At 32.1% G+C, this 514,691-nt stretch overlaps 2 protein-coding genes across 8 annotated transcripts; both read right to left on the reverse strand.

The window, feature by feature from the left end:
• Window positions 1–28,420: 28,420 nt before the first annotated feature.
• LOC129002800 (collagen alpha-1(XVIII) chain-like) lies at window positions 28,421–444,948 on the reverse strand. 7 transcript variants are annotated; one of them, XM_054430861.1, is made up of 29 exons: window positions 444,804–444,948; window positions 274,914–274,993; window positions 231,911–232,158; window positions 230,022–230,324; window positions 214,432–214,503; window positions 50,509–50,608; window positions 49,939–49,991; window positions 49,395–49,514; window positions 48,343–48,360; window positions 47,629–47,790; window positions 47,040–47,148; window positions 43,907–43,995; window positions 42,439–42,468; window positions 40,317–40,487; window positions 39,521–39,638; window positions 38,861–38,965; window positions 38,437–38,558; window positions 36,533–36,793; window positions 35,550–35,636; window positions 34,821–34,952; window positions 33,982–34,087; window positions 33,505–33,573; window positions 32,877–32,968; window positions 32,570–32,662; window positions 31,751–31,891; window positions 31,321–31,335; window positions 30,709–30,903; window positions 30,366–30,481; window positions 28,421–29,543 (listed from the first exon to the last, which is right to left on the reverse strand). In XM_054430861.1, exons 1-29 carry the CDS (start codon window positions 444,821–444,823, stop codon window positions 29,312–29,314), a joined length of 3,459 nt encoding a protein of 1,152 aa, XP_054286836.1. In that variant the 5' UTR covers window positions 444,824–444,948; the 3' UTR covers window positions 28,421–29,311. The 7 variants fall into 7 exon arrangements, with proteins under 7 accessions (XP_054286836.1, XP_054286838.1, XP_054286841.1 ...); XM_054430863.1 differs by lacking the exon at window positions 48,343–48,360; XM_054430866.1 differs by lacking the exon at window positions 42,439–42,468.
• LOC129002801 (uncharacterized) lies at window positions 246,200–252,568 on the reverse strand. The gene is made up of 6 exons (XM_054430870.1): window positions 252,535–252,568; window positions 251,555–251,636; window positions 250,204–250,531; window positions 248,426–248,796; window positions 247,356–247,647; window positions 246,200–247,046 (listed from the first exon to the last, which is right to left on the reverse strand). Exons 2-6 carry the CDS (start codon window positions 251,603–251,605, stop codon window positions 246,499–246,501), a joined length of 1,590 nt encoding a protein of 529 aa, XP_054286845.1. The 5' UTR covers window positions 251,606–251,636; window positions 252,535–252,568; the 3' UTR covers window positions 246,200–246,498.
• Window positions 444,949–514,691: the final 69,743 nt, after the last annotated feature.

A 514,691-nucleotide genomic window follows, 5' to 3' on the forward strand; every position in this document is an offset into this window, starting at 1 on the left:
ACATATTTCAAAAAACGGTCTTCAAAAAAAAAAAATTTTATCTTCGCTTCTTGAATATCCTAATCATATTGAATACTAATAATTTACACAAGTTACAATTCACTTAAACCATCGTCCTCTTTGAAAATGTTACTTATATTGATAACATGAGTATTATAATAAAAATTAAATGTTTTGCAATCTGATGAGGGTGGATTTATAATTAAATTAGATTTCAACACGAGAATAAATCCATCCAATGTGATGTATGAAGCTGGATCATATTAGTTTAAATCCTAACACGTACAGAGTGTTGGTATTGGTACAGTTCAATTAGTGTACAATGATTATGCAATTAGGTAGATTGATTTCGTAAAATTTTTTATTTAAACTCTGCAGTTAACTAGAATCATCGGCATGTTTAACTTGTGTCCGTATTATTTAACAAACGGTATTTAATAAACGATGATGAGCATCTACAACTGTTAATGGACTAAACGTATTGTATATCAGGGATTTTTAAGGGTAAATAATAAGTAAAACATAAAACAATGAGTTAGTTAGTACTCTCGATTGAACAATTTGTTAGCTTAAGGCATCATTTCATATTAATTCATCCATTTTATCTTTGATAAATAATATATTTCATAACATGAGTAGAAAGTGAGTCACTAAATATTTGAGATCATGTTTGAAGTGCGAGATTTATCGAGCTCATGTTTTTAACTTTCAATCATGTTTTGAACGTTACTTTTCGCTTCACTACAAAGACTAATTATTTTTTTTTAAACATACATTATATATTTCTTCATTACAATTAGGAAAATGACTAAAGTTACCTTCAACCTAAAGTTACCTTCAACTTCAACTTAAAGTTAACAATAACTTTAATTGTACAGTTTTGATTGTTGAAAATTTAACATTACTTTCGCATTGTAAACATTCTTGTGCCGTAGTAAACAATGTTGAATTTTCGCAGGTGTTAAACATGTACGAAAACAGGTAATTTCACAGTAAGGTAGCGAGAAATCCTTTTTATTTCATTGTATACATTTTCCTTATGATGTTAGTCATACGTTTTGATTTCAATAAAAAAAACCTAATAAAACTTGTTTGGGAAGTATTTTACGTTGCTAACATAGATTAATTATGCTGATGATATTTATAAATATTCTATCTTGTTTAACTCTTCACAATGTGTTTTATGAAGTTTTATGACAAGCTTCAATTTATTAACCTCCTATTAAACTTATACAGTATTGACAGGCTATTGTCGAAAACAAATTGACTTTGACGCTTTCGATTAGTGTGTTGTTTTTATTCTCTGTGAGTTATATTTTATAACAGTCTTCTTTAGCTTGTATAAGTTCCTTTGTAATTAAAAGTAAAAAAAAAAAAAAAAACAATAAAAAACAAGGATAAAGTTTTACAGTAAGCATGACCGCAAACGACTAGTGATAAACAGTAAATTTAGTAGTAATCTAAGACCTCCGCCATATAACCTTTGTTATTTTGGAACGCACGAGTAGCGATTTTTAGTTTAACATAATTCACCATAGTAACATTTGGTGTTTTTTAATTACTAAAGTTCCAATATACTATGACTATATGTATATGGTCTAAATTACATACATATAGATTATAAATATTAGGAGCAGCTCGACTGCAACTTTCTATCATTGATACATTGATAACTCACAACAGGTAGGTCCAAATCCAAGAATCCTTACTCGTACCTCACTTTTACCAATGCTCTTTGTACACCTTATAACTAAGTTATGTAAGTAGTTTATGAACCTCAGATACAACTACGACCTCCTTTTCCACTTATATTATGATTCGTCAATCCCCTTAATATCCCATTGAAAACATAATAATACAGTTCTGTGATTATTATAAAAAAAAACAGTATAATTCTTTGTAAATGAAGGTTCAGAAGTCAAGTTAGTTAAAAATAGTAGTTTACGCAACGATTGCGTTAAGTGAGTCTTTACGACACGAGTAGAAAATTTAAGGCACGAGCCTTGGCGAGTGCCTTAAAAACTTCTACGAGTGTCGTAAAGACTATTAACGCGAGTTGCGTACACTACTTTACCTACAACCGTTTTTTAATTACTATCAATCTAGATTTAATTACTAACAATCACTACTGATAACTTTTTAGAGAGGTTATGTTTTCGTGTATTGTCATTGCCACTGAAAGTGATGCAACGACTTGTTGTATAATCAGCTGATTTCCTGTAATTACGTGTTTGTTAAACTTCGTTAAATATTACATTGCTAGCAGCATTCTTACCATAAGTAATATTGTATCAGGTACAATTCGGCAAATATTTCATTTATTTTTGGACTTCCACCGACTTAATTAAGAATACTCGAGTATCAACATGAACAAGTCGGATCAACAATTAAATTGGTCAACTGATCAGCTGATCAGCTGATTAGTTGACGTTCGAAGCATTAAAATTTTAATTCTTTTCTCTCAATACTTGAACCTCATTGGTCCGTTACCTGTGTGGATATGAGAAAACTATGCGGATATGAAATGAAACTATGCGGATATGAAAGTAAACAGCTGTAAAGTGAAACTTTTCAATTCTAAGAACTGGACTGAAATAGCTACTTTAAAAAACGGTCGTAGGTAAAAATAATAACCCAACAGATTATGCGATAATACTTTATGATTCCTGAAATAGTATATTCAAAACACGTTTGTGTGTGTTTTCTTTTTTTGTATTACTAGGTGGCGTTCGCAGAGGCATCCACAAAATTGAGCGGAGTCATCAAGGGTTCATATTATATTGTTTTTGTCTTACTGCAGTAAAAACAGTATTTTTTCATGCATGCGCTGCGGGTCTAAAGTAGCATTTTTAATATTTAGGGAGTAAAAATCGTTTTTAGCCTCTATGGAGTAAAAATCAGCTGTTGTCAACTCAGTTGTAAATTTCGATTGTAAACGATTGCATGTATCGAAAATATGTATCGATTTGTGCTTCGTAATCATTTTAACATATTACAGTCTACAGTCTCTTCCCGTAGCATTTTAGCATTGCAGATACATTATTCCATTCCCAAACTCAACACTGCTGACCTTTACTACTTCCTTCACCACACCCTACGTCGTGTACCTGTTTCCCTCTCTTCCCATAGCATTTTAGGATTGCAGATACATTAATGTAATTGCCAAAGACAGCTCCCACACTCTGCGATGTTAGCCTTACTACTTCCTTCACCATTTACTACGTCATTGGCCTGTTTCCTTCCTTTCTCATAGCATTTAAGTATTACAAATTAATTTATCCATCTGCTCAAACGGTTCCCCCACTCTGCACTGCCGCCAGCCTTTACTACTTCCTTCACCACTTACGTTGTGGACCTGTATTCATCGCTTTCCATAGCATTTTAGTATTTTAGATACGTTAATCTAATTGCAACAAACATCCCCACTGTCCATACTGCTAGAATTTACTACTTCTTTCACAATTTCCTATGTCTTGGGCATGCTTCCATCCCTTCTCATAGCATTTCAGCATTGCAGATACATTAAAACTGCTACAAACGGTTTCCAGTTCCCACACTCCACACTGCTCACCTTACTACTTCTTTCACCTGTTCCTACGTCGCGGATGTGTTTCCCTCTCTTCCCATAGCATTTTAAGATTGCAGGTACCTGAATCTAATCGTCATAAACAGATCCCACACTCCGAACAGCTCGCCTTTACTACTTCCTTCGCCACTTCCCACATCGCGGACCTGTTTCCCTCCCTTTCCGTAGCATTTTAGGAATGTAGAGACCTTAATCTAATCGTCATAAACAGTTTCCATACTCCAGACTGTTCACCTTTACTACTTCCTTAACCTCTTCATACGTCACGAACCTCAAGCTAGTGTCGTCATTTGATTATAGTACCTGGGGACCGAGCTTTGCTCGGGGAAAATCATTAGTTCACTCTGAAAGCACCGTAGTATTGGAGATACATAAATCCACACATCTACATCCTACACAATTTCCTACGTCATGGATCTGTTTCCCTCCATTCCATTGCATTTAAAGATTGCAGATACCTTAATCTAATCGTCATAAACAGTTCCCACACTCCGGACTACTCGCCTTGACTACTTCCTTCACCACTTCCTACGTCGCGGACCTGTTTCGCTCCCTTCCCATAGCATTTTAGGATTGCAAATACCTTAATCTAATCGTCATAAACAGTTCCCACACTCCGGACAACTCGCCTAGACTACTTCCTTCACCACTTCCTACGTCGCGGACCTATTTTCCTCCCTTTCCATAGCATTTTAGGATTGCAAATACCTTAATCTAATCATCATAAACAGTTCCCACGCTCCAGACAGCTCGCCTTGACTACTTCCTTCACCACTTCTTACGTCACGGACCTGTTTCCCTCCCTTCCCATAGCATTTTAGGATTGCCCATACCCTTATCTAATCGCCATAAACAGTTCCCTCACTCCTGACAGCTCGCCTTGACTACTTCCTTCACCACTTCCTACGTCGCGGACCTCTTTCCCTCCCTTCCCATAGCATTTTAGGATTGCCCATACCCTTATCTTATCGTCATAAACAGTTCCAACACTCCGGACAGCTCGCTTTGACTACTTCCTTTACCACTTCCTACGTCACGGGCCTGTTTCCCTCCCTTTCCCATAGCATTTTTGATTGCCCATACCCTTATCTAATCGTCATAATAGTTCCAACACTCCGGACAGCTCGCTTTGACTACTTCCTTTACCACTTCCTACGTCACGGGCCTGTTTCCCTCCCTTTCCCATAGCATTTTTGATTGCCCATACCCTTATCTTATCGTCATAAACAGTTCCAACACTCCGGACAGCTCGCTTTGACTACTTCCTTTACCACTTCCTACGTCGCGGACCTGTTTCCCTCCCTTCCCATAGCATTTTAGGATTGCAGATACCCTAATCTTATCGTCATAAACAGTCCCCACACTCCGGACTGCTCGCATTTACTACTTCCTTCATCAATTCCTACGTCACGGACCTGTTTCCCTCTATTCCCATAGCATTTTATGATTGCCTATACTACTTCCTTCACTACTTCTTACGTCACGGACCTGTTTCCTTCCCTTCCCATAGCATTTTAGGATTGCAGATACCTTAATGTATTCGTCATAAACAGATCCTAGACTTCGCACTGCTACCCTTGACTACAATGTATCGAGTAATCTTAAGTATAACCTTTGCTCAATATTAACAAGTGATGTTTTCCTTTTGTACTGTATTTGTAATTTCCTAGTATACTGTGGGTAGTTGGCTTATTATGAGCACATGCTAAAACTTCAAATCTTTTGTTTACTTTTTACTTGTTATTTAATTCAGCCAACATGGTTACCTAGCAACCCATAAGACTAATGTTAAAAAAATGTGATTTTCAGTTTCATTTTTCTACGGATTCCTGAGAGACTTTTTTAACGCCATATAGATGTTGGCACTCACCGATATGGTCTTTATCACCATGCAAAATTTGAAAACGATTGATTCAGCCGTCTAGGAGGAGTTTGCGTATTACGAAATGCATAAAAGTCGACGTATAAGAGCTTCGCTCGCTTCGCTCGCTCCGCTCAATTAACCTAGATAATGTACAATACTAGGCATGCGGCCTCAGGTCCGCCAATTGAGCGGAGTAAGCAAGCTTTGATATAAACAAATAACTTTAATTTGTTTTCATGATTCAAATTGAATACATGATGACGTCACCATAACAACAATCCAATTGAATTCTCGTGGTTGGTTGGAAGAGTTGAAGGAGATATGAATCCAGTCAGCTGTTTCTATTAGGTCATTGATTTTTACTTGTATATATGAGTAATAGTAAAACTGTGTGTTTGTAATAGCATAAAGATAAGTATTATTTTGTCAATATCCTAATGTTTGTTTAGGATTTATGTACCCATGCTCCCATTTATGTAATAGGCCTATAGGCTTCCTTCTCATTTTCTCCAACTAAAATATTTAACCAATTAGTAAACTTTGCTCAGCGAACAGAATGACAGAAGAAGGTGACTATATATAGCAATACCATAGTAATTATAATAATTAGCAAGTAAGTAAGTAAGTATTCAAGTAAGTATTAAAATCAAATATAAAAGACGTTTTTATATTAGGCTATGGCAATTTAATTTGAGAACCTGCACTGTGTTGATGTAAAGCCTATTTATTGGGTTGTACTAAATTGTCAACCTGACTTAAAAATGCCAACATGCTGTTCTGTTAGCTGTAATAATTCATCTTATAGTATTACGGAAAAAATAAGAATATTATATCACGCTTATTTTATAACTGGACTCCCGTATACAGACCAAGCAGTCTAGGCTCTACTTTTTGTAATTATTACCTTATTATCTTCATCTTTTACCCAAAAGGGATTGATGGCGTCAGACTTTCAAATAAAAAATATATACATTTAAACAAAGAGACATAAATTTCTGAACATATATTTACAACATTGGCATGTGTAATTGTAACTGTGTCTATATATCTGCACAGAGAAAATTATTTCCACACTTATAAGTTATAAATTGGACAACCCAAGTTAACAAGTTTAGTTAAATATTTAATTATAATAAATAGCTATAACTGAACTTCTGTATAGGCCTAGTAGTCTAGGCATTAGGCCTAATCGTAACTGAACAAGCCTAACCAATTATTTACACGCCTTAGTTAAAGTGGACTTCTATAAAATCCTAGGTAATTATTTATTTATTGTAGTCGCAACTGGACTTTAGTGTGCAAGCCCAGCAAATCACTGTATTTATTTAGGATAGGCTACCGTTAATAATATTTGAAAATACTGAATTCCTGCTTCGGAAATACAGTTTCTATAGTTTTCAATTTGAATACTCTCTTTTACTGTTTATAAACTAAGTACCTGGAGACCGAGCTTTGCTCGGGGAAAATCATTCCCGCACTCTGCGATGCCAGCCTTTACTACTTCCTTCACCATTTCCTTCGTCATTGTTTCCTTCCCTTCTCATAGCATTTAAGTATTACAGATACATTAATCAAACTGCCACAAACGGTTCCCACACTTTGCGGTTCTAAACTTTACTTCCTACGTCGTGGACATGTTGTCATCTTCTTCCATTGCATTTTAGTATTTTAAATACATTAATCTAATTGCCAACAACATTTCCCACACTCCGCACTGCTAGCATTTACTAATTCTTTAACCATCTCCTATGTCTTGGACATCTTTCCATCCCATCTCATAGCATTTCAGTATTTCAATTTCAGATACAGAAATCAAACTGTTACAATTGGTTTCCAGTTCCCAGACTCCACAGTGCTCGCATTTACTACTTCCTTCACCTCTTCCTACGTCGCGGACCTGTTTCCCTCCCTTCCCATTGCATTTTAAGATTGCATATACCTTAAACTAATCCTTATAAACAGTTCCCACACTCCGGATCGTCGCCTTGACTACTTCCTTTACCACTTCCTACGTCACGGACCTGTTTCCCTCCCTTCCCATAGCATTTTAGAATTGTAGATACCTTAATCTAATCGTCATAAACAGTTCCCACACTCCGGACTGCTTGCCTTGACTACTTCCTTTACCACTTCCTACGTTTCGGACCTGTTTTCCTCCCTTCCCATAGCATTTTAAGATTGTAGATACCTTAATCTAATCATCGTTAACAGTTCCCACACTCCGGACTACTCGCCTTTACTGCTTCCTTCGCCACTTCCTACGCCGCGGACCTATTTCCCTCCCTTCCCATAGCATTTTAAGATTGTGGATACCTTAATCTAATCGTCATAAACAGTTCCCACACTCCGGACCGCTCACCTTTACTGCTTCCATCACGACTTCCTACGTCACGGACCTGTGTCCCTCCCTTCCCATAGCATTTTAGGATAACAGATACCTTAATCTAATCGTCATTAACAGTTCCCACACTCCGGACTGCTTGCCTTGACTACTTCCTTTACCACTTCCTACGTTTCGGACCTGTTTCTCTCCCTTCCCATAGCATTTTAGGATAACAGATACCTTAATCTAATCGTCATTAATAGTTTCCACACTCCGGACTACTCGCCTTAACTAATTCCTTTACCACTTCCTTCCCACTTCCTACGCCGCGGACCTGTTTTCCTCCCTTCCCATAGCATTTTAGGATTGTAGATATCTTAATCCAATCGTCATAAACATTTCCCACACTCCGGACTACTCACCTTTACTACTTCCTTCACCATTTTCTACGTCACGGACCTGTTTCCCTCCCTTCCCATAGCATTTTAGGATTGTAGATACCGTAATCTAATCGTCATAAACAGTTCCCACACTCCGGACCACTTACCTTTACTGCTTTCTTCACGACTTCCTACGTCGCGGACCTGTTTCCCTCTCTTCCCATAGCATTTTAGGATAACAGATACTTTAATCTAATCGTCATAAACAGTTACCACACTCCTAACTAATATTTACCACAAAACTAATAACAACAATTAAAAGAAATAATCTGCTTGGAATAATTCAGTAAGGCCGCCAGAAATTATGCGAATCGGTGTATTGTTAATCAACGCTTAATGGTATTCATCGGACTCCTTTTCTTTTGTACTGTCTTTTGTAAATAGGCCATATGTGCATGTGCAAGAGTGCAAGCTGAGGTGCTCGTGGGTACAGAATGTCGAGTCGCATACGCTACGATTCTTTGTTTACATCTACGTTGTTATCTCGTAACCATCATGGCAACTCATAAGACTCATGTTAAACATTGAAAATTTTATGTCAGTCTTAAATTGTACAGGTATCATCAAATTGAAATTTGTTTGTTTCGAAACATCAAAAATATTTGTCGAAATACCCCTGGTAAGTTTGGATTCAATATGTTCAGTCGTTATTGAGTTAATTGATTACATAGTTTGCATAAGGTCCGATCTCAAAGAGCTTCGCTCGCTTCGCTCGCTCCGAAGCGATAAATAAATAATAACATACGCATACTACTGTGTTGTTCTAATTATAAGGCAACCCAATCCCGCGTAACAGAAGCAGCTGTCACGGCAGTGATGGATTATACTACATTATTCACCTACTATGGATTGCTTTCTGTTTGAATAAGGTAATTTTAAGGTAAACATATCAACATAATCATTAGTCACATGAGAAAAGTCACCCCTGTTGTTTTAGTCAGAGTCAAATGAAACCTTTATTTAAATGTTAATGATTTTTGTGATTATACGTATCTTAAGAAATTGCCGTTTTTCGTGTTTTGTAAAGTATGATTACCCTGTGCAAATCCCACCAATAACACATTGGTAATTACAGATGTTGAGAATGCCACAGCCTAGAGAAAATTTAAATTTCCAACAGGAAAATAGATTTGTTTAACGCTATAGATTTAAAGCAAAATACTCTTAGTTCTGTAAAGATTATTTTAAATATGTTTTCGAATAGATTAAGAATATTTAGCTAATAATGTGCTTATGCTCTTCGGTGATGAGTAATAAATAGTATTCCAATCTTTTCACCAAATTTTAATTCTTCTACTAACCGACCTGTGTGTAACATTCGCCCCGCATCCTCCTGAAATCCCATTTACTTGAAGTACACAAGTTTATTACTAATTTTTCTAAACATTAAGTTATTTACATTTTTACATGTTTGCAGAATCACTTTGAACACTAGATGTCATGGTTATATACGATTTTGTTGGAGATGCCTTAATTTTAGGAGATGATTTAATTTTACACAGACATAGATTTCATTGAAAAATGACAACCTTGACAACACCCTAAAAAACCGAACGTGTGCAAAAACGGGATCTGGCACTTACAATTATATATTAAAGAGTAGACAGATTGTGATTTACTGTTTAATCCATGGTACAATCCTTCCGTAGTTAGCGCCTGTCCATTTGCCTTATTTGTAGTCATGGCAAATGTAGCCTTAACGAGTAGTTCCTTCTTTGTCAGTTTAAAAGGCTTACAGATATTGATAACAGTTTGACTGGAGTGAGCCTCCTTTGCTTTGATAAGGTACAGCTTGTTTAGGGACACCCTGCAGAAGTTTCAGTTGAAATTAATTAGTTGTTATTATAAAAATAATGATAAAAAACTATCTCTTCGTGAATTTGCTTATTACGTTTTGCATTTAGGTTTCGTTCAAAGCAGTTTGAAAGGTCATGTTGCAAATAGTAGTCATGTTTAGTCAGCGATGTGAAATATAAATATCTCTTTCCAAAGTTTTATACATTTTAAAAATTTGCATTATCTTACGAAGTAAAATTATAATAAGATTACACCATAATTAAATGACTGTTTAACTGATTTCAATCCCTTTTAATAAAATATTCTTAATCATAAACTGTGTGGCCCACATATACACTTTTATCTTAAGTTATATTTATTTTAATTCGGTTTTTGAGTTTGTCTAGATAGAGTGTGTCTTATAAATAACCTTCATTACCCGATTAACGTAGGTTTTTTTTATGTTCATCTATGTGTTTGTATTGTCTGTTGAAAAAAAGTTAAAGGTTGGCTATCCTTTTCAAGAGTGAAGCTACAAAGAAGTTGGTTTACAGCTAATTGCGCCGTTTGTTGTTTAAAGTTACGGTGCAATAAAAGCATGCAACAAAGGGAAACAAACGAATAAAAAGTCAGCTTTGGATTTTGCAGCCGCTTAGTTTCATTCTCAAGTTTAACAAGTGTTAGCTATTAATGTAGCACTTCTATTTCTTTGCTTTATAAATAAAAAGGTTGTAGTATCTTGCTTAGTCTATCCAATGAAAACCCTTTAACTGATGATTGAAATAAAATAGTACACCTACCATTGAATTAAAACATTTGAATATGTTTCTTATTCGTCTTAGACAAAAATCATCTATTTAATACAATAAATAGTTTTGAGAACGTTATATTTGTTTATGTTGTTCTAAAATTAGTATAGCATTACTATATTGAAGTTGGACCTGGAATGGGCCCGCCCTTTGCTTGTAACCTCAGAAACATGGATCCAGGGTGTACTCCTTGCTATCATTGCTAAAAATGGTTTGTAAATTACTCGTAAAATGTTTTTACGCCTCTTAAAAACCCTTTTTGACTTTTAATATTTTTTATAAAAATAATTTTTACATAAACATTTCGTGATGAATTAAAATATATATATATAGGATGATATATATATATATATATATATATATATATATATATTAAGAAAACTGTAGTGATTAGGGCTACTATTTGGTATATAAATGCATTAGTAAAAACTAAGTAGATATAAAAACAACATGACTATGACATAATCGTCGAAACTAGTCGTTGTTAAATAAAATGAATTAAAAAAGGGTACTTAGTTTTTAATAATGCATTTATATATATATATATATATATATTTTTTAGTTGATAGCTTATAGTTTATAGCTTATAGCTTATAGTAGTGAGTCTGTGGCTCAGTCGGTAGCGTCGCGGACTTCGGGCCCAAGGCAGCGATGTCGTGGGTTCGGATCCTGGTCACTGCCGATAACATTTTATCAGTACAGTTCACCTTTGTACTGTACCGGCTCACTCCTTGCTTTGCTGTAAACGATCCACGCACGGGCGCTTAGTCTATGTGGACGGGCAAATGCAAGGTTAAAAGAGGAAAAAAAGGTTTTATAGTTATACGTGAATAAAATATTTCCACAAGACAGTATGATGTCAAGAAGATCCATATGTTGTAGAGTAAATTGAGAAATGCTATGGTTAAGCAATGAGGCAACACACAACTGCCATCAGCTATCATGCAATAATTATGACGTCCCCACATTCCCAGAGCACTAAGCACTTTACAATGGAAGCAAAAATAATGGAATACCCTTAGCTTTTAAATACAGTTTGTATAAATGTCGATTTAAATTGTAAACTGTTTTTATTACTTATTTTTGACAATAAGAAGCTTATTTTAACGTGTAAACTTCAAGTAATATCTGTTTATTTATTTAAAAAATGCATTTACAGTCGAATGCCAAATTGTTTGAATTAATAAAAAATAATAACCAGATACAAATTGAGAATAAATAGTTGGATACCCAATTATTTTTTTTGTGGAGGAACTATCCTCAAGACGTAACGGAGAATGAAAAAATTATTAATGCTACGTATAAAAGATTACATGATAATAAAATTAATTTTGTAATTAGTGTTAAAAATAATCGCAATTCAATAAATCCAACTAAGAACATTACAGGGAATAATAGCTACGATGAACTGTTGGATAGACCATGTACCTAATTAAATAACTTGCCTTGGAAAGAAGTAGTTCATAATTCATGTTGTGATTGATTGATTAACATTATGTTTTTTTTTTATTTTTTTAACCCATATTAGTATGTTCAATTTGAAAATATCTTTTAGCAAGATCGTTCTATGCAGCCAACCATAGTAGAGAATGAGTTAAATGCCCTACACAATGCTGTTAGTACCTATTAGTTATCAACAGTTGCTGGCTGTAGTTATAGCAACTAGAATCTGGCAACGTGTGTACAGTATATCAGCTATGAACTTTGTGGTCACATTAAGTCCATAGTGGTGAAATTGAAAATGATCCGTAGGAAACCAGCTCAAAAACAACCACACTTTAGGTTGGCCTACATTTTGAAATAGATAATAAGTACACTTGCAAATTAATTCTTATAAAGTGATTACATTTTTAACCTCTCAGGAAACTTAAATGGTGTACTGTTAAATCTTCACTTTTCATATAAGAGCGCTATGATGATAACATCCGAACTTCTACTTCGTCAACTGATTGTATTGCTTATATATAGTTTCATGATTCCCCCCCCCTTAATTAGAAAAACTGTATATTAAATCCAGGGACAAAATAATGGAGATGTTTTTTTTTACATGACCTAACCCTTATCAACTAGTGTACAAGCTACATTATTGAAACTATTGAGGATTGATTATTCAATTAAATAATTTAATAGTATGAACTTATATGGTTTATCACAAGGATAACATATTGTGGGAATCGTTCCATAACTATAATGCATATTATAGCTTGTATAAAGTAAATAAATAAATACAAAATAAAATCCATATATTTATCGAATATTATTTGTATCATACGTTTCTAAAAAGAAAATACAAATCTGTTGATGAATAAAATATTAAAAACATACTTCAGCTAGTGGACTCTCAAAGTTATGCACTCTTACCTAAAACACAAAACACCTTTGTAAAGAGGTATCATGAAGTTGAGTCCCACAAACCTCAGCTGCGAGGGACAAGATAAGCCGAGCAGTAAACTCAGGCTGAGCTTGGGAATGTGACACCTGCTAGGCCGGGGGATATGATGTGATGAGCGGAACTACAGAAAGGGTTTGACACTCTTTTAACCCCTGCCTAATTTGTTTGGATGTAAACAGGTTATTTTTAAATCTCAAAGCAAAAGCTACAAAAGTTTAAAATTATAAGCACCTATCTAAAAACATTAGTTAATGGGAGCTGCTTGAGGCAGCTCCCTCTTACGTCGTTATTTTCCATCTCTATAGATTAGAAAATACGGTGATGGATTGATTACAACAAATACATTAGCATGTAAAACAGCCTCGAAAACATTAAAATGTATTTAGTAAATGTTTCAAGGTAAAACTACTATATCGAGTGAAATAATTCAACGATACATTGTTGAAAAGATTGCTTATGGATTAATACTTGAATGGGGTAAATACATTTAATTAATTACGAAAAAAATACGTTCGATGAGATTTAACATCCCATTGGCATGAGCAAAACAAACGTTAGTTACAATACATCTATTTGAGTTGGAGGAAAAATAAATGGATTCTATAAACAGTTTATATATAAGACTTTGCTGATTGTTTACTAAATCTCAAGTTTCCAACACGATTTCATGTCAAAATATCATATCATTCTTGGTCCCAGTAAGCGGCAAGGAAAAAGATTATCAAAATATTATGTAAATATAAGGTAAATGAATATCCACGGATACATTAATTAAATTGTTTGTAAGCTTTAATTGGCTTATACAATATAAAGATAAATTTTGCACATTAACTGCTAACACGAAAATTTACTTCATTAAATTAAAGATAATAACAATTTTAATGAGTATTCTTAAATTTTACTCGTTATAGACTCAAAGATCATTTGTAGAACAACAATCTTCATCACCCCCCTCCCCCCCCCCGTGTCAGATTAGGTAAGAAGGCCTAATTTGGTATTATTGAAATTGATGACTCAACTTGTTTTTAAATGTTTCGTTTCATATTTTAATATTGCGGGAATCAGTTGGCAGGCCAAGGATAATAATTATAACCCATGTAAATTTCATCGACAAGGACTTCATACATAATTCACAACTTTCCGAGCACTTCGATATTGCATAGATTGGAACTGCTACTTTAACATACATTGTTAATACTGGATTTCAAGTACACATAACATATTCGATTAAATTCAATCAATTGAAATTTCTTTTGGTTTAAGAACTTAATATTATGATTGGGTTCTTATTCGAGGCATCTAAACTATTCAAGTTATTCTTTCAGCACAATATTAGAGTAAATTTAACACAATCTAGATTTTATTACCACTCGATATTTTTCCTATCTGTATTAAATTTATTTACATCATATAAACATACATCCATGATAACCTTAAACCACTATTTGTTAACTGTTATGATAATTGTTTACTCTTTTACTCGTTTTACTCATACAAAATCTATGTTTGAAAGATAGTTATTAAACACGATAATTAATGTGTAATCTATACACTTATGTAATTTTTTTCCTCCTCTTATAGTATACTGACAATGTATTATGGATGAATTCATTTTGGGTCCCTTTAAACCAAAACAGTGGTATTCGGAGTGATAGCTAAGAGTGAGTGTGTACAGCTTCAGAGCTTCAGACCACTCATGTTCAATTATTGATCCCATTTATTTAAATTCATATTCAAATAATAGGTTTTACTGACTAGATTGCCAAGACGATAACATATCTCATCTAAAAACTATGACCTTGAAAACCTATCTATGCATTGATCTTTTATAATATATAACTAATTCATATTATGAATTTGTTGTGTGCATTGAATTAAAATTGCATTTGGTGCATTTAGCATTTTTCTAAATTTCCTTAAAGAAAACTCATATTTGTTCGTGTTCTCTTTCAGAGCTTTTACTTTTAATACACCAACAATTCAAAGACTGCCATGACAAGTATTTAAACTCTATGAAGTGGTAATATCACATGTTTATTCCCTAACGTGCATTTTAAAAAGGGCTAAAAAAACAATAAATGTGTCATTACAAGTTGATTGAGTTTTTTTTACCAGTAATTTTTGATAAACGACAAAATTATATTCAACGACATGTTTTTGATTGAGCTCCTTGCTGAGAACACAAAGACAACACATACATGTGTTTTGCATTATGTATGAACCTTGCTCTATAATTTGGCTGCAGGCCTCTTTGTGGAGGTTTAGAGTACAAAGATCTGCACTGTAGATTGTGCGTCGTATTCATAGGCTGATCCTTTTTTAAATATTACTTTGATCGTATTAAACAAATGGTCATTTATTACTTTTAATTTTTTTTTTTATTTAAAGTAATACTGTAAAACAAATCATATTTATTTTTTGTAAATAAGCAGTGTGAAAAAATATTTTCCATGCTTACATGGATAGAAGGAGATTCTAGAATATGTAGGCTAAATGTACAGGGAAATAACGGTAGAGTGTTGTAGGTATTCATAGAAATTAGGCCAAGATTGAGAAATCGAATAGCAATCTAGTTTTGATTTGTATACTCTACATTTAACCTCTTAAGCAGAATACTATTTTAAACTGATAATAAGGTAATAATTTGTAGTAATTTAAAATAATTTCAAGACAAGTATTTATTTCATCAATTACCTAGCACCCTCTCTTCCATACAGTTATTAATTTACTAGACACATCTGATCGGAACGACGCTGCCTACGTCTTCCACCCCTAATTTTCCCCATGAGTACCCAAAAAAGTAGTTCCAAACTTGAGTTGTTATTTTTATTAGATTTTTGGTAACCACAGTATTTAGTATAAATTATTTGGTAATATATGGATCTTAATGATACCATGTAAAAATATATATAAAAAAATTTAAATCCTTACGTCAACTCTGACTTGATTTAACACTCATCAGCTCTTCAATAAATTACATTACAATATGCAAATATATTACATCAATTTTGACCTATTTGTTCTTAATGCAATCTCGTAATAGGCAAAAATTGTTTATCCACTTTATCACTCGAAAACCCCTTAGTGTAAACTATTATTTAGAATAATACAAAAATTCAAAATTAATACAGTTATTGATTGTATGATGTGGTCTTTAATCATTCATAATAGTTTTTTTTTTTTTATTAATTTCTAAAAAAATACCCTTGTTGTTTGTTAACGTCATATGCATAACGGTCAAATTTTAACAAATAGCACTTTGATTTCTGGTCACTGAATTCACATCACCAGAGCAGCTGTCTCTTTGATATTCGGAATGCATTTTTCATCGTTCTCTGCAAATGTTACAAATCTACTTAATATAAAGCTTGGTTTTTATTCAACAGTAAGATTATTTATATCAGTATTACTGAAACTATTAATGTTGATTTTAAGGTTTATTCTTATATTGATTTAAATAATCAGTATCCTATGAGTATTAGACATTTATAGGTGTGCAAAACATTCATGTTATTAGCTAAATGCAATAATTTAATTGCGATATACATTATGCTTGACAAAAAGTGCCCTTTAAATATGATATGTTTCTAAGGTGTTGTGTATAATGGTTGTGTTTTGGAATTATTGAGTTTACAAAATTATATCATGCATGTAACAGTTTTTCCTTAAATTAGACTTTAACCCATGTTTAAAAATGCATGATTGCTGTTACTATAATAAAATCTAAGATCATATAAAAATGTAATAATAAACTGAAGACAATGCGGGTTAGCGTAACATTTTGATAAAAATTATTCAATTTATTTATATATTTATTATTTTTCCCAGTACTTAAACAATACAATTGTATAATGATAAAAACATAGGAGATTATAATGTACTACATAAAGCAAGTGAACTTCAAATAGGTACTAATTAAAACTACTTTCAACATTTTTTTCAATCATTAGATTAGTACTTTTAAAATGCTATTACCGCAGCTTTAAGTGATATTTCTGCAGATTTGTAGAGCTAAAGTGATTTTGGTAATGTTTATACACCTGATTAAGGAATTCCTCCTTTCCCCAGTGGACCGGAATAGGTTATTTATTTTGTTATTTGTACACACTAGCAAATATACATTTACAGATATATATAAAAAATTCTCAAAAAACCACTGAACAATTAAGGAAAACTTAACTAAACACATTGTAAAATGAAGTTTTGCTTGATTGTACTGGTCGTTTATCAGCATACAAAAATGTTAATGATGTTTAACACATTTTAATATAACTTTACAAATTAGTTATATTTGTTTCATAATTAAAGAATTTCCAACCTTTGTTTTTACTATTTAATGTTTTGAAATGTAAAAAATATTTTTTTGACAAGGAATGAAAAATCCATTGTAACAGACAGAAACGGAGTAAAACTCCATTTAAAGTAATTAATTATTATTCCCGTTATTATTAATACTGCTATAAGACGGAATTCATTTTCCAATTTTAATCTTGAAGCTTAGTTACTTCACAAAAGAGCTATCTAGCCTATCCTTTAACCACGAGATGACCTTAACATTTCTCATAAACATAATTACAAACACTGATATCTTTACTGATAAGAAACATTTGTTTAGCAAGTAAGCATGATGGGACTTTTTTTTAATTAAAGAAAACCAGTTTATATAGTTTAAAAGAGTTACTTTAAACAATAATGACACTAGCATTTTATCTACAGTTTTGTATGTGGCTGTTAAAAACCTAAGTGCTCACAGCACTTCGTACCTACCTACAACTGACGTTTAGATGTGTTACGACTGAACTACATTATTGAAACGGAATAAACTATGGAATTTCCAGCATCAACATTCATTAAACTAAAATACTGTTAATTTATAGACTATTAGTCATCTTCGAAAATTAAAAATAAGATTGTTTTCAACTTTAACATTTTTTGGTTTTTTTATTGTATAAATACATTTGAGAATTATTTTAATCTACATACTGGCAATTTTCTGTTGATTACAAATCGATTAAAATAAACTTAGCCTAAATTTTATTTCAGTTGTCTAAGCAGGCAAAGTTAAAGTTTTAATGTACCTACTACTTTATGCAGCCCCGGAGGACAACAGAATAAAACAGTATTGCAAATTGAGCAAAGCAAAATTTTTAGGAACCATCTGTTTTGCAAACTAATTGTAGTGAACCAAATGCCACTTTGCATAACAGACGCACACAAAATTTCTTTCAAATGCTATAAACGTTTTGTAAGTCATAAAAATTTTAAAATCATATGAAAGCAGTCAAAAAAGCTTAACACCAACCGTATCATGAAAACCTAGAATTTACTATCACAACATATAAATTGAACTGGAACAGTTCATAATTCAAAACCTTTTGACAAACATAAACGTAATAAAGATTTTTGAGACCTATGTTTAAAAAAAAATTAGAATACGAAAAAAGGTACACAAACTACAACTACATATTTTTAAAACGCAAGTCTTCAAATGCATCTACAAACGACTTTTAGCAAAGCTTGTTTTTATGCCACCAGTTTAGCCCTGGTCCTTAGAATGAAATGTACCCTTCAAACCGACCCATATCTCTATTTTTGGTTCAAACGAGCTTACCTTCCAGAAACACAACACCAGGTGTTCTGTTTCTAAAACGTTTTCTTTAAAGTCTAACCCATGTTCTTTGTTCATAGCTTGTTAACTTGGCTGCAATAGCTTTCTCAGTAACATGCCTGACAAAAAGAGCAGTTGACTGTCAGATGTGGCTTTAATGGTTTGCACCCTCTCGTTAAAGGAGCCACATCAATGGCCGTGGTTGATTTTAGTGAAAAGGATACATGTTTTACTATTGACTGAATAATACAACTCTAGGTTTACTTTAAAGCTGTTGTCCAATACCTTTGTGTTGTCCAAAGCTTTCTAAAGTTTTACTACAAAAAGGAGGACACAATTAGTCTTCAACTGAATAGAAAGACAATTATTCGACACGAGCTAAAGTAACCCTAATCTACGGTTAAAAAATCAATTCTAAGTGTCGTAACGAACAATATTTTCTTTATAATGTGCCTATATTTAAGCCAACAAAATCTCAAAACGAAATTGTTGTATATCATTTACATTCATGAACCATCCTCCAAGCCAGTTTTACCTGTTTTAGATATTTTATACGACCAGTTGTTACCATTATTTAGAAAACCCACATATAAGTCCACTATCACAATAATAAATTTGAACTCATTAAACTTTGCAAAATTTTTAATTGGTAAACTGTAGATGTTATTTTTAGAGAAACAAAGAATGTGACATCATAATAAACACCACAACATTTTGTTAACAGTAAAATAGGATTAACTGATGCAAAGTTAACTTGACTGTGCAGTGTGCTTGGGTTTAGTAAAGGCTTTTTTTTCCTTTAAAACATTTATTTGGTTGATTGACAAAAATTAAACGTTTTACATCGTACACATATGTAAACATGACAAAACAAAGAGAAAGAATAATAAAGTATTTCGGTTTGTATTATTATTTCAGATACTTTATATAATATCGTAAGTTAAAAATGAAGAGTCAAATTTAATTTTATATTGATTTGGTTACAATAATGAAAAGCCCATTCCATTAGAGTAAGAAGCTACATCCATGTATTTACGAAGATAATGGAGGCTGAGGAGTAGAATGTAATCTCAAGTTGCCTTGGGCAACATTGATCCTTCGATATTAACAATGTATATTGTATACTAAACTCAATCTCTTATAAATAAAATAGAAATAAAATTAAATTCGTTGTATCCCACAGGTGTGCTGTGACGGGGCTATTTAGTGTTATTATATCATTTATATTTCGTATCATGAAGTTTTAATATATTTTATTTCGAAATATGAGTAAGAAATATTAAATATACTAGGGGTCAAAGTCCTTTGTCCCACAGTCAACGAGGAAGAGGCCAATCTCCACACAGCAAATCGAAACACTATGTCATTTACCTGTAAGGTAATAACCAAATCATCCATTCGAAATATACCTAACCCTTCATACATAAAAGTGTAGGAATATTTTATCCCTGTAATCACTTCCAAAAGATCTCTTATGTCAAGAAATACTGTAATGGACATTTTGATTTGTTTATATGGAATAACCTGCTTTGCAAACTCAAAAACTTGCATTTGTATATGCTGCCATACCATAGTTGATGTGAAATATTAGTTGACACATAAAAATAAAATCATATGGAATCTGTCTTGTGACAATAACAAAGCAACATAACAATGTACATAGATAAAGTTACCACATAGGCTTTTGCCTGTTCGTGAAATCATCCGTATGTATTACGATACGCGTTCGCTATTTTTCAAAGCTTAACATGGTATCATTAGTACATCACTTAACGTTATCCAGATGTGCACATGGTTTTCTTTGGCCGATGTACAAGACTTAATTAGGTTCTTATAACTCATTGCTTCGAGTAAAATAGCAGCGTTGTCGGGTTAGTATCCGATAAAATTGAACAATTGCTTATTCTACACCTTTCACTGGGTTATCAAAGTGTTCATGAATGTGTTCATGCTTTTTCTCTAAACTGTGAATTTAGCAGATTGGAAAAAGAAAAGCAAATTAAGAGCTGATAGTAGAAAAATATACTCATCTGATTTTTAAACAGTTATACCTAAACGCGTACCAACAATATCTAAGTTCGTTTCAAAATATGTCATGTTACCTGACCCACACAGAAATGTTGGAATAATTGTAAAATAGATTTTATTATACAGTAATTACAACCAGCTTTAACATATTTAAGAGCTTATTAACAGTTTTAAGATATAACAGTTTCACTATTTTATTACTTTATTATTTTATTATTTGGGGTCGTATTACAAAGTATTACAAAGGAAACACAAGACAATTAGAAATCTTGAACAATTATTTAAATAAAATCTCACCTAACCTCAAATTCACTTTGGAAACAGAAAAAGAAAGTAAAATAAATTTTCTCGATTTAACATTGACAAAAGAGAGCCAGAATATAAAATTTTCCATTTACAGGAAACCAACCGCTACTGATCACACGATCCACTCTACATCTTACCATCCCATCTCCCATAAACTAGCGGCCTACAATAGTATGGTTCATCGATTGTTATCGATACCCATGGATCCAGACGACTTTGAAACTGAAACAAATATAATAAAATACATAGCAGTGGCCAATGGATATGAAAGTAAAATGGTGAACAAAATAATTTCCAAGAAAAAGAACAGGAATGAAAAACGCATTGAAACCAATCCCCCTGAACAGAAAAAGTTTATCTCAATAGAATATGGAAAATCATTGCACAATACACTATCTAAATCTATGAAAAAACAAAACATCACACTCTCATGCAGAACCACAAATAAATTAAGTAAACACCTAAATATCCACAGCACTAAAAGAAATGAAAATACTGGAATTTATAAATTAAAATGCTCTCAATGTAATAAGTTTTACATAGGTCAAACTAGCCGCTCATTCAAAAAAAGGTATTCTGAACACCTTCCCAAACCGACATTAAAGAACCAAAAATCTAAATTTGCAGAGCATTTGATAAATAGTAATCATGACATAAAAAGTTTTGATGAAAACTTAGAAGTTCTCTACAAATGCAAAAAATCACAACATATGTCAACAATATAGGAACTACATATTTACAACGCTTTTAAATCAAACCCAAATGAAGTATTAAATGAAAAACTAAAATACAGCTGCAATGTTTTATTTAACCGTATCAATGATATCCAGTCTAAGAGACCCAAGATAACAACAGTTCAAGGTCAACAGGTGGGGGTAGGGTAGCAAGTCAACTCCTTCCTCAGTCGGGATCTATAGCCGGCCGGCACATGTACAGTACCTGTATAAACGTAATGAATTATGTGTTTGTGTTATGTGTTTTTAATGTTTAAATATTTTGACGAATCTGCAAGATGAATTGACAAATGTATTCACGGACCTGAAGATAGAGCTTAAAAGCTCTGAAATGCGCATCGTCCTTTAGTGACTGTATCAGAACTGTTTTGACTGTATAAGGTACGTAACCTAGATAATACTATGAAAATATTGCTTAGTATATTTTATTAGTGCGATGTGGCAACGTTGCACTAGCCTTGTCTTGTGATTGGCTGCCACCAACTGCAAACTTACGTGGTCCCGACTGTAGGTTTACTTTAAAGCTGTTGTCCATTACCTTTGTGTTGTCCAAAGCTTTCTAAAGTTTTACTACAAAAAGGAGGACACAAAATTAGTCTTCAACTGAATAAAAAGACAATTATTCGACACGAGCTAAAGTAACCCTAATCTACGGTTAACAAATCAATTCTAAGTGGTGTAACGAACAATATTTTCTTTATAATGTGCCATTATTTAAGCCAACAAAATCTCAAAACGAAATTGTTGTATATCATTTACATTCATGAACCAGCCTTCAAGCCAGTTTCACCTGATTTATATATTTTGTACGACCGGTTGTTACCATTATTTAGAAAGCCCAAATTTCACTCCACTATCACAATATTAAATTCAAATTCATTAAACTTTGCACAATTTTTAATTTGCTAAACTGTAGATGTTATTTATAGTGAAACAACGGATGTAACATCATAATAAAAACCACAACAATCGGATAACAATAAAATAGGATTTGCCGATGCAAAGTTAACTTGACTACAAATGTTTTTTAGTAAAGGCAATTTTGTTTTATTTTAAAACATTTATCTAGTTGACTAACAAAAATTAAATGTTTTACATCATACACATATGTAAAAATGGCAAAACAAAGAGAAAAAACAGTAAAGTTGTTTGGTTTGTGGTATTATTACAGATACTTTATATACCATCGTAATTTCAAAATAAAGAGTCAAATTTAATTTTATATTTATTTAGTTAGAATTATGAAAAATCCATTCCATTAGAGTAAGCAGCTACATCGATGTATTTACGAAGATAATGGAGGCTGAGGAGTAGAATGTAATCTCAAGTTGCCTTGGGCAACATTGATCCTCCGATATTAACAATGTATATTGTATATTAAACTCAATCTCTTATAAATAAAATATAAATAAAATTAGATTGTGTAAAATTCTGAATAAATTTGATTTTCAAACAAAAATAAAATACATTTTGTTTAATTAATCATCTGAAAACATTTTGCTAAAATTTCAAGTTGCTCCGTTATTGGATTTCTAAACCCACTGGAAAACACATAGTTTTAACGTATACTGTTTGAATATGTCTTGATTTGTGGAATTTTCGATAACGATAACAATTAAATTAAGTTCGCGATAGTCCACAGGTGTGCTATGACAGGTCTATTAAATGTCACTATATCATAATGAAACTATTATTTTATTATGCAATATAAGTAAAAATTTTAAATAAACTAGAGGTAAAAGACCTTCGACCTATCTTATCCCACAGTCAACGAGGAAGAGGCCAATCTCCACCCAGGAAATCGAAACACTATGTCATTTACCTGTAAGGTAACAACCAAACCACCCATTCGAAACGTACCCAACCCATGTACATAAAAGTATGGGAATATTTTATCCCTGTAATCACTTCCAAAAGATGTCTTATGTCAAGAGATACTGTAATGGACATTTTGATTTTTTTATATGGAATAACCTGCTTTGAAAACTCTAAACTTGCATTTGTATATGCTGCCATACATAGTTGATATGAAATATTAGTTTACACATAAAAATAAAATCATATGAAATATGTCTTGTGACAATAATAAAGCAACATAACAATGTACATAGATAAAGTTACCGCATAGGCTTTTGCCTGTTCGTGAAAAAAAAAATCACCCGTATGTATTACGATACGCGTTCGCTATTTTTCAAAGCTTAACATGGTATCATGGTATCTCTTAACGTTATCCAGATGTGCACATGGTTTTCTTTGGCCGATGTACAAGAAATAATTAGGTTCTTATAACTCATTGCTTCAAGTAAAATAGCAGCGTTGTCGGTTTAGTATCCGATAAAATTGAACAATTACTTATTCTACACCTTTCACTAGGTTATCAAAGAGTTCATGAATATAAGTATTTTCTCTAAACCGTGAATTTAGCAGATTGGAAAAAACTAATTAAGAGCTGGAACAGTAGAAAAATATACTTGTCTGATTTTTAAACAGCTAAACCTAAACGCTTACCAACGATATCTAAGTTCGTTTCAAAATATGTCATGTTACCTGACCCACACAGAAATGTTGGGTTAATTGTAAAATAGATTCTATTATACAGCAATTACAGCTAGCTTTAAAATATTTAAGAGCTTATTAAAAGTTTTAAGATATTAATAGTTTCACTATTTTATTGTCAATATGTTTTTTCACGAAAACAAGAATAACAAGAAATAAGGAACAAGAAATACTAGTCAAAGCATTGTAAGGGTTTTTTCGTTAAATAGTATATTTCTCTTTATATATGCTTTTTATGTTCTATCTTCAAATCCTAGGACGCTACTTCTGAACCGGAATTGTTTTACACATTAGTTTAGGCTAGTATTACTAGGTTTTCGGCATATCACATAAATAAAATATTGATTGGCTGGATTTGAACCAGGTACCTCAGGCAAAGAAGCCGCCTCTACCTAGGCTAGCCTGCTCCCCAACTCTAAAAATATACTATGTGTTTGTTAACAAACCACGGATCACCTTTTATTCATAATACATTTAAAAATGATTTATTCACAAAGGATAACTAAACGTTCTGTGAAATATCCGATCCCTGAATGAAAAAAACTCAACGATAAGTCAGGAGGACCTTAGAAACTGCCTCACGTGTTATCTTGCTTGTGAATAATAACCTCCCTGGAGCCATGTTTGGAGATTTCATAATCTTAGCTCTGAGAAACTTTCTGAAACATGTGCTTTGGGGTCGTAGACGCTTCTAATGCTACTCTAGGGAGCTTTTGAATTATCGACATTAAATTTGTATAGACTGTGACTGGATAGAATGTGTTTAATTAGGTATTCATCAATTTCTAAGCTATATCCTATTTCTGTATATGGTTCTGAAACTATGCTAAGCTGAAAATTGATATTGTTCAGTTTGAATATATTGCAATACTTACGATTTTAAATTTTTAGTATTTGGACGCTCTGTTATGCTGTAGAGTGTAATACATTCCTCAAAACTGGTGATAAAAATTTAAAAAATACTATTAACTGCGTGCTAGGAAAGCTATCTATTGGTGACAGCCGTTTAATATATATTTTACAAAATAAACATGTTATGAATAAATCTGTATTCAAACTCAACTATAGCTACTGTACAAATGTAATATATTGTTTATAAACATATTTCCATGCTGATCTGTAACTAACATAAACCATTATTTATATTACCTGTGTTTAAATGCTGTTTCTATCAGTTTGGAGTGAAACTTTACATTTTTTGCCAACGTATTTGGAAACAAACTGAAAAGTGAGATACTTAAATAGGTTTCTCCGTTAAAAGATTCACCCCAATAAAATCTGTACCACAATTTAAGAAAATCAATCATTTAGAAACGCTTAACGGATTAAAGTGATTCAGTTATTAATATTTCATTCCAGAAAAAAATGTATTTTTTTTATTTTAGTTGTTATTTCGAAAAATTCAAAAACTTCATAAATATAGCGACAAAACACTTGGAATGCTGTTTCATTTACAAATTAAACATTGGCGACATATTACAAGTCTTCTACGGTCCTACACAGTACTAAGACTCCAAATTTAATTTCGAGGCAAGAAGTTCATGCATAATTCAGGACTCTTATTGTCTCTCTTGTGAAGGATGTGTTGAACGTCCTCAACGACAGTCCTTTTGTGAGCTGACTTATAACACAGCTGTTATAGTCGTTATTAATTAGACAGAAACAATGAACTTTGACTTGTATAACGCAATGTCAGTGGTATACAATAAAAACAACCCAACATACTAATTTCATATTGAAAAATAAACATATAAATGATAACCAAAAGTTAGTTTAACTGTTTGTTGGGAGGGTGTTAATGCTGTACTATGGAGGGACAACTTTAATTGTGAGATCAACTAGAGTAAGAAATAATTCCAATTAGTGATTGTTGGTTTTGATAGTATGAATAAATTTTGTTTCAAGACAAAAAGAATGCGACCCTCTAAATAAAATTATTTAAGTCACTTAATTTTTGTTCAAACTTAAAATGTATTATATGTATTATTTCTTATTTGCACTAGTTAAATCTTACAATCCAGCAACGGGGTATTTTAATTGCCTATCAAATTTTGTTGGTATATACCCTATGTGCAATTCTGTTGCAAATATGGACCTATGTTTAGTAACCGAGAGAGAATCTTTAAGTTAAATTCATTTAGGAAGCAAACATTCCTTCAATCTTTGATTCTAATCAGACGAAACCAATATATAAAACTTCTCATCTCAAGTGCTTTGTAAACATTCAGCACTGCAGTTTGCAACAACAAAAAAGAACGAATTTATTTTTTATGTAAGAATTAAATTTATAATGACCTCTTTTGTAAATACGTATTGATCTTTGTGGTCTTTAATAAACTTCAACGGGTTTATTTGGTATATTTGGAAAATAAAATTTTTAATCCATTTAGGAGAAAACGAAAACCAACTTCGTATTACGTTAATTATTTTGTTATTAGTTTTCAACAATATTATTAATCTTAAATTTAATCTAAGTTAAAAAAAAACAAGAGATTTAAAACACTTTTCATTTCGTCAGGATACCTTACAAGTGGTTCAATACACCATGACTGCACATTTAGTGGTTCGTCTTTATTATTTACACTAGGCCTTAAAAAGCTCTTTATTTATAATATGAGTAAACATTAACAACGAAATTTATAACAAAAATGTGTATATTATTACTGTTAAGGAACTTATAACATAATTTACTAAATTAATTTATGCATTTTTTGTTTTAAAACTTGTTAATCCTTTCAACGTAGGCTAATGTAGACGAGCAACGTCTACATGTGGTATGACATGGAAATGGTTTTAGTCGGACATGTAAAAGTGCCAGGCTTACCTGTAGAATATATGGACTAGTTCTTTCACTAATCCAGTATGTTTAACTCAGTCCTAAATTGAGTTGTTGTGTTTTGAAGCTCTATTTATTCGGATGTTAAAATTCAAGTTGATGACGAAACCTTTAAAACACAGCGAATGTTTTGTCTGTTTATAAATGATGGCACAAAAAATAAAACTGAAATACATTATTTCTTAGAAGAAGATAGTTAGAATTATTGCAAATTATTACAAAATTATTGTAAAAATAAAATACTATAGAAATCTTCCTCTGCTTTATTTATAAAGAAAAACAAAAACCACATATCATATATTTAATAGGGACTTAGTTTTATGATTTATAGTTCTGATTAAGTTAAATCATGAGATCGATATCAATGTCAGTTTAAAGTCAATATAATATTTATGTTAAGAGGTCAGAGAGTTTTGTTTAGGAGCATAGTAGAACAAACCGATTTGTTTATTTATCTTGAGGAAAGTAACTTTTGACTGTAGCAAGGTACGTTAAGAGGCCCTTAAAAAGAAGTTACCCTTCCTCAGCTTATGCATGATGCAAAAACTTGAGGTAAACTGTGAAACTTCTCTTCTTAACACTTAACCTTTCTTCCGATTGGTTAAATCTTTAATTTGAAATTAAAACACTTGTTTTAATTGAATCTTTTGTTTAATCCGAAAATGTCATTTACGTTTTGCAATTATATGCTTGATTTTTTTGTACTACTGTAAGTTGTAAAATTTCTCGTATGTTTAGGTAACACACTATTACAACACAGTATTACTACAATTGTGTTGTTAACACTAAATGTTTGTATGGCTACGAATCATCGTATTATTTGTAAATGTACAATCATCTCTCAGCCCATCATTTGATGCATGCTCTACTGTATTATGCATTATTTCACAATTATTTATGACATATTTGCATAGAGAGTTATGTTGGTATAGTAAATATTTTACATACAGTAGTTGTATTTAGTAGAGATTTAAGGATTTCTCCTCAGACTTTCCTGTCCTTCTTAGTAATACAAATTACACTACAGTTATTCGTATCTGGTTTAGTCTTATGCAAGAACTTAACAAAAAAGGTAATTCTAATTGATCGGGAATACAATATAGACAATATTAAAAACAATCACAAATTTATTTTAACAGAAATGTACATATTCCAGTCATCACAATCAAGTCAAAATTCAGATAATGGTATTGAAATACATACGGTTTATACATTTTTATCTCTTAAACAAAATCTAGTTGGCACCATTTTAAAGTTCAAAATCACCGAAAACAACTCTACACTTTATACATATTAAAACATTACATAAAGAGACATACAGTTTCTAAATGCATATTTCAATTAGCAGAGATTTACTTTAAAGTAAAACGGTGGTCAAATGTGTTAAACATGTTAAAACTAAACCCTTCTTTAACACATGTCCAAGACAGACCAATTGTATATACAATATGCCCTTAAATAATATTTACACGTGAACCTAAACTTAAAATTAAATACTTAAAATCGTATTAATTGGTGATGTTTTTGAAAGCTGCTATAGACACAGTGTAGTTTGGTGTTATTAGTGGTCTTTTACGTTTAATACAATGTATTTATAAATGAAACTTAACAGGGTATAAATTAAGGTTAACCTACACAACTAATTAGGCTTTGTTTAGAAATGGTTTTAGGTCGTGAACCGTTGTATAAACTTTTTAAATAATGATGAAATAATAGGATAAAATGTAGCTAGATAATAAATAAAATTGTTCACTTTCGATTTCCATTGTAAAATATTAACAAAGCCCATGTTTTGTAATATTGGGTAAAATATAGTTTAAAACTAAATTCAATGTATTCTTGCTATAACAAAATTATTTTCATATGGGGTTATCTTTGTCAGATAACCGCGAATAAATAACTTCAATTTATATCAAATTTATTCTAAAATTTTCTTTTAAAAACAATCTAATTACGAAACTAATACTGGCTCTAAATTAAATTCCGCCTACCTAACAAATAAAAAAGTACAAAACGCATCGGTACAAAAGGTTCCGCACTAGGCAGAGTCTACTTATTCGTCCGCACTAGAACGGCGTCGTCGCTTGGAGCTGCTTGCGACCTCTATACACAGCACGGCGAACCTGTGACTACACGATAGCGACTCCTGGCCTAGCAGTCTCTCTGATAGCAGCGATGTCGCTAGTCCAGACTTGCCTTGGTCGTCGGTCTCCCAAACACCGCAGGAAGACTCCGGTACTCTCTCGCCGGAGGGGCGCGACCCGTGCCAGAAGTACTTCTGGGGCCTAAAAAGTCAATGGGTTAGAGGGCTTGAATGATAAAGTGAAACCACCGTGTAACCTGTATCCCCATTCTGTATATTGTACAAGGCTGGACTCATTTAACAACGTAAATGAAATATTTGCTAGACTATATGTATTTAAGTATTTACTTGTATCTTTTGTGTTAAAATGGATAAGTAAGGGAGGTGGTTTTATGGTAAAGGCAGATGGGTTTGAAGAAAAGGTTGAGTCAACATTTCAATGTTCAGACCTGGATTTAGGTGTTCTATATCATTACACATTTGATCAATGGCTCTAGTCGTAGTTAATTGTAAATATATGTTTTCTCATTAACTCATCAACTCATTAACTCTCATTAACTATGAATCATTTACTCTACATACTAGACTATTAGTGGTTATTATTGTACATATTGTAGAGGTGTTTATGGAATTGGTTCTGTCCACTTTTAACGACGAATGCAATATAGGTATAAAGGGAAGCCTAGTTTCATTGATTTAGACTTTAAAAATTATTTGGATTATTTGGTGCTTAAAAAAAACTTAGTTTGTAAATGATGATTGTTAATTGAAGTGCTTGTCTAAATATAATGAGACCCAATCGACAGCAATATGTTTATAATTTTAGTGGTTAGAAAAACGCGTGATATTCGTTAAGAAGCTAATGCTGCTGAATAATGTGGCCAGAGGTTTTACTCTAAACAAAAAAATATGATGCTTAGTGTTAAATGAAAAATTGCACAAATATAGCCTACAATGGGTTAATATGTCTTCACTATGTAAAAATACTAATTAATTAACTTTTCGTTATACAATAGTAACTTACCAATTTATATCCGTAATAATATTTTTGCCATTGAAGGCGTATATTCTAGGAGGCTGGGAAAAGTATCCGCCATCTCCTGAGAAAATCTCCTTCCACGAGTCGAAAAGAACATCTCCCTAAACACACAAATGATAGTATTTTTATAACAATCGTAACAATGATGCATGGAAAATAAAATTACTATGCACATTGTTGTTTGGTTAAATAAGAGCTTTAATTCAAGCTTGTTATATTGCCTGGTGAGGAGGTTACCATTTAAGTTCATTTAGTTGCATATCTTCAGTAAATAAATAATAATTTGAACAATCTATTATGGGTGACAGAGCATACAGTGGGGACCTACCTTGATGTTGACGACTGGCAGGCCCCTGTCGGAGGCACGGACTATAGACTCCAGGTCCTGCACCCTGGACGTCAGGAACGCCCTGAAGGTTCCGCCCAACCCCGCCCTCCGCGCCTGTCTGTAACAGGCGTAGTCTGCGCCTCGCTGTCCGCCCAAGGCGCCGGACCAGGGCTCGTTGAGGGCAGCTAGACGCAGCTGAACAAAAATAAACCATAAGGTCAATGAAATACTGGAAGTTTTAATCAAAGCTAATTCAATTCATCTAGACATTGATCGGGGAAGGGTGGAATACTGTTTGAATGTTACAACGAAAGTTGAATCATGTTTAATATAATCAATATAATCTTCTCCAGAGCCCAAGGGAACAACTAGAATGGGAAAATAAATAAATGAATAATCCAGACAACGTACTGTTTCTATGAACGTGTTCCTATAAAAAAGCAAAGGTTAATGCTTCAATGTCGCAAATACAAACCTAGCTACTTCATATGTATTTGATGATTCAGATAAACCAATTTAAAACTCCTTGAATATATTTGTAAATGGGTTTTAAAGCCAAAATTAGTTTATGGAATATTTGGTTTACTTATTTTTTATAATTTTTCTACTTACCACTCTAGGCTCGGGCTTGGCAGCACAAAACAAAAAAATGTTGCAAGAATTGATTACTATTTTAATGTTACAAGTTATGTTACAAACTATGTTGTTATGTTTGGAACGTTCCAAAGCTTTCGTGAAGAAATTACTTAGTAATTTGTTATATTCTTATCCATTAGTATTATTAAATTATCATAAATATTGTAATTTACTGTGAACAATAAATATTTTAAAGAATAAATTCCTATGCATATCTATTACGTATTACCAACAAGTACCTTTTCATTAGGTAGATATTTTTACACAAACATACGTAATAAATAGCTTAGATACTTAAAATAATAATTATATCTAATAGGAAGAAATACAGTTAGCGAAATAGAACTAAAATCTGAAGGATCAAATATGAAAGTTTTTCAACACTTTCTAGAGGCATGTTACTCACCACACTGATGTCAGGGCTGTCCATAGGCAGGTTGTGGTATACGAGGTTGGACGCCTCAGGGGGAGGTCTGGGATGTTCCACGGGGACGGAGGGTGGAGGCGCAACGTCAGGCTCCTGACTGATAGGCACCAGCTGTCCTAGCTGTGGAGGAAGTAAAATAAATAATAAATCACCCAGGAATTTATCTCAGAAAAGGTGTCACTGGTGCCTTGCTAATCAGAGCAATGCCATACAAGTCAATGCGTGTAAAATCATGAGCTTTCGGATACTGAAAGTCATCACTATATGGAACCTGCTGTTTAAATTTAATAAACTCAAACAAAAATTATATATTTTTTTGTTTTAAATGAGCTTTTTAAAGAGTATGCTACAGTCTAAACGTATTTATCCGTGTTCTTTATCAGTATTACACTGTAATACTAACAATAGTACATTTCACTAGCAGTCACGAAAGTGACCCATTTCGGGGTGACATAGTATTTTACATGCGAGTCGAAGACAAGTCCCGAAATGGGACTTTCGTGACGATTATTGGACGATACTTTTTATCATGATGAAAAATCTTTATCAAAATTTAAAAAAAATATCTGATATTTCGTATTCTATAAATTTTTCAAATCTTAACACAATTAATTGTACGGTACAATCGTACACGTTTCGTAACAACTAAGGTAGCATATTCCAAATGACATATGATAGCTTACCGTTTAAAATATTTTGTAATATTACGATACGTACATTAACAGGTAAACATACAGGGAATATAAGGTTAGAAGGTTAGAATTTTTAGGAATCATTTGTGTATGAAAAAATACGTACCAAAAGATACTGCCAGCCGTTATTCACCCTCACCAGGAGAGTTTCTTCATCTATAACATATGCTAGCGTTCCCACTGGTGACATTAGTGAGGTCTGAAAATGCAAAGGCATAGGATAAAGTTAGGAATATTAGCAATCCTCGTGAAAATAATAGAATAATAAATATCATATTGGTTAACTTAATTCATATTATGAATAATTTGGAATGTAAAATTACGTTAAGTATGTAATATAGCATACATTCCAAATGTTTTGTTTTCTCCTCAAAATATTTGTTTGCAAGTTTGTTTCTCAGTAAATACAATACCGTGGCCATGTCCTGTAATGTTTTGAAGGTGACTGCTCCAGGCACTATCCTTACAGTTTCGTCCTTTCCTGCCTCCGTCGTTTTGTAGGAACCTGTTTAAAAATATTATGATAAAAGGTTGTTGAATTAACAAAAGATAAGTTATTTATAAATACTTGTTGTTTGGAAAATAGACAAAACATTTGTGTTTTAACACCTGGTTGTACTGTTTTTGTTTTTTTTTTACTTAAGCTATAATCTAAAATTCGTTATTTTTTTATACTGTAAAATATAAACATTTACATACATTTACTAGAAATCCATGCATACGAACACATTTCAAACATGAAAATATATAACCAACTACGAGAAAGATTATTGGAAAGGTATTGTGTAACCTTTTTGGCCATGCAAAATATATAACAATTATATGTGAAACACAATTTTTATTACTCAAGAAAGGTTTATCATATCAAGCAACCAAAGAAGTATAAAGGAACCTAAATGCATTTTAGGAGTCTAGGATGGTGTTAAGACAATATAAGTTCCAGACTAGCAGTAAATTTAATAATGACAGCTTTAATTTTGATCTATTGGTCTGCGACTTCATTAAATAGTTGAATATAATAGCAACACATTTGTAACTCACTTTCAAACTTTTCTCTCGCGCCGTGGAGATTGTTAAGAGCCTTGAGTTCGTCTAAACTTCCACGGTGTCCTTGCAGCGTGTAAAATGTTAAATGTTATGGTTTATTCTGCAGATTTGTATGTGGTGTTAAGACTGATTGTAAAGTTGTGAGTGTTTTATACTATTACCACGTCCGATGATATTAAAAAATAACTTAAAATATCCTGAATAGTTTTTCTAAACTATATATCGGAATACGGGTACATTAAATGATTTATGTAACCATACCGTAACATCAAACAATAATTTTAAGGTAAGTTTTTGACAATAAGAAAATAAAAATAGAAAGCTAATAAAAAACAAACAATAAACCAATAAACCCATTCTTTTGTATTCCATACGTAATCTATTTACACCATTTAGTTAAATTAATTTTTAATTTTATCTCAAACATAGAATTATTGACACAAGGCTATCCAAGATATTTCAACAGCCTACCTTGTCTAGGATGATGGACCGCTTCTCCGTACACATGTCTGCCTGCAGGAGGACCTGGGGGTCCAGGCTCTCCCTTCGTGCCAATCCCCGGCATCCCAGGAGGTCCCTGGGTAAATAAGTGGTGTAAGTAAACGATATACGAACACGCTATCTCCAGGGTATATCTCACAATAAGACCAAAATCCAAAAGTATGGATCTTATTTAATTAGTTTTTGGTTTTTTCATTTGATCCAAAGTGTTAGCTAATCAAGAAATATCATGATAGGTAACTTGTCAGCAGACATATATCTGTGGATAACAAGCAGATAAATATGATCACAGTTAGTTGTGTAAAACAATGATTTCATTAGAAAGCTTACGTTAACTACAAGTTAACCACATCATTGAATAATGAATGGCCATGTTAAAAATATATAAAACAGCGCAACAATAATTATTAATGGATGTTATAGAAATCAATATTTATCAAAACATAAAAACCGGTTCGATAACAGTTTTGTTAAAGTAATCGCCGGAGAAAACATGAAGAAAACTAACAGAAAGTGAACAAATTTCATGGACAGAAAATGAGAGACGAATGGAAAACGAGGAATTCGCTTTGCATGCTAACTCAATTTCTAGTAGTAGGTAGTAAATACGTAAAAGGAAACATACTGGATCAAACTATGTTTTTACCTCCACATACTCTAAAACGAAAACGTATTGTGGCATTATCATTGACACTACGTTTCTAGTTATCCACAGGTAAAATCACCAGAACACTTTTGTCACCATCTTAAAGGTTTTATATTCTGCTTTTAAAATAAAATTATTGTAACTGCTCTTTTAAGTTACTCACAGGGGGTCCTGGGGGCCCGGGTGGGCCTGGTAGAGGGAGGTATTGCGTGTTTGTCCCGGGGGCCGGCATTCCAGGAGGGCCTGGGGGTCCCGCCTTCCCATCTATGCCAGGGTCTCCTTTCTCACCTTTTATCTGAAATCGAGTTCGATAAAGTCTACTTGTATACAGATTTGAGAGCATTGTGTTTTTTTAAGTTAGTAAAACAAATTACGTAATTACTTTTTATTGAAAATTATTGTTTGTAATAGCTGGTACACGTATGCCTCTAGCTAGGGGAATACTTAACTGAGTTGATACCTAAGGAGTCTTTTACGATGCTTTTTTTAATAGAAAAGGATTAAGCCAATTTTATGACTTTTGATTTCCACAACAAAGTATACTTAATTACTTAAGTACTTAATTGGATCAAATTATTAAAACTGGTTTAACAGATATGTGATGGAAAAAAATAAATTTCAATACGGACCAAGAAAGTGACCATCGAATTATACGAAAAAAGAAGAAACATCTTTAAACAATACATTAATAAGAAATTCATTGTAGCATGGGCCCAACTTTGATCAGATTTAAGAAATTATTCTGAATATGACTTAATTTATCACGTAAAAAACGTATACAGTGACTTGGTTCAGTTGACAGTTTACTTTTAGATGTGCTAACTAAATATCATTTTTATCACTTATAATACTTTTGTATATTTTATGGAAACTATTATAACATCATACTTACCACGTCTAATACTTGTCCAGGTTCACCTTTATCTCCTTTAGGGCCTATCATTCTTTCTCCTGGCAATCCTGGTCTACCAGGGAGCCCCTGTGAAATATATGCAGTGCAGTTAACGTATTCTCGTAAAAAGGTGAATCAATTTTTGGCCCATACACATTTTAAAACGACTTAACATGACTAAATCAGATTAAAATATGTAATGGTTTTACAGTAATAAAATACAGAGTAACACATTGCAAAGTATATTTGGCACATTTTACTTGACTTGGGGTGTGTGAAAACTACAAATTTGAGTATTTCTTTTAATCAACCCAACACCAGTTCAAAAAATAAATGTATAGCCTCCTAAAAATACGTACATCATTCTTCTGGGGTCCAATTGATGCATGAAAAAATACATTTGCATCATGTTATTAAATAAACATATGGACAGTACATTTGATTTGATATGGATATTATACATAACAATAGTTGTTTTAAGATAAAATATCATCTTCCTTGTTATAGAAAAATCATCTCTGGAGAAGACATGCACCGAACACAAAAACTGCAGATTCCTGCTATTCGTTTCATTTTTAGACTCAAAAGACTTGTGATTCCATTCAGGGCTGTAACGAAATAGGAATAACTAAAGTCAACTACTGTTTGTAGGTAGATAACGTGCTGCATGTTGCGCACTGCTCTTGTTCTGTCTCTCTGAACCTAACCATTTCAAATATAGGGAGCGAACTGTGAGGGGACCAACCTATTGTAGAAAGAAAGCACTGTTCCCCGATGTTATGGGTTCAAATCCCGCTGATTGTCAAACAAATTAATTTCAAAGTGATATAGCGACTGTTACTTAGGAAAAGCCTAAATTAATGGGATTATCGGCTAAAGCCTAGCGTAAAGATATTAATATGAGGTAGAAACCATGTATTTTTGTTGTATATTTGACTTCAAACTGTCGAACATATTGAACGCTAAACAGCGTATACACTTACCGTAAACCCAGGAATACCCATCTCCCCAATAGGACCTGGTTTTCCCGAAGGACCCATCGGCCCTGGAGGTCCTGGTTTCCCTCTTCTTCCCCTTTTGCCTCTTTCCCCTTTTTCTCCCTTGACTGTGATAAACTCTCCCTCCTCTCCTGACATCGCTGTACCTGGAGGTCCTCGCTCTCCTTTCTCCCCTTTGGATCCCACAGGTCCAAGAGGACCTGTGAGTCCTTGAGATCCTGGTTCACCTTTCTCACCTGCCGGACCCTAAGAGGGAGAAATACGGTTATAAAAGTAAGTCTACTTGAGATATTAGGTATCTTTCATAAAGGACATTCTTGTAATATTTTGTCGATCCCCCCAAAGGTTATACCGGAACAATTATTTATAATAATTTTCATTACGATGCCATTATCAAAATGGAAACTATCAGATTGTTTTTAAAGTAAAAGTTTTTTGTGTTAATTCCTTTATTATTCTTAGTTATGAAAGGAAATATATTTTTACGGTATGGTTATGAAAATAAATACATCATAAAACCAGAAATTAGAGACTTTATGATTGAAGGAGTTCCATTACCTATTGTAAAAACATGCAAACGAAAACATTTTGTATTTAATTATACTAATTATTTTAATCTAATATAATCCATCACATATAATCCAACACATAGTTTTACCTTAATTATTTTAAATTAAATGTCCAAAAAATTAAACACACTATACTATTTCTAATTCACTCATAAATAAAAATACAGAATCATTTACTATGTATAACGTCAACTATTTCAACCAAGATAATTTAATTTACTATGTATCTAAACATTTTACATCAAATGTTTTGATGTTCAGTGACCGTATTTCTAAGTTTTCAAACAAACTCTAGCTTGGAAACACAAAAGGAGACTTTGAATACAGAGAACAGAGTGAGCCGAACACATATGCTGAGAGTGAATGAAGTCTAGAAGATTGGCAGACTGCAATGTGCAGCTCTGTGATGTGAAACACTTTGATGCAATACCAAGAGATATCACATCTTTATCAGCTGTTCCTTACTTATCTCACAGTTATTCTGATATTAAGAATCCTTCTTTCGACTTAGAGTGTTTAAAAAACGCAAATTCTATTCTGTTCGGACTCCCTTGGTGTTATTGATATTTTTGGGTAATCCCAAAATTGCAACTTAAAATGTTTAATATTGGTTATTTATAGAATTGATGGCATATGATAGGTATTTTAAAAGTATGGATGTTTAAAATTTCTTTCAAATATTATAAAAGCGTTATTGCACACTTTTATCGTTGTGATCTAATTTTGACAGTAGCTAGTAGGCTTTCTTTTAAAACCATTATTTTATTGTAAATAATATCAACAAAATACAATTTCACGTAAGGATTTTTTGCGAGTTTTTCTATATACATTTTCAATTTCATTCATGTCTTGTGAAAGGGTGGATGTAATAGAACTATTCACGCTCTTTCATCTCGAAAAAGAATCTTCACATGTAAGATTTGGTAAGAGTGTTAACTTTTGTAAAGGATGTACAAATTTCTGTTACAAAAATCGTGGTAAAAAGTTTAATTATAAATAAATGATTAGGTTTTGAAATAAATAATATTACGCCTTGCTGTTCCAAGTGAAAACGCTGACCTAGTTAGAATCTAATGCTTGACTAAAATGTGTACAAACCATAAGACCATAAGATATCAACCTAGTAGGCTTAATTTGTGTAATCGAAACACATTTATTTAAAAAGAAAGTTAAATTAATTAATTATTCACTTAATCATTGTATATTGATTTGTGAAATAAATTGAAATCGAATTTAAAGTTAATCGCGAGAGTTTGACAATATATATTTAATCTAACTGTGTATAACATTTTTAGTAACACAGAAAATACTGTTACGTACCGGAGATCCAACAGATCCAGGTATTCCAGATGGACCACTCGGGCCCAGCTCTCCTCTGTCTCCCTTATCACCAGCCTCACCCTTCTCTCCTTTTGGTCCTGGCTCCCCTTTCATACCGAATTCTTTAACAGTTATAGAAACACTGAGTTAAAATAATGCATTGTTTCGTAGTTCATTTTTTGCTATCTATTTTCTTTATTATTATTTGGTCATTGTTATAGGTACAAATAGCAGCAGTAAAACAAGGAAAAACAGTATGCTTGAATTTCATGATGATGTATGTACATGTATAAGCTGTTTACAATGGATATATTCTAGTCTTTATGATATCCATTGTAATCACTACCAATAACATACGATTTTAATACATTTTATAGTCCTACTAATTTGCAATGATAATATTTCCGTTGGTTATTAGGCCTACCTGCAGCAGATCCCAGGCCAGATCCTGTCAGTTCCAGATCAAATCCTGCAGGAACAACTCCTGGCGGACCGGGGGGACCTGGGGGTCCTGGGGTGCCTGAATCACCTGAATGAAAAATCAAATCAAAATAAATATTCTATTCTATAGTGAAAAATATTAAAATGAATGAATTTGTTCTCTTTATTAAATAACGTAAATTGATAAAATCAGAATATTTATTACACATTATATTGAACATCAAACATATTAAACAATGGTTACATTGATTTAAATAGGTTAAATACATCACTAAGGCAAATATATGTATGAATTAAGCAAGTCAGAAACACAACTAAATGCAACAAAAAAACAACAACTTTGAAGAAGTTGTGTAAATGTTTTTCCTATACAAACATTCAAATGTTATCCACAAAACAATAAAGTGCAACGGTTAAACTGAGTAATGCGATTAAATACATATAGCATCAGTCACAAAACCTTTTGCTGCGGTAATTGATAAGGATGATGGTAGACCAAAAAGATCACTTTTCATATAAATTAAACCAATTGACATATAACTTTTGGATGACTTTACGTTTCAAAAAATTAAATCACAAATTATTGATTAAGTTTGTTAAAACTAAACAAATCTAAAAATTTTTACTTTTACATTTGTCTTACCTTTTTCTCCTTTGCTGGCAGGACGACCGTTTTCGCCAGGCATCCCTTGCCTCCCCTCTGTACCCGGAGTGCCTGGTTCTCCCTTGAAGCCCTGTACCCCTGTAGGTCCCTGATGTCCCTGTTATAGCACATCAAAAATAAAATACCAATTTTATTCCGAGGATGTTTGCCCTAAAAGTTAAAAATGAATGTTGTACATTTAATAAACACGAGAGGTCGTCCTGTGGTCAAAAACTCGACCAAAAATTTCTTATTTTCAGATTTCTCAATTTTTACCCCACGCTGTAAATAAAATATGTGATTGTAATTGTTTCCATTTGTTTTGATTTTCTGTTTATATTTAGTTGTTATTTCGTCACCGGCATGACAACCCATAAGGCCCATGTTAATTTTTTTAATTTAAATTCATTTTTTGCAGTTATTTTAAGCCTAATTTAATTTATTATGGGATTCTGCACACCTACAGGAAATATCTTTCTAACAGTATGCGTAGATTTTCTCTACGATGCACACGAGCTGAGAAAAAAGGTTTTAAAAAAACATGCTTGCCTATTAATATATAGATAGGGTACTAACGTTTAGGGGTGTGGGTTCAACGTTTTAGGGTCCTAAAACGTTAAATACCATTGGTTTAGTTTGAAATATTCACAACCCCTTCTCCAACTCACTTGATTTTAATGCTCGATTTTAATACCTTATTAATATTGATATCGTACGTTTACGAACGTAAATTAAAATGTATTGCTTTGAAAATATAAATTAATATTGAATTTTAATCAATTATAAGGATACTTACTCGCTCTCCTTTTTGTCCCTTTTGTCCTCCCTCTCCTCTTTCTCCCTTATCCCCCGGGAACCCCCTGTCACCCTTCAGTCCTGGAGCCCCGTCCACTCCCGGTTCCCCTTTTGGTCCAGGTGTTCCAGGTCGACCAACGGACGAATCGAAGCCAGCACCCATCAGAGTTTCCTATGTGGGATACATATTGATTAGAGTAATAAGATGGTTGGTTAGGTTTTTTACGTTCAAAATTCGTGATGCGCTTAAGGTGTTTCTGTAGTCCCCTTCGCAGGATTTTTAGAACAACTAGGTATATTTTATTTTAGCCTACTTTACACTTGACGTGTGCTACCAACTTTTTCAATCTCATCACAACTTAGAAGAATACATTTTGAACCATAATCATTGTTAATGCTAGTAAACAAATTATTTTTAAATAATGTATATACAAAGACTACAATACTCCCACATTACCATAGCTGGATATATTGGTTACTCATGATACTCTATGCTAGTATTTAATTAAAACTTTAATTGGATGTAATTGATGAATTGACAGGAGGTAAATAATTGAATTGAATAATTGAATTTGAATTGAAACACCTTACAATCATATGGCTCTTAACTAAGTCATACGTGTGATACGTCAAAAACGTCAAGGTTCCAACAAATTTAATTTTCTGTAAAATATCGTAACACGTTTAAGGAATACGAGTGGCAAAGGGAGGGGTTTATTAATTTTAATATACGGGCAAAATGTGGGAGGGAGAAAGTTACCTCCCTCGTCACATTACACTTGCCACATCAGTGGTAGTGGTCCGTTTGCGACTTTGATTAAACCATTTTTGGTTGAGTAACCAACAGTTTCAAATTGCAATTAATATCCTTTGTATCATTAAACACAAAGTGTGAGATATTCGTTACATAATGTTCATTGAAGTAGAATGTGCTTAGTGGTAAATATATCTTCGTGAAGAAAAGTTATTTTCACCACACTATGATGTTTTTGGCTGTATTACATACGTTAATTGGTGGCTGAAAGTTACGTTTTGCTGGCCATGCCAGCTGTCGCCAATTTGGGGACCGAGCAGGTTTTTACAGGCCGGGGCCGCAAAATCAGCTGTCCGCTTACTTACTTAGAACATGAATGCGTTTTAAATACACAATCAAAATCCATACCATTGCAATATAGAATTGTGTTATTGTCACCGTTGCCTAGCAACTATTTCTTTATATTTTTGCTGATTCCTCAAATTATTTCTAAAGTTGTAGTTGTGTTGACGATCAGTGTGCATTATTATAGTGGTGAATAGTGGTAATAGGGTATAGTGTGGTGAAAAATAGCGTTCGTACCACGGACCGAAATGGTTTTGCAGCTCTCGATCGTTTAAGTTCTCGACTTCGTCTCGAACTTAAAAACTATCTCGAGCCGGCAAAACCTCATTTTCGGCCCTTGGTACGAAATATACTATTGCGTACCTAGTGGGCGAAGTGGCTTTGCACTCGTGTTACAAATTATATCTTTCCTACAGTTAAAGTATAGTCTTTCAAACACTAAACATCACATTTAAAAATCCAAGCGTTGAACGAAATGGGAAACACTGCAACAGCTGATTGTAGTCGTAGTATATTTAAGTGTTGCCAACTTATTTCCAAGCGTACACGGATTACGTGTATGATAAAAGCACGCTGTTTTTTTTTGTTTGGTTGTAATACTGGTGTTCGCCAAAGTAAAGACTGAGCGACAAAGTAAAAACTGTGGGACAAAGTAAAACGTTTGTGGCAAAGTAAGAAAAATCAGGAATTAGTAGCTTTTTGTACTATAATCAGTGCAAGGTAGCCCACTTTTTTGGGTGACTGTAGGAAAAGTATTTTTTCTTTTTATTAATAAAACTTTGTAACTTAATTGTAGTTTCTGGAAAACATTATATATTCACTACACATTGTAGATCGGCTGATGACGCATTAACGGTGCTTAAACCTTTTTACATTTGACAACGCTCTACAAAATGTCACGAGGAAAATAATTTAGTGTTAAGAATATATGTATGAATTTTACTAAATACATTACTTAAACACAAAACACTGGTTAAAAAAATATCTGCATGCGTATATACTGTATATGCTGCAAGCTTAATACCTTGAACATAGATCTCGGCTTCCAGCTAGGCTAATAGCATGAAACAAATTTGTTACATATGAAATAATTTATGTCAATCAATATTGTATAATCTATATCAACAAAAACATATTTTATCAACATAAAAATTACATTCAATCGTTATAAGATACCCAATGTTATCGGGTATGTATAGATTTTTAATAATAAACAACAAATATAAATAAAACATCCAAAATACAATACAACCAGCCACCCAATACTGTCTTTAGGTTATTATGGTAAACCGTTAAAAACTCTAGAGTTTTTTTTGAATCTAAGCAACTAAGAATTTTTCCAAAATTAAGAATGTTTGTTGTTTTACAGTCTATAGATTTGTATTTAAAAGAGTAGTGGTTGTACATATTTTTGTCGTTGAACTAGTTATGAGAATATTTCTTCACATATTTCTTCGGTCAGAGGTTTGCAAAATTTCCCCTCCATTTAATCGAACGATTTGATCAGTAGGGATTGGTTATAAAAAAATAATACCCCCGCCGCAGCAAACCTGCCGACTAAGCGAATTTCCATTTGTCTGAATTGATTTTCAGTTAAATATATTTTAATAACATTAGGTTTAACGAGTACCTAGGTTTGCTGCTACAAAGAAACTAATAAAGTGTGTTTTTGAGTAAAATATTGATAGCTTAGTACAAAATAAATAAATTTGCCAAGTTTGATCAAAATATATTCATAAACAAGCAAGCTACATTATTTGACAATATTCTCCATAAGAATAACATGGGAATTTTAAATTTACAATTTTTTTAATTTTCTCCGTTACCGTACTAATAATCGAACAAAAATACTTTTATATACTAAATTATTTGTTTTTTTAAGCTCTTTAAAAAGGTCTAAAGAGAAATTGGGAAATTTTGTGTTTTGTGAGAAAAACCAATTTTTACCCCATAAAACGCCCCGTAAAGCCCCATTCCCATGGTCCGATCGTGCTGGTTCGCGAACTCATTCAAGTTTATCCCGCTTTACACCTTTAAACCAAATTTCATCAAAATCGGACAAAAATTACTTAAGTTATCGCGTTCACGGACGTATATATACATACATATATATATATATATAAAAGTCTATATATATATATATATATATACATATAGAAAAATTTGAACGAATAGTGTTTTTGGCCTCTGGGGACATCAAAATGAAAAAGTAAATCGGTCCCTTGTCTAGGTCTTACCGTGCCACCTACGGTAATAGCTACTTCCCTATAGGGAAATTCGCTAATACAAGAGCTTTTTTAAAGATTCCAAAATAATCTCCCTAATATATTTAAATCAAATGCGATCAATTAAAGGAGCTTGAAGGATATGTTAAAACTGATCGCTGTTGCAGCAAACTGTCACAACTAGACTACATACATGGTTAGACACTCGGCTCTGTGAATATATTACTGTTTAATTAGTTATAATAATAAACATAGGTTTTAACTTACATCCAGATTGGAAAACTCTGAAGGACCTGGTGGACCCGGTGGGCCTGGCGTCCCGGGCGTTCCAGGAAATCCGGGTAATCCAGGGTCTCCTGAAAACAAGAAGAAAAATCTGGTTAAAATGAAATCTAAAAAATCATTTTACAATTCAACGTCTAAATAAAGAGTTTCAGTTCTTATTCCGTGTGACTCATTCCTCAAATTGAATATGAATTATTGTTATAAACCCGAACTAAAAATATATATGTAAGTTGAATTCTTTATTTAAAACATTGAGTAAACATAGATAGACCATGAGCCACCAATATGAAACCCTCCCCCCCCCGTGGGAATTTATGACTTATACTTTTTTTTGTTGGTATTACCTACCAGATTAAGAATTCAGTTGTTTGCCTCTTTTAAATTACAGCGTATTCCAAAAAATAAAGAAAAACTATTAAATTTAAAAAAAAACTGTTTTATTTAAATTACAAAAGGATAGCCTGCGTTAATACTGGTGCAATATTCTTTATGGACTTCTTCTTTTAAGACCCCCGCTGCAGCAAACCTGCAAGCAATGCGGATTTCAAATTGGCCTGAATTGATTTTCAATTAAATCTATTTAAATAACATTAGATTTAAAGAGTACCTCTAGGAAAGCGATTTTAAGAGATTCTAATTAAATTAAATAAATTTTATTGAGACATTTTAGACGTAAATTTTACTGGAATGTAAGGTTCCAGTAAAATTAACGTCTAAAACTTCGTTTTCCTCGTATCAAAATCGGATTTGCGGCAATAATTTTATTTTTTTTTATCTCTTTAAAATAATGTGCCGATTGATATGGGTTTCCATTTAAAAAAATGTCAACCCTGTTTGTGGGTGGGGGGTGAATTTCAAACTATCACCAAAAACAACCTTACATTACCTTAGAAACGTGTATTGAAGCTTGTTTGAATTTATGAATATTTGTGCTGAGACCATTCATTATTTAGCATGTTAACCCGTTGTTCCTTATTTTTACCATTAGCTAGGATTTTTTTCCAATCCCGTGGGATCTTGATTTTGGACATCTCATTAAGAACGTTTCTCCAAATCCTCTTCTCTCTTTCAATGTTTTTAATAGTTACATCTAAATAGGTATCCGCAATAAAGTATATCCTGCTGAGTTTCGGAAAACGGCTGAAGGCAATCTGTGCTAGTTCACCAGAGGTTTCTGGAATATTAGTAAGAACCTAAAAGTAAGCCATGACGTCAATTACATACATACATTCTTCAATCTTGAGAGGTTCGTCTATACCCTTGTTATCCAAAGCATGGACTAGTTTGGCCTTTTCTGTTTTGGTTGGGCATCCATCGACAGTGGCTGATGCCCATGGTACTGGATATAATGGGTATGTCATCAGCTTCTCAAGGTTAATATCACGTTCCTGGGACAGCAGTAAAACTCCAGAAATATATTTCTTATTGCTCTTATCTCAACTAATCTGTTTGCATGCAGCTTTCCCTAGATTATCTACATTGAGTAAATTGTCTTCCACCGATTCGGGTACAGGTCTTCCAGCTGATAAAGAGACCATCTAGGAATTCTGATCACGGTTTTCAACTTCAAGCAGAATAATGCATTGTTCAAAAACATCAAGTACAGTACTTGCAAAATATTTTGCTCACTTCGTTTCATTTCATTTGCTTGCATGTCACTGAGAACAAGCTGATGACTTCACCATACTTGCATTTTAAAATTCTAACTTGCTGTGGGCCCGTCCTACGCACAGGAATCAACTAATCAAATCAAATCAAACTAAAAAATCTATACTAAAGGACCCATGCTGCACTGCGGCGTTAAAATAAATATCATATCCGAGGAATAATCAAATTTATTATATTTTGATTGTGTAATACAGTATCTTAAACTTAACTGATTCAAACGATCAATAGCTCAAATTAAAGCCTATAATTGACTGATTATTTTGAGTCTAAAACATATAAAAAAACGTAAACAATACTGGAGCTATTGATATTCAATCATAGAAAAACCTTATAATTTTTTTTTTATGTTGGATGTTTACCTTGCGTTTGCTTGAAAACCGTCCGATTTGAATAACTAATATCTTAAATGCAAGCTGGTATTTCACTGAAGGTTCATAGACCAAAATATATATGGTTATATAATTACAAATGGTAAAATACTGTACAATTTAAATTGAAATACGAATTAAAAAATATATCAAACCTATGTTTTTTGGTCGAGTAATAAAGTAGATAAATATACGATGATGCTTGATGTGAAATATATGTGTGCATACTACCAATTTAAGACCTCAATCATGAAGATCGGACATGTAGAAGAGCCAAAGAAACTCGGAAAAGAAAAAAAAAACAAATCTAACTCCCTTTAGAAATATATGGGGGGTAAATGTAATTTACGTATAAGCCGAGTGGGACTGTCGATAAATATATACTGATGCTTGATGTGAAATCTGTGCGTGCATACCTTCAATTTGAGACCTCAATAATGAAAATCGGGTGGGTAGAAGCGCCAAACGAACTCGGAAGAGAAAAACCAAATTCAACTCCCATAAGAAATACATGGGAAAAAATGTTGTTTACGTATAAGCCGAGTGGGACTGTAGGCAACTATATACCGATGCTTGATGTGAAATCTGTGCGTTAATACCTTCAATTTGAGACCTCAATCATGAAAATCGGTCGGGTTGTAGAGCCAAACGAACTCTCTAAAGAAAAACCATTTTTTTAAATATATATATTCATGATATTTTCGTGTTTTCCAGAACATGCTGTAATTCACAAGTGGCAAACACCTAAAACCTTAAAGTACATGTCAATACAAACCAACAAATGTATATGTTGAAAATTCCCACCGGGGGGGGAGGGGGGGTAAACGCCAGCCTCTGCTCTAAGAGTAAATATGATCATAGAAATGTTCTTGTTTCCAATTGAAATATTTATTTATTATTTTCAAAGATTTTCTTTCATTCTTACGTATTCTTAGTACGTTTGATTTTTCTTTATGTGTCTAACAAATTATTCTTACTATTTAATAAATCCTTACTACTACATATAGTAATTTGTTATCATGTGCAAACGTAAACCTTATTTTATTTGTAGATAGAGTTTTTACGTAAGCAATATTTACCCTTAGGCCCCTGTAGTCCCTCAGGACCTCTCGGCCCCACGTCTCCTCTGTCTCCCTTCTCTCCAACAGGACCTGGAGCTCCCCTCTCTCCTGTTCTTCCAGAGATGCCCTAAAATAAATATACGTATGATATAACCAACGCGGAAATTCAGCGTTTTCCTGCTAACAGTAAATGTTAAATATTACGATTCGCTAGTTGATACATATAGAAGGCATTAAAAGGAAAAAAAGAAGCTCGGTAAATGTTCTATGTCACTAGTGCCTTAAGTTCCAAATTACCAACGCTAGTTAGGAATATGAAATATTTGATTAATAATTGTTAACTTCATTATTGTAACGTAGGCCTAATAAAAAACCATGATCAATTATCTCGATTACTAACATGTCCTAAAGTTGGCCTCTAGGTTTATTTTGCCTTAGTATTGTTTTTTTTCTATCCGCGAAGTCTAAACAACCGTTAAACTGTTAACCAGATTCTTAGAAATTATTTGGACGGAAGCGATGGAGGAATACATATTCTACATTACACTTACTGCTCACAATTAATTACTCGTATGAAAAATATAAAATACAACAAATTGAATCTCACCGGAACCCCAGGTGGACCCTGCTTGCCATCTATCCCTGGGATGCCCGGAGGTCCTGGGATGATGTCTGGATGACTGAAGGTGTTCAACATCTCTGTCAGGTTACAGGAACATATCCCAGGAGGTCCAGGGGGACCCGTCAGATCATCTCCGATACCGAATATCTGTAGGAGAACACACAAATATTATACCGATTGTTTTTCATGATCACATGGTTAATTGATAAATGCCAGTTTTTTTTTAGATAGAAAGTATGTTTTTCTGTAATTTATAACAAAGCTATTAAAACAGTTTGGCCTGACTTAATAATCAGCACAAGAGTAGGAAATGTCATATATTTCACTCACTAGCTACTGTAGTTTTACCCAAAGGATGTGCAAAATTTGAACTAAATGGTATAACGTGCACAGTCGTTTTCGTAGGCGTACTAGAGTTAAAGTACTGAAATATTTGCTAAAATATTGCAAATATATATTTTACATTGCTCTTTTCACATCAACTGTATAAAATTAATTTTCGTAGTAGTTAAAACAAATTGATTTGGTATTAATTTATAATGATTATATATCTCTTTGAGAGGATTATTTATATCGCAACTGAATGTTTAACTTCTAAACTACAACATTTTAAAGAATATACAAACTACAAACAAAGCATTTATACAATTTGAGGTATTTGAGAACTACAGAAATATATTAAAACTATTAGGTACATACCTGTGATCCATACGATTGCTAGCATGAACATAAAAATATAATTTAGAAAACTAATTTAAATTGTATAAGAATACCGGTTATTTCAAAACCGATGGTTGAAGAAGTAATGTTAAACTACCGTAGCTGTTTAACCTGCTTTCTGCTATAGTAAACTAACGAATGAAACATTAAATTTATCACCTGTGAACTATACCTGTGAAAATTTGAGCAATTATCATTGGAAGATGGTAATTCTACTAATCAAATGTCATGATTGCATTAGGCCATTGAAAGTAGACATACATCCACATTAAAAATCTCCTAAATGAAGTCATCCTGGGACCACTTCTTGTATTCTTAAAAGTCCTAGGAAATATTTTTAAATCCTTTAATAATAGTCATTTGTATGCTGAAGATTTTCTAAAGGGCACTTAATGCATGATGCAAACACTTTGATTGTGATACAAGGTGTTCAAAAAAGGTAGATACATAATTTACGTAGTTATTCCTTGGGTAAAGAATAAATCAAGAACACACCTTTATCCGAAATTGCTTTGTTAACCATATATCCACCTTTTGTATTTTTAAATACATATTTTTATCTTTGGATTGATCTTATCGATTGTTAAGACACTTGGTATGTCTGTTAAGCTACATTTTATACTTTTTAAATTTAAATAAAACTATTGCTGATTTTTTGGAAAGATTATATGAAAACTTTTATTTAAAGTGCCCTAAAACGACACCAAGCTCAAAAAATCTAATAAAAATTAACTGAAAATATTTTGTGGTAAAATAAGGTTGAGCTAGTCAGGTTTGCATTGTTGGCATGTACACAACGCACTTTGTAGCAGGTTAGGAAGTTGGATAATTGATTCTTAAATTGCATTAAATTGAATTAATTGAAATTGAATTAAATTAATTGAACGCTTTACATTAAATTAGCTATATCTGATGGATAAGTCATGAGTCATTGAATAATTAGATTTTTATGTATAAAAGTTAATCAATTTTGTAGGTTAAGTAAGCAATGCCTATAAAGTATTACCCCCATCCCCCCCATCATCATTTACCCCGTCATCTCCCGAGCCACTGAAGTCTGTTCCGTAGGAAAGTCGACCTCCCCCAGAAAATGGGGGGCCTGGTGGGCCTGGAGGGCCGGGGGGCCCTCGTATCGATTCTCCTGGGGGTCCCTAAAATATAAAATATAACATGGTCAGCTGTGCAATGGGCGTAAATAAAACAAAAAGTGGACACCTTGTAATTTTAACCAAAGAAACAATTTTCGAATACCTTTTGACAAAATTATATAAAGCAGAATAGTTACTAAAATTTTTTAGCATTATGCTTTAGCCAAATTCCATATTCTAGAAGGCTTAATCCGTCAAAACAAAAAATCTAATATTTATACTCTATTGATTTTACTCTGAGCTACTATATAAATTCACAATAAACAACAAATCAGGTGATGTGGCCATAGGTTGTTTAATTCTTACAAATTATTTATTTTGTATCGCAAATACTATATGTTTATAAAAGAATAACAGGCAATGCTATCATCCAGACAGAAATAAAATGTTTTGGGAAGACGTACTAGTAGTATAGCTGTTTACTTACCCGTGGTCCTCGTTCTCCTTTCTCCCCTTTAAAACTCCTTCCAGGACTGTAGTCTGATAACACAATGAAATAAACTAATTAGAAGTTCTCTATATAAATTTTAGTGGCATATTTACAATTTGAACTATTTATTTCTTATGGTAGGTAATTGGAATTATTATATGTGTTTTATTAGATTAATGTGTTGTAACGTCTAACTTACATATTTAACTTGTCTGCCTTTTTTGTTCATAACATATTGTGGTCCAAGTCATATTATTAAATTATTGCGAGTTTGTTTGTACTCTGTTTGAATTTAGTTTTGGTTCTATCACGTTCCCAATTAAATTGTGTTAAGGTAACTGTTTCACATTTATATACCATGGAAATTTACAATTTCTTTACATCTCTGCCATTTTACCGACATCATTATGCATTGATTGGAATGGTCATTCTTGTAAATTTTTGGTGTAAATTTTCAATCTGTGCTCGCTGCTTTTCTGCTTCCCAAACAGAATTAATTGCTCTGAAAAGTTTAAATAAGGTAACGATAACAATATATATAAAGTATATTATATTTTTGAAACATACCTGAGCTATCTGGTAGGGGTAGTACAGGAGGGTATGAGTCTATTCTACCCGTACTCTCTTCTTCTCCTTCGCCATACGCGTCTCCTCCTTCTTGGTCTATCTGTAAAAACACAAAATATACATTCGTTAATACATGTTACATATGTACATTACACACTTTAGATTTGCCTACTTATAGTTATATTTTAAAGGCGCTAAGTAGAGCTTTTATTAGCTTAAAACACTTAGGGAAAAACATTTCTTTAAGATGAATGCCAACTTACACTAATAATATGTTTCAAAAACTTAAGGCAGATTGGCATTAAAGCAATGTTGGACATATTCGACGGAGATGGCATATTGCTTGTACTAGTCTGAGGATAGTACCTTAAAGAAATTAAATATCCATTGAAAAAGTCATATTTTCATCAAAAAATCTGTTTAATCAAAGTAGATGTTGAAATATATGTGTTCTTGGCACAATTTGTGTTTTTAAATTACATCTACCTATTAACAAGTTAGAAATGGTTTTAAGAGGTGAATTACTATTCGTTGTTACTCTGTAACAGGTGTTCAACTTAGATTTTCTCAGCATATTTTACTCTTAGTCCTGAATGATAAAAGGATAATGGACGTTAACATAGCAAAATACTATTATCTTTAAACTAAAATGTGGATCTATTATCTGTTAAAATGTGTGTTCTCATTTTGCCCTTTGCCTTAAGGCGATACTTTATTTTTTAAACTTCGTTTTCTCTGCTGAATGGGAGTTATTTGATCTTTATTCGCAAAAAGAAATATTATGTTGTTATTCTATTTTAAATTAAAATCAGACTTTCGAAAACATATTTTTACAAACACTCAGTTTTAAACGTTTTAGTGCGTTGAGTAATTTTAACAAGTTAGGAGGGAAATCCGTATAATCTTCATTCTTAGGCTAACTCTACGAAATTATATACAATTTTATTTTTACATTTACATAAATAATTTTGTTCATGAAATCTTTTACCCTAAAAATCTGTACTAAAAGTAATGTTTGATTGGTTTATTAATATATATATATATTTCCTAATTAATGCACTGTGTTGGTTTAAGTATAGGTACTTCGTCACAGTATACTTTAATTTCTCCGGGCTAGTGAATGGCATGAGACACTGTTAGAGTCATCATATTTTAAATGAGTTCACAAGAAACTGCTTCTAAAACTTGTGTTATAGATATAGATTTGCAAACAAAAAAATGTGCAAAACATGACTTATGTTATTTACCATAGTTTCGAATACCAATTTATCAAAAGTAATTTTTCTAAGTATCTACATGAATGTGTCCTTGTATTAGCTCACGTACGAACAGCCTTTAGTTAGCCTACAACGTAACCATTCATAACAAACAATGTAAACTAAAGCAATTATGAGTTCGAGTTTTCCTTGAGCATTGTTCCCTGCCTAATAAAGCATTGTTAACAGCTGACATAAAGTTTCTCATTGTGGGTTCCTACATAGCTAGGTTATGTATTGAAGACATTAAACACATTGCATGTGTAGCTTTGACGCCGGTGTAGGTAAAACATAAAAATATCATACAATAATTAACATTTTGTTAGTATGGTTCACGAAGTAATAGAATTAAGGTGGATTAGCGGTTGAAAGACGATACGTTTTTGCGTAATTGTACATCTTACCATTTAATAGAAGGTTATTAAAAATCGAAAGAAAATATTAATGTACATTTAAAGACCAGTTTTTCTATCTTAATAATGCTTGATTAAAATCTCGGTATTAAGTTTATTTAGTTTATTTTTATTATTTTATTGTGTTTTAGTTTAAATTAAAGCTAATGGTCAAAAATATTAATTCATTGTTAATATGAATATAAGGTTGACATGTTCTAAACCAAACAACATGTTATTATCGACACCAATTAATATAGTTTGAAAAGAATCAATGACCAATGTACCAAATAATGGCCAATAACTGTGTTAACTAAATTAATAATAAGGTTGAAAACTATTTGACTTAAGCTCAGCATAAATTTATATGTTTTGCTCCGAACAAAAGAGGCTGTTATTAGCAGAGTGCATTCAAATTTTATTTGCTGTTAAAAAAATTAATAAATTACCGGAACCAAATTTACGAAAAAATTTTGTATTGAAAATGTAACTTGTCTGAGCGTATTTAAAAAAAACCCCGTAAAGATTATGTATTTTGAGGAAACCGTTAAATTCCCCCAGGACTTATGTAACTTACTCACAAACATAATATTTTGTATAGCTTAAAATACAAATATTTAGTACATTGAAGCGTTGCTATGCACTAAATAGTTAAGAAAAATGCCTGAAATTCCCAAAACCTATAATTCAAATTCTCATGTTGTTTTTATTGAGAATACGTATGCTGTAGAATTTTAATTATTGTATACGTTTTCATTTTGGTAAAATTTGGATAATGTATGTATTTTATACTAAATTTCAAATTTTCACAAAAACATTTATTTCCTTCCCTATAGCAGCGCAAACATAAGTAATCATTAAACTAGTGTTATTTAATTAGGAAATAAATAAGACATTTTAAGAAGGTGCTTGAGTAAAGATCCAAATTGGAAAATGTAAATTCACTTAGTCTGCAGGTTTTTTACGGCGAGGGTATTTTTGTATTACCCTGTAAATGCAAAGTATTTGGATTGTATTACAATATAAATACCAACAAATTCTTTAGTTATCAGGAAAAAAACTGTCTTTAAACCGAATCACTTACGATATCTGAACAACCAACCATTTACTAAGTTCTGAACGTTGCTGTAAATTACAACAATATATCACTGCTATCAACGTTAGATACCTGTAATGATGTTGTCATCTCCGGTCGGGAATTACAGTTGGCCTAAAGTAATTAATTACTTTTACGATTTAATGTTTGTTGTCCAATTTAGCAAATAAACTTATAAATTCTATATTTACACAAACCTAACTGTATTGCTATATCTTTCAAACTAGGTACGTAATAGAAAAACACTTTTAAATTTAAAAGATACCATTGTTCATGTTTTTATCGATTTATCTACTGAATAATGCCAGTGACATTGAAATTGGAGATTGTACAGTGCAAATCTATTGTTTTACTTTACTTATATATAGATAGAAGTTATTAAATATTTTTACCTGGGCTACTATTAAAAAACGACACCATTATAATGTTTTTAATATAAGCTACTAAGCTTGCGCAAACACATTGGATTTGGTTGTTAAAAAGTATAAACAATCTATCATATTAAAACGAAACAGTGTTTTTTTATTTCACGATTCTGAATCAACCACACGACGGATTTTCATGATTTTTGTGTTGAAAGAAAGATAATTTTGAGAACTAGGGAATGTCAAAGCCATAATTTTAGTTTAGGGTCCCAGTTTTTTTGAAATTAAGTTTTAATTTTTAAAAAGTCTAGCAGCTGACGCTAAGATTCTAAACTAGCTTTTGGTATTAAATAATTTGCTTAACATAACAGCTGTAAACATTCAGCTTTTGTGTCACAAATTCAGCATTTGGATAAAAATGTAAAGACATACTTAGGGTTGACTTATTTATACTATGTGTAATGCTAATCATTGATACGTTCAATTCTTCTATAAGAGGATGACAGATTAATTTAATATACATAGTAAAATACTAGGATGTTCAAATTATTTTTTAAAGCAATCTTTGTAATCTTCGATTTGTTTTAGAGCAATATAATTTGTTCTAACTAACAGCTGGTTAGTTATAAAAATGCCCTATAGAACTATGAGGTTATTTACTCTGATTTTGTCATTGATTATAGAAAATAAGTAAGATTAGTAGACCACCGAGATAAGTAACACCATCGATGTGTACAAGTCGAGGCTCTGTACACGAGTTAAAAAAAAATATATACAAATTATTTGACTGCTCAACTTTTATGGAAAGGGTAAGAAAATCACAATTTTTACATGTTTTAATTCATTTTGGCAGCTTTTTGTTTACAATCAATTTTTTTGAATGCTTGAACTTTGTTTGGATTAGGCCCAGAAATATTGATGCCATAAAGATGGAGATCAAGAATCCTCAGGAATACGATTTTAAATTACCACAACAACCTCAGACGGGTGTTATCCAAAGATATACGGATGACTGACATAGATTGAACACAACGTCGTCATTGACCTAGGATACTGCAATTAGACTAACCATCCTTTTATGAAATCTAAAAAAGTTGTTTGGCGTGTGTTTAGTTGTGGTTACGTTTGGAGGCGCTGAATATTTTATAGTTTAAATAAATGAATATGGGGAATTACGATGTACATTGATTCAATGAGGGTGGTTTAATTATCAAGGATATTGGAACTGATTATGGAATGGATAATAAACATAGACAATTAATTACGTCACTATAAAAGCTTTACAATCGTTTTTACTTTTTAAATTCCTTCAACATAAGACCAGTTCTTTTGTTCAAATGAATATTATTTTTGACTCAGCTGTTTATAAAACAAACTAATATGTTGTTGCGTTTACTTTTCTTTGTTTACACTTATTTATTTAGCAATTGATGCAGTGAAATTGACATAAAGGATGTGTGTGGACGATTCGCTTAATGATGTCAGGACACCAACGTTATAATTATGTGTACAGTGAATTTTATTGGATGTTTTCGTTTTATTTTAGGGAGTTTCAATTCAGACCAACTGGAAATCGTGTATAGTATGAGTAATTGTATTGTGGTGATATTGATTATGGAAGAGGTAGGTATGCGATGGAAGGTGATATCATTGACTAGGCCTATACACTTCTCAATTGATAATTACTCTTTCTACTGTAGGCTGCAATAAAATTTGTTTTTATACGTGTAAACTAGCTGTTCTGAATTATAGGCCTACACCGTTTTAACTGACTACTCCCGTACGTAGGACGGGCTAACACCTCGTACAATTTAAAATTAAATACTTAAGAAAGCTATAAACGTGAAAATAATTTGCTTAAGAATAATATTTATGATACAATGAGGTTGAATTTTCAACGCTACATATCAGAGCGATCTGGTGTGCATATATCCACCCCAATATACATATTCATAACCATGGCCAAATGGTACACTATGGTGTTTACATTGTACTATATTAACATGGTAAAGTATATAGGGCTAGCAAAATATACAACAATTTTGACGGTGGCAGATCCACTTAAGACGAAACAATAAGTGGTTGGAGTTAAACAATGAAATTTACAATTGTAGAAAACACAGTTTTTTCTAACTTTTGACCTTTGAAACATAACATTTACCAATGTATCTTTAAAGGTTTTAGCTTAAAAGTTGTGTATATTGAAATGTTTTTTTACGGTTATTGTATTTTAATATGGTAGATTTTTATTTTTCGATGTATAAAATGGGGATTTCTCATTTTTGAACCTCAAAACAAAGAATTTCCCAATTTCGTTTTAATCTTTTTTAAAGAGCTTAAAATTACAAATAATTTTATACGTTGCATTTCTTTAAAGTTTTTGGTTACAGGAATAATTTACTTATTTGTAAATTTAAAATTCCCATGTTATGGAGAATAAGTATACTGTTTTAGTTTGCTTGTTCATGTATATATTTTGATCAAACTCGGAAAATTCTTTATTTGATACTAAGCTACGTATCCATATTTTACTAAAAATCCAACTTTATTGCCCTCCCTGTAGCATCAAACCTAGGTACTTGTTATACCTATAATGTTATTAAAATATACTAAATTGGAAATACAATAAGGTAAATGGAAATTCGCTTATACACTTTGCAGACATAATACTTAGTGTAAAGTATTTGTACAGTCTTCTAACTATACAAATGATACTTGATAAATTAAATTACAGAGTTTCATGTACTAAAAATACTACACCATAGACGAGTTGCATGCATAGTCCAACACCCTACGCAAAATATGTATTTAGTAAAATAAATTATATCCTGAAAATATATTTTATAAGTAAACCCGTTGCACAGCCTATAAGAACCATAGAGAGACTAGAAGGGTAACCATTTAGAACAAAATGTGATCAAAAGATACCAGTTCCTTCAACATATATATAACAATACATAATGCAAGAAGCTTGATGCCTTCTGCTCTTTGATCTATCTCTGACCCAATGTTTCTATCAATACATTTTTACAGTATCCGTATCCTTTGCGTGTTGATATACGTTTTCGAGAGAAACAATAGTGTTTAGTCATTTTTATCGAGAACAAATTGTATTGTAGTAAAGTCAAGTTAAGTACCTTAAAAGTGACTAGAGGTCGTCAAATGGTCGAAAACCAAAAATATGTAATTTAAGACTTCTCTATTTTCACCCAACGCTGTAAATAAAACATGTCATTGGAATTTTTTCTATTTTTTATTTAATTTTTAATTTCGTTGTAATTTGTTTTAACAGCATGGCTACCCATAAGGCCTATGTTATTTTTTAAATACTTAATTCATTTGTTTGTGCGTCATTTTAATTTATAAAGGGATTCTGTACTTCTAAGGTAAATTTTCTTTCTAACAGTATGTGTAGATTTCCCCTGCAACGCATACGAGCTGAGAAAAAAGGTTTTCAAGGCCTAATATTATATAGGATAAGAGCCCTCTTTTAACCAAAAAAACTATATTTCAAATTTCAGAAACAAAAACTAAACCTTTTTTACTATAGGTTTGACTAAATACATGATCATAACGCGCATGTTTATGGAAGACCAAGCAAAATACTGTGACTTGTTTAACACTTTAGTGCAAGAATGATCAGTACTGTGTTTGTGTGTTTGTGATTGTGTTGATTTGAGAAACCTCTTGAAGTGGGATTGACAATTTTTAATTCAGCTTAACAAATATGTACATGATACAACCAAAACCATATTCATAAACTTTGCTAAAAGTGAATTGAATAATCTATTCTGCTGTGTTTACATATGTGTATATTAATGTGTTTACACGCGTAGTTTTTATACCCTAAAGTCAGTTTATAATCTATATTATAGAACAGCTTTCTCACAATACAATTTTATATTCTACAATTCATAATATTGCTATCAGTTAAATACCTGACAGCGATAACCGATGGGTGCTGCACGTTTAAATTATCGGCCACGTGTAGTCGGTTTTGTTTATCTAGCCTAGAGTAAAATATTTATGTAGGAGGGAGTTCAAACACGATATTTATTATATTCATTCACAGAATAATAACAAATCTTTCATTCAAGGTATGTTTTTGTACATTTCATGTAACGTATAAAGCTATCTTTTAGTTTTGGAATAGAAGTGATCCTTTTAAGGTCTGTATTTCTAATTATTTCCTTTAGTCTGTATTTCCTTAAGATTTTAGTTCCAACCACTTTTCGTACTATTTGGATTTCTTTAGTTTTAGGACTTACACTTTGAAGTTGTGTTTTTAATTGTTTTTGCAACGCAAACCCAATGAATAATTGTCTGCGTACATTGGGAGATGCACGATCTTTACCTCATCACTTCTTTCACTTTCTTTGAAGGTGAGGGTGAGGCTAGTGTTTGATTGTCACTTTTACTTGTTTTTTTTTCAATCTTTGCAACCGTTTTTTACATTTTTCCAGTTTTCTTTCCAGACTTAATATTTTTTCATCCTTTTTTCTAAGCTCTCTATATGCCTTTGCTCGATCCCGTCTTACTTTCTTTCTTCCACTCAAATTTTGTCTTGAAACTTGTTGGGGCACTTGTACAATGTCTTCTTCCTCTCCAGATTCAGGGGGGGTGTTTTCCAAGGCCTTCTCTTGCATTTTCTTCTTGTCGCGATACCTCTTTGAGTCTTCTTTCCACCTTTTTCTTCTTTCTTTTTGCTCTTTAGCGCTAAGTTCCTTTATAAATTTTACTTTGTTCTCTGCTTTCCTTTTTTGATATCTTTCCCTTGCCTTTTTTCTGTATTCAGCTTTCTGTTCTTCTGACATTTTGTCTCTATATTTTTTTTTTGACGATTTGCGGCGAGTTTATTTTGCCTTTCCAGTTTTTTTGATTCAACTGTCTTTTTCTTTGTTTTTTTCGCCATTTTTTCAATCTAGCAACTGTAAAGAAAAAAAATCCTGCATTAGAATGATACCCGAAAATATAAAAATGATATTAAATCTTAGTGTGGTTAAGATAAGATCAACAGGAACAAGAAAAACATCGAGGATGCAAGAAAACAAGAAAAAACTAGAGGTGCGGCAAAAACATTATGTTACACTTTGCTAAATTGCTTATTATTGTCCCGCATAATAACAAACCATTAGAAGAACAGGTAGTATTATAAAAAAAATCAGTTATGTTTATACAGAATACAAAAATCGTCAGATACGTCACGGTTTCGTCAGTTTCATTACGATTTCGTCAGTTTCATTACGTAGCGAAATCTGACGTCAGTTTCGTAGCGGAACGAAAATGACTGTAACGTAACTGACGATCTTGACATTTTCGCGCCAGATGGTGCTGAACATCGCCAGGGTGAGCGAAGAGACGTATAGGTTATGTTTGTACTGACCTACTGTATACTACTAAACCTTAATTAGAACAATTAACATATTAGTTTTATATAAACATGAGTAACGAAACTGATGTGTAATAAAGGTAATTACCTTCAGTAGTCCTGAATTTATTTATTTCATTCGAAATATAAAGAAAATACCCACACGAAACACTTTCACCGCAAACTTCATTAGTTCCTTTTGCCACTGTAGTATGATTGGGCGGGATATCGGCGAATCACGTAGTTTGTTGCGCGAATTTAAAATATCTCTGCAGACGATGGCAAAAGCCGGGGACACGCAGTTTTTTATTATTTTCTCTTTAAATAACAATATTATGGAAAATATAGGGGTGGTATAAGAATATACAGACATTAGTTATTAAGTTTTATATTTAGTTTACAGATTTCTTTTTGATTCTACATTACTTTAGAGTTTAATGATATTCAAACTAGCCTCTGGGGACAGTAACGAAACTGACGAAAATCAGCTTTTAAAAGATTTAAAACTAATTTATTCACTAAATAAGTAAAAAATAAGGATTACAAGGGATAAAATAGGGATAAATAAACAACAACATAATAAAATTGTATTTTTTTATTAACTTTTTCACATTTTTTTGGCCTGGGACCTAAATTGTCCCTCAATTTGATAATCACCCTTAAACTCATGTAATTACATGTATTGTGGGATGGACCTGGTTCATTGGTAGAGAACGGGACTTCAGTCCCGAGGTCCCGGGATCTAATCTCGCCAATCATCAATGGATTTTATCAAATTGATAACGCCACGACCCCCTATAGGCCTAGCTTAATTTGCAACAGTATTCCAGGCTAGAAATGAGAAAAAAATATTTCATTGTAACAATTAATATATATTAGTATATGTTTTTTGTTTCGTGGCTTTTTATACCATTGACATTTTATAATTTAACGGAAGATAAAATTTAAGTGAACTGTCCAAAAACTGGTTTTATTTCCATCCAATGTGGGTAATGGATTGATTATATATACTTAATATTAAAATCAATAGATTATGTTTATATCTTTGAAATGATAGACCGTGATTAGCATACTTTTATTCGCCGTCTTAATAACCAAGTATTGCCTTAATGCATATTTTACGATAGTGCAATCAGGCTTGAAATTAATTAACCACTGAAGGTAATCAGTACGTCCCTATGAAGATTAAGCTAATTATGAATAAATATTTTAATCTCGATATAAATAATCAAAAAACATAAACTCATATTTAATTTCCAGTACAATATCAATAATGGTTCACTTCTCTACATTTTAATAACGTTCAATTATTGTACGAAAAGCAAAACTGAAGCCTTAGATAGTGCAGTTAAATAATTTAACATCTTAGACAAATACTTTCGTAATTGTTGTGGCAACGTAGCAAATTCAGGGTAATAACTCAGAATAACTACTTACAACCCTATGAAAATTTCTCTGTGTACATTTACAACCTGAAGTACTACTTGATACTAGGTGTACGACGTACTGAGTTGATAACACAGTCAACAAGTAAACAGGTAAACTTCAAATAGGCCCTTAAAATATTTGCTTTAACATTTCCGGAATCACCAATCTACTGCTTAATAAACACTCAACGTGTGTTTCTGTTGACTATGAGTAGAAAAGAAACTTTAATTTAGTTGTACCCACAATTATATCTTAACAAAAAATTATTAGTTGTTACTGGTTATTTTAAATATATATCAGGTAAATGACTAAGATACATGAACAAGCATACAAAGGTTGGGCCAGGCAGACTTTAAATGTACATTGTACATTGCATTAATGTAGATATAATCTAATATTATGCAACTTTTATCAATTTACCAGAATCAATTTATGACTGAAAGCCCCTTATTGGTATTTTTCTTATACTAGTTGTGAATATTAAGTTCTTAAACGTTTCCAAAACTAATTTTTTGGAACTTATTTCTTATGAAACTTTTTAGACAATTTTATGGAGTCGATCCACTTAATCATATGCATATAGAGTGTTAAATTAAAAGAACTATTAAATCTAAAAACAATTATATCATACCGATTTTTTATTTGGTATCAAAAATGAATATGTATTATTAAAACAATCCCATTTACATCCAAGGTGTAAGAGTTTGCCAAAGAACCCTAGGGTACGAAGGGGAAAGTCATTGTCTGGAACGAAGTTGATGAGAAAGTAACGACATTGAACCCCGAAGGAAGTCTTGGGGCAGAATATATATGACACGGTGTCAAGAAAATGTATTTCATCACTTTAAAAAGCGGTCTGTATGGTTTGGCACACCTTTAGTACAGGTATAGCGGCTAAACCCTAAGCCTTGACCCAAATGATACCTTAGGATGGTAAGCTTAAACCTTAGGGTTTAGCAGAGCAGTTATTAAAAGGTTTATAAAAGTAAAAACTTATATTGTGTTGCGCATTATTGTTGCCATGTTAGTAGGGTGCAATTAGCAAAAACAATCTGCTTAACTTAAACATCCAAAGTGAAAGCTAACTTTTTGCTCAAAACTGTTCATTATAGTCCCCGTATTGTATGGTACAAGTTACACTATTTTTAGCCTCGGGATTGTGGGGGAATAGTTGGGTTAAGGGTGGAGAATTGGCAATGTGTATGCATTTTATAATTTTTGTTCGCTATACCTTAAGTACATCGAAAACAACACTACTAGTATAAATATATATAATATAATGTTTAATTACCTTTCAATTAAACACTTTCTTTTGTATTGGGCGGTATTTTTAGGTAAGGAAAAACTTGAAAATACAATTATAATTTCCAAAAGGTTATCTAATGTTATATTGAGTAATTTTAAATTTAATTTCAAAAAATCTAGGAAATATCATAAAAAAATTCCAGAATTATTTTAGTCATATTTTGACAATGGAAGTTGGCCCTACATTTCCCACTATGTTTTGTCAGTTATTTCTAGGCTAAGGATTTTGAACGTTTGACACGAACTATCCCAAACATTCTGTACAACCCCTTTGGCACACAGCCTGATGATTATATTTGTATAACATCACTTATAAGTGCACAAACACATGTAATTGGCTGAAATACCTTTACATATAATGAAAAAAAAAACACTAATACACTAACATATTAATGTCTGTAATAGGCCTTGGGGTTGTTGTTCTATTACATTATTTGAAAAAAAAAGTTTTAAGATAAAAGTTTATGCTCTTTGGTACAAATGTAGGTATTCTAATTCAATAACCGTGATTAAGTCATGGATATTTAGAATTATGTTACATTATCGCTAATAAAGTCCTTATTCATTTTGTAGTTGTTTCTTATTGTTGATCTTTAAGCGAAAAAAAACAACACCTGTATATGATATTTAGTGTATTTTTTACCAAGCGTAATAAATGAGTTATGACAATTTGGTGTAGCTAATTTGTTTCGACTTAATTTGCAAAAGGTTAGAGCTTGAATCACAAAATGTATCATTTAACAAGTATACTGATCATGTGATATTTTTTAGTAATATATAACTAAACAGCCAGTAGAGGAAGAGCACAGTGCAATGCAAAATAAAATTTGAATTATAGTTACGATTTGGGCATATAATATATCAATATGGAACTAAAACATTACAGCCATAAACAAATTACAAATACGAGTGAATACAAAAAACCCCTAGCGTATTTTTATGTGGAATGCCTGAGTTATAAATAGTAGTTATATTATATAACCTTATCTTTTAATGTTCTGGTGAAATTATTGTATTTTTTGATATATAAGGGAGTTGGGCTAAAATTATTCACTAATCATTGTTAACCTATCAGTCAACACATTGTAAGACATATTAAGACTGATCATTATAAGTGACAACTTTGTGCTTCAGTTTAATCTTTGTAAGAAACTTACCTATTTTCTATTACACACTAATTAATTATTTAACTGAACCATTATAGGTTGCTTAGTGTAATAAATGTAAGTAAATGTAAAAGGCATTTGTATCAGCTATAGAAACACTAGTTACATTATTGACATTTTGAACAAATAATTCTTAAGTACTGAAACACACTCTTTTATGACCAAATAAAAGGTAGTAAAACGTTAAAAACTTAGAAAAACTTCATTTAACTGGAAATTTTCTGTTTAATTAAAACGTTATATTGTTATAAAGGTGGATTAAACGCGTGTACAGACTGAGTGTTTTGCCCTTTGATGGTTTTGCACTTTGACAAAGCTATTAAGCTGGCGCTAGAACATACAGGGTGATTAAGTTGTATTAGCAATGCTCTTACACAAAAGGTGTTCATTCTCCGTACATAATTATTTTGTATGTCGTCTTATGTGAACACGATTGAAATTTAGTTTAGTCTTTATTATAGCTTTATATTAGCTTTTAACGTTTTGACATGTTAACTTGCTTTTAGTTTAGAATGTAGTACAAAATTAGACTGTGTTAAAAAGTAGGAAACATAAATAATACATTTACAAAAAGGTTTCGTATATTTTATAGGCTAAATTTGATAAAAAAATTATATAAGATTGTTAGTATTTTAAAGGTTATATTTAATAAAAAAATTATATAAGATTGTTAGTAATTTTTTTATGGCTGGATCAATAACTTTATCAAAAGTATGAGGTTTTACAAAATAAGATAGAACTAGTATATTGTATCTGACTTATACTACAAAGGGCCTAAGTATAAGGGCTTAGGTAATATTAACTCAGATATTCAGACACTATTTTCATCCTAGCCACCTTTTTGAAAATTACAGGACTGGAGTTAAATGTTTATTAAAACTGAAAATAAAAATTAAACATAGTATTCCTATGTGAATAAACGGTGATCTTATCCTACAACTGCAGTATGATAATTATTTTTTTAAAGACAGATATCAGGAGTAATTGAAAATTTCTACACCAATCTTTTACTACCAAAAAACTATGATATCTTCAGAATCATTACAATAATTTGAATTAATATGATAGCTCTTATCTATAAGGAAAAATAAAGAAGAATATAATAATATAAAGAATTTAATTATAAAGCCGCTTAATATTAACTTGTAGAACGCTAGTGATTTTTAAACGATTACGTATTTTATTGTCACTATTATCATCATATGAATAATTTATTACAAGGATATTAGCGTATGAAAATCTATAGTTAATTATAGCAGGTAGGTAGTACAACCTCAATTACCTGGTAACAATTAACTATCCTCAGTTGTAGCGACTCTGATAACAAATGTTGATAGTCTGTGATATATTGCTGCAATTTACTACATTGTATCTTCTGTGAGGCAAAGTAATTATGAAAAGGGCAATAACCTCATACATTTATCACATTGAAAATCGATTGCTGCACTCGTAGACGTATTCATAGAAATTGCAAAAAGATTATTTAAAAGAAAAATATGATTTTATGTAAACAAGTAGTAATTAAATTTTTGAATCACGTAATGAAATTATCAGTACTTCGTTTTCTTAGAGATTAAGATAGCATAACGTTGTCGAAAAACGTATCTACGGAATAACACCTGTCACAACGTCAATTTCAATATAAATTAATTATTTTAAATAATTAAAGTCAATTAATTATAGGAGGAATTATTTATTTACAAAATATGATTGTTAATGAGAATGGAACTGTGTAAAAATATTTTAAAAGTTTAAAGACAAAATCAACAATAACTGTTTTACGAATAAGATGAGGATCGGAACTAAGAACAGCCAGTCACCCAATTTGTGACGTCACCCTCCCGAATTTCTCAGAGGCCTACGAGATTAGACCTTTTCCTATGAATCTCCAATTGCGTAAGGGAATGTCTCTAAAAATATCGAAAAGTACCGAGCTCTAATCAACCGTGTATTTAGATTGTGTTTTTTTACCTATCGTCAGAAATAAATTGATTATACATTTATCTATGAATGATTATAATGATAAGCTGTAAATAACCGGCATTTGAAACTTTCTGAAAACTACAATCGCAGATTTCTTTAAATTTATTTTACTAACGTATGACTTGAAATAGCATGAATGGAATTAATAAGTAAAATCAATAGTTTTAATTTGTCTCTAGACAGCAATACTATGCTTAGGGTAGAATTCATACGAACAGAATGAGAGCGTAACCCAAAAGACCACAAAGGCAAGACAGATCGTACATAATGTATCGGTGCAAGATTGTGTGGTGGTACGCTTTTCTCACAACGTCTTGCTATCCAATTATATCCATTGTAAATCACGCTTTTATATCATTAAGTCACATTTTTAGTGCAATAATTGCAGTTTAATCATATTATTCAGCTGCGCGGGGTTGGTAGCAGACTTGTAGACTATTTACACGGTCAAAATTACAATGGATCTAGTCATAAACCTAATCATAGAACATGGTCGGTACTTGGTGAGAGCGTTGTTCTCTAATGTATTTGGTTTCTCCGAAAATACTTACTGTTACAATGAATAACATTAGTGGAACATTATGAAATTTTTGTTTAAAATCGTAATATTTTTGTAAAAAACCATTTAAGTACTAAAGATGCTATAAATATTCATGTAGAGGGAATGTTACTAAGAATAGTGTTTTGTGATCATAAGATATTTCCATAAACATCTTCTGTTTTGTAATTATATTAAATATTACGGTTTAACATTATTAAAACTAAGCCTTATTAATATATGTACAATGTTAACTAACTGAGGTAACTTAACTGAGAACAAGGCATTGCACTATGGTTGGTTCTGAGGCTGTTATTAGCTAATTGCATTGTAATTGTATTTGCTGTCGGTTAACTAATGAAGAGCTACAACTGTTTAGCGAAAATGTATTGTGGCAAAAGTAGTGTGTATGACGCCATTTAAGATCTACACGCTGCTTAAAGCGCGTCATGTGTTGACATAACAATTAATTTGCTTAGGAATGCAAATAAATCCTGTCCTTCCACTCATATAATAATCAATGACCGATATCCCTTATACATTCTGTTTAAATTAGAAGAACAAATCAGGCCTACATCAATTATCAAAGGTAATATAGCTTTAATTTTTTGCGAATGTCCTATATAGAGAATGAAATGAGCTATTACCATATGCCTAATGGTGAGACCTGGACCCAGGAGCGATTGACTTTTTCGTTTTGGGTCCCCAGAGGCTAAAAACACCATTCGTTCTAATTAAGATACTATGTATATTTGTGCGTCTTGAAGAATGATAAAACGAGCAAAAACGTCGGATTTTGATGAAATTCAGGCCCAACAACCTAAGGTTTATTCGAAGAGTTTCACAAACATTCAAATAAAATAGTACATACGTTTTATATTTATTGTATAACGTACACATAAATCCACAAAAGTACATACAACACAAATTGTAAAAGTATAATCTCTTACAATACTATTTCAACCTGACATTAACAACTAAGTTCTGAACGTTGCTGTAAATTACAACAATATATCACTGCTATCAACGTTAGATATCTGTAATGATGTTGTCATCTCCGGTTGGGAATTACAGTTAGCCTGAAGCAATTACTCAAATGATTAATGTTTGTTACTGTATATATTGTACAGTAAGATATTTATAATTTTTGTTGTTGCTCTTAGCTAGTACACTTAGTTGTGTATGGTTACACAAAAATTTATTTAAATATTTTATGTTGTGTTTACCTTTAAAACAGAAGCTTTTAAATAAAATAAAATAGTAAAATCAAAGCTACACACCTTTTTTTTGTTATTATTTATTTACTCTGTACGGTAATTAAAATATTGTTTCAAGAATTCGCATAACCTTTTTATCCATAGTTAAAGAGATGATTAATTTAAATTTGTAAATAAATTAAATAAATACATCATATTGTATACAAATGTTTTTGAATATTAAAAGTGTAAATTGTGCTTCCGCGTTTCATATTGGCTTTAGCAGTTTTTTTTTTTTTTTTTTTTTTTTTTTTTTTTTTTTTTTGTCGACATAACTTCACTGGATGATATTTATTTCAGAAAGTGTGTTGTCATTGTATCCTTTGACTGAAAGTGACATTTAGTTTTTAACACGCTTTGTCTCTGTTGTAACAAAATCTTAAACCCTATACGATGCAAAATTAAAAAGGAAACGAAAGGGATGCACTTTGTACTATAGGGATGGTTAAATTCAATTCAATTACTATTGTTAGGCCATTACAAAAGTATCCAAATATAATTTTTAATTAATCATAATAGAACAATCCAACATTAAAATATACAATTATGAGAAATAATAATGCAATAATGTAATAATTGTATAATAAATACACAAATATTAAAACCTGTTCAACAATCAGGTTATTATTAATCGGTATCATAACATTAGTTTCAAATTGTCAATTTAAAATAAACATACAATAACATTTTATCGAATTAATAATGTTTCAGATGCAAGGAGATTGTATTTATAATAGAAAATGTTAGAGTAGTTTATTGTTACGGTATATAGTTAGTCCAGTATACATAATAATGAAAAGTATACTATAACCTATGATTTACACACTGTATTTATTTGATGAATACGTGGCTATATCATTTTAAAACACAGCGTTGATAAAGAAGGTTCCTCTTAAGACGAAATAAAGGTATGCTTTAGAACAAAAATAAAATCTTTTACGGTTTATCACGCAAAGAATAATTCATGGGGAAATAAAAAAAACGAGCGTCATGTAAAATATAAAAGACATATACTGTCAAAATGCTACAAAGGGCCAAATGTTAACACTAGTTAGCCAAATCAACCTTTTCCTAAAAAACTAAACGTATGTTTATACGTTCTAAATCTAAGAATAATTTTATATAACAGTTAAACTGTAAAAAATAATAAACAGTAAGGCATTAAAAAGAAGCGAGACCATCTAAAAACAAAATAGGATCAAAAGCTACCGTCCTACCAACATATATCTCACAATACATAATGCAAGAAGGTTGGTGCCTTCTGCTCTTTGATCTATATTCGATTTAACGTCTCTATCAATATATTTTGACACTGTATCCACCCTTCTTGTTTGAGTAAACGTTTTAGAAATGAATCTTTAGTTTTGTAGTGAGTTTTTTTTTAATACATTGTATCTAAATAATATAATGTGATTTTTTTACAAGTTAACTACTCTAAACCTCTCATTTGTGCAACTAATTTATCCTTACACTTGTGCATGTAAATATAAAGCAACGTAAAACTTTATTACCGTTCGATTATTGGTGGCATTAGGACGTAAACCCGCGACATATCTGATATGGATTAGACTAGATATAGACCACAACTAATTCACCTGTTCAATTTTGTGTTTTAAATAACTAACTAAAGTCTGTTTTTAAATTCAGACACGCTTGACACTATCAATTGAAAACCATGGACACCAATTAGTAACATACATAAAATATGTTTACCCGTGGACCTAACCAACAACTAAAATAAAATAAAGTCCAGTCACAGTTTGGCTAACAATTTGAATTTCTTTACTTTGTGTGTACATAACGATTGATTCGTTTTGCTAAGTTATCTTCCAAACTATCAAAAACATTGCTTAGATTTAATAATCAACACATATATTCGTTTAAAGGTACTACAGATAATTTAGCTTAATGTTACAAAAAGGATTAATGTTGAAAATGTACTCAAAATTGAAAGGTATGCGATCCTAATAATTCAGACGTTTCATTATACAACTCAATTACTTTTGACTATATATTTTAAAGTTTTTTTTGCACGATTGCCAAATACTAACAGCTAAGAAACACGAGAATAATATTTTTAACTGTTTTATTTCCACTTTGAGACATGAAGCGATACCTGTGTCAACACAACTCCACTGGATGATATTTATTTCAGAAAGTGTGTTGTCATTGTATCCTTTGACTGAAAGTGACATTTAGCTTTTAACACGCTTTTTCTCTGTTGTTAAAAAATCATAAAACTAATACCAGATAATACGGCATTCTTAGTTTGTTCTTAAAGTTTATTGCCAGTAATAAAATACTTCTGTACTAGGAGTACGTAAATAACGTGATGACAAAAATTGCTTATTAAGTCTGATCAGTCCACAATATTGCGTTAATACAACTCAGCCTTCCACGATCATAGTATGATTGTTTTTGTACTATTAAGTGTTATTTAATATCACAGGCTATGTTTGAGGTTTAAAATTCTGGATATCGAGGTTATCTCTCATTATTTTCATTTGATTTGACACCATATAAAAATGTAAGTTTTTAAAAAATACACTTTTATTTGGCTACACTATTAATTATGTTCACCAAAAACTGTAGGAACTTTTTTACTGATACAAATGCTAAATCTGAGTTTTAGAAAAAGGCAAGTAATGGATCATCGGATATCGGCTTATGCATCTTGAAAAAAAAAATAGCACGAAGAGAAAAGTCATCGCCAGGAACAAAGTTGATGAGAAAGTAACGACATTGGGCCCTAAAGGAAGACTTGGGGCAGAATATATATTTTATGACACGATGTTGAATGGCTGTATTTCGTCACTCCATACAAGCTAGCAAAATATGTGTTCAAAGAATTATGAGAGTGAATAATCATTTCGCTATTTTATATAGGTATTATAATGTAAATTGGAATGAAGCGGTTTAAGCTTGAAGGTTTTAGCCCAAAACCATTTTATTCTTAACGTGCAAGTTTTTATCTTAAGTAAAATTTTCTCTCTTGCAAACCCTGTGGTATATAAATAAATAAATTACAAATTCATAAATAAAAAAAAAAATTAAAAACTAAAAATTAGACATTTTCCTTTTCTAAAAACGTGTTTTGAAGTTTGTGAAATGAGTGTCAAAGGTTTTCATGGAATATTTTTTTGTAATTTATATTTTTATTTTATTTTAAATAGGATGAGACGATTAAACTTACAATTACTTGTCGACATTTAGTCCAGTTACTACATAACAGTTAGAACTAAATTTCCACAACGTAAAACAGTTGTCTCCAGGCTAAGCCTTTTGGACGTTTGGGACCCAAACTGTTCAAAACACTCTGTACAAACACTTTTGTCACACAGACTGATAATTGCCTTTGTGGACCTTAACTTTCCATTTCAAATTAACGCGGAAGTTACTAGAATGTGCCTACCATAACACACTAGGAATGGTATATAGTGGAATATTTGGCATATAAATTAATTGATTTTGAGGGTGAACTCGTTTAAGTTTAAATTGTTTGTTATGACGTTTTAGCAATGGAATTTTACCCCTCCGAATGTGTATTAGTTTTACATTTTAATTGTAAAAAAATATGGAAAAGTTTAGCCCTTTTACAATAGCGGTTTAAAGATGTCATCACTAAAATACAAATTTTGTTAGTTGATTTGTTATGATATATTCATAGGTGTAGTCTACTTTCATCACTGTATAATATAAGTGTGAGGCTAAATGTGTAAAAAAGATTTGACTTGATTAATGTTAATGCAATATAAAAATTTGATAAAGAGCTTAATATAAAGTAGGATACACGGTTTGCCCTTTGAAGTATTTTTACGTTGAAAAGTTATTAAGCTAGCACTAGGTATATAGAACATGGAGGGTGATTATGTTGTAGTACCAATGCTCTTTCACAAAAGGTATATTTAGTAAATACCATGTCTTTTGCAATATATTCTTTGTGTCTTACATGATCACAAATTGAAATTAGTTATAACTTAAATATATTAGCTTCGAACTTTTTAATTTTTGTGAAGTGTTAAAATTAACTTCTGTGTACTGTATATTAATTTAGTTCATATAAAGTCATTTATAAACACTTTACAATATAAATACACACTTTTTTTAAGAAATATATATTTAAAACAAGCCATTTTACAGAAAATGTTTACTCAAAATGTAAATTGAATATATATTTTTGTATCTTTTATATATTTAGTAATGGTATACAAATGTTGCCTTTGCAAATTTGAAATATTCATCGTGTATTATATCTGTCTTTACAAATAATATTTCCTGTCAAGCGTAGGTCACATATCATAAGTTCATAAAAATAAAAAAGATATATTCCAGCAAATATTCGGGTATTGCAAAACTGAAATTCAATGTACAATAACGTCATATGTAATTGTATAAGTTTAAAATATGCTCCGACGTGAAATTTCTAATATACCAGGGAAAATCAGACTAATACATTTTTATAAAATAAAGTAGTGGTAAATTGGTTTGAATCCAATTCAACGATAAATTATGATCTTATCTTCCACTGCAGTAAGGTTATCACTCGAGATGGGAAGTGGTGAAAACTCAAGAGAATCTGTATATTACACTAATGATTTCCTCCTGCTCAACTAGATAACTAGAATACTGTTGGCATTACCATAATTACAGCTATTTTCAATTATTAGATGAAACCTGGCACAATAGTGCATGACCACCCCCAGTATATTACCGTTCGTATATTAAGCTTTCTGTTTTGTCTCTTTTATCGCAATCGGTCTTGAATGCAACTCTAGAGCCTAGATAAAATTTAGGCTGTCTCTGATACAAAAAGAAAGTCAAAGGTCGTTGTAACGTATACACAAATTACGTGCTTAAAACATAAAAAAAATAAAATCTTCAAGCTTCCCACTAAAGCTTCTCAGACAAACTATTTAGATTTTAATTTGACACTATTATTTTATGTTTATTTCAATATAATTTGGTTTTACTAACAACTAGTTTTAAACTGTCATTAAATAATTAGGTTACAAGCTATAAAAATATTGTCAGTATTAAATATTTTTACTATGTTACTAAATGTAGATATTTCTCCCCGCAAAGGGTTGGTGTTTTTGGCAATTGTCTAATTTTTAACTATTATTTAACTATGTCATTTAACTATGTCATTAACGCTTACGCAAAATCTAGTTTCAATACATCAACTTTTCAAAGTGTATTCCAAGTGGTAATAACGAAATGAGTGTCCAAGCTGGGGTTTACATTAGAAGAGGCAGGTGATAGAGGAAATTGTAGGGTATATTGTTAGGTGGTGAGGCCAAAACCCTCTTTAGGTTTCAATGGACATGGAGGAATATAAGTTTGGTATTTAATGGAAGGTGGTATGAAGCTACTTATGACTAGTGTGAAAATCAGTCCCCAGTATCACTTCAAGGCTTTTCGAGTCGACAGAGATTATTTTTATCTTGTAAAATAATTGTATTTAAAATGTGTGACGTAATTTGATAAAGAAATAGGTGGTCAGGCAACATTTGTTTACAAGGTGATTTTCACAAAAGCTCTTATAGTATAGATTCTTAATAAAAAAAGCTTTATGTTCATTCACGAAAGTTAGTGAATGAATGATCGATATCGTGCTGAATATAGCGAAAGATATGAGTGTATGTGAAAATATTCAATTTTCGATTACACAATTTCGGAGTTTTCTAGGATGATCTAGAGTATTCTAAAGTGTTGTATGACTTTCAAAATAAAATATGAAAGTGCGTGATAGTAGTTGGTCTATAACTTTCTACTATAGAGAAGGAATATTTCACGTATTTCTAGATTTAATGGTACTAAGTATTGTGTACATCTATGAAGCAGAAGAAAAATGATTCAATGACCATTATTGTACATTGTATTTGTACCCGGGAAAAGCCGGGGTTTGCTGCTGCTTTTTTAATTAAAATCCAAGCCGGAAACTATTTAAAAGTCGGTTATTTACTGGATCACCAATTCGGTCAAAAAAAGCAACGAAGTAAGAATCCTGAATGGGGTATTTGGTAAAAATGAGGTGGGTTCAAACAATTTACAGTGTTTAAATGTCACATAGTATCGCGGTATAAATTGTGTCTTTCAACACTCTGTTTGAACATAATACACTATGTTTTAACATTAGGAGGTAGGGGAATCATCTTGCAACTTAAGCTTGTTGGCCGGTAAATAACGTTAAAAGCTGTAATAAAACGCTATCATTTTATGTATACAATATTATGTTAACGACATGAGTCGTGCGAATACAGTGAGAGGAGTGATACAAAGGCCACAAAGGTCGGGCACATCGTACATAATGTATTTAGGAAGATTGTTGGTAGCAAGTTTTTATCGTCTCTTTTAGTTCCCAACAATTTTTTTGTAATGTCCCCTAAACCTTTCTTGACACCACATTAAATTATATGGTTGTTCTAAAATGAACAACCTTCATAATATAATGTACCATTATAGTATTTATAATGTACCATTTATATTGTATTGTATTTATATTGTAGTATTTATAATGTAGTTATAATGTACCATTATAGTATTTGGTATTTGTTTCTTAATCTAGAAGTGTTTGTTTTTTGAAGCAAATCGATGGGTTATGTTTAGAAACCTCTGTAATAATGAATGTAATAGATGAATGTGTGTGTGTGTGTGTGTGTGTGTGTGTGTGTGTGTGTGTGTGTACTATAAGGACATCGTCTGTGATTAAAGGATTCAAGGTATATTTGGTAGCATTTTACCCGATTATGTTTATTACTCATTTTTAATACCGTGAAAAGAACAACAACAACTGCCTACTACAATTGTTTTATTAAATGATAATAAGTTTATTATTTATAAATACGTAACGTATCAAACATCAGATATATAACAATGTTATCACAAAAAAGAGATAACCGTTTAAAAGACAAATATTCAAATATCTGATATATGATTATTAACAACAGAATGTTTAATAAATTGTCTGATAAATGATGCAATACATTTAAACAACAAGACTTGCTTTAATGGTGTTTCTGCAGTACTAAGTAGCATCCGTTAATTGAGAACTAATAAACATACCCGTCTTTAACTAATGCTCTACAACTGCAGTTTCCATACGATCCCATTGTTCTGCTACTTAATAGCTCCATTTGGCTCTTGTCGTAACATTGCTAATACCCTAGGGATATGTAGTAGAGGATATTACCAGGTATTCATTTTAATAATTTTATTTTGAGCAGCATTTGCACGAGAAATATAAACTACAACGGCTATTGGATCTAATGATAATTGAAGTGTCCAATTGAAATGGACCACCTCTACAATCCTACTAATATTATAAATGAAAAAATTTGGATGTATGTATGTATGTATGTTTGTGACAAGTAAACGCGAAAAATACTGATCGGATTGGGCTGAAATTTGGTGTGATGATAGCTCATATTCCCGATTAACATATAGACGCATTCTTATCTCAAAAGTCCTTTCGGGCTCCGCCCCAGGGGCTCTGGAGTTTCACATGTTAACCTTATGAGTAATCATATTTAAAAGGAATAAAATAATTTCGTCAGCAGTTTCAAATACACAAGTTGGTTCTATGATATTAAATAGCATTAACAAGTTATAAGGTTTATAAGGCAGTAGACTACTATTAATTTTAATATAAAACTTCAGTATAGAATATTTTTTAAAGATCAAAATGTTTCTATTTTGCGTCCTCTTCCCGTTGCAAAGCACGGGTACAGCTAGTATTTCATATGTCTATTTTGTTAAAACAGGATAAAAGTTTAATGCGTTTTAAGTGGAGGTAAACGTATTTTTATTTTCTTTCCGTTGTAAATAAAGTACTACCTTCATTCAAAGGATACAATGAGAACACACACTCTGAATTAAACATCAGCCAGTGAAATTATGTTTGTCGAGGGATCTTTTGTATTGTAGTAGAAAAGAACATATGCTTCCATCAGTTTAAAATTTCATTTCTTATGTATTTAAAATTTTTTAATAAAAAAATAAAAGAAAAAATCGAATTATATCCCAACGCACCACTATGAGAATGTATCTTAGATAAAAACCAAAGCTATTTTGTTTTGTTTATTGGTTAACTTTTGCCGCGTAAAACCATAACTGAAGAAATAAGCCGCGTTTTGTTACAACTTATAATTAGGTATAACACATAGATATAATACAAAATAACCTGATATGTAGAAGCAACAAACTGAAAAAAAAACTGTTTTTAAGAAAGCTATTATTCAAAAACTGGTGTAGAGGTACTACATCTGTTTATCCTTTTATAATTTGTAACATTATGTAAGGACGAAATAAATAACCGGTTTTCAATTATCCAATTTCGTAGATTTATATTAACAGTTAGAATGTTCTTCGAACGTGGCCAAGAAAGCTACGAAGCAGTAGATTGCAGCAATGTATCATGGACTATCAACGTTTGTTATCAGTGATGTTACAGCTGAGGAGAGTTACTTGTTCCTTATAATGAAGCATTTGTGCAGTAAAAATAAGAGAAAATTTCCATAAACCTAAAAAAAATTAGCACAACCGGGGAATTTGGTACAGATGTTGGGTGTACCTTCCTTTTGAACATACTAAAAGTCCCCTAAAATTGAAGCTGTGCTACGGCCGCCATATTGGAAAATGGCGGCATATTTCTGTATTTTTCGCTATAGTGACTTCATTATTAGAGATACAGGAAAAAGCTAAATATACAAAATGTAGGTCATCTAAAAATACACATTTTTTGTATTTACCATCTTTCTCTAAACCCAACGGTTTTTGAGTTATTTGTTATTAAGTATATTTAGTTTTTTCTATTTATCAAAAAAAGGCGAAACAAATGGAAAATGACCGTTACTTTCAAGGATTATGATAATTTATCCTATTTAGTTAAATAGTGTGATACTATAAAATCTTAAAATGTAAGCTTATTTTATGAGTAAAACAACTCTGACACAGCAAACCTGCAGACTCAGCAAATTTCCATTTGATTGGATGTTTTATTCATTGTATTTAAATAAAATCAGATTCAACAGGTACCTAGGTTTGCTGCTACAGGTAGGTTATTATAGTGTTTTTTTTTAGTAAAATATCAATAACTTACTATAAAATAATTAATGTTCTAAGTTTGATCATAATAAATCTATAAACAAACAAACTGCAACAGTTAACTAATTCATAATAATAGCATGGTAGCTTAAGATTTACAATTTACAAATTTAAATATACAAATTTTGGTAGTGTTTACTAAAAATATGGCGATTATACGTCACGATTCGAATACTAACCGAAGGGGTTTTCAAAAGGAGATAAAGCAAGTAATTTAAGTACTGTAATATTAACTCGTACCAAGTATCGGAAATATTGTGTGGAGTGAGGAAATAAACCATATTTTGTAAACTATGCAATAGTCATATTAATATTTTATACTCATTTGTACCCATTTAATAAATTAACATTTTTATATTTTGATGGCACTACCACTATCACTCTGATATCAACTAAGTGGGATGAATAATTGTCGTAAACCTTGAAAGTAACCGTTGATTGCGATGGGTTTCACCGATTTTTGATAAATAAAACTAACTATACCATGCTTAATTAGTCACCAACATGAACTAGACACGAAAAACACCCTTCCAAATTTACAATGGGATGTCAAGTATAGTTAGTTAGTATGGTGGTGGCATCAAAATACTAAAATGTTAACTATTAAATGGATAAAAAATAAGATAAAATATTAATATGACTATTGCGTACTTTACAAAATGTGGTAGATTACCTTACTGCATACAATATTTTCGGTGCTTGGTACGAATTAATATTACTTAAATAACAGGCTCCATCTACTTTTGAAAGCCCATTTGGTTAATATTCTAATCGTGACGAATAATCGCCATCTTTTTAGTAAACACAACCAAAATTTGTATATTTAAATTTGTAAATTGTAAATCTTAAGCTACCATGCTATTCTTATGAATTATAGTCAACTGTTGCAGTTTGCTTGTTTATAGATATATTTTGATCAAACTTGGAAAGTTAGTTATTTTATAGTAAGGTATTGATATAAAAAAACACTATAATAACCTTCCTGTAGCAGCAAACCTAGGTACCTGTTGAACCTAATTTTATTTATATTCATTTTTTAATAAAATATCCAATCAAATGGAAATTTGCTGGGTCTGCAGGTTTGCTCTGGCGGAGTTGTTTTACTCATAAAACAAGCTTAAATTTTTAGATTTTATAGTATCACACTATTTAACTAAATAGGATAAATTATCATAATCCTTGAAAGTAACGGTCAATTTCCATGTGTTTCGCCTATTTTTGATAAATAGAAAAAACTAAATATATTTAATAACAAATAACTCAAAAACCGTTGGGTTTAGAGAAAGATGGTAAATACAAAAAATGTGTATTTTTAGATGACCTACATTTTGTATATTTAGCTTTTTCCTGTATCTCTAATAATAAAGTCACTATAGCGAAAAATACAGAAATATGTCGCCATTTTCCAATATGGCGGCCGTAGCACAGCTTCAATTTTAGGGGACTTTTAGTATGTTCAAAAGGAAGGTACACCCAACATCTGTACCAAATTCCCCGGTTGTGCTAATTTTTTTTTGGGTCAAAACATATTTTTACTGTACTATAACAACTATATAGTTAGAGTATTACAATAATAAACAAAATTTGAATTAATCAAAGTGATTCTAACTACATTTTAAACTAATAAAACTTAATTCCACTAAATTTTGTAGCCTATACTTAAAAATACATCGAAGCTGCTTAATGATAAACATTTTAAAATGGGAAACTAACGGTTACTTCTCTCAAAAACTACCTGTATTTTAAAATGGGAAACTAACGGTTACTTCTCTCAAAAACTACCTGTCCAACCATGTGTGTGTGGGGGGGGGGGGACACCATGACTAGAGCAATAATTCTGGTCCGGTTTAGATAAGCATGGTATGAAATTGTAGGACTGGATGGACCTGATTGATAATTTTGTGAATCAGCAAGATAGGGGCATCATAGTTATAAATGTTTTCAAAAATTGTTATTTACATTTTTACAGTTAAAGCATGTTCCCAACTTACATCGACCGTGTAGAGCTTAAAAAACAAAACAATAATTGTCAGGGAAGTCGAGTGCTTAGAATGATTGCCATAAAACTTGAAGGGCGCTGGTGCTATTTTAAGTAAAATTGTTTCCAGAGCCAGATGTCATTTTGTCATTGGACTATGCATTAATAATGCTATAAAAAAAAATAAAAACTTTACAATAGGTGGCATTATGACCATGGTTCGGACCCGTTCCACCTACATCCTGAACAAGTGATGATTAGTTGTATGACCATATAGTATTTATTCGTTAAATGTCTGTTTATGTTTGTGTCTCGTGTATGGGTTTTAAATGCTTTTTGACGACCTACTGAAAGCGAAAACCTTACGTCTAGGGATTGACAATTACCTCAAAAGTGTCAAAACCCATCGCCGTGAGACAACCAAGCATTACGTTTGAAACAAGGGATTTTACTTCTAAAAAGTAATTACAGTATTCTGAAGTCCAGAAGGTAACACCCAAACACATGAACTTCTTAAGACAGATATGCTACTACGAACACTCCTTTTTGTAATTTTTATTTAAGCCCAATCATGAAAACCTCGAAGTACATTCATTAAATACAGAGTTTAACAAGACCTTTAAAAATATAAAATAAATTTGAATGACTATATTTAACAATCAAATCTGCCAACCATGTCATAGCAGAATTTAAATTTTATTAGGCTACGGAAATAGATTTTGTGAATACAAAGGCATATGTAATACCTTTAAGATATGTAATTGTGTGTAAGTTTATTAAAAGCAAAATTTTTAAAACGACAAAGCTTTGTTACATGTGTATAATAACATGGCTTCATAATAATTCATTCAAAGCAGTAAATTGCAACAATAAATAACAGATTATCAAGGCTCGTTATCAATGTAGTGTCAGCTGCGAAGAGTTATTCGATTGTTACCGGGTGGCTAACAGATCGAAGAACATTGACTTTACCTTCTATCTGTAATCCAAATCTAGTTAAACAATAATAATAATTATTTATAAAATTATTAAAAGAAAAGAAAAATCTTACAAATTACTGAGAGGGGCTTTTGACCGTTTTTTTTTTTTTTAGTTTAATGAAATCCGTTTGACTGTAATAATGTGTTTTATGAGCATTTTCTTTTTAAATAAACCATATAAAATAATTTTTCAACTCCTATATTAGTCTTGAATAAGTTCACGGTAGTGAGTATAAATTAAAAAAAGAATTATTTATAAAATGCTACCTTAAACTAGCGTATAAAAGCTTAAAAACAAATCACAACGCAATAAACTCAAATATTCCTAACCAAGCTGTGTTTATACTATGCAGGCTAACTATAAACTGAAATAAGTTACGATTTCAACAATAATAACTACTATATGTGACAATATGGGAGTTGGCAATAACATGCGTTGATATTGTTAAAAATTTGTATTCAAATCTTAAATTAGAAACTTAATATATTGTTAAAATACGTATGAACACGAGTGATTTTTTTGTATTATATAATATCAAAAAATATTATAAAGGCAATCTTTAACAACTAAATATATTGCGCGATTAACAGAGATCTACACGATGAAAGTTTAATGTTTTTCTTTCCAATAGTAAATTAACTTTAAACCTTTACTATAAAACATTAATGTCATTTTTATTTAGAATTAATGACAGTTTAAATCCCTCATCATTAAAATATAAATACAAATTTTAACTTGGGCAAAATGAAAATTGCTGTTCACCGGCTTAGTCATCAGATTACTTATTTAATTTCCCAACAAATTAATTGTGAATGAGAGTTTATAGCTTTAAGTGTTAAATAACAAATTTAGAAACAAATAACATTTAACAAATAAAATTTAAATACTTACACTACGTTAAATGTGAAGTAATTAAAAATTGTATACAAAAAATAGTAATTGTTAAGTATATTATTAGCATACTGAAGTAAGACAGATTTGACTACTGTATTAAATAAATCAAATGTATATATTCTTTAGACTATTCTCAAATAAAAAATAATTAAAAATATATATTTTTAATGAAAATTCCAGAAGTAATTACTTTATCAACGTTGAGCTATTTCAATACGATCAAATACATACCAGCTTTGATAAATTTATAATAACCGAAGTATTAATAAAAGTAGAAAGGGGAATTCAACAAAAGCAGATTCTTCAGTTATGCAAAGTGACCTTAGTATTTATTCATGAGAGTAATTGTATTTGTGTTAACGCATAAGCAAATTCCGAGTAAAGAAATGTAAATGCCAACATCACTTAAATATTCAACAGTTAAATTTGTTTGATATCGCTTTTTTATACAAACAGTCAACACGGTGTACATTCATTTTATGTGTTCGTACTTTATGTACTTATTAATTTTCGTATTACTATAAATGTTCTTACTAAACCGGATTATTGTTATATGGAGTAGGAAAACCAGTTTTAATTAACTGTAGTGCCTACATTGCTGAAATTAGACACGAGCTTAACATTAAATTGCATTGTCCGCATTATTTTTAGTGTGTATTATACAATAAAATAATGGCAAATCTATCACAAGTTATTTAATATAACACAATAAAAAATACTACTAATTTTTTTCTAGTTGTCTATTTTTTTATTTTTTGATAATAAATATAAAGTTACACAATGATTAATATTGGGTTGTAAAGCTATTCTTGTGCGAACGAAACTAAAGCATAGTTATATTTTTTTATAGAGCCATAAAGCTAATGTGTGGGACATTGAGCGTTCCTCAATTTTTGAGCGAGTCCAACTTCTTTGGTTATATTAAACTCCCGAAAAGTAGGATACAGATGTCCCTAATGCAGAAGTCAACGACTAAGTTTCTAAGAATTAACGAAAAAATATACCTGTAACAAATGACATTTGAAATTAACAAACATACTACAGTAAAAAAATACTTGAAATTAATAAAAAGTATACAGTATAACTTGAATTGTCACTTTTTCCAAAAAACCCTTTTTACAGCAAAGGATTTTGGAGTAAATGGAGGATTATAATCTAAAATTATACATCATATCAAACGCAAAATACACTTATAATATTAATGGATTGATTTTTTTCAGTACCCTCTCTCTAACTACGAAAAATGTTTGAAGTGTCTGCGTATATGTGTATTACTTAAATGCGAAGAAATAATCTTAATTTGTAAGACATTGAAAGTCGAAATCACTTTTTAATTCTTATAGCTAGTAAACATATCTTACAAAAACTACTTTTTATGACCATTTTTTCTTTAATGTAAAACTGTAAGAAGAAATGTACAAACTACAGAGACATGCAATGGTATACTGTTCAACTACAAGGCTTACATCTCCCCGACATGTACAATGTACACTACCAGCTGCTGAACATTGTAGTCGTGTACAACATGTTTTACATATTCATGTCCTCTATTCATTAGCTTAATGTGTGTTTACTAGAATCAGAGACACATTTTTATGTACTCCCGAACCTAAAAAATCACTATTCTGAAATTTAAATAGCCTACATGCCGTCTTTCAAGTCTAAATTTGACTTATAACTTTTTGTTAATAGTTAACACATTTGCATTCAAATCGATTGAAAATGATTCCCTTTTCCAATTTTGTACTCATCATATTTGTCAATTATAAATAAAAAAAATTTACAATTAGTATGTTAGTTTAAATCGAATATTCCTTTTGCTTTTAGATGTTTTTTTCTTGATAAACATTGCCCTAAATATAATGTAATATAGTAAATGATATTTAGGCATAATATTCAACAAACAGATTCATACAATTAATTGATTTTGTAATTTCGAAAAAGGCGCTACTCAATTTGAATAAATAAAACCAATTCTATCCGCTTTACGATGTAACTAATTTTATCATGCCCCATTTGGTAAATACAAATTATATAAAGCACTTCGACTCACTCGTGATTGAAAACTTAAGTGGTATTGTTTCCTCTAATTAACAAAATTCAAAAAGTATAAAACCAATATACTTGCTTACAACTTTTCAAAAACTTTCCAAAAGCTGGCAATAAATTTAGATTTTGCGGTGAAAAATTACTACAGAGGTTACAGTAGTTGACTAATATAAAGACATATGCATGTTTTTTTTTTTTTTTTTTTTTTTTTTTTTTTTTTTTTTTTTTTATACGAGTACTTAGTTCCTGTTCAAGGTATTTATATACTTATGTACTTCAACTATTTCAAATATAAATAATGCATTTTTATATAATAATACCTTAGTAGGAAATTATTACTGTAACACAAAAAATACCAGTATCTAATGATGCAATTTTCACTCAATTTAAAAACTGTATTATACACACACATCTTCTATAATATTAAAACGAAACAGTGTTTTTTTATTTCACGATTCTGAATCAACCACTCGACGGATTTTCATGATTTTTGTGTTGAAAGAAAGATAATTTTTAGTACTAGGGAATGTCGAAGCCATAATTTTAGTTTTGGGTCCCAGTATTTTAGAAATTAAGTTTTAATTTTCAAAAAGTCTAGCAGCCGACACTAACATTCTAAACTAGCTTTTAATATGATTTAATTTGCTTAACATAACAGCTGTACACATTCAGCGTTTGTGACACAAATTCAGCATTTGGATAAAAATGAAAAGACATATTAAGGGTTGACTTAATTATACTATGTGTAATGCTAATCATTGATACGTTCAATTCTTCTGTGAGAGGATGACAGATTAATTTAATATACATAGTAAAATACTAGGATGTTCAAATTATGTTTTAAAGCAATCTTTGTAATCTTCGATTTGTTTTGGAGCATTATAATTTGTTTTAACTAACAGCTGGTTAAATATTAACTATGTAACTATGATTTTATTTTATTTTTGTCATTGATTATAGGAAATAAGTAAGATTAGTGGAGATAATTAGACCATAGTTGGTTTAAACCACAGTTTTAACCAAAATTAATTAAACCACAGTACAAATCGAGGCTCTGTACACGAGTCTTAATAAAAAAGGATAAATGCAAGTTATTTTACTGCTCCACTTTTCAAGGAAAGATTAGAAAAATAACAATGTTTACATGTTTTAATTCTTCATGGTAGCTTTTTGTTTACAATTAATGTTTGTCTGCTTTAACTTTGTTTGGATTAGGCCCGGAAATATTGTCATAAAAAGAAGATCAAGAATAATCAGGAATCACTATTTTAAATTACCACCACAACCTCAGCCGGGTTTTATACAAAGATAAACAGATGGATGACATTGATTGAACACTACGTCAACATTGACCTAGGATACTGCAAATAGACAAACCATCTTTTTATGAAATCGTGTTCAGTTGGGGTTACGTGAAAATATCACTTTGATTTCAACTATGAATATATTGTAGTTTAAATTAACTAATATGGGAAATTACGATGTACATTTATTCAATGAGGGTGGGTAATTATCAAGGATAGAACTGATAACGGTATGGATAATAAACATTGACAATTACGTCACTAGCTTTACTAGCGTGTTTACTTTTTATATTCCTGCTACATGTGACCATTTCTTTTTTTCAAATGAATGTTATTTGAACCAAACAGCTGTTTCAAAACAAACTGTTATTGTTTTTACTTTTCTTTGTTTTACACTTATTTATTTAGCAATTAATGCAGTGAAATTGATATGAAGGATAGGTGTGACGATTAGTTTTGATGTTAGGACACCAAAGTTAAATTATGTGTACTGTGAATATTATTGGATATTATCGTTTCATTTTAGGTCGTTTCTATTCAGACCTACTGGAAATTGTGTATAGTAGTTGTATTGTGGTGATAATATTTATGGAAGAGGCAGGTATGCTATGGAAGGTGGTATCAATGACTAGGTCTATTCACTTCTCAATTGACTATTACTCTCTCTACTGCAGGCTACCTATAATCAGTGTGCGTCTGTGCGAATCGGCTGCAAATCTTACTTCAACTCTTTTCACATCGTAAAAATTGCAGAAATGCCGTTTTATTGTAAAATTATCGGATTTAAAATGCATATCGTATGATGGAATAAAAACATATTTGGTTACACAACATATGTTTACAAGATGATTTTTCACATTAAAACTGCAAGAAACTTTGTCTTTATATGTGTAAACTAGCTGATCTGAATTGTACGTTACACGGTTTTGACTGACTACTGAAATCCCGTACGTAGGACGGGCTAACACCTCGTTTTTTTATTAATAAACAAAGTGAGACCACTGATTTAGTTTAATAAATGTACAAGCATTTCATTCGACAGTTGTGTAAACATTCTAACATTATATAAAGTTTAATAAACATTGAGCTTTAGAAGCAACCTTTATTTTTGTTCTAAGCCTAAAGTTGTAATTTGTGAATTGTTATATTGCATACTGTATGTATACTGTATTTTAATGCCATACATGTTGGTTATAAGTGGTTCATGTTAAAATTTGCGTTGATATGTGGTGTATTATTGGTTCAACCATTGACTATTGGATAGTTTAAATTGGTAAAACGGATTGCGTATTCAACAAAAATCAGTAATATAGATCAGCAAAATCTGTTGGTGGCTCACATCAACTACGCCAATTTTGGTTAAAACAGGTGACAACTTTAACATGGGGATGGAATGCCTAGTTGTATTAATAGGCAAAGGTTCAACTCTGAATATAGTCAACACAGTAAATTAATTAAAAAACTCTTCGTGGAATTATAATTACCATAACGGTTGAATTATTCAGATTTATATTTATTATGCAACATTATACTGTATTACCATTTAAAAACGTTGTTAAAACTAAAAAGTCTTAGCTTCATTTTCACGAGACAATAATTACGCCAATTATATAGATACATGAGGGTTTTTTCTCAAGGGTCTTCATCAATGTTTTTAAAATTCAAAACATTACAGGTATTCTTTGGTTGAAATAAATACTAAAAGTTGTTTTCTTCTTTATAATCATTTTGCACTTGTTCAAATATTCATGGCACCTAAATCATATTGGCCCATATGAATGGACTATGGGCTATGAATGTAATCATATGAATGGATTCCGACAATAGTAAGACGCATTAACTGAGAACTAACATAGAGACTCGACCCTATTCTAGTAATGCACTGCCACTGTAATTACCGTACAATATCATTGTTCTGCTACCTAATAGTCCTATTTGGATCTTGTTGTACCATTGCTAAATACAATTTGTAGTACAGTGGTAGATTAAAGTTGTTTAAATATCCGAAGATGTATGTTACGAACCATTGAACTAATGCATAAAACAATTATCTGTACAATGTGACATGTGAAGTGGTTGCTATAAGATATTTATTTAAATAGCAAGTGAGTGTAAAATGATAGTAAGTAGGATTTAAAGAGTTATTTTGAACCATGTTTAACTAACATAATATCGCTAAGCATAGCTTATATTAAAGGGGCTTACTACATTAAATTGCTATTTATCGAAATTGAATCTTACTACGGTAACTGACACACAGTAAGTGATACATCTACGGCCTGATATTACCGACTAAAAGCAAAAGGGAAAAACAAATGATTCAGGTGCCTAGAAATCCTTACAGTGTATCTATGAAAATGTAAGGAAATTTTAAAAATCTTGGAATATTAAACAGATAGGTAAGATTGTAATAAAACTACTTAAAAGAAAACTAGAGATGGAAATAAAAAACACAGCCTTCAGTCAAAGACAAAATTAAAATCATATCTTAAATTAAATATCAACCAGTGAAATTATGTTGGTTTAGCTGTTGCTTGCCTTTTGTTACGAATGAAACTGTTCATGACTGTATTTTTTTCCTTTATGTCCATTCTGCAATAAATTTGTATTATACCAGAAATAACGTTTGCAATAAATGATATTGTAATTGAGTACAGTATATTGTTATGAAGTAATTACTTTTTGCGACCAATAGCTTATTAATTATTACAATTTAATGACAACATATCAGCAGGGAGTCGAATATCTAATTAAATTTTAGGACCATGTCTATTATAATTGAAGATCAAACAACTAAAATGTTATGAATTTAAAAACTATTTACAACTTTTTATCTCTTCAATATGTAAAACGACATTTCTGTGTATCTGTTTATGCAAATGTTGCTTCATGTGTAGTAAACTTGAATAGGGTTGATTTTAAGGGTTATTAATATTTTTGAAAAATGAGGCAAAACTACGATAAATGTTTTATCAAATTTTATTGTAACAAATGGTATCGCTATTTAGTAGTTGCTAAATGACACAATAATTATAATATTACTATTTATTGTTTTAGTTAATGGTCTGTACGTTAAACAATAAGCCTTTCAATATTCCATTCTTTAAATATTTAAATTTATTTATTTACCTATAATTTATATATAATTATTCTTCTATAAATGTTCGATAGTAGAATATACACTAACAATAACAGCTATTATTGTTTATAAAATCTTCTTTCAATATTTGTGAAAGTTTAAAATAAATTCAAAATACGATGACCTAAAAATACTATGCAAGATTATATTGCTTATATTGACAGCTTATTAACATATTTCCAATTTTAACCAAAATAAATATTAAATTAATATTTTTGCAATTTGCAAATACATATTTGTTTGATGGTTATTTAGTCCATCGTATGATAATGAATTATGAATTTTGATAGTTGCTAGCTTATATATTATAGTATAAACATGTTCAGAACCTTCAAAAATGTCATGCACAAAGTAATACTATACTAAGAAAGTCTTAACACATTTTTATGAACGTCGACATGATTTGTTTATATTCGAAGTGGAATCATAGTGCTGGACTCTTGTACTAGATAAGTTTAATGAAGGGCGAATAAACACAACACGTTGGGATATGCTCCAGGTGAATATATGTATTCTGGGTTCAACACATGCATACTAGATCACCATAACATGTTGCGTGCCTGACTTCACCTCCAGACACTATTATAACATAAACAGTATATGTTAGGGTCAAGTCCAAGTATAAGTTAATAAAATAAGAGTAAATAGTTTGATCAGTGAGGATGTAGCTACGCTTGAAACACAGGTCAATAAGCTTTAGATTCTACAATAACAAGATTAGAAGTTTAGGTATACCCACCAGGATTTATAGTTATAATCTAAAAGTATGATTAGTGAATTTTGTAACATAACAGATGGTGTAAACATTAATTTCTTAAATTTACAAAAAAACATCCAAAACAAATAATCTTCTTATAATCTTGTTCAAGTATAAGAGTGACAACAAGTTCAAGTCGACGATTAATTTAAATCAAGAAAGATTGGGTGAAACGTCAAATAGGTAGTATTTACCAGGTCAAAAGATTCTTCTGCTCGTGTCTTTTTTCGTTTTTCATCAAATCCGTATAGGAGAATAGTAGGTATGTTATAAAATTTTATATTTTAATATGTAATGTTTATAAATATATAATATTAATTACTTTAATATCTGAAGAGCGTGAAAAATTATGGTTGGTTTTTTCAGTGACCATCCTTCATATACACATGGGTTATAATAAATTATCAAAATGATTTTAATACCTAAATACAATTTTATTATCTTTTGATTGTATTTTACTTACAGGCAGCCAACGCTCAGGAAAACTTATTACCTGAAACAAAAGGACTGATTAATATATAGTTGATTCCACTAATTTTACTAATAAAAGTTCACATTTTGTATAAGAAAATATAAAGTAAGTTTTTATTAAATCACAATCTGTAAGTAAAAATAAACAATTCAACAAGTAAACAAAAGAATAATTTGAACACATGTTAGAAATAAAATGTAAATAAAACATATGTTAACACCTCCTCCTCTATTTACTGTGCTGAGGCACTCTGCGAAGAATCAGCTGATCAACATGTCTTCTAATTATTCGCCCATGTACATCTAATATTTTATGGGTCGTTATTTTTTAAGGTCTGAAAACAGTTATTTCATCGTTATTGTGCATTGTTCGGAAATATCGGTTTTCGTCTTCTAATGATCATTTAGTTGATGAAAGGGTTAAAGAAATCAGAGAAAAATCTAGAGCAGGAAAACATATAACAAATCAAATCAAATCAAATCAAAATCTCTTTATTCCTGAATTAATGTTACATGTTTGTTAACAATTGTGTGTACAGGAAAAATAATTCCCAAGTAGACTATCCGTCTGTGTTTGGGAATGAGTTGCTAATACAGCTATACACAGGTCCATAAACATTCAGGAGTACTTAGACACTTAATGATGATAGTAAATAAAAAATATTAACAAGATCAAGAGAGAGAAAAAAAAAACCTAATTGCATCGAAACATCCAAAACTACAAATTTAGTGATTGTAAGTGGTATTTAGCAACGAAGGAAAAAAAGTGATTTGTTGACGCATGAAACTGCAGAAATTTACGATTACAATGATTTGAGTAATCCTTCTGATTGCTCCCTGCCGATATTTAAAAGCCAGCTCATGACTCTACGCTTAAACACAGCGACGCTGTCACTCTCCGCCTCTCGAATATGTGAAGGCAAGTTTCTATACAATGTATGACAAACGTAATAAGGTATAGTTTTAAGGGTTGAATGGGAGAGTCTGGGAAAAGAAAAGCCGAAGTTAATGTTACTTCTAGTCAAATAACGATGTTGAACAGGAGAAAAAACCGAACATTTATTAGGTTTTATGAAAATAAGAAGATTTTTTATGTACAATTGTCGAATGTTTAAAACTGGAAAGTCGCAAAACAGTTGCAAGGAAGAAAATCTAGAGTTTTTATTTAAAATAGTTTTGATAACAGATCGTTGAACGACAGAAAGTGGTTCCAGAATAGTAGGAAGGGCACCACCCCAAGCCAGGATGCCATACTGCAACACCGACTGCACGTAGGCAAAGTACACGGTCCGCAACTGCTGCCCCGAAAGCACCTCCCGAAGCTGCGTGAATGCGTAAATGAGCTTACGTACTTTGTTTTTGACGTATTGAACATGCGGAGCCCAAGTCAATTTACTATCGATCACAACCCCTAAATACTTATACTGCTCCACACGCTCAATCACTCCACATGCGCAGCCAATCGCGAGTGCATCGCCACAGCAGTGCAGCTTCAAAGATCTCTCACCTAGTCCAAAGTTATTTCTAAGAAAAATAGGAAGACATTTAGTTTTTCCAACATTGACTGTAAGTGTGTTATAATCAAACCAAGATTTTAAATTGTGAAGATCTGTCGATGCAGAACCGTACACCTCGTCCCACGTACTGCCGGTGGTCACAACCGCCGTGTCATCAGCGAACAGTATCACCTTGCTATTTAATTTAACTTTAGATATGTCATTTATGTAAATAGAGAATAATAGAGGTCCGAGAGTACTGCCTTGAACCACACCATATTCTACCGGTGTTACATCACTCACAACTCCATTTATGGAAACTACTTGTTCCCGAGACGTAAAGTAGTTCGCAAACCATCTCAGAGTTGGCCCTTCGATACCTATACATTCTAATTTACTTATTAGCATGTTTCTGTCAATTGAATCAAAGGCTTTGGTAAGATCCAAAAAAGTTATAAGAATTTTTTTGTTTTCACTGAATGATTCAAAGATAAATTTTGTAAGATCGAATAGAGCGTCTGAAGTATTTCTGTCGTTTCGAAAACCATACTGTGAACTGGAAACTAAATTTTCTTGATTTAAGTAATTTGAAAATTGGATTTTCACACATTTCTCAAGTATTTTGGAAAACACCGTTAGAAGGGAAATAGGTCTATAGTTAGATTTATCAGACTTTGGTCCAGATTTATATAGGGGAATGACTTTAGCTATTTTGAAAATATTCGGAAACTCTCCAGTTTTTAAACTACGATTGATAATATAGTAAAGTGGTTCAATAATACAGGTAATAGATTCCTTTACAAATTTTGCTGAAATATTGTCAAGGCCTGGTGCAGAACCTCCTCTAATACTCCTGACGACCTCAGTGATCTGCTCCCTGGTGACCGGCTGGAATCGGAAGGCAGACTCCAGGCTGGGATCGGCCTCCACCAACACTGGAGGAGGACCATCAGGGTGTAAAGCTGTAGCGAGCTCTACTCCAACCGATGCAAAATAGTTGTTGAAAGAATTAGAAATAGATTTGACATGGTCGGGAGTGACAGCGTCGTTTGAATCTGAAAACTCCTGCACAGGGAAAGGTTGTATTCTAACTGGGCGGCCGGCAGCCTCATTCACAATTCCCCAAAAACGCTTTGCGTCACCATTAGCCTGTTCAATTTGGTCCCTGTAATAGTCATACTTAGCGCGCTTTATAAGTGAATGAACGGTATTCCTGTAAGTTATATAACATTGACGTAATCGTAAATTGAATGGTTGTTTTTTAATCTTTCTGAATAATTTGTCACGTTCCCTAATTGAATTAATCAAACCTACTGTTATCCATGGCTTAATTTTCTTAGTCTTACAATTTAGTTTGGCTGGGGACGTTGAGCTAGTCATAGCACGTGTGACAATATCTACCATTTTTGTAGCACAGGTGTCTAGGTCCATAGAATCATCTTGCACGGATTGCCAATTAACACATGATAATAAATTTTGAACTTTTCCCCAATCAGTTTTTTCCTTAACAATTGATGTATGATCACTAGTTAAGCTAAATTTAGAATTTAAAAACAAAAAAATTAGTCTGTGATCTGTAATTGAAGAATTTAAAACTGCTGAATGGACATTGAATGACTTTAACAATCGTACAAAAAAGTGGTCTATACATGATTGACTCTCAGGTCGGGTTACCTTATCGATGCAGGATACATATCCTGCGTCATAGAGAACATCTAAATATTGGTCTTCAACTGAATTATGATTTACATTTAATATATTAATGTTTATATCCCCTACTAAAATTCTTGTCATACGATTGCATTGATTACCGTTAATGTAGTTTTTAAGGCCATTTACAAAAGATATTAGATTTGAACTTGGGCTGCGGTATACGCAGAGCAGCTCGCACGGGTGACCGGCCCACTGAAACGAGAGCAACAAACAGCTGGCCACGCCTCCCAGACACAGCTGACGGCAAGTCACCGAGATCGCACTGTCCATGTACACCACTAACCCATCGTTTCTGTTCAAGGGATTTTCTGATTTATGTACATCATAACCATCTATGTGTACCAACTGGGAATCGTCATTCAGCCATGCCTCACTCAATACTATACAATGGACTTTTACAGGAATACTAAACACTACTACCAATTGGTCAATATTTTTCGAATAACTTCGGATGTTTTGATGCATTACATTGAAATTTAAATAATTATTTGATACGTTGCAAATGTCCTTTATATCATCATAATCGTTAACTAAGTTACAATCAACGGTAAATTCATTAGCATCGTTATCAATATCGTTATCTATATCGTTATCCATACAAACATAGAAACGGTGCTCGGCCTAACTAAGAGATAAGAAACTGAAATGTTAGTCTGAGTGACAACCTAGAAATCAAATCTTTAATATGTCCCTACACAATATTTTATATATCTTAATAAACTGTTTTACATTAGGCATAAAACAAAGATTTTTAATTTCTTAAGCTAGAATCAACACATGTAACAAACCAAACAACTTTATTATTATTTAAGCTAGTTAAAAAGTGAAAGTGTTTATTAGTAGTCATGCGTTTATATTGAGTGTTGAACGTCATAAAGGGAAAGTACTTAAGTAGTATAACACCATTGTAATCATAGGTAAGATAAATATGTAACGAAATGCCCTGCTAATCACTTCTTTACGTTTTAATATGTTCTAGCGAAACGATCCTGTTTGTTTTAAGTCCTTGTTATTTTCTTTAGGTTTAAATAATAAGTACCTCATTTATCAAAAGTTAAGTAACTACGTACTCTGTTCTAGTTTAAGCTAGTTATTGACTTGACTTATATGGCAAATTATAGCTACTACATAATCGTATTTTAATGTAAATCATATTACTCTAGAAAATAGTAGCATTTTTCAGTAGTACAGAGATTAGCATGCCCTAAAATTCGATATCAATAAGTACTGAAAAAACTTTAAGATATAGGCCTCTATTCTGTGTGATACACGGTGGGGCAGGGAATATCCCTAATTTGGTAAATTAAAAGAAAACCAAAACTTTTTCCACCCAAACTTAATATTGGGACCAAGAGGTTACATTTCAAAGTATATTTTAATATAATTTCACTTATTTTTAAACAGCAGTCCAGCATTGCCAATACAAAGTTATAGTCTGTTTCTGGAGTTCATTATAACTACGTGAAGTATTTTTTGTGGAGAGATGAAGCCATTTTAAGGGTGGATACATATTTTGCTTATTTACCGCTCTAGAAATATAGAAAAATCTTGTTGTATGGCCTTGTCACGAAACAAAACTCAAGCATCATGAGACAGGTCCGCAATTAAGATTTCTCATGCCTGCATTCATTGTTTCTTAGTACCATGAGCAACCATCTTGGATGGATGCAGGTGTAGGTCCTCGTGGAGAATATGACACATGTTTAGAGTCGATAATGCCAGTGCTGAAGCATGCTTTGAGCAGAACGTTGTGAGGACTGCAAAATCTAAATTGTTACAAGGTCAATGTTTTTAAGAGTTCGGGTTCCTTGAGCTCCAACTTTTCCTCAAAATACACTACCACATACACTAAAGTACTTCATCCACACCAAAATAGTTTGCGATCTGGAACAGCTTTGCGTTAGTGGACCCGATAAAAAGATCGCAGCGCATGGTGCACAGCAACAATAGACTAATTTAGGGGAAAATACGTATTTTGACTGCAAAAGCGCATTGCTCACTCGACTAAGCCATGACTACTACCGACAGTGCTATTATAGAAATTTTTTAGGCAGTAGCAATTATTCAAGCCTACCCTTACTCCTCCAGCACATCCCCACTACTCAAAGTGCCATCTTAAAAGTAGGGATACTTCCCTGCCCCATCCTGTATAGTATTCAAATTCGTTAATGTAATACACATCACAATTCATGTGAAAAGAAAAAACAAAATAAATTATTAATCACGTAGTCCTAAATTAATTTAAGCTACACATTGAACTGCTTAAACTGTTCTTCAACAAATGAATGAATAGGACATTTAAATTTATTGTTTTTTGTTGCGTGTAAACTATTCTTGTTTACACCTCAACACAAATAAAAACTAAAACCCATTGAATCCCCACAAAAGACCGTTTTTCATCAAACCAAAAAGAGAAACCATTCATATAGTTAGTAGTGGGGAGGCGAATGGCCAAAATTCCAAAGTTGGCTCACCCCGAAAGGTAACCGGTGAACACTATGCTAGATGATATTGTATACTCAATTGAACTCAATTGAGCTGCTGAGGTCGTACTTGGGAGGACGACAGCAGATCATTCATGTGAATGGTATGAGGTCAACCTTAAGGGAAGTGAACCATGGAGTGCCTCAGGGGTCAGTGTTGGGGCCCCTCCTTTTTCTGATAAGTGTCAATGATATTACAGGTAATGTTGATGCTGGGATCGTCAGCTATGCTGACGATACCTCGCTGGTACTTACGGAACAAAATTTTTCAAAGCTGGAAACTGCCATGGGGCAATCATTGGATCAGGCTGCTGACTGGTTTAGGGCTAATTTCTTTCTTTTAAATGAAGATAAAACTGAGTCAGTAATTTTCTCATTGAGAAATAATGAGGTAAAGAGTGTTAAGGTCCTAGGTATTGTGTTGGATAGTAGGCTAACTTGGGCTAGTCATATAGATCTAGTTTGTTGTAGGCTGTCTAGAATCCTATACTTGCTCAGAAACCTGAAAATGTGTGTACCTAAAGATTATGTCAAAACTGCTTACAAATCCCTTTTTGAAAGTGTAATTTTATATGGTTTGAGGCTATGGGGCAGTGCACCAGACGTAAAATGTGTATTGCTACTGCAAAAGAAATCAGTACGTCTGCTGGCTGAGGCAACGTCCACAGATCATTGTAAGCCCATTTTTGTATCTGAGGGCTTGATGACATGTTTTAGTTTATATGTATTTGTGTGCCTATTAAATTTAAAAAGTAAGATAGACGATGTTAATTTGAGAGGGGATTTTCATGAGCATGACACTAGATATAAGAACCTTTTTGATGTGCCATTTGTTAGATTAAGAAAAAGTCAAGTTCAACACAGCTTATTAAGTTTAAGATTTTTTAACAGACTCCCATGTGAAGCCCGAAACCAGAATTTTTCAAAATTCAAAACCAACCTCAGAAACCTTTTATTGGCCAACCCACTGTATTCCTGGAATGATTTTTTTAATATACCAGCAGCATCCGTAAGTACCTATTTTTAAGTTTTTTACCTATTTTTAAGTTTTGACTCTTGATATGTGATATTTATTTGACTTGCATGTGTAATTAGACCTTGCATCTTTTAGTTTTAGTTGTGAACACAAAGTGATTATTTATTATAATATATTATTTATTTATTGTAGAAATTTTGAGAGTTTTGTAGAAGCATGATGTTGATTGTTATTGAATTTGCCTTGCCTTGTGATTATTATGACGATTCCAAATGCATTTATTTGTCTAAAGGAAATAAATATTCTTATTCTTATTCTTATTCTTAGTCTTATAGTAGTAGAGATGATATTTTGACCGGTGTTAACTCTGTATGAGTGGGACTCTCTTATCTGAACGCAATTTTCCAAAATGGCGGATGTCAACGTTTGATCTTTGAATAACTCGAGCAAAAATGATCCGATTTTGATGAAATTTGGTATAAACGTTTAAACCCACATTTATTTGAATGAGTTCGAGAACCAGCATGATCGAACCATGGGAGTGGGGTCTATGGGGGGTTTTATGGGGTAAAAATGGGATTTTCTTATTTTTTGCCCCCAAAGGACAACATTTTCCAATTTCTCTCTAAACCATTTTAAAGAACTTAAAAAAAGAAATAATTTAGTATATTAACGTTTTTTGTACCCTTATTGGTTACGGAGAAAATTAAAAAAAAGTGTTATTTAAAATTCCCATGTTATTCTTATGGAGGATATTGTCAACTCTTGTAGTTTTCTTGTTTATGGATATATTTTGATCAAACTTGGTAAACTTATTTATTTATACTAAACTATTAATATTAATATTCTACTAACATTCACACTTTATTAGCCTCCCTGTGGCAGCAAACCTAGGTACTCGTTAAACCTAATTTTATTTAAATTGAATTAATTTAAATACAAATCAGGCAAATGGAAATTTACTTAGTCTGCAGGTTTGCTGTGACAGGGTTATTTCATTCTTGACATTTCTTCCTAACCCTAGTGGTTCAGGAGATATAAGCAGTTAAAGTTGGTGTTTCCTCCATGATAAATACATTGATCCGTTTTAACTGTCACCCTAATGTATTTTCTGTGCTATTCCGTTGCATTTCTTAAGAAGTGCATAAACTTCTTGGGTGAGTCGGTGGCTCAGTTGGTAGCGTCACGTAATTTGGGCCCAAGGCAGAAGTGTCGTGGGTTCGGATCCTGGTCACTGCCACAAACTTTTATCAGTACAGTTCACCTTTGTACTGTACCGGCTCACCCCTTGCTTTGCTGGATACGTTCCACGCACAGATCTGTAGTCTATGTGGACGGGCAAATGCAAGGTTAAAAGAGGCCGCCAACCTCTTTTATTAAAATGAAGAAAAAGAACTTTTGAATTGGCATAAAATAACAAAGCTAGATTATCAGGCACATCTCAGATTTGCACGATGCGTTAAAATATTAAAAGTATCGTTTTATTTTAGTTTTTTCTCCATGAATTGTATTTTGGCGGCCATTTTGTGGGATCAAATCAAATTTTAAGTTGCAGATTTAGTTTCCCCACCCTTTTAAAAATTAAAAACGATATACTACACACTATATCTAGCAAAAATGTTTTTAACTATTTTTATCTGGGAGCGATTATTATTTTAATTTAAATACCATTATATCAGGTACTTTACCAAGTCGGATTTTGGTAGACTTTTTTGTTGTTGTGTGGAGGTATAAAAGTAATGAAATCCGCCGAAAAACCTTTTGAAACAATTTTGTTGAACCTCCACTATATATTTCTCTTTAATGGCCGGACTATTACAACTCCACAGACTTTTCATGCCGTAGTTTAAAATATTAAAAGTATCGTAGTAAAATTTGTATTTCCGTTGACATATGATTATTGAAGATGATTGTTTCACTTTTGTATCTGTTTAATTATGTGATAAAAATGATTCAGTTTGATTGTTCAGTTAGTGTATTTCAGTTTAGTGTATTATTTCAGTGGTGGTATTTCAATCTATCTATATATTAATAGGCAAGCATGTTTCTTTAAAACCTTTTTTCTCAGCTCGTGTGCATCGTAGGGAAAATCTACGCATACCGTTAGAAAGCTATTTTCCTGTAGGTGTGCAGAATCCCTTTAGAAATTTAAATAGGCTCAAAGATAAGCACAAAAAATGAGTTTAAAGATTTGAAAGAATTAACATGGATCTTATGCGTTGCCATGCTGGTGACGAAATAACAACGAAATATAAACAGGAAATCAAAACAAATGGAAGAAACTCCAATCACATGTTTTATTTACAGTGTGGGGTGAAAATAGAGAAGTGAGTACATTACATTACTTTGGTCGAGTTTCGACCACTGGACGACCTCTCGTATAGATAATTATACAAAACAAATATTACATGAAACATCTCTTAAATGGATCAGACATTGATACCTGTTGCCAGATTGCCAGTGAAGCGTAAAGTTTCTGAGCTAACAATCTGGGATTAATGCATATTTTACCAAGTTGTTGTATTTAATGAAAATCTCACAAATGGTGGCAAAGATGGAATAAATCGCGTTGGAATGCTACTATAAACGTTTGTCTTACAGTGATGTAAATAATTTGAAAGTATTGAAACGTCTCAAGCCAGACATAGAAATACTAGAGCTAAAAGATCTGAAATTGCATAAAACAATTTGCTATTAGGTTTTTGCAATAAGAGCAATATTGATAAACATAAACTACGGCATGAAAAGTCTGTGGAGTTGTAATAGTCCGGCCATTAAAGAGAAATATATAGTGGAGGTTCAACAAAATTGTTTCAAAAGGTTTTTCGGCGGATTTCATTACTTTAAACCTCCACACAACAACAAAAAAAGTCTACCAAAATCCGACTTGGTAAAGTACCTGATATAATGGTATTTAAATTAAAATAATAATCGCTCCCAGAGAAAAATAGTTAAAAACATTTTTGCTAGATATAGTGTGTAGTATATCGTTTTCAATTTTTAAAAGGGTGGGGAAACTAAATCTGCAACTTAAAATTTGATTTGATCCCACAAAATGGCCGCCAAAATACAATTCATGGAGAAAAAACTAAAATAAAACGATACTTTTAATATTTTAACGCATCGTGCAAATCTGAGATGTGCCTGATAATCTAGCTTTGTTATTATATGCCAATTCAAAAGTTTATGCACTTCTTAAGAAATGCAACGGAATAGCACAGAAAATACATTAGGGTGACAGTTAAAACGGATCAATGTATTTATCATGGAGGAAACACCAACTTTAACTGCTTATATCTCCTGAACCACTAGGGTTAGGAAGAAATGTCAAGAATGAAATAACCCTGTCACAGCAAACCTGCAGACTAAGTAAATTTCCATTTGCCTGATTTGTATTTAAATTAATTCAATTTAAATAAAATTAGGTTTAACGAGTACCTAGGTTTGCTGCCACAGGGAGGCTAATAAAGTGTGAATGTTAGTAGAATATTAATATTAATTAGTGGTCGTCCTGTGGTCGAAACTCGACCAAAAATAATTAATGTACAGACTTCTCTATTTTCTCCCCACACTGTAAATAAAACATGTGATTGGAATTTCTTCCATTTGTTTTGATTTTCTGTTTACATTTTGTTATTTCGTCACCATCATGGCAACCCATATGGTCCATGTTAATTTTTTGAAGTTTTCAAATTAATTTTTGTTCTTATTTGTTAGCCTATTTTAATTTTTAAAAGCATTCTGCACATCTACAGGAAAATATCTTTCCAACAGTATGCGTAGATTTTCCCTGCGATGCACACGAGCTGAGAAAAAAGGTTTTAAAGAAACATGCTTGCCTATTAATATATAGATAGATAGTTTAGTATAAATAAATAAGTTTACCAAGTTTGATCAAAATATATCCATAAACAAGCAAACTACAAGAGTTGACAATATCCTCCATAAGAATAACATGGGAATTTTAAATAACACTTTTTTTAATTTTCTCCGTAACCAATAAGGGTACAAAAAACGTTAATATACTAAATTATTTCTTTTTTTAAGTTCTTTAAAATGGTTTAGAGAGAAATTGGAAAATGTTGTGCTTTGGGGGCAAAAAATAAGAAAATCCCATTTTTACCCCATAAAACCCCCCATAGACCCCCACTCCCATGGTCCGATCATGCTGGTTCTCGAACTCATTCAAATAAATGTAAGTTTAAACGTTTATACCAAATTTCATCAAAATCGGATCATTTTTGCTCGAGTTATTCAAAGATCAAACGTTGACATCCGCCATTTTGGAAAATGGCGTCCAGATAAGAGAGTCCCACTCATACAGAGTGAACACCGGTCAAAATATCATCTCTACTACTATACAATATCATCTAGCATAGTGTTCACCGGTTACCTTTCGGGGTGAGCCAACTTTGGAATTTGACATATTTTACTACATTTGCCTCCCCACTATAGTACATTATTTTTAATGAGTGATTAACCACAATGTGATACGTCGAGTAACAGTCAGGATTACATCTTAAGTTGTATTATAATGTATTTATTATTTTAATACCCTATTTTACATTGTGAAATGGTTTTAGTCTTTCCACTGTCTAATGTTTGCTATTTTTCTGCTTTATGTCTTAAGATACATACATTATACATAGCTTAGTATTGCATTTTACACATATACAAAGTAGGAAAAAGAAATATTTGTTTAATAAACCATTGAACATCAGTGGTGGATGTACTAATTACCCAACATGGTGTGGGGGGGGAAGAAATAAATCTAAACAAGAGGAAGGAACGTTCCTGTGATCGTGAGAGATGATTATAATGATACATCGCCCTCATTAGCAACGCAGAAAGCGCGTTTAAGTTATCTCCATAACATTTAAAAAAGTCCATTGAAGGATTTTAAAATAAAAAAAAAATACTAAGAAATCTATAAGTATAGTTACTATTTTCTTTGAGAACATAAAGTTTTATCACTGCTAATAATAATAAATAAATAAGCTAATAATAAATAAATCAGTTCTTTAAGTAGATTTTTTAAATTATGATTATCAAGTTTATCAATATTTAAATTAAATTTATTGTCTCGAATTAGAGTTTAATATACAATAAAACGTTTCATCCTTTTAAACAATTAAATTAACCTAAATACATAAATATTTTAATGATATAATTGTTTTGTATACAGTAAATATGTAAACAGTTTATTTGCATATAGACCTAACAGAGATAATTCTTCGTAACTAATTTGGTCGAAAAGACAGGGGATTCTATGATTCTAAAACACTAAGTTTGTAAAAGATATGAATGTAGTATGGATTCACCATGGAGTTTATTCATTCAAACATGTAATAATTCTCCTCGTAAAATAAAATAAAATATACGAGAACAACGCACCGCCTGAAAATAAACTGATAGAAAGTAACTGTTTTGAACCTTTTCTGGAAGTTTGGAGAAATTTTACATCTACGTTATATTACCAAAGGTGTTTCATACGAAGAATATTTTTGTTTCAACAAAGCTACACCCACATTATGTAATACAGTGATGTGCAAATAACAGAATATAATTATTTGCTCAGTAGGTGTTATGGAAATTTGCATTGGAATCTAATCATCTTATGTATTTTAAATAATTATCATAGCACTCAGTGCTAAAACGTATTGCAGCTGTTTTCCTAAAAGTAGACTTCTTACATATTACATATACTATTCTACTTATGAATAAGTAAACTCACATTCAAATATATTATAGTTAAATGGCTAGTGATTTAAGATGAAGCCAAAAATAACTTGTATTCAATGCCAGCAATAATTTATCCTTATACTTAAACTATACATCATTACCAATACATAAAATAAAATAAAATAAAAATGTTTATCTGCTTCAAAAACCCACATTATTCAATGTCATATATTAATTACAATTATCAGGTAGATGACGTATTGTGGTTGAAAATAAAACTTTTTAACAAGCTACTCAAAAACAGGCGTTAAAAAACTTATTTTAAAAGTACTTAAACTATATATGATTAACGCATAACATTTGAGAGCAATTTTGAGGGTTTTGAACATATAAAATGGAGACGAATGAAAACCAAAATTAACTCAACGTATAGCCTTTTTTATAGGTATATAAGGCCTTTCGTAAAATATAAGGAAAGCGGGCTCAAACAGTTAAAGGCTATTGGCTGGAAGGACAAACACAGAAAGGTAAATGCTTCACTTCACCTTTGGGAAATGCGAGTGGAAATTATTTCCAATCACTACGTGAGAGAGGATTTCAACATTTTTTTTATGTGGTGGGATATTTTTGATAAACTGTCACTTACAATATCCATGCTAAAAATTTAGTTAGTTGTACTTTTAATAAATAACTTGATTTAATCTAAGACATTTTGGAGCAGAGATCCGACTTCAATAAAACCATCGGTTGGTGAAGTTGAAAAAAATAAAAGTTTGTGGTACACGAAAAAACCAACAATGTGGTACAATAACAAGCATTACAACTGTTTTATCGTACTTTTTATCAGATTCAAATTGTAATGCAATATTTCCTAAAAACCCTCATCAATTTTTGTACCGCTTATACTTCATTGAACCACCGTTAAATATTTGTCAAAATTAAAATGTGTCACATAAAAGAAATAAACTTAAGTCAAGTGGTATCTTATCTTACTAAATCATATTACAAAATGTAATAAAATATATAGATTCTCATCACCTAAATAAAACAAGCCTGTAATTAAGTTACCTAGCCAACTAGGTGACGTCAAAGATATTTTTATCCAAGATAAAAATAAAATGAGCCAAGATCTTTAAAGTTGAAGACTAATGAATTTACAAAGAGACTGAGGCAACGCACTTATCAAGAAGAATTCAGCTTCCATGAACAAAGTGAATTTAGGATTATGATTCAAAATTGTCTTATAATAAATACAAACTAATAAAAAGTAACTACTTTAAACTTTTAATGACAAGGTAGATTGAATTCCTGGATTTAATTGCACTTAAATTAATATTACCAAGGTAATCCATACAAAGGATTATCATTTGTATATCTGTAAGAGAATAGGACAAGTTTGTAATTAATATAAAGTTCAAATAATATACAGCAGAACTCCGACTCCAACCATCTGAATCACCAATTATCAGAATAACTTACGGGTAAAAATTATAAAACCTAAAACTACAGAATCTATTAGAATCGTGGATAAAGAAGGAAGAAGCCGTGAACGTGGAAAAATTCTAAACATCTCCCGTGGTCAGGTACATATCTCTGTCTTACTGAATCAAGGAATCATCATCATCGTGTTCCGTGATCGCTAGAATATCTTGATTATCTGCCGCGGTCGTGAAAATTTCACTATCGTCTTCTGTAATTGTGAAACAATCTGCATAGTCTTTCCGTGTCAAATAAGGTTAAAACAAGTATATTACAATTGGGCCAAGCTATGTAAAATATCCTTGTTTATTCAGCAATTTGTTCGATTAATATGACAACTAAAACATAATCGTATTTTATACTATTAAAGGCTCATATCTACATCTACATTAAATCAATTGGAGTGTGACCAAGTACAATAATTGAATCTTCATCCAATGTATGAAAACATAAAAAGATAGCATTATCTTCTGAAAGTAATTTTACTTAAGTTTTATATTTTACAAGTTCACCAACAGCCAAATTGTTCTTCGGGGAACTCCGCTATGTTGCCACAATTACGAAAGTAGTCGTCTAAGATGCTGAATTATTTACAATATTAGTATCCGCGTTGCTCAAATTGGAGATTTATCTTTCCTCCAACTTAACGCTACACAAACGAAAACTTTCTCAAGTTATTTTGTTAAAAAATCAAACTATTGGTTTGAGTTTCAGTGAGTATTTAAATCGAGATATATACTTAGTAAACGTAACATTTCCTAACAGTCAAAATAGTTCTAAATGCTAGTTGGATTGTAAAACATGGATACAGTAGTTATAAGTGTATTAAAACCAAATACTCTTTTTAGCATAACCACCGAGAAATGAAGGATTATAATTGTAAAGTAATTAAAAACGTTGTTCAATTTCTTGAAACACTCTGCATACACTTATACATTATTTATTGTTAATTTTGATAACTTTTTAGTGAAGTACAAGGACTACTAGACTGCATGACCAAAATTTTGGAAGGTTAGCCATGTATTGCTACATATACTTAATTATTTAAAATAAATTCTTTACGTTACTTAAAAATAAATTAAATTAGGCTAAATTAAATTAAAATCTCGAATTAAAATTTACTCGATAAATTTTAAAAGATGGCCAACCCTTATACGATGCACAGTAGGGACTAGACTAGGCTAGGTAAGGTTAAGTTATAATGAGTTTGTTTATAAAAATTACATATACAAGTTTTCAAATATTTTTTCACCTTAGCGTTCTTGTAAAAGAGGTACGATTCGTAATAATTAACGTCTTTGCAAATTTGTCTCTTTGACTAACTACACAAGTGCACAACCTTTATATTCGTTAACGTTAGCTTGTTTGTATTTTTTTTTAGCAAGCACACTAAGCTAACTTATCCTAACCTAACCTAACCTAAACACCGCAGAACCCCGAAAAAGAGTGGTGGCCCGCTTCTTGAAGAACTCCGCTTATTGTTTTGTAAAATTTTTCTTTGAACTAGCCTCAATAAGTATTAGAATTATACAGCTTATTCAGTACATTTACTTGACGTTGGCAACACTGAGAATGTTAAATTGACAGTAGTATTAATAGTGTGAAGTGTTGAAGTCATATGATGACGTGCCATAATTGATATTGTCTTCAGTTTAGCCACTAAAACAATAAGATAATGTTTGTGGTAAACGTAACATTCTGATCCGAGCAAATCGTGAATGAAATTTACGTGAATTATTTTAAACTAACCTTAGTCGTAAAAGCCACGTGTCTCAAGTAAAAGCAAAGAAACTCAAACATTGAAAGCTATTGGCTGGAAGGACAAACACAGCCAAAATAAATGCTTCTCTTCACCTTTGGGAAATGCGGGTGGAAATGATTTATTTTAAACCAATTTGTTTGTGAGTTTTCAAAATTTTATGAGTAACTTTTATTTAAACTATAATGTACATCAGACTTGTTTTGTAAACCATTACATAAAATTTTCATAACTTAAAGTTTATAGTTATTTTTTGTATTTTTATAATATGATTTTTGTATTCCAAAACGTCGACAATTAGTTCAGTAATAAGGTATTGCATATAATAGATATGCCTAAGCTGTTTTTCAATTTTCTCTATGTGAACATACCGTAAAAAGGCTGTAACAATAGTTCATAATAAATATATGTGTACCCCTAACAACATCCGTCATATTTTAAAGTATAATTTAGGGATAAATATTACATCAAGGAAGAAAGGATTATAATTATATGTCTCCTTTTCTTATTAGCAGGCTAATAGTAATGCGGGAGCGGCGTTGAAGACTTGTTAACAGAGTAATTTGTCATCTTGAGGACTATTAGCGTCTTCCTATGTTACTGAATTAAAAGATCTCACAAATTATTGACTTAACACATATAATGATATATGGATTTTGAACGGAAAACTAAACTTTAGATTGGTGTTTTAGATGTGATAAGTTGTATACTACGGTAATTGTTTTGCTGTACAAATGCAACTTGTTTAGGCGGTTAATTTATAAACAAAAATATTCGGAATGAAGATTTGTCTTAAAATAATACACTATTAGGTCTCTTATATAGTTAGGTAGTTATTTTTGTCTTGATAAAGCAGTGCTCTTAAATCAGTATGGTAGTAAAACAAGCATAAAAGCCAAATAGTTGTTACCAATTTTACCATAATGTTAATGAGGGGGAAATTTCTGAATTCCGAAATCACTAAAAATGTAATATATTAAAAAGGTGGTTTGAAAAAATATAATCAAGTATAATAAAACTAAAAGTCATTACAATATACTACAATTTAATTAATTGATTAATGTGAACGTGATTCCTTACTAAGATATAGTGCACTACTTATTAACGTACACAATACAAATCATCATAAGTAATAATAAAACATACAACACATTTTGTTTGGTCTACTAACCAATAATACGCGCAACGTGGTACAGTAACGTATCCACTTATGTAGATCGCTGGGATGATATTATCCACCAACCACCAACCACAAACTGTTTTTGCGAATACCCGTTTCTAACCAAACTGGCCATAACAGATATCTATCGCCACATGAGGTTTTGTTCCACAACATTCCATGAAAATCATAAAATATTACACAAACTAAGTTTGACAACTTAACTGATGTAATTGAAGCCTGCAATTGTGTTTAGGGAAGACCCTTTTTTATTTTGAAATATAACATTGCGTGTTTATACCGGGTGTCCAAAACCACCCGTACACCCCTTTCAAAACGATGGAAACCATTTCTTATAAACAAAAAATAATAGAGAACTAGCTATATTGGGCACGGTCTACCAAATGGAGATAATTTCAAATCCAAAATCACACCGGAAGTGGCTTTTTCAGACCGGAAGTTGACTTTTTTTAATGTAAACTACCAATTTTGATTACAGAATCGGATTCTACGTTGAAAAATACTTAACTTTTGTCTAAAACATTTTTTGAAGAAAACTTTTTTTCTACCTCTAATCCCCCATTAAAATCAATAATTTTTTGTCATTCATCTGTCAAAGTTACTCGAAACACTAATAGAGAAAAACAAATAACAAAGATTACGTAAGACATATGATGAATAGAATCAGCTGTTCATTGTAAACACCTTAGCAATTGAGTAACAGCTGGTCTACACATTGCTTAATTATATTTAATTTTAAAAATAAATCATTTGTTTTTACATTTAAGGGGTCAAATGTAAAAATAAATAAAAAAAAAAACTTACCAATGTGTAGACCAGCTGTTACTTAATTGCTAAGGTGTTTAAAATAAACAGCTGATTCTATTCATCATATGTCTTTATGTAATCTTTGTTATTTGTTTTTCTCTATTATTGTTTCAAGTAATTTTGACAGATGAATGACCAAAAATTATTAACTTTAATGGGGGATTAGAGGTAGAAAACAAGTTTTTTCAAAAAATGTTTTAGACAAAAGTTAAGTATTTTTCAACGTAGAATCCGATTCTGTAATCAAAATTGGTAGTTTACATTTAAAGAAGTCAACTTCCGGTCTGAAAAAGCCACTTCCGGTGTGATTTTGGATTTGAAATTATCACCATTTGGTAGACCGTACCCAATTTAGCTAGTTCTGTATTATTTTTTGTTTGTAAGCAAAGGTTTCCATCGTTTTGAAAGGGGTGTACGGGTGGTTTTGGACACCCGGTATAGTTCATAATCAATCGCGACATTGCTTTGATTTGTTGGTTTGGATATAAAACTTTATAAGTCCTTCAAATAGTTATAGAAGCTTTCTTAGTTATTTGGGTGAAAATTATTGGTTTTAAGTTTTACTTTTACTGGCTAACGTTACAAACCCCCCACCCCCCCCCCCCCCCCAAAAAATGCACTCATTAATATTTTAGTGTTAAAAGATGAATTTCATGGTAAAATTAATTTTACATTCAGGTGTTTGTTCAGGTGGAATTTTTATTCATACTTTAGATTGAACTACATCTAAACAATAAGCTACACTAAAATCAATTAAAAATACCTAATATATTAATTTGTACACTACAGCTATAACAAAAATAAATCCATTCCCTCATGTGGCTGAGGTGGATGTTTTTAAATATTTTCTTGTAAAACTTGTCTTTAAAAGCTTGAACAAAGGAATTAAACGATAAACCTTAACTGTACAGACCCAACAAGGGGTTTACATGGTAAAAAAGTATTTTCATGAAATCAGTTACGATCATTTTAGGGGTTAAGACTCAAGGTCCCTGCACGTGAACAGAATCTCATTGTACATGGTGGATAGTTCGTATAATATTAGTATAATTTACAGATCATATTTTAGCTATTAAGAAAATAAATGTCGAATCCGTTTAGGAGCTGGATGTTTTTACAAATCTTTGTTTTTCAATTTTTCACACAGACCTTGTGCGTACAAAATAAGACAAATAAATTCATAGTACGAAACTCGCTAACGCAAACAACTATACTGTATTTTGATGTTGCATGTTATCTGGATGATTTTAAGCATAAAACCTCTGATAGTTAGCAAAAAAAGAAATATTTATTTCAGTTTTGTATCTACTGGCCAATCAATGTCAACCAAAGTGCGTGACATGGCTCGCGTGCCTGACGATAAAGCTAATGTTAGTTGTTAAACTATTTAGCTACTTTAGAACTGTTGTTGTTGAAGTTTGTTGAATCAATCAAATCTCGTACTTCATAGATGTTAGTTTACTGTAAGCATAAGATGATACAGGGTGTCAGCGTATAATAGTTATAAAGGAACAAAACAATTAAAACAAACATATTCCAAAACATTTAATGGCTTTATATCCACAAATCTGATGATTATATTTATTTAAATACTGCAAACTCATGTAATCAATTTTCAAATAACTAATGTTTAGGTTTACTAAGATTTTAATTTGTTGTTTACAGACTTTCTGCAGGATATACAGTTGTTTTGTTTTTATACTATTATTATTAATATTATGTGGGTAATGTTTTACAATATAAACATAACATAAATAAGAAAAATCCTATCACATAACAATCCAAAGGCCAACTAAAACTCTGATTGGTAATTTGTATAAGACATGAGGTGTGTATTAAATCTTAAAAATATGCAGATAATGATGTATAAATTACAAACTAAGGCCCGATTTCACCAAATTCGCGCTAACGATGGTTTAGTTAAACTTCAGTTAAAACTAACCGATTATTTAAACCATAGTTAAGGAAATCTGGTTTCACCAACGAAAATGCGTCAAAACTAACGCTGGTTTTATAAACGAGAGTTTAGAGTAAAATCCAGGTGGCAGTGGCAGTGAACTGTCATAATACCGGGCTGTTACGGGAGCAAGTAAACATAACCTAGAAAATAAATCAGTGTTTATGAGGTCGTGAAAACAAAACTGGAGACAGCAAGCTTACAGGAATACAATAGATTCTGAGCGAAATAACAACAGAAAGCAAGAATAAATACCAAAACAATTAACATAAGTAATTAAAGGCAAATCAATGTTGATCAAACATATTCGAGGAACAAATTGGTTGAGTTTTGCGGTCGAGTCAAGACTCACCAATCCAACTTTTTACAGGGATGTTCAATATTCTGTTTGTTCGCTAACCAGTTTGGTACATTTGAAGTAAGTTAGTGAAAAAAACTGGAGTCAAAAGAATTACAAGAACGAGACACAATGTAGATAACACCAAAATAATTATTTTCTATAAAAAAACTAGCAGAATAATGACAATTTATGTTTAGATTTTGGTTTACTTACGTCTGACCGAACGCAAAACAATTGTTTGAATGTTGGGTTAGGGTTACCCAAAGCCGGGAGAAGGAAAAGGGAGCCTATTTTTTCGAACAATGAAATAATAAATTTGATAATGTTGGTAGAAGAGCCGGGACACTCTTTTTAGCCGGGATAAAAGAGTACGGCTCTTGATCGCCAATCAGTTCAATGCGGTCGCTGATCACAGATATACGCCTTAACTAAAAGCCTTGTGGGATAACCTAAAGCAATGCACTATGTGGGATAGCCTAAACACAAACCACTACAGTGGTTTGTATTCATTTCCTAAAGAAAAAAGCTAAAAGTTTTGATAGTTCATATCTAATAATAAAATCAATTTCATCTTTGTTATTAAAATCATTAACCCTTTCTCTTATCCACCTAGTTAGGCGAACAACATAGGCTACTCTTCATTGCCATCACATCACTTACTTTCAAAAAACTAATTCGTACCGTATTCTCTTCTACCATTTCGCCTTTCCATATAAACTTTTAACTTAAAACCAGCTGATATTTACTTAACGAAAGATTAAAGAAGTTAACCGGTCAAAATTGGTCAGTTAATTATCTAACGACGGTTTAGTCTAAACTAGCGCTAACGGCGAGTGGTGAAATCCGATTTCGTCAGTTAAGAGCTAACTGCAGTTAGAGCAAGGCTTAACGGCGGTTTAAAAGTTTGGTGAAATCGGGCCTTAGTTGTTATTGCAGTGTCTCTGTATGATAAACATATTTACACATAATTATCCATCATATACATATAACTTAAACGTTCGATTTAAATAATAGAGCTGTGTTAATCGTAAAAAGTATATGATGACCTGCATTACATTTTGTCCAAATTAAGTCCATAATTAAGTTTTACCAGGAATATATTCCGATGAATTTAGTTCTTTGACAGTGAAGTTCAAAATCACATACTTTACATTATGTAGAGTAAATAATCGGTTAATAATCTCATAAAGCGTCTGTAAAATACACAATTTACTTTAAATTTATTAATGGTTTTTCTAGGTTGCTAGGCACGAGCCCGGAATTGTTTTTCACATTACTTCAGGTTAGACCTAGGGGTGGCGGCATTATCACGTATATCAAATCCATTGGCGGGATTTGAACCCGGGACCTCAGGGACTGAAATCCCGCGCTCTAACCACTAGGCCAGCTCGCTCCCCCATGTGACTAAGCCTGTAATAAAACCCCCCTTATTCACAGGACTATTTAGGAAAATTTTGAAGTTACGGTTTTTTGTTGTTGGAAAGTCAAATAAGTCAATTTGACCTAACAAATATTTATTACATATCACCAATTTTCTGCTTATCTGTCATAAAAAGATTAACAAAAAATATGCATAAGTCAAATATATGTTAAATTAGCATAAGAATGAAGTAGGAAATGTCACGTTGAATTTGAGCAAACATTTAAGAGAAAACAATATTATTCGGCTGTCACAAATGTTCTACACTTAAGTCTGCAGGTTGTCATTTATCAAGGCAAAGTTAAAATGAATGGTCTGGAACTAATAAATTATCTTAGACTAGCCTACATTGTAACACGCATAACTCTTTCTACTTGTTATTCAATTGTATAAAACATTGCATATGAGTTGCTGTATTAGTTAATTTGCTATACTTTCAGACTTGTTTCTTTTAGCAATATTATATTCCACATGCTTTACAATGATTTTCAACCAACGATGTAAGCCCGAAATTTTTATTTTTTTATTGCAATTATTTGTATTTGTACAAAAATGTTAAAGCCCGAATACGAGTTTTTAATGTTTTTAGTTTTTTGATAAGTGCCAATACAGTAAAGCAATTAGGCCTAAAATATATCACCCGAGATAAATTTTATATCTAGATAAAATTTCAACAAGTAATAAAATTAAACCTCTAATAATTAAATAAAGTGGACACTCTTTATATCTAGTCTTTTCCGTCATGTTAAGTAATATAAGCTATTTATTTGTATGCTCTTGAAACAAAATGTTTATATTACAGCACCAAAGTCAAACAGAGTCAGTATTGTACAAACAGTCTGTTAAGGGTTTACGCCTTGGCTACATTATTGAGTTAATAACAGTGAAAATTGTTAACCACAAACAAACAATCTAGATACAGTATTGGATTGCTTCATTTCTTTAGCCGATTACACTCCAAAGTATATAATAATTTTGTTTTATTCAGACGAAAAGAAAAGAACCCACATAGACTGGCATAAAGAGCTGTTATCTTTACGATTAAAACACACCGTTAGAGAAGATGATAAAATAAGACTTTCTTGAGCTTCCATGCACCTAAACACTATGAACATATTCGTTAATATCGCGAAAATCTATAGATACAAAAACTAAGTTGTATGCCGTTTGATGAAACCGGCGTAATGCCTACTCGATGATGCTAAGATATGTTTTAAAGATTAACCTAATGTAATTTTTTGATTGGGAAGGAATAAAACTATCATAAGAAACAAGGCAATTCTACAAACTACTTTGACGCCCTAACAAGTCCGGAAAGTGTGAGATGATACCATAAGTCACGTGATCTCTCAGACAATAAGCTGACGTGAGATGTATCCAGGCCAATGGTAATCACAAGGTAACACCAGTTATATGACATCACGAGGTTAATAAGCTAACCGTCTGGTTATTACTGAGACTGGCTGTAGGATGAACAAGTAGGAAAGTTATTCATCCAGCAACAACAATGCTCTATGTAACTGATTAGAGCGCGTTGATTCTGTTCTGGCTTGGTATCGAATCCCCCCCCCCATAAAAAAGATCACCAATATGACTCTTAGCTTTATGATGACTTCGTCATCTGGTAGTTTTTAGCTATTTATTTAGCCAACTATTAAGAGCAGGGTTTCGAAAAAAATGGCCCCTGCATTTTAAAGCTCTATGATATTGTTTTATGAATGGAAAAACATTTCCTTTTTTTGGAAATGTGGTTGAGAGAATTACATCTTTTTATAAATAAGTCCTAAAACAGTGTTAGGACCTCTTAGTCTTGATTATGCCATAGGATAGTTAATCCTACCGATCCTTACCGATGTTCAGTTGCTATCGGTAACTGAACAAAGATTTAACTGTAGAAACACGTTTTTTCCTAACCCCACTCTCTGTATTTACAACGGCACGTTCTACACTAATGTATTGCATTTGTTCTGACCCCTACATGTACTGCTTACTCTAAGCTTAAGTCCTGCTTGAGCCCTTACATCCACATCTACTGATTGTACTAAATCAAATCAAATCAAATCAAAATAGCATTTATTCCGCTAAAATATTTACAAATTACATCATGTTAGTTCCATACAAAAATGTTTACAATATTGTTTGGTTTTTTAATACTATAAAATTTAATATAAACATACAAATATAAAAAAAAACTTTTTAAATTAGCTAAATATCTTCCACAAAGAAGGAATACCTCTGTGTGTGGAAGAGAGTCGTATTATACATTTATAATTTTTTCTTTACTAAGTGATGAAGGAAAAAAGTTATTTTAGATGAAAAAAATTATTATATACTTATAATGATTATATGATTATAAATACTTATATTATATTGTATACAAATCTATTTGATTGCATACTTTACGAATACGTGTTTTTTAAGTCTTCTAGTTAGTTTAGTAATATTTTAAAACATTGGCGGAAATATTTTTCACAAAAAATATTTCCTTTTGTTTGGATGGATGTGTAAAACTTGCCTGACGTCTTCAACAAGTCCTACAAAAGTTTAAGCATTGGAGTGAAAAAGGGTTTTTAAAAAGGTGATTAGAGGTACATAGTCTAAGTACATTCGCTTGAACTTTTCTTGGATACAAATAAGAATAACAATAATATAGGTTTCAATAATAGATTTTAAAAAATGCAATGATCCTACCATTAAAGAAATTGAATTAAAACTAATTTTCGAATTAACAAATAGGAGGGTCTGAGAATAGTTGTATTTAGATCGTCCTATAAAAATTATTATTCACTCGAAACCGTTTACTGATCAATTAATAAGTTCAATATATTCGTTTAATGTGACATGTTATTATTTACACAAGTAATACAAATGAAAATAACCGTGATTTATTATTTGTGCTAAGCGATGTGGAAGAAAGCTAATGAATAATTTTTTTGTCTAATTAAAGTTTTTGTATTACGATTATTCTATATTCTAAAAAATGTTCGCAGTAGTAAAGTTGTGCTGTATCTCTGCTACACGTCCCAGACATTTGTTCTACACCCTTCACTTTTTGTTCCCTTAGGTGTGATCCATTCCAGGTTTTATGTTCTAGTGTCTTTAGTGAAGTAGTGAATTAAGCCAGGCTTAAGATGCAACAGAGAAAAGAAATACAAGCTTCAGAAAACATTTGGTTCAATAAAAACACTTATTTGTCTTATTTAATCCTTTTTCTCTTATCCTTATTTAATTGAAAAGGTGTGTAGATTAATAAATTTGTTAAAGCAAATAAAATGGATTAGAAGTTTGATTTTTTACTATCAAAAGGAAGACACTGTTTTGTAGAAGTTAAACAATAATAGTTGTCTATGACTACATACAATACCTTTTACCATTACAATTAAATGGAATTAATAGTAGACATTTCATCCCTATGGTAAATTTGAAGCCTGCTTTTATGCGAGGTTCATGTTAGCGACGTTGAGCGCTAGTGTTACAAAGTGTTTTCTCTTATCTTAAGATTAATTTTACCATTTATGTTTTACTGATATGTCGTAAGGCTAAAGTACGAGCTTTCTCTTACTAACAGAACATTTTATTTGGTTTAACTGGTTTCAAATGAGCTAAATAACTATAATGTGTATGCAACACACGCTCTCTAAATGGACCGGATGGAATCAACATAAAACTCACTTTAGGTGATCCAAAAAAATTGTAAATCCATAAAAGAAAATGCTTAATCTAAGATTTTAATAAAAAATAAGTAAGAAAACAATAAGTGTATCAAATATAACTTTAGTTTTTCGTAATAACATTTATGAAGTATTCAAATAATGATACAAAAATTGAATTCTAGAGCTGCGGTTTCATTGACAACAGCATTGAAACTTTTCGTTGTACTGAAAATTAAATATAATCGTCTTATGGTGCATTTATTCACAACATGTTTGCCGGTATCAGTCCCAAATATAACTAAGCTAGACGATTCAATTCACAGTACAAACAATATAGCTGCGAACTTTAGAATAGCATTCTTTTACATATTAAACTGGCAGGTAAAACCAGGTATAACCAAATCATTTGTATAGTACAGAAACTTTTACTATATGGTAAAAAAACAAAAGTAAAAAGAAATGCTCGGATATGACACATTATGAGTCGTGGTTTTAAGCCAATGGTCACCACTCACAGCTTTTACCTACACCTACTTTTTGCTACAGCTTTTTGCCTATGTTAGATTCCAAACAAGCATGGTTACTAGATTGGTTTCTAAAAAAACAAGCTGAAATCTGGTTACACTGAATATTTTCCCTAGTGTCTTTACTACCTAATCCCACTTAGTAACCTACACAAAAACTTCATTTGAATCCTGTTCATGTGACAATCTACATTCTGACACCAACACGACGCCTATCTGCATTCCAGTGTGGCGCTTGCATTGCAAATGATCGTTGGAGAGAAAGTTAAACGTATAAATGAATGAAGATTACCAAGATCTAACTAGGTTATTCATCTGAAAACACGAGTGTTTAACTGTTAACATGGGTTTAGCAATTGGAATTGGAACCTAAACGCTCTTACGAGGACTTTAAAGGACTCCTAAGATATCTGACATGTGGTCTGCTTTAGTGGGTTGGTATTGAAAATGTCACCAAACTTCCGTTCGTTTTTAATTATATTTTCTCTTAGACTACCATTACACATGATTTACATAACCCGTATTACAAAGTGTTTTAACCCGCATAACATATGTGTAAGTACTCGTACTTTAACCGTATTAGGATTATTACTATCTTAGCAATCTGTGATCGGAACAGGTAAGACACGTCTAGCCATACCTGTATCTCAGCTCGAATTGAAGTATCGTCTCGCTCTAGTATTGGGGAAGGCTTATCTCTGAACCCAAACGGTCCAAAGTTCACTAATGTCCTTTCTTACTCTATCTAACATTGTTTAGATAATAACATAAATATTCTCTTCTTATTCACAACACGAAGAAATACGATGACTGAAATGACAGCAAACAAAAGTGGTTTCACTATAAACTATTGGTTATAAACTAGTACAATTCTTGAAGGATGAAAAAACTGGTGATTATTAAAAACAATCCTCTCATAATGAATGCTCTACTATAGTCTTTCTTATCTTGTAGACAAAATACGTATTCATAAATCCAATATTCAAACAACTGTTCGGGAGGAAATGTATTCAATATCTTGGAAAATAATGTTATTCATGTAATACTAATAGAACCAATGACAACCAAGAAAATACCAAGTTCAAAACCCAGTTCAATTGTTGAAGGATGAAAAAACTGGTGATTATTAAAAACAATCCTCTCATGATGAATGGTCTACCATAGTTCTTCTCTTGTAGAAAAATATGCGTATTCATAAATCCACTTTTCAAACAACTGTTTGCATGGTAATGCATTTAATATCTTGTAAAATAATGTTATTCATGTAATACTAAAAGAATAAACAGCCAAGAAAAATGCATATGCTTCGTTGCTAGGGCTGCTCGCTCTTACAGAATACTAATCTTACGGTTTTCAAATATTTAAGCAGGTCTTTGAAAATCCTTAAATTATACTGTTTTAAGTAACGACCACCCTTAAATTGCACACTAAAAATTACATAAGCAAATGACAAACACTAATGAAATGCATAATACCACTTTCAAACAGGTTTTTTTCTGAGCTGGTTTTGACATTGTCACAAGCAGCTCCGATGTTTCTATGTAGCCTGCATACAGCCTCTGGGTCGGTTACCGATATCGGTTCCTAGTAACCACAACACTGGCCACAGAATGTATATACTGCACCTGCTTCTTAAAAACCCTGTTTTACAGGTATGTATAAATTATATTATAGACATATTATATGTTATACGCAAATGATTTATTATCTAGCAGAAATGCATCCACACAACTATCATGAAAAGATTAATTTTAAAGCAGTAATATTAAACATCAATGTAAAGTAAATGTATTACTTTATAATTTTTTAGAAATTTATCAAGATAGAATTAAACTAACCTACAGTTTAAGATAATTACAAACATAGGATACTTTTTAATTGACCAACACATTTTGTGAGCATAAATGAATCGTCTCTTCACAACTTATACCATTTGTGAATGCTTCATTTTACTTGCCACATTTTTTCAATATAATAGTTGACTTTTAAAACTTGTATCATTCACACATCACTTATATCATACATATTATAAATGAATGAACATCTACAACCGCTAAGAGTATTTGTTATATTTATGTAAATTTAAACTTATACCAAAATAAACACTCTAATAATTAAAATAGAGTCCTGGTAATTAAAATGATATGAAAATTATAAAAAGGTAAAAGAGAAACTAAGTTACAATTATGAGTTTGACGACACGAAAATCCTGTTTCCAAACTTCTAAATCAACGTTTCAACGTTAAAATTAAATGACAAGTTAATTATCACTAAAACTGTCAAAACTTTCTACTTTTGTTTGAAACTCCAAGTGTTTTCATATAGATTTTTATTTTCAACTAAATTTGTAAAAAAGTGCACAGCGTAATTAGAACACCCTCGCCAGTTTAGTCTTATTTTACAACTAAATCCGTGATGTTACAGTAGAGGAAATATTTACATATAAGGGAATATTGTGTTTTGGAATTTTCTTTCCATAATGATCAAGGTTTTCCTTTGTGCTTGTTCCTAGTGATTTGATGTTAAAATGATAAATATCACCATTAAAGCAAAGCTACCCACTCGTAAAAGACTATCGTATCAGCTTATTCTTTAGTTGGTATTGTTCAAAATTGAATCCTTGGACCTGTAACATTTCATGTTCACAAACACTTGAAAGATTTGGCTGGATAGGAATCACATCTTCACAATATTTTTTTTTATTTAAAGAGTTTATTTCATATTGAAATATCTACTGTTTTGTGGCCAAGGCCAACAAAGCATAGAACCACACGTAAGTGCATTTGTTTTATTTTTTACTTAACAGTTAACAATAGTACATCGGAAACATTCCTAAATAGCCAAGAGATGAACCATGCCCTCGAGCCTGCCCCCAGACTAACGAAATGGAAGCGTGATCCATGCGCAGGCCCGAGGAGCGGCTCACAAAACTTTACTTGACTGGGTAACACAAACTGAACAATTTTACAAGACAAAACAACACTAAAAATTGTACGGGACACAGAACAAAAGACTACCAAAAGTAGTAGCCTAAGACATTTACATTTACTAAGCAAAATTGTAGCCCTAGGCCTACCACAAGCAGTCAGAAGGACCAAAAACTGACTTGGCAGTTTCTCTCAAATAGCGGCCTTCCAACAAACATTTCTCAGTCAATTCTAGGCCTAGCATTTCGGGCAAAGCCCTGAATTAAACAAAACAACAGAGAACAGGGAAACTAACTATCAAAAGTCTTCCACGACCCCAAGACTAGGTTCCAGACCTAGTGCAACCATGTGCAGCTAACCTAAGTTTAGAAAAAGGTGCAAAACTCACCCAAAAGGCGCGCGTGGCGCGATAAATTTATTCCATGGTCGACGTTTGTCTCCTCTTGAACCAAATAGGGGCAATTAACATTAAAACCATGCCACAAACTTTAAGATGAAATCGGATAACCAAAATGAGCCGACCCGGAGTCGAGCAACGCCACACAACCTATGAGTTGCTGGCGGAAAAAGAGTAATAAGAACAAAACCCACAGCCTTGTTCAGGGGCCGTGGAGTGACAACGAAACACTGAACTAGCCTACTATTAAAAAAAAACACTTGAACCATTGATCATGAGTCGTGACATTCGCCCGGTGGAAATAGTCACGGCTCAACCTCCCTCCCCAAAAGAGGACACTCCTCTCCAAAAGGGACAAACAAACAAGCCTCTCCCCCACTTCCTGAAAAGAGATTGACCTGAAAGACAACTCAAGTGTCTGTGGTGGGGAACGCCAAGGGACTTCCAAACTGAGGGGAAAACTCACCCCCAGGGTTTTCTCTGGCCAGAGCTGGAATTTTGTGAGGGAAATTCCTTCGCAGAACACAGGGGACAGGAGAAGTGATCAGGTTCTCTGGCCCAGTGCACTTCCCACCCAGACACAAGAGGAAAGAAAATTGCCTACGGAAGAGTTCCGCGGAAGGGCTTGAGATGAGAAATGTGCGCCCTCCGGAACACTTTTCCAGTCCGCGGATCTCCAAGCTCCGCCGTGACAGGCGTCAAAAACCTCAGGATGCGGTGGGGACCTGACCACCGATGACACAACTTTGCAGCTCTCTTGTCCACAGCCGAACTGGCTGGATGAGCTTTACAAAACACCAAATCCCCCACCTGGAAAGGGTTGTCTACTCTACCACGATTGTGCTTCCTCCGGACCAATTCCCTAGCTCTGATCAAGTTTCTCCTGGCCGCTTGCCAAGTTGCCTTGACATCAGCCGCACCAGGAGGTGGCAGAAGGTCGCCAATTCCCCACACATTCGCTAACGGGTTGTTAGGCGGATAGCCTAGAAACAGCTCGAAAGGGACCGCCTTGTGACTCTCATGGTGAGCAGTATTGAAAGCAAACTGAAGCCAAGGGAGTTCCTGATCCCAGGTGGTCTGCTTGTCAGCATGGAAAGCTATGAGAGCGGAACGAAGATTGCGATTGAACCTTTCAGCATGAGAAGGCTGTGGATAGTAAGGGGAAGTAGTCACATGGCGGATTCCGTGCCCAAAGCACATTCTTTTGAACAGATGGGAAACAAACTGTGTTCCGTTGTCGGAAACAATGGTGGCGGGTATTCCAAAATGTTGGAAAAGGTGAGTTCGAAGTACCTGCACGGTGAGCTGTGCAGTGGCATTCCTTAAGGGGAAAAGCCAACAAAACTTGGAGAAGGCATCCACACAAACAAGTAGGAACTTATTTCCTGACTTGCTACGCGGGAGAGGCCCTACATAGTCAATGAAAACCTTCTCCAAAGGTCTTTCCGCCACCTCAGATGACAACAAACCAAACTTAGAGTTTTGAGCGGGCTTGCTCAGTGAGCACGTTTGACAAGAACGCACCCTAGCAGCAAGATCCCGATCCATACCCTTCCAGATGAACATTTCCCTAACCTTCGCAATGGTCTTGTGGATACCTAGATGCCCACCCACAGGAGAAGAATGAAAATACTCAAAGACCATAGGGATTAGAAGACTAGGCAGCACAACTTTAGGTTTACCTCGCTGCCGAGCGCGACAGCAAAGGGCACCCTGGGACAGAAAATATGGGGGGTGGGCTCCCCCATTTTGAAGCTCACCAATGATCTTTGCCAGCTCAGGATCCTTCAGCTGATGGGGAATGAAATCAGAAAAGGCGAGTGGAAACTCCAGGAGCACGGCACAACCCGGTTGCTCTTGGTCAGAAGGATGATCGTCGGGTGAATGGTACATCCTAGATAGTGTGTCAGCAATCACGTTCTGTGTGCCTCGAACGTGTTGCACTTGGAACTTAAGGGACGATATTTGGACAACCCAACGACCAATTTTCCCAAGCTGGCGTGGATGTGCAAGAAGCCACGAGAGTGCCTGGTTGTCGGTTTCCAATAAAAACTCTTTGTGCTCCAAAAAGCGTCTGAATTTATTGACTCCAAACACGACAGCCAAACACTCGAGTTCATACACAGAAGAGCTTTTCTTTTCGCAGGGACTCAAAGTGCGTGAGGCGTACGCAATTGGCTGCCTAACACCATCCACCTCTTGTGACAACACAGCCGCAATTGCGACGGAGGAAGCATCTGTTTGCAAGACAAAGTTTTGATTGAAATCCGGCATTGCCAAAACAGGGGGCTGCATGATAGCCTCCTTGAGAAGATCAAAAGACGTCTGCTGCGCTTCACCCCAGACAAACTTGGCGCCCTTCTTCCGAAGCTCATTGAGAGGAGCCGCCAATTCAGCAACATTGGGTATGAAGCGTCGGTAAAAACCTACCATGCCGATGAACCTAGCAATACCCTTGACATCTCTGGGAGGAGGAAACTCCCTGATAGCCTGGGTTCTAGCGGGGTCGATGCAGACGCCTCTATGAGAGATAAGATGACCAAGGAACGAAATTTCCGGCTTTGCAAAACTAACCTTGTCAGGATTCACGGTAAGGCCAGCCCTATTCAATCTACTCATGACTTCTTCAAGATGAATCAGGTGATCTTCGAAGCTCTCACTGTACACCAAGAGATCGTCGAGGTAATTGAACACAAACTTGAACTTGACATCATGAAAGATGGAATCAAGGAGTCTGGTGAGAGTCTGGGCCCCCACAGCAAGACCCATCGGAACTCTTGTGAACTGATACAAATTCCACGGAACGCAGAAAGCAGTGAGAGGTCGAGACTCAGGTTTCAAAGGAATCTGATGATAGGCCTGATTCAGATCAAAAACAGAAAAATACTTGGCCTTACCGAACCAATCAAACGCAGAATGCAAATCGGGGAGAGGCACAGAGTCGATTTCAATTTGCGCATTCAATTTGCGATAGTCCAGAACCATTCGGGACTTGCCATTGGGTTTTGGGACGAGAAAAGCTGGACTAGCGTAGCTCGAACGGGAAGGTTCAATGACACCATTTTCCAGAAGTTCGTCAATGATTTTTCTGAGAGTTTCCATTTTGGGTGGAGCTAATTTGTATGGGTGAGAGCGAACGGGACGGGTATCTGTTAGACGAATCTCGTACTCTAACAGGTTAGTGACTCCAAGCTTTGGCGTCAGCACATCTGGGAAACGAGAACACAAGGTTCTGATGGCTTCAGCCTCGCAAGTAGTCAGATGCCCTAACGGATCAATTGTTGGCTTGCTGGGTATCTCAGGCTCGACTACCGCAGCACCACCACCAATTTCATCAGCAAAAGATATTAATACCCGTCTCGCAAATCGGAAAAAACACTGACCTCTGCCTAAATCCAAAATTAGGCCAGTGTGCTTGATAAAATCCGCTCCCAAAATGACAGGGAAACAAAGGTCCTTAGCCACCCAAAAACTCCAAACCCAAGAAAAATGTTCAATTTTGAACTTGAAACGGGCTTCATAGATGATGGGAAGGGGTGAATTTGACGCAGTCCAGCAGATAGGGGTTTTTCGCTCAACTTGCTTGATAAGACCAGACGATTCAAGTTTTTCAAAAAGGGACAAGGAAAGGAGGCAACGGGCTGACCCAGAATCCACTAGGGCCTTCTGCACCGTGGAACCTATGAAGATGTTGAGACGTGGGCAAGTTGAGCGCGCCGCTTTCACGCCCATGGAAGCAAGGCCCGCAATCCCCCGCAGCAGAGGCTCGGTCACAGGCACAACACTCCCAGAAGGGGAGGCAACAGAAACATTAACTGACTTTAACTTAGACTTTGACTTACTTGAAAAAACTTTCGAATTATTGCCCTTTACATTATCACCAACAACCTCACAGGAAGGATTGGGCAAGTTTTCCTCCTGTGAGCAAACTAGTTTTTTGGACCACGTCCAAAATTTCCACCTTGACGGCAATGCCGCCGAATGTGACCTGGTTGCCCACAACCAAAACAAACGACAGGTTGCCTCTGCCACTGCGGCGGTTCAGGACCCAACACTCCCACGGGTGCTACGACAGCATGATGACCAGCTAGGGGAAGATGCCCCGCCGCTTGGTCTCTCTGAAAATCAGCGTCCTGGACAGATCTCGAAAGGATGGAAAGTCTGTCCAGATCCGCAAAAGATGCAGGCCGTGGTGCAAAAACCAGACGGGAGCGTTCCTCAGGCTTCAACCCCTGAAGCACAATGTCAATGAGTTCAAGCTCACTGATCCCCAAACGCAAGACCCTTTCCACCGTGCGAATGTCCCCCACGTACTGGCTGAGAGACTCGGCTGGCTGCTGAGGACGAAAAACTCTCTCAACTTTCAGCTTCTCCATGACCCGACGGGGCATGAAAAGCTCCAAAACTTCTTTATGAAAAACATCAAAGGTGACGCCTCTGCGCAAACAATCAAGCAATCTGTCCCCCAACGGTTTCAGACAGTATGGAGCAATGAGTTCCATCAAAGTTGCGTCTGACATGCCAGGGTATTCACGCATGCGCAAAACACTCTCCAGAAAAAAACAAAGACCATTCACATCTAACCCGTCCACCGGCCGGAAACCACTCAGGACAGAGGCAAGGGGATGGGGAAGTTTGCCAAAGGAGTTAGAGATGGAAGGGGAACTATGAACTTGAGAAGGAAAGGGAGATGGGGACTGGACATTCAGCGTAGCCGCAGCCAAGGTGGACGTGTGAGAGGGGGACGGTGTGACATTTGCATTTGACATTTGAACATTTGCAGGCAACTGGAGCAGTGTACTTGGCGTAGGCGGAGCCTGGGGGGTACCCACTGGAGTCACATCAACTGACCTTGGTACTTCGTTTGAAGTTTCCGAAGAACGGTTGTCTTCAAAAATTTCAACTTTCTCCTTGACAGACTTTCCTGCCTTAATACTCTCCAAAATTCCTTCCAGCTCAAGAATTCTGGCTTCCACCCAGCTCTTGTCCTCATCTTGGATTTCAGGTTGCCCCAAAACCAAGAGTAGACGCTTACGCCAGTGCGTCAGCTGTGTGATAGCAGAACCCTTAGCTGAGCCCGTAGGCAAACTACTCCAACTATCAATTTCCCCACTTAGCTCTTCCATCCTCTCTTTACATGCCTCCAGTTCCTCATCCAAACTGAGCGACTCAACCCAAGCTTGAGGCATGCTAGCAATTTGTCTGAACTGTGTACGCAAAGTGCGTACATCAGTTCCAGGAGTCTCCCCCCGGGACCGCACCTCGTACACCAGCTCCGGCTTCCTCAAATATTCCGGCACAATTGACGCCATACCGAGTCTCAACCAGTACTTGACTCAAAACAGACAACAAAAATTTTTTCCACAAAACAAACACAGAAATTTAATTCCTAAGGCTTCTGGACGTTGATGCCTGCGCACCTGATGGGGCCCAAAAGAAGAACCTGCCCATTCATACCGCAAGTACCGCAAGAAAAAAACAACAACAAATGACCCACGAACGTACACACACACAAACATACACCGATACATACACTAGACAACACCTAACACTTGTGTGATGGGGTGTACACACAAACTTTTTTTTTTTTTTTTTTTTTTTTTTTTTTTTTGACACATGACCATGCTTTTGACACTCTTGCTCCCGAAGGATGCAAGTCATTACCACCGATTCCACCCGGTGCCTCGGCCAAAGGGCGAGCTCCTAATAAAATGTGTTTACGCCCCACCACAACAACAACAAGACCTTTTTCCCAAAACTGCCAGGCCAGAACATTTCCAAGAAACCAATCCATCCACGGCTCTTCAAAACAAAACAAAACAGAACGCGGACAGCGATCGCATCTCTAAGTATCCGAGTCGTGAAACCAAGTTTCACGACAAGGCACCCAGGACGCAACCCACTAACCACGCTCTGCTACCAGATGAACCATGCCCTCGAGCCTGCCCCCAGACTAACGAAATGGAAGCGTGATCCATGCGCAGGCCCGAGGAGCGGCTCACAAAACTTTACTTGACTGGGTAACACAAACTGAACAATTTTACAAGACAAAACAACACTAAAAATTGTACGGGACACAGAACAAAAGACTACCAAAAGTAGTAGCCTAAGACATTTACATTTACTAAGCAAAATTGTAGCCCTAGGCCTACCACAAGCAGTCAGAAGGACCAAAAACTGACTTGGCAGTTTCTCTCAAATAGCGGCCTTCCAACAAACATTTCTCAGTCAATTCTAGGCCTAGCATTTCGGGCAAAGCCCTGAATTAAACAAAACAACAGAGAACAGGGAAACTAACTATCAAAAGTCTTCCACGACCCCAAGACTAGGTTCCAGACCTAGTGCAACCATGTGCAGCTAACCTAAGTTTAGAAAAAGGTGCAAAACTCACCCAAAAGGCGCGCGTGGCGCGATAAATTTATTCCATGGTCGACGTTTGTCTCCTCTTGAACCAAATAGGGGCAATTAACATTAAAACCATGCCACAAACTTTAAGATGAAATCGGATAACCAAAATGAGCCGACCCGGAGTCGAGCAACGCCACACAACCTATGAGTTGCTGGCGGAAAAAGAGTAATAAGAACAAAACCCACAGCCTTGTTCAGGGGCCGTGGAGTGACAACGAAACACTGAACTAGCCTACTATTAAAAAAAAACACTTGAACCATTGATCATGAGTCGTGACATTCGCCCGGTGGAAATAGTCACGGCTCAGAGATTTAAACTTCAAATAAACTTTAACTACCTTAAAATATGCATCTATCAAACAAATGTCCTTGTAAACTAGAAGCTACATAAATTCGACCTAAAGTAACAAATGCTCTACAGTCTAGTCTACAGGTTGTCATTTATCAAGGCATTATGTAAGATGAATATTCCGGAACGAAGATATTATCCCACTTTGTAACTTAAATTATCAATCTCCTTTCTCAAATGTCACAGAATACATTTTAGCTTTAAAAAATTGCTAATGTATGGATTGCTTTAAAAAATATCTCTAAATACTAACCATAGGTTAAAATAATTTTCATCTTATAACTAGTGTTAATGATAAGTGTTTAATTCTCAAAAAGGTTTAACACAATATTTGTTATGAAACTTTTCTGGTTATAAATTGGCATAGTGAGTAGTGAGAATGTCATTTTCAGTCCGTACAGTTCTCAATTTAATGAACAAACTTATTAGTGAATAACCTATCTGTTTGACAACGTTTCATTTTCACGCAAAATAGGTTGTCAGTGAACGTATTCATCAGATACTATTCGTTAAGAGCAAGACTTTGTGCTTATTTATATGTTTATTTTTTACTTAAATATATTTTTGTTTATTTTTTTAGGCATATATATATATATTAATTTGTTCTCAAATGTAAAATTTGGTTTGTTCTCTAAGGAATATTTTCCATGATAAACCCCGTTTTCTTTCAACATTCCAGCAGTTGTATTGTAGCAGTTGTTGTGGTGCTTTTCTAAGAGTTGTCTTGCTCCAACGCACCCGAGAAGTCGGCAATTATTATTTCCAGTTCAACGAGATCTCCTCTCGAAGTTACAACAGTTTATTTTGACAGTTCTCTTGAAGACTTATAGTTTAGTTTATGGTTGGTACAACTTTGTAAGTTTTCTTTATATAAATAATTAAAGTTGGAGGGAATTCTTTGTTGAAGAATAACATCAAAGCGTCAGCATTAAACAAAAAATTCTTTTAGAGTGAGTGAGGAAATTCAAAGTTATTGATAAATGATTTGGAGAATTGTTTGAGATTATCGCTGAAAATGCGACGTATACTAGTTACCTATTAGTATACTAGTTGCCTATATACTAGTTAGTGCCAGGGAACCGAGCGTTGGTACTTTTTGGAGGGTAAGAAAATAATGAAAAAGATAGTATAAAGTTGATTGCAAAATATGTACCGGAAAAGAAAGCGAGAAAATAAAAACGTTTTAAAAATATGGAAAATTTACTTAGAAAAGAGAAAACGTCTTACATGCACATTGAACTTATTTGTTACTAACAGAGACTCGTTCATGACTGATTATAGGATTGAATACTTAACTGAGTAGGCCTAATCCGAATTACTATGTTATGATGAAATATGAATATTTTGTTTTGCAAATACTAGTGCTTTGGAAATATGCTTCGTTAGTGTTCCTCTTAGTAATTTCACAGTTTTTTTAATAATATTTGCAACTATAAGTAAAATATTATAATGAAGGTCAACCATGTTATCCCACTACTTTATCAATTATTAAATCAATTACCAGAGCCTAATATGAGAGACAAACATTGTCGTTTAACGGAGAACTGAGCAGCTGGAATGGAGGTTGAACCAACTATCTTACGTGACTGCAAATGCTTAGTTGTTGTTTATTGTTATTGTTTCTTGTTTCATTAGTAGGAGTCACCGTTAATACTACAGGGTAAGATTGTGTGTAGTTTTGTAAAAAAAAAGGATAACCGCATATTAGTTATAAACTTTTATTAGCTTGTACCTAATACTTTAATGATTGCTCCTTAAAGTATGAAAATGGGTTTAATAGAAAACATTAGTAATGGAAAGACGTGACCTTTAAAAGTGAAATAATAGGAATATAAAATGATTTCTTAATACCAATATGTGTGAGTTTATAAGGTGCTCAAATAGTTACAAGATAGTATGTTTGTAGGCAGTAATTGCATATGGTTAGCTTCCGAGATAAAACCTCTTTGAATAATAAAAAATTATGTTTTGTCCAATATAAAATAACATTGTTTAACTAATAAAATGCCTTTCAAGTTGAAGAGTTGGGTTTACTATATTTACACATTAATTGCTATTGAGAACTTTGGATGAATAAATATTTACTCTGCTTGAAATCCACATACTGAACTGAGCTAAGATCCTCCCTTTATTGACTTGAGAGAAAGAGAGATATTCAATAAAAGCCGGCAGTATGTCAGCTGTCTGTTGTATTTGACATCTCTGCCCTCGGGGAGGTCCTCCTACATTATTACATAACTATTCTGACCTGCGTCATTGTAAACCGTATAAAATATTATATCCGTGGTGTGACACCACTTATGAACACCATTAAATAAGTTGTATGATCGTAAATCTGTTGACAATAATAACAACATGTGTAGTCATACTGCAAGAATAAATTCTGCTTTAACTGCATTGTTGGGCTAAATTGGTTTTCTTATCACCAAATCACGGTCAAAACGGTCAGTGTATCAACATATTTAATAAGTAAATAAATATAATATACATCAAATTAATGTCCTTATTAATATGTTATTACTAAGTTAAATCGTTTCGCAGATTTATTGGTAAGGCTATAATATTACTGTAAACTCATATTAACATAAAATATATGTAAATGTGTAGTTGTATAAGTCTTATTAAATTTATATATTACAAAATAATAATCCGGGGAATTTATGACAACATCATATATGTAATTTAAAATTATTTATTCTAAAACTACTTTATCGTGAAAGACTAAATCTAATACCACGCTATAGATCAAAATAGTAGATAAATATATGAAAATTTTGTAATCTCTGATAATTTGAAGGTAAACTATACTAAGTGCCAACTATGAGGCAAATCCGTCCTAAGCCCGAAGCAATCCATTAAACTGTAGTCAAAGTTTCTCAACTGAAGGTAGTACAATATTACGGCAGACATGGTCTAGTTTCTGATATGCCTTAGATGCTGTGTTTTGTGGCAGATATTCGAACAATGTAGCAATCTAATTTATGTTCATACTTTGTCATAAATAATTCATATGTTCCTTTTCTCATTACTCTAGTATAGGTAGGTTGGTTAATTTGTTTTTACAAGAGATATTTATGTACTAATATTAATAGCTTTTATAGTAATCAGAACATTTCAATACCCCTCTTTTGATGGACATATGGCTCATGAGTTATAGTAAATGATAGGTATAGGATTAAGTTTATAACTAAATTAATTGTGAATACATTTTGTAAGACATCCATATTGTGTGCATATTAAAGCAAGCTTTATTTCAAGGTATCAAAATGAAAAAGTAAAATGATGACAGGTCTAGGTCTTACCATGAGACCCATCGTAAGTACAATTTACAAGTATTTCATACAATTAATATATGGAGAATTGCCTAAGAAATCAATCATAGTAGTTTATGTTTTCGAAAATACTGTAAAATATTTAAAGCATAACCATCAAGTTATTGATTTCATTCAATTTACCATAATGACAAAAATAAACAAAAAATACAATTAATTGTGTGATAGAATCTTGGATATTTGTAGGAACCACACAATTGCACATATTACATATAATCTGAATACACTTTTTATCAAACAGAAAATTAAATGAACGATGAAATGTAATTTTATCTCCGCAGTAAACAGTATATCGATTTAAATGCATACGTTGGTATTTTTAAGCCAATATATGTTTAATAATATTATGCGAGATTAAAAGTTATTTTGAAATTACCATGAACTTGAACTTTACTGAACTTTTCTTATGATCTAGAGATATTAAGATGACTGGGTTATTTAAGGACACTAATCTCATATTCTCTTTGTAAATACAGTTTCAATAATCTAAAAAGTTTGGCTGAAAACCAATTTGGTTTTTAAAGCAAAATTCTAAATGTTATTGTAATCTCAATCATTTTTAATTTTGTGAACATAGCTATCATGTTCAATATGTTTGTAATCAAATGATTTGAAAATAATGAAACCTGATGTAATATTTAAGATGTTTTATTTAATTGACGTAAGTGCTGTAAATAGGTTAGTTAAAACAACGATTAGGACTAGTTATTTGTAGGTAAAAAAAAACATGTCAACATGCAAAACACATGTCACAAGTAGGCCAGTTTTATACTTGTATGGTCCAGTAAAAAATATTGTTTAATTAAAAATAAGGGCTAGGGTATTTTTTTACATCGAAACATATATATTGATATATTTAATATCAATTTAGAAAATCGGTCGGGTAGAAGAGCCAAAGGAACTCGGAAAAGGAAAACCAAATTTTTATTTATAGGATTTAGATAATTTTAAATATATTAACTGTTTTCAGCATGTACTTGACGTATTCGTGAAAAACTAAGTGAAAAATAAATGTATTTTCATTGTAGAAAATAAAATGTAAATGGGTAAATAGTTAATTATAAACCATTATATGTTACTTTATAATCACCAATTTTTATGAAAACAAATTGAATTTTACTCCTGTAAATGTTTATATAATCAATTTTTTTTATATAGAACCAAGGCCCTGGTAAAAAATTTAAAAAAGTATAAAATCTGCTGAAGCATGACTAACAGTGACAACACACATCAGTCTTTGTTTGTTTTGTAGCTGGAATAAAACACGAGCTTGTAAAACAGTGTTATCTGTGAAAAATATCTCATTCTGTCCAAACCCATTTTAACAGTCGATACATTTAGTTATAATCCTAACAATAACTTGCACGTCAACGGATGGAATTGTATTACATTTTATTAGTTATTAGAATTAAAGAATATTTTAAACAAATTTAACATAAATGTAACATGTTACAATTATTAAATTAACCAATTAATAAAAAAAACAAATATAGGTGATTCCAAAATAAAAATAAAATCTTTTATAAACTTGAGTGATTTTAGTTTTTTCTAAACAGACTAAATTTTCTGGTACTAGGATAAATAGGCCTACAATATCTTGGTTCAGTGAACTGAAATGTATATACAGAAATCTATTTGTGGACGCACAGTACATTATAAGGTCACATAATATTATGACACAAAGTATTATTGAAGTTAAAATTAGCAAAATTCTTCAGTAATTTGAGTTTGACTTTTCATTAGCAAACGTCAAACCTTTAATTTGAACTTGAATGTTTGTCTTGCATAATTTAACAACTTAATTGTTTCTAACGATTTTAAATTTTACATGATAGTCGATATTAAGAACTGCCAAACTTCAAGTTATAATATTTTATTTAACTCAATAGTTTACGAGCTGAGTGATAACGGGTTTATTTTATGTGAAAATTCCTTTTCCCAGTCTTCAGATAACATCACTTCGCAAAGGTTTTGTATTAAGCAGTTAACGAAGTATACATTTCTTAAATATAAACAAATTCCTTCAAAGTAATGCATTGTAAAAAAACCTAAACTCTTTTTTTAATTTTTGTCATCATGATTAATTAATGACTCATATTTTACCCAAATGTTTTTATCGACATACCTAAAATGAAGTTTCACACTTTCATTGTATGCATCTGTAAATAGAACGCCAAAACTAGGTATTTTGAAAAGTTCTTATTTTATTTTTTTTATACAAATTGTAGAACACTATTATAGGCTAAACTTCAAAGAGTGTAGGCTGCTACGCTGATATATCACATCCAGAAACTATAAATAGGACTGGTTTATGACTCTAGTGGGTTTGGATCGGTCATAATATACTCAGTATATGGGTGTATACTGTATAGCCTTGTGTAACCAATTAGAGTTAATTTTGCTAATGTTTTCTTTTTAGTAAAACTTAAGTTAGAGAAATATATTGCCAAAGTATAGGTTGGTTAATACTATAAACTGTAGTTTGTTTATTTTACTTTTGGCATTGTGATTCGTTGATAACAAGTTTAAAATGTTCTATTAAACGTAAACACAGAGGTCATTTAGAATAAAAGTACTGTTGACATTGATATCAGTTACTCGATCACTTAATTTTAGTGTACGATAGTGAATGAGCAATATCTTTACTTTTTTCCTAAACTATACCAGTCTTTTATATACTAGTCTTTGATTTACTTCAAAAACCTACCAAGTTTTTCGGAACTTTTCAGGTAAATTTGTAAAAGATAAAATCCATAGGATTAAAGTTTGGTGTAGTATTTTAATTGTTACATTAACTTATTTACTTATTCCAAAGAGTATTCAAAGTGATGATTTAATTTACAGTTTACGGTTATTCTGAGTGTTAAATGCGTTATAACATATTAGGTACTAACTCAACCAGTTTATTCACTGTTAAAAAGTAAGCGTATTTTTGCACATTTACCTTTATTTAACTTTATTACTGATAGTTACACTAATTTACTAGCATTATTAGGTAAATATGTCTCATATAAAGATAAATAATCCCATCTTGAAATGCAGTTGTTGGCATACTAATGAGTTCATCAAATAATGACACCAGTTTTGTAGCACTGCCCGGTAGGCCTATAACATTAGGTCCTATTCTACGCAGCGCCCACTGTACCATATATCACCATGTCACGGCGCGCGTTGGTACAGTAGAAGGCGCCACTCCTACGTGTGGGTGCTAACAGCTGTCATCTATCCTGTCAAACTATACCCTGGACATCTGACCAGCGCATGTGGGTGACCGGAGGGAACATTCTGTATTTGGTATAGTAGCATCTATACTTGTCGATATAATGGAACACGCTATAGACTAGGAACACTGAGAGGACTAGTAGATAACGAAAAATAGTAGAGGAAGCACAAAGGGTAGTAAGGAGAGCGTAGGCCTAATCATTGACTTTAGATACTGATAACGGCATTTCGTGTTTCTGTTCAGTTTGATTCTGGTTTGATTTGTGTATGTGTTGACTGTCAACAGTGGTGACTACAACAGTTGACATTTCCGTTGCTGTTAGTTGAAGTAGACGAAAGAGTCAATATGTAAGGACACATTTTGTAGCAATCACTTTACTCATTGACCGTAGGAAAAGCTCAAATTTGATTCATAGTATGTTATGTTATTTTACTAACAATACAGACATAATTGAATAATGTTGACCCTAAAGCATTTAACGTCAGGGTATAGGTATAGATAGAGGAATAGGTTTCATCGGAATCCAAGAACTGCAGTTGTCACAATTTGGTTTTGCATTTGTCTAAGTTATACGTTATTTTTTTAACTTGTATATTTTTTATTTAGATATATATATATATATATATATATATTAAAGCTTTCGAGGTATAAATTTCTTAAAAGACATATATTTAGAGGGATAGCGATTCGGAACTTATTCAAACGAGCGCTCTACTACGTCAAGGTCATGTTCACAAAGCTGCTTGAGAATGAGAAATGCATTGTTGATGTTGCACCAAAGTGTTAATTGATACCTGTAGTTAAACTGGCGCTCAAGGTCTTTCAGATATACTTACATTTGTAACAAGTGCATAGCATTCTTCCAAACTGATATTATTTAAATTAACAATACGAAATATATTAATTTCTAATTTTAATTAATACAATTTTAAAACCAGTATTCAGTGAATTTGATTAGTTTGATCTAAAATGAATTGCTTTGGTAAATAAGAGTCAATAAATCTCGAGGCTAATGAGGAATTTGTTTTGATATTATTGACTGTTTGTTCCATAAAAAAATAGAACGAGGAATAGTGAAGAAAATTGTCCTCTATGATTTATTGAAATAAAAAAGCTGCACTGGGTGAATGATAAATGCTAAATAATGCTACAAAAAAGAAAAGAAGAATAAACACCACAACATGCGTGATAAGCAATACCAAGTAGTTGCGTTTTTAAAAAATCTGTATTTCAAGAACTGATGAAATAATATTAATAATGTATTTTGTTTTACTTGAAACCCCTTTAAATGGCTTACTCAAACTGCAAGGTTGCTACAAAAATGCTTTTAGAAATTTCTATAATATAAAATTGCATGTTTGCAACAATGACCAGTTATTAAACAGCTTTAATACATCCATAGCAAACCCATACTAATGTTACCTCAAAAATAAAATCTCCACTCCCACTGCCAGAACCAACTTCGCCCATGTAACCATCAGAGTAGGAGCAAAACACCACAAAAATTATCACTATATTTAACCACATAGTTCACCACATATCCCGTTATACAAAATATTCTAACCGCTAAATTAAGCACACAAGAACAACGAATAAACACTAATAAATCATTATTTAAGAAAGCTGTGTACAACCACACATGCTTTTAGACCTCACTGTCACGCCCGCATATTCTAACTAAGGAGAGCGATGCTGTAGATGTTGTAGGACCGAGATCTGTAGTCAGACTGAGCCAAGGTGCGACCATCTGACCGAGTGCTACACATATGGTGATAATAGACTGACCTGTCTACGGGGAGAGACCGCCCACAGCATGGTCTAGGTGCTGGACTACGAGGGATAGAGTAGAAAAAAGCGTCTAGGAACATGTGTTTGAGATTAGATGATGCTAGGCTGAGAGCTAAGGGAAGGGAATGAACTAGCGTTTGAATAGACGAAATAGTAGAAGGGTGCGTTTGGAATTATATCTTAAACTTTGTGTTACCTTAAACACTTTTTTTATTGAATAAAATTATTGTATCAAGAAAGAGTGGATCTTAAAAAAAGCGTAAGCCACTGGCGGGCCTTGCTAAATAATAAAATATGCTGTATATAGTACAAAAATGTATATTGACCTGACAATTAAAGTACCAGCAACAATTAGAATTTGCTGTTGTTATTGTTTATATAAAATATTTGGAGAATAGATTGATTAAACATTTTCCCCTAAATACCTTTTATACCTTTTTTAAGTACCTTTTATTTCGGATACGAACATAGAAAACCTCTCGATGTAACAATTATAAACAAATTTCTGATTTGTATAATTGTCAAGATTATGATAATAATCTACAATATGATTGGTAATTATTTTAAAGTTGGACAATTAATTGACATAGCTATGAACACATAGCTATGATGATATGGGCTTTACGAACACGCTATGTACATCACGCCAATATCATTCTACAACGTACTCTACAATGTGCTCTAAGATTGAACTTGCTTATTCTTAGCCATAAACATGTACTCAGTACATGTCTATGTTGAACACCCAGTTTTATGAAGACTGCTTACGATGTACGGAACCTGTTACTATTCGATCACAGGATGCGGTTGCAAGTAACCTGGTCTACTAACCACAGAGGTGTTCTAAGGTGTTTTGGTAAAATATAAGTTCCATACTACCTGTGACGTAGTTATAATATCCGGATAATCACTTTTAAAATAACCTAAAAGGTCGTTGCGTCATACTTCATTACGGTCTGGCTAACCTCCTAATTCAGTCATCGTGGGAGTGGTAATATGAATTATGTCATCGATGCCGTGCTCAAAGATTTGAATATCCAGTTCAACATTTTCTCTCAAATAATTCAGTTCCGAAAATAACTATTTAATTAGGTCAACGATTTTAAGCTATACCATGAAATATAGTCATTCAATATTCGTTCATACATTCATTATATTTCTAATTAAATTCATCTACTTAGTTTACTTCCCCCAGACCCACTAAAGCATATGTTCCTATCGCATGACTCATGACTCTGACTCGTAGTTTGTTTTTTTTTATCTAGATCTATTTCCATATACTGTATACTTTTTCCATATAGTGTGCTATGTATGGATTGTTCGCTTCTATACCTATTTGCGAAATGTTTTAACGATTAGTTTTTTGCATAAGAAGCGTAATTATTCAAAGAACTCATTGTTATTGAAATTAATTAAACAAAATAAAGAATTATGTAATTTACAACAAGAAAAATACCACGCTTTAAAGTGCAATACATAAAAGATTAAATTTTATCCAAACATAAATTTTATAATATCGTTTTTGTTAAATACCAAAAACGTAGTGACTCTTAAAAAAAAAATAAGACCCGTTATCAATCACTATTAGGACTGTTTTAGACCAAAGTTCTTAATAAACGTGGATCTAACTTGTTTTAATTGAAAATATACCATCACTAACAAAATAATTTTTACATCATAAATAAATACTTAAAACAAATACCAAATGAAACATCTATTCGAAGCTATAACTAAAAATATTTGGCATTATTTTATTTTATAACATTTTCAGAATCTTCATACTCTGTGTAAGATCGTAAGCTAGTTAAATACAACAAGTTTTGTGTCTACAATCGTGTACTTAGAGTGCTTAAACTGAAATAATTCCACGGGTATTATGAGTATAACATCTAAATTATATAGCTAGTAATTATATAAAAGTCACATTTTATTGCATTTATAACTAAAATAGCATTATTATATTGTAAGTTTGTTTATAACATGTGTATACACCATTCCTTTTACTTTTAAGCATCAAGTAGTGAATGGATTGATTACATTTGTACATAATACATAAAATATTCTACGATTAAAACTATTTAAATATTCGAAGAGCATGCTTTAAGTGACTGAACAATTAAATTAAACTTACTATTCTTAATTTAATAACACGTACAATGCTGATCAAGAAGTTATTTACAAGCCTTTCAAAACGTTGACAAACTTTGTTTGTTCGTTTTGCTTACATTGGACTTAATGAATTTGACCAAGACAATACGTCGTTAATTTAAAAAAAAAAAAAATTGTATATGTTAATAAATTTTCAATGCAAAAAATAAATATGATAAAAGTATCATATAATGGTCGTACGGTCATAAATGTTTAATTATTCTTCAATTTAGTTTTTGATTTAACAAGAATATCATTTAGGTTTATTGTGTTGTCTATAATCCCCAGCTCATATAAACGCATTGTCACTTTTGAAACGTTAAACGTGGGTGACTGTGACAGTCGAGGCGTTATATTGTTGGTTTTCCACTGAAATGATCTCGGACACTGTAAAACATTTATAATAAAAAACGTGAACCATCCAGTTATCGTATTTATTTAAGCTTATTAAACCATAGAGATAAACAGTTTACAATATTTATAATATTGTGGTGGTTGTGTTTTCATTTAGCTATTTACTTATAATTTTAAATTTTTATTTGACGGGTTTGAAAATGAGATATAACATAGTTATTATTTTCATATAATATGAAAAACATCTTCATCGTTTTCATCGTATGCATGCATATGACTTATCCACTGTATACTGTAAATATCAGTTATACTATGATACATATTCCTCGATTTAGAAGAAAAACCGGTATATTTTTGACATCAAAGGAGGAATTATTTAATTATTACAAACTATTATCATCAATTATGAATCATCGAGATGGGGGCGCCAACCTCAGGTACGTAAATACATTTTTATGGAAAAGTTCGTATAATAAAATAAATTAATTGATTTTAAAAACTTAAAACATGACAAACAACATATGATTCACAATTGACGCCTACTGTTTGCCGATATAAAAATATTACCAAACAAATAATGTGTTTTTATTTTGTATCAACAAATAAACTAACTGAACCAATGGATTGTTTAGGTGCAACAATTTTTGATTTAAGTCATGGATATAACAAAGTCTTTCATGATGTAGGTTTATGTTTATTTAACTAGCTCATGATCTTCTTTACATAAGATGTATCGGTAACTGACGTCTTCAGTTAGAACGATTCATCGTCAAGTCCATGTAACAAAACACGGTTCGACAACGGCAGTTATATCTACGTGACCAGCCCCCACAACTTATGACCCATCGTCTGTTGTATCGGAAACTCCGGTGGTATAACTTGTTAAACTGGCGTTTAACTATACATCTCGTACTACGTGAAACTTCCTGGCCAACTAGTGATATGTTATCTGTGGGAATAGAGGCGCAATATGCGTATTATATCACACAACTACAGTTTAAAGTTATCAGTTGGCTTCACATGGTTTTTTATCAGCTGTGAACGTCGTTTGTTGAAAAAAAATTTAAGAAGTTTTAGTATTAAAAATGCGTTACAGTATGAACAAACTAGTTTACGGGACTAATCGTACAAACAAACAAAAATTAGATGTTATACCTTACAGTCTAATTTTCGAGAAGCTGCTAAGTATGTCATTGATCTATTAATTTGTTTCATTACTTACATTTTGGGTTGACCATCTATTTTCTAGAGTACGTTTACTATTATTGAAGCATTCCAATTCATTTAACATGACTTTCGTTACCATTCTGTTACCAAAAGTTGGTATTATTGATTATTGATTAGAAAAAACATCTAGCTAATAAGTGTAACAATAAGTGTAACTGAGACAAAGTAACCTCGTTTTTAAGACAAGCCGTAGGGACGCATTTCCCACCCAAATCACACACTCCAGTCAACTATATTAATTTTGCAACAACGACATGACGTAGCACGGTGACAACAGTGGCAACGATAGAAACGACGTCAGAGGTCCGACCTAGTTATCTCATCTAGAAATCAATCGCCAAAGGGTAAAGGTCGCACACTATCATGAGGATTTTAGGGTTTCAAATGAAATAATAAATCCTGAACAGTCGTATTTCAATGCCATATGTAATCTATAACTAAATACTGTTATAATGCAGTCGTCAAAACACACTATAGATTAAGTAATCTTTAAACATATATATAGTACGAAATATCTCGATAAATTTCTCAGACAAAAATATTTTTATATTTATTAATTTACTAATAAAAGACACAAGTTTAAGAAATCACACTGCATCAATCATATAAAATAATGAAAAAGGAGACGTTATTACAGTTAAACTTGGAACCCCTTAAGAGTCAGTAACCAAACCAATATAATCGTTTTTATCTTGCGTTCAGTTCAAGGGATGGTCAATTATTTAGGTTGCAAAAAAAAAAAAATCAACGCATACAGTAATGCAGATGACTAGTATTTATTTCCATCAACAAGATTATTATCAAAAGTATTCTTGTTGGGGTCACATATAGTCTTAACTAGTTGTTTAAACTACTCTCTAGTAGCTAAAATTTAATACAACTTACAACGTAACATTAACTGGCTATCAAAAGAACATTGCCGCCAATATGTTAATGAAATGAATTCTAGAGTAAGTATAAGATATGCCATTTTACTGTAATTTGAAAAAAAATATCTCTTCAAAATTGGAAATCGTATTGGATGGCCATAAAGAACTTTTATAGTTATGCTCAAAATTAGAATATGGTAATTTAAAGAACGACAACTTGAACAATCACTTTTCCGAAAAGAAAGTTTACCTTAAAAAGAAAGTTAGTTTTAAAGGTTATATTTTTTTATCAGTCATTCTTGCAAAATGCAAGAAATCGATTTAAAAATAACTCTAAAACCATGCGAGTTGATTATTTTCACATCTAACAGCAATTAATTTTAATGAGTATTTCAGTAAATATATTTAAAATTCTGAGACATTAGTTGAATTGAAGCCTTTCTACTTTATTCTGGCATAATCCAAGGCACGTAAAGATATTTGTTCCCATCAACCTTTACTTTCCCTCAGGCTAATCTCTAACATTATTCAACCTCAGAAAGCTGTAATGCACATCTTAATGTTGACAATCAAAACTAGCCTATCATGAAAATGCATTCGACATTGTTAACTTAACATTTTATAATACGTACCATCTGTTGTAAATATTCTACTCTAGTGAATATGAAGTCTAAAAAACATAGAAGATGCGTGTTGTACATTCATGGACCAAAAACCTGTTTACAATCAATGGGCTTGTTCACTTTTTATAGTACACTTTGATAAAAAATTAAATATATTTTAGCAAAAAAAACTGTTGATACCGTAATTAAAATATCATAACTTATATATTTCAGTAATATATTTATTTTTAAATATACATAATACGTATAAATTCCTAATTTAGGTATGTAGGCTATTAACGTGATATACGCCTTGCATTAGGGTGCTTAACAACCTTTCGTTAATTCGTATTAACAGTTAATTATTTTATAGATGTTGGTTTTTGATTTGGGATTTTTTTGTAAAACACGTACCCAATTTACTAATTGATAACAAAACTAATTATTTCATAAAAGACCATGGTATTTAAAAGAATAAACAATGTCATTGCATATTTTTTTTACTTATATCGAAATAGATTTACAGTAGCTTAAATAAATCAAAATGAGAAAATTGTATCATGAGTTTGCTAATCAAATGCCTTGTAAGTTTTTTATACAAAAAAATACTCAACACTTGAATTAACTGAGTAATGTGTCACTTTGAATTCTGTCAATCGTTAAAGTAAGACAATTTTATTTGGCTGTCACAAATGTTCTAGATTCTAGTCTGTAGGCTGTCATTTATCAAGGCATTATGTAAGATTAATAGTCCGGGACGTAGATATTATCCAACTTTGCGGCTTGTATAACTAATATTCAGTTTCAAATTATACCTACTGTTTTAGTATTTTTATAAAGAATCGTGAAAATATATATTGTGTTTAGTATGTGTATTTCCAAACGTATTATATTGGATTGCATAATTTCCCTATAATTTATGAACCGCAAATAAATAACATTGGCTCATAAATACTCATTAATAATTGTTTTCCTTCTGTATCATATTTTTTACAATGTAAATAATTTATGATCTTTTTCAACCAATATATAAAACAATAATTGTGTAAAACTTTCATTCGTTTGATTTGGTTTATGATCTAAAATACCATTCAAAGTTTTGATGTAAAGTCATCAATCAACATCATATAGAAAATTTAAATTACAGAAAATATTCACACCAAGTCAAGAGTATAAGCCTATTTAACTGGTATTACTTCACTATACAGTAGTTGGTACTTTAAATACTGGAAAATAGAATATCATGTTCAATCCTTAGTTTCATAACATATGGCAGGATCTTAAATGTTTTGTTTTTACTTCTTTTACTAGCAAAGGTAAACAAATAAGGGTAAGATTTATGTCAAAGCTAAATTCACGGTTTGATTTTAATTTACGTATGGATACATAAAATGTGAACAAACGTCACGTTTCCTGCCAGTGCTGTCAGATTGCTCTATGCTTCTAAAAAACGTTAGTGGCCTTTTGTAACCCGATAATGAATATGTCAAGCTATTGTTAGTATAAGCCATGTAGCAGTTAATATCAATATGGTGGTAAACAAAAATATTTTCTTTTGGGGCATAAAAATTAGTTATTAAATCAAAACGCAAAAGTTTTGAAAGAAAATTTAAAAGTATAAGACTACGAGTAAGTTTAAAGCTTAAGTAAGTTTGTAGTGTGATATTAATAATGATAACTTGTTAACAGAGCAATGAATTTGATATGTTAAAGGGAGTAGACCAGTCATATAATAATGACGGACCTAATGTGTACAACTTAAGTTAGATTTACAATATTTGATATTTTGATTTTATTTGGTAAAATACAAATAATTATTGTTGAGGTTATTACATAATATGATCAAAATGAGCTAATTTACTCCTGTGATTAGTACATGGCCATACTGTGAAATTAAAGGTAATGCTGGAAATATTTATTTAAAAATTACAAGCCTACGAAACAAGGCAACGATGCATGTAAGCCCAATTTGTATCAAAACAGCGATGGTCTAAACTGAGTTGGATAACATTCACGTCAGCTGATCTTCTAGACAATAAGCTGATGTCAGATGTATTCCTGTCAATGCTAATCACAAGGTAACACCAGTTAAATGACGTCACGAGGATAATGACCTCACTGTCTTCCCATTACTGAGCCAGACTGTAGAGCAAGTCGGATGGTGAATCATCCAGCTACAACAATGTGATGATAATGTTACGGTAATGATTACGTTACTTCTGTTATGAATAGATAAAATCCTACTAATTGATTGTGGCTTCGACAGCTTACCACAAGATGTGTGTAAACATACGGCGAAGTGAACAGATGATCACTGAGAATAAATTTTGATTTGCAATAAATAACTTACTCTAAAGCACTTACGATAATAATTTTTAGTACAAGGAAAGAGATGGTCTTTTTAGAGCACGTATAAGCATTTTATTACTCTTTCATTCGCTGGTCGCTATATATTATAGCATTTACTTTATGTATCATCCATATCCCCCACTTGATTTGTTTATTTAACTAGTTACTATACCCTTCCCTCTATTTAGTAGTCTAAACTAGATAGTAACCCTGTTCTCTATGTTTATCAACTGTTCTATTGCGTATTTACTTGGCCCCCCTACTAATGCGGGGTCTATACTGGAGTATCTATTTTACCCTGTCCTTAACATGAAATGCTTGCTTTACAATAATCTTAGCTAGCATATTAAAATATGCCATTTATTGTCATAACACTTAAAAGGATGCCACAATATTGCTTACATCAGTTTGTTTAAAACTTAAAAAACTTAAAATAAACAATACGTTGTATCAGTTCTTCCTGGCCAGGCGCACTTATTACGGACTAATACTGGTATACTTAAATCTGAATAACATGGAATATACTATCAAGTTCCTAAACACGTATATACTAACAGATGAGTTACCCCTTGAGAACCATATCTCCTCTTGATCTATGACCAAAAATGGAGCAGGCCTTGCAACATGAATGGAAAAACGTTTTATTAGATACTCAACAAACCAGAAAAAATGTTTTAAGCTATATATCAAGTTGATTAATTGGTTAAACCTATCCAATGACGTGTTATAAATTAAACACAATGACACAGTAAAGTATAACCTTACACATGGTAGAGTGGAGTTAGTAGTTTTGCACTGCCAGTTATTATGAAATCCCATGTTAAGTACCGTAAGGCTAGACGCAAAAAAATGGTGCCTATTGTATGGATACTAAGTCAATGATACTACATAAACTACGCATTAATTTATTAAAATATTAAACCACATTTTGAAGATTTGTTCATATGCAACAAGCCTCAAGGAAAAAATCTATCTACAGTATTACTCTAACCAAAATATAAATAAGATAAACAGAAAAATATACGGTAATTCCTGACTCTTTATAAAATTAATTTTTTTTTACTATTTAATCTAAGTTCCTTTTCAAAACGGGACTAAATCACTTTGTTTTGTTTATACGGTGAACAAAATAGAATATTCAATAAAGAATAACAATCCATAACACTTCTAGTAAAAAATTATATTTTTGTATCAAAAAGTAATTTTTGAAATTGAAACATTTTATTTTCTTTAGAGACGATAAAGTTCCAATACACTGAAGTTCCATATTATCTCTGCGGCACGTCGCTAACATTTATTCTACACCCATCACTTTTTGTTCCTTAGGGTGCGATACCTTCCAGGGTTTATGTTTCAGCGTGTTTATCTAATTAAGAAGGTTTAAATAATGTTGTACTTATTTTTTTCATATTCTCTTGTTGAGCTAATAACTAAAGATACTTAACTAAAAACTACTTGAATTTATTTAGAATATTATTTAGAAAATATCATACTCAGCTGTTTTGTAGGATTACTGCAATACTACAGAGGATAATAAATTATTTTGTTGTATTCATTAAATACTACTAATCTATTAGTTTAATTAATTAATTTTAATTAGTTTAAAATTATAATAATTTACTAAATTTATTCCAAACTCAAGGTAATGTAGTTATTACTTTTTACACACAACATATAAGAAATATTTTGTACTATGAGTGTGATGAAAAAAGTTGAATTTCAGGATCACAGTTTATTTTTTACTGCTGCGTTGAACGAATTCACTGGACGAGAAAGCCGACACAAAACCCCTACGGTTCATTTAATCACAACATTTTTGCCAATATCAGTCCCTAACCAAACCAAGCTAGACGATTCATTTCAAAACAAAAAGTACAACCGCAATATGAGTTTGACATTCTATACGCTAACCATACTTCAAAATTTTTTTTTTTCAAGTGTAGGATAGCCGTATGGTACATTTTTACTCGTCAATATTTTTTTCTGCAAACAGATTAATGATATTATTTTCCAACTTCCTTTATAGGCTAAGATTGTCAAAAACACAGGATTCATCTATATTATTAAAATGATGCACTAAAACGAAATACATTTGCTTACGAGTTATAGGTTTCTCAAATAATCCGATCGGGTTTTTAAGTTCGAACGGACTTTTATCGGTTTGTTTTTAGCGAATTTTGAACAAAGCCGGCCATTTTTAAATGAACAGCTTTTTTCTCCACTACTTTCATACAATAATGCATTTTATTCATTTGGGAATAGGCATAAGTCGATTTATTATAGCAACGACTAATACATTTTTGTCTTTCTTTTGTCACCGCAATTTCGCAGTATTTTAAGGCTGTCTGTGTAACAATTATGTTCTAAAAAACGAAACTTAATTGCATTACAGTAAAGATCTCTTGCATTGCAAATGATATTTAAAGAGAACCTAAATGTATGAATGAATAAGAGTACAGAGATACGTGAACTTCTGAAGACATCAAGAGTTCATCCATATGTGATCATATAAAAGGGACATTTGCCAATAAGTATTTAGGGCTATTAGTAAATATTATGTAGCATGACTGAACTTTTTAATAACGTTTTCAAATGCTTATGGTATCAATCGTTAAAATCTTTGTTAAATTGTAGCTAAACACATTCTGAACTAAACTTTGTTCTTCGTATCGAAGCAAATAATGAAATAACTATGCACCTTAATTCTACGTAATTCGACAAGTTTATTGAGTGAAAAGCAAAAACGTTGCACTAGTTTTAAAGTTTAGTGACAAAAGGCGTATTTTTCTTATCCAGGGACACTGGGCACGAGCCGGGCATTGTTTTACACATTACTTCAGGCTAGGCCTTAAGGTTTCGGCATTATCACTTATCCATTGGTTATTTTGGTGGGATTTGAACCTCAGACCTCAAGGATCGCAGTCCCGCGCTCGACCACTAGACCAGCTGGCTGCCCCCGTAGGCATACATTGGCGTGATGCCGTTTGAAACGTAAGGCAACCAACCACAAAGTCATACAGCTTCAAGTGTAGTGAAAGTTTGCATATGTTGATGTCACAGTACGCATGCAGATCAGTGTATGTTTGGTATGTATATTAGGCCGACCATGCCAGCATTGGTTGCTGAGTAGACAGTTACTAACATCTGCACACTAATCTCTTAGACCTCATCGTTGATTAGGAATATTCATAATTTATAACACACGAAGGTTTCCTTGATCAATCATGTCTAAAACATCTGAAGTACCAGTCACATTGCTGATAAGGAATACAAATTAAATATAATAAAATAATATTTCAGAATCTAATACGATGACTGCCCTTTACTTTCGTTTGAAATAGGCCTACTGAAATCATGTAACAACAAAACAAAAACAAAACAAATTTTAATTTCGTGGTAAATAAATATTCAAAATCTGGTCGGGCGTAAACATTTGTATTTAAGGTATATTAACCAAATTAGCATATTTTTTTACATTTTCAACTAACGCATTGAGTAACAAGCATTTTTAAGCATTAATCATAATTAATCGTAAACAATAATATTGTTTTTGACTGCAATTTATTTAAAACACGAAAGAACATTGCAGCATTCACTACATTGATATACATGTCATTAAATAGTTTACACACAATACCTCTACCTCGGTTACCGATACCGGTTTCAGCAAACCACAAATATTGGCCACAGAGGTACCTTTCACCGCATATTGTTTCCGTTGAACGGAGTAGAGCATTTGGTAAGTCATCTGTTTGGTTTTAGCAACTTCTGAAAAATTAAATTAAATATTTTTTTCAGCTACAATAGAGGGAAAACGAATAAAGGAAGTATATCACTGACTGATCGCTTTTAAGAATTGGCTAAGTTATTTCTGATATAGGTATTCTATTATCCGATTAAAATGCATGCAAAGTGTTTTAGTGTGTTTGAGGTTTTAAGCGAAAATGTTGTGTAAACACGCCATTTATGCACAAGCTGGAAACACAGTTTGTGTATTGCCAGTATATCCAACCATTTGTAGGAAAATATAACGTCAATCACCTGTTTATTACACATCATATCGCAGAGCCGAGAGGCCATTCGGCATATCAACCTACACCAGGTGCTGAAAATGTGAGTATGCAATATATCGTGAATATTTAACATTATTTCTGTCATTTAAGCCAAGAAATATTGCTTGGCAAGCGATTGTATTTATAAACAGTGATATAACTCTTATAATACTGTTTTGTAAACTGCAGAATATTTTATTCCGTTTTAATATTAGAAATCTTATTAAACCTCAAAAGAATTGTGTCACTTGTTACCCAAAAGACCTTTAGAATCTATTATGATGGAATAAGAGGATTGGATAAGCTATGTAACAATTGTGTGTTTTTCAAATCAAAGTAAACCTACAAAAACTATAGTAGGGCTTATATCTACTTACCAGAATATAATTTATATGATCTACTGATAGACACTACGAGACGCACACTGTTTTACCCACAGCTGATCTAAGTAGCACAAATAAACTTTCAGTATCTACAAGATAGAGTTAAAGACTTTTTAATATACGAATACAGCATGATCAATGTGATGGAGTAAGATTAATACTAATATTTGAAGAGTAAATAGATTCCAAACAATTTGGTTTAAAGAATCAAATGTTCTAGAAATGCATTTTAGTCTGCAACTTGCCATAAGATGTATATTCCGGAACGGAAATATGATCCAACTTTATAACTGAAATTATCAATACAACAACACGAAATAACAACAGGAAATCCAATCTTCTTTAACTAATTAAACCTCAGGAAGAAATGTTATTGCAATGAAAATTGATGATTTAAGTAATATTTCAAAACGGCCAATTAGATACTAGAATATTCATATTACAAATATTTGAAATGTTAGTACAATCATTTTACAAAATATTGTATAAGGCTATAATGTGTGGTTCGTTTTAGTGAGTTATTTATAAACACTGATAGCTAATTTGAGAGAAAATATAATATATTTTATCAGAAGCTTGTGTACCTGACTGCTCTGTGACCTTAACAGACTTGTCCTTAAAAATGCTTAATGGTTGTTTTGTGTTAACTGTTTTGCTACAACGTTTCAATGATTAGCGTGCTCTATTCCAGAATCTATCAAAGTATTTGATCTAAGGGTTTATAAACTGTCTGGTTCAAGGACAAAATATTAGCCAAAATTTATATTTAATATTGGTTTGATCAATTTATAATATGGCGGCACCTACAACCCCATTGAATATATCATTAACCAACACGTTTGACACATTAGAGTACAGAATATTCATATTTTTTACTTTTGGTTAGTTTATGATTATACAAATTTTAATGAATTAAGATATAATGATTTACTATGCAATAGCAACCATACATTTATATTATTTATTCACTGTCAAAAATTAATGATTATATGACAAATATAATGTATTTAAAAATTAAAAATAAACTAGTAGCAAAATTTAATTACTGATAAGGCTTTGGTAAATTATTTCAAAATTTTTATTTTATTTTACCAAATAAAAATTAGTTATTTTTCATATTTTTTTATTAAAAAATCATTTGAAGTAAAAAATTACGTAATGAAAAAAGAAAAACTTTGCGCTTTAAACTTCTCCCTCCCCTGATGGGCTTAAGTGAAAGAGTAATATTGAATAAAAGCCGTCAGTCTGTCAGTCTGTTGTATTTGACATCTTTCTCCTCGGGGAGGTCCTCGCACATTATTAGATAACTACTCTAGTCTGCAAAAAAACACTGTAGATAATTTAAAATCAAAAATGTCAGGCTAACAACCTAGAGACCTACTGGTCCTAAATTCAAAGTAATAAAGTTGCCTAACTTATATTTGTAGTTGTATAATTTGTAACAGTATACATGTTACTGGGTTGCTTGTGAAATGCAAGCTGCAGAGTTTATGAGCTTTATTATAAATAAACAGTCTGAGTAGTCGATTAATAAAAATACTATACAATTAAATCATTAGTTACATGTAACTTAGTCGCCCCCCCCCCCTCTAAAATTTAACAAGATTTCAACTGACTGTTTTTGTTTCGTGTGAGTTGAATATGCCAGCTACTAGGTATTTAGTTACTGTGTCTATACTTTGATTATTATTTTGAATTATTGTGTTTTTTAGTGTACTACTGTTTGATTGTTAGCTTGAGGATATTCTTTTTGTGTATTGGATTTAATTGGCCGAATGAATCCATAATGATGATAACGTGCGTTGAGGTTATTATTGGCAAGTTATCATGCCACTAACATTGTTTTAGGAATTCTGGGCTTAGTTGTTGGATAGTGAGGACGAAGCCTGAGCTGTTACGTCAGCAACGACCCTCTAGGAGAGTGTAGGTCGTCTATTGGTGGTTATTGAACGACTGTTTGGTGAATTGTTTTCACTTGTTTACAGTACCCGTGTACGAGCCAGCCCTATGCTGGTGAGACCCGGCTGCCTAATGGTATCCATCCTCGCAGATCCTGGGATTTTATCCAGCCATTGTAGCCTGAGCTATCCTTGGCAACAGTCGCGACAGTAGGCATATGTATATTCCCTTATCCAGGAAAAGTGAGACACAATATAATAATTATTTGTATTTAAAAATTAATAACTCTTACAAACATTGCACACATACAGAATACTGAACCCAGTAGCATGATTTTGATGGGAATGTTAATTAAATTCAAAACAAATTTGTAGTATACATTGTAATTTGAGGGCACTTGAAGCCAAACTGTACTTACTGTACGATTCTAAGGCAAGCCCATCACAAACCAAAGAAAGTCATTAAACCTCAATCAAAGTTACTGTAAATTTAGGACCATAAAAATCATATTAATTTAGGTTTTGGACAAAATTTTGTTGAAACCTTTGCAAACACATTGTAATAATATATATAACTAAGCTTTGAGTGTAGACCATAATGTAAATAAACTGATGGAACTGTAAACTATGAACTAATCAAATATTGATAGCATATGCAGTATGTCTCTCCGGAGAAAACCAAATCATACGATACGTTTTGGATAAAATCGGAATGCATTTTGTTTCATACAGAAAATTCAACGGACTGTAAAATTTAATTTCCTCTTTCCGTTAAAAATGTTCTCCCCCAAAACAACTATTATTTAATTTGTAAATATTGGAGTTTTTGCATCAATGCATGAGTATTATTTATGGGAGAAATCTGGTTTTTTTTTATTAAAACCTATCGTAGGTGAACATTTATTTGACAGAAAACTTTACTAAAATCTTTGAAACGACTTAAGATTTTAAATGTTACACACAATTAAAAAATAGCTTTTTTTTAAACACTTCTCTCATATTGTCTTTCTAAATAGAGGTTCTTTTATTTCAAAGTTTTTTCAACAAACTAATATATTATAAAAACATTAATTTTTTTCTTCGACCCTTTTTTATAGCTCAACAATATTTGTACAATGTATAACAGTTAATTTCAGTAATTGTTTAATGGTACACGTAAAAAGCTAGTTTACATTTTAAATAAATATAAGCAATATTTTGTTTAGTATATGTTTTTTATTACTACGTCATATACCAAAATACATTATTATGAACTAAAAATATGTATGTATGTAAACATTTATTTTCAGGACAAGGGAGGCAGAAAAAAACCTCTTCCCTGGTTTAAAGAAGAGAAGTGTTGTTTAAATAAAAAAATTCTTTGGTAATTAAAGTTTGACGTTTCAAAAGTATATGTCGAACTTTTAATTTGATACTCAACGCTTGGCTTCCCAAAGTGACAACCTAATCGTGTCCAACAGTCTTAAAACTTCAAATTTACAGATGATTTTGGAAAGTTTCTCATTAAAAATATCCATTTTCGTTTAAATCAATCAGTTTTAATCTGAGTGATAACGCGGTTATCCTATGAATAATTTGAAAACTCGCTTTCCTCTGTCTTACAATAAAAGCACTCAGTAACAGGCTTAGACTTTTGATTTCTATTGGAATTGAAAGTGGAATAACAAATATATGGTTATCCTCAGTTTCAACCAGTTTTGAACAGTATGAATGCATGTCAGTGTTACTGGACTTTGGTTAACATTGGGAAGTGAAAATATAGGTACTCAGAACCCTGATAAAAAAACCTTCAGTCTTTTTAAGGCTTCACAATTTCTAGAGACTAGAGTATAATTAAGTGTGCTTGATTGTGTCTATTGATGTATGTGATCTGGTATACAAATTGTAAATTTAATTAGTTTTTAATTTTCATTTTACATTGCAGGAAAGCTTATCTGTACAAAAGTTTTCTTTTGTGACTTTTTTGTCATAGTTTGTTCTACATATATGAATGAGTTTTACGATTCACTTACATAATCAGTGTTTCTTGAGTCTAAGGTCATAATCAAGTATCAGTTTTGATATCCATTCCTAAATCAACTTCGTTTCCTGAAGTTGAATGGCTATAGCTTTCGTCCTATACATTTGTTCAGTCCAAACATTTGTTGGGCGGCACCAAAGCGATTCCCGACAATGTTCGAACAAAATCCAAACCTGTCACATGCATTTGTCACTGTTGGAATAATCTGTGAAATACAGCTTGCACTAAATAATTTCCCTTACTTCCCATGCTCTTAAATCGTGTTTTCACGACTAAAAATGTATTGTTTATAAATTATAAATCACGCTATATTTGAGTGGCTAAGTTAGTTATGTTTGAAAAAATATTTCACTTACTTCCCTTTTAAAACAGGTACAAATTTAAAAATTCTACAAGATCGAACTGAAATAGGCTCTAAAAGACAAAAATTACATACGTGAACAAGGGTAACATTTTATGTTATCAGACACAAGAAATGCGTAAAAATGATGTAGTCCAAATCTAGCCCCAAAACGGTTTGGTTTGAGTATGTATGAAACGTTTGTTTAAAGAACGAGAATCGTAGGTCGATACAAACTCCTAACGGAGTTTAATTAGGTTATATAATATTGATTTGTGTAATAAGTGTGTAAAGATACTTTTCGCGCGCATTACACGTTAAATCTTTCCTACAGTTACTATAAGGCACATAAATGATTAGTCTTTCAAACACTAAACAAAACGTTTTAGGTTACGCTAAATCCAAGCGTTGGTCGCAAATAGAATGTAAACACCTAAGGGTCTATGTTTTATCTATGTTAACACGAATCAACAGGTAAAGTCGTAGTATCAATACTAAGGCTGTGAAACGCTGCACCAGCTGATCGTAGTCGTAGTATCTTTTGAGTGTTGTCAGCTTATTTTCAAGCGAACACGTATTAGGTGCCTTAAAAACCCCTGTTTTGTGTTGTTAGGTTGGAAAACAGCAAAATACAACAGCAGCTGAGTGCGACAAGGTAAATTGAGTGCGGTGAAGTAAAAGAAGTTTGGCAAAGAAACATGAGTGCTACAAAGTAAGCAAATGCATTAATTAACTACTTTGCGTACAATAATCAGTGCAAAGAAGTCTGCTTTGTCGGGTAACTGTAGAATATTTTTTCTATATGAATTTGACTCACATGTAAAATCTGCTGGCGTACTTGTCTTTAAACTGTCCCTTAATTAATATATGTTGTTCTGAGATTTATATAAACTCAACTTTGCAGCTTCAAACATTTGTTTAAGCTATTTTAATAGGATTATGCGTGGAAAAAGTTCACATTGCAGTATGGAATGAATGCAATATGGAGCTAGTTAAAACTTTGTCACAGTAAAGTTAGTGAAATATGCGCTTTTTAGTTTAAATATCCCTTAAACTTTCCGAGAATGTTTTGATATTTTTCAACTAGATATTCTCCTGCACTAATTATTTAGGATTTCCAGTAAAGTGGTTAAATACTGTTACCGACAACAAAGTATAGCAATCACATTGACTATACATTTTCAAAAGTGTTCTGTGCCTTAAAAAATCGCTTACTGCGTTTATTAGTGACCTCAAAACGACAAAAATACTAGCAATACTGTTTACTGTAAGGCAATACAAATTTTGTTGAGTCTATATCAATTTTAAAAGGGTCGATGTTAATAGCATTGTAGTAAAACTTTAAAACGTTAAAGCGTTGTCGTAAATAGGGTACTTTCAATGCGCGGTAAAACCTTCATCTTTACCACACCTATGTTTAGTCCGAAGGTCATAAAAGTCATATTATTGACGTTAACTTAATAAAAAAACAAACTAAATAACTAGAGTATAATTACAGGTCTATTTACACCTTCTATAAAGTAATAAGGCTTTAGTTATAACAATCCTGTCCGTACACAACTTGTTCCATGATCACACTTTAAATTTATATACCAAAATTTGTAACCGTGTGATTGACCTTACTCTATTTGTATCAGCAGTTTACTATTATTACCAGAAATTGATACTACGAGGTTAATGCATAACTAGTGTTACAGTCAACAACCTGTAAATATAATAGCTTTTATAAAAATTACACGTTGCTATTATTAACTAGATGTTTCGGTTTCTTAAGTCAAGTTACTTTGTCAAAACTAATGGATTTTGATTTGTCAGATCATCAACAACTATTTGAGTTATTAGTGCTGTATACCGCTCTTACAATAGTTATGAGAGGGAAGTTGAGGTTTAAAATATAAGTATTTTGATCCAAAGCGTGGCCAAAGTTTCATTGCAACGCTTAAAGCTAGTCTGAGTAATTCAAGCGAGTAATTACCACGTTGTTACATCAGTTATTAACAAAGGTAATCGTCTGAAATATTTAATTATTCTTGGTAATTGGTACAGTGCTTTTCATCTTGGCCTTAATCGTTGATTGCTCCTAAAGTAGCTAAATATGTCTAGTTAAGTAGTATGGTTGCTAAGTTAAACTTCCAAACTGTTTGTACACATTTTGAGATTAGGAAAATTCTTGACCCAATGTGATACATTTTAAAATAATATAATTTTTTTGTGAGTTTCACTAGCAACACAGGTCTATTTACGTAAAATACATGAAATTGTATACACAATTAAGATGTATTACGATGTATGTATTTATTATCGACTAGCTGGCACAACAGACGTCCTGTCCCAATGTGGTACTAAGGTACACAACAAAAAATCATCCAATTCGGTGCACTCGTTCTTAAGTTATAGAATACCATTAAAAAGGAATTATTAAGTACTTGATGAGGTAAAATAAAATGGAAAAAGGAAGAACAATAGACGTTTTTAAAGTCCTGACAGATACATCATTGAGGCACTGACTTGGAGAAAATAAGTCATCAGAATCAGTGATGCCAATCATTACATTATGTCACATATGGTCCTGACCATGATAACAGTAACCCGAGATAAATGACCTCAAACGTCCAGCATAGTTATCTACACAGATCGAAGGACACACGGTAAAGATCACTATACCGTAAGCTTTCCTGTACAAAAAAAATGAAACTTGTTATGTCAGATAATTTGTTAACAACTATTTGAGTTATTCGTTCCTCTAACGCTCTTACAATAGTTATGAGACAGAAGTCTTAAGAGTTTTAAGCTATGAGTATTTTTAACCAAAAAGTTTTTTAAATAGTTTGAACAGTCTCGGGCCACCTTCTGATTCTTGTGACTATAATTGGTTAAAATAATGTTATATTCATCATAATGTCAGTTACATTGCATAAAATGTTAGTGCTTTACAAAAAAGTTTAAAATTTAAAGTTTAAAAGGTTAAAATTTTACAGTTTTACTTTAAATTTTACTCAAATTGGGAGTATTCTGAGATATATTTACTTCAGTTTACAAAATGAAACGCTTAGCTAAAACTGGTTTCCACAGGCCAGTAAAGATTGTTAAAGGGTTTTATAATAAAAAAATAAAAACATTAATATTTCCCAAAAAAATTAAAAGTCTTTTGTATTGGACCATCAACTTAAAAAATGCCATTCCTGAGTTTTAGTTTGTTTTTTTTTTACTGCAACTGTAAACGAAATCGTTGAACGATAAATCCTACACAAATTCCCTGCGGTGCGTTCTACCACAATATTTTTGCCGATATCAGTTCCAAACCAAACCAAGCTTAACAATTTCTTAAAAAATAAGTGGTGTATTCAAGTACAGAATAACTAGTAAACATTAACCTTCCATTTATTTCCAAACAAATTAACTACTTTTATCAAAACCTGCCTTAAACTTATGTTATCTCAACTTATGTTATGTTGACACAACTCACAGTCATAATTAGTTTTTTTGTTTTAGATTTACGTTTATAAAAACAATCGATTTGTTTAGTGAATTTAAGAGTATGGTGTAGGAGATTCTATTTATTAGATTCCAAGAAGTTAAATTTTAAAAATTGTACTGGAAATCAATCGTTAGTTATATAACGGTTGTACTACCTTAAAACAATAACAGATTTCTTCTCGTTGTTGAGAAAAATTGTTTACAACAGTTTTTTAATTCTCTCACTAACCTGAGATGCCAAGTTGGGTATTTTAATGCTGTCCGTGAAACAACCTACCTTCATTCCAATGTGGTTCTTGAATTGCAAATTATCATTACAGCGAAAGTGAAACGAAAATGTAAGAACTAAAAGATGCATACAGTAACTTTTCAGGTAAATCCAAGTGTCCTGTTTTACACCTTTGTAATATGTTGTTGGTTTACTGGTATGATTTTCGTAGCATTTGTACTCATAATTAAACAAGGATGACTTACCAATTTGCCTTGTTCTTTTCAATAATTGCTGAAGTATACCTAAAATTATAAAAGAAAATAATTAACTAAAAAATGGAAGAATTAAAATCCATAATCTTAGTTTTTGCAGTAAGCATTAATTATATCTTAAAGTTAAGTAAAACATTATTGCATGTATATAAAACAGTCTTGTGTATGAAATATATTTTATAATAATTTGGATAGTATAATATTAAAGTCCCATTGAAGTAATATTGAACAGTGGATCTGTTTGCAATCTAAAGTAATAATGCGCTGTAGGAAAATTTAATATAAAATAATTATTTGAATAACTTTTTGACGTATAATAACGCTTTCTGTCATATCAATCAACAAGTATTAGGATGGTTTTACGTTTAAAAAGTTCAAAACCTAAATTATCCATATGTAAAGAAAAGTATATAACTTCTTACTTTTTAAAAAATATAAAAATAGATACTTATAAAATAAACAGAATAGAAGAAATAAATACTTGATTATCTTTTATCCTGTAAAACCCAAACAATTTTGTTTGAATACTATGTTTGACGTGTAAAGATAAGACGTTTAAATTCTGCAAAGGACAGTAAGATAAGAAGATTTTGACAATATTTTTACTTTTACGTTATGAAACATATGTTTGTTTGTCATGCACAGAGAGCAGACTCAAAGTTGTAACAATTCACTTAATTATAGCAACAGTATGAGTATATTTATAACATGCAATGCAAGTAGATGTTTGTTTAAGTACGATAACCAACACCAAGCTATACAAATTCAAGTGTAGTGACAGTATGCACATGTCATGTTACGTATGTAGATGACTGTATGTTTGGTATGTAAAGACCAAGCCAGCACAGATGGCTGAGTATGCAGCCTCGACCAGCTGGATGTTTACACATTGACGCATTTATTGAGTGAGTTATATCGTAAAAGAGTTTTAATAATGAGTTAACACTGAAACTCACTTCCGCACATAATTAATAAATAACAATAGCACAAAATTAGATAAAATGACTTCATATGGAGGTCAACTTTCTACATTGATTAGGCTGAACACCAAAGTTTCTTTTTATATAAGCAAGTAAAAAAAAGATACAGGGTTGTACCATAGACTAAAGATCTTTCTTAGTCTATGGTTGTACGGAGGTACTGAATATAGATATAAATGTGTGCATAACACATATTTCATCAAATTCCCAGCATTTAATAATAATAATAATCTTTATGATTCGCTTTAATAAGAGCCACTTTCTTTAAGCCCCACACCTTCAGGTTTAACAATCTTTACTAGAAAAATATTTATCAAATAATTATATAGATTTTGATAAAATAACAAAATCCAATTTATAATCTGAAAAATTATATTGATCTAAATAGTTTTGTTTCCACTTTGATCCCTGGGCGTTATAGGTATCCGAGGGTCATTAGTATATATAATTAGGTAAAATAATTTATTACTATAGTGTCCTAAAATTGCATTTGGTAACTTTAAAGTAATTTCATGTTACCCTCTAGGCATTAATAATTCCCCTTAAATATTGAGAATCTTAACAGTGAACTGAAATCTAAAAAAATAAATAAATTTCAAAAATGTATATACTATATATATATATATACAAAAACATACTGTTTGACCTGCTTTTATCATTGCATTATCCCATAACACGTTTTTCAGTTTCGAAAAAAATTCTTATTATTTACACCATTGCTGTGTATAACACTAAACATGAAGATTATACATGCATATGCCCACCGTTATATTTTAACGGTATGTAATTTTCAAGTCTCAGTGTGCCTTTACTTAAAAAGCATTGATATTTGAAGGCTATAAACATCCAATACTATACATCCAATAAACTATTTCAGACTTTTATCATAAACAAAGTATTTATCGACAGTTTATTCCGTACGATATCACGTCACGAAGAGGCTATTCAGCGTATCAACTGAACGCCAGGTGTTTTAAAAGCAAATCTGTAGCATATATTGTTGAATATTGCACATATTTCCTCTCCGTTTGGATCAAAACAACGTAGCCATATCATGTTTGGCTTTCGAATAAACAACATTCAAATTTTCTCAATCCATTTAAATTTCTATTTAGGTTTTCTGTATATCTTCGCAGTATTTTTCAATTTTGCTCCGCGGAAAACAACAAGATCTAAACTCTATTCTAATGCGAGTAATTATTTAAGCCATTATATAATATGGATGGGCCTGAATTTTTATAATATTAGTTTAGTAACTTGGATTGTATATCATTGTTTAAAAATGGGGTAAGTAAACACGATCACCAATTAAACCAAATTTGCTTGGTATAATTCTATGAATACTATGATTGGTTAATGTGAATGGCATTTTTAGGAATATTTAGTTTTTCAAAAGGTTTTTAAAAGTGTAGCTAAAGATTTATCACTTGTGGTATTGTGTAAACGGTTAAAATCTCTATACTGCATAATTCTACCCAAAAAGAAATCGATAAATTCTTTATGTTGCCACAACTTTCAGTAATTTGTATGGTTATGGAGTTGTAATTACAATATTTTTGTAAACTATAATTAACTGTAAGTTAGAACTGTGGCACTTTAAATTCAGTAATCAGTTGTTCACTTATTTTACATAGTTTAAAATGCATTTTTGTTAAAAATTTAGTGAAAGGTTTGTGAAATAAGAAGAAAAACTTGGTTTTTAAATACTCAATAACAATACAATTTATTATGACAAGTTAACACTTTCCAAACAAAAATATTGTTTTAAGTTGTCAATGTTTGTTAACTGGTCATAAAATTTTAATTTGAAAATATTAATTGTAATGTTATGTATTGTAATGTAATTGTAATTGTAATGTTTTGATATTAAAATTTCATGACCAGTTAACAAACATTGACAACTTACAACTTTATTTTTGGTTGGAAAGCATTAACTTGACAAAATAAATTGATTTATTTGCTGTATTTGAGTATGTAAACAACCAAGCTTTTCTTCTTCTTATTTCACATATTTTTAACTCAATTTTGGAGAAAAATTCATTTTAAACTATGTAAAATAAGTGAACAACCTATAAGTAATAATTAAATAACTATGATAACAAATTTAAAAAAATATTAATTCCTCTGGATTTGATAAAAACCTAAAAACTGGTTGAATGTTGCATTGTCAGAGATAGTAAAGCGTATGTTTGTGTACAACCTACACACACAAGGCTCACAAGCTTGGTTACCGGTATCGGTTTTATCTAACCTCAAATATTGACCATAGCGGGGTTTATAACAATATTTAGTTGTTGCTTCCGCTCGACAAAAATATCATTATAATGTCATTATAACCTTGCTTAGATTACAGTTTTTTAGTGATCTAATAAATATTTTAAATTTTTTCTCTCAACATTGAAGCGAATCAGGTAGTATTTTAATTAGCTAAATCCTTCATTTCCCGATCCATTCTAATTTAACCTGTCAAAAATATTATTTGCTTAAGTGTTTTATTTTTAAAGTATATGATATTTCAAATTATTTAATTTTCTAGCGTAAAATAAAAATCCAAAAAGCTTTTAAATACACAACTATTAGAAATAAACTGAAGCCGAGTTTGCGTCATACTCGTATATTACGCCGACCTAGAAGTCATTATGCTTACTCTATAGTTACGGGTAAAACTGTTAAAAGACCTTAGCTTTGATTCCATGTACACCATTTACTAAGGTGTTAAGTCCTAAGATGAAAAAGGCTAAATAAGTGTGGTCTAGTTAAAAAAAAAACAAATCACTTATAATATTTCAAAAGAAATGTCGAGTAAAATAGTGGATTAAAATTACTGCTCATGTTTAGCCGTTTTGCCCTACATTTTAACGGGTTGATGAAATGCCAAGCTTAAACTAAATTAAGACCAGTTTTCTTCAACATAACCTCGAATATGTTTATATGAGTTAATATTCTATAAAGATTGTAACACAGACTGTGTAGAACTAGTATGTTTGCCTCGTGTAGGAAAACATAAAGTCGATCACCTATTTATTACACGTCATATCGTTAAACAAAGGGGTTATTCAGGATATCAACCGAGCTCTAGTTGCAGAAAATGTAAGTTTGCATAAAATACAGAATGTATTACTCTATTTCTCTCTATTTTTATTACTTTACAAGAGATTATTTTTTTTTATAGCTCTGTTTAACTCTGTTATATAACTGTAATAATAACTGTAAAACTCTGTTCCATGGATGGCTTAGTAATTTTAAATAGTGACCCACCCTCATCAAAAACCTAATTAATAAATATAATTTTTTGCCTTAATTGAGCATATACAAAAAGTGATATTTACAATCAAGTATTGTTATTTCTAAAAAATACGAATGTTAAAAGAATCAATTGTCTAAACCAATGGTCCCCATCGATATTAGTTAAACTTAGTTTTTTATAATACCAAGATAATAATGTCAATGCCAGATATAATACAATTTATAAGATGAGTATATCATTAATCATTATTTTGGCAGACTAAAAATATTAAATTAATTTTTCTTGAGAATGCAATTTGAAACACTTACTAATGATATATTAGGTAATACCTAGATACTAAAGCTACTAATACAAAAAATAAAATTAGGAGATATATTTTCTAAGTGATTAATTTGTGGGACTAAATACAGTAATATAATAGGTGGATGTCTCAATAATGCGATTCTAAACAATTCGGTTCAAAGTAACTAAAGTCTTAGGCCCCTCGCCCACTATACGATTTCGGTCGTACGACACTGTGTCGGAACGACAACATTTCAACAGTGAACCATTGGATCTTATGAGAGCTCGCCCACTGTACGATAATCTCACGACTACGATAAACTGTCGTGAAGCAGTCGTCCACTGCCACTGTGATACACGACTGTCGTACGACTGTCTAACTCGCAGTGGCGTGTATGATCAAATGGGCGCTCGCCCACTATACGATTTTTATCGTATGTCGTGCGTTCTCCCCAAGTCCTCCTAGTCCTAGTTCGCGCTGAGCCTTCTCGCTGTTCACTTTGCATGACTTTCGCTAATTTAAGTTTTGTCATTTAAAATGGTGTTTTCATCTTTTTAAATTGTTTTTTGCGTAATTTTGATCATGCATATATTTTTTACAATTAATTCATACTTGTTTATTATAATGTTTTATATATCGCTTAATTTTTGTCTTTTTCAGCCAACATTTTGCGTGATTTTGATCTTGTCTGTATTCCTGACAGTTCGTTCATGTTTTTTCTTCATACTATTTTAATGTACTGCATTACTTATAAATAACTATATAAAAAAATTAATAATACCCCCGCCGCAGCAAACCTGCCGTCTAAGCGAATTTCCATTTGGCCGAATTGATTTTCAATTGATCTATTTAAATAACATTAGGTTTAACGAGTACCTAGGTTTGCTGCTACAAGGAAACTAATAAAGTAGTGTGTTTTTAGTAAAATATTGATAGCTTACTATAAAATAAATAAATTTGCCAAGTTTGATCAAAATATATCCATAAACAAGCAAACTACAACATTTTACAATATTCTCCATAAGAATAACATGGGAATTTTAAATTTACCATTTTTTTAGTTTTTTCCGTAACCAATAACCGTACAAAAACACTTTGATATACTGAATTGTTTGTTTTTTTAAGCTCTTTAAGAAGGTTTAGAGAAAAATTGGGAAATTTTGTGTTTTGAGGGTAAGAAGTGAGAAAAACCAATTTTTACCCCATAAAACCCCCCATAAAACCCTGTTCCCATGGTCCGATCATGCTGGATCGCGAACTCATTCAAGTTTATCCCGCCTTACACCTTCAAACCAAATTTCATCAAAATCGGATGAAAATTACTCAAGTTATCGTGTTCACGGACACATATATATATATATAAATCTATATATATATATATATATATATATATATACATATATAAAAATTTGAACGAATGGTGTTTTTGGCCTCTGGGGACATTAAAATGAAAAAGTAAATCGGTCCCGGGCCTAAGTCTTACCATGAGACCTACGGTAATAGCTACTTCCCTGTAGGGAAATTCGCTAAAACTATGCGACTTTTATTATTTATTATTTTTTGTATAACCATTGTTATTAATTACATTGTGTTAAATTTTTTGTCTAAAATACCTAAGTATTACTTTTTGAAGATTATATTTTTAAACAAATAGTAGGCTATTAATATTTAAAAACAATACAAAACATGTTTGAACATATACAAACCTTTGACCAAGACCATCCCAAAACCTATGAAAGTTATATAACAAACATTAGTAAAGTTAAAAACTTGTAAAATGGAACGGACTCGTATAATTTTTAAATGTCTTTAAATAGGAACATTAACTTAACATTAACCTACATTAACTTAAGAAATAATATACACATAAAAAATAATTACTTTTTTAATGATGTAGCCCCACATTGACCACTTCCAACAAAAAGTATCAAATATATAATATAATCTTACTAACCTCAACGTAATAGCTAGACTTTCTTTAGAAGTGATGCAGTTCCTCAGTTTAGTATTTCGGTAAACAATTGTAGCTTTTATTTTCTGGTGTAATTCATCAAAGTACGCAGCAGACATTCTGAAGTAGTTGAAAAACTTGTTATCATCACGCCAAAGTTCATAAAAAAGAGTTTGAAATGATCCTGTGTGTTCCCTACTTTAATTAATAGGGTGAGGTGAATCCAATACTTCCGCTTAATCCTGCGACGCTTAATTATGCGCCATAGCAGCCACATAGCAACAATACGTAACGGATCCATTGTTAAAAAAAAAACAAAAAAAAAAACACATTGTTAAGATATTGCGCAACACACCCACTACTCCATGGCTACCGAGCAACTGGTCATTTATCCGATAAAGTGTCGTATAGTGGGCGAGGACCACACATACGATAAGAATATCGTACGACACAGTGTCGTACGACTTAAATCGTATAGTGGGCGAGAGGCCTTAGAAGTAAGTTGTAGTCTGCAGCTTGTCATTTATCAAGGCATTATGTGAGATGAATATTCCGGAACGAAGTTATTATCCCACTTTGTAACTTAAATTATCTATCTTCGTCCACAAAAGGAATTCTCAGAAAATATAATTTTTTTGTATAACCTAACTCAATGAATGCTGCCTTAAGTTATCTCCAAGCATAAATTGTGGGCTCAAATAATATATTAAAACGATGCGGTTAGTAATCATATGAATGAAACTGTTAAAAATATTACAAATATTATGTAATCGATAATTATTTTTTTAATATTATTTTTTTAATTTCTAATTAGTTTTTAAATTATTGAAAAACAAGTTGTTTATAAATTTAATTGGAGAGACAAAACAATGCAGTTTATCAGAGGCTAGTGAACCTGGACAAACTATCCTACGTGACTTCAAATACTTAGCGCTTATTTATTGTTATTGTTTCTTGTTCCGATGCTGCATTAATCTGTATAATCTGTGTTGGAAGCTTTTTGATTGGTTGGTGTACAAATAATTGTACACCATTTGTGTAGCATTTCAGGGCAATAATGTCATTTTACAATAAATATATTTAGTTTGATTAAAATATTTGATTTGAAATGACTTTATATTTAACTACAATTGTTACAAAAGCATACAGTATAATTATAAAAACACCAACCAAAATTATTTAAGAAATGAACCAAAAACAAAAAATTTAAACATTATAAACTTAAACCTTAATTGCATTAAACTTGAATAACTAACAGCTAAATTTATGTCCGGAGCTAAAAACAATATTTTCAATATTCAACATTAATTGAATCTTTCAATAACTTTTAGCAAAGTGAATATTATAATCATATCAATTTAAAATCCCTCTACCCCCCCCCCCCCCGACGGATTTGAGAGAGAGACTGATATTCAATAAAAGTCTCCAGTCCGTCAGCTGTCTGTTGTATTTGACATCTCTGCCCTCGGGAAGGGCCTCATGTGAGCGGTCCTCCTACATTATTACATAACTATTCTGGCCTGTGATATTTTTTTTACTGATTTTTAATCTGTAAACTTTAATCGTAATGTTGGGTTTAATACAATTTTTGTTGTAAATGTTACTGAGAGCAAGCAATACAGTCGTTAAAAAAAACTGTTTAAAAGAAGTAAACCTGTCTCTACTATTTTGATAGTTCAGTAGCTCAGGCAGGATGAAAGGATGGTTTACTCATACCAGAGGCAAAGAAATTCATTAAACTGTAGTAAAAGCTCCTCACTTTAAAGGAATCGTGTTACAGACATAATTTTTTGTTCCTATTTTACTAGAATACTGATACATTGAATATGCCAGAAATTTAAATATATTAAACTTATAAAGTTAGTTAAGTCCTATATTATAAATGAGAAAGTTAAATGTGTGGATGGATGTTTTTGTTTTTAGGGAAACGCGAAAAATACTAAGCCAACAGGGTTGAAATCGTATGATGATAGCTCTCATTCCCGATTAACATATCGACATATTCTTATCTAAAAAATCCTTTCGAGCTCCTCCCCAGTGGCTCTGAAGTTACCCTTGTTAACCTAACGAGTATTCATAATTAAAAGGAATAACTAAATAATTTTTCAGCTGTTTCAACTGCACAAGTTGGTTCTAAAGTATTAAATAGCATTAAAAGATTATAAGGTTTACCAACAGGGTACAGCACTTTTTTTGCATTTATGACAACAGCAAATTTGAACCAACTAACAAAAAAAAGCTGTGGTACACAATTAAAACTTAACGTTTAGGTGGAGTGGTTGAACATTATGGCTATGGTAGATGTGTATACTATAGCATACTATATAAATTAAAAGAACCAAATTTTCTTAAACAGTGTCCTCTCTCAAAACTGCAATAAGCATTTTATACTTATATGCCAACCCTGTAGGAAGGACGGGTACTCTGCTAGTTATTTATAAATGAATATTGCATTAAATTTTGTAAAGGCATACGAATTTAAACCATTAAATTAAATCAAACCCCGGTTCTCATGATCTCCTTTCACATATTTAAAGAATCATGGAAATATGTAATTGTCTGTTGAACAGAATAATAATACATCACCGGTGACGTTTACACGTAGTTGACATATAAAACATAAACGAGACCATGGAGTCTTTTTGTAATCCAGCTACTTGGAGGTCATGAATTGTGGATATTTATAGGCATGATCTGCGGATGAAATTAACCCTGTACCCTGTAGTGCCCGCAGTAGTGAGTACACCGACTATCCGCAGTGCCATTAAACCAATCCGTAGATTGCAAGGCAAAAATGTGGTTCGGATTCCACTATAAACTGTAGGTCCCTTAGTTTCCCTTGGCTGTGTGGGCTATTAATTATTAGTCCTGTCTAAGGAACATGTCGTCCTTATTCAGTAATAAGACTACTAGATCGGTCCAAATGTTCAACCATTCATAATTGAATTAAAATCCATATTGACGAAGGTAGCTCTATTTATTGAATTATTCATACTTGGCATAAAATACCTACCTTCGAATGGTTGCCATTTCAATTAATAGTATTAACAATTGTATATAAAAAAAGTCTATAGTACATCAATAACTCTTATTTTGTTTGTTTTTTTTATTTTGTATTGCGGATATTGAATTGCTAAGTACCTAACATGTTGAAACCATCGATATATAACTACCATTGATGTAATTATACAGGGTGAATTTTAAATGAGTTCCCCCCCCTACTTTTTTCTACATTTCTTAAGATATCAACTTCGGACCACGTCAGATCATTGTAGTGTAGTAATTACTTCAATTTGATAGGGTAAACATTTTTGGCCGCCATCTTGGATCCGCCATATTGGATATAAGTTTTTTTTTCAAATGTAAAGTTAGGGTTGTGACCTATTGTTTCAAACTAGAATTTTACGCTGATTACAATGCCGCAATTAGTGTTTAAAAATCTTGATCCGTTCTAAAGTTATGAGGACGTTTTATATCTTTATTTTTAGCCCATTTTAACATTGTGCATTTACAAACTAAGACCATAATCTCAAAATAGTGCTAGATAAAGATAAGTATACACCACCATTCATTGTCGACCTATTATCACTTGCTTATGACGGATGTATTTTTTTCGGCCGCCATCTTGGATCTGCCTTTTGAAATGTGATAAATTAATTTAAATATGAAGGTGGTGTTGTGACCCATCATTTTGAACTACTTTTTTTATGCTGAACTCAATGCCGCAATCCGTTTTTGTCTCTCAGGCTTTCTTGATGAAATATTAAAATCATCTTATTAAAATTTCCAATATTTCTAAACACAAATATGAAAATGCAAAACAGATTGCGGCATTGAATTCAGTATAAATAAGTAGTCTAAAATGATGGGTCACAACACCACCTTCATATTTAAATTAATTTGTCACATTTCAAAATGGCAGATCCAAGATAGCGGCCGAAAAAAATACATCCGTCATAATCAAGTGATAATAGGTCGACAATGAATGGTGGTGTATACTTATCTTTATCTAGCACTATTTTGAGATTATGGTCTTAGTTTGTAAATGCACAATGATAAAATGGGCTAAAAATAAAGATATAAAACATCCTCATAACTTTAGAACGGATCAAGATTTTTAAAAACTAATTGCGGCATTGTAATCAGCGTAAAAGTCTAGTTTGAAACAATAGGTCACAACCCTACCTTTACATTTGAAAAAAAATTGTATCCAATATGGCGGATCCAAGATGGCGGCCAAAAATGTTTACCCTATCAAAATGAAGTAATTACTACACTACAATGATCTGACGTGGTCTGAAGTTGATATCTTAAGAAATGTAGAAAAAAGTAGGGGGGGAAATCATTTAAAATTCACCCTGTATATCGATGGTTGAAACCAATTGGATAGCGATAGATTATAATTCAAGATAACACTAGGATTTGAAGGTGTAGTGTACACTGCCAAAGTCTAAGGTGAACCCGTCTCAAATCCCAAACAAGACATCAAACTGCAGTCAAAGTTTCACAGCTAGTGGCTATGTTACTCAAGACATTATCTTGTTTTCATATGTCATTAAGATGCTGTTACTGTCTTGAACCAGGCAGTGCTGCTTTACTGGAAAGTGTATTTTATTTCAAGAACGTAAGCAGTTATTGCTAATTTTATCAGACAATGTCTGTGCTATCGGATAATTAAATACTTTTTATTAATAGGCAAGCCGTCATACTACAAAGTTAATCTATCAATAATAACTACGCCATGTGTTATACCAAGTAGTTTAACTTATTTTTACCAAAAGACAAAAATATAAATCCTTTGATTAATTTTAGCTATGTTTTATTGATATTGATATGTTTACAAACAATATTGTATTTAAATCTACTGAAATTTATGCACTTCACTTCCTTAATAAAAGCCACGTGCAAAATCATGTTTACAGTACATTTCTAAACTATTTAACACAAACTTTTGATGTTTCCTTTTTTTATTTTGATCACTCCATTAAAGGATTTATTGTTGCTGAAAATGTATAAATCACCTTTTATTTTGATATTGAATTGGAATATATAACATTTTCAGCCATAATGAACTGATAAGGCAAAACGTATTATCCTGGGTCCTACATGTCAAGAAAACAAAATAATTTAATTTTTATTAAAATTAGTATTTTTAAATTCGGACTTTTGAAGCCTATTATCACATAATTATTAACATTGAAATTAAAGCAATTACTAATAACAGCAATATAGCAATATAGCAACAGTTAGCGTAGTCTATAGATATAAAGAATAACCAATAATAGATATAAAGTAATTAGTAAACCATGGTAGCTTACTAATATAAAAATTATAATTATTGATCAGAAATTACTTCATTTCCTTCTTAGGTGTTTAAGCAGTTGTAACTTGTATGCATTTTTTACTAGTTAATTTTTAAGGTCAGCTACATTTCGTTATGTGACAACACGAAACACTTGAAAGGGAAAGTGTTTAAAAGTGTTGTTTGTTGTTATGCCCGAGTTTTGTAATTATATTGGCTTTCCATCACCAAAGAGACCTAATCTACTATGTGGTTAGAAATACATCGAACCCATTCATCAACTCCTAGCGACCCGTACAACAATACAGGCTAAAGGTTAGAGTGTAGGCTGCTACGCTGATATATCACGTCCGGGAAGTATAAATAGTAGTAGTTTACAATTCAGTAGGTTTAGTTCTATTCAACGAATGACTGTAAAAACTATAGGTGACAAAACACCTCACGTAAAGATTTTCTAGACTTCATGAAAAACTTTCAGCTTTCAACGAGTCTTCCAACCAATTATGACGAGAGCCCGCACAAGCCTTTTGGGAGTGGTATTACCAGAGTAAGGTGATTATTGATAAAACACATTTCCACTATAGTTCGGCCGCTTAGAAAGCGACCTCCTCCAGCATTGGTTTAGCATTAGCGCGCAGGTCGTTTTCTAAGCGGCCGAACTATAGTCTCATGTCTTCACAAAATAAGTTTGATTTTTTTCAGATTAAACATACTCTAAGTTGTATGATCTATTTGGCGGAATACTTTAACTTAATTGTTATTTAACGTACAACAAATACAAGTCATAAATGGATTTAGCAATGTCAAGGCAATCAGTATTAACTTATTAACTTAAAAAATTAACTGATCAAACATACTATAAGACTAGCAAAACAATAAAATACTTCATAAACAGAGGTAAGAAGAAAATCTTCCATTAATGTTTTACATAACTAAATATCAATTGTTTTAATGAATTCAATCATGTATAAATATCTTCTTTTTTGCCTAACAAGCTATAAATATATGGTAAATGTATATGCATGTATAAGGTTGCGGTTTTTAACACATTTAACATTAAACATAATTAGGTTAATAAACAATGCTGTTAAGTAAATCTTTTAATTCTAAGAACCAAACTGAAATACAGTAGCTAGTATAAAAAACGGTCATAGGGAAAAACGTTTTCTTGTTAAACTACCTGCAATGTAGCATTGCCAAATGTAATTTACAACCTTTTTTGTTGCAACATGGGTATAAACACAGTGCGGCAATTATGTAACTGATATTCTAACATATGAATAAATTATAGAAGATAAATTATTCTTAATATTTACATAATGTAATTGCACGGTGGAACCAGTTATGGTTAACTCAGCAGTATGTAGCCTATTTAATTCAGTGTGTGTTTAAATTATCCAATACAATGCATATTGATGGACTTGTTTTATAACTAGTGAAAATATCATATATGTATTTACTTGTTTCTGTAACTTTATAAAATAAATAAATAGTTATGAATGCATTTGGAGTGGTATTAAAACATTGTCATCGGTTTCTATTTTTAAATTTATCTCCTATGCATATGCGTAGTGATAATAAACAGTCAACAAAACAACTCTTTCGCATGTAAAGAAAAAGGCACGAAAACACAAATCGATCAATATCCTAGTGGTCTTCATATAAACGTTATTGTTGCTTGTAGAAAAAATTACTTTTGTTGGGTATTACCCAGATTTTCTGCAAAATCACTTAACTCTTTTTATTCTCACAGAAGAAAGGAGAAGCGACTTGTAAGGTGGTAAAAAATTTTCTAAACAATGTAACGAATTCGGAACCGGACCATATTTTGGGAGGGATGATAAGCTGGGGATACGTTAACTAACTAAATAAATGCAATAAATTTAACGGTAAAACGTTTCCAAATATCTATTATTATTTAACTTTTGGCTTGAGTTAAATGTGTTTGACTCAAATCATTTGTAAAGTATGGATACAGAACTTATGTTACTCTGGCCCAACACAAAATTTAAGCTGCAACAGGTAAAATTCATATCATTTCAGCAAACATACGAGTGTTATAACAGTATCACCGTCCCACCTGCGTAACTTTCATCCACACATTGTTTACTTGTCTATAACTAAGCCTATATGTTTTTGGAACGTCAACGTGTTCGTCGTTTTCAAAGTGATGTAACAACCCAAACCTGTCACATGCATTTGTCACTGTTGGATTTATCAGTGACACACAACTTGCACTAACTAATCTCTTTTATCTCTTCCAACATTTTGGGGGAAACATTTATTTTTATTTATTCATACTACGTCAGCAAATATTTTCAATCCGTAGTATAAATGATCGTGATACATTTAGGAGGAAAGCTCTATATTTTATAGAATTGAACAGTTGACCATAACACAAATACTCATACCCAGTGTAAAACCAAAATAGAGAAAAATAACTCTTCGGTTACCTGAAAACAAACAACCGTCATATTACATACCATAACCATCTAGATAGTATAATATTTGCATTCCTTAAATTATTAAAATAATTTCTATTTTTATTTTTAGAAATTGTCAGTTTACTTAAAAAAAAAATACATAGTATATAGTAAAATTATATCTTTATTAATACAAATAATACAAATTAGTGATAATCCATATAACTAGTTAATAGAAATTATTCCTTTCGTCGTATGAAAGCAGGTTCACTAGAAAGTAAACACCTCTAAATTACAATATGGAAAACTAAGCGATATAAATAAGGTTGTATTACTCTGGATAATAAGAATTTCGGGAGCTATTGACCAAACTTCCTTGTTATACGTCCTTGACTAGTAAAAGGATTTTTCGATCTATTTTGCAGCAATATACCAGTTATCACGAAGTATAATACAGAGAGTATAACAAAACATTTCCACGGAAAACTGACATGGACATAACTACGTGCTAGAACATTAATGAAATAACCAAATTCAAATGTTTCATACATAGGCCTAGTTCTAGGTCCACAAATACAGCAATTTTTAATTGAACCACAACACTTTGGAATCTACTATTTTTATTATTTAAAGGTTTAATCAAGTTTTCTGTGGTTGACCTGGACAATTTGTAATTTGATTTTTTGAAGTATCTTCATAATATAACCCTGTACGTTCAAATAGCCCTGATGAAGCTTAAATAGTGAATTGTGTTGAATACCAGTTCAATAACAGTTGGGACAGCTTAACTACTTGAGGTCGTTAACTACACAACTGTTAAACTATCACAGTCGGACCTACTAGTACGTGAGTAGACTAAACTTGAGAACGGTTATCGATGCATCTTCAAACCATTTTAATATACAAAATTGAACATGTAGTTTTTCTGTTTTGCGTTAGATTTGTTTTAGAAGTTGTTTTAATACTGGCGACGTATGAAATTCATTGATTTTTATTATTATGATAAATCTAGTTTATACGTTCCCAGAAAGAAATGGTTTAGACAAGTAAGGAAAACAATTTGTTTTAGAGGTTTTAGATATACTAATAGGTACGTGGAAATGAAGAAGGACCAGCATGGATAAATAAAATTAAATATAAACTCATAATAAATGGTTTTTATCTCACAGGAAAACGAATTCTTTGAAATATACTATCCTATATGGGGGAAAAAGTTATTTCTATCCAGTATTGCCATTGCAGTTTTATGCAGCCGTTGTGCTTTTTATGGGTAGACCTTCTAGAATAAAATAAACTTGACATAAAATCACGTGCGGCAAAATTTTACGACATACAAAATGCATAGAGTCTGAGACTACTTAAAACTTTGTGACAATAAAGTTAGATAAATATATGCTTTTTGACTAACGTCACCGAAAGGTTTCCAGAATATTTTAAAATATACAATGTTCCAAGTACATATATTTGTCTTGCATGTTATGTAATATGTGCGTATGGATATATTTCCAATGATATTAACATTCACCTATAAGGTCTGATGATGATTGGAGTGTTCAATTGAAATCAATCACCACGTACGATTTTTTATATATATTAACAGAATTGTGAATTAACAGTATAAGTGTAAATATAGTTTTTAAACGAGTTATTATACGTATTTGTATTTACCTTCCGTAAAGAAAATTAAATAGATAACAGTCCATTGTGTTTCCATGGTAAATCCTAATTTTTGTTTATACACAAAATCACTTAAAAAATCTAATTATCAATATTCTTGTAATTGAAAATAACTATACTGTACGTAATTTTTACAACCAAGTATTAGCATACCATTGAAATTAATACCAATGATACATGAAGCAAACAATAACAGTAACAACAATTACAAACGACCCATAATCCACTTCACACCTAGAATTAGTGCAAAGATTCCAAAGGTAATATTACCAACATAAACACAATTCTCGGAACTAAATAATTACTTAGGGTACAATTACAGTAGCCAAATGACATAGTTTATATTGAAGTGGTGTTATTACGTAGCCTTAAGCAGGATTAAACAGTATATAATTGCTTATAAGGTCTGCAAGTATGGTTGTATATGAGTGATTTAGCAAATACAGTAACGATGTACGATTATTTAGCTTTACATATATTTCATGAAACTTCAATCGTGTTAGTAATCCAATGGACTCTTTTGTTCTAGGCAGTTTAGTACCACTGTTTGTAGGTTAAGGTAAAACAAATATGTTCAGGTCTGTATTTGCAAATTGCACGTGCTATGTGTAGTTAAAAAGACAATATAATATAAAATCTAATGTAAAATTTGAATGAACATATAATTTAAATTGTAAAAATTGATTAAAGAATTGATGGAAATATAAAAATATGCACTATTTCAGTCCACAGATAAATATTCTAATTATTTCTGTATGTAAGGAAGACACATTTATAAATGAAAATGTAAAGCCTGTTTAAATTTTCGTGACAAATTTTCAGCTTTCAGTGATTCCTACGACCAATCATGATGAAAGCCGTCAAAAGCCTTTAAGAAGTTGTATTATGACAGTGAGCTGCTGATTAATATCAAAGACCCTTTTTATTATTCAATGTAAAAAAATATTAGTTTTTACTTTTACCATGTGGAACATGCCTTAGATTGTTTGGATTACTTACAAAAGCATGTCATAAGCTCATTTTATTGTAGTTTACGTAAGCTAGAGTTGTTAAGTATACATACGGTAATCTATATAAGGTATACTAGTAATAAGTTTTGTTTTGTTTTATTAAAACCATACATGACCGTAGTCACTAAATCTAACTCATTTAATGACTGCGTATATTATTTGGGGACAACCTTATTGAAGTTAGAAGAAATAATTTACGAGAACATTGTTATAAAGAAAAAAAATCGTTTACAGTTAGAAGTAGGGCTATCAACCATACGTTCACAGGTTTAATATTTACAATGTACATATTTTTTACATGAAAACTATATGATTGTTTTATAGCTTACTCAATAAAATCAGATTTATGAATGACTTCGAACTAGTTTATGTACCAACGATATCTAGTGTTTAAACCAATTGATTATTAGTAATGATAAAATAATAAACTGATATTATTATATCTTAACGTAGCAAACACTAAGCAGCACAGGAAAAAACCATTTAAATAATTCTAAGCAAGAAAAGATCAAATTCTCCGTACTGGTTAGTTCATATCACTACTGCATGAGGCCTGGGCTTTTAATGATGGCGGGCGAGAAACATATTACTGGCTGGTCTAAGAGCTCAAGCTAAAATCCCAATTTCAAAGGTTTTATAGGTGGCTGGTACACGTTTACTTGCTCAGACATGTAGGGCTAAGATTAGTAGAATAAATATTACCTGAATAAAAGAGAAGTAGTCTATGTGATCAAATATAAAATATTAGTTATTTCAACTAATACCATAAAGAAAAGTTTTTTTATTGATAATCCTTCACTGATAGTAATAATAATTTTAAAAAACACTGCTATTTTGTTGATTTTAATGTTAGAAATAAACGGTTTCAATACATTCAGAGTTGCTAAAGAATAAGTAATATACATTAATAAGTAAACATAAGTTAAAATATCCACAATATTTCCATTATATTATACAACTTTAATTCATTATACATTCTGTAATAGGTAAGCTCAACAATATAAACTTCATAAATTTATGATATTAAGGATAACTTAATATAAATTTAATAATACAATTTTTCACTATAAAAATTTGAATGTATCCGCTTACTTACCTAAATATTGGTTTTTTTTTGTTTTTGTTTTTGCTGAAAACGTTTTTCCCTAATTAAGCACTGCTATGAATATGCATTTACTTTACATGTTTGCACCGATAATCATTGCCGTTTGGCATTTTTATGTATTTAAAAGCTTGGTAGCCATGTGGAGTAATATATAAATAATATAATATATTATCAAATGCAAAATAACATCTTTCAAATACATTTTTCCTATAACAATTTCAAAATTTATGTTATACTAGGTGCAGAAGAATGGGAATGTAAAATAGGGTCAGTTTAGAGGCTTTAAGCAATAAACCTTTCTAAAGCGCTCTTAATTATCAATAATCATGCTTCCTAGAGCTAATGGGGTTTTATATATTTTCATATATTTATTTATGCTTCAACGTGGACAACTATGCTATAACAGGTGAATTCTGTACAAGCATCAATCATTGTTTACGTGTTTAAATGTGCAAAGCTGTACGACTAAAACAAGCAAGCATATTATACAATGACACCACCACAGACAAAATCCCCATGTTGTCTGTAGTACCACAGTACCTACAGGATTCTGTTGTCTAAACATTATTTGCTTGTCTAATAATGTTTGTCCATAATAATCTTTTGTCCATATGGCTGAGCCTATATGTTTTACAGTACAAACATGCGTGTGTCTCTTTCAAAGCGACGTGAAAGGCCAAACAGTATCCAAACCTGTCACATGCAATTGTCACTGTTGGATTTATCTGTGCAACACAACTCACACCGACTAATCTACCTTATACCTTCAATATTTTGAAACTAAAAAATTCTCTTAATGATTTTACACTACGTCCAGGTTATCGGGTAACATTATACAGCCCAAGTTGGATAGAATATACACTTAATATATCCAAAGGTTTCCCAATATTGATTCCCTATAAAATAATCGATATTGTTGTATTTGCAGATAGATTTACATTTTTAATATGCAAGAGCTGCTTCGGAATTGCAACGTGCGATATAAACATTACACATAATCTACTATAAACTTCTCTTTAGTCTGGAGATTATAAAAGTCATATTACGAACATCCACTTGTTGGTTAAAACTAGATCAATAGAGTAAAATTAATGTGGCCAATTCGCATTGTCCAATAAAGTAGTGGTGGGAGAAGATAGCCTTAGGCAAGATTGAAAGTATCTAGTACAACATTAGAGTACAGCTACTGTATTGCTTCAGAATATCTATATAAGATGTTAATTTTAAGTACAGCTATTTCAGGAACCTTAGTTATATTTCCAAAACTACACGCTTTTAATTTAGTTTGCGTAGCCTATACATAAATCAAAATTAGAGTATAATACATTACTGTATTACCATACAAATCTCCAATGGTAGTTTATAGATTTTTCTTAGAGATTTTCTATAAAATACAAAAAAATTACAAACTAGGTAAATTTTTAAATTTTTTATATTTAATAAGCTGTTATGTAAAAGAAAACAGCATGCTTTACTTAAAAAAATACAGGTATCTTATTAGGAATTAAAGAAAGGAAGGGAAACAAAAGATGTAATTAAACCCCAAGTTATTGTTAGGCTATTGGAGATTGTTGCCAGTCCCTTTCTACACAGAATTGAGTCGAGGAGTTCAGTCGGACTGATGTAACTAAAGTAATTAATCTCTTACTGTGACTGGACAGCCCAACTTTACCTATTGTGATCCGTAGTAGATATTTTCAATGCAAACTTATAAAATAATTAATATTTAGGTAAATACAGCCAAGAAGCACATAAATTAATTCCAGCATATGTCTTCACTAGGAACAAAACAGGTACCTCAAATAGCGCACATACAAAACTTTTGATACCCTAGCACACAGCATGCAGCATATTTAAATAGATCCAAAAACATATAATGTATGTATAAATATATTTAAATGTATACAAAAACCTAAGCTCACAAGTGAGTTGGTGTATATATTTAGTCAAATATAATATTAAATATTGTTTATATTTTTAATCAATGGCAAGTGTCTATTATAATACTTTACTATTAGTTGGTAAATGAACTATTGTATTAAGGCCAATAATGAATTATTAAGTTTTGGTATTCGTGTTATACTTAATAAAAACAATTATACTATGTATTCAAATATGTATTTAATTATACTGAAATTAAAAAAATCCTGGGATTCTAATAATATGTTAAGAGAATATATTTTACGTTTCATTCATTGCCTTCTCTTACTGAGAATTTCATTTTCTTTGCCTAAACCAAGTTTAAAATAAACTAAGCAAAGTTTACAACTTCGAATGGGAGTTTGAGTTAAGCAAAGAACTTCCTTCAGAGTAAACACCAACTTCCGAGATCCTTTTCAAGTTTCCTACTCTTTAACTATTTTGGAACTTTATGTGGATGAAACCCAACAGAAACACAAACCAATAGCTGAATAGTTTTAATTTATACAAAAATAATGTATTCTGAGTCCAAGAAATAATGAAACAATAAAGAGGTATCAGTTTAAAATTATGCATTTAAATATTTGTATTTTTATTTTTGTCTTGATGGAACATTTGCCGAACAGAATTTTAAAAGTAACGAATTTAATTTAAAAATTTAAGGTTTAAGTATTTAAGCTCTCCATGCGGCCTTATTTCTAATTGGTATGTTTATAATACCGTATCTTGTTTATTTTGTAATGTGTATTTTACTAAACTTCATGTTTAAAAAAAACTTTACTACTAAACACATTATTAGCTATTATTAATTAATAACTACTGTAATACAAATAAGATGAATAGCAAATGATGAAAGTAAAATCATCGAGAAGAAATAACCACACATAACAATAAGTAATAACTTTTTGTATGTATTTTATGTATGTATGTGTTTTTTTTTTTACTTTATGTATGAAGGTTATTACCTATGATGAAACAAATTCAAGCCTTCGTTTCATTCAAAACCCCCCTTTGATACATACAAAAAGTAAAAGTATTGTTGACATTAAGGTATGAGAAAAACTTTACTTCTGAATTCTAATTATAGAATGGTAGCTAAACCAATATATGTAATTTTTTCCTTTACGGAGGAATTGGATCACAATATTCAATGTTATTGATACGACAACAATGAGACAAATCATCCACTGATTTGATTAGCAATAACGCACTTTATGACCAGTGCCTGTACTTAACAAACTCGTATTTTGATTACTTGTACATTATTATTCAAATATGTATCTATGTTGTGTTTAGCATTTACTTCTGATAACTCTAAATCCATGCTGGTATAGCAATACGGTTTACTAATAAGCGTGGCTTTGGAAAAACTTGTTTGAGCCTAGGTTAAAATCCCGTCAAGTAATGCAACAGTGCATTATTTTGTAGTATATTAGGTTACTAAGCTATTTACTTCATAGAATATTTTTATATAACTAGCTGATACTATAACAATATTTACCTTTTTAGAATGTTGATTTTTTATATGCAGGTGTCTATAAGGCAGCGCCACATTGTCACTATATACAACACCAAACCAATTTGAAGATATTCCTACAATCCCCGTGATCACTAGACCAACACACGTCACTATCACTGACGTCACTACTTTAGACTTGGTAGAGATCACTATCGCCATACCCTTATATCACTGTCACTACTGAAATATGAACGATCCGTTACACCCGAGCTAGTCGGTGAAAACATTATTATTCATTTACGTGAGAACAGTGAGCAATGCAATATGGGAAATATTTGTACATGGTCCGTGCTAACACTATTGAAACGTGGTGTAAATATGAAATCACATTAGGTAATATTTGAAGAGAGAAGATTACACCAAGACACAAACATCCAGTTAAAATCACAAACCCTACGACTAGGAACACTTATATCCACAATTCACAAACGAAGCCTGTGTAGGAATCACTAATTTTCCATTTTTAATAAAATTACATTTGTTTTTTAACATAGTTGAGACTCACAAACTAACTTTACGTGAAAACATAAACACGAAATGGGATCAATCGCGAACTGCAATCCATGACTAGCGCGTCGCAACTGATCATACAAACCACCTCAACCTACCACCACCCCCTCTACCACCCTACCATCGTCCCTTCCTACACTAAATGCCACCCTCCGGCTACTTACAACTTTCCATGAACTTTTTACATTCTGATATCATGCATTCACCACTGAATGAAAAGACATGTTCGCCTCCAGAGGTTTTTACCTAGTTTTGTTACGAGGTTTTTTTCGGGAATACAATTAGAAAAATATGATTTCCTCTGGGGCATTAGCATTTATTGCAATCGGTTGTAATTTATTTGCATTATAAATACACTTAAACTTAAATTCCCTTGTATTTTATTAGCGTTTTGCTTTCTCCACTTATACCATAGTATGGAGAATAGATTATTTAGTCAAACTTTCGAGTTTGAGTTTTGAATGGATATATCCGTTTTGGGTCCCCCATTAATCGAAAAAGTTATTTTCGAAAAGAGATGTCTGTGTGTATGTGTCTGTACGTGTGGATATGTACAGAGCTACAGAATTTGTTATGTTGGTACTAAACCATGGTATCTCCAGGAGTTTGTTTTTTTATTTTCTTTTTTAAATGTTAATTTTTATAGTGATTTTCCCATAAAACCCATTACATAACAGAAAATTCGAATACGGTATGGCCAAGACGATTTCGACAGAAATTTAGCCCTCGAATAGTTTTTTGCCAATGCAATTAATATAGAGAAGACAGTTTCCATTTTTTTATTTTTATTGGCTTTTTGTGTTTCCTATAGTCAATAAATGTTTCAATTTCTTTCATATTTCGATCTAATTTTCCAAGCTAAATTTAACAGAATATTGTTGAGAGGCAATTAGGAACTTTCTGATCAGTAAAATAAACAAAACATGGCTTGCTGTGTCATACATAATAGAATCTGAACATTTCATGGTACATGGTCCCTCATTAAGACATTTCTTTAACTCGATTTGAAACTTTCTTTTTGTAAGAATGTTGGCTCTAGGCAAGTCAATATGTCTACATTTGGATAGTTTATAATATCACAAGATAACTGGAATATCATATGCATTTCAAACATGCGTAGCCTACTTACCCAATTCCTAACACATTTTGATAAAAAAAAGTGATAAAATAATGATATAGCTGTATTAGATGTCATGTTTAAATGTTTGCTCCTGTCAAAACGAACCGTTCTATTTATTTATTTCGTAACATATAGCTATATAAATTTGGATTTCTGAAAGTTGGAAGCTTTTGGTAGAAATGCAATTAATTTTTCAAATTAAGAATTTCTCTATTAAATTGACTTCAGTAGTACCATATGTCTAATTAGCTTAGGCGATAAGACTATATTATAAGGAAAGAACAGATGTTTTATCACTGTTATTCTAAAAAAAAAAAATTCTGTAAAAGGTCATTTTACCCCGTAGTTAAGTCACAACTTCAGCCGGCTCATAATAGAACTGAAAAGTATGTCGGGCGAAGCCGACGGGCACCAGCTAGTACTTAATAAACACACCTGAAAACTTAAAACCAAGAAAATTTTTATATTCTTAAAAACGGTTTGTGCAAGTTAATTATTATTTTTGTTTTTAATTAATTAATGATTAACATGCACTACAACTATTTTAAATGTTTTACCATTTAAAATGCAAAAAAGTAAAAAACGTTTCTGTATTTGTGTAACAAACAAGTACTGATGATTTCCAACACAAAATTTAAAAAAAAATCTAATTTTTGAACAACTTGTAAACAGTGTAACATTTAGAGGAAATTGTCTTTCAAAATGTGAGAATATACTTTAGAAGCAGAACAATGGTATTACACCTGCACTGACGTGTCTTGTTTCAATAATCGGTTTAGTAAACGAACACCTCAGAACACAGTTTGGAGTTATTCCAACCGTGGTTTAAGCCATGTTACGTAATTTATTTTTAGATGAATAATGATCTTTTGTTTATGATTATATTATGAATATTATATTAAAGAGGTTAAATATGAAATAATAAGTATATTTACGGGAAATTTATTCTTACAAGCGAAATTCTAAGTACACCCAAAGGGATTAAACGTTAAAATTAGTAACTGCTTGTAATGTATATTGTATTCACCAGCGTATATTGTATAAACGGATTCATTTTATTACAATTCTTAGAAATACACTTAATTGCATAGTGAACACTGATTAATTTAGCATGGGTATTATATCACAATAATATGCATTCCTTGATTCAGATTGCAATCTGGTTGTTAAATAATACGGTCTTTTCCCCAATAACCGTCTAAATGAATATACTATATTTTTATGTAGTATATTGTTTATTTATAAGTTTGAACAACATTATTCTAATGATTTCATCAAAAGTCAATTTAAACATTAATTGAGGTTATTATTTAAAGTCATCTTGAATTAAAACTATCTTCAAATGCTATTTCTGCCACAAGGAGGAAATTGTATATCGAAAAAGTAAATTCGCAGTATATTCCTTTCAATCATTCACTTTTTAATGTAGTAGTGATGAAAACCATCCAATCAAGATCCTATAAACATAATTTAAATATTGTTTTATAAGTCGTGTTATAAGTTAGTCTGAGTGACGTTATAATAAAAATTTCGTGAATCCGACTCAATTGACGTCAAATAGAGTTTTTAAATAACCAACAAAGTTGATGAAAGAATTTTTCCTATCACACATGTTTTTAATGAATGGACACCAACTATTTTTTTTTTTTTCAAACCAATACAAACTTTAAAGTTTCTATTAATTTGGAAAAAACCTATGTGTTTTTCAACATCAGTAAAATAAAAGGAATATTTCTATTATGGGAGTTTTCACTACGATCACTAACACTAGTACACACTCGGTCTTCAGAATCTAAAGATGGCATCACACACGTGTAATTTACAATTAAAAGCTAACGTTTTGCGTTACCTCTTAAAAGACTTTTTGAAAAATTAAATTACAGTTATGGGGTCAGACATTTTTCAGTTAACATGTAACGAGATTGAAGCTTTGGCTTTTAGTAAAAATGTTACACATTAACACCCAGAAGTCTATGTTTGAACCGTAAATAAAGCAGAACTTTGAGATTTAACCTTAAATCTGGCTACAACTTATAATAATACGCACATTATAAATAATTATTACTTAAACCAATAAGGAAAATTAAATTATCACAACTATTTAATTATATGAATTTAAAATAAAAACTTCACCAATATTTTCAGAATTTTTAATTTCATGAGGCCAGCTACATCATCAGACACATCACAAAACTGAAGGTTATTATAACTTTTAATATTCTAATTGTATTTTGTGGCAGCAAGATGATTTATTTGTGAAGCGTCTCTCCTATTATGTTATTATGCACGAAAACAAAAATTCTACTGGTACATTTACTGAAAAAACGTTGTCTTATTATTAGAGCCAGAACAAAAAATAATTTCATTGTAGTTATAGAATTTTGTTGTAATCTAAATTCACCAAAGTTCGTAAGTGTGGATTGAAAATAACCTTTTTATAAATTAGCGTTAACTATACTTTGGTTCATATTTAAACATTTTTTAATTTTTTAGTTTATTTATAAACTTTTAACAATCCACAAACTGTTGGACAAATCCCCTAAGCGGGATAATGTCCAATCCCAGCTTAGGCGCTTGACGGTGTTCGAATAATCGGTTTAACTAGTTAAACTTATAATACATGTCAGATCTTATGTACATCAACGTGATTGAATATTATTAACATATAATGAATATTTTGTAATAAATACTACAACGCATTCAATTTATGCTTACATTTTAACCTACGATATACCGTTTTAATTATTGAAAGTATAAATCTCTTTCATGACCTAATAATATTTTATTAAATGTTTTGACTACCTTATATTATAACTAGCATTATGTTATGGTCGTATTATAAATATTAAATGCTTTATATTTCCTTTGCAGTTTGTCTTTTTACAACCTAACATTATTGTACAAATCCTCTCATATAACTTAAACCATAAACTTTTATTGTAGCTGTTATATTCAGTAACCGCTATTGTCAGATGAATATGCTTGTTTTATAAAGCCATAAAACCGACACACGATACGGAAGAGAAATAAAACGAACAATAAAAAGACAAAGGTCAATATAACATGATGGTGCCAGGGTATAGCCGTGTACTTTTACTCCCACTAAATTACTTCTTGTACGTTTAAAATACCATAGGTACAATATTACTTTTTTCATTGAGTTACATTAAACTTTCTTATATATAATAATGCATTTACTGAATTAAGAAGATAAGCAAATATATTATTAAATGGTTCCTGCCCAAATCTGTAGTGTTTTAAATCTTGATATTTATTCTTTTATTTTGCAACACAAATAAATATCGTGCCCTGCCTAAAAGAAACTAAGGATACATAAAGGTTATCGTATCTGTATAAGTAGTTTTAAGAAATTTTCGAGACTGAAAATAAGATATTTAACCAAGCGTGATTTCTAAAGCTTTCTTCTGTCTGCCCAATTGCAATTGAATATAATTTTGAATCTATTATAGGACTACTAAAGCCTTAATTGAGGTTTATCATCACAACACATATAAATTAGCCTTAGTTAATTTAAAACCCTACAAATAATTAAATTTATTTGATTTATGTCTCTTAAATCTAGTGTTAATATTAACAATACCAAATTTTTGTTGGTTATAAAAGTGTAAACTAAAAATACCAACAAATAGTGATTTTAAATACATCTCCCTCATAATTATAGAGCTTTATTCGTGACATTTTCTTTATTTATAGTAATGAATGGTTTGAGGTTTGTTTTACATAGCTTGCCAACACTTAATCTTAGGAAATTTTGGAAGAATAAAACCAATGTTTATAAGTTAAAAATAGTTAAAATTTATACGTATTGTTAAATAGCCATTTTCCAATACTTTGCAAAAGATTTATCTAGGAGTATCGATAGTAAAGTTTGTAAAAGGTGTTTGGCTCATTATAATACATACTTAATACAGTATATCCAATTAAGTGCATACACTTTGAAATCGTATGCACAATTGTGTAAAAATTTAGGCTGTAACTTTATATTGCTTACGGTGATGGGCACCATAAGCCTCAGGGTAAAACATTTCCTTTAAAATAGACAGTTACAGCCCTTTCTAATTACTGAATCATATAATTTATTATACATTTACATGTCTCAACTTTTATATATCCAATAACTATTCCATTATTCCACAGACACATCCCAACAGTTACAATCAATCGTAACAATTGATAACAATCGCTACAATACGTAAATGTATTACTAAATGGGTGTTTCAGTGACTTTTAGAAGTCGTCCAAAGTTCAGCACGAGTTCGTAATGGTTCCAGGTTTACTTTTGCTGAGTAATGGTTGTCATTGATCTCTGGAATGTTCGTCCCATTACTAGAACGATTCCATTCGTGTAACTCATCAAGAGTAATTTTTCATTGACATCGGTTAATGTACTTTACTTTGCAGTAATTGAGTAAAACAAAAACACTAAATAACATGATCTGTTTATAATTTCGATAAAAGTGCCATACTTATGTTAAATATATTAGCTAACTAACCAATTAGTTCTACTATTTGCTTCTATAAAAATGTATCATTGTCTTCTACCATTGATAATTTACAAACTATTTGTAATTATATTTTCATAACTTTATAAACTATTATTGAATGTTTTAATAAGCGCATTTTAGCTTTATTAGTAATTATTACATACATCTTTCCATGGTATATTCCTGATATGTTTATGTATTAATTGCAAACTGCTCGTGAATGGGCACATAAAGTATATATATTATATTATATATATTTAAGATTTTATAGATTTTCTATATTTTGTAGTAATGTCAAAATTAGAAACCTTTTGATAAGTAGGCCTATGCTAACCTGTAAACCGTCGACTCGTTAAAAAACATATTGATCCTTAAAATTAATATTTAATTATATTTAAAAATGATATCACACAGTCTATTACAAAAATAAAACCTTGCATACATGATTTTTCTCTGCCAAAAAATTTACACGCCTTTATTTATTTAAAAAAAAAAAACTTTATAATTTATGTTAGTTTTTTTCTCACATGTACTGTTGAGGATATCAATAGTAATTTAACCATAAACATAACAGCCTTCATGCCGTGCTCTACAAAATGGCATTTCCAAACATAAAAAATCATTTACTTAGGTTCTAATATACAGCAAGGTAAAAATGAAGAAATCGAATTTTAATATAAGACTTGATTTTACATTACGGTAAATATAGTTAAATAAGCTAAGACCCTAGCGACCAAATTAAGTGGTTGATCTGTACTACAATAAATTATAAAACTGAGGTACTTGATATACGAGAAACTAGGTATAAAGTTATGAAATACATTTAACGGTAAGTTTTGTTCGAAAAAGGTTTATCAGTATCAAAATTATTTCAACAGCTAGGGTGCAAGCTGTTCTACATTTCCTACTAAGGCAGCACCGGGATTGCCTTTTTGGAGTGGAAGTGGATCTCGATGGGCCGGAAAACGAGCGCCGGAAACTTTTACAAACTGAAGTTTAGAGTAAAGTGAAAAGGAGGTTCTAAGAATTCTTGAAACGAAATTAAGAAGACATATTTCTTTACATAAGTCTATTATGTATGACAATAGAGAAACTGTTTATTTTGTAATGGAATACGATTTGGTAAATTGACATTTTATTTCTAACGTAAATTCTGATCTACATTAATTTACAGTATGATTTTTTATGTTAGTAAAAATATAGTTTATATAAAACAAAAAACTTCAAATGGATGGTGATAGTACTGGAAAAAGATCTAACACAACTACTGTTTCTGTAAAACAATTAACAAATGGCAATAAAATGAATTGGAACTTTAAGAATAAAAAAAAATACAACAGATTCACATCCAGAATTTCCTATTAAAATCCCTTAATTAAGACAATTAAAATTAACCTTAGTAAAAAGGCAACAGCGAGTTAAAAATAAAAAAAATCTGGTGGAGTAGATAAATAATTGAACCGTACTAAAGTATAGGAACATTCTGTGATGGTATTTGGTCAGGTTAGGCGTAGAACACATGTGCATATTGCAGTGTAGTGGATTTTGAAATTTAGGCGGAACAAGGTCAATAGTAGTAGACCAGACACGTTTTTCAAGGTAACGCACCAGATTTTGACATACGTTAACTCATTAATATGTAGCATAGGTTTTTTTAATATAACGGTGTAACAATCCAATTTTATATATACCACTTTTAACAATCCTTGAGTAACGCATGCAGAAGCAGAAGGAAAATTAATATTTCTTAACGTGTCAGTTTGTTCAAAAGCATGTATGCGCAAATGGGTTTTGGTATTTTTGGTTAGAATTCCATTGAAGAGGCAAAAGCAATCAGATACTTTCCTTTCAGGAGCGTCAACATGACTCTGTGTATATTGCTTCACTTGTGTTTGCGTTGTTTGAAATCAGACTGTTTCTGTTTCTGTTGTACAGTCGAGAGCCATAGCAAGAGTTTATCTTTGTTCGTGTTCAGGACTTTTGTTTTACACAATGTTACACTGCCGTGAGAAAAGGAGCGACGTTAGTTTTACGGAAAGACTTATTCTTGAGTACTAACAGATTCTGGTAAAAAGGCCATCAATAATGTATATCGTACATTTAAATATTCAGTTCTTACATGTTAATTTCCTTCATACATTACAAAAGTACTATAAAAGTGTAATCTTTTTAACCATGGAATAACGTATGGACTATTAATTTTAATAGATATAGTGTCTTGACTTAGGTGCAGTACCAAACATAAATTGAAGAAATTCTTAGCATATTCTGAAGTTAAAATGTCAGTACGCTACTAGATGAAATCAAGTGCACACTTCAATACATTTTTCAACAGAAACAACTTGAAGCTTAGATATAAAATTAATTATACTGAATCATACTAGTATAGATACAAAAAACTAAACTCGATGCAATCAATATAAACGCATTTGTACGTAACATAAAAGTAACCACTAAATGTACATTATACATTTAAACCTTTAATATTTTTCAACACACAAGAGAATTTCTACCTAACCTAGTTTTGGAAAATGAATTTCTCAAAATCCCAACAGGACTGAAAGAAAGAAATTATCGGTATACCGTATCTTCTAGCTTGAATTTGGAAACGTTCGGAACATCGTTTGATTAATGAGTATCCAATTCTTCACACATTTGATGCCACGTCAGCGTTTTATCTAACGAGGGGATGTAGATTCATTTTTGTATCACCATCAACTAATGTGTCTTTAGTCTCATTGTTAAACCCCAATTATATTTTGCCAACTCTAGAAAATGATAATGACCCATACATGGTAATCAGCAAGCTACACCTTTAGTTTTTATGTATTAATCAACACAATTTGGAAAATGAATTTCTCTCAAAAAATAAAAATTAACTACTTTAAACAAAATAAAGCCTTGATATAAGACGTAAGTAAGTATGAGTATAATTTTTTAGATGTAATACACATTTTAAAATAATTGTAATAAATATCAAGTTAAATTATACATATTTTCTTCTTAATGTAACTAAAAAGCTCTAATAAAACATTACTTTTACAGTCCATATTCCATTCGAATTATTTTTAGTTTCATGACGTAGTAACATTTCTACCGGACGATAACGATTCCGCGGTATATTAAACAGGCTAGTTCCCTTTGCACGATATAACACTGAGCCCATTCTACTGACAACTAAACTTTTAAAATAGACCCAGAAAGATATGATTTATTTACTTACATCTTTGAAAAAACAATTACCTAAAAATCTTATCATAAATAAACCTAAGCCAAAACAAAGTGAAAATGTACGAATCGTAAGGCTCCTCTTTGGGTCAGAAGAAAACAATTCACAATCAATGTTTATATCCGCTTACGTGACCCTCTAAGGCTAGACTGGAGTATAGTGGGCCCGGGGATAGAACCTAGTATCAAGGTGGGACATAAATAAGTAGACAATACCTTAGTCTGCAGTGCTCGTCCTAGATCTCAATATAATGAGGTTGGCGGCCTCTTTTAACCTTACATTTGCCCGTCCACATAGACTACAGATCTGTGCGTGGAACGTATCCAGCAAAGCAAGGGGTGAGCCAGTACAGTACGAAGGTGAACTGTATCAATAACATGTTTGCGGAATAGAGATCGATGGTTTGCGGCAGTCACCAGGATCCGCACCCACGACATATGGCTGCCTTGGGCGCGAAGTCCGTGACACTACCAACTGAGCCACCAACTCACCTAACTCTGGAAAATTATACGTCAGTGACACTATAAAGAGATTCCAACAACAGTGATTATGGTAGTTTATAAAGCTTTAAATTTGAAACTGTTTCCGTGTCCAGTTTTTTGCATTTAACTTATGTAACGTGAACTTTTTTGGTTGATATAAATAAAATAAAATTGCATTTACACCTTTTCACTTAATATTTTGTAGATATATCAACGAAAGTTTGGTTGATTTAGAGAACACAGTTGACGGTGATCTATTCACCATTAATTATTGATAATTGTATTTGATTGCAGGTGCCATAATAAATTAACAAATAGTTTCTACTATTTTTACCATTCCTGGGAAAAGATGAAAAAAAACAAATTATACTTCTTTTGTAATAATGGAAAAATTATTATTTTAAAATATTGTTATAACATTATTATGTTTACTGAAGATGGAAAAATAAAATTTATCCTATTTTTTTCTCTTTGTTGATTGTTTATCTCAGCAAAACATATTAAGTTAAACTGTCGACTTGGGATTCTCTTAAGCCTTTAATCTTGTTATTCTCTACCAACGAGTTATCTTAAACACATTTTCTGATTGATGTATAATCCTTACTTTTATCACATGCGAAATGGTTTCTTCTCTATTATGTATTTTTATTCTAAGAACCTGAGGAATGAAAAGTGTACAAATCTACGGTGCTTTTGATTAAAACTGTCTTTTGGAATAAACTCTTGAATACCCCCATTCATCACTGGGTATAAGCCGTCGTACTATGATCTCATACAAACATTTGTGGAATTTTCGGTTTTATAAACAGCAACATTTGGTATAAACCCTAGGAACCTTGCGAGATCATGACGCTTAAATCACAAGTCAAAGGGAGCTGATGAAAACCGATTTTTTCCCTTTATTAGGTGTTTCAACATATGTGTATTTTATAAAACAGAAGTTTTAAGGATGACTGAATAGCACATAATGTAATATCTTAGACATTGCTGATGTTTTAAGTTTATTTGATAGCTAATCGGGTAAATCGGTAAATATTAAAAGGGCGGAAGTAAAATATTGTGACAAAGTCACTATTTTTCTTACTTGTGGTGTCAGATGATAGCTTTATCGTTTTGTGTTAAAAGGGCACCTGACAAACCTTTCCCCTAAGTTTTAGTTTTAGGTAAAAAGAGCTATAGTAGCACAGTTTTTTCCAGTTTCTGAAAAATGTACATTCCTAGATGTCCGTCCTTTTAACATTTAACGATTCGGGGATATGCTGTAAACAAATTGTATAGTTGTAATGATTAAATTAAATTTTATATGGATAATGTATGTTTACCGTTTGTAAAGCTTAGTTAATTACTAGTAAATAGAATGTTTTAGATATAACCTAGTTATGTAACGCTTGGTTAGTTTAATAAAATTGTCGTCTGTCAGTAAAATTTTTATCTGAATTTATTTTCAAGGGGTTTTACAAATTTCCCTCTATTCATAGTTTCTTTATATACATAAAACCTTTATAATACCTTGTATGATATTAGATGTTATGATTAGATTTACTATTAGGTTTAAAGTAATAGTATTACCCAAAGTAATGATCATATAAAATACTTCCACAATTGAATGTCCGTAAGGATCACAAATAGCTAAGCTTTCACGTCCGACTTTAACGGCAGGCATTGATATTGGAAACGTTCTCTTTATTAATCTTATGTTCTCTACGACTTTGTAGTCATTTTTTAACTCTTTTGTGCGTGGACTTTCTTCTCGTTTCCTTTTAGCTATTTACCTATTTAAAAAATAGGTAATAATCTATTATTTTAGAATTTTTTACATACTCAGATATTATTTCTATTAGAATTATAAAAAACATGATATAATTTATAACATTATACTCAAAAAACCTATTGCAATGGTAATTTTAACCATTTTTTTAGACATTTTTAAAATTGAAAAGTAACTAAACAATTGTGTATCTAACGCAGGCTTTTAATTTTGAACTTTTATTTGACTTCTACAAATATTTTAAGCTAAATTTTATTGTAATCTAATAGTATTGTTATTGAGAGGAATAAAATAGTTGGTGAATTTCGTATAGTAATTCAATATTCTACCGTTAAAGTTATTTGTGTAACTTTAACCATGGACTATTGGATACTGTTGTATTGATAGTCAACGCTATAGCTTATACATTTATAACTTTTTTAAATATAAAAAAAACAATGTATTACATTAACTTAGATCAAAGAACATTATTTGACAGGCAAACTTATTTCATTACTAGTTGTTAATATTTATTGCAGGTTTGCTTGTTAGTAGTCGCTTGTCTTTAATGCTTCCTGCCTTTGACTTGAAGTTGCATCCAATTGAACATTGTTGAGAGGCAATCTAGAACTTTACACTCAGTAGAATAAACAAAACTTGCTTTGTTTGGTCTCACATTTAGATTTACAAAAGATTCAATGCAACATAGTTACTACTTAGCATTTTTCTTCGGTTTAGAAAGAAACACCCCTAAAATCAATTACACCCTTTAACAAGTAGTAGTAATACCTTTAATCATGTTACCTTCCGCAAATATTCTTGATTGTAGGTGTTTTTTGTTCTCTGAAGGCCTGACTTTTTCAACTACAAACCAGAAATTTGTTTTTCTTTCATTGGAACTACATATAAACTATTTTGAATAAAGATATATATTTACGGAAAGTATTGTTGTTTACACCAGTATTTGTAATGTCCTGACTGCTAGGCTGTCCGAAGCTGATTTTCACAATACTTTAGGATAGACAGTTAGAGGGTCATGTCATTACCACGTAGCCATTGAAGTTTTGACAGATAGCACATGGACGAAAATACACGCTCTACAGATAGATAAACAGAATCCTATGTGTAAAAATAATTGAACCAAATAAATGAAAACATGAATTGAGAACAATGTTATAGAAGCACCGAAAACTTCACATACTTAAGTGTCGAGTTAATAAAATTCCCCCGTCCGCACAGCAAACCTTAACATGGGAACCAAGACATAACGAGATTCAAGACATAACATGGGAGTTAAAATTTGTATTATTTTATTTCATCCGTAACCAATATCTGTGCAAACACCTCAATATAATTAAAAATTTTTTTTACATCAAAGTTCTACAGAACTGTTTAAAAACAAATATTGAAATTGTATGTTTCCAGGGTTAAAAGTAGGAAAACCTTATTTTTACCACAAACCCCCCCCCCCCTGTAAACTACATTTCCATAGTCCGATCATGCTGGTTCGCGAACTCAATCGAATAAATCTAGGTTTACAAGTTTCTACCAAATTTCATCAAAATCTGATGATTTTTGCAGTTTCTTGAGTTTCCGTGTTTACGGACACAAGCACACAAATACATATATATGAATCTGGATGGATGGTGTTTTTGGCCTCTGGGGACCTCTAAACGAAAAGAAATGGCTTATCCCCTATGGCAAATTTACTAAAATGAATTAAGATTTTACCTGGAATCCGCAAAATTAAAAAAGTCACAAATGAGTTAAAGGAAGCTTTAATGCAATTACCTATTGTAAATAAATTATTCAGGCGGATATATAGTAAATATGCATGCAGTAAATCTTATTTTGGACAGCAAATAAATAACTGTGAAACTGTTGACACACTGTCGTTCAAGAAGCAAAAGCAATCAGATACTTTCCTTTCAGGAGCGTCAACATGACTCTGTGTATATTGCTTCACTTGTGTTTGCGTTGTTTGAAATCAGACTGTTTCTGTTTTTGTTGTACTGTCGAGAGCCAAGAGTTTATTTTTGTTCAATCCAACTACTATTTATAGCACGTCTCGTATGAAATACTCATGGCAATAACTGATTTAGATGTTTGAAGCATAACCAATAGATCACGTGTAATTGTGTTGAGCAAAATGTATAACCATCCAACTTAACTAATAAAAGAACTGCATATATTTAGCTAGAGGGAAATTAAAAATATCCCCGTCACAGATGACCTGCATCTGTGGTAATAGTAACTTTCTTATTGGAAAATTTGCTACATTTTTTACCTTTAAAATTATTTTTTAGGCCTAATATTTTTTTACTTTAACACTTATAGAAAATATAAAGTTGTTATGTTGTGTATGGTTCTTAAGTGAATAGTTATTGTAATAAACTCAAATTAAATGTACTAAAATCAAAACTATTTCAATTAAAGCGAATGAAATTAAGTATAAAGTTGAGGCAATTGATAAGTATAAGAATGTAAACGTAGGGTAAGTTTAATGTGAGCTTCGTTGGTGGAACTTTTGCTGCTTTCTTAAGCTAGTTTGTTTTTCAATTATACAACTTATGCAGTAAAAACCTAGACATTAGGCGAAGGAAGTTTAATTATAAACCTTTTTCGCTTATCTTTTTCTTGCCGATTTCCGATTATTTTCAGAGCATTTTCAAGTATACAATATTTAATCGAATCGTGGTATACTCTACTGTTGGATCACATTCGTTTTAACTGTATAATTACAATCTAAAGTTTCTTTTAAAATAAAATTTGAATACATTGCATTTTATAATTTATCGTTAGGTGTATTGTAAACCGATGAATTAGTAGCATAAGGAGGACCTTAAAATCATGTAACAACGTGTCTATGAATTAATTGTTTCCTTAACTGTCTCAAAATGAACTACTGCTGCTCCAATGCAATGTGCACAAGAAAAGGAACAGGTGTGTTAGAGTAAACAGGGGTACCATACATACAGGAGCAAAAACTAATTTTAAAACATGAAATTTTCTACTTTATAGGAAAAATAGGTAAATATTCCCAAATTGGAACAGCGGATCTAAACGGGTTTAAACTGCACATGAAATCAACTTTATATATAAATTTGAGTGAAGTAATACATCTTTAAATAATTGACTATAAAATACATGGTTCATTCAGTATATCTAGTAGACCGCCATTTTATTCAAGGTTCTATTTGCGTTAGTAACCAAGGTTATCCGCAAATAATTTCCATTTGTTGATTGGAGCCTGTAAGCAAATAAACACCCTCTGCTTCTACCAAAGATACTCCACTCTATCATTAGCCTGGGTAGAAATAAAATATACAAAACAGACTTTCCCACACAGTAGCATACAAGGCTTTATAGACATTAAGTCTAAATCAGGACATTGTTCTGAATAATATAATATGTTAAGGGTTCAGTCTCATGGCAGTGAGAAATAAATATTTTGCATAACAACCTACTCTACTTGACCTCACTTGATGATAAACTAGTTATTATAACCTATTTATTGTAATCTTGTACCAATCATAGTGGTTCAGAGGCTAGGCTATTATCATATCAATGGTATTTTTTTTTTGTAAAAACAATTTAATTTTTATATAGAAGTCTAGTGTTTATGTGTATAGTGTTTAATGCAAGGACAATCTTCTATTTTTTTAGAATACTACTACAGAGTAACTGAACTCCGTAAGATTCGCAAATAATAATTAAACCCACTTATTTCCTGTTTTACTAAAAGTAACGAACAGAAAAAAAACTTTGTCCATATTGAGTTTAAAAGAAAGACAATTGGGGTATGGTTTTTACTTTTGTATATAGATACAGGTAAACAAATCTTTAAATAAATCAAATATTCACCAATATTTAATAGGTATATGGAAAGAAGATACTCTGAGCCGTAGAATAATTAATAAAAAAGCAAGGCTGTAATGGCTTCATTTTTAGGTTTACATGCACATTAAGCTAGTTCAATTCTCTCCCAACTGGACGGCATAAACCCAAAAAAAAACTAAAACATTTTAAGAAACTGTTATGTTTAAATTTTGCTCGTTTATATAGACATTTTCAGCCTTGGCCTACAGATTAATTAACTATTCAATCCAAACTGTTTAACCTAATATCAATGATCATCAAAATAAAATCAAACATTGTACTGAGCTGAATCATTAGACATTTATGACATTAATAGATATTGAGAATTAACTAAATATGAGGTGACTATTTAATAGGTATTATTTAGGTAATGTTCAACGATGAGGATAATATACTAAACGTGGTGCCAATGTTAATAAGGTTCATATCGAATGTAAGTAAATTGTTTACTAAACTTTGCATGGCAAATATACAACGCTAATGACCGTGTCTACCAATAATGAATATTTAACGTGTAGATAGATAATTTAGTTTTTACTGTTTTAATTTGCATTTAAGTTGGTTTGTCACTAACCCGTGAATTTATAATTGCTTTGTCGGTCATAATATTCGAAATATAGTTTTATTTGGTCCATTTACTTATTTTTTAGTGGACAGAATAAAATTGAAATAAAATGGAGTAAACTAAATTACTTAACTTAAATATACGTGTTTTGATTCATTACAACAAAAGCATTTTTCGTTAAATCTATGACATTATTTTGTTCCTTTGGTCATGGTCAGTCTATAGAGATGTGTCAAAGGTTGCAGAAAACTGACAATTTGAAGATTGCTGATTTTTTGTATTTAACTATAAAATGGCCCGTTCTCTGCAAAATATGACTTTCGTCTTACTTATTGTAGCATATAAATCGACAATGATGTATACGATTCAAAAGATAAATTAGATAATTTTAGTCAACGAAAATGTTAATAACACCTAGCATTATGCTATATGTCCACATAAATTTGTTTAAATTGCAAAAGGTATTATCACCTGTTTGAAACACTACACAATATATTTGTCCAGATGTTTATTTGCTAATCTGCTTATTGAAATGTCACCAGACACATAAGTACAGACACCTTTCTATTATGGGTTCTAAGAGGTATTACAAAGTAAAATGTGCCATCAAACAACAAATATTATCGTAATATTAATTTAAATTCTAAATATTAAATTCCAAATACAAATCGATCTAACTATCCGGATCGTGCAAACGTCTACCCTTATGTTGTTTTATAAACAAATTGGTTTTTAAGGTTGTTGTTAAAGGTGTCTGTGAAACAGAAACTTTTTGGAAAAAATTAATGTACGGACATGACAATGTCCATTTCAAAAATCTCAATTAATCGTCTTCTAAAATACTTTCCAAAAAAATAATGTATTAGGAATTGATTAAAATCATGTAGTAAAATGTAAATGACTTGTAATACAAGTATGAGGATCTGTACTACAAAGCAAACACTGATTGAAAGTAAATCTATATTTAACATGTTATATATGCACCGATTCCCCTTGAAAACAATATTTCTTTTTCAAATCTTTGTGTATAATAGACCTTCGATGTAAAATATATCTTCGTGTGGATAGGAAATTTTTTCATAATATAGAAATATTGATATTATATTGATATATGGAATTTTTACTTAATCTATATATAGGCTAACTAAAAAACAGAGGTTTCAGTGCCTTTTTCGCCCGTTCATCCTAACTAATGTTTACAATTTCAGTGTAACTTTAAGGGGTACGTTACATTTTAAGACTTGTTGAGTCTTGAGATTTGATGCGTCCGGTGATGATCTTCGAAAGATCATTGAGGACTGTCTCATTTCTCTGCGGTAATGTAAATGTGAATTTAGCTACAGCTGAAAAGAGATAACAAAAAGCCTGGCCAACTTTTAGTAATAATCGTAACCATTGTTGAAGTAGGTAAGTTACTATTTATGTTACGTATCTTGTTATATATCTATAATAATGATTTCTATTGTAAATCAATAGTTTTTCCCTTATAAATGTCTTAAACAAACATTAAGTTTGAAATGTTAAAAGGAATTGCATTATGTGTTTTGTCCCAAAAATGTGGATATCTCTGAAGATTCCCTATTTCTTCAAGTGTCCCCTTGGTTTTATTTAATTAAGGTATAGTAATTTTGTTGTTAAATGTTCATATCTGCATACACTTTAGCGATCTTATTGTGTATATTAAAAAATGTATACGTTTTTTTAATTTAAACCTTAAGTTTAATTTCAAACTTAATTTTCAAAAAAAATTCTTGTATATACATGATGTTACTAATTCTACTAACACTTTGAAAAGATTACACTATAAAACAAGACATACAATCATGAACAAACAATACATTGAAACTGTCTGCTGGAAATACAACCGCTAAGTCTATAATCCTGTTATCCTCCACCAAAGCGTTGTCTTTGACACATTATCTGATTTACATTTTACTCACTTTCCAATGCAATTTTGTCACTTGTTAGGTTTACAATGTTTCGTTCAATCAAAATAATCGTAGGAGCCATTGAAGTCAGTCTTTTAAATAGTCCCTAAATATTTTATTCCTTATATGAAATAGCAATAGGGCGTTGTTCATCCATATCTTAAAAAATTTTGAGGGGAAACAGTTGATTGTTATTGCTTTAACGGTAAGATTTTAAATACAGCTATAAGAACCCCGCTGTATTATTCCTACAGAACAGATCCTTGCACAGATTCCTAGGAAATTTTAGACGATTATCAATCCTAACTATCTATAAAACTTTAATTTACTAGAGAATAATATTTGATTACAATATCAAAACTAGAGAAAAGAAATAAACCGTATCATGTACTATTTTAAGAGCATGTTTAACACATTTTGAATAACGGGTAAATATTTTGGAAATATTTTTTATTGGAGTTTCAATGTAAGAGCCAATAGACACTGTTTCCAACGTAACACTTCTTTAAGTTCATTGAAATCTCCATCCAGTACTATCAGAATCACATACCAATAGCCTATTACCGTGGACTATAATATAAAGAATTATGTACTTATATTGGTGAGTGATTTGAATTTTGAATTTATGTCTTCGATCTCATTTTAGAGAATTTCAAGTAGATACTGTACATTTAAATAATTGTATATATTTTTATACATAGGCATATATCATATAAATATTATATATTATCATATATAATTTATGACGACTTTGAACAAATGGTGTTTTCGGCCCCTGGACAACCAAATGAATATACGGTATCAGCAATCTGACACATAACTTTACCCCATAAGCTTGTCATTAATCTTTATCATGGGTAAGTGGTGAGAGTAACTATGATATTTTATAAAGAAAAATCATAAAAGTTGCAATAACTTTTGAACCGTAATTGTTACAGCAACGAAAGATTGCACTAATTTGTTTAGAATCATTAATTTGTTAGGGACCTTAAAACATTAATTTTAATCAAAATTAACTTTTTTTCCTAAAATCAGATTTTTGAATTTTATGAGTTCTTTTTATAGGAAAATAACATAAGTTACAATAACTTTTTAACCATATTTATCATAAACAGGATTTGTACAATTTTGTCTAATCTAAACTGGTTTTTTAAATCCGATCTTTTGTTATTTCATAGGGGGTTTTATGCGAAAATTATATAAGTTACAATAAGTTTTGTACCGTAGTTTTTAAGGAAAGGGAATTTGTACCATTTTGTTTGAAATTTAAATGACTATAATATACTAAACTTTTATCGGTCTTGATCGTTCTAGTTTTATTAAGAAAATCAGATTTTTCTGTCCTTTTATGGGTTTTTATGGGAAAATCACAGAAAAAAATCAAAATTGCCAAGAAAAAATTAAAAACCCCCGGAGATACAATAGGTTAGAACTAATATACAAAATTTCATCAACATTGGACCATATTTGTGGTCTGTAGCTCTGTACACATCTACACATAAAGACACACACATACAGGCATAACTTTAAAAACCACCTTACTGGGTTAAAGGGGACCCACAACGGACATATCGACTCAAAACTCAAACTTGAAATATTTGACGAAAACAATACTTTCTCCCTATACTATTTATGGGGGGGGGGGAGAGTGACCCAAAACTGATAAACCGTAAAACGGAGAGAAAGTTAAAATGAAATCTGTCTCGGGTCTAGGTCTTACTGTGACATCTACGGTAATAACTACCTCCCTATATTGGAATTCGCCAAACACGATAAAAACAAGTTAAACATAGAACTAGCTATGTCTAAATACAATGTTGACTTTTGGTTTTCGCATAAGATATAACTTTTACGAGTTGTTAATGAATAAAATAAACCAAAAAATAATGTATGTTATACGAAAATTGTATATTATTAACATTTCAAAAATATCAAAGTGTTTTTGATTTAATACACGTAGAAGATATAACGTGAGACACAAAAGAAATTTGCTACTAATAGGGCAAACATTTCAGAGATCAATGGCAGCCATAACTCAGCAAAAGTATACCTTAAGCCATTACCAATCCACGCTCAACTTTAAATTGACTCAATGGAGTCATTCTGTACAAATTTCCCGTATCGGAAGTTTGCAGCAGCTTTGTACAATGGGTCGTGAAAAGTAGAAATGTATGTAACTTTTAACAATAATTTATGTTGATAGGTTAAAAAACCTGATAGTAAAAAAATTATACTCGTATGTGTATGATTTTTTTTTTTTGTCTGTGTAGTCCAAAACGCAATAGTGTTTTCCTTCATATATGGATGTAATAATTTTAAATAATATCATTGAGAAGAAGTTTAAATAATAACACATTCAAACCAATGAGATACGTTGTCCAATTAATTATACGGCTTTAGACCGCTCCATACTTAAAAGACAATGTTTCTTGTGAAAAACAAAAAGGATCAATTATAATTAATAATCTACGTTTTAATGAATAAAAGCATAGTTACTCAAAAGCATGAACATTTCAGCACGGTGCTACATTAAGACTCGTATTCGATATTATATATTTTGTTTGATGTGCAATACTGTCAGTTATATCTCGGGTAGGCAGTTAGTTCCCATGAGTCTTGTTATACAGTTTAATTGGTCGATCTTCTGCCAGAACTTTCCAAAGACATCTTGGTCTGTTAGTTTTGTGAACTCCAAAGAAAACTTTTAACAAGCTTTGAAAAACTATGCTAAAACTAATTAAGTTATTCTTAATAGTCTTAACAGTATTACTCTAAAACTCCCAAAAAAGGAGATTTATTTTCTTTCAAACACTGATTTACTTTAAGGTTAGATACAATTTCATTGTATTAATTATTTTTGTGAAATTGATATAGCCTAGCTTGGGAATAATATGGTCAAATCTGATCTGTAAAACAGTAACAATACGTTTGAAAACTCTTCGCAGACTAAGCTCAATTTTGCCAAAACTTTCTAAGTTGGAAATTGTCCGCTCAACCATTTTTCCTGTTATATACTATGCTCTTCCTGCTTTTTCCTGTTGCCTTACTCAGGAAAATCTGATGATCCTTACCTGGCTGCAGAACAGAGTGCTTAGATTTGTCTACAATCTGAAAAAATTTTATCACACTAGTGAGCACAGATTGAGTGCCAAGGTGTTGTCAATCATGGGGTACTCTGACATACAAACTGTAAATCTGGTCCACAAAGTTCTTCAGACGGGAAAACCTGAATACCTTAGGAAAAAGTTGGTATTTAGACATGAAATAAGTGAACACAGTACTCGACAGGACAGCCTGTTGCACTTGCCAAAGACAAAACTGGAAACGGGGAAGAAGAGGTTTAGTTTCTTTGGCCCAAAAAAGTACAATGCTTTACCACCCACTTTAAAAGAGTACAGTTGTAATAGGTTTAAGAAATGTGTAAAGGAAATGTTTACCTAAACTGTATAGATAATTTTATTTTTGATTTTATGAATAGACTATTGTATTGTTTTATTTACTTAATTTGACCAAAGTTGTCATGAAAAACAGAGTTTGTACTTTGATGAACGCTTGGAAAAAAAGACCTTATTTATTTATTTATTTATTTATCTAATATTATAAAATATTAAAATCCCGCAAAACATCTAACTTTCCAAAACAGGTTTGAGTAAAAAAACAATCTCAGCTTTAAAGATAGGAAATGCAAATTAATTTGTACCTATTAATTTAAAATGTCAATAAACTCTTCGTCAGTTCTCTTAACTGAAGTAAATTATGTTTACCTTGAACTCTTGACACAAAATCGCTCTTAAACATTTGAATAAAACCGAGTTGCAAAAAGTCGTGGTAAAAAAATTTTATGTTTATTTTTTTTATGGGGGAATTTAAATTAATCATATCATATACAACTTATGAACTCCTGGATAAATAGTACTTGTTACTTGAATGAATAGTAGTGTGACTTCCACCTAACTAGCATTGACTAATACTGATTTTCTGGTTTTCGATATAGTCATCCCTATCACACCTTTGGCGGTGGAGAAAAAGGCAATATATATCAGTAGCGTGGGGAGATACAGGCAAGAACAGAGGAGCTCTTCTACTAGATTTGACAGGAGAGCTGGAACAGGGGATATGGGTACGCTTGACAAGATGACCGATTTAACAAGTCCAGCCTTGGGTTGATAGGTGGTAAGGAGAGGTAGATTACTACATCACTCAGTTCCTGACAGGCCACGGCTTTTCCCATCGCACCTGTTAATTACTGGCGCCGTGCATCACTGACTGGGCAATCCCGAAGACGTGGAGTGCACTTCATTCTGATGCCCAAGTTGGAAAAGGCTACACCTGGAGGCTTAACAGTGTGTAGGACTGTTGTCAGTGCACACGGTGATCTAAATGACGACGGACGGTAAAGACATTTAAACCTGTGTGTATCACAGTTCATCCAGGGTATTCTCCACTACAAAAAATTCTACCTTGACTGGGATGCCGTCTAGGCCGTGAAATAACTCTATGCCACAAACTATGTGAGCTTGGAAGGCATTGGTAACATGTTGACCTGACTCCCAGTTTTTTTCTAACATGGTAGAAGAAATTTCTTAGTGAACCGTCTAATCAATTTTTCTTCCTAGATCAGACAATTGTTTGAAAAAAAAACAAAACACTCATTAATTAACTTAAGTTCCAGCATTTAATTTTAATACACACATCCATTTACAGATGAGCCAATTCTTATTATCATTTCTGTTACTGACTAGCAAACTAATATAATAAATGGTCAAAAATTACAAAGCCTAATCTATATATTTAATACGCGACATGAAACTTTGTGAACAATAAGCCTTTTTTGTTTTAAGATTTAACCCCACATATTATATGCCAAAATGTTCGTCTAGGTGTGTAGATGTGCAAACTGGCTTTTGATTTTCGAAATATATCTTTTTAAGGGCGTGGGCTGCCCTCAAAGTTCCTTCCATAAGGATAACATTGTGATTGATTTGAATGTTATTATATTCTGAAACAGATGTCAATAAATTAGTTTAACAAAAATTAAATCCCAGCTTTTTTGTTTGGTTTTAAAATGTAAACAGGTTGCATGTTTTTACAAATATTTAAAAAAACCAGGCAAATAAATGTTACCTTATTGTTGGTTAAACATGCCAAGGACCCGGCGACAAAGAAATATTGCCGGTCGGACACGGCGAGTCAACATACGGCAAGCAATGCAAAACGTAAGGAGCCCAGACGAGGAGCTGGAATTTGTTTTATCTTAAACACAAATCACCAAAACTAAAAAGTACTAGATATCAAATAGCTTTCAGAAAGATATTTCAGCAATTAGACCGGAATATAGTTTCTACTGCACTGAAATGCAACTTCGTGCCAAGATGAAATTGAGGTATAACTAAAATTCGTTACCTAAAAATATTTAAATAAAACACAAATTAACCTAATAACAATGATAATTTAAGCTTCATTATGTAGTTTTCGCCGAAAAATTTACAAAAAATTCTGTATTTGAAGTCAAAACCTTTAACAAAAAGTTGATGACGATCATGGGAGAAATCGTCGTTCTAAATGGATTGGACATTCTAGAGATCAATTGTATACATTTGTCAGTAATTGTTTGCCTAAAGCTACTGGCAATCCCTGAATAGTCTTTAAGGTCCAACAACTTACGTTCAAGAGTGTTTTAAACATATTACTGTACTTAGGCTTGATAGTGTTTCCTTATCTAAAGTTTATTTCGGGTTATTTAAATTTACCAACATATTTAATTAGTTTTATCAATCTAATAAACATCATAATTCACTATACAAATATAATCGACAGTTTTATCATTTGCTGTTATTTGTAAAACTAAAACTATATAATTGTCTTATCCATTTCATTCATAAATATTAAATTATTTTTTCATACAAAAATGGTTTATTTTACCTTTTTGCGTCAAACGATCCGTGTGTAGTTAGTGCAACTACATCTGTTTCATACCACTAGGATGATTTTTTTTATTTTTCGTGATCTACGATAGAGTTACAGGCTATTTTTTAAGCAAATTTATTTAAATGAAATTACAAAATCTAGCTTAAATATAAACAATAAAAAGAGAAAAATAAAAATATAATCAAATGTTAGTGAATCAAAGTAGTACTAAATTCTAAGCCCGTGTTGATACCCATAAGATAGAAGGTAAATGCAAATACTCCGTTTCCAAACTTCCTTGTCTAAGCTTGCACCCGATCAATAACAGATTTCCATTTGAGTACACAATCCTCACTTCAGCCTTAAGAAAGGCTTAAACATACATCACTAAGAGTTGTTCTATATTTTGCATTATGTGTTAATTTTATAAAATAAAAATTTATTCTTGACAAAAATATGTGTTAAAAAGATTACTCATTTAGTATTATCTATGGTAAAACATTTGTAGTTAATGGTCTGAAGGAAGAATTTTCTTACAAAAGTTTAAACTGAAACGATAGACCCTTGCTATAATTCAAATTCTGAGTGTTGAGTGTACTTTTTATTTTTTCTGAGTTCGTGAAGTTATACTTCCTCGTTTTCTGCCTCATCAACATCACTTCTCTCTCAAGACTTTTTGGAATTCAAAACTTTTTTATCTCGCATTCCGACAAACTTTGAAAGTCGCTCTTGGTACGAGTTCTTTCTTCAGAGTAAAATGTCCAATGATTTCGCCTCTATTTTGTTTTATTTACTTATTTATAAGTTACCTCCTATAACGGTTACACCCTTTTTGTTTATTTTCAAAATGTTCCAAAAGTCGAATTTACGGAGTCTTAAAATATATTATAGACTCTACTGTAACCAGCTATACATTTTTTTTATATAATATTTAATGCAGATTCTAAAACACCGTTGAATATATCATTGTATTAGCTATAAGATGATGAAATTAGTTTTTATAAGCAATGATAAGAAATATAATCATTGGATTATTGTTTCTGGAAGTAGTGAGATTTAACTCTCCGAATTTCACATTTGTATAGTCATTTGCTAGCATAACAATGTCTTAAACTTTGACACTGACTATCTAACACCCTGCGCTTTCTTGGGATACAAATTATGTAGTACAAACCCATATGTTTATTTTACAATAATAGTTAACATCGTAAAGTTGATTTTTATTTTGCGTTTACAAATGTTGACGGTTTGATTATATTGTATGATTAAACTATCAATTTCGTCTTTGACGATAATTATGGGCCTGTGTTTAAATATTATTGTATTCACTTTATTAAGCCTTATTTGTAGTTTTTACAAATGAATATTATCACCATTGTAAGCTACCTTATTTGATTTCGACTAAATTATCTCTTTGAACATGTACACTCATTCCCAATTTAGATGATTAAAGTATTTTAAGTGAAACGTAAATAAATAAGCTGTACGGTAATGCTGTTTCATTGTTGTTTCGTTTTCGTTACAATGTTATCAAACTGTTTTAATGTTAAGTATTTAATAAATTTAAAAGTTAATTGACAAAAATGTTTTCATTGTGAAAAAAATGAATGTCACGTTTTTCTATGATTTAATTTATTTTATTATTATAATTTTTTTTAAGTGTTACATTGTAGTCATATTACTAAAACACATCTTTATTGTATAAAAGATAAATATAAGATTTAGACGGATTACAAATGGCTACAACTTATGTTTTGTTCCTTATGTCAGCAATTGATCGTTGGGACGTTCCTCTGATAGCTATCTAACAATAATTTTCCAACCGTTTTAATAATACTTGGTATACTTTGTAATGGTATTTTTAAATACTTAAACTTTATTATAATACTATAAAAATATTATCATTAAATTATAATACTTTTTTATTGAAGATTTTATCACTTCTCAAATGATAAAATCTTCAATTAGTACATGTAAGGTAATATACAGGGTGAATAAAAAGTCAAGACCCCCCCCTATTATTTTTCCAAGTAAATATACAGAGATATCCTTTTGGTGGTCGAGCAATCTTAGCAGGAAGTTTCATTTTATCATTTTAAAATATTTGAGTGTCCCCCCAAAAGGGGGATTTGGAGGGCAACTCAAATATTTTAAAAGTAAACCCCCTTCAAGAGACACATCTCTTCTCTGTCCAAAATGGTAGCCCGTCAAATGTCGTGGGAAATCAATGGTAAAATTGTTAATATTGGCTGCCATTTTGGATAGAGAAAAGATAGCGAGCTCTGGTTTTCACCATTCTTTAAGTTTTTTTAAACACTTCAAAATTATGTGTCATTTGATAGGGGTTTCTATTGAAACATTTTTAGTTGTCCCCCGAATCCCCCCTTTTGGGGGACACTCAAACATTTTTAATGTACACCCCGTTCAAGTGACACATCATTTTGAAGTGTTTAAAAAAACTTAAAGAATGGTGAAAACCAGAGCTCGCTATCTCTTCTCTATCCAAAATGGCAGCCAATATTAACAATTTTACCGTTCATTTTCCACAACATTTGACGGGCTACCATTTTGGATAGAGAAGAGATAGTGACCTCTAGTTTTCACCATTCTTTAAGTTTTTGTAAACACTTCAAAATGAGGTGTCACTTGAAGGGGGTTTACATTTAAAATATTTGAGTTGCCCCCCAAATCCCCCCTTTTGGGGGGACACTCAAATATTTCAAAATGATAAAATATAACTTAATGCTAAGATAGCTCAACCACCAAAAGGATATCTCTGTATATTTACTTGGAAAAATAATAGGGGGGGGGTCTTGACTTTTTATTCACCCTGTATAATAATGTATAAATAAATAACTTTTTTAAATGCCACGTTTTAAACACACACAAAAATTAAATAATTTATAAATATATTGAGAGAATAAATACTTTGTAAGATTGAGAACGAAAAACGTGGGGCGCATGCTAATTTTCAATTCACTTCACCACATTCCTACACTTCGTAAAAGTCGTCCTGAAATTCGTACGACACCAATTACGACGTCAAACATGATAAGTAACATCTAGCCATGATTGAGTGTATTGAAATTTGTGATAATAAGAAATTAAAACTTCTAACAAACGTTAACTTTAAAAGTTTTTTCGTTATAATGTAAATGTACAAACCCTCCAAAATGTATATATCCAATGAATCCGTTTTCTATTTTGTTTAACCCATGTCTTATCTTTTTACTTGAATGACATAAGGAGTTTGATTATGCCTCATCCTAAAAATTATTCCAAGCTTAGGTCTATTTCTAGGAAGAACACTAGAAACCTCGCTAAGATCTAAGTTCAAGAGAACTTGTACCGTTCTGAACAACTAACTCCAAACCTTTGACCACAAGTGTTATTGAGTACCCATTGTTCCTCTGAACCAATAATTCTGTTTCTCTTGGAATAAGATTGATTTCCAAGATTGATCTGAACATTTGTTAGACTTAGCTTACAGATACAAATTTATTGAATAAATGACGTTTTCTAAAACATGAGTATATAACTATGAACAAGGGCCTTCAATATGTTTGTAGCACGGAATGTGCATTGATTTTATACAGTTCTTATACATGGAATACATGTTATTATTTCTACGGGGTTTGTTTTTTTTGTTGTAGGTACATGTATTTGGTATCATTTTAAAGGTAATTTCAGAAGGAACATTAATTGTATTGAAGACTTTTCACCAATATTGACTGGAGAGACAGAATTTCAATAAAAAGAAAAAACTACTGAATTTGGCCGCCATTTTGGGAAAATGGTGGTGTTCCACCAAAGATATTTTTGGAGACTTTTGATATGTTATTCACAATACTTTTCACTATCGAACAACAATGGTTTTATCTGTGTTCTAATTATTTCTAGGTCAAACCATATATTCAGGGGCCTATTAGGAGAGATTCAGCTCCGGGCTGGGATGATATACCAGCCAGAATCTTTAAAGCCTTCACATTAAAATTATTCAGCCCTTAATAAACACAAGTTATATACGCACTGGAAACTTAGCAAAATGTCAAAAATCAGCTAAGGTTATCTTATTATATACATTTGATTATAAATTCGTAATAAGTAACAATAGACCTATTTCATTGTCATGTGTGATAAATGAAATTTTTGAGAAATGTCTAAAACTGTTCAAATAGTTAACTAACAGCTTTTAAACTTTTTGGAGCAGAAGAAAATTATAACCAAATAAGTCAATACGGGTTCCGAAAAGGATGAAAAACATCAGATGCACTTGTTAATCTTACAAAACCTATTTATCAATAAATCAATGAAAAATAATGCTAACATTTCTGAATCTTGCTAAAGCGTTGCATTCTATTGTTAGTAAAATATTAAATCTTAAAAAACTAATAAAATACTTTAAGATGGTTTGGACTAGTTTTTACAGTCAAAAACAGTTTGTAACAATAAATAAGGTGAACGACGACGACACTGAGATAAGAGAATGGGTGGGAGACAGTGTCACAGTTTGCAGCAGAATAGTTGGGTAATGGCTTCTTGGACTGACAGATGAGGTTGCCGTAGACCACATCAGATCCAAGTTTTGGACATGAGTAAAAAATCATTTATTGAAATCTCTTATTATTAGGGGATTTCTGTAAATCACTTCTGTACTGGCATCTCATTTTTTTCATATTCTATGTAACGTCAGCTTTTACTCAGTTAGTTATCTTTTACTTGAGGACATTAGTAATTTAACATATTAATTTAAGTCTTGTTTTGTTATTCAGTGTGAGTTATTAGCTTATTTTTCCGACAAACACACGTTTTATTTTTTGAAATGGTGAGTGATATCAAAGACTTTTTTCATACGCATATCAACAGTCTTTGTAAGGATCTTTTCCTTTGTTTTGTTGTTCTTGGCAACTGTGTATGTGATTGTAGCTTGGTAATGGATCATTTTTCAATCTTTTGTTTTTTGTTCAATTTATGACATTGCAAACCCTCTTTAATTTAATTTGCTATATGTTCAGTTCCAACATCTATTAAAGTAGTCAGGTTTACCATAACAGAGGATTAAACTGTGTTAAAAATATTTTTTTTCCTATCAAACCATTAATTCTTCCAAGAGTGCAGCCCCAGATTTGTAAGTTGTTCGTGATATTTGAGAAGAAAATTTAAAGCAAACCATTAGGTTTTCGAAAATTTGTTTAAGAGTAAATTATTATGGATATACACTGGGTTCCGCAAAAGTGTTGATATGATATTTAATGACAACATATAACAATAGTTTAACGTTGATAATGTTACCCAGTTTGTAAATCTGTTTAATTAAGTTACATAGTATTTTATTGGTCGTCTTGTGTTGTTTTTAATGTAACTCTGAGATGCCACACGCCGTGGAGAAACACGTATAAGTGTACTGGACTTCAAGAGCTCAAGTTAACTAACAGAATAAAGGGCAACTTAATTACTTAACGATTAGAAATATTTTATCACCAAGCTTAATTTAATCACCGAAACTCGAAACAAAGAATTGAATATCGTTGTTGAAGTCTTCAAAAAACATTGCAACAAGTAGACCGAAGCCAGTTTTACGTTTGATTCCCTCTTTGACAAGTTGGCAGCAGTGGCGATTTATTACTTCTAATTGCCAATTAACTATGGATCAGCCTTTGAACCATGCTTTACATTTTGATCCAATTACTTTTGATATTCAGCCTTTGATGACGAGATTGTTTAAAACTTGTAAGTTCTACTTAGACAGGCTTCAGATGATAATTTTGTGCGATAAAGCCAATGAAATTTCACCTTTATGATATCCATGTGTGCAATGGTTCTTTTGACTTAACTTAATTCTTAAAACATTAGGGAAATAAATATTTTACAAAAATTATTTCTTTTAAATAATGAGAGAAAAATCGTCGTTGTTTAATGTCAATTTTTAAAGTCGTTTGTGGGGCTCGTACATGGAATTTATGAGCTGAAAAAATATAATGTTTTACCTTAAAATATTTGTTTTTTGAAAAGCCAGTTTAGATTTCAAAACCACTTAATTCACATTAATATGGAAAAGCAATGTACTGTAAACATAAACTAAAATAACAAACAGTATCTTTAAACACATTTATCGGTTTTAAATTATTATTCTTTAGAGCCATGTGGTACTTTCCTGCGTTAGAATTGGACTATGATAACAATATTTACCGGAAAAGGTTCTGGGATCACATATATTTTCTTTTACAATAATCATACGAAATTTATGAAAAGCTACTACGTACAATCACTAATTGAATATTTTTTTTAAAGCATTAACAATAGGAACAGACGTTTGATGACTACCACGGGAGAAAACGTAGGAAACTCCAAAGATCAATTGTAGGCATTTGTCACTAACTGTGGACCTAAAGCTGTTTTCGATCCCTAGATGGTCTTTAAGGTCCTAAATCGAACGTTATAGAGCATTTGGAACACATTATAACTATTTGTTAATGGTTCTTAATATTAAGGTGACTTATTATATCTCAAACTTGTAAATGTATGTTAGTACATTTACGCAATTATAATTGTAAGTATACATCTGTACACAGAATACTACAGTTAATTATACAAAAGCAATCTAACTTTTAAATTTTTTCCTTTCAATTATAAAACATAAGGTTTGTATTAATAGTGTCATTAGAATTTCAATAACCACTAAGCTATTTAATATGTTTATAGATCATATTGGTTTTGTATATTTAACTGTTAATTGCAACGAATTATAATGTACACTGACAATGGTTTGAAGTTAAATTTACCTTCTTAATATCAAGCTTAGCTAAGACTATAAAAATAGATTAAATAAACAACAGACTTATTGGTAAACTCCAAACCTGTGTTAAAACATTCTTAACTTTAGGCAATCATAAAGACTAAAAGTATAATGCTCAGTTTCCAAACTTCTTGCCATCAGCTTCCACCTCATCAATAACCGATTTCAACCGGTTACACAAAACTTACTTTAGACTGGAATTTGTTTTACCCACAAAAAGAATCCATTCAAATTCAAAATAGAATTCATCTTTCTAAAAGAATTAGTAAATGTTTTTTTTTTTTTTAGTAGGGGCTCGAAAAAAGTTTAATTGACAGATTCTTTGTTCACATCTGTCAATTCTATAAGTATATCCAAAAAATATAGTGTTTGAGTTCATTGGGATCCATTTTTTTACCCTCTGAACTTCACGTGGAACTACTAACTTCCAGTAGGATTTTAATCAATCGTGAGTAAATTAGTAAATTTACTTATCAGTAATAGGTAACCATCTTCTCTAAAAAAAGGTGACAATGCACATGAATGTGAGCTTACGAAAATAATATTCGTTTTATTATGTAAAACAAAAACCACCAACAGTTAAACCATTACTATTAAAAGTATGCACATTGAATGGCTTAGAAAGATATGTGTCAATGAGTTGTTTTTAATATATTTCCCTATCCAAAATCCTAAAAGCCACGGACGTTCTTCCATATTGTAAACCGTTTTATGAAAATATCTGTTGACCTTTTCTAATTAAAAATTATAACACATTTCATACTATATCTATGTTGCAATTGAAGGTTAGAAGGATAACCCTTTTTAATAATGTGGAATAGGCACGGAATAGGCCTGCACTTTTTTGGTTCCTAATCACCAATTTAAATGTAGGGGTTTTTCATGAACTTAAAAAGTTATGTTTCATCCTTTTCCACCTCTTCAACACCAATTCTCTCAAAGGACTTTATATAATGTAAAACATTTTCAAGTCACATTCCGACAAACTTTGTAAATAGCATTAATAGCAATCGTCAGGGTAATATAGCCCAAGTGTATCACCACTCGGTTTTATGCAGTATCCATATTTATTTTAAGTCAATAGTTAATTAACTGATAGTTTTGTTAGTATAAGCTACATTAGTCTGGAAATCATCTGTTCCTAACTCCGTTATAGGTATATTCATCGAACACAAACTAAAACATAGCTTTGTACATATAGTTTGAATTATTCTATATACTTCTATATACTTCATATACTTGACAAATGTGTCATTTCAGGATTTTCAAATCCAACCAATGGATAGCTGAACAAATAGTATGTTTATTTAACATATACAAGTATCATAAAGCTATTTTTAGTGAATAAGAAATGTATATTTTACTAGGAAAATGTTAATAAAGATTTTGAAGCTGGAACGATACAAATTATCTCTTTAATATTTTCAATTTTATTCAGGATTTCAATCCTGACAAACGATAATAATATTGATTCAACTTTGTAAAGTTAGTGAGATTGAGGGCTACTTTCTCACTGGAATTCCTGTTTCTTTCAACACCAGTTATTTGATGGATTTATTATTCAATGGAACAGTCAATTAAAATGTAACTTAAAAAACTCACACATTTATTGAACATTATTTTTAAAAGGTTGTTACACCAGCAAAGCTAATCTAAATACTGCTACTAAGTATTGTAACTATAAAAAGGTTACCATATTTAGTTGAAACCTTGTTGAAGTCCAGCCTATTAATAATGGTTTAGCTAAGAAGTTAAGTTGCATCCCCTTTAAACCTACGGGCTGAATGAAGTAATGCGTAAAACGGCTCAAGGCTAGAGCCCAGTGCCCTGGGATGTAAAGGAAGGATATTAATTAACGTCAATTACAAAATGTTTGCTGATCGCGAAGGCTTAATGCTTTGAATTCAACAAGTTTATCCGATTATTCAAACGCTGTCGAAGACCTAAGCTGGATTTGGACAATCGATTGGTTATATTGAAGTCATTGGTCTCGTGCCACAGCTTCAGTGCTCAATTTTCTAAATATTGACCAAGACAATACGTGTGATGGTTCTTAAAAGTAAATTAAACTTTTAAATAGAAAGCTTATAAAAAGAAATTATTCATTTCAAGACATATCTGGAAATACATACTTCATGGACATTTACGAAACTTATTAGATGTATATTGCGCATTAATTACGAGGCACCACCAACATCGATAACATCAATAACATTGATAACAATGTAAATTATGTTTTTTATAAAAAAAATGATTCGTCTTGTAAGTCAATTTTGCATAGTAAACGCGAAAAAATGTATCAATATTATAGCTTAAAACTTCGAGAACACCCAGCGTAACACACGGTCACAGTAATTTATTCCGATAGGAAAAGGTATTACGTAGGCATTAAGGACTGGTAGAACCACTACAGAATACATTCCCACGTGTTAAATTGCTAAGCAGCTTATTGAAATATCACCTAAGTAGAGTTGTAATGCCTTTATGGTATGCCTTTAAGGTATATTATAAAGTAAAATGTGTTGCTAAACAAACATTTTAGTACTTTAAAATTATGGTAGTAATACTTTATTTTCGTCTCTTTAAATACTTGATATAAAATACAATTGTACACATATTTTCCGGTATGTACATAATACAATTACTGATACCATTGGTACTTCTTTAATGGTGTTACTGTACAACAGAACTATATTGTGTAAAAAGTATATACAAATTTCTCACCATAAAGTAAAACATATCAAAATAGCATTCTAAACAAACTTTTTATGAAAACAGTATATTCCAAAAATTTTAGATTAATTATTTCATCTGCCTCAATATCTTGATGCTCCAAGTAAAGCTGGGTTTTCCTAGGCGCTGAAGCGGAGTGCGGAGAGAGGAACGCGGAGAGCGGACTCAGCTTGTCTTAACGGAATCGGCGAGCGGAGAGAGGAACGCGGAGAGCAGAAAAGAGATTAACATGGTGTTCCGCTCCGCTTCTAGGAAAACAGTAACATTAAATTGCCTTAAGAGAAGTGGAGTCCGCTCTCCACGTTCCTCTCTCCGCTCGCCGATTCCGCGCCTAGGAAAACCCGGCTTAAAATAATACGAGACGTATGAGATGATTCAAAAGGTAAAACAAAGATCAGTTTATTTTCAAATGTATGTTTTTTTTTTATTTTTTTTTTTTTACTATACATTAACATTAAGCGATTGTTTCAGCTTTGATTCAGTTTAAATGAAGAAAAAAAAGATATACGTCTAAAAACACTTTTACTAGTGTTTTGTATATTTGTTAGACGTATATATTTTTTGTTTTTTCAGGTAATTTAATAAAACGAACTATGCTGATCAAGAAGTTATTTTTTTTATCGAACAATCGTAATATAGAAATTTGCCATCATTCCATCCCATTTAGTGTAACATGGTACACTACACGGCGTTTTGTTTTTCCTTGCCTGTATTTTTAGGTTTTAATAATTATATATATTTTAACAACATTTTGGTTGGTTTAAACTAAATTTATATGTTTACATGTTTATCACATTTGTTTCAGTAAGTATATGTTTAATACTCTTAAAAAAAAGAAATACGTTATGTTACCAACACTATTATTCGAGAAGCTTACACATAAAAAAACACACTAGATAAAATAACGACCAAACAATACATTCAAACTGTCGGTTGGAAATTCCGCTGCTAAGTCTATAATCCCGTTATCCTTTACCGACGTGCTGCCTTTGACACATTTTCCGATTTATATTTTACTCAACTTTGTGAATTAAATGTAATGTTATTAGTTATTCATTTTGAAATTGTCAATCAATTAAAGAAATGAATATTATATTAGACAAAATAAATTTCTCTTTGCAAAGACAAATTTCTTTTAAAAACAATAACTTCATAAAATTGAACTTAAAAACTGTATTCATTTGATATAATGTCCCAGTTAGCCCAAGCAAATCAGCCCAAAAAAGAGCTGTAGTTCCAAAAATTTAGGGAAAGCTGGAAATCATTGTAATGCTCTGGAGATCTTAAATAAGTTAAAAATGAGTTTGCAACGGATTCTGAAGTGAGCTATAAGTGTAGGGGAGGCAAACAAACTAGGCCGATTTTGCTCATGTTTTAGTTTTTCGCTTATAACTCAAAAACAGTACATCCCACAAAAAGGGTGCTCACATACTATCCTAAATAACATAGAATTTCGCTTCGAATGACGTTAAAATCATTTAAATCGGTTCAGTCATAGTGCTACAACAGGTCATCAAAGTTAAGTAATTTTAACATTCGCCCAAACCAATACTGGAGCTAAAAGGTCAAGGTTTGACCAAGGATGTGACTTGTTGATTTCTAAAATAGTTCATGAGTACTTTGGGATTTGAATGGTATTTCATTAGGTTTGCATATGTGTACAGACTGCTATGGTTTATACAGGACAAGGCAGATGTGGTAAACGTTTTGTTTTATTATTTTCTTCTAACAGCTTCGCATTTATACTGTATAACATTTTAGACATATTCGTTTTGATTATCAGAGCTAATATTAAAATGTTGTTGTAGCTTGTGCTGTTATATTATTACCTTCAATACTAAATTGGAGTTCGTTCTGTGCAATCAATCATGTCTGATTTTGTGTTTTACTTGTTATCATGTGCAATTTGAATAGTTTACACTTCAAACTTTTATCATCCTTAATATTATGTTATGCAAAAATCTAAAATAACCTATTTTCAATGATTTATGCATTCTGTATTTTTAAGTGGATATTTTCTACTTAAAATATTTAAGTCGTTATATAATAATGTTACCGAGCCTACTCCAAGTTTAGATCCATTTCTCAGAACAACACTTGAATAGAAATAAACGTAAGATCCAAGTTCAAGAGAACTTGTACAGTTCTAAACAACTAACTCCAAACCTTTGACCACAAGTGTTATTAACTACCCATTGTTCCTCTGAACCAATAATTCTGTTTCTCTTAGGATAAGATTGATTTACGGACGAAATTTACAGGGAAAACCAATATTTTCTTCATCAAACTAGATATTTTATACTGCAGGAGTTATTATGGCTTGAAGGTTAATTATTCAAATTTTAATACAGTTAATTACCTTTTGAGCAAAATAGTCTGAGGGGGCATTAATATTGTCCTATCATTCATTGTTTACAAATAAAGCTATTTTTAAATGAACAACAACATGTTTTATACTGCCTTGACACTTAATATCGTTAAATAGTTGCTGACTTTTGAAAAGACTAAACTAAATAGGAATAATTAGTTAGGTTAAATTTTAACTAATAAAATTTTACTTAAATAGTTTTTAATATCACTTAGCTTGCAACAAATTTAATCCTTTATATTTTCATCGTTTACCTGGCTAATTGTCAACTCAACTAATGTAGTTAAAAGAAATAAATATCGTGATATTATACATGTAAATATTAATCATGTCCAACTTTTAAAATAATATGAGAAAATATGTTACAATTAGAATTTATTTCAATCCAACGAAGTAATTAAAATTCAAAATAATATTAAGCAAGTTGCTCATCCTGAATCAAAGTAGTAATGTTTTAATCATAGTAGTGCTGGCTTTATTTATCCATAGACTAGATTAGTTCTAAGCTTGACGGGTTTTACAAAACCTGTGTTAAAATGGCAGTGTATTTTTGTGAGTAAAATGCTACAATTATTTTAAATACTTAACTTTTTTACATTGATATCTAAGATCTTAAGCGTAATACAAAAACGTACGACTATTCAACGTTCTTCGAAAATTTTCTCTATTGTTATGTAAAATGTATTATCAGTTTCGTCTGTACAAGGCTGTTAGTTTCCATGAGGCTTGTTAGTTTAATTGGTCAATATTGTAACTCAACTTTCCTAAAGTCAACTTTTAACAAGCCGTGGCAAATTTATTGCTTATAATAAATACCTTTGAGTTATCATTCACAGTCCTAATATTACTGCTATATACGATGATGGGTCAAACAATTATATAGCTATGCTATAGGCCTATTGGCGGTATAGCCTAGCGATGGCAACAATGGTAGTGGTAGGTCGACCCGAAATCGACACATCGGAAAAGCGATTTTAGCAGCAAACGTGCACAACATCGTAAATATCACCCAAAATCGCAGACACATCCGTAACTACATACTGCAGTTGTGATTTTTAATTGACACAAACTCCATCAAAACACAGAATTTTGACTATTGGCGACAATTGCTAAAAACCTTTTAGTTGTCAGCCCTTTTTAAACTGATTCGTTCTCTTTTTCCTGGTTATCAAAATTCAAGTCAAGTAATTTTCGGTTTCCCGGCCAGGTTATTTTATTTAAATTACCGTTACAATCTATCGTACTTGCGATAACTAAATAGATTTTTTAACATTACTTGGTTTTGGATTTGCTAACAACAAGTGTTCGGAAATAAAAGATATTATGTCACAGACACAATGACAGACAGACAGACATACATTGAGATAAGACTCGTTTCGGCTTGCTTAAGATATAAAACTTTAAACAGCTAAAAACTGGATGATTAACTTAATGTACGGAGAAAACTGTAATTTCATTTGACTTGGCTAATGCAAATAAAAAAAAATAATAATATAATATAATATAAAAAAATAATAATATTAATATGTTGATCTGCCCTAATAAATGACTTATTGACTTATTATTATTAATTCATATATATATATATTAGTGAGATAAAGGTTCTAAACAGATAAACAAAGTGTAAAGCCTGGTCTTTAAGAGAATTATTGCTTTTAACAAAGTAAATAAATCCCTTTAAATCGTCTTTGTCTTGGCAAGTTCTGAAACTTGAAGCAGTTCCAAAGACAGTTTCATAATGTACAAGACCATATTTCTTAAGTAGGAACTAAGACATGGAAGTTTTGAATGGATGATTTATGTTAATGGATTAACTGTAAAATTACAGTTAACTAATACAATTTTCCGTGTTATCCTTTAAATCTGCATGGGATATTTAAAAAATAATAATGAAAAATTTTATGTAATAAGCTGATTTATGAATACAAAATTTCATAAATGACTAGTACCATATTATGAACTATTTATATTACGGTACGTGTAAATGCCTAAGCATTTTTTGCTTTTTACTATTTATATTAAATACAAATTTTCGGCTTTTTTACATCCACTGGTACTTATGTTTTCGTAAAGCCTCTAAAATTATAAATTGTAGCAGCAACAGAACCAAAAATACAATTCATCGCCTGTCTGCTTCTGTAGGTAAATCTTAAGTTTATAGTAAGTTAATTTGTGATAATAGTAAACATACATTACTAAACATCTGTTTTATAATCAAAGGTAATTATTTGTTATGTTCATTGCAATTTTTCAAAGGCAAAGTACCACCTTGGGTACCAAGAGCCACGGCAGTAAGTAAGTAAGTAAGTTCATTTCAATTTATATTAGCTGTAATATAACCATATTTCGTTAAATAGTTCAGTCAAAAAAAAGGTTTAACCTCCGAAAAAAAATCCGAAAGTTTTGAAAGTTTTAACACTTATTTCTCGGTACCTAAGGAAAACAATGCCAAAAGCTTATAAAAATATAAATATTTTTCGTAATTATTATGTTTAAGTTATTATAATAACACAATGAATAAATATTAATTATTTATTGAATTGAATGAATAAAATTATATAATGTATGTATTTTTTGTGTATTACAAAATTAGCAGTTGGTGGAACTTAGACTGAAAAGAATAAAACCAGTTGAAATCAAAACAATTTATTGCCGGATTAACTAAACACCATATTATGAGTGATTCCAAATACGCACTTTTGAAGCATAAATTAACTACTAACTCTATGTGTTATGTGCTAAATAGAGAACTAAAGTCGTAGGTGTAGCTTTAAGTTAGGTAGATAATTAAGGATGTAGACGATGAAAATAAGCTGTTAGTCAAGAAATGGATACACGTTTCTTTGATTCTGTTAGTCAAGCAATGTTTCTTTGATGCTAAACACCATAAATTAAAATTAAAGTACTGAATATCGTAGTCCCACAGTGACCTTTAGAAAGATATCGCAACAAGTAGACTGAAGCCAGTTTTACGTTTGACTCGCTCTTTGACAAGTTAGCAGCAGTGGCGATTTATTACTTCTAATTGCCAATTAACTATGGATCACCTTTTGAGCCAGGCTTTAAATTTTGATCCAATCAGATTTGGTATTTATCCTTTGATAACAATATTGTTTAAATCTTGGATGTTCGATGAATTCAAAACACTCAAGTTGATCAGTTTGCACACATCTTCAAAGGGCTTGTCTGGGTATTATAAATATTTATCGTGGTACTTAAAAAATCATTATATTTTTTTACCTTAAGTACAAAGTTATTAATCTGACTTTACTAGTCATATATGCCTGAGTTTTAAAACTATGTAACTGAATTTTTTATCGGGACTAGCACTTAAATTAGGTAGGGTAATTCGTATATGAAAATATTCTATTGGAGGTTTGATTAGGGGCCAACTTAAAGTTATGAACATTTATATGCGGTTTTAAGTTTTAAATCGGTTTTAAGCTACACAGGCAGCATAGTCCCCTTATGAGATAAAATACAGTTATAATTAAGACTCTGACCTAGCAGAATGTTCAAGGCCCAAATAGATTTCTAATTATAAACTCGTTGTAATGAATATTTTTCTTACGATAACAATAATTCTTGGATAAAAATGTTAACAATAGGAACGTTGGCTAAAGGCCATCATGTGCAAGTTCATCATTCGGAATGGGAGGGACATTCCAAAGATCAATTGTAGACATAAGTCAGTAAACGTGAACAAAACGCTATTTTCGGTCCCTGGTGAGTCTTTAAATTCCTTTATCTACTTCGTGGAGCATATAAAACTTAGTACAATGGCTCGTCAATGCTCCAAACTCTAAGGTGATGGTTAAGTTATATATAGTGTCCCAAATATTTATATTGTTATATTACCCAAAAAACTAAAACAAAATCAAACAGAACAACAATTATATATTATAAACTATTATAAACTGTATTTAAACCAAACGTAAGCTATTTAATATGCCTGCACACTGTAGTTGAGTACTTTTTATGACTGTTTACACTTTTTAATTGTGTTGTACGTTTTAATAAAGCAATTTATCATATGAGCATTTAATTGAAACGTAAACCAATTTACACAGATTGTCAAAATATATCCCACGTAATATTGTCATTATCCGTACCAATTAAACTAAATTTTTAGGTATAGTGTTGAAACCTTGGAATATATATTAATATCAGTCGTTGGCATTGGGAAATCGATCAGGCTACAAAGTAAATGCAAATGCTCGGTTTCCAAACTTCCTTCTGTCAGCTTCCTCCTCATCAATAACCGATTTCCACACGAGTACGCGGTCCTTACTTTGGCTTGGCGTGCGCTTTCCTTTCAAAAGGCTTGAAAGCAATTATACTCGCTTGAAAACGGGCACGTAAATAGAAAGAAAATTGGTTATTCCAACTTTAAAGAATTTCGTTGATCAATAGTAATTTATATTTTGTTAGTACCATGTAATACCAAATGCTTTGTATTTGTCATTGCTCCCCTGAATACATAGAAACTTGAAAGTGTATGTTGGATGGATATAACGAATAGTCCAACACATTACTAACTTATATAATGGTGATCCTCCACATTATCCTGCTTACGTTTTTCATAACACATCAATCTTACAATTCAAAAATGATATTGATAAAAAATATTGTTTAGGTCTACTTACAAAGGAGATAACAGTAGTTGCAGATGAAGCCTAAATAGTTTAATGTTTCCACTAAGATAATTATTACGAGAATTATATTTGCTATAATATACCTTTTGGTATCCAAACCCTTGATCTAAAAGTAGGTTTCATTTTTCTAAGTTGAGAAAGTTCATTCGCTCGTTTTCCGCATCATTAACACCACTTCTCTGTCAGGACTTTTTCGAATTTAAATAGTTTTATCTCGTATTCCAACAAACTTTGAGCTTTTGCATTCTTGTTCCGTTTGGGTAAAATTGTTGACGTTGCTCAGCTCTTAGCCCTGCCATACAGAATATATCTATATATATATATTCTAATTTAATAAAAGTAATAAGAATATTCGTGGAAAAGTACTGGTTGATACAAATAAAACAGCTACATTATCAATCACTATGTTACGCAACAACTTTCTCCTGATCCCGTTATATCTTAGTTATACAGGTCCCTCAAGTTAACGGTAAGTAAAGTGAAATGAACCGTTGTATATGTCTTAAGAATTACAGACTCACACTCAAACCAATAGCATTACAGCTTGTCCTTATCCTTTTGCGGAATATCTGTCTGAATCGTATGTGTGTTTAACAAAAACAAATATAAAATTCTTGTAAACCTTTTATAACAGTATAAGCTTTTTACTTGCAACTTTTCATGCAGAAATAATTCATATTATTTTATTGCCCCTTTATAAACTCTACAGGGGTAAGCAAGCTTAACAATGTCAGTTTTAATTAGTTGACACAGCTCTGTAAAGTTGAAAATATCGAGGGCAACTTTCTTACTCTTACTGCTCTTCCTGTCAACAACAATTTATTTTTAACCGTTCAATAAAGAATTCGTCTAAATAAAAGAAAGGTCCGAGATTCAGTATTACAATGGCCACAAAAGTATAGTTTATTAGTTATAGTTGTTTTGTATCCATCAAACCGTTGAGCCTTGTGTGTTTTGTTTTTAGCGTTATTTAAGTTTATTTTACCACACATGAGTAAATTAGTGGTTTTATATTCGTGAATATGGAAATATCGTCGGCTTAAGCTTAAGACGAACCAGAAGCGATTAGATTTTTCAATCCAGAGCCAGTTGTTCATACTTGCAGTAGGCCTAAATATACGTTTTAAATGATGTTGTACTAAAGAACTGTACTAACCTTGAATGTGTTTTCACACTGCAGCTCCGCCAGGCCTGGTGATCCGTAGATTTTCAGTTCTTGTATGGATCCCTGCAACGCCATCATTTTTATTAATATAAAAATAATCTAAAATAAACCGTTAATATTTACGCCAAAAATGAATTTTTAGAGTTTTAATTGTGTGCATTAGTATTATGGGCTTAATTATTTTCAAATTATTTAAGTATTCCAAACTTAAAGAAGATAAACATGTTTATAATTTTCAAACTTTTTTTGTTAGTAAAGAGTCTACAGCTGGTATTGTGACCTAATGACACCTGGGATTAAATTCAATCTCGATTGAAACCGAATCAGTAATCCTTAAATTTTAGGTCAGTACTGTAAAAAGTCTGCTACAAGACCACTCTCAGTTATTGATTTTGTATTGAATTTGAGTTTTTTTAGACCTTACACACGACGTGATCTTTGTATAAAAACAATGAAAATCTTAGCTAGAGATGCACGGATTCAAGTTGAAAGAGCTATGAAATGGAAATACGACGAACATTTAAATAAAATAAGCATTGTCAAGACGGCAGATGCTTCCAAGAAATCTCAAAACCACTCAAGTTACAAAGATATTAACAAAACAAAATATTCTTTACTCACTAATATGTTTGGGAATCGCTATTTTAATAAATGAGAGGCTACACAGGCGATGAGTGAAAGATAAAATATTATGTTACTATTTTTAGGGTGTTAATATACACATAGTTTTTTTTTATTTATAATTAATTTCAAAAAATTTATGATCGATCAATGTGTTGAATAACTAACTTGATAATTGGTGTCAAAACCAACCCTAATTTTTAAATACAGTAGATGCATTACGTTAAGAAAGGGTTCTAGATATAAAGAAAAATGAAAGAATAATGGCTGCTACTATATTAAGCAATTAATTAATTAACTAACAATTAAATAAATTGTTAATTGGCAAAATTTAAACCAGGGGCCTTGTAAACTTTATTCCCGCACCCTTCTCCTATACCAGGTAGGTTCCTCGTTATTTTTTAGTATATTTTAATGTACCTTAGTAAATTTATTTAATCAACAGTCATCATCATTGACCCAGATTTAATACGCTTTAATGTATTTTGTATGCACTAAGAGCCATGACTCTCTAAGGAGGCAACGATCACTAATGTTGTTATTGAGCACTTAAGTGAACCAAGCTCTAAACAACCTTTACTATAATTCCACAAATGACCTACTTAAAAAAAGTAGGATGGTGCAGAAAAGCTTGTTGACATTTTATATTCCATTTCATAACCTTCAGTAGTATTATAGCATAATACCTTTATTTTTTTACTGTCAGTCTTTCCACACTTCTGTTCTAAGTGAGGACAATTACAAAAAGGCCTTAATGTTAGCACTATTTACTCGTAAAGACTGTCTTTTTGGTGGAAGGTTTGTGATTAAAAACTCAATTAAGAGTTTACCAAGGTCTTGGAAAGGTAATTGATTCGTAACGACTTACTGAATGGTCCGTGAACCTAATTTAAATGTAGTAAAAATAGCTCACGATGTCGTAATACCATTTAAACTGATTTAATGTTATCCTGTGGCATAAGGAATCATTTGGGACGAATTGGTAGTTACTACCTCGTTTTAAATATGACCACTGTTCAAAAAAAACGTTAAAATACAACTACCAGAAACCTTAAGAAAATTTAATTAATAAAAAAATAATAATACTTTTAAAGTTGGAACTACCCTATACGCCCTTAACCAAGGCCGCACTAGTATATTTAGTACAGCATTGCCTAAACGCCAACTCTGAATGATTCATTATTTTATCTGTAACCATGATCTTTATCTTATATAAGAAATAACACCATATGACGCGCAAACAAGAGCTAATCGAAACGTTCAGTTAATAAAACACCGCACAGAAACACTCCTTAACTGTATTTTTAAGCAGATGAGGAAGTTTATTTCGTACTATAACACTGTGTACTATAAATGATTAAACTGGGTGATAATGAGAAAGGTAGTAAAAATAGGTTATTACAAATTATTGTAATCTGTTAAGTTTTAGCCGCCTATTAATTAAGTACAATTTGAAAAGTGTTTTAATGTACTGTATTAATTTTATGGCCTGAAAAGATACAATCTCAAATTGATTTATAACGTTTAGCTGTTTGGTTGCTCGGTTTCCTGTTTAACCTACCATTAAGGTAACCTTGTGTTAGTTCAACCGCTTAACTAGTTCAGCGACAACGTGCGATAACTAAGTTACAACCACAACTCTAAATCGCCTGTGTGCGCCTGGCCTAAGTATATTTATTTAGTATGTTGAACTAATCTGCAGAACAACTATCCAATGTAGCATTCAAAAGTGTCAATTAAAAGCGATTCTAAAAATATATTTTCATTGAATTGCTGTAAGCCATTTATTGAAGGGAGTTTCTATGAACGGAAAGCCTATTCCTTAACTTATTAAATATGCGTGATTTTTTTCTTTTTTTATGGCCGATGGATTGGTTGATTCCGTTGAAGTGTTAGTTAAAATCTCTTTTAGCGAATTTCCCTATAGGGAAGTAGCTATTACCGTAGGTGGCACGGTAAGACCTAGACCCGGGACCGATTTACTTTTTCATTTTGATGTCCCCAGAGGCCAAAAACACTATTCGTTCAAATTTTTATATATGTATTTATATATATATATATATATAGACTTATATATATATACGTCCGTGAACGCGATAACTTGAGTAATTTTTGTCCGATTTTGATGAAATTTGGTTTAAAGGTGTAAAGCGGGATAAACTTGAATGAGTTCGCGAACCAGCACGATCGGACCATGGGAACGGGGCTTTACGGGGGGTTTTATGGGGTAAAAATTGGTTTTTCTCACTTTTGCCCCTCAAAACACAAAATTTCCCAATTTCTGTTTAGACCTTTTTAAAGAGCTTAAAAAAACAAATAATTTAGTATATAAAAGTATTTTTGTTCAATTATTAGTAACGGAGAAAATTTAAAAAATTGTAAATTTAAAATTCCCATGTTATTCTTATGGAGAATATTGTCAAATGTTGTAGTTTGCTTGTTTATGAATATATTTTGATCAAACTTGTCAAATTTATTTATTTTGTACTAAGCTATCAATATTTTACTCAAAAACACACTTTATTTGTTTCCTTGTAGCAGCAAACCTAGGTACTCGTTAAACCTAATGTTATTAAAATATAATTTAACTGAAAATCAATTCAGACAAATGGAAATTCGCTTAGTCGGCAGGTTTGCTGCGGCGGGGGTATTTTTTAATCGTAGTGTAAAATCAGGGGTTGAACGATATATTTTACTAAAGCAGTATTTCAAGTAGCATTAAAAATTTTTGACTTTGTGATTTACTTCAAAAGTTAATTGCATAAAACATGAAAATTGTACAGCCTGGTCCTAAGATTATAGCAGTTTACTCTTAAAGGCTTTCTTTTCTCAGGAAATCTTGTCATTAAGACTCCATTAACAGCTTACGAAGGTCTTGGAAAGGTTAATTCTTTCGTAAGTACCAACTGAATTTAACTGCCTAGAAATCTCATTTGATCACTGCTGATGAGGATGTAAGACTAATTGTTTACCAAGTAATGCAATGTTTTACTATGAGAACAATATTCGGATATAGGGGCACCTGTTCCTTATTTTAAATTATACAACCCTCCAATAATTGGATGCTGCGTTTCGAAAACTAAATTATATTTTATATTAATCTTCACCCAAATGTTAACTTTCAATGCTAAACATTTTTATAAATTTGAATTTGAATACGTGTTATAAAATAAATATAAATAATTAAACGATTTATTTATAAGATTTATTATCGTCATCAAAACAAATGTAATTATAAATCATAAACTATCCATTACAATCTATTTAATACTGTACCCCTATAAACACAATATCATTAACCAAGTAAGACTTTCCCGTGAAGAAAATTCAAACTCAGGCCTTACATGAACGTAAAAAAGGCAAAACCCCAAGAATGTCAGCGAGAAACAGTTGCGACATTTTGATTGATTCCAGCATCTAGAGTCACTGAGATGGATACGATGTCTTAATTCCATAACACACTGCACTTTCTTGTTGACAAGAGCAGTTTTTCCTTCTCAACACAATGATAAATGTTCACAATTTACTTTACTCAAGCACATTCCCTGGGAAATATCCGTTTGAATAATGATATGGTAGAGAAGAGATTAACTGATGTGTAATTCGTATGAAGAAATAACATGTTCATCTATTTATCATTTATTTTTTTAAGTACAAGAGATTTCTCGATGTAAAAATTTTTATTTTTATTTTCAACTCACAATCCTTTTCTGACTAAACACTAAAGAAGCGTAATTGTAACTGTTATCTCAATACAAGAGTAACTAAATTGAAGAAGTGGTGATCGATTGTTTTCTTTCTCAAACATAGGTTATTTACGAGTATTTGAATTTATCCACTACTTTTCTCAATAACTTTCTTCTTCTTTTTTTCAGTTTAAATATCGCTCGCATACAAGTTTGTTCTTTTTCCTGTATTCACACAATGCTACCGTTGTTGACGTTCTTGCAAAACCACAAAAGTCTAACAAATTATTATCAATTTTTCACATGGTTGGTAACAAACTATAATCAATTTTTCATTTGGTTGGTATCATCTTATACATTTAAATGAAAGCCATATGACGCACAGAAATGAACTTTACAAAACCCCAATACAAAAATACATAATGAAAAGAAAATAATGCCCATTAACCGTGACTTTTGTTGTTGTTAAGTAACTGACAAAATCTACCTTGCCCCTAAGCCCTTTTAGTTAAGAGTGGTTATCTCCTTAAAGGATTAAACCAGAAACTAATGGAGATGTTTATACTTATTATGAAGGTTAGGTGGTTTTGCTGAAAGTTAATGCTTTAAAAATGAGAGTGTGAGTTACTGCTTAGGGGTTAAAGATTTTTCGAAAGGATAGTTCAGGATATAATAAAAAATCAAATGAACATCTATACAATTTTAATGATAAATAGTTTGTGACATATTTAATAATATAATTCACAATGCAACTTTACACCGAATTTATGGTAGGCTATTAATTCCATTGTATACATATTGTTTTGAGGTAAAAATCCGTTTTGTAACTGTAATTAAACACTAATATTCTGTTATTACGTATTCATAACTTGATTAGCAACAACAAACAACACCTACGTAACAGCTATGACACTATTACACACTTTTTATAAGAGTAATAGTTTATATCCTTTAAAATCTACAGATGTATTTAATAACTTTTACTCCTAAGATTTGTGATTTCTCAAGTTTAAAATGTATTTGCCGTTAGGCCTGTGTTTCTACAATTAAATTTTAATCGATTATAAGCAATTATAAATCCTTTAACTTTTGGCATTATTTTCAAATTGTAGTTTACAAAACAAAACGAATATAGTAGTTTACGCAACGATCGTGTAAAGATTGTGTTAATGACACGAGTAGAAAAAATAAGGTACGAACCTTGGTGAGTGCCTTAAGAACTTCAACGAGTGTCGTTAAGACTATTTACGCCCAGACTTTACCTACGACAGTTTTTAAATTACTAACAACCACTACTCATAACTTCTAACAAAGGTTATGTTTTCGTTTAGAATCTCCCATTGCCACTGATAGTGATGCATCGAATAGTTCAGAGCTATGTATCGTACTGGCTTGTACGAAACACTAATGCACAACTCATCAACAATTAAATTGGTCTAAACAGCTGATTAGTTGACGTTCGAAGTATTACAGTTTTACTTCTCTCTCAATCCTTGAACCTCATTGATCCGTTACCCGGGTTGTTAAGTAAAACAACGATGATGTTAATTAAGTAAACAATTCTGTTACGTGAATATTTTCAAATCTAAGAACTGAACTGAAACGGCCACTTAAAAAAACGGCAGGAAGGTAAATATAATAAACCAATGTACTGTGGTATATTTTAAAAACCTAATCAACATAGTGATTGTCTTAAGTGATTTTTGTAATAATGTCTTTAATAATACAAGCTGTATTTTGATTCGGTTATAAAAATTTATTTTTACTTGGTGACTTTCCTGTTAAAACTACCATTAAGGTAACCTTGTGTTAGTTCAACCACGTAACTAGTTCAGCGACAACGTGCGATAACTAAGTTACAGCCACAACTCTAATGGAAACTGTTTGTAGTTGTAATTAGTTACCTAACTATTGAGTTTACAAACACGAATTAGTCCAACAGATACCGATATACGTTTAGGTACATTTTAAACCTATCGCTATCGAATACACATTAATTAGGGGTAAAATGTAAATAATTGCATTGGCATGATAATTTTTTACTGTTAGATATTATTACAAAAAAGATTTACTCATAAAGTTTTGTAGACATTTAATTTACTAGATAAAATGTTTGTATGGTCTCACTAATGCAGACTAGATTCGTTTTATGGATAGATAGATTTACACGTATTTGTATCGATTTTACTCGACTAAATAAATGAAGACTTTTGACAAAAAATACACACTTTTCCTTATTGTTTAAGTTAAGAGATTTTATCTGTTCATAGGTTATGTTGTTACTCTCAAAGGCATAAAAGATTTTTGTTCCTGTCCAGGATAATACCAATATTATTGTTGAAGTATAAAAAAGAAAAATGCGTTTCAAAAAGTATACTGAATATAAGCCCTGTCACCCTTATGCATATTTTAAAACCAAAGTTAAAAAACAATATTTTTCATACAATTTAAACTGGTAATAATAATTTTATTTTAACGAAACTCTTATGAAAGTCACAAGTGATATCGTTAGGAATGTTTTTGTAAAATCAATAGCATAGGTTAACGAACCTCGTTTAAACAACATTGGGAACTAGGTGATTTTGACGTAATAAAGCCATAAAATGGAGAAAAAACCTATATAATGGATAAAAGAAATTTAAAAAACCGTGAAGTAAATTATTGGCTTATTACCTGTCACGAAGGACGGTTTTAATTTTTAACCCCCGCGAATGTAAAGTAATGAATGTCAACATAATTCTCTTGCTGATTACCTCGTTCCTTAATGAGCTTCTGACTTAACCTCTGGTGTAAATATGGTAAAAAAATGGTCTTTTCCAAATTATTAAATCTATTACCGATAAATATATTTATATTTTAATACCAAGTATTTTGTGGTGCAACCAACCAGATTTTAAATAAACTATTTTTTTATGATTACTGAAACTTTTCCTGGTTTTAATTTTAAAGCTTATAAATACTAGTTTGTAAATAGGAAAACAGTGCAATCCATTAAAAATTGTTTGTGACGTAGAGATCTTAACCAGCCAAGGGTATTGCTAAGGGTATTGCATTTTACATTATGACTCAATCACATCAAGATCACTTGCACCCTTTATATAAATTAAACGGTTAGTTATTTTCTTTTAAATAAAGTAGGCTAAAAAACAACTCTTTGAAAAGCGGGTTCTAAGTTAAAACAGTGTAACGTTTTTCCATTCGTATGGATTTGGATCGTATAACTGTATCGTATATTACTAATCGGTTCAAAATAGTAATATGTATTTATAGACCCTTATGTTACAAGCTTATGTCACGAGCTATGTTACAAATTCTATGAGTAAGATGAAGCATACCTAATCAGCTTATCAAAATATATTCAGTTCTTCGAAGTGCTCAGCTCAACTCAACCATTTCTATCACAAGTGCTACTAAGCCCCTTACAAAATTGTATTGCATTGGAACACTATTATCTATTCTGAACGTTTGGTAAACCATATTTTCATTTTAATTCCAGTTTACACAAATGTCTTTAATATTACCTGGGATTAAATGGAAAGAAATCACAGATATAAGGTATACATACTGAGAAATTCAAGTATTTGACTTTTTTATCCTTCCACTCGCCTTTTAATTACTAACCATGCATAAGAAGTATACTGAAACTAAAATTGATTTCTATGATCTCCTTGCTTTACTCTACATAAAATCATTTTATAAAAAAACATGTTATCTTATTCAAGGTAAAGAAAAATCGATCGAATAAAGGTTACTTCGAGAATGGCCTTTCGTTTGGTTTTAGTCAATATTCAGTTAAGATGAATATTGTGTTCGGTAAGCTTTCATTTGTTTTTATTTACTAATAGCAATGCTCCTATAAGGAAAACCCGTCACTTGTATTATGAGTGTACATTTTAGTGATCCAACCATTTTTATCCTACCTCACAAAAGATATAATGTATTGACTTCCATAGATATAAATATAAAAGTCAAGCATATTTTTCCATTTCCCTTTCACAGCCATCAAAAATATCACGGTATATTTTTTTTCAAGCGTTAGAATTTTATATTATTGTAATTTATTTTTGCGCCTTTTTGTGAATAGTAATATGGCATAAATATTATTTTAATAGTTTAAAATGTGGCGTAAATTTCTTTTGAAGAATAATTATGGTGTGTTTGAGCTTTGAGTTAATCTGCTCGATAATGGTTTAGGTCATTATTTCTTCTAAAAACTAACACGAATAGACCTAATTGTATACAACGACTACTGTTAACAACTTGTTACCGTTTATTGTTTATTTTTCCTTTATTTATTCCGTAAATCTAAGTCTATAATACTACAAAAATATTTATTCTAAATTTTACAAATCTAGGCATATGCCCCTCTCATGCTTAAAATAATAACTGTTTATGTTGTAAGATACTGGTAATATCAATATGTGCATCTTGGTATAAGATAAACTACAAATTGATTTCAAGTTGAAATAATTAGTGTGTAATATCCGTTACAATCTAGTGTTGAACGAAATGTTATACCACAACTATATTGCATGCCGCAATAAAATTTGATTTAAGTAATTTAATAATTTATGTCATTATTAAATGTGTTTAAGAGAAATTATTAACCTCGTAATCCTAAAAGCTAGAAATAATTTACTCTTAAAAGACTCCCTTTTTTGCAGGAAATCTGGGGATTAAAATCTCCATTAAGAGCTTACTCAGGTCTTGAAAAGTTAATTCTTTCGTAAGCGTTGAATTAAATAGTAAAATAGTTCACTTAATGGTAGTTAAACAAAACAAATGGCAATTTAATGTCATTTTCAACTAAATTGGTGTTACAGCATAACCTATGACTAATAGTCGATGGCACAACGTAATAACTATTTGGAACAAACAGTTATCATTATTTCTTGATTTAAATTTGACCACTGTGCTTCGCAAAGTGTGGATAAAACATCTAGGCACATAAATTATTTTTTCAGTAAAATTCTAAATTATAATATTTCTTATTTATGTTGTTTACAAAATTAATAATGATTATCTTAGGCACATTCATAAAGACAAAATAGGCTTTTAATTATTTTTTAAATTGCCTAGTAACACTCCACTCTACATTTAAAAAGAAATGCTTAATGGATTTTCAAACCAAAAATTATTTATTAGGATCCACGTAAAATCTAAAAAGGAACACGCCATTGTGTTCCAAGCAAACCCTTTCTTGCGAATGCAATGTAAATAACACAATCCTTAAGTCAAAGTTAGTCTTTACATTTCTGTAAAAGTAAGAGAAAGAATACAAGAACGTCAGTGAGGAGCTTTTGCACATTAGAGACGAAGAGATGAATGTGTCTTTTTAACTCTTACGCACTTTCTTGTCGACAACCATAATGTTTTCTTCAAACATGTTTACAAGTTTACAAAATATGTTTTCGGAACACACTATTATAAATGTTCCGAAATATATATTTTAATAACGATATTCTAAGGAAGAGATTAAATGATGTACTATTTAAGTGTGATACTAACCCGTTCATCTATTTAGTTGTACAAAAGCTATAACGGTGCTGTTTGTATCTATGGTTGAATACAAAAATCTTTCATCATTGAAAAGTACCTAAGCTAAAATAAAAAACTGTTATTCGCTAACATCAGTTTATTATTGTTTACTTTACAAGCTTTGTGTTACAAAAGATTAGGTAGTTTTGAATTAAATTAGTACTCCCTCTCAATATGACGTACTGTTTGGATTTATTTTGTACAGCGTCTGATTCTCTCTGCCATGGTTTTTTTGCTTTAAAACTTTCCCTCACACTTTATTAGTAAACAAATAACTTAAAATCTAAAATATTAATTTCTTGAGATTAAAAAAATGCTTTATCACTTAAGCATATCATCTAATAGTGAACAGATATGATCTAAGGAACACAGTTTTCTTTTATTTTACCTTGGATCCTTTGTTAAATTTAAGTGAATTACAAAAAGCCATATGACGAAGAAAATGTAGCTTAAGCAAACCTCAAATAAGACTTAACTTAAACAAACGTTCATTAACTGTGACTTTCTTTTGTTAAATATCAAAAAGGTTACCTGAGCCTAAGCTCTTTTAGTTAAGACTGATTATCTTCTTAAAGTATTAGGCCAGGAGCTAATGGGGATTTTTATACGAGGCAAAGTTAGGAGGTCACGTTAAAAGTTAATAAATTAAAAATTAAGAGTATGGGTTACATCTTAAAGTTTTAATAAATATATTGATGTTTTGTCATGGTAAATTTAAAAGTCTTGTAAAACATAAAATACATATATATATTAATTAAAATAGTATTTGTGTGTTACCGATTTTGAAAATTGAATAGAGTTTGACTCAGAAATTCGCATAGTGTTTTGGAATGTCCTTGTACAGTTTGGAATATCTTTACGGATTAGACATTTAGTAAAGGATATGTATATTGTATAATCCTCTGTCACATGCAACACGACACAATGCTGACATAGTCTTTCCCTGTCAGAGATGGAGTGTATCATATTGCCTATTCTCTTTCTTCTGGTAGGAGATGCAGTTACGAAAAGAGTCGGAGCGGTAGGTGGTGAGAGACTCAGTGGGGGTTGAATGTCCAACTGGAGGACCTGGTCTACATGGATGAAATCTGTATTTGTTATGGGTAAACAGAAGTGCAACACAAGTCGAACGCAAAGTAAGCTGCAGAAGCTAATTGACCCAAATAATTTAGCATCAAAAGCATCGACAACAAACGCTAAAAATTGGCCCTTCAGAATTGATTATGAGGATTTTTGTTGGAATTGACGAGGTAGTTAAAAGCTTTGGTTATGTCTAGGTAGTATGGTTTCTACGGTTTTATAAATTGAGAATGATATTCAGCCTTGTATTAGGAAAGCTAATGTGGCCTCTATACGATTATACCAAGTATAGCGTAGGAGGAATATTATAAAGAAGACTATGCTGCACATTTGCAATACAAATGAAAAGTTAGTCTTGCTGTATATGAGCGAGACATATTATACTCCAAATTTTATTGCATCGGCGCAATAATTTTTACTAACAGGATTAACACACCAAATATATTAACTGCATGATGAATGTACGTCGGCCTGAAATAGTGTCCAAAAACGAGTCTAGAGACAGACTAGGCGAGCGCCATTAATATGTAGATTCGAAATTGTAAATGGCGATGGGTCGGTAGACCAAGAGAAAACCAGAAAACTCTAAAAAGAAATGAGCGTAAATTGGAATCCACAAGGTGCGAGAAGAAGAGACCGGGTGAGGCATCTTGATAAAAACTTGAAAGAGAGCAGTTGAAAAGTAAGCATGAAACTGGAAAACATTGATGGAGTTGGAGATAAATCAATTTAAGGATATAATATACAATTCAATTAAAAGAACCATAAAAGGATTATCAATGTTTTTACTTAAAATCTTATTATTACTAACACTTTATGACTAAGTTCTGCCTCCAAACACGATAAGCATAAGGTAAAAAACATGTCACTGTTACTATAATACTTATGGCACTGTCCAGAGGGGTTATTTGTTACGTATTTTTTAGTTTACAGCAAAATATGTTTGTACAATATGGAAACTAATACTCTTAAGATTAATATATTGTTGGGTTAAACGTTGGGCCAAGTCTGTGGCCAATAATTTGCAGTTTTTATTTTTAAGTTGAGCGTTCTGTTCAAATTGTGATTTAGTAACTTTGTGGTAGTTTAGCCTCGTAACTAGTTCAATGACAACGTGCGATAACTAACTTACAACCAAAGCTGTAATGGAACTGTTTGTAGTTGTAATTAGTTACCTAACTATTGAATTTACAAACAAACATGAGTTAGTCTACCCTATATAGATATACGTTTCAAGGAACTGCTTTTCCTTCGGGAAGAGTTAAAATATATGTTTACATTAGTTAACTAAGCCAAAAGAATTGGAGAAAAATAATACTATTTGAAAGAAAATTGTAGTAGTAGTTTAAGATTTCGTTCATGTTACTAAATATAAAGTATAGTATTTAAATATATTGTAAAACATTTTTTAATTGAATAAGTAGTTAGTATCTGGGATCGATTATGATGTATTTTGTAAGTGAAAAATCCTTAAATTTTTTTTTTACTCAAATAAAATGATTTAAGCTTTACTATTTCCCTAATAACGGTTTACATGTTTTGCAGCATATATTAATGAAATGTTGTGACAACAAAAATTACAAAATGTAACGCTCTGTATCTATTTCCAAATGAATTTGATAATATAATGTTTCCGACCTCTTAACTTTATCAACTGTTAAAATAGCAAAGAAATCATATATTCGGGTATTGTTGGATATAGTATTCAAACATTTCATTTAAATAATCTATGGTTTATATTATATTTTGTCTTTTTCCAGCTGCTATGAAAATGAACTTTAATAATTTTGAGACATATGATTTTTGAATGAATTGTTATGTTGTGATTACAGAAATAATTGTTTGGTAGCATTTTACTATGATTGAGTAACTTTTCTTTTGTGAATAATTAAATTATTTTCTGCTCATTATCTAGTCTATTTCTCTTTCCATAATTGACTTTTAACAGGTATACTCTAAAAGTCCACACTACGACTTATGAATTTTGTATCATTGTATAATTGTTCATATCAAATAAAGCATGCATTAGGAGTAAGGCATGAAAGATAGTAGAGTCATCGTCTAGCACAATTATAAAATTCTCTGTTTTACCCAGCGTTATACGTTACAGATGATGGTTAGTGTAAAAATATTATTTGTATGTTAAAGTAGCCTGGTCAAACAGGTTAGGAACCATGATCTTTAAATACATAAAAGGTTTTAAAGATAAGAAAGTTTAGAGAAATATTGGCTAATTACACGTCAAGAAGGGTGGTTTTAATTTTTAAGCCCCGCAAATGCAAAGTAATGAATGTCAGCTTAATTCCCTTGCTGAAAAGCCCGTTCCTCAATGAGCTCGTGACGTAAACTCTGGTGTAAATATTTTGAATGACTGTAATTGAAATTGTGGGATGTATTCAGGATTTAATATTAGGAGGATTTAATCAATATATACAGGGTGTTCTTAAAAACGTTTCAGAACTTTGGGAAATGAATTCCCATACTAAAAGGAAGAAAAAAGTTTATGGGAAGGTATGTCCAAAAATGCATATTTACCCAGATATCCGCCATTTTGTTTTTTAAACAAAAATATTTTTACCTGTGAAGTTTTTTATTCGATGATTATGAAATTTGGTCAACCTGTTAACATACACAAGAACTATAATAGAAAAAATAATAAAGTGGTTCCGATTGTAAATTTCAAAATGGCAGCCGTTTGAATTTTTCTAACCCAAATAACTCAAAAACGGCTAATTCTATGAAAAAATGTCAAGGATACTTTTTTTAGCATTTCCAATTTCCTATCAACCAAGATCAAAAAGATCGGACAAAATATAACGTTTTTTTTGGGTAAAAATAAGGCAAAAATAAGGGGTTCCCCGACTAACTTTATCTTAAAGATAGTGTTAAGTTAGTGTGGTTTGTGGTCTTTATTTTCGGAGTTTTGGTTTGTTTAGTTTTGGGGTTCCTGGTGTCAGTATATGGTTATATCTTCATCATGAATCGTAATCGCAAAATCAATTTTAGATACACTTAGTATTAACATATTCTCCTAACAACTGGTAACTTGCCAATCACATTAGAACACTTTGCTCCTACCCACACAACTGCAGTGCTTAGCACTTTGTCTAAAAGCCTCCAGTCTAGTATAATCATACTTACAATACCAAATTATCTGTAGAATATATTGTGCAACATAAAATCTGTTATGATAAAGTGTTGTACAAAAGTGTGTATTCATAAGATATAATATATAATAATCCGTTTAAACGTGTTAAATTTTGTTTTTGGTGAAAAGAAACATGTTTTGGTACCATTGGAAATTACGATTAAATTAAAACTGTCTAAAGACCTTTGGGTTTAGAGCTCATATGACAAGGTGCTTGATGTTTACTTAGATAATAGATAGATATCAACTGTATTATCTAAACAAAGCTCTGTAAATATCCTGTGTTTAATCGCATTTCGTATTGACCTGCATGCAATGGATAATTAAACATGCGTACATTGTTTAAACAGTCTCGAAAACACGATTAATCCCAAATCGAGTTGATCCCAAAATATAGTAATTAATAAAATTCAAATAACTCCTCTATAACTGGTTTTTCAGTTACTATCCCTTACAGTTTTGATAAGCCGCAAATGCACTGACGTCGCCACGAAGTCGTAAATAGAACACGCGTTAGATGATTGTGACAAATGACTGTTGCCAGAAGCTCGGTAAAGCTCTGCTAATTGGTTTTGAAGTTTGTAAACTAGAAGCTTTGCTCCACGGTCTAATTTGGGACATAATATTCCATTCATGTTGTGGGTAAGGAAATTTAGCATCCCTTATCTGTAAATTTGTAGAGTGCAAATTGTTTGTAAAAATAAATGATCTTAATTGTGTTTGCTTTGGATTTTACCAATAACATGTTCACAGTTACCTCTATTATTTAATACAACCGAAAAATGATGAAACACGAGAATAAGACAAATTTTAAAGTGAAAGGTAAAAGTGCAATAGTTTTAAAACCAACAAGACCATTTGCACCTACGTAACATTAAGTTTAGACTGTTACAAGATGATGAACTGGCGTTTTATCCAAAATGGTATGTGTATATTCTGATGAGGGTTAGTTTGGTATGAAACTCTTAAACTTTTTTTACAACTTAATTTTATTGTAACTACTTTTGCAAAACCATACAACAAAAGTATTAATTTCATTTGAAATTTGGCCGGATTTTATAATCAATTAAAATAATAGTATGTCAAAATAATTTGTTATGTTAGTCATGTAAACACATACCATCCTAAATTTTAAATTTTTTATTTGCATTTAGATACACATATCGTTTAAAAACCCATAAATATCCAAATTATCACATACGTATTTTTAGACTCTAATGATTGTACTACCATTTCCATACGCTAATCATCAGGGGAGTGAGCAGGTCTAGAGATAGAGCTCTGGGCTTCGGGTCAGAGGTCCCGGGTTCAAATCCCACCAATCCCTAATGGATTTTATCTATATGATAATGCCACGAGCCTCTTGGGCTAGCTTGAAGTACAGTTATGTTTAAAACACTTCCGGGCTAGAACCTATCGTCCTAGGATGTGAAGAAAGGACGTAAGAAAAATCATAAGCTAAGTACCTAAATCATGTTATAATTTTAGAAAAAAAGCAATACACCTACGTCCAAAGCTCCTTTGATGATCGGCCCCGCCTGACCGACATACAGGGTGGAGGCGCTGTCGAACACCAACTCCTGGGGCTCTCGTTTGACGGGGATGCTGTCGTACCTCTCGCAGTTGTAGTAGACAGTGACCTCCTCAGCAGTGACTCTCAGGGCGAACCTGGACCACCGGGTGAACGAGGAGGGTAGCAGGAAGGAGGCGATGGTCTGGGAGGCGTAGTGAGTGTTGACATCCGTGTACAGAAGACTGAGGTTTGACATGCCTATCCCTGCTGCTCCTAGGTGGACCCCCAGCTCGACCACCTGCAAATGCAATGCGTAGAGGAATATGTGGTGTTGTAGGTATAACGAATTAAGTAGTATGTCTTAGGAAAGTTATTTTCAATCTATTTTAGTGGTGGGTATGTTAATAAATATTGAGTCACTCTAACTCTTTTTAAAATACACGGTGTCAAATCTTTTTTTGGCTACCATCATTCTCAGTAAACGAACAAAATAATTTGACTTACTGACAGTTGTCATTTTTTTGTTAATCAAATCCTCTTTTTTATCATCTCTACTAAGGAATAAAATACAAGTAGACAAAGAAATGCACAATTTACTGCCAATGATTTAGCTACAAGAAATTTCAACTTTCTTACTTCAAAATGCACTCAGCTATTTCTATTCTAAGACGAGATTCTAAGATGTTAACACGAGCTATTTTAGGAATTTTTCAATTCTCATATTTAAAAACTCTCATGTCGTACTTTATAGTTTGTGACACATAAGGAATTAATCATTACTACTTAAAAATAATTAACAATACGTGTTTTATATAGGATCAAAAACCTTTTAGAAGGCGTATTTATTTTCCTTGGTGAAAAATTATTTGAAAACAAATGTACCACGATTTAATTTGTATGTGAAATGTTGGCACGAGACAAAGAAAAACTTTAACATCGTATCATGGAATAAGAAACTTGATCATTAGCTTGTACCTATAGCCTAAGATTCCATTTAATACTGCATATTTAAATTGTTTTGATCAGTATAACATTCATACGGTTAAAAAAGTTAGATTTTGTTCTAAATTGTAAGAATCAGTAATTGAATTGAAGAAAGATCGAGTACTGTGCCAAATGTAAGGAAGTGATTTTTTTGCAACACAAATTTTATTCAGTAGCACATTAGGTAGTACCAGTGAACATATACCATGTAAATAAACTGTATAAGATGTTAACAGAGATCTTGTTCGTATTCATGCAATCCATTCAATATGGATCTTCCACTAAATGTCAAATTCACTTGAAAGATTGGGATCAATAATCTTCCTTCTTACTGATATTATGTTCATCGTTTTTAAACGTTATGGAATAAAAATAATTTAAGTGTAGTTTTTATGCAAACAATATTTATTAATACCATATACGGTTTAAGTACATGTCTAGAAAATAATATTAACTCTACGTAAATTCCTGGATTAGTTGAATAATAAGTGAATAATAATTGTAAATGAAATTATTAATTACTTTTTCCAATTACATTAATAAATAATTGTATACTCTTGTCAAATATAAATTGTTTTTTTTTTTTTTAATTCTCAAACAATAAAAGTAAACAAATTTAGTGATCTTCGTATATAAATATTGTTTTAATATTAGGTTTTAGCTATCTAAACAAGTTTTCATTTATACAATCTCAGATGAATTTATTTCCTTTCAAAGTATTTTAGATTATACAGAACAGGTAGCTAGATATCCCCAATTCAAGATAGTGGAACAACTCAAAAACTTTTTTAAACATACTAAAAAACAACTATTAGATAAATTTGTCAGCACCGCAAAGGTAGTTTCCTCTCCAAAAAAGTACTTATCAAAGAAGGAACTTCAAGTTAAACATTTTCTCACCGTATCCAAAGGGTTGACGACTGCAAACAGGAACCCTCCCTCCCGGTTGGACAGCTTGGCCGTTGCTGTGATCGAGAACTCCGGGTAGAACCTCTCTGGAAGGTAGAGTCTGTAGGGCGACTTTATGTCTGATCCAGGGCGAAGACCCATAGCCGGGAACCCCTCCAGGCCGTAGTCAAAGAACACCGTGGTCGGATCATCGAAGGGGATCTTGATCGCCTGTAGAAGGTCTTTTTCTGTCATGTCCACTGAAACAAGATTGAGTATTTTAAAGTCTTTTTCGTCACATTATACAGTAAATCAAATTTACCGATATTCTTGCAGAGAGTAAAAATGCATATCATGTGTCTTATTAGTAGGCTCTCCGTGTAGGTTGACAATTATTTGTCATATTTGAACATGAATATTGCACTTTTTCAATTGATATTAGAAAGGTCAACACGTTTTCTAAACAACATTTTAAGTGCAGTCTTCATTACGTTATACAACAATTTATTATACTGAAAAATTAAAAAAATCTCAAAGAAGATCCCAACCTCGATTATTTATCCTTATCGAAAACAATCCACAATGACTTTTAAAACAATAACATTAACAACATTTCCACAGCTAAAGAATATTTTTTTTAATTATGATTATAGTTCAATACCACCTAGACCTTTTATTTTAGAGGTTTGTTTAACAGTTAAGTTATGTTTGTAAAGGAGACGCATACATATCAATCAGTGATAGTTGGAGCAATTCTGGTGTTTGTTAAGGCAGAATTTGGTTTATTTATTTATACTGGTTTGTTTATTTATTAAATTTGTGAGATGACTGTCCGTCTGTCCATCTGTCCATCAGGCTTAAACACTGGACCGATTAAGGTAATATTTAGCTCAAAGTATGTATACTGTATGTGACAAAGGAGGAGATTCACTTCTGTAGATTATTTTTGGACTACTATCTGCTCTCGTGAAGTCTTAAGTATCACGACAAGGATTTTAAAAGTAAATATTTATTCGTCTTCATGGCAGAGTACGACATTATCAATTGGCATATTAATGTCACATAGCAGAACTGTCAAATCCACGTATTTTACAAAATTACAGACAGTTAGTGCAAAAAAATATACAGCCTACAATAGTTTGCACAACATATGTAGTAGCATTTTTTTAATTGTGTCATTAATTATGAAATAAGTTGAAATCTATATCCGTTGTTGTGTCAGCCTATGCATATGCCTCGACTTTTATTATTGTCACACTAATGAGAATAATGTTATTTATATTTTTTGACAGTAGGGAACGTAACTAACATAACTAACTTTTTAACTGAACATAACCTGCAATAATTATTAACGATAATGGTTTACTATCTCGATAAACGTTATGGTCAGGATTTGCTACACCGCTGCTTGAACTAAACAAAGGATAATATCATAAAACTAAGGTGTATGCAGTTTAATTTCGTTTCTGAATCCAAAGATATATGTTACTGATTTTATTTAATCAATGGTAGTTTATAAATTAATGTATTGCAATAAACAATAAAACTGGTAAAAATAACAGGTTAAATTGTGTTGTTTTTTATGTATTATTTACATTGAGGAAAGTCCTATCATAGTTACCGGTAAAGGAATTCTGTTTTATTGCAATAAGGAGTGAATGTTTTCTATTATTTAAATTTGTCTTACTGTGATATTTATCTGCAGGCAACGAGGCCTTGTAAAAAACGAAGAGTTTGGGATAAAATGTCGTTTATGTAACTAGGTGGTGTTTTAACTAAATAAATATTTTAATAAGAGTATCTATTTAAAATTAAATTATATATAGTTACACTATGTCACAACTGCATCAGCGCTTTAAAGTGTTGTACTAGTTACCCACTTTTTACCCACTTACTTGTGTTGAAAGAAAGACATTTTATCAAACTGAATTTTACAGTTAAATTTTGTTATCTAAACGTATGGTGCATGTGAAACTAATTTACGTAACATATGTTAAGAAGAATTTATTTTCTCTTCCACAGTATATGCACGGTGGCATTACCAAGAAGCGTGGACGATACGACTCTGCTACCTAGCGGCGAATCGTGGAACCTCGACAGTGTAAGGTCACAAATATCCGACAGAGTGCTTAAGCTTATATTTACCTGGTAAACATTGTTTCATTCAAACTTAAATTTGTGTTCTCTTCCTTAATTGCGCACCATTGGTTTGATTTTTAATAACAGCTTGCTTGTCCTGATCGATAAGAAAATTTTATTTATATTATCAACATAACCCAAATACTATGAAAACATATAGGGTAAGATAACTTATTTTTATTATATAATTTTACCTAATTATAAATTTTTTACCTTTTACTACTATAAAAATCTGTGTAATTGCAATAAAAATATTTTTTAGTTAGTTATAAAATGATTATTATTTATTTATGCAATGAAAAACCTTTACCGGTAACGTTAATTTTTATATTTATCCCTCGATCTAAAATATGTTGTTGCTCACAAATTCGAGATATTTAAGTCATACACTTGACAGAATTTGATTATTTGTCATAACAATTTGTTGCATGCCGATTGAAGACAAACATGTTTCACTAAATAGACTAAAAGACTTAGATATATTGTCACATTTAGGTTGACAAGTATTTTATAATATAAATTGATTTATTTGAATACAATCTATTTACAAGCGTATACATTTTTTATTATCTTTATAATAATTTATAATGTCTGCAAATACATAGCCCATTATAAAATAAGTCTTAACTGTGTCACATAGTCAAATCAAGAAAGTAATTGTTTTACAGCCTGCTAATTTGTTTCAATAATTAAGCTTCACGGAAGAATTTAAATTTTCCTCACTCGCAAGAAATGAAGAGCTGTTTTTGCTCCATTAAAAGGCCACAGTTCAAGAGTGTTCATGCAAAAAGGTAGCACTTTTTGTTGATTGCTATCTCAACGTTTGGATCTCAACAAATTGAGAATTTAAATGTGTGAAACGTATAATAACGTTCAACGGGTTATTTATGCTGTAGGAAATATTTTGATGTGAAATAAACTTCAATGCTTTTTGTTTTGGATACAAATAATACAAATTTTATTCGGTTAATGTTTGTTTCGATTACAGATTTGATATACTACAGTAAAACACTTTTCTATAAGTATCGGTTTTAAAAGAACGTACCCTCTAGGTACGTACAACTATAGGCCCTACTACAATAGTATGTCAAAAAGTCATGTATCATAAAGCTTTTAAAGAATAAAACATGCAGAGAAAATCATTTGAATTATTATCTATATTTTCTTTGAGCCAATTTTGGTGACTTCAAATTATACATGAATTACCAAATAATCAATATTAGCTATTGTAAACTAAATTTTATGTGTTATTATGTACCCTAAGAACCTCGAAATCGATGTAAACAACGTTATATTACTCTTTGGACAAGCAAAACGCGAAATTGTACTCCATTTGTACCTCTCAATACTGGTTCGAGATGGGAAACAACACATGTCAATGGCTGTAATACATTTACTCACTTATTTTAAGAACAGTGGAGTATTTCCAGAAAATCCTAAAATAAACTGAGCACAAAGAGATTTTGTTCGTTTAAACATACTTGAGAGCTTTGATTCGGAAAACTCTCGCTTAGGATATTTTTACTTAACTAATGAGTAAGCTGGTTTGTTTTAGCTTGTTTATTTAAGCTGATTTTGCTCTGTTGTGTATGATAGTTTATACATGGATTATTTACTTAAACATGATTCTACATTTTACATTCATTAACTAATTTATATTCACAATATTTTATATTTTAGGGAGAAATTTTATATTTTATTTACCAGTTTAGAATATCTAAAATCATTTTGAAAATAAAATTTAATAAATAATTGTCATAATATTGTTAGAAATATTGATAAACAACACACTTTGAAATATGCGATGTACAAAAATTAAGGTCTTGAAAAAAACAGATCTGTCACTGACAACTGTAAAGGTAAATTAATTGGTAGCTCAAAATGGTACCATTTGCTTTTTTAAATTAAAGTAGCTATACCTAACTGTTTGGAAAATTATTTTCTAAGCAATTACACAACATTTTGGTCAATGGCTTTCGAGGTATTGTTGTATTACATTTTTACACGTGACAGTATCTTAAGTGTTTTTCCAAATATTTTATTGCAATATTCAGTATATGAAACCTGAACCTCTAACACCTAATTGAATGGTTTCTGATAACAGTAAACTGTTCAACATAAAAATAGACATTCCATACTTGAATTATTAATAAAACTAGAACAGATTACAAGTACTGGCACATACATTGAAATTTTTTAGGCAAGCTGACTAAAATGTATGACTGTTTCAAAAGTAAACAAGTAAATTTGGTGGGTAAATTAACTATTTAGCTGAGTCCATGTCGTACAACGGGGACGGATACTTTGACGGCTCTGTCAAGGCGGGAAGGCGGGGCTACCAGCCTCCCGTTGGTCACAGAGAGAGTTGGTAACCGATTGAACACAACCCTAGGATAAGATAACAGTAAGACATGAATAAAGGCATTTTCCTTGCTGCGCTCAAGATGCCCACTTTTTTCAATTTGTTGATTAAAAATTAAAAATTAATAATGATGAATAACCAAAACACATTTTTAACATGATTTATGATGTAGTCCAGGGACCACTTTATGAAATATATTTTAAATGTAAAAATATTAGTTGATATCGAGTTTCCTTTGTATGTTTTCTTTGTTTGTTTTTTTACGTAATAGTTAAAGAACGGATTGTAAGGCATATATCACAGAGATCAAGTGGTATTTTTATGTAGAGCTATCCTAGTTTAATGTTTGTTAAGGTATGTTAGGAATTTTCTCTGTTGACCACACAACTTGTTAAAGTGGTCAGTTAGTATTTCCAACAATAATGTATTTTTTTGTATTTTTATGGAAATAAACTCATTTATTAATATATTCATTCATTAAAATAATAATGCAGTTATAACATAGTATACACTGTATATTCTCTACATAGTAAACCTCTTATTTAACAATGTTTCTCGAAGAGGATACTCAGTATTAGTGAGTGTGTTACTTTACTACTTTGCACCGGGCTTTGCGAAAACACCGGCTTTTTAATTAGCGCCTCGTACATCGGGCTTTTAGCAAATGAAGGATCACATCCAGCAATGAGGGCGAGTTTTTATTTCCGAGCCTTTCATCTGTTCACAATTCTCATGATATGGATCAATAAAGCAGACGTTTCATAAGGCGAATTTAAAAGGAACGAAATTATGATAACAACGTAACATAAGGCAACTTCTTCAAAACTTTTTATTAGTTCTGGAGACACTGGTTTTAACAAAAAGAATCTCTCTGCTATTTATGCAATGAATATATTAATTATTGTAGGGTTATCTGTTGAATTCTAAATAGTAAAGAACTTTTCAAGTGTTATATTTGCAAACGTAATTGTAAGGCAAGAATATTTATAGTGCTCTTAACCTAATTTCAAATGCCTTAAACTATGGTATGGCTTACTTTTATGGAAGGTATTTTATGGAAGCCACAGTAAAGCTAAAACTTCAAAAATCCAGTCCTTGCATTAGGAAGTTAATAAAACAATCTTTAAACCTGATAAAATAATGCAGTAAAATGTGTAAAGGATTTCACACCGCTAACCGCAATGGAAATTTGTGATGTTTTCATTAGCCCATTGGGAAAAGGAAGGCCTTTGGATTATCTCATTCCTGATATTATCAGGATATAGGCTTTATGGGCTACGTAAATTAATATGTAATTAAATGAATTACCTTTAAAACTTGAGTAGTTAATTTTAAATACACCACCATTTAATTGACTTCTATACAGTAAAACCAAATAATTTTTAAAACAGATCCCAATAAAATTGTAGTTAAATCAAAATCTATTTCATGTTGGACGAAGAGAAGCCCATTCTGCTGGCCTTACAGTTGAAAGCTCTATTAACATGTCACAAACTAAATACTAAGATTTAAATTTAATTTTGAAAAAAAACCCTAAATCAGTGTCTTAGCGAGGTTCCCTATAGGGATGCAGCCATTACCTACGTGGCACGGCTGTTATCCACCGTGTGAAGCTTAAATTAATAATGAATAGCGTTGTTTTTAGGATAAAATTTTAAGATAAGAGTTGAGAAAAAAGTGTACATTTAAAACACTTATATTATAAGCAAAAATTAAACTGTTGTAATTTGCTTCTTATTGGATATATTTTTTATCAAATTTGGAAAACCTTTTTATCTTACATAAAACGGCACTATTTTCATTTTCTGTAGCAGCAAACCTAGGTACACATGAGATCTAATGATATTTAAATATGGACAAAATCTGACAAGTTAAGGGAAATTACCAACGAATAGTAAATTGCTAGTATGCCGGTTTTCTGCAGTGGTGGTATTTTGTAAATATTATTATAGTGGCAACACGACTTCAAACACAATTTTCTCTTGTGTTGGATTATAGTGTTATGTAAATTATGTGATTACGGTAGTATTACCCATTTTACTACAACTATTTATCAGTTATATAAAATGTGTACGTGTCCACTGTGAACCGTTTTATAAATTATGTGTGCCAGATGCGATGCTTGCAGATGAAAACTCGTTTTCATCCTGGTTATGACGCTTAATTTGCTGAAAGCTCAACATGCGAGGTGCCAGTAAAAAAGTACGCTTTTCACAAACCGGATGTGTATAGTTGGAAAGATTGGTGTTTGTAAACTATAAATAATTGCACTCTAAGTTATTTTACATCAACAATATAATTGATAATTTGAGATTTTTTATAACTTTTATACACTTGTAAGACCACTGGTCTAGTTATCAAAAGAGTGTTTCAATTAATTGAGTATACTTTAAAAAAGTCATACTTCGATAAACCTTTGTTGTATTATTTATTTTAGTTTTTATTAACAGTCGGATGCAAGTGGGACTAAAACTTGTCCATGAAAGTACCATATTGTAAGTTGTGTTCTCTAAATACCCTACGTAATAAAAGAAATATAATTAATATTTCTAAACGTAATGAGATTATGTATCATATGATACTTAAATAATAATTCGTTTACTCCATATGCACGCAGTAATAGTGGTTATGTAGTGATATTTTACCACATTGTACCCTGCATGACTTTCATGTTAAATTCTCTAAATGGAAAGGCTAAAACAAATTGATTATATTTTACGCTTACATGACTGCACATTAATGTATATTACACCTAAATCATACAACTTATATAATTTTGTAATCTTCATATAACTCGGAAAAATCATTTGTTAAAATTAAACTATAGTTGTTATAGTACAACAGTAGCGTATATTACAACATAGTGAAGAAAGGGTAGGTAGCCTACACTAAAAATATTTCTCTGGCGTTTTACTAATATTTAAAGTATCCAAAAGCTCACAGTAATCAAACAAATTCTGTAAGTCAATTAAAAAAACCCAAGTGGCTAATTTGACTTACCCAACCATCAACCTTCAAAATTCATCACAAGGATCCATGTTATGTTATAAAAAATCATTGAAAGAATATGGATTATAAATGTCAAAACCGTGAATGAATTGAAAACGAATTAGGCCTACAATACTTTTGATCTTATATTATTATATTCTTACATAGATCCTCTTCAGCACAACCGTAGAGATCAGCGAGTCATCAAGTGATGGGGATAGTGTCTGTGTAAGTCTTGTAATCTTGCTTCAATTCTGAATCAAGTATTATGTTTATAAAAGGTATAAGCCAATGACTTAAGGTTTGAAAGGTGCTATAACCAATCGATCACCTATTCTTCTTATATTGCCATTTGAAAAAAAACGCCAAACTGCTATCAGGTCTTTAAAAGCCTTCATAGCGTAAGATTATAAATAGTTTACTGTCGTTTTATCACCGTGCAATATTCTTCAAGAGATTGCGCTGACAAAGTTTTTGTTTGTTTACTCTCGCACAGGGTAAAAGTTAAATTGAGCATTAAATCACTTTTTATTCTTCTAAACTTCTCTATGTTAAGTTTCCAATATATATAAGTATAATAATTCAAATACCGCTGTAATTCATAGAATACAATTCTAGTAAACATAATCTTGCAATTGTTATAAGTTCTTTCACCTTAAAAGTTTTAAAGCATAATGAACCCTGTCAAATAACACTTATAACTATAAATTGAAATTATAGCTATACGAATCTAAATAACCACAGAGATTGAAGATTTTTTATTAAAAATCAAAAGAAGCTCAATAAATATAGAACTTGTGTAAAGCAATGGACTAGTGTGCTTTACATTTGCATTTATGATTTATATATTTCAATAACCCAAAACAAATTGGTTTAAAACAAGAATATATTAAAAATGGCAATGCCATTCTCGTTATATTCGATAATATACTTCCCTAATTTAATATACTGTATAGTAAATATTGTATTCTTACATCCTTGTCAGATGATCCTAATTTTAAATGTAATTGCAACAGCAAAACTTTGTTTTAAATAGGTAATAAGGAAGATTCAAGAAATACAGTTATTATGATAAGATGATCTGGTTGGTGCTAAGACGCGATCTCTACGAGACTGGAAATGCAAAAAGTGTCGTCCTTCACTATCAGCTACATCGGAGGTTAGTGCGGATGGCACGAAAGAGCTGTTACAGGCACTGGAAGATTTCAAACAGAAGGTCTTCATGGAGTTGAAATCTACTAGAAACGATATAAGTGAACTTAAGGAATCTTTAAATTTTGTATCAAACATGATGGATGATTCAAACAAACTAATGACGGAAATAAAAGGAGAACTAGCTACATTGAAGAAGGAAAATGATGATCTCCGCAAAGAAAATGCAACCCTTACTGTGGAAGTGACCTCTTTGAAAGACAGAGTCCGCTCACTGGAACAATATTCCAGGAAAAACAACGTTGAGATAAGCGGGATCCCTCAAACTCCAAATGAAGATGTGGTTAAGTTGGTGAAAGATGTTGGAGCTGCTCTGGGAATCGACATCCAGGAAGGTGACATATCGATTGCACACCGTGTTCCATCCTTCAAAAAAGAACGCACGCAGCCACTTATCGTCCAGTTCTCCAGGAGGACATCTCGTGAAACCTTGCTGAAAAGTTTTAGGGAGAAGAAGACAATGACAGCCAAAGAAATCCATGCAGCCTTCCCAGCCCGGAGCGTCTACGTCAACGAACACCTCTCTCCAGAAAATAAACAATTTCTGTCAAAGCTTAAAGAAAAGTGTAAAGAAGTCGGATACAAGTATGCGTAGTGCAGAGAAGGTAAATTCTTCGTACGGAAGTGTGACAATGATCGCTGCCTCAGAGTGGACACCTACGAGGAACTTGAGAAACTTAAATAACATGTAAGTCAACATGAGTCAACCTACACTATTTTTGTCGAATAAAAAATATATATATAATGTTTGTTATCTCTTTATTGTTATTATGTTTATATATTCTATGAAATGTTTATTTTTATCTCAGGTTCTATTTACTTCTCTGTCATCAAGGAGCGTGACAGTTGTTTATCTTTATAAAACCGTACATATAAACAATTTATTTTTAGAGTTAAAAATGCATACTGTTTAAATGAATCATCACATACTGAAACACAATTCTCAATCCGAAATACAGGATTTCTTTTTGCCTGGGAACGCTACAAAAGAATTTAATTTAATATATACTAATATAAGGAGCTTGAGAAAAAATTTCAATAGCTTCATTGCTGAAATAAGTAGTATAAAACACAAAATACATTTCATTGTCCTTAGTGAAATTTGGATTGACAGTAATGAAGCAAATTTATATAGCATACCAGGATATAACCTTTTTACCTCATGCAACGATGAATACAGAGCTGGAGGTGTTTTGTGTTTTGTTGACAAATCAATAGAAAGTAAGGATGTAAAGTTGTCTTTTAACCCAAGATCAGCTGATATCTTATTGCTGGATATAAAAATGAACCAAGTGTATTTTAAGCTAGTATGCCTGTACAGATTACAACAAATTCCAGAAAACTCATTTTTAATAGATTTATCTCAGCTGATGTTAGAAATAAAAAATAATGCAATATATATTGGTGACATAAATATTAATCTTTTGGAGGAAAGTGCTATATCTGAAAGCTACAATAGTGTCCTAAACAATAATGGGTTTATATCCATAGTTAACTCTCCTACTAGAATTACTCACTTTACAAAAACATTAATAGACCACATTTTTGTAAGAAATAGATATATGCAACAGTTTTCCAGTGGAGTATTCGATTTAGGTATCACTGACCATTGTGTTCTAGGTCTTAAATTTAGATATTTGTCCAATACAAAAACTATAAACACATGTGATGATAACATAAACCTTAAGAAACAAATACTTGATTTTGATCTTGTAAAAACTAAGCTTAAGAATAATACTAACTGGGAAGATATTTATTCTGAGTTAGATGTAAACAATTGTTTTTGTATTTTTTATGAAAAATTAATGAACGTTGTTAATACTAGTAAAAAAACTGTTCATGTTGACTCTAAACTGAGGAAAGCAAAGTTATCGAGTCTTTGGATTACAAAAAACATTTTTAATCGAATAAAAAGGAGAAGAAAGCTTTATATACTTTCCAAAAAAAGACCATATGACACTGCTTTCAACACTTATTTCAAAAGATTTACAGACAATTTAAAAGTTGACATTGACTCAGCAAAAAACTTATATTATTCAAATAAACTTCAAGAATGTAATGGTAATATTGCCCAACAATGGAAAATTATTAATAACTTGACTGGAAATGTAAAAGATAAGAACATTGATAGGATTGAGCTAAACGATGGGACACTGATAACAGAGCCTGGCCTTATCGCCCAGGAAATAAACAACCACCTTGTCTCAATACAGGCTGGACAACCAATCACTTTCCCTGCAGCAATTCTACCTCCTATGTACATCTGTCCACAAACGTTTTTTATAGCACCAACTACAGTGCAGGAAATAAAGTCAGTTGTTGGTAATTTAAAGAACAAAAAATCTACTGGCTTTGATGGCATCAGTGTTAGTTTACTTAAACATATAATTGACGAAATATCTCTTGTTTTAGAATACATATTTAATATGAGTTTCAACAAAGGTATTTTTCCAGAGACACTCAAATTAAGTTTAGTTGTACCCATTTTGAAAAAAAAATAATTCTTTTAATTTAGAAAATCTCAGACCCATTAGCTTACTTTCAGTTTTTTCTAAAATACTCGAGAAGCTCATGATGATTAGAATTGAAAATTTTTTAAATAAAACACATTTTTTCAGTAATAAGCAGTTTGGTTTTATTAAAGGCAGGTCAACAGAAAGTGCTTTATTGGCAGTAACCGATCACATCTTCCAAGGATTAAACTCAAAACTGAAAACAACAGGTCTATTTATTGATTTTAAAAAAGCTTTTGACATGGTAAATCACAACATTCTTTTAAATAAATTGCAAAACGTAGGAATAAGAGGTACAGCTTTTGAGTGGTTTAAGAGTTTCATCACAAATAGGAGGCAACAAGTAAAAATAAACAATGACTACAGTAATCCTCTCATTGTACAAACGGGTGTGCCCCAAGGGTCAACGACCTCAGGTATTTTATTTTTAGTGTTCATCAACGATTTATTAAATCGACCTTTTAACGGAAATATCTTTGCTTTTGCTGATGACATTGCTCTTTTTTACACACAAAACGATTTGATGTTGATGGAAAATTTAATAAACGATGATCTTTTACTTTTAAGAAATTGGTATTTGATCAATAGAATGCAGGTAAATGTAAACAAAACCAAATTTGTTAATTTCCACTCAACCGGTTTTGAATTGCCATCTCCTTTAATTTTTCACTCCTCAAATTGCAGTCCACAACTATGTAATTGCCAGCCGTTAGAAAAAGTAAAATCTATAAAATATTTAGGAGTTCTACTCGATGAAAAAGTCACCTTCGAACCTCATATATTAAATCTACATGCTAAGATACGAACACAAATAAGAAAATTTTATTTTTTAAGAAATTTTTGTAACGAATCACTTTTGAGAACATTATACTTTGCACTAATCAACTCAAGATTGCAATATGCCTTGCCATGCTGGGGAGGAACTTATAAAACCTTGATAAATAGATTAAGAACAACACAAAACTTTTTTATGCGGATAATTTTGAAACAACCTAAAAGAACAAGTTCATTTCCACTCTACAAACAGTTAAAAATTTTGCCCATACAGCACCTTTTTGTTTTCAAAGTTCTTAGACTGTTTTTTGTTCGAAGTGGAAACAGAGTTAACGTCATACCAAATATTACACACACATACATAACAAGAAGCATTACCAATAATACTCTGGAACTACCCAAAGTAAATAAAGCTATTTTTCGTCACTCTTTTCAATATCTAGGTCCAAAATACTATAATTATCTACCACTTCAAATAAAGAATAGTTTAAATTTAAAGCATTTTAGCAAAGCAACGATAATTTGGCTTTCTTCTCAGCAGGACATAAATTATATCAATAATATCCTGTTGTAATAACTTTCATTGTTTATTAAAACAGTTCTTGTTTTGTCCATCAGATGCACAGTTCAGGCGGAATTCAATGTTTTATAACAGATGCTAGACCATAAATTACAACGTCATGTTAGCCGATAAGTTAGTATAAGCAAACTGGTTACACTACTGGATCAAGTAGCCAGTTCTATTTCTCTACATCTCATGTATTGTTATATTGTGGGTTTTTGTGGGAAATAAACTTCATTATTCATTATTCATAGTCGTCCTACATAAATCATACATTTAGTAATGCAAGAATAGTGAGCCTGTTTGCAAATAAAATACTATCCTTGTGTGAAAGTAAGATTTTTTCCCTTTTTTAGCTGCCTATTTTCCTTGCATTTGCCCGTCCACATATACTTATTGCCTGTGGGTGGAACGTATCCAGCAAAGCAAGGGGTGAGCCTTTACAGTACGAAGGTGAACTGTACTGATAAAATGTTTGCGGCAGTGACCAGGATCCGAACCCACAACCGTCGCTGCCTTCGGCCCGAAGTCCGTTAACCTACCGACTGAGCCACAGACTCACCAACAATCACAGTAGTACCAATTGTTATACAGTAGTTGTGGGGCATATGTATTTTCGTGGGATTTTGAATTGAGCAATTGTATAATTTCCGGTGACAAAATGGTAATGAAATTTAGAATCGTGTACTACCGGGCGTTTTGTCATCAAGTGTGGCGTGGCCTAGCTGGTGTGTGACGTCATATTCCAAGATGGCCGCTAACAGTGACATTGATGCATTTCTAGCAAAACCTAAAGTGAGACATGGACCTTATTCATTTAACATTTAATTATTTTTATTTGGAAATTGTTCTTTAGTTAAAGACATATAATTGCATCATACACCAGCTCAGCCACACTTTCTGACAAAACACCTGGTATTACACGATTCTATATAGCTCGTACCTATCTGTCATATAATTGCTTCATTCAAAATCCCATGAACTTTCCTATATTTACAAATGCCCCTACACTATTATGCCTGAATATTATGCCGATAAAAAATGTTAAGTATTTTCATAGAGTCCCGAAAAAAGCTTTCTTCTATTTATGCTTTTTACTTAAACAAGTAGCAAAAAATATCGAAATGTAATTTTTTAAAGTATGAACTCATGTGAATCTATAAAAAGTAATAGGACTATCAATTGATGGCTTAAACTGAACATTGTAAGAAGGTTAAGAATACGTATTTCCCAACAACAATAAGAACTATTAAAAATCTTTGCCAATGTAAAAAACTATCTTTTTAAATCCGTAATTTATTTCCAAAACAATATCTTTTGAAAATATCAAATATTACTGCAGAGTTATGCGCTCGATTTCCCTACGTAGATTGTACAAATGGTCAGCCCGGCGTTGGAAGTTTCAGCAACAGCTTTGATAACATATAAAGGAGGAACACTTAAAATTGAAAAAGTTAAATAAAGAAAATAATGATAAAATATAATAACGAAATAATAAATAGTAAAGAAAAATTTGTCAAACAATTTTACTCAAGAAAGTTACCTGTTGACATCGTCAAAAGTAAATTTGTATTTCTTAAAAATTTATTTTACTATACTATGATCTACGTATACTCTAATATAGGATGGTAATTTTATAATCATCTATTCTCTTTTAGTTTTCAGACACTTATGCGAATTGAAATAGTGTCCGTTTAAAAGTATAACACTAACATTTTTACTCAGCAGTTCTAGGAATCAATGAGCTAAATAAATAGTTAAAACAAGAACCGTTCAAATAATTTATTCTGCCAAAATAATAAAATACAACACACATAAATAGTTTAGCTTACTTCAGACTAACATAGTTGTTAGCTGGACATCATGACCATAATATAATATCTTCTTCCATTTCCATTGGTTTTACTGACGAATACTGTGTTGGTTAATCTGTTGTTGTTGGTTGCTCTGTTGTTGTTGGTTGCTCTGTTGTTGTTGGTTGCTCTGTTGTTGTTGGTTGCTCTGTTGTTGTTGGTTGCTCTGTTGTTGTTGGTTGCTCTGTTGTTGTTGGTTAATCTGTTGTTGTTGGTTGCTCTGTTGTTGTTGGTTGCTCTGTTGTTGATAACTTATTATAATAATCGCGCATGATCCCATCAAACTTCAATATTGACTCGTTGAAAATGTCCCATTGCTGGGCAGTATAAATATTAGGAAACGGTGTCACTGCATAATGGTCCCCATTTTCGCCAAACAAACATCTTGTACAGTTATACATAGTCTTCTCTGCATCCAGTATCAATCTCGAACGCCTTAGATCATAACAAGTCTTTTCTTCAGGCATTTTTGGGGCAGCAAATCTAGAGAAATAATATTTTCTGAACTCACCCATTACCTTTTCCCACTCCCACTCAATATTCTTTCTTGCTAGCGCAGCACATTTTTGAATAGTTGCTAGGTTGAAGATTTCTATAGGTCTTTGTCCAATGCATCTTAAGACTGCAACATTCCCTGCTTCTTGAAGCTTTGAGTTAAATGTTTTGATTGTGTTTTTAAATGTATCAAAATCTTGAATATACTGATTCTTGTAGTATTCACAGCACTCCTGGTTGTCCTTTCCAGCTGAAACGTTATTGTTTATGTATTAATATTAAAAACAATATCTAGAACAGTTAAAAATATTTAATAATAGTTTTCAAAAGCAATAATAAAAATTATCACAAAATGTGTAACTAATACGGTAAAACATTAATAAACAGTTTAAGAAAACTTACTTATTAGATTGCTAACCTAAACAAACGTTGGTCGTTTTTTATTTGTACAATAGTTATGATTTCCAAAAATCAATTTTCAAGTGAGTATTCTTATACTGAAATGTAAATCAATAAAATATAAAAATGTATGATAGAAAAACAAATAACCGATTACTACCTTCAGCAATATACGTTGTCAATGATTTATAAGCTTCCGAATTACAAGCTCTCTCTTTCTCAGATCTGTTTTCTTCCCAGGTCTTATTTAAGGCAATAAAGTAGGGGTAAAGTAGGCTTGTATAGTTAGCTTCATTGTTGATTGCCAAGTTATAGTTCTCTCGTGCAATTTGTGAACTATAATATGCCAGAGCTTCGGTTAGCTTTTTATCGTACGCAAAGTTGAGAGCCTTGTAAAAGTGTGCGAAAGATGACAACGCATCCTTGGATAGCGGACCGTAGTTGTCCTGCTTCTGAAATAACAAAAGTGGTAAAGGGTAAAAATATTGTAAAATCAATGTAAAAATATATATTAAAGAGTAAAACTACTATAGTTTTCTTTATGTGGTTAGAAACCAAATAGCATCCACTGAGATGTATGTTAGGAATTGAAGGATGAGGTGACTATCAATTTAAGAATGGAGGCCTATATAGTTTAGTATTTTGCTATTATCTGTCACACATAAACTTTTCACGTTTGTGTTGTTCGTTTCTAGCTTTTCTTAGCAACTACAAAATTAGAGATGAAGCGATTTCTTTGAATATTAAATTATTTAAGTGCGAAAAAATAAACACATGGAACCCAAACAGTAAAGATATTATTTTTACCACGTAGATCTCTAGGCCAGTTTCTTGGTTCAAATAAAGAAAAATAAATCAAGTTTTAAGAATCATGTAAACACTATAAGTCCTCTTCTCTTTACTCTTTATGTTTATTGGGTTTTTTTTTATTTTTGTTAGTAAAAAGTTAATATTTTTAGTTTGCAGATTCTTCTTATATAAATAACTATTAAAAATTCACATAACGATATACTATATAAAGAATGTCCGAACAAATACTATGTATATAAAAACATACACTTGTCTAATTTTAAAACCATCCACTCATATTGAAATAACTTAAGTGTATGTTTTAGAAATTTTAGACTACTGTATATGTTTTTTTATCTTGGTAACCCAAGATCTTCTTTCACAAACTGGATATTCCACATATCGACAAAAAGTTTGGATGTAGACCTTGTCTTTACTTACTTGATAAACTTGATGATATCCAACGCAAGATCGTATTTCATTAAAAATTTTTTCTCTTTTATCTGCTATTTCATTAAATACTTTGTAAGTACAGCTCAGAATATCATCAGTGAAATGGGCCATACATTTGCTTTCCGTGAATGTTTTACAGGCTTCTTTAGTTTCTATTTGAGTTCCGTTGATTAATTTTTCGATGCACTGATCTCTATGTGTTTCTGCATTTTTATTGCTATACACTAAACAGTCATCTATGCTATTTAGCGTATGGTTAATAGCATTCTTGTATTTCAATCTTTTCTTATCCATATCTGTTGTGATGTCATTTTGTATTATTGAAGACGTTGCAGTGCATCTTAAGAAACTGTGATCCGCTGAAACATTTTCAATTCCAAATATTAATTAAGTCCATCATAAAACAGTCTACTTTAAGAGTAAAAAACCGTAAAAGTATTTCATGTTGAAATAAACATTATCACGAATGAAATAAAAATGTTTATCGTTGGAAATATTTATTTGACTCATTTTATAAATTTAAATCTGTATCTAAAGCTTAAATGATAATATTAGTATCATTTCATATACCAGTAAGCTCAATTTTATGCTTTGGTGGGTTATATTATACGGTATACCTTTCTACCTTGAGTGTAAAAATTTAAAGCGGTGGAAATTCTGTCTATGCATTATTTTCTTTCGAATTGCTTGGATATCGTTAAACAATCCAGTACAATTGTTTTTTTAAGGTCTATTAAGGTACAAGATTGTATTCAGATGCTAACTGCCCAGGGAAATACTAAGCCAGTAAATTGCTCGATGTTTTACAAAACAGTTTAATGCTATATACAAATCCTATGAATTTTGTGTAATATATATTCGTATAGGCCTAGTATTTAATTCAAACAATGTCATTTTTTATTATATTGGTTGACATACCTCTGAAATGTACTTTTTCGTCACACAATAGTTAAAACGGTTTTTTCAATGCATACTTTGCAGGTCTAAACTAGCTCTAGGGAGTAAAAGGCGTTTTAGCCCCTAGGGAGTAAAGATAACCTGTAGTGAACTCAGTTATGATTTCGATTGTAAACAGTCGCATGTATAAAAAGTATTTGTCGATAAATAGTTGGACATATCTGTAGTATAATGTTCACTAACACACTCGTAATGGACGAAACGATTGAATCACTTACTAAATATTTGTTTCGATTAGCATAGAAGTAGTTTTGAGAGGTTGTAAACAAAAACTATTTTAGCTTTGTAAAACACATTTTGTTCATATAATGGAGCAATATGGTGGAAAATATAGTTTATTATACTAGCACAAAAAGTTTTTTTTCAACCCACGCTTATTTTGCTTCGCTTCGATCAAATAAATTAAGCTCGGGTCGAAAAGAGTCACTTTATGCCCTAGTTATTAACATACTATTGTATTCGTTATGTATTATTATCGTTACATTTATACAGTGACACACACTTAGGAGTGTATTTTAAGCTAAATATTAATGCAAAAAAGTGTAGAACGAAGCAAGATGATCTGAGTGAGTGTGTAGCTTTGTAAGTGAATAATATCAGCTGCTTGCTTTAACAGGGATTTTTATTTTTATGTTTTTTTTTCTTATTTGATTTAAAGCCAAATAGTTTTATCAAGCTAGTTTTTTGGTCAAAGATATCATTGTTACAATACTGAGATTTGTTTTCATTCGCAGTAAGTCCTTAAGATCAAATTACAAATCTTTTTGCATAATCGGGAAAATTCTATATAGCGGTTTCAATAAACTTACCATCATCGACAGCTTCCTTAATTTGGTATGTAATATCTTCGCTGCACCTCTGTATTTTCCTGTCTTTAACACGTCTAGTTTTATTTAAATGTCTTGTTGCATCAATCATAAGCAAGTTCAGGTCATCTACCATGTTTGCTCTCATCAGATCTAATACTTTCTCTACCTCCTGACATGTAAGATTTTCTGTCGTCCACCATCTCTCATAAATATGCTCGTGTGCGAATACAACCATTTCTTTAGATGTTTCAACCATTTGTTCCGGAGAAAGGTGTTCTAAAGATACAGTATTATAGACAAAATATCTTACGTCACCAGTAACAATTGCCTGCAACAAACAAAAACCATACTAATATTTAGTGATATCCTAAGTTATATGTATTTGGAAACTACATCACACATTGACAAAGGATTGAGCTTTAGATAAAATATGTTGAAAATAAATACCAAGCTATACATTGAGTTATCATAGTTAAGAAAGTGTTTTATATTTTTCAAATATAATTGTACGAAAAATTTTGAATTTAAGATTGTAATAGTCTAACTTTTTTATACTGAGGGAAAAATCTATGATTCAATAATTTAGGCCTATACCGTTTGATAAAAAAAAAAACGATAGAATAAAAAAAATATAAACTTGAATATTTTTGTAGTGAGGTATTTATGGTATTTATCAAGCTATTTTATAAACCAAACCGATAATGTCAAAAGAATAATCTTAAAGCTGTTAATTATGTATTTAAGCTAACACAATATTTCAAATATATTTATAGAACAACAAAAAAACAATATGATATATGAAATTTAACATGTTATAATTAAATCCATACGACAATCTTTAAACTAAAATGACAATTTGTTATAAGTTGTAAAACTGTCACATTAACTGGATGCTGTGGCAACGTAATTCCGAGTTTTTATTTTATGTAATTATGGTGGAATAAATCATCATTTCATTATTTCATTATTTCAACTTGCTCCTTTGGTAAAAGAATTGTAAAGTTGTTCATAAGTAAAACATACATGTAATAACTATCACCAAAATGTTAAACATGTGTGATTTTTTCTGTATATTGTAATTATTTTAATGACTTATTTTACTTCTACGTTAATAATTTCCTTGGCAATAAGGTATGCCTACAGTATTGTTGCAGTAAGACCTTTAGGATAATTTTTTTATGTTTTTTTTCGACAACAATCGTCAATAATCAATTTTGTTCTCAAACTTCTTTTTGTCCTCACCTGCATATCCAAATAACAAATAATTTTTACATGATCATTTTCTTAAATTCCATTTTATATATAGCTTTAACAAAAATAAAAATAAACAAATGTAAACATTTTTACTTACAAAGCATAGCCACAAAACTCCTATACAAAGCATGGTGGACGACTTCTCCATGGTTTAAACTATGCTCTGATTGGGAATGACACTGAAATAGTACAAATTAATTAGTTATAATACATATCAACCAAAACAGAGCAATAAGACAACTTAGTGGTTCTTCTTCTTTCCCCTAAGAGACTAGTTTCTAGTCAGGTACCCTTTTCACATACCTCCATGCTATTTCTAGGGATTGCTGTATTATCACTCAAATAAAATCCATAGGTGATTGGCGGGATACAAACGCAGGACCTAAGAAACCAAAGTCCCGCGCTTTTCCACTAGACCAGCTTTTTCTCACAGCTTAGTACTTAGTGGTTACAACTAAGTTAACTACAAGTCAAAACCAAATCCATCCAATAAGGGTTAAACATTTATGCTGTACACCCTAAAACAAATACTTAGATAAATCCGTTTATGTAAGAAATAGTTTTTTTTTTTTGCATTTTCAGGCAATTTCAACTCACACAATACTACGATCATCCTCCTTAAATATACCGGTTTCAGGTAATTTTCATACACTAGTTTCAATTTAAATTTAGTTTAGACATTAAAGTTTGTCTTATTTAAAATTTACGAAGTTTAGAAGCTGGACTATACATTCAACTATCAGTCCTGTTACGTTCCAAAGCATTACGTTATTGTGTATCTCTATGTTGTTTTAAAAATTGTATAGGTATACCTGTGGATAGTGTATTTTTCAATAAAACATTTATTTATGGATAGAAAACAACATAAAATGGCTAAGGTAAAGTTTAGTCAAAAGACACACGGTAAATATAAAATAATCCCAACAAAATAAACCAAAAGTAAAGATATACTCACAGTTGTAGTTCTTAAAACGTAATATTTTCAAATAGATCCAACTCTTATATAAAAAAATACAAAGAAAAAATCTTCTATATATTTGTAAAGTAAAATATATTTTCAATGTATTTATAACTTACCTTTTCTCACTGCCAAGTCCCAGCTCTCAATGCCAACATCAGCGAAGTTGTTGGTTATATACTCATGTCGATTGTCCGATTGTGCCATTTTCATGGTCTGATAACACTAATAACTTACATAAACAGGCAGCTTTCAAAGAACACCAGTAAAACTTCTGACGTTTTGGGATACCGCCATGTTAAATATATTCCCATTGTGACAAAAAACGATTTTATTTGTTTACAAGCTTATTTAATAACCTGATGACTAAATAGATATATTAACGATGAAACTGTTTTTTTTTTCATCATGTCTCTAGGAACCAAAATACTTTGTAAGGAGTTTTCCGTCATAAGTTTAAATAAATAAAAACTCTTGCTCACAAATTAGAAACAACAGTCTTGTCTATTCCGTCAAAATAGATAGATCAATGATGTTACAGGTATGATACAATGTATCATCTTTACAGGCTATACAACTCAGCTATTTAATCACGTTTTTAAGTAACTTACCTGTATAATATTTATTTCTAAATATAATATTATGTTATAATTATTTATCAATTTATACAACCTATTAAATCAATTCAAAACAGCCTTTTAATTTTAATTAGTTATTTTATTAGATTTTACATTTCTTATACAACAATTTTAAAAAGTAATAAGAAAATGTACACAGAGTAGTCAGGGCAGCGATCTAGCAGAAATTTGACCTTGAGATGATCTAGGTGTACTCTCAGCTGTTTGCGCATGATCAGCTGATCACGTGACGTCAACTGATGTTTTGAGGATAAAAAGTGTTGGCCTGACCGGGTTTCGAACCCCGGTCTCTTTGTTGGTAGTTGTATGCGTTAGCTGGTTGAGCTACAGCAATGTTATGGGTATGGAGTTTTATATTGGTAAATGACACCTTGTATCTTATATATATACAGGGTGTGTTGGAGGTTTGATTTTAATATGGTTCACGGGTTCGAATCTAACCTAATATCATTTCTGGTTATTTAATCCTAATGGTATTGTATTATAGTGGGAGGTTCATGGGTTCAACTCTTACCAATCACAAAACATGCTATTAGAGGTTTAATACCGGATGTAATCTAACCACAGCTGTTTATTTCAGCTGATTACTTGGTTTAGAGGTTCATGGGTTCAATCCTAGTAGGTCTGGAAAAATACTTTATATAGTGTATAATGTTTAAGCGGAACTTTACTGTTGAGTATAAAAGAATGTTAAATGTGTAGTAGTATTGGAGGTTATTTTATATAGTGTATAATAAATGTAAAACAAATAGATGTTAAAAACAGCTGAAAGAAGGCTTAAGTTTACCATTGAGTATAAAAAATGGCCTTTGTAAAGGCCACCAAATATTATATGTTAAACTTATATTTAATCTATGCTAAATGAGTTACTTTAGTTTGTTTTTTGTATAGTGTTGTATTGTAGTGGGTGTCCTAGAGGTTCACGGGTTTGATTCTTACTAATCACCGATCATTTCCGGTTATTTAATCCTAACCTAATGGTATTGTATTATAGTGGGAGGTTCACGGGTTCGAATCTAACCAACCACTAATGCTATTATAGTGGGAGAATCCTAACGCACAGCTGTTTATTTCAGCTGATCATGTGACTTAGTTTAGAGGTTTACGGGTTCAATCCTAACCTATCATTTAGAGGTCTATGGGTTCAAACCTAACACACAGCTGTTTATTTTAGCTGATCACGTGATTTGTTTTAGAGGTCTATGGGTTCAATTCTAACCAACCACAACTGTTTATTTCAGCTGATCATCTAGTTTAGAGGTTCATGGGTTCGAATCTAACCTATGATAGAGGTTTATGGGTTCAATCCTATCCTAGTAGGTCTGGAAAAAAAACACATTATATAGTGTATAATGCTTAAACCTTACTGTTGATCATAATGGTAAATGTTGGATGTTATATTATATATGTTGTAGTGTATAATAAATGTGAAACAAATGATAATTTATCTATCTGATATTAAAAACAGCTGAAAGAGGGCTTAAGTGGAATTTTACCACTGAGTATAAAAATGGTCTTTGTAAAGGCTATTAAATATCATATGTCAAACTTACATCTAATCTATGCTAAACGAGTTACTTAGGTTGTTTTTTGTATAGTGAGAGGTTCATAGGTTTGATCCTTAGCGGGTTATATGAATTTATGTATGTAACCACAAGTGAAACAGGTCTATTATACTAGAGTACTAGTGTTGATGGTATAATTATAATAATGATTAACTTGATATAAGATTCATCATAACAGATTACTCTGAGTTGAGGTATTAGTTTATAAATTTTCTACTAGGTTGTAGCACTAGTGCTACCAACTACTGATTATATTGTATATGTAACATAACCTCAAACAAGTCTATTAATTTATTATTAAACGTTATAGGGAGTGTATATTATGTTGTTGTGTATAATGCTTAAGTGGAACTTTACTGTTGGGCATAAAACTTAATCTAAATATGTAGTAGGTTTATAGGATTGATTTTAACTAACCATAATTGGTATTGTATTATAGCGGGAGGTTCATGGGTTTAATACTTTGTAAAAAAACATTTTATTTTATATATGCTATAGTGTATAATAAATGTGAAACAAATAGATGTTAAAAGTGGGCTTAAGCAGAACTTTACCATTGAGTATAAAACTTATTCTAAATGTGTAGTAGGTTTTTAAGGGTTTGATCTATACTAAATGTTATAGGGTGTGTATATATGTTGTAGTGTATAATGCTTAAGTGGAACTTTACCGTTGAGCATAAAACTTAATCTAAATATGTAGTAGGTTTATGGGATTGATTTAACCAACCACAAATGGTACTGTATTATAGCGGGAGGTTTATGGGTTTAATACTTTGTAAAAAAACATTTTATTTTATATATGCTATAGTGTATAATTATAAATGTGAAACAAATAGACGTTAAAAGTGGGCTTAAGCAGAACTTTACTATTGAGTATAAAACTTATTCTAAATGTGTAGTAGGTTTGTAAGGGTTTGATTTATACTAAATGTTTGTGTGTATTAGGGATGGACGGGATTGAATTTTTAGTTCGGGACGGGACGGGACGGGATTTTTATTTCCTTCCCGATTTTCGGGACGGGACGGGACGGGATTTTTTTCTGTGCATAAAAAGAAAGTACTGTATTGCAGTTACCAAAAAAGACATAAGAAATCAATTTTTACCATTTGTGGCACTGATCTATAAAAACCAAAAAATGGGTAACAATTTACAGGTACCTATAGAAACTTGTGACTCGCGGGTCACGGGGTGATCGTCTGTATGACTCGCGGTCACGGTGCGATCGTAGTCATGACTCGCGGTCACGGCGCGATCGTCGGTATGACATCGCGGTCACGGGGTTATCGTCGGTATGACTCCACGGTCACGGCGCGATCATCGTCATGACTCGCGGTCACGGCACGATCGTCGGTATGACTCGCGGTCACGGCGCGATCGTCGGTATGACTCCACGGTCACGGGGTTATTGTCGGTATGACTCCACGGTCACGGCGCGATCGTCGGTATGACTCGCGGTCACGGCGCGATCGTCAGCATGACTCGCGGTCACGGCGCGATCGTCGTCATGACTCACGGTCACGGCGCGATCGTCGTCATGACTCGCGGTCACGGCGCTATCGTCGTCATGACTCGCGGTCACGGCGCGATCGTCGTCATGACTCGCGGTCACGGGGTTATCGTCGGTATGATTCCACGGTCACGGCGCGATCGTCGGTATGACTCGCGGTCACGGCGCGATCGTCGGTATGACTTGCGGTCACGGCGCGATCGTCGGTATGACTCCGCGGTCACGGGGTTATCGTCGGTATGACTCGCGGTCACGGCATGATCGTCGGTATGACTCGCGATCACGGCTCGATCGTCAGCATGACTCCGCCATCACGGCGCGATCGTCGGTATGACTCGCGGTCACGGCGCGATCGTCGGTATGACTTGCGGTCACGGCGCGATCGTCGGTATGACTCCGCGGTCACGGGGTTATCGTCGGTATGACTCGTGGTCACGACGCGATCATCGGTATGACTCGCGGTCACGGCGCGATCGTCGGTAGGACTCCGCGGTCACGGCGCGATCGTCGGTAGGACTCAACGGTCACGGCGCGATCGTCGGTATGACTCGCGGTCACGGCGCGGTCGTCGGTAGGACTCCGCGGTCACGGCATAATCGTCGAAATGACTTCGTCTCCTGCGTTCGCGGACCTATCGCTCGCAATAACGGCGTTATCGGCACTCGCGAAGCGGAAAAATCGCCGACGATCGGACCAAATCCCGTCCCGAAAAATTCCCGAGTCAAATGTAATCCCGTCCCGATAATCGGGAATATTTTTTTTCCGAAAAATTCCCGAAATTTCGGGACCCGTCCATCCCTAGTGTGTATATATGTTGTAGTGTATAATGTTAAGCGGAACTTTACCGTTGAGCATAAATGGTAAATACTGTTAAATGTTGGTTGTTGTGTGTTTTGAGGTGTGTAAAAATGTGTTCTTGGTATAGTGGGAGTTTTAGAGGTTATGAGTTTAATCCTAATCAAATGTGTTATTTTTGATATTGTATTGTAGTGGGAGGTTTATGGGTTTGATCTCTAGCTGATTATGTGATTTTGTATATGTAACATAACCTCAAGCCAAATAAGTCTATCACTAAGTGTTAATGGTGTTTTATTTTAAGTTGTTATAGTTTACAAATCTCTATTAGGTAGCAGTGTCTTATTAACTACTGACTATATGATCTTTTATAAATGTTACATAACCTCACTTTTTACCTTAAAAGGTTTATTAATTTATCACTGGAGCGCTAGTGTTGATGGTATGGTAACAAGATTATAGTAATGATTAATTTGATATAGGATTCACTATAATGGATTACACCAATGTATTATTTGTACCACTTAAATCTCTTTAGTTTACAAATTTTCTACTAGGTTGTAGCACTAGATCTCTTTAGTTGTCATAGTTTACAAACTCTCTATTAGGTTGCAGCACTAGCATCTAGAAAGCTACTGTTAGCCTAGAGGTTCATGGTTTGATTCCTAGTTGATTATGTGATCTCTTGTATATGTAACATAACCTTACTTTTTACCTAAACACGTTTGTTTATCTATATTTGTGACACTAGGGCGCTAGTGTTGATGAAACCTATTTTGAGCTATTTCTATTTAATTTAATGATGTATTCAATAATAAGAAACAAACCATCTACAGAATGCCTGGTAAGAATGATTTTATAGTAATGATAACCTTACTTAGATGATTTAATCAACAGTATTTTCCCCTCTAAATGATATAATCTTATTTTATGTATTGCATACATATCTGTAACATAACCTCACTTTTACCCAAACAAGTCTGTTAATTTATATTTGTGATACTGGAGCGCTAGTGTTGATGGTATTTGTCTTGGGCTGTCTCTACTTGATTTAAAATGACTGAATAATAAGAAACAAGTTTATATAGTAATGAGTGTATAAAACATACCTGTTTTTTTTTTGTAATTTATCTGTTAACTTGAGACTAATGAAGATTTACTATAGTGGATTATACCATACTTTCACTATTACTTATATTCTATTAATTATACCTACCATCATATTTGTAGAGTGTTGTACAGCTGATGTGTGAGTGACGTCATCTTTCTGGTGTAATTTTTTGTTGACAGCTACTTTTTTATAGATTAAAAACATATTTATGTACACTACCTCAACTTAGAGGTACTGGGTTCAAAACCCTACTAGTTATTGACTGTTTTTATATCTGGTTGGGGTAATAATTGAATAATGACTGCCAAATTAATCAGTTGTGATGTAATCTCATTTTCCCGCTAAAGTATTAACCTTACTGTAACCTAATGTATGTAGTTTAAAACAAAATGTATTAAACATAACTTAATTTTCAGTGATTGTAATGCTATGTATTAGAACAAGTTTATTGTAAAACATGAACATTGGAATACTAGTGTCTATGATATTTTATTTCTATGGTTTGTATCTTTTTTATTGTGATTGGATGAATAACTGAAATGAAAATAAACATAACATGACCTCTATAAAACATTTGAAAGATGAATAACTTACTAAGTTTATTTTATACCTTACTTAACTAGTTTAATCAATGGTAATTTTAAAGACTTACCTCTTGACTTTGGAATACTATTTACTTGAAACTAACTAATTGATACTTGGAATTTACTTAATGTTTTACTACAATAAATTACACTAATATAAAAAACACTATAAAATATCTTTACTTAATGTTATAGAAACACAAAACTATCACTCTAATATACTGTATAGAGGCAACTGAGACTTTTTAGGCTCTTATCAGAGTGTGGTTTCCTCTCTGACGTAACAGGAAATAATATTTTGTTGAGTTATTTAACTTACAGTTATTTTTCAAAGGATTAATAAACACATTTATGCACTACCTCACTTTGTACTCTGTATATATTGCTAACCCACCTATTATCTTGTATATCTAGACTGTTTATTTATTCCGTTAGCTTGTTGAGATATCTGTTGCATATGTTAAAACCTGTTATAATCAACGCTTTTGCAGGTGAATTATCTACCAACCATATTTAACTAGGAATAATCCTGTTTTTTTACTTTGTCTATGATGATGGGTAACCTGTAAATTAGCCTTTACTGTAGATATCTAACCAGGACTTATTTTTTTCTTTAAAATCTAAAGGCTTTATGCCTCTGAAATTACAGCCAATGTAAACACACAGACAGTTGATGTGTTTGTGAGCTATTTTTGGGGACATTATTTAAAGTCAATAGTATGTTTACAGTACAGTATATGTTTCTATAGTCAGAGGTGTATTTTAATGATCAAGAAATAGGAAAAGTAATCACTGACAACCCCTAGTTGGTAAAGCCTAATAAACTTATGGCATATATGTGATAGACAATATAGCTAAAGCATGTATTAAAAAGGTTCAGGGCAAACTCAAATAAATAACGGTGTAATAAAACAATCGTTAAATTACCTATTCCTGCTAGTTGACTACCCCTTTATAGGAGAGTGATGAATTATATCAATAGTCCTTGAACTTTTGGGTGTGTCTTGGTAGATATGTATACAAATGTGATAGAATTGACGAAAATAACTGTGTGGTAGGCCTATTTATGGGATATGTAGATGTGTGTTGGTTGTATGTAGTGTATAATAGAGGTTGGAATGTTTTGATAGAGCTTTAAACCCAACTTATTGTAATATGATAACCACTATAATGTTATTACAAACTTAATAGCTGTTTTGTTTGCAATTATTTCTGTGGTGTATATCACATCCCCTATGATTATAATGGAGAGCATAGCATCTGTCTATGTTGTCACATCTCGTCTCTTTGTGTAGAAGAGAAAATGGTGGTATATTTTGCTGTTATTGTAGCTGCCTTCTAAAAATAATTGTATATGAGAGACAAACTTGTAAATCAATTTAGTTCAGGGGAGCAAAAATTATATTCCTAACTAAACGTAAATCGGCTTATTTGTGTGGAGAAGTGCCTAGAGGAAAATGGTTTGTATTATAGTGGACAATTGAAATAGTTATTATAGAGGATTAATCCTAATAATTCTGCTTCTTGATGGGGTGATATATTTGAAAACGTATGAGAAGGGGAGTTCAAACTCCTACTTAAATCTATTCCCTATAAGAGCCCTAGTTATGGAGGATGATTATAGCACTAATTTGTAAATAATAAAAGTTTGCTATAAAGGTTTTATACTTGAGGTGTTGTATATCTACAAGGCCCTAAAACAGGAAACTAGTGTTGTATTGAGTGAGAAATTAAATTCTAGTTCACATTTAATACTTAATAAACATACTAGGTTATAAAAGTAACTTTATTACTGTTACCCTTGATGTTATTCTGTGATGGTAGTATTAAACAATATAGATGTCTATGAGAACACCCTATCAGAGATTTATGAGTGTAATCTTTAGGTATAAAGCCCTATGATTGACTCTCAAGTGACTAACTTTTGTTGAAAAACTGATATTTCTGACAATGGTATATCTTGATGTAACAGGTGTTGAAACCTTGGTTGTAGTAAATAACAATTAGATTGGCCTAGGGAAAGGTAAATTTACCCACTATCAAGGTGCAAGCCACAACAGTGAGTAAAATATTAACATTTGTTGAAAGGCATACAAATTTTAGTTCTGATAAAAATACTAAATATGCTCTACTCTCATACTGCAAAATCTATGTCATTGATACAGTAGAACCTTTGTAACTCTATAATTTGAACATGCACTAGTCTGTACGACCACTTGTTATACCTAATACAGTAGTTCTTTTCATACTGTATGTATTGATATATGCACCAATTGTCAATTAACCTAAACAAACAGGCAAATATTTAAAAATACAAAATATTAGAGTGTGATTTCTACCATATACTACAATTTAAATCAACCCATAAACATACTACACAGAGAGCTAAAGCACTTGTTTGAAGGTGAGAAATTTTACTGTAAAGGATTGTAGACATAGATAGTTTGAGAATTATATGTGTTTGGAGGTTATTTTGATAGTGGTTAACCTTATTTCCTGTATATATTTGCTACTGTTGTATAGTCTTTAAACTACATCACTTTTTTATTGTGTAATCGAACATGTTTTCTATACGTTAAGTCAAATTGATATATGCTTTGATAGTTGATTTATAAACCTACATTTAAATTACTGATCACCAATAACATATTATTGTAGTAGATTAACATGAAATAGGTATATTTGAAGCCCTATGTAAAGCTCCTTTTACTGTTATCGAGGTTTTAATGTACTTTGAATAAACAAAAAAGCCTCTTTTACAACACAAAAACTACCGATATTTAATGTATACTCTAAAGAAGTAAAAAGAACTGCTAATTAAATGATAACTTTCAACTATTATCTGATGTGAATAAAAAATTGTGTATTTACCTCTATTGTTTGCCATATGGTATCTAGTCATGCTAAATCTTATCTTTTCATAAAGGTACCTATTACTATTGAGGACTATAGCTATACTCCTTCAAATTGAAATGTATACTATATGTCAGATGTACTTTCCAGTTTAGTGTTTCTGGTTTGTACTTATGTTTGTTATGACTAATAGTTTAATTACTGTGTAGGCTTACTTTGTTACACATTTACAGACATATGATCTTTACTATACTCTTAATTCCAAAAACAAAAGTGTAAATGTTTACCAATACTTGAGCGTAGTTATGATAGTATAACGACTATTATTGTTTTAATTTATACTGCAGCTAAGACTCATCCTACACTCATCTCCAAAGGCTTAAAATACCTATGTTTGTATGGTCGCTATCTCAACATAATGTCACTAGAAAAGTAACTATGAATTACTACACTTTACAGCAATTCTAGTTTAACCTCTAGAAGTGGAGGAGAGTACCATAATTGAGACCGTCAAAGGTATCATATGTATGTTGGTTTTATACATTTATTTATGAATGAACTGGGATATGTTGGACCATTACGCTATATTATACCTATAACATCTGGCTGGTATGTTTGCTGAGGTGACAAGAGTGTTGTGCTAACTTATGAGGCTTTGAAATTTTTTGTGTTGGTTTTATTCCTGTATGTTTGTATATCAAGCTTATTAATGTAGAGCTTACCCGATGGTGTTCACCTTATCTGGTTGGGGTGGAAGGTGATGGTATTAGTGAATTAAACAAAAACTATGTATATTGTGGTGATGTTGCTGTTTTATCCTCTTTGGATTGTGTCTCAATGTAAAAAAAACAACCTGATGCCTGTATTTTTGTAATGTGATAAGCTCAAAAGGTTGTTTGTATACAAGAGCTAACACCTGGGGATGATATGTAAAATTATCAGTATTTGATGGATGTATATTTACTGTTTGTAGTTTTTTTGAACAAGTTACTACAAAAACGGTGAGAAAACTGCTGGTTTTGCAATATATCAATCACGATATATATATTTCGTTGTCATACTGCAGCAAAAACAGTCAATTTGAACGGTTATTTGTGTTTTTTAGGTTATTGAAATGTTGTCTAAACATACATTTAATCATCTGTTTGTATGGGAACAGTCTAACACTAGGCCTTATTACTATGTAAAGTTATTCTTTTGTAGGATAGCGAAATTAACCAACAACCCAACGACAAGGGGTACTTAGGTCCAGAAATTAACCCTCACTAGAAAATAAACCAAGGATTATAACAACCACCTACCTATGTTTGTTAAAAGCTACCTGTTTAATTTACATCGCATTGCAGCCATAACTAATTTGCTGCACGAGTATGAAGTTAAATATGGCTTAATAATCAAGAATACCCATTTTTTCCTACATACTCTTTTATATGGTCCGGAGACTATCCTAGTTGGTAAATGTATTTGTTTTAATGTGTTGGAGCATGGTGTTAATAGTCAAAAGCAGATTTAAAATAGTAATTGGCGGGGATTGGCCCCAGGGCTGGAGTTACATGGTTTTCATATAAGGTATTACAGGCGACAGTGCTGCCTCTGGTGACAAAGCATCGAACTACAACCGGAGACGCTGAAACAGTGACTCTAGTGGTGAAACTTGGAACTATGATGACAACATCCAATGGTGGAAAACCCAGACAGTGGTAGCAGACGACGTTATAGCTATTGACACCGGTGGCAGGTATTATAGCTTTAATGGTACCTGTAGTGTAACATATTTACAAGGCTGAGGTGAGTCTTTTTACATGTGTATGACTAGTTTAGAAGATGATCGTATGAATGACAGCTGCGAGGAACGTGTCTACCGGTAGATATAGTAGATTATTACTACACACAACTATGGAAATATCATTAAGATATGAGAGAATAGTCCGAGATCTCAGTAATTCATGCCAAGCTACTGCAGGCGATGGTGGCGCCTCAGGTGGAAAAACATCAAACTACAACGCAACTCAAACTAGCGACTCTAGTGGTAAAACATGGAACTATGGTGACAACACTAGCTGATAACAAACTAAAATAATAAAATCAAACAATGGTGGTGTAGTTAGGGCCGTCACTTGAGGTCTAACATGGGCTCTTATGGGGAATAGATTTAATGCCTTATTTGTTTTTAGTTAAATGATAGCTAAAAAGTTATACATATTACAATGATCAATTCCATAAGAGCCCATGTTAGACCTCAAGTGACGGCCCTAACTACACCACCATTGTTTGATTTTATTATTTTAGTTTGTTATCAGCTAGTGTTGTCACCATAGTTCCATGTTTTACCACTAGAGTCGCTAGTTTGAGTTGCGTTGTAGTTTGATGTTTTTCCACCTGAGGCGCCACCATCGCCTGCAGTAGCTTGGCATGAATTACTGAGATCTCGGACTATTCTCTCATATCTTAATGATATTTCCATAGTTGTGTGTAGTAATAATCTACTATATCTACCGGTAGACACGTTCCTCGCAGCTGTCATTCATACGATCATCTTCTAAACTAGTCATACACATGTAAAAAGACTCACCTCAGCCTTGTAAATATGTTACACTACAGGTACCATTAAAGCTATAATACCTGCCACCGGTGTCAATAGCTATAACGTCGTCTGCTACCACTGTCTGGGTTTTCCACCATTGGATGTTGTCATCATAGTTCCAAGTTTCACCACTAGAGTCACTGTTTCAGCGTCTCCGGTTGTAGTTCGATGCTTTGTCACCAGAGGCAGCACTGTCGCCTGTAATACCTTATATGAAAACCATGTAACTCCAGCCCTGGGGCCAATCCCCGCCAATTACTATTTTAAATCTGCTTTTGACTATTAACACCATGCTCCAACACATTAAAACAAATACATTTACCAACTAGGATAGTCTCCGGACCATATAAAAGAGTATGTAGGAAAAAATGGGTATTCTTGATTATTAAGCCATATTTAACTTCATACTCGTGCAGCAAATTAGTTATGGCTGCAATGCGATGTAAATTAAACAGGTAGCTTTTAACAAACATAGGTAGGTGGTTGTTATAATCCTTGGTTTATTTTCTAGTGAGGGTTAATTTCTGGACCTAAGTACCCCTTGTCGTTGGGTTGTTGGTTAATTTCGCTATCCTACAAAAGAATAACTTTACATAGTAATAAGGCCTAGTGTTAGACTGTTCCCATACAAACAGATGATTAAATGTATGTTTAGACAACATTTCAATAACCTAAAAAACACAAATAACCGTTCAAATTGACTGTTTTTGCTGCAGTATGACAACGAAATATATATATCGTGATTGATATATTGCAAAACCAGCAGTTTTCTCACCGTTTTTGTAGTAACTTGTTCAAAAAAACTACAAACAGTAAATATACATCCATCAAATACTGATAATTTTACATATCATCCCCAGGTGTTAGCTCTTGTATACAAACAACCTTTTGAGCTTATCACATTACAAAAATACAGGCATCAGGTTGTTTTTTTTACATTGAGACACAATCCAAAGAGGATAAAACAGCAACATCACCACAATATACATAGTTTTTGTTTAATTCACTAATACCATCACCTTCCACCCCAACCAGATAAGGTGAACACCATCGGGTAAGCTCTACATTAATAAGCTTGATATACAAACATACAGGAATAAAACCAACACAAAAAATTTCAAAGCCTCATAAGTTAGCACAACACTCTTGTCACCTCAGCAAACATACCAGCCAGATGTTATAGGTATAATATAGCGTAATGGTCCAACATATCCCAGTTCATTCATAAATAAATGTATAAAACCAACATACATATGATACCTTTGACGGTCTCAATTATGGTACTCTCCTCCACTTCTAGAGGTTAAACTAGAATTGCTGTAAAGTGTAGTAATTCATAGTTACTTTTCTAGTGACATTATGTTGAGATAGCGACCATACAAACATAGGTATTTTAAGCCTTTGGAGATGAGTGTAGGATGAGTCTTAGCTGCAGTATAAATTAAAACAATAATAGTCGTTATACTATCATAACTACGCTCAAGTATTGGTAAACATTTACACTTTTGTTTTTGGAATTAAGAGTATAGTAAAGATCATATGTCTGTAAATGTGTAACAAAGTAAGCCTACACAGTAATTAAACTATTAGTCATAACAAACATAAGTACAAACCAGAAACACTAAACTGGAAAGTACATCTGACATATAGTATACATTTCAATTTGAAGGAGTATAGCTATAGTCCTCAATAGTAATAGGTACCTTTATGAAAAGATAAGATTTAGCATGACTAGATACCATATGGCAAACAATAGAGGTAAATACACAATTTTTTATTCACATCAGATAATAGTTGAAAGTTATCATTTAATTAGCAGTTCTTTTTACTTCTTTAGAGTATACATTAAATATCGGTAGTTTTTGTGTTGTAAAAGAGGCTTTTTTGTTTATTCAAAGTACATTAAAACCTCGATAACAGTAAAAGGAGCTTTACATAGGGCTTCAAATATACCTATTTCATGTTAATCTACTACAATAATATGTTATTGGTGATCAGTAATTTAAATGTAGGTTTATAAATCAACTATCAAAGCATATATCAATTTGACTTAACGTATAGAAAACATGTTCGATTACACAATAAAAAAGTGATGTAGTTTAAAGACTATACAACAGTAGCAAATATATACAGGAAATAAGGTTAACCACTATCAAAATAACCTCCAAACACATATAATTCTCAAACTATCTATGTCTACAATCCTTTACAGTAAAATTTCTCACCTTCAAACAAGTGCTTTAGCTCTCTGTGTAGTATGTTTATGGGTTGATTTAAATTGTAGTATATGGTAGAAATCACACTCTAATATTTTGTATTTTTAAATATTTGCCTGTTTGTTTAGGTTAATTGACAATTGGTGCATATATCAATACATACAGTATGAAAAGAACTACTGTATTAGGTATAACAAGTGGTCGTACAGACTAGTGCATGTTCAAATTATAGAGTTACAAAGGTTCTACTGTATCAATGACATAGATTTTGCAGTATGAGAGTAGAGCATATTTAGTATTTTTATCAGAACTAAAATTTGTATGCCTTTCAACAAATGTTAATATTTTACTCACTGTTGTGGCTTGCACCTTGATAGTGGGTAAATTTACCTTTCCCTAGGCCAATCTAATTGTTATTTACTACAACCAAGGTTTCAACACCTGTTACATCAAGATATACCATTGTCAGAAATATCAGTTTTTCAACAAAAGTTAGTCACTTGAGAGTCAATCATAGGGCTTTATACCTAAAGATTACACTCATAAATCTCTGATAGGGTGTTCTCATAGACATCTATATTGTTTAATACTACCATCACAGAATAACATCAAGGGTAACAGTAATAAAGTTACTTTTATAACCTAGTATGTTTATTAAGTATTAAATGTGAACTAGAATTTAATTTCTCACTCAATACAACACTAGTTTCCTGTTTTAGGGCCTTGTAGATATACAACACCTCAAGTATAAAACCTTTATAGCAAACTTTTATTATTTACAAATTAGTGCTATAATCATCCTCCATAACTAGGGCTCTTATAGGGAATAGATTTAAGTAGGAGTTTGAACTCCCCTTCTCATACGTTTTCAAATATATCACCCCATCAAGAAGCAGAATTATTAGGATTAATCCTCTATAATAACTATTTCAATTGTCCACTATAATACAAACCATTTTCCTCTAGGCACTTCTCCACACAAATAAGCCGATTTACGTTTAGTTAGGAATATAATTTTTGCTCCCCTGAACTAAATTGATTTACAAGTTTGTCTCTCATATACAATTATTTTTAGAAGGCAGCTACAATAACAGCAAAATATACCACCATTTTCTCTTCTACACAAAGAGACGAGATGTGACAACATAGACAGATGCTATGCTCTCCATTATAATCATAGGGGATGTGATATACACCACAGAAATAATTGCAAACAAAACAGCTATTAAGTTTGTAATAACATTATAGTGGTTATCATATTACAATAAGTTGGGTTTAAAGCTCTATCAAAACATTCCAACCTCTATTATACACTACATACAACCAACACACATCTACATATCCCATAAATAGGCCTACCACACAGTTATTTTCGTCAATTCTATCACATTTGTATACATATCTACCAAGACACACCCAAAAGTTCAAGGACTATTGATATAATTCATCACTCTCCTATAAAGGGGTAGTCAACTAGCAGGAATAGGTAATTTAACGATTGTTTTATTACACCGTTATTTATTTGAGTTTGCCCTGAACCTTTTTAATACATGCTTTAGCTATATTGTCTATCACATATATGCCATAAGTTTATTAGGCTTTACCAACTAGGGGTTGTCAGTGATTACTTTTCCTATTTCTTGATCATTAAAATACACCTCTGACTATAGAAACATATACTGTACTGTAAACATACTATTGACTTTAAATAATGTCCCCAAAAATAGCTCACAAACACATCAACTGTCTGTGTGTTTACATTGGCTGTAATTTCAGAGGCATAAAGCCTTTAGATTTTAAAGAAAAAAATAAGTCCTGGTTAGATATCTACAGTAAAGGCTAATTTACAGGTTACCCATCATCATAGACAAAGTAAAAAAACAGGATTATTCCTAGTTAAATATGGTTGGTAGATAATTCACCTGCAAAAGCGTTGATTATAACAGGTTTTAACATATGCAACAGATATCTCAACAAGCTAACGGAATAAATAAACAGTCTAGATATACAAGATAATAGGTGGGTTAGCAATATATACAGAGTACAAAGTGAGATAGTGCATAAATGTGTTTATTAATCCTTTGAAAAATAACTGTAAGTTAAATAATTCAACAAAATATTATTTCCTGTTACGTCAGAGAGGAAACCACACTCTGATAAGAGCCTAAAAAGTCTCAGTTGCCTCTATACAGTATATTAGAGTGATAGTTTTGTGTTTCTATAACATTAAGTAAAGATATTTTATAGTGTTTTTTATATTAGTGTAATTTATTGTAGTAAAACATTAAGTAAATTCCAAGTATCAATTAGTTAGTTTCAAGTAAATAGTATTCCAAAGTCAAGAGGTAAGTCTTTAAAATTACCATTGATTAAACTAGTTAAGTAAGGTATAAAATAAACTTAGTAAGTTATTCATCTTTCAAATGTTTTATAGAGGTCATGTTATGTTTATTTTCATTTCAGTTATTCATCCAATCACAATAAAAAAGCTACAAACCATAGAAATAAAATATCATAGACACTAGTATTCCAATGTTCATGTTTTACAATAAACTTGTTCTAATACATAGCATTACAATCACTGAAAATTAAGTTATGTTTAATACATTTTGTTTTAAACTACATACATTAGGTTACAGTAAGGTTAATACTTTAGCGGGAAAATGAGATTACATCACAACTGATTAATTTGGCAGTCATTATTCAATTATTACCCCAACCAGATATAAAAACAGTCAATAACTAGTAGGGTTTTGAACCCAGTACCTCTAAGTTGAGGTAGTGTACATAAATATGTTTTTAATCTATAAAAAAGTAGCTGTCAACAAAAAATTACACCAGAAAGATGACGTCACTCACACATCAGCTGTACAACACTCTACAAATATGATGGTAGGTATAATTAATAGAATATAAGTAATAGTGAAAGTATGGTATAATCCACTATAGTAAATCTTCATTAGTCTCAAGTTAACAGATAAATTACAAAAAAAAACAGGTATGTTTTATACACTCATTACTATATAAACTTGTTTCTTATTATTCAGTCATTTTAAATCAAGTAGAGACAGCCCAAGACAAATACCATCAACACTAGCGCTCCAGTATCACAAATATAAATTAACAGACTTGTTTGGGTAAAAGTGAGGTTATGTTACAGATATGTATGCAATACATAAAATAAGATTATATCATTTAGAGGGGAAAATACTGTTGATTAAATCATCTAAGTAAGGTTATCATTACTATAAAATCATTCTTACCAGGCATTCTGTAGATGGTTTGTTTCTTATTATTGAATACATCATTAAATTAAATAGAAATAGCTCAAAATAGGTTTCATCAACACTAGCGCCCTAGTGTCACAAATATAGATAAACAAACGTGTTTAGGTAAAAAGTAAGGTTATGTTACATATACAAGAGATCACATAATCAACTAGGAATCAAACCATGAACCTCTAGGCTAACAGTAGCTTTCTAGATGCTAGTGCTGCAACCTAATAGAGAGTTTGTAAACTATGACAACTAAAGAGATCTAGTGCTACAACCTAGTAGAAAATTTGTAAACTAAAGAGATTTAAGTGGTACAAATAATACATTGGTGTAATCCATTATAGTGAATCCTATATCAAATTAATCATTACTATAATCTTGTTACCATACCATCAACACTAGCGCTCCAGTGATAAATTAATAAACCTTTTAAGGTAAAAAGTGAGGTTATGTAACATTTATAAAAGATCATATAGTCAGTAGTTAATAAGACACTGCTACCTAATAGAGATTTGTAAACTATAACAACTTAAAATAAAACACCATTAACACTTAGTGATAGACTTATTTGGCTTGAGGTTATGTTACATATACAAAATCACATAATCAGCTAGAGATCAAACCCATAAACCTCCCACTACAATACAATATCAAAAATAACACATTTGATTAGGATTAAACTCATAACCTCTAAAACTCCCACTATACCAAGAACACATTTTTACACACCTCAAAACACACAACAACCAACATTTAACAGTATTTACCATTTATGCTCAACGGTAAAGTTCCGCTTAACATTATACACTACAACATATATACACACAAACATTTAGTATAAATCAAACCCTTACAAACCTACTACACATTTAGAATAAGTTTTATACTCAATAGTAAAGTTCTGCTTAAGCCCACTTTTAACGTCTATTTGTTTCACATTTATAATTATACACTATAGCATATATAAAATAAAATGTTTTTTTACAAAGTATTAAACCCATAAACCTCCCGCTATAATACAGTACCATTTGTGGTTGGTTAAATCAATCCCATAAACCTACTACATATTTAGATTAAGTTTTATGCTCAACGGTAAAGTTCCACTTAAGCATTATACACTACAACATATATACACACCCTATAACATTTAGTATAGATCAAACCCTTAAAAACCTACTACACATTTAGAATAAGTTTTATACTCAATGGTAAAGTTCTGCTTAAGCCCACTTTTAACATCTATTTGTTTCACATTTATTATACACTATAGCATATATAAAATAAAATGTTTTTTTACAAAGTATTAAACCCATGAACCTCCCGCTATAATACAATACCAATTATGGTTAGTTAAAATCAATCCTATAAACCTACTACATATTTAGATTAAGTTTTATGCCCAACAGTAAAGTTCCACTTAAGCATTATACACAACAACATAATATACACTCCCTATAACGTTTAATAATAAATTAATAGACTTGTTTGAGGTTATGTTACATATACAATATAATCAGTAGTTGGTAGCACTAGTGCTACAACCTAGTAGAAAATTTATAAACTAATACCTCAACTCAGAGTAATCTGTTATGATGAATCTTATATCAAGTTAATCATTATTATAATTATACCATCAACACTAGTACTCTAGTATAATAGACCTGTTTCACTTGTGGTTACATACATAAATTCATATAACCCGCTAAGGATCAAACCTATGAACCTCTCACTATACAAAAAACAACCTAAGTAACTCGTTTAGCATAGATTAGATGTAAGTTTGACATATGATATTTAATAGCCTTTACAAAGACCATTTTTATACTCAGTGGTAAAATTCCACTTAAGCCCTCTTTCAGCTGTTTTTAATATCAGATAGATAAATTATCATTTGTTTCACATTTATTATACACTACAACATATATAATATAACATCCAACATTTACCATTATGATCAACAGTAAGGTTTAAGCATTATACACTATATAATGTGTTTTTTTCCAGACCTACTAGGATAGGATTGAACCCATAAACCTCTATCATAGGTTAGATTCGAACCCATGAACCTCTAAACTAGATGATCAGCTGAAATAAACAGTTGTGGTTGGTTAGAATTGAACCCATAGACCTCTAAAACAAATCACGTGATCAGCTAAAATAAACAGCTGTGTGTTAGGTTTGAACCCATAGACCTCTAAATGATAGGTTAGGATTGAACCCGTAAACCTCTAAACTAAGTCACATGATCAGCTGAAATAAACAGCTGTGCGTTAGGATTCTCCCACTATAATAGCATTAGTGGTTGGTTAGATTCGAACCCGTGAACCTCCCACTATAATACAATACCATTAGGTTAGGATTAAATAACCGGAAATGATCGGTGATTAGTAAGAATCAAACTCGTGAACCTCTAGGACACCCACTACAATACAACACTATACAAAAAACAAACTAAAGTAACTCATTTAGCATAGATTAAATATAAGTTTAACATATAATATTTGGTGGCCTTTACAAAGGCCATTTTTTATACTCAATGGTAAACTTAAGCCTTCTTTCAGCTGTTTTTAACATCTATTTGTTTTACATTTATTATACACTATATAAAATAACCTCCAATACTACTACACATTTAACATTCTTTTATACTCAACAGTAAAGTTCCGCTTAAACATTATACACTATATAAAGTATTTTTCCAGACCTACTAGGATTGAACCCATGAACCTCTAAACCAAGTAATCAGCTGAAATAAACAGCTGTGGTTAGATTACATCCGGTATTAAACCTCTAATAGCATGTTTTGTGATTGGTAAGAGTTGAACCCATGAACCTCCCACTATAATACAATACCATTAGGATTAAATAACCAGAAATGATATTAGGTTAGATTCGAACCCGTGAACCATATTAAAATCAAACCTCCAACACACCCTGTATATATATAAGATACAAGGTGTCATTTACCAATATAAAACTCCATACCCATAACATTGCTGTAGCTCAACCAGCTAACGCATACAACTACCAACAAAGAGACCGGGGTTCGAAACCCGGTCAGGCCAACACTTTTTATCCTCAAAACATCAGTTGACGTCACGTGATCAGCTGATCATGCGCAAACAGCTGAGAGTACACCTAGATCATCTCAAGGTCAAATTTCTGCTAGATCGCTGCCCTGACTACTACACAGTATTAAATGATTAAACGTAGAGTTAAGTAAATAAATGTGTTAAAACACATGAGAAATTAACGTTAGGGTTATATCCTGATGAAAATTCATACCTACTTTAGTTGTATACATCTAGAATCTTCTAACGAAAAATCCTTAAGTTCAATGTTACATAGACCATTCATTTTGCCTCTCAGGTTACTTATGAAGAAGACAAGTTATCGTTCATCTGTGATTCCTGAATAACCGAAGAGTAATTTAATCTGAAGGAAATATAACTCTCAGTGACCTGGAGAATGGCAAAATACATTCATACAAAAACTTATAATTGGACCCGTTTAGTACTCGTTGTGCCGATTTTATCCGATGAAATACCGAAAATACTGAATGGTTTTGCACACACATTCCTCAAACACTAAGAACCGGTACTACCTTATCAAGCAAAAATTCAACAGTAAAAATTTACCATTTAGCAAATAAATATTTAAAAATGTTATTACCTGAAAGCACACAAAATAGTCAAATTACACTTGTAACTATATATTTACACTTATACTGCTTACTCAGAAGACGGTAAATACATTGTACGTGTTATTAAATTTACAGAAAGTAAATAAAAGAAACGTCTTATCACTTAAAACATATATTTACGCTTATACTGATACTCACAAGACCGTAAATATACATTTAAAAGATGGTAAGTGGTGATAGATTTTGATTGGACATTCCAATCATCATCAGATAGGCGATTTTTTTTTATTTTGGCGAAATTTTATTTCTACTTGCAAATACGATTCCGAATAAAATTTGAAAACTTCCTAATAAATTATATTTATCTCCTTGAATACAGTCTACAGTCGAAATCTTTTTAACATTACCTATAGGTTTCCCAGAATAACATATCATAAGAGATAACTCGAGGATTATACAAGTAAACAAATACTTGAATAGGAAGTTTTTTTTCCTTAAAACATATAACATTTACATAAACATTTGTATTACACCTTGAAAATAATGCATTTAACGTTTGTTCTCATACAACCAACAGTGTGGTTAGTTTCCGTTGATTTTACTCAAACATCAGTAATTACAGCTGATTAACCAAACACAGTACTTGTGGGAAACTCAAACAGTTGATCAGAAGGTTTGTGAAGTTATGTTTATAGGGAGAAAAGCAAACAGACTCTTGATAGCAGCCTCCACTTCTACTAGTTGAACTTTAAACTTCACTTTAATGTTTAATGCCATTAAAAAATTATTCAACATTATTGTTAGTCTTCATTGAGATATTTATTTTATATAAATGGTGTTATCGGTAGTGATCTGGCCATTAAATTAGATAAAATATATCTTTAAACTGTCTTTCAAAATGTTGTAAGATAGTATCATACAGACTATTAGTGTATTTATATGGATTATTTTCGGATTGTGTCGGGTTCAATCAAGATGGATATTGGAAATAATATATTTTAAAATGAATACACGAACTGATTTAACAATGAATATAATAAGGTGGATGTTATTATCTGTCCAGTAATAAATGATTGTTATGTGTCAATCTATTGTACCATTGAGTATTGTTCCATATGCAACTTATTTGGAATGTATAAGTATGAAAGTAGAAAAAACTTTCACATAATTGTTTGCAATGTCTCTTAATTACTGAAAGATGCATTTCTTTATTGCTTTTAATATTTATTAACGGTAATGAAGTAAACACTTTCATCCGAATTAGCAACAGCAGTTATAACTATCTATAACTATGTACACGTGTTTAAATGACTGTACCGGGGATTTTCAATACGTCACAGATTAGCCGACTGTGCTATATCGTTCCACAGTAAACGTTTTATGTGCTGAGACTTTATGTGATTACGTCTTTTACGAAGAATTCTATATTCATTCGAAACCAGTTCATTGTTCCATTTAACAATGGATACTTAATTTTTTTAATCTGTTGACATTTATGACTCAACTATTTTCCCGTGTCTAGATTATGAGGTAACACAACATGAGTAAATTGTAAATAATCAATTAGCATTAAAAAAGGAATGATATTGTAAATGTTCATTGTTACAATTCCTAGAACAGTAAATGGATAACCGAAATAAACTAAAATCAAATTTCATTGATATAAAAACGTATGCAAAAGTATGTATAGAAAGTAAAGTTTGGCCTAGCAGATATTAACTTACCATCCTGGCCTCTTGAAGCACACGACACACCAACTATGCAGGTACAACAGATAATCACTACAGGAACCACCACTTCACTCCTGGAACAACATTAATACATTAAAATCCACTACACACAAAATAAAATATAATAAAAATAAAAGGGTTTATACATCTACAATTCACATCCCCTCATATAAAAATAATATTGTAACAAGTGCGATTTTAAAAGAATAGTTTTAAATATGATACTGAACAAACTAACCCTGACACATTACTGGGCTCAAAACGTATATATTCAGGTATGTTATATAGGTATATTAATGAACAACATTTATTTTCATTTAGTCAAACTTTTGGGAATAGAATAGGTTTTGGGATACCGTTCTACTACTTCACTTTCACAATCTTATGGTTAAATAGATTCAAAATCAAGAATTCAAAATCTGGCCTATAGGTTTTACCGTTATACTAAGAGATTATTGTACATACAGAGATTATTGTTAGAGAGATTGTACAAAGAATGTCGTAAGAGATTTTTGTATCACCAGTAGAGTTATCTACCGCTTCTCTTTATATACTAAACAACTAACCTACTTAGTGGCTAGCGTTAATTTTCGTACTCTACTAAAAACTATATTATTATTGATTCAATGAATATGGAGTATAATCCATTCCTATATTTGTTACTAAAGGTAACGTTATAAAAACACTATCAAAATCAGAAGTTTAGTAATAAATAAAAAGTCTTGTAAAAGCCTTTATTTTAGATTACGTTTTATAAAAAATGCAGTATCATGATAAGTTTAAGGAGAAAAGTGTTTCAGAGAGTCCTCCTACCCTAAATTAAACAGGACATGACTATAAAACGGGGTCTCCTGGACCTTGTTAGTGTTTACTGTGCTTTTACCGCCGGTTTTACTGCTTGTCTTAGAACCAACGCTTCCTAACATCTCACGGACATCTGTACAGTCCTTTATGGAACCAACGTAATTGTCATCAAAAATATCTCTGTTCCACATTTGGAAATGTATTGGTTATGTAAGCCATGAAACATTATATTAGTGTATTTGGTATTTCAAGATCCAACGAAACATAGCTGCATAGAGACCAACTATAAAATAGTTATACAGTATACAACAAACACAGTAGGCTACATATTTTAAAGTAAACTAATCTTTATTTTTTAGGTTTATTTTCTACGATTTCTTAATGACATTAGTCCGTTAGATTTTTTATTATAACATTGCATTAAAATCACAACCAAATGTTGACTAATTTTCTTCGATGATTTTAACTCTTCTCTCCAGTTTAGTACCTTACAAAATAGGATTTTGACACGAATGGATGGTCAATTGAGTCATCCAATTACATTCATTGGAATTGTGCGTAATGTTATAGTTATATGATATAAAAATTCATATGTAAAAATGTTTCCTCTTATTGGTATGGATTACATGGGTAACAGTTGAGTAACATTTAAATCAACTAGAATATCAATAACTTTCAGATTTTAGATGTCACTGCTGTTTTTCTGTCACCAAATTATTGTTTTAATAACGACAACTGTTTTTTTAAATTGTATTTTCAGTCTAAATTTGGCTCTTTGCCGGTCTTTTTGTTCTGAGATATATATATATATATATATATATCCCCTCAATAGTACTTTTTATAAAATTTTCTATCATATTTTTTTCAGAGTGTTAAATTTTGTAATTAATTGGTAATAATTCAGTTGTAGTTTGTTTTATATTAAACCTGCTTGAAGCTTGTCATCTTGTTAATTGTAAAATGCATGTACTGAACTATGTCATCATTTTGTAATCACCTATGCCGTGAATAAATTAACTGAATTGAATTGAATCAGTTCCCATGTTAAATCCTATTATATAGTGTATGTTTTAGCTCATGCAAACGTGACATTACCTAAAGACCATCCATCTCGTAATACACTAGAAAAGGTGCTATATTTTCATTTTGAATGTCATTGGATAAAACATCTATTGTTAAAATAAAGTTGTTTTTAAAATTTAACCAAATTTCAAACTCATTACAGCACTCGTGGTTTAAATTATTTGTTTTTATTAATCGTGGTTTAAGGGTATATAATTTCATTTCTTTATATGTAAGCTTAGTTGACACAAATGTTGCAACATAATACACACTACTATTTACAGTTTTATACGTAACTATTTCAGACTGCAAAACCTATTCGACAAATATATATATACACTTAAATAGAATACAAAAATCTAACTCTATCAAAATTATGTACAAAATTTGCATTTATTTATTCTAAAGAGTGAGATGTTAACGAATTCCAGTGCACACCATTTGATAAACAACAGACCAAAAATTAATATAAGAAATGTACAATCAATGATGTACAACGATGATTTTTAAATCACAAATTCAATACAGTTTAGTCGTCTATGAAACCAAGTTTTCTATTTGAGAATTGGACTAGAGATCAATGTAGCCCGCCGCACTGGCTCCGGCATTTGGGGGAGGGTTTTGGGGATGGTTTGGGGGGAAGGTTTGGGACACAAGTGTTGTCTTGGCACCACTTTGAAACATTCAAACTAGCAGAAAACTTTAAATAAAATCCAATACATCTAGCCCTTTTGTCCTTAGCTTAAAGTTTTATTCGTGAATTAAACTTGTACATAGAGTATAGATAATGGAAAACAACATATTTATTTAAAATCGTTAAACGTTTTGGGTTTTTTTTATATCATTAGGTATGAAACGTTTTGAAAAAATTCTATGGATAGGCAGTTTCCAAAACTCAGTTTCCAGGTAGTACCAGAACTCGTCTTGTTTTTGGACGAGTTTTTGCTTATGCTAAACCATTTAAAGTTTTTGCTAGTGCTAGTTAACATTTTATGGCTGTCAATCGTCAGGAAAATCACGAAGTTCATCAAGGACCTTGAATTCGACGAAAATTAAGACTATTTAGTGTGAGAGCAATGAATTGAGAATGAACTAGTACAGTTTGTTGCATGATGATAGCTTACATTCCCGATTAACATATAGGCATATTCTTATCTCAAAAATCCTCCCGGGCTCCACCCCAGTGGCTCTGTAATTCCCCATGTTAACCTTATGAGTATTCATATTTAAAGGGAATTAAAGTATTGAGTCAGCTGTTTCAACTAAAAAAAGTTGGTTCTATGATATGGAAAAGCATTAAAAAGTGATAAGATTTAACAACAGGGTGCAGCACTATATTTTTTTTGCATTTATGAAAACAGCTAATTTGAACTAAGCAGCAACAAAAAACTATGATTCGCAATGAGAACTGTCAAAGTAGCATTGTTTCAGTTATGTATATGTTTTTCATTTCATGAATAATTTGCTATAGAATACTGTAAATTTAAAAAAACAAATTTGATCAAACTGTGTCCTCCCTTATTGCAAACGCAAAGCTTGAGTAAAACTGCAATAAGCATTTTATACTTATATTCCGACCCCGTACGAAGGACGGGTACTCTGCTAGTAAATGAATAATTTTAATTATATGAAATGATTATATTTCAAGAATACAAACTACTATGCTATTGGGTAAAAGCAATACGTAAAGAAAATCTGTAAGTATAGGATATCTTCTTCTACAATATAAAATCTTTATAAACTATTCATTTTATAGCTATTTAAAGCTGCTAAGCAATATACATTTCAATAGCTGAGGAATAACTTTATCAGTAAGACGACTAATAGTAATAATAGCAGAACAAAGATTTAAGTTTTAACCTTTTAGTACAATATATATTCCAAAATATAATCCTGTTACAAGAGAAATATAGAAATGTAACGAAATAATTGCAGTATAGCTTCAACGAGTGCCTATTCATTTTTCAAACATTTGTTTCCCAATACAATCAATCACTCACTTTGCTCAAATGGATATTCAATAACAATAGGGCTATATTGATTGACAATTTCTTTTCAACCTTTTTACCTCTTTTAACGATAGGCCTACATTTTGCCTAAATCAGCCATATGCTTTTGGTTAGTAAAAATAGTGGCATTTTATTTAAATTTAACTTTTTAAAGGAAGCTAATTTACGTTTTTCGAGTTTAAATGTTAGTTTTATGATACAAATTTCCAATATCAATCAAAGTTGGATAAGTGGTATTATCATAATTTATCCCCAAAACCTTAATGAAGAAAAAATTATGTATGCTCAGTTACTAGTCGCTGCTACAACAAACAATGTTTGTACAACGAAATCGTAGATCACTAACTAAACTATTTACACGTTTCCGAGTATGTAGCCAATATACCATAGTTTTTATAAGTATATAGTTATCAGGTTACTTAATTTAATTGAACAAAAACTTTAAACTTTAGTTTATGTGTATGTTACTGGAAATTTTAATAATTAGGCATCTTATAGAATGACTAGGAATTTTATTAATCGTACATTCTCTTAAAGTACGACGTAAACCTATTTGTACCTATTCAGCTGGCCCAACATCAGTAAAGTATCAAGTGCGCTTTTCAGGTTTTTTTATTCACTTTTGTTGCCTTGTTTGTCCATCAACTTATTATTATATACTTACTGTTTAGCCCTCTATGTTTCAATAACGAAAATATTACCAATGAGGTGTAACAAAATATATTTGTTTAATGCAGGACCAAAAGTTACTTCCAGTTGTAAACTTCCCGCTCCGATCCCGGATGATGATACGAGAAAAGGTGATTTATGGCATATTTCATCTCTAAAGACAGATTATTGTTTCAATAAGCTTAGTTCTACTGAAATAATTTTGGAACAGCCATACTCAAGATTACGAATATCCGTCTGCAAGAAAAACTATCTTGGAGTTGAAGATGCTCCTGACTTTGTAGGCCAACTGCTTCAATACCCCAGTCATCAAGAAATGGTTTATATAAAATAAATCTGAAAAACTAAACGCAAACTTCAAAAATATACTTGTGTTACTATGTTGTGTTCCCATGGTTCGGGAAGTACAAGTCCCAACACGCCTCTGGTTCCACCTGCGTAAAATTTGTAAAATTGCAGATATACTGAGGCAAGGATAACTTGTCAGTGTAAAGGTTATTAGTAATAGTCAAGTTATACAAAGTCATTTTTATTACATTTTTTTCATCTGCCAATATGATAAAGTGCGCGTTAAAATTAACAACAGACAATTGCCGAATTATTTGAAAACTTTCTCCATGTTACACATGTAATTATCCATGTCATTATACTTTCGGTATGTTCATATTGACTGCATGCATAAAGACTCATATTACGTATACGATCAATGTATTTAATAAAAAACTATCTTAAACACTACAAAACTTTCTTTGTGTAGACAAAATTAAGCTAAGTAAAATGCAGATTTCACAAAGCTCAAATGGTAACTTACAACAATCATTTAGAATTTGTTTTTAAATTATCGTTAGTTGTATGTTTTGTAATGAACGGGAGGAATAGGCAATTTTAAATGCAATTCAAGGTAAGCAAGCAAGCCGGGAATCTAAAGTCTTATACATTATTGAAAACCTCTTTCAGCGTTGCTCGCTCCACTCATGTATGTGCTTCAGTGCTTCTCGTTGATGACTTTCAATTGTTCTGCTCAATGCATTCGAATTGAACAATAATTTAGTTTATTTTGGACTCCAAATTCATTTTTTTGCGAACTTCTCTATAGGGAAGTAGCTATTACCGTAGGTCTCATGGTAAAAAATTTTAAGACCTAGGCCCGGGACCGATTTACTTAATCTTGAATGAATTCTTTTACGAATAAGTGTTATTCTCATGGAGAATAAGTCAACTGTTGTAGTTTGTTTGTTTATGGATATATTTTGAATAAACGGGGCGAATCTATTTAATTTATTCTAAGCATTTACTTGTTTACCAAAAAAATACTTTATCACCCTCCCTGTAGACAGCAAACCTAGGTAATCGTTAAACCTAATGTTATTTTTAAAAATTTATTTGAAAATAGCTCAGGTAAATGGAAATTAGCTTAGTCCTCAGCTTTGCTTCGGCAGGGGCTATTTATAGGTTATTTATTAACTTCAACATGTCTTGTTAAACATGCATAGAGAAAGAAGTAAATGTTCACTGATGATGTTCTTTTGTACCTCTTTAGAAAAAGAACGGTGAAATGAAATTTAAAATATATTTTTAAAAAATGAGTTTGGTTGGTTACAACGCTCACTATAATAACCGGAGGTTGCTAGTTCATGCGTGTGCATTACATTTATCCTGGTTGTAGTTGCCTTAATTTTATTGTTTGGCTGTCGAAATCTATTCAACATTAAATGAACGTTCAAGTTGTTTAACTCAAGGGTTGAAGTAGTAATCAACTAATCCCTAAAAAAATATATAAAAAAACTCTCAAAAAACTAATGAGTATAACAACTTATCCAATGTAAGACATTAAATTTTACCATTTCCAAAACCTAAAAATAATATATCAAATCAAGTTACTTTTTCAATCCACAAGTTGAAATGAGAATGAATTTCAGTTGAACAGAAGGATAAAAACTATTCTTATGAAATCTTGTAGTAAATGGATCTTGGGCGGGTTACACACCGGTATCGCAGACATAATGTCGCCGATATTTCTGATGTCGCGGGCATGATGTCTGTGACATATAGTAAAATACAACCATGGGACGAGGCACGTGCTGGCGACATGAAAGTGAAGGAATCACAACATTCATCAGTTTAAATAATGTCATCGTCAGAAGAAGATGAATTGTTGTTGCTGTTGTTCTTTCTACAAAATATTAATATTTAAGATAATTTTATGGTAATTTTTCCAAAATACATTGTAATTAATTGTATTACAGTACTTACGTAATTTCCTCATGGTGTCAATTGAAGTATTATAATATCACAATACTAAATTTCACACCATAAGGCAATTATGTAAGTAAAAAAGCGCCAAAACTACTAGAAACGTGTTCTGCGCATGCACGGGCCCAAGAGACAAGAGACATGTCTGTCCAAACACCGACCGGTTGCACAGACATGTCTGCGACACTGGTGTGTAAAGCTCCATAAGTTAACATAGGTTGGTTTTCGAGGGGCATGTCGCGGACACGAAAAGTATCTGCGACATCATGTCGGAGATACCGGTGTGTAGCCCGCCTAAGTGTCTAAAAAACTATATCAGACACCGATGACAATTTTAGTATGTTTCTGTGTGCATTTGTCATGCTTGGTGTATTTTAAACCGGTTATCCTGTTGAAATAGTTTAAAAGTTCAAGCAATAACAAGAAATGTACCGCAAACATTAAAATGCACTAAACGTAGACCTATACTAGACAGAGGTCTAGATGAATTATGGGGCTGATTTATTTAAATAATGAATTATCATATCATGTTAAGACCAATTAAAAGTTGTAGTACAAGGAACAAACAAATAGTAAATTGTAGTAATATACATACTGTGTTACAATAAGTAGGTCTTTTTAGACTTGTTTATATTTTCTAATAATTAATAATAAACAAAATAGTGTGAAATAACGTAGAAGCATCTCATATTCATTGTTTTATTTACAAATCCTAATCGTAATGCTTGACAAATGTTGTTTGGGTTAAAGGACCATTGTGTATCTATAGGCTAATTAAACATTTTATCATTTAATTGTTTCTGATATTTTATCATAGTATGTATAAGTGCGTAAGGTAAGCAATTAACAAGTGTAGAATGTTTTGTGTAAACTAGAATGTGTTGTTTGTTGGACCAGGATTAAAATGCTTGATCCAAACTTTCATAAAGCATAGCAATCAGTAGTGCTCTAGCTTTTGTTTCAAGAAATTTTAAGTAATCGAGAAAACATGGGCGTAGGGTTCGATCTTTTAATTTTAAAAATTGTTTCAGTTAAAAGTCGAGATAATGTGATAGCTGATTTCTAATAAAGAGATTTCGATTAGAAAGACATTGATCCAGAAATCTATATAAATATAGTAATTATTATCCCTAGTCGAAAAGAAAATTAGTTATTATATTAAAATTAGAAATGGGTTAAGCTTAACAAAATCAGAATTCATAAAGAAGACTTAAGTTATTCACAGGTAAATCAAGAAATCAAATGTTGTAAAACATTAAATATTTTATTTTAAGCTTCCTTGAACTAAAAGAGTACCAGTACCAGGATTTAGAAATATTAAACATACATAGTACAAGTCTCTAGCCAAAAAGAAGTTAATGAAAAATATATAGGTTTATATAGAGTTTAAAAGAAAGACAATTCTTTCAAAGTCTATTTTACTGTAAGAGTCATACTCATCCTAGTGCATATATTTTACCCAAGAGTCGGTAATACACTTCGTAGTTCTAGCATTCCAAGGCGCAACAAGCTTTATGGTGCTATAAATTTAACAACTTTATGAAATATGTCTCTGTAGGAAGCTGTAAGAGCACTTTATTATTAAAGTTTCATTTTTGTTGCACCAAGCATCTAAGCATTGAAGTGTATAAAAGATTGTGTTACAACAATATTTGTTTTGTTTGAGATAAGGAAAAATGCAAAGTACGAAACAATTATGCAATATTACAGACAGTATTACAGATACCTTATTTTTGGTTTCTTCAGCATTAATGGTAGTATCCTATATACATTCTGCGATCTATGTTTTTACTTTACGTGTTGATCAGATTATATGTAACTGTAGAAGTTATGCCAAATATGACCTGAATAGTACTATTCTATTGCCTATCTTTCCTCTTTAGGTTTAATTAAAATTAAAGATGGTTTTGATAATGATTACACCTACCTGTGTTTTGAACATTATTTTTCGCTCCACTACAAAGACTAATAATTATTTGCTTCAACATTACAAAACTCATAACATTTTTCAGGTCATAGTATCAATATTAAAAACAGTTAATATTTCCTTTGGTTGTACAGTTTTGGTTGTTGAAAATTAAAACAGTTAACAAAACAATAACAAATCTGGGTTTGTTTACGTCAGCAAAATCCCAAAAATATACTAAATAATACTTTCGCATAGTAAACACTCTTTTGCCGTAGAAAACGATGTGTAGAAAACAATGATGGATTTTCGCAGGTGACAAACATGTACCGAAAACAGGTCATTTCACAGTAGTGTAGCGAAAAAGTAGATTTGTACATGTGATTATACAGATTAAACTACCATCATATTAAATATGATTTTGGGTTTTCGTGAACAAACACAAACTGTACTCTGGTTTTGTCAGAATACGGACAAAACAATTGTTATATATGCTGTGTTGGTTTAACCTATAGTCAATGGTTAAACTTACTGGTTTTAAATTGCCAGCTGTGGTCAATGTTAATATTGTATGCTTACTAATAATTAAAACACATGTTATTAATTTAAAGGAGAGATTGTAAACAAATGAGTTGAGTTTTATGTTGGCTTATAAAGAAGATGTTAGTCAAAATGGTTCAAATAAATTATTGTCACTACTTTCACTGAGTACTCTTGTTTTTGTCAGTTTATTCGTAACATTGTGGCGTCCAACGTGTTGGCATTGGTGGAAGTAATTTATTTGTTGCAAAAGGGTAGATTTTATTTGAACCATGGAGGCCTTGTTAAAAAGAAGGAAAGTTTTGAGAAGTACATTTAGTAGAACAATATCAAAGTTTAATGAAGTATGTCAAGAAGAATTTGATAGAACTAATGCTCTTTATGGCGTAATAGAACAAAGGTATAATGAGTTACATAAAATTGATAAAGAAATATTCAATTTAATGCTTGAAGAAAGTACTGATGAAGAAATTGAAGCCGAACTTGCAAAACAGGATGAATATAAGGAGACCTTTGAATCAATCAAATACAAGTTAAGAATAAGTAACAGACTAGAAGATGAAGCTCGTTCTCTCAGTGATGCTGTAAGTAACAACAGCACTTTAGTACCTAAGCACAACACAGTAAGACTTCCAAAAGTAGAATTGATCCAATTTAATGGAGATCCGAAGGACTGGCTACATTTCTGGAGTCTTTTTCAAACAATAGATAGGGAACCGACCTTAAATGCTGCAGAAAAGTTCCAATACTTGTTACAAAGTATGATTCCTAGGTCTAGAGCATATGAAGTAGTAAAGAGTTTTCCACCAACAGCAGATAATTATCCTAAGGCTCTAGAGGAACTTAAAGGTAGATTTGGGCGGGACGGACTTCTAGTACAAGTATATGTTAGAGAGCTGCTAGCTTTGGTACTGAAAAACACAGAACATCGTTTGTCTCTGATGCAGTTTTACGACAAATTAGAATGTCAACTACGAGCCTTGGAAAGCTTAGAGGTAACAACAGATAAATGTGCTTGTGTTTTGTTGCCTTTAGTAGAATCCTGCTTAACAGATGATCTTCTTAGAGCTTGGCAGAGATGCAGTTTGTCTTCAGATGGAGAGAATAAAGAATCATCAGAAACAGAAGAGCAGACATTGAAGAGATTGCGGCAGTTCATCAAATCAGAAGTTGAAGGTGAAGAAAGAATTGTTTTGGCTAAGACTGGTTACGGTACGAGTAAGAGGGTAAGCCCTAGAAGTAATATTGATAAAACATCAAACAATATGCCTTCAGCATCTTGCTTGACTAACAAGTCAAAAGAGTTAAATTGTATATTCTGTTAAGAAGCTCACAAAAGTGCAGATTGCCTGTAGGCCAAGAAAATGGATTTTAGTAAAAAGAGACAAATTTTTTTGGATAAAAAAGCTTGTTTTACATGTCTATTTCAGGGACATACATCTAAATTCTGTAGAAGGCCTTTAAAATGTAGTATTTGTTACCGCAAACACCCTACTTTGATGTGTAATAAGGATCAAGGATTGCAAGAACAATCAAAAAAGTGCACCGGTAATGAGGTCAAAGATCTATCTAACTTAGGACAACAAACAAAATCACAGATTTATCTGCAGACATTGAGGGTCAATCTGATCCATGAAGGTTTGATTCGTCCTGTTAGAGCCTTAATTGATACAGGTTCGATGAGATCTTATATTCTTGAATCCACAGCATCTGAAATTGGTATGTATCCCGAGGGACAAGAGAGTTTAACTCATTCACTTTTTGGAGGTGTTAAGACGGATGTTGTTTCACATAACACGTTTAAAATCATTCTTGCCAATAGGAATAATGACTATAAGTGTAGGTTCAAGGTTTTAGATCAACCTCTTATAAGTGAAAATATCCCTAGTATTAGGAGAGGTCCAGAACTTAAGGAAATAGAAGCTGCTAACATTGTTCTTTCGGATGTGGCTGAATCAGATGCAAAAATTGAAGTATTAATTGGTGCAGATGTTGCTGGTAAGTTGTTCACAGGTAACAAAGTTCAGCTGAATAGTGGACTTGTAGCAATGGAAACCTTTCTAGGCTGGACATTAATGGGTCGCTTATCTAGTGTTGTGGAAACTGATAACAGTAAGACAGAATGCAATACATCATGTGTTAGTATGTTTTCTTTTAGTGATCCTTCTGAGGATATTTCGATGTTCTGGAAATTAGACACACTTGGTATTACTGATCCCGTACAACAGAAGTCAAAAGAAGAGTTACTCGAGATGACACTAGAGCATTTTAGGAATACGGTGAGTGTTAACAACGAAGGTCGTTATGAAGTGTGCTTACCTTGGGTCGAGGATTGTAACATGCTTCCTAATAACTTGGAACTTTCAAAGAAACGGCTTCAATCAACGATTGACAAAACTAAAAATGGTGGTTACTTCAGTAAGTATCAACAAGTGTTTAGAAGTTGGCAGACTGAAGGAATCATTGAATCAGTTCCCAGTGACGAGGTAGATCACATCAAGCACTTCATACCGCATAGAGCAGTTCTCAAGGACAGTGCGACTACACCAGTGAGACCCGTATTTGATGCTTCAGCACATGTTAAAGGGTGGGAGTCCAACAATCAACATGCTCCGAAGAGAGTTTTGAAGAAAACTAGTTTGAACAACGAAGAAATGTCAAGTAAATTAAGTGAATTTGAAAGTGTTATCAATGTTCGACCGCTTACTTACATGTCAGATGATCTGAATGAGTTGAGTCCCATTACTCCATCAATGTTTTTGAAAGATATAAGCGATGTGAGACAACCCGACTTAAACGCTATTGAGGAGATCAATTTACCGAAGAAAGCTGTATACAGAAAGAAAATAAGAGAAGGACTGAAGTCAAGATTCAGAATCGAGTATCTTGGTCAATTATCACACCATAATAATGCCAAAAGTTACCGAGAACCTGAAGTGGGGGAAATAGTACTCATAGGTAATGACTTTGACAAGCGGATAAACTGGGTGATTGCCAGAATCATAGAAGTAATGAAAGGAAGAGATGGAATTGTGCGCACAGTAAGATTGAAGACACCAACCAATGAATTGATTCGCTCAGTACAACGTTTATACCCATTGGAAATAAACTCTAACGAAGAGAGAAAATTAGTTTCAAGAAGAAGTACACGATCCAAAGAACAAGTTAATCAACCATAAGTTAATTAACTTGGGTGGGAGGATGTTATACAGGGTGTTTCAGAATTAGTGTCGGATGTTTTATGGTATTATTTATGGGTAAGAAACATATCCAAATATCATATTTAAACAGTCCGGAAGTCTTTATTTACTCAAACAGCCGCCATTTTGTTTTTTTCCTTTAACATTTTTTTAAAGAGAGTGGTAAAACATACGGAATTGAAACTTTGCAAAAACATTTCTGACTACCAGACAAAGCTACAAAAACATTATGAAAATTTTCCAAATACATAAAACAAAATGGCGGCCATTTAAAATTTTGTTTCTCAAAAAACTCAAAAACCGTTGATTTTATGAAATTTTTACAAGAATAACTTTTTTTAGGTAATTTCATTACAAATCGATTGACACCTTATTTTTGACAATTGAACGTATATTAACTGAGATATGGCAGTTTTAGTGATACGTCTGCCACAACAATGCATGGCTCCGCATGCACTACAACTAACCTCCAATGGTCACGTATCACTAAAGCTATCCATATCTCAGTTAATATACGTTCAATTGCAAAAGTTAAGGTGTCAATCGATTTTTTATAAAATTACCTAAAAAAAGTTATTCATGTAAAATTTTCATAAAATCAACGGTTTTTGAGTTATTTAAGAAACAAAATTTTAAATGGCCGCCATTTTGTTTTATGTATTTGGAAAATTTTCATAATGTTTTTGTAGCTTTGTCTGGTAGTCAGAAATGTTTTTGCAAAGTTTCAATTCTGTATGTTTTACCACTCTCTTTAAAAAAATGTTAAAGGAAAAAAACAAAATGGCGGCTGTTTGAGTAAATAAAGACTTCCGGACTGTTTAAATATGATATTTGGATATGTTTCTTACCCATAAATAATACCATAAAACATCCGACACTAATTCTGAAACACCCTGTATATGCTGTGCTGGTTTAACCTATAGTCAATGGTTAAACTTACTGGTTTTAAATTGCCAGCTGTGGTCAATGTTAATATTGTATGCTTACTAATAATTAAAACACATGTTATTAATTTAAAGGAGAGATTGTAAACAAATGAGTTGAGTTTTATGTTGGCTTATAAAGAAGATGTTAGTCAAAATGGTTCAAATAAATTATTGTCACTACTTTCACTGAGTACTCTTGTTTTTGTCAGTTTATTCGTAACAACAATAATTAACATTACATCAACTACTTTTATTGCGTCGGTTTAACTATTTGAAATTTCTTAAGCACATAAACAATAATGTCATAAAATACGATGTCATTGATGAAATCCAAATGGTAGACAAACTTATGTTATTTCTAGTCACAGGTTGTTCATTGTGTACATTTTAATGACCTAAGATCAACTTAATTATTTTCCATAATATTATAAATGTTGAAAAGGTGATTTTTACCATCATGATTACTCAATCAACGTATCTTGAATTCTTTTACTAAAACTATGTTAACTTATACCATTGACTATATATACCTACAGAGGTATATAGATGTATAAATAGTCAATGCTTATACTTAACATTCAAAAGTATTTTTTCATTAATGGAAAATATGATTCTACTCAAAAAGACCAAGTAAGACTGATGGTATGTAAATAAAGAAGGTTTGAGTTATTCAAGCACCTCAGACCCTTGTCGTAAGGTCGTAGCGGACGAAGAGGTTATTGAAAGGAGTTCTACATAATTTATTAGCTTTGAGATTTACCTGAGTGCTAAGCCAACGATGAATAAATCATGTTTTAGCCTTGTCATTCCTGGAAAACCATTCGATAAAATACGCATACTATTGTTCTATTTGGAAAACTAGTCCATATAATCCATAAAATAAAGCATACTAACCAAGTTGTTATACAAAAAACGACTTGTTAACTTCTTTTACGTGTTAGTGTTGGTTGAGTGCTGGTATCGAATAACCAAAACTGTAGAATGAAGAGTTAAGGTAATAGGCACTATTAACATAAGTAAGGTAGGTAACTTAAGATAGGTAAGGAGTTAAGGCAATGTTTCTAAATCAACTTTATTGATTTTTTTGTCTTAATTCTAAATTCAATAAATATTTTAACCACAACGATACGCAATTTCAATAATTCATGGTTATGAAGTTTACGTACGTTTGTTTTATTTTTCTTACATAAAAATGGCATTTTGCATTTATTTAGCTGTTAGTAGGCATTTTAAATTCAACTTTCCTTAAAAAGTTTCCTTAAATTTAATAACTATAATTTCATTCAAGCTTTGTTGTTTTATCAAACTACTTTAAATTGTAGATTTATTTCCAACAAACGGACTATAAATCCGTCAAAAAAAATTCAGAGCAGTATGGAATTTCAGGTAGAGAACTTTTGACAGCTCGGTTTGTTCAAATCCCTTTGCAAAGTTGAAAGTATAGCACAAATCAAATCAATCTTTATTGTTGAAATAATAAAGCAGTATTGCAATTTAAAAACTGAAAACTTTTCACTTAGGCCGTGACTTTAGAGGCTGCCCGTGATTAGAGTTCTCACTGGCTGCGTAGATGGTCAACTTGCTTGCAGTAGTAGCAAAATAATATTAATAGTAATAGTAATTTGCAGTAGTTAGTTAGTAGCAAAATCAAACACTTTTTTTATCACATACTTATAAGATCATAATATAATATCCTGTATTCAATGCGTTAAAAAAGGTTCCTTCTTTTATAGTGTGTTTGAATATCACAGGTAGTACGTTTACATTCGGTTAAATTCTAAATAAGTAACTTGCCACTCAAACTCATCAATATCATTGTTGTAATATTAACACTCAACGCTAAGTTGGTCATTATATCTGCATTATTTTTTCCGTTATTTTACATATTGAATTTCAAGTTCGTAACTGGGTAAGAGCTACGCAGATCTTTGCATGCAATCTGCAAAATAATGTAATTCCCTAAATACAAACATTGTTGTATTTATTCTTTTGTAAAAGTGCGTCGTAAAATAATATACCAAATTAATTAGAATTACCATGAAAGTTAGACATCTAGGTATAGATGTATAGAATAAAAAACAAAGCTTAAACACTTGCAAATTTTATAAACTGAAATAAAGGTTGTTAATAGAGCAGAAAGCTAATTTAAATGTATGCATAATTTACTTGTTTTATCTAGAAATTATTGTGTGTTTGCCAACCCGGCTGACGGTCTTGTAAGAGAAAGTTGGAAAAATGCGAATCTGCTGCGTGAATCATAGACCTGTCTATATTATGGACATTTTTTTGTAAAACTTGTACCAAAAATATGGAAATAAAGCATTGTTTTTTTTTTCATTTCAAAAGTTAGATATCCTCAAATTCTACGACTTTCATAAACCACAGGAAGATATGAAATGACACGTAGAGGTGTTCCCTTCCCTCGTCTATTGTCACTTTTCAAAAGACCCTCTCCTTTCAATCATGTGCTCAAAACTACCCTTCACAGTCTAGCTTCAAAAATCAAATTCATTAAAAAATAAATCTCCATTCCTTATCTCTTCAAATATAATCATTTACACATCTTCGTTGGAATCCAAATAGGACGTACACTATATTTTTTGTTTAAATTATTTCTGGAATTATTGAAATAAACCTACTAGTCTTCATTTATATTTTTACATAAATTATACTAGCCCAAAGAATTTTTACAGCAGTTTTACCTCTTCAAATAAGTATGTATTACTACCACATTACATTAAAATTGAATGTTATTCAATGGTTTTTTTTTTTCACTTTTGTAGCTGCTCATGAAATAGCTTCACTTCTTTACCTTCAGCTATAGAATTTCAACTTTATATAAACGTTTCAAATGCTAAAGGTGTAATAAAGCGAGTATTAAAAGTAAAGTAAGTGAAAACCTTTTGTTGAAAATCATACCAATAATTGCTGTTTGAAACCAATGGAAAAATATTTATCACGAATTTAGAATGGCTACAGTGTTTATAAATATGAAAAATCCTAAATACAGCTCATTGAGTGACTAAAAAGTTTAAGCATATAGGAGTATATTGGCGAAAATAACACAGTATTGTTCTCAGCGGGCAAGTCAGGAGATAAAAGTTTAATTTCAAGCTTCAATGAAGTTAAAAGCCTCTCCTAGCACTTCTGTATATTGTAGTATTTTTGGCAGATCATCCACTATCACCATACTTATTTAAATGTTAATTTTATCACATCTAACGTTGTAAATAAGGAATTGAATTATAATAACAATGTTCAAATATATAAATGTATATTTGAAATCCTATTAGGAATCACTTAATATCTATTAAAATGAGGGATTAACATAACAGTAAATTGTAAGAGGGTTGTGTTATAGTAGGAGGTTATGTTTCCTGCAATATTATGAAGTGTTCTTTTGAACGACGAAGGGTTGCAATAGAGGGTTGTTGTTTGAAAAGTGACAATGAATTTGGGAAGAGACGCGCCATCGTGTCAAAGTATCCCTTCCATCAAATTTATTTTTAAACATGGAACAGTTCGTAATTTCTTTAACGTAAGATAATATCATAGTGAGCTTTGTTTTTAGCAAATTTCCCATATAGGGAATAAGCTATTACCGTAGGTCTCATGGTAAGACCTAGACCCGGGACCTCTTTACTTTTTCGTCTTGAGGTCCCCAGAGACCAAAAACACAATCCGTTCAAATTCATATTTATATATGTGTCCGTTAGCGCGATAACTCGAGCAAAAATGATCCGATTTTGATGAAATTTGGTACAAACGTGTAAACGTACGTTTATTCGAACGAGATCGCGAACCAGCATAATCTGACCATGGGAACAGGGGTTTATGGGGGGTTTTATGGGGTAAAAATGGGGTTTTCCAATTTTTTTTACCTAAAAACAAAAAATTTTGTATTTTCTTTCTCAACCGTTTTGTAGAGCTTAAAAAAAGAAATAATTTAGTATATTGAAGCGCTGTTGTATGCCTAACAGTCATGGAGAAAATTCAAAAAAAGTGTAATTTAAAATTCCCATGTTATTCTTATGGAGAAAATGAAAGTTGTTGTAATTACTTGTTTATGGATATAATGTTGATAAAATTAGGCAATTTTATTTATTTCATCCTATACTATTGACATATTGTCAAAAAACACTTTTACCTTCCCCGTAGCAGCAAACCTAAGCACTCGTTAAATCTAATGTTATTTAAATTGGAAATATATAACTTGTGTTTTATTTATGGGAATATTTTTGTAAAAATGTAATCAGACAAGTTGAAATTCGCTTAGTCTGCAGGTTTTCTGCGACAGGGGTATTTCAACAAAGCTTAGTAAGCAATATTGAATATTCCAATGTGAATTATGACGTCATTTAAATCAAAAGGCATGTTATCTAATCTATTATCTATCTATATATTAATATGCAAGCATGTTTCTTTGAAACCTTTTTTCTCAGCTCGTGTGCATCGTGGGGTAAATCTACGCATACCGTTAGAAAGCTATTTTCCTGTAGGTGTGCAGAATCCCTTTATAAATTTAAATAGGCTCAAAGATAAGCACAAAAAATGAGTTTATAAATTTGAAAAAATTAACATGGATCTTATGCGTTGCCATGCTGGTGACGAAATAACAACGAAATATAAACAGAAAATCAAAACAAATGGATGAAACTCCAATCACATGTTTTATTTACAGTGTGGGGTGAAAATAGAGAAGTGAGTAAGTTTACATTATATATTTTTGGTCGAGTTTCGACCACTGGACGACCTCTCGTTAGTTTTAATTATTGTATATAATATCTTTAGTAATTAGACATTTAATTAATTATTTTAAGAATTCTTTTAATTTGTAAAAACGACGGTTAGTAATCGAATTAGCTTAATTACAAAGATTTATTTTTTCTCTTGCGTTATGTAGTTTAAGGATGAAAAAACAGTGTTAGTCCCAGAACGGATAAGGAAAGCTTAGGGTCAATCAATATCCATATAAATATTTTTATATAAGATGTTTTCTATCATAAATGAAAAGTGCAAGATGAGTGCCAATTCAGTACAAGAGCTATTGTACTGAATACTCAGTATGACGTGACAACTGAGCCGTAGTTAAAGCTACAAATCAATTTGGGCATTATAATACTATGCATAGGGTTTTAAATAGCTTTTTACGTGCAAACGAATTTATCGGGGTAATAATAATACAACCACAATAAAACATACAGAGAATCATTCACTGTTTAATAATAAATAAGCTTGTTAAAACATTTATCTCAGAAATACAATATTAGGTGAATAGTGATAATTTGCGTTTCTGTTGTAATTTTTTAATAATGATTTTGATATCCAACTACACGATAATTTTGGGATATGTTTGATTATCAAGAAACATTGAAATAATTTTAAAGTAAATGTAAAGTATAAGCGTTTTATATCAAAGCAAAGCCAGGGGCTCTTGCAAGCTCATTTTGCTGGATCAGCCCTATAAAACTTTAACTCGTGTTTGTGAGTTAAACCCTCTAATTTTTTTATTTACTCTTTGCTCATGATTACAAACGATGTTTATAACCGTTGCTTAAGGTTTTAGAAAAGATATATGATTTAAATTGTTATACTTCTTTACTTCAGTAAAAAATGAACTTAAACATTCAATGAATTCTTGTTTTATTTTATTGAAATCAAATCGTAAACAATATATTTTATACTATACGGCGTGTCCGAAAAAGAACTCCCTAGTTTGTAATATACCTCACAATAGTATTAGTTTAAATAGATGAGTAATAATCCTTCGGTACTGTAGAATATACTTGAAAATTTTAGTTTCATGCTTTGGCAATGAGTTTGGTACACCTGTTTTTGCCTTCTGACGCATTCATCTCTCAGAGCTGTCAGTACTGTCAGTGCAATGGCTTCTCCCCAGCAGAAGGCACAATGTGTAATTTGGATTTAGGAAACAAATTCGGTTACTACTGTGCAGCGCAGTTTTAGGCGTAAATATGGTGGTAATGCAACTGTTCTTAAGTCAATCCGTAAATGGTTACAGCAATTCAAAGAGACTGGTAATGTTTTAGAAGGTAAATCGCCGGGAATGCCAACTGTCACACCTGTTGTGTTAACTAATACCTGAAGCGATTGAATATCACTTGAATATCTGAAGGGGTGCAAATGGTTCGCATATCGAGGTGTACTAGTGTTAAAAAACTTTAATTTAATTACCTTTCATTAAACGCATCAGTCAATATATGTACAATAAATAAAACCATTCAAAATTAGGGAGTTCTTTTTCGGACACCTGGGTAGATTTTTGCAATTCCATATTTTTATGTACACATTGGTTGCCAGAAAATACACGTACCACAACTGAAAATAACGCGAGCGTTCGTTTTCGTAAACCTTTTTTAAGAATTCTGAAAAAGGTATTTCCTACAAGAGAGAAGATATGATACCATAAACGTCGTTTATGACTTCCTTTTACGGTCCTTGTGACGCGTCTGTATCCATCATATCACAACTTGTGTTCCTATAATGTTAAGTGATACAGCCACATTACATGCTGAACAATGAGCTATAGAGTTTAGATAGTATATTTTTACCATGAATGGTAAATGCAGGGCGAAGAGAAACTGCTTTTTGGCATTAATAGAGAGCACTGATCCAGTTTTATTCAACATTTTTTCTAGAATGTATACTGTAAAGCAAACTTATACCTTCCTAATATATTACGTTATTTGTAGTTTAATACGTTTTATTATAACTGTGCCATGTTAAAACATATATTTCACGAGCCTTAGAAATTGATACTTTGACACGATGGGATGTCTCTTCCCAAATTCATTGTCACTTTTCAATGTACCCTCTTTTTCAACCCTCGTCGTTCAAAAGAACACTTCACAATATTGTAGGAAACATAGCCTCCTACTATAACACAACCCTCTTCCCATTTACTGTTATGATAAACCCTTATTTTAATTTATAATAGTGCTTTAGACAAAGATACAGAAATTTTGTTTTATTTGTTGTTCTTATATGTTGGTCCTGTTAGCCATTGCCTTTTTACCACTTAAGTATGTAATAATGCTTACATCGTACGTCAAACATCAATCGTACATCAAAAAGCTTAAGCAGAAGCATCAAATGTATTTTTAACTTGTATTTCTTTTGTAAATGAAAATAATAAATCATAATATAAAGTGATACACTGAAGTTTCTTTGCTTTATTTTTATATTAAACTTTACAATATTATTGCGGGGTTTTCTCTAGTGTTGGTGTTAGATAACAACTGCACATCAAGTCACTCATGGATCAATCACAATGCATAAAATACGTAGTCAATTAGGAAGCATGTAATCTCGATCCAATACCTACATTTTTAAGTTATTTTCTTTTAAGATATTGTGCAAGACTTAATACAGTCGGTACGAATTTCAAATCTAAAAACTCCTTTACCCAAAGGACAGCGAAAATAAAGTGTAAGCCCCTATAGCCTAAAGGACAGCTGAAATAAAATGTACAACCTTATAGCCTAAAGGGCAGCTGAACTGAAATGTACAACCATATAGTCTAAAAGATATTACATTGTGTTTTAAGTGGCTCAAGGGGAATATAACTGTGTGTAATTTTAGATTCTTTTGGTATATTTCATCAAAATATTCACTTTAAAAGAGGCGAAGCCAAACATTCCAGTCGTACCATTAGTGTTATTCAGGTATATAACGACGTTCCAGAGCCACAGATACGGTACATAAAAGAGCAGTCTGGAATTCTTGTAAACTAGAATGTCAACGAAACATTGTTAATCTGGGTGTATTCTTAGTTGTAATATTGAGACAAATTTCAATAAAGTACCCATTCAACATCACTCAATGGAAATCGAAAACTGCAATGCTGCGATTTCCATTTAAATATTTAAAACCTGGGATTTATTCATTCCACAACTTTTTACTGAGGAAATGACTAAACTAGTATTGAGAGTCATAAAAGATTCTTCCTTTCAAGAAAAGAGTCCTAGTGCATTTGGCGTGACATCATATTTACCGGATGGTGCAAGTTTGGTACTGGAAACTAAGCATAGATTAGAAAGCCAAGTAAGAGCCTTTCGTTGTTTCATATAGGTTATTTTGTTCACTTCTAAAAATGATTAGCGTTTAAAACTAATTTACCCACCAAACTTCATTATAAACGATTACCTCATATCAAGATTTTCACTATTACCATTTATTCATTGCTTCGTAATCAGCTATTTTTATACCTCAAGTACAAGTTTATTGATTAGACGTCCACTTTGAGATTCTTTTTACTTCAGTTGTTTCATACTTAGCAATAACCTACATTACAAACAACAGCAAAGCATATGTTGGAAATAATATAAACCATCTCTAGATTTACCGATGGTTGTAAGAGTGGTTATCAAGCAACGAGTGTACAATAAACTTACCAATAGGTATTTATTGAAACAAGATAATTGTACCTGAAAAGTTAAATAAAATTATCAAAAGATTACTGTATTTTTTCCTATTATAAACAATATTGAGCTCAATATTGCAATGAAGGATGAACAGCGTTACCATAGCTAATTAAATTCTATGAATACTTTCCCGCCGAAAATACACAGTCAATTACGTATTTTGACAGTTTTAATTAAATTGCAAAAATATCTGGCAGACTCCAACTCTTGGATGTTTTGTTGTACATCTATGGCTTTCTTAAATAAGGTGCGTAATGGAGCTTGACGTGTTATAATTAAAAACTGAATCAAGAGAATTAGCAAACACAACAAATAAGAACAAGGGTCATCCAGGCTTGGTAGGGTTTCCAGTGTCTAATTTGCATGTAAAGGATAACATTTTTCCTACAGGACATCTTTGGCAGTCTAATTAGCTTATAGGTTCCATTCCAGATATGCTAACTATAAATTGGAACAGATTTTTATAATTAGGTAATACGATATGATTTCTTTTGAACTGTTAATTAATCATAAATTTGTATTTATTCATTATGTTACTTAGAAGACAAGATATGTTTCTTGCGGTTTTTATATTTGCTAATTTATAGCTTTGAACATTGGTTTTATGGATGATAGAAAGTATGTCTCATACTACAGCCTGGGACTTATATGGTTCTGCCATTTCTCATGCTTGGTCATCCTTTCATACGGTAAATTCATTGTACTTTAATGAAATAACTCTTTACAATTGAGCGTACTATAAGTAAACACACCATGACTCCAAGTATTATGACAAATGAAATAAAATAACAGACTTTTTTACATTTTATAATTCTCTGCTAGGTACGGAAAAGGATTTCCTGGATAATAGTAAGTGTCTTTTACTGAGTGAATTAAGGTGTCGCCTGCATATTGGTTTAATATTTTTAAACAATTACTTTTTATAAACAACGTGATATGAATATTTTAAGGATTTGATTCGGTTATATATCGAAACAAAACGTTATACAAAATATGTCCAAAACATTACAGTACTTAAGATATGTGCTACACTCAAATTTGTATGACAGGTGGTTCAGGGTGGAAAATATTACAATATTTATATTTAGTATTTATGCAGTAATATCTTGTACCAACACATTATTTTATTTAACGCACGACGAACAGTACTAATACTATTATTTGTAAATCTAAAATTAATATCATCACAATCTTTAATAGGGATCACTTAAGTTAAATGTCCTCTTAATAAAAGGGCTTCCAAATGGATTAAAATATGTATCCACAAAAATACCACAATTTAGTAAGGAGGTAGAGACACTGCAATATTAAACCTGGGGTTCAAATCCTAGAACTTCCTTTTTGGACGGCCCAGTAACTTTTTAGTTTATACTTCATAATTTACAAAGGAAAAACTTTTGTTCCATCTCTATGACTTGATTCTAAAGAAAATGTTGTCACCTAGGGTTAGTTACTTTTTTATGTGATTTAGCACAATATTGTTACTAATTAATGGTCAATAAAAATTGTATTCACAAGCAAACGATTTCATAACTAATTTTCTATACTGTTATACTGTTTAGGTAATTGTATTGCACGCTTGTTATTTAAATACAAGGGTTAGGTTGGGCACTTTAATGGTTTTAACCACAAATATAATACCAACATTCTATTGGAGTAAGATTGCCAGATCCACACAAAGTGGTGAAACCCATTAAATCTCACAATTGATGTGGGAATGGTGATGGGCAAGTTAGCAAACATACTTTAACCACAACTGTTTGTGGTTACTACTGTGCGGATCGTGTTGTAGTATTAAAATTAATATTATATTGTAAATGGTATTGTTACATCTGAGCTGTGATATTAGTGAACGATATATTTATGCACTTGAGTATATGCTGAAAGTTATTGTGATAACTACCACATATATGGGACATGTATGGAATGTAATAACAGTTCAACTAACATATAATTAATTTTTCCCAATCAATAATAGTTGTATTGCTAAGACTAACCATCCTGAACGGTAATTACTTTTATAAAAATACGCTGTTAATTATACTTATACGGTGAGCTAAACACAGTTTATGGCCTTAAATCAAAATATGTTTTATTTCATTTAGAAGTTATTTTAAGTTCAAGCTTAAAAGTTTAAGTCAAGTCACAGGTGGATTAACAGATTTTGTTATTCTTAATAGACACTTCTGAAACTCTTTCGGTGTTCTTTTGTCTTAAAAAATTGACGACGCGGTAGTATAGATTTTGATAAGTTTAAATATCTTTTAAACAGCACTATTGTTTAATGACCGTGCTTCATAGAAAGAAAAGTAAAATGTAAGTATATGTTGTAAGTAAATTTAAGTATATGTTGGAATAAAAGAATTAACTGTACGGTGATTTTAAGAAGTTACAATCACGAACACATTTTCTAAAGTGGTTGAAAAACATAAATTGGGGTTTAATGATGACTTTAAATGACAATATTGACATTCAGAGGCTGTGTGATAGTTTGGTTGTCGTTTATTGGAAAATTCATTTGACGCATAAGATTCCCAGTGTGATGATGATATCACAAAACGTTCGCTTCGTTGGATACGGTAGATATACACACCTGACTAGCGACACATTCCACATTACGCTTAGTAATTTAACAACATTTCATCAATATCATTGAGATATTTCCATTTCTTTTTCTTTTACTAATTTCAAATACTGAGTATCACACGTGTCGGCTTAGAAAATATCGTTCAACCTGATTTTGACAAACGTTAAATTAGTTTTTACACATTTTTCTTTATTAGAGTACTTTAATTTGTAATTTTTGGAGAGCTTTAACAGAAGAATATTTATCGCTAATAGTGCAGCTACAATTTGGAAATCTTTACGATGCCATTTGTTTTTGTTAGTGCGTTGTGAAGTTCACTACTTTTTACTGACATTTTAACTACCGGTACAGTATTTGAACCGACTAAAACAGCTAAAACCTATTTGAAAACTATTGCTGGTCCTTTGATAACTAAAGAGTACGGTTAAATTATTGCCATTATAAATTAGTTTATTCATAAAAAAACTTATTTGGTAGATAATAAAATGGTATATTCCTTAAAGTATATTTTCGTACATGTTCACCTATCATGTAATATTAACTTCTAAAGAGGTTCTCGGCGTTAAGTAATATCGGAGGAGAAAGACTGTATCCTGTCATCCTGAAATCTTAAAAAAGGTTGCGACTCTGAACTAATATTAATAATACGAAACTTAGAGTAATCCAATACTAACACATTTTCAACCCGGGTTTCATTACATTTCAACTTAATTATTTCGTATTGTAAGGTATTTATAGGCATGCACTGTGGATGTGATACTCCCTGGTGTGTATTAACGTCCGCACGAGTGAGTACTACGGCTATCCGCAGTATTATCCTGATAATTAGACCAATTCGTATATACCAAGGCAGAAATGTAGTTCAGATTCCACTATAAATGGTAGGTCCCTTAGTTGCCACTAGCTGTATGGGCTATTAATTAACAGCTGTTTCTAGGGATATGTCAGCCTTAGTCACTAACAAGACTACAAGATCGTGCCACTCATCCTACACTCATCTTCATTCATAATTGGCTTAAAATACCTACTTTGTATGGTCGCCATTTCATTGAAAAGTATATTAAAAGTATATTTCAGATCGTGGTCACAGCCGCAAAAATTTTATCAGTAATTTACAGTTCACCTTCCTTACTGGACCGGCTCACCCCTTGCTTTGCTGGATACGTTCCACGCATAGATCAGTAGTTTGCGTGGACGGGCAATGCAAGGTTAAAAGAGGCCACCAACCTCTTTTTTTATTTAAATTTCTTTGAGATATAAACAATATCATAAGTTAGTTAATGCATGTTGAATGATCTCACGATTTCAATACGTTCTGAAACCCAACAAAACTGTTATGGTTATTTTTGTTAGGATTTGCACAGAAAATATTGGGGTATGAAAGATATTCTAAATAAGTGAATTTGCGGTGGAGTTGTAAGCAACCAATTTGCATACAGAGTAAAACATTTCCTCGCGAATCTTCACTCTAACTAATTAGTAAATGTTGTCTCTTGTGTTCAACACAAACTAAAAATGAAAGATTTTGATGAAAATACCAAGTAATTAGCAAAAACAATAAGTGTTTCTAGTCAAGTTGTTTCTTTGCAAAAGTTAGTCCTGATGGAGAGTATGAAATTTGTTACAAAGCTAGTGGCTCATATGGTAAAATCTAACAATACATATTAATTCAAATATAACAAACTGGCATTTTTCGTATTAACTTGTGAGTAAGTTTCCTATAGAACACTAGGCCTTATCAAGGATGGTGGGGGTTGGCAATTGAAAGACTAAAATTTCTTTCACTTGCGTCTATTCATCGTTCTATATCACACAGGTTTTATATTTATAATTATATATACAGTTTTTATCCTGGGTCCGTACTCGTGTACCGAGTAGTGTCTCCGGGATTGTATTCGGGGTTTGGCAGAGGTTAGATCAGTCCTACCGTGCGTCCTTACTGACCTGGTGGTATACGACACTCCTACAAGATATCCGGTAGGGTCCGCGGTCTCAATCACCTTGGCCACCTTGGCATCTTCACCCCGGAATCCTCGGTTCCTTAGCTGCTGCTCTTTACTAGAGACGGTTCTGGCGTCACTTGCTAAGAAGTAAGGACACTCTCTAGATGGTCTACTTGGTCTGCAGTCTCGACGGTAACTTCCGTCAATACACTACGTATACTCATAATATGCGTATATATTATATAAGATTTTATGGTAGTGCCTCCACTACATGAGTCCTCCCCTTCACCTTCGACTACAGACCCGCGGGCACAACACGGCCATACGGGGTTGCCGGGGGCTCAACACAGGTATCTTGCGGGCTCAACACGCCTATCTAGTGGTACCCGGGGCTCAACACGCCTTTTAGGTATCTTGCGGGCTCAACACGCCTATCTAGTGGTGCCCGGGGCTCAACACACCTATCAGGTATCTTGCGGGCTCAACACGCCTATCTAGTGGTACCCGGGGCTCAACACGCCCATCGGGTGTCTTGCGGGCTCAAAACGCCCATCCAGTGGTACCCGGGGCTCAACACGCCTATCAGGTATCTTGCGGGCTCAACACGCCTATCTAGTGGTGCCCGGGGCTCAACACACCTATCAGGTATCTTGCGGGCTCAATGTTAGTTAGTAACATAATGTAAATAGGCTTTAGTTATAATCATGAACCAAACTTAAAAATGTAAACAAACGAGAACATTTTATCCAACCAAGAATATATTCTCCTTGAAGAAGAATATATTGCTGTATGAAAACGCCACTTCTGCTAAAATAACACGACAAACCAGTTAAATGCTTCAGAAAGAAGGTTTATTGACTTACAAAAGTCTTATCTGCAATAACACTTGCCACCGGGTCAGACCATATATAACTTGTGAAGCCCGCACCCTCGTATAAGGGGATAACAGATGAAATATACAGTCAACGATGCGCATGATTTCAACATCTCTTTCTGCATATGAAACACATACATTATTTATATTTGTAGTTGTGTTTATACATGTATTTTGTTTGGTTTAAATGTTGTTATCTTAAAAGCTCAAATAGACTATGATCACAGGCAGGAAGTTTGATTTTGTTTCTTCAATAAACTCTAAAACATAATTAAATTTAAATCATTACATTGCTTGTTTAACTGAAAATGTCTTTAGTAAGAATAATTTTCAAGTGGGGTATAAAATGCATCACTTGAATAAGGTGTACAAATATTTATTTAAAACACTTTTTAATACTTTTCATTGAAATGGTGACTATAAAAGTAGGTATTTTTATCCAAGTATGAATGGAGATAAGTGTAGAATGAGTGGCGCGATCTTGTAGTCTTATTAGTGACTAAGGCCGGCATATTCCTTAGACCCAGCTGTAAATTAATAGCCCATACAGCTAATGTCAACTAAGGGACCGACAGTTTATAGTGGAATTCCAACCACCTTGGTATTAACGAATTGGTCTAATTATCAGGATATCACTGCGGATAGTCGTAGTACTCACTAGTGCGGACGTTAATCCAAACCAGGGAGTATCGCATCAACAGACCATGCCTATAAATATCCACAGTTCGTGACCTCCTAGTAGCTGGATTTTGGGACGTCGCCACCGACCCAGTCATGTAATTAGTAAAATGAAATTTAAGTTTAACGGGATTTGTTTTACTATAGCAGGAAATATAATAATTAAGTTTAATTTCCTATTATAGAGATTTATAAAAGCTATTATTGCATGCTAACTATGTTGTACTTAAGAACTAAATAGGCTTTTATGTAAAAATTGTTAGCTTACTTGTTTCTTTTCTTGAAAAAGAATTTTGGTCCCAGTGACCGCTTACACATTTCCAGAACTTTCGTTGTTGTATTGTAACGGCTTATACCTTTTCTTCGCTGAATTCATTCCACGCAAAGACCCAAGACTTTACTAAAATTACAATATTAAAATTTGAATGCACTTGGCTTGATTAAAATTATAAAATGAAAAATATAATGATTGTTTTACTTAGAATGTGTATTAAATGTAATATACAGAGACTATATAGAAGGAGTAAATTAAAAGTTAAACATCGATGACCCTCTTAATTAAAGTTAATACAAAAACTTGGAAGTTTTCATAATTAAAGTAATGAGCAACAACGTCATGACAGGATTAATAAGGTTAACTTTTAACTCGAGATTAGTAAATATCCCTGAGGTAAATAGTCATTCTAGATTTTAATTTTAAACTCAAGTCTATTTATAAATTTTAAGCTACATGTAATATCAATAAGTGTATCAACTAGGTTTAATAACGGTTATAGAGGCGTATTAGTATATTATGAAACGTTTCTCACTTAGATTATTTTCAGTCTATCTCTCAGAAATACTCGTTGCTTGGAAAATGTGTAAAACATTTATGCAATATTTTATACATTTAACGAAGTTATAAATAACTTAAGGCACTATTTTTATAAAGATTGAGATTTTAGACTTACTTTGATAACTTTATGAAATATCAATGTTTAGATTGATAATAAAACATGTACTGTACATTGATTGTAATTTAAACCCGAAAAACAGATATTTTGTTATAATGGTAACATATCTAATTCTTTAAATCATTAACGTGTATTTTAATGACAAAACGTACTAAAGAAATAAGAACACAGTTTTTTTTTCGAAATATCATTAGAGATATTGATTAATTATCCAGTATGGGTCAATACTTCTGTTACTTTACTAGTATTACCAGCCTTCTTCACATAGGTAACAGTAAGAGATTTATTCGAAGAAAAGTAATACAGATCGTGATTTATTCAAAATTAACACAAAACAAAAAGTTTATCGTCTAAATGGGCTTGAGCCTAATGATACTTATGAAATGATTCGCATTATGTGACCAATTTATGTCAGCTTCATATTAGGCCAAACAATATTTTAATTTTATATTGATTTTATCAGTATTATTTACGTGTTTAATTTAGGTTTTGATTGAGAACCCGTATGGGAACGAAAGTTTTAGTTAATAGAAGTACAGCAAGATTTGTCCCCAACGTAAATTTATAATTTGAAATGCGTGCTTTTTTAAACTTATGTACAGATATTTACCCTATATCAAAGCTTTCATAGCTTACATTAGTTAAGTAGTCTGCTCAAGTTGTTTAGAATTATATGCGTATAAAATATTGATATTTAACGTTACGAGTAGTAGGAAATAAATGCCATATGGGTATGCCTAAGCATACCCAACATTTAAAGTAAAATATATTTTTACAAAAAAAAAGGTTTTACTTTTGTCAACAGCACAATCCGTTGTAGCTTTGGTTACGATCATTTCGGCATCAGAAAACCATCATCACACAAATAGAAGTTTCAGCTAATTCTTACTGAAGCGAAATGAAGTAAATCCCGAAACAGCTGTAACCCAAGTTGCAATAGATGGTGCTTTTGGCAAAGGTAAAACTCTTCTTTTAGTTCACTCATAGTGAACTCATAAGTGATTTTGGCAAAAGAGAAAAAAGAAAAATAATGAAAGTAATAGATTACATTGACCCACCAATATTTTACTTTGATGAGCAAAATTAATTTAGTTATACCTGTGTTTGTTGACATGCTTAAGTTTTTTAACAATATTACAACTTTTACGCTGATTATTTATAAATAAAATTTAAAAAAATATGCTGTTTGTATATTTTCCAATTTTGAATGAGCCTGCTTAAGGCTGAAATACTATTGTCCTGCATATCTTTCCTTAAATTTCTTTCTTTTATAGTTATTTCGAAACTAAAAATCAACGCAGCGTTTTATCAGTATATAAGACTTTATTGCAAAATGAGAGCAGAGAATATAGCTGCTAGTGAAGCTAACAAAACAGATTACAGTTAATTGGACGAGATTCAATTTCTCTTTTGTCAACAAGGGCTAAAACCTTACAAGCACAAGTTTAAAACATTTTTCTGTAGATCAGTTTATAAAGTCTTTGACAAAAATAGGAAAAATAACAACCAAATAACAATTTTAGGAAGTTCACATATTTAACCCTTTGAGGTCGAATATTTTTCACATTTTTTGGAGAATTTAGCTTGCCATTCAAGCAGTCAGAAAAATGGTGCGCAGTGACCTATACTTGCCATTTGACCCAAAAAATTAACTTTTTTGATTTTTGAATATTTTTTTTTTGTCCTTGTAGGTCGCAATTTTTGAGGAGTCGGCAAAATGGCGGGCGGTGACCTATACTCGCCATTCGACCGCAAAGGGTTTTAATCATATTCTGTAATTGTAGGACAGTATTGAACGTGTCTATATTTTTTTCGAACCAATCAGGTACCGGTACCATATTTTTTACATTAACCATTATTGTCTTCCTTACATTTTTAACTAAATTTTTTATATTATTTTATGAGGTTAAAGAATGAATTGTGGTATGGTAAATATTTAATGACGCATTGTAAATGAAAAAATAATGTGTAAAAGAAATTTAAGATAAATATAAAAAATAGGTTTCTCTGTGATACCCCCGCCATAGCAAATCTGCTGACTAAGCGAATTTTCATTAAACTGATTGAATTTGCAATTAAATCTATTTCAATATCATTAGCTTTAACAAATTAATAAGATTTTCTACAACAAGGAGGCTATAAACTATTTTTTATAATGAAATATGAAAAGCTCAGTATAAAATAAATAAGTTACATTTGCCCAAGACTGATCAAAATATATCCAAAAGCAAGCAAACTACAACAGTTTACTTATTCTCCATGAGAATACTAACTACTATTTTACTTTTAAATATAAGTTTCAAAAAACTGATAACCGAATAGTTGAATTTGGAGGAATGTGATTTGATATGTCACAATGAGAAAAAACTCCATAACGAGTCTAAGTAATTTATCGGAAATTTCAGCTTATAAATTCATTGAAGATTAAAACAGAAGATTGACAACAACTGGTTTTATTACTATGTAAGGTTTGTACACAACTTGTAGGTAGAACTTCATTATACACAACTACAGCCAGGGGGCCTAGCTGTTGGAATACCACTTTTCCCTAGTTAACCCTGTACATAACTCCATGACACTTGATTATTTTATTCCCATACCATTTAATATCTTAATATCGTAAAATGACAATTATTAAAACTTTCTGGTATAAAAAGCTGACTTTCAATTGACATGTACGACTTCAATAGATCAGAATGAGTTTTGACTTACAGTAAAGTCTGTCAAACTTGTAATTCAGGAGTATATTAGTATGTATGTTAGTAATATTAGATATCCAAACCCTTAATACAACACATTCTTAGATTAATTCTTGTTTATAGAATCATGTTGGAATGTTTCATAATATTTGCAGTACATGTTAGAGTAGTTTTCATCTAGTTTAAACTATTTTAAACTAACTAACTAAGGGTCATTTCAAGTATTAGAAAGATGTGAAGAAATGCTATTGCACAGACAACGTTGGAAGATATGTTTCAATCGTATAAGTTCTAACGGGGAGTGTACCCGACCCGAGATGAAGACTGAGACTGCAAACGAACCGTAGATGATTGACAAGGGTGGATTGAACTGAAAAAGTCGTAACCAGCAATAACCTTTAAGGATTCTTCCTTCCTATGCTGCAATTCTGGGTGTACATTGAATGTGTCATCCCTTAGGTTAAAAAAGTAAAATCTCATAAATATCCCATTAGATGTTTATGACTTTGTTGTAATGTGGTAAGATAACATTAGATACATCTGATATTTTTTCATTATTTAAAGTTTCAGTTTTCATGTGAAATAAATTTCCTTTAATTCCTCAAGTGTTTGACTCATTCAAGTGTTTTCTGTTATTTTTATTTATTAAGATTTTTTTTGTATTTCTTTTTGCGTTAAATGTATTACAAATAACTCCAAGAAATGTTAAAACTTTAATTTCTATTTGATACTGAATAATTCAAAACATTCCAAGTTACCCATGGATTTTAATGATTCGCCTTTCTCACAGATGCTAAAACGTTTAGTATCCTATGTTATAAATCTATTACAATTTATTACAAACAACTCCAAAAAAAAGTTTTAAATTTAATTACTAGTTTAAAAAACTTGACAAGTCACCCATAGATTTTTAACATTTGCCTTTCTCACCGATGCCAAAACGTATAGTAAGCTTTTATGCACACAAAGCTACTTCGTTACTTGTACCTGTTGCCTTAAAGATTTGTGTTTTCATTTGAAATATTAACTTACAAATTCAAGATTATTTATTTCCATTATTGTACAATTAATGACATATGTTACAAAATAGGAAATATATTCCTCACATGACTACGTCTAGGCGTGAGGAAGAGTGCGTGGCACTCGTTGACGTCACTACTAACATATTTATAAACTTACATAAAAAAAATTTCAAATTAACAATAATATAACTTATTCATTAAATTTTAAAATTAAAATAAATTCCTTAGTCCTGGATCCCATAAGAACCATCAGAACACAAGGTAAAACACGAGTTTAAAGTTATATTATTGTTCTTTGCTGGCATGATTTTATTAAAAAGTATAATTAAAAACGTAGTATAAATGTCTTACAAAAATAAAGTAATTCTTTTATATTACATGGAATGTTGAAATTATTCGCATCGTCGACTACAAATATCATCTGTTACCCCCACGTAAGATGGGTTTACGTCTAACAAATTTTAAGTTATCTGACCCAGTGGTAATTGTTTATACTTTTGTAAGTCTTGAAAAAATTCTTAAACAATTGTACCGCAGTCTCGGGTATAAGATGTTATTGGGGGTGAGTTCATACATATATTTTCTTATTATCATGTTGGTTAGACTCTTATGTTGGTACATAATTCTAATTATTTTATTCGCCAAATTTCATGTCTTTTATTACTTGTTGCAAATACAATTCATTTTATGTAGATTATATAATTTTTTTCTACATACAATGCTTAAATATCTGGAGAACCGAGTAGTTTGGTACCCAACTTCAGATATGTAGCCTAATGGTTGGTCCTCCCCTGGGGTTAGTTGTGGACCGAGATGCATCAATCTGATTAGTCTACGAATTAATTAATTATTAATTAGTCAATTGAACATTTAAACAACTATCAATCAATAACTGATAACACAATTATATTGATGCGTCTGGGTCCATAACTAACTATAGTAGTAAAAGTAGCTTAATGTCCAAAGTTAGATTGTAAGCAGACCAGCATGGTACTACTCCCTTGCAACAATGTAAGTAATGCCGACGATGATCAAATGTTTAGCCGTTTAATTATAATGCAATGTATAATACATCAGTACGCTGTCTGTTTTCTGTGCGTACCTAGTTATAAATAAACAAAACTTGTAACAGTTAGATATATTTAACAGCTGCGCATTTATAATGGCAATAAAGCATTCAAAGTTTGCTGCACTAAGTTGCACGAAGCAGTTTATTTGAAAACTTTCTGAGTAATCGCTTTTTCAAAGATTATGAATGTTATACTTAAGATATTTTCGAATCAACTTTTACGTTTCTTAAACTCACTTCCCTATTGCATATACTTAAATGTGTGTGAAATAACTGAAATAGTGAAATAGGGAAATAAATAATGTAATGGTTAATAGTTAGGTTAATTTACTTTGTAAAAAAAATGTATTTCCAATGGGAAACATAAGAAATATATTATTATATTTGTATATATTACTAAATTGAGTCGTTGGGGAGTTATATTTAACATTCAATGATTGCTTAGCTCATACAATTAGTAGCAAAATCATTTTGTGTTGAAAACAATACTAAGAATGTGGCCAGTAAGGAAACATATTATATATTGAATATGGTTTAAATTATAAGAATAATTTAAATTTGTGTGGTATGTATAACAATATTAATATGAGTACACGTTAATTAACGTGATATAAGAAGTATTTTCAATCGTTGTGTGTCGTAAATCTTCTTACAATTCTGTCTTAATATTCTGTTGGAAATAATCAAATGCGATTCCAGGCAAGAAAGCCATAGAATACAAAGTCTTATACATTATTAAAAACCTATTTCAGCGTTGTGCATTCCACTTCTGTTTTTGCTTCAAGAGTTATCTTAAATTACTTTTCTATGGTTCACTTAATGCATGCAAATAATGTTATTTTACATTTATATTTACAATTTTATTGTAAGTTATTATAAAAATTAATAACTATAATTTATTTCGTAATCATGTATGTGTTTAATCGACTTCCAAAATATGTTATTCGTAAATACAAATTACACAGGAAACTGTTAATGTTGATATATTTTTCCGCAATCCACAACGTTTTGAGCTTCGTTAAATCAAATCTTATTGTTTTGGGCTGTTATAACATAAGCTTTGGGTACTTAGTAGTAACTCTAAAGACTAATTATGTATTAAAATCTCTTTTCAATAACCTCTTTGAGCTCTGTTGCCTTATGGTATAAAGGCGAGCTGATTAAATATTGTAAACCTTTGGGACCGTTGTAACAACGTCTCTTTCCGAAGTGAATAAACTCAGCACGAATAATATCTTTCCTTAGTGACCAAGTGAAAAAATATATTTTGGTTTTTTAAATTAGATAACATTTATTGCAATTGTCTTTCATAGTTATATTTTCATCTTAAGTTTCATTGATGGCTTTCTTCGCAAACGTCGGTGAAGGAAATCTTGTTGATGTTCGAACATTTCCATCGCATTACACATACATTAATTTACACATGATTAATTAATTACATTAATTACACATACATTACATACATTAACAAGTTAATAGTGGTTCATATCAAGCAACTGACTGAAATATTATATTTTTACAAACTTAGTTTCATTTATTTTTTAATCATGCGTCTATAGACTTATCTTTTAAATAAAATGACTGTTACTAAAGCCCTAAAAGCACCAAGCAAGTATGCTCTTTAATAACAAATAGAAGTTTGTTGCGTAAAATTACAAAGTGGAAAGTACCAATAAAATACTTATTTTTTATTTTCCGTTTCCATTATATGAGCACAAATTGTTTAGAACATAACTAGTAAAAATGGTAAATAAATAAAATAACACTTAATAATTTAAAAATATTAGGTATGTTTTATGTGCTAGTTAAAAAGAATAAATTGTTGTTTGTACGACGGACGTAATGCGTAAGTTTTGTAAGGCTATAATTCCACAGCTCAGAAGCCTCATTCATGAAACTATACTAAATAATACGAAATATGAACTATAATAATTATAATTTTTGTAGCTCAACTCCTAGCATAAAAGGGTGAAGTAGGGGATTTACCGCATGTAAATAGAGTGAGGTTAGTTATTCATGCCACTGAGTTCCTTGTCAGAAGGTCGTATTAGATAAAGAAAATATTGAAAGGATTTCTGCATAATTTATTAGCCTTGGTATTAACGGGCAGTAAGCTACTCTTTCATTAATCACGTTTTAGCAAAAAAAAGATTTCGAAGACACCAATTTAAATTAATTTATTAATCTTACACTAATCAAAATAAGACTCCCGAATAACTGTTTAGTAATAGTTAAGGAAGTATTGAATTAAAAATGAAATTTGTAGTCACTCCCAGAATGGAAATAAAGTAGTTAATTTGTTTAAATGTATAGTTACTGAATTATAACATAACTTATTACTATAGAATGATTCGTAATAAATAAATGACCGGTTATATTACCGCCTTTCAAAACAATATTATTTGGAGATATAGCCTCTGGATCGTTATTGAACATAATTAAATCTAAGGCTTACCTTACGATCCAATTTAATATATAGTGGAGACCTAGGTTTCTACGTCGAAACGTTATCGTCAGTCCTTTGTCTCATAGGTTAGCTAAACATTTTGTTTGCCATCTCTTGCTTGAGATATTGTCGATTTGGTGTAATTTGTACATACATTGGTCACATTTAAATATTTACAAAGACATATATAGAAACAACACAGATACATGGCCATGATCTTCGTCCCCATCAAACCTAACCTCCGAAATTGGGATGAACATCCCAATTTCGGAGGTTAGGTTTGATGGGGACGAAGATCATGGCCATGTATCTGTGATGTTTCTATATATGTCTTTGTAAATATTTAAATGTGACCAATGTATGTACAAGAACAAAATGTTTAGCTAACCTATGAGACAAAGGACTGACGATAACGTTTCGACGTAGAAACCTAGGTCTCCACTATATATTAAATTGGATCGTAAGGTAAGCCTTAGATTTAATTATTACAATATTATTGATAATAAACTATTAAAACAAAAAATATTGGTGTATTATAATCTTTAAGGTGAAAAGTAAAAAGTTTATACCATTTGTGACTCATTGTTGCAGTTTAATGAACATCCTCCCTCAACATTTTGATTTCATGATGGGATTTCGCACCGTCTTTCTAAAGACATGTTTAACTTTCTTTGCTTTATTATCATAGACTAACACAAGTAGACTCCTCATCACATTGTAAATGTTAAGCTAGTTTTTCTTCTTTTTTCTTTCTCGTCTAGTTCATGTCCGGTGACACTGATCACTAGTGTCGACAAAACTTTGATTCCATTATGTTAGTGTTAGTTACATGATTTGTGTTTTACTGTTTGGGTATATAACTACGAGTCATTGTTTATGATTTAATCGTTTTATTTGGCTTAGCGAAGTTTAAAATGACTGAAATAACAAGAAACAAATAGTAAACAAAACACCACCTCTACAGTGCACCGGACGGAACTACAGTAACCATAAAATTATCTCCCGCTGATCCATAAGGATAAGAAATCGTTCAAGGGAGTTTGTTATATCCATGCTATAGTGTATGAAATTTTACTAATCGTAAATTTTCCAACAACGTAAACTTAAAGCTAAGCACACTGTGAACAAAACATGACGCAGTAACTTTTCCGCAACCTTATCTGTAAAAGTTTGGATTTACATCCAAGAAATATCGTATAAATCCATCAAACAAATTTACTGCAGTATGGAAACGCATGAAAGAAACTTTAGGAAGTCTCGTTCGTATAAACCTCTTGTCAAAGTTCATCTACAGTGATGGGTTTCTTTAGATATAAAACGACACTAACTGTCTTGTGAAACAACTAAATTGAAACGAAATATTATATCCGATAAATAATATTAAAATTTTAGTACAATATATCAAGCAAGTGTAAACGTAGTTAATAATTTAAGATGCTTAGGAAGATACACACAAAAAACATATTTCATTTTCTTGAACCCTTTCAATGTTTGTGTATATATGATCAGATAAATAATTGATTCTCTCAGTCATAGAGTTTGTTTCCGATAAGTTTAAAGAAAAATTGAGGTTTCTTTTGAACACCTTGCCTGTTTGATGCTTGGCAGATATACCAAGATCAGATTTATTCATCAGAGTTTTCTTAATGCATGATAAATGATCTGAGCTAAAATATAAATGGTTGTAAACTATTTTGCTTAGTGAAATTCGAAAATTTAAATTATAAATAGAATTCCTATAAACGCACCATTACGATAAAAATCTGATTTGAAACTATCATAAAAATATATCATAGAAGAGTATATCTTGGCTGACCTACTAGGAGTTTTACCTTTAGTCTTGCTTATAAGAATTACTGCTTTTAGGAATCTATTTTCATAACTGAAAATTTATAGTACGGAATCAAAAGTAGTGTTGATTTTCGTCGTATAAGTCCTGAAAAGAGTAATAACTTACCACAATTCCTTCTATGATTGTCTTAAACGTAACTTGTTTAAACTATCGTTGTCGTACCGTTTACTTTGTGATAATAAAATGGTTTTCTAAGTGTACTTTATCGCGTTATGAACTTGTCAATAAAGTAATAGACTCTTCAAGGCTTTAAATACCTTTCATGAACGACCAAACAGGAACGTTGCTTTAAAAAAGGAACAAATCATTTATTTGGGATATTCTGTAAAATTGTGTATATAACATTAACTTAACCAATAATAGCAAACTGCATTAGGTAAGGAATAATTTTTGTTTTGCTTTATTGTATTATTTTATACGAAATTATCAACACTTTCAAAACGCGGGGTATCAAAATCATAGGAAATAAAATTTATAGATCGAATTATTTAGGATGGAATATGGATTACGATGGACAATGGAGACCTTGTAAAGAATATTAGACTGGACCACTTAACTCTATGGAGTCACAATTTGACATGATGGAGATGCTTTGAGGGGCCGTAAAAAGAAGACATAAACATCCTTTATTATATTATATCTCCTCTCTTGTAAGAAATGCCTGTTTCTTTATTATGAGTGCTTATTTAAAAAAAGATTGTAGGCAAACTTAAGTCTGTTACTTACAGTTAAAATGCATCTTTTTCTGACGACCATGTTGTTCACAAAATGCATTTAAGTTAACTGCAATACATCTTGTGATGTAGCGTAGAGTCTGGTAGAAAATCCGAACGCACAACTTTAGGTGTTTGGTATGTATGAGTATTTTGTTAGTAAAATTGCTAATTACTAATAATAACCTTAAAATGTATTGTGGTGGACAATTCATGTACTTTTAGGGTTTTACTACGATAATTTTTTTTCATTTGTTACAATCAATTAAAATAAATAAACCAGAACCATACCTGATACTCAAATATTTTTTATGTTCAAAACTTAACTAACTTAAAATTATAATGAAGATGTTTATCAAACCTCAAGCAGCCTAATACAGTAGGTTGCCGACATCGTTTGTAAACATGAGTTAAGGGAAAATCAAGAATGAGTTAGAAAAATGTTTAAAAGTTTAATTGGAAAGACCCAGAAAATGTGCTTGACTTGAAAAGTACCTTTGGGTTTGCTTTGATATGAAACGTTTGTACTTTAGGTCACTTATTCACATTTTTCAAAGTTACTCGACTGTGTATAAAAGTTACATATTAGACGATAAAAACAAATTTAATTTTTTATAGCAAAGAAAATTAGTATATCATTATAAACTTCAAATTATTGCTAATATTAAAGTGTAAACAAACTATTTCATTGTTTATCAATGAATATGTAAGTAATCCTACCTTTTTATGTGTGCATTTGTCATTCTACATAATTTTTTTCTTAAATTTACATATACAAACCACTTTTAGGGATCAACTAATTATTTTTAACAAATTATAAGTGTGCGAGTTAGAAAACCCTGTGATTAGAGTCATATTATTTAATAGGCAATGACGTAATATTCATTTTATCACTTTGAACACGTTCTCATAAAATATACAAAACCTGTTTTATAAATAAAAACAATCACAAAAATATGTATTTATAATACACGGTAAAGGCCTAGATTCGTATTTATATTACACAAACGTGACGCATAGGTATATGTCTTTGATTAGGGGATTTTAAAACACAATTTAACTTTGAAATACGACTTAGATTGGACCTACCTAACTCAAAGCTTAGCTACACCTAATAGGTTTACAACTTTAGTGTGTTTTAAGGCTTGAGGTAAACATTAAAAAACTAGAACATCAATAATTAATGATAATCCACAGGATATATTTTGTTTATTTCAGCTGAATATATTTAAAGTTATGAGTTTAAACTTTTTGTCTTGTTTTGATTCAATGTACAAATACTCATCAAAAATTAAATATTTCTAGAGTTTCTTATTACTTATACAACTATGTGTATTTCCTATACTATTTTATTTAGTTTTTGCTGTAGTAAGCATAACTTATTCATTATGATATTATAAGAGTGGTATAAATAAGTATAAATATATTTGATCATATAATACTGTAGTAATTACAATGTATTATATGATTGTATCACATTGTATTATTGCATTACATGAGAAGTATGCAGAGCCTAATTTATTTTACCTTTTTACTTAGATGCCTGAAAAAGAAAGGTTGCATGGTTTACAACAATATATTTTACGGTCTGCTAAGGCAACGAAATGAATAAAGGGAGCTAAAGAACTACTGTTAGAATATTTTATGTATATTATGAATTTGTAAAAAAAAACGTGCTAATGAATTAGTAAAAAAAAACTTTTTACACATTTTTTATATATTATTTACTATTGGTATATCATACAACATAGAAGAATGTAGGTTAAAAAGGTGCACAAATTAACCTCCCCACTAATATATCCACTGAAGCATGTCAGCAAGAGTACTTGACTGCCAGTAACCACAGCATGGAGACCACAGCAAGGACCAAGCAAAGTGAGTATCACTCGTGCAATATAGTTTTAGGAATTTCAACACATAACCCTTACTCTTACTCTTCCGCTTTGCTGCACATATCTTTTTTTATTTGGAGCTTACGGAAATAGTGGCTAAAAGATATGTTTTGTTACTAGGGATGTGTCTTTATTTATGTAATTGTATTAAGTAATGAACATGATTGTTAGTTTTGAAAAACCTCAGTAATGTCAATAGAAGTGTGCACATGTGTGTTTAACTGCATTACCTTAATTCATTTATCCTATTTCAACTAAGTAATGCAACATTTCATAGGCTAAACAAAGTTAAAGCGATCCTATATGATCAACGGAGTGTGCTTGGTAATTCATAAGCCTGAGCTTGTTACAATTGTTTGCCAAAACTGTAAAATGTGGTTTAAATTAAAAATACTGACGTTATGTTTTAAAATTTCATAAACAATAAAACTTATATATTGCTATTTTAGGTTGGTTCCCAGTACGATTTCTTTGCAGTATAATATATAATATTCTGTGGATTTGCGATAGGGATAATTTAGCACGATGGTGTATCCGTTCCCAATTCATTGTCGCTTTTTCAATGGGCCCTCTCTTCAACCCCTCGTCGTTCAAAAGGACACTTCACAATATTGCAGGAAACATAACTTCCTTCTAAAAGACAAACCAACATTATTAACTATAACACTCTTTAAAAAATATGATAAAATGTGTTAACAGAAAACAAAAAAGTTTGGTTTTAAAACTTTTTTAATATTTCAATGACTCTTCTAGTGCAAAATATAATGATTATTTGTCTTTAAAATCAACTTTAAGGCTTATGACACCATATTTACCAACAAGCCTCAATAAACTTACCATCCAACTTATATATAATTTAAAAATGAAACATGATATCTCGATATCAAACTATCTCCAAAATTTTTAAAAAGGACCGAGGAAGCTACCAGCTGTTTGATATTGTAAACATTTTTGTTTGTTTATCTTGGGATGTTTTTATTGATCCTCGTTATCATAAAGAAAGTAATATTTACTAGTTGAGTTTTATTTTTCTGATGTGAAGTGAATGTTAATGTTTTTTTTGCCTAATATTTTTTTTATGTTAAGGTTAAGCATTAAAAGTATTTTATTATTTGTCTTCAATTTGCATGTTGAATTAATCACAGACTGAAAAGACAATTTTAGCTCGTATGATGAACTACATTTTTAGTCCTATGGCACCATTATTTTAGCAAACTATGATAAACTAAAATACTTTTATTTAAAGTTATGTTCCCAAAATGACTTTCATTTTTATAAGAAATAAATTATTTCTATTCTGAAAAAGAACTCATTATTTGATGAAAAAAGTATTGAATTATTTCGAGGATTACGATTGTGTTTGTATTAATTACATTTTCCATAGATATATGTCAAACTATATATCGATAGTTTTTTTTGCATTTCTTGGATTTAAAGTGCAATGAACCATTTCCCCGTGTCATCCATATACTTAGATTCAACGCAGGTAAACGAGTTGGAATCTAATCGACAATTATGCAACAATGAAACACGATACATTTTTAAAATGTTACAGTCATTGATACTTTCGATCCACATGATTGCTTACAATCGAAGTTAACAAGTCAGCAAGTGAACTGGCGACGTCATCGACACCAGCTGATTTTTATTCCCTAGGGAGTAAAAGAGCCCCTACAGCCTACGTTAGACCCACAACGCATGTATAGAAACAATTCTTTATGCGCCAGGAGGATGTGTGGTAAGTTTATCTTGGTATCGGATAATGTTTAAAACAAATGGTTTTATTTATGATGTGTTTGTTAGCTAAAAATGTATTTTGCAATGTTCTACTTCTTTTAATCTATGGTACTACGTTCGCAAGGAAAAGCTAAAATCTAATACGTTAATTCAAAATATTATTCACAAAAAAGGGGGATATATCTGTATATAATGTAGTTTTTCCATTATCGTTCCTGAAAATATTTTCTACAAAAGGGCAAAGCCTAACATTCCAGCCATTCCATTAGCTTTGATCAGGTTCATAACGACATTCCAGAACCACAAATATGGTACAGAAAGTGCAGCCTGGAATTCTCGTAAACTAGAATGTTGTACTACTATGTAAATATTTTAATTTTCATCATTTTAAAACAAAGTAAATTAAATGAGCACTTAGGATAAAATACAGTATATGATATAATTTGTTGTTTGGTTAAGAAGAGCAAATCACTCTAACCTGTTGGCTATCCTGCAAATCAGCTGTTATCATCCTTGGTCAAAGATGAGATTCATGGTAAAGTCATTAGTTCAGTTCTAGTTCATGTCTGGGCCCCATAGCAAACACACACTCGTTGTCATGTAAGTTACAAATTATTTAATTATAATATTAAGTTGAACAAATGTATAATGTATTGTATTTCAGGTATCAAGACTCTTATATGGTCAAAAATAATGAATTCATATTTTTGCAAGTCATCACAAAGTGTAATATTGTAATGTAAATACAAAGTCAATTTCCTGTTACAGATTGTATAAAAAGCACATGTTTCACAAATATTGAAAATTAATTAAATATTATTCAAGCTATGCTAATTAATGTTAATATGTTTGAATTAATAATTATGTGATGATTTTATATAACTTCACCTTGAGAAACTGTTAAATTAAAATGTAAAGTAACAATTGTCACAGTACTATTCATGATTGTTTTGGTCAGGAAATCACATGCTGTGAAAGGTATGAAAATATTTTAAAATGCTCTAATATTAAAATAATGATTACCTTTTACCAGTATTTTCTGGACATATTTCCAGAACGAGTTTCAAGTGTGCTGTGGCTACCAATTTGACAACTCGAATCCGAGCCCTGGGGTACCATTCCGGTGCTATATTTGCAAGTCTACTGACTAAAGTAAGACTGTTCTCATTTATATTAGAAGTAATTAGTTACAAGAAGTAATGTACTTAGAAGGGAAGAATTTTGATTTAATTAAATGTCATGTATATTATTATGAAGATCATTGATTGCTCACCATTTAACCAATTGTAGTATAGCCTATGAATATCTGAAGAAGAAAATAATATTTAATATTAAAAAAAGGCTAGACAAGGCAAAATTAAATAGTAAAGTACTGTTTGTTCCAAAATTGGCATATAATTGGGCAAAGTGATACATGGGGAAGCAACACTACTGCTATCTTAAACATCTTATAAATTACCCTATATCATCAAGTGTTTGAACAAAAAGTGCAAACTATGCAATTAATCATTTTACCATCAAATGCAAGCACTTGGTTCAAGGCTTGCGGTACAAAGTCAACACGTCATTATAGTTTGAGCACATTTTCAGATTATGAATTTTAAAGAATAATAATTCGAGTAAACTACAGAATAAAAGATAAACAAGATTAAACTTATATACGAGAAATCTTTCTACCAAAACCTAACCCAATTGACCAACCTATTACAAATTGAATAGTTATAAGGGAGATGATTTATTTTTAAAATTGATTTTTTTACAAGAGAACATAAACAAGGATCAAAAAGCCACTTATTTTCTGTGTGAAGACACCATTTTGAGTTATTTTAAACAGATTATTCAGTTTACTATTAAATACAACTATAATTCAAAACTAATTTATCGTACATTATTTACATTTTTTTACAATCATTTGTTACTAAGGTTTTAAGGTATTAACATTATGTGCGTAAATATTGTACACCACCATAAACATGATTGAAACAAACACGATGAACATTTGATCTTTTTAGTTTTGGTATTGACAAAGACATATCAAACTATGCAATAATATGAATAAAGCTAGTACATCAACATCCTACATATACGCTAATGCGAAGGATTTTTTACCTTCTCATCAAGCTACAATATTCGGGCAACGGTACTATTATTATTATTGGCCTGTAAATGTAAAATGTTAGATAAGATCATTTAACCAGAGATCACTTTAGACTAATTATCTTAAACATAGAGGTATTTCATATTGTATGGGTCAGTTTTTTAAAAACCTGGCGTTCAAACCCATAAACCTTCGTTTTGGACGACTTGGTGTTCCACTTCATTTACGATTTATTGAGCTAAATTCCATTGGAAAGAGAATGTGAGACCAACACAAAGTGGTGAAACCCATTAAATCTCACAATTGATGTGGGAATGGTGATGGGCAAGTTCACAAACATACTTTAACCACAACTGTTTGCGGTTGCTAACATGTGGCGAGTATTGCAGAATTGAAATGAATATTGTCTTGTATAAAACAATTACATCTTATCAGTAGCCTTCGTTGCCTTCAATGGATAATATAATGTAACTGTTTGATTTCACACTTCACGAAAGGAATTTTCCAAATACTATAGACATGGAATATATGTTAGTTGGATGAACATAGTATATAATTCGTCAGAAATAACAAAATTTATATTCAGGCATAGGCATCCTAAGTGGTAAGTTTTAAATTTTATAATTAAATCATATATTACATTGGCTTAACTCTATTTATTAGTTAACCACCGTTTAGTGAAAGAAGTGAAAACAGTTTTTTTTTTCAACTGGGAAGTGGATTTGAAGTAGAAATAAGGGCAGTGACAGAGTGGTGTGTATATTTATTATAAAAAAAATATCATATATGTAAAAAAATATTTTTTGCTATGAAACGCACCATAAGTTAGAGGACATCTTAACAACCTTTGAAAGACCGTCAATACTACATGATAGTTAAAGAGCTAGACTTCATAAAAAAAGTGTAAATTTGGGTAACTTATGTGTTTTAATAAATTAAACTATATTCTTACTGAGCAAACTTAAGCAGAGAACTAACAAGAGATAACTTAAGTTTTATTATTTAATGAAAAAAAATACAGAGAGACATGTCGTGCACTGTAATTAACGTAAATTAAGTTATTTCAATATCATTTTTATGATGTCCTTGATTTATTGGCTACAAGATTATTTGGCTGTCTTTAATATTAATTGGAAAAATCTGCGATTATAAAGATTCTCAGTAAAGTACAATGATATCACAAAACGTTCGCTTCGTTGGATACTGTAGACACACACACTTGACTAACGACACATTCCACATTACGCTTTGTAATTTAACACAGCTCTTGACAACATTTCATCAATATCATTTAGATATTTCCAATTTTCCTTTTTATGCTTTAATTTTGTTTTCCCTTTAGGCAAAATATTTATTTTCTTTTTTGTTCTTGTCTACGCTGAAGGAAAGCACTACGTTTAACATGATCAACAAACTACATTTATTTACTTAAAATACGCAGCACAACTGACATAAGTCAGCAAAACATATATTTCCATCTAGCCTTAAAAGCATTAGACAACTTTATATTTTTGCAATAATGTAATAAGTAGTATTAGTGATTTGAAAAATTTTAGTGATTACAAATTAAAGGTCATTATTATTTTTCTCAAATTTTATGTTGAAGTCCGGCATAGAATTTAATCAATATACAAATGTAATTTAAAATAATTTTTCTATTTATTACAATGTAATTTACTTAAGACATTCTACTCAATGCGTAAAAACGATTACTTTTAAATTTAACATATGAAGCACTATATTTTTAATCCGTAGAAAATATGATAAATGGTTTACAAACAAGTTCCTAGCCTTGGCCTGCATTGGCCGGATTTACTTTCCTGCACCCGAGGTTGATAACCTACTTTGTAGTTCAGTATGTACTCTATGTACTCCCACGAATGACGTACTTGAAGGAAACTGAAGCCGAACATCAAAGTAACTTTTACAAATTACAAATTACCACAACTATGCCTTTGGCAGAGGACTGTTGATTGGCATATACCACAAACCAGCTGTAGTGTACTCATTCAATAGGAATCATTAGGCTGTATTTTCATTTAAAGGGAAATCAAAAGGGGATTTGCAAAAGGACTCTTACCGGAGGGGCTAAGTTTGTTACGGGTTTGTTACGGGTTTCAGTAGAACTCAGGCCAAGAAATATTAATAAATGACTAGTCAACTTCATGAATCGATCATGCGTTTCTTTAATCGCCAGCCTATTAAGGACCATTATTTTTTTTTAAGTCTTAAGATGGTTTGAGTTGTAACTATTTAGTTGCTTAGTATATGGTTTGAGACCTAGAAGTTCGTATCACACCTTGGATGATTCCCATATTCAATAATTATGTATCCAACAAATCGGGTAATGTACAAACAATGACTTATTATGTTTTTATAATTTATTTGGGTGTACGTTTGAAACAACCCATTTAATATTGATGGGTAATTACTATTAATTAAATGGTTATCACAGTAATATCTGCTACCTCAGCCATTTTTCTCTGTAATGAATTTTTCTTTCGTCGCGCTACGTAGGCCTAATGGACTACTGAATAAAACAATAAAGCCGCAATTACATACAAAAGTTCTGAAGGTTTTTTAGGAAATATTATTTGATACACTGTTTTATTGCGAGTAATGTTAGAAAAAATATATTAGTTTTCTGAAAACGTAATCAAAATGTTATTTTTTGTGTTTTCCAGAGGCAAAAGTAAGATTAATGCAAGATACGCCCAAGTGCGGTGGAGTTGTAAGCAACCAATTTGCATACAGAGTAAAACGTTTCGTCGTGTGTCTTTACTCTGCTTAAATACTAAATGCTCCCTCTTATGCCTTACATAGACATGAAGAAACTTTAAGAGAGATAAATTTGCTGCAAGTCCAATAGTGTTCCTAGAAAATTTCTTTCACTAAAAAAACTGTTTTAAGAATATGGGTATCCTACAGGGCTCAGACCAAGATTGTAACTGAAACATATTCATATTCCAGTTTCCAGAATTTATTGCCTTATTTAGAGTATAAGCATGCGTGTTCAAAATTTACGTAATACAGAATAAATATAATTTTTTGTAAAGTACTATTTATAGCAAACTTGTCCTCCAAAACAATAAATTGAAGACAGTTCACGATGCCTTTCGTTGGAGTATCTAGTCAACACACTGTCCGAAAAATGACATTCACTAAAAATATTTCCTATCGAAAAATTGGCTTCATAACTTTTGAAGTAATTTTCTTAATCGAGTCAAATAAAAACTCAAATAAGGAAACATACACTGCACTCTTGCCTGGACTAAGTATTATTTTAAAATTTACAAATTTATAAGACGTCAGTTATAAATGAATCAAAAATGTCAGATTCTTTATCAGATGAATGCAAAATAAATAGGGAGATATGAACAATTAAGTAAATACACCCTTACAAAGATAATGTCACTACACAAACTATGTAAGAGTCTACACGTGTGTTTAATAAACCCGATAAAGCACTGAAATAATATATAAAGAAGGTTTGTTGACTTACAAAAGTCTTATCTGCAATAACACTTGCCACCGGGTCAGTCCATATATAACTTGTGAAGCCTGCACCCTCGTATAAGGGGATAACAGATGAAATATACAGTCAACGATGCGCATGATTTCAACATCTCTTTCTGCATATGAAACATATACGCGTAATTTACATGCTTCGTTGTTTTTAAATGAGTTTTTGTTTGGTGACAACATTTCAACTGAAAAAGTCAAATATATGAGTAGTGTCATAGTAACAGTTCACCGCCAACAGCTGTCGGGCAGATGTTAGCAGATGTTACAAAGTTAATTATTTTAAAGGGCATTCGGAGGAAATTACGTAAGAGCAGGTGGTTTTGGTCGTACGTCACTTGTGACGTATGTGGGTACTGTTTTAATTGTTTAACGAGCGAAACACAGTTTATACAATTAAATCATGGATTTAGTTAAATTCATAGTCAACAGTACTGTGTAGTATTCTAGTAAGGTCAGCGGGGCGCGGCGCGTTGCGGCATGGGTGACTCACTGCTCGCCGCGGAATTGGGTTAGTTGGACGGAGGAAAGTTTGGTCAGGGTCGCGGCCACGCCCGGCCTTGTTACTCAACCTTCGCGGAGCTGTACCCAGATTTGGATCGTATCCACACAGTTCGCGTTTGGACGTAGTGGCGGAGTGTTGCTATCTGTACGGTGCTGTGTCTACCGTTAGCTGTATCGTGTGCTCGCGTGTGTTTTGGAACTATGTGATATAGCAGCTTTATCTTGTACCCACAAATGAGGTAGGCCTAATGTAAAACCAAATATAATTCTTATCTTATGTTAGAGGTCCTAAAAAAATAACGTAAAATTAAATATTGTTTATATATCTTTAGAAAAATTAGTAGTAGTAGTATATTACGGGTTTTGGAGACCATGTTTATATTTTGTTAAATAGTTTGACAGATTAACCTTTGTGGTCAAAATATGTTTATATAATGGAGTCTTTAGAAAGACTGATACCTTTTGTACGTAAATTATACCCAATTCCATGGTGTCCTGACTTGTGTGAATCAAATAAATTAGCTTTCCATCTTTAACGTCAGGAGGATTTGATACGTTTAATTGTGTCGGAAAGCAAACCTCTAAAAACTTGTTGTCATAAAAGAAAATAAATGTTTTACCATTTTCGTTTTGTCTTTGTTCTACTAATTGATAATGTTTGTTTTGTAACAGATATTTAAATGTTACTTTTTCTGTTTCTATTGGACTTACTATTTGAGGAAGCTTCATTTCTTGACATATGGCTTCGGGTGATAATTGATTAGAATAATTTGATCCTGATGCATTCCAATGTAGTGGTAATTTAATTTGCTTCTGAAACTTTAGACGTAGTGACATTGACTTGCGAAAATTGCTAGTTTTAGAAGTAGTAGATTTCTTTAAATTTTCTTTTATTCTCTTTAGTTTATCTTGTGTGATTGTACTTGGCTTATCCATAGTTAACATCAGAACAGAGCTAGCATATGTGAACAGTCTTCGTTGAAGGTTCGACACTGAATGATGTGATGTTGGAGGTTTGGAGACTTCCTTACTTAGTAGGTAGAATTACCCGACAGTAGGGAAATTTACCCGCGAAGCAGGGTAAACCTCCCGACCGGCCCCCTCCCAACTGGCTCGCGGATAAAAGTAGTGGCAGCGAACGGACTGTAGTCAGTCTCACCCAACTGGCACAGCTGACTGGTTGTGTGTATGACTTTTGATTAAAACCTTTCGTTAGATTTGGCCAATCTAACTTAATGTTTTAGTCAAATAGCATGTGCTGCATGTTGTTTTTTTTAGCTTGTATCTTAGATGGTTTTACTTTATGGAGTGCATCGTGTCTTTGGTACTTGAATTGCGCAGAGTGTTGTATTTTTTCTAATCATGTGATATTTCAGCTAACAAAGGATAAAGAAGTCCCCCATTAAAATGAACACTCTTTTGTGACTGTAAAGATTCTATATTTAAAATTTAAGTTGACCATTTTGTAATTAGTTGAGAGGTCCAATGGCCTGCATACTATTCTGCATTTGGTTGAATTAAATTTTAAACTTTTCGTTGTCATTGGTAGTTTACTTATGTCAGCTAACAATGAAAACTTTCTTGTGACTATAAATATTCTATCTTTAAAATTTAAGTTGACCACTTTGTAATTAGTTGAGAGGTCCAACGGCCTGCATACTATTCTGCATTTGGTTAAATTAAATTTTAAACTTTTCGTTGTCATTGGTAGTTTACTTATGTCAACTAACAATGAACCCTTTCTTGTGACTGTAAATATTCTATATTTAAAATTTAAGTTGACCATTTTGTAATTAGTTGAGAGGTCCAACGGCCTGCATACTATTCTGCATTTGGTTAGATTAAATTTTAAATCTTTGTTGTCATTGGTAGTTTACTTATGTCAGCTAACAATAACACTTTCTTGTGACTGTAAATATTCTATGTTTAAAATTTAAGTTGACCATTTTGTAATTAGTTGAGAGGTCCAACGGCCTGCATCCTATTCTGCATTTGGTTAAATTAAGTTTTAAACTTTTGTTGTCATTGGTAGTTTACTTATGTCAGCTAACAATGAAAACTTTCTTGTGACTATAAATATTCTATCTTTAAAATTTAAGTTGACCACTTTGTAATTAGTTGAGAGGTCCAACGGCCTGCATACTATTCTGCATTTGGTTAGATTAAATTTTAAACTTTTGTTGTCATTGGTAGTTTACCTATGTTAGCTAACAATGAACACTTTCTTGTGACTGTAAATATTCTATAATTAAAATTTAAGTTGACCATTTTGTAATTAGTTGAGAGGTCCAACGGCCTGCATACTATTCTGCATTTGGTTAAATTAAATTTTAAACTTTTCGTTGTCATTGCTAGTTTACTTATGTCAGCTAACAATGAACCCTTTCTTGTGACTGTAAAGATTCTATATTTAAAATTTAAGTTGACCATTTTGTAATTAGTTGAGAGGTCCAATGGCCTGCATACTATTCTGCATTTGGTTGAATTAAATTTTAAACTTTTCGTTGTCATTGGTAGTTTACTTATGTCAGCTAACAATGAAAACTTTCTTGTGACTATAAATATTCTATCTTTAAAATTTAAGTTGACCACTTTGTAATTAGTTGAGAGGTCCAACGGCCTGCATACTATTCTGCATTTGGTTAAATTAAATTTTAAACTTTTCGTTGTCATTGGTAGTTTACTTATGTCAGCTAACAATGAACCCTTTCTTGTGACTGTAAATATTCTATATTTAAAATTTAAGTTGACCATTTTGTAATTAGTTGAGAGGTCCAACGGCCTGCATACTATTCTGCATTTGGTTAGATTAAATTTTAAATCTTTGTTGTCATTGGTAGTTGACTTATGTCAGCTAACAATAACACTTTCTTGTGACTGTAAATATTCTATGTTTAAAATTTAAGTTGACCATTTTGTAATTAGTTGAGAGGTCCAACGGCCTGCATCCTATTCTGCATTTGGTTAAATTAAGTTTTAAACTTTTGTTGTCATTGGTAGTTTACTTATGTCAGCTAACAATGAAAACTTTCTTGTGACTATAAATATTCTATCTTTAAAATTTAAGTTGACCACTTTGTAATTAGTTGAGAGGTCCAACGGCCTGCATACTATTCTGCATTTGGTTAGATTAAATTTTAAGCTTTTGTTGTTATACCTAAACACAGACTCTTTCCTCACTACAACAGAAGGAGAGATAGAGCATGTTTGCTCCATCTCTTCTTTTGGTATTATTTTAAATGACCTTGACCTACTTACAGGACTTTGAAAATATCTTGGAAAAAATATAAAAACGGTAGTAATGGATCTGCCTTGTATATGTTTGAATCCGACCGGGCATATATTCTAGCTAGGGACCTACTATCGCTAGTTAATTTACATAAGCAGGTGCAGCGTTGTTCTAGCCCCACCACTCAACCCGAGCGTATAAAAGGGCTGCGAGCAGACGGATAATTGTCAGTCTTGCACAACCGGTGAAGCTGACCGGATGGGCAAACTGGCTAAAGACGAGACCCTTAGTTTAGAGTTGGTACCACTCTAACCTAAGGTTCTTGTCACTTAGTAGTTATTTTAGTAGCATGTTGATTGTAGTATTTGTTGGCTTGTAGTTAGAGGGTGTTTTGCGTATTTGTATCTTTGGTAAGGGTGTTGTATTTCTTAATTATGTGTTGTTCTATTTCAGGTATCAAAATAATAAAGTCCCTATTAGTAATTTTATTTTCAATTTGAGTTGATCATTGTATGTTACAAAGTTCTAAGTGACATTAGTAAGTTGAAAACGTTCACACAAAACAAAAACATGAAACCAATAGTAAATTCATGACATAGAGTTCTCTTTGACATACACACATTTTTATGGGGACAGTTCGTTGACTGCGCTGCTCCGGCTATTGCTAATGAGTCTTTGATCAATACCATGAGAACAGTCCTTTGGCTGCGCTGCCTCTGATCAAAAAGACTGATACATTGGTCTTTAGCCAATTCAGACTTACACACAAACATGAAAATAAAACAAACACTAAGTTCCCCCACTACAACAAAATGAGATAGATGACATTCACACCTTTTTAAGGGGACAGTTCGTTGACTGCGCTGCTCCGGCTATTGCTAATGAGTCTTTGATCAATACCATGAGGACAGTCCTTTGGCTGCGCTGCCTCTGATCAAAAAGACTGATACATTGGTCTTTAGCCAATTCAGACTTACACACAAACACGAAAATAAAACAAACACTAAGTTCCCCCACTACAACAAAAGGAGAGATGGAGCTTATTTTTGCTCCATCTCTCCTTTTGGCATTATTTTGAAATGACCTTGACCTACTTACAGGACTTAGAAAGCTTCCCTTAAAATACATAACAAACACTAAGTTCTCCTATTACAACAAAAGGAGAGATGGAGCCAATTTTTGCTCCATCTCTCCTTTTGGCAATATTTTTAAATGACCTTGACCTACTTACAGGACTTAGAAAGCTTCCTTATAGTACATTATTGGATACCGAGAACATTTCTTTTAAGTTAACACCAACGGACACAACATTTCCCCTCCAACCACAAGCTTCCCCCCTCCACCCACAAGCTTCCCCCCTCCACTTGAGTTTTGCTATAAAAGGAGGTTTGCTTCGCAGGCAATCATCATTCAATGGTCTGAAGTAGTCCTAGCTAGCTGAGTCAGCTCCAGTTACTATTCACTGTTTCATTTGCTATCATGGCTTACCTTAGAATTCCCACTAGACCCTCGAAAGTAGTTTCTTCATCTTCAAAGTCTCTTCCTCGATCTATTTTAATTTCATCACATGCGTCAGATCCAAAATCGGTTCTTCGAGAAATACTGCAGTCAGAAGGTGCAAGTCCTGGAGCAGAAGAACAATACACCTTCCGGACCAGTGGTGATCAATCTCCTCCGCTGATAGATATATTGTCTTCATCTTCATCTTCACAATCAAGCTTGTCTTGTTCATCTACTTCGGAGTCAACCTCGTCTGATTCATCTGCATCTACAAGCTCATCCTCATCCTCTGACTGCACTGTTGCTGATGTTCTACTAACACCTACTGCCACTAGAACTGCATCTCCACCTCCAACTTCTACACCATGTATTTCTTCCTTAACAACTCCACCTTTACAATTCACTATCCCACCACCCATCATATCCCCCCTAAACGACTCCCTACCAGCCACTTCCAAATCCTTTGGCCACTTACACACTTCTCCTTCAGATAAGTGTAAACAATTAATTGCTGACAGGAGGAGAAAATTTGCACACACCCTCTCCAAGTGTCGATATGTTTTTAAAAAGGGTGTTAGTAAGGGGGAACACTGTGAAAAGGTTTGTGTTTTGAATAGTGATATGTGCTCCATTCATTCAAAACACAATAAAAGCACAGAGTCTTCCAATAAAATTAAAGAACTTCCCAAAGCAATCCGGGTAAGAAGAATGAAAAGGTGTACGAAATATTTCTTTGTCAGATGTGTATGGTTTAATAACATCATTATAAAACGTAACGATACAGGAGAGCATTTTTCTATTAGATTACCAAGAGATGTTGTAAACCCTGAACATCCGAAAAGAACTGACTACCTTATTCGGGATGCTAAAGGAAGATTGTCTTGGAAATCTTCAATTTCCAAGATCAAAAAGACACGGTAATTTTTTCCTTTTAACATTTTACATTACAAAAGATTAACACAGTAAATTCAATTTTTCCAAATTCTTAAAAAAAATGTGTGAGCAATTTGTTTAATTCTGATACATCATTGTGTAAAAAAACATGGTGCAGAATTAAATGAATTGTTCACACATTTTTTTTATTACGTTACAATGACCTTGACCCACTTCTTAAACTTAGAAATTTCTGCAATATTTTAAAATAATGAAAATATCAATTTCCCCCACTACTAAAAGTAAGGTGGTTGGTTTAAACCCAACCCTCACCCCCAACCAGTACATAAAGGTATAACAAACGTGAAAATTGAAGAATAGCCTGTATTTACGTTAGATTATAAAAAAATTGGGGATTGGGGTGATGTTATTAATTTAATAGTAGTAGTAGAGGGGAGAGAGGGGAGAGAGGGGAGGGAATAGTATAAATAGGGGTGGATGTTCACACCTTTCATCAGTATGCTGCTGCTTCTTGAATAGAGAACATCTACAACATGCTACGCTGCGCCATTTGTCAAGCCACATTCGAGGATGAAATAGATCTTCTACTTCATGAAATAGTCGATCATCCTACAAATGAAGAGGAATTGGAAGGATATCAAGACTTGATTGAAGAATTGAATAAAATAGGACAAGGAGAAGAAGAAGAACCGACACCATCTACTTCAAGAGATCGAGGAGAAGAAGAACCAAAACCATCTACTTCCATGCTACGCTGTGCCATTTGTCAAGCCACGTTTGAGGATGAAATAGATCTTCTACTTCATGAAATAGTCGATCATCCTACAAATTATGAGGAATTGGAAGGATATCAAGACTTAATTGAAGAATTGTATAAAATAGGACGAGGAGAAGAAGAAGAACCCAAACCATCTACCTCAAGAAATACAGAAAAAGAAGAACCAAGACCATCGACTTCAAGAGGCCAAGAAGAAAAAGACCCGAAATCATCCACTTCAAGACCAAGTGTTATTCATTACGCACCTAAACTTGAAACTTCACCTTCAACCGCTACATCTTCAACAAATGTGGAACTACACGCTCATGCTCTACCAGGTAAAGTGGTAACACATTTCAAAATTGACAATGCCACATTAAAACTGGAAGAATTTATGTTTAGTGCAAAAGGACTAGTAATTAAAACGTTGCAAAATGAATTACAAAGATTAAATTTTATAAAGTTTGGACTATTGCTGGACGCTATGTTTACCAACATGCAAAATGAAACATCACCTAGAGGATTTTTAACAAAAAACAGAACCATTGTGTTTGCTTCAGATATTGAATTAATTGTAGATGAATGTTTTGAAGAACTTTTGACGAAATTGCAAGAACATGAAGGTAGAGGATCAGGATGGACTGTATTGAACATATCAGGCTTGGATGTAAGAGTGCATAAACATGGATATGGAATGAGAGGTAGTAGCTATATTCCTCTACCCAAGACAATTGCAGGCACTAAATCATGTATTAATATACAAAATGATGATAATGAGTGTTTTAAATATTCAATGTTGGTGAAATATATAAAAAATAATCATCCAGAAAGGATAGGAAGAGAATATGAAGAGGTGCAGCACAATTATAATTTTCAAGGAATAAGCTACCCTGTGAAAATTAAGGATATTGCCAAATTTGAAAAACAAAATCCAACTGCTTCTGTAAATGTATATGGTTTGGATTCATCAAACAATGTATATCCTCTACGTATAAGTTCACACGAACTAAATAATCACACCGACTTATTATTAATCACCAAGGGTGAAATATCACATTATGTTTATATTAATAATTTTAATAGACTACTTTCATCACAAATGTCAAAGATGGATAGAAGTAAAACAATTTGCAAAAGATGTTTCTGTCATGTGAATAAACCTTTGAGAACAGGAGGTTCTAAATGGTTGTTGGAACATAAAAGGTTATGCAATGGAAATGAAGAAGTCAAGATTAACCTACCACCAGCTGATAGAGCATTTGTACAGTTCAATAATGTAGTTCATCAATATAGAATTCCTATTGTGGTGTATGCCGATTTTGAATCTACTCTACTACCGTTGGAACATCAAGAAGAGGATACGTCAAGAAGAAACAAGTACCAACTACATTCACCCAACAGTTTTTGTCTACTCATCAAGTCAACGCTTTCCGAAGAATATTTACAAGATTATGGACTGACAGCTGAACCAAAAGTGTATCGCGGTGAAGATGCAGCAAAACACTTTGTTGACGAGCTGTACAATATAGCTGAAAAAGTAGAGGCAATTTATACACAGGTAAAACCTATGACACCTATGTCACCCGATGAAGTTCAAGAATACGATTTATCAACATCATGTTATTTGTGCAAGAAAACATTTACAGAAGATAATCATAAAGTGCATGACCATGACCATCTGACTGGAAGCTACAGAGGTGCTGCGTGTAACAATTGTAATTTAAACTATAAAATTCCTAACTATATTCCAATTGTAATGCACAACTTAAGCGGCTATGATGGACATTTTATAATACCTGAATTAGGAAGGGACAATGGTAAAATTGATGTATTAGCCGTAACGATGGAAAGGTTTATAAGTTTTTCAAAAAAGGTTGGTAAAATGAAACTCAGATTTCTTGACTCCTACAGATTTATGCCTTCTAGTCTTATGAAACTATCAGAAAATTTGACAAGAGAAAATTTAATAGAAACAAGTAAAATAGTAGACAACAACAAATTGGATTTAGTTCTTCGAAAAGGAGTCTTCCCTTATGATTACATCGATGGATTGCACAGATTTGACGAGACATCACTTCCTCCACCAGAAGCCTTTAGCAACAAGCTGAACAATTCAGAAATATCACCAGAAGATTACCAACATGCATGCAGAGTTTGGAACGAACTTGATATGGAAACATTAGGGGATTATTCAGATTTTTATGTTAAACTCGATGTTACTTTGCTTTGTGATGTGATGGAGGAATTCAGAAACACCTGTTTAGGAGCATACGGATTAGACCCTCTTCATTCTTACACCTCTCCAGGATTAGCTTGGCAGGCTATGTTAAAAGAAACCAATTGCAAACTTCAACTTTTAACAGATATTGATATGGTGCTTATGGTTGAGTCCGGTGTCAGAGGAGGATTGACTCAAAGCGTTGTAAGACATGTAAAAGCCAATAATAAAGATCTGCCAAACTACAACCAGCAAGAACCATCAGTTTATCTTGGGTATTTTGATGCAAACAATTTGTATGGATGGGCAATGTCCAACCCCCTTCCATATGATAACTTTAAATGGATAGACCCAGAGTCAATTGGAGATATTGTTCAAATTCCAAAACATGGTGACAAAGGATATATATTAGACTGCGATTTCGAATACCCAGAACATCTACACGACCTTCACTACGATCTTCCTCTTTTACCAAAAACTGAAATCTCGCCAACTGGAAAACATCCTAAATTAATGATGAATTTAAATAACAAGCAAAGATATGTAGCGCACTTTTGGACTGTACAACAAGCACTTGAATTAGGACTTCGTCTAACCAAAGTACACAGAGTTTTGGAATTTTCTCAATCTTGCTGGCTGAAACCCTACATCGATTCCAACACTACAAGAAGAGCAGCAGCAACGTCAGCCTTTCAGAAGGACTTTTTTAAATTAATGAATAATGCCATATTCGGTAAAACTCTGGAAAATAAAAGGAAACACAAAAATGTAAAACTTGTAACAGATGCTAGGAAATTGGAGAAACTTGTACAGAAGCCTAACTTTGGATCATCAGTAATCATTAATGAAAACCTTGTTGCCGTATCTATGAAGAAAACTAGTATAAAAATGGATCGACCTTTGTATATAGGAATGTCAATATTAGATATATCAAAAACGCACATGTATGATTTTCACTACAACAAGATGGTTGCACATTATGGAAGAGAGAGCATAGTTATAACTTACATGGATACAGATGCTTTTATTTACAAGATAATTACTCAAGATATGTATAGAGATCTTCGCACATTTGTATATAAAGATGAATTTGATTTTTCTGACTATCCTAAAGATCATCCAAACTACGATCAAGACAGAAACAAGAAAGTATTAGGGAAATTTAAAGATGAGGCTAACGGAGTGTTACTTGAAGAAATCGTGGCACTTATATCAAAATTGTATGCTGTGAAACTACATGATGACAACATTATAAAAAAGGCAAAAGGTGTAAAGAATTTGTATTTGAAGAAAAATGTACTTTTTGAAGACTACAAGCAAGTGTTGTATGAAGATAAAGTTTTAACTGCACACTTTAACACAATCAGGAGTTATAATCATCAACTGTACAGCGTGACAGAAGTTAAGAAGGCGCTCTCCTGCAACGATGACAAACGACACATCCTACCAGACCGGATCCACACACTTCCATTTGGTCACTATTCCCTTAACCCTATCGACTAATTACCTTTTCATCGTCCTACACCACTTATCCTTTCTCCTTTCCGTAAAATTGGGGGAACACAGCATTGCCCGCTGTGTTCCCCCTTTTTTACACAAGGTTTGAATGACCTTGACCTATATAAGGAGATGTAAGAAAAAATGAAAATCATTACTTTGCCAACATTGACAGTGAAAACACAACATAACTATATAAGGAGATGCACGAAAAAATGAAAATCATTACTTTGCCAACATTGACAGTGAAAACAACATAATGGCTTTTAAAGAAAACATTGTAAATGAGCTACACAAACCTGCAAGAGTAAACTTTCCAAGAAGAAATACAACTGTAAAAGGAATAAATGATTTGTATCAAGCAGATTTAATTGAAATGCGGCCATATAGTAAAATAAATAAAGGACATCATTATATACTTACAGTGATTAACTGTTTTACCAAAGTTGCAGATGCATTACCATTAAAGGATAAAACTGGTAAAAGCGTAACACAAGCCATGGAAATCGCTATAAAGAGAGATAAAAACAAAATGAAACATTTACAAACTGATGATGGCAAAGAATACTTTAATAAAAGTTTTTCAGAGTTAATGAAAAAATACAACATAAACCACTACTCAACCAAATCTGAAAAAAAAGCGGCTATAATTGAAAGATTTAAAAGAACGTTAAAAGGAGCGATGTATAAAATGTTTTCAAACAGAGGAGCCTACTTATGGATTGATATTTTACCAAAGTTAATAAGTGATTACAACAACAGGTTTCACAGAACTATTGGAATGACGCCAAATGAAGTAAACAAGAAAAATGCTAAACTTGTATTAAAAAGAATAAAGCACAATACAAAACCTAAAGTTGAAATAAAGAAGCCTAGAAAATTCAATGTAAATGATAAAGTTCGAATAAGTAAGTATAAAACGATATTTACTAAAAAATATCTACCTAATTGGACAAATGAAGTATTTACCATATACAAAGTGCAACCAACTATACCAGAAACATACATATTAAAGGATAATAAAAGCAATTTGTTACAAGGTGCGTTCTACGGACATGAACTATTGAAATCTACAGTAGGTGATGTATATCTTGTTGAAAAAGTGTTACAAAGGAAAAAAGACCAAGTTAAAGTACGATGGCTAGGTTTTAACAAAAAAGAAGATTCTTGGATACCTATAAAAGACCTAATTTAACGGGAACAGCTCATTGTATCATTGGATTTTGAATAAGATGGAGATTGTTCATCATAAAGATCAATTCAACATTAGTAATATTGATGATTACACTGTTGATAACGACACAATCAACATTGGCAAACATGGTAGTTTACTTCCAAACACAGTCAGATGTATTATAAGTGGTCCTTCAAACTGTGGAAAAACTAATGTCGTATTTAATTTGATTACAAATCCTAAAGGATTGAGGTTTAATAACTTATACATATTTTCAAAGTCACTACATCAGCCAAAGTATCAATTGTTGGAGAAAATCATATCGCAGGTGTCAGGTGTTAACTTTTATAAATTTAACGCCAGTGATAAAGTTTTGCAACCAAACCAAGCTAAACCATATTCAGTATTTCTATTTGATGACGTTTCATGTGAAAATCATGATACTATTAGGAACTATTTCGCCATGGGAAGACATAATAATATTGACAGCATATATATAGGACAAACATACAGTAAAATTCCAAAGCAGCTTATCAGAGATAATGCAAATGTTATAATTTTGTTCAAACAAGATGAAACCAACCTGAAACACGTATATAACGATCATGTAAATGCTGATATGTCATTTGATAAGTTTAAACAAATTTGTGGAAAAGCATGGGCAGAAAAGTATGGATTTTTGGTCATTATGAAAGAACAAGCCATAAAAGACGGACGATATAGAATAGGGTTTGATAAATACGTTCTGCTTCACTAAATATCACTATTTCAAATCAACACTTCGTACTGTAAACATGGCAAGTCAAGAAAAGCTCTTAAAAGAAATAAAATCACTTAGTGATTCTATTAGACATAAAAACAGAGCTCTGAAGCTAGGTATAAGCGAAAGAGAAAAGTTTATAGAATCAACATTTAAACCTGTTACTGATCCTTTAAACAGATTAGTTAAAAATATTGAAAAACCTTTCGAAGGAGATGCTATTCTACCAATTTCTAAGTATGAAAAAGAATCAAGAGGTTATGAACAATATAAACAATTTCAATCAACTGAAGAAAGTGGTGAAAGCGAAGAAAGTGAAGAAACAGAAGAAACAGAAGAAACTGAAGAAACTGAAGATTCAAGAGAAAAGGAAGGATTTTCCGCACGTTCAGAAGAAGGATCTACTAATCCTACAAATTTAAGTAAATTAAGCACAAACATAGCATTCAAAGGGAATTTGGGCAGAAAATATTTATTACAAATGTTACATTCAACACAGGCTAATCGAAGATATCACATTTATGGAGCTAGACTTGAAGACAATGGTATTATGATTGGAGACAGTAATTTGGATATTGATGAAAACGATAACATCCTTATTGGTAACCAAAAATATAAAGGTACAACAGGACTGTTTGAACTTATTTTTAAAAACAAACCTGGTAAATATACCAAAAAAGATCTATCAGTGTTTAAAAATATACTAAATGATACAAATGCACATAAAAAGCAGTATTCCAAAGATTTGCCCATTTATCGAAATCGATCAATAAAATACACAAGTGTCATAGCTGATCTTTTTCCAACACAAGTGAAAAAATCTCAACTAAAAAGAAGAGCTATATCTACAGCTGAATTAAATGTGTTACACAAAAGACCAAGAACCAACGAACCTACATCTTCAGGGAAAGGATTATTAAAAAGTCTATACAATACCAACATAATATATTATAATGATGTCAATAAGCTGGTTGATCGAATGAGATTATTACATGAAGCCATGGAAGCCGGTCATACCGGATTGGACAATGAATGGGTAGCTTTAATCGATGAACTACGAAATCGAAGGATTATTGCTTAATCATCGCATATAAAAGGAGGACAAGAATCGAGGGAACTCAGTTGAATCATGAGCGTGGACAAGTTTGGAAGGTATTCCAATTTTGGAGAAAAACCAAAATCCAATGGTAAAAGATATAGTTTACCATTAACAGCTGAAGGAGATTATAACATAAGCAGCAAACGATTGAAGTTTGTAAAAGATCCAGAAGATGATAATGATGCAATAAATTTGAAAACTTTAAAAAGTGAAAAATTATTGAGCTTACAACTTCAAAACGACTCTTATAATGCTAAGTCTCATAGAATAACAAATGTTGGTGAACCAATAGAAAACTCCGATTCCGTCACCAAAGATTATTTACTTTCAAAACTGTCAGATACTTTACAAGTTAATAATGAAGTTTACGATGTTAAAAACAGAAGAGTTACAAACTTAGCTGATCCTGTCGATAGTCAAGATTCAGTCAATAAAGGATATTTACATTCTATAATCCCAGAAAGGAAAAAAGATAGATTCTCTTTTTATAACTTTGTTATAAATGATATAGGATACCCTAAAGAAGATGCAGATGCAGTTAACCTCAAATATGTTAAAGATAATTGTATTATTCACGATAATGAACACATTGATTGCAAAGGTAAAATATTACATAAGGTTAAAGAAGGATTAAAACCAACAGATGCTGCCACTGTAAGTCAAATCATGTTACAAAAGAATGGAAATTGGCATGCTGAGAACAAAAAGATAACTAATGTAAAAGGTGGAGTAAATCCTGAAGATGTGGTAGTTGTTAAACAAGTTCCTGTAATAACCGATGAATATAAACATAATAATATAAAGACTACCACTTTTGATTGTAAAAACTTACCATTAGCAAATGTTCATAATGCAGTTTTACCTCACGAAGCGGTAACTTTGGATCAGATGAAAGATCATATAAAAAGCCAGTGTATAATAAAAGATGAACAAAATGAAGAAATATACACATGTAATAATAAAAGAATTACAAATCTTGAAGATCCGCAACAAATGGATAATGCTGTCAATGTAAACTATCTTGCTAGACTTTTGGGTACTGTAATGTTTGATTTTCACAATATGATACCAGCACATCCAGGACATAACAAAGTGCATCCAGATAATAGAGATCAATGGATTGATAGGGTCATTATGAAGCAATATTTTATGTCTAGCAAAACAAAGATGCTTAGAACTAAACCTGTAGAAAGATTTCACCATTAGAAAAATGTTTACAATGCAGTTTTACCTCACGAAGCGGTGACTTTGGATTAGATGAAAGATAATATAAAAAAAGCAAGTGTTAATAAAAGATGAACAAAATGAAGAAGTACACACATGTAATGATACAACATATTCAAAATATAACAAAGAAGATGAAAATACAAAAAATATAATATGGATTGATAAAGGTACATAATAAGAAATCAATTCGTAAATGAAACATTCATTGTCAAACACTTGAGGAGTGAAGCCGATGTGGGTACATTCCCCTATAAATAGAGATGTCAAAGGTTAAGCACATCAGTCGTGATATAGAGAGCTTGAAGAGAGGAAGAGGATTGACATCATCAGCAGTTTCTCTATTATCTAAACCAATTGGAGCAATTGTTAACAAAACAATAGATTTACTACCAGTAGAACTGCATTTGCCTGGAGGATATCAATACTGTGGACCTGGAACAAAATTGAAAAAACGTCTGGAAAGAGGAGATTCTGGAATAAATAAACTAGATCAAGCTTGCAAACAGCACGATATAGCATATTCAAAGTTTGCAGATACAAAAAATAGATCCATAGCGGATAGAGCGCTTGCTGAAAAGGCTTGGCAAAGAGTAAAATCTAGTGACGCAAGTTTTGGTGAAAAAGCAGCAGCTTTGGCAGTAACAGCAGCAATGAAGACAAAAACTACGTTTGGAGGAGGAAAGAGGAGGAAAGGCCGAAAACGAACGGTTAAAAAGCAAGGAGGTAGTATTAAAAGGAAAAGAAGGAATAATCAAAATAAAAAAAACAAGAAACCAACAATATGGTCAATGATAAAAAAAGGAGGAGGATTATACTTAAGACCATACCGTGTGTATTAAACAAGAAAAAACAAATACTAATTCCAAACAAAGAGTTGACAAATAAAGAATTAATTATATACGCTTCTTGTATGAAAATACCATTTTTTAGAGGAGTGTTTATGAAAGATGCATTGCCCGGTAAAATATGGAAAAATGAGACTGGAATAGTTAATTTAGAAAACAGTGAAGGTCCTGGCACTCATTGGATATGTTATAAAAAACTTGATCAATTTATTTATTATTTCGATAGTTACGGTAATATGCCACCACCTAAAGAGCTTCAACGTTACTTTCGCACAGCAAAAGAAGTATTTTACAACTATAACAGAGAACAACCTGACGATACAACAATTTGCGGACACTTATGTTTAGATTTTTTAGCTAGAAGCGTTAGTCAACTTTAAGATGTCTTCCTATACGGTCTCATTGACCGGCACTTCATCAACTCTGCGCAGTATTCTATTTCCAGCTCTACGATTGCAAAAAGGAAGATTATGGGAAGCTGCATTATTGGATTTAACAACATACAATTCTATTCCAAATATTTCTGAAGGAGTCAATAACAAATTACACTATTACAAAAGCAAAAATAATTTAGGAGAATTAACACCAATGAAAGAAATTAGTTTACCGACAGGATCTTACGAAATAGACCATATTAACGAATTTATACAAAAACAAATGAAAAACGAAGAACTTAACGAACTTGTTCAAAAGGAATCAGAAAAAGAATACATAACAATAAGAGGAAATAACAATACCATGAAAGCTGAAATAACTTCTTCCTATTATATTGATTTTACTCAAAAACATTCAATTGGAGGATTATTGGGATTTTCTGAAACAACTCCAATACTAGAACCTAAAAAGACCTATTCTGGTGATAAAACTGTAACAATACTGAAAGTTAATACGATAGACATTACATGTAACATTATACAAGGATCATACAGAGATGGAGAGAATAGTCATATATTGCACACATTCTATCCGACAGTCGCCCCAGGTTTTAAGATTGTAGAAAAGCCACAAAACTTGGTGTACCTTCCCTTAAACACCAGTGTTGTTTCAGACATCGTGTTGAACATACTAGATCAAGACGGAAACCTCATAGACTTCAGAGAAGAACGTATTACGATCAGGATTCACATAAAAGCATCCACCTAAACCATGGGATTGTCATTCAAGAAGAGAGAGTTGTCGGGTAAACACCTAACTAGCTCATCATCTGCAAAAGGATTAACTACTGAAAACATTCGGTTTTTACAGGATATTGGATTAAAACTCATTGAAAATGGAAATACTGGATATAGCACAAGGACCGACATTCGACGAGACTTTATGGGAAAAGGAGTATCACACGCACAACCCCTACGCTTCGTCAAAATTGAATAATAATGATGAAATTAGAATTCCAATACAACAACAGGATATTTACACTCTTCCGTGTGAAAGTTATCTATATATTGAAGGAAGAGTAACAAAAAAAGATGGAACAGTTGGAACCACCGTTCCTTTTATCAATAATCCAATGGCATTTTTATTTGATGAAATTAGATATGAAATATCGGGAGTAACTGTGGATTCTACAAAGAAAGTAGGTTTAACAAGCACATTAAAAGGATTAGCATCTTTGACACAAAACGAGAAGAATTTGTTAAGAATTGGAGGATGGGTTGCACCCGATGAAGACACAATCACCCCTGATTCTGCAGGGAACTTTGATTTCTACATACCGTTGAAATTATTTCTAGGCTTTGCTGAAGATTACAGAAGAGTAATAATAAATGTGAAACAGGAATTAGTATTATTAAGATCATCAAATGATAAGGATACTATTTGTGCAGCAGCTGGAACCACTGATGCGAATTTAGACTGGAATTTAACTTTGGACAAGATCGTTTGGAGAGTACCACATGTGCGATTAAATGATGAACATAGAATAACACTGTTGAGACAACTGAAATCAGATAGAGATATTGTAATACCATTCAGAAGTTGGGAATTTCATGAATATCCAGTTTTACCTAAAACACAAAGACACACATGGACTGTAAAAACATCTACTCATTTGGAAAAAGCAAGATATGTAATATTTGCACTACAAACAAAAAAAAGGAATAATATACTAGCTAATGCCAGTCATTTTGATCATTGCAAACTAACAAATTGTAAAGTGTTTCTTAATTCACAATTTTTCCCTTACGACAACTTTAATATTTCTTTCACTAAGAAGAGGTACACCGTTTTGTATGATATGTACGCTAGATTCCAAAGTTCATACTACGGGAAAACAAACACCCCGATACTGTCTCCCGAGCAGTACGAATCAAAAGCTCCAATAATTGTAATAGATTGTTCAAAACAAAACGAATCTGTAAAGTCATCAAGTGTGGATATAAAAATAGAAATGGAGTTTGAAGAGAACGTTCCTGATACAACATCTGCATATTGTTTAATTTTGCATGATAAAATTGTAACGTACACACCATTGACGGGATTAGTCAAAACAGTGTTGTAAATGAGTTTCACCACAACCACCAGTCGGCTATAAAAGGAGGAGCTTCGCACACCACCAATCAGTCTTTGCTCGTTCGTTGAATGGGTAACATCCTACATTACATCATGAGTAAAATGAGTTCTCCATCAGTCGTACAAAAGGATGCAGAGGAAGCAGCATTATTGGAAGAAGAAAACCATGAAGAAATCGTAAATGAAATAGAAGAATTTTTAAAGTTTCGAAAACAAGAAGACAAAGAAGACAAGGAAGAAAAAGAAGAAAAAACTAAAAAAAATTGCACTAAGAGGAAGCGGAAAGATGAAGATACAATACCAATTAATATTTTGAAAGAAGTTTTCCTACGCATTTACTATCCTATCTCACTATGTTTGGGTAAAAGTGTAACAGCTGGACTAATGAAATCATCGGAATATACACCCACAGTAATCTTGCAGCATGGTACAAAATGGTTTTATTTTCTGAAACGGCATGGGAATCTTTTCTAAAACATTTAAATCTAATTGAATGTTACTTAAATACTAATGTTTGCGGAAGGAAAACTAATATTCGACTTTTGGATTCTGACAATGAAATTGACATAGTAAAGAATCGTGGAACACTACAAGTACGATTTAGAGATTTAACTCAACATGAAAGTAAAATTTTACTCTCACGTGAAGAATTCTACATTTTAATGCATGCAACGTCTCCTATCTCTAGATATATGAAACAACTTGTATTCTCAAGTTCAATCATCAAGGAGTATTTAATTGATACACTGGAAAAACAACCGGAAAGCACCATATTATACGGACACGTGGATACATCTATTTTTAATAGATTGCCTCATGAAGTTGGTATGTGGAGACAGTTAAGGAACTTCGAATCAATTGTTGAAGAAGCGATAGAAGCTGTTGAAGAATATGAAACTATAAACCAAGAAGAACCAGCAACCCAAGAAGTGTAATTAAAGAAAAACAGTATAAAAGAGTGACCAAGGCGCGGTGTGAATTCAGTTGAACACTATACATGGTGGTGTGTAGATAGGGTTAAACATTATGGATATAAAACCCTGTGTAATAGAATTTCAAGCATTTCGTGATAACAAAGATGAATTTGTGATAAAAGAATTAGTGATTTTAGATTTGATTACACATGTCGTATACCCGTTTATATTTGAAGCTCCATTTTCAGTAAACCAATTGAATGACAAAGCAAGAAGATGTGATGATGTGGAGTAGTATGAGTGTAAATGAAGATACCTGGGCCCTATATATCTTCCTCTAACCACTGCCAAATCACGCACATTTCCTGTCGAAACCCAACTCTATTGCAAGGAATTAATTTAGCTCGTCAAAGTGCACAATATTACCTTAGCTGCCTATCACAGCCAGCTTTTATGTTCTTAATGTATCTAATTATAATATAATGAACAGAGAAATATATACATATGGACTTATTCTAATTCGTGAAAAAGGTTACTAGACTTGAAAAAGGTTACTAGACTTAGCAAATGTGAATTCTAATTTATGATATTAATTGCCAGACCACGACCATTCCAGAATCCAATAAGTTACATAATTTAATTACTCCTGCCCTAACCTACACCCTTCCCCAACCCCTACTTCTATTAGCTAGACATCTTAGGCTACAGTTACTTATCCAGTTAGATGTACAGCTCCAGGCGCTCGACACTACACTGTACTCGTCTCTTGGTTCGCTGCGCGTGCCTACCCGGGTCGACTGCGCGCGCATCGTGGTCACGTGACTTGCGCTATTGTAGCGGTCCGCTACATCCTCCCCCCGGTGGGGTTGTTTTTTTTTCTTTTCCTAGTTTTGGGGTGATTTTGGGGTTTGGGAAAGATGAAGGACGAAGAAATTTTTTTTTTTTTTTTTTTTTTTTTTTTTTTTTTTTTTTTTGTGCTCGCCGTGAGATTGTGTCGTTGTGACATCGGTGTCGGTGTGGGAATGTTCCAACAGTTTTCTGCACTCCTTTTGGTTTGACTCATTTGAGGTTATAATGTGTGTCGGTCTTGCTTATAAACTATTAACTATTTTTTTTTTCTAAACTAAAGGTGACTATGGTTTTGAATGAATTTCTTATAACTATGTTTGGTGGGATTGCTTAATCTAAACCTGCTCTAAAAAAATGTGGGCGGGCGTATATCAGTGATAGATTTAATTAAGTTCGGTTGAGAAAGATCTGTTGGTTGATGAAGTTGGATATATGATTGATGATGATGAATTTGGGAATGTTGTCGAAATAGTGAGGGTTGATGAAATTTGATGGTTGTATTGAATTCTGGTAATTGCTGGTAAATTTGGAAGGTTGCTGAAGTTTGATGAGTTTCTTGAAGTTGAGTATTTGGAAGAATGAAGTTGTGTAAACTGAAGAATGAAGCTGGAGTAGTGTTCTGAAGTTCTTGAAGGTATACTGTTGTGATGTGATGTGACGTAATTTCGTAATTAGCTCTTGAGCCCTTACTAAATTCGGGGCGCTAATTATATCGCTGGACGCCTCTTAATGGTGGATGAAATGCGTTGGGTTTTGAAGTTGATATGAGGTTGATGATACGTTTACTCAGATGTGAATTTGGAGATTGTTTTGATTGATGATTAATTATTTTGATGTTAGTTATCACTGATATATTCCCTAAATATTCGGTAAAAATTGATCGCGACTACTCTACTTAAGTTTACTATTGATACTTATGATCTAAATGAATTTACTAATAATAAGAAATTGTTCTACTTAATTTAAAAAAAGGAATTTAATTTACTGAGTATAAAAGGGAAAAAATCTAATGTTTATCTACTTAAATGCTATGGATTTGATTGACTGGGAGATATATTACTAAGTTTTTGTTGATTTACTAATAATAAATTAATTAACTAGTGTGACACACATTATACACTCTTTCAGTTTGGATGCTATTCATGGTTGAATGGAGTTTCGAAAATCTGTTGGTTGATGTAAGGAATGATAGTGTTATTGTAAGTGTAAATTCATTCGAAGCTCCTCTAGTGCCAATTATCAAGAATTATGCACAGAGGTATTAAATAATAATTATTTATTCCACCGACGGCTTAGCACAACTTAATTTTTTAAATAAATATTGTTTTTAATATGTTCCTTCAATGTGAAGGATTGATCAGTGCTTGGTTTGATTATTTAAATAGGGCGGAAGTAGAGGTTTGAATGGAACAGATGTTTGTACTGATAACGGCAGTGTTATCTCGTGGCTGGCGCTTGCTATTGTCTGTTTCCTACTAATCCATTTCTTCTCTGTCGCTCAGCAACATAAATATATTTATATATTTTTGTATTTTATTTTAACGCATGCAAGTGTATAACACATAATAAACATTTAAATTACCCTTTACAAATATATAGTACATAACTCTTCTTCTACGCTCAGAATTCTGCCTTTTATTTACAAACATATGGATTGTATTGTGCGCTGTTATCTACTTTGATAACGATTGTATTACGCCTAAATACCATATATCTTATTTTAATATACGTGGATGACTTTACTTACTTAATACTTTTTATGTAATGTTGTATTTACCTTTGCGATTCAATTGCTTATATTAACACAGAAATACTTAATTTTACTTAATTCTACTTAGTTCTACTTAGCCTAATTGCCATAGTTTAAGTCTAGCTTGGTCTGTAGTCAGTTGTCTGTATCGTTCCAGTGTTGTCATTTTTCAGTCCAGTACTTTTAGTGAGTGTTTGTTGTCATAAGTAAACTGTCGGCTGCACTATTCATATGACAGTTGCAATCTGTCATAAGAATGTGTTATGGCGAACGATTCCCGTCATAGCCAATTTGAGCAAATTAAAAATAAAAAATTACTTAAAAAAAATTAGTCGTTTGCTCAGATTGTAAGTTTTAAGGGGATTGAAAAAGTTGTTGATTACTGGGGTCTGGAAATGCATATATTAAGTACAAACACTATGACGTGTTTCGCTGCCAACTTGCCACGTGTTGTCGCTTCCGGCTTTCCGGCCAAGCGGTGCATCGAGAGGTGTAGCCGCACCCTCTGTGAAGGTACGGCTTAGACTCAACTCCCAACACCCTATCAGCCGGGGCCGGAGTTGTATTGTGTACCGTATTGTTGAGAAGTATTGTTGCGAAGTATTGTTGTAGTCAGTTACTCGAGATTTCTTGCTAGATGTTCACTTATAACTAATTAAACTAGGCTAAGGTTCTATTGTGCACTCTGACGACGTTTATTTAATAAATTGGTTGAAAAAATCGTTTCAATTGTGAAATGTGGGCTTTTGTCACAATCTTACCTGTTGAGGGGTTTACCAGCTTTACTGACACTGGTGATGAGAAACTGTCAATCACGCACGGTTTTGACCAGGCGTATTGGAGTTTATAATTGACGTTGTCTATTGCTTTGGACTGTGGGTGCATTTTATACATTACCCAATCGCCTACTTTGTAAGGATTGGGTTGACGACCGCTGTTATAATATTGTGTGCGTTTTTCTCTTGCCTTCCGTAGGTTATCAAGTGCATGTTGCCAGCGATTGTCTGTGGTTGGTTGAGGTTCTTCCCCAATTAATTTATTTAAATCCCAGGCTAATTGTAGTGGATGGTTTATTTCTCTCCCCAAAAATAAGCTTGCAGGTGTCGAACCGGTGCTTTCATGTTGAGCGGAATTGAATGCTATTTGAAACCAATAAATGTTTTGATCCCATGTTTGGTTGTCGGAATTGTGATATATTCTCATAGCAACTTTGAGATTTTTGTTGACTCTCTCTACGTTGTTTGCGCTTGGGTTGTACGGTGATGTAAATATGTGTTTGATTCCGAAGTTTAAACACATTTCCTTCATTTGTTTTGATTTGAAAGATGGTGCGTTGTCTGATACTAAGTATTGCGGGAACCCGTAGTGTGAGAATATGTGTTTTGTGAGAAGTGTAGTTGTGGTGGCAGCTGTCGCGTTTCTAGCTGGTAAAAGAATTACAAACTTTGAAAATGCGTCCACCACAGATAGTAGGTATGAGTTGCCTGACTTTGTCCTAGGAAGTTTGCCTACGTAGTCAATGTACACTTTTTGGAATGGTTTTGTTGCTAGATCGGATGATAATTCGCCTACCCTGGTGTTCGGAGCTTGTTTGGATCTTTGGCAAGAGAGACATGTTCTGACTTTGTCGGCTATTATTTTGTTTAAATTTGGTGACCAAAAAAATTGATTTATTTTATGTATAGTTTTCTTGATTCCTAGGTGTGCTGATGTAGGTGCTAAATGGTAGTATGTGAAAATCATGTCAATTAGTTTCGTGGGGAGTACTATTCGTGGTGTCTTTTGGCCGGGTGCTAAATGCATTAACACTCCGTCCTTTACTGTATATGCCTGGTTTCTATGTGGGTCCCTAATAATTTTGATCAACGTGGGGTCGTCTCTTTGATGTTCGTCGATGTTTTTGAAGGCTTCTGGAATTTTCATCAAAATGTTTACTGAATGTGTATTAGTGTCATCGTTTAGTGTTACTACTGTTGGTTGTGTGTCGGCGTCCTCGTATAACCTAGATAGACAGTCGGCGACTGGATTATCACTGCCTTTTATGTGCTCAGAATGAAATTGGAAAGAGTTAATGAATGTTATCCATCGCGCAATTTTACCTACTTGTCGTGGATGATTTAGAAGCCAAGTTAATGCTGAACAATCTGTTTGAAGTGTAAACTCCCTGTGTTCGAGGTATTGTTGGAATTTTGTCAATCCGAACACGACTGCTAGGCATTCTAATTCAACTGTGGATTTGTTTACTTCGTGTTTGCTTAGTGGTCTCGACGCGTAGGCTACTGGTAATAAACTACCTTCGTGTTCCTGTGCTAATTGCGCTCCTAGTCCTGTGCCTGAACCATCTGTTTGTAGGATGAATTTTTTATTGAAATCTGGGAGTCTTAAAACTGGTTGCGACGTTAGAGCTTTTTTAATACTTTGCAAGGCGGCTTCCTGTTCAGAGCCCCATTCAAATGGTGTATCTTTGCGTTTGAGTTTGTTTAATGGTGCCGAAATGTGTGAAAAATTCGGTATGAACCTCGCGTAATACGCTGTCATCCCGATTAGCCTAGAAATCTGTTTGACATTTTTGGGGGTTGGGAAGTTAAGAATTGGTTGAATTTTTTGTGTGTCAAATGTAACTGTGCCGTTGCGAAAAATGTGGCCTAAGAATTCGATGTGATTAGATGCTACAGTCATTTTTTCTGGGTTGATCGTAAGACCTGCGTTTTGTAATCTAGTTATTACTTCCTTTATTTGATTGAGATGGTCTGAAAATGATCCATTTGAATAAATTACCAAGTCGTCGAAAAAATTGAAAATGTATTTGTATTTTATGTCTCCAAATATTTTATCTATTAACCTTGTCAAAACCTGTGATCCTGTGGCTAATCCAAATGGTACAACGTTGAACTCAAATTCCCCAAATGGGACGACGAATGCTGTGTATTTTTTGCTTTGTTCTGTCAACGGTATTTGCATGTATGCGCTGTTCAAATCCAACAATGTATACCACTTCGCTTGACCTAAATATTGAAATGCTGATTCGACGGTTGGCATTGGCGTAGACTCTAAATTAATCAAGTCGTTGAGCTTTTTGTAATTGACTACAAATCGCGTTTTGTTTCCTTTTTTGGGGACTACAAATCCTGGACTACTGTATTCGGAGGATGATGGTCTTATCACGCCCTTTTGTAATAGGTCGTCGATTTGTTTACGTAATGCTTCGAGTTTTGGCGGTGCGAATTGGTACGGCCTACTCCTTACAACCTGCTGAGATTTTAATTTTATGTCGTAGTGTATCAATTTTGTTTGCCCTAATCGTTTCGATACTGTGTTTGGAAATGACTGTAATAGTTTGTGTATTTGTTGTATCTGGTTTGGTGTCAAATTATCGCCCAAGGTGTAAGTTTTGTCTTCCTGTAGATTACTATCGTGTTGGTCTGTGTGTAATATGGCCATGACCGGTCTTGTCCCGTATGGAAATGTTACATTGTGATTCGCCACGTCTATGATTGCTTTTGTTTTGGTGAGGAAATCTAACCCTAATACAATGTTTATTGGCAATTTAGGTGCTATTAGGAAACTGAATGTCCAAGAGAAGTGTCTAATTTTAAAGTGTAGCTTTGCCATGTGTGAGAAAATTACCTTGTCGCCTGAGGCTGAAATAGCGAATTGATTGATCGGAGTGATTGATTTTGTAATTAAGTGATTATTTTTGATTGTATCAAAAAAGGATCGTGAGCAAATTGACGTCGTAGAACCTGTATCTATGAGTGCATTTGTTTCAATGTCGCCGAAAAAAATTGGTACTGTACATGTTTTTAATTTAGGAAAGTTTGGAGCATTTTTGTTTTTATGGCTATGTGTGTGTGTGTTTTGGTTGATTGTTGTGTGTGAATAGGCGCTATGACGTGTCGGAGGTGCGAGAGCGCCAATTATCGGCCTCCTCTGGAGTTTAACTGTGTATTGTGTGTAGGTGTGTGTTGGTCTGCAGGGTTGGTGGGCGGGCGGTAGTGTCTGGGGTCATTGACCTGCCTCGGTGCGCCGTGATATGCACTGTTATGCACTGGTGTCCTATAGTATGTACTTGGTTGCATGTGTGGTCGATGTGGGAATCTTGGTTGCCCATGTGGCTGTTGCATGTATTGTGGTGTGTATTGCCTATGTTGAGGTGTGAATTGCCTATTTTGAGGTGTGAATTGTCTATTTTGAGGTGTGAATTGCCTATTTTGAGGTGTAAATTGCCTGTTTTGAGGTGTGAATTGCCTATTATTTTCTGCTCTGGTTTCCCATCGGCGTGATTGCGAGTTGCTACCCTCCTCTAACTGTCTCACAACTTCTAATTTTGGGATAAGCGCTATTAAATCATCAAGTTTGGTCGGCGGCGGAAACCCTGCAAGACGTGCCCTATTTGTCGCGTTTATACCTGTCAATATTACCTCCAGTAAGTCGTATTCTGTTGGTATTAGGATTTCTGCTGACTCTTTCACCTGGATAATGAAATCTGAAAGTGACTCGAATTGACCCTGTACCCTATAAACTGTTTGAGTCAGGAGCTGTTGCTTTGCCCTTTCTGGGAGAAAGGTACTAATTATAGTAGGAATTGTTTTACCCTTGACCTCCCAGTTCTCCTGTAATGCCATGGTCCAAATATCCCTTAATTGCCCTGCTGTTTTGTGTAACAATGCTATCGTGATTGATTTGTCGTCGGCTAACTTTAATTTCTCAATTTGAATGGCCGTTTTCAAGAAGGCTAACAATTTGCTTGTGTCCGTGCCGTCGCAGTTGGGAGCTTTCGACGCTAGATCGTCGACTAATCTCGGGTTTGTGTGGGTGTGTGTTGATTGTGTTACTGGTTTGTTTTGAGATAAAGCTTGAGCGATTGAATCGCCTATGGCTTGGGCTGTGATTCTAATCATTTCCGCCGTCTGATCCGCTAAGATGGGTGTGTTTTGTTCCGTGGGTTTTGGTGTGTCTGGTACCGTTGGCACTTGCGCTGTCACCGCGTTCTTTAAAATGACCCTATTTTCTTCCAGTGTCTTGGCTGGGGTTAAGCCCCACTTCTCGCACTGTAGAATTGCGCTTTGCGCATCAAAATCTCGTATCCATGATACCCCTGTGGGTTTTGTTTCCCACTCGTAAATCTTGGACATCTTGCCTTGATCTACTATTATTTGAATAGTAAAAAAATTCAAGACCTAAAAACCTTTTTGATATCAACTATTTTACCAAACAGGTGGGAAGAGTTTGGGCTGGGCAAATTGTAATTTAATAAGACAAAGAGAGAAATTATTTAAAAAAAAGGTGTGAATTTTGCCTAATGATTGTATTTTACTGCAATTGGTGTGTCAAATGTTTGACTAAGATCTGATTCCCTATATTGTTCAAATGTATGTCGTCCCTACGATTTGAATGTCTGTACGTGTGTAAATAATATTTATTTGAATTTAAAACATGTGTTAGAAAAATTGGCTGGGTATTTTGATTTGACAATGTGTGTAAAAATGTGTTGAATTGAGTAATTTTATCTATTGTGTGTGGTGTATATTCTGACCTAGGGAAATATGGTAATCCTAACAGTATCAACCTGGTGCCTAGATAACGTTTCCTGATTACCCTGAGCAATGATACATATTGCTGTGTCATCATTGTTATTGATGTATTGCTGAATATGTCATTGGTTCCTATCCATAACAATAATGGTATTTCACTGTTGAAATATGGATTTGTGATTTTGATTTGTTTCTTTAATTGTCCAATTGTTGCGCCTGAAATTCCCATACTGTATTCTAATTTTAATTTACTACCTTCTCGGTTAACAAAATATTCCAGACGTTTAGTCAGTGAATCGCCGAGTATTTGAATTTGTATCATATTACGGTATCAAGGTGGTCGAAAGAGTGTAGCAGGGTAATGGCATGTCGGTATGTCGGAATTCTTTTGTTTGGTTGTAGTGTCGGGCCTGCATGTTCAAGGTCGCTGCGAGTGAATGAAACTTTGTGAACTGTAAAATATAAAACTGTAATGCATTTTATGTCTGACATCTATTGCTGTACTGATTGTTGTGTTATTGTTGTACTAAATTACATGAAATTTTATGTAAGATAATAATTTGTTAATGTGAACAATGAATTGACTCTGTGGTTTTGGCTCGATTCAGAAGGAATCAACACTGTCAATTAACGGCCTAAATTGACTGAAATGTTGCGAAGTGACGATTTACTCAAGCAAATGTTGTTAACAGGCTCTTGGCTTTCTTTTGATTATGTAGTACATTTTTTTACATTTATTATTATTATATATTTTTTTTTTACGTTTTAAATGTTTTTCTGTTTTTATATTTATTTTATATATTTATTTGTATTTTTGTTTAAGATGAGCCTGTAATAACTGTGTGTAATGTATATTTAAATCGTGTATGTTTGCTTGGAAATAACAAATCTGGCCTTAAATCGTCGCTTTATCTTTGAACTTCTGTTATCTAACATTCCAGTTCTGTTCTAAGTCTGTCTGGCCTATTAATGACATGGACTCTCAACTTTCACTAGCCCACCTCAAATATCAAAACTTTGCTGAACAACTTAAATTCTAAACACAACTTAAATTAAGGTGATGAGTTACAACTAAAATATGTCAGACTACGCTTTAAAATACTATTTTAATCATTAATTAATTCACTGCAGTACCCTTTCGGCTGTAAAAATTATGAAATAAAAATTTTTGGGGATATTTATGACTTTTTGGGGTTGGGGAGGTGACATACAAATGAATTTAAAATTCCCCCCAATTTTGAATTTTGATTTTTTGGTCGTGGCCTGTAAACTATACTGATGTGCACTTTGACTCCTAATATTTTGCTTTCGGTAATAAAAATATTCATCAAACACTCATTCGGCCTGTCGTCGAGGTATATTTAGTTTAATTACTGCCTTTCAGACTTGATGTCGAACTCGTGAGTGATTACATAAATGCATTTAAACATATTTATCAACTTGGTTTGGTAAAATATTAATAAAAAACATCAAGGTTCTCCTAATTCTACTTTGAAATTAAAACATTCTCATTAAAATTGATTTTTAAATTTTCCTTGGAAATAAAATAAATTGAATGATATTGATTCACATTTCATGACGTGCCTAGCTATGCATGCTCGTGCGTTCCAGGCCGCCACGTGGTGCCGACCTGTAGCCTGTCGATTTCCTGTCTGAACAAAGCACTTGGCTGGTCTGAGACACGTTTTAATCTATTCTATTTCTGTTAAAATTGCATTTTTGGCCGGATAACCACGCTCTGCTACCAATATGTGATGATGTGGAGTAGTATGAGTGTAAATGAAGATACCTGGGCCCTATATATCTTCCTCTAACCACTGCCAAATCACGCACATTTCCTGTCGAAACCCAACTCTATTGCAAGGAATTAATTTAGCTCGTCAAAGTGCACAATATTACCTTAGCTGCCTATCACAGCCAGCTTTTATGTTCTTAATGTATCTAATTATAATATAATGAACAGAGAAATATATACATATGGACTTATTCTAATTCGTGAAAAAGGTTACTAGACTTGAAAAAGGTTACTAGACTTAGCAAATGTGAATTCTAATTTATGATATTAATTGCCAGACCACGACCATTCCAGAATCCAATAAGTTACATAATTTAATTACTCCTGCCCTAACCTACACCCTTCCCCAACCCCTACTTCTATTAGCTAGACATCTTAGGCTACAGTTACTTATCCAGTTAGATGTACAGCTCCAGGCGCTCGACACTACACTGTACTCGTCTCTTGGTTCGCTGCGCGTGCCTACCCGGGTCGACTGCGCGCGCATCGTGGTCACGTGACTTGCGCTATTGTAGCGGTCCGCTACAAAGAACAAACAAATGGATAACCAAACATTTTCACCATATTCAGTGGAACGAAGGATTGATAAGCTATAAGCACTTGAACAATATCATGTATCATTTTTCTAACAAGTTTTCCCATATTTATACAAGAGGATCGGAAAAAAGACAATGGATACAGCAATACACATATCACGATGTTTTCGACATAAGAATGGACAAGGATCATCAAATTAATTATGGACCTATTTGTACTTTAACAGATCACTCTTATCGCACAGTAACACAATGTGCACTACAAAACGCATACCGATTAGCTAATTTTCTAGTTCTTCACTATTGGGACAAAAATAAATTCAAACAGCAACAGTGGAAGTATTACGAAGGAAATAGCAGTGGAGGGGGGAACGTGTGCTATAAATACAGTGGACAGTCTCAGGATCCTCATCAGTATTACTCCAGACATCGCAGAGGCAACATCTCACAGGGTAGTCCTAATCAAGAAAATGGCTTCACAACAGTTTCTCCAGTCTTTGGTGGATCAGTTCAACACCCAGTCCAAATCCAGCATTCTAAGTACTAAGAAATGTCACGAATTGAAGGAACACAAACACTACATCGTTCACGAGCTGAAGAAGACAGAAACTTCACATGGAGACGCAATTTTAGCATCACTGAGCGAGGCACCGTTTTCACCAGGTGATGAACCGAAATTTCAAGTTTATCTTCCAAGACGATTTGTGCAGCAGCTACAAAACGAAGACCTGCGAGGTATTCAACCAGGATCCCTCTATTTGGTATCACACGGAGTTTGCGGAAACAATTCCACTGAACTATCTCTACACATCACCCATCAATGTTAGTTTTAAGTTTTTTTCTGTAAATAACCGTCTATGTACATATGTTTGTAAAATGTTTATGTCATTAAAAAAATAAATAAATTAATAAATAAATTAAAAGAGGAAACAACATATCAGCATATAATTAATTCTATATGCTGATATGTTGTTTCTTTTTTTAAAATTCAAACAAATGACCTTGAACTTTTTTACTATAAATAACAGGTCTTACACGCAGTTGCTCTCAGTCTTGTTTCAACAATTCACCGAGCATCATGTCACAGCGTAAATATAATTTACCTTTTGTTTACAAATCCAAATACGATTTGGATAACTATTGTTGTAATTTAAAATGTTTTAGAAAGCCTGAAAGTAAAGTTGATGGAAAAGCTTGTAAAAAATGTGAGTCTGTTGGCTATTGCAAATGTAGGTGTAAAACATATCAAGACAAGCATCAAAATTACATACACGATCTAACACAAATGGTTAACCTACTATGGAAAAATGTAGACTAACTTGTGGCAGATGCATGAGAGCTGCTAACTCTTGCACTATAAATAGCAGCTCACAACACATTGCTTTTCATTCTTGTTTTAGAATTCAGTCGAGCAACATGTCACAGTGTAATTCAAATTCATCTTTTGATCCCAAATCGGAATACGATTTAAAATACTATTGTTGTAATCTAAAGTGTTTCAAAACACCTGAATGTCAAGTAGATGGAATGGCTTGTAAAAAATGTGAATCGTTCTCCTATTGTCAATGTAATTGTAAAACGTATCAAGAAAAACGGAAACATCACTCACAAGACAAGGGACGTAGAATCAAAATACTTTTAAAACGGATGGAATGATACCCTCATGATGCTCTCCCCCACCTCTACTACTTTCCCCCACCCCTACTGCTTTAGCTCCGCCCACTTCGTCAGGGACCTGCACTTCTTTACACGCAACAGTCACTTCGCATCCAGCTCTTCACCAGTCAACTCAACCTTTCTCCTTTACTTTGCACAAGATGGCCAACCTACAACAACAACAACGACAGTGGACAAGCGATATTGAAGACTCTGACCTACACCAAGCATGCATCGAAGCAGAAGAGCAAGAGCGAAAACGAAAGGAAAAAAAACTACTTCAACTGCTAGAGGAGGAGAAAGAGATTCGCCGCAAATTTGATCGTGTTTGGTGCGCTCAGCCTCGAGACAACATCGAATGGGCCGAGCACAATGCAGACATGGCAAGATGGAAAGAGCTCCATAATACAATAGAGGAGTTGAAGAAGTAAACATCCAAATACACAAGCGTCGCCGAGCTACACAAAACGGCCTTTATAAAGGCCACCAATAACCTCATTCGTTTTACACTTTAGCAGACGCTCACTCTAGATACGTACGTTCGCACATGTTTTCCTTATTAATTGTAATAGTATATAAGTTATTTTCATCCCTCATGTTTTATACAAATAAACAATGAACAAAACAAGGAAGCTATCCTACACTATAAGTGTAGGGTGGCTTCCTTTTTTTAAAACACAAACAAATGACCTTGAACATCATATGATCACCCTCATCTAAATCTATCATTTAATTGTATAAACTGTGTTTCGCTCGTTAAACAATTAAAACAGTACCCACATACGTCACAAGTGACGTACGACCAAAACCACCTGCTCTTACGTAATTTCCTCCGAATGCCCTTTAAAATAATTAACTTTGTAACATCTGCTAACATCTGCCCGACAGCTGTTGGCGGTGAACTGTTACTATGACACTACTTATATGAATGATTACCGAGAGTAACAGACGTTTATTGAACAATTGCGCTAAGTAAACACTCTAAGAAATTAAGTAAAATAAACACATTAAGTTTATTATGCAAATAAATAACAATAGGTTATAATCAATGCAAAGTTTAGTATAGTTGGTTTTAAAACTATCTTTACATAGGATACAATTTTATAAATTTGCCTTTGAAAACTTGCAAAATATAAATATCTTCTTGATCAGCATTGTACGTGTTATTAAATTTACGGAAAGTAAATAAAGATACGTCTTATAACACTTAAAACATATATTTACGCTTATACTGTTACCCACTAGACGGTAAATATACAAAAGATGGTAAGTGGTACCAGTTAGTGATGAGTAACAGTATAAGCGTAAATATATGTTTTAAGTGTTATAAGACGTATCTTTATTTACTTTCCGAAAATATAAATATCTTGTGATAGATAGTTTTTGGAAACAAGTGAACTAAATTAAACTAAAATTATTTTTCTATAAAGTAGTTAAAACATGATTGAATGCAATCTCCTAGCCTACTTTATAAAGGTGTTATACGCTATTTAATGCATGCACTAGAATCTTTTATGCTTGGACTTTTTATATAGAAATAATAAATCTTATTTATAATGATTAATATATACAAAATTAATTTCAGTGAGTTGGTAGAGTGGTCGAGCTACGTACTACATATTAATGAAAGGAATATCGTGAGTTCGCGTCCTAGTGTCTGCAACTGTGTCTTTTTCTTAAAGCCCCCACACTATCGAACATGCCGCCGGACCTGACCTGACGACGCACCCAACATCTAACCTGACAATGTCGGGTGTTTCCCACACACTGTCAAGCATGTTACCAAACAAGTCGGGTATAATATCATTTTTGAGATGGATTTAGACTACTGTAGCTGTTTGTGCATGATATTTGTGTTTGAAACGTAAAAAGAAGAAAAATAGGTGGTGTTGGTCAAAGCAGTGGTTATTGAAGTAAAACATGTTTAGTTACATGACTCCTGGATGTACTCTCCATCAATTAGCCTCAAGACTAAAAACACTTTTCCAAGATGATATCGTATCCCTCTTTACGCGCATGTTTGTAACAATACAGTTTACTTTTGACGTCCCATAACTACTTTAGATCTCTATGCACAATGAACTCTGACCAGAATTGTTTATTATCATTAAATTACATTATGGAAAACAAAAGAGTTCATAAATCATTTGGGGCTATAACTTCACAACACAACTCAAATACAAGTGACGCCTGCAAACTGTAGCTAGTAGGGCGAGCGGCTCGACAGTTTCCCACACACACGGTCCAACATGCCAGGACGGCACGTGTCGGGCGGTGCTACCGGACCTAGCACCTGACATATCCGTCGAGCATGTTGGATTGTAACCCACAGACTGACGAATATGTGAGAAGACGCTGGATCCTGATATGCTCGACCAACATGTTGGATAGTGTGTGGGGGGTCTTTATAACCTGTTCATCCCTTGTTTTGTAGGATACGTTCCACTCACAGGCCTCGAGGAGTTTTGGACGCCCCCATACATTTAATGTTGAAAGTTCTTGGTTTGATTAAACACTTTAACTTCATACTTTATATATTATATGTTTTTCAAACTTTGGTATTCAATGTGTAGAACTACAGAGAATAGAGTTTATTAAAGAAGTAAATGAAAAAATGTATCGCTATGTATCTCTGTATTTAAGTTCGAACAAAAACTTATAATGTTTTATGATACACGTAATGAGCAACACCGTGACAGGATGGTATTAGGGCTAATTTATATCTCGAGATGAGCAGATATACCTAAGCTAAATGTTCATTCCAGATTTTCATTTTAAACTTAAGTCTATTTATGACCTTTTAACTCTATTTAAAGCTTAAATACATTAAATTAGATGCACTAAAGGGTGTATTGTGTTACTATACTAGTTTATCTAAGTCAATATAGTTAGGGTTTAGCTAAACTATAATAATCATGAATCGTTTCACACTTTTTATATTGCTTTGTTTGTTTTTCCTGACTAACTTTAACAAATGTTTAGCCATGTTTATAAAAAAGAACAAAACATTCATGCAATAGTTAAAACATACAACAAAATAAAGGTTAATGTTGATGTTATTTTCACATTGTGTGTTGTAACCATGCAATATTACATTAGGAAAGGTTTATTTATTAGGAAGGTCAGTCAACACAAATTTATTAAATTTTACTAGTTACGTTTCCTCGGGTCTGGACGCTGGGGTTCAGACAGACACATTATTTCTTGATCTGGCCAAAGCGTTTGATAAGGTTGACCATTCAATTTTGTTGCAGTAACTACATTGGTATGGCATGTCAAATGATTTATTGCATTTTTTCAAATCTTACATTGTGAATAGGAAACAATTTGTTTTCTATCATGGATTTTCCTCTGCTGTATTTAATGTCCAATCTGGGGTTCCCCAGGGTTCGAATCTAGGGCCTTGTCTTTTTACAATACTAATTAATAATCTAAGCGACTGTATTTTAAATTCAAATTCACTTCTATTTGCCGATGATTTAAAGATGTTTAAGCATATCAACAGTCTTGAGGATGCAAATAGCTTACAGGAAGATCTTGATAATGTTTACAGATGGAGTGTTTCAAACAAAATGACTTTTAATGTTTCCAAATGCCAACTAATGACTTTTACTAGGACTCAAATTTTTTTACAAAATAACTATTTTTTAAATGGCATTTTAATTAGTAGAGTAAACCAAATTAAAGATTTAGGTGTTCACATGAATTCTGCACTATCTTTTAATTTTCATATTGAAACATGCATTGCTGCTGCAAGTAAAATGATAGGATTTATAGTTAGACAAAGTACAAATTTTAGAAACATTGAAACTTTAATTATGCTTTATTATTCGTTGGTCAGATCGAGATTAGAAACCTGTTCCATAATTTGGAATCCATATCATTTACAGTTCAAAGATGCTTTGGAGAAAGTCCAGAAACAGTTTTTAAGATTTCTATATTACAAATGTTTCAATATTTATACGTACGAAATTCCATATTATGATTTGTTACAACTGTTTGGGCTGCAGAGTCTAGACCTGAGGAGAAAGATCATAGGTCAGGTGTTCCTGCACAAACTGGCGCGTGGAGAGGTTGACGACGCTGCTAGCCTGGCCGGCCTGTCTTATCGCGTACCCTGCTTCAATAGTAGAAATAAACATCTCTTCTCGTTGCCCTACAGCCGCACCACTGCCCATTCCTCCTCCCCTCTCTATCGATTAATGAAAGAATACAATTTGGCAATAGAAAAATGCAATAGTATTGATATTTTCTCCGACAACATACGAAATTTCAAATTAAAATTAAAAAAAGTATTATTCACCAATCATTAATATATTTCTATTCAATGTTGTATTTATTTCACTATTCAGTATTTATGTATTTATATAATTTATCATTGTTAGTCTTTTTTAAATATTTATATATTGTTGTTATAGTTATTGAAAATTTTATTTTTTATGTTGTTATTGCATGGTATGATATTGTAAGTTAGATTGAAGTGAATGGACAAGAAACCCACTGAAGATATATTATAAGTGCATGAACTGCTTCAATGTAAATGGTGTATACTGTATTGAAGCATGTAAATAAAATAAAATAAAATATTGTAAACGTTATATTATAAACATTATAATGTTGGAACTATAAACAAGTGCTACGAAAATACTTTTGATAAATTCTTCAGTGTAATTAAATAATGTTGACATTTTGATAAAATTTCCATCTTTTCTCCTAACGAAAAGATAGGTACCAAATATATTCACACCAAAAGAATTCAGTACGTTTTATTTAACCGTAGTCTATTTTTAAATGAAAACACCGCCTGAAACTATTAAATGACCTATTATCAAACCTGGAATTGGTTGAGTTTGTTAGCTATGTGTCATAATGTGAAAAACAGTATCGATTACAACGTGAATTTTTTAGGATGTAATTTGTGTTTATATTGGCCGTTCTTATTTTGTTTCACTTTCATGACGTTGAGCTCCAGCCCTGAATCGTCTTTCACATTACTTCAGAAAAGTCTTAGAATGATATTAAATTATCAATTGGAAAAAATTTATTGACGTTGACGGTTGGTGGGATCTAACTGGATTTAACGGGCGAATGTTTGAATAAATACTCTAAAGGAACAAAGAGGGTCATATATTTATTTTTTATAACAAATGTTCTTATTTTATGGCTTCCCTCCTTTCAAAACGTAACATCAATAGGTACTTAAGTCTTATCGCAATCAATTAATTATCAATACGAGTATTTTCAAGGTAGTCCGTTAGATTTGTTGACAATAGAGTTATTATACTTTTGTTACTGATATTATATGGCTATTCCCGCTTATCTATACGCAAATACCATATAAAGTAAAAACCATTATCAACGTATAATATGGAAAATCGTTTATATGTCCTACTTTAATGAGGACACAATTTTGAATATGTCTTTTTTTCGGCATGTTAATGTGTTTATATTATTAAGATATTTAATATTGTTTTAAGTAATAAACTAACTAAATTATATCGTAATAGTAATTATAACTAACTTAAAATATATGTTTATTGATATTTAAATGTTCAAAAGTTCCAAAACATTTATTTTACTTTAAAATAAAAATCAACAAAATCTTTTAACAATGGTTAAAGCTTCATCGCAATATGAGAGCAGAGAATATAGCTGCTACTGAAGCTAACAAAACAGATTACAGTTAATTGGATGAGATTCAATTTATCTTTTGTCAGCAAGGGCCATAACCTTTTCAGCACAAGTTTCCTTATGGAAAACGTACAAATTGTTACAATTACCTTATTACTGAAATGCGTTAGACGACCTTCAAGATGTATTTTAAATTGGACAATAACTTTTGAAAGATCTTATCTTTAATCAAATATTGCAATCTTATAGAATTATTTGTTAATTATTATGAATAAAATCAATGAATTAAGTCTTAAACAAATAGTACAAACATCTGTTTTATACACATTTCCTTAGGCTGCGTAGAAGATTGAATTATTTATAAGCCAAGAGTGCTTTCATTTCAATATGATTTTCAAGAGAAAGAAAATAGATTCTGCAATAAATTACCAGAGAAATAAGTTATTGGTTATAAATAGAGAAGGAATTGGTTACTGTATACCAAAATGTCTGAGTAAAATGAATTTAAAAAACACCCGTTATCCTGTGACAAATTCTTAAGAAACTCTAGCCTTCGGTTTTTTTTACATTAAAATAAATACGTTGTAATTATTATTGTAAAGTACTTCAGAATATGTATTACAATGTATCGAATATTTTAGGGGGAAATGTATTAAATAGCCAACAATTAAGACTTACCACAAGAAGTTATAAAATTCACAATATGTAGAAATATAATATAGCTAAATATATAGTAAATATAATGAATAAAATATAAGGGTGGGTCGACAAAGTTGAGTGCAGAGTTTGATTTCTTTTCGTTCAATCAACCCTTATCAATCATGTAAGGTTCGTTTGTAACTTCACCGTCAACATCTCGGGCCGAGGGGTCCAGCTGTTGGAATAAAACTTGTCCCTTCCCTATTATAGAGAAAGCATGACAAATTTCAGTACTGACTGTTAATTTTTAATCTTTTGAGAAATTAAATGTTAGTTTACATGGAGAGTTTCAATTATCTATCATTATGCACGATACAAAAAACAAATTTTTTTAATTAAAAGCCACCTGGCGAGTAGTATCAATTCCATCAGAAAATATAATATTTGCTGGCAACGTATAGTGTAAACGATACAGTTCATGAGAGATTCAAAACCATTGAAAAACATTAAACATAAAAACGTTAAAGTTTAGTTTGTCTTGGATTTAGAAAATTAAATTGAAATATTTCCTTCGCATTAGTGGTTAATTTCAGGATTTAGTTGGGCTGAAACTATAATATTAATAAGGTAAAATACAACCATAATGCAAGTTTAGCTCTGATCCTAAGAATATGACATTACGTTTTGTGAATAAAATCAGTGTACTTTTCCTTTTTCAAACCATTCTACTGCACATTATGTAATTTCTATGGTCAATGTAATGATGTTTAAATACTTGACTTTATTTTCAGTGCATGTTAAGATCGTGTATATTTTATTGGACGTTACTCTTATAAAGGTTAAAAGGGGTCTAGAGAATGTTTAATGAAAAGGCACCTCTGGAAAACTGGAGATGTTTTATTTTCCGGGCCGAGATGAAAACATCAGGGCTGTAAACAAACCCTACATGATTGACAACGCTTATTTGTACTGAAAAAATAGGATATAAAATTCATCTTTCAAATTTCCTTACGTATGCTGTAAGCCTAATGACCGTGGATTTTCGTTCGGTTGTTGGCCTTATAAATTAATTTCTGATAAATATTTAATAGGCAGGCAATCAAACAATAATACTTAATAGCTTAATTACAAAGGTAGAAAGCTAGACATTATTATGACAAGAGTTTCGACCCCCTTTGACTCAAAAGGTGGACTTTGTCAATAACAACAAAAGAGTGACTTAAATTTCCTAAACAAATTTTATTGAAAAAATGTTGATCACTCAGCCTCTAGCTGTTAACGACCAATTGAACTCTATTTCCTACCTTAAGTCTCATGATACCTTAAACCACGCATCCTAGCTTTGAACTTTAATTAAAGGGCTTAGTGCTTACAGAGTAGCGGTTTCACTAAAAGCTTATTCAAGGTTATTAAAAAAAATTCAATCAAACCAAATTTGCAACTATGGAAATTTTGAAAATTATATCCTTAAAAACATTTGATAGTCAATAATATTGGATTAGTGTAATTTTGTGAGGTTTAGATGTGACCTCTGTTAACTTTGCAAACGTACAAGTTGTATATATTACTAAAAATATGGAACTTGATTGTGTTTTTATTTATTTAACAATTGAGATGGATTGATTCTTAGTGAACACAAAGGTACCTATATGGATACAATGTCTGAACATTTTCAATGGTGTTATTTCTGGAGGGTTAATTGGGTTAGTTATAAATCAGACTTTGGATTGATCGTAGTAAACGGCACAAGTGTACTTAGCTTTGCCAAACACGTTTTACCAACACAGTAACGGGTTTTCCACCACAAAAGTCACGTATTTCAGATAAGACTGGTCGACAGTTAATATCCGCGGACGAGGTACTAACGGTAAATCACTCTTTTACAGATTCTGTAACATTTGATAACACTGCGTAACACTGAACATTTACGATTTAACCATAAGAGCATTTACTTGTTATTTATGTATCCCTGGATATATATGTACCAAAATATTTGTTTTTATTTTGAACTGTAACAAAAATCTTGAAAATTTATAGTTTTTACCCTAGTGACACTTTTGAGGTTGTTATTTTTTTCCTAGAAAAAGACTGGATCGAACTTCGACCCAATCAAAATTTGATTTCTAAGCAATAAAATCTTTTTCCCTACAGTCACCCTACAATGTGGGCTTCATTGCACAGATTATAGTACAGAAAGTCTTACTTTGGCGCACATTTTTTACTTTGGCGCACACCAGTATTCCAACCAAACAACACAAAACAGCGTGCTTTTTTATGAACGTAATCCGTGTACGCTTGAAAGTAAGTTGGTAATTTAACATATTACGACTACGATCATCTGGTGCAGCGTTTCCCATTTCGTTCAATGTTTGGATTTAAACCTAACCTAAACACGTGATGTACAGTGTTTGAAAGACCAACTATTTATATGATTTATAACTGTAGAAAAACTATAATGTGTAACATGAACTAGTGAGCTAGTTACACAAATATCTATTTCATATTTTATTTATAAACATGCACTTACTTTCTCGAAAGTTGTGCGTTATCACGATAAACACTTAATGCCTCTACGAATCTTTGTATGTCAATTGTATTTGGTTGAATATTTTTATCTAGGCTCTAACTCTATTTAGACATTTTAGAACGTAAAGCAACTATGCACAGTGTAAAAAAAGGTTTATCATTCTAAACCTATTAAACTTCTAAACTATATTACTACAAGAAAGTTGTAGTAATAAAGAACCGATTATCTAAACACATATTACACAATGCATATACAACTGGTCAGGATCAGCCCCGATATCACAGCAGTTTTGTACAGATATTGTATCATAGACAATATCATCTAACTGAGATCTTGTCTGAGTAAGATGAGATGGCGTCCAATCATACTAACTAGACTGGACTATCACAATAAACGTGACTGAAAATCAATGTCTTCCTTCGTTTTCAAAAATCCCATTATTAATGTATTAAATTTTTGTTCTGTGTACACTTTGTTTTATCAACGTACTTAAAAATAAGACCGCAGTCCACCAAATTTCGCAAATGTTAGATATTCTGTATAAATATTCTGTAACAATTTCACTATGAACACTTCTTTTTTATCAATTGTACGCTTGTACGAGCGTATAAGTTATGTATATTACGAGCATATTTTTTTTAAATTACATGTGCAGTTTCGTTGCAGAGGATTAAATAAAACTGTTGATTATAATTGCAATTAGATTTATAAAACATTTTTCAAAAAAACTGTATCCTTTTTCCTCTATTGGCAAAATTATTTTAGTGTTAAGAAGTGATTAATGATTTCAATAAAACTTTGGACATAAAATAATTACAAAACTCCTGGGAGATAAGGGATATCGTACTGAAAACTGCTGTTTTCTAAAGCAAGTTTCATGAACAAATAAAAAACTATCATTTTAACTGAGTAATAGCCGTGGCTAAGAATAGAAAGAACACTAACACAAGTCTTTATAATCACTCTACATTTAATAAATTCTCTTTTGATTATTTGTTAATGAAACAAGTTATTGTTCAAACAAAAGCCAACACTGTTCATTACAACAGGTGATACATGATTGATAAGGGCTGATTAACACGGTGCTGGTGAAGGCAGCTTTCATAAAGCGTAGCTTGGGACGTTTTAGCCTTTATTACTGTTTCGTCAAGGTTTTAGCTAATGTAAAACTCACAAATTAGGCACAATATGAGACATATTATGAGTTATATTACTTCAAATTGGCAAACAAATTTATCTATAAGGGTTTTAGTTGATTTTAGCTAAGATTAATGTTTGGATTGATGCAATGACAATAGGAAGGACCTACATGACATTGTAGCCAAGACAGCTCATTAATCTAATTGCTCCATAGCTTACCCCTGCAACTAGTTAGACCTAGTTACTCTATGACCTAACAAACTAAATATATATGCAAGTCTAAATATATATACTCATTTACAAGAAAACGTACCAAAAATACCAGTTTTCAAAGTCGTTATAATGTTTTTTCCACAAATCCCGAAGTGCATTTAAATGTATAAAACCGGTTAATATAAACAAGCCAGATGTATTATTACTTCCTAGTACTTCAGAAACGAAAATACGTGTTTACATAAACAGTTGTTGGTAAAAATGTTTATTCAGTAGTATAAAATAAAAAAGTAAATTTAACGAACTGAATGTTTTTATAATATCACTAGGTTTAATTATTTCGATACATTTTAGCATACTTTAATGATTGAATTGATTTCCTCAGAAATGCTCTTACGAAATATTGCTTCTATTCACCACCAATCCAACGTGACTTTATTTATACTCGTATGTTAGATATAACTTTCCAATACTAATTTATATTTTAAACAACGTGCGTATACGAGGTAATATTTCAAATATTCTTATGCTTAAATAAAAATAGTTGACATTTTTTGAAAGCTCATTTTTTGGTGATGGTAAGTGATACTTTTAAGTAGTTATTGCGGGTATTTTGAGTAATGGTTGCTGCCATATCTTTTATTCCAGGTGTTGCAATAGAGGCCAGTTCCGGATCCCATTGTTGTCGCTTCGCCGATTGCCGGGACGTATGACGTTAGTCTCACAACAGCAACATTCTTGTACAGACGTGTACTTGGTGTTGTTTACACTGCTTTGTTACAACTGTATTATATGTTTATCAATAGGCTTTTTGTGTTTCATTTTTATATTTTATATATACCTGTGTATTGATGTTCTAGTTTGATCAAAAATATAAATGGAATTTTCCAGCTTAGGCTGCGTTTATGCATTAATATTTTTTTAGTTTTTGGGGTTTCCCATCGAGAACGGTATCAGGATCATATCCAGATACATCGTGTAAACTTCATTTTTGTTGATCGTGATGGAACATGTCTGTGATAATTTTCTAAGCAACATATTTAGAACTACTAGATATAGCCATACACATAGCTGTTGTTGGCATTTATGTTAGTTTATGATGTATACATCGTTTAATAGAGTGTGATAACTTAGGAAATGGAGTTTGTTGACGACAGTTTACTGTAGTTTTAGTTCTGAGACATTTAATGAGAAATTTAGTCGTTCAGATAAACAAAATTAAAGATAAATGTATTGCGATTTGTATATTTTTACTATACATAAAAACTGAGTGGGTTTTACTACGCCTGTACACATGATAAGTATAAGGAATCGAAATAATCCTAATATTTCCCTGACGAGGTTACTCCTTCTGACAACTCCAATGGAAGAATATTATAGCTAAAGTAACCGTTTCAGGCTGAATGTCAGTTGCAGCAAAGCTCAGAACGTTCAGTAACTTTAATCATTTGCCTGTAATAAATTGCGGTTGTAATACAAATTATACAAAATTATCTTTTTTAAATCTATTGGACTGGGTTTCAAGATTATAATTATAGCTTTAATAATCCAACTTTGATAGCAAAATGAGTCAGGAGTAAAAACATTTTTTTGATAGATTTCTTATCAGCTTTAACATAGTTGACATATTTTATTTTTAATGTGGGTTATCACTTGTACAACTCATAAGTTATCAACAAAAAAATTATATTATTGAAAAGGGTTCTAAGATTAGTTGTGTTACTTACATCAGGTCCAGATATCGTTCCAGTATAACTAATTCTATGGTCCATTCTTTTTGCGTACACAATATGACAATATACTGTACCCATAACCATGTAAAATAGTTTAACTGCATTTCTATCATCCATAAATTTGCGATTTCTTATTTAAACTGTAATGACTGAAACTTCTACTAGCTCGTACATTTGCAATAATTGAAAACCCTTTTAAATTAGTAAATCAATCAAGTCAATTTTAAGAACAACATATTTTTGTTAGATACATTGTTAATGTCCTTTTGGTTTTATAGTTCATATATTTGTATAAACTAATACACTACATAATACTGTATATTTTTAGACAGCTGTACTACTTTAATATAACTCTAGGAATTCATTCAAAGAATGTAGATTATAGATTTAATCAAACACATCTGTACTTAAAGCCCTAGACAAAGACATGCTATCTTATTGCTTTCATAATTTATGGGTAACTAGTGGAACCCCGTCGAAATCGACGGTTAATCTTGAGGTTTTATGTAAATTCAGCTAACTGCGTTGAATAGAGTGAAGTCATTAAAATCTTAGTTATATGAAGGGAGGATAAGCAATAATAAGTATGACGATTGTGTTCCCTAAAAAACGTGATTGATGAATTCGTTTAACACAATATTTCCTACCTTTCTTTTTATCGGCTTTAGGTTGCCCAAAAGGTTTTTTAGGAGTCTTATAATTGTTTGTTCATGAGTTTGTTTCATACCAAAGCCACTTTCACTATATGGGAGAATGAGTTCATATAATTAGTCGATCATGTTACGGAAAGAGTCAATATTTTCTACTAACCACTAATTCCATCTGCTTTAGGAAAATCATTCAGATTGTATCCGGATTTATAAGTAAATCTTCATCTTTTTTTGATATAAATATCTGATACTCCAGAAAGCAGTAACATTCTTACTTCGATCTCAGCAATTTTAAATCCTTCTCTTGCCACATCGACCCATGTATTTAATCATCCTGTTCTTACTTGATAATTCATTAACTTATGGGGTGGTTTTGCCTTGGCCATATAGATCACATAAAGCTGTGCATGTATTTCGTGGATTGGAATGAACCATAATTGTAGGAAATTTTATCACAAATCTTGAACATTTGCGAAACCAAACCCATAACCTAGTCCAGCATTGGTAACAAATTATGCAAATGTGATGAGATGTGATGACACTGTTGTGTTTCCGAATGTTTTGTATGTAGTGAGGTTTAGATGCGTTGTTCAACCTAGCTACATGAGTACATCAAAGTAAAAACTGTGTACACATTTTTTTTTAATACCTGAATTGACATTAGTTCACCTACTTTACCAAAACCATAGACTCCGTAGTTAGTCTATTCCAAAACTTGAACACAGCTCTCATCCTCAACGTACTCATCTATGACACAATTTTCAGACCGATTATCAAAAACTGTTATACCAATAAATGAATCTCAGGTGTTCTTTCTTGAATTTAAAAATAAATGGTGATTGAAAGTAGGAAAAAAAGGCAAGTGCCAACCTTACAATATGTATAAGCTAACCCGATAAGGAATAGTTATATGTTCCTTTGAAATTTATAAGTCACACTTATTTCATAATTTAAAATTTTCTAAGAACAATAAAGCATAGATTTTTGAACAAAACATTTCAAACGTATCATAAATTCATCATTTTGTTGAAACTATAAAAAAACTTGCCATGCAGTGGAGAATCCATTTAAAATCATAAATAATAATGTAAACATCTAATTTTGGCAGTTTCAGTAGACCTTTGAATACAATTTCAATATTAACAGCTGGTCCATTAAAAGTAGTGTAAAATTATCCATATGGTCGAAATGTAAACAAAATTGCAGAGTGAACTTTAAAGGCCTCTGGGGCAGAGCACCAAGGAAATTTACATCGTTTCTCTTTTGAGGGCTCACCTACAGACCAATACCTTTCTTTAGACACCCCTACCAAGTTTCTACGCCCAGTCGTTCTCTCAAATTAGCTGTGACAAAAACCTCGTTTTCCTCCATAAGAATAACATGGAATGGGAATTTAAAGGCCACTGAGGCAGAGCCCCGAGGGAATTCTCCATGTTTCTCTTTTTATGGCCCATCTACAGACCAGGACCTTTCTTTAGACACCTCTACCGAGTTTCTACGCCCAGCCGTTCTCTCAAAATAGCTGTCACAAAGAAAAACAGTTTCAAATTAATATATAGATGCTTTGTCCTCTCTCCTATAAGTAGCGTACAATTTATAGCTTAAAGTTTTGAGCGAAAAGGTACTTAAACAGTTGATGGATGAAACAATATTTATTTGTTAAACTTGTTGCCTCGAAGAAACATTTTAAAATAGATCATACTGTTAAGCATTACACAATTACACATAAAAAGCACTAGGAAAAAATAAACTGTTATAATTAATGTATATTTCAGATTGGATACATTTTTCAAAAACGAGTACGAGTATGCACTATTAAAAAGTATATATATAGCAAATAACACGTTATGAAACATGCAGTAATAACGAGCTAACATGTAATACATCCGCAAATTAATAACACTCATGTATCTAGAATTACCTCCACACAAAATGTTGAGTTTAATTTTCTAATATTGCTAGGATTAATTTATTGGACGCGTTGCTCCCGTTGCATTAGAATGGTTTTCATTATAACTACTACAGTGGGCACCACTAATTGTGACTATAATTAAAATTGTTGGTATCGGTTTTACATACTGTATATATTGTGTCTGAGCAAAGATTTTTTTCCACAAATACCTAATATCCATCAAATATGGCTTAACCAAAAGTGGTAATTTTATGATTGGCCTTATATAAATACAAAGGAAAGAAAATTCACCCATATAAGCCCATTTACCAGTAATTTGTTGAATTTTCCGAGTAGATAGTTTAACGAAGTATCATTCTTACCATAATTGAACAAGTATGTATTTTACTATTAACATGGTTATCTTGTTTCTAATTTTCTTATGTAGTGTTTTTTTCATGACACTGTGTTTCATTTCATTTAATGGTCAAATGGTCTATGAGATATATAAAGCACTAGGTATTGCAAACGACGCCGCCAAAACAATATATCGGAGACGGATTGCGGTGGCTTCCGTTGTGTCACCAAAGTCAATACCCTCCCTAATAAAATAACAGCTTCTATATTTCTTACTTTATCAATGCCGAAGATCTACGTCCTCCAGACAAAAATATGGAAAATATCTAAAAGGAAAGGTTGTTAAACAAACTAAAGAACACACTACAGTTTTATAATTTTCGTAAGAGCTGTGAGCATTAAAGAATGATTAATAATATCAATACAAGGTTGAGTTTAGTTCAAATGTATACCAATGGACTTAAAACTATCATATTAAACATAATTTTAAAGATAAACGTGTATTGTAAAGTTTTAACCTGATTCTAGAACATTAGAAACCGTTAAGGTTCCTGGCGAGAAACGTGAGAATAAACTCAATACTTGTAATAAAAGGCTATTTATACTTCATTAACCTTTATCTTCATTCCACCTGTGTATCTTATTTTATATTTAAACCGAAGATTTCAATATTAAAGTAATAAAAGTAACATTAAATATTAAGAAATATTAAAGTAATATTTATCTTATTTCTTTTCAAACTTGGTTTTTTTTTTATTTGATTGCATAATTGTCAACATTAAATAGAATGTTTTTATCAATCGGAACCCAAATGAAATAGCTTCCCTTTTTAGCTACTAAGCAAGCTCATAATATGTTGGTAGTGCTGATTACATTCTTCCATTGCCGATCAGCTGATATGTATCTTAGCATGGTCTTAGTGTTATTGAAAAAATATATTGTGAATAAGACTGAGCTTGAGTTTTCACAAACTCATATGGTATGTATTGTATAAGAACACTTTAAAAGTGAATTATTCGTGCCATGCCAAGAAGTGTTTGCAGTTAAGTTTTTAGGTAACATTACAGGACCTAATACATAATCGATAATTAGAAAAAATGTAAATATAAATAATACAATACTTGTTATTTTCTAAAGCCTATTTAATAGGTGCTTTATCCAAATTGACCATGGGTTGCGTTTAAGACAAATCATATTGAATCTTATTTAACCAGCTAATCGGTAATAAAGTAGCGGAAGCAGGGCTACTAGCTTACTAGCTTCATTGTCTGTAAACAGTTACACTTGTACACTTGATATTTGGGTCGCTTAAAAGAATACCCTTTACAAAGTTTCAGAAAAACAGTAGGCTCTTAAAAAGAGAAACCAATGACATATTTAACTTAGTTATTTTTTTACCAATCACGATTTTAACCTCCTTAAAAATACGTCCATACAAAACTGTGTTTGTACAAACGTTGTATGTGAATAGTTCAACATATTAACTGGTTCGTGTATGGAAATAAATATTGCATGTTATACCTTGCACAAAATTGACTGTTTATTCTTAAACGAGTATATCTACGATTGAAGATTACAGTATTGTTTAGATGTTTGAGCAAACATTTATTATATCAAAAACAAAAGTTAAACCGAAATTTCTAACACACTTGATCAAGAACGTGACCTTTTAAACGTTTCCAATCCCCGTCGCCAGCAAAATAAATGAGCTGCGGAAATTGTCAAGGCACGTTATTGTTAGTAGTATCAAGTAGGTTTTAAGTATTCAACTAACAGTACACGTTTTTTCTTTTTAACCTTACATACTTTTAACATGGAAGCTGCACGTTTTTAATATATTTATAAGTATTAGAGAATATTTTCTATCCCTGCGACGTAAAACCCTTTGAACAGTTTACATGGAAGGGTCGTATATTTAATAACAATGAGTTAGCTGGTCTTAGCTGTGAAAATAACCTTACACGAACCAAAATTGCCTTGTATTATGTGTAAGGGTTAATTAAACTAAATAGAACCACACCTTATACTTAACTTTCACCGTTTGTTCTTGGCCTTGAAGTATATCATGTAAGTGGATTTTTTCTGATGAAAGAAACTCATTTAAATAATTTACATTTTAGTTTATAGCCAAAAACGGCTTATACATTTTACTTTCTTAAACAAATAACAGCAATGCAGAGAAGTTAGTCTATTGAAAACATTGTCTTCATAAAGCTAATCAGGCAAATTTTATTCCGGATTAATCATAAAAAATTTTCAACACCATAGAAGATTGCTTAATATTTCATTGACAAAACATTGTATAATTTGTATGATATCAGCGTTACACAAAATCCTGCAGGTGAAGCTGAAAAAACAAGTTGTGCTTGATTGAAAACAGTTCCATTACTCTGACATCAAACCTGACGTTGATTGATTAACTAAGAAATATTTTTATAGTGATAATGCATACTTGTTTGAATGACACACGAAACATTCTCAGCCGAAGGTGCTTTTATGGAATTAATTATTATTCCGTATTATTTTTGTTGTTAAGAAATTCAAAAGACTGATAAGTGATATTTTATCCACAGCTATGGACTGTAAGCTAAAGGATCATATGATTTACCTATACAAATCATACTATCGTCTTCAATTTGTTGCGTACAGTATCGTATAAGCAAATCGTTTAGGGAAATCACCTTAAATGGTGGTATTAAATTAAGATGGTTGTGCCTTAGCCCCTTTATTCGCATAAATACCTTGCTGAAGTAACTGCTTTAAAGAATTATACAAAGATGCAATTAGATTAATGAATTCTTTGAGAAAGATCTTCGTTTATTTTCTTGTATTTTATTGTATATTTAGGCCATTTATTTAACTTTTCAAGAGGTAACGATCCAGAGACCCTGATCTTTTTACTATCTAACGTTACCCTATTGTTTTTAGACGGTGTATCATTAAATGATAACCCAATGCAATTAATTTATACACACATTATCTAACTAGTCTTTACATTTATGATTAGAATCAGCCTAGATAATTATTTATAAATCATCAAACTTAATAAACATTCTCATCAAATATACTCTACGAAAAGGCCATAGGTTAGAAGAGCTAACAATATATTCATGTTGTGGCCGGCAGTAACTGACCCAAGCAGCAATGTCAGTGCTTGGAGTTTATCATATACGATGAATGTTATCACTCCAAAAATAATAGGACTTGGAATATTGGTTTGACAAAGAATAGCCTATTTTAAGGCTGTAATTTGACTACACGACGTTTTTTAAAACTATGTTAAATGCAAAAACACGTATCTCGAGAAATGTATTTAAATCTTGTGTACCTGAAATAGAAGACTTATAGTAATAAAATAATATGAAATAATATAAATGTAATAATAATGACATTCTAATAATAATAAAATAATATAAAAGTAACTTAATCGTTCATCTATTTTTTGATATCGGCTTTATACTTTTTATAAAAAATGTTATAGGTAACTTATAAAAAAAAAAATAATAAGTTAGATATTATTAGGAAATAAAAATTTAGAAATGATACATTCAAAACCCAAAAATCTAAAATAGCAAATGAAAATGTATAGTGATTAATTAGAATTTATAAAGTGCTGTGAAATTATATACACTTGTCTGTGAAGAATGTATCAAGTAACTGAAACATCTCCATTTTACGTTTTTGGTTGAGATTACATTTGATGATTTGTGCTAATGACTCATAATTCCGCACAGACTTGATTGTTAATATAATAAATTCACAATTTCAAACATATTTTTCTTTAGATCCGGTATGTTAAAGGTTTGAGTTGCCTCAAAGTTTAATAAAACTGAAAGTTATTGTACGCGTCTTACGATATAGGAACATTGAACAACAGTTATCTTTATATGTGACTATAAAACACCATAACATAAGTCGTCAGTCTGAAAAATTGTTCACAAAAAATTAAATCGTCTCAGAGAGTGCAGGGTTATACTCGTGTAACAGATTTCGTTATTAGTTATAGTGGGCCATTTCTTACACCTGTTTCCATAACGGCTTTACAGGAACAAAGGATGAGATGAGAAAGAGCCATCAGAATGTTTATGATACAAATACGAATATCAAAGTGTTAATTTATCAATATTATAGAAGAATTACGAGATCATTTTATTTTACATGTAAAATACAACGAAATATTTTTACAAAAAAAGGTGTCTACATTGTAACTGACACATTAACGTTTTTCCAATACGTTTAACGTGGCACATATGAAAAGTGAAATTGATAGGCAAGCATTTTATAAAAGTGCGAAAAACATTTTCAAACACTTCCTCTTTACAATTTGACCCATTATTACACCTTGAGGCTTAAAACTCTACAAAACATGTAATTGGGGTTTGTTTATTATTTGCATATAATACGATTGTGTGGTGCGGCAATTCTGAACTATTGACTTCTTTGACTGTCACTCTACAACTACTATTAGGAAAGCCTAACTCTCCCCAAGTTATAGACAATAAATCTTCTATAGACGATATCCTTTTATCTACAAGAGTTGTAGATATTCATCATAGCTTATATATAATATAATCACCATTTCACAGTTCCAGGTTACGTATTATAAGATTGCTACGCAGTTTAGCAAAGACAAGAGAGCAAAATGAATGCAAGATACGCCCAAGTGCGGTGGAGTTGTAAGCAACCGATTTGCATACAGAGTAAAACATTTCCTCGGGCATCTTTACCCTGACTCATTAGTAAATTGTCAGTTTGTTTTGCAGCGAGATACATAAATATACACTTTAGTCTTTAAAACATGTTTTACAATTGTATTTTTAAAGCCTTGTTCAAACCTATATTGTCGAACTATAAAATAGCCAAATCAGTAAATCAATCATAGTCATGTTCAAAACCATCAATATTATTTTAGTAAGTAAAGGCTCTTGTGGTTGTATTACATGTAATTATTAATTGTCATCCTTATATTTATATTTTGAAAGAAATTGTTTGAAAACTGCCACCAGTAAAGTTGGACATTTTCCTTATTATATTTATATTGTATTTTGATTACTCTTGTAAACACTTTTGCATGCTTAATTCTGCATTGTAATTGGCATATACTGCTTTGTAGCATTGTTGTGGTTAAAAAATAAATAATAAATAATTAAAATAAAAAAATTAAATCATCACAACTATGGTTAACATGTAACTGATCTATTTCAACCTAACTTTACCAACAGAATGTTTTATATAGATTATGCCTATAAAGGATAAAGATAGATTGTATGGATGGGTTTTATTTCACTCGCTACACAAATTAATTATTTTTACTATTTCTCATAACAATGATTAATTTAATTTAACATGACCATCAAAGGAGTATAGAGATATTTTGAAATCCCTTTGGTATTGCAAACGACGCCGCCAGAACAATATATTTGAGACAGATTGTGGTGGCTTCCGTTGTGTCACCAAAGTCAATATCCTCCCCAATAAAATAGTAGTTATTGTTCTTGCTTTATCGATACCACGGGTCATCGCCGTCGGTCAAAAAGTTGAAGAATATTTAGAAATAAAGGATCACAATTGACAAATTGATCACACGCTAATACATCTAAGTGTTATGCGTGTTATTCATTAAATAACGCTATGTTGTACTGATTAATTTACACATTTTCATTTTACGGTACTGGATTTATGCTAAATGATTGATATAAATTTGAAAATCGTTCCTAAAAATGCAAATCACAAAACATTTATATCCATACTACATACATATATTTATATGTATGTAGTATGGAAAACAAGTGTCCAAATGGGTGATAATTAACTCAAAATAATGTTCTTTGTAAAAATTGCTCTTATAATATTTAATGGTTAAACAATGTTGAGTAAAAGACAGTTTTCTGCTTGGAATCTTATTTTTGGGCTATTAAATTTCCACTGGACCTCAGTTCTAAAGGTTTAAATAGTAAATTAATGGTATCCAAACGAAATTTCGTGTTTTTATGATTCTAAATGAGGTTAGGTATGCTCTTAAATTCACTACAGTCATGATTGTTAAAATTGTTCAACGGCTCACATATTATTGTACTAACAACAATAGTTTACATGACGTAGGCCCTACAACTCGAGTATTATCCACAAATTGCAACAGATTTATCAGTGGCTAGGCATGTTTCAAGAACGTGACCTTTTCATCGTTTCCAATCCACGTCGCCAGCAAAATATATGTGCTGCGGATATTTCCTAGACACATGATCATTGGATAAAGACGGTCCATGGTTGGTATTCTCTTTTATGTTACAAATCTGCATTTTAAAATGTTAGCACGAATTAAGGCCAATTAAGTGTTTTATAATATGTTCACATTGGTTGTTTACTTAATAGTAGAATATTTTTACTATGGATTTTTTACTTTCACAATACGGAAGATTTTTATATTTTATTTCCTTATGCAATGATATGGTTTTAGTGTGGTATTGAACCACAATAAATTATTACGAATGTCGTAATCCATATTATAGAGGAACTACTTAAGTTTGTGGAGGACACTTCTTTTTTTATTGTGTTATTTTCAAAAACTCAATAACATGTACAAAGTTGATGAAGGTCATCTCCAGGAAACTTTGAACTATATGCTTATAATACAAAATACTCAAACTACTTTCCGTATTTATTTTTATGAGTTTTCTTAGAAGTTGTTCAAAATATAATCCGTTTCTTTAGTGTCAAAAACAGGTTAATTAAGGACAAAGGTAAGACTACGTTTATCGTCAATATTATATTAAATATGTACTCATAAGCCCTTAAACCACCTACTCAACTACCTTCATAGATTTTCATTAATTTTAACGCTTATAAATTGTCTTCAGTTCAAAATTAAAACTCTGAAATAACAGCTTAGCTTAAGGATATTTACTCATCTTGAGCCATGAGTTAGGTTTATTACCATCTTGTTATGACGTTACTTATTACTTTCTTCATAAAACGTTCAAAGTTTTTAATAACTTTAATAAAGTGGTACATTGAATTTAAAACTTTTTTATTTACGACTTTAATATATTCTGCGCTGATAAACGTTAGTCTAGATTGAAAAATACGCACAATATTTAATAATTTATTTATTTCCAAAGTTATTTTTTGTTGTGTTACTGTAGGCTAAGTAATTTAGATTCAATGGTGGTATGTTTTCATAAAATATAAATGTTGAAAGAACAATCTTAATTCAAACGTTTATTTACAAATAATGTACTGGATATTTTGAAACATAATAAGATGATAATTGGCCCAGCCGCTACAGACCTATTTACATATTATGTGAATAATTTATATTTTCCAAATTGGATTTTCATTGAAATACATCCGTAAAATGCCTGTTTCAATGAGTACTCCTATTTTAAGTCACTGCTACAATGAAATTAATAAGGCGTGTTTTAGTGAATGTCAAAAGCTTAATATGAAAAATATTATTTGGCAAATTCGATAAAAATATATCCATAACAAAGCAAACCAAACCTATTTTCATGACTTTCCCAGGATAAGCAAGGAAATTTAATTAACATCACAGTTTCATGTTATTGTTTTATTTTCTCCGTAAGCGTAAAACAAAGCACCAGCGTACTAAATACTTTTTAAGGTCTACAAAATGAGTTGAAAATAAAGTGCAGCATTTTATGTTTTGAGGGTCGAAAATGGGGAAACTCATATTCAATCCATAAGACACAGTTCCCATAGTCCAATCACAGTGGTTCGTGAACTTGTTCAAATAAACTTAGGTTTACAGGATTTTAATAAACTAGTTGACCGCCCGTGCTCCGCCACGGGAATATTGTCAGCAATAAAAGAAATAATAATTAACAAATACTGTTTATCTTTGTATTTTATTTGGGGGTTGTTTAATTTTTTACATGAAATAGAACTGAAGGTTTGCCTGTATAAACTATTTTATGTTAATCAAACCGATATATTATTTCAACCAAATGAATGTTTTATATTAATTCGAGTTTCATTTGAAAAATAAATAGTATACGAACTGGGTAATGCTGATAACCTAAGAAGCAGCTATTTATGCTATTTAGATAATTTGCTCAAGTATATTCCTATATTCGTCGTTTTTTTTCATAACATTTGTTGTATGGAATAAAAAAATACCAATTATAGTCACTTAGCCTACATGTAAATCACGCATCAGCAGTTGGTCGCATTTCACGAATCTTTGACCCATACTGTGAGTATAAGCTGTGTTTACGTCGTATATATAAAGTTGGGCATACTTTGTTCAATGTTAGAGGGTATTAACGGTCCAATTTGATGGAAAAGGAGTCGTGGATTTTAAAACTATGTAGACTACCACTACCAGAAAGATGTTGTTTCAAGTGAGACTTAGAACTGGCCATTTCAAATGCAGATTTGTATTATATTTTACTCAAATAGTTTTTTGTTTCTTTTGACCCTTAATACTTTTTTATAGTCGCTGTTGATAAGATTTTCCATTAACTCAAAATGTTGATAAGGAGCTCATTTCACCTTCCCCTTGTGACAACATAAGGAAAAAATATTTGTGTCCCAGTTAGTCTGTTCTGATTCAAAATTCGTAGATTTGCAGTACTGACAAATCCAATCTAACGACCCCAATCCAAAAAAATTGGTATTTTTTAGAAGGGACTTCCAGAGCACATTTAACACCATCACTGCTCTTTACCTTTTTAGTTCGATGGTTCTCTACATGTTTTTTTCGTTCTGTATGTCTCTTTACGCCCGGTTAATGATTACCTTTTCTTTTTCTTTTTGTACTTTTCACATCCTGTGGTTAATGATAAAGTTTTATAACGCTATAATGACCTGAGTCGACATTGCCATTAAAAATCAAGTCAGATACTTCTTCGCCAGAACCGAAATCGTATGTCACAGTTTCTCAAGCAACTTCCCTGTGTAGGCCTACTCGAAAAAATATAGTTAGGGTATAGTTCACTGATAAATTGTAGTTCCAAATATCTCAGCGTACTCGCCATCTCGAGAAGGTAAAATTTGGACGTCGAACACTGATCTTGAGTAAGATTAATCACTTACGATAATTTTTTTGTATGTTTACCAATCATTAGCAATTATCTGTACAACTTGCAAGCGGATTTCCCTGTGATTGTTCTGGTGGCTATAGAGAATAAATTATATTGATCAAAACAATAAGTTTCCGTCCCCTACTATGGGTATTATTTCACATTCCATACTCAAACTTAAACTCAATTACCACTTTCCTTCAGATCACTTTGCAGGAAAACTAAAACATTTTTGTGTCCCAGTTAGTTAGTCTGTTCTGACTCGAAATTCATAGATTTGAAGTAGTGACAAATCCAATCTAACGACCCCAATTCAAAAGAGTTGGTATTTTTTGTAGGGACTTCCAGAGCACATTTAACACCAACACTGCTCTCTACCTTTTTAGTTCGATGGTTCTCTACATTATTTTTTCGTTCGGTATGTCTCTTTACGCCCAGTTAATTACTACCTTTTCTTTTCTTTTTGTACTTTTCACACCCTGGGGTTAATGATAAAGTTTTATAACGCTATAATGACCCGAGTCAACATGGCCATTAAACATCAAGTCACATACTTCTTCGCCAGACCCGTATGGTAAGTCACAGTTTCTCAAGCAACTTCCCTGTGTACTTGAAAAAAAAATCACTGATATATTGTAGTTCCACGTATCCCAGCGTACTCGCCATCTCGAAAAGGTAAAGTTTGGTACCACTGAACGTCTAACACTGATCTTGAGTAAGATTCGTCACCTACTATAAAATGTTTGTATGTTTCCCACTCATTAGCAATTATATTTACAACTTGCAAGCGGATTCCCCGTGATTATTCTGGTGGCCGTAGAGAATAAATTATATTGATCAAAACAATAAGTTTCCGTTCCCTACTATGGGTATTATTTCACATTCCATACCCAAACTTAAACTCAATTACCGGATACCACTTTCCTTCAGATCACTTTGCAGGAAAACTAAAACATTTCAAAAATAAGTTAACAAATACACTTTCCTTTATCAAAATCGTGTGTTTATAAACAGAAACTCCAAGTTTAATAATTGCATACTGAAAGTGAGGTTATAAAAATAATAACAAATGTCTGACAAACATTAAACAGCTGACGAATAATTTCTAAAATGTGTATTATATTCTTCAATAACAATAAGAATTGTATTGACTCGACCTTAAAAGGGCTGTAGGTCGTAGCCCTTAGAAAAAACGTAAATTCTAAGGAAGTTCGGCAAATCTACACACTATCCCCTTTAATTTGAGACATAAATCTTGTAGATCGGTCCAGTAATTACTGAGAAAACAGTGTTACAACTGTGTATTAAATATATAGATTCATTAAAAATAAAAATAAAGGTTTACCAACGATCCTGCTAATGGGCACAACAAATTAATTAAAAATATTTAAATATACTTTGTAAATATATTTTGTTCTCTGTTAATATTTAAATAAGTATATTTATATGTATTTGTGTGTGTGTGTGTGCAAGTGTAAACTAATTTAAGGTCTCTTCGGACATAGAAACGAAAAAGTCAATCACGTGTTGGGGTCTACCATCAGATTTACAGGAATCACTCATCCCCTATAGTGAATACTCCCTAATGCAAATGACTGACCTTGGGTTTTTTATTTCTTTAAATTATGAACATAAGGTTTTAAATTAGGTTGAAATGTATATCAGTTGACAAAGAAACTCTCTGAGGACGTTTTATGTATGTATTATAAGTTAAAGTGCTATATTTGAACAACAAATAACGTGTACTGCTGTGTATATCTATCTGATATTACGATATCTGATTCCGGACAGTGCTTCCGCATAACCTACCTCATGGGGCTATTCCTGATGGTATTATAGAGCTATGGGACTATAACCCCCTATAGCTTCCATAAACCTACTTAAAAATAACCTTAATTTATTTATATTAAAACTTATAGAGAGATTTCCGTCCAAATTTGCAATATATTAATACAATCATTCACCTAGAATAATTATAGATCTAGTAAAGAGCCAATTAAAATTCCAAGGCAGTAAAAAGTATAAAACACGTTGTGGTATAAAACAAGAGTTACTTACGACCAAGCTCATTGGCCAAGTCGTTGGCCTTACCTGAAACACAAACAAACGTATTACAATAATTAATTATCATATCCAACTTTACATTCAGAAAAAATGTGTGTACCAATAAAATAGTTATTTGTAAACCTGTTTTCTTCTCAGCAAAACATTTATTTTATTCTGTATCAAATTCCAAATCCAAAATTTATTATGGAGATTTATAAACTATACCTTTTTCCTAGACTACATGTAAAAACTGTAAATGTTATTATCTATTGTCTATAGTCAATACAAATTATACTCGGTACATTTAAGAGACGCATTGCTTGCACTTTGTACTATCCATTTTACCATATTCGAAAATATTTTCTTACTATGCCTAGATAATTATCAAATGTAAAATGTGAATTCTAAAATACAACTACTATCGTTCAAAGTCTACCATGCTATATTTTTACATTGTATAAAACTAGGATACATATAGGAAAACATTAATAACTCAAAATAAGATAAATACAACGAGAATCTACATTAAATCTCATTTGTAAGGTTTTGTGACAGCAATCTTCCGTCAATATCTAAGTTATTTAGTCTTCAAGGAATAATCAAAATAAATGTGCACGATTCACAACATATGAATGCCTCACCTAAGGATCATTTAAGCTGACATCAGTATAAGCTTACCACAGATTTCATACATGGACAGTAGAACTTTTTGATTAATTAATGTAAAAAAATACCCTTCTAGCCATAATATGAATCTAAATTTTTTTATTAGAGTCTGCTTCCTGCCATGTCCACGGCAGTGAGTGTAGTATAGGCCTATCACTAAAGTTTTTTTATGTTTTGTGTAAAATTTGTGTTTTATTTATTCTGATGACACATCAAGTGGATCCTTTTGTTTGCCTGACGATGGCGGAGATGCTTAAATAGCCGCCGAAACATATGTAGCAATTTCGACAGTAAATTCCTATATATGTCAGAATTTTTTAAGTTTTCATCCAACAAAACATTTCATGTTTTATCCAAAAACCACACAAAAGTCTTCTTTGTCTAGTTCTATGTAAGAAATCTTTCATGGAAAACATATAAGGAATTAGATTTTTTTTCACAGAATTTTACAAGTCCAAAGCACAGATTAGGTTTTATTAACACATAAACATTACTTAATTTAAGAGTTTTTATTTTATTACATAATAATACAATACAATGATAATAACAAGATTAATCAATTTGTAATACCAATTAACTTAATAATTCCAGTCGGTCACTGAATACAGTCAACGTTATTAGTCTATGTAAGATTGAGATACGAAATACATACAGTCAGTGGTATTGTGCAATATCAATACAATAATCATCTTGTGTTTGTATTCAATATGCCCATTAACAGAGAGTAAATGCATTAATTATCTAACAGTTACTGAACTGTGACTCTGGTAATATCATTGGCAATAACCATAACATCAGATTAAACGTTGCTGTTGGGACGGAACAAATCCTATAACCTTATACGCTTTGGGACCTACATTATTATTATATCTGAATATTATTATTATAGTATGAATTTGTATTATAAATAATACCTCAGTCATTTGCATTTGTCTTTGTATGTGTACACTCAAGGTATAAATAGACATATTTTACAACTACGCACAATAAATAACGTTTTTATACGCACACATTGATTCTCTGTAATAATATTAGTTGCAGAATAACAAACAATGATCACTTTTTAGATTGTATTACTGTACTTTCATGATAATAAACTTAATAATATTGATTCCTGCACATTTATGTTCAATTAATAGTATACAGATTTACCTCGTTCAAAAATTATTTTAGTCGATGTGTTACCATTATTTCAAATAAAATACCATCACAAAGTCCCTTAATATAACATTAGATGGTACATGATCAAATAGGAAAGATTTATTTTATTCTATTTTCTTTCTATTCCAACCACCAAGACTATTTACCAATAATAACAAACGTAACGTTACCAATTATAACATTTACTAAATAACCCTATTGAGATTGTCCCAGTAGTCGTAATATGAGCCTTGTACAACATTTATCTTAAAGCAATGTTTGAGCTGAAATTGTTATAATTTTAAGCACTATCATTTGAATATCGCTTTTATTTTCTCATCGTCATTTATCTTTGTAATACAACATTTTTAACTGAAAATGTAAACTCCACTATCGATAAGTTGTTTTTCTGCTTTAGTTTATGATGCTACATATTTCTAATTTTATATACCTTAATGCGTGTAAAATAAAATTCATTTATGTGTATTCTTTTTATTTTTAAATAGTACTTCGTCACTATGTATTTTGGAAGAGAGTACTTATAAATTCGGTTATTTACTTTCATTTAAAGTTTTAGTAGTCGGATGAATAAAAGTTATATTTTACATTATAGGTTCTGATAAAAACAAGTCATAGATGCCATGAAGATGCTACGTTACACTAAGAGTTTTAACTTTTTTCAGAGAGGGGCTGCATTGGTTTTTTGTGGGTATGGTATTCTATTGATACAGATGAATTCCATCTATTAACAACATCCCGTTACAAAAACCCCGACCTGTTTATGCTAGTATTACCATGTATTGTTAAATTCCATTTTGTAGCCCCAGAACTGCGTAGTATAGACAAAACAATTACGTACCTTGTCTTGCAGTTCAAATATAGTGTTCGAACTCCACTACACATGTTTCGCCAAAAAAAATGCATCCAAATTAGACTCGTCAAGATGTATATTTTGAATAAAAAATATGTACATTGTAACACGCAAAATAAATTAACGAATAAAACATTGAAACTTTAGACCTACAATACGTAACTCGACCAACGACCCCGACCCAGATAGACTCAGAAAGTGCCTTTGGTCGGGTTAGTGATCATAAATTACTTAACAGTATCTGTTACTTAATCAGTAAAATCAACAGAATGTGTCTGATTATTTTAATGTATTAGATAAAAAATATAAAAAATTGAATAATCTTACAATTACAGATTATACATTCTTTAATACAACATTCATATCCGTGATACGCCTTTTAACCTTTATTGGTCTCCAATCTGACCAATGTAAAAAATATCGTGCTTTGTTTAAAAGTTAAATAACACAGGACAATTTCTAAAAAAAATAACTGCGTTGTGTGTTATGAATTTAGTAGTTATTATAGTTGTTTTAGATATTCAAACACAAATAAGATATGTATTGTAGTCCAATACCAGCAATCCTATATAGTATACCCATTATTTAGTTACAGTGTATTCTAGACATTATGTATCAGATATTGTTCTGGTATTACAGATCTTATGGAACCATTCTTGGTGGTATCAGGGGACTATGAACGTTCTATAAACCTCTTGCTTCACGCTCTTGAACTGATTGTATTAGTTATCGATTACAATATTGTGGGCTGTTCCGAAATGTTAACCATGCAATCAAACATATTCTTAAGATAAGGTATTTTGAGGGTTTTGTCTAGAACAAGCCATTTGTTCACATAATGTCTGACAAACATTGTACACAATACTGTGTAAAACTAAGTATATTGTTTATGTATAATCTATAACAATAATTACCCCCATCAACCATTTCAGCAAACTAGTAACCTCAAAATAACTCCAAAATCACCTTATAAAAAAATTCTTTCATTGCCTTAAAGTGAAACTGGTTTTGGATTGAACACGAATCTTCTAAGGAAACTTAAAACAATAGTTTCCCACATCATTTATCTTGATAAGTTAACTACAACAATTCTTTTTGTCTCGTTTCTTTACCAAATGCGTCAAAATTTCCTACGCCAAGATTCAATTTCTCAAATTTGTTAGATTAGCACATTATTTTAAAGAAACATAAGATGTGACTGATAATGATCGCAACATTTAAAAAAAATTCAATTAGAGCCATTAAAATGGATAATAAAAATATGAGTTTGACGGAACTTAGTGTTGCAGTATCAGTGTTTTTGTTTTCGAAAATATCACGTGATCAATGAAACAGAGCCTCTCTTGAAATCATAAAGTACAACTGTTATGTGGCTTTTTCTGTTAATATTTTACTTGTGACAGTGTTTTCGGGTCGGTGTCGTTTTGTTCGTACTGTCAAATAATTTCGAAGCACAGATAGTTCAATCGCTAGAAGTGGGTAAATCCAGGATCGGTTTTTCGTAAACTTTGGAATAGGTTTGGAGTTTTTGGGATGGGCTCAGTAGTGCAGCTTTACAATCACTCAATCACTCTTGAGATTCCTTTATGTCCTTGCTGCTAAGCTCTCATCATCGCCCCTAATCAAGGAATGATGTGGAAGCAATCAAGGAATCTTAAAAAGGTCGTTGACAAGGAGTGGGTCGTAATTTCGCGGTATCTATTTGATGTCGAAAATCTATCGCCTGCGCTTTATTTTATTTATTGATTAAAGAATGTGTTTAAGATATTATACGGTAAACTATTATGCAAGGGAGTCGAGGTATTAATCCAAGGAAGTAAGGTGTAAAAACCAAGGATTAATGGTAGAACGATTTACGGTAATCAAGGTAGTAAAGGTATTAATCCAAGGAAGTAAGGTGTAAAAACCAAGGATTAATGGTAGAACGGTTTACGGTGATCAAGGTAATCAAGGTATTAATCCAAGGAACTATGGTGTAAAAGCCAAGGATTAATGGTAAAACGGTAAAGGTATTAATCCAAGGAACGATGGTGTAAAAGCCAAGGATTAATGGTAGAACGGTTTACGGTAATCAAGGTAGTAAAGGTATTAATCCAAGGAAGTAAGGTGTAAAAACCAAGGATTAATGGTAAAACGGCAAAGGTATTAATCCAAGGAATCAAGGTGTAAAATCCAAGGATTATTGGTAAATCGGTAATATTATGTAGCAAAGAGGTAGCGGTATTAATCCAAGGAATTAAGGTGTAAAGCCAAGGATTAATGGTAAATCGGTAACGGTATTAATCCAAGGAATCAAGGTGTAAAATCCAAGGATTATTGGTAAATCGGTAATATTATGTAGCAAGGAGGTAGCGGTATTAATCCAAGGAATTAAGGTGTAAAGCCAAGGATTAATGGTAAATCGGTAATATTATGTAGCAAGGAGGTAGTGGTATTAATCCAAGGAATTAAGGTGTAAAGCCAAGGATTAATGGTAAATCGGTAACGGTATTAATCCAAGGAATCAAGGTGTAAAATCCAAGGATTATTGGTAAATCGGTAATATTATGTAGCAAGGAGGTAGCGGTATTAATCCAAGGAATTAAGGTGTAACATCCGAGGATTATTGGTAAATCGGTAATATTATGTAGCAAGGAGGTAGCGGTATTAATCCAAGGAATTAAGGTGTAAAGCCAAGGATTAATGGTAAATCGGTAACGGTATTAATCCAAGGAATCAAGGTGTAAAATCCAAGGATTATTGGTAAATCGGTAATATTATGTAGCAAGGAGGTAGCGGTATTAATCCAAGGAATTAAGGTGTAAAGCCAAGGATTAATGGTAAATCGGTAATATTATGTAGCAAGGAGGTAGTGGTATTAATCCAAGGAATTAAGGTGTAAAAACCAAGGATTAATGGTAGAACGGTTTACGGTAATCAAGGTAGTAAAGGTATTAATCCAAGGAAGTAAGGTGTAAAAACCAAGGATTAATGGTAGAACGGTTTACGGTGATCAAGGTAATCAAGGTATTAATCCAAGGAACTATGGTGTAAAAGCCAAGGATTAATGGTTAAACGGTAAAGGTATTAATCCAAGGAACGATGGTGTAAAAGCCAAGGATTAATGGTAGAACGGTTTACGGTAATCAAGGTAGTAAAGGTATTAATCCAAGGAAGTAAGGTGTAAAAACCAAGGATTAATGGTAAAACGGCAAAGGTATTAATCCAAGGAATCAAGGTGTAAAATCCAAGGATTATTGGTAAATCGGTAATATTATGTAGCAAAGAGGTAGCGGTATTAATCCAAGGAATTAAGGTGTAAAGCCAAGGATTAATGGTAAATCGGTAACGGTATTAATCCAAGGAATCAAGGTGTAAAATCCAAGGATTATTGGTAAATCGGTAATATTATGTAGCAAGGAGGTAGCGGTATTAATCCAAGGAATTAAGGTGTAAAGCCAAGGATTAATGGTAAATCGGTAATATTATGTAGCAAGGAGGTAGTGGTATTAATCCAAGGAATTAAGGTGTAAAGCCAAGGATTAATGGTAAATCGGTAACGGTATTAATCCAAGGAATCGAGGTGTAAAATCCAAGGATTATTGGTAAATCGGTAATATTATGTAGCAAGGAGGTAGCGGTATTAATCCAAGGAATTAAGGTGTAACATCCGAGGATTATTGGTAAATCGGTAATATTATGTAGCAAGGAGGTAGCGGTATTAATCCAAGGAATTAAGGTGTAAAGCCAAGGATTAATGGTAAATCGGTAACGGTATTAATCCAAGGAATCAAGGTGTAAAATCCAAGGATTATTGGTAAATCGGTAATATTATGTAGCAAGGAGGTAGCGGTATTAATCCAAGGAATTAAGGTGTAAAGCCAAGGATTAATGGTAAATCGGTAATATTATGTAGCAAGGAGGTAGTGGTATTAATCCAAGGAATTAAGGTGTAAAAACCAAGGATTAATGGTAGAACGGTTTACGGTAATCAAGGTAGTAAAGGTATTAATCCAAGGAAGTAAGGTGTAAAAACCAAGGATTAATGGTAGAACGGTTTACGGTGATCAAGGTAATCAAGGTATTAATCCAAGGAACTATGGTGTAAAAGCCAAGGATTAATGGTAAAACGGTAAAGGTATTAATCCAAGGAACGATGGTGTAAAAGCCAAGGATTAATGGTAGAACGGTTTACGGTAATCAAGGTAGTAAAGGTATTAATCCAAGGAAGTAAGGTGTAAAAACCAAGGATTAATGGTAAAACGGCAAAGGTATTAATCCAAGGAATCAAGGTGTAAAATCCAAGGATTATTGGTAAATCGGTTATATTATGTAGCAAAGAGCTAGTGGTATTAATCCAAGGAATTAAGGTGTAAAGCCAAGGATTAATGGTAAATCGGTAACGGTATTAATCCAAGGAATCAAGGTGTAAAATCCAAGGATTATTGGTAAATCGGTAATATTATGTAGCAAGGAGGTAGCGGTATTAATCCAAGGAATTAAGGTGTAAAGCCAAGGATTAATGGTAAATCGGTAATATTATGTAGCAAGGAGGTAGTGGTATTAATCCAAGGAATTAAGGTGTAAAGCCAAGGATTAATGGTAAATCGGTAACGGTATTAATCCAAGGAATCAAGGTGTAAAATCCAAGGATTATTGGTAAATCGGTAATATTATGTAGCAAGGAGGTAGCGGTATTAATCCAAGGAATTAAGGTGTAAAATCCAAGGATTATTGGTAAATCGGTAATATTATGTAGCAAGGAGGTAGCGGTATTAATCCAAGGAATTAAGGTGTAACGCCAAGGATTAATGGTAAATCGGTAATATTATGTAGCAAGGAGGTAGTGGTATTAATCCAAGGAATTAAGGTGTAAAGCCAAGGATTAATGGTAAATCGGTAACGGTATTAATCCAAGGAATCAAGGTGTAAAATCCAAGGATTATTGGTAAATCGGTAATATTATGTAGCAAGGAGGTAGTGGTATTAATCCAAGGAATTAAGGTGTAAAGCCAAGGATTAATGGTAAATCGGTAGCGGTATTAATCCAAGGAATCAAGGTGTAAAATCCAAGGATTATTGGTACAACATAAGGTTCAACTATTTAAACAAGGAAATCAATAATGGTACGATAGTCTGCTTATTAATAATAGCACATCTATACTCTACCTACTTTAGGCTATCACAGCTCCCAGGATTTATGGGAATGGTCTTGGGATGGTTAGATAGGTTTAAAGCAACGGAATAAAGCAGGTAGAATGAGGCTAGGTGCATACAAATGGAAATACAAGCATAGAATGTACAAGCAAGGTAGATAAAGTACGATGTATAATCACTATGAGCAAAGCAAATCTACAAATTAGCGTGATAAATGATCTGCTAATTATATATCAAGCAATGACAATTTATAAGTCAACTAAATGCAATAATACTATATATGTGCGATTCAAGCTCAAAATGCTACGGTATTATGATTTCCAAATGATTTACAAAAGGTAAAGCAAAGCAATTAGCGTTAAATTAAATCAAGCAATAATACGGATGAAAATAAATGTCGATGCAAATACTACAAATAGAATTGGAGACGTTCTCCTACCTTATTTGAAGATCGACTAGTCGGGTCGGTATCGTGTTCGGAAGTGAAGTGTCTTAGAGTCATCTTGGATTCTCTGAGTAGCTAGACCGTCGTGCGCATGCGCGACAGGCAAGCGCGGGAAACTGGAGCAGGCGCGAGGTGCGCGCGCACGTCAAGGAAGCGGGAAATTCAAATCGGTGGAACCTGAATATACTTGTCTTGCTTGTCTATATTTCGTCTACGTTGATATTTAATCCAAAAAAAATCGTACCATTATTTTAGCCTGTTACATACTTAAATTGAAATATTTAACAAATTTTACCATGGGAAATCATTTATTAAATTTCATATTGACTTCATAACGTCGTTTAAAAATATTCAATGCAATTTCTTTTCTCAATTATATCGAGATTGAACCCATTTAAACAAACAAGTATCAATTCCTTAATTCACTTCAGCATTTTAAACTTGTGTCTAAACTATTGATAACTTTGCTGTTTTGACAACAACTAATAGCTACTATTAACATATCACGGCTATCACTACACCCCAAATTCGGTTCGTATACAATTTGCCTCGGTGGTAAGTGTTATTTTAGATTAGACTTTAGCAGTATAATACACCGGACACTTTTTAAGGTACAACCTAGTTGTTTGCTATAAAACAATTATAAAATAATATTAACTTTAAACCAACAAATATGAAGACCATTTCTAGCTTAGGCTACGTATTCTTATTGGTACTGTGCTTAGCAAAGACAAGAGAGGAAACTAAATACAAGACACTCCCGGTTTCGGTGGAGCTGTTACTAATTTGCATACAGAGTAAAACATTTTCCCGCGTATCTTCACTCTGACTAATTGGTAAATAATTGCTTCATTTTCAAACCAGATACTTTAAGGAAGTCTGTTATAAAGAGTAGTATCCTGTAATTTGTTAATACTTTTACTCTTCAAGACGTTTATAAGTTTTGGAAATATTACTTCTTGCAGAAATGAGAAAACAAAATCGTATGAGTAAGAACATATTAATTGTTATGAAAAACATAAAAATGAGAACCAAATACATTATTCGCTATTAGGTAAACATGCCATTGTTTATACTTACATTTAAGTTTTCTATCAGTATTTTAAATAAGACTTTAATAATTTTATTTTCTGTTACATCATTCTCATGTTTCCAATGTATTGTATACCTTTATACTTTTATACAAAAATTCGTTACATTTCATTTACCAATTTGGGTGGTTTAGATTATACATAAACACTTGGTATACCAATCATTGTCACCAAAACAATATATTACAGACAGATTGTGGCGACTTCCTTTGTGACCCAAAAGCAATATCCCAATAAAGCACTTTATATTTCCCGCTTTATCGGTACCAAGAGTCCAAGACCTTCAAAACAAAACTGTTAGCTGTAAAGCCTTAAAGAGGAACTACGTTTTACTACAAAAAGAGGATTTTAATCATTTTATATATCATAGATTAAATAACATTCTATAATATCATTGTCTCAGGCTGCGTAGTGAGCACTAAGTGTAGCAATTGATTATTGAAAGATGCAAATACTTACATTTGCAAACCTATATCTCAAGAGATACGTGTAATTTGAAGTGTAAACTTTTTATAATATAACATTAGAAAAAAAGCAGTTGAGGTTTCTGGTGAGAAAGACAGTAGGAATGAACTTAATAACAGTAATTGGAAGCTATTAACTTGAATCAACTTCTTTCTTCATTCCACCTGCGTAACTTGTTTTATACTTCAACCAAAGGCAAGAATTAAAGTAACCCGCAAACCTTTTTCTTGGTATCACAAATTTATTTTTATTTTCGCTAATGGTTAATTAACTTTCATGAACTGGTAATATTTACCAATTTCTTTACATTGTTTTAAATATTTTGGGATGCTTACAACTAAACTATAAACGTTAAACTAACAAAACTATTAATCTTACCTTACTAATACATGGTGGATGTTGATTGTGTACAATTTAATTGTAAAAAAAATCTGAAATGCAAAACACAATAAAAACCGACATTCATATTATAAAATAATTAATTCGAGATATTGTGAAGAATAATACACATATATTCGGTTTTTTATCCTTAAAAATAGTTTACCACTGTTTTACTTAAATTACAACTCTAAGATTAACAGAAAATGTCAACAGATTTATCAGTGGCTAGGCATGTCTCAAGAACGTGACCATTTGACCGTTTCCAACCAACGTCGCCAGCAAAATATAATGTGCCGCAGATTTTCCCAAGACACAATTGTATTGGATAAAAAATCGTTTGGTATTTTATCTGTAGATCGTACTTCACTACGTTTTATATTGTGTTTTAACATTGTAACGAGTCAGTTACGTGTCTATGAACCCATTAGCATGGTTTGTGTCCTGAGTGGTAGGTAGACATTTAACGATAGTACGTTTATTTGTTTATGTTCCTCTATAAGTACAAGCCAGCACAGTATACGTCATGAGAGAGAACTTTAAAATGTGTGTACACTTACTAGAAAAAGTTCAACTATATTTATACTGCATATTAGACACAGACGTCAACAATCAGGTTTCATAAACAGTATGGCATAGATCTACGTCCTTAGATCATGTCTTTAGAGCAAAAGGGTGGTATAACTTTCTTCTTATACTTTTAATACCAGCCAGAAATAAATTCATTGCTATACAAATGGCAATTCATAATTATAATTTATTTTTATTTTTACTAATATTAGCTTAGCATCTTTACACTGATTACAACAATGTTTTCTATATTCACTTAAGGAAAAACCAGGAAAAAACCAAAACTGTACTAAAAGGGTTTTAAAAAATCATATTCTTAATCTTAATCTTTAACACAGTGATGATACTGTTTTAGACATAACCTTGTTTTCCCACGTGATATTAACACAAGTTGGGAACAGACAACGTAACTTTCATGGAAATGGTTTCGTTCCTCTTTTCAATAAACTAAATAGCTTTGGTTATGTCTATCTTCGAAACCCGTAATTTAAAATGAAAGACCATCTCCAGTAAAGCTCAATCTAAATTATATTAATAATCAAACACTCAAACTACCTTTTGAAGGTTGTGTATTAAATTTTCTTGAATGATTGCAAAAATATAAAAATATCCAAAGAAGTCTTTCCTTTAATATTATATTGTGGTGAGTATAAATCCTTAAAGCCGTTGTTAATACACCTACTTTAATTAATAGTTCTACCTTCTAAGCTTAAGATTAATTTCAATGCTCATAAATTGTCTTGAATTTAAAATGAACTGCGAGATAAGAGGTTACCTTAGGGATATTTCCTCATCTCGCGCCATAAGTTAGCTTTATACCTTCTTGTTATGACTATGCTTATTACTTTCTTCATAAAACGTTAAAAATTGTTGCTTAACTTTAATAAAGTGGAACACTAAATTAAACTTTCTTTATTTACGACCTTAATATAGTCTGCATGAATAGATACTAAACTATACTCTTGGCATGTTAACACATAATGCTTTTTGGATAATTCCCCATATAGGGAATAAACTATTACCGCAGGTCTCATGGTAAGACCTGGACCCGGGACCGATTTACGTTTGCGTTTTGAGGTCCCCAGAGGCCTTCGTTCAAATTCGAATATATATTTTTACACCATCTTGTGCAATAAGTAGTCGTAGGTCCTACCGTAGTTTCGAATTATAAAAAAATACGAGGATGCGTTGGTTAAGACTGGTCGACACTGGATAGCTGTGGGCTAGAAACTAACGGCGATTCACACTTTTACATGTTCTGTAACATTCTATAACACTGTGTAACACTGTAACTTTACAATTTAGACCGACCTTAACTTTTTAAGTGTTAAGTAAATACCTCTATAGTGTGAAAAAATACAAAAATATATACACAACAAAAATATAGGACAATCCAATCATCATCTGACCTAGTAGGCGAATGATTGGATGATTGCCAAATAGTCATTCGCCTATTACGTCTGATGATGTGTGTGTCCAATCGGAATCGATCACCACTTACCACCAACATATGATATGTATTTACCGTCTTGTGAGTCAACAGTATAAGAGTAAATATACGTATTATTACATGTGTTCCTAGATATTTTAAATTTTTAGGTAATTTAATAACACGTACGATGCTGATCAAGGAGTTAATTTATAGTTTGATCACCATTTTTCAGTAATTATAAATGCTTGCGTAAATGATTTGGTATAAAATAGTAGCGTTGTTTTATGTTGTGGCTATGGATGGGAAACCATGTATTATATTTTTGTTTGGCTAACACTTAATATACAATGTATATGGAACAGGATCAGCCCAAATATTAAGGTAGCTTTGTAGAGATATTGTATCATAGACTATATCCAATCCCATTCAGATCCAATCCCGAGATGGTATCCAATCATACTTAGCTAACCGGACTATCACAATAAACATGGGGAAACAACACTGTCTTATATTCTAAAATTTCCTTGTAAATTAATTTAATCAGTAGTAACCAAATGCTATAATTGGTATTACATCAATAACTATTTCAATGGTAATTAGATTCAATATTTAAGGTATAAGAAATGTAAATCTCTAAATCTGAATAGCTTAAATAACTCTCAAATTAAAATATTTTATGGTCTCTGATTGTAAAATTGTTTCTTAAAATATATAATTTGTTTAAATTGTCCATCTAAATGAATGCTTTTATTGTTAAAAATATGTATTTACTATAAATTAGACCATAGAAACGAAGGACTAAAAAAACAAATAAATAATACAAACTGCTGTGACATAAAAGTTAGGTAGAATGTCAACTTAATGACTGTAATGTTGATCCATCCGTCGGATACAGACCTTTATTACTTCCTCCGTAACGTATTTTATTGATTTACTTTATTTAGGCCAGCTCATGCATTTTCTCAATACATTTTTGTCAGGGTATTTAATTTTATGCTTTACTAAAATACGTAGCATTAAAAGTAAAATGATCGTAAATTAATATTATTAATATAAGGGAAACTCTTATTTATATTTTTCATATTTTTTCATAAGATTTTCTAATATTTTTCAATGAATTTTTAATATTTAAAGAACTGAAAGAATATCTGAATAAGGAAAATAGTTTGCATTATTGCTTAGATAATCATAATACGTATTAAGCCGGGTAGGTCTTACTTTTGAAATGTCAAAAGCATAAATATATATTCATATAATCAGAATATTATTTCGAAACCATTATTTTATGTGAACATGTTTCAGCATAATGACCTTGTTTCTATTAAAAAACAAGTTTCTTTTAAAGCAGTTATGAATTGTTGCATAAATTTTAATTCTATACAAAAGTATATCATAACAATATGTTTTAATATAATTTTTTTTGACAACATCAATATCGCCCATGGTTTGTAGCCATTAATTATATTTAATTAGGCTATCATGAAAATGAATAAGTGAGTTTCATATCGGGAGGTAAATGGAAAAATGATCCCCATCGTTGACTGCATACTCCATCTGTTATCCACATATACTAGGGTTTTTTGCCATCTCAAGATAAATGTGTTGACCCTGTGCCAAGTGTAATTGTTCTGTAAGTTTCCTATATAATTCACAATTAGTATTAACAACTTGATTTTCGTATTGTGGTTCCATTAAGGCATGTAAGACTTTGATGCCACTTAAACTACTGAAGTAAACAATAGGTAATTCCCTACAAAATGTATACATTTTGTGTTAAATATACTCCGTTTGTAATTACTACCTATTGAATTATTTTACAGTGTGATATTTTACGTTTATTCCTTCATTTATGTAGTATTACAGTGAAATACAGAACAAGTTCAAAATTCATATACAGTATATTTTCCTAGTAAATAATTTTCAAAAGCTTGTTGGTAAAAGATTCAAAGTGTTTATTTATTTATTTATTGTAGCTGAATGACAATACTATATATTTGTACAATTTGTAGCATATCTTTATATAACATTAAACATTTTTCTCAATAGAAACGCATCATTTTCACATTTGACTGAGAGTAGAAGTAATCGTCCCGTCAACAAGGTAACTTTCTATCAAATTGTATAATGAAATCCAATGTACTAGATTGAATAGCCGACGCAGTTTTTTGCTGTCAGTTGCAGATGTCTGTCGTGTAAACAAGGCGATATCTTTACTGTTATGTACATAAAGTATCATATAACAACTTGGTTCAGCCACCTGCATTTATAGTATAAAACAATTTACACCATAAGGCAATCCAAATTATTATCATAATACGGTAACTCAAGCTAAATTTTTAGGTTATTGCGTCCTAAGAATTTTTAAAATGTATTATCAGTTTTGTAAGTGCAATCAAAAGGGTTAAAGGTGTTTGGGATCATTTAAACTAAAAAGTCTTTAGCAGTCCCGTTATTTATATAAACCTATGTAGCAGCCAATGCCTCTCTCTCTAATAAGTACCTTTTTTAAATATTCAGGGTATTGAAAACGTCTTAACACACCCAACAATAATTTAAACGGCATAACATAACATGTTGCTACTTCAACATATCTCCAACATGAGTTTTTACATTTTAAAATATTCAGTAGCCCCCTATCTACCCTTAAAGGGGGGTGGGGGGCAAAATTTTGATTTCTTGCAAAAAGCTAGAAAAGGCATTATATGTTGTAACATATATGTTGAAGTGGCAACATTTTATCATACACCGTTTATTTTTTATTTTTTTTTTAATTTTTCAATTCCCTGTAAATTAAATCTAATAAAGAGAACCAACAGCATATTTTTTTAATATTTATTATCATAACATATATTTAATACTAGCTGTGTGCCCGTTCTACGCACGGGGATCTTATAGTATCCAGTTGAAACCTTCTTATATTAAGAACAGCAGTTGGTTTGCATATTTTAAGATATGTTGGCAAAACTATTATATATAAACCTTCGCAAATACAGTATCTGACAGTTTCAAGCCAAAACAAACGCAATTAAATGTCACCCGGATCGTGTTGGTCCGTATGTTAAATCCAATGATTAAACTAAAATATGCATTTTATAGATCTATGAGGCATATCCCTAAGGTAGGCCTATAATTATTGAAAGTTACTTTCCACAATGGTTAAAAGTATATAAAGTACTACCTGAACCTCGCCATTTAACACTTTATTCCGGTTGAAATTTTTATCATCATAGGTGCTCTTGTCCTTTCCGTGAAACACTGAGAAATAAGGACATTAATGCGTCACCAATAGACATATACACAAAAATACAGAATTTAATTAGGGAATTTGCTATGCTTTAAGTATACCTAACAAAGTACATACCTATAAAATATGTATTTATGAAATCTTTGTTAGTGTCATCAAATTTTATCATAGCAATTTATATTTGCTTAGTTCGGAGATGACCCGAAATGCTGTCGAAATGACGGCTTACTATATGAAATGAAGTACTATAGACGATTTAGATTGGTAATTTATAATAAGTACCCAAGAGATGGGCTATGGGCCTATTGGCTGTAAGGCCCAGCTATTGCATCACACGGTGAGTAGGAACAGAAAGTGACACAGTCATTGGATAAGCGAGTTTATCATCATCCTTAAACCTCTGTTACAATCACCCACTGCAGTTGTGACTTTTTACTTTACAAAACCGCCATCGAAGCGTCGTCAGTGGGTGGAAACTTTGTTTGTAAGCTATTGGCATCGATCATTAATAAATTCAAGTTTCCCAGCCCTATACAACACTGATTCAAGGTCTTCTTTCTGGTTATCAAAACTCAAGAACAATTTTATACACAAAGAATCTCTGCTGCCTGACCTGGATTTTGCCTAGTTATTTAATTTCATTTACGGTTACTCTATATTATTCCACTTGCGATTAATTAAATCCGTTATGTAAGAAAAACGTTTTTAATCTCACTTGGATGGGATTTGCCTTCAAAACGTGATCGGAAATGGTTGCGGTGTTTGTAAACAACATTTGTAAACATATCAGTGACATCTAGAAAAAATAATATTGATCCGAACAGCTGTTCGTTATTTCATAGATCATTATGTGATAAAAATTGGACGAAAACTTGACAAAAATCACACAAAACTGCATTTTTGAGCGTCCGTAATTTAATTTACTAAGTAGTGAGGCCACATTTTAATGGATAAAGACACTCTCGCCAATCCAGTGAATACATTAAAATGACTTGGATCTTGATAGGTACTCTCGTTTTCCTGGAGAAGATTTCGTAAAATGCCATCTTGAGTGTTACAGATAGACAGAAAGACAGACAGACAGACAGAAACTTTGATGAGACTTGTTTCGACTTCTTTAATGTATAAAACGTAAAAATAACCTAACGATTTATGATTCTGAGCAATGTACAGACAAAACTCTAATTTTATTTATATAGATAATTAATTATTAATCCCAAAAACGGTATGATTGTTGTATGCTTTTTAAGTTATAAATATATGACCCCGAGGCAAGTTTAATTAATTTAAAAGAGGATTTTGTTTACTTGTAAAACTCTATAAACACTCATGGAGTAACTATAAACAGTGGAATGCTATGGTAAGAAGTAACTTATTCGTAAGACATAAACCAAACAAACCCTGTTTGGTTAAAAAAACTGGCTAGTTAGAATTTTGATTTGAACAATGTGTACGGCAAGACAAGTTTGAAATGTTTACAAACATCCAACGTATTTACGCCCAATCGAACTTGTAAGCTATTTCCCACCTCAAGTCACTTGATCCCTTAAACCGCTTGGAGCTTTGAACTTTAATTAGAAGGCTTACGGAGAAGTTCTACTAAAACATCCAGAAGTCTGAACTTTAGATTGTGTAAAACTAAAAGGTCATATTAAATAAGAGTCAGTTAAATGGTTGTGGACAATAAAAATCTCCATGGACGAATGCAAACATAGTATATTTTCACTTATATTTTTAGCTGAATTAAACATTTTTGTCTTCAAATCAAAACTAAGACGTGTGCGCAAAACTATGAAAACTAAATATTTTTGAAATTTTGTTTGAATAACCATAAAACAATTGTAAATTACTATATAAATTATAATTATGTTGAGCTTGTTAGGACTTTGTTGTTACACTTAAATTACCAAACCACGTTTTACCAACCCAGTAAAGGTTGTAGTACACTAAAGTCACGTATTTCAGATAGGACTCGCCGACTTGATAGCTGCGGGCGGGGACTAACAATAAATCACGCTTTCACAGATTCTGTAACATTCGATAACCTCTTTTTACGATGCACCTTTACATCAACTTAACCTTTTGGTGTCAACTTCATATTCCTAAAGTATACACAATTTTTCATTTATCACAAACACAAGTAAATTATTTGATATATATTTTTGTAGCGTTGTTCAATAATGTAACTATGGATGGTATACAGTTTATTGATAGCTTACGTTGTTTTTAAGTTTTTTTAAATAAATATTATTACAACCTAATGAACCCTAATATCAGTACAGATTTGAATAGACAGAGAATATATTTTAATATAGAGATCTTGCCTCAGTTAGATGAGATGGTGCACAATCATACTAAACCAACTAGACTATCACAATAAACATGGGGAAACCCCTGTGTTAATCCCTTAATTTATTTCTTCGGGAATCGTAAACAAAGTATCTTTAAAATCCAAAATGGAGATTATATGAAATACGGTTCTGTATACCATTGTTTTATCTCTCATCTTGAAATAACTTTATTAATATATTATTAATATATATATTAATTAATATTTATTTCAATAGATTACTTCTACAATTTAGAATTAATTTCTACAGCTTAATAATTAAATATTCCTTAAAATAATTTTTTTTTTTTTTTATAAAAGCATTTTGAGTTTTTTATGGTTAAAGTATGGATATTGGTTGAAAATTACAACCTTTAAAACTACATACATTACATACATTTAAAACCTCGTGGTTTTAAAACTACAGTACCACACAGTATGCAGGCTTGTCAAACAGAGGAAAATAGTAATGGCGTTTTAAACATAAGACTATAGCAAAAAAATATATCAAATAAAACAAATGAATGTAAAATAAATATTATTTAAACTGTCAACTTAATGACTATATCTTTGGCCCATCAATCGGATACAGACTTTTATTTCTTCCACCGTATCGGCTTTTATTACTTTTGCTTGGTTGATATATACCTGCTTGTATATAGATAATTGCATCAACAGGCTTTTTTTATGTAATTTACTATTTACCTGAATGAATTCTTTGAGCTGGGTATTAAACTTATTCATAGGTTTGACATTTTAAAATACTAGTTCAGGGTGATTCATATTTTCATTCTTTGTAAAAGGTATTATCAAGGCTGAAAGTCCCACATTTTTGAAAATTCAACATAGACTCTATTGCCTAAGTATTTGTTTATCTAAATTTATATGAATTCTGTATTAAAAAAGCTTCTACAGAATGCCTCGTAGAAGATTGCTATGATAAATCTGACGAATTTGAAATATAAGTTGTTTAGGTATTTGTGAAAAAGTATAAAGTTTTTATTTTTAAGGATATACACAACACACGCCTAAATATATATTTCTTAAAGGTATCGATAGCAATTCATTGTTGGCATCAAACCAAAGTGAATAACTGGATTCGATATTGTAGAGAAGACCGGAAAAACGATTCCAATCGATGACTGCATATTTCATCAGCTATCCACTTTTACTAGGGTTTTACGTCCCCGCAAGATATATATGGAGACCCTGTGGCAAGTGTTATGAAAGATAAGCTTTTCTGTAACCATGTGTTATGATTCATATCCTTTTTCTAAGATAACGTCGTTGTGCAATAAAAATCTATGTACTGAGTTGTATTGAGTCGCCGACAGAGTGATCTGCTGTCAATAACAGATTGTTGTCTTGTATCCCGAATTATAGCCATACAAATTGTTAAGAACAACTTAATTGCATATTTTATGCTACAAACTAGTGTAAAAATATCTCAGACGAATACTCACAAAATACTTTTCACTTGAGATTAGTGATAGTGTGATAAGCATTGGCTACTGCTGATCCATTTAGATAAGATGTTAACTTTTTTATGGCAAAAATCAATCGTCTAAACCATTGCAATTAAAATGGACTATTTTGCTTCGTTACCCATGAAACGTAAGTCATGGAAGAATCTTAAGAAGGAAGCTTAGTCTCAATAATAGGATTATCGTTATAACGAGCTGATGGAAAGAGGCGACCACTAAAGTTGAGAACACAGCTTCCGTTTGATTGATTCATGTTAAATTTGTCGCCGTTAACTAGTAAATAAAATGTACCCTTCTCAACAAATATTTACTAACGTTAAGCCGTTTAAATATATGATAGTTTTTTTTTAAGACGCTAGGCACAAGCCCAGGATTGTTTTTCACATTAGTTAATGCTAGACCTAGGGGTTGCGGCATCATCACATATATAAAATCCATTGGTAATTTGAAGTCCCGCGCTCGAACCACTAGACCAGCTCGCTCCCCACAATGTATAATAGTACTATTAGCCTAGTTTGTACTGTTATAAGGGGTAAATAATCTTACCGTTAAAATATATATATTAGTCAAGAGTTGGAATACAATTTTAGTAGGTAGTAATTCGGATTAATTTTTGATTGATAATCCATTACGATAGCAATACTTTCTTTTATGGAGCAGTGAACACTATTCTAACAGACACCAATAAAACTTCATAAATAATCAAAAATAAGGTAATAAAATAAAATAAGAAATATAGGATAAAATAACTCAAAATAGGCTTAAAATAGGATTAATACAGTTTATATGAACGTTTCATTTTATTTTATTTTGACTACTAAATAATTCTTTATCTCCGCTAAGAATTTTATATGAAAAATTAACTGTGGTACACAATTTTTAAAACAAGACTTTATAGTAATGCATCACTCTCCTTACGAATTCCGCTTGACAATTGTTACGATGATATTATTACAACCTATTGGAACACATATGTGACGTGATTATTATTCTAAACTGTTGAAAATCTACAAAACACTTAACTCATGTTTTGCATATAAGAGGCTTATATGATATGTGTTACAACGCAACGGTTATATCCAATGAATATTCAACCGTAACAGTTCCAATATCTCCTAAGACTTGATACTCTGATGTCGAGATAATATCTCAGAGTAACAAGATGTGCAATCGTGTATAAGCTAACTGGACTAACACAATACCCAGAAGCAACTACTGAGTGTAGGGAGACCCTAGTAATATGGTATTTGTATAGTGAAAAGTACACAAATCTCTAATATATTTGGTGGTATGGATGGTATATTGAACCTAATATTTAACATCACGCAGACTTTAACAAACACGTTGGGGTTAATAAATTTATCAAGAAAAATTTATAATTGACAAGAACTATCATACGACTTATAAAATATCGGAGAAATTCTGAAAACACTTAATAAGTAATAATTTTGCATTGGGAGGTGAAACTGACCATTCAATTAAATAAAAAAACAAAGTATATTGTTGATAAGACAAAGTAAAGGTGTTTTTTTTTATTGTTGACAACAGAGAAACTGGACTGAGTCTAGTTAAACGTACCTAATCCTGTTTTCTCAGCTTCAGTGGAAGGTATTTGCATATGCCTTTTATAAAAATACATTTATTATTGATTGTGTAATCCTTTTCTTCTCTGATTTATCCAGTTTAACTTTTAGGTTATGTAAACATTATTAACTGTTCGATCTTTATTTACTGTGAATACCTCTTAGAAAAAAATATGTTATCGTTTGGCAACACCTAGAAACTCTTTAAACACAGTTGTTTTTCAGTTACAAAAAATATGTTTGCAATAATTTTTAGTGAAAATCTACAAAACAACAATTGTTTAGGCTTGGTATAGAGCAAACAAATTTCAGGTAGGGTTATTAATAATGTTATGGAAGTTGAGGGCATCTAGTAACCGTGGTACTCTTGATTAAGTTAGAGGGAGTCGATTAAAAATATGTATTTTAAACGTGGGCTGCTCGATGGGAATTCAGAATTCAGAAAGCTGAAACCTACGCAGGTTTACTAACGAAAATATATCAATGGCTTGATATCAATGTGGGTTTAATTAGTCTCAACCCAATTTAGTGTGTAAAAGCAAGTCTTTGTTTAACCACAAGCCCACACTGTTCATTACTACAGATGATACATGATTGATAAGGGCTGATTAACACGGTGCTGGTGAAGGCAGCTTTCACAAAGCGTAGCTTGGGACGTTATTTCAACCTTTACTATGTTTTAACAACTGTTTAAGTTAAAAAAAAAACTAAGATTAACGTATGGAAGTGATTAAAATCATTAAAAATTGTTTCTTAGCATAACAATTTGAAACTCATACCAGTATAACGTAATATATTTATGATGTACAGAGTCTTGTATAAGTAGTATTAGGAGTGTCAATACCCTTCCAGAAAATAGAGTCCCTTGCAATGCTAAAAGATTTTAAATTTATAATTTCATAGCGCAAAAAATAGTCTTGCATTTTTATTCCCTTTTTGTTTTGATACACCAAATATAAATGTCAGTGTTTTACTTGATAATGATAGTGTAAACCAAATATATCTCTTACAGATTATATTGTAGTGTATTATATGATCCTAGAGATTGCGTAAAAATAAATACGAATATATTCACATAAAATGAACATATTTTTTAATTTGCTCAGTAATTTTAATGCTACATTCTTTTGCTCTGTAATTTTCAATATTTCAATTACTATTTCTTATATTCATTTTATATTGATAGTTATCAATTATGTTTTCCATTCATAAAATGTATAGGTTAATAAAATCTTAAAAAATGCTAATATTGAAAACTTTTTTGTCAATTCTTTGTCTTAGTATATAGTTATAAGTTCTCACGATTGGATCTAGGAACCTAAATTATATAAGAAACCTAAAAAATCAACCAACTCCAATCAGACACCTTTCTATGGACATTTAAGTAGACCAGTAACTACTTAAAACTATAATGCCAGGGTATGAAGGTTATTAATTATTACATTACATTATTATTACATTATTAATTATTAGGTTAATAATTGTGTACAAATTATTAATAAAATACACGAGCTAAAGTAAATGTTCGATACCCGGTAAATTAAATTCAGTATAGTAGGTATTATTAAATTTACTAATAACAAACGAAAAATCTTCTAAAATTAGTTACACCTGTGTATTTTACCTGAAAGATATATATTCTAATTAAATCTCATCCAACGGTTGATTACACGTGTTGTTGAATGCAAGCGAGGTTTTACACAATCCGTTGTAATGAAAACAATTGTATACTGTATAATGGTTGCTATACATAACCAATACATTATAACCCAGTAAACGACTAGTTCGACGAGTAATTACTTGACTTTACTTACTTAAAACTTTTCAATATAGTAATATAGAACCATCTGTTTGTGGTTTAGAATAGATTATATAGTTTAAGAGGTTAAATGCTTCAGCAAACGTTTATTTCCAAACGAATTTCATAAAAAAGTAAAACCACCAAAATAGTATAAATTAAAATAAAACAATTTTCTAAAAACCCTTCGTTCATGATAGATTTATTTCATAAACAAAATACTTTAGATATTATATATTTTTAGATAACTGAAATTGTCATAGACATTGACACCCCATATAAGGTGAATAGGGAATTTTACAAAACCTAGTTAGTTAAGGAGTTATTACTGTACAAGGGTAATATATTACTCGTTATATAATAGTTAGGGTAACACAATAATTAATAACAACAAGAGTAATATAATGATTAGGTGGTTATTGCAATGTATTACGTACAAACATAAACAGTCTGTTCACACAGTAGTATCTAATTCCAGATAGTGCTTCCACATTACTTAACTTATTATATAGCAGAGTTGTAGAGCTGTTCATTGACTTCTGAGAAAACTATTTACACCGTTTGTGTAGTGTAGAATAATTCTAAGCAAATCTAAAAGGTTGTAGTTTTTGCTATATGGTTAATATGCCAATAATATTATGCACTGAGTGTATACAGACTTATTTTGAAAATACAAAACACCGTGACTCTTACAAAACAAACCAATGAAGACATATTCAAGACACGTAAACAATTGTACAATCTCATTGGTTAGAAATGCACTTACGCTCAAACACCCCTCCCCACACCCTTTCTTCACACCCCCTTTTCTCTCTTGACTTTTCTTTCCTCTTGATTTTCCTTGCAACCCTTTCACCCCCACAAATCCCCAGATTGAGCCCTCTAAGCCTGATCTCTTATTTTAACCTGTGAGGCCAAGACCTTTTGGACTTACATTGTCTTTAGATTATAAACATGGCTTCGGATTATAATAACATGTTCTTCACTTTTAAAGATTGGTCTATTCTATTATTTTATCATACTCGTTTATAAAGCTGTTGAAACATACATGCATACATTTTTTACTCTTTAAAATATCGATATATGATCATTTTCGTATCAAATTTCTTGCTTTACTAATTTATACTACCGTAACATTGTTATTAAGGCTGTACAACTATTTACGTTGTGCTATTTCGAAATTACTTGTTATAGTTTAAAGGGATTGTAATTTGTTTTTATATTTTCATATTGAATCATCATAACAATGCTAAATTCTTTCTTCTTATTCTTTAGCCGATTCTTCCGTACACCTTTTAACAGTTTGACACAACTTTAATAGGTAAAACGTTGATACTAAAGCCTACAAATAGTTTAATATTGCTATTTAATTTCTATTGTTTTAGATAATTGCAATCCATATTTTTATGAGCTTACTTATCACAAAACGTTTACTCTCATGTATTTCACAATGTTCTTTAACCATTTGTAAAATTATATGATACTTGAGGAGCTTATTAGACATAAACATGGGGAAAATGTAAAAAATAAGAATAGCTGGGTTTGGTCATTAAAAATGAATCTTGGTTGGACTGTTAAGTCCATTAATCGATTACAAGTGCTTGAAAACTCTCTTGTAATTAGATAATTACCTCCATACCTCCCTACATATAATGTTTCTAGTGTAAAGATTTATCTAAGCCAAGTTTTGAATTAAAACTTGACAACCAAAGGAATATATAAAACAGAAAATTAATATACATTACTTCATATTATATCGTACAGATGATTAAATTTACTGCAATACTAATAGCAACGAGCATCGGTGCCTGCGAAATAAATTCCTTTACATTTTTGTATTTAAGGCACAACCTGCAGAGGTGTTATATTATCCCGGATGTGTAATTAATAATACAAATCAACTTCATCTTTTTCTTACATTCGGGTAAAAAACAAAGATATTGCAAGGCAAACAAATCATTAGGATGCAAACTAAAACTTTATAATATACAAAATGTGAAATTATTACTTAAAATCCACGCCAAGGCAATGAAGGAGTCAGTCTTCTTACCTGAAAAACTAAAAACGTCATCAATTTGTTAAATAAAATCTTACATCCTGGCATACAATTTTTCAAATCTTTATGTACCTTGATATATAGAGGGTGAGTTTTAATTGTCCCCCCCCCCCAACTTTTTATAGATTTTTTCAAATATCAATCCCAGACCACTTCCAAACATTGTTGGGTAGAAAGTACTTCATTTTGACAAGGTGGTCATTTCCGGCCGCCATCTTGGATCTGCCATATTGGATGCAAAATATTTTTTCAAATATAAAGGTGGGGTTGTGACCCATTATTCCGAAATAGATTTTTACCTTGATTACAATGCCCCAAACAGTTTTATATCCATTCTACAGTTATTAGGGTTTTTTAAAACTTTATTTAGCCTATTTTAACATTGTGCATTTACAAACTAAGACCATAATCTCAAAATAGTGCTGGATAAAGATAAGTATACACTACCAGTTATTGTTGACAAATAGTCTATTTAGAACGGAGATATCAACTACATACAGTATTCTGCAATATTAATACAATAATCCTCTTGTGTTTGTATTCAATATACACATTATCAGAGAGTAAATTCATTAATTATCTAACAGTTACTGAACTGTGACTCTGGTAATGCCATTGGCAATAACCATAACATCAGATTAAACGTTGCTGTTGGGACGGAACAAATCCTATAACGTTTTATGCTTGGAACCAACATTACATTATTATATTCAATTTGAAATTAAATGATTTATACAGCCTTGTATGTGCCTCTATGTGAATGAATTCATCTTTATTTTAAATATATTTTTGATTATTTCACACAATAGATCAAATCCATTAAATGATCCATTTTTCTTTTGAATAGTTGTAGAATCAGTTCAGTTATAGCAATCATTTTTCATTATTTTATATATTTTCTATGATGCTTAAAATTATGTAAATGGTTTGATAATAATTTTTTACATCTGCTGATCCTCTTATTTATGAATTTAAGGGTTCCCGTGGTAAATTTAGGCAAGGTATTGTTTTTAGTCATAAGCAAGAAACCAACACTTTTTGAATAAAACTTAATATTTCTTTAGATTTAGACCAAGCTAACATTATTAAAATTTGTTTATGATTCTGTACATCTTTATGTTTAACATAACAACTTTTGTAACGAAATTATATTTGGTTTCCACCCTATTCAAACATGTCCTGGAGATAGATGGATAGCTTTTCAATTAACCGCCGACTTACAATGTAAGAGAAACCGTCAGATTTGAGGCCATCTTAAATGGTACTCAGCAAACCAGTCGGTCTTTATCACTTATTACATTACAACCTAGGTATTTCACATGAAATGGGATAAAAATAATATAAAACACAAGGAAACATAATGAGAATTAAATCCCGCAATTTTAAATAAGTTCTTAACCAAGAACAAAAACCTTGATCGTGTTTTAGTTTTTAAGCAAATTTATTAAAAACCATAACTTATTAAAATCCATGTTTTAGCCCCTGGGCTGCATTATAACTGAAATAGATTTTACCTTCGTCTACAGCTCAATCAGTTGTAACTTTCTTTACGGCCGTCTCCACATTAGGATGCCATCATCAGACATAATCAGCTGAAGCAGCGTTAACACAGTGGAAACACATAACACGGAACGGCCTTAACGCAAGTTACAACTGATTGGTAAAACCATTGACTATACACCTCTACCATAGAGAGGTGTAGATATGTATAGATAGGTGCGTAGAGGTGTATAGTCAATGGTAAATCCTAACCATTTGAATTTCATGATCTTGGGAATACCAAACCGTTACCGATGTGTCTAAAGTTAATGTAAGCGTACTATAGTTTTGTCAAGGTTATTTTGCGGAAAACAGAAAACTAAATATTTATCAATTCATCAACTAGTGTATCATACTCAATATACAGTTATATATCATTTCCATCTGTACTCTTTTTTCTAACTCTAGTTTTGAAGCAATGTCGTTCATAACATGTGATAAACCCCAAGCACCAACCTCACTGAAGCCTCGGAACAGTTACTGCTGACCACAACATGAATATATGGTTGGTCTTTGTAAGTCATGGCTGCCTCATACGGCACATTTATGATGAATCTTTTATACAGTCTGGTTCAAGCTAAGTATCTATTTATTATGTCAGTTGATTAAAATTTAAATCTCCAGTAGTTATTTCGTTACAATAATGGAAGATATTTATTGAATATTAGTCTAAAGCTTTAAATTGTGATTACGTGCAATTGCCACAAGTAAGTTAGGTCTGTTAGGAGATCATCAAAAAGTTTGTAGCTCATTTCTCCTGCAAGTGTTTCATCGCTTCCTCTTCAGAACATTGATGCAACAATATTTAAGGGGACATGATAGCCCAATTTTGAATCTGGTTCAGACTTCCCGGATTTCCCGGTTCTTTCACAAGATAAATTAAGGAACTGGTGATTTAATTCATTTAGAGACTAATTTGTAGTATTCAACATACGGCAAGGATTAATCAAAGAATTTAACACCAGTGATTTCTGATCGATCCGTACATTCATAAATAAATCTGTTACAAAATAAAATGCTTGTGAAGTAAAAGTAATTTACGATGTTATTGTTTTTGTGGATTTCTCAGTTTCAACCTATACATAACCAATTTTTTTTTGTAAATTGAACTTCTAATATTCTCATTGTCAGTTGCATTTGTAATAGAACATTTCCAACAGAAAATTCAAATTTCACTATAAGTTATTTATTTCCTACGTTTACTAGACTACATTTTTTAACATACTTATCTTTTGTAAAATCTTTAATCAAACTTGAATATATTTCTTTTCAATTAGTACGCCACCATTACATACAGTTAGTTGGTTTTCCTCATTGTTCAATGGAATGCATCATATCGGATATGCAATTGAGGTTTTACACAAGAGGTTGAAAATGGTTCAATTACCTATGTGCTACGTTTTCAGTTAATTAAATTTAGCGAAGTACCAAAGTTACATCAACGTTTGTTCTGGGAAACCTATTTTGGTTTGTTGTGTACATTTCATTTTGTGGATGTGTTTGCAGCTTAATTATCTCGATACGGTTATTACATTATGTCCATAAGTAAACTAGCTTTACTATGGTGATATTTTCTTTATTTAGAATGCATAAGTTTTTTTCATAATTATAATTGTAAAAACGTCAAATATATTATTTACAAAATATTTAAAAGAATAAAATTAAAATCTTATGTTAGTTAGATAAATATGTTTTATTAGCATTCTCTTTCATGAACATAATTCATTTTAAACATGAAGCCTTTATACGACGAAAGGTACTTATCTTACTCCAATACCCATAATACCTAGGCCTAGTCTCCTTGCCATAATCTAGTCCTAGATATGCTCAATGATTTCAGAAAAATATGGTACACATGCTTATATTGCTTTACGCCCTTGAAATTATCATATTAGCCATTAATTACTACTTAGGCTGTTCAATCGTTTTTTTTACTATAACCAAGCTAGTTTCTATATTTAAAACTCAGGTGTTTTATTCTGAAAATAAGTTTTGTTTCTAGTTTTACGACTAGAACAGCCTACTGGTCCACATAATGTCTAACGAATCCTATGATGTTACACAATATTCTACAAACTGTGCCTATTGTTTGAAAGTAATCCATACACCAAATCACTCTTTACAATACTTTTAAACACAAACCCACCAGACAGAACCATTTAATATTGAGTTACATTTTAGGCCTTTTCTTGCCATGTTATCACTGTTTTAAATTATAAAGAAAACTAATTTTCCCGTGATTAGCAAATGTATTTGTTTAAATTGATGTTGCTGTTGTACTTATTCTATGTTACGGAGCTTTATTAATTTATTTGAATTATTATTGTTTTTGTTTTTTTTTATACGTGTAACCTAAAGCGTATTATAGTTACACTAGCAGCAAAACCCGGATTTGCCTGAGTACAAACAACAATACAATAAAGGTCATAGATGTACTAACTGTACACGAATATTGACACTATTAAAGCTAGAAATATGTGAAATATTCTTTCTCTATATTAGAAAATTATAGACCAACTACTATCACGTGTTTTCATATTTTATTATGTATCAGCATTGTATATAGTGTATTGCATTTAAAATATATGCAAAAGCCTAATTCCTTAACCACATGGCACCAAGAAACAAATCTGCATATAATCAAATCCAATTAAATAACAGAACGAAACATACCATTAATTTGCATCACCTGTTTTATTTTGTTGGTGAACAACCCTAACTTAAATTCTTTCAAAATCCCTGACACACGGGTACCTTTAAGACGGTCCCTAGTTTATACTTGAAAGTTATTACGAAATTGATGGTATATGAACCTACTCCACGAAATTCTACATTTATATACCAAGTTTTCTGTCCATCGGTCCAGTGGTATCTGATTTCATCACTGCCAAATATACATGTAAACCAACATCCTCTTTCTAGATATAGATTCTTTACAAAAGAGCAACTAACAAATTTCCCAAATGTAAATAAAAAAAACTTTGACACAGCTGGTTTGTATACTAAAATATTTATTTCATCGACCAGCTGTATATCTTTTGATTGATTACATAATGTAAACTTTGAAGGCATGTAAGGCAAAACTCTTAGAAATTTGCCTTTTAGAAAACCCGTTCGTACCAATTGAGTTTGGTTGTGTTTGTGTAAGCGTAAGTTTTTCTTTACATCACAAGAAAATATAGGTTCTCCTTGGAGTGGTACAAATTGACTAACTAATTCCAGTTGATAAAACATTTCAAGCCTCATTTGGAAAAAATAAAAACACTGAAATGTTTATTCCGTCACGTAAACATAGGAATATACAAATGCAAGACACGTAAACGATTGTAACATCTCGGTGGTAAATAACCGCACTGACGTTCAAACATCCCCCCTAACCTTTTCACTACCCCTTATATTCTCTCTCTTACTCTTCCCTCTCTTAACCCTTTCAACCTCAAAATCTCCAGATCGAACCATCTAAGCCCTAATCTCTTCTCTGATCCCACCAGGCCAGGCTACAAAAACACGTACGGTTCTATTTTTTTTTCTTGCCAAAACACAACCGTATAAAATCGGGCTTAGCATTTAGGAAACATATTTTTCATTTAACCCTCACTTACTTAGTTACTTAGTGTGTGCTTAAGAAGAAAATTAATTATAAATTTTAAAAAAATTATTTATGTATACGAACAACCGATTGTCTTTATACCTACTAGAGAGTCTACGCTCAAATTAAGCTGACATTACTAATAGTATTAAAATATATTTATTTGTAATTTGCAGATCATTAAACATAAATTTGTAGCATGAAACAATGACAGGTTACTTTTAAGATAATTTTTATGTCAATAAACCTGAAGTTTTATCGTTTGAGTTTTTTGAGAAACTAGATAACATCTTGTAATCTTTCTGTGAATTATCGCTGACATACAACCTCACAAGTAGATTTTCTCTCCTGGAGAGAATGGACACAATATATATCTTTTGGTTAGTTATAGAAGGCTAGCTTTTAGCTACGTCTGAGAGATTATTAATTGTTAATTGCTGCAAGAAAATCAATGGGAATAAAATACTAGCATTTTATTATATTATGTTTTTATTATTTCAATTTCTTGCCGAGATGTGAATAAACTAAAAGAAAGTTACCTCTTTAGGTAATATTTATGAAATAATAGTGTCATAACTGTTAGTTGTGTTATCATTGAGTTTTCAGAGAAAGTTTTTTTATCGCATAACCAGAAAAGAAAGAGGAGTGCTATGAAAGTTTGCCTCTTGTTTAAAGAAAAACATGCATTTATTTTGGTGCTACTGAACGAATTGTTGCTCTAGTTAAAATCTGCAAAATAATTGAATTAAATAAAAATATAAGCATGGTTAATTTTGAAAAATATGTCACGTTCTTAAACATGATAATATATCTAAATATTTATATTCGGTGGGACATTTTTTCAATTCAACGTGATTGAAAACGTTTAAAAGATGGTAGTTCCGTACAACAGCACATCTCACAAACATAATGTAAAACGTTTTATAATTATTTAAATAATTATTAACATTCACACAAAATGTCATATCTAGTAGAGAAAGTTATAAGAGCAATGTGTACTATAATAATAATAGTCTAGAGAATTTTTTAAGAACATCGTTTCTCTTTCTTCTTATATACGATGGCTATAAATTACGATTACTAAGAATTATTGGCAAGGAAAGAACTAAAAAAGTACGTTAAATATTACACTAAGCAAAGAGAAGAATGAGGTATGAATAACATTCAATTTTTAAATGGATATGACAACTAAATATTACACAATATCTGACATTTCAAATATAACAGTGAGATAAAAATGAGAAAATTGTGGACACAATCAATATTTTCCCAGTTCATTTTTTCAAATTACCGAGTAAATTAAACAGATGAAAATTTTGAACTTTTGGTTTTGAGAATGGTTCTTAGCTGAGCTTTGTTAATGTAACCTATATCGTTCAAAATACTTTTTAACTTATTTTTAAACCAATGAATTTCGCATTGATTAAGCTAGACTAAAATACTTAAGAAAATTTTAATATCTAATATAACTAAACTTTAAGAAGTATATAAAGGGTATTATAGGTTTTTAGCCAATATAATACAAATCTGAACCAAAATTATCATACAATTTTTATATATTGTAGCACCTAGTAATAATATTAAAACTGTATGCATACAAGTAGTGGCAATAGTTTTTTTTTTTAACATTACAAAGTCATATTGTATACTGTTACAAAAAAGCATGAAACATTTGTTTAACAAAGGATTTTTATTTAATAGGAGTATAATAGTATCATAATACTTTATAATGTTTAATCCACATAGAACCTTCATGCGTTTATACGTAAAATCCAAAAACATTATGATTCTGTTTCACTAAACATATTCTTTATTCATTTCTGTCAGAAGCATGTCCAACGAGACAGCAAGTTGTAAAATATTCCTTCTTACACGTCTTTTGTGTAAAAGTTTCTCCTTAACCTGTCAGCAAGCATATTTTACGTATATTTCTTGACATTCAAAATCCTTTTATATCATCAGCTACTTTGCAACAAAACTTCATTTACAATATATTTATTGTGTAATTGTTTTAAATGTGCAAGCTGTTATGAAATTTGATTTTCTTTAGAACAAATGTGTATTCACCCATGTATTTAATACCTTTTACAAAGAAATTGTTTAAAACATGCATATGTGAAGCACTTATAATTCTGCATGGTTGTTACAGTATAATTTATTATATTTAGGTATACTGCTTTCATTATAGTGACATTAAGGCCTATATTGAAAGGAAATGTTATTTAAAAGTGCACGTTTATTTTATTTACATACCAACGTATGATTATCATGTGGTGTAAAAAAAAACTAAATAAACCTTTAAGAACTACATATGATAAATGAATTATTCTGTAGTAAATTATAGGCACAATTACTTACGATACAAACCAAGAGAACAGTGGTCATACCTGAAATAGAAAGAAATACAATCATTATTCATTGCGATACATTTTAGTAGGTACATCTTACTGAGTTACTAAAAGTACTAATTTTGCAATACAAAGAAATGAGTCAGAGAGGAATTAAGTATGCCTAATTAATGTTTTACAGAAATGCAATAATTAGGCTTGATAATATTGAACCGTGTTACAAATAAACTTTTTAATGCAGATAAATGAAGACACTAGGTGATATATAAACAAGTTGTCAAAGTATATACTTTATTAAGCATTTATATTTTATAATTAGTTTTATGACAACATGGATATTACATGTGTTTGCAGCTAGATGCTGTACTTAACATATTGGCTCAAATAAAGTATGGAATATTTATTTAAAGTATCAAGTAATGTAATTAGAGTATTGTTATAACTGAACTTTAAGGTTTGAATGATTTGATAGATAAATATATCCCATTAAACAATGAATTCGTAACCATACCGTATTGGGCTCTACCCTTGTTTACTGAACAATGATTTAAAAATACTATGTACTATTCAACTAAATGCACAAGCAAGAAACTATCGGATAAATTAAATTATTTTAACTATATTGATATCCTGAACCCAAATTTTAACATGTGTAATTACTGTACTGATTCAAAGAAGTCTCTATCATAATAACGATAATTTTATATTTATTGTCAAGTAATTTTAATTTGAAAAATTTATAATTTAAAGTCACTATAGGCCTAAAATACTGTTTGGAAACTACCTAATGATATAAGCAGTGATGATTCAGCTGAAATGTGTGTTTTTATGTCACGGTTATTATTTCAAATGGTTCCCAACAATTACATAATTAATAAGCTTCTCTGATGTTGTGTTTATTCGATACAAATACTGGATGCTTTTTGTACATTATAATGTCATCTCATTATTGTAAAGCACAATTCTTTGCACTATTATAATTAAAAACTTATATTTTCTGACTCTTATAAATAAAATTGCATCCCACTCATTCATTAAGGTACCATTCAAAACACGATAGTGTGGTTATTTCCGTGTAGAATATTTGAATTGCCCATTGCGAACAAGTTATTAATTTTACTCCATCGTTCCATAGTCAATATAAAAATACAATGTAGATCTCATTGCATATTTTTATGAAATCATTCTAGAGTCCCACTTGTGATATGTAATAATTTACGTATGGTTATTAATAATGGCAAAATGCAAATATAGTGCCATATTTTATGAAATTTACATCTATGTTGCTATTTTGATCCCAAACAAGATAGATTATGAACCCAAATCACGTTTTATTGGGTTCAATAACGCTTTTAAACATAAGTTCAACCACAGATAGTATCAAGATCAAGGATTTACATGTTTAATTAGCATCTGGTTTGAAATATCAACGTTTTGAACTTTTTGAAATGTCAACTTTTTGCAATATCAAAGTATGTATTCGTGATTAAAATTGGTAATCTAATTGTATTTCTCAAAACATTAAATAAATTTGATTAAAAAAATTATTTTTAAGAAAAGGTTATGTAAGTATCAACTTATATTTTATATTACAAATACTATTTCCGAACACTTTTATGATAAGGCTCTTTTGAGAAACCGAATATCTCAGAGGTTCTCAATGGAGGATTTCTGTCATACATTCTCACAAAGAGGATTCTATGCTCAATCCTTTTTTCTACTGAAGATAGTAAATGGAATCCATATTTGATTTGTGCTATGTTAAATGATAATTTCTTAGTTTTTTTTATTAATTTAATTGATCAAATATTTCGGCAATTATTGGCGAAATAGTTGGATTGCAAATTATTTTATTTAAAGTGGAGCTTTGTTTATTAAATTTGAATTGTGAAATTGTTCCATGAATTAAATTTGTATATAAGTATAATCAAGGCAAAGTTGCATTTTCATTTTTTAGGTGAAGGGGTCTGAAACAATAAAAATGCAAGTAATGTCGTAGTCCTGCATTGGAAACAAAAAAGGTACAAACTCAAGCAAGCAAAATGTTGCATCTAAATTCAACAAAAGTTTAACTAAATAGTGTGCTTCTAGTTACAGATGTAACAGATCTAGCTGCATAGCCAAATTCTTTATTACATACACATCTAATTTTTAACAAATCATGTAATTGTTTATGAAATAAGTAAAAAAAAATGGCTAATGTTGATTTTTTTAAGCTAATGAATCCAATGTGTATGCGCTTGGTATTACACAACAACATTTTAAAACGTTTATAACGCATTGAAGTATGCATGCATTGAAATATTAATCCACACAGAACATGAGCTAGGTTTGATCCTGCTATTGATGCCCGTAATTCAATCCAAACACGGCTGTGGTGTTAACTGGATAAACGGACAACGTTTTATTGCCAAGCTCATTACAGAGCCAAAACGATATGGATGTCCTCGTATGATTGGTTCTAAATTTAGATCAAAATAGAACATAAAAAAATAGCTAAACTGATTAACGAATTGCTTTTAATTTGAATGCTAAAGTTTATAAATTTACAGCTTGTCTACAAAATAAATGTGTAATTTTGTTTAGTTATTTAATTTTTTATTGTTTAGATCTGAAGGACGAAAACCGTAACTCTATAACACTGTAACTCAAGCTCTTATACTTAATCACTGTTACTTTACAATCATCTTTACCTAATTACTGACATTTTTTGTAAACTGTGTACCAGTTACTACAAAGTTTAAACCAACACGCTCAATGTAAACTAATATCAGTGCTTTTTACTAAAATTTCACCGTAGTTAAAATCTAACGATTACAAACAATAATGCTATAATACAAAGAAATATTTAAAGAATGGGATTGTATTTTTAAATTCAATAAATAGCTTTGAAGCTAATTTAGCAACTATGCGGAAAGATTTACGTCATGTCCCGTAAATTTTAGTAATTCTTCGGAAAGAATACCTCATCTTACTAAATCCTGTGGAAAGTGTTTATTAATCTGTCTATTCTTTATTGGTCAATGGCCATTACTAGTTGTACATTAAATTTTTATTGCAATTATGCAATACAGTATTTGCGACATAGTCTAATTCGGTGACATTGTTGACATAACGTAATCTACACAACTAATTTCTTTTATAAGAGGAAGTTTTTAATGCTTAGACAACACAGAAACAAAAATTGTATGTACAATTTTAACGTGTCATTAAAGGTATGTGAACAATTTAAATGAGAAGCATCGCTTATTGTAGTTTTAAATATTTGTTTCCCTTTTATTTGATTCGATTCGTGTACAGCAAACAAAAAAAATACTATTATATGTGATGCATCTTTTTTGTCAACATTCTGAGTGCAGTAACATAAATAATAACAATAAAATATTACTATGTTAACACTGTTGTAAAACGTACAAGTGAAGTTTTTGAGCAGTAAAAGGCGGTCTTTTGTAGACAATTGAGCCCATTATGCAGGCTAATTGTGCTGGGCAGCCCTCTTGTACTTTGCTAACTTACTTTAATAATTTCTTTCCTACTGAAATATTCAATTTTACTTGTACAATTACAAGTTGTACTTTTTCTAACCCTAATAATAGTTGTTTAATTTTAGTTTTTGATAAATGGAAGAATAAAATAAAAAAGCTTATGATCTCTGGGGATAACATTAAATCTTTAGATATTTTTTTAACTACAAATTATGATTCAACATAATTCATTATTTGAAACACACTTCTTGTGCGTTTTATTTTAAGGACTCTAAGCCAGACCTTTGTTGCACGCAACCTATTTACAAAAAACATGTGCAACACGTTTTCAAAACTCAAAGATTTTGTACTGAAATGTCTAGCTTGAATCTTAACGTGTTTTGAATACAAAGTACAAACAATATTGTATGAGGAGTCTAAGATCCTCTCGTGTGAACAAAGAGGTGAGAAACAGAACGTTCAATCTGGAGAGTTAGGGGCTAAAAGTGTTTTTGGTGAAAGAGGCTTTACCTAGGTCAGGGATGTGAGTGAATCGTTTCAGTTATGCTAACCTATTTACCCTACTGTTTTTACGGTTGTTCAGTAACCGGAAATTCCGTTCAAACCACAAAAATCTGTCTATTTATTTATACAGCTAACCATGTCCAACTACAGACTAGAGTTAACTACATCATTTCCATTGCTATTGCTCTTAACAAACATAGGATGAATATTTAATACATCGAATCGCCTAATAAGGTTGACTTGATGTTAATACTTCATTAATTTAGTATTTTGGTTTCAGCTATTTCATCAATACATTTTCGTTACAATCTTTTCTTTGCCAGGTCATATATTATTCAACCAAGGTTGGATATTATTCAACCATCAATTTACTAATTAATTTGTTTGTATAATCAGATAATGATTAATAAAAAGAGCAAAACCAGGTTGATGATGGTCCAAACTGAAGTATGTAGTATGTAAGATAAGAGCTAAACCAATCTGTAAATATTGAAATTCTGCTCCTAGTAACTCTTAAAATGCCATTAAACAATGATAAGTCGTTTTGATGTCAAAGGCAATCGCCGCAAGAATGAAATTTCAATTGATCAACTTTATCATTATATTTTACATGATCTATCAGAAAGTTCTTTGGTTTTGGTACGTTTGCGTATGTAATTAGACAAGTATAGCTTTGAACAAAGCAATATATAATTGCTCAATATTCAACAAACGAAAACATAAAAACAAAAATACAAAAAGTACAAACCAGAAAAGGTTATATTTCTTTAAAATATTTTAATTATAATATTAATACAGTAATAAATACTATTATAGTAAAATACTATTATAATACTTATAATAGATAAAATATAATATAATACACAATAATAATAATAATAATAATACTATTATTAATATCAATATTAATTAAATGTAATATTATAGTCAGTGATATTTATTAATTCTAATTATAATTTATATTTTTTTATAGTATTTTCTTTTTTCTTAGTCAAGTTTCTTTACTAATTGGTAGCACCTAATCATTGGCATCAATGTAGATCCTTATTAATGAATTATGTCATCAATCATGGTTTAAGCTTCAGTTGAATCCGTCAAACCTTGAGGATCACCATTTACGTTTGATTCAACTAATGACATTCATCCCACGCATGAATCCTAAACTTGTGATGGAATTATGATAATGGCAAGCCTCTCAAATATTATCACTTACCTGATCATATACAAGTCAAAATTTTCTAGAATAGTAGCTATTACCATGAGCAAATTGTAAATCCTTAAGCCCGGAATCACAATCTTTATAAATGTGTTCAGAAGTAGGATACGTCAATTTCTCTTGATGCTTTTAATTTAGCTTTCATGAAGGTGTTACCATTAATGAAGGATAACTCAACCTAAAACTATCTAGTTTAAATTTTCAGCCTAATACGTTAAAATCAACATATCTATAATTTTGTTTAAGGTAAGTACAAGGAAACTAAAAAAGGTACTCATCATTTCATGACAATTAGGTATTATTTATTAGCTGTACAAGTTACTTTATCTTAAAACCAAGTGATATTCATGTTTTCCATAATTGTTTATTACATATTCCATTCGTATTTGTAAGTTTTCAACCATTCCTAAATATAGATGTGAAATTATGTTTAGTTAAGGCAGCACTTTAGATGAGAACCTTTTTTGGGTCACCCCACATATTATACTTGTATTTTAATACTTCTTTATTATAAATATGAATAATACGTTTTGTTCACAGCAAACAAAGAGAAAAAACAAACAAGTATTGTTTCGATAGAATACTACTGGATTAGGTTATGTGGTAACTGTACTCAAATACCAAATTTTTACCGGTATGAAGGAGACACGATAGGGTGAACTTGTGTTATTTGTAAGATAATCTTACTCACAGGCCTAGAAGAACCTTAGACTTGTTCCTCTAAATATCTCAATACTTTATTCCAAATTGCGTAACCCAATTAGTTAGACACACTCATATAAACAAAGTTCATACTTTAGTTATACATTTCCTTAAACAACACTCGTGTTAAATAATCCAATGAAAATAGCTGTATGGATTTAAATGAAACCGGCCTGTTTGCACTCCACATTGGACATTTAAGAGGTTGTGGCATTTAATTTTAAAATTCTACTGACAAACCAGATAACACATACCATACACACATACACAAATATTGTACACACAACATACATATGTTATTGGATTACATATTGTAATCCATTCCATATAATAAGTCAAATAAATTTAATTCAATGTTTTGTGAATAATTTTGTTTGATGAGTTTGATACTCACGTTTTACATATTTAAACATATGATATTAGAGTTTGCAGAGTTTTAATATAATGTGAATTTAAAATACATTTTAGTATTATAACACTTTTATATGAAATGCAACGAACTCTTTAAATTTTACAACCAAACTAAATGGAAAATTAATGTAAGCAGAACTTCTAATGAAAATAAGGCTTGAATGAAAATACAAACAAATTATAGATTTCATAAAAATCTGTTTTAAAATGCGAAAAAACAACTGTTAACGATAGTTTTCATGAACTAATGTCAAACCTCATTAAATACCCCTCCATGCTTCAAGTTTATATAGTTTTAATAGTTATTTTCTATAGAGAAAATGCTTACCGAACAAATTAAAATACAGCTTAAGTAACAGCTCTTTAACGTTTAAAGTGAATGTGGGTTTTTCATCTAATATGTGATTAGTTCCCATTACGAAATATTAATTCTGTCTTTAATACTGTTCAAACTAAGATATTGAGAGTAAAACAGTAATAATATTTAAACAACACCTTCAATTTTCGGACTAAAAGCTAGAAGAATAGCCTACAAAAAGAACCAAATGAATAAATACAGATGGAAAAGTACAAGAGGGCCGGCTAGCACAATTAGCTTCTGTATAATGGACTCAATCTTCTACAAAGGACCGCCTTTTGCTGCCCAACTTTCCATTTGTAAGTTAAGTACATTTTTAACTAGGTACACTAATAAAAACCTTCGTCAACTTATTTAATTTTTTAGTAGTCCGTTTACTGGTAACGATTTTTTACATTTGTCTGACCTATACTATTATTTATGTTAATGACTGTTTCTTTTTTAACAGACTTAAACTTACATTACTAAATAAGTAATATTTTTTTACAATCTCAAGGATATTATCTTAAAAGTTGTGTTTTTAATTGAATGGAAAATACATCGTCGACATAATTCCCTGTTATCAACTTATGTTGTGGATTAAATAAGAATATCGCCTGAAATACTAGCAATGCATCGTAATTGACGTGTGTGCGAAATCGAATAAAATTTCAAACGCAATTATTATTTATTTGTTTAATTATTTATTTATTTATCGTAAAAACTTCCCAAAACAACGGTCTAGAACTTTCTAGACTAAGAAAACATGATGTTTAACTCTTGAAAAGGGAAGTTGGTGAACCCAGGAGACAAAATTGACGGTTGAGTATAATTAAAGGGAAGTGCTAAAGTTAACATCAAAGGAAATCTCAGTAGAATCTAAGTGAAACGTGGTTTTGCGTCTCATATCTAAGAAATACCCATTTTTATACCCTCGCATTCATTATGATTCTTATTTCATATTTATTGCTTGAGCTATAACAAAAAATGTTTTTATAAATACATGTTTATTACAAACAAACGAGACCCGAGACATTTTATAAATTAACGTGAAAACTCGTGTTAACAGTCCTTGACACACTAGTAAAGGAACCTAGTTTAAGACGAAGAACCTTTTTTAAAGTAAACTGTTTAATCATGGTGTCATGAAATTAATATTTCACGTCCTTGTCATGTATTATTGGTCAGATGTCATGTAAAAGGTTTATCAATGTTCATATAATTTCTATTTCACTCATATATTTGCCTTACATATTTTTTTTTAGGAAAATTTTGTTAATCTTAGTTAAAAATAACATGCCAGTCAACAAAAAACATTTAATGGCTTAGTTTCGGGTCCTTAGAAAACAGTGCATGCGATTTAAAAACTTTGATTACACTATCGTTAATATTTCTTAAACACTTCCTAATTATTTAACAAAATAATTACATGACATTAACAACCAACAATATTTTGGACTGACAAAACTTATTTGGTTTCTGATGAACAACTCTGTTTACGCCTCACTTTGTGACTCAAACACTAATTAATAACTACAAAACAAATACGGCAAGAAAAAAATTTAATCTTAAAGACGCTCAGAAATAAAAATTTTCTATTACTTACCCTCTTTTTTATGGGACTTAAAAAAAAACATACACAGTTGTTCCAATTGTAATTGTGAATTCTATTGTTGGTTTGAAAATTAACCTGCGTATATCAGTTACAGAAATAGGAGATTGTTAACGAGTTTGCCAGTGATTAAATTTAATTGGTTTACCAACATTAGAGCTCCACCACGTTTGGAATGATTTGCTGTAACATAACTCGCGGTAATAATGATATCGTATTTCAGTAATTATTCATAGTCAATAATAAATCATCTACTTTACTGTTTATGTAGCCAATTCCCTTTGAATGGGATTTTGTACTTTTATAATTATATTTCACTATTTTATCCAATATAGTAGCTCTTGTAGTAGTTCTTGGTATTATTATTAAAAACTATTTACTGAATTACTGATTATATTCGGTGACGTCCCGTAACAAATACACCACGGATCAACAATGAATGAGCAGGTATTATCACGTTAAATAAGTCAAGTTGGTTTTTACATTTGAATTGCTTGTCAGCACCAACAATGTTTATTGTGTAACACACAAACATATTTATCTATTTCAATAAAATCACATTTATTTTTTTCATGTCATTTTGGCATTTTCAATGTAAATACGATTGTCATGAAACTTGAAATAGTTTATTCTTCGTGTTTTTAGTGTTATTTCAAACTTTATACGGTTCCCATGTTAGTTAAAAGTTATCTTATAAAGCTTATAAGGATATTTTTTGTTGATTATTTTCCATGGGAGATATGAAATATTAATATATTTTTTAACCTATTTTGTTAAGTTAAATTGTATGTATGTCCATCTTATAGCGGTTACGCTAATTTAAATAAAGAATATAAGAGCAATTACAATATTTGTTATGCCATGTATGTCCCAATTATAAAATAAACTGAAACTATTATTTTTGATAGTTATAAAAATATAAAAACATTTTTGTAATCCTCCCTAAAATGTGAAATATATCAAAATAATTCAAACGCATCACTGAACTGATTACAGTAACAAGCAGACCATAACGAATGCGTGCACTGATTGCTCAGGTATGATAGGACGGTACAGCTGATCCATTGTTGTGCTGGTTGCAGTCATGTGTTTAGTATAGGGTATATCGTTAGTGGTTGTAATATAGACTATGAATTAGGGCAAGGTAAATAATAATATTAATTATAGTTTAGTACTAGCTGTGTGCCCGTTCTACGCACGGGTATCTTATAGTAGTCAGTTGAAACCTTCTTATATTAAGATTAAGAACAGCAGTTAGTTTGCATATTTGCAGATATGCTGGCAAAACCATATATAAACCTTCGCAAATACAGTACAAGCCAAAATAAATGATTCGCAATTAAATGTCACCCGGATCGTTATGGTCCATATGTCCAATGATTAAACTAAAAAATGTTTTATATATCCATGAAGCGTAGCCCTAAAGTAGGCCTATAATTGAAAGTTACTTTCCACATCGGTTAACTTAAACGTATTTAAAGTACTACCTCAACCTCACCATTTAACACTTTATTCTGGTTGACATTTTCAGTATCAAAGGTGCTCTTGTCCATTCCGTGAAACACTGAGAAATAAGGACATTAATGCGTTACCAACAGACATACACACAACAATCCAAAAAAGGCCACGAACTATTATTACATAAACAATATAAAGGCGTAAACAATTCATGATGGTTTGCCCAACAAATGTTTTACTCAAATAGGTTATCATTTTCTTAGCATACCGGGTAAGCTAAGATTTGGAATCCAGACAGAAAAAGCAAAACTTATACAGAGTTAAGACGTCACTTAAATTGAATACGGACGGCTCTAATAAATAAGGTGCAACACCAACGATAACTAATTTGTAAACTACAGTGATGTGTTGGTACCTACGTAAAAATGATTCTAGCAGCTACCAACGGTTCTAAGGAAAAGAACCAGTACCTACGTAAGAACCTACCTAAGAACTATAGTACATCTGACCAATTAAATACATTAATATCTAGTCCCGAGGTTATTGATCTCTTGCTTTTGGATTTTCTCGTAAAAAGTTATAGCGTAAACTTATCGGTGTCAGTTTGAAAAAAAACAACCTTACCCAAACAACTTTTTGTTATTTAATAGATTACGCATTCTCTAAACAATGATTAGTATATCTATTAACATTAGAAGGAAATGTGACGAAAATCACACAATGTTGGGGTTTTGGTCATTTGTAATTATATTTCTTAAGTAGGTAGGCCATGTATTCTATGGAAAAGTACCGGTATCAAGGATCGTCGTCAAAAAGGTTGTTATGAATAAATATGTAGGCTTACTTACCCAAGATATGAGCTATGGGCTTATTGGCTCTATCATAGATAAAAGGAGTATAGACACTCCTTTTATCTATGGCTGTATGGTCCAGCGATTGCATCACACGGTGAGTAGAAACAGAAAGTGACACATTGGAAAAGCGAGTTTAGCACTTCCTTTGTTAAACCTCTGTCACAATCACCCACTGCAGTTGTGATTTTTTACTTTACACTTTACACAACCGCCATTGAAGCGCCGTCAATGAGTGGAAACCTTTTTTGTAAGCTATTGGCGACGATCATTTCAGTGTCCAGCCCTCTACAACACTGATTCAAGGTCTTCTTTCTGGTTGTCAAAACTCAAGAAACATTTTATACTCAGAGAATTTCTGGTTCCGATTTGGACGATGTCTAGTTATTTAATTTCATTTACGGTTACACTATTAGACTATATTATTGCACTTGCGATTAATTAAATCCGTTATGTAAGAAAAACTTTTTTATTCTCACTTGGTTGGGATTTGCTTTCAAAACGTGATTCGAAATGGTTGCGGTATTTGTAAACAACATTTGTAAACATATCATTGACAGCTAGAAAAAATAATCTTGATCCGAACAGCTGTTCGTTATTTCATAGACGATTATGTGATAAAAATTGAACGAAAATTTGACCAAAATCGCACAAAACTGCATTTTTGAACGTCCGTAATTTTATTTACAAAGTAGTGAGGCTATATTTAAATCACTAAAGACACTCTCGCCAATCCAGTGAATACATTAAAATGACTTGGATCTTGATAGGTACTCTGGTTTTCACGGAGAAGATTGCGTAAAATGCCATCTTGAGTGTTACAGACAAAGGGAAAGACAGACAGACAGACAGACAGACAGAAATAGAGATAAGACTCGTTTCTGCTTCTTTAATGTATAAAACGTAAAAATAATCTAAAAGTATATAATTCTGAGCAAAGTACAGACAAAACTCTAATTTTATTTATATAGATTATTTATAGTTATAGTATTAAGAGGGCGGTGTTTTTAGTAACAGCCGTTTTTGCGTAGTTCTCGTGTGCAAGAAAAACTCCATGATGTTTTCCCGAATAATAGTAATAAGTTTTCTATAAGAAAATAAAACTATTTTAATTTTAATAATTGTATCATTCAAACAGATAATTTACATAAAAACTGTTCTGCTAAATTAAAGAAAGTAAACAAGGTCCCTGAGCAATCTAAATTTGCATGTGTACTCGACAATTGTTTCAAGAGCTCTGTTGTTTTCTTCGTAACAAATTAAACGTAGTAGTAGTATAAATAGTATAAATAAATAAAATAATAAATATAAAAATGGCATACAATAAATAATAAATTTATTCGATTTCCTATCAAGAACATGTTTATGTTTATAATATTTTTAAAAATCAAATCGAGAAAGAAATGTTCATTTTGCTTCAAAGCTTTTAGCAGCATAGTAACTCAATCGTTGTTTAGAAGTACAAGGAATCTATCATGGAAACATTAATCGTTATAAATTAATCATTATGAATATTTGCTAAATTTTTACCATGTGAAAATATGTATGGTAATTCTAATCAGTATATAAAGTGCATATGTGTTACTTTTAACTTGTTTTAATACAGTTGTCATCTTTTTATTTGAATGCTAAAAAAACTTTACAGTTCAACAGCCTAATAACTACAATAAGTGAAGTTTGATAGGCCTAATCCAAAAAGCATTTAAGAGGTTTTATTCGTATTTATTAATAGTAAAATTCACAATCTTTACATGGAAATTCAATACTAAAATATATGGATGTCCTTTAATATTATTCTTGGCTCTTTTGAAATAAACGAAAACCTACGGCTCTCTACAAGTAGATATGAAAAGATGTGGAAACACGTGTTTCCAACATCAAATACAAGACCACTGTCTCCTTTAAAGGGACGTCGTAACAGATATTCTACAGACTACCTTTGATGTTAACTTTGGAACTTCCCTTCAGATTAAACGGAACCGTTAATTATGTCTCTTGGCTTCATGGCTACACTTTGTCACACCTTTGTATTATAGTTTTGCAAGTGACTTCATATCCAGTGTGGATATTAATTCAATGGTTATCGTATCATTTTCCATTTCAGAGTGAAATTATTTTCAGGGTGTCATATTCAATTTTGATATAAAATTTTATCGCTAAAATTGTTTATGGTGTAAACCTAACATTCTTACTTGAGCACGAATGACTTCTTTATCGTATCCTTATCAAAAATAATTTTCTTAACATCTAAACATGTTTCCATTTTAAAACTTTTTAAAATATTTTATCGTTTGACGTAGAATTTAACTCTGTTTATCACTGTGGTACACCGTATATTTTGCTGCAATGACAACCTCTTTATGGTTATTATGAATAATATAATTATTATTATATCCAGAGACATTTTATTAATTTAGAAATGAATTTCGGGTCATGTTGTAAATTACAGCTGATGTTTACTCCCTAGGGGCTAAAAACGCTTTTTACTACCTAGCTAGAGAGTAAAAATGCTATTTTAGACCCACAACCCATGCATTCAAACGACAATTTTTGATGCAGAATGACGAGAAAAAATTGTGTAACTAATGAATCCAGTCTACAGGTTATACGTCTAATCAATACCACCATTTAAACGTTCGTTTGAACATAATTTAACCATACACGCATTGAAATAATCCACACAGAACATGAGCTGGGTTTGATCCTGCTATTGATGTGCGTAATTCAATCCAAACACGGCTGTGGTGTTAAGTGGATAAGCGGACAACGTTTTATTGCCAAGCTCATTACAGGGCCAGAACGATATAGACGTCCTCGTATGATCGGATCAAAAAGTATGTCCAAACAGCACAAAGAAATCACTTGAAACGGATAAAACCAATGTTCATGAAGTTTTGGATTGAAACATGCGGATAAATGTTAACATGTTAACATTTCTTGAATTTCAAAATATAATCAAAAATTGTATGTTTTGTTTGTTTACTCTAACATAATCCACCGGTGACTTCTTTTTATCTTGGTGGTGAGACAGAATAATAATTGGCAATGAAGTAAATTTAATCAAAATTCAAATTAAGTTGTAGGATCAATACCAAAGACGATTATGTTCGTACAAGAGCACTAAGATCAGTAATAAGGAAAAAGATGAAAAAGTGTTATTGCAAAGAGTTCAAAGAGGAATATTAATATCAGTGATTTCCTGATAATTTCAATAACGTACTGAGCTTAAAAGCTTCTAATTAATACCTACGGAACAGTATTTTGGTTTAAATAAAATGTATTCATATTAGATATTATAATTATTAAAACTATAAAAATATTCTAAATATACATTTACGTTAAGATTTTAAAATATGTAAGGCTGTATAATAAGTATTTGTTTATGCAAAGGTTTTTTCTGACAGATGATTTAAAGTAGTGTTCTGCTGGAAATAAAATTATTCATCAGTGTCTTGTTTTGTTTGCTAATTTATATACAATAAGATTCAGAGTTTCAATTTTGTATAGTAAAGAATTGCATTGGTCATGTTTTTCAAAGGTTTTTCTGAACATCCTAACTTGCTATATTCTAGCCCTGAACCGTTTAACACATTATTTCAGGGTAGGCATATAGAGTTTCGGGTTTATCCTATATCAATATCTTAATAACATTGTTCATGTGCAGAATTCGAACTCAGGACTAAAAAAAAATAAATTAAAAAATTGTGTGTTACCTTAGTAAATACTTTACATTTTCTCGTAAAAACCAATATGAATAAGGTAATTACGTTGATGAAATTAAAACTGTTGTAAAACTTACAAATGAAGGTCAAAGGCAGAGTGAGGAGCCCATTTGACACAAGGTAATTGCACTGGGCGGCCCTCTTGTATTTTACCAACTTACTTTATTCATTTGTTCTGTACTGCATTGTTCTATTTGAGTTGTATAGTTACAAGTTACAGCTTCTCTCACTGAAAAGATACATATTTTATTTACATCTAAGTATGAGCAAAACATGTTTACAACTAAGAAAGGTTTAGGAAAGGCCATCCTCTAACAAATATATTACAAATTAAATGTTTTACAAATTCAACTCAAAGATGTAAGCAAAATCTAGTATTAAATTTTGAGACCATGTTTGAATACAAAATACATACAATATTGCATGTCAAGCCAAAGATCGTCTCGTGGGAACAAAGAAGAGATGAGACACGGAACGTTCCATCTGGAGATTTAGGGGTTGAAAGTGTTGTTGGTGAGAGGGGCTTTGCCTAGGAGAGGGGTGGGGGAGGGATAAAAGCGTCGAAGTTGTAAATGTAATTGTGGATTTAACTAGTGATATCGCTGTTTAAATCTGCAGATTGAATCGAGTAATTGTTAATCTTAGAGTAACACACATGTGTTTGTGTCTCTTTTTAACGTGATCTTCTGACTAACATTTTATTAAAAAGTAGCATTTAGCTGACACGAGAAAACATTTTTTCATTTGACTCATAATAAACTGTTAAATATGTTTAGCCTCAGATTGGTATTTGCTGCATCATTTGTAATGTTGTAGTCTTTACAAAATATAACGACGTAAAATATTGAACTATGAATTGTGGTTGACCAAATCCATGTTTAGACTTTTTTAATTTTGCCATGGCTAGTTTCAATTTAAAAGAGTATTTTATATAGGTTAGTATTAGTGGGTTAGACCAATTTCCCTGGATGATTTTATTTTTCGTTATGTAGTTTATGAATTCATTTAACCATTGCTTAAAATAAAATGTTCTAGAAACTTACATTAAAATAAGAAGCTATGATTTCCATTTTCAAAATATTGGCCCGTTCAACGTGTTTTTAAACCCGATGAATCGATAGATCAACATTATAGTTCAAGGCGACAACCTTCTACAACTTGTTGTGTACATTAGCTATGCACAATTAAAAGGAACAAAAATACTTGTATTACAATTCTAAATCCTACTGAACAGATATAATATACAGATATAACAGATATAATATCGGTAATGGATGGTATATATAGAAACTCTAGTTAATGCCACTTTTGTATGATATTGATACGATAAGTTGAACTTGTGTTAAAGTCAAAAGATACGTGAGATATTCTCACTGACAGGTCTAGAAGAAACTTATACTTGTTCGTCAGTGTAACTTTAGACACATTTATCCAGGAGTTTTTAACATATTATGTAGTCAAATAATAGTTTTTACCTCAGTTTAGTTATATCTTAAACGAAATTGAAACTGCATCAAACACATCATAAATCTCCTTTACAAAAATAAGTCGTTATGGTTTCACAGTTTTTCATTTCTTATTATGGTAGCCCCATTTTATACTTTCTTTTCCTTTGCAAGGTAGATCTCGAACTATCCTCTATGTAAAATAAATATATAGAGGTGTTCTACTGACACATACTTAAGTATCAGCAGCAGTTTTAAGCAAAAGCAATTATGAAAATATTCGTTTTTTATTGGCTTATAGATGCTTGCTTTTTCTCAAAATATAATTTAACATTCATTGGTGAATTATTCAGACTAAAAAGTGATTCAATATTTTTTTTTTTGTTATAAGTTTACATAGAGAGTAACTACTGCATATATAAAGCGGTAATTCTTTTATATAAAACAGTTAATACTTTGATAATAATGCCAATTAAATGTAAAATGAAACAACGGTCGATATGTTTGTTGCAACAGTTACCTGCAGTCCACACTAACATCGAAGATCTCTATTACTACTCCTTTACTCAACTCTGCTTACTTTTGTGTTAAGTCTTCCCCCTCCCCAAACCACTTCTACTCTAAAATCCTCACACTGAACGTTCTGGGCCTCATCACTTCTCTGATCTCAAGAGCAACATCTTCAGCTTCACATGTAATATTGTACGTACTTTGCATTCAAAACAGGTCTCAAGATTTCGGATTCACGATGTCCCGTCTTTGAAAGACACTGTTTAAATCAAAATAGCTTTAAAGATATGAGCCGTGACATGCCCACCAAGCGTCCCACCAATGTCACGCCTCAGTTTTTTTTATAGTGCGAGTACTGGCTTTGCGCCGGAACTCAATCGGTTTGGGTCTGGCAGCAGTCCTGCAGACCCCGGGGCAATTTTTCCGCTGTCGAGCACGTTTTCACCAGAAGGCCGGCGATTGTCGATTTGTCAAGACTTGGTTATCTTCGATGAATATCAGTGTTCATCCTTCAATGTCACTGTTAATTTTGTTCTTCTGTTCGTCGTCAATTCAAGTCATGATTTAAGTGTTTTGCCAGTCGTCAGATGAGTAAGTTGATTGATATTTTGATTTGTTTAGGTTAGAAAGTTTCTGAATTAGTTTTGGCCTTCAGCCACATGTTGAGCAGGCTTTGAGTGGGTTTTGGCTAGTGAAAAGCAAGTATTAAGCACCTTCTGTGCATTGGTATTACTTTTAATTACCAATTACTTGTTTTTCAAGGCGCTAGACCCATTTCTGAGCCTGGAATTGTTCAGAGTTTCTATGGGCCTTTGGCCAAGCTTTGTGTGGTCTGACCACAAGTTTTCCTGGTTAGTTTTGTAGTTTTTGTTGTTGCCAAGTTTTCAAAGCTTTCCCCGAGACTCTAGGCCAGATATTACCCAAGAAAACTCACTTTGAAACTCACTTTTGTGCGGGCTAGGGTCCGTTTGTTCTGTGTCCCTGTTAACTTTTTATTAGGCCTAAGGCCTAGTTTGTGCTCAAATTTTGTTTTGTTATTGTGGTCTACAACTTGTTTAATGTAAATTTTGTCCCTTTGTCCCCTGTAATAGTGTTTTTGTTATTTGTAATGTAGGCCATGTCACTCAGCCTAATTCTTTTTAGTTCAGTAATGGCACCTTCTGGGGGCGGTGCGAGGGGTCGGCTCAGATGGTAGCAGAGCGTGGTTTTTTGTGCTCTTTCCACGAAAGGCCGTGGTTGGATTTGATTTTTGGGTGATGCTGGTCTAGCAGTCTTAGGAATTTTTTGAAGATATGTTGTCGTGGTGGGGTAAGCACACTGTTGTAGTTTTTTATTAGGAGCTCGCCTTTGGCCGAGTCACCGGGTGGAATCTGGTTTATGACTTGCATCCTTTGGGAGCAAGAGAGTCAAAAGCATGGCCAAATCCAAAATTGAAACTGTGTGTGTGTGTTTACCTCATCACACAAATGTTAGGTGTTGTCGTTTAGTGTATGTATGTATGTGTGTATGTGGTGAGTGTAAGTCCGTGTTTTTTGTTTTGGTGGCTTAGGCGGTGTGTATGGGCAGGTTCTTCTGTTTGGGACCTCATCTGACTGTAGGCATTTCAGTCCAGAGCCTTTAGTTAGTTAAGTTTGTGAATTGTTCGTTGTAAAATTTTTTTGTGTGTTTTGAAGGTAGACCGACTGACTGAAAGCAAAATGGGTTTGTTTGCTCCACTGCCCAATCCCATTGCTGGGGTTTTGAGCGACATTCGCCCGGTTGATGGTTTAGAGGTGGAACCTTTGTTAGAGTTTTTGGGAAAGGTGTTGCACCTGAAGGAGTTCCCAGGCATGGAGGACTCAGTAGTGTTGGAACTGCTGGTTCCACTCTGCCTGAGACCTCTTGTTGACAAATTGTTAGACTGTTTGAAACGGGGAGTAAACTTTGACATTTTTCACAGTGAAGTGCTTGAGCTCTTTGTCCCCTTCAGGGTCATGGAGAGATTGAAAGTTGAGAGGGTGTTTCGTCCTCAAAAATTTGACGAAACTCTCAGTCAGTATGTGGGTGACATTCGTGGCGTGTGGCGTGTCCTACGGCTGGGCATCCCTGAAAACCAACTGGTGGACATTGTCTTGCAGGGGTTGAAGCCTGAGGAGCGGTCCAGACTGATTTTTGCTCCGAAGCCTTCTTCTTTTGCAGACCTGGATAGGCTGGTCATCCTTTCACGGAGCGTTCAAGACGCTGATTTTCAGAGGGAGCATGTTCCGGGGCATCTTCCCCAGACTGTTCTCCATCCCGTTGTAGCTTCCGTGGGTCAAGGTCCTGAAACACCGCAGAGACAGAGGCATCCTATTGTTTGCTTTGGTTGTGGTCAACCAGGTCACATGAGACGAGAGTGTCGTCAGAGGGTTGATCTTGCGACTTTGTCCAAAAAACCTGAGTAGCTCGCAAGGGGAAAGTTTGCCTAAACCGCCCTGTGAGAAAGCTGTTTTGGAGAAAGTCAGTAAGAATTTGGTTTCTGTGAGTACTGCCCCTTCTGGGAGTGCTGGGTTCGGGGAGCCTCTGTCGCGGGGTATGAGGGAGCTTGCATGCATGGGAGTGAAAGCGGCGCGCTCAACTTGCCCACGACTCAACATCTTCTTAGGTAAAACGGTGCAGAAGGCCCTTGTGGATTCTGGGTCAGCCCGTTGTCTCATTTCCCTTTCCCTGTTTGAAAATCTAAAATCTTCTGGGCTAATCAAGCAAGTTGAGCGAAGTACCCACATCTGCTGGACTGCATCAAAATCCCCACTTCCTATCATCTATGAAGCCCGTTTGAAATTCAAGATTGAACATTTTTCTTGGGTTTGGAGTTTTTGGGTAGCCAAGGACCTTTGCATTCCTGTCATTTTGGGAGCGGATTTCATCAAGCATTGTGGCCTGATTTTGGATTTAGGCAGAGGCCAGTGCTTCTTTCGTTTCGCAAGACGGGTGCTCATTCCTTTTGCGGATGAAATTGTGGATGGTGCAGCTGTGGTCGAGCCTGAGACACCCAGCAAACCAAAAGTTGATCCATTAGGGCATCTGACTCCTGGTGAGGCTGAAGCAATCAGAACCTTGTGTTCTCGTTTTCCTGAGGTGCTGACGCCAAAGCTTGGAGTCACCAATCTTTTGGAGTACGAAATCCGTTTGACTGACACCCGTCCAGTTCGTTCTCATCCTTACAAACTTGCTCCACCCAAGATGGATACACTCCGTGGAATCATCAATGAGCTTCTTGAAAATGGGGTAATTGAGCCTTCTCGCTCAAGTTACGCAAGTCCAGCTTTTCTAGTTCCAAAGCCAAATGGCAAGTCTCGAATGGTTCTAGATTATCGCAAGTTGAATGCTCAGATTGAAATTGACTCTGTCCCTCTCCCTGATTTGCACTCTGCGTTCGATTGGTTCGGTAAGGCCAAGTATTTTTCCGTCTTTGATTTGAACCAGGCTTACCATCAGATTCCCTTGAAACCTGAATCTCGACCTCTCACTGCCTTCTGCGTTCCGTGGAACTTGTACCAGTTCACACGTGTTCCCATGGGCCTAGCTGTGGGGGCCCAGACCCTCACCAGACTTCTGGACTCCATCTTCCATGACGTCAAGTTCAAATTTGTGTTCAACTATCTTGACGATCTTTTGGTGTACAGTGAGAGCTTTGAAGACCATCTGGTTCATCTTGAGGAAGTCATGAATAGGTTGCTTAGGGCTGGCCTTACCGTAAATCCCGAGAAAGTTAGTTTTGCTCAGGCTGAGATTTCTTTCCTAGGTCATCTAGTATCATCTCGAGGTGTCTGTATCGATCCGGCTAGAACCCAGGCTATCAGGGAGTTTCCTCCTCCCCGAGATGTCAAAGGCATTGCCCGTTTCATTGGAATGGTGGGTTTCTACCGGCGCTTCATCCCCAATGTGGCTGAGTTGGCGGCTCCTCTCAATGAGCTTCGGAAGAAGGGCGCCAAGTTTGTTTGGGGTGAAGCACAACAGATGTCTTTTGATCTTCTGAAAGAAGCTATCATGCAACCTCCGGTCTTGGCGATGCCAGATTTCAGTCAAAAGTTTGTTTTGCAAACCGATGCTTCCTCCGTCGCAATTGCGGCTGTGTTGTCTCAAGAGGTAGATGGTGTTAGGCAGCCAATTGCGTATGTCTCACGCACTTTGAACCCATGCGAAAAGAAAAGCTCTTCTGTGTATGAGTTAGAGTGTTTGGCTGTCGTGTTTGGAGTGAATAAGTTCAGACGTTTTTTGGAACACAAAGAGTTTTTGCTGGAAACCGACAACCAAGCGCTCTCGTGGCTCCTTGCACATCCTCGCCAGCTTGGGAAAATTGGTCGTTGGGTGGTCCAAATATCTTCCCTCAAATTCCAAGTGCAACATGTTCGAGGCACGCAGAATGTGATTGCTGACACTTTATCCAGGATGTACCATTCACCTGACGACCAACCTTCTGATCAGGAGGAGCACACAGGGTGTGCCGTGCTCCTGGAGTTTCCCCTCGCCTTTTCTGAGTTCATCCCACATCAGCTAAAAGATCCCGAGCTGGCTAAGATCATTGGTGAGCTTCAAAATGGGGGAGCCCACCCCCCGTATTTTCTGTCCCAGGGTGCCCTTTGTTGTCGAGACCGACAGCGAGGTAAACCCAAGATCGTGCTGCCTAGTCTTCTTGTACCCATGGTCTTTGCGTACTTTCACTCTTCCCCTGTGGGTGGGCACTTAGGGATTCACAAGACCATTGCGAAGGTTAGGGACATGTTCATCTGGAAGGGTATGGACAGGGACATTGCGGCACGAGTACGTTCTTGTCAAACATGCTCGCTAAGCAAGCCTACTCAGAATACCAAGTATGGGTTGTTGTCATCTGAGGTGGCGGAGAGACCTTTGGAGAAGGTTTTCATAGACTATGTAGGGCCTCTCCCACGTAGCAAGTCAGGAAACAAATTCTTGCTTGTTTGTGTGGATGCCTTCTCCAAGTTTTGTTGGCTTTTTCCTTTGAGGAACGCCACTGCACAGCTCACCGTGCAGGCACTTCGTACCCATTTGTTTCAACACTTTGGAATACCCGCCACCATTGTTTCCGACAACGGAACTCAGTTCGTTTCTCACCTTTTCAAAAGAATGTGCTTTGGGCACGGTATCCGCCATGTGACCGCTTCCCCTTACTATCCACAGCCTTCACATGCTGAGAGGTTCAACAGAAATCTTCGATCCGCTCTCATAGCTTTTCATGCTGACAAGCAGACCACCTGGGATCAGGAACTTCCTTGGATTCAATTTGCTTTCAATACTGCACACCATGAGAGTCACAAGGCGGTCCCTTTCGAGCTGTTGTTGGGCTATCCACCCAATAATCCCTTGGCAAATGTGTGGAAAATTGGCGACCTTCTGCCACCCCCTGGTGCTGCCAATGTCAAGGCAACTTGGCAGGCGGCTAGGAGGAACTTGATCAGAGCTAGGGAATTGGTACGGAGGAAGCACAATCGAGGTCGGTTGGACAATCCTTTCCAGGTGGGGGATTTGGTTTTCTGTAAGGCTCATCCGGTCAGTTCGGCCGTGGACAAGAGAGCCGCTAAGTTGTCTCATCGGTGGTCAGGTCCCCACCGCATCTTGAAGTTCTTGACTCCTGTCTCCGTGCGGCTTGGAAATCCGCAGACTGGAGAAGTTTTCCGGAGGGCTCACATTTCTCATCTGAAGCCTTTCCGGGGAACAATTCCGTAGGTCATCTTTCTTTACTCTTGTGTCTGAGTGGGAAGTGCACTGGGCCAGAGAGCTTGATCACCTCTTCTGTCCCTTGTGCGCTGCTGAAGATTTTCCCCTAGTAAATTTTCCAGCACTGGCCAGTGCAACCCCTGGGGGTGAGTAGTCCCTCCAGTTGAAAGACTTTTGGCGTTCCCCACTTCAGACACTTGAGTTGATCTGTGGTGTTGAGATCTTCTAGAATTGGGAGAGGTTGTTTTCTTTTTTTTTGGAGAGGAAGTCCTCCTTTGGGGGGGGAGGTTGAGCCGTGACATGCCCACCAAGCGTCCCACCAATGTCACGCCTCAGTTTTTTTTATAGTGCGAGTACTGGCTTTGCGCCGGAACTCAATCGGTTTGGGTCTGGCAGCAGTCCTGCAGACCCCGGGGCAATTTTTCCGCTGTCGAGCACGTTTTCACCAGAAGGCCGGCGATTGTCGATTTGTCAAGACTTGGTTATCTTCGATGAATATCAGTGTTCATCCTTCAATGTCACTGTTAATTTTGTTCTTCTGTTCGTCGTCAATTCAAGTCATGATTTAAGTGTTTTGCCAGTCGTCAGATGAGTAAGTTGATTGATATTTTGATTTGTTTAGGTTAGAAAGTTTCTGAATTAGTTTTGGCCTTCAGCCACATGTTGAGCAGGCTTTGAGTGGGTTTTGGCTAGTGAAAAGCAAGTATTAAGCACCTTCTGTGCATTGGTATTACTTTTAATTACCAATTACTTGTTTTTCAAGGCGCTAGACCCATTTCTGAGCCTGGAATTGTTCAGAGTTTCTATGGGCCTTTGGCCAAGCTTTGTGTGGTCTGACCACAAGTTTTCCTGGTTAGTTTTGTAGTTTTTGTTGTTGCCAAGCTTTCAAAGCTTTCCCCGAGACTCTAGGCCAGATATTACCCAAGAAAACTCACTTTGAAACTCACTTTTGTGCGGGCTAGGGTCCGTTTGTTCTGTGTCCCTGTTAACTTTTTATTAGGCCTAAGGCCTAGTTTGTGCTCAAATTTTGTTTTGTTATTGTGGTCTACAACTTGTTTAATGTAAATTTTGTCCCTTTGTCCCCTGTAATAGTGTTTTTTGTTATTTGTAATGTAGGCCATGTCACTCAGCCTAATTCTTTTTAGTTCAGTAATGGCACCTTCTGGGGGCGGTGCGAGGGGTCGGCTCAGATAGTTTACTTTCATTGTTTATTCATAGTTTAATAGTAGGTTATTGTTTTTTATAGTTTATTATTAGTTGGTTTACTTATATCCTTAAAGTTAAGTCCTTTTTTTAATAAACCCCGTAAAGTTTAACCCAAATACATAACATTTTCACGGTACTTTCCCATTCAAGTTTATTCATGTTTCATGTAAGCAAACTGTCAAATCATAACACTGATTAGGTAATAGTAAAATATTTTACTTTATAAATATCAGTATCTCTTTGGCTGCGTATCAAACATATGCATTAATATAATTATTATTTTTTCATAGTACTTTAAATTTTACGAAAAAAACTAGAATAATGCAAAACAAATTAAATCAATAAAATAAGATGAAAAAGTTGGTTGCTCGGCACAACTAGCTTCTGTATAATAGACTCAATCTTCAACAAAGGGCCACCTTTTGCTGTCCAAACCTTTATTTTTAAGTTAATTTAATTTGCAACTACAATCATAAAAACCATTCTTAACATTCATTAGTTTTGTAACATATTGGCTTTATCAATACTTTAAAATCTTGATACAATTTTAAAACCTAATTGCTCTATGCCTAATTTCCCTAAACTTACTCGTTTAGGAGCTACAGGATGCAGAATATACACCACAAGCCATTTTTTTTCTTAGGTGTAACACGCTGAAACTCCTAAACAGGTAGCTTTACAGAAAGAATTACAGGGATAAAAACAAGTAAATTCTTAAAAACATCAAGTGGTAAAAGAAAATTAATTACGCTTTAGGCTACGGCCACACGGGCGTTTTTTCACGCAAGAACGCAGCGTGCAAAAAAAGCGGCAAATATGGGCAGCATTAAATGTAATGAGGTATGCCACACGCAGCGTTGTTTTTTTTTTCACGCAGATGCGGCGCGTCTGCAAAATCACCCACCCCGCAGAAGAATGGATTGGGGTGCATTTTTGAAGCTTGTTTTCACGCTCTGTCCCTGACACGCAGCTTTGATCAAGTCGTCCTAGCAAGTTAAAATAAAGATAAATGTATCTATTTTTTTCCAGGATAGCGTAAAATATTTTTGGGTCTAGCCAATTACACAATAGGCCTTTACGTTTTATCTTAATCATAGGTCGACCTTACTGGACCACTTAATAATTTGATACTAAAATGAAAGGAATTTAGTTTGACTGAAAATTTTAATCTTATTAGTATTTTATTGGGCATCTTGTCATAAAAAGATTTATATTATATTTATATTGTTTGTATTAAATGTTAATAATTAAATGAAAGGGTAACAAAATACAGTAAAATAATTTTAGTGTTGTTTTCGTATCGAAATTAATATATTTCATATTTCTTGTTCACTAGTCAGAAACAAGGTTACTATTCCATGAGGAAGATATACAACATAATTACATGAATTCATCAATCAACTGCGGTTCATACAGCATTTTGCGGTTCATCAACCAGCATGAGAATAAGCTACATTTTACCGCGTGAAAAAACACCCGTGTGGCCGTAGCCTTATAATCGTAGAAGTATGTTAATCTTATATAGACTCTGAAATATGGGGGGTCCACTGTATAAATTTAATTTTTTTTTTCTAAGTACAGACTAAGTTTAAATTTCATACGTTGTAAAGGGGTTGCGACTTGAATAAATAGATTGAACATCCACTAACCTAACCAGTTACTGTTCCCGGACATGGAGCTTGTTTACGACGTGACCAGCAATTCAATTTAATGCGTTTATCATAATTGGAGATGCAACACGTTTGGTATGATTGGATGTTCTATTATTTGTGATAATGACCCTTTCATGTATTTATGAGTTCATCTAGTGAAAATGATCAACGACCAATTATTTCCTTTGAAAATATCAAAGGAATCCTTGAAAATACCTAAATACCTTAATCCTTTGAAAGGTAGATTTAATTGATTAATATTAATAAATATACAGGGTGACAAAAAAGTCTGGAAACGGTTTAATATCTTTTTAACTAAATTCGTTAGAAAATTCAAACCTTTCACATCAACTTATATGTATGAAAACTACTTTTTGCAATCATTGCCATTATTTGACCTTCACCAGGGGACGGCGTCCGAGGAGTAGGTACATAATCTTTAATGTAAGCATTGGTTGATATGCACATCATTTTAAAGGCCTGGTTAAGTGGAGTTCATTACCGGAAACCGCGTCAAAAAAGGTTCATCCGTTACAAAATGGCGGCAGTTCAAAGTTCTTGCGGAATATACCTGCAGAGGCCTTAGTATTGGTAAATACTCATAGTCAACATTAGCAGGGAAATCTGAAACCCGGTTAAATTTGTTTTGATGATTGAATACTATTAGTCTATGAACTAGTTGACTTTAAAAAAACAGTTTAAGCTCTCAAGCTAATGTTTAATACGAGTATTTGCCCATACTAAGGCCTGTGCAGGTATATTTCAAAAGAACTTTGGACAGCTGCCATTTTGTAACGGATGAACCTTTTTGGACGCGGTTTCCGGCAATGAACTCCACTTGACTAACCCTTTAAAATGGTGTGCATATCAACCTATGCTTACATTAAAGATTATGTACCTACTCATCATGGGTCGTCCCCTGGTAGAGGTAAAAAAATTACAATGCTTGGAAAAAGTAGTTTTCATACATGTAAGTTGATGTGAAAGGTTTGAATTTTCTAACGGATTTAGTTAAAAAGATATTAAACCGTTTCCAGACTTTTTTGTCACCCTGTATATATATATTATTCAATATCGAACTCAGTATATTAATAATAATCCTTTCACTGCACTGATTACAGTTGGATGCGTTCCGTAACAAATACAGCACTGATTGCTCAGGTTATCACGGTACAGCTGATTGAAACATTGTTGAACGCTTTAGTGATTTTGGTGCTGTTTATTGTTATATCAGTGGAGTTGATTTGTTATTTCACTTACGTGTCAAAACAAACCCTGGTTTTCCCTCTTTTTATCAAACAAATATATATTTATGTATCAGTATTCAGAATTGAATATTTTTCTCCACATCCTTTTTGCGTCACCAAATGTCCATCCGACCCATTGTATGTATAAAATAGTTACACGTATACAAGGGAAGGTTAAACGTTGTTCGAGCTTAATATTAGTAGCTCAAAGCTACAATTAGAAAAGCTACAACACCTTTTATATTACTCTGCCACACTGCTAGAAAAAGAATCTCAAATTTCAGTAGTATTTTTTAAATCGTGAATACATTTATTAAAAAAAAAGGAATGTTATACATGCTGGGACTGATTTTCTTAAATTCTGGAACTGTACTACTCTGCAAATCTAGAGTTGGCAAATTCTTTTATAAAAAAAAATTATAATAATAATAGGATATCTAGCTGGCATGTGAAAATTGGAGTAATTCAAATGCTGCATTGAGCGTATTACGGCAAAAAACATCTCATAACAAAGAATTGCTATGATTGCTCAGACATGGTACAGCAGATCTATTGTTGATCTGGTTATATCTGGTTCAGGTTATATCATTAGGTGGAGAGGGTTAGTATGACGATGATAGTTACAAGAATATATAACGTTTGCAGAGAGTACTACAATGGGAATCATATTACATTGGCTATATGGGACAAGCTAATGCATTGAGGATTAAAAGACTGAATAGTAGCCTAAAAAAGCTAAAATCTAGTACATAAAGCACTGGTCAAGCAGTAATTGGTATGGCACGATTTCGGTTGGAAACAAACTAAACATCAAAAAGCTTTTTCCCTAAATGGGAAGTTCGCTTAAAAAATCAAAATATGTTTGGTGAAGCCTATTTATAGCTGACAGTCATATAATTCATATAAAACAAAATTAATCACTTTTTTGAGAGATAAAAAATTATAGTTGACTCAAATGTTTTGTATATCCAGTTCAGTCTTTTACTATGTGTTTTCTTAATTATGATCTAATCTGCATTGACTATACAAAATAAAGGAATGTACTTAATTATATAACTATCACTTGATATTTGTATTTCGTCTTTTTAAATATTGGTTAACAGACAACGCCAATACAACCAACTAATTAGTTTTTCAATTGATTACCATTTTATGATTTCTTATTCATTCTTATTTATTTATACACTACGTTTCTTTTAAGATAAATCATTACGGAAAATCTGCATTTCATATATTTACCATTTATATGAATATAAATGAAATAAATGAATAAATGAATATAAATTAAATATATATATTCAGGCTTTTTTATACAGCCTGTTACAGAATATATTGTTTTTGAACACGTTTAACATGCTTTCCAGGTTTTTTCATAACCCTATTATTTTTTTAAGTGTTATTTATCAATACTTTCTTTTATTAATTTATGAAGCAAGATTATTGATTGCTCAAAGATCACGATAAATCTAAATAATATCATAGTACAGTATTTGCCATTTATAACTTTACTCGTAAGGTTATTGATAAATATCGAATGAATAAACAAAACACGTTTACATTAAAATCGAAAATTATAATAATCAGAATTATTCGATTATTATATACATTGTAAAATAAAACATTCCACTAAATTAAAGAGAATAAACAAACAAGGTCCCTGAGCAATCGGAGTTTGCATGTATTCTCGACAATTGTACCAAGAGCTCTGTTTTCTCTTTGTAACAATTTAAATTGTTGCGTTGGTGCATAGCTATCAACGAGGTTTAGTGTTATTGGGAATGTATTGTAAATAAGACACAACATGGCGATTTCTTAATCTCAAAGCCTTAGAATAGAACATTGAAAGTAAATCATTGGTTTACAAGGAAAGTTTAAAATTAAGTTTCCAGGTGTGATTTCAGTGATGTTCCTAGTAAATTAACTATTATTGACGTATACAAATTTAAGGAAAACGAATCCAAATCAAAGTAATACTTAAATCTCTAGATTTAAGTGAAATTAAATCAGGCAAATAGAAATTCGCTTAGTCTGTAGGTTTGCTGCGAGGGAGTGATTTTTGTTTACTATATATTCGGTTTTCCTTAACTTTTACATGTCAATAACAGTAAAGATTTAAGGAAACCGGATCCGTAGTAAACAAAGAATACCCCATCGCAGTAAACCTGCAGACTAAGGTCTTCAAATTGGGGAAACCCCATGTTGTAGTATTTAAGATAAATTCCCAACAACACTAAACTTCATGGATAACTATCACCTGATTGGCAATGAATAAGTAGTAAATAACGCAGGAATGTCAAAATATAAGGTTGTTTTGTCATTAAAATGTGCCTCACAGTGCTTTTAATTTGCGTTGTGTGTTAAAACACTCTGTATAATATCGTGTGTGGGTCTCAATGACTCAGGGTCCGGTAAGTAAAGCGAAGCTTGAGCTTATTTCAGTTGGTTCCATAGAAATGTGCAAAAATCGTTTTAAAAAAGAAAGTGTTTACCGTTGTCAAAGTGAAAAAACGACAAATGTTTTTCGTATTTGTTAACTATAACAGTCCATTATTATTAACGAACATGTAACGATAAAAATAATACATTTTTTTACATATATCTTAAGCTTTTTGAATGAAGTTAAACCCTTGGTAAAATTGACGCTTCTGGGATGAGATATTTCAAAAATATTAAAACACGTGTTTCAAACATCAAATACAAGACCATTGTCTCCTTGAAAGGGACCATTGTCTCCTTGAAGGGACGTCGTAACAGATACCTTTGATGTTAACTTTGGAACTTCCCTTTAGATTAAACGGAACCGTTAATTATGTCTTGGCTTCATGACTACACTTTGTCACACACCTTTGTAGTACAGTTAACATTGTCTCTACCGAAGTGAGTAAATTTTTGCAGCATAGTAAACCATTCTTTTCTATTCAACATGTCAGTAAACTACAATGCTGTTTAGTTATTATTTAATTTAGGCCTCTTAAAAGATTTCATGTTTAAATGCATAAATTAAAACATTGTGGCTTATTTATAGAGTGTTATTATTATTTTACTTCTTGCCAAAGAAATTCCTTGAACCGTTATATAGGTGGAAACATATTTTAATTGACAAATTCACAATGAGTAGGTTTTTAACTGTATCCATGTTTTTGTAGAAGTTTTACGCCCAACTGATAATTATATACAATTTTATTTACTTAGATAAGGATGTTTTTGATTTATACATTATGATATTACTGCAGCAAAATGAGACCTATATTAAACCTAACTGTAAATAATGAAGTTAAAAGTGGTGAACGATACGGTTAGAATAGCGATGACCCTTTGTCCGGTGTCGTGATAATGGAATTGTTTTGTTCTCGTGAAGTTATGGTAAAGAGAATGTTGAACTGGGAATGTAATACATTAATGCAGGACTGCAGGGTTTTATTACTTTACGTGGATTACCATGCGGGATATACGTGAAATTTTACAGTTATACTTATTTCACCAGGCAAAGATTTAAGAAATGCACAGACAAGTCGAATTAGTACATCAAGGACACTTTTGTAACTACCAACTAAAAAGATATTACTATTCAAATTAAATAGTTTAAAAAGATTTCTTGTAAGATGGGCAAATCTGGTCTAGAGAGATGAATGTAAACTGAGATGTATGTTTCAAATTCCATTTAAATTTATTTTAATTCAAATAAATAGTTTTAATTACGTATGTTTCACATGACTATTGAGAATTTTTGTTTAACTAAACATGAACTTGTTAGACTTAATATTTAAATGAAAATAGTATAAATCCTTAGAAAGATTGAAAATATACTTATACATTTTATTTTGTTGCTCACTATTTGCATAGGTTTCTTGGAACAGAGCAAGATTAACCCAATCACTAGGAGAAAGTTTGAAGCAGGTAATACTTACTTAGAATAGATAGATTGAGAAATTGTATTAGTGTGTCACGTGGTGTTTACTATGGAAAATACAAATGCTGACGTTTGTTTCCAGTATTTTGAGTGTTATCTTCTAAAAATTATATCCGAGTAATATCGTAAAATATCTGTTTGAAAAGGGTTCCTGTTTAATAAACAGGGAATATTCAAGTACGTGGTACAAGTGATAATTAAAGTTTATTTACGTTTTATTCTTTGTAAAAATATGTAACAGCTCATCTTCTCTCTTATGCTGCAAACAATCTTTTTACCACAACCATGAAGTGTTTTAAACAACAACAACAACATAACAAGGTAATATTAAACAAGGTGATATTTTAAACACTTTCATGCATATACTATTCTATTCAATTATTTATCACAAAATGTTTGAAATGGATAACAAATACAGCTCAGTATAATGTATTTCCGCCCACAAAAATAACCAAGATTATTAAAAACTCCTCAAAAATACATTACATTTTACCCCTCGAACTATTTCAAATATCGTTTGCACACTAGCACACCTGGCACAGTGTAACAGCTGATATTGCTGAAATGCTGGTATCCACTGCAAACTGGTACACGATCTATCTTTGCTACTATACAAATCCAATAACCAAACACTAGTGATTATACTAGGCTATGTCACCTTGCAGCTTGCATAGAGTAGCAAGTGCTACTGCCGCAGTGGGTTTATACAAACTATCAAGTAACAACATATAACACCGGCACTGTAAAAGAACAACAACCCTACATGAGTCCAACGATGTAAATAACTTGAGTCTAATGTAGCAGGTGCTACTGCCGCAATGTTGTTATACAAACTAAAAGGGAACACCATATAACAACGACTTTGTACAAGAACAACAATCCTACATGAGTTTACCCTCTATGTTATGTAAGGCAATGTAGCAGGTGCTACTGCCACAATGTTGTTATACAAACTATAAAGTAACAACATATAACAACAACACTGTACAAAAACAACAAACTTACATGAGTCTACCCTATATGTTATGTAAGACAATGTAGCAGTTGTTACTTCCGCAATGTTGTTACACAAACTATAAAGTAACAACATATAACGCTGACACTGTACAAGAACAACAACCCTACATGAGTCTACCCTTTATGTTATGTAAGACAATGTAGCAGGTGCTACTGTCGCAATTTTGTTATAGCCTACAAACTATAAAGTAACAACATATGACATCGACACTGTACAAGAACAACAACCCTACATGGTTCTACCCTCTATGTTATGTAAGGCAATGTAGCAGGACTGCTACTGCCGCAATGTTGTTATACAAACTATAAAGTAACAACATGTAACGCCTACACTGTACAAGAACAACAATCCTACATGAGTCTACCCTCTATGTTATGTAAGACAATGTAGCAGTTGTTACTTCCGCAATGCAGGTATGCAGTCATGACGATATAACAGTTGTATACAACACAAACCCCTACAGTAGACATAAGGGCTAAGCGTGATTCAAAGCATGGTCGGTAAAAGCAATGATTTCTATTAATTTCATGACTGAGATATATAGAGAGGTTGGATCTAGGTTGCAACATGAATGTTTTATTAGTGGTGTCAACTCCTGCACATTGCTTCCTACTTTAATACGTTCTGTATGGTTTAAAGGAGCAATGAAAATTCGGTTTAGTGTTAAGATACGATAGACTTAAACTTAAATTGAGATTTTGATCGGTTGCAAGTAAAACAGTGTAGGATGATACTTAATTTTTTGTTTCTTCAATCATTTGTCTGTTCTGTTTCCACTGTTTATCAATTTGCGGATCAATCTTGTTTTATTTAAGTTTTATAAAAATATTAAAGAAAGGACCAAATTTCCAAATCATAAATGTCGTAAACATGTGCTTGTTGTGTTGTTAATGAAGAAAAATAGTCATATAAAAACGTAATTGTTCAAGAACTTGCATTCGCATCTAAAGGTTGATGGTTTGAAACCCAAGACAGTGTCTATGGAAATAACATTTATTTGTTAACTGGCTATCAATGATTTTCCCTTTTAACAGCATGTTTACGTTAGGCAGGAACAATACTAGGATTTTCATGGCTCTCTTACAGAAAAAAAACGTTAATATCCAACTGTGTAAAACACAAAAAATGGAAGTAACTCCGTGTTTCCATCTCATAATGCCACAAGATTGTCGGAAATTTAATTTATTTCAAACTGCCGTCGAAGCAAATGGAGATAGTATATTTATATGCTAGATGTACTTGATGCTTTATGTACTTTAATCTTCATCCCGTATTATGGGACTGAAAATATAGCACAGTTCACATACTTGCATTATGCTTGATAAAACAAACTGGTAGGCTATACTGTATGTTTTTAAAACATTTTAAGGCCACGTGTGATTGTGAATTTTACCTATGATAATATTAAGTTTGTTCATATCATTGACACGGACATAATATTGACATGTAAATTCGACTGAAAAGTATGGTGATTTAACTGGTCAAAATAACTCTATACGTCATGTTCATGAAATATATTTACTCGTAATTAAAAGACCAGTAAGATGTGCAAGAAAACACAAGCACGTGGCATAAACCTAAATACAAATGTGAAAATATGTTGTAATATTATGTTAAAATAAAATACATTCAATAATAAAACGCATTTTACCTTTCAATTGAATCGGCTACCTTTAAGTATCATTCAACAGTTCATCATAAATATCATTTTTGAATCTTACCAACCTTATGTTAATCATTGTCATCCCTCAGTGCAGCATTGTGTGAACGACGATGAAATCCATAAGGCAAGACAAACACTACCGGAACCGGAAATCGAGGAGGCTTTGTATCGAACACAGCACGTTGAACTCACCGCAGAATACGGACGTTGAACATACGACGTCACGGCGCGGACGTCAGAGACGCACTGTTGTTGGGACGCAACCCCCACCCCCAATAAACCCCCCTATAAACCCCCTCCTGGACAGTCATATTGAACCTCCATGCCGACAGTATGGCCAAAGATCCGCCAATCCTCTAATCCTCTGTGCTATACGCAGATAAATACACGCTTTCCAATCAAACCTTTCGGAAAATATTTATACTTTTGGATATTTTAGATCTGAAAACATGTATAGAATTGATTACAATTGTATAAGATTTACTGTAAATTTTATAAAACACGAGTGAAAATGGGTGGAGAGTGTTGAATAAGTTATTTACTAATATTTACTATACTTTATTATATTACTTCTCTGTAGGTTAGGTTAGGTTACTATGTTTATTGGTTCGGTTCTGAGTAAGGGTTTTGTTTTAGTTACCAGAAGATTTTATGTAACTAGAATTTATTGCTTTGTAATTTTTACTATAGGCTATATTTATTGAAACTGAATTGATAACATATCACTTACGTATACAATGTTATTGCAGTTCATATTGTACTGAAGGAAAACATGAGGTAGAACATGTTTGTATTCACTTTTCTATTTTGGTAGTGATTTGATTTACAGGAGTTTTTGTTTGTTTGAAATTATTTAGATTGCTCTGACTGATGGGTTGTAACAAGGTGATTCAAGCACTAAGATCAGCGTTAGATGGTAACAAGACCAGGGTTATGACCGTTGTCTAAAACACTGAAAAGGGCGGATATACTTAAAGATTCTTGGAACGCTCTAATATCTATTATGTTTTAAAAATAAACGGTATCAGCAATCTGACACATACTTTCTCGTATTATCTTGTGAACAACCTTTATCATAGGTAAGCAGTGGGAGAAACTATGATATTTTATAGGGAAATGTCAAAAGTTGAAATAATTTTTGAACCTCAATTGATTCAGCAATGGGGAGTAGAACTTTTAAAAAAAATCTGATTTATCGTTTTTATGGGGTTTTTTTAGGAAAATAACATAGGCTACAATAACTTTTGAACCGTATTTTTTTGGGAATATTGGATTTGTACCTGTTTGTTCAAAATTTAAAGGACTATTACATACTCAAATTTCATCAAAATCGTATGGGCCATTTTCGAGAAAATCTAATTTTTCCGTTATTTTATGGAAAATTCTCCATTAAAAATCAAAATTTTAAAAAAACTAGAGATACTATGGATTAGTGCATACATACCAAATTAAATCAAAATCGTCGATTAATTATTTACACAGTTCAGCATGATAAATAAACGTATTGGTTAGCTAATAAGTCTATACGTGAAAAACTATGCCAATACTGCTATTGCGAAACAATCCCTTTTGCTAGTTTTATTACGTCTTACCTTGTTATATGGGGTCTCGCTGAAAAATCCATATACGAAGTTATATCATCGCTTTAAACCAGGATCAAACAAACGTTACACGTATGTACCACAATATTGAAAAGAAATTATTTAAAGTAGACCAAGTGAAAAATAAATCATTTTTAGTAGGCTTTTTTCGTGAACACCGAAATTAGAACAATAAATAATAAACTAGTGATAGTGGTTTAAATACCTTATTCTTGCAATCCGATTGTTGTCTTCACAACTAGTTTCGACCTGCTAGGAGGTCATGATCAAGTGTGTACAAGGATGATATTACACACCTGATGATGACCACCTAGCATGTCGAAACTAGTTGTGAAGACAACAATCGGATTGCAAGAATATTTTTAAACCACTATCACTAGTTATTATTCGCAATCCGGAGGCTACTCACACCACAATGAAAATAATAAACATTCTAATAATTCATTAATTAATAATATTAAATAATTTTATTGGTTTTTTACATTCAATTTTCTCATGCTAAATTTAGAGAAGGTGGATTAAAAAAATAAGATTATAGTTTTTTAGACATAAAAGCTGATTTCGTCTATTCGTTTGTAAGCTGTTTATATCTTTTTTGTAAATTTTGTCTTTGAATAAAGTGATTCTGTGTTAAGGATTTATTTAACTTGTCATCTTTCACTGAATGTTAATATAAATGTTATTTTAATACGGTTAATGTTTAGATTAATGCAAACTCGTAGAATTTAATAATGACGCAATCAAATCTGTTTACATTGTTTAGCTCATTATTACCCTGTGCATATAACGGTATATTCAAATTAAACAGTCTATATTTGTACTTTGTAGCTATTGAACTATCGGTGTTTCATCAAAAAAGTAGTATTCTTAATTAAATTAACCCATACTAAACTACGTAAACTACATTTACTTGATATTAAATCTGACTGAAATATAAGTGTTATATCGATTCAGTGAACTATTTAAACACACTCCGCGTATATTTATACATGCTTTAACCTTTTTCACCTCCTAATAACGGCTATATATTCAACATACACTCTGTATCTTTAAATGCTGTACAAATTATAAAGATACAGTGATAATAAATTTACATGGTTAAATGGTTTAAAAGGTTTAATGGTACAATACACGTAATATGCTTAGCATGTTTTGCTATACCTGTTTCTACGAACTTTATACGCTTATTTTCTAAAGATATAAAAATATTTTAAATTATCAGCTATCATTTCTAATTTTTGAGTTGGTAAAATCCATAAAACAAAAAATAAAGTCAAAATTTGTATGGAAAACACATTATAAATGAAATTTTAATGTTGCAAAAATAAAGAATGATTTGTTTTAATCTATACTCTACACATAGATAAAAGGATTTCAAATAAAAGTTCTACTAGCTAAAAATATATTTCCAGACTACGAAAAGCCTTTTTCCATTACCTTGTTACAAAAGCAAGCACCAAGATAATAGTTAAGTAATGTGCTTGGTGTAAGCTGAACTCCTTGTAGAAAACACTCTTCTGGAATGTAAAGCATCATTTCCTAGAGGATATAACTTACTTTGAAAACGGAGGTTGGCTCTTTCTCCACTGTTGTTTTATCAAATGTTAAATTATACTGGAGGAAATGCAGACAGGTTTTGAAATTTAATTAAAGTGGGTTCAAAAAGTTGGAACCAAAGTTTTCCTGAAGTGCTTTAATTAAAATGCCTGATTGTCTTGAATTGTTTTAGCCTCTCAACAATATTGGTGGTGACAATTTTCTAATTAGAGATACGGTAAAATAGTTTTTCCCCTTATTCATTTAATCACATTGACATAATGTGTTTAAACAAAAATGTTATTTTCTTGAATGATGTCAAGACAATGCATCTAGTACTAAAAAGCGTACCCAGCAAAATATCCTAGCGGAGATTAGCAGAACTAGTTCAGTACCTCTATGCGGTGGCGTTCCTAGCGGCAATGGCTGGAAACTCGTGTTGTAAGTGCTGCGCGCGCACGCGTGCATCCCCGCTCCGCTGCCGACACTCCAGCCAGGTCGCGGTCCTCTTTGATCTCCCTACCGTCCGACTCACCGGCGCCGCCGCATGGTCACAGAATATATGGCATGGTTCGCCTCCATAGGCCCTGCGCGGTGATCGATCCCTTCACAATATTCTCTAGGCAAACGCGTGGTCGTTTTTATATATCATATTAATTATATATAAATTAATGTATTTATTATATGCATTATTATTATCAAGTACACAGATTTATGCTATATTCGAACCTTCGTAAAAATAGATCCAGCTGTCATTACTGCTATAAATATGGCCGTTACAAATGCTGGTAGATTGGTCATGTACAGCAACAAAAAGCTGTAATAAACATTGAGAACTGTCAAAGTAGGATTGTTTTGAGTTATGTTTATGTTTTAATAAGAAATATGTGATTTTGTGCATGTAGAAATTTGTGTAGAAATGTATGGGGTAGAAATTGGTTTTTCCCATTTTGACTAAAAAAAACATATGATTTAGCAATTTGTTTCCAAACCATTTTGTAGAGCTTAAAAACCCAAATAATTTTGTCTATTGAAGTGTTATTATTTATCTAATGGTTACGGAGAAATAGTTATTTGTGCAACTAGTGAGCAAAGGGAGCAATTGACTCACTCGAGGAAATACTTAGGCCTAATGAGGAATGGTTTCCCGAGTGAGGCAATTTCACTTTGCACTCGAGTTGTAGGCCTACATTACATTTTTCCTACAGTTACCATAAAACAAATACATTGGTAAAGAAACGTGACATATTTTAACACAGAAGTGAACTTTTAATATGACATTTAAAAACATAAACTTAGAAGATAAAACTACAACATTATACAACAGATTATACAACAATACAACAGCTGTTTATGAACACTAATTAAATTGATAAAATACATACACCTACATTTCTTACTTAACTGCAGTATTTAAACTTTACAATAAAAAAAAACTTTTTTACCCTCCCTGTTGCAGCAGACCTAAGTTATCGTTAAACTAATTATATTTGAATAGGTAATAAATATGTTATATTTGTAAGGTGACATTTTAGTGTAAATCCAATCAGTCAATTGGAAATTCGTTTAGTCTGCAGGTTTGCTGCTTTGGGGGTGTTTCTATGGTTTAAACGCAAAGAACTAGAAACTGCAATACGCATTTGATACGTATACGCCTATCCCGTACGAAGGACCTTTGCAATACCTCTATATATTTTAATATCTTTATATATTTTAACAGTGCAGTGACTAAAAAGGTGCGTTTTATAATATATATCGTTTGGGCGTTGACTGTATATAGTTGACAAGTTAACGGTATGGGCTACGTCGGCTTCTGCCAACAGTGGGGGTTGGGTTGGGGGAAGCTAGACCAAGGACACTTCGCCCGCCCCGCAGTGCCACTGACTGTGAGCGCAATCCAGTACTCCAGTAGTTCTTTAGTTCTTTGTTCTTTACATCACTTCGGTTTGTTTGCTGAGTTGAGACTGTCGAAAGTTAGTTGATTGTTGCTTTGTTCGTTTATGGTTAGCTGCAGAAGTGAGTGGCACTTGTCCGCCAGGTGAAATTTTCTTTGTAAGAGACAGTGCATTGTATTTTTGAAATAATAATAATAATAATTTTGAAAAATAATTACATTTGATTTTTAGCAGCAAACGTCTTGATTATGTCAGAAAATGGAACATTTGCCGCTCTTACATATTTAGCACAAATTGTGAACTACTTTATGATTAACACTCGACGAGTTATTTTGAATAAATAGTCATACCAGACGACAACCAATTGTTGTGTTCTGTAAGGGCTGATTTGTTTTATGGTTACTAACAGCCAGCGTCACTTTGTGACTACAAAATCCGTGATATAGCCTATTTGAAATAATTTACGGATTTCTATTGCAAATCTTAAAAAAAGAAAAAAGCTAACGTAAGTTCTTATTTACAATTTATACAAATAAGATTGCAATATTTTACTTGAATTCACTACATCACCAACTCTAACGATTTTCGTATGGATGTAAACGAATTTGTAGCATTTTTATCTGTTGTTATGTAAACAAATTAAAATCTATATAAATAGAATTACAGTTTTGTCTGTACATTGCTTAGAATCATGCAGTTTTTGGTTTTTTTACGTTTCATAGCCTAAGAAAGCCGAAACGAGTCTTATCTAAATTTCTGTCTGTATGTCTGTTTGTCCATTCTGTGACTCCGTCTGTAACGCCAAAATGTCATTTTACCGGCCTACTCCTAGAAAACTAGAGTACCGATCAAGGTTCTAATCATTTTTCTGTATTTACTGGATTGGTGAGAGTGTCTTTGGCTATAAAAAAAATGCCTCGCTTCTTTGAAAACAAAATAACGAACCACCAAAAACCCAATTTTGTTCGATTTTTGTCAAATTTTCTCCCAATGTTTACTATTACATTTTATGAAATAATGATCAGCTGTTTGGATTAGTTCTCACTTCTAGCTGTCACTGATATGTTTACATTAAAAGTTGTTTACAAATAACCATTTCCGATCAAGTTTAGTCAGCACATCCCGCACATCCAAACCAAGTGAGATTAAAAACTTTGTGCCTTACTTAACCGGTTTAATTAATCGCAAGTGCAACGATTGTTCTTGACAGGGCCGGATTTAGCATTTTTGCGCCCCTAGGCCCAAAACAATTTTCCGCCCCCTAGTCTGGTCACAGTTACTTTCTTTCAAACCTGTATTAAAAATTATATCACGACCATATAGGCTTAAGTTAATTGCTCGAATATCACTCTTCGTTGGAATCGTTGCATTGCAAGTTTTTTTTTTTAGAATTGACTTGTTTAGCATTAACAAAATGCCGTCTTAAACACTTTTAGCAAATGTATGCCTTTGCTAAAAAATGCTCACGTTTGTGGCCGTGGCCGCCGTGGGACTGAACTGAAACAAAACAACTCAACTCACCGAGCATTCATGCAAAAAAACATGGCCATTGATTCCAATTCAGGGTCAAAGACATGAACTCCATACAGTACGTGATACCATAGATTAAACATACTCCTTTAGTAGATTTGTCATCGTTTTGGATTAGCCTAGCTGAAAACAATTCTTTTTATTTAAGGAGTATGTTTTATCTATATTTAAACCTAGTTCATCCAAAATAAAACAATCATTTTTAATAATCATTAAAAATAGGTCGTCTCCTGTTTATATTAAAAGAAATTAAAACCCACATCATAGAACTAACCCTAAAATAATAGAAACAAAATTACGTGATAACTAACATCAAGTGTCGCCAACATAAACTAGACATTGACAAATGTTGAATTAACAATGTCATAAGAAGTCGACTTGAGTGAGTTACATTTAACCTATGGTTGTACCATAGATAAAACATACTCCCTTAGTTGTACTGCATCTAGGCTTTGACTATTCAATGATCTAGGTTATATTTCCAAAGCAAAACAGAGTAATATTCCGGCCAACAATACCGATCCTTAGGTCTGAGGAGAAAATTACAGCATTAATGGTGCTTTGAAGAGTATTGCATTTTTCTAAAATCTAATGCAAACAGAAATTAATATTTTTTCGTAAATTTTCAAGGTAAATTCATCGTTGATTTGATATTCAACACAACGTATTATATATTTTTATTAGTTAATAACTTTTGTTTTGTTAAGTGAGGGTGGTAACAAGGTCTACCACGCATGCGCCCTAATCACTCTGATCAGATAGTACCGTACCGAGCCCGAGCCAGCATAGTGGCAGTGCAGTGGCAATACGATGCGTACCGCTAGGGCGCTCGTCAACGTCAACATCCCTACAGCCTACTCCCGTATAACCGGTGTTCGCTACCAATTTTGTAACGAAATTGATGCGTAGTTCTGAAAAATTAAGTTTCCTAACAATTATTTCTTCTTATGAACCTTAGAATCACAACGCTTAAACAGGCAGTTTTTTTATCAACTAAGACTATTTATTTTCATTTTTAGATATAAAAAAAATCCTCTCGGTCGTGCGCCCTCTGGGACCTTGCGCCCATAGGCCCGGGCCTACCTGGCCTATTGGGAAATCCGGCCCTGGTTCTTGAGTTTTGATAACCGGGGAAAATGCCGTGAATTAGTGTTGTATCAGTGCAAGGAAACTTACATTTTTTTTTATCATCGTCACCAATACCGTAGCTTACAAAGGTTTCCACTCATTGACGGTGATTGAAGGACAGTTATGTAAAGTGCAAAATCACAAGTGCAGTGAGTGGGTGATCGTGGATGTTGCTGCGATCTTGGAAGATCTTTCTGATTTCGCTGTGATCGTACCGTAACGGAGGTTTAACTTAACAGATGTAGCTAAACTCGCTTTTCCAATGTGTCACTTTTGGTTTCTACTTACTTAGGCCTACATTTCGACAACGATATCGGTACTTTTCCTACTTAGGAAGTAAAACTACAAACGTACAAAACCCCAGATTTGTGCGTTTTTTGTCACATTTCCTCCGAATGTTTGCTAGATATATGTACCGATTATCGTTTAGAGATTACGTAATCTTTTAAATAAGAAACCTTTGTTTGGATAAAGGTGGTTTCTTCAAACTGCCATTAAATATTTTGGCATATATTTTGGATATATTTAAATATATCCTATAGTTGTTAACATTAAAAGCTTCTTACAAATAATGCTACTAATGGAAAATAACTTTGATTTTCGAAAACTTAAAAACTTTTAAAACCAAAGGAGATTAATAACTTCTGTACTGAACCACATCAAGTGAAAGTTTTTTTAGCAAACCGTAGTAAGTTTTCAAAGCTTTACGTTGTTAACGTTACATGTTACATGTTTTGTGGCCTGTGTATTTATTTATGTATATATTTGCCAACAAATTAATTAACACCTATAATACAGTTTGATTAGAAGGACAGTTTGAATTAGTCGTAAGTACTACAGTTCTTTTCTCAAATGTAAACGTTGGTTTTTGGTACTGCTACTAGTTCCTTGAACCGTTGGTTCCTTAGAACCGGTGGTAGCAGTAAGAATAATTTCAACATATCACTATTTTCACTATTTATTTATAAACACTGCACCTTATTGCTTATTAAATTTAACTGATGTCTTACTGAATAATCTTTAGCGTTTTCTGTCTGGACTCAAAAATGTTGTGTGAACTCAATGCTGTATTTGTGTGTGTATGTCTGTTGGTAACGCATTAATGTCCTTATTTTTCGTGGAAAAGACAAGAGCACCATTGTTAATAAAAATTTAAACCCGAATAAAGTGTGCAGTAGTGAGGTTGAGGAAGTGTTTTAACTACTTTTAACCAGTGTGAAAAGTAACTTTAAATTACAGGCCTACCTTAGGGCTATGCCTCATAAATCCATACTGTAAAGCAATTCCTTTCATCGTTTGATATAAAATATGGACTAACACGATCGGGTGATATTTAATTGCGAAGCATTCGTTTTGGCTTTGAAACTGTCAGATATTGTATTTGAGAAGGTTTATATGTATTCCTAAACAGTTATAGTTTTGCCATCATATCTGGAAAAATGTACACTAAATATGCAAACCAAACTCCTGTTCTGAATATAAGGGGTCTTTTATAGTATTCGTGGGTTTTAACTTACTACTAGATTCCCGTACGTAGAACGGGCAAACAGCTAGTGTTGACATGAAAAAGTTAAGATGATTGACAACTGATTGATGATTGATAGATGATTAATAAACTCTGAAATGTTAAAAGCCTATTGGACGAAGGGCTTTCACGGGTTATCATCTAAACCCACAAAAGGCACATCTAAATAATTGGAGCTTTAAAATTGATACCCAAAATGCCTAGGAAAATAAATATTTAGGGGTCAATGTGCTGAATACAAACATCCAACAAATTCTTTTAATAATATAAATTTCAATGGTATAATATATTTGGGAATTTACCGCTAAGCTAAAATCCATTCTGTAAAAAATAATTTTTACTATATTTCAATTTTTTTATATCCCTGGATGCAGATTGAAAATTAAAGTAGTTCTGGGTAAATGGGTAGTAGGGGTATGGTGTTGGTATATGTGTGTGTAAGTGTGAAAAAATGTGTGTGTAGGTATGACAAATTTAATTAAACCATAGGAATTGGGTAGGTAACAATGCTCGGTTGCGGTCATAATATAATCGCATCGTTGGGGTACGATGCAGTATCAGTGGAACTGGAAGTACGGTGAGAGGACAGAGAGTGAAGGGACTGTGTGGTGTACGTGTAGGTACGTGCGCGTGTGCGCTGTAGCGATTAGCGAACCGGCAGCACGGCGTACTCTGTCTAGTGTCTGTACTGCGAGTGCGGGAGTGCGCCGAGTGCGGGCCGGGCCGCCGGGCGCCGGGCGCCGGGCGGGAGTGCGCTGCCAGCACTCTCTGGCAGAGAAGGAATAAAACAATTGACGCACGCGCTGTCTTTCGGAGGTGCAGACCAACTAACTGAACCCACGGACCTGGCTCAGCTCCGGCCATTACAATGGGCCCGTATGTATGCGTTGTCTTTTAAGGATTTATAGTCAATGATAAAAGGTTCTGGCCAATGGGGTAGTCAAAATGATAAAGTAAATCAGTCACGGGCGTAGACTTACCATGAGACCTTCGGTATTAGCTTATTCCCTGCTTGGGAAGTTCAATAATTATATTGTTTACTCTTGTACGGTAAATAAAATAATTATGGTATTTGACAACTTAAATTCATTGTACACTGTTATTTATGATGTTCTGAATAAATACAAACATATTGTTATTTTACTTTTAAAAATTGATAAATACATCATAAACCGTTGGGAAACTGAAAATATAAGAAAAACTGACATGGAAATACATTCCAAAATCGTTTTTACATACTTAACCGCAAATACGATGTGGTCATGCAACACTTCAACAAGGTTTTGTTTTAAATTACTTATTGGTGTTAGAGTTTGGGGAAAACACTTATGAAAGGTAAAAATTCAAACTCGTTTATATCGTGTTCGCAGGAGGAAGCGGCCGGGAACAAAGTTTAAGAGCCGCAATTAGCTAAAAGGAAAGTCAACTTTTAACTGTGTTTAAGTTTAATTCCAAAAGGTAACTGTCAAGAAGTAAATTTTTTCATATTTGACACAATAATTGAGGTATTTTCTTTATTTTTCTGAATTCCAATTTGTCTGTTCCGACTTATATTTTTCGAAATTAAATATTCTGTGACTTAACTTTTGTACACACTCAATTACCACACTACAATTATAGCTTGGGTGTGTATTTTGACATACTTTACTCTTAATGTTTTAAACATTAGCCATCAATATTTTTCACAATTCTGTTTTAAATTAAATCACTTACAGCCCACGCTATTGTAAATAAAACAAACAAAAAATCCAAATTTTAATTTTATGTTTTAAATGTTAGGAATGATTAAGTTATTAAATTATCGTTTTTACCTTACTATTGATTTAAGTATTACTTTTTTTTAAGTATTACTATGGGTAGTAGAACACATCCTCTTTCCATATTAAAACGTAAGCGAGTTTTAAAGAAAATAATAAATAAATTATACTGAGCCAACAAAAGTCAATAACAAAGCATGAAGCTGTAAATAACTTATTTCAGTCACTTGCACAACTTGTTTACCAAGCCAAACTCAGATGACAGCTTGTTGTAAAATTTAGGATCTTTCATCACATCAAATTTTAAAACGTTGAAAATCAGAGAAATACAGTCTTCTCGTATATTTTACTATAAGAGGCTTATTTAGCTACGTGCATTTTAAATTATTAAAAATTGGCTATAGCTGGTCTACTACCTAATAAGACCTCTGTTTTGTGCCTAATAAGATATCTACAATAAAAAGTCAATGATAATATCTTTCCGTGTATGTTTACATGTATTTAATTTATAACTCAATACTATATTTTTGTATGTTTCATACCGAAGACATTTATTAATAAGTGTATGAAAATTACAATCAACTCTCATTTATCATTGTTGTAAGTCTATTTCACATTTATATATCGGGAATGAAAAATTGCTATTGATACATTATTTTTCGAAAAAATCTTAATCAAATGTCCATGTTGTGTACCTTAGCCATTAAATGCTAATCCCAGCTTGGATTTAATTTTATATTTTGAAGAGGCAAACATAAATGAAAGACGTAAATTAAAGTAATAAAAAAGATTCATTCCAAGATTGTTGAACAAGTGTCGTAAGTTACGTGACGCGGGGAGAGGTTAAATTTAATTAAAGAACAATGTAAAAGTTGTCATCAAAGTTTGCTTCTGGCGAGCAGATTACACTCCAATGCCATCTACAGATTGTATTGTTTCTACTGTCCCTCGCCACTGCCTTCATGATTGAAACTTTGATCTCATTTAATTACTTAATGCAATATAACTCCAACATTACAGCACGTGTGTTTCTCAATAGCTGCTATACAGTAATCTATTTATTTTTCAATAGTACAATTCAACGTTGCTACGAAACCAAATCGTTATAATATGAAACATCTTCCGTGATTCCTAAGGTTGTATAATAAATGTATATCAGGTATCGTTAAACAAATTTTCTGTAGCCTACTTTGATGGCTTGCTTGCAATAACAGATCGAATTATTTGGCAAAACTGATAATCCATCTCCATCGGATGGACAACAAATATCGAACCAAAACCATCGGTATTTTCAATTGTGACTATTATACTAAAGATAATCATACCATATAATTCTTTTAATATTAAAGTAACAATTATTGGTGTGTACATGAATTTATAAAAAGAAACCTAACCTTACTAGAAATAGTAACACATATATATGTATATTGTATTTTATCGAATTAAATACGACCAACTGAAGTTCAATCGTAAATATCACCTGTATATTTACAAAAAGTAACTTATTTTGAGAATCAAGTTATACCATAAACTCCCCCACCATCATCAATTCCGATAAACAAATGACATTTACTAAATATAAAATATTTATAGTTAACAATTACGAACGGTTTTGATATTAATACATATGTTTACGCAGATTCTAGATTACAATGTCCTCGGCAGTTCAATAAAAGTTTACAATATAATGAGGCTACTAAAAGAACATTTAACTAAGGAGCAATTAGTCAGAGGAAAAGTAAACTTAGTTTTCTCTTAAATCATTGTCAGAAGGCAGATATCCTTCCTATTATTTGACTGTAATAAGTTTACTTTATTTCATCTAGTTTGATTGTCAGGCTTGTTATGATTTTAATTTGATTACGATATCTCTTTTGCAAATACCAATTATACTATTGGATTTAGAACCTAGATTTTCCAAATCATATCCAACTTATTTTATATTTGTTTAAGACCAGTTTAGAGGGTTTCCTTTACACAAGGGCATTTCCTAAGAACGTTCCTCCGATTTTCAAAACCAACGCAAATGCTCTATCAGATTTCTTAGCTTGTAAAACATCTTAGACTGCATAAAATACAAGTGCGGATCGAGTTGTGATGAACTCCGCAACTCAAACACTCACAAGCTATTCCCATAATTATTGGAGATTCTAAAATAAAATCTTCTGTTTACTTTATTTTGGTGTCCAGTCAATAACTCTGTTGTACATATCGTAGGCTACGACAGAAACTTAGAAATAGGCTTAACTGTTGCCATTTGAAATTCTTTTTAACAAAATTACATGAGAAATTCACATAGAGATTTATACTTAAGTTTCGATTTTTTCAAGGGAAAAGTGTTTGATTTAAAAAGAAAGTTATATTTAAATTAAATTTCAAATTTTGTAATAAATCTGCAGTTTTCTGAATCATAGTGAGATTATTCAAGCTATGTAACGAATTGAAATATTGAAAACAACCGTAGGTTAGTCGTTAACCATTAGCTTTAAAAACCATAATAACTTTACATTCACCAGCAAACCAATCATACAATATATTTTTGTATTCATACAAATCGTGAAATCTAAAAATTCAGATAATTACATTATCCATTGTCTGTAAATATATGTTCATTTGTTAAAAAAAGGTTAAAACAATAGATCTCGTTTTATCCACCAATTTTTTAGATGATGGAATGATAGGATGTGTTTCATTCAGGAAGGATCGTCTAGACTCTCGGTTCGGATTATGTAAATTCTATCGAATTTTCGTCGCGATTCATTGGCCGTAACCTGATCTTGAAGCCGTACAACGTTCAGTCAGCTAGTGACGCCAGGTAATATTGTGGATTAGGAGTTATCCAACCTCGTTGAGATATTTTATTGATTCATTTCATTCCACTGTCTATTGAATTGTTCTATGTACATTGTACAGCATGATTTCCCAAATTTGGTCATACCCTTAACAGAATTTTAGGCAACGAATTCCAAACATTTAAGCATTTGTTCAAACTGTTTACGCAGGGTTTGCATCCCAGAACATTATATATGAATCTATTCGGGTGATTTTTGGCAAAGACCTTCAAAACTAAGTCATGCTAACCAAATCATCAGCACTCCCCACTTACTCCCAGTACTATACCTAACAATAATTAACCTCTTGAAGCCTTTTGTTGCATAGCTTTCATTGAATGGGAAAAATAAAATTTTATTTCAAATATTATTTAGAACTTTTTCAACGAAATATCTAATGAATATTTGTCTTTATTATTATTATGTTGGAATGAATCTATTGACTTCATCAAGAAAGTTAAAAAAGTATTTATTTTAGGTTTGTTGTATTTTTATTTTATTTTGTTCTTCAAATTGTCCATGACGAAAACATATACTTTAAAAAATGTTAAGTAAGCCCTGGTTATCTTAGATCCTGATCTTAGTCTTGTATACATTTTGTTTTAAGTCCCCCAATTATTTGAGAGTGATTCCATAAAACAGCCGTTTGAAGTAAAGATAAATTAAAATATCTGTAACATGAGTTATCGATTAGTATATGTGTTCAGGGTATACCCATAAAACACAATTATGCAAAGTTTACACTTGACTTATCGTAGTTTTATGAGGGACTACTCTTTTGAACTTTAGATGTTCGACCAGCACTCGTGAAAAAATAATTTTAAAAAATTTGACTGCCAAATTATTTATTTTGTCAATTACTTTAATTTATCTCGACCGATTTTTTACTTTTTTACCTCACATTCCCATGTAAAAAAGGTGTTTCAAGTTAAACTCCGATTTAAATCAATCATACAGGGCAAAGAACTAAAAATATTTAGTAGTATGTTTTAATGGTGTAAAAGCCAAAGTTAAAGGCTTGTAGCTAAAAACCGTTAAAAGACGTATTACAATATCGTAGTATGAATATAAAACTAGAATATACCTAGATTATATTTGAACGAACAAAGTAGTTTAAGCTTTTTTTATTCCCTATTTTGACAGTTGAAAAAATGTAATTTCACGAAATGTAAATGAAATGATGTTAACATTTCTTTGTCCGACTTCCTGAAACGGAGAGTTTGTCCTCTTTGTGCAAACTTTAGCTTTGACAGTCCAATCGTGATTCGGGAAGTGGAATCCAATATGCCCCAGTCGAAGCGTTTCATTTCATCTTTAGATCTGGCAATAAAAATTCTTTATTTTCTTCTCTGCTCTCCTTTCCACTTGGTTGCCTTTCTTTTGTGGGTTTAATTTTAAATGAATATCATTATCCGTAACTCTATTTAAAGGTGGTTTATACTCACTTTAAATTGTATCAATATTTTATACTTAAGTTTATAAAGACTATACTAACGTTTAAAATTCCTAGTTATTTTTCATTGTTGGTCAAGTGCAAGACAACAGAAGTATATTGATTACTTTTTCATAAGAAAAACAATTGTTGAATGGCTAAATTAAATCATATGTAAATCAGGTTCTGCGATCATCCAGGAACATATTGCACTGTAAAACCCCTTTCAGACCCAGCACACTCATTTGTGTAGGTAAATTTTTAAGTCCTGACAATCTAACCAACACGATTGTGTGGGTTAGATGTTTATTTGTTTTTTGTTTTTTTGTTTTTTTAAGTTTCTGGATCTTTCTGTTGCTCAGACCTGTACGCATCGATTGTTTAGGTTATGGAGATCAGCTGGGAATTTTTGTTTTGCAGTCTGCCTTCATGTCTTATGGTAACACTTATGATGAACACTTATGACTTATGATTGTTTTGTTGCAATGTCACGGTAAGATAGGAGAAAGAGGCAACTGTTAAGGTTAATGACTGTTTTATTTATGTTTTTAAACGTATATAATGCTAATTATTGCTGAAACTGAAATGGTTAATATGGTATTATGAAGGTTTCGTCTTTAAAACAAACCTAATCAATAATTTTAGTATTTGAAATCTAGGTTAAAAACCAACATTTATTCAAAATTTGCTCAGGACTTAAAGCGGTTGAGATGACTAAGATTCCCGGGTCTGAAAGGGATAACGGTTATATTAGATCATTTTCAAGAAGAGTGATTGCATTTACGCCAATTTAATGTTTTATAGGATTAAGTTTGGTTACATCCAATGCTTTAACTGTACTTAATTCTCTAACATATTCACTGTGAGATGGCAAGTGTTGTAATAAACTAAGTTAAAGTTGTACTAAGTTAAGTAGTTTTTCATACTGACAGGGAAATGTAGGCATATGTTTTTGGCGATATGCACGAGAGTTTATGTGTTGTTCTGATTTTTACAAATACATAAGAAACGATTGTTTGACACATAAGTAACTATTAGCTTACATTTCTATTTTGGAGTAGGTTTATTAAAATTGAATGATTATATTATTGATTTTTAAGTTTGTGTTAAAATAAATACATTATACTTATAATATATCCAGAGCTAACTAAGGCAAACTTAGCCTGACTAGGATTAAAACATGATTATACCCTTGAAATAGAAGTATTAAAAACAAACAACACCAAGACTGGACAACAAAATAGCGCTTTTTTAATATTTCGCACAGACACTTCGAATGGCGTTTGCAGCCAAGATATAAATTTGCATTATATTTCACTACTCTTGTTTCAGAATGATTTAATATCCACTACTTATTATGGAAGCATGATACATTTGCATACATATATTTTATCACAGATTTAATAGTATAATCTTTTTCCTCCTTTATGTCTTTATGAAATACAATTCTTATTTTATAGATTATCTTTGGATATATTTTCGTAGTGTTTTTTCTAATAGTACTAATTAAATCCACAATGTGCGTTAGCGCCTAAATTGGAATGGTGCTCTTTGGTGGGGTAAATGTTGATATAAAATGTATACATTTTAGCCTCGTAATAAAATCAATATTTTATATGACTTTGACAAAACTATAATTTTAATATGTTGTATGATAAAAATTGGATTACTGTTTTATACTAAGTTTAATCCTCTTTCATATTTATATATGTATATTGATAAGTGTATCATCCCACTCTTAAAGTGACCTCCCATTAAACCAATTGGAAGATTTCATGGGTGTCTATAATTATAATATACAAAAAAGCTTAAAATTAGCAATTAATTATGGTAAGTTCTTAAACAATTAGAATCACAGCACGTACAGACTGTTTGTCCATTTTTATGCTGATTCTATTTCCTGCAATGTAATTTGTGTTATTTCCTTTCAAGTTTTAACCACCAATATTAAATATGTGAACCATGTAATATCAACAAAATGAAATAATCTTTTAAATCGCTAAGGTAATTTTAAGAATAGACTGAGGACACGTTTGTTGTTTTATATTTCCCATTTTACAAACCAAATAATGTTCACTCTACTGTGTTAAGTAGATAATTTAAATCCGACGTTGTAACTAAACCAACACAATTACACCGGCAAACAATTGCTTAATAAACGGAGAATCAACTGTTGTCGTCTAGATAGCGGAAACATATCTGACTTTCTTTATTGACATTTCCTTCTTTTTAGTTAGTAGCAATATGTATCCAATAAGTCATTTCAATAGTCATCGTTGACTATAGAATAGACGTCAATTGACACTTCGGGTATTGTTTGTAAGTGAAATATTTAAAATGAGAAAGATATTGATGTTGTTTCACATGCTTTAATAATCTTCTACAAAACTATTTTCTACGTGATATTTTTCTTTGGATATTATTTTGTAATTATTACAGTTAGTTAGTCCATTAGAACTAATAAAACAAAATAATGAAATATCGCACAACAATATCTCTGTAATCTCTATTTTGTATTGTCATTTTTTTATTATAAGTTTATTAAATTAATGTGCTTGATGGTTATTTTAAATTTACTTATTAAAAGAACTCAAAGTAATAAAAGATAACATAGCACTACTGTTGACGTTATTCATACAACAATCGTCATAGTTGTGGTTGACAGAAAACGTCTGCATTCTATGTTAGAAATAGTTCTCATATTACAATTAATTAGAGGTTGGTTTAGGTTTTCGGAAGATAGCTATGCGTAGGTTTTATATTTTACTTCACTTGCTCATAAAATTGTGGTGCTTAGAAAATATAAAATTCCTTAACTAATATTTCCACATTGAACAGAACGAACGGTCTAATAAAGGAGCTTTGTCCTTCTGTCCTTGGAGTCTGTATTCAAATCCCAACAATCCTCAAGGGCTTTTAGCGATATGATAATATTGTAAACTGGATATCCCAACCTAATTGGAAACTAGGAGTAGGCCAATATATAAATAAATTATGTATCGTAGACGATGACTACGTTGTTTCCTCCGTTAGGAAAATATTTGTATTAAAATCTCTTTAACGATCACAACTATTTATATTTGAGAAAACATATTTTAAGAAAAAATACTGAATTATTCCAAACAGTTTTATACAAATACTAGCTGGCCCGACAGACGTCGTCCTGTCCTGGTGTGGATTTATGTCAAATGCTCGTTCATTTTCAAGATGAGTTCGTTCGCATGGCTCAATCATGTCCTGGTTAAAGTTCGTTCGCTACGCTCACTCACCATTTGGTTGCTAATTAGCTGTTGAAGTTCGTTCGCTACGCTCACTCACCTTTAGGTTGGAGCTCGTTCGCTGCGCTCACTTGCCTTCAGGTTAGCTCGTTCGCTACGCTAACTCGCCTCCAGGTTGAAGTTCGTTCGCTACGCTCACTCACCTTTTGGTTGCAAATTAGCTGTTCTCATAAATTAAAAAAAATATAGTGCTGCACCCTGTTGGTAAACCTATTAACTTTTTAATGCTATTGAACATCACAGAATCAAATTGTTTAGTTGCACCAGCTGTTAAGATTCTTTAATTCCATTTAAATATGAGTACTCATAAGGTTAACATGGGAAACTCCAGAGCCACTGGGGCGGAGCCCTATTGACGGATCTGCACCAAACTTCACACAAACCATCCTTGAATAATGCTTAATAATGCCTGAAAGTTTCATTACAATCTGTCGAGCGGTTTCGGAGTCCATAAAGGACAAACATACAAATATACAAACATACAAATATACAAACATACAAATATACAAACATACAAATATACAAACATACAAACATACATTGGATTTTATATATATAGACTACACTGTGGGAAGAGAAGTGAGAGGAAGTAGAGGAAAGTGTCAAATTGACTGAAACGTTAACTTAAAGGCGTTCAGACACCAACAAACCCCAACTGATCGTTTCGTTCCGAAGTCACTTTTGTGGCTTAATTGTATTCTTTTGATAGATTGAGGAAAAAGGTTCGTCTTTGACGTCTATAAAATGTAGTTTTCCGATTATTTATGGACGTATATACAAACATATATCTTTGGGGTTTGTATGCCCTGTGTATTTCATTATGTGAAATAGTTGTTTAGCCTCCGGATTACTGGATTATACTTAAAATGGTTTACAATACCTGCATATTTGTTGCTGTTTTGGCAACTAGTTTCGGTTCTTCTAAACCATCATCAGGCATCAAGGTAATCACTTCATTCTAAGTGTTCCGTGTTATCGTGTTTCGTATATGTTTTATTTATTGAACTCTGTTTGTCAATGACCATAATTGGTGACTATTGGGCCTTAGACCAGCCGTGACTTAAGTTGAACCGTACAGTGTTGTGTTTTGACACATAATTAAGTGGCTTTGTCACCAGATACTACAGGCGTACAATACAGCACGATGTTTGAGATAGTCCATTGTCAATACCCTTGACAACTGAGCCATGCATGGTTCTGACACATGTAGACAGAACTTGTCACTTGATATACTACTTGTTTGACCATCACGTTGCCTTAGTTGAGTCTATGTTGGTACCCTTTGTATTTGAAACATGCAAGAGGGTGTAAACATATGTTCGTGATTTTCCCCAAGACCATGTCTTGACAAATAAAATATAACCACTTTGATCGCTGAACATGTTATTATTATACAGTGTGAAACATGAGGCAAAAATACCATTTCACCATCTAAGAACAGCGGAAGTTTTTTATATAAAAATACTTATCCAACATTTTGAACTGGTAAATTTTTCAAACCGATATTCAAATATTCTTTTCTTTTACACTGAGGCAAAAATTATTACCTTCGGTTTTTGTCATAGCTGAAATTACGTTTGTATATTATATAATCTTAACGCTTTCACCTCTCTTGTCGGCCGTTTCGTAACCGGTTCATATTACGGTTTCAAACAAATTAGAAAAGTTAAACACTTTATTTGGAATTTATTTATATTTTTTTTATTATTATTAGTCTATGATTTGAAGTTAAAATATTGGTAGGCTTAATTATCTGCATAGTAAATTAAATATAGTGCATAGGGGTGGAGCCCTAAAATGATAGTCGAAAGGGTTAAGATCTCAGTATCTTTCTAAAATGTTGCCTGTATTACTAGAACAGTTTCCCCATAATTTTAGTAACATTAATTTTATAGATATAGCTCAACAATTTACATTTTACAATTGTCATATTCGATAAGCATTTTCGCATTAGTTTCCTAAAATACGACACAAACAACACATGAGTATGTTATAACAAGTAGTATTGGTTTCTTTTTAATTGATCACACTAATTTTGTAAACAATTTCAACGAGACGACTAACTGTTAAATAGACAATAATCTACAAAAACGTTATTTAAACATGACACCTAATTTACTTGTAATAACTGATTATTGTTAACCTAGACAGTAATTATGTAATTTGGCAATTACCTTCAACGCTTGTATTCGCAATGCGTTTGAACTGATTGTAAACAATTGTATTGAATTGAACAATGTTACAATGTTACATTGTCGTTGTTCTGGGTCTACAAATCAGAGTTGAATTGATCATTGGTTTTGTTCCCAATCGTTATTATAAAGAGCATTTTAAACATTGTTAACCAGGGTTTTGTATTTGAATCTAATTGAATAACTGTCTAGGTTCTATTCAAATACTGGATGTAAAACGTAAAAGAATTCTTTATTTTTACTTTGATTAGTTCAGATTTTAGGTAAGACTTAGTTATACAATTCTTAACCTATCGTATATGTTCTTCTATAACTTTTATTTAGTTAGTATTTTCATTGTATTTTAATGAAAGTTATTTCCATTTTGTGGTTGATTTCACTCCTACTTTATTTATTGAGATAAAATACGAAGGGATAAATCCCTAAAATTTTAAATACTAAATCATCTATCTAATTATTTTAATCAATTTTATCAATTTATGTGAAGGAAATCGAAATGATGTCCCGAATAATGTTTAAACGTCGTGTAATTCAACAGGACAAAAGGTTTGAAGAAGCAAGGCCATATTGGGCCATCATAATTTTTTTTAGAATCTAACATTTGCTGACGATTGGAGTGTAAAATGGTCTATATTAATTTAAACCCCCTTTCCTTTCAGATGCGAATTTCAAAGGTAGGAACATTTTTTTATAACATCCAAGCGTAAAATAGACTACTAAACGTAGGGTAAAGTTATTTTACTTTTGTAAACGTTATTTTCAGTATACCTTTTTCGGTTGAAAACCCAAATTCGTTATTGCCAACATGAATTTTAAATATACTCGTAGCTAAAACTAGTAATAAATTGTGTTTGATTGACTGTGCGATGTTTAAAAGATGTTAAATAAAGAATGAAGACTGTAAAAATATTTATTATACGGGTTTAATACAGCAAATGCACCTATTAATAAACAAATGTAGTAAAGCAAGGTTTGCACTAAAATTATATATTAAAGTAGAGGTACATAAGCTTAAACTGAAAAACTGTTCTACTTAATAATACGGAAATTAAATAATACTATATTGGATAAATAAACCCCAACAAATTACTTTCATTGGGTTTGCTTCACTTTTTTAGGGTTAAAACTATCTCACAAAATAAATTAAATAATGGGGAGCATTTATTTCTTTTACTTCGTGGAACGGAGAGTTTGTCCTCTTTGTGCAAACTTTAGCTTTGACAGTCCAATCGTAATACGGAAAGTGGAATCCAATATGCCCCAGTCGAAGCGTTTCATTTCATCTTTAGATCTGGCAATAAAAATTCTTTATTTTCTCCTCTTCTCTCTTTTCCACTTGATCGCCTTTCTTTTGTAGGTTTCATGTGAAATGAATATCATTACTTGGCATTATTGTCCTGCAAGCTTTAATTGAACACGTGGTGGCCTTCGTAGTTTAACACTTAAAACATTCTAACAAACATGTTTATTTTTAATAAAAAAAGTTACAGTCCGTATTACATAAATCTTATCCTAATCCAAGCTAAGCAGCCCTCACTTGACGTTCTGAGATGATTGTGCGCTCGGAAATATGCTGAAATAATAAAACAAATCCTTGGCAGGATAATAAAATGACGCTCACTTCTCATATTTTGCATAGACTCAGCGAAGGGTGCCTGCAGCCAAGATGTAAATTAAAATTCATATTTTAAACCACTTGTGTTTGCCAAGTGATTTACAACGCTACTTGTTATGAAGATGAAATATTTTTTATTTTTTTATCTTCGGATTTGTTTATCATACGCTTAGTGCATTATGTATTGTCGTATTGTGTATTTAATATTTTTTTGTGTAGTTTATAAGTTTAAATTATAATATACCACGACACAAAGATTAATGTTGAACGCAATTGCAATATTTTTAGAATATGTTGCTACTAACTGTACAAAGTTTATTTCTTATAGATAATGCTGGTTAGAAAGTATTGAATATTTTATAGGTATAAATGTTAATGCTCCGACACGGACGTTCATTGAAATCTCCTATACTGATTACAATGTGGTTTCTTTGCATGTGTAATATAATTGGCTTCCAAATTTATCTAAGGAACTGGTTGAATGTCAAGTTTATGCTTTTGTCTTTTACTGTATTTACAATTCTCTGTTTATATTAGGGTTATAAAACAAAACTACCTCTCCATTAACTTTTAGAGGATCCTAAAACAATTAAAAATAATTGTTCATGTTAATAACCAACAAGTAATTCCGTTGTATCAAATTAAAAAGTTTACCAATTAATATGAGATGAGTAGATCATATGGATTTAACTTATTTATATTTTATTACTTTGTATCTCAGATAAAATATACAAGGCTTCAACATGAATTAATTAATTAATTAGCTTAAATTCCGTATATACTACTATCGCATTACTAAAAGTAAAAGCCTATCATTTCCATAAAAAATCTAAACACAATTTGTTTTTCCATGTTTACTATGTACTTTTTTTCATTTTACTGTTTTCCAATACTGCACTAACATATTTTTAGGTAGAGAGTATGCTAAAATAGGTAGTTTTACTTGGCCATCATTTTTATTCAATTCTTTTATGTACAGAACACAAAATAATTTCAGACACTCCGGCACCATCGTTGGCATTACTCATATAACAAGAAACATTATCTTCCTGCGTTGACAGAAAACGTCGGCGTACAATGTGATTAATTGTTCTCATAATAAATTTGCTCCTTTAAGAGACTGGTTTAAAAGTAAAGTTTTACTTAACAGCTAACAGTTGTTTTTATTATTTTGTTTTAAGTTCAACTTCTAGCTGAAGTGTTCAGTATGATTAATATTTCAATAAAGCACTAAGACTTTTGAGGCCGAGACAGTTTCTATAGTTGAAACACTGTATTTAATAAAGGTCATATAGGACGATGGTCTAATCATGAAATATCATCAATGGGCATTGACTATTCGATACAGTTGTTGTATTAATAGTCAAAGATTCCAGCTATAGCTATATGGTCCTAGTAATGGCATGACTCATTGAATGTGAGAAAATAAAAATAAATAGTTACTCAGACATCGAGAACTTTCTCTTTTGCTGTGATATCTTTCCACTAAAAGCCATTTTATGATGATGATGATGATGATAAAAAATATTTTGATCTCGAAAAGTGTTGAACAAAACATTTTACGAAAAAAGTTTGCTATTCAGCACAACGAAAGACTTTGTGTGAAGAGGCGAAAAGTGTCTTCTCGACTGACACATTAACTTGAAGGCGCTGAGACGTCAATAAAAGTCGACTGATTGCCTCATTCCAAAACAATTCACTCTTACAGCAAACTGAAATCAGCTGAAGAAGTTAGGAGATGTTTTACATTTGACTAATCTTACAATTACAGAGTTGACATATATTTAGTCATCGTTTTGTAATATAAATAAATTACTGTTATGGAGGTTGCTCAGCCTATTTAATGGTTAGTACCAGGGAACGGAGCAATGCGTGATGTTAACTTTCTATAAATAGGGAAACATAGGCTTACATATATCAAATTTCCATATTATAAAATAAGTCTAAAATATGTAATAAAACTAATTATATAATAATATTAAATTTTTATCATGCTCACGTGTTGGTGATATTTGTACAACATTTTCTGCACGACCCTGTCGTCTCAAGTCATTATAAACCATCGTGAGCCTAAATAAACTCGCATTACAGACGGGAAAAAATACCAAAATAAATCATTTTCATTTTATAATATAGTGTTATTACAGTATTTTTATTTTTTATGCTGAACAATTTTATTCGACTTGATGTTGTAATCTCATATTTATGTATGTTATGTAATCTCATATTTCATAGTTTATTGGCCTATATTTGACATGGGGGTTCCTCTACCTTAATTAATTGCCGTTAGATGCATCGTACAGTTTTCCGTTAGGCCTAGGAAAATTCTATTTTTCTTCAAAACTAATGAATTCCACTGATGAATCTCCTCTTAGAAATAAGTGTACATAAAAAGCAAACCGGTTAGTGAACATTGCAAATAAACACTCTGAATACTCTAAGATAAGATTTTCTTTTCTATAATGTAGTTTCAAAGGCTGAATTTAAGTATTTGCGAGACAAAAAATTCCATAGACTTAAGCCTACTTCATGCTATTAAGTCTAAAGCGTGCGAGTGTAAAGAGGTTAGTTTTTTTAAATGAATCACATTTTAGAATAAGTCTAAATAAAACAATCGTTTTAAAATTAAAATATTAATTTGGAACCCTAGTTAACCTATTAAAACATACAGATTATTTGTTTTACCTGTAAATCATCTTACTTTCAATTTTGCCACGTTTCATTAAGGTTGTAAAGCAAATTTCTCTTCGGTAGACGTTTTCTCTTTATTGTTAATTTAATTAACAATAATCCCATACAGACGACGATCTATATTGAAAATATTTCTACAATAAAGTTCAATAACAAACCCGTGATAATAATTAACACCAGCTGTTGACCAGCATTGTTGCTAGTTGTGATTATGCGCTATCTGGTTGCGACATGGATGCGTCATTGGATCGCGGAACGTCACAACAATGGGATCGTTCACGGACATTAGAACAAAAATGGTATGGATCGAAAAATTAAAATAATGTCGTCACTGGATGGAATTTAATACTAATAATCCCTCCATGTGCTTAGAACACTTTCTAACCGGTGCATTGAATTGCAATTTTTTTACAAATTTACACTTAACCAATGCATGGATTAAACGGTCTAAAGTGTAATCAAGGGATTTAAAAAAATCTTAGTCAATGTTCTCGTCAAAAACACTGAGTGAGAAGGTTTGAGGTATCTCTAAATATGTCTATGTTTTGTTTTTGTTTCAGTTTTTTTTTATATTATTTTTTATTACTTAGATACACGCTACAATATTCTAAAACCCGTTGAAAGCTGGCGAGCTCCAATCCCATGTAATCCTCGCATCAGCCTGGTGACAGATTGTACGGATTGGTTGTAATTCTAAAGCTGACAAGCGAACGTTATCTGTTGACCGACACTAAAGTATTTTACAGCCAAGCAAGTAAAACAAATTTGCAATCAATATATTTATCAAACTAATACCCAGCTAACTAACTATTTTTTACTACCGTTAGTGCGATTTATTATATTTATAACAAGAGTATAAAGTGAGTCATTACATATTTGAGACCATGCTTGAAGCACGAGATTTGTCAAGCACTTTAAATGGTCGAGAACATGTATATAGCCCACTTTCACTCGTGTTTTTACCTTACTTTTCGCTACTCTACAAAGATTGATTATTTTCTTGATTAAAACGTACATTTGGTATTTTTCTTTATTGCAATCAGGAACATTACACAACTCATACCACTTTTTAAGATTACATTTTATATTTACTTTGGTTGTACAGGTTTGGTTGTTAATAATTGAAATTTTTACAAAACAATTAACTAATCTTTGTTTATTTACGTCGGCAAAACCCCAAAAAGGTTGTTAACATTACTTGCACATTGTAAACATTATTTTCCATAGTAAAAAATGAAATGATGAATTGTCGTCGGTGATAAACATGTAATGAAAACAGATAATTTCACAGTTGTATAGCAAAAAAAATATTGCCCTAGGCAAAGGAAAAGATTTGTTTCAGACCTGCTGTAGATTTAGCCATAAAAAGGACAGTAATAGATGGTATGTTATTTGAGAATCGCTAATTTACAGAATCCCTCTTTAAGTTCACTAATCTAATCTGCGACGTATTCTGCAATATAAAACATATAACACCAATAGAAATTATTACATTCTAAATCGTAGTAAACCTATCTAGACCTCCTATGAATAATGTTTGCCTTGAATTTTAAATTTGTCTTATCCAAACGTATTAACTCACATATGAACACGATGTCTCATAGAATACACATCAAGATTACACATCTACGACTTTGAGGAGGCATGAAATTAAACAGAGTAACAAACCTCTTGATGGGAAACACAAATTATGAGCAGACTCATTCATTACTATGTCTACCATCTCACTTATGTCCGCACTAAAACTAATAGTTCTTCTGCAAAACGTTAGCAGGATGTTAACTACAACATGGGCTACTTTATGTATTATTTCCATGTATAATCTTTTGATGACTATAGGAAATTTTGTTTTTGTTTTTTCTTTGGTGAGGGGAGCTAGGTCTCACATAAGGTGCGAATCCATGTCGTTGATAAGGAGATCCTGTACTCTTTCCCCTAGACCTGAACAACAAGTTCAACAATTAAAGTCATGCTCTTGAAAAGTTTCACAGATGATATAGGGGCCTTTGTCACAAGACAAGATGTTTGAGATAGTCCATTGTCAATACCCTTGACAACTGAGCCATGCATGGTTCTGACACATGTGGACAGAAGTTGTCACTTGATACAATACTTGTCCAACCATACATAAGATGAAAGCCTTTGTTTGACGTTCTATGATATAAAATGTATAAGGTAATACAACCAATGCAATATGTTAAAACAATAATAATTTTTATTTTTCACGAATAAGGAATAATGGAAAAGATATTTTGCATCTCAATGATTATTATTGGAATGCAAAATATCTTTTCCTTATTTTTAATAAAACATCAAAGATTCTAGTTGTTTTAAGTACAAGGTAAGCTAATTTAGGTGAATTTATGTATAACCACGGAAAGGGATCTGAAGGGGGATCTATTTTTGTCTCCGTTGTTGTTCTCTGTTTTTAACAAACTCTTGTCATAATACTTGTTCGATAAATGAATTATATTTTATATTTATTCGTAAAATATATCAAATGTTTATTAAATAGAATATTTATTTTTTATAATATTAATAAAAAAACATCGTTGCTCAATAATTTGCAGGTAAGCGGCACTAGGTGAATAAAAACGTATATTTTAATATCTGATTACAGTTTTGGATACTGCATCCACTGATATTTCCTAACGGCAAAAAGGTTTTATAGAGAAGGAACCTTTAGTAATTGTACATACTTAATAGGACATTTGTAACGTATGTATAAGAAAGTTGCACTTTTTCTATCGACAGATAAATGCTAATATATGAAACAAACTACAGGGTAATTGACATAAGTGTGCCAGCTCTTTTATTCAAAAACTATAAAAGATATAAAATACCCCCGCCACAGCAAACCTGCAGACTAAGTGAATTTCATGAGAACAACTCATATCGTTCTCATGAGAACACCTCATATCGTTCTCATGAGAAAACCCCATATCGTGCTCATGCAAACCTTATATATGTCTCATGGGAATGCCTCATATATATCTCATGGAAATACCTCATATATATTATTATTATCATATATATTATAAAGTTATTTATCTATAAATAAAGGTTGTAGTGAATTTGATATGAGCTATTCCCATGAGATGGATATTCTCATGAGATTGGTATTAGCTATTCCCATGAGATAAAAATGAGGGGTTCTCATGAGAACGATATGAGATTTTCCATGAGAACGATATGAGGTATTCCCATGTTATAGATATATGGTGTGTTATCATGAGAGATATATGAGACATTCCCATGACATAGATACGAGTTTTTCTCATGAGATGGATACGAGTTATTCCCATGAGATGGATATTCTAATGAGATTGATATGCGCTATTCCCATTGTTAGTTGGTTAAATCTATAAGTGATTAATTCATCAGCTGATTTATTATTATTAAGTTTGTTAGTAAATATTCTGTTTATGTTGATGTGTTTAAGAATTAAGATAGAGAAGTTCAAATGTCAATGCTATGATGAGTCTAGTAGGTGGGACGATTATGAAGCACATTTTCTATTATTATGCAAGGTAAAAGGATTGGGAGAAGACTCTCAGAGAGCAGAGGATGCTCGAAGGGGTCTTTTGCTTGCATATGTGGGTCCTGCACCGATATGAAAGATTTCAAACTTTCTACTGCCTTTGAAAGTACATCAGGCTACGTGGGCAGAAATAGTTAATGGTTTCAGGTCAGTATACAAAGCTAGAAAGACTATATTTTCAGCTAGAATGGAGTTTGAAAAATACATCAGAGAAGATAGTGAAAGCCTTTCAGAATTTGTAATACGTTTGAAAAATTTTGCAGAATTTTGCAAGTATGAGAATAAGTTTGATGAAAGAATAAGAGACAGATTTGCAGGAGGTATACATTTCCAGAGTTTGAAGTAGAAATTAAACAACGATGGCCTGATGGTGTAAAATAAAATGGTGACAAGTTAACATCTGAAGATACTTTTGAACTGGCCACTTCAATGGAAAGAGCTCGTCATGAGATATTCAAGAATAACGATAAAGAGTTGGAAGTATCGCAAGTAAGAAGAAACAATAAGGGGTCTAAGAGAGAAGTGGAATATAACGAAAACACAAATCATCCATGTAGTAGATGTGGAACAAAACATGAATTTGGAAAATGCCCAGCCTACCAAAAACAGTGTTTGAATTGTAAAAAATAGGACATTTTGCAAAGGTGTGTCGGCAAAAACGAGTGAATAATTTGCAAGAAAAATCAGAAGATGAAGAATCTGAAGCCGACTCTAATGACATGAGGATAAACGATGTTAAAAAGGAAAGAAGACATATTTGTAAAGCACGTATTTATTTAAAAATAAATAAGGTAGCTACAAACATGGAATTTGACTCAGGAGCTTGGGCCTCAATGATAGATAAGCCTCTTTGGGAGAAGATTAGTTCACCACGACTTGACAAGACTAATTCAAACTTTATGGCATTTTTTTATATATTTTATAATCTATATATTTTAGACAATCCATCTCATGGGAATACCTCATATATCGATCTCATGGGAATACCAAACTCATGAAATATCCATCTCATGGGAATATCCGTCTCTTGGGAATACCTTATAACCATCTCATGGGAATACCTCATATATCGATCTCATGGGAATACCAAAATCTTGGGAATATCTATCTCATGGGAATACCTTATAACCATCTCATGGGAATACTTATCTCATGGTAATATCTATATCATGAAAATATGCATCTCATGGGAATTCTTATCTCATGGGAATATCCGTCTCATGGGAATATTCAACTCATGGGAATATGCATCTCATGTGAATATCTATTTCATGGAAATATCTATCTCATGGGAATATTAATCTCATGGGAATATCCATCTAATAGGAATACCTTTTATATCTCATTAGAATATCCGTCTCATGGGAATATGCATCTCATGGGAATATCTATCTCATGGGAATATCCATCTCATGGTAATTCAATTTCCGATCACGTGAGTTACATGGACGATTAAGGACCATGGATGAACAGTTTAAAAGAATACCATCGATATTCCCATGAGATGCATATTCCCATAAGTTAGATATTCCCATGAGATAAGTATTCCTATGAGATGGTTATAAGGTATTCCCATGAGATAGATATTCCCAAGATTTTGGTATTCCCATGAGATCGATATATAAGTTATTCCCATGTGATGGTTATAAGGTATTCTTTAGAGATGGATATTCCCATGAGTTTGGCATTCCCATGAGATTGATATATGATGTATTCCCATGAGATTGATATTCCCATGATACGGATATTCCCATGAGATGGATATTCCTATGAGATGGATATTCTCGTGAGATAGGTATTCCCATTAGATAGATATTTCCATGAGATTGATATTCCCATGGGAGCAACTCCTCCCTTATTTGTGGACCAATTTCAACGTTTGAGGTGTCAAAAGTTTCTTCTCAATATGTAGTTATGCAATAAGGTTTTAGAATTTTAAAATTCTTGCTCTTAAGGGCGGGAGACCCTCTCAAAAGTCGGGTTTTCCCCATAAGAAATACATAGAACAAATTTAAAAACAAAAAACAGCTGTTTATAAAAATGACATAATTTAATATAATATAAATAAATATAAAAATATAAAACTATGCATCTCATGGGAATACCTTATAACCATCTCATGGGAATGTTCATCTCATGGAAATATCTATCTCATGGAAATATCAATCTCATGGGAATAAATATCTCATGGGAATATGCATCTCATGGGAATATCTATCTCATTGGAATATGCATCTCATGGGAATATTCATCCCATGGGAATATCAATCTCATGTAAATATCTATCTAATGGGAATACCTATCTCATGAGAATATCCATCTCATGGAAATATCCATCTCATGGGAATATCCGTCTCATAGGAATATCCATCTCATGAAGATATCCGTCTCATGGAAATATCAATTTCCTAAGAATACCTCATATATCAATCTCATGGGAATACCAAACTCATGGGAATATCCATCTCTAAAGAATACCTTATAACCATCTCATGGGAATACCTTATATATCGATCTCATGGGAATACCAAAATCTTGGGAATATGTATCTCATGGGAATACCTTATAACCATCTCATGGAAATATCTAGTTATGGGAATATGCATCTCATGGGAATATCTATCTCATGGGAATACCTATCTCATGAGAATATCTAATACCAATCTCATGGGAATATACATCTCATTTGAAAAACTATCTCATGAGAATATCCATCTCATGGGAATATTCATCCCATGGGAATACTTATCTCATGGAAATATCTATATCATGGGATTACCCATCTCATGGGAATATTCATCTCATGGGAATATCTATCTCATGGGAATATCTATGTCATGGGAATACTTATCTCATGGGAATATCCATCTCATGGGAATACCAATCTCATGGGAATATCCGTCTCAAGGGAATACCAATCTCAATGGAATATCCGTCTCATTGGAATACCTTTTATATCTCATTAGAATATCCGTCTCATGAGAATATGCATCTCATGGGAATATCTATCTCATGGTAATACTTATCTAATGGGAATATCCGTCTCAAGGGAATACCAATCTCAAAGGAATATCCGTCTCATAGGAATACCTTTTATATCTCATGGGAATATCTATCTCATGAGAATATCTATCTCATGGGAATATTCATCTCATGGGAATATCTATCTCACGGGAATATCTATCTCATGGGAATATCTATCTCATGGGAATACCTAGCTCATGGTAATTCCATCTCATGAAAATATGCATCTCATGGGAATACCTTATAACCATCTCATGGGAATATCCATCTCATGGGAATATCCGTCTCAAGGGAATACCGATCTCAAAGGAATGTCCGTCTCATAGGAATACCTTTTATATCTCATTAGAATATCCGTCTCATGAGAATATTCATCTCATGGTAATTCCATTTCATGAAAATATGCATCTCATGGGAATACCTTTTAACCATCTCATGGGAATGTTCATCTCATGGAAATATCTATCTCATGGAAATTTCAATCTCATGGGAATATCTATCTCATGGGAATATGCATCTCATGGGTATAAGCATCTCATGGGAATATTTATCCCATGGGACTATTAATCTCATGGAAATATCTATCTAATGGGAATACCTATCTCATGAGAATAAGCATCTCATGGGAATATCCATCTCATGGGAATATCCGTCTCTTAGGAATATCCATCTCATGGGAATATCCGTCTCTTAGGAATATCCATCTCATGGGAATATCCGTCTAATGGGAATATCAATCTCATGGGAATACCTCATATATCAATCTCATGAGAATACCAAACTCATGGGAATATCCATCTCTAAAGAATACCTTATAACCATCTCATGGGAATACCTTATATATCGATCTCATGGGAAAACCAAAATCTTGGAAATATCTATCTCATGGGAATACCTTATAACCATCTCATAGGAATACTTATCTCATGGGAATATCTATCTCATGGGAATATCTATCTCATGGGAATACCTATCTCATGAGAATATCTATCTCTTGGGAATATCCATCTCATGGGAATATCCGTCTCAAGGGAATACCAATCTCAAAGGAATATCCGTCTCATAGGACCTTTTATATCTCATTTGAATATCCGTCTCATGAGAATATGCATCTCATGGAAATATCTATCTCATGGAATATATATCCATGGCTATATATATATATATTAAATGAAAAGGTTGTATGGGAATATCTATCTCCTTGGAATATCTATCTCATGGGAATATACATCTCATGGGAATTACTATCTCATGAGAATATCCATCTCATGGGAATATTCATCCCATGGGAATACTTATCTTATGGGAATATCTATCTCATGGGATTACCTATCTCATGGGAATATTCATCTCATGGGAATATCTATCTCATGGGAATATCTATCTCAAGGGAATACCTATCTCATGAGAATATCTATCTCATGGGAATATCCGTCTCAAGGGAATGCCAATCTCAAAGGAATATCCGTCTCATAGGAATATCTCATTAGAATATCCATCTCATGAGAATATGCATCTCATGGAAATATCTATCTCATGGAAATATCTATCTCATGGGAATATCCATCTCATGGTAATTCCATCTCATGAAAATATGCATCTCATGGGAATACCTTATAACCATCTCATGGGAATGTTCATCTCATGGAAATATCTATCTCATGGAAATATCAATCTCATGGGAATATCTATCTCATGGGAATATGCATCTCATGGGTATATGCATCTCATGGGTATATGCATCTCATGGGAATATGCATCTCATGGGAATATCTATCTCATGGGAATATCCATCTCATGGGAATATCCATCTCATGGGAATATCTATCTCATGGAAATATCAATCTCATGGGAATATCTATCTCATGGGAATATGCATCTCATGGGTATAAGCATCTCATGGGAATATCTATCTCATGGGAATATGCATCTCATGGGAATATTTATCCCATGGGACTATTAATCTCATGGAAATATCTATCTAATGGGAATATCTATCTCATGAGAATAACCATCTCATGGGAATATCCATCTCATGGGAATATCCGTCTCTTAGGAATATCCATCTCATGGGAATATCCGTCTAATGGGAATATCAATCTCAAGGGAATACCTCATATATCAATCTCATGAGAATACCAAACTCATGGGAATATCCATCTCTAAAGAATACCTTATAACCATCTCATGGGAATACCTTATATATCGATCTCATGGGAAAACCAAAATCTTGGAAATATCTATCTCATGGGAATACCTTATAACCATCTCATAGGAATACTTATCTCATGGGAATATCATGGGAATATCCATCTCATGGGAATATCCGTCTCAAGGGAATACCAATCTCAAAGGAATATCCGTGTCATAGGAATACCTTTTATATCTCATTTGAATATCCGTCTTATGAGAATATGCATCTCATGGAAATATCAATCTCATGGAATATATATCCATGGCTATATATATATATATATATTAAATGAAAAGGTTGTATGGGAATATCTATCTCATTGGAATATCTATCTCATGGGAATATACATCTCATGGGAATTACTATCTCATGAGAATATCCATCTCATGGGAATATTCATCCCATGGGAATACTTATCTTATGGGAATATCTATCTCATGGGATTACCTATCTCATGGGAATATTCATCTCATGGGAATATCTATCTCATGGGAATATCTATCTCAAGGGAATACCTATCTCATGAGAATATCTATCTCATGGGAATATCCGTCTCAAGGGAATGCCAATCTCAAAGGAATATCCGTCTCATAGGAATATCTCATTAGAATATCCATCTCATGAGAATATGCATCTCATGGAAATATCTATCTCATGGAAATATCTATCTCATGGGAATATCCATCTCATGGTAATTCCATCTCATGAAAATATGCATCTCATGGGAATACCTTATAACCATTTATGCATCTCATGGGAATATCTATCTCATGGGAATATCCATCTCATGGGAATATTAATCTCTTGGGAATATCCATCTCATGGGAATATCTATCTCATGGAAATATCAATCTCATGGGAATATCTATCTCATGGAAATATGCATCTCATGGGAATATTTATCCCATGGGACTATTAATCTCATGGAAATATCTATCTAATGGGAATACCTATCTCATGAGAATAACCATCTCATGGGAATATCCATCTCATGGGAATATCCGTCTCTTAGGAATATCCATCTCATGGGAATATCCGTCTAATGGGAATATCAATCTCATGGGAATACCTCATATATCAATCTCATGAGAATACCAAACTCATGGGAATATCCATCTCTAAAGAATACCTTATAACCATCTCATGGGAATACCTTATATATCGATCTCATGGGAAAACCAAAATCTTGGAAATATCTATCTCATGGGAATACCTTATAACCATCTCATAGGAATACTTATCTCATGGGAATATCTATCTCATGGGAATACCTATCTCATGAGAATATCTATCTCTTGGGAATATCCATCTCATGGGAATATCCGTCTCAAGGGAATACCAATCTCAAAGGAATATCCGTCTCATAGGAATACCTTTTATATCTCATTTGAATATCCGTCTCATGAGAATATGCATCTCATGGAAATATCTATCTCATGGAATATATATCCATGGCTATATATATATATTAAATGAAAAGGTTGTATGGGAATATCTATCTCATTGGAATATCTATCTCATGGGAATATACATCTCATGGGAATTACTATCTCATGAGAATATCCATCTCATGGGAATATTCATCCCATGGGAATACTTATCTTATGGGAATATCTATCTCATGGGATTACCTATCTCATGGGAATATTCATCTCATGGGAATATCTATCTCATGGGAATATCTATCTCAAGGGAATACCTATCTCATGAGAATATCTATCTCATGGGAATATCCGTCTCAAGGGAATGCCAATCTCAAAGGAATATCCGTCTCATAGGAATATCTCATTAGAATATCCATCTCATGAGAATATGCATCTCATGGAAATATCTATCTCATGGAAATATCTATCTCATGGGAATATCCATCTCATGGTAATTCCATCTCATGAAAATATGCATCTCATGGGAATACCTTATAACCATCTCATGGGAATGTTCATCTCATGGAAATATCTATCTCATGGAAATATCAATCTCATGGGAATATCTATCTCATGGGAATATGCATATCATGGGTATATGCATCTCATGGGAATATGCAACTCATGGGAATATCTATCTCATGGGAATATCCATCTCATGGGAATATTAATCTCTTGGGAATATCCATCTCATGGGAATATCTATCTCATGGAAATATCCATCTCAAGGGAATATCAGACTCACGGGAATATCCATCTAATGGGAATATCCGTCTCATGGGAATACCTTTTAACCATCTCATTGGAATACTTAATATATCGATCTTATGGGAATACCAAAATCTAGGGAATATCCATATGATGGGAATATCTATCTCATGGGAATATCTATCTAATGGGAATATCTGTCTTATGGGAATACCTATCTCATGGGAATACCTATCTCATTGGAATATCCATTCATGGGAATACCTTATATATCTCATTAGAATACCCGTCTTATGGAAACATCCATCTCATGAGAATATCTATCTCGTGGGAATACCTATCTCATGGGAATATCTGTATCATGGAAATATCTATCTTATGGGAATACCTATCTTATGGGAATATCTATTTCATGGGAATATCAATCTCATGGGAATATCTTCCTTATGGGAATTGTCACTGGCCTCTTTATTGTGATGAGTTTTGTTCCAGGTTGTATAATGTCGTTGCCTTTGCTTTGAAACTGACTTGATGAGTTCGGTTTGATTACATGCACTGTAGTAGTTCTATGAGGTTGAGCTGAACTGCACTGAGCCTTGGCCAAATAAGGGTTAGAACCAATTTTTGAAAGCAGCACTTTAATGTAGCTGGTGATGTGGATGAATAGTTCACTGATTTGGTCTTCATCTTCAGTTAAAGTTTCAATGTTAAAATCATCTTCACTTGATGTACTTATAATTCGATAAAAATAAGAATTAAAGTCTTCTTTCTTCTTCTGGGTTTCTTGCATAAGAGTCTGTAAGGCTTCGTGTTGCACAAATGTTAATGTTTTTTCTTGTTCAACAAGTTGATCTATGATGTTTTTTATTTGGTTCATACGAACTTTAGTAAAAGATGTGAGTCGTGTATAAGTCTCAATTTTAAAATCACTATTTGGAGATGCCATTGTACAAAGATGATGAGATAAATGTAAAAAATTCACAAAGTTTAAATGAAAAGGTTAAGAGTTCCAATGTGGAAATAAGAGTTCACAGAAAACAATGGGTAAAATGAGGAAATATTGATTTATGAAGAGTTTTAGTGGAAGAAAGTAATTCCAAATCACTTAAGTAATATCTTGGATCAAAGGACCATTAAATAATGTGGAGTTTTTGTGATTATTAATGAAATATTAAGAGAGAATAAAATAGTAAACCATGTTTACAGGAAGAACATAAAGGAAAGTTTTTTTTTACAATATTATGAATTTCAGATTTACAATGATCAGCTGTTGTTTTTAATATTAAATGTGAAGGCTAAGTAGGAAAAGTTATCTAAAAGAACTGAACAATAGCTCATATCTATCTCATGGGAATATCCGTCTCATCGGAATATTTAATATCCATCTCATGGAAATACCTTATATATCTCTCATGGGAATATCCGTCTCATGGGAATACCTTATATAAGTACCGTATAAGGTACCTTTAAATACAGCACGGATTCAGTATGAGGGACCATTAACATATCATACTCATAATGTAATTTTTGTTCAAAGCCAGGCCTTTAGCGGTAAGTTGTGAGCCATTACGTCTTCACCGGGGCCAATATTTCTTACACATTAATATACCTTCTCCACTTTATTGGGGACCCTAAATAATACAACCACACTGCATGATATTACGTTTTGTGACTTATTACTTATTTTAGGGTCTTTAATTTCAAAATAATTGTTGCTACTATAAAACTGTATTAAAATACTAGATACTGGTAATAGTGCCAGTTTTATTTTTCAGGCTAACGATCTTGGTTTATATTTTGAAGCTAAGTTAAGGTATTTACTTATTTTAGGTGAACTCAAGTACTTTTTAAGTTGGCAGTAGTGGCCACTATACACTTAGATAAAGGTAAAATATTCGGGATTAGTTTTAATTTACTTTAAAATTCCATGAAATCGGTCTTTACTACATAACTTAGGTGTATAGCTTACCTTAAAATCTTCATGTTAATTAGGCATCCCTATAGCACCACAAAATCGAGCATCAACACCTAAAATAAAAATCTTATTAAGTTATTCATTTATGTGATATCTATCATTAAAATATATATTTGTTTTTTTAAGACCAGTGAGTCCACGAAAAAAGGTGTTCTCCAAATACTGTAACATGAACTTCGGGTAGAACTGTTTATCAGCAGGTTTTACACACCCCCTCCCCGTGATTATATAGTTGAAGTGTAATAATTAGAGAAAGTATTTTGTAGCTTGTATTTGCATTGCATTTATATTGATTGTAAGCAATTGTATTGGATTGAACTCTGTAACAATGTCGTTTGTCGGTAGTGCCTCATTGAGATATTACGTTGTATTTCTATAATTATTATTGCCATCTCGGTTATTACATTATTGTGAATATAACAGACTTTCCAATAAACGCTGAATTTCAATTCGACCTCTACATTCCGTTCACCAAATGAAAATGAGAATCTAAACAAAGGACTTTAATGAAATTATCTCTAATCCAATATTCCTATTTCGTTCGTAGAATTTCAAAGTGAATACACGTTTTCAAGTATCATTGTACATATTTAGTGAGTTTAGTTCTATATGCTCAAAATGTAACGTTAATATTTAAATAAAATAAGTTTAACTATTGCGTTTAAATTCCTCCATTTCAAATGTGGCACCTATTCCATTTATTTACACTTTTCATGTAAACATCGAAAATGTAGTAAGATTAAAAACATCGAATAGCGTTGAAAGAAATGTTTTTTTTTATGTATATATATATACCTATATATTAATTGTATATACATTTTTGCAAAAGAAGTGGAAATCTTATTTACTAAACGAGTTTGGCTATTATGATTTCATCTGATTGACATTTTTAGCATAGTCCATTGTTACATATAAAAAATAGATGCATAATTCAAAATTATTTTCTTTGAGTGTGCTTGACCTAAAAATCTTTAAACGTATTGTCCAATCAAATTGGGAACATTGAAAAAGTATATTCGACATACAATAAAAAATGTAATTAAAAATGTAAAAAGGTTATCGGTTAAAACTACTTTAGTAAGGAATTTTTAGCGAAACCCAGTTAAAGGCAATAAATAATAGGTTCGTATTCCCGTTTTGCGAGAGACCGATCAAAATATTAATAGTTAAAGATAGATAGAATTCCCGCTTTGAACATAACTAAAATAACACAATGTAAAAGTGAAGTTAAATAATGTAATAATATTATTTTACAATTTTTTTTCTCTTGCGAATAAAAAGAAATTCTTAAGAAAATGTTTCTTACTCCGATCATTGGCCATTGTTCCAAACAGTTCCTATAACGTCTGGTACTAAATGACTCTTATCTAGTAGTTTTTTTAGCCATTGTCAATATTTTCTACATTCATCTATGGCTACGATTATGACTGTATGACACTATACAGCACGCTTACCAGTTACTTTTAATTTACTTAAGTTCTACATAGATTTTACACAAGCAAAGCTGTGCACAAATGTTTATACCAAAGCAAAAGCCAAATATTAGATGATAGTAAATATTTTTTTAGGAAATAAGTTACTTAAAATGGAAATTTATTGACTTTTTAAGTCACGTTTTATAATAATTACTCTTTTTGAGTAATTAAAAAGCTGAAGCAATAATCTTGTTCAACAGGCTTACGGGAAATTTTTAATTTTCCTACACTTACATGACCTAAGGTAGGCCTAAGTATTATATTTACGTACAAAAATAAAAATAAAATAAAGGAAGACAAAAAGCCATTTTTACTAGCCACCATAACAAACTATCACGATCTCCAATAGATACAAAACGTATTCAATGTACAATACAAAGTTTTCATAAGCTAATTGCATAAAAACCAAACAGGACACATCAATCTTAGTAATTCACCAATGAGAGATTGTGCTTTCGCGTCAAGAAACACTTAAGGAAATTACTTGTTCTTTGTAATTTATTGCCTCTCCCTTTCAGCAATTAATTATGTTTGGGGGATGGAAAATTAAGACCAATCTTTAAAATGTTCTATGACGAAAAACTCCATGAAAATTAAAAAAAAAAAACTCACAATTTGACGAATTAATATTTAATAATTCAAATGTAATTGATGCGTACATTTTTCATATAAAAGATTATGAAAAAGATAAAGAGAGAGATAGTGAGAGAGAGAGAGAGAGAGAGAGAGAGAGAGAGAGAGAGAGAGAGAGAGAGAGAGAGAGAGAGAGAGAGGGAGAGAGAGAGAGAGAGAGAGAGAGAGAGAGAGAGAGAAATGATATAATAGACCCATTTTATTGGTCATAAATTAAAATCTTAATTATCTCTTGCTGAAAAAATTTATGTTTCTATAAATTGGTACACATATGCTAATAATTATTATTTAGCAACAAAAATCTTTAAGTTGATTAGACTTTAAGACTTTAAACAAAAATATTCACCAATATATTTGATTTTTTTTTCTAAAGTAGCTTTCATGTGTACACATGAACTGGACAAACGCCTTAACAAATGCCATCGTACATATCGAAGTGCTGTGTAGAGTCTACCACTCGGTGGCTATTGGAGGGAATGGTATACTTGAATCGTGCTTTTCTTTTAGATGCCATTTCCAGATGAGGTGAGTGTTTTAGAGGAGATGCTTATTTTTACAGCCAACAGCTTGATATAAAAGTAAATTCCATGATTCTTTGAATTCCTAATTTAAGATCTATTATTAAAATGTTATTATTTTAGGTGTTATAAGACCTTAAAACCTAAGATGTGTACCATTGACCATAATGTTTGTCATAACAGCTAGTAAATGAAACTTTTTAGTTGTCTTTACCTCTTTGCCGAACAATAAAAGATCAACACGTTAGTGTTATTCATTTTTCATAACCGGAAAATTTTAATGCATTAACAATACATGTTTCGTATGGCACTTCATCCAAAAATACAAATCATCTGATAATTTCGTAACATGGGAAAAGCGTCATGTTTTACAAGCTCAAAATTATCAAAAGTACAAGTCACTGTTGAAGCTTAAATAATATGGACATCCTGCAAAAACCATTCACTCAAATGTTGAGAGTGCTTTTCTTTCCGTTTCGAGACTCATTTAAAATCATGTAACGGTTAATGACAAAGGGAGGTTCTCACGTCATAATTTGTTTTTAATAATATTTTTTTCTATTTACTTTATATCAAGTTTTTTTTTACATTTTTGTCGGAATAAATTATTAGGGAAAATATAACGCGTGGAAACTATCAGCTAATATTCCTTTAAGTAATGAGATAGTTTCAAAATAAAGTAAAAAATAAATAATTACTCTAAGATTTACTCACAAAACGTAAAAGTATTATAAGTATATAGGCTATAAAAAGAAAAATATTACAAGTTATAATTGGTTTTATCTACTTATTGACAAAACATAAGATTTCTAAAACCTCAGTTTCTAATGAAGCTTGACAAAAATATATTGTTCAGTAGAAGTCATTAACTAGATGTATCGCACCTTTAAAGCTGAATCTGTGGCGTTTCAATGGACCAATAAAGCACACAATGTTTCAATGGGACGCTCTTTATTGAGTTGTAAATTCACACAAAGCCGCTCTTCTCAGCAGTCAGATTTACTTGCCAGCGTTATTACTTTTATTTAATGATTAGTGGACATTTTTAATACCTTTTGGATAGACTATACTTTATTTTAATGAATATTGGTTGGACTCTATGGTTCACTGATCATGGCCTAACATCGATGGCCAAAAATTAGTGGAATGTTCCGAAACACCATGAATAATATACTGACTGCATAACCAAATTTGAATAAAAGCGTTTTTAGTTGCTCAAAATCGAAACATACCACTAACACTACCTTCATTCAACTACGTATAAACGTTATGAGTTATTACCTGACGTAGCTGCTAACACAGGGATCATTGGCATCTGACGGGATTGTATCTGTACCATATATCATACTGACATAATGCCTTGTCGTAATCACACACACCTCTGTACAATGTGACGTCACAGCTGACACAGGGATCAGTGGCATCTGACGGGATTGTATCTGTACCATATATCATACTGAGATAATGCCTTGTTGTAATCACACACACCTCTGTACAATGTGACGTCACAGCTGACACAGGGATCAGTGGCATCTGACGGGATTGTATCTGTACCATATATCATACTGACATAATGCCTTGTCGTAATCACACACACCTCTGTACAATGTGACGTCACAGCTGACACAGGGATCAGTGGCATCTGACGGGATTGTATCTGTACCATATATCATACTGACATAATACCTTGTTGTAATCACACACACCTCTGTACAATGTGACGTCACAGCTGACACAGGGATCAGTGGCATCTGACGGGATTGTATCTGTACCATATATCATACTGACATAATGCCTTGTCGTAATCACACACACCTCTGTACAATGTGACGTCACAGCTGACACAGGGATCAGTGGCATCTGACGGGATTGTATCTGTACCATATATCATACTGACATAATACCTTGTCGTAATCACACACACCTCTGTACAATGTGACGTCACAGCTGACACAGGGATCAGTGGCATCTGACGGGATTGTATCTGTACCATATATCATACTGAGATAATGCCTTGTTGTAATCACACACACCTCTGTACAATGTGACGTCACAGCTGACACAGGGATCATTGGCATCTGACGGGATTGTATCTGTACCATATATCATACTGACATAATGCCTTGTCGTAATCACACACACCTCTGTACAATGTGACGTCACAGCTGACACAGGGATCAGTGGCATCTGACGGGATTGTATCTGTACCATATATCATACTGACATAATGCCTTGTTGTAATCACACACACCTCTGTACAATGTGACGTCACAGCTGACACAGGGATCAGTGGCATCTGACGGGATTGTATCTGTACCATATATCATACTGACATAATGCCTTGTTGTAATCACACACACCTCTGTACAATGTGACGTCACAGCTGACACAGGGATCAGTGGCATCTGACGGGATTGTATCTGTACCATATATCATACTGAGATAATGCCTTGTTGTAATCACACACACCTCTGTACAATGTGACGTCACAGCTGACACAGGGATCAGTGGCATCTGACGGGATTGTATCTGTACCATATATCATACTGACATAATGCCTTGTTGTAATCACACACACCTCTGTACAATGTGACGTAGCTGCTAACACAGGGATCATTGGCATCTGACGGGATTGTATCTGTACCATATATCATACTGACATAATACCTTGTCGTAATCACACACACCTCTGTACAATGTGACGTCACAGCTGACACAGGGATCAGTGGCATCTGACGGGATTGTATCTGTACCATATATCATACTGACATAATACCTTGTCGTAATCACACACACCTCTGTACAATGTGACGTCACAGCTGACACAGGGATCAGTGGCATCTGACGGGATTGTATCTGTACCATATATCATACTGACATAATGCCTTGTCGTAATCACACACACCTCTGTACAATGTGACGTCACAGCTGACACAGGGATCAGTGGCATCTGACGGGATTGTATCTGTACCATATATCATACTGACATAATACCTTGTCGTAATCACACACACCTCTGTACAATGTGACGTCACAGCTGACACAGGGATCAGTGGCATCTGACGGGATTGTATCTGTACCATATATCATACTGACATAATGCCTTGTTGTAATCACACACACCTCTGTACAATGTGACGTAGCTGCTAACACAGGGATCATTGGCATCTGACGGGATTGTATCTGTACCATATATCATACTGACATAATACCTTGTCGTAATCACACACACCTCTGTACAATGTGACGTCACAGCTGACACAGGGATCAGTGGCATCTGACGGGATTGTATCTGTACCATATATCATACTGACATAATACCTTGTCGTAATCACACACACCTCTGTACAATGTGACGTCACAGCTGACACAGGGATCAGTGGCATCTGACGGGATTGTATCTGTACCATATATCATACTGAGATAATGCCTTGTTGTAATCACACACACCTCTGTACAATGTGACGTCACAGCTGACACAGGGATCAGTGGCATCTGACGGGATTGTATCTGTACCATATATCATACTGACATAATGCCTTGACGTAATCACACACACCTCTGTACAATGTGACGTCACAGCTGACACAGGGATCAGTGGCATCTGACGGGATTGTATCTGTACCATATATCATACTGACATAATGCCTTGTTGTAATCACACACACCTCTGTACAATGTGACATAACAGCTGACACAGGGACCAGTGGCATCTGACGGGATTGTATCTGTACCATATATCATACTGACATAATGCCTTGTTGTAATCAAACACACCTCTGTACAATGTGACATAACAGCTGACACAGGGACCAGTGGCATCTGACGGGATTGTATCTGTACCATATATCATATTGACATAATGCCTTGTTGTAATCACACACACCTCTGTACAATGTGACATAACAGCTGACACAGGGACCAGTGGCATCTGACGGGATTGTATCTGTACCATATATCATATTGACATAATGCCTTGTTGTAATCACACACACCTCTGTACAATGTGACATAACAGCTGACACAGGGACCAGTGGCATCTGACGGGATTGTATCTGTACCATATATCATATTGACATAATGCCTTGTTGTAATCACACACACCTCTGTACAATGTGACATAACAGCTGACACAGGGACCAGTGGCATCTGACGGGATTGTATCTGTACCATATATCATACTGACATAATGCCTTGTTGTAATCAAACACACCTCTGTACAATGTGACATAACAGCTGACACAGGGACCAGTGGCATCTGACGGGATTGTATCTGTACCGTATATCATACTGACATAATGCCTTGTTGTAATCACACACACCTCTGTACAATGTGACGTCACAGCTGACACAGGGATCAGTGGCATCTGACGGGATTGTATCTGTACCATATATCATACTGACATAATGCCTTGTTGTAATCACACACACCTCTGTACAATGTGACATAACAGCTGACACAGGGACCAGTGGCATCTGACGGGATTGTATCTGTACCGTATATCATACTGACATAATGCCTTGTTGTAATCACACACACCTCTGTACAATGTGACGTCACAGCTGACACAGGGATCAGTGGCATCTGACGGGATTGTATCTGTACCATATATCATACTGACATAATGCCTTGTTGTAATCACACACACCTCTGTACAATTTGACGTCACAGCTGACACAGGGATCAGTGGCATCTGACGGGAATGTATCTGTACCATATATCATACTGACATAATGCCTTGTTGTAATCACACACACCTCTGTACAATGTGACATAACAGCTGACACAGGGACCAGTGGCATCTGACGGGATTGTATCTGTACCATATATCATACTGACATAATGCCTTGTTGTAATCACACACACCTCTGTACAATGTGACGTCACAGCTGACACAGGGATCAGTGGCATCTGACGGGATTGTATCTGTACCATATATCATACTGACATAATGCCTTGTCGTAATCACACACACCTCTGTACAATGTGACGTCACAGCTGACACAGGGACCAGTGGCATCTGACGGGATTGTATCTGTACCATATATCATACTGACATAATGCCTTGTTGTAATCACACACACCTCTGTACAATGTGACGTCACAGCTGACACAGGTTCGTTGTTTCAATCGCGCAAAAAGAGAACGTTGTTTATATTTGCTAATGTGACACCACGTGGTTCTGTGCTTATTATAAGCTCTTCATTAAGCAAACAACAAACATGCTCAGACGGTGGGATTTTTTGTCCATGGGAGATCACTGTTGACTAAGAGTGACGGGTTGATAACAATAATTATCGCTCGAATCTGATCCCAAATACCTATAAATATTTAACTCTAATATATAACGAAAAGGGTTGAAAGCTATTTTACACAACACAAGACTGTAAAGAGTTAGAAAGTTTGTCTTGACTGAGACACTAACTAGAAGACGCTGTGATGTCGATAAAACTCAGTTGATTGTCTCATTCCAGAAGAATTCACTTTTATGACTTGGCTGTGTTCAGTTCAAGCGTTTAGTAAAAATGATAATCTCTAACAATTGACTGATCTTTTTAGATAAGTAAAATTAAAGTATCTAAGAATTTCGTAGGTTTTTCAGTAGTTTAGGGTATATGCATTACTGTACATTTTACATAAGGATATTATGAAGGTAATTTTGGAAAAAGGTTAATGAATTTTCATTCCACATACTAAGTGAGTTGCCTTTTCAATTATGCCTTTTAACCACCATCTAGAAACATGTGTTGTAGTGTAAACAACTTGACTGTGCCACCATTTATATCCCATACATTAATGTTAAAGAAAAGATTAGATTAATGTAGATGTAGAGACTTTTAGATGTGGAGAAAATGTAAAGGGGGTTTCGTTTTTAATCATAATCGATCAAATTAATCCTATTTTTATGGTGGCTAGCTTGATTTTTTTAGCGTGCATCCTCTTTATGTTATTGTGTGTTTGGATTTAAAATTATAATTTTATTATAAAGCGTTTTCCTTACATTTTGATTCATCCTACTCGTATAGGAACTAAACCATGTTAACATTGGAAAAGGGGGCTTACATTGCATATTAATCTCACAAAATGACACGGCAAGCCACCTTCCTCAGTGTTTAATGTTTAACAATTTTTAAATTAACTGTCATTTGTAAAAAATAGATTTTTTATTATAATGAAAAGGGTTATTCATCCTGAATTTCGTTTATTCAATTCCAATTATCGATATTCGGCAAGAATACCTTGATAATCCTAAAGGATCAAACCGGATCAGTCTGGTCGATACAGTTAAAATCATTACTTTTATTAAACTACCGCCAGCAATTATAAAGGGTGTTCAAAAAAGGTGTGGACATATTTTACGTATTGATTTATTGGGCTAAAATAAATCAAAAATCGAGAATTACATTTTTAGAAAATCGTTTCGTTAACCAGATATCTGTCATTTTGTCAAAAATCGAGAATTACATTTTTAGAAAATCGTTTCGTTAACCAGATATCTGTCATTTTGTATTTTTCACATAACCTTATTATCTTTAATTTTTGTCAGCCGATCTTTATGAAACTTTGTATGCATATTAAGATAGAAAACGCCCATCATAGAAAAATATTGCATCGTAATTCAACCTAAAATTTCAAAATGGCAGCCATTTCAATTTTTAAACTTAAATAACTAAAGAATGGCTGATTTTATGAAAAATGCCACGGATACTTTTATTTGGCATTTTCAATTCCCAATCAAATAATAACAAATGCAAAAAGATCAATAAGAAACAGCTGATATATTACGATTTTTAATTGTAAAATGGGGTAGAAAAAGGCTAAGCTAGACAGGTTTTCCACATTTTACAACTAATAGTCGTAATATTTCAACTACTTCTTATTCGATCTTTTTGAACTTTAGATCGTTTGATAGGGAATTGAAAAATGTCCAATAAAAAGATCCTAGTCACTTTTTCATAAAATCAGCCATTTTTAGTTATTTAAGTTAAAAAATTGAAATGGCCGCTATTTTGAAATTTTAGTTAAATCGAGACGAAATTCTTTTCTATGATGAATCTCTTCTATCTTAACATACATACAAAGTTTCATCAGTTGAAAAAAAATAAAAATAGGCCAAATAAAAATGTGTATGTAAAAATACAAAGTGGCGGATATATGGTTAAAGTGATTTTCGAAAAAAAATTATTCTTGATTTTCTATTTATTTTGCCCCAAGGAACTTGTACGTAAAATATGTTCCCACCTTTTTTTAACACCCTCTATACGCGTTTTAAACATCAACATCGTTTACATTTATAAAGGTTATAATTTTCAAGTAAATTACTATTTATTAAAATTTTAAAATAATGATAAAAAATCTAGAATACATTTTAATAGGCTGGAGGTCAGATCCTCTTAATAACAGTTGCCTATGAGTTAGTAATTGTATACTAATATCGCTTCGTTACTCTTATGAGGGAAGGATCTAATAATCTAGCTCTTGGAGGAAAATTGTATTTTAACTTACCACTTATGATTATTAAGGTTGATGATTATAGCAATACCTAATAAAATAGAACCTAAGCCAAATGACAACTGGTTCCCAGATAGCTCGTAAACTAAAACTATGTAATATTTTATTTTCATTTTTGAAAATACTTATTTAGCTATCCTCTATTTATTCCAAACCCGTTGAAAGCTGGCGAGCTCCAATCCCATGTAATCCTCGCATCAGCCTGGTGACAGATTGTACGGATTGGTTGTAATTCTAAAGCTGACAAGCGAACGTTATCTGTTGACCAACACTAAAGTATTTAACGTATCAGCAAAGCTAGAAACTGATAAATAATGTGTAATAGTATATAACAACATGTAATAATCTTTTGGATGGGTGTCACTACTCTATGACTTATTTTCCATTCGTAAGGTATAAGTTCTTTCCCTAACGTGCAATTCCATACGTCAATCCACTGTCATAAGATGTCCTCCTCCAGTATGGAAGTTCTGGAGGGCAAACAGAATATCTGTTATAACAAAGGCAGCGGCACGGCATTAAAGGTTTGAGCAGGGGAAACCAATAATGTTCACATTATAAAACATAAATCGTTTCCTGTAGTTTAAGGGTGTTTTCCTAATTTATTTTCAGTGCAGTAACTTATTTACTTGTATTCGTATATATACGTATATTTCTAATAAAATTTGACGAATTCTCAGACTGTATGGTTTTTAATGTTTGATAGATAAAATGTAAAACAATGGTTCAGGAATAAGGTTTTGCCTTGAAATTTGCATAAGTAACTACTTGCTGGGTAGGGAATACGTAAAAAACCTATTATAATTTCAAATTGCTTTTCCTTCAAAGAGTTTTTTTGCATCGGTTATAAATATAAAATTCATTTGGTTATTTTTTAATGTGTGATCCTTCTCTACATTTTAAGACCAAGACGCATGAATGAAAACCACCGTGAATTCGTTAAGGTGAATTAAAGTGAAAAAATTTTTAGTTGGTACAACACAAATAATATTATATTTTGTATTTCGATGTAATGACTCGCACAGCTTCAGGACTGAAGTGTCCTTTAAGAGTTGGAGAAACCATGGAATTAAACAGCGTAACTAACCCGTGAAAGGAGAGACAAATTTATGAGCAACCTCATTTATCATTCTGTCTAGCATCTTAAATCTGTATACACCACAAACAATGTTTCTTGTATGGTTACTTCAATACTTCTTTATAATTTACACAAGAAAGTTCTTAAACAATAAAATACCAAACATTATGTATTTGTATTAAGAATATTAAAAATAACTTGTCCTGTCTGTTTAGGAAAATGATGTTTTCTTGCTATAGAACCGGTTTAGTTCAATGAATTTTCTTTAGTCATTGAACCAAACAAAAATAGATTATATATTTGTGGATAAAGACCCCGAAACCAGGTTTCTTTGCTCTACAATCATTTTCGGTTACAAGATTGTTTGATATAGTTTATTGGCAATATCCTAGACAGCTGATTTTTGATTGGTAATAAAACATGTTGAAACATCTTTTTTACTTGATACAGGTACAATATGACAGATGTCTACTACGTTGGTATTTGAAACATAATAAATTGTGAAGAATAAACTACCTATCTTATAACATTACAACATCATTTTTTATATTTTCATTTCATTTTTTCTTACAATGTCTCGACAACTGAAATATGACTGTTCATGGCCACATTATTGATGAACAGATCATAATTACTGGACTTCTGGTAATTTTCTTGTGGCTTATTTGCTTAAGTTGTACGTTTTATATAGTGTATTATTTTCAAGATTAATAAGGATTATTGCTTTCTCACGACCTTTGTTGAGGTATTTTTTATCCGGAAAAATATCTTCCCACTCTATGATATTTTGGGATAAATAGATCTAGAATATTCTGAATCACATTATCGTTACAAATCATGAAAATATATTTTAAACATTCTATGTTGCATTGTACCTACAAAAGTAAATCTTCAAGTAAACATGATTGTATTAAAACATTAATTAAATGTTACATTGACTAATATCAACGATATTTATTATTTGAAATATAGAACAATTACTGTCACGGTAAAGTAGAGGATACATTATCTCAGACAGGTGCTCTCAAAATGTAATTTTTGTTAAAAGCCAGGCCTGCTGTGGTAAGTTGCGCCATTATGTCTTCACTGAGACCAATATTTCCGTCTCGTTGATGTGCCTTATATCTCTTTCAATAGTTATGTAATTTTTTAATGCAAGGTTTATTTTCGTACATGTTTGACTACATATTTTTCTGAATATAACAGATACGAAAATCGTAACAGGAAGGCAAAAATTGACTACTCAATTTAGCAAGTTTAGACATTTAAATGTGCGATAAGGCCCAACTTTTTTAAAATTTAATTTACATAAAGCCATGTGTGGTACTATTTATGACATTTAAAACCATGTATTCTTTACCCTCACCAAAGAAATTGTTCATAATTAAAACAATTTCGTTAAAAAATATAAATTTATATTCATTACATAAATCACATAAAAAATAATATCTAGCATTTATTTTAATTTTTTTTTTAATGAAAGAGAGTTCCCTGTTAAACATTTCTACTATTTAAATTAAAATCATTTAACTATGGTATGTTTTTAATCCCGACCAAAATATCAATCCAGCCTTTTTTAGGAGAAATAGAGTTTGAAAATCTTTACATGAAAATGTGTACCTTGTCTTAAATAATACATTAATTGCGTTTACCTGTCATTGTTAAACTACGACTTTCATTAAAAATGAGTGACAATATTTCTATTTTAACAGTTTTCATACAAGAAAATTAATATCATTTATCTATAATTTTTGAACCGTGCCTTTAATTTAACATGGGTGACAATATTTGCTATTGTTATTATTCTAGCAAAAATAGTATTGCACATAAAACAAGAAATAACGCATTAACATTTCATAAGTATAGGTTGTATACATTGTAGGCTAGTATACATTGTAATTACAATCTATAAGTTTCGCTATAACATTTTATTTGTGGTTTTCCACTTCGATTGTACATTGTAATTAGCTAAGTTTGGGGAAATTCTTAACTAGTGTTATAAGTGCCGTTGTAACTAATAATTTTTACTTTTGTTTGATTCAGATTGGTCCTTATTTTGACTGCTCATTGAACAAGTTTACATACGTAATATCAACCCCCATAGCACAGTTAACACAGTTTAGGTACTAAGGTTGGAGGCCAACATTTACATTGTGTTTTCAAAATTGTTGTATAAGACATTACAGGCTATTCTTTGATTTCTATTTTCGGGCTTTATCCCCAAACAAAGTCCGCGAGACAGGGGCAATCAATGACAGAGAACACGTAATTCCCTTAAGTGTTTCTTGACAATAAAGCACAATCACTCGCTGATGGATCACAAAGATTTGCCTTGTTTAAATAACACACTCTTAGCATTGATCATTATTATATAGCTTTATGAGTATGAACTAAATTCATTCCAAACAAGATCTTTATCAGTCCCAGGTGAATTGTGGCATTGTCCTATCAATTAATGAAAAAAATGTCAACGCTAGAAGCTTAATTATTAGACTTTTTATAGTTATTTCAGAGTTCAATTTTATTTTCGGTAAAATAATTCAATACATTACTTTACTTAAAAATATAATAACTCATAAAACCTACTAACAGTAAAATTATCAACGCAAAACATTTCTTTATATAATAATCATTTTCGTACACAACAAAATTGCTGAAGGTCCATTAATTTGTGAGATGTTAAGGCACGTTAGGCTCAGTGAAGACATAATGACTCACTTGCCGTAGAAGACCTGGTTTTTAATAAAACTGTTATTTTAAGTACAACTGTGCGAGCTAATTCATTTCAAAGCATTTCCATTCATCGTTATGTATTTTACGGAAACGATAAGAACCCAGTTATGGTAAGTCCCGTTGGAACTGAAAAATTAATTTCACTTAATTCAGTTCAATTTATCACGTACACGGATGTGTGGATGTATCAATTCATTGTTCGCCGTTTACAAATACTTCAAGAAATATTAGGGTATTAGAAATTTAATAGGTCACGGGAAAAACAACTAACTGAACTACAATTTGTATTTGTTTTCAGCCCTTTAAAAATTTACTAGTAATAGGTCAAACTTGAATCTCAATTGTCAAACTTGAATGGTTGGTTTCAAGGATGAAATTCCCAGTACTTTTTTCATTTAGTGAAGTCTTCTCTAAAGACATAACTGTATTGATAAGAAACTGAACTAAAGGTTCAACGAAGCAAGGCCATCGTAAGGACATCGAAATGTTATTTACAGTCTACCATTTGGCGACGATTGGAGAGGAAATGGTCTATATTCATTTGAATCATTCTTATGGACTGTCCTTTCCTTTTGGATGCCAACATTGGTTCAGATTTGTGACATAACATTTTTTTAATCCAAAGCACTCATAAAAAAAAATAAATCCAGTCTAGTTACGTAATAGTAGTTTGCGCAACGATTTTGTAAAAGTATTTTTAACGACACAAGTAAAAGATTTAAAAAAGATTACGAAAAGCCTTGCCGAGTGCCTTTAAAAACTTCTACGAGTAGATCTTATTATTTTCTCGTAACTCTTAGGCTTTGTTGGTTCATTTTACATTGCATAGAGATAGTTTCTAACGATTAAATACGTAATTTCTTATTGACTACTGAAGTTTTACTTTTACTTATTATATGAAACAAAACCTCTTATTTTATTACAATTAATAGAGGATTTATAATTTGCTAAATCTGAGATCACTTTTAAATAAATTATTAAATATCCACTAAATATGTTCCACTGCATATCTATTCTATCTGTAAAATGTATATTCAACATATCAAATATGGTTGAAAAGTCAAAATCAAACCTGTTTAGTTAAAAAAGGACTATTTCTTAAATTCATTTAAGAATTAATTTATAATATCAGCTGATCTTGTGGAAAATGATTTAGAAACCAGTAGTACACTCCCAGGAAGAAAGCTTAAACCAAATTATCAGAATAGGTCAATATTGGTCAATTCAAATATTGAAAGATTAGTCACAAAAAAAAGAGAAATCACTAGATATTCTGTTCTGATGTTCTGTGAAGCATATCATTTCTTAACTGAGGCCAATATCTTTCACATTACTTTTATCACTTCATCATATCCTCTTATTTATGAAATTAAGTTTATATTTTTACGTTTTATTTTTATCTAAATATTGAATATTACTTGGGCGTTTTGTATTGTAAAAAACCGCTATAATTCTGTAATCATATCTGTCCACCCGTTCTCTCTCTTTGACGAACCACAGATGAGAACTGTTGACATGGAAAATTTTCATCTGTCTTGAATATTATTTAAATAATTAAATCATGGCCTTATTTTCACTGGAACAAAATAGACATTTATTTAAATATTTAGTTTTTATCCCCTAAACTAAATCAATGAGAAACGGGCAATACATCACAGAGAACCAGCAATTTCCTTAAGTGTTTCTCGACGCAAAGCACAATCTCTCATTGGGGGATCTCTAAGGTGGATTTGCCTCGCTTGAATTACATATTATTGCCTCATAATATTGCTTTCATATGGGCTAACTCAAGAGCTTGTGCATATTGTGTTTTTTTTTCTAAATGATTTTTGTTGACCGTTTTGAAATACTTTTTAGCAGCAATTTTTTGCGTGAATAAAACTTCGATTTTTTAAGATTCGGTGGTTGAGGTTTGATTTATACTGTATTGACATTTCCCCACTTTCTCATTCTCTCAGTTCCAAACAGATCACACAGTTATTAGTATTGGCACCTGTTTTTGGGGTTAAGTGGATATATCCTTTGACTTCTAAAACAACTACATATTCCATTCTCATGTTAAAGTTGCCAAATATAACACGAAAAACGTCGACTCCAATGGCACTAAGGAACAGTGAAAGTATCTAATCTTGGCCGTTAAAGAAACCATTGAGAGCTTTGTCCAAAAGGGGGCGTCAGTGACATGTATTACATTTAAAGCTAGCCACATCGAATAACAATTCTACTAAAATTCAATTTATAAAACCAGGAACTGTTTACGATACTGTATGAGCTGAAACTGCCTTTTTCATAAACGAAAACATTTTTTTAACGAAAATGTTCCATTTGCTTAACTTTTTAAAGCCTTTGACCAAGGTACAATTCAAGTTTATACCTCAATACAAATATTTTACCTTTAGTTAGTAAATTAGTGAAAAACGGCTCCCACAAGTATACTGCACAAAAACCCATGATACAAAAATTGGAGTGAATCGTATTAAGATTCTTTACCTGTAGTTTTTGAATGACAACTTTACCTTTTTTGTGAATGACATTTCTATGTTGAATGTATGTCCAATGAATAAAAACCCTTTTGTATTCATTGGTAAGTCTAACTATGTTTTTGTGTTTGGATTTTAATTATTAATAAGCTTAAAGGTTGGATAGATAACTTATCTAACGAATAATTCTCTTTTTTACAAATAAAAAAAATTGTTTTACCTTAAGATCTTAAATAATTAAACAGTAATAAATATTTGACCTAATAATGTTAAGCGAGATAAAATATATATGCAAGTTAGAGGTGAAAAACTTTATTTCGAAACTGTTTTACGTTTAAGCGCTTGGGAATAAAACTAACGTTCATTCTACTCTTATTTACCAACAAAACAGCACTGCAACAATGTACAATCCAATACAAATGCTTACAATCTGTACAAATGCAATGCAAATTCAAGCTTTGTCAGTAAACGAAACAAATACATTTGACATGGTCCCGTGTCGACAACATACAATTGATACAAATAAAAGAAGTGACATGTTTTACATACTCGTTGATCATGGATTGATTTTGACATTTCATTTTTATTAATAGTTTAACAACGATAGATTGTTTTTAAATTAGAGTGACAATTATCTAGAAAATAAAATATTCTGTACACAGATTTATTCATAGACTCGACTAGTCATTAATAGCCTACGAACCTAAAGCCTCGTATTCAAAGCAATTCATTATGTTGAGTATCTTTGTTCCTTTATTATGAATATTGATTCAATAAATGTGCGTTGTTAATTGAGGGAAAAGTAATTGCATTTGTATTCAATATAACCTCACATACACTAAGTTGCTTTCAAACCCCATTCGAAGAAAAATAACTCAAAACCGTTAGGAAAAATAAATTTAATATTTAAAGAAAAGAATAAAGTGGCAAGTCAAGAAATAATGGCTCGCAACTTACCGCTGAAGGCCTGGCTTTCAACAAAAATTACATCTAAGTGCAACTGTCTGTGATATTTCATAGTATTGCCGTGACATAACTCCTTCTATATTTAAAACAAGACTCAGATATTATAGTTTATCCATGGTATAGGTTAATTTCATCTAAAATTTGTAGCATTTATTAGTAGGATATGCAATGAAATAAAAATGTTCATGCTCCAATATAATAAATACTGTACGGAGTTCCATATTGAGTATGATATCATGTTATGTTTTTCATTTAGGAACTTTTCTCTGTAAAATTTATAACCGTACAAAGGGTTCTACGAAGCAAGAACCATTTTACGGACATCGTAATGTCGTTTACATTCTACCATTTGGTGGTGATTGGAGAGGAAATTGTCCATATTTATTTGAATCAGTCGTAAAACAGGCTTTTTTAGACACCAAATTAAAAATATTTTCTGGTTTTTAAGAAATCATCAGTGTGTGGTTTTTAAGAATTGCCTCCATAAAAAAGTTTTGTATTCAATAAGTATAAGTATTAGGCCCAATACTATGACTATTACTCTGAGTTGATACTATCGTATTAGAGATGTACATGTGGCCTTTACCCTAATTATAGCTATGGAGCTTATTCCGTTTTACAAGATTTTGTAGTAAACAGTTTTGTGCAATTTTATTTCAGTGAAAAAGTTTTATTTTCGTTTATTTATATAAGAAATGAATGGGAAATGCATTCGCAATCATAATAATAGTAAAACATTATTCATAATGATGATTTAAAATATGAACACAGTACACACACATAAAATTAGATTCAAATATAAACCCTGCACTTTTAACATGATTGAGAACATGTCTCACATTTAATTGGAAATAAAAGCAAAGTAGTTTTCAATCTAATCTGATTTTAGTACCAACAAAATGGCATTGTAACATTGTTGAAACCAACACAATCTCTTACAATCAGTACAAATAAATTGCAAACACAAGCTTTGTCGGAAAGCAAAAAACAAGTACATTGAGCATTGTCCCAAATTGACAATATATAAATGATACAAGTTAATAAAATGCCATGTTTTACTGTTATTATGATTTCGAATGCATTTGTCCACTCATTTCTCATATACAAATAGTTAACAACGGTTGATAGCTATAAAATAAAACAAGACAATTAATTGTTTTGAAAATAACATAATTTCTGTAAAAATATTATTAGGCTTGATTGATTTACAACTTACAAAGGCTATATTAAGTAAATCTGTATTTATCGTAAAGCTTACATAAGAATCTAGGTTAAGAATGGAAAATATATTCAAAACGAATTCTTATGGAGGGTGATTTATATTTTTTTTAATTCTGTATATTGATTTCATAATTATTTTTATTTAGGTTAAGTGAAATTAATTGAATATTCATTGATAGTTCATTCGTTTCGTTTTAAATCCACTAAAAGAATATAACACAAAACAAATTCGGAATAATACAAAAACATTCTATATTTTAGCGGAAGTCAATAAATAGGAATAAGTTACATTACTAGTGTCCCTGTTGCTCGAATTCGAGCAATTGCAAAGCATTACAGGCGACTCAAAGATTATGGAAATACTCACGATCTACACAACTGTTAGATATAATCAAAATCTTTTGTAGATATCTTATCTTTTTTCAAAAAGCTTATCTTGTTTTATTAGTGTTTTCTACAAATTTTTCCCTCTCATAGCCGCATTAGGTTGTCTATGACAACGATTATAAATGAAAAAAAAAATATTTCTATTTCTTCTACTTGGTTGTGTTCTATGACTTTTTTTATGTTTCCATTGTTTGCAAATCGATTATTTCAATGATTTCTCAAGAAATGTAGAACAGTGTTAATTCAGTTTTATTTTTAGCCTATATCTAATTGTCCAGGATTTTTCGCTCTTTTCCATTATAATAATTACACCAACCCAAGTTTTGTCTACGGATGAAATATGCCAACAAATATCACCTACGTACAATATCCAAGAAGTGGTAAAAAAGGCAGAAACCAACCCATACAATAGATATAAGTTAACTCCAAAAGAAATTATTTTAAGAGTTACTGTGATATTAGGATTTTCCAATGATTTGGTAATCTATACTATTATAAAGAAGAGGTGGTGTCTGTGTGTGTGTTTGTATGAGCTAATCTCAAAAACTACTGAACCTATTGGGCTCAAATTGCACACACATGAAGCTACAGTTCCGAGGATACATATAGTACTATTCCCGCTTCAATATTGTCCTAGGGCTCTGCCCCGTGGGCTTTCAAAAATCGGAGGTGAGAGATTTCAAAGTAAATTTTGATTGATGGTATCCATGACAACAAAGAACAAACCTACAAAGTTTAAAAATGTAAACAAGCAGTACTAACTGTCAAATTAATTTTGATTTCACAATTCCATACAGCTGGTTCAAACATTTTTGGTAAATTTTATATTGCAAAACACGACATGCAGAAGAAAATCCATTTTAAAAATCAGAAAAACCCATTGCAAATACTGTACTTCATTTTGACAAATTCAATAAATCACAATTTAAATATTAACAGCTGTTTCATTAAAAAGTAGTGTAGAATTATGCATATGGTCGTAATGTAAACAAATCTGAAGAGGTAACTTTAAAGGCTTCTGGGGCAGAGCCCCAAGGGAATTTACCTCGTTCCTCTTTTGATGGCTCATCTACAAACCAAGACTTTTCTTTAGAGACCCCTACCAAGTTCTTACGCCCAGCCGTTCTCTCAAATTAGCTGTGACAAAAACCCCGTTTTCCTCCATAAGAATAACATGGGATGGGAATTCAAAGGCCACTGGGGCAGAGCCCCAAGGGAATTCACCATGTTTCTCTTTTGATGGCTCATCTACAGACCAAGACCTTTCTTTAGACACCTCTACCGAGTTTCTACGCCCAGCCGTTCTCTCAAAATAGCTGTGACAAAGAAAAACAGTTTCAAATTAATATATAGATTCATGGGAGATATTTCATTAAAGACATAATGACTCACAACTTACCACCACAGAAGGCTTTCCATGAAAATTACATTTTAAGTGCACCTGTCTTAGATAACATATTTCTAAATATTTCCATGTCATAACTTTGGTACATGTTCTACATTTTAAGCTGCAAGGATCCAGGAATGATGATGTTTTTTTTTCAAAACTGCATACTTTAGATCCAATAATTTAATAAAAGTAGGGTTCTTACAGTCAAAATAGACTCACTTCACACTCAAGCAAAATATCAATGCTATGCAAACCTTTTGTTATGTATGACAAAAATTTATAAAAAGTTGACAATCCGAATATAATCCCTGGTAACAAGAAAAGAATTCTCTAAAATGATTTGTTCAGGGAAGTTTTCTCCAAAAACATAACAGTATTAAAAAGGATCTGAAAAAGGTTCAACGAAGCAAGACCATCGAAATGTTATTTACAGTCTACCATTTGGTGGCGATTGGAGAGGAAATGGTCTATATTTATTTGAATCACTCTTGTAGACTGTCCTTTCCTTTCAGACGCAAATTTCAATATGTACTATCCTTTTTTAAGTTTATAATATACGACATAAATTATTTTTGTTTATTTTGTAAGCAAATTTTTAGATATAGGCTAAAATATTTTATGGTAAAAAATAGTTTAAAACTCGTATATTTTTTTCAAATACATAAAAGTTACAGTTTTTATTTGTTAGCATCCAGTAAGCCCTTACATATTTGGGACAATTGATTGTAAGCTTGGTTTGAAAAGTGACTAATACAATTTTACAATCTATTCCGTATTTTTTACAGAATGAAACGTTACTTTTATAATAATTTCAATCCGTTCGAAAGTCTTAAAATTTGAAGAGCTATGTAAAGAGCAATGTTAATATTTGTTTTGTGGGTTTGATGAAAAAGTGTCACGTCTGAGCAATTAGTTGTTGTTAGTAGCTGATTATTTAAGGGAGGTGATGCCGATATCGAAATTACCACTGATTTGGTTGATTTGATAGCAATGTAATCACCGAATATTTTTACGCAATAAATTAACAACTGGTCCCCAAGGTTTTGCTTGAACCAAAAATCATCACTTTAGAAAAACATGGTCTAAATCCATAAATTTTTGTCTTTAATTAAGGTTCGGGTTCAGACATATGTATGTGAATCCTTAATTATGTATTTCAGACAATGAGATTTATCGCTGTATTGTAGAACTAACTCAATCCATTAAACTCATACGATAATTATCGAGGCTATACGAAGACGTGTTCGTTCAGTCTATGACAGTGCGCTAACGATATACATGGAAGGTCCTGGTTATAAATATATAGATAACCTATATTCTTAAAGAGTATTATTGTTCTAATTATTATAAGCGTTTCGGATTAAGATGTTTGTTTCGCATTTTATTTTTGTGAAATAATCTCATCTATGTATATACTATCAAAAACATTAAGCTAATGAAGCATGAAAGAGATGTTTTGTGTGAATAATGTTTGAGAATAATAATTAATTGGCTTTAGACAAAACTAACATTTCACCTAATTTACCAAACTTTAAAGCAGTTACCGGCATTTTGGTCAATGAACAAAAGACTTTTCAAACCTGTAGACCTTAATGAAGCTTTTACAGAAATATAGTGTACAGTAGAAGTCATTAACTAGATGTATCGCACCTTTAAAGCTGAATCTGTGGCGTTTCAATGGACCAATAAAGCACACAATGTTTCAATGGGACGCTCTTTATTGAGTTGTAATTTCACACAAAGGCAATACAAACATAACGGTGGGCTTTATTTTCTAACTTTATTACTTTCTGTTTGATTTTTGGTGGATATTACCATTATCTTATTTACTCAGTGATTTTTAAACCATACAAACTGTATTTTCCGCTTTAAAATAATTTTGTTTTGATAAACTTAAGCCTAATTGTTGTCTATTCACATTGCATTCGTGATTTAATATGTTAGAAATGTAATAATATTTTTAATTTTACATTTTTTTAATGTGTTTGACTCAACTAAACAAACGGAAACTGTCTAGAGTAAGCTAAATATTTCATGAAGATATTTTACACAAGGGCCTATTTAAGTCTTTTATATTGGATTTAAGCTTAGTCCCAAATAGGTTCCAAATGACCTTTGTGACACAAAGTACAGTTACTCATTGGTTCACATGAGAGGGTACAACTAAAATACTACAATGCCCCCACTTTTAAACAATTGATATGAATAAGCCTGAGTATGTTTAGACTTATATTTCTAAATCCGAAATAAGTTATCAAATATTTGTACAACTTTTTATTCCAGCCCTCCGCTCGTAGGTACGAACTCCGGAAATTTTGTTAGGAACGACTTTAACATGAAATTCAAAGCAAATATTAGTGATAAAAGTGTGATGTTAAACAAATATGTCACATTAAAAAAAAAAGAATGACAATATTTTGTCTCAAGCGTAAAAACAACCAGGTGTTTTAATATTAAGCCTGGGGTTATGGACAACAATTTCCTTTTGTTTAGCGCAGAGAATATTAAATATGAGGTTTCCCCGACTTTGTAGTTAAATTTTGGTTGTTGTGTGAAAATCATGAAATGTTAAGGTATAATTTAAGAGCTTTTCTAGCCCAAGCTTTACCACCGTAATTGTCATTTTAATCAATCAATTATTATATGCCAAATTGAATGTTTTGTAACTATTTAACAGATACAGTGCATGTCTACAAATACCTACGGGATAATGTATGCAGAAGACACCTTAAGACAGAAAAGGAGTGTTTCATAATTTACTTTATAAATAAAATAAAAAACAATTTGAGTATATTTCATGTGATAAAACTAACTTAATAACTAAACAATAAGTAATAACGCTGGCAAGTAAAGCTGACTGCTGAGAAGAGAGGCTTTGTGTGAATTTACAACTCAATAAAGAGCGTCCCATTGAAACATTGTGTGCTTTATTGGTCCATTGAAACGCCCAGATTCAGCTTTAAAGGTGCAATACATCTAGTTAATGACTTCTACTGAACAATATATTTTTGTGAATTAAGGTTTTAGAAATATTTTTACCTAACGACCGAAACACTGTAAATAAGTTTTAAATTTAATAAACACATAGATCAGTGGACCAAGGTAAGTCATGATTAAGTATTTTACAGATGAAGTTTCGATTTCTGGCAAAATGTTAACCTGTTTTTATATAATTTATTTTTGTAAAAAAATACAACCGACTTCAAACTCTCTAAAAAGAATGAAATAATTTCAATAAAGTAAACTTTTGTATTAGGCAAGCTCACGTATTTTAAGTCGGCGCGGCTCTATGATGATTTTTGATACAAAATTGAAAGAGGGTGTCCATATTGCAGGTGACTATCTATAACTAAAGGTGTTAATCTGCATGTCTTTTTCATAGTTATGCGTTAAGTGTTATTTTATTACCGTAATCAGAGATCGGCATTATAGTGGTATTAACGAGTATCTTTAAAAATATTATAACGCATTTAAATGTTTCTAACTTGGAAAAGTAACGTTTTAATACTAAACTAGCTTCTTTTCCCTATCATGATATCAAACTAAACTATTTTCCTATTCATATAGAACATTTGTGTGTGTTATTTTCATGATACATTTATTCTGAAGTAAACATAAAATACAAGAAAATATTTCTTTTAATATATAAACAAAACAGTTCAGTATGTTTTTTATATATTTATGTTATCCAGCTACAATTTATTGATTTTCAAAATACACACACAATATTTAATTTCAATCATATTTGCAGTTTGAGCTGCGCCAACTTGAAATACGTAAGCTTGCCTAGTACAAAAGTTTACTTTATTGAAATTATTTCATTCTTTTTAGAGCGTTTGAAGTCGGTTGTATTTTTTTACAAAAATAAATTATTTTATGATTTTTAGTGACTGTATATTTTTTTATATATGTATGGTTGAGGTTTTTTGATAAGCAAAACTGTTTGAAACAATCAAAAGTTCCACAGAACAATCATTATTATTTTAAAACTGCTTGAGTCACCTGTTCAGGTTACATAATCAATGGGTATGAAAATAAACATTTTTAGATATTTCTTAAGAAAGAAAGAGTTGTCCATTACATTAGGCATAATGAAAAACTAATTGTCTTTTCTAGATACATTGAAATGTCAGACATCATCGTTTCCTGCAATCGGTGTACTTCTACATTATAAAAAGAAATACAGTAACGGCTCAAGCCTTTTGGAACAATATGAAAGTTATTCCTCAGCCACCAACACTAAAAAATCTCTCAAAAGTGGAAAATTGGTCGTTAACACGTATAGTACCTTTGGAAAATATTATATGAAAGATTGGTTCAGCTAAAAGTGGTGTAAGCCATGTAGAGGGCTTTGTTTGCTCAAGATATAGCCTAGTCTAAATTGCAAATCATCTTCCTCTAGGACTTTCCGAAGCAGGCATAATATTATTGATATGTTATAGTAACTGGGTAGAGAATATTTATAAACATTCCACATCTGCAAATGAAATATGTATATGAAAGATTGGTTCAGCTAAAAGTGGTGCAAGGCATGTAGGTGGTTTTGTTTGATCAAGATATAGCCTAGTCGAAATTGCAAATCATCTTCCTCTAGGACTTTCCAAAGCAGGCATAATTAGTATTAATATGATATAGTAACTGGGTAGAGAATATCAATAAACATTCCATATCTGCAAATGCATGTTTAGTAATTAAAATATTTAACACTTTTAAGAAAATTGACGACTATGCACTGTCACACTTCTTAGATCGTGTAAGGAATAATTGCATTTAATTTATATTTAGACCTGTTTTACGAATGCTTTGGTTTTCACAATACACCTTTATTTGTCAATATCATACAGCTATTCACTGAAACATATATGTTTTTGTAAGTCAGAATATTCAATACTAATAAAAACAGAATTACTGTATACACAAATCAGGTCAAACGTTAAAATACATTTTTTATAGTAACCAAAACAAAATGCATTTTTCTCAATGTAATTCATTTAGGCTCCATGGCAAGAAATAGTTTATTGATCAATATGAAGCAACTGTTTCATGAAGAATTGTCTCTAGCTTCATTTAAATGGTTTCAACTAACAGCTGTAGGAATGTTATTATTATTTATTGCCTTCTCTGCACAAATGTAAACAATCTGCACAAATGTAAACAAAATAAATGTTGCATATTTAAGGTTTTCAGAATGTTTCACCGAAACAAATATTAAACTTAAATATAATATATAAGGTACCAAATAGCAACTCTCCTGGTTATTTTGGTGGTGGAACCACACTGATCGGTAAAAGAATCACAGAGAAATTGGTGAACATACATAGAAAAAAAAACATCGCCACAAACAAATTGAGAACCTCCTCCTTTTGTTGGTAGTGGGGAAGTCGGTTAAAAAGGATTTATCAATTATGTTAACGAGGTTTTTAACCTGCTAAGTGTGAATTATAGCCTATTCCAATGTGGTATAAAATTAAAGTTCTTAATTCTTACAACTAATTCTTAGTTCATGACCTTGGCCACAACCATAAGGATCTTGCTTTTTACACATTCGCTTTTAGACAAGTTGCTAAATAAGTTTCCAATTTTCAAACATGAAAACAAATTAAATTATGTTTATTTTCCTTCGTGTTTTCTTTAATTTGTAATGAACTTTTAATGGAAACTATCATTCTTGATATTGATAAACATAGTTACACTTTATTATAACACTTTCCACAAGGAGTCACCATGAATTGTGTTTTCTGTTACGTAAACCAATGCTTGGTTCGTAAGCCTCAAGAACCCACAGTTATATCCAAATGACGCCACTGTTGCTTTCAATTAAAGCTAAGTAATTATTTATTCATACCTCGAGGCCAATTTCGAGCTCCCCTCGTTGGCCACCGATGTTGCGTCCCTTAATATGATCACATTCAACCCTCACGGCAACATTATTAGAAATCTAATTAATTGTGGTATGAGTATGGCACGTCTCTTTAGCAATGTATTTTCACATGCCAGTGAAGTCAGGTAAACCTTTAAATCTTCATCCAATCGTGTGACAAAATTAAATATTTATTCCATCTCAATAAATTATCCAATTGTCTTAAATCAATCCTGGAGGCAATGCTGAATAAATTATCCAAGTCTCATGGATCTTAAATAAAAATATTTTTATAGATTAAAAGATTCGATTAAGAGATCATGGCCATTTCCGGTAGTCAGTAACCATTCAAATTTTCAAGTTAATAATTAATAATTGTCGAATGGAAGGTTTTCACCAAAGCGTACCCGCAAAAGACCCATCCTTTTTTTGTTTTCCAAGTAGGAGGAACAGTTGGATGAGGCCTCAGATCCACTGGGTGTCAAGATAATCATAAGGATAAAATATATTGTTATTATTGGCAAATAAATAAAGAGCGTTGCTTCTACAGATTATTTACTTTAGGCAATACAATTGACGAATTCGGATAGAAAATATTAAAGTTTAACATAAAATTTTAGGTGAAAATGTATTATATTGATTTCATCAACCTTTATTATCTTATGATTGTATGCATTGGGTTATTTTTTATTTACATAATTATGTTTCATTATATTATGACAAATAAAGGTGAATGAGGACCAAATTAAAAATAAAAGGTAAAAAAGTTAAGTGGGTATAATCTATAATTGATGAAATCTAAACAATAAATTGGGCAACGAACGATAGCAGACAGTATAAACATTTACTCCTAATTTCCTGGACTATTCTGAGTATCGACAACAGCATTTCAAGAGAAAATCGTACTCTGTTTCAAGTTCCGGAACAGTTTGGAACACAAATCTATTGTACTGTGCTTGTGTTGTTAAGTAAAGGGACTCCCTATAATGGACCTAATGATCCGCTCTAATCCAATCCAACTATCTGCGTTCAGATCTAACCTATAATCTACCTTTCCGTTGTCTTCAGTTGAAATTTGAGCCGATCAATACATTCTCCGTTCTTGTTGTTTGTAGCGATGGTTTTAAACTGTGTTTGATCCCGGTTTGTAGCCTGTAAACTGATTGTTCTACTGATCAATTTCAATATTTAAACAATATATTTTCGTCTGTTTTTGGAAAGATGAAATTTTAAAAATCGATGCATATTTGATACTTAAGGAGACCTCTTGTACTTTTGATTGAGTTTTTATAAACTAAAAAAATACCATCAAAGCTTAAACTGTACTAAGTCTTAAACATTCCGTGTTTACACCCACATTCCGTGATATTGTGGTTGCATTAATCCAGCCGAGAAGCTTATTTAATTGTGAAATAGCTTAATTTATTTCAAATTTACTTTTAAGTCCACCTGCACTATTTAACTTCATTCATTCACTTTGTTCGTCATTTGTGTGGTGTGCTGAACACTAAAAGTGGGACACTGACTGGTGTAGGCCTACGGTTTCTAATAAAATCTTTGCAAATTCTAAATTAATTGTACTTAAAGGTTGTTATTACTGTATAAACATTCTAGTAAGACAGATGTTTGCAATGCATCAAACTTACTTCTGGCTGTACTCTCATTTCAACAAGTATTAGTTTTGTATAAACAATCCAAATATTTTTACAAAAATTGTTTCATCCACAAAGACAGCAATACAGTATTTATAAACTGTTAATTTCTTTGTTGAAATACATAAGACATAAGACGTTTATTTGTCATTTTTACATTTTTACATGCATGGACAAGTCAAGTTATTTTCATACAATTGTATGCGTCACATATTCGAAGAATACCTAAAAAATATAAGACATAATCTGAGGTTCAATGAAATATAAAAATACAATAATAGAGTGTACCTGGCGAGAGATTGCAAAAAAAAAAAGAAGAAAAATTAGAAAGACGTATTAGTTCTGAATATTTTTTTTAACATCAGTTTTTTGTTGCCATACTGGTGTGAGTGGTGATCATGAAGTGAAGTGGCGTCACAGTAAAAAGGTATGGGCAGGCTAATGGAGACTGATGTGATAAGAGTGTAGAATAGTCTGTCACAAACTACAAAAATGTCTATTTATCAGACCTAGACTCTCTCACTGAGTTGTGTTCTGTTGATTGTTTTGGCTGGTATAGTTTTTTAAGGTTTTGAATAATCATTTTGCCGACTTTAGCATTAATACTCAAATGACTTACACGTCTCGTTTCAGAACATAATGTTAGGGGTGCTACGAACAGGTCTGTGAGAGACTTAGACTTGGAGATAAGGGTTCAACTCCCATAACCTGCCAATGGAAATTGGCTGTTTGATAGTGCCTAGTGGGACAGAGCCCACCAAGGCTAGTAATAAGTTGTTCTTAGTTACTAGGAAAAGTATAGTTATCTTTAATGTGGTAAACACCGTTCCACAGAAACGTCATATGGCTCAGATGCATTGATGATTGGCAGGATTTGAGCCTGGTTTCCAGGACACATTCCAATATTAACAAAGTATACTTTATTTGGAATTTGATTGCCTGTGATGGTTTAAGGTTGACCAATAAATCATTAAAATTGTTGGATACAATTGTTCCTTCGTGACGAAAACTAAATTATAGTTCACAGTACACTGTTCAAGACTAAAACAAAGCCCACATTCAACCCTACTTAACTATAGGCTACTGTATATATAATAGGGCCAATATCTTGAAAGAAATCACCATTGAAACAACAAACTACCACTACATTAACCACACTTATTTGTTCAAAAACCATTTCACAAGTCTATAACAGATATCTCAAAGTATTCATAGCATGTCTTTTTGTTTTCCAACAACAGAGATACATCTAGGAGACATTCCTGTAAACATATTTGTTGACACAACATGATGCCGATGTCAAGCCATTCTTCATATCGTGATTATTGTCTCACATCCACATCATGAATATGATAATGCCCCCCCCCCCCACACACCACCACACAACAGACGCTACCCACTTTACATATTATACGACCGATGACCAGAGAGAGTTTATTGAGGTAGTAAGCTACTGGAGTTCAGATACAACATAATTATACTTATTTTTTGTTGTATTAACATAGATGAAGTATTATATTACTTCATCTATGGTATTAACTTTGTGGGATAGAATCCTTAAATTGTCATCACAAATGAGTTAGGCTTAGGTTTGTCAAATGTACTTTGCACAAGCCTTGCTCTAACAGCGGGGCTTCGAAATGCAAGGGTGTTTTGAGAATTTTAGTAGTTACAATATTTTTTTTATTATTATTATCAGGTAATGTATCGTGCTTGAGATATTAATGTCATTTAATTTTTTAATTGTTGGAACTCAACTTTTTAAATATGGTTTTGGTTTTTGGGCTGGAGAAAATGGTCCAGAATGCAGACAAAATGAGGCTTAACCAGTAACAAAGCCTATAAATAAATTTAAGTAAGTATTGAAAGGATTAAATGATACTTTAAAATTGAAAGCATTGATGATTTTAAAATAGCTAATTAAGGTGTGTACGAAATTTATTTCACGGAAATATTTTGTTTCTTATCCTTTTAAAACATTGTTTGTGGAACTAACAGGCATTACTATTTGTAGTCATAAAATTGTTTTCTACATAACCCTACAGTTGCCAAATAAATCTTTAATCCACAGTTTAATGTTGTTTTAAGTCTATAAGCGATATTATCATCAAAACTTGTTCCTAAGACATTTTATTTTATTTTAACTTTAATCCATTGTTTGGAGGTTTATAAATTAACATTCCATTGGCAACAATCAACGTTTCAGCCGCCGAGAATCACTCACTTTGACTTAATAGACGCCCAAGTAACAGGCAATAAATTATGCAAATCAGCTATTGGATTTTGGCTAATAAATAGCAAGAGGGTCTTCATTATCATTCATATTTATTCATCGGCCATAAAATGAGCTCAACCTCCAATGTAACACGGGTTCGACAGGCAATAAACAAGCGTACAAAAGTTTACTTGTATCTTATAATAATATTTATAAAAATCTGGTGTGGTTGTGTTATCGCTTTCCTAGACAGGGTTTTCCTTCCTTTTAATAATGAGTAGCAAGTCTGCCTTTCATTGTATGATTATTTAATAATTTGTATAGTTAGTTCAAGCTCTGGTTATAATATAAAATGTTATTTTATCTCAAGTGCATATGCTTTGATCAATGTAACCCCAAAAATAATTGTGGAGTCTTTTTGATAACCTTTCAATTGAATATCGTGGACAATATATCGACAGTTATTGTTAGTTTTAATAAAGTCAACCTTTAAAACTATCAATACTCGAATATTGCTTCATTCATGTTCTTATATCCAAACTAAGAAGGTTTATGGCTTAACCTCCTTTAAGCTTTAATCAATTAACCAATAACCAAATCGTGAAGACTTCTCCCTCACATTTGGCGTTGTTTTGCCTTGCAGGATGATCAGCATTTGTCCATTAAAGTTAACGTGCCCTATAGGTATGAAATGATCAACCAACATCAATTGACCTGTGATCGACTGCAGCAGTACCAATGATGGTTTTCAGCTAAACGTTTATAGTGGAAGAATAATGTAGTTCGATGATTGAACAAGATATTATGAAGACTAGTTAATATACTATGCGTGTGCTCCTTTTAGCGAATTTCCCTATAGGGAAGTAGCTATTACCGTAGGTCTCATGGTAAGACTTAGGCCCGGGACCGATTTACTTTTTCATTTTGATGTCCCCATAGGCCAAAAACACCACTCGTTCAAATTTTTATATATGTATATATATATATATATATATATATATATATATATATGTGTCCGTGAACACGATAACTTGAGTAATCTTTATCCGATTTTGATGAAATTTGGTTTGAAGGTGTAAGACGGGATAAACTTGAATGAGTTCGCGATCCAGCATGATCGGACCATGGGAACAGGGTTTTATGGGGGGTTTTATGGGGTAAAAATTGGGTTTTCTCACTTTTGACCCTCAAAACACAAAATTGCCCAATTTTTCTCTAAACCTTATTAAAGAGCTTAAAAAAACAAACAATTCAGTATATCAAAGTGTTTTTGTACGGTTATTGGTTTAGAAAACTAAAAAAATGGTAAATTTAAAATTCCCATGTTATTCTTATGGAGAATATTGTAAAATGTTGTAGTTTGCTTGTTTATGGATATCTTTTGATCAAACTTGGCAAATATATTCATTTTATACTAAGCAATAATTATTTTACTTAAAACACACACTTTATTAGTTTCCTTGTAGCAGCAAACCTAGATACTCGTTAAACCTAATGTTATTTAAATAGATCAATTGAAAATCAATTCAGCCAAATGGAAATTCGCTTAGGCGTCAGGTTTGCTGCGGCGGGGGTATTTAGATAACAAACATGGCTTGGTAAACCGTATGAAAATGGTTCGATAAAAATTAATGTAATGATTTGCCAGTTCCAGTTAATACATGATACAATAACAGCTTCAACCATCAGTTTATACTTCTATTGTACGGTTTCTGTGCGGTCACTTTAATATGCGTTAGGTTATTGTAAAAATATAGTGTCCTCAACCAGTAACACTTTCTTTTAATTACAGTAATCTGTGCCCTGTTTGTGAGATCGCGAATTGTAGACGATTTGTGGATGCGATACTCCCTGGTGTGGATTAACGTCCGCACTAGTGAGTACTACGACTATCTGCAGTACCATCCTGATAAATAGACCAGTTCGTAAAATAAAGGCAAAAATGTTCGGAT

This window comes from Macrosteles quadrilineatus, unplaced genomic scaffold (assembly GCF_028750875.1).
Source record: "Macrosteles quadrilineatus isolate MER2022 unplaced genomic scaffold, UCM_ALF_1.0 Scaffold_9__3_contigs__length_116548681, whole genome shotgun sequence".
In the NCBI taxonomy this organism is placed as follows: Eukaryota; Metazoa; Arthropoda; class Insecta; order Hemiptera; family Cicadellidae; genus Macrosteles; species Macrosteles quadrilineatus.

Excerpts from the sequence above, each read along its gene's own strand:
- LOC129002801 (XM_054430870.1), bottom strand. The coding sequence starts at position 251,605 with ATGGAGAAGTCGTCCACCATGCTTTGTATAGGAGTTTTGTGGCTATGC. Across the intron at positions 250,532-251,554 it reads GAGTTTTGTGGCTATGCTTT|GCAATTGTTACTGGTGACGT; the intron begins GTAAGTAAAAAT and ends TGTTTGTTGCAG. Across the intron at positions 247,047-247,355 it reads GACAACGTATATTGCTGAAG|CTGGAAAGGACAACCAGGAG; the intron begins GTAGTAATCGGT and ends ATAACGTTTCAG.
- LOC129002800 (XM_054430861.1), bottom strand. The coding sequence starts at position 444,823 with ATGACAATGATTAACATAAG. Across the intron at positions 47,149-47,628 it reads AGGGTCCACCTGGGGTTCCG|GGCATCTCTGGAAGAACAGG; the intron begins GTGAGATTCAAT and ends TATTTATTTTAG. Across the intron at positions 35,637-36,532 it reads TGGGTATTCCTGGGTTTACG|GGGCTCCCTGGTAGACCAGG; the intron begins GTAAGTGTATAC and ends TATATTTCACAG.